This window comes from Pithys albifrons, chromosome 1 (assembly GCF_047495875.1).
Source record: "Pithys albifrons albifrons isolate INPA30051 chromosome 1, PitAlb_v1, whole genome shotgun sequence".
Lineage (NCBI taxonomy): Eukaryota > Metazoa > Chordata > Aves > Passeriformes > Thamnophilidae > Pithys > Pithys albifrons.
The window spans coordinates 88,869,673-89,436,099 of NC_092458.1; the positions used below are offsets into that span (position 1 = coordinate 88,869,673).

The 566,427-nt window shown below is 41.8% G+C and overlaps 12 protein-coding genes and 2 long non-coding RNA genes across 24 annotated transcripts; 9 read left to right on the forward strand and 5 right to left on the reverse strand.

Moving 5' to 3' along the window:
• Positions 1 to 3,560: 3,560 nt before the first annotated feature.
• SPICE1 (spindle and centriole associated protein 1) lies at positions 3,561 to 28,683 on the forward strand. 3 transcript variants are annotated; one of them, XM_071559734.1, is made up of 17 exons: positions 3,561 to 3,708; positions 4,122 to 4,169; positions 5,220 to 5,366; positions 9,808 to 9,910; positions 11,208 to 11,329; positions 12,870 to 12,955; positions 13,256 to 13,398; positions 14,416 to 14,553; positions 15,325 to 15,590; positions 17,232 to 17,363; positions 17,986 to 18,133; positions 20,482 to 20,706; positions 23,482 to 23,876; positions 25,168 to 25,339; positions 26,711 to 26,807; positions 27,136 to 27,223; positions 27,800 to 28,683. In XM_071559734.1, exons 1-17 carry the CDS (start codon positions 3,625 to 3,627, stop codon positions 27,851 to 27,853), a joined length of 2,448 nt encoding a protein of 815 aa, XP_071415835.1. In that variant the 5' UTR covers positions 3,561 to 3,624; the 3' UTR covers positions 27,854 to 28,683. The 3 variants fall into 3 exon arrangements, with proteins under 3 accessions (XP_071415835.1, XP_071415844.1, XP_071415853.1); XM_071559743.1 differs by lacking the exons at positions 27,136 to 27,223; positions 27,800 to 28,683 and having other exon boundaries at positions 26,686 to 26,799; XM_071559752.1 differs by lacking the exons at positions 26,711 to 26,807; positions 27,136 to 27,223; positions 27,800 to 28,683 and having other exon boundaries at positions 25,145 to 25,220.
• Positions 28,684 to 38,073: 9,390 nt separating this feature from the next.
• Positions 38,074 to 47,075, forward strand: TRIM45 (tripartite motif containing 45). Its single transcript, XM_071572087.1, has 6 exons — positions 38,074 to 38,461; positions 41,913 to 42,646; positions 43,623 to 43,752; positions 45,515 to 45,629; positions 45,851 to 45,977; positions 46,769 to 47,075. The coding sequence occupies exons 1-6, from the start codon at positions 38,139 to 38,141 to the stop codon at positions 46,918 to 46,920; spliced, it is 1,581 nt and encodes a 526-aa protein (XP_071428188.1). The 5' UTR covers positions 38,074 to 38,138; the 3' UTR covers positions 46,921 to 47,075.
• A 5,144-nt stretch (positions 47,076 to 52,219) lies between these two features.
• VTCN1 (V-set domain containing T cell activation inhibitor 1) lies at positions 52,220 to 62,393 on the forward strand. Its single transcript, XM_071559797.1, has 5 exons — positions 52,220 to 52,251; positions 57,524 to 57,588; positions 58,511 to 58,858; positions 61,312 to 61,590; positions 62,236 to 62,393. The coding sequence occupies exons 1-5, from the start codon at positions 52,220 to 52,222 to the stop codon at positions 62,379 to 62,381; spliced, it is 870 nt and encodes a 289-aa protein (XP_071415898.1). The 3' UTR covers positions 62,382 to 62,393.
• Positions 62,394 to 64,763: 2,370 nt separating this feature from the next.
• CTC1 (CST telomere replication complex component 1) lies at positions 64,764 to 81,483 on the reverse strand. Of its 3 annotated transcripts, XM_071559765.1 has the most exons (24): positions 81,443 to 81,483; positions 81,167 to 81,291; positions 78,328 to 78,574; positions 77,244 to 77,440; positions 75,517 to 75,661; positions 74,885 to 75,187; positions 74,587 to 74,715; positions 74,040 to 74,266; positions 72,370 to 72,541; positions 72,085 to 72,285; positions 71,759 to 71,885; positions 71,444 to 71,558; positions 70,652 to 71,102; positions 70,211 to 70,300; positions 69,778 to 69,921; positions 69,421 to 69,491; positions 68,474 to 68,583; positions 67,976 to 68,141; positions 67,665 to 67,751; positions 67,423 to 67,582; positions 66,880 to 66,944; positions 66,462 to 66,624; positions 66,193 to 66,319; positions 64,764 to 65,285 (listed from the first exon to the last, which is right to left on the reverse strand). In XM_071559765.1, exons 1-24 carry the CDS (start codon positions 81,461 to 81,463, stop codon positions 65,137 to 65,139), a joined length of 3,792 nt encoding a protein of 1,263 aa, XP_071415866.1. In that variant the 5' UTR covers positions 81,464 to 81,483; the 3' UTR covers positions 64,764 to 65,136. The 3 variants fall into 3 exon arrangements, with proteins under 3 accessions (XP_071415866.1, XP_071415875.1, XP_071415884.1); XM_071559774.1 differs by lacking the exons at positions 81,167 to 81,291; positions 81,443 to 81,483 and adding an exon at positions 78,685 to 81,156; XM_071559783.1 differs by lacking the exons at positions 64,764 to 65,285; positions 66,193 to 66,319; positions 66,880 to 66,944 and having other exon boundaries at positions 66,508 to 66,624.
• A 71-nt stretch (positions 81,484 to 81,554) lies between these two features.
• On the forward strand, positions 81,555 to 101,975 carry TNFRSF1A (TNF receptor superfamily member 1A). 2 transcript variants are annotated; one of them, XM_071559810.1, is made up of 10 exons: positions 81,555 to 81,695; positions 95,096 to 95,297; positions 95,602 to 95,730; positions 96,027 to 96,173; positions 97,726 to 97,807; positions 98,123 to 98,190; positions 98,397 to 98,525; positions 98,873 to 98,910; positions 99,675 to 99,831; positions 100,389 to 101,975. In XM_071559810.1, exons 1-10 carry the CDS (start codon positions 81,564 to 81,566, stop codon positions 100,688 to 100,690), a joined length of 1,386 nt encoding a protein of 461 aa, XP_071415911.1. In that variant the 5' UTR covers positions 81,555 to 81,563; the 3' UTR covers positions 100,691 to 101,975. The 2 variants fall into 2 exon arrangements, with proteins under 2 accessions (XP_071415911.1, XP_071415918.1); XM_071559817.1 differs by lacking the exon at positions 81,555 to 81,695 and adding an exon at positions 85,750 to 85,980.
• A 2,443-nt stretch (positions 101,976 to 104,418) lies between these two features.
• METTL16 (methyltransferase 16, RNA N6-adenosine) lies at positions 104,419 to 116,271 on the forward strand. The gene is made up of 9 exons (XM_071559828.1): positions 104,419 to 104,635; positions 104,749 to 104,948; positions 107,895 to 108,035; positions 109,604 to 109,719; positions 110,449 to 110,591; positions 112,605 to 112,674; positions 113,883 to 113,972; positions 114,867 to 115,040; positions 115,130 to 116,271. Exons 1-9 carry the CDS (start codon positions 104,508 to 104,510, stop codon positions 115,742 to 115,744), a joined length of 1,677 nt encoding a protein of 558 aa, XP_071415929.1. The 5' UTR covers positions 104,419 to 104,507; the 3' UTR covers positions 115,745 to 116,271.
• Positions 116,272 to 117,916: 1,645 nt separating this feature from the next.
• On the forward strand, positions 117,917 to 177,687 carry POLQ (DNA polymerase theta). 2 transcript variants are annotated; one of them, XM_071559846.1, is made up of 30 exons: positions 117,917 to 118,133; positions 120,836 to 121,018; positions 121,725 to 121,855; positions 123,170 to 123,326; positions 127,654 to 127,762; positions 130,537 to 130,756; positions 132,629 to 132,773; positions 132,871 to 133,017; positions 134,772 to 134,984; positions 138,143 to 138,285; positions 139,517 to 139,721; positions 140,597 to 140,739; positions 143,554 to 143,747; positions 144,070 to 144,194; positions 145,662 to 145,905; positions 146,717 to 149,868; positions 150,970 to 151,113; positions 152,300 to 152,496; positions 153,911 to 154,151; positions 155,199 to 155,392; positions 157,374 to 157,511; positions 158,791 to 158,965; positions 159,438 to 159,573; positions 162,667 to 162,785; positions 163,352 to 163,536; positions 163,885 to 163,996; positions 165,576 to 165,700; positions 167,182 to 167,335; positions 169,067 to 169,182; positions 171,924 to 177,687. In XM_071559846.1, exons 1-30 carry the CDS (start codon positions 117,917 to 117,919, stop codon positions 172,035 to 172,037), a joined length of 7,878 nt encoding a protein of 2,625 aa, XP_071415947.1. In that variant the 3' UTR covers positions 172,038 to 177,687. The 2 variants fall into 2 exon arrangements, with proteins under 2 accessions (XP_071415947.1, XP_071415940.1); XM_071559839.1 differs by lacking the exon at positions 117,917 to 118,133 and having other exon boundaries at positions 120,889 to 121,018; positions 127,657 to 127,762.
• On the reverse strand, positions 126,930 to 151,979 carry LOC139673940 (uncharacterized). Its single transcript, XR_011698242.1, has 3 exons — positions 151,868 to 151,979; positions 134,779 to 134,957; positions 126,930 to 126,988 (listed from the first exon to the last, which is right to left on the reverse strand). It is a non-coding gene; the product is annotated as an uncharacterized lncRNA (long non-coding RNA).
• Positions 175,982 to 383,420, reverse strand: STXBP5L (syntaxin binding protein 5L). 5 transcript variants are annotated; one of them, XM_071559861.1, is made up of 27 exons: positions 382,105 to 383,420; positions 364,521 to 364,618; positions 307,250 to 307,331; positions 305,128 to 305,228; positions 282,908 to 283,042; positions 270,139 to 270,202; positions 263,364 to 263,447; positions 256,271 to 256,394; positions 255,091 to 255,169; positions 254,757 to 254,911; positions 253,117 to 253,189; positions 251,634 to 251,781; positions 250,009 to 250,076; positions 248,811 to 248,851; positions 245,397 to 245,614; positions 241,184 to 241,356; positions 235,095 to 235,220; positions 230,895 to 231,046; positions 228,859 to 228,930; positions 214,086 to 214,136; positions 201,597 to 201,767; positions 186,591 to 186,830; positions 185,334 to 185,694; positions 184,196 to 184,361; positions 182,281 to 182,392; positions 181,728 to 181,948; positions 175,982 to 180,691 (listed from the first exon to the last, which is right to left on the reverse strand). In XM_071559861.1, the coding sequence occupies exons 1-27, from the start codon at positions 382,300 to 382,302 to the stop codon at positions 180,650 to 180,652; spliced, it is 3,555 nt and encodes a 1,184-aa protein (XP_071415962.1). In that variant the 5' UTR covers positions 382,303 to 383,420; the 3' UTR covers positions 175,982 to 180,649. The 5 variants fall into 5 exon arrangements, with proteins under 5 accessions (XP_071415962.1, XP_071415952.1, XP_071415971.1 ...); XM_071559851.1 differs by lacking the exon at positions 214,086 to 214,136 and adding an exon at positions 222,072 to 222,137; XM_071559870.1 differs by lacking the exons at positions 214,086 to 214,136; positions 228,859 to 228,930 and adding an exon at positions 222,072 to 222,137.
• A 47,368-nt stretch (positions 383,421 to 430,788) lies between these two features.
• On the reverse strand, positions 430,789 to 489,380 carry GTF2E1 (general transcription factor IIE subunit 1). The gene is made up of 5 exons (XM_071559910.1): positions 489,297 to 489,380; positions 479,184 to 479,661; positions 441,806 to 442,007; positions 435,731 to 435,978; positions 430,789 to 432,549 (listed from the first exon to the last, which is right to left on the reverse strand). The coding sequence occupies exons 2-5, from the start codon at positions 479,629 to 479,631 to the stop codon at positions 432,119 to 432,121; spliced, it is 1,329 nt and encodes a 442-aa protein (XP_071416011.1). The 5' UTR covers positions 479,632 to 479,661; positions 489,297 to 489,380; the 3' UTR covers positions 430,789 to 432,118.
• Positions 489,381 to 489,592: 212 nt separating this feature from the next.
• On the forward strand, positions 489,593 to 501,726 carry RABL3 (RAB, member of RAS oncogene family like 3). Its single transcript, XM_071559925.1, has 8 exons — positions 489,593 to 489,673; positions 489,849 to 489,940; positions 491,378 to 491,507; positions 494,399 to 494,513; positions 496,077 to 496,227; positions 496,881 to 496,952; positions 498,326 to 498,364; positions 500,956 to 501,726. The coding sequence occupies exons 1-8, from the start codon at positions 489,628 to 489,630 to the stop codon at positions 501,019 to 501,021; spliced, it is 711 nt and encodes a 236-aa protein (XP_071416026.1). The 5' UTR covers positions 489,593 to 489,627; the 3' UTR covers positions 501,022 to 501,726.
• A 7,603-nt stretch (positions 501,727 to 509,329) lies between these two features.
• HGD (homogentisate 1,2-dioxygenase) lies at positions 509,330 to 535,276 on the forward strand. Its single transcript, XM_071559938.1, has 14 exons — positions 509,330 to 509,499; positions 514,738 to 514,809; positions 517,633 to 517,721; positions 519,438 to 519,543; positions 522,894 to 522,953; positions 523,420 to 523,511; positions 524,945 to 524,979; positions 526,134 to 526,213; positions 526,343 to 526,442; positions 528,768 to 528,892; positions 529,481 to 529,585; positions 530,728 to 530,854; positions 534,128 to 534,309; positions 534,914 to 535,276. Exons 1-14 carry the CDS (start codon positions 509,485 to 509,487, stop codon positions 535,043 to 535,045), a joined length of 1,320 nt encoding a protein of 439 aa, XP_071416039.1. The 5' UTR covers positions 509,330 to 509,484; the 3' UTR covers positions 535,046 to 535,276.
• A 3,212-nt stretch (positions 535,277 to 538,488) lies between these two features.
• On the reverse strand, positions 538,489 to 540,815 carry NDUFB4 (NADH:ubiquinone oxidoreductase subunit B4). Its single transcript, XM_071572100.1, has 3 exons — positions 540,560 to 540,815; positions 540,200 to 540,346; positions 538,489 to 538,648 (listed from the first exon to the last, which is right to left on the reverse strand). The coding sequence occupies exons 1-3, from the start codon at positions 540,761 to 540,763 to the stop codon at positions 538,589 to 538,591; spliced, it is 411 nt and encodes a 136-aa protein (XP_071428201.1). The 5' UTR covers positions 540,764 to 540,815; the 3' UTR covers positions 538,489 to 538,588.
• An 87-nt stretch (positions 540,816 to 540,902) lies between these two features.
• On the forward strand, positions 540,903 to 544,122 carry LOC139679936 (uncharacterized). Its single transcript, XR_011699275.1, has 3 exons — positions 540,903 to 541,198; positions 542,408 to 542,541; positions 543,691 to 544,122. It is a non-coding gene; the product is annotated as an uncharacterized lncRNA (long non-coding RNA).
• The last annotated feature ends 22,305 nt before the right edge of the window (positions 544,123 to 566,427 follow it).

Consider the following 566,427-nt stretch of genomic DNA (forward strand, 5'->3'; position numbering starts at 1 on the left):
GACACAGTCCTGTCAACAGCAGGCAAGTCCCTAACAGTGAGGCAAATCTGCGGGCTGGCCAGGAAGCTGTTCGGCAGGTCCTGGGGCAGGGGGATACGGATGTGGCTGTAACTTAAGCAGAGCCATGCACTGGAGCCTCACCTGGAATGCAGCTCCCTTGGGCGGGGAAGCTCAGCCCGTGCTGAAATCTCCCCACAGGAAGGGGGCAGCCCTCAGCTATGCTGTCTCTACGTTGGCTGTGAGCCCGAGTGCCAGATCTCCAGGAAGGGGGATGATGCTTTTGAGGCCCTTGCCTCTGGCTATGTGGAGGGCACATATTTTTTAACAGGACTCGTTTTTCCAGCGTGAACAAAGCACAGGGTTGTGAGTGTCTCAGGGGATGGAGGAATTGTGCTGAACCACAGGCTCACAAACGTGTGGTTTTGAGTTGTTGTGGGTTTGGTGTGTTTTTTTTCCTCTATAGCACAGCAAATCTCATTGCTACTGGGGAACAAAAACCCAACAAACAAACACATAAAGAAATTATATTTTTCCTGGCAACTAGGGCTGCAAAACCACCCAGGATAGAGGAAAGATCTTATTTACAAAGGAATTCCCAAATCACACTAGCTTAGAAGGGGAAAGAATATAAAAGTATAACAACCCAAATTGTTTGGAAACCTGATGATTTTAAATCACTGCTGTTTGCATGTGTAGTCTCTTTCTTATATAAGCTCCTCTGTAAGTTAATAGATGCTGTAGATGCTCAGCTGGCTTCTGCAGAGATAATGCCACATTTTCAGACTCTGCTATAAATGCAGTGTGAAGAGCAACAAGAAGTGAAAGGTAGACAGGTTTTTAAGACATCTTAGAGAACATACTCCCACCCTTCTCATAGGTGGCCAAAATGTTTGAGCATAGGCTGTTTGTATGAGAATTATCTCTGGCTTGTATTATATTTGCTTGTATTAGGTATTTAACATTTATATTTGTTTGTAATTAATAATAGCAGAGAGGTATAAGAGGTTTCAAAGTGGATGATGTATCAATGCAATTATGCCTTTGTTGCTTTCTTCTTCAGTAGACCTTGTTCTTCAAGGCAATTTGAAGCCATATTAGGAGATAATTCCAGATGTGCCCTTGATTTATCCTTTTGGGTTCCACATTTTCAAGTAAACAGATTAAAGGATCACAGTGCATTGTCTTGCATGGATTTCTCTTCCCACAAGCTGAACTCTGATGTTCACTTTCAGGTTGCATACGGTATCTATGCTGAGTGCATTGATGGAAACTTAAGTCCAGGTGCAACTTCCACCATTTGCAGCACTTCATCAGAGGCAATTGCTAAAAGTATTACTCTGTCACTTCTTTTTACCCTTATGATTTTAATCTTCTTTTTGTATTACATTCAACACAATTCCTTACCTCAATGCACCTTTGCATAATTCTTTTCACAGTGATGTTGGTATATCCAGAATTACGTTGATGAGGACCTTTATCACCAGGCAATCTTGGTGAAAGGGAATTTTTCTTTTTTAAAAGGGAAAAAGTTTTGAATGAAAGTCTGATAAACCCTCTGCCTTCACTTTCCAACACCCACAGACAAAATATTATGCTCTGTAATACAAAATGTTAACTCTAACCCTTCAGAGTAATTTACATTCATGTCTTCACTCACCTATGTGACAGAGAAGTGGAAGATCTGTGGGGCAAGTATATAGGGAATATATTGCATCTATGTGTAAATTAAATCACCTGTTTCAGAACAGCGAGTCGCTTTATGGAAATGAGAAATTCCTTGTGGGTAGGGACACACGCACTTCCTCAGTGCCACGAGGGTCACTCTCTAATTTGGTATCACATTAATTTCATTGTTTGTGTGACATCGTGCTCTCAATAACTCATAATCGAATCTGAAATACATTTTCGCCCGGGGTAATTCCCCAGGCTTCCTCAGAGGCGCACTGAGAGATGTCTTGGGAGGTTATGTGCAGCGAGGAGGGATATTAATGAAATCTGCGAGTGAACAAGGAGAGGAGAGGCGTACCACAAGGTACAGCGGCAGCGCCGGGCGCAGCTCCCGTGGGTTTCCCATGCAGGGGCGGCTGGAGCTGCCAAGGCACTGCCATGTTTCGGGGGGCACACGCCCAGCTCTGCAGCCCTGGGGGCGGCGGGGCAGGGGCTGCTTACTCAGGGCCTGCCTGAGGGCAGAGAGCGGCAGGCAGGGACAGGGACCGCTTCGGGACCCCAGGGCAGAGGGGTCGCTTCGGGACCCGAGGGCAGGGGGAACCGCTGTCAGGGGCAGAGGCTACTTTTCCCCACAGCCTGCCCGAGGGCAGGGGAGCAACGAGCATGAGCAGGGATCGCTTCGGGACCCGAGGGTAGAGGGAGCCGCGGGCAGGAGCACCGCCTGAAGGGCAGAGGAGCCGCGGGCAGGGGCCGCTTCGGGACCCGAGGGGCAGAGGGAGCCGCGGGCAGGGGCAGGGGCCGCGCTTCCCCGCGGCCAGCCCGAGGGCAGGGGCACCACGGGCAGGGGACACCTCGGGACCCGAGGGCAGCGGAGCCGGGGGCAGGGACACCGCCTGAAGAGCAGAGGGAGGCGCGGGCAGGGACAGAGGCCACTCTTCCCCACAGCCAGCCCAAGGGCAGCGAAGCCACGGGCAGGGGACGCTTCGGGACCCGAGGGCAGAGGAGTCGCGGGCAGGGGCCGAGAGAGCGTCCAGCAGGGGCAGAGGCCGCTCTTCCCCACGACCAGCCCGAGAGCACGGGAGCCACGGGCAGGGGCAGGGGCCGCTTCGGGACCCAAGGACAGAGGCACCGCCTGAAGGGCAGAGGAGCCGCTGGCATGGGCAGGGGCCATTCTTCCTCATGGCCAGCCCGAGGGCAGAGGAGCCGCGGGCAGAGGCAGAGGCCACTTTTCCCCACGGCCTGCCCCAGAGTAGGGGAGCCACGGGCAGGGGATGCTTCGGGACCCGATGGCAGCGGAGCCGTGGGCAGGGGCAGAGTCCGCCTTGGGACCCGAGGCCAGAGGGACCGCGGGCAGTGACAGGGTCCGCTCTTCCCCACGGCCAGCCCGAGGGCAGGGCAGCCACGGGCAGTGGCAGGGCCGCTCTTCCCCACGGCAAGCTCGACGGCAGAGGGGCCACGGGCAGGGACCGTCTCGGGACCCGAGGGCAGAGGGGCCACGGGCAGGGAGGCACCGCCTGAGGGAGGGCAGAGGAGCCGCGGGCAGGGGCCGCTTCGGGACCCGAGGGCAGAGGGAGCCGCGGGCAAGGGCAGGGGCCGCTCTTTCCCGCGGCCAGCCCGAGGGCAGGGACCCGAGAGCAGAGGAGTCCCGGGCAGGGGCAGAGGGAGCGGCCGACAGGGGCAGAGACCGCTCTTCCCCACGGCCAGCCCGAGTGCAGGGGAGCCACGGGCAGGGGCACGGCCAGAGGGAAGGCAGAAGAGACACGGGCAGCAAGAGCACCACCGCGCGGCGGGACTGGGGCCGGAGCGCGGCCCGAGGAGGACGGGGAGAGGGCGGAGCCCGGCCCGAGGAGGGCGGGGAGAGGCCGCGCTCCACCCTCGGGGCGGGGAAACGGCCAGGAGGGAACGGCGAACCGGAGCAGCGACCAACGCCGGCTCCCGCCCCTTCCCGCCGCGGCGATGTCGGTGCTGCGGGGCCAGCGGCCCCGCGCCGCGGGTAGGAAGGGCCCCAGAAAGGCGGCGGCGGCCAAGCGGGACTGGGATGTGAGTGCTCCGTGCGGCCTCGGCCGGGGCCCACCGCAGGCCACTGCCTGCCGCGGGGATCACCCGCGGGGATCACCCGCGGGGATGATCCGCGGGCTGCGTGTGGGTGGGTGGGCGGACATGCGGGGAGAGAGGCGCACATGTCCGCTCTGACCCTCCCGGGGTTTGGCCGCCTCCCTCCGCGGGGCACGTCGCGACGGGCCCGGGCACAGAGAGGCCGCTCCGGGGGCCGCGGCCTCGGCGGGGAGCGCTCCGCAGCGCCCTGGGCATGCACCGCTGCCGTGTAAGGCGTGTTATACTGTAATTCACAAGCTGGGGTTTGGGTTTGCTTTTCTGTTTTATTGAACTTTTCTAAGAAAACGAGCGGTTCGTGGGTTACGGGTTTTGATGTGTTCCCTGGTTCCCGTTCGCAGAGCACCGTCCAGGATCTGACAGTGCACCGGGCGACTCCTGCGGATATTGTAAGTGTAACAGCAACCACAGCTCCTTCCCCGCAGCAGGGACACTCAGTGACATAAACAAGTGTTCACCATACTTGCGGGGATACTTTCTGCCAATGTTTAATTCCCTTTTTAAGCTTCTGAACGTGTTGGCTCTTCAGTGTGAGTTCTTTGTTTAGGATATGGAGCATCCCCAGGTCTGGCAGTTTGTGGTTTTCATTGTTCTGTTCCCTTTGTAGTTTTTATTTCAGTGAACTGTATGCAATCATAAAAGCATAAAAATGTAAATACTTAAAAACTCAGTTGATAGTTGAAGTTAAGTCTCTGCTGGAAGAAGTGAAAGATGCGCTTTATCTGAGGAATCTCTCTAATTTTGAAAATACTCAATTTTCATTTAAACAATTTAACATAATTTCTTTATACTAACCAATCTGTTCATTGCAAAATATGTGCATTACATTTATTTTTTCTCAATAGCACTAATTACCAGGATGGAGTAAGCAGTATGAGCTATTGTTGCTTATAAATTTTGATAGGGTAGTCAGGACAGATGGGCACAGTAGCAGAGAAACTTGATTCTATGTTTGACTTGATAGCTTCCAGAGACTCTAGCAAGCACCTCACATACTTAATTTATTTAATTTGGATTTAAAGAGTTATTTTCTTATATAACTTGTTGTTAGAAGAAGAGAGATAATACCTCTGGTGACCAGTAGTGTTAAATCAGGAAAATGCATTATGCCTTTTTATACACGTTATAGGGGGTAGTGTTTGGTTTTTCCCTCAGTTTACAGCTGAGAAAAGTCTTGCTGAGTCAGTGGTGTAGGGCAGATGGAAGCTGTAAGACTTTCCCCATTCACCTTTGGAGCTGCTTTAAGTTTGACTGGCAATGCTGGTGGCATTTCACAGTCTTGGATGTTTATGAGGTTGTCATTGGTACTCCCATGAAGTTAACGTAAATAGTATCAGTGCAAGAATGTTAAAATCGAGAGAAGCTTGTTAGCATTTCCCTGCTAATTTTCCTTTAGATTGTCTCTTGATTTTGGAGTGGTGTCTTTTATGTTTACGTAGCTGCGTCGCCATGAAATACACAAATCAAAAAACAAAGCACTGGCACAGCTGGAACTGCAAGAGAAGGCGCTGAACAGAAAATGGAAGAAGCAAAAGCAACTGGATGCCGATTCCGTGGAAAAAAGGAAATTGACTCTGATGCGTGAGGTGAGAGCAAAGTCTGCACCTCCATCCCGCTGCAGGTGATTTGCAGCAGTATTGGAAAACTGCTCTTGCAAACAGGGCACCATTTGCTGCTCCCGTGGGATAACTTGATGTCCTGTATACAGATGGTCTGTGCTGCACCCATGCAACAATTGGAGCTATGCCTGACAAGCTTGTCATCCGAGAATTGAAAAGCTTGTTCTCTTGGCATTCTAAAGCACTCTGACTGAAAACAAATTATTTAGTTTGCTTTTGAATTTTGAACTGTAGCAGTAAACCCACACCTAGTTAACAGAGAGAGTCACTGTCACGGTCTGAAAAGGAATTTCAGTGGTAGAGCTCTTTTGTTCCACATGGCAGGTTATTCCTTGCCATATGCTATGAGAACTAACCTGAAAATTAGCTTTCAGACCTCTGTACTTGAACAAACTGAGAACTGTTCTTGGTAAAGGATGATGAACAATGCTCACCCAGCAGTTAAATTGAACATGATCTGGTAGTCCTGTAAATGCACAGTGGATTAACCATCACAAACCTTTTCTTCGTTTCATCTTTTGTAATTTTTCAGAAATCTGTTTCTGATCTCTGAGAACATTGAAGCACAGACAGAAACAAATGAAACTATTAGAACTGAAGATTGCCACCTAGTTTCCTATTTGACCTCTGTTTCTCTGCAACCACAGTAGAATTTTTGTGTTGATGATACTGTGCTAATCAAGCCTTAACCTTTAATTTTGACTGTTATTTTCATGCTTTCTTGCCAAGTGCATTTCATCAGAGTGTTCAAAAAAACTGTGGACTTCTGAATGAAATTCCCTAATGCAGTAGCAGGCTGGTTTCAAGAAGACTTGCATCTAGAAATAAATTATGATAGATTAGACCACACTCTCTTAAGATTTGGCTGGGCTATTACGTGACTTCATTATTTTGCAGATGTGAAACTCATGTTTAGAAAATAGTCTTCTAAATTCGTTGTTGTGTCTAATGACAATGCACAAATCTCAATTCCTCCTGAGTGGCTTTACCCTTCATAATTTAAGAGATTGCTTTATTAAGTATAGTCTGTGTCATCTTCTCAGTCAAAGATCCTTTCAGATAGGAAGACAAAAAGAAATTATGCCAGGCAAGATGATGCATCTGGCTGTTGCTGTTTCAAACACTGGCATCTTCTTGTGTGTAGAGAAAAGTAAAAGAGGTGGAGGAGAGCTACCATTTTCACTTGTCCCTTGCTTAAATCTTGTTAATTGCTAGGCCCTGTTGTTCAGAGTAACTGGGAGGAATCTGTGTCTTCCAGTAGAGCACAACCACCGTGAATTGTTTTCTGTTACCTTGGTGATCTTTTTCCTTTACTGCTGTGTGTGTAACTTCCTAAGCCTCTTGAATCCTGCTCAGCTGCAAAAGACTCAGAGACAAAAGCTAAGAAGGTGCTGCTGCTAGTGTGGTTTCTCTTGTAGTTGTAGGTTGAAGAAAAAGAGAAGCAAAATTTTAATATTTTGGGGATTTGTCTGGCTGAAAATCTGAATGAAAAATAGTGAGTTCGCCTCTGTAACTGATGACTGAATGCACAGGTACCACACTGGTGGGTCCTGCAACAACTTATGTTTCAAATAATGTTAGTGTTATTGCACTGAAAGGTGAATAGATTATCATAGTGGGGAGATTTTATATTAGTCCAGTGTATTTATCTTTCATAACAATCTGAAACAGGAGCGAAGGTGATTTTTATTAAATTTCGTAGGTGATACTAAACTGGAACAAAGTACACCATTCAGTGAATTTGTTGAGGGCATGTAAATGAGCCTAGAGGGATATAATTTTTAATTCTGATCACAAATGTGAGCTAATCCACCTTGGAAGCAAAGCTCTAAAAATATTCATAAGGTGTTCAGCAGGAGGGTGAAGCTTAGGAACCTGCTGATGCCAAGAAAGTTCTAATGTAGGGAGGTTGAAAACAAATTAATCACGATAATTTTTGTCTGATTATACACATCACTTTATTTTTAACTGCTTTAGGGAAAGGAATCATATAAAACTTCCTTTTTTTTCTTTCTGTATTTTTTGTCTTCTGCAGATCTAGCATAGCTTTGTCTGAAAACCTGCATTGTTTTGACATCAGATGGCTAAATGGAAAGATTAGTTTTAGTTAGTATCACATTTGAAGACTGAATAGTGATCTGGAAAAGTAGATACATGAGATGATTGAAAGATGAATATTCAGTGATTTGCTAAATGAATTATGAGGAGTCTAATTTACTGAAGTGGAATTCACGCTCAAAAGACTAGAAAGAAGTGGAAACCAGATATGTAGGGAAACATCTTGACCTAGGAAAGTGCATAGTAAAGTAGGGGTTTGGAGAAAAACAGGTGAAATGCCACTGCCTAGAATTTTTTGTATGAGGCTGAATGTAAGCCAGCAAACTTACGAGTGGACACTGAAAGAAACTGTGAAGACAATAGTATAGAGTGCTCTGAAACTCTTGCAAAACAGTCCCTCTTATGATTCCTGGAGGAACAATATTTGTCACTCAGTCCTCAAATTTTGAGTAGGAGGGTGTATATGAGCCTGACTTCTCTGTGGGGTCTTCTAAAGTACTTGCAGTCTTTCGGGGTCAATCTGACAAACCACAGTAAAGCAGAGGTCACTTATATATCTGGTTTCTCAGGTGTTGAAGAATAACTATCTTCTCCCCAAGCAGTGGGATATAATTTTACAAGATTTCCATTTCCAGCTTTGTGAATGAAACCAGGAGTGAGGCGTTTTAAATTGTGTTCTGCAGTATGAAGCCACATCCCAAGTCAGCTCCGCTGGCTCAGAGTAGCTGGATGGCTCTTGCTTTCCTTAGGAGTCAGCTGTTGTGATGGACTTCAGATACTGGGGGAGAGAGACTTTGAATACAGTAGCTGTGTCTTGTGAGAAATATGTGGAGACACCCAAAATGTTTTCTGATGCCAGGTGTAGTTCAGCCTTGTTTATGTCTGTTGAAACATTTTTGGTGCCATGTGGCTGTCTTAGTTTGAGGGAAAAATCCAAAATGTTTACCAAAAAGCAGAGGAGAGGATTCCCCCACAATAATCACGTCACTCTTTATCAAATTTAAGAAAAAGGAACTTTATTTAGAAAATGAATATAAGGATAACTGTTCTTAACTACTATATATGTACATATATATGTGCATATAGATAAAACTGTAAACAGACCAGAGCAAACTACTCCCCCAGGTAAAAACAAAAGAGAACAACCCCCAAACGGCAGGTTTCTCCTGGAGCAGTTATTTATGGACTGTGTCAGTGTCACACCTCTGCTGGCTGCGAGGTGAATACTCAGACTTTTCCCAGCGAGGCAGAGACAAGGGGTGAACACTCACATAGACTCTCTCTCTCTCTCTCCTTGTCCTTTGTTCCAAACGAAAAAGGAAAAGCTGTAAGTGGAGGAAATGGTGATAATTCCCAGGAATCTCCTTGCAGTCCAAATCAGTCTGCAGGAAGAGGGAAGAAAAAGGTCTGCAGTGTCCTGAAGCACCATGTCTCTCCTCTTTTCTCTCTCTCTCTCAAGCTCAGGGTGCGCAGAGATGGAGGGGGAAAAGCAAAAAGCAGAGCCAGGAAAAAAAGCTCTCACCAGCAAGCAGTGGCTCTTTTTCTGTCCCTGCCCCAAGAAAACCCCCAAAACAAATCAAGCCAGCACACAGGGAAAAAAAGAAAGAAAAACCTCTCCCCACCCTCAGGTGCTGGGGTTCTGTTTTCTCACCTCCACCCCACCATTAAGCTTGAATCTAAAAGTCATCAGCCATCCTTTGTCCTCAGTCCTGGGACTCCCGAGCCTAAACCTTTTGTGTTGGTATGGTGAGAAAAATTCTCTGAGGGGCTCCTCCCACCACCACCTTCCTGTGTTTGAACCTTTAACAGTGGCTTAAGTTTTAAGTAGGATTTTCAGGAGGCAAGGCTGAATGAAACTAGTCTGCCTAAATTGCTTTGGATCTAATGAAATAGTACAGGTTTTGAGTGTCAGATGTAGATGAGTGTTCTATGACTCAACGACACTGAGATCAAAATTATTTGAGGGTGCACACTGATTTTGTTGTTTTTAATTGCCTGAGTTTTGATGAAGGTGTTGTAAGCACCCAGCTTCTTGTTTGTGTCAGGCTGGGAGGGGAAAAACGAAATGAGAGGACTGGCTCCTAAGAGAAAGAGTTAGTGCTGATTGGGACCCCTGAAGTAATAACTGTTTAATTTTTCAGAAAAAAATTGTGAATTCTAGTTACTCAGAATGAAGTATAGTTTTCTGATATATATTAATTAGGATCTAATTGCACAGTACCAACCTTGCAAACGTTGTCTTGTCAGCTGTTCTCTCAATAATTTCTGTTAGAAGAGCAATGCAAATAAAACCCAAAGGAAAAATCAGTCTGCTCGATGTGAAATGTTTCCTTATACACTATAATTTCAGATTCTGTCTGATCAATACCACTTGCAAGAGGTATTGGAACGATCTGATCAGGTTATTGCTGTGGCAAAAGACATGTTTGGGAATGTTCCTCGCACGCGAACAGGTAGACCATCTCACCTATATATGGTAGTACCTTTAAGATTATCTCCTTGCTTTTCATAAATGGTCTTGCATTGCAAAACATTCTTTTTAACTGTTTCCATCTCATCATCTAACAGAGTGTGATTGATCCTGTTCATGTTGATCCTTCCCCTGCACTCTGCATTGGTGAGGCCACACCTTGAGTGTTGTGTTCAGTTCTGGTCCACTCAGTTCAGGAAAGATATTGAGGGGCTGGAGCGGGTCCAGAGAAGAGCAACAAGGCTGGTGAAGGGACTAGAGCACAAGCCCAGTGGGGAAAGGCTGAGGGAGCTGGGGTTGTTTAGCCTGGAGAAGAGGAGGCTCAGAGGTGACCTCCTCACTGTCTAGAACTACCTGAAGGGAAGACTGAAAGTGCCAGTCTCTTCTCCCAGGCACTCAGCAATAGGACAAGGAGGCACAGACTCAAGCTCTGCCAGGGGAAATTGAAGTTGGAGATCAGAAAAAAATTCTTTCTAGAGAGAGTAATCAGGCATTGGAATGGCCTGCCCAGAGAGGGGGTGGATTCCCCATCCCTGTAGGTTTTCAAACTGCGATTGGATGTGTCACTGAGTGCCATGATCTGGTAAAGGGACTGGAGTTGGACCAAGGGTTGGACTTGATGATCTTGGAGGTCTTTTCCAACCCAATCCATTCTATGATTCTATGAACCACAGATGAGGATAACACCTCCCATGGCAGGGCAGAGCGCCCCAGGGCTGGTCGTTCCACTGTATTGGCCACTGTGGAATTTCACACCATACAGTGTGAAGCACCTCTTGCTCACCATTTCCCAGCCAAGCCACTGGCCTATGCAGAGCACCACTTTGAGCCACTATAGTAATTCTGGTTCTCATTGCTGCTTGGGCTGACTGCCTGCTCTCAGATGGTGCTGAAGATTTATCAGCAATTGGTGACTGAGGATTTTGCTTTTCTTAGCTTGGTTTGTGAATCCTTGTGCTGTTGGGAGGCAGGACTGGCTGTTTGCATGTGAAATCTTAAGCTTTTTTCTCCGTAGGCTGCCATTCTCTTTTGTTCTTAATGCCTGTTTCATCCTGCATGCTGCTTCTGCACACATGTGTTTACACAGGTGAGAAGGACAAAAGGCTGCTACCTGGCCAAGAGTGTTAAGATAACTCTGTGGCCATTGGTTAAAATGACATAACATCCCTGTGACCCATTTTGTGCAAAGTTACAGGAACTTTCTTTTTAGTTCAAAGTCTTGTGACATAAGTACAGACCAAGTCCTCTGTGTTTTCCTCTGTGTTGTCTAATTCCTCTAGGTTTCCCTAATGTAACAATGGCTCCTAACTGTGACCTAGAATCATCTCAAGGACCCATTGTACAAAAATGTGATCCTCCCAATCAGCTTTCCATCCTTAGTGAATCTCTCATGGACTCCCAGGTAATGTTTTGTTCCATGCATGTCCTGTGGCTTTTTTGTTTGCACAAAATAAGAATATTCAAAGGTAGAGTTTCCAAGCAGACCTAAACCTGTCTACCATGTTGATAACACCCACAGAAGATAAAGTTAAACAGAGGGGAATTTGTTTTATGAGAATCTGGGAATGGTAATTTTTTTATTTCTTAACCTTCGGGTACAAGAAACAGACATGTCTTGTCAAAGCTCTCTCATAATAGTGTGTCCTCCCTTCTAAATTCTGGAATTATCATGAAGAGAACGAAGTAATTACAGTCTGAGAGGAGACCTCTTGTATCACTTAACTCATTGCTACGTTTCAAAACCTGTCTCTGATTTACCAATTATGTCCGCATATTTGGGGACATAGCCCACCTCCCTCCATAGCCTTGGTTAGTCCTACAAGTTCAGCTTTTAATACTTGGCATTATTTTACAATTATTCAGATTTGTTTAAAAAGTTTTAAGAAAATGTTTAAATTTGTTCAAAATTTCATTTAGATTGCCTTTGTGTTTTGTTTTCCTTTCACAACGTGAGTTGTACCAGGAATGCTCACTGTAGTTTGACAACAGGCATGTGATGCTCTCAGAAAACAACTCAATGATGAAGACCAAAAGGGTTTTGTGAGAGCAAAAGTGATGGTGTCATATTCTCATTGTTCTCTGCTCCTGTTTCCTACTATCCTCCCCAAATACGTGTAATTTGTGTTGTTGTACTTCTCTGTCATGTATTTTAGTGGGGTATTTGTTTGAGTTTCTTTAATATGAAGTGTTAACTGCAGTATCTTTGTAAGCTGTATCACTGGGTGCATCCTGCAGGATAGGCTGAAATTTTTAAAAGAAACATGTACTGGTGGTTGTCTGCCAAACTTCTGTGAGTTTTTCTTATGTGCCTATGAAAATCATAGTTCAAGACTATGTGATGAAACCTACCCAGAAACTCAGAAATCTGAGTTTTTGGGTAGGTTTCATAGTTAGAGGAACGCTAATCTCAAGTTTAGTTGCTTAAGTTTTCATGTAAATGAGGTGTGTAGGATTGTATTTTGTTCTGGTTACATTTTACACACAGATAAGTGTAATTTTCCAGGTCTCATTACATGGTTGTTTATCCTGTAATGTCAACTGGATGAAAGTTTACAAATGCTATGATTCAAGTTGCTTTTTCCATTTTCTGCCTGCTATATCTTTGTGTTTGTTTTGATACAGTCTGTACAGTTTTTATTTTATTCTCCAATTTATGTGATCTTTCTTACTTGTTATCCAAAGAAAATATTGTATATTGAATTAATCACTTGCTGTGTTATTTTCAGAGACATTTGTCAGTATCACTATTTCTCAGGTACTAAAGTGCTCCAAAACTTCCCCAAAGGGGCGTGAGTTTGTTTTTTTAATATGTGTGTTCTTTCTTAAACTTTTGTTTTAGAGACTGAAATAAATAATTCTGTTTTTTCTTGAAACAGTTATATAAAATTTATCTCTAACTTCTTCTGAAGCATTTTTTGTTTTCTTTGTTGTCTCCTGAAAAGGCTCTTAATGAAGACGAAGAGAAAGCATTGTCAGAAGATGGACTCCCTAATTCTTTGGGTTTCAAATCCAGGATCAATTCTGACAGGTCAGTACAAATCCATCCATTCAGGCTTTTATTACCTGCTTAACACTGGAAATGGATGGAATTGAAAGGGTGTTGGATGGTACAGTTAAGTTAGTTTTTCTATTTCCCTTTGTCCTCCTTCCCTGATCTCAGAGTTGTAGGGAAAGGTCTTGTAACATTTAGAGTGGGAATGAATGTGAGCAGGGAACTCACCTGAGCAACTGAAGCTAATTTTAGAAGCTCTGTCTAGACTGAACAGATATTGTAGATTCGTGGCTGCTGTCCTGTTACAACTCACTGTTATGCTTGTTTTCCACATAGGATACTTCGGTTGTTGAGAGAACAGAATTCGCCAGTGAATTCTCAATTGTGGGCCGAAAAGTGTATGAGAAAACCCACCTTATCACAGGAATCCAATATGCCTTTGACTCCAACAACTGTTTCTCCATCATTGGATCAGTCAGGTTGGATTTGCTAAATCATAGCTGCTTGTGGATTGTTAGGCTGTTCACAGCTGTCTGGAGAGCATCCAGGCAGAAAGGGACCTGGGGGTACTAACTGACAGGAAGCTCAACATGAGCCAACACTGTGCCCAGGTGGCCAAGAAGGCCAATGGGATCTGGGCCTATATCAAAAATAGTGTGGCCAGCAGGACCAGGGCAGTGACCCTTCCCCTGTACTCTGCATTGGTGAGGCCACACCTTGAGTGTTGTGTTCAGTTCTGGGCCCCTCAGTTCAGGAAAGACATTGAGGGGCTGGAGTGGGGCCAGAGAAGAGCAACGAGGCTGGTGAAAGGACTGGAGCACAAGTCCTGTGGGGAGAGGCTGAGGGAGCTGGGGTTGTTTTGTCTGGAGAAGAGGAGGCTCAGAGGTGACCTCCTCACTGTCTAGAACTACCTGAAGGGAAGTTCTAGCCAGGTGGGGGTTGGTCTCTTCTCCCAGGCACTCAGCAATAGGACAAGGGGGCACGGGCTCAAGCTCTGCCAGGGGAAACTTAAGCTGGAGATCAGAAAAAAATTCTTTGCAGAGAGAGTAATCAGGCATTGGAATGGCCTGCCCAGAGAGGGGGTGGATTCCCCATCCCTGGAGGTTTTTCAACTGAGATTGGATGTGGCACTGAGTGCCATGATCTGGTAAAGGGACTGGAGTTGGACCAAGGGTTGGACTTGATGATCTCAGAGGTCTTTTCCAACCCAGTCGATTCTGTGATTCTGTGAATTCCTTTTCTGGGTGGAGGTTCAGAGTCAGAGATGTATTAATTTGACTAATTTGGTTCAGATGAATTTCCAGACTAAAAAGCCATGTCTTCTGATAAAATTACTTAATAACATCCCTGTGACCCATTTTGTGCAAAGTACAGAAACTTTCTTTTTAGTTCAAAGTCTTGTGACATAAGTGCACACCAAGTCCTTTGTGTTTCCCTTGTCTTGTCTAATGCCTGAAATATTTCGCATGTGTATTTTTTGTTTGTGTTTAAATCAGCCCTCAATGCTACCAGTGTTATCAAGAGAACCCATTCAAGACTTCAGAATGAAGATGAAGAGGCTGTAGACTCCCCTGACATTGTGAGACAAGTGCTGTACCCGAACTCCAGGAAACAAAAGCAAATTGCAGCAAAGAGTTTAGTACTTTTAAAAATAATATACCTTTTGTCCAAGATTCTTAGTGTCATAAGAAAATGTAGGTTGGAGGATCTTTGGAAGTCACCACAGGGCTAATGCCAAAGTTTGGTGAGAGGGGGGCCTTGCATCTGGAGCGTATCCTAAGGATGGACATTCCACAGCTCCTTGTCTGATACATTCCTCTCTCTTTTGCACATTCATTGGCAAAGCCACTGACAAGTCCATAGGAAACCAGGAACATAAATATGGCCCTTTGTTGGTACCCATTACCTTGCAGGTTGTGGAGTTCTCTTCTCTGTGGGGCTTTTGTAGTTCTGATACAGCTTTGTATTCTGTGCTGCTCAGACTTGTGATACTTCAGTCTGCATATTCTACACATTTGGGAACTGACATAGATATAAGTTGTAACATGAAAGGATTGTTGTAAAAGAGTTGCTTACTGAATATCAGAAAGCAGCTAATATTTTTCACTAGCAAATTGTTTCCGTGCTTTTAAATGGGAAAGAGGAAAGTACAAACAGGTATCCAAGATAAAAGCACCAAACAATCATCCTTGAGAGGCACTAATGTAGTGGCAGAAAATGTGTTTTTTGATTATCTGAAAATAGCTGGAATGACTGGGGATGTGCTTTGATGGTCCCTCTCAACTTATGGCAAGAGAGGGCCTTTCCTTTGATTTACTTCAATGAACAGTGTAATTCCTTTGGTACTACAAAGCTTTCTATACAAGCCAAAATTCTAATGACACTTTTCCCCCCTTCCCTCTCAGTCAAAAGAAAGCAAGCTGCACAGAACCCTGCAAGACAGAGGAGAGATGATTCTTCAGATAATTTTGCCCTCATCGACCTTCAGAGGGACAAAAAATCCAGCCTAGAAGTTCTCAACCACATGATACATGAAGTGGAGCATGAACTGGAAGAATATGAGCGGTGTACAGGTCGTGAGGTTCAAAAACCAGAGAGAAATGAAGGCCTCTCTGGGTTTACGTTGTCACTGGTGAACGCTCTCTGTCGTTTGATGCGATACCTCAAAGAGGTGAGAAGACTTGGAATTGCTTCTGTAGTGCAAATGAAGAAAGCTGTGAAGTTGTTTTACAGATGTGAACTTTGGTCTTTCCTGGCTCCCAATCATTTTACATTGAATTCATAATATTCTTGCTTATTACTTGGTTTGCATGCAATTAGGAACTAAAACTTGTAGCTTGTTAGAAACTTCTATCCTTATTGAACATGGGGGAGTTAAGTCTCCAAGTGTCTAATAGAAGAAAATACCAATTGAAATAATTCTAAATTTGTTATTTAAATATGTTCAGACTTGTAGCAGGGTATTAACTACAGCCCTGTTTACAAATTTCTTATCTTCCTTTGCCTCCCAAAAGCAACGCTATTGTCACTAGAGCAGTGGACACAAATCCCACATTTTCTTTGAGGGATTCCTTAGCTCTCTTTTTCTGTCCATAACAACAACTTTACCTTGAGCAAGGTTCACTGTAGCAGTGCACAGCTGGGAATTAATGGAATTCCATAAGGAAGACTACATATAAGCTGTGTAGAACTTTTTTCAAAAAGAAAAGGGAAAAAAAAAGTGTGTTTTATTTCTTGTGTAGTCCAGAGCTACCAAGATGTAGCAGTCTCACAGATTCATATGGCCTATATGATGCTTTAAACCAGATTATGACAGTTCTTGCCCTCTTCAGTAGGTACAGCAGAGCATGTTATCTGAATACTAATACTCTATTTCACAGCAAAGGTAATAGATCTCTAATGACTCTGGAACTGTCTTATTTTTGGTTCCTTTTCAGAATGTATAACAATCAGCAGGGGGAACCCACCTTATTTCAAAATGTATTTTTTTTCTGAATGTATAAAAACGTATTCCTTGTGTTACCCTTTATTTAATCTGTATTGATTAAGTTCTATCTTGGGACCAAATGGTAAATAATCAATCTGAGAGTGAAAACCAAATGCCATCAGAGGATGGACTTTGGCTGAGAAAGTCTTATGTCTTAAAAAAAGTTAATAATGCTCTCTGTTAAAATTGTGACACCAAAGCAGGGAATTAAATTTGGCTCCTTTTCAGTTATAAGGAAGGATCTTGGAATTCTAGTAGAATATTTTCTGTTTATTAGGAACACATCAATTTAATAGCCATCAAATTTGTGTTATAATTGCAGTTATAATAACCCTATTTAGATTCTTTAATTTGTTTTCCACAGATATGATTTATTTCTGAGCCTCAGACTTCTTCCAAGTGCTTTCCCCTTTATTTAGTCACTTTTCATTAATGAATAAGGAAAACTAAAGATTAAGCACAAGTAGCACAGGATGCTGACAAGCATTAGCACACCTGGAGTTATTTGATTACTGATGAAGATTCTGTGCTTTAAGAAACTCCATCTGTGCAGAGACACAATGGTTGTAGTTACAGCCTGTTAAAGCTGTAAAGGCAGAAGAACAGGGATATATAGAATTGTGTACAGTGTTGTGGAGTAACAAAGGAAAAACAGTAAGCTCTCTGACAGTTCTCAAGCCCTGACAATTGGATTTTGTCATGAAAATAATGAAGTCAATTTAGCAGTAGTGTGAAGAGCTGTTACAGTGTGATATCATTCCTTTTTTTTCAAATATGAGTATGTATTGGTTTATAGTAGGTTTTTGACTTTTTCTCCCTCTTTAGACCGAAATGCACCTGCATGAGAAAGAGGTGATGAGGCAGCAGCAGGAGGAGATGTTGAACGACCACAGAGAACTGATTGATGCTCTGACTGCAGAAGTACTTCTAGTAAGGGAAGAAAATATTACTATGCAGGTACTGAGCCCCCCTCACTCCTTACCCATCAGGATGACTTGTTAGAATTCTGAGTTCTGTTGCAAATGTGGGTTGAGATGTGTTGACTCATGTTCTAGAGGTTTTAAGAATAAACAGAAAGAAATTATAACATTTAAAGAGGAGCTTGAGAATTACGATAGCAGGTGCAAGTAAGCAATATTTGAGAGGTTGTTAGTTTATTTAATTTTAAGGCCTGAGAAAGTGAAACTGAGCTTTCTTTTATCAATCTAAAAATTGAAGCATCATCCTTCACACTTCTATACCCTTACCATTACTGGAGCAACAGAGTAGACTAGATGTAATACCACATTTTATTTTTTTCACTTTTCACTGGAGGTAGATTTACCAGTGGTTACATTTGGAAATGCAGCAATTAAGCAACCTTACATAGGAGTTGGTGTCATGAGTTAGGAAAAGGGAAAACAAGTGACTTACAAATGAGAAACATGGAGACAATAATACCTCGTTGGAATTCTACAGAACCATGCAGTGGTTTTAAGAGGCCAAATTTCTTACCAGGGCTGCTTGTGGCATATGATTTTCTAATTCATGCTGCTAGAATACAAATTTCTGTATTTCTCTTTTTTATTTCCTTCTTTAGAAGAAGCTTCAGCAGTACATGACAGTAACAGATGAAAAGCTGATGTCTCTCACACAAGCATTTAAAGGCCTCCCTTTGGTAGAACCTGTCAGAGAACAAAGCTCAAAACATTTTGAAATTGCGAGAAAAGGTCCAGCAAACAACCAAGGTGTGTACATGCATGTGTGAAGGATGAAACAGGAGTTGTGTCTAGTTTATCCCTGAAGTGGAAAATCTGGTATTTAATAGATGTCTGTTTGCAGGCACTCAGCAATAGGACAAGGGGGCACGGGCTTAAGCTCTGCCAGGAGAAATTGAAGTTGGAGATCAGGAAAAAATTCTTTGCAGAGAGAGTAATCAGGCATTGGAATGGGCTGCCCAGAGAGGTTTTTAAACTGAGACTGGACGTGGCACTGAGTGCCATGATCTGGTAAAGGGACTGGAGTTGGACCAAGGGTTGGACTTGATGATCTGGGAGGTCTTTTCCGACCCAATCGATTCTATGATTCTATAAATATCTCTTTTCTGAGTGAATCTCACTTCAGTAAATTTGTATCCCTTGAGTTCTGCTGTGAGCACAAGCACAAAAGGAGGGGAGTACCCTTCCCCCATTAAGATGGCTCACAAAGTCAGGTTTATTCAGAGGGTGCTAAAAAACCCCCATGGCAACCAAAGAAACCAAACCCCACAGATGAGGATGTTGCTTTCCTGTTGCTGAGGCAGCCTGACAGTAGGAGGTTGGTTCTTCCATGAGGCACTGGAGGTCGCTGCTGACCAAAACAGCAGCTGCTGAGGCCCAGAAACCACCAGGCAGAGTCTGTGACCTGGTGTTTGTGACTTTGTATGAGAGGTGAGTGACCAGTTCAGTGATATGGAGACAGACTAAGCTAAGCCAGTAGCATGGATGGCCAAACTAACCAAACATAACTCACCTTGCACTTTTAACCTTCTTTCATCACGGAGTTTTCTCCCAACTGTTTTCCTGATCGGTTCTTTACATGAATTGGTTTTGTTCTCAACGTCAGTAACTCCTGGTGAATCCCAAGATTTCTCAGAGATACTTGTATTTCATAGTTAAATGTTGAGTTTGTGGATGTTTTTGTAGCTAAAAAACTTACTTCCTGGGAGAATTTCTTCTCAGGAAGAAGCCACACACAAGATTCTTTTCTTTTTCGTAATTGACTCAGGCTTTGTAAAAGCAAGTAAAAAGAAGTCACACTCCAAAATAAAAAATCCAAAGAGTCAGAAAAGCATCCTTCATAAAAAAACCCCAAACAAACACAAAAAAACTCCCAAGCCTTCCCATTCAACAATTTTGAAGGACTAGAATCTTCAAATCTCCTTACTTGGCTCTCTTCTCAGGAAAAGGCATCTTCCTGGGAGGAAAGCTTCCTAAAGTTACAAAAATATTTCTTCCTCCTCCTCCTTAAGAAGGAAATCCCTTGAACCCTTAGTGCATCTGTCTGGATGTGAAACATTTGAGCCTAGCTAGTTTTAGCACAGAAAGCATGTGTAAGTTCACACAGGGCCTCTGTGGAGGGAGGAAAGGAGGATGAGGGGGGTGGAGGGAATACTTCAGAAATGCAGTTCTGTACAGTGAGGCAGAACAGGAGGTTCCTTCTCATTTCTTGGCCAGGTCATTAAATAGTGGGTGGTGGGCTTTAAATTTCAATTCTGAGTAATGTGAACCATAAGCAGTATTTTATGCAAACAATTTCTTCTAACTTTGTTGTTGAAGGGTGCTTTTGGTCTTTTGTATTTTGGGGTATGTTCTGCTTAAGTTTCCACTAATTTTTCTTATGGGAACAAATGTCCTAACCAAAATTCTGAAAGGAGAATGAAAAAATGGCATCAGAGGAGCAGTGGATATAAGCATATTAAAATTCCTATGGTCTCTCAGCTAGCTACAACTTGAATTTCATGCTTTTCATTCTGTACCTCTGGTATGTTTAAAATACCTGGCAGTGTAGACACACTCTAGCTGTAGTTAAATACAGAAGAATAACTTTTTTTATTGAAGAGATGTCTCATTTGAATTGTAAAAAATCATCAAAGAGCTTGAAAAAGCCTTGAATTGTTGTCTACTCCACCATTGTTGCAATCAAATTTATAATATGGGGCATTAGGACAAGTATTTAGGTCTTCTTGTCTCAAGAGAATGTCACCAAGTGCACCTCAAATATCTATTCTTCACAAGTCACATGTCTCTAAGTCTTGTGCATGAGCTACAAACAGATCTCATACTAACATCCTGAAATTGTGAGACTAAATGTAAGAGTTTTTCTTGCTCTTATGGTCAGTAAAGATTTGTAATATGCTTAAGTGAAAGAATTGTGTACCTGGAGATCAGAGGTAAGTTAGGAATGTGTGTGAAACATACCCTGGTCTTGTCTTTTCAGATACCTGAGTTGTTACTGAGATGTCTCCCTACGTTGCTATTGCACTAAACCTAATATTTTCCTGGTTTTTGTTCATTTGTTTGTTTAACTTTTATCCCTGCTTTGTCTGTTTCTCTAGAAAAACCTAACTTGACCTGTTCTGAGCCCAGGACTGATGCAGGCAAGAAGGAAAATATGCTGACATTTCCACAGGAAGAAGTTCCTTTCAAGTTTCCCCCAGGGCCAGGAGCCTCAGATGGTATGGGATCTGGCAGAAACTTGCCAGCTTACATGTTCCAGCCAGCTGTGCTGTTGTCACCCCCACAGCAGAAGAGCAGTCAGGAGTTGTCTTCCCTCCAGAATGGTGAGACCCCTCTGGCTGTAGTCCTCTTCAGAGTCTGTAAGAATCTGCATGCTTAGGCTCATTGACCCTACAGCTGCCACGTCCAATCTTAGTTTAAAAACCTCCAGGGATGGGGAATCCACCACCTCTCTGGGCAGGCCATTCCAATGCCTGATTACTCTCTCTGCAAAGAATTCTTTTCTGATCTCCAGCTTAAGTTTCCCCTGGCAGAGCTTGAGCCCGTGCCCCCTTGTCCTATTGCTGAGTGCCTGGGAGAAGAGACCAACCCCCACCTGGCTAGAACTTCCCTTCAGGTAGTTCTAGACAGTGATGAGGTCACCTCTGAGCCTCCTCTTCTCCAGGCTGAACAACCCCAGCTCCCTCAGCCTCTCCCCATAGGACTTGTGCTCCAGTCCCTTCACCAGCCTTGTTGCTCTTCTCTGGACCCGCTCCAGCACCTCAATATCTTTCCTGAACTGAGTGGACCAGAACTGAACACAACACTCAAGGTGTGGCCTCACCAATGCAGAGTACAGGGGAAGGGTCACTGCCCTGGTCCTGCTGGCCATGCTATTTTTGATACAGGACAGGATCTCATTGGCCTTCTGGGCCACCTGGGCACACTGTTGGCTCATGTTGAGCTTCCTGTCAATCAGTACCCCCAGGTCCCTTTCTGCCTGGCTGCTCTCCAGCCACTCTGTGCCCAGCCTGTAGCGCTGCAGGGGGTTGTTGTGGCCAAAGTGCAGGACCTGGCACTTGGCCTTGTTAAACCTCATCCCACTGGAATCAGACCTAGGGCACATCATCTCAGATTTCCATCTGCTGATAGTGTAGTCCAGCCTCTCACCTGTAATGGTGGGACCACAGAAGCCTGAACTTCACTGCTTCTGCAGCCCGTGTTGCAGACAAACCAGGATGTCTGTAGGCTGTGTACTCCTGCTTTGAACCCATCTTCCCAGCAAAGGGTTTTTTAGAAGCTTCGGGAGCAGATTCCCATTGGATGTAGTTTAATACATGGGAAATGTTTGAGGAAGTTTTGGGTGAAATTATGTGGTACCAGATAACTCAGTAGCTCCATTCTGGTTGTTGGGAGGAGGGAGGTTCATGGGGAGTGATTAGGGGAGGTATTTCTCATTTAAACTTACTGAGGTGAGCAGAAAGGAGGACGATTTGTGACTTTCAAAATTGGCTGTTTCCTCCTGCAGCTGTCATTGTAACCACATGCAGCTTACAGAACATGCCAGGCCCTGTGTAACACTGTTGTGGAGAGGCAGATAATTACACTTATGTCTGGCTTCATGGCTGCTGACAGAAGCAGGGCACAGCAGTGGGGTTTCGTGCTTTCCCTCCTCCTTTCCCTCCTTTCAGCCCTGTTGCTTTGTAAGCCATTTCCATCCAGAAAAATAACTAAAAGTCCTTTTGATTTTTAAGGAGTTGGCAGAGCAATTGTGAGTTTATATCTAGTTCAGCTCTTTGATGGGCTGCTGTGCTGTGAGGGGTACATAATTTATCTGGAGGAAATGAAGTAATGGTCTTGTTCTACAAAGAGCAATGTCTGGTTTCAGTCCCATTGAGAACTGTCAGATGTTGTCTGTCACTTGAAACAAGAATACAAAACTGCATTCCTGGACTTCACTACAGTTCAGCTACGTGATAAACACGTTGTTACTCTCTTAAGACTGATGCTAAATGGCTCAACAGGCAGTTAAATGCCTCCCTGACATCCGATCCCGTCAGATCTCGGAAGCTAAGCAGGGTCAGCCCGGTATTAGTTCTTGGATGGGAGACCTCCTGGGAAATGCCGGGTGCTGTAGGTTCTGGTCCTGAGGACTTCACTGTCACTGTCCAAGCTCTCTCAGCTGTGGCAAATGGACCTCAGGATTGAAACGGTGGGGCCAGTTCTGCGCATGCTGAGCCTCACCTAAAATCCACTGCACAGGCTGGAAGGGCACAGCCACGTGGGGACAGCCCTTCCCAAATCTTCGTTCACGAAGCCGAGCCACACACACACACAAATGGCTCAAATGTTAAAGAGATGAAATATTTCTTTGTGCTCAGTGATTCATAAAATGCACTTGAGTGTAAATTTTTAAATGTCATTCTCTGCTCTAGAGGCAAAAACTAGCTTGGCAAGGAATGGGCTATTTGGTATATAAAGCATAGAAAATTCAGGTTTTGATCACAAAATTCAGCTTGGATTTAGCATGTAGCAGCTGACAGTGCTGTAAATTATGTCATCATGTCTGTGTGGTGCGTTATCTGTTTGCTGTAGATGACCACAAAAATACCTAACTACATTTTGGCCACAGTGCTTCCCCTTTTTAGGGCTGAAGAAATAGCTAGTTTATTATTATGGCAAGTATCTGGTACTATTTTGTTTTATTATCCTGAAAGTTTTGTTAACAACCCAATGTAAATATCAAAGCTGAAACACAAACTTAGAGTTTATTAGCTGAGGTAGCTGGATTTTGGAAAACAGAGGACTAAGAAAGAAGTAATATTTGATCTGTTAGCTAAGAAATTCAAAACTATTATTTTCTTCTCACTGACTTCTCTCTCAATCTCTAATTAAGTCATTTAAATGTAAGACTTTTTGCAAAAGGAGATGTTAAGCCTGGTGAGATCTTGCAGCAGGATGTTGCATAAATGGTTTTGGTCAGTAACACCATTCAGGCTAGACATTACAATTCAGATTCCTTCTTGGTTATTAGTACTGTGATGGAACAGTCACTGTTAGCTGCTTCAATGAGGGTCACATGCCTGTGTCCTTACTGCTCCTCTATTTCTTGTTCACAGTGTTTACAGCTATTTCTCACTCTCCTGAAAACACTGAAAGGGAGCCATGCAAGGAGAGGAGCTTACCTTCCTCCCTGAAGGCAGAGAGCACAACTGAGGAAAACTGTCTCATCTCTCAAAGGCAACCAATTCCTACTGCTGACAAGGACTTGGAGAGTTCCCACAAGAAGATCAATCTGCCCTGCTCAGGTGACACTAGAAAACACAGCGCAGCTGAAGAATTACTTCCCAGTGGTGATCTGCTGGGACAGATAGCTGAGCTGACAAGGCAGAATGCTCTAATTAAAGCTCAGCTGAGCAAATTCACAGGTGCCTCTGGAGACACAAATGACTGCCCAAATCAGCCAGACCCGATAGAAAATGCAAAACCTAGTCCAGACTCTTCACAAGGACAGGTGAGAATTTCATAGAAAAGGAAAAATGGAGCCCCCTTTTGCTGATCTACTATTACTGGTGTTTTTGTGTCCCTTTTGTCAATTGTTATTCTTTTCATTTGTTTGCTTGGAAACTTATGATTTTCATCATTCCCTAAGGAAATCAACAATAGTTTCTTACATTGGCCTTTGTTATATATAACTGCTGAAAAGTGTGCAGTACATTTATAAGTTTAGGGTAAGGTAATGCTGCAAAAAGAGGTGTGGTTGCAACATGATCAGATATTGTTCTTGTCACTTGGATAATGTTAACAGTGAAAGTGCTGCATCAACTCACAGGTTCTTACCAAGCTTGTAAGATGCATATTTAAATCCACATATTTACATACACTTCTTCTGCTATGGTGAGCCAGAAGCCCATGAGATTAAGGTTAGTGCAGGTACATCACTTGCAAGTACTTGATTACAGTGTATGTACTTCTTGGGTATGTCTTGTCAGTCCTGTTCTGTGCAAATCCCCAGATCTTTGGGAAACAGAGACCTTTAGGGCTTCGTTTCACATGGAAAAACTTAAACCTACAACAGAGCAGTTAGTCAGTGACACCCAAGTGAGCAGAATCAACATCAGAGAAACATCTCTGCACTTGCTGCTGTCTTTACTTTTGTTTAATCACAGTAGCTCATTGACTGTTCAATTAAAAATCCTAAAGATTGTAAATTTCTTCATGTGAATGTAGGCTGAGAGTGTTGTCACTTTCCACACTGTGTTATGTTGTGTAGTATTTAGTCTATATTTTTACAGAACCATGTAAACTTCCAGAAGGTGGTGTTTTTGTGGAAGCAGTTAGTGAAGGGGAGGGAAAGAGGTCAAAGCAGGTGGAAAAAAACAGGCCTTAAAGATGAGTTCCAGAACACTTCTGCTAGAAATCTGCTTTTGCTTCCCCACACTCTCCTGAATATGTGTGTCTCTAATTAAATATTTTATTAACTATGGTTAATTGCTGGATCGCTAGTGGGATTTTTTGGGATTTGTTCTTCTTTTTTAAATTACATGGACATATTAGCAGTGTTTTTCCTATTTGAAGGAAGATCAGTTTAAAATATTGTAGTGTTTAGTCAATTAAGGCCTTAGATACAGGACAGTGAAAGGGAGGGACAAAATCAAATTTTTCACAGGAGGTCCTATATAATTATGTTCACTTTCAGTTTGAAAATTAAATGCATAGAAGTACTTGAAATATATTGTATGCTCTCCTTGATGGTGCCAATTTTAAGTTTTTCACTGGCAGTAATTATCCTGCTATCCAAGTAGACTCATCTCATGGTATCGAAGAGCTTGGAGGAAAGAATAGCAGAGCTGAATCGCCAGAGTACAGAAGCACGTGATAAATTGTTGCATTTAATAGACCAGCAAAAATTAGCTGCTGCTGGTATGGTCCCTCCACTGCTGTCTCCTGTTCTGCCTCCATCCCTGAATTATCCTGGTAAGTGCCCAGCTTCAGGGGAAACAAAAACTAGTACAACATTTTTCTGCTTTGGAGAGTTTTATGTTCTTACATTCCTGGGTCCATGGTTGTGGTCAGTGGTACACCTGCTGTTGGTGACTCTGTGGTACAAAAACTCCTCACTTGAGAGAGCTTAAAACATGTCAGCTAAACCTCTCCTAAGTTAGTCTCTTAGTAATTAGTCTGCTGCAAGTATCCTGCTTCATGGAAAACCTGTTCTTTGCTATGCTCTTCTCTGAAGAGCAGTTGCTACATTTGGATACTATGAGAAATTTCTTCCTAGAAAGGGTTGTCAAGCATTGGAATGGGCTGCCCAGGAAGGTGGTAGAGTCACCATCCCTGGAAGTGTTTAAGAAAGATTTAACATGGCTCTCAGTGCCATGGTCTAGTTGGTGGTGTTTGGTCATAGGTTGGACTCAATGATCTCAGAGGTCTTTTCCAATGTAATTGATTCTGTGATAGTCACTGGTGGGCAGCACTAGGCTTTTAATCAGTCCTCTGTCATGCAGAGTCTTGTATAAAAAAGACAGAACTATATCCATCAGGCTTCTGAAAATCATGGCAGAGTGGTTATCCAATTCTCAACCACATTTTAGTTTTTGGTCATCTTGCTGCTCTTTCCATCAGACTACCTAGCTCAGTCACTGCCAGTGCTAATAGAGAGGAGTAACTGGAGCTTCCAGTCATCTGAAGAGATAAATTAGCTAAGGGAATATCTTGATGATTCAAGATTCATAAATTAGCTGCAATGTGTAACTATAAACAAAATTACTTTCCAGGAGCTGAGGGCTGCTTTATGTTTTCTTGGAGTCACTGTCAGTCCAGGCAGAACTGCACGTGACCATGTACACATGCTCTGTCTAGAACATCCACCTTTTACCCCTTCTGAAACCACAGAGGATGTACAAAGGGGGAAGGATTTGAAGGAGGGAGGAGAGACCACGTGTGCGTGCATATGCAATGACTCATGGGTTGGATCATACCACTTTTAATGCTTCTTTGGCTGTTGTAATATAAATTCAGCATGATAAGTAAAAACTTAAAGGAACAAAGTAGAGAAATCAGAGTTCTCTAAGCCTCTGATTGCCAAAAAAATGAGATTTACCCATGGAAGAATCATTCTCTGTGTGTACATTGTCTGTGGTTGCTCTGAGCATCTGGTTTCAATGTCAGTCATTTTCAGAAAGTGGATATGAGGTTGTTGTTTAATGTGGTGTTTTACTTCTGGTCTGTATAGTCTATGCAGTTGAGAAGAGGTATGCGATGCTCCTCGAAAAAAGGGCAAATGAAATGAATGTTGTGCAATGTTGCTGTGTTCTCATCAGAATCAAGCTGTTATTTATTGCCTAGAAAATGAAAGGAGGAGAGTTGAAGTGTCTGTTCCCGTGGCAGTTGCTGTGGACAGCTCAAAGGATAACGGGGTTTCCCCTGCCAGTGTGACGGGAAGGTAAAAGTTAACCCTTTGCTCTTTCATTTTTGTAGTGTGTCAATTACCCATGTAGCAGAAATTGAACACTGGAAAAATTGCCGTGTTTTTCTTTGGCTTCATGGATTTTCCCTGACTTACCACATTAAACTCTGGAAGTGGGACAAAGGTCCAGTAGCTTTGTCACAACTTCCATTGTTTGTATTTAAAATCTCTGCAATGTGACACAGTACAGATGACATGGGCTGTTGAAGACTATTGATGAAGGATCCTAACTCACGATCTGAGATATGATTCTAGTAGTCCCTTCCATTTTTTGCTTTCTCAATCTCATTTTGAACATCCTCAGGTCTGTAGGAGACTCCAGCAAAGGGAGTTCACCCCCAAGTGCCATGTCAGAAAGTGTGAAATTAACTTCTCTCAGCCAAAGACCAAAGGTGAGATTGAAAACTCTCCAGCCAGAAAATTTGATTGTGCTGTCGTGTAAAGAAAAAGCAAGATGGGTGAGGGGAGAGAGCTCTGTCCTGCTTCAAAGCTACTGAGGCTGTTAGTACAATTCACCGCAGTTTGGAATATGGACAGTTGGTAAGAAGAAATATCCCTGGTCTAGATTTCTGATTCCTGATGTGCAAAGAGAAGGATAGCCTGCAGTGAGATGCTTTCATGGGGAACTCCAGGCAGTAGTACAGTCTGGTAACCCAGTCACAGATCTGTTAATATGCTTGAAAGCAACCACAAGGACATACTAACAACCTATTTCTTGCTGTCCAAAATAACCTAAATTAGGAGTGATAAAGAGAAACAAAGGGTCCAAGACTGCCTATCCTGACAGTGAAGGATACACCCCCAGAAGGGAAGTAGGGAATTCTTAAGATAGATATGGCTTGAAGTAGGTGCTGTGATTCCCTCCATGGTGCCAGTGGCAGACAACAATCTTACACAGGCCACTGCTGACTGGCAAGTCTGTGGGAAATAAATGATACTTAAATTTTAACTGCTTTCTTTTTTTTCAGGTAGAAAAGCAAAAAGAAGAAGGATGGTTTGCACTGTCTATGCACATTATGTAAAGGAAGCTGTGTTCAACTCCTGTATTTTTAAATATTTTTTTAATGAACCACAATTTAATCACAATAATCCCCCTCTCCAGATGTACAGTGTAACTCTGAAGTGCTTTTCTGTCAGTGCCGTTAGTATTGAAAGGTCCCTATGCCTACTGTATTTGTGGCACACAGAGCACTGTAGGAAATCCTGGGAATGAGGTTTCCAACAGGACACGCTGCTGTGACCTTGCACCTTTTCATCAAATACATCCTTCACGAGATGGTAAACTCAGGCTGCTGTAGCATTACAGGTGAAGACCTGATACCTGTGTTAGGTGTGGTGAAGGCAGGAGACTTTAGGAATTGCATGTGAAAATTTCTGGAGCATTTATTTGCACAAGGTACAGGAATGAAAAAGTCCAGGAAAACTGAGGGAATGTACTTGTGTTCAGAAGGAACCTGAAGATTGGGAAGCCAAGTCTGTTTCTGATGGATAAGAATTTGCAACAGAAAGAATTTGTTCCCATCTGTGGTTTACAGTTGCTCCCAAAAGTTGTGTTTTCTGTGCACTTAACATATTAGAGACTGCATTTGGACTCGAGGATTGCTTTTCAAAAGCCTCTTTTAATATTTTTGTAAATATAAAGTGATTACTTGAAGTTGAAATCAGAATGTTTATTTGTTAGGTATTAAGCTTGTACTTTTTGATACAATAGAAAACTGATACATACAATTGTATTAAACTGGTTTGCTGTGTGTGTATATAATAATCTAATGACCATGGTTTTATATTGGTTTTATTTGTGTTTTTAGAGTAGTCATTATTTTATTAGTAATGATTAATAATAAAATTCAAGACCGTGGAAAAAATGTTCCTTTTTCTCTTTCTTATCTTGTAGTAAACCTGGACAAAAACATTTATAATGGAGATTTAAAACATGAAAATAATCTGTAAGTCTGGAAAAGAAAACATCTGCAAGTCTCAAAAACAGATTTTCAGTAAAGTGGTTTGAATATTTTTATTTTAGCTGTTAAATTTACCTCTAAAGATATCAGTAGGGTTGGGCATCAAAAGGGGCCAGCCCCTGTCCTTTCAATCATTACATTTCAGGAGAATTAAGAAAATACACTTTTTTTTTTTGTAAAGAGGTTGTTCTTTTAAACAAATTTAGAAAAACTAAAAAATGCAGGATTCGAAAGAGGACCTGTTCAAATATTCATTGATGCTTCAAAGTTTGTTTTTCCAGTTTTAACTTTGGGAAGTGAAGAAGGTTTGTATTTCTGTACTTTGTGAAATAACAGTTAAAATCACTTGGAAGGAATCCCTCAACTTGTGCAGGCAGGAATGCCAGAGTTGGGATGGGACTTACATAAACATAGTACCAACAGATTGATACTGTTGCTTCTGATGGTTGCTAAAAATGCTCCATGGTAATTTAGTCTGAGATTTCCTTTTAGAATACAGGATTGGAATTAGTCTTTGAATCATCTAGTTTCCTTAATTTAGAAGTCTCTAGGTGGGAGGGATGATCCCACTCCTGGTGTCTCCGGTCCCCCTGCACAGCACCTGACTGGGTGGGATTAAGCAGCTTCCTGCAGTGCAAGCAGACCTGCCCCTGAGATGCCCTGGAACTGTGTGTGCTGCAACACTGAAAGCTCATGAGAAGCTGAAGGCAGTGTCTGAGAACTGATACTGCGTGGGCTTTTTTGGTTTGTTGGTTTGGGGTTTTTTGTCTCTTCCAGACCAAGCAACAAACTGCAGGTGTTGCTAAAAGTAACAGATCTGATTTTTCATATCAGATGGAGGAAGAAGTTTTAGAGCTTCATTTGCTTTTTGTTTTTCAGTTGTGATAAGTCATACAAAGGCTGTTATCATCTAGTCTGAGTGCTTTATCACTCAGTGTGTTTCATTGCCAATGACTTCCTGATTTTGCAAGATAAACACTTTATTGACTTCCTTTCATTTTTTAGCAGGCCTTTCATATTCTTCCTTTTTGTCTAAAATCTCAGCAGAAGGATGTTTTGACACATACCAGGGTAAAGCACAATTGTAAAGAGCAGATAAAGAGAAGAATTGCAGCCTTTGTTTTCTCTTGTACTCCTGATTTATCAGGTGTACCATACAGGAGTTGGTTTCACTTTGAAAATGTTCCCCTTGGAAAGCATGGGCAAGTTTCCTATACATAATTTGATTACAAAATTCTAAGCTAACAACTTGATTGCAAGTAGTTGTTCCTTTGTATTTTTGGAAATGGGGAAAAATCAAAGGGTTTTTCTTGGCTTTTCAATTGTTTCCTCTTTCACAGTCATTTATTCTGCAATTACTTGAAGGAAACTGCAATGCATTGGCTTGTTTGGGTTTAGTCTTGGTTTTGAAATATTAAATGGTTGATAAATAGCTGAGGGTAAGGGGCAGAGGAATGAAGGCCCGTGCCCCCTTGTCCTATTGCTGAGTGCCTGGGAGAAGAGACCAACCCCCACCTGGCTAGAACTTCCCTTCAGGTAGTTACAGACAGTGACTCCCAGGCACTCAGCAATAGGACAAGGGGGCACGGGCTCAAGCTCTGCCAGGGGAAATTTAAGCTGGAGATCAGAAAAAAATTCTTTCCAGAGAGAGTAATCAGGCATTGGAATCGGCTGCCCAGAGAGGGGGTGGATTCACCATCTCTGGAGGTTTTTCAACTGAGATTGGATGTGGCACTGAGTGCCATGATCTGGTAAAGGGACTGGAGTTGGACCACGGGTTGGACTTGATGATCTCGGAGGTCTTTTCCAACACAATTCTATAATTCTATGATGTATATGTATATGGATAAAAATAAGCTTTGTCAAGTCTCATACTGGCCACAAACCTTGTGTAAGTGAATTCCCTGTCTCACTGCCCTGCAACAAGACCAGTTTTTTTCTAGTGCTGCAGGGAAAGTCCTGTTCTGACACCTGCTGTGCACACGTGGAGATGGTGCTCAGCCTGCGGGCGATGGGGCAGGTGAGAGGGTGCTGCACACAGGGATGCTCTACTACTGTTGGGATTCTGTCTCTAAGTGACTCCACCAAGGCACATTCTGATATTGGAAGCGTTCAGCCCACAGACACTCCCTGCTGCAGGATCTGTTCTCCCAGGCACAGCTCAATCATACGATTTGTAGCTGTTCTGTGAGAAGCTGAACTAATTTATCCTGTTCTTCTCTGAAGTGCTGCCCCATTTTTCTAGATGCCCCATATCAGTACCATAACAGCTGCATCTCCATGAAAAATCCTGCTGTAATATCCTTCTGTCTCTCATGGTTCCAGCAGCAAAGTGGAAGAAGAATGGCTCTGTTGGCTTCACAGTTTAAGTATTAAGTGGTCACAGCACCAAGCCTGCCAGAGTCCAAGCAGCATTTGAACAATGCTCCCAGGCTCACAGTGTAATTCTAGGGGCTGTCCTGTGCGGGGCCAGAAGTTGGAATTCAATGATCCTTGTGGGTCCCTTCCAGGTCAGAGTATTCTATGATTCTATAATCATTTGCAAGGAGAAACTTAGAGTCTTTCAGATCACTTTACTGTCTCAAATATGGCTGAAGGGGAGGTAAAAATGGCTAAAGGCCTGACATCACAAAGAACTTGCTTCTTTAGAAAAGCTGACTTGAAAAACTCCAGTTCCATTTTCCCTTCAAAAATGCAGGCAGGATTCAGGAGAGATTAAAAAGATTATATATAGCAGCAGAAAGCTGAAAGTGGCAGCAGGTGGCTGGAAAGCTGCAGGGGGGAGGTGAAAGCAAGAATGTCTGGTCAGAAGCCATAGCAAGGGCAAGTCTGCACAAAGCCAGTGTTGCGCTGTGATTAGCTGCAGCTGCTTTGACTTCAAAGGGGTGCTGCTGGCTGAAATGGGTGTTGCTTGACCACTTTGAACACTGTTTCCTGTCCCAAATCTGGAGGACAAGAGAGACCCAGCCGTCTCTTTTGCTGCTTTCCTTGTGTTCCATGTGTTACCACATCTCTATACCCTATCTGCTTCTAGTCTGCTATTTCAGGGTTAAGTCAAGCACCCGTGTGTGATGATTGTGCCCCTTCCACCAGCTGGTGAGCAACAGTTTTAGTCTGGCAGATGTGCTGTTTTGGTGCCTTCTTCCTTCACCTTTCCAGGTCACGCTGCAGTGGCTGAGGTCCTTCTGCTGGAGCATGAGTTTGATGTGTGACAGCAGCAGTTTACAGAAACGTAATTTGGAGTCCAGCATCCAAATGAAGATATGTGGGCTAACGTTAAATGAGGTGTCTTGAGTTTGTTTAGTTTCGTTCCTGAAGCTCAACACAACCTTGAAGAGAAAAAACTACAAACAGATTTACAAGGGAGTGTATAGGTGTGAAGACAGACTTTGGCAGTGAAGATGTTTCTCTAGGGAGAGTATCCTCAGAAATGCCTTGTAGAGAGTCTGTGAGAGATCCCAGGGCAGAGGTTCTCTTTCTGTTCCAAGGGGTGTCCCCAAGCAGGGCATCAGTGTTATCCTGCTGCAGCTGTCACATTCCCCCAGTGCCATCAGCTTGCAGAAATTTTGTCTCGTGAGGCTTGGCCTGAGGCAATGAACTTGTGTGCTCTCAGCCCAGCACAAGCAAAAGTCAACTGGCAACTCCTTTTAAAACCGCCATAGTTTTAAACTAAAAGAGGAGATATTTGGATTAGACATTAGGAAGACATTCTTTAGTGGTAGGGACTCACTAGAATGGGTTACTTAGAGAAGCTGTGGATGCTCCATCTCTGGAAGTGTTCAAGGCCAGGCTGGGTGGGGCTCTGAGCAACCTGGTCTAGTGGAAGGTGTACCAGCCCATGTAACTGGGGTTGAAACTTAAGGTCCCTTCCAATCCAGGCCATTCTGTGATTCTGTGAAAACCTGGAGCCACAGGAAGGTCTCTTTCTCAGAAAGTACGTTAATGGTATCTATGTTATACTTTATATCCATGAGCCTGTTACCAGATCTAAACTCACTTCACACTTTGTGCTGAGGAGTGAGTTTGTATGAGCACCTACGTAAGGAGAGAGAGAGGCAACCCTCCTGTCCCACCTGTCCTCACAACCACACCTGCAGCTAAGGAGGGCAGCTGGGCTGGGCAGAGTATCCTGCTCTGATGGACACCAGCACGGTGGGCAGCCCAGGCTTCTGTGACGTGGGAAATGCCCATGCGCTGGCTGGCTTCACGTAGGGTAAGGACAGGTGGGTGCTCATGCTTTGGGAGCCCTTGGGTATCAGGGTGGATGCAGAAAATGAGGGCTGGGGATGACGGCAACCTCTGTGCCTTGGTAAATATTAGACTGATAATAATAGACTGAGGAGGTTCCGTGGTGTAAAGGAGAGCACTCTGGACTCTGAATCCCAAGGACACGAGTTCCAGTCTCAGTGGGACCGTCCCCTGGCAGTTCAATGCCTCCCTGCCATCCCATCTCGTCACATCTCCGATGCTCAGCAGGGTCAGCCCCGGTTAGTACCGGGTGCTGTGACAGTCCCGAGGACTTCACTGTCACTGTCACTATCCAAGCTCGCTCGGCCATGGCAAATGGACCTCAGGACTGAAACGGTGGGGCCAGTTCTGCGCACACTGTGCCTCACCTAAAAAATCCCCTGCGCAGGCTGGAAGGGCACGTGGGGAGAGCCCTGCCCAAATCTGTGTTTGCCAAGTCTGGCCATACATACAGACATACAATAATAGACTCTTGGACAAGAAGCTGAAAGAACAGTATAGGAATGCTCATCCCACCAGTCGAATGCCACATAATTTTAAATGCATGTTTAGCTGAATGTGGAAGAGATTCTGCCTAAATTAGGAGACATTTGTAAGTCCTTTGTTCGATTTTCTAGACGAGGTTCATATAAATGGGAAGAGCTGTTAGCTGGGTGGGTGGGCACAATGCAGAACAGTTTGCATGGAAACAAGCAAGGATGCATCAAGTGCTCCCAGACTGGTCAGCTCTGCCAAGTTCAGAGAAGTCTCTGAAACACAGTAGTTCCCAGGGCTGACAAATCCACAGTAGAGTCGGACTTGCTGGTTAACAGGAATGCAGCAAACTGCCTGTTACAATTCTCTTCTCTTTGTAGACTCCCCAGATAAGTCATTTTCCACATTCCTCTGCCTGTCATTAACCTAGGCCATGGCATTTTGGCAGGTTCTCATTTTTCTGTCAACAAGTCATCCTGGACTTTTCTGCAAGTCCAGGGATTGCAGGTCTGCTCCTCACTGTCCTGTTTACTAATGACTTTGGCTTCACCACTTTTTCATTCTGTTTCTTATGGCAGGACATCCAGAAACAACTCCCTAAAATTAGCAGAGTAAATAGGGACACTCCAAATGTAATAAATATACCCACACTACTCACAAAGGGTGTAGGAAGGAAATTATGCTTTAAAGGTTTTTTTCTACATACTATAGAAAGGTTTACCAGCATTCCTTCAGAAAAATGTAAACGGGAAAGTAACATAAAACTCTCTTCACAACAGGCTAATTAGCAAATACAATAGAAATCTTAGTCAGAAGCCCTTGAAGAGAAGGGAGAAGGAAACCATTAAAACTTTTATGTCTCTGTGTAATGATCCAGTGCTTAATGATGGGAAATGAGAAGCAGATAAACAGGAAAAAGAGGAAGGAGCTGGCAGGGAAGGTGAGGTAGGGACTGAACAGATCACTCAGAGCAACTACTCTGGGAGGCTCTGATAGACATCTTTAACAATAGCAGCAGGAAAACAAGTTCAGAGAGGATTTCATTTCAAGTAAATCTTGGGTCAAATGAGGATAATTAGCCATTCAACTCTCATGAAATGTTGCGAAAGGAAAACATTATTGCTTTGTGTAATTTTAATGACACATTTTCATTGTTTCATTTTTTAACTATGGTCCTTTATTGCCCTTCAGTGTTTATAAATTAACACTGTTTCATCCCTATGTTTTGCCCAATTAAAAAGCAAACTCTAAATAATCCAAGATAGGAGAGGGTCTCCCAGTCCAGTTCTTGCAGTTCTTTGCAGACCTATGTGCTTGACTGGAGATACTTGCAGAGCTCCAGTTAACATGTCCATTGAGTTGCCTTTCACAATTTAGGATGTTAGTGGCATAGGGGCTTCCTCCACTGATGGCAATAGCCAAGAAAGTAGTGTGGGGAAAGTAACCAAAATGAATCACTACTTTCTACTAATGCAGCTTCTGTTTTGCAGATCACTGGGTTAGTTTTTTGGGGGGCTGTTTGTGCATTTCTGCTTCTCATTTCTTTCTCTGAGTCTCACAGGGCTCTTACGATGATTCTCTCCAACCCATTTCACTATGACTTCCTCTAGTAATCCAAAGGTTGCTACTGGTTTGTGCTGATAACTCGTGAATACATTACTCAGCAGTCATTTGTGCTGTGCTCCAGCCTTATCAGGCTCAGGGCAGATGATTGGATCAGATCAGGTAGGCTGGATCCTCAGATTTCCTCTGCCAGTGCCAGGCATGGCTTCTTTCCATCTTTCTGCAGTGATGTAAGATGCAGCTGCTTTCTAGGTTGCTCACCTTTTCCGCCCAAAGGTGTCATTATGGTTCTTCTCCTGTTTTCTTCCCCCACCCACACTTACAGGGGCATTTGCTATTCCTTTCACCAACAAGACTAAAAGAACCTGCCTTTCCTCTTTGCCACAATACTGTATATCGTTATCAAGTCCTCTTACAATTATTGCAGTTTTTATCCTCTCACAATTACTGCAGTTTTTATCCTCTCACCTCTGCAACAACCACTGCACTTGGTAATAGTTCATCTGAAGGAGGCTGTTACAATATCTTTCTTTTTTTGATTGCTTTGAGGTTGTAAACACTTAATTGTGACCTAAACCCTTGATCCTGTATTACAACTTAAAAGACACACAAACGTTTGAGTGTATCACATGAAGAGGACGATTTCTGTGTCGAGCCATTGTGCATCAGAGGAATGTGAACATCTGTAACAGATTAAGCATATGTTTATGTATATATATATATGTATTATATACATATATTAACTACTTACCTACTGATCTGTAAATGCACTCAGTGGTACTAAAAAAAACCGGACTGGAGATCTCCATTGTTGATTTTTAACTTAAGGAACTTAAAATCCAGAATTCAAATGTGTTCTCATCACATTGATATTTGAAAGGGCCAGCAGGAAAGGACAGATAATTACAGAGCTGATTAGGTTGGAAAGACCTCTCAGAGCATCAAGTCCAACCTCTGACCAAACACCACCATGTCAACTGCACCTTGGTACACCATGCCACGTCCAGTCATTCCTTCAACACCCCCAGGGACAGTGACTCTACAGCCTCTCTGGGCAGTCCATTTCAATGTCTAATCACCCTTTCTAACAAGAAATTCTTCATAATGTCCAACCTAAATCTCCCCTGGTGCAGCTTAAAGACCATATTGACTATAAGATCCTGATGGTCTTGGGTAAATGAATGGAGAGGCTGGTACAAAATTCGGTCATAAAGGGCTCAATGTGGCTCACTACACGAACGTCATTAGTGCTAGGCAAAGTGGTTTTATAGAAAAGAGCACTTTCTCTGAGGAAAAAAAGATTTCATTCTTTGAAGAGCTTACAAATCTGTTTGATAAAAGCAATTGCATAGATACCACCAAAGTCCAAGGAGTTTCATGCAGAACTTTGCTGACATTCTGATTTCAAAGCCTGCCTTTTACAGTACTCATAATTCCCAGGTGTATGTATATATGTATGGCCAGACTTCGTGAATGAAGATTTGGGAGAGGCTCTCTCTCTCCACGTGAGTGTGCCCTTCCAGCCTGCACAGTGGATTTTTTTAGGTGAGGCACAGCATGCGCAGAACTGGCCCCACCGTTTCAGTCCTGAAGTCCATCTGCCACGGCCGAGCAAGCTTGGACAGTGACAGGGAAGTCCTCGGGACTGTCACAGCACCCGGTACTAACCGGGGCTGACCTTGCTGAGCATCCGAGATGTGACGGGATGGGATGGCAGGGAGGCATTGAACTGCCAGGGGACAGTCCCACTGAGACTGGAACTCAGGTCCTTGGGATTCAAAGTTCAGAGTGCTCTCCTTTACACCACGGCACCGCCCAGGTGTAGTGAATTAAGACACACATTGGCTAGTCGAGGTGGGCAGTTGTGGGGAAGGAAGCCTGGCCACCCTGCACTGCTTCTGTCAAAGCTCCCTAGGCAAGCTCACTTCTGATCCAAGGAAAAACCGCCCAAGGCCTGAAGGCACACAGCAGGATGGGCAGAGAGGCTGCAGAGCCCAGTCCAGCAGGGAACTAGAAGTTTGGAGCTGGAAGAAGTGGAAACACACCATCTCACCGCGGCGGGGTGGGCAGGGGCCGCTTCCCGGGCCACAGCCTGGGACAACACTGGAGGTGCCGGAGCCTCCATGTGGGGCAGCCCCTCCCACACCTCATAGAATCATAGAATTGATTGGGTTGGAAAAGACCTCCAAGATTATCAAGTCCAACCCTTGGTCCAACTCCAGTCCCTTTACCAGATCATGGCGTTGATGTATTCCTGGATGAGCGGGGTTGCTCATTAAAGTGTCTGCCTATTATCTTATCTCCTACAAAACTTGGCTTGGAGTCTTTTTTACAGACTTCTACGGCAACAGTGCCATGTCCAATCTCAGTTTAAAAACCTCCAGGGATGGGGAATCCACCCCCTCTCTGGGCAGCACATTCCAATGCCTGATTACTCTCTCTGCAAAGAATTTTTTTCTGATCTCCAATTTCCCCTGGCAGAGTTTGAGCCCGTGCCCCCTTGTCCTATTGCTGAGTGCCTGGCAGAAGAGACCAACCCCCACCTGGCTAGAACTTTCCTTCAGGTAGTTCTAGACAGTGATGAGGTCACCTCTGAGCCTCCTCTTCTCCAGGCTAAACACCCCCAGCTCCCTCAGCCTCTCCCCATAGGGCTTGTGCTCCAGTCCCTTCACCAGCCTTGTTGCTCTTCTCTGGACCCAGTTTGTTTCTGTGTCTTTGGAACACCGGAGGTACAAGGGGTGCTGATGCACAGAAAATTGCTTTCTGCTCCAGCCCCTCAACCTGTTTCCTGAACTGAGGGGGCCCAGAACTGAACACAACACTCAAGGTGTGGCCTCACCAACACCCAGGCTCCCCTCGGTGAGTGGGAGGAGGACAAAGCAGGCTGCAGTCAGCCCTGCCCGCCCCTGGGAGGAGGAGCCCCTGGCCCCGCAGCGGGCCCCACATCGCGGCCCCGGCCCCCCTCGAGGGGCGGGGCGGGGAGCAGCGAGAGGGCAGCCCTGCTCGGCGGGGCGGTGCGAGGCGTTCCCGCGGGCGCTGCGAGCGGCCTGAGGAGCCCGGCATGGCGGGGTCGCGGTGCCCGCAGTGCGCGCAGCCCTGGGTGTCGCCGCGGGTGCTGCCCTGCCTGCACTCGCTGTGCGGGCCCTGCCTGCGGCGACTCGGCACGCTGCGGGGTCAGCCGGGCGGCACCGCCGTGCTGTGCCCGCTGTGCGATGCCGCCGTACCGCTGCCGCCCGGCGGGCTGGGACGCCTCACCCCCGACTGCCTGGCCGGGCGCAGCGCCGGGCCCGCCGCGCCCTGCGACCTCTGCGCCGACGGGGCGGCGGCCGGACAGTGCCTGACCTGCAGGGTCCGCCTGTGCCCCTTCTGCTGCCGGGCACACAGGTGAGCACACACAGGTGGGCGGGCGGGCATACAGGTGAGAGGGGTGGGCACACCTGGGCACACACACAGGTGAGCGGGGCAGACACCCAGGTGAGCGATGTGGACACACCTGTGCACACACGTGAGGGGGTGGGCACACCTGGACACACACACAGGTGAGAGGGGCTGGTACACCTGGGCACGCACACAGGTGAGGGGGCGGGCACACCTGCACACACAGGTGAGCGGGGCAGGTAACCAGGTGAGCGGGACGGGCACACAGGTGAGAGGGGTGGGCACACAGGTGAGCAGGGCAGGCACACCTGGGCAAACAGGTGAGTGGGGCTGGCACACCTGGGCACACAGGTGACAGGGTGGGCACACCTGGGCACACACACAGGTGAGTGGGGTACCTGGGCACACAGGTGAGCAGGGCAGGCACACCTGAGCACACAGATGAGCGGGCTGGGCACAATGGGCACACAGATGAGCAGGGCAGGCACACCTGGGCACACACACAGGTGAGCGGTGCAGGCACACAGGTGAGCAGGGCAGGCACACCTGGGCACACACACAGGTGAGCGGTGCAGGCACACAGGTGAGCAGGGCATGCACACCTGGGCACACAGGTGAGCGGGGCAGTGAGCAGGGACAGAGCAGAGCCAGAGCAATGAACCGTCAGCTTCTGGTTCTCTCAGCCTGTAGCAGGTTGTTGCCCACCGCCCCTTCCCAGGGATTGTGCTGTGCTCCGGGAGTGGGGAGCATCATCATGTCCGTCATGGGGCACTGCTCAGGACAGCCCCGTGAGTCACACCATGTGCCTGAGAGCATTGTCCAAACGCTTCTTGAGCTTTTTGGGAGCAGACCCATCAGCCCTGTTATTGGCCAGGATCAGGCCACCCTTTGCCTGTGGTGGTGTCTGCATGGTGTCTGTCATCTTGGTTTGGTATCACTGGGCTCCAGCAGGCGTGGGTGTGGGCAGAGGGCTTAGCAGGACAAGAGACTCGTGTTATGCCGTCCCACTTCGGAAGAGGAACATCTCCCAAAGAAAAACGGGGAGATAAGGCTGGTGGTCTGCCTCTCTCCACCTCCAAAACTGTTTACTGTGCGTATGTGTAAAGGCACCCTTGGACGAAGTGAAAGGACTTAAATGGAAATCCTGCCTGCTGTGGTTGGTACCTGTTGATGATCAACCTGTGTGTTTGCCTGTAAGGTGTTGTAGAAATTGTAGGAAGAAGAGGTGACTGCTACAGCACTAGAAATTGAAGAGGAGTCAGCTGCGATGAACCTTAAGCTGGGCAGAGGACAGGAAAACTGACAGAAACTCTGAATGGCCTTCTGAAGCAAGGGGACAGGCAAGATTAGAAAAACATCCAGTAACACTAGACAGAGAAGCCTCAGCTTGGGTTAATAAGCTGAAACTATTCCCTCTACGTTTTCTCTTCCTTTCCACTTGATTAGCAAATTCTTACCCAAAAAGAACAGAGACATATTCCTCTCTGCCCGGCCCCTTTGCAGATACTGGTGCCTGAGGGGAAAACGGCTTAGGCTCTTAGTTACCTTTCCACTCTGGGTGTAACTTTCAGCATACCATTTTGATTAGCTAATGCCTCATACCCCGTGCAGGCTGCTAAAGAGTGATAAGCCGAGACCTTGAATAGCAGCCTGCTTGCACTGACAGGAATAACTGCAGAAGAAATAAAGCAGTAGAGAATTTGCCCCCTTGATTCATTCCATACAGGATTTGCTGCTATCATTTTTTCACTCCACTACCATCTACAGACTTGCACTTGATTCAGTTGATGTCAGAGTAAAACAAGGGCCAAGAAAAACCATTGTGAAATTATTTCCTGGTGTGTAGGGAAGGTTTCTATGGTTCTGAGTGCCATGTTTTTGATTGAGGTAAGAGAGAGATCTTAGGCTGAAGTCAGGGAAACGTGAATTTGAAAGGTGTAATGCTAGAAGGCTTTGAAAATGTGCTGGACCCAAGGGAGATTAGTGGCAAGTGAAAGGAGTAGCTTAAGGGCTGTGTCCTGCCCTGTGATGAGGTTGCCAAAGCAACTCTGTAGAGCTTGGTCCTTGGAGTACTTTGCTTATGGCTTGGAGCTCCCATTGCAACTGCTACAAGTCATTAGTTCAGGAGACAAGGAAGGAGAGAAGAGTTTTATATTCTGCTCAAACACTAGCTCCCAGTGCCCAAAATAACATACAGTGGAAATATTCTGGTGCTGCTTTGTGACATGGTGGATGTCGATTATAACAGGTTCTTGGTGTGTTATCCTTGGTCTCTTCTGAGCAGGACCTAACCTGGCAGCCGGAAAGAAATGAAGTTTGGCTTTTGGAATATTAAATGTTTTACTGTTAGACTGTCTTCTGGCAGTTGCCTGAATGAGATTTTCCCTTAAGGGATACTAGAGTTCACTTGCCTCAGCAGATTTAAACTGGTGAAAGTCACTGGGCTAATGGCTGAGGAGCCTGGTACCTCCTGTTCCTCACCAAAAGTTGCTGCTGGTGAGCAGTTATCTTTTTAAGACATCTGCTAGCTCTCACTTTGCAGTGCTCACCACCCTCCTGCTGCCTTTGACACAGCAGGCTCTGGATATCATTGTGACTGTCCCACTTCTGTCAGGCTCCATGCAGGGGCTGCTGGCTTTGACAGCCTAACAGCCTGTTTTCACCAGCACATGTGTGGCCATGGTGGTGCACACAATTCTTTTGTCCGAAAACAGTGCTGACCATGCAGTCAGGGAGTCTCAGGGAGCCTGAGAGTAGCCCCTAATGAGCTGCTTGCAGATGCTACCCTGTTTTCTGTGGTGCCTTGTCCCTCAGGAGAGCACAAGTCTTTCACTGGAGCCAGGAATCATAGAATCATAGAATTGATTGGGTTGGAAAAGACCTCTGAGATCATCAAGTCCAACCCTTGGTCCAACTCCAGTCCCTTTACCAGATCATGGCACTCAGTGCCACATCCAATCTCAGTTTGAAAACCTCCAGGGATGGGGAATCCACCCCCTCTCTGGGCAGGCCATTCCAATGCCTGATTACTCTCTCTGGAAAGAATTTTTTTCTGATCTCCAGCTTAAATTTCCCCTGGCAGAGCTTGAGCCCGTGCCCCCTTATCCTATTGCTGAGTGCCTGGGAGAAGAGACCAACCCCCACCTGGCTAGAACTTCCCTTCCAGTAGTTCTAGGCAGTGCTTGAGGTCACCTCTGAGCCTCCTCTTCTCCAGGCTAAACAACCCCAGCTCCCTCAGCCTCTCCCCACAGGACTTGTGCTCCAGTCCCTTCACCAGCCTTGTTGCTCTTCTCTGGACCCGCTCCAGCACCTCAATATCTTTCCTGAACTGAGAGGCCCAGAAGGAGCAGTGTGCGCTGTGACTTGCAGCCTGTACAGACTGGCATTCGCAAAGGGTCTCAGTGCTTGCATTTTGTACCCAACAAACACCAAGTGATTTGTGGTTGCTCTCTTCTAGGAGACAGAAGAAGACGGCCTCTCATGCCGTGATGGAGCTGGAGAACACCAAGGATTGCAGCCAGGCTGGGAAGCCTCTCCTGTGCCCTTCCCATCCCACAGAGGAGCTGAGGCTGTTCTGTGAGCAGTGTGACCAGCCGGTGTGCCGGGAGTGCGTGTTAGGCAGGCACTGTGAGCACCCATATGACGTTGCCAGCAATGTCATCCACAGGCATGGGGACGCCCTGCGGAAGCTGCTGAAGAACACCCAGCAGCACACGGACACCCTTGAGGATGTGCTGAGCCAGATTGATGCCACAGGCAGTGCCATCCGCAGCCGCGCAGAGGCTGTGGCCACAGAGATCTGCCTGTTTGCCAGTGGCTACGTGAGAGCGATTGAAGAGCACCGTGACAGGCTGCTGAAGCAGCTGGAGGACTTGAAGGTGCAGAAGGAAAACCTGTTGCACTTGCAAAAGGCTCAGCTGCAGCAGCTGCTGCTGGACATGAAGACAGGCGTGGAGTTCACGGAGCACTTGCTGATGAATGGCTCCGATCTGGAGATCCTCATTACCAAAGGGGTGGTGTCAAGCCGTCTGACAAAGCTGAACCGCGTTGCTTACAGCACCCACCCCAGTGTGGACGACAGGTTCCAGTTCTTTCCCCAGGAGAGGGCAGGGCAGTGTTGTGGCTATGAAGTTTTTGGAGCTGTTCTCAGTAAAGTGGTTGATCCAGCCAGATGTACCCTGCATGGGGAAGGTAATGGGGTGCTATGCAGCAGCTGAGTGGGAGTGCACTGCTCCCTGAAATCTCCTCTCTGTTCTCTGTACCCGCATGGTGGGCAGCTTAAGGCACTGTTGGCTCCCTGCTATCCAGTTATTAACTAGGGGCAGAGGTAGAACCCTGCCAGAGGTTGCATTGGTTGGACATGGGAGCCATGCTGGGCAGGAAGCCAGGCAGCTGTCATCCAGATGTACAGAGCATACTGGCACTGCCCTCTGCACCAGCACTGACCTCAGGTGCAAGGGGAGCAACCTTTAGGCCAAAGACCATAGTTCACTCAGGACATGGGAATGGTGCCTGTAATAGCAGAACATGATGCTTTCCTGGTGGCCCAAGCTGAAGTTCTGCAGCATGAGCCCAGGCAGATCCCCTCTGTGGCTGAGCAAGTACATTCGTTCTCCTTACAACTTATGCTGAGATTGCCCTTATTGGGAATAACTGGCATCAGGTATTTGTTTACTAAGGACTTGGATCAAGGGCAGCAAACAGGTAATGTTAAGACCCACCCAGAGTGTCCAGCCAGCTGTAGTCAGTAATGGCCTGTGCAGGGCAGAATGAGACAGACCCAGGGCTTATTCAGTCCCTTCCATGCCAAACTGTAGGTGTTGACATCTCTGGGGCTCCACACTGCACAGTTCCTTCTCCCTCTGGATTTTATGGTGCGTCTTGAGGCCTTGTGAAAAGCACCACCTGGGCTTAGAGTGGCAGGCAAGAAGACCACCTTTAGTCCCTACAGACCACTGGACTAAACCTGCTAAACATCTCAGCATCTATGGCTTCCACTCTCTCCTGACACCCATCATTTGACCTTTCTCTGTCAGTGAAAGGAGCTGAAAAGCCCAAAAGAAAAGTCATGGCTGTGTTCTGATGGGTCTGCAACACCGCAAAATAGATAGAGGTGGCAGTCATGGCTGGTATGAATAATTTCTAGTCGTGTTTCTGTGCCTTGCAGATCTTCACAGTGCCTATCAGAACCAGCAGACTGGCTTTACTGTGCTCTGCAATGACACCACAGGGGAGCGGATGGGACAAGGAGGAGAGGCTGTGCAGGTCACCATCACCCACAAGGACAAGAGGGACTGGTGGGTATTTCACCCAAGAACTCCCTGGCCACTGGGTTTGCCTTTCTTCCTCCCTTGCCCCGGCTCCCTCCTTGCTTAAGCAGGTGGGAGGGTGTGCTGCAGTATGTAGGTCAGGATCTGTAGAGGAAAAGGCACTACTCTTCTTCCCAGAGGTATAGCAATGTATTCAGCTGTGTGGAGCTTGACAGTGTTGCCTCAGATTTTTATTGAGTCTTTGAGTGATTTGGGCACCTCAAAGGATTCGGCTCTCGGTGAGTGTTGCGAGACTGTCAGAGTGAGCTGTTGCTCCTTCTCACTCCTACCAGCAGACAGCCAGAGATCCTGCTTTTAACACCTAATAAGCGTAAATCATCGCAACCCCTGAATGGCTGTCCCGGGTCAGACAGTTTACCAAGCCCAAGAGCCTCTGACATTTGATGGAAGTGCCTAGTTCATATTCTGGAGAAAGAATCTTTTTATGACTTTGTCCTTTTTACCACAGTTGCAAGTGTTGAGTACTTTAATGTGTTTGGAGGGTTTGTAGTAAAAGCAGGAAAAACTGCACTTGAGCTCGTGTTTCCACAATGAAAATGACAAAAAAATCTATTATGGTTTTTAGTAGCTGGAACTTACTCCAGGAAGGCTGTTGGTGGGATGACCCAATGAAAAAACGGGGACAGGATGCTAAAACTCCTTGCTATGGGGGAGTGTTGATAAAGCACACAGAAACAATGCTGGGTGTCCAGATGCTTATCAGTAGAGCACCATTGTTCCAAAGTACCTTCTTTCCTTAAATGCTCATAGAGCCTAGGGAGGCATGCACATGAGAGTTACGTGCATTTCACTTAGTGAGATAGAGGTCGCTGTGGCCACAGTAACACAATTTCTTGCTCTTGTGGTATGCAGTTGCTACATCCCTTGCTGAAAGCTGTCTGGCTTTGGTTTGAGGCACAACAGCTGCAGAAGAGCATGAAGTATCACCACATAGTTCATGGCAGGAAATTATGTAGGCAGCTGTATTGATGTGAAATGGTAGGGGGTGGGGAATACAGATTATAAACTATTGTGTTGAGGGGGCCCAAGAGACTAATTAGTGGGGATTAGCAAGAACACCTTCTTCTATGCAGAGCTGCCTGATAATTGTCTGTGGGAAGCTCTGTCCATCTGTCTGTGGAAAGCTCTTTCCATCTGTCTGTGGAGCAGTCAGTCCTCGAGTAACTAGCTGATGCTTTTTTCCTGGCACTCTGTTCACAAGGATACCTTGTGAAACCCTATGAGCTTCACTGTGAAAAGGGAGAGTTTACCAGCAGGGGCCTAGAACTCCTCTGAGCATTGAAGAGAAGAGTGGAGTCAATGCAGTTGAGACAGTGGTTGAAATGATTCAAATGTGCTCTGTTATATCCTGTCTTCTAAGTGGGTTTTTCTGGAGGTAACTGCTTGCTGAAGCTGTGAATTTACCCCATTTTGTGGGCTCTTATCTGATGGGTTATCTGACCTGCAAGTGTGCTATGTGTCATCTGCTTTTTCAGTGTACAGGGTTGGTACAAATCCTTGCAGTGCAGCTAGCTTTGTGTGTGACTTCCTTTGTATGGTTATTGCAGCTTCCAGTAGCAGGTGTGTGTGAAAGCCACTCAGTGCCTGAGCATGGCTCATGCATCCTTTCAAACTCACTTGAGACCCACAGCTGCTGAATGAAGACGCAACTGCAAATCTAGGCCAAAGTGTGGTTTAGATTTAGAGCAATTCTCTGCCAGTCCCTGACCTCTTGGACTTCCCTCTGCAGTGCAGTCGACCCAACAGTGTGTGATAATGGTGATGGGACCTACTGTATTTCCTACAGCCCTGAGGAGCCAGGCTTGTATGCTGTCTGCGTCTGTGTGAAAGGGCAACATGTACAGGTAGCATTTCTTGTTTCTCTTGCACTGCTTCTTCTTTACTTGCTTTTTTTTCCCTAAATGTTTGCTTTAAGTCTCTCTAAGGACTACCCCTACCACACGGCAGTGTAAGACTGGGCTTAGTGATCTGTGACTGGCAGGATCACCCAGCTGGTGTTTGAAAATGCAGGCGCAACATCTGATAACACCCACTGCAGCAGCCTCTGTTTGCTTGTCCCTTGCAGGGCTCTCCATTCACTCTGATGGTGAAACCCAAGTTCCGTGAGCACCAGGGTGTGTTCCACTGCTGCACTTTCTGCTCAAGTGGAGGGAAGAAAGCTGCTCGCTGTGCCTGTGGTGGGACCATGCCAGGTGGGTGCTCAGCATTCTCCATGCTGCTAGAATCAGGAGGATTTGTTGCACTAGGTCCTCCCTGTGTATGTAGGTGTGAGGAGATACTCTATCCTATCTCCTGCCTTGCACAGGCACCAAGACTGCGATAAACAGTACGTACATATATTCTGGTGGGATGTGACTGCAGCAGCAGCAGAAATGAAGCAGGGCACTCTAAGGTCTTTGTAGCACACCCCATAGGCAGAGACTTGAGTCTGCTGTGCAGGAGTGGGGACAGGACACCTCAGCCTTTCAGCCCTTCTCAGTGAGGGTAAGCAGCATTGCATCTGTACTGTTCCTGTTCCAGTGCTGGCATGTTGGGAGCCTGTGGGCTATATCACACAGTGACCAATTCTGTATTCTGGAGAAGCCTCACTCCTTGATTAGGATGAGAGTTCAACTCCCTTATTTGCTTAATCCCAACCAGCTTCCTAGTCCTTAACCTGCATGTGCCATTTTGTGTTTTGGATGTTTTTAGTATAGAACTGATGAGTTTTTCAGCTGGCATGGGGTTTGGAGGCCCATGCGTTGGATTATTCAACAGATAAGGGGATGAAAATCTTCAACTTTCCCCAGCTATTGGAACAGGGAGGAGCCCCTTGGTTGTTCTTCTTTCTTTATGGATCCCTGGCAGTTTTGGTCTTGAGTACACTGTGTTCTCATCAGCACATGCTTCCCCATTTTAGAGAAGTCCTGAAGCCAAAGCCTGTAAGACACTGGTATTTTCTGGCCCACTTTGTGTTGAGCTGCTGGTGCCTCTTCTCTTGCAGGTGGGTTCCAAGGCTGTGGCCATGGACACAAAGGTCACCCTGGCTGCCACCACTGGTCATGCTGTGGACAAGTGAAGGAGAGCTCAGAGTGTCTGGGTGGGCCGCCCAGCGACACCTCACCGAGGAGTTTGGTCAGGACGGTGGCACTGTGAGCTGCCAGGTGAGCTCCTGCGAGCCCAGGGCACTGCTGCTGGGTGCTGCATGAGCACAAGCCACAAGGATCCCTGTCTTCAATGCACAGCCTCACTGCCAACAAACAGTGTCTTGATGAATGTGACCTGAGAAAGGGGGATGAGGGAAAATAAAATCGTGCCTTATGTTTCACCTAGAGGTGTGCATGCAGAGTTATTTTGTTGCTTGACCAGGAGGAAATTCTGGTAATTGTACTTCTGCCTACACTTTTGAGGACTTGTGGCGCCTGGGGTCATGCTTTAAGGGGAAACTCAGCCTGAGAAGTTACCTCACAGAAGGGTCAAAATGTGTCCCATCCCGCAGGATCAACAGCCTAAGCTGTCCTTCTTGATAAGACCAAAAGTGCTCATTGGAATACTTTTGAAAGGGTTTGTGATCATGCCTTGAAAAGGCTGGGCAGCCTGAATATGGCCTCTGCCTCCCTAGGTGTGCATCTGGATTCCAGACTTTGATGTGTGCATGTAGCACAGTTACACATCTGGGAGCTACTCTCGTGTTTGCAACTCTCATACTTTCTCCAGGTAACCTGTAGTTTCATTATACCCTCCCTGCAAAGTAGGAGCAAGGTGGGTTAGAAATGTATCTGGAAAAAGTCCAAGAAAAACTCATGGCGCTGATACAAACAGGAATTGGAGTATTATTCACCCAGTCTGTATGTTCTCCTTGGAGATGATGTGGGACATAGTGCTGCTGGGGTTGATGTGGGAGCCAGGAGAGTACCCAGCTCACCAAGGGAAGATTTGGGGACATCAGTAGGAGCTTTGGCTTTGGGTTTGGGCATCAGTGGGAGCCACAGGTGCAAGTTTGCGGGTGTCTGTCTTGAACCAGGGGAACTGGACAAGAGCAGCTTAAGGAGATGGAAGACAGCAAAACTCCTGGATTTGCCTTATGCAGCCTTGGCAGGGCTCTTTTTTGAAGAAGAGCTTGTCCCATTTTCCATAGGGGAAGAGAAATGAGGCTGAGGAGGAAGAGGCACTTCCATGGAAGGGCAGTTGCTGACCTGCTGATTGCTGACTGCTGCTTGTCTGGTTGAAGCAGACACCCTGCATACCTTCATTTACCAGTCTGTCATTGAGACTGGGAACAATACTGCCCTGGGAGAAACCTTCCCAGTAGGAGTGTGTTTCTAGGGACTCCTAATACTGCTTGGGGACCTGAGGACAAAGGTCTGACTTTTGGTCAGTTGGGGAGAGGAATGCTGCTCCAGAGTCAAGAGCAAGGAGTGGTTCTTGCTCTCTGGATTATGATGCTTGTAAATAGTAGAAACTTACACTATCTGTTTGCTTGCTCAACCTTAGAAGTCTCTTACTTGTTCATTCCTCTTACAAAGCCAGTTTTGGAACTTCTTCCCAGCAAAGGAGATACATATCATTATGCAAATCTTTTTAATAGCTTTTCATTAATCATCCAGAGAAGACTGTCAAACAGTCAGGGAAGTGTTAAGCAGTTTAAATTGCCAAGTTAGGCAATTCAATTCTCCCAAGTTGGTGACTGAAATTTCAAAGTGAAAGTTTAGTTTGAGTTAGCTTTTACAAGCAGTAACTCATTCTTGTCCTTGGTCTGTGCAGAGTCAGTGCTCAATACAGAACGTGATGTAAACCAAAATGCCTGATTTTCTGTGTCTTTCTATTTCTTTCCCTCCACCCCCCATATGTGTCTTGTTTTTTCTCAGAGCTTCCATGCTGTGTTGCAGAGGAAAATCACAAGGACAGCACTACCTTCTAGGCACGTAATTTCTGTCTTAAAACATCTTAGTTCTCTCAGACAGTGGAATGTGTTTTCTCTTTGTGTTAGGTATCCCTTACACACCCTGTCCCTGACATTTTCCAAGAAGCTGTTTGTGAGAATTACTCCAACGAACATACAAACCCTTCAGGGAACTGCAGCTCTACATTTGACATGGGGAGAACAGTTTTTGGACAGCATGGGGTACTAATCCTGACAGGGTTAGGCACTGGTATTGATTTTTTTTTTGTTAAACTTGAAAGCTCAGTCAGTCCTAGATATTATAAAGTATTGACTGACTACCACTGTGTATTTGGGCGAACAGGGCTGTGCATGAAGATATCATGATGAGTCATGTTCAGAAAAGACATTTAATGACCTTGGTCACTTTGGGGGTGTTAGGTGTGAATGTCCTCCCATTATTTGCAAGCAGTCTTTGCACTCAGTCTTCATAATTTGCAATACTTTGGAAGTTAATATATTCTACTGATCTGCTGGAGTTTGACATTGAACCCCAACAGCTATTCTAAGATGGGCTTCCCATGCTCTGTTGATCAACAGGTGGTGGATTAGGAGGTATAGTTAGTCTACTGTGCTACATTATGTTTTTTCTGAGCAGCTGGTCCCTGAGATAACAAAGGTATTCTCAAGGCAGACATTCGTGCAGTGCTGACAGAACTGCACTAGTAGATACTGGTATTTTTCCTAGGACAAAAGCTCTTGTTGATAAAATTGTCTCTTCCCAAAATTTGAAAAAAAAATGGGAATGAACATGAGGAGGGACTTTGGGACTCAAGGGAAGGGGGATTAACTCCCTCAGTAGTGAAAACAGTGTAGCTGGAAGGAAAATGAGCAAGAAGAAATACTGTGGAAGACATGGAAGACTCCATGTAGGGTGCCTCCAGAGTCAGGTATTATGTTGGGATATCTCTTCCGTCATGGGTAAACCACACAGGTGACATGGCTGCACTTGTAGCTCTGTGCCACAGGTTCGTCCCAGAAGATCTCAGGAGCAGAGCAGAATCTGGCTCAGACAGGCTTCTTGACCTTCCATAGCAGGAGGTGATTCACAAGGGTACATTTACTGTCTGGAGTGCCATGTCAGGACAGATCCTGGCACTGGCTCACAGGCAGTGTAGAGAACTTTGTCTCCAGACGAGGGTGGCTCACCACTTCCCTGTTTTGAGAGATGAATGCTTTTTCTGAGTGCTGCTCCTTCCAGCTTCCCTTCAAGGGCAGGTGAGGCCAAGGACAGGTAGAGCTGTTGAGGCAGTGTCAAGCTCTCCTCCTTCCAGAGCACTCATGTTCCCATTTCTGGTGCTTATCAATCACCTCTTGGCATCATTGTTACAAATGTGGGATCACAAGGCTGGAAACACGTTCAGCATTTTTGGTCAGATCCCAAGAATAGCTTTAATCTTTTTCAGTGCTCTGGCTGCCTTCACCACTCTTGAATGCTCTGTCAAAGTTGGCTGTTGATCAGTTTGCCAACTCTATCTTCTGGTTTTTTTGCCTCACTAATAGCTCCTGAGGCATTTCAATGACATTGAAATAAGGTGTGAGCTTTCTGTAAGTAGGGCCACTCTTCTGACAAGAGTTATTATTTTTGAACAAAGAAGCATGAAGGACAGAGTGACTGCAGTGTGATCCTTGTGCACATGTCTCCTCTGGACCACTGAACATCTTCTTGGGCCCCGACCCACCTTCAGTCCTTCCTGCCCCCACTGTCCCCTCATGCTGGAAGAGGCAGGACCCTGCTGTGACCAGCTTCAGGGGACCAGCACAGCTGGACACAGCCAAGCTGGTATTGCTTTGTGCCTGCTGTTGCCTTCTCCTCAGTGAAGCAGCTGATGTATCTTCTCCCCAGGTGTTCAGTAGCTTTGACAGACCATGAGGGGCCAGATCCTGCTATCACATTTGTTTGGATTTTGCTAAGTTCCAAAGTGGTAAGAGCTGGGCAGATCATGGGGTTGCAGATCCTTGGTTTATTTGGGAAATATCTTGAACAACTTGTGGGGTTTTTTTGCAGTGTGAGCATATGAAAAGAAGTAGTCTCCAGCTTGACCTGCCTAGAAATTAATGTGGTGTTTCCCTGGTGAATGGAACTTGCACTGGAATTTCTGAGGCTGCCTGTGCCTGAGAAGCAGACGTGTTTTTCGAACATGGAAGGAACCTGATTGTTGACTGTGCAGTGAGGTGTGCTGTGGCTGTGACCTGGAGTTAACTGGTGCTGAAAGGGGACACCTTGTCTGCACTGCACCACAGGCAGCTGTAAATCAGGTGTCACCAAGGGCAACAGGATATTTCTTAATGTGCATTTCCCACCAGGCCACTATGGCCTAGAGCTGTTTTACCTTCTAGTACTGTCCTGCTAAATTATGAGAGGTTTAATAATCAGTAGAATACTGAAAAATAAATGATGATTTTTTTTCTCCAGATTATCATCACAGACCAGTATTGATTGGTCTTGACTTTAACCTCTGTTTGTTGCAAAGAAAGTAGTTTGGGGTGTTTTTAGGTGCTGAACTGTTCCCAGTTCCTCTGGACATCCTCAGCTCTGCATGGGAAAGCTGTTCACTCTCACTAACCATCCAAGCTTTCTGGACATAGCTATGGACTGTCAGCAATCCACCTTTTCCCATCCTCCCTGGAACACAGTCCAGACACAGATGTCAGGATACACAGGTTCCCTTTTGAGAAACTGAACATGGGATGAGAGCAGCCTTCCCTTTTGTAATCTCTCTGCCCTTCTCAACCTCTTATCCCCAAGAGTCACTTATCCTGCCCCCAGCCTTGGGTGAGACCAAGCTCAGCGGAAAGACTTGCAGGCTCTTGCAGGGGCCAGTTTCTTTCCATTGCATGCTTTGATGTGCACCATAGTGGCAAACCTGAGAGCAGCAGGAGCTGGCCTTGGAGAGAAGTAGTTTGGCTAGAAGGAGTTCAGTGGAATTAAACAGCAGTCAGAAAAGTGGTCACTGCCAAACCTGTGTGGCTCTGACAGCACTGCTGAGCCCAGAGGAGCTCCTTAGCACAGTGCAGAGAGGCAGGGGAAGATGTGCATTGTAAATGAGGCCAGGAGGGTGACCAGGAAGGCAGGTAGGACCTCTCTGCCCAGTGCCAAGAGCATGGTTGGAGATTTTAGTAAGAAGACCTGAGCTAGTCCTGCATATGACACGGTAAGCTGCAGATCTACACTCTGAGCCCAGGATTAGCTGGCTGCCAAACCATAAGCTGTGCTACTTTTTGTCTTCAATAAGATATGTTTCTGAAATGCATGGTGTAGGAGGTCTCCTGGTTGCCCAGTGTCTAACCAGGCCTCCCTGGTTTTGACTGACCTGGTGGAGTGAGTTGAGATGCTCACTGCTTCCTCATTCCTGAGAGTTCACTGCTTGGGCTCACCACTCCTTCACTGGGTTCAGTTATTTAAGCAGGACATTCTGGGAGAATATATCATGCAAAGGACAGGGGCTGTGCTGAACAGTGTGAGACCTTTGGGCACCAGGTGTTTGGCTTCTCTTCATAGATGCTGTGACCATGGCATCCCAAAGCCAGGTCATTTTCTGGAGGTATGGTATTATCTGCATCTGATTTGAGAGAGGGGAGGGAGGGAATTGCATTTTTCAGATTCTTGGGATATATCACCCTGCTGCCAGGAGCTTTCAAGATAGCAGATCTTTGCAGCTTGACTATATTGCACTCACTCAAGCTACTTAAATCCCTCTGCAGCTTCTTTTATACAATCTGTAAGGCCAAGTATCTATCACACAGCCATATGCAGGTCATCAGCTGTAGTCAGAATGTGTGTCCTAGAAACTGTGTATTTGCTAGAATTTACTACCTTGGGATTGAATGCTCTGGAAGGTCAGGATATCAGTAGCTCAAGAAGGGCTGTGTTCCTGCTGTTGTAGGTTGAGGTATCAGTGCTTGAGGAAGGCAGCCCATTCCTTCTGCTGGTCCTCAGACAGTTGCTTATGTTTCCATCAGATTAGCATGCTGTGGGGAGGAAGAAACTCCTCCACGAATTTCCTTGCAGTGTGGGTCAGGAGTGAGAGCCGGGAAGATGTTCAAACTGGTTTGTGCTTCTTGTTTCAATGACTTTGTTTCCTTTGGAACTGTTGACTGAGTCCTGATGAACTCCAGTCAGAAAAAGTATTGTGGTGAAGGTCAGAAAAATATCAACCTCGTATCCTTGTCTCCCGATAAGTTGAAAATAGGTCCCACCAGATGGGTAAACTTGTTTCAGCCTCCAGTGAACAAAGGCCGAGCTTGCATCCAAACCTCACTGCCTGAACAGGGAGACCAACAAGCTTCATCTTTTCATCCCAGGTGTGGACTTTCCAGACTGGATGGAGGCAGAGGCTGCAGTGAAGTGTGTGAGACAGCATTTGTTGTGTGAAAAAGGTTTCAGTTGTTACAAGTATCTGTCCCACCTGAGCTGAACAGCAGTGGGGAGGACAGTCCACATGTGAGCAGAAGAGACCTTTCATGCATCAGCTTTTTCACATGGAGCATCAAGGAAGAACTAAGCAGTAATATTATCTGCACCTTTTCACTGACAACAGTGACGTGACCAGCAGACACAATGTCACACAGTGTAAATATTCCCTGGGCATTATACTCCTCATGTGTCTGGAATGCTAGCAATAACCAGCTCTATTATTCTGAAGAGCCAGCCAGCTGGCCTTTGTCAGGGAAATGCACTAACTGATGGGTGTGAAAAAATGCACACCCACCTCTCCCTTGCTGCTCTGAGGACCATCCTCCAGCTCTGCCACTTCGTCTGCCTGCCTCCAGCTCCTGCACACAGCCAGGCAGCAGCAGGTGACCAGGAGAAGCAGGATTCTTCAGGGACACTTGCCTCTTCAGTGAAATGCAGAAATAGACCACAGAGAGGGGTGAATTCTCCAGGACATTTCAGAGAAGCAGTGGGAGATTTCTACTGATTTCAGAAAAAAAAATCAACAAAATAAACAAAAACTAAAACAACAACAAAAAACCCAACCAAACCCAAAACTAATAAAAAACCCTCTGAAGTGCTGAAAAAAATTGGGTTCTGCCATCATTAGCTGCATGCTGGAGTGGAAAACCCAGTGTTGTGGGTTGTCCCTGGCAAGCTCTTGCTTTTTCACAGTAAACTTGGATATAAGGAGGAAGGCAGGGAACCTTCAATCTCTTCTTCTTCCATTTTTTTTTTTACCATCTAAACCCATTATTGAGGGAAAGTTTTCTCCAAGCAGAACTAGAGAGCTGGAAGATTAAGACTCTGCTGCCTGTCACAGCCAGACTGAAAGCCTCTCCCTGTCCCCAGGCTGTGCTCAGCAGCATTCGGTCAGGGAATGAATGAATAAATTTGATGCCAAATTTGATTCCTATTTCATTACAAGTTGGCTGATCAGAATCAAGACCATAGAAAAGGGTGTAGGATACATGGAGCAGCATTCCACAGGCTGCCGAAGAATCACTGGCAACAGAGGATGGTGTCAGGGATCTGACTTGTGCAGCCCAAGCCATTTCATGAAATCATAGAATCATGGAATCGATTGGGTTGGAAAAGACCTCCAAGATCATCAACTCCGACCCTTGGTCCAACTCCAGTCCCTTTACCAGATCATGGCACTCAGTGCCACGTCCAATCTCAGTTCAAAAACCTCCAGGGATGGGGAATCCACCCCCTCTCTGGGCAGCACATTCCAATGCCTGATTACTCTCTCTGCAAAGAATTTTTTTCTGATCTCCAACTTCAATTTCCCCTGGCAGAGCTTGAGCCCGTGCCCCCTTGTCCTATTGCTGAGTGCCTGGGAGAAGAGACCAACCCTCACCTGGCTAGAACTTCCCTTCAGGTAGTTCTAGACAGTGATGAGGTCACCTCTGAGCCTCCTCTTCTCCGGGCTAAACAAGCCCAGCTCCCTCAGCCTCTCCTCATAGGACTTGTGCTCCAGTCCCTTCACCAGCCTTGTTGCTCTTCTCTGGACCCAGTTTGTTTCTGTGTCTTTGGAACACCGGAGGAACAAGAGGTGCTGATGCACAGAAAATTGCTTTTTGCTCAACCTGCTGGACTGGACTGTTGTGAAACACAGCTACCATCAGCATGTGGCCAGGATGGCATCTTCATCTTGTTCACTCTACACTCCAGATCCACTCACTACACACTGTGGGCTCACAGGCACATCTTGAAGTTTCTGCAGAGGAAACTCCAAATGGCTTAATTTCTCCTTGTCCCTGGCAAGGGGTGTTGAAGTGGGCAGTGGCATCCATATGCCTCAAATTGCCATTCCCCCTGTAACAAATGCACAGCTTTTTCCATCAGCCCTGCTGCTGCCTTGAATCAAGGGTGGGAAATACCTCTCTGGATGCAAAGCTAGTAAGGCTTTGCAGCTATAGGGCAAGTGGCACCTGCACAAGACAAAAGGATTGGCTCTGGCCTGTTTGTGCTAGTTTGTGTTTGTGAGCAAGCTGGGGATGGTTTTGCCCAGAAAGGTGTTAGAGCAGAGGTGGTGTTCAGGCCAGAGGGTCTTTCCAAGGACCAGAGGCAAGTGTGGTTCCCCTGGGAGCATTCAGGCACTGCCCAGGAAGGCATCCTGGCAGATTGTCCCCTGCCATGCCCCCCACTGGCATTTACTGATGAAATTGCCTGTAACCCACTGGCAGCATCCCTTGGCTCTGAGCAATTTCTTCCCTGCCTATCCTTGGGAAAGAGGATTTTAAGATCTAGGGATGAAGGTGAGTCACAACTGCCATGCTTGCTTCATGCTTCCCAGGCGTGAGAGCCATGGCTGGTCATGGCAACATTGGCTGAGTTTATAGCAACTATCTCACTCTGCGGTCAGGTCCTGGAGTAGAAATTGGTGGAGCTCCTCAAGGAGGTAGATGTTACTCAGCATACATGAGACGCTTTCTATCTTCCCCAGAACAGGAAAGCACAGGTTTTCCCACGGTGAGCTTGGCTGAGACCTCAAGTGACTTGGGGTTGAGCCTTGTGGGACATGGCAAGTTTTGATGAGAGCTGTCCCACTCTGGGATCCATATAAGCCAACAAAGTCCCTATCCCGCAGGCCCCCAGGGTAGGCAGTGGCTGTTGATGGGTCTCCAGTTGCCCAGTGCCCATGGCTGGAGAATATCCACGGCTTTCCGCCCCAAAAGGGTCAACTGTGACTGCAGATGCAGAGTACCAGTCCATCCTGGTCATGAGTGGAAGCTGGTGAGAATGGGGAGGAGACCAAATATAGGACACCTGACAGCTCTGAAGGCATCTGAGCAGAGAGATCTTGGTACAGATATGAATATACGTATGGAGTTGTATGAACCCTTATGTGGATTTAGCACATACTTGTGCTAAACCCACATACTGTTCTGATCCTTTCTCCTGAGCATGTGCAGACAGGGCTTCCTCAGACAACTTTCCTCTGGCTCTAGGGTGGAGACAGTGGGAGAGCAAGTAAGTCTTCTGCAACACCTTCCCTCCTTCCCACGCCCTCTTTCAACCCATCTTTCCTTTTTCCCTTCCCTGCTGTTTCCCGTGGGAGAGGCTTGTTCACATGGTGCAACTCCCTAGAGCTCCATATCAGGCATCTGTGGTGATTTGAGCTTGATTGTGCAAGTGACTGATACAGGAACACATTAATAGTGGGAGGAATTTGTGGTTGTAGGGATGCTGCTGGGCTCTCCTGTGGGAGTCTGCTTGATGTGTTGGAAAAGAGTATGCTGCTGCAAGCCAGCAAATGCTGCTGAAGCAGAGCAGCTGTTTCTGTGTGGGCAGAAGGACCATGACCTCTCACAGCCGGGTTCTGTCTGGGGCCAAGACTGAAAGCAGCAGCTCAAGAGTTTCTGTTTATAAAAGGGTGAAACAAGGCCTGTGGTGGCAGCCCTGGATGGTAGTGATGAGTGGCCACTGTTGGTGCCCATGCCTCCTGCAATGCTCCCTCCAGTGCCCTTTCAGACTTGGGAATGGGGTGAAGTGCCCTGTGAGGACCTCTTCTAGCTTTCTGGGCTTCTGCTCTCTGAGGAGTTGCTGTGAGACTGTTGGGAATGAGCATAGGAGCTACTTGTCCCACAATGTACCTGTGGGTTTTGTGGGGAGCTGCTTCAGGGCTTGCTTTGGTGGGGAGCTGAGGTTGCTGCCACAACCCCCCACTCCACGTGGAAATGTGCCCATGACCACAGGCGACAGCTCCACTGGCTGCAGTGGGAGCCTGCACCCAGCCATGCTTATGGGTCTGTCTAAGCTGAGGCTGTGCTGGAGACAGGTTGTGCTTGACAAGGCTTGAACTGCTCCATGACATGCTACCTTTCATCTCCAGCAGAGCTGCTTGCCTGTGTGGCTTGGCAAGTGGTCCTCTCCTCAGTCTCTCATTCAACAGCCCATTATCCATGTGGACATGGAGCATCCCAAATCTGACCAGCTCAAAAAACTGTTCCCATTTCCAGCCCCCTCCTGCCCCCTCCATGACTTGTACCTGGCATCTCCTGGGGTCAGGGGCCTGTCTGCTCTGCTCACCTCCCTGGGTCACTGGTCCCTCACAAGTACCAGCAGGGACTGTCTATCTTGCTTATGCACCAGGGGATGCACAGTGGAGCATCCTCCATTGGGACCAGCTGCCTGCTCTAAGGCAAAGTATGGGTCTCTTCCCACCACATGGTCCCCTGCTTTGATGAGGAGTGTTCACCTGAATGTTCACCTGTTGTGGTCGTGTGCTTCCCTGGTGCACCTGGCTCTAGGTCTGTGGCTTACCCACCTCAGCCTCCTTCCTGCCAGCAGCTCTGCAGATGGGCATCACAGGCACAGAGTGGGAAGGAGGTGAGCTGTGCAGTAATGCTGTCCTTTCCTTTTTCCCCACATAGCATGACTACAGTCATTATCATCCTGGCTACAGTGATTGCCCTGATCATTGGTTTTGGTGTCTCAGGTATGTGACTGCTTAGATTTCCTGCTGTTGCTGGCAGGGTGATATCTTCTGCCCTGCCTCTGCATCAGTTTGTCCATCCTGTGCATGGGCTGAGATCATGTGTGGAAGTACAACCTACAACCCTTTAAAGAAGGCTAGGTAAGTGTAGTGCTGCCTGTGCTGCTGGAGGTGTGGTGCATTAGCTGAAATGTCCTTGGGCTTGGGGCCCTAAACCTACACATACCGACATCCTGCACATACTGTGCTCTTTCTCCCAGACAGGAAGAGATTATGGTATTTATTGCAGCATCTGGCAGGATGAGGCACACTCCCCAGCTCCCTCAGACATAATAAAGATCTGTTGTTTTGGTCTTTGGCAAAATGTAGCCTCCTTGGAGTGTGCTGAGTTAGGAAGAGTAGGGAAAGTAAGCATGGGAAAGACAACCTGGCTCTGTGAAGGAGTTAATTCTCAAGCTCAGAGCTTAAGATTTGCCTTGAGGAGAAATGCTGACTTTTCTTAAATGAAAGAAAATCGTTTGGATTCCACTAAGGGGGAAAGAGCATCCTGTTATTTCTTTGCCAGGATTATATCTTGCAATCACCGTTATGTTTTATAAAGGAGGTCCTGACTAAAGACACAAAAATCACACTCCTCTGGCAGGTGCAAAGAGAAAATATATGTAAGAAAGGAAAAAAAATATCATGAGAATTCTTCTTAAACAAGCAAGAGGAGATACTTTTTGAAGCATGCTGTCTGCTAAAGAAATACCCCAGTACTTTATCTTGGTATGTAAACTACAGGAGCTGATCTCTGCTAGCAGCCTTGGTAGCTGCTGCTGGTGTCCTTGCCATGTGCCAGTGCCTGTTCAGCCACAGGGCAGTCTAGCCTTTCTTCACACTTCCTGTCTCACCCTTTTCGTATGCCCTTGCTTTCTCCTCGCAGGAAAACACTCAGTCAGTGTGACAGCACTGACATCTCCAGGGAACATCAGCCAGCGCAGCATCCTGGACTGCACTTTCGAACCCGACATCTGGATGAGCAGCATAGCAATCCGGTGGGCCAAGGCAGGAGTAGCTGGGCTTGTTCACGAGTTTAAGGGTGGGAAGGACCATCTGCAAGAGCAAGATCCGCTGTTTCGGGGCCGCACGGCGGTGTTTGCGGACCAGGTGATTGGCGGCAATGCTTCCCTGGAGCTGAGGGACGTGCAGCTCTCCGATGCTGGCACCTACCAGTGCTCTGTCACCACAGCCAGAGGGAGCGGAGCAGCAGTGCTGCACTTCAGGACAGGAGGTGAGGGGTGCAAGGAAACAAAATCCTACTGTGAAACGCATGCTAATGCGGCTCGGTTGGACCTTCCTGCTGGTGATGCTGCTGGAGGCTGTGTGAGCAGCAGCGCTCGCCCAGCAGCCACCACCAGGCCCTGCACCCCCGAGTAGGAACAGAACACTTTTCTTTTAATTTTACAAGGGTGTTTATGGCCTTACAGTCTTTTGCCATCGCATTCCAGAAAAGGCTATTATTTTAATGCTTTTTTTTTCTATTTATCATATGTAGTCTACCAGCTATGTAACTGACTGAAATAGCCCTTAAGAATTGGAGTAGCTAATTGATCTTATAAAAATCCAGAGTTTATATTTTTTGAAGACAACATTGTAGCTTTTCCTCTCTAGAATACATCTCCAGCCAGGAAAAGTGTTGCATGGTAAAAATTGTAGCCTATTTACTATATTTTATTTTGTTTTTCCAAAATATTCAATTTTTAAAAATTACTATCAAAGCAACAAACCTCTGGTATTGTAGTTATCTGAAGTATTACATATTTGCTAGAGTTAATTGTTCACCTTGTTACCAGGGATGTTAGTGTAAATCTTACAGCTCAGACCACACCTTAGTCTACTACCTGAAGGGAAGTTCTAGCCAGGTGGGGGTTGGTCTCTTCTCCCAGGCACTCAGCAATAGGATAAGGGGGCACGGGCTCAAGCCCTGCCAGGGGAAATTGAAGTTGGAGATCAGAAAAAAATTCTTTGCAGAGAGAGTAATCAGGCATTGGAATGGCCTGCCCAGAGAGGGGGTGGATTCACCATTCCTGGAGGTTTTTAAACTGAGATTGGATGTGGCACTGAGTGCCATGATCTGGTAAAGGGACTGGAGTTGGACCAAGGGTTGGACTTGATGATCTTGGTCTTTTCCAACCCAATCGATTCTGTGATTCTGTGATTCTGTGATTTGTCTGTCCTCAGCCCCAGTAGGCGCAGGTGGATCTTTCCTTGCCTATAGCCCCAGTTAGAGTCACATCACAGAGGGATCTGGACAGGCTGGATTGATGGGCCAAGGCCAATGGTATGAGGTTCAATAAGACCAGGTGCTGGGTCCTGCATTTGAGTCACAACAACGCTGTGCAGCACTATGGGCTGGGGGCAGAGTGGCTGGAAAGCTACCCAGCAGAAAAGGACCTGGGGGTGCTGGTCAGTGGCCAGCCATGAACATGAGCCAGCAGTGAGCCCAGGAGGCCAAGAAGGCCAATGGCAGCCCAGCCTGTATCAGGATTAGTGTAGCCAGCAGGAATAGGACAGTGTTTGTCCCCATGTACTCGGCACTGGTGAGGCTGCACAAGTCCTGTGTCCAGTTCTGGGCCCCTCACTACAAGAAATACATTGCTGTGCTGAAGCAAATCCAGAGAAGGGCAATGGAGCTGGTGAAGGGTCTGGAATGCAAATCTGATGAGGAGCAGCTGACAGAGCTGGGTTTGGCCATCCTGGACAAAAAAGGAAGCTCAAGGAAGACTTTATCACTCTCTACAACTCCCTGAAGAGGTTGTGGTCATGTGAGGGTTGGTGTCTTCTCCCTGGCAACAAGCGACAGGAGAGGAAATGGCCTCAAGTTGCACCAGGGGAGGTTTAGATTGGAGGTTAAGAAAGACTTCTTCATGGAAAGAGTTATCAAGCCCTGAAACAAGCTGCCCAGGTGGAGTCACTTACCATCCCTCACGGTATTTAAAAGGCATGTAGATGTGGCACTTAGGGACATGGTTTAGTGGTGGACTTGACAGTGCTGGGTTAACAGCTGGATGTTACGTTGGATGAACTTAAAGGTCTCTTCCAACCTAAATGATTCTGTGACTCTGTAAGCCGTAGGTGTTGGTCAGGCTTCCTTTTCAATGAGTCAGGAGGATGAATCACCTCCCCTCCATCTCTGATAACAGCAATCATACTTGGCATTGCCTTTCCATACCTAGAATTGCAGGTACCTCCTTTCATTCTCTAGCCTTCAATAGAAGTGAATGCAGTTGTGCCAACTGTGGGTCCTGCCTGAGGATGCCTTGCCATTTGGCAGGCACAGGCAGTCTCAGGCTGGCCAGATCCTCAGGCCACCCAGTCTCCTCTGTGAGCTCAGGTGTCCAGGGGCTCTTGGGAAAATACTTGGTTTATGAGCCCAGGACCCAGGTCTTAACTCTTAAGCAGAATGACTTAAAGATATTAAAGCTGTGCCACAACCTAAGTAGATCCTATCAAACTGGATTGCTGTGTTCTAGGTGTCTTTAGCTCCCCTTCAGTCATCCTCCTGTAGTTCAACCTGCACAGGTCTCTGTCTTAGCCCGGTTTTGCTTTGGCTACATGTGCTGCTGTGATGCTAAACACCAAGTAGCCTAGAAATACCTGGGACTGGCAGATGCAGTTGAGTATTTTATGCCCAATTCCTAGACACTTGCCTTGTTCTGACTCTCACTGTTTTTCCTCCCAAAGCCTTCAGCATCCCTGAGGTGCAGGTGGAGAACAGAAGCAGTGGGGACACGTTGCAGTGTGAAGCACCATGCTGGTTTCCTCGTCCTGCCGTGCACTGGACAGTCGATAGCGGCACCGGGAAGCACCTACCTCACACTGCCAACACCAGCTATGAGCTGAACGCTGAAAACATCACTCTGAAAGTGGTTTCCTTTCTGCACAACATTACTGCTAATGCCACCTACACCTGTGTGATTGAAAACAACATTGCCAAGGCTACAGGCAACATCAAAGTGACAGGTAGAGTTTAACACCCAGAGACTGCAGGCGTGGGGGAGAAGAGAGTTTAACCAGTGCCTATGTGCTCTGGGGGGCGTTCCTGCAGCACCTGTGTCAGTCAAGAAAGGGACTGAAAGCATGGCTAATCCAAGCCTCACTCTCTCTCTGTCCCTGGGATGAAGCAAAATATCTGTGTTTGGTCCTGCTACTTGTTTTTCATGGTAATGATTGCTACCGTGGCACAAGGACAGAACTGCCAGGGAACCAAGAGAGATACACTTCAGAAGAATGCTTTCCTTTGAAAGTTGACCAAAGCAACCAAAACTCTTAACTTTTGACACTTTCTTTAGCCAGTTCAGCTTAGATCCCATTTCTGTACCAAAACAGAAGGCTCCTTTTAGCTGTTATTAATGACAATTCCCCTGACTCCACCCCAATCCCTTTATTTAAAAGGTGACATTATTCAGAGAAAATCAAACTTTGCACAGAGTCTGAGTATCTTCTGTTCTACATGAGAAGAGTCATAGCTCTTCTGCAGTGAGGGCTTTATTGCCGTGGGTCTCCAGGACAAAAGGCAGGGTCTATCTTTATCAATATTCAGAAAAATAGGAAGAAATAAATATACAGACTCATTTTTACTTCCCTGCTGTGTTCCCATTCTGATAGCCTCTCATTATTCTTCTGCTACAGATTTCAGCATTACAAGGGGGACTAACTTGCAGCTGGTGACCTTGAATGCAGAGTCAGTGTCATCTTCCTTTCCAGCCTGTCACTGGATGGTTCTGCTTCCCCTGTATCTGCTGTTGATATAAAGCCTGTGTAAAACAACCAGAAACTACTGGACCTGGAGGTAAGCTTGGAAAAGGAAACTCCTAAGCATACATGCCTGACATGTATGTAGACCCTCTTGCTTAGTTCGGTTACAGCAGCTGAGCCAGCCAGAACGGGAGGACATGTCTCTCTGCTGTCCCCATCCTTGCCTTGCTTGCACCACTTTACTCAGACACCTCCACTGCACTGTGCAGTAAATAACACCTACTGCACATAACCTGGACATGGCTAGAGAGAGCTGCCAGCCTGAGCAATCCCACACAGACCTGGAATAAGGAGGGCTGTAGACAGCCAAAGCACAGGACAACTGCCTTTAGTGTTCATTAGCTTTGGCTTGGGAGGTAGGCTCTAGAGATGACCTGGTGGAGAGCTACAGAAAATCAGCTAAAATGAACATCTCTGTCTTTCCTCACACAATAGTGATTCCAGCTACACTGACAGCAGGACACACTTCAGACTTTATTCCCTCTTGGGCTGAGAACTTCAAAGGCTTCTCCCAGTTCCAGAGCATGTAGCAGCACTAATGTGAAACCAGATGATTCTCTTCAATTATTATGTCTTACCCACACCAACAACAGGATACTTCGTTTGGCTCCAGAAAGAGAGCAAGGAATGCGATAAGGACAGTTGTATAAAGGAAAAGCTCTGATTGCAGGAACAAGATATGTTCTCTGGTCTGAAGTAACACAGTGACCAGAACTCTGATCATGGGCAGAAGCTCAGAGACAAACAGGAAAACAGTTTCCTGTAATACATCTGAGAACTGCTTCTTCTGACTACTAAAACCAAGTAAATCTTTATTCCTCCCCTAACCAGATTTGATTCACCCTTCTCTTGGCTTGTGATTCTCTGACTATACTAATAAAACAGTAAACAAGAGAGCCAGTTAATCTCAGTCTTCTCAGAATACTATAATCAAACTCCCCTTCTGAAAAAGTTGTTGTGAATGGCAAAACAGTGATGGGTTAGAAAACTGCTGACAGACTGGGAATAACCTGGCAAAGGCAAACCACACCTGAAGTCCTGTATGAGGGCTGAAGATTGTATTTGTAATGTGAAATAAAGGAGGAAGATGAGTACTCAGAGTGGCAGCAGACAGAAGTCCAACATGCAGAATGAGGAGAAGCAGAATTGTAAAGATACTACTGGAAAGTTTGAATTCAGAACAGAAGTTGTATCTATAACTATGGAGCCAATTTTTCCCTTTTTGTTTTGTAAATAAGCATTACCTGGCACTTCCTATCTATTCTATAGAATTGTCTATTACTGTGTATATATACTACTTTCAGTTGTACTTTTTAAACAGATTTTGATCTCTTCATCTTACATCACTTACAGTCAGCATTTTCCTCAGGCTGAGATAGTTTATTTTTAGGTTTTTTTCTGTTTGTTATGTTTTCTTTCTGGAGGGTGGCAGATAAGCTTTAGCAGTCTTTACTGTTTTGCAGAAAGCACTTACAGAAAATAAGGCTGTCACAGCAAAACTTACCTACACCTCTGCTTTAAGCTATTTTGACAACCTCTTTCAGGATGGAGTCTCAGAAATTTATTGTGGTCGATGACACAGTCAGGGGTCGTGTCACTCATGCCTTGGTCTCAGAAGCGGATAGCAGGCCTTGAGAGGGAAGATACTTTACACATGCCAAATAAATCCAGTGCTTGACATTTAACATTTAGCTCAAACTAAAGGGAAAGAGGGAAAGGCAGGGGGGAAACTGAACAAACAAAACCCCAAACAGAAGCTGCTCAAAAATATGTTGTCAGCACTACACATTGAGTTAGGGCAGGGAAGTAACTGCGTGTGGAATTTACTAGCCTAGAGAGCAAGATGAAGGATGTGGATGCTATTTTGCCAAAAGCAAGTGCAGAACACTCAGTCATCAATGCAAGCAGATGGGAGAGAAATCTCTTCAGATGGTGGTGTCCCACATGTTGTATTGGCTAGTCTGCCATGCCACCAGGGATACTGGCACATGCCAGGGCAGTGCCATGGCACTCCCTTCCTGATCAGGAGCAGCTGGGCAAGCCTATGGCATGCTATGAGTCTGTATTACAGCCCACTGCCTGCATCTTCTCACCAGCCCCATATAATGTTCAGGCTGCCGTTAAGCTGCAATGCCCAAATTGCAGCTTATATAGTGATTTGGTATCCAAACAGTAACTTACTTCTCTTCTTGAAGGAAGTTCTTTTAAAGTGTAATTTCAATAAATTCAATTAGGTTAAGAAGACCATACTTAGTGGCAACTGTATAGTTTTGCTAATGGTCTGCAAAATGCCTGTCTCTGGCTCATAAACCAAGGATCTCTGTTCTGCCTCACTCCCCATAGAGCAAGTAAACCTTAATATTAAAACAGATACACTGTTTATTAAGCAGTATTTTAATAGCTTTATTCAGTAGATACTACCACATAAAATACACACATTGTGTGCCCTAGGCCCAGGGCAATGGCTATCATCCAGGAAGCATTGAATCTCTCTCTTCCAAAACATAGCCCAGTAGCATGGGTGGTGAATGGTCCAGAAGGACCATTCAGGAATTCCACAAGTCACAGCAGCTTGTTGATTGCACCCTTCAGGCTGTACTCACAGGCCTATGCTCCCACTGGAAAGGAGATTAAAACAGCTCCCAATCCCAGCAGGTATTTCCATAATTCCTCTCCCACTGGGAGAGATGTTAAGCAGTGTCTCACTCAGCAGTAACTGGATGTTCTCCTCATCATCCTCTCACATCCTCATCATCTTCTCATCATCCTCTCACTGTTCAGATAGCGTAAGGCATCTTGTTCCACCTCCTCCACATTCAGGCATAGCAGGCTCGGACGAGACGCCACTTTTGACACAAACTCCACTTCACCACACCGAAAATTTCTCAGCTGTGGTGGAGCTGAATGGGAAAGATACAATCAGTCACAACTCCATACAGGGCTCCAGCCCTGTCCTAGCACATGGCTGTAAAAATTGCTGGGGGAGGTAAGGCCTTGCAGCAGCTGCTTGGCATCTCTTAAACCTCAATTAATGAACCTAGGATGTAGGCAGATTAGCCAGCATCCCTCCAAACTTGGAGGACAGACATTCTACAGCTTGAAATGCTGTGAACTGTGTGCTCTTTACAGAGCTGATGCACTGAACTTTGTATCTTCTACCATCATCAGCCACCTGGCCTTACAGACAGCGTACACAATAGCCAAAAATAATGTCTCCACAGCAGAGCATCCTCTGGTGAGCTTAGCAAATCAACCCCTGCAGAACCTGGACTCATACTCAAGCACTGCTATTCGTGCAAATAGCTATGAAGAGTGTCCTCTTAATACAGCAACTGCACCACTGTGACAGCATAGGTTCAGACCTCAGCACCCATGTATTCAAAACACTTCAGTGCTTTAAATTCTGTGCCCATGGTGAGGTTTTCCAGTCTTGACTCTACATACTGTCCTGTCTGAAGTCAAAACTTCCTTGATTTGAGAGGCCTGCACAGTAACTCTGGCATCCAGATTCCTGACCCATCCAAGGACTAAGAACTTTTTTCTAAAACAGTGCTATGTTTCTGTGTAGAGAAAATCATATATATTGCTTTAGATGGTGGCTTTTGTAATATTATTTCTGTGTATTTGTAAGCATGGATCTGCTAAGACACATCTTAGCTCTGCACTACAGAATTCACAATTCTACGGAAATCCTTAAAAAACCTTATTTGTGAGCAGTGAAGGCAGCTCTCCTTTCTCAGCCTGGTGAGATGTCTCCTCCCTTCCTTCCCAGAGTAAATATTAGAGAAGCTGGCAGTGCTTGCTTACCAGGCTGCAGGAGCTTGGAGGGCTTCCTGTCTAGACTGAAATCCAGCAGGATAGGGCGACAGATGAGAGGACTCCTGCACAGACTCCTTAGGTAGCAAGCAACAAGATCCTCAGGTTCCTCTAGACACTGAGGAAGGAAAGGGTGTGTTGCCAGAGAATATTCAGAGTGAGGCAGACAGGCTCTGGAACACCCAGAAGCAAAGGGAAATCTAGTCCAGTTGAGGCTTGAGCTCAGCATGCTGCGATTGCTACTGGAATAACCCACTCACCCCTGTGCCAGTAGCTTCCCCATGATGAATTGACACGCTGCCGCTGCTCTGCACACAGTTCTGCAGAGCTTCCCACTCAGGAAGGCTCAGGCCCAGCATTGCTGCCACGTGTTTGTTCCTGCACAGCACCACAGCTTCACCTGTTCCATCCTCCACCAGCACCCTGTGGAGACAGCAGGCAGGCTGAGATGCAGGGGGAGGGCAGGACAATCCCTGGCTCCTCACAAGGGTCATGCCCCAGACAACAGATCTCAGTAAAGAGTGGGGGAGGTTTGTTCACATCTCATAAGATGTGACAACTCTATCTTTGCTATTCTGTCTACATTCCATCCTTGATCTGATTTTCCACCCCCTCTTTGTGGTGCAATTTGCTCCCTCCTTACCATGTCTCCCCACACTCAATCTCTACAGCACTTACCGTGCACTGGCTTGTCTCACTCCTGTGTGTGATGGACATGGTGGATTGTGTCGGGTGCACCTCCCCTGAAGGAACAATAAAGCTACAGCTATGTATGGGTGGGTAGAAGAGAGAAGGGGAAGGGACACTGCTTTTTAACCCTTCCCTAATTAAGTATGCAAAGGACTAAAGAATTTCACTGCATTTCCAATGAGTGTCTTGAGAAAAGTTTATATGGGGAGAAAAATTACCTACTGCAAGGCGCTGAACCCCAACAGCAGAGGACATGGGAAGAGCAGAGCATTAACAGAGCAGGATTCTCTTCTTCAATGTGCTCACTCCACCCCCAGTCCCGCCTGCCTGCCTGCCTGGCATTAGACATGTACTTCTAATCTGTTGTCCCTTTGGTCCCTTTCTAATATGCAAGTCTTTTTTAGACACTGGGAAAAGAGTGTTTGGAACTGGGATAGCAACTCATATTTCTCCTACATGGTAGCAAAGGATGTGTCAGAGTAGAAAATCTGCAAAACCTCTCACAAATGATCTCTCTGGAAGCTTGAATACCTCCTTGAAGATGCTGTTGCAAAGTGAGCAAACCCATTGCAGGTACACAGTCAGCACACAGGACAAGTGGCATAAAATCCGTGCCTGGGTCCAGTTTTGCAGGTGAGGTTGTAAAGTGGACAGAAACACTAGTGAGGGGGATGAGGCTTCTCCTGCAGGTCTAGAAGAAACAGGAATTTGAGAAGCTTGGAACACAGAAACCTTTCTTAGGACACTAAGGTGAGAAGAGACCCTGAAATTACCTGTTGGGAAAAGTTAGGTGAGAAGCTGGCAGAGATATGATGCTCACACAGCTGGAGGCAATATATGTGCAATAAACATTATGGAATCTGTAATATGAAAGTTAGATGTCAAAAAGAGCTTGTAGAAACTAAGTGTTCAGTTTTCACAGGATGACTGGGCTGATCTTCATTTGTAACATGGTAGGAAAATAATTTGTAGCAAGGGATTGGGAGACATGCTGGTATAGACAAGGGATGAGGAAAACCCACAGGAGAGGACAGATTAAGAGATGTTTTCAAAGACAGTAAGAGAAGTCAGAGATCAGGGCTACCTTGAGATTTTGCGTTCCAAATTCTGGAAGAGGATCTTGGCACCAGGTAGCAAACCCCAGACATGCTGCAGATAGCTGGCAATAATGTAAATGTCCATCACAACAGAGGAGCCTGGAGCAACTGAAACACTGAGCTTCACACTGTGATCACTGGCTAGCAGGTTCCCTGAGAAGGCACAGAACCACAGTCTCCATGAGCTCACTAACACACAGGTGGCATAGTCTGTCACTGAGCTGGACCTGCCAGACCTGTTTTTCCTTCCATCCCAGTGAGGCTATCACTGTTACACCTCACAGGTTTTCCAGGTTCAGCATTCCCATCCCCACACATACAGTGTGCAGTTTCCTAACCCTCTGACATGCAATGGGAAGCAACATTCTGGCATACTTCCACTATTCTCATATACAGCAGCACAGTCAGCCAAGTGCCCTGATGCTCTGAAATAGAAAGAAGCAAGAATTAATTTGTTGTTACTGGATGAGCTGTCACAATCTTACCTTTCTGCTTTGGAAGGCCAACAGTCACAGATGGCTTCTCATTCTTGGGAGAGGCACACAAGGTTCTCTCCACTATCTCACCAAAGAAAGAAACCAGGGAACCTGTGAAACTGAGAATAGACCAGGATTTTTGTGCTGCCTGAAGACAAAAGTAGTGGAGGAACCCCTGACTTGAAGATTGCCACAAGGGACTGGGTGAAGTGCTGTTGCTTGAGCCCAGTTTCAGAGGAACCTGTCCTTGAGCACCTGAGCTACTGGATAGAGGGCAGCTTGCTGCAGCCTACCCCATTCAGGAACAAGAGGCCCCTTTAATTTGCTTTACGCTTCTTCAGGCTCAGCAGTGAAGAAGAGTGAGGCATTACAGCCTTTCTATTTGCTTAACTCCTAATTGTTTTTCTTAATTAGAGGAAGAAGCCCAGCAAAGAAAAAGAGTTTACTGTAAGGTACTGGTACATGCATATCACTCCAGATATCATACTTTTAAAAGAAAAGTTTCTAATCCTATTATTTGTTTGAGCAAGTTATGCTAAAATAATCTAAACCCAACAAGAATAAAACAGATTAATTATACTAATATATATTATTATAATAGAATATTATAGAAAAAATATATAATAGAATAGTAGTAACAACAAGAATAATTCAGTCTCATTTTCTCTGCCGCATCTCTTTCCACTTCTGACGAATTTAGCAGAGACCTTTGGATCCTAGTCCACACCAGCAGTAGCTGAAACATTTTGGGGCACTATTTTATAGTCTTGTCACCTGCAATCCCTTTAGCTCTGATAACCAAGTGGGAGAAGTCTGAACTACTTGCATGCAGGAAGATTTCCAAACCATACTCCTAGGGTGGCTAGTTCACCACTGTTTAATATAGCACTGTTTCCAATAAAAATGAATACTGAACCATTCCCTAAATCACATCAATTTGGGGAAGACCAACATACCTGCTGCTAAGCACTTCTGGAATGGAGGTAATTCTCTGGTCCATGCCTGTCAGCACTGTCCTGGCTGCCAGCTAGAAGTGAGGGAGACACAGACTCAGATGGGTTGCATTTTGTAGGTACCCACAGCCAGAGCAATGAAGACAATGCCTGCATGCTTAGAGGTTGGTCAAGCAACTCATGCTTCCTCTCCAGATTAATTCTGAGGCAGGAAAATGTGAAGCCCAGCAGCAGCCTCTGATGGAGCTTAGAGCAGAACAGTCTAATCAAGAAGATACTCTGTACTGATAATTTTCTAGCTAGTTCTGGAGAGACCTGTAAGTCACCTGTGAAAGCCCAGAGCAATAAGGCACTGCATACCTGGCACTCAGGCAGACAGGAGATCCAGGTCTCATGGTGCAAGTGCCAAGTGTCTTGGACAGGCAGGCACAGAGGGCAGGATGGCCTGGTCAGGAATGTTGCTGGCACAGGTGGAAAACAGAGCTTGTCAAACACTTCCAAGTCCTGAGGCAAGAATGATAAGGTAAGACAAAAGACTGTATTAAAGGAAGGAGGTTAAAGTTATATAGGGAAACAGAGACAGTGAAGAACAATGGTTTAAAGAACAAAAAAAGTATTCCCTGAACTCAGAGCTCTGAGAAATTTAATCAAACACAGAACTGAAGTAGTTTCTTGGCAAGACAGATGGAAATTCCAAGCCTCGAAAACAGCTTAGTCACCCTCTGACTCCTCGACTCCCACATGCAGTTCAGTGAGTCTCCAAGAGGAAACAGCCAGACAACCTCTCTCTTACCGAGCAGCAGGGCACAATGAAGCGATACAGTCCATCCTGGTGCAGGAACGGAAACCATCGCAGAGACTTCCCCATAAAGAGGAGTAGTGCCTAGTGAGGCAGGGGAGGAAAGAGAGAAAGTGATGAGACGCATTAGGAAAAAGGCACAAAATGAAAAATACAGTAAGAACAGAGACAGCCCACCCCATAGGATGTCTTGATAGAGAAGTATGACTAGCTTCACCAAGAGTAAGAGAAAGTAGATACATTTACAGGAAGGTGACAGAGAGGAGATGGAACTTCCTTGGGATGGCACAAGGAAGTTGCCTGCATAAACACACATCCGTACCCAGCACAAAAATTACTTTCCCATTGATTAGTAATCTAGATATTTAATTATCACACAGGCTCCCGAGGAGCCACCTCCCAGACCTATCCAACCCCATCCCAAAACTGCCTCACTTCTCGCTGTGTTGTGCTCTCTTCTTGATCACAGCCAGTCTCCTCCAGCTCTGGTAGATTCCTAATTTCTCTGGGGTGGCTCCACAGCTGAGGTTTGCCCAGCCACATCACAGTGGCTTGGAAACTGTGCTGCAGCTCCTGTCCTTCTCTGGGGAGTTGGTAATTGCGTAACATAAGACCCTCTTTCTGGGTAACCAAGAATAGGTGAGATACACAGCTCGTGGTTCCAGTGCTGCTCTGGCCTCCCTGACAGTTCTCATCTCTGTGAGTATCTGGCTTGGGATCCTCCAATTTCAGCATTTTTGCCTCAGGGGTTTCCAGCTCAAGTGTTATGCTGCCATCTTTCTTCTTCCTCAATGAGGAGCTGTTCCCACTCCTAAGGCCTTTTTGGATTTGTCCTTCAGCAGCATGGAGAACCTTTGCATCCTCAAAGTAGAACTGCAAATAGACACTGAAATGACAAATGATAGCAGTGAAACTCCTTGTTCGTCAGAGGCAGATGTCCAGAACAAATGGTTATCCAGGAAAAGCACTTCTGGTGAGTGCCTCCCAGGTACTCAGCAGGAGCTGTGGGAAAGAGGGAAGCAGAGGGCAGCTACCAGGCTGTCTGTATTCAGAACAAAATGCAAGTGGTGGGTTTGTTACTGATAAAGAGCTCATTTTCTACAAACAGAAAAGGACAGTTGCTTTGGCACTGAAGTGCTATCTTGATAACATGGTTTACTGTAGTCTAAAATAGTTGTGGAACTGGACAATGTTGATTTTACTTGCTCACTGAATAAAAGGACTCACCTGGTTTTTTTCGTCCTCACATGCTCTGGATTTTCCAGGTGCTCCCAGGAGGGAAAATCAGTCTGAAGGAATCTCTCCACTACAAGTTGGTAGTTTTCCACCTGCAAGAGTGAACCTGCAAACACATCAGAGAAAGGAGCTGAGCTAAATAAAAAAAGAACATAAAACCAGTAAGCTCAATATCCTTATTTTAAAGTCACAAGGTTAGGCAGTGACAGTTCAGCATCTCTATACAAACTCACTTCTTCCTTGTTTTGGATCTGAATGGAGGAAGAGCAAAAGCTCAGCACTCAAATATAGTTTGGTGCAACATACCTAAGAGAGCTGTATGGGCAAAGGGGCTACCGTCCTTATGGGATATCACACAGGGAAGTGTGCCAGTCTTGTCCTGCAGCTGGAGGGAACTGCTCTTGGACGAGACCCTCAGCACACCCAGCACTACCTACAACAGAAAGGAAGCCGCAAAGAGCATCAAACAATTCCTGTCTTTGAAACCCATAAATCAAAGTGTGTAGAGTACCAGCTCAAATTCAGGCTGTTTTCAACACGCTTCAGTGAGAAAAGGGGTATAATTTATGAATGGGAAGAAGAGGCATGCACTAGACAGGGTGCTGGAAGGCATGGGGGAACAAGGCACTTACCAGTCTGGGCTGGAAACTTCCTGCTGAAAGTGTGCAGTAGGACCAGGCCAGCCTGCGATTCAGCTCCTGGGTGCCCATATGCTGTGCCTCCATGGGTGAGAGCAACTGGGATGGACTGAAGCTTTCCCAGCTCTTCTGTTCTGCCACATGGCAAACTGCAGACAGAGACAGGGCCTGACATGGTGGGTTCAGAGGCGAATACTATGAAAAAAGAGAGAAAGAATGAATCGGCTGAGTTTGTTCTCATCAGACAAACAGGAAACAGCTCACACAGCATTTACTCACTTTCTGCAGGGGACACTGGTGTACTTTTGATAGAATTTCTTTATAAATATCTCTTGCTTCCTCTCTGTCTGGCACCATGGCTTCCAGAAGGGGGACAAGGAACTTTTCAGCAGCCCCGGGGTTTTGGTGAGTAGAACTAAGCAGTCGACGGCGTCCAAAGAAACAAGAAAACCTGAAAAAAAAATTATGACTATTTAAAATTATCAGCAGTTTTTCACATTTTAGTGAGTCTTGCATGTAAGTCAGGGATTCTTTGTGCTTGTTAAAAGTGAATATGCTGCATAGGACAAGAACTAAGGAGTCCAAAAAATGAGTATGTAGTAATTGATAAAGAGAACACTTAAGGCCAATACAGATTCATTTCTGGCAAGCAGACAAGGAATAGGAAAATATACAGCATGGATAGACTAGCAAAATCTCAAAACTAAAGTGGCCGAAAAACCAAACCATGAGAAAATAATCTCCCTCTAAGGCACACAAATGGATCTCCATGCATTTTGGCTAAGCTTGATATGATTACTCGTGTTAGGTACACTTGGCTTTCTTTTACAGGATGTAAAAAAAATCACAAGGCAGAAAAAACCACAAACTACTCTTGTTCCAATGTTTTCCTCACATGGCATTCCTTTCAGAAGTTTAGCTTACTGCTTTTGAAGGCCTAGAAGTGATCACACCACTATGCAAAATATGACTTAACAACAGAATGTGAGCTCAAATGAAAAGAGATAGCAACTAACTCACTTGGACAATTTTCAAGCAGTAGGAGGACTTGGCAAGTGCATTTAAAGAAAGTAAAAAAGGTAATAAAAACTGAAACTTATAGCTAACATAATTCCCAGGTCAAAAGTGAAGCTGTTCTATTGGAAACTACAGTAAAAATTCCACAGAGACAGCAAAGCACAGGAACACAGAACATTCTATAAACTGCTACTTGACTGAGATTGAATATATATATTTTAAAGTCCAAGGTAGTAGTTACAGTGATCAACCAAAACTGTTCCAGAACACACACAAATAACAGAACCCAGAAGTAAACCCAAAAACTGGCTCACAGCCATACTGTGAACAGAGTGCAGCCATCAAGGAGACCAGGAAGCCATCTGGAAGACCCAGAGATAAGTACGGGTCAGAAAATATGCTGAGACAGAGGCTCTCAAACAAATTATCATACTAGTGGCAACACTGAGAATATGTCAAAGAGATATTCTGAGCAGCTGCTGCCACTTCTGTGAGTAGCTAGGACACAAGAGCCTTTGTATTGTTTGTGGTCTAGATATAGCAGCATTTTCTAACTTCAGACTCCATGTCCATCTTGATTTGCCAAGCAAATGACATTGGCAGGCAGACATCCCTACGGTGCTTCTGTATTTCCAGACAAAACTTCCCAGGCAGGACTACGTGAGCACAATGCCCTGGAGTGCTGCAGCTTCCCAAGAGCAGTGGGCTTACTGCACATGCAGATGAAAAATGTACAGGATTTTCTCTTAAGAGCAATGGCAAAGTACAGGCAACTAGACATGATGTGAAATCGAGATGAATGGCTCACTCAGGCTGATAACCCAATTGCTGTTACTGGTATCCAAGCACAGTAATTTTGTCTAGAAGACACCATGGAGCCTACAAAGCACATTTATTTACACATAGCCTGACTTCAGAAGAACTGTCCTCACCTCTCCTCAAACATTTCCAGGAGGCTCACCAGCCAGAGGTAGAGTGGCATTCCGAGATTGTAGCGGAAGAGCAGCTGTAAGCAGAGATTTCCTGATGAGGCTGGTGGCTGGTAGGGGATGCTGAGCCTTGAAAAACTCTTCAGCACAACAGTGCTGCTCAGGCAAGCACCAAGGACAACGAAAGGGAAGGACACCAGAGGCTTCTGCAGGAGGTGGACATCGATGAGCTGAGACACACAGACATAGAAGGTAAGAGATAGCTAGCCTGCCACCACTCACCACGCCCTAAATCCCTTGTCACTTTACTGGATTGTCTATCATCAGGCATGAGGCACCTGGAACAGCTTAGGAAGAAATCAGATAATAGTAATTTCAACTCTCATGACTATGCCTGTGCCTAGACAGTAAGGCCCCAGTTCTGTTCCAGATACTTGCTGAAGTAATTCCAGTGTTGCTGCAGCGTTCTGTTGACCCACACACTCACGAGCCATCTCCAGGGTCTGAGTCTTTTCCACAAATGCTTTATGATTTGCAATTCTCAACTTACCTCCACACATGCTCCTGGTCGGAGTCCACGTGCAGATTTCAACATTGGCTGGTAAGCAAGGCACAAGCAGACTTGGTTATCCAGTAAAAAGAGACCAGCTTGGACATTGAGTATTTTGGTGACAAATCCCTAAACAGCAAGCAAACTGAAAGTTACAAGAGTGTAGAGTTCCAAAACACAACAGACTCATAGGCCTGAGCAGTAAGGAAATAAACTCATGATGAAAATAAGTCCTTGCAGGCCAGGAGATGAAACCCTAGAGGATGAGTGGGTGAAGGCTAACCCTACAAATTCTTACCACATAGGAGATGATCTTAGACTCCTTGGTTGCTCTCAGCCCCTCCTTTTCAACTCCCAGCTCCAAGGAGCCACTGAGCTGCTCAGCAGTCTCAAGGGAAGAAGACTCAGTGGATTCTCCCTGCCAAGAACTGTCCAGTGGTTGCTCCCTCACCTGCTCTGCACAGTAGGGCAGAAGGCAGGAAGAAACACTAGTGACAAATATCCTTTGTCCAGAGTTCTTCAGGCTGGACATACTCAGGCCTGTTACTGTGTACCTGTGACCCAACTGGAGAACATGATACCATGCCAGCTGGCTGGGTTCCTAGAGCAGAGAAACCAAAAGCGACATCAGCAACAACCACACTGGAAAAAGTTCTTCCCAACCCCAAAAACCCCTTTCCCTCCAAAGGATTTCCTCACATTCTTAGCAAAAGGCAGTATCTGCAAGACATTCAGAGACACTGCAACTGCATAAGGAAGGAGGAGCCTTACATACAAAGGCTGTTGTGTGCTGTATGGAATATAAATTAAAAAAATAGCTAATAAAAGGAAGACTAAATCAAACTGGAAAATCAAGGGCAAGCCTCAAAGTATTAACCAACTAGCACATACACAGACCATGAATTTGTGGGCAGAATTCCAAGCACTTACCTGGACCAGCACAGGGACACAAACAGCTGAGGCAAAGCACTTCAGAAACAGAAAGAAGAAAGTCTTACAGTGAACACAAAGGAGAGGCCCGAGTCTGATCAGTTCACCTGCTACAGTAACCTTTGAACTTTTTCTACATGGAATCCTAGAAGGCAATTGAAGAGGCAAACAAAATCAGAGATGACAGAACAACTAAAAAGTATTGCAAAAGCAAAATACACAAATACGCCATATGCACTTTTTGGAAATAAAGGACCCAACAAGGAAATATGGACAGTCTCTCAGAGAGGTTTTCAAAACAATATTTGGCTACAAAATTTGTACTTTAACTTTTATATACTAAATCCCTTTGATGTTTTAAAAAACCTTAATATGTGAAGACAGAAGGGTTGTGTTGAACAAATTCACATGTTCCATGACAACAACCAGATTATGAAAAGCTTTACCACAAACAATAAGCTAATTATAGATCTCAAGGAGAAGAGAAAAAAGTCACAGGCAATTCTTCAGCAGAAAGCAGAACTTGGATTTGTAGATCCATGGAATGTGACACTGTGGAAGCTCTAAGCCTATAAAGAAAAGAGGCCTGAAAGCAATAATGGAGTCTTTCTAACAAACTTGGCTCAGAGTGAAAGAGCAGCAAAACTGAAAGCAGATGAGAGAAGAGAGGTGATATTTCTTTAATCCTTTCTGTCTGTCATTTCAAACTTACATTTCAAAACATGAAAAAAAATTCAAATTAATGTTTGTAATTTTCATTTCGGCTCCTACTGGACTTGAATATAACCATCCCACTTACTGTAAACAAACACATTCTTGATTCTAAAACATATAAACAATTTTCTAACTTTATGACTTTAAAAAAAAACCAAACCAGGATGTCCACAGGCAGTAGCACCAACAATTAATTGTTAACATTTTTAAAGGAGGAACACGGAAGGTTGTTCAGATATCAATCAGCAGCAGAGGAGATTTATGTTAAAAGCCTGAGAACATATGCTGAAATATGGGAATAGTCTCCTGTTTAGAGAGGTCCCTTGAGCTAAATCAAATGCTTAAGCTTAAAATAAGTTTCTCACAAGCAGATAAGCCAAATTAAAACAAAAGATAACTAAAAAGAAATTAAAGCAGCATGACATTTTATTGTATATTGTAATTAAATGACATCAAGAATTCTCTGCTCAAGAAGATAAAACATGATCTAACACAACCTGAAATTATCAACTTCCATAAGGTTTTCAATTCCATTGGCTACATTTTCACATACAGTACACTAAAAAACAGTTACTCCTATCAGCTGACTTTTCATGGGTACCTTTATCTCAGGAATATGGTAAGAACTTGGCCACTTGCATACATTAATTTCATCTTACAGTCTTACTTTCAGTTATAGTTCACTGGAGGTTTGAAAAAAAAAGAATTGTGCTAAAAAACTTTTAGCTTCAGTGAAAGTTTAATTAAATCTGTGTTCTCATGTGCTCTCTGTACTATCAAAATACAACTGGAAATAAGTAAAATTTGTCTTATTTTATCAAAATGCAGAAGAAAAAGTTCCAATAAAGTCCTGGAAAACAGATGATTAATGAAAACTGACTTTTGCTTTCACCACTCACTGTTATGTTTCCACCTGTGTCAGAAACAGAATTTGTTTCTTCCTAAGCCAAGTGCATCTCATGGTACCTGTCAAACCAGACCAACAGTGACAGAGTTGAGCATGCTGTGTTTACCTGGAGGTAAGCAGTGGCTTAGCTGATGCAGGATAGGTGACTGGAATGCTGGGAAGCACTTCCTTTGGGGCATTTACTGGCACTGGATCCACCAGGATTTCCAAGTACCCTGCTGCATTCTGGTCTGTCTCTGGTATATATGACCAGCTTGGGAAGAGGAACAGTGACTCCAGCCACTCAAATTCAAAATGCAGGAGCTAAACCAACAGATATGGAGATAAAAGCTTGAGATTAGTTACATTATGTTTTCTCAGCATTACATACAATGTTCATTACTAATCTGCCCTTGCATGTGCATCACAAACTCTTGTTCTACTGCTGGGCTTCATTACTAAATGAGAGCACTGTTTTCTGCCCCCTCTCTCATCTTGCACAGAGAACTTCTGTCCTTCCAAATGCAAACCTGGAACAGATTTGCAGACAGCATTTCCTGGGTTATAGTTACACCCTCACAGAAAGGTGATAATTAATTCAGTCAAGACTTTATTTTCAGACTAACTTCTCTAAAATTCTTCCCTCCTTTCTTTTTCCCCTGAGTTTTCAGTTAGAACTTCATACCAGTGTAACTTTTCTCTAGTCTTTGCCACCTTGGAAAGCACAACTTCAGTGCTCTGTCATCACCACTCCAGGGGTTATTTCTTGTCTAGACTCCCCTTGCAATGACCTTCAGAAGGCTTTTAACTCAACTGTCATGCTAGCTACTATTTCCTGAAAGCATGTTATCAATGAATTACTGAACATCCAGTACAACTCTCCAGAAAATTATTTCTGCTCCACTAGTTGGAATTCAGCAAATAGAGGGGAGGTGTCCCAGGTTGCCTTGTACTGTGGCAAATTTAACAGAACTGCACTCGCTGTCTCTTTTTTCTGGGCCAGCACATTCAGTATTTCTTCTCCTACCAATGAAAAGTTTGACATGCCCTGTCCCCTCCCCAGATTCTGAGCTTGCTGGTTTCCTGCCTGCTACAGACAGGTGTTATTTCCCTTAATACAGATTTTGGCAGAACATTTGAAACCCCTGGTGGTTTGTGGCACTGCCCCAGAAGTGGAAATAAACACAGAACCCCTAAGACCAAGAACATACCTCACATGGAATTATCCCAGTATTGTCCTTCACGTACAGGCAACCATCTACCACCTTTTCATTGTTCTCTTGCCTTCTATCTGTTAAATAGCCAACCAAGATCAAGTAAGTCCTTGGCAAAGTGCTCTGCATGGGTGAAGCACCTTGTCCTTGATGAACCCATTCTTTAAATTCATTAGTGCTCCAGGTGAGGTGGCTGCAGCATGGTATGTGCTGCTGATGCTGTAGGTCAGAGGTTGAGATGAAACTGGAAAAAAAAGAAAAAAAAAGAAAAAGAAAAACAAGAATATAGCAGGATGCAGGAAAACTCTGTCTGCAAAGTTTAGGGATCAAAGTGATCACTGCAGTGGACAATACTTGGCTGAGTCAGAAGAATCTTGGCACACCCAAAGTGTGGTCTGATGATACAACATGGCAGGAACCAACTCATTCACCGGCATTTATCAATTATCTCTCTCAACTCAGTAAACACATCTCCTTTACTTGAGCATCCTCTCTGAAGACAGACACCCTTTGCCATTCCAGTTACCTGAGCAGGCATGGAGATAATTTGAAAACAAATAATAACTGAGACTTAACAACAAGGAATGTTTTTTCAAGTACTTGTGGGGGGGAGTGGGAAGGAGAACAGTTACTAGTTCAGACATTTCTAGCTTGAAGAGGACACTCTGTGAGAAAACCCCACAACTTCTCAACAATTTACATATCAGTAATGAAGACAGGTAAATACAGATAATTCCATTTTTTGGTGCTCAAATTGTTGAACAACTTCTAAATGAAGATTGTGGCAGTTTTGGAACAAATTCTCTCCTGTGCCTAGCTTGCAAAAATACAAAGCTGAGAGCCAGCAAGATATTAACCTTAGACTGGACCTTCACTTAGAAGAACAAAGCTGAGCTTAGCCCTGAATCTTTACACATACCCTTCTGGCTTTGGGGACAGGGGGAAGGATGAGATGCAACATTAAATCAACCACATCTGAAGTCAGCCACAGCTTAGTATCTATCATGCTTAGACTGACCACTGTACTGAACATGGGAGAGAACACAGCAGCATTCTCACTAGACTCTAAACCTTTCCAGTGCTTATATGATTATGGCAGTATCATCACTGGTGTTTACATCCGGACTGTCTGTGCTAGGGAATTAATGGAAGTCCTCTGTCCATGCCAGCATCAACACTGAAAGAGGAAACAAAAACTGTTCTCCAGGTAGTACTTGTTTCCAGTGAGGTTCACTGGCAATTTTAGGTTGTGAAACTGGAGCTTTATTCAAAACACCCACTTGCTCATTAGCAGGACATAATCAAGTTCACAAAGTATGAATTTGAAAGTTTCATTTGACTAGTCAGGTGTCAAAAGTTCAAAGTCAGAAATGCTTCAGCAATAACTAAAATTTAGATATCAAAGAAATAATGCAGGTACTTATGTTGTGTATTTCACAGGAATCTGAACAGGAGATTAGTCGAAAATGCTCCATCCTCAGAGACAGGGAAGCACCAGGGGTAATGCTGATACCTGTGATCCACAAGGAGAACATGGTGCTGCTCATGTGTTTGCCAAGCATGCCAAGAGCTTTTTGGGAGAAACCAAAATACAGCAGTACACGATCCTGATTATCACATACAGAGAACTAAACAGACTCTCTTCTGGTGCTCCAGACCTTGATGATTAGTTGTGGACGCAACATGCTGCTCAGAAAGAGACCACTGGCCTCATATGAGATACCTACCAAGTACCTTCAACTATTCCCTATGAATATATTCTCCTGAATATAAACTGGTTATGGGTCTGGCCAGGTGGGCCTAAACTTAGGTTTTAAAGTTCAGCTAGGCCTGGGATTGTCAGCTGATTTAAGCTGGGCTGAGCTGGCTAACAGCCGACTTCTTCCAGCCAATAATATTGTATTCCATACCATACTACATCATCTCAAAGGGTGTAAAATCCAGTGTGTGGGAGTGGCTTAGTCAGTTCTGCTATGGCCGATGTACAAGCTGGATGTGATCCAGCTTCTGTCTTGGAGCAGGCCTTCTGCTGCCTCTGCTTGCATTTGAACAAAACTCTGGTTCAAACATCATAAATATATGGCTTAGATGAAATCAGTTTAGCTGGCTTAAAAGATCTATTATCTACATTTATAAACTATTAGTACAAAACTAAAGGCCCCAAGTCCCTAATCAATTCCAAATGAACTTCGCCCCAACCCTGCTGTGCCAAAGGTTTTAATAGACATTCTCCCACCAGAAGCTGGAGCAAGAGAGAAACAGATACAGAGAAGCCAAACCTTCCAATACAGATATCTCTCAACAAGCTGCGTGTTTTTCATGACGGTGAGCACCCAAAAGTCTTTTACGACTAAAGTATGGATCACGTTATCCTGTATTCCCCATTTACGAGAGCGCACACTTCAACGCTGAGCTCAGCTGGCCAACAGCTTCGGATTCCGCGTCCTGGCACATCCCTGCTCCTAGGCAGGATGTGCCATGCCAACAGCGCCGTGCCAGCAGCCGGGAAGCTGCCGTGCCAACAGCGCGTACAGCAGCTCGCTCTCCGCGGGATGCCCCACTTGGGTCACACTCCCTGCCCACCGCAAGCTGGCGGATGCGGGGATTAATCACAGCGCGGGGGCGGCCGGGGGCGCACCGAAGCCAAAGGCGGGCGGAGTTTCCCGTGTTCCAGAACATCCCTCCCACCCGCGGCATCCTGGGCGGGCACCGCGCACGGACGAGCCGCACGGGGCTCCCGGGAGGGCCGGACACGAGCACCGGGCCAAGAGGGGACTCCCCCGCTCCGTCCCCTCACCCCATTCCGGCCCGGGCCCTCATCCCGCCCCGCCGTCACCTGTAGCCGAGAGGTAGCGCCCCGCCGCCCACATTCCGCAGGCACCGCAGGACCGCCTCCAGCCCCGCCGGCCCCGGCAGCGCCCGGCGAGCGAAGTCCTGGGCGTCCCGCAGCCAGCGCTGCTCCTGCGGGAGAGAAGCGGAGGAGCGGGGCCTCAGCGCCGAGCGGTGGGGCGGGCCCGGGGCCGCCCGTGTTCCCGGGGCCGCCCGTGTTCCCGGGGCCGCCCGTGCTCCCGGGGCTGTCCCTGTTCCGGGGGCCGCCCGCCCTCCCGCTCACCCCCGCACTGGGCGCCGCCATGGCGGCCGCGCTCCGCCCGTTGCCGCGGCAACGGGAAGGGCGCAGAGGCTGCCGGGAGAGACGAGAGCACGGCCCGCCCGCGCCCCGTGGCGGGGCAGGGATGGCAGGGCCAGTGCCGACCGGGGCTGGGCACCCACCGAGGCCGGACACCCATCGGGACCGGGATGGCGGGGCCGGGTACCCATCGGGGCCGGGGCACGTTCCGGGGCCGCCCTGTCGCTCCCGTCCGCAGGTGGGCAGGGGAGAGAAAATAAAATGAAAGTTTCGTGTTTTGAGAGAAGGACAGGGGGAGATCAGTCAGTGATACCGTCATGGGCAAAACAGCCTTGACTTGAGTACAAGTGCTTTGAGGAGAGGCTGAGGGAGCTGGGATTGTTTAATCTGCAGAAGAGGAGGCTCAGAGGTGACCTGAAGGGAAGTTCTAGCCAGGTGGGGGTTGGTCTCTTCTCCCAGGCACTCAGCAATAGGACAAGGGGGCACGGGCTTAAGCTCTGCCAGGGGAGGTTTAGGTTGGATGTTAGAAAGGAATTCTTTACGGAGAGAGTAATCAGGCATTGGAATGGGCTGCCCAGAGAGGTGGTGGATTCTCTGCCCCTGAAGGATTTTAAGATGAGACTGGATGTGGCACTGAGTGCCATGAACTAGTAATCACAGTGGGGTTGGATCAAGTGTTGGACTTGATAGTCTCTGGGGTCTCTTCCAGCTCTGTTCATTCTATGATTCTGTGATTTTGTGATACTAGTTGAATGTATTTCCAACAGAATCAGTGGAGGACAATTGGAAGTAAAATAAATCTTAAAAACACCTTCCCCCCCATCCCCCTCCTTCCTGAGCTCTATTACCTGTCCTGCAGTGGCGCAGGGAGATGGGAATGGGAATCACAGCCAGTTCATCTCACGTTGAATCCCAAGGTCCTGAGTTCCAGTCTCAGTGGGGACTGTCCCCTGGCAGTTCAATGCCTCCCTGCCATCCCATCCCGTCACATCTCAGATGCTCAGCAGGGTCAGCCCCGGTTAGTACCGGGTGCTGTGACAGTCCCGAGGACTTCCCTGCCGCTGTCCAAGCTCGCTCGGCCGTGGCAAATGGACCTCAGGACTTAAACGGTGGGGCCAGTTCTGCGCACGCTGTGCCTCACCTAAAAAATCCACTGCGCAGGCTGGAAGGGCACACCCACGGGGGAGAGCCCTGCCCAGATCTTCAAGCACGAAGTGTGTCCATACATACATTCATTCCTGCCGCTGCTCGGGCAGAGGAAGTATTCCTGGCTCCAGGATGGGGTTTCATCCATGAGACAGTTCTCCACGAACTTCAACATGAGTCCACCCCAAGGGGAACAATTCTCCACTAAGTGCTCCAGTGTGGGTCCCTTTTCCACAGAGTCAGTCCTCCAGGCACTGGCTGCTCCAGTGTGGGTCCCTCACTCACAGTGTCACAAGTCCTACCAGCAAAACCTGCTCCAGCATGGGCTTCTCTCTCTATAGAGCTGCAGGTCCCTACCAGGACCCTGCTCCAGCACAGGTTTCCCATGGGGTCACAGCCTGCTTTTGGGTATCCAGCTGCTCCTGCGTGGAGTTCTTCCACAGGCTGCAGGTGGATCTCTGCTCCCCTGAAACAGAGCAGGAATTGTAGTTCCGGAATCTCGCTCTGAGGAGAATTTTACAATTCCCATGAAAAGGTAACAAAAAAGCCAACTCTTAGTAGTCATAAATTAGATAAGATACACACACAGGAAGACCAGGGAGCTGAGTTAGGGGAACTTTCACAAACCCCTAGCACATAAAGGTCAACCTAGCAGCCATACATCAAATGGAGTAGACACTCGAGGAGATAAGGAAACTGAGTAAGAGGAGTTTTCACAAAGACCAAGCAAATAGTCAGGAAAAGTTGAAAAGTTTATTGATGAGGAGGAGAAGAAAAAGACCCCTCATGAGGCTGAAGAACTGTAATGACCCCCAGAGAACACTGTGAAAGGACAGCTCTGCCCCAAGCTCTGCCTAGACCCCACCTGTTATGAATATGACAATTAGATTGTAAAACTGAATGAATATGCATTAAAGATTAATTCCTATGAAAAATATGTAAATTGCCCATCTTTTCACTGAGAACTTTGGAGCAAGTTTGTCCAGCACAAGCTGGCTAGCTTTCCCAGTGTTGCTCATAATAAATACCTTTGCTGCTTAAAGACCCAAAATTAACTCTAAGCAGTTATTTTTCTGCCTTTTTGGGCATCACCCCCATGGACCTCCATGGGCAGCAGCGACACAGCTGTTTCACTATGATCTGCACCACAGGCTGCAGGGGAACCTCAGCTCCGGCACCTGGAGCACTTCTCCCTCTCCTTGTCCACTGACCTTGGTGTCTGCAGAGCTGTTCCTCTCACATAATCTTTCTCTGCTCTTCTCTGTCTGCAGTTACATCTGTGCAATAACTTTTTTTTCCTTCTTAAATATATTATCACAGAGTCATTGCCACCATTTCATAGAATCACAGAATTGATTGGGTTGCAAAAGACCTCTGAGATCATCAAGTCCAACCCGTGGTCCAACTCCAGTCCCTTTACCAAATCATGGCACTCAGCGCCACGTCCAATCTCAGTTTAAAAACCTCCAGGGAAGGTGAATCCACCACCTCTCTGTGCAGCCCATTCCAATGCCTGATTACTGTCTCTGGAAAGAATTTTTTGTCATATCCAACTTAAATTTCTGATGGGCTTGGCCTTGAGCAGTGGTGTGTCCCGCTTGGAGCTGGCTGGAATTGGCTCTGCTGGACGTGGAGGAAACTTGGAGCAGTTTCTCACAGAAGCCACCCCTGTACCCTCCCTGCTACCATAACCTTGCCACACAAACCCAGTATAGCTCCACAGCCAGGGAGTAAATTGGCCAGGCTGGCAGGCAAGCTGTGTGACAGGAGGGTGGGCTTGGTCCTTCTGGACCTTGGCACATAGGAGTGGGGTCATGGGAATCACCTGGCAGGCTGCAGGGAGGCAATGGGGTTGAAGGGAGGCATGGACCTGCCAGTTCTGGCAGAAGCTGGGAAGTGGATTTTTGCTCGTGTTTGACATTAGTGTAAATGTCAAATGTGCAGAGGGCTGTGCGATTGCCCTCCCCTCCCTGAGCTGCAGGAGGAGTCAAATGGGAAGGTTGGTGGGGATTTCTCTGACATTTGTGTGGTTCTAGAGAAATGGGTTTTGTTGTTGTTTCTTTTTGAAGGCTGAGGCTCCATGAAGACAAGGGTGTGCCTCATCCACTCACATGACAGCATGTGGTAAACCTGAAAGAGACCATTAAAAATATTTCCTCATTTGCTGAATGTGCTTATCGGTTGTGAGAATTTGCCCTTTAGGGTCTAATTTTGTATTGTTCTTGTTCAAGCCATGGAAATTAACACAACAAACTTTGGTAAATCTTTTCAACCTCTACCCCTGGAAATGGCTGCAACCTGATAACAGGTTATTCATCTATTTCCTTCCTGCCTGTGATTTGCATCTGGAAAGTCAGAGCTGTTCCAAGCCTGAAGTGCAGGAAAGTGCTCTCCTTGGTTTGTCCTGTGCACATGCTGTTGTTGGCTTCCACACAGCAGCTCAGCAACTTCATAGGAGGCACAGTCTCTGTAGGTGTTCGGATTTGTCTGCAGCAACTCAGGTAGTCCATGGAGTGAATGGTACCCATTTTGGGCTTATACACCTGAAATGGACAAGTTCTTCCAAAACAATGCTTAGTACCTCAATTTGACCTAGTAGAGAGATACTTGGAGAAAACAAGGGGAGGTCTTAATGAGCAGCAAATGAAGGGGAGTTCTTTATCATTTATCCTCTTACTCCTAACCGTACTTTTGTTTTTCAAACATGCTAAGAGCATATACTAAATGAAGCAGAGATCACGCAGAATGTTATGTAAGGTCTTGCTTATATTTGCACCATCAGTACAGCTGGTTCATTGGAGTATACAAGAAAATGCTTGTTTTAAATTAAAAACTACAGGATGTTCATATAGACTCTAAAATGCTGATCATGGCTGAAAAATGCTGTTCTTTAAAATTAGGGCAGTTAAGATGCAAAAAGTCTCTTTCTTACAAGTGCATGGTTAAGTTTCACATGAAAATTACAGCTTTAGGATGAAGCACTCCTGTGTCAAGGCATTTTAGGATTGCAGTGAACCTCCTCTGTCTGACTCCTTTCCCGTGTTTTTTGTAGCAGCTGTAGCCACGCAACGTACCACCCGTTGCTTTTCTTCAGCTCGTCCCTCTCGGTTTTCAGGGAAAACTGCAGACGGCGGGCTGTGCGCGGCGGAGGGCGGGCGGGGCGCGGCGCAGCTCCGGGCCGCCTCCCGCTCGCCGCTCTCTTTCCTGCTGCCGCTGCCAGGAAGTTGGAGACGGGGTAGCGACTCTCCGCGCTGCTCCGGCCGGGGCTGCGCCGGGGTGGGGGGGCTTGCTCTGGAGATGCGGGGCCCTGCCATGGGGATGTAGTGGGCCGCGGAGCGATGCGCGCCCCGGCGCTGCCGCGCACCTCTCTGGGGACGGTAAGTCACGGCGGGGACTCTGCCGCTGCCGCCGGAGCGGGATGGTGTGCCGGCGGGGCACCGCCTCGCTCCGCAGCAGCTCCGCTCCCCCGGACCTGCGGGCGACTGCGGGTCTGCAGAGCGGTGTCCGCTGTCCAGCTTTGGGGCCCGGGCTCCCTTCGACCCTTCTCGCCGCCGTGGGGCTCCGCGTCGCTGCCGGTCTCCGGACAGCCGGCTCTCTGCTCGCCCCATCCGGGGGGCTGGGGCTGCCCTCTCGGCAGCCCCATGCCGGGGCGGGGAGCCGGGCCACGGGGCTCGGGGAGTCTGCGGGCGGGCGAGGCGGGCGGTCGGGGCTGCTGCCGGAGCGGCAGGAGCGGCGGCAGCGGATCGGGAAGCCGAGCCGCGCCATCAGCTGGGCGCTCGCGGGCTGAGCGGGCAGAGGGACCGCGGCGAGCCCGGCGCTGCTGCTGCCTCCCTCCCTCCGCTCCCCGCCCACCGCTGGGCACGGAGCTCGCCGGCGCCGTTTCCGGGATTATTCCTATGTCAGGGAAAGGCGTCTGGTTTACAGGAACGGCGGCGGATTCCCTGGTGCCCGCGGCGCGGCCGGTAACGCGCGGGGCGCGGGCGCGAAGCCGTCGGGGCTGGAATCGCTCCGCTGTGCGGGGGCCGGGACGAGCCGCCCCCGCTTTGCTGTGCAGCGGCTGCACAGAAATGCCGCTCTCCGGGCATTTAAACAACGATTAGGGGCTGTAGCTACGCCCTAAACCATGCGATTTGTATAAAAGCAAGTTCAGCTTTGCCGGTAAATCTTCTTTAGACTTCTTAAGGCAAGACTTTTAAGCTGCTCGTTGTAGTTTTGCGGGTGAAAAAGTTGTAAAAGTAATCCGAGCGTTTTATGAATGACCTGATTGGCAGAGGTGAATGGCCATCCGGTATCAGCAGAGGTATGATAAAGCTGTGGCAGTGGTCACTCAGCATCATGACAGGGCTTTAAATTCTGCTGTAGAGCCTACAAGATCAAACTGTTTATCCCTAAATAGGTGAGCATTCTAGTAATACACACTTGCACTGGGCTGCACCGAACTTGTAATGCTGGGTTAGTTGTTAATTTTCTGTCAGATAGTTGCAACTGTGTCACTTCCTTCCAGAAGGGTGCGGGGTTTTTTTTCCACTTGGGGAGTTTGGAAAACCGGTGATAGACATTGGCAGAACAATACAACTAAAACTTTGGAATAGGAGCGCTTTACACATTGACTCTAACTGTAGATCTCTTACTATCTTGGGACCTATAGATAGGATACATAAACTGTTGGCTTAAGGATAGATTTCGAAGTTAGCAAACCCGGAAAAGTGTTTTTCTGGCTTACGAATAGTGGTGCACAGATTTTGCTGTAACTCAGATACTATAAATGATATTGTTCATATTATTGACAATAAAATGCAAAAAAAAAATCATTGGATTCTTCAAACTCATTATCTTCAGTTAAATCACATGCTGAAGGAAGTCTCTTTCAGTGGGATTTCTTTTTGAGGAAATTTTCCCCCTCCTTTTTGCATGTATTTCAAGTTCTCAATGACACGGTACTCCCTTTGTTTTTTCCATAAAATAATTATTTTTTGTTACTTTTCTCACTCTGTTGCATGCCCTCCATCTGCATTTACTTTGCATAATAACCTTTGTTTGCCCCCATGGTGTTTCTTACTCCCTTGATGCCCCCCTTATAGTTTTCCAATTCTTGTATGCTTCCTGTGACTCTTCAGAATTTCCTGTAACCTTTTTCCATGCATTTTCTCTTTTTGCCTGTCCTTAAACTTGTTTTCAGGTCCTCTGTGTTTTCTCCATGCACTTCTACCTGTTACATTGGACAAAATCATAACTCTCTTTGCTGAGGCCAGTGTGTTTCTGTCTCATTAAAAATATACATATATACTGAAAGCTTCATTTTTAAAGAAAGTTCAGTTTTACGAAGAAAAAAGACAAAATAGCCACAAGGGTGCTTCTGGCATTGATTCCTTTTGACAGTAAAGGGATGAATTGTAATCTTATCCCTGGATAGCTGAGTGCTTCCTTTGTTAACACAGATCTTTCTGTTGTGGCCTTGGGAACCTGACAGTAGGAAGCACCTCTCAAAGCAATGTCACTACGTTTCTCTGTTAAAACAAACAGGAATATATCTGTTCCAATGAGTAGGACTCAGCATTTGAGAATGACATAACTCTTCAAAATTCACTTAGTGAGTCACCAACATGAGCATGGCCACAGCACAGCGTGGTCAAGGGCCAAGGGCTCATGCCCACTGAAAACCATTTTTGGATTGAAAGGGGAGGACCCTGTTGAGCCTTCCCACAGCTCTTGCTGCTTCAGCACTCTGACATGAGGCTGTACAGCAGTGCAGTGGAACTCAGCCCTGAATACAGGCAGGTAAAGTACTGGGGTGTCCTGTATCAGTGTACTCAGGACTCTGACACAGTGTTCACCACTGTGTCCTCTGAGGAAAATTCAAAAGACATTTTCTTATGATTGTGACTGCCCATTGACTTTTCCATTATTTTATCTCTGCTAATATGAAATAAAAACTTCTAACTTATATACTCTGTATATGACATTTTATGATGTGAAGTCCATGGTCTTTATACAAAATCAGTTTTCTTGTGTTTTAAATTAAGACTTCTAAGGCCTTTCTTCATTGTATCAAAGCTATTATCAGGCTCCTGATTTTAGACAAGGCCTAAAACACAGCATTCCTTCATCTGATCTTCATAAAATGGGGAATTATTTATAATAGTAGCTCTTGTAGCCTTCTTTTGACCTTTCCAGGATTTAGTGAGCAATGAGAAAAGCTTCCTGTAAATGTTGCTTTAATGCACATTTCTCAATGTGTAAAGCAGAAGTTCTGGTTGCCCATCTGTCTTTGTAGAGCAAACTAAAACAAATGGAAACCTCAAAGAGCTTTTGGAAATGGCTGAAGCAGTCAAAGAACATAAGGGTAATCCTGCACCCTGATTTCTTTCATAGCTCATTGACCTGAGCAGGATCTCTGTTTTCCTCTGAATAGACAAGCTGACTAATTTTGGATGACTCATCAAAAAGGCTGACAGATGACTAATATGTAGGATATTTGTGCATTGGGTGTGTTTCATGCTGGGTTCTTAAGCCAAGGGAACTTTCTGTTAAGAAATATTTGAATTGTTCTAATGACATGTAATGCCTTTTATTTTCAGGTAGTTAATTATTTTAAAAATGGGATTTGCAAAATGGAAGTCTCTTTTGAGAGAAGAGGTTGAGTAAGTTATTGCAATTGGACCTTTGTGCAACTTTGTTCCATAGGATTAAAGATGACAAACTAAATATATTGACATGAATAAAATATGGACAATGATAATGCTAAATACTTCAGTCACAATTATTTACCACACAATGCAGATTGTTATAACTACTAGTATAGTGTGCTTTTTTTAAGCAATATTGAAGCAACAATATTAAAGCTAGCAAAATAATTATTAAGTAGAGACTGATGCTACTCCACCATACCAACAATCGTGGGCAAATCTCATTTGCTCAGCCTTGAGGAGGAACCTAGAGGGGCATCCCCAGTCAAGGGAGGAGTTTCCACAGGCACTCCTGGAAGGTGTGTCTTAGGAGAGCCTGCTGTTAGAATCTCTAACTGGGCTTTTATGCTATAACTTGGTTGACTGTCAGTCCTATGTTTCTAGGCTAGCCATGTCAGCTCAGCAGCTCTAGATAAGTTATCAGTATTATCATTTCCATTATCAGGAACTTTACCACATCCTCACTGGTTCCAGTTTCTGTCAGGAAACACTGTTCTTCACATCTTCAGAATGTCTGACTTTGGGATTGATGAATCAGGCTGGTCTCAGCATTCTTCAACACCAAAAGCAGCATGACACCCCCTTCTCCATCCACCACTGTTAACTTTTGCAAATAGGGTAAAGTTCAAGCTGTTTTACTCCCACTTAGGCAGAGAGCATCCTGCTACCCCTATGAGTTCATGTGACAGGCGTGGGGTCACAACATGTTGTGTGTAGGTTAGGAGTAGTTTCCCAGCTATCTAATCCCTATCCTTGCCACTCAGTTTCCTTTCTGTAACCTGCCTTGGCCCATCTGTAGGCATCCACTGAGTTTCTGGGAGAGGGAATTTTGCTCCCAACACAACCCTCTCCATCCTCTATTTCCCATCACACTGTCACACGTGTGTCACTGTACCTGCTCTCTCTACCTTTCTCCCTGAGGGCAAGGAACCTTGCAGGTAGCAGCAGGGCTACAGCCCTGCACTGGCAGGGCAGAGCATGTGATACAGTCACAGCATCCATGCTGAGTAACTTGGTATTCCTAGCCTTGTGAGGTGATAATACGGTAGCCCTGATATGCTGCACTTCCCTGTGCTGTCCCTCTGTTTCAGATACTGTGCCTTGTTTCAATATAGCCTCAGAACACTGTTCTCAAATGTCCTTTATTATTTCCAACCTCCCACTCATCTTTCTGGCATCTTGTTACATTCTTCACTTTTATCTTTGCTGTACCTTTCTTTCTTTGCCTTACTCTGTGGAGATGTTCCCTCACTTGTTGTTCTCTGGGTATGACCTGGTGAGGCAGAAGGAGCAGCAAGGGTGAGAATTGTAGTGGTGGCAGTAGTTCAAGAATATTTGAGTTTGGAGGTGGTGGAGGGGCTCCTAACTCCTGTCTTAGCTGTTAAAACTTTGCTTTTGGGCTTGTGCCATGTTTTTTTTCACTATAGCTGTTGCACAGTAGGTGCCAGCACGAGACATAAGAAGGAACTAAGGTTGCCTCACATGTGAGGAGAATGTGCAGGGAACATAGCTGTCCCTCAGAGGGATGGAGTGTTTTAAGGAAGCAGCATTCTGGTTTTCATCTGCAATATTTTGTTTATTCCTGCATCAGTTTCAGAAGTAAAACCTAGAGTTTCTGCTGACTTTATTTTCCCTGGGCAGTCACCACTCACTGAAAGTGTGAATCAGTGATGTGCATGATGTGGTTTGAATTATCATTTGTCTTAGGCAATACAGGTTGTCTACTTTTCTGTGCAGCATTGGTTAGTGGGTACTTGTTTTCTCTCCTGGCAAGTGGAGTATGTTGTATATCTAACAGTGGAAAATCACTTTATTTCACTTGCAGAAGGCAAATAAACTTCACCTTGGTGAGCTGTTATCAATTATTTGAGGCTTCAGTGCATGCTAAATGGAGCTGCATCTGGCTGGCAACTGGTCACCAGTTCTGTACAATGTATTTATTCTATAATTTGGAGAATTGGGCAATAATTAATGCAATGAAATTTAACAAGTCCAAATTCTGGATCCTGCGCCTTAGGATGAAGTTCCACCAGGCACAAGTACAAACTGGTAGAGGCATGGCTGGATAGTGCCCTGTGGAGAGGGCCCTGGGGGTGCTGGTGGGCAGCAGCTCAGGATGAGTCAGCAGTGTGTGCCTGGGCAGCCCAGAGGGCAAACCCCAGGCTGGGAAGAGCTGATCAGACAAGAGGATCATCCCACTGTGCTCAGCATTGTTGTGGCCTCACACCAATGTGGGCTGCACCATTTAAGGATTTGAAGGTCCTTGAACGTGTTCAAAGGAGTGCAATTCTTAAAGAAATTCCTGACACTTGGCTCTCATCCCCATCAGAAGGATTTATTGGCACAAGTCAATTATGATACCTGGTAGCTGGAGCTATGTGCCTCAAAAAGGGGACTCTGAACAAAGAAATCCCTGGGCAATTATACCCTTATGATATTAACTTCCCATCCCTCACATGGGAGTCTGGACCAAAAGCATTATTAGAATCTGGGGGTCTCCCCTGTCTCCTTTGGTTCACTGTTTCGTTACCAAGAGGTTGACACGTGGCCACCTTCGCATCCTTTTCAGTTGGTTTCAGTGGGGTCTTTGGGCAGTTCTGTAGTATATGTTATAATATGGTTGTTACCATTCATATACCATGATCTATGGGCTATTCATTTCTTTTGCCACTTTAGCTATTAAGTAATTTTTAAGCTACAGCTTTGTCTATTCTAACTTACTAATGTTCAGGTTTTTATCTCCAGGTTTCACTGTGATCCATCTTTGACTTACACAACACAGCCATCCAGTTCAGATTGCAGCCTACAAGTTCAACCTGCAGCCTGACAGTTCTAGTTACTTAGGTCAAACAAGCACTTAGCTGCTTTCAAGCAATATAAAATTTTCAACAGCAACAAAGCTGGTGGAAGGGCCGGCATGTCCTGTGAGCAGCTACTGAGGACTCTGGGTTTGGAAAAATGGAGACTGAGGGGTGAACTTATCTCAGTCTACAGCTCCATGAGAAGGGGAAGGGGAGAAGGAGGTGCTCATCCTTTTTACCTGGGAATAGTTTAAAGCTGAGCCAGGGGAGAGATTCAAACTAGGAAGCATTTCTTTACTGAGAGGGTGGTCAGACACTGGAACAGGCTTCCTAGAGAGGTGGTCAATGCCCCAAGGCTGTCAGTGTTTAGGAGGCATTTGGACAATGCCCTTAACAACAACATGCTTTAACTTTTGGTCAGCCCTGAAGGGGTCAAGCAGTTGGTCTGGATGATTGTTGTAGATCTCTTCCAAATGAAATAGAACAGACTATTTTACTTTAATGTATTTCCTGAATGTTATGAAGTCTGTCACTGGTACAGATCAGTGTGTTCCTGAATGGCTTGAGGAGCTGCTTAAGATGGTGGTGGTTTCTTTTCATCACGTGAATAGTTTTTCTGGATGGCTGAGTCATTTGTCTGTGAGTTATTTCTGAGCCACTTGTGGTCTGTGACTCTCTGTTCCTCAGATTATAATCATTAATTATGTGTTAGCTCTGGTTTTATTACACTTATAGACATGCTTTCACTTAATCTGAAAAATTGAAGATACTTCTGTTTCTTTTGGTTTTGGTTTTGGTCTGACCAATTTCTCTGTGTTTTTGACTTAATCTTTGATGCTTTCATCTTGTTTCTATTGCTGACTTGTGTGAGTTACGGGCTGACTGTATATATTCTCGTGTCAGGGAATTAATTATTGGCCAGAGAATCAGGATTTTTTTGTTGTTGCTGTGTCAGACCATCTGTGTGAATGATCTTTTACCCATTTTCCTGCAAGCAAGCAATCTTGTAAGGCTGTCAGCTGCTGAAACAATTTTTGTTTCTTATAGAGGAGTTGTTGGAGTGCTTACAATTATCCTGTGGTCAGCTAATTAAGTCTGAAATGATAGCTATTTAAATATGTGGTTTTCTTTTTCCTGTTCACCATTTTTGCATCTGGTCTATTGAATATGTCCTTGTATGGCAGAGCTCTCTGAAAAATTGTGTTTTAGCTTTGTCAGATTTGCAAAGCCCCATCCTTCTTGAGGTTTTAAGTTGCTTTTATGTATGTACCTTTCTCCCTCAAAGCTTTAATTCTGAAAGGGAAACAGGACAGCGTGGGGCTGCCATAGCCATCTCATTTTGCGGATCTTTTCTTAAGCTTGCAACCACAAAATTTGTATCAGCGTTGTGGTTTACCCTTATTGGTTTACTTTGCTTTTGCTATAACTCTGCTAACTGAAAAAGCTAAAGGAAACAGAACTCTGAAGCTGTACCTCTACTGCTGGGCATCTTGCCATTTTCAAAAAAGGAAGCTGGGCAAACATTACAATTAAAGGGAAGATAGTGTGGTAAAGCTCCGTGTGACATTATAATTTGTGGTGCTTATTTGCAAAGAAATTATTTGATTTTCATCAATTCATACGATCTGATGCATTGGCACACACTGTCTGTGACGTCCTCAGAAGCATCAACACAAGTTTTTCCAGATGGTGTGGCCAGGATCACTTGTATGCAAGGTGGATGACAAGCATTGCTGGTTGTCAAATCTTCATTTTGCTGCTGGAGTTCTTCATGGTACTACAAACTAGGTTTGGGGAAAATCTATCATATCCTTTAGGAGTCATCAGCTGATATGGGATGGGTCTTTGCTGTAGGAACTTGCTGACTTCAGGTTTAGTGTATCTTGGGTCAAGTTGTGAGCTGTTTTTTTTTTATTATTAACCTTTTTGTGGTTGTATGTTCCTTCCTTATCTGAATGGGTGTTTGAAATACATGCCTAGGGTCTGTTTTCTACTGGGCCAACAGGCAAAGGAATAGTGTTTGTGATACACTGCAATCTCATTACCATCCTCCCGGTGCAGGATCTTTTGCTGATGAGTCATCTATGCTGTGGTCTTACCAGAGTGAAGACCTTTTGGCCATTACATAAACAATGTATTTCCCAATTTCACTGCTGGGAATTGCCTTTTGCAACCAATGTCCAGGGAATGGCACCCTTCATTATTGGTACAGGCTGTTCTTTTAACCCTTTGCTCATGTGTGCGTATACACACTCACACTCTCCTGCAGTCATATGGTAGTCATGCCAGTCTTAATATTTCTGTTAAGATTGGCATGACAGCAGTAATTTTCAAATGGAAAATTAGAAATCAAATCTTAAAGGAATTTTTTTAAAAAAGTGCACATTTTTGTGTCAGACTGTACAGGTGGAATATATGTTTGATGGGAGGAGAAGTTTGAAAACCCAGATTTCCCACTTTTCTAGGGCTGACTTGCTTAGAAGTAGTTTTGGAAGCCTTCCTATACTTTTCAGGCAGTGAAATCCTCCTCTGCCTTCTTATTCCAAAGTTTCCATCTTTTGTATTTATTCAGTAGAACTGCAAGTACTGGTTTCATTCTTTGTGGAACTGTTTCTACAATGACAGCCTTACAGCCTTCCTTAATAAAACATTCCTTTGCTCTTGCATAACTTCCATGCAAGTTGCAGCATTTTCAAGGCATTCTGTCTGTAAATTGCACATCACGAAAAGGATTTGTTTTACATACAACCAGTTTGTCATAGAGACCATTGTATGGCATATTAATAACAGGAGATGACAGGCTCTGTTTGTTGGGTTTTTTTGGTAAATCCTCCCCCGATACATTTGTCAGTGGAGGGTGGTAATATCAGAATTGGCCAAGTAAATGGAACTTGCCTTTATAATAAGATTTAGTTCTAAGTGCTGAAGCCAGGATTGCAGTCTACAAGGGGATATGATGTCTTCTCACCTTGTTCCTCTCCCTCTTTCTCCCTCTGTATTTACAGGTTGTCCTAACATTTATCTGCATGTCGATGAAGGAATCTGTAGAAATTGCTCCAGTGCCATACACACTGCAAGTCCATGGGGTAGCTTTGGATGGAAGAGATCCCTCTAACCCCTTGAGGAGAGAAAAGAAGCAGGTGCATTGTCAGCTGGGACAATACCTACATCCCAGAGAGACCCACTGCTGCATGAGGTGTCATGCAGGTATGTAAAATAATACAATAGCAGTGACCTTCACCTTAGGGGCATTTCTCCATCCTGCACTCTCAAACTGTCTCTCCTACAGCTACATCAGTGCTCCCTTTCCTTAGTACCCATCCCTACCCAGGTAAATTCTCATTCCTTATCTCTTCTTTTGGGCTGTCAGTCTCATTCACCTGGGGAGAGGAAGCATCCTTGGTCCTTACCATCAACTCCAGGGTTTCTTTAAGGAACCACTGACTCCTGTCCTCCCTAAGACAACGCATTTGCCTTCTTGTCAGAGCTCTGTGAAATGATTTTCTTGCAGGTACCTACAAGGCAAAAGACTGTGATCGGCCTGACCAGGCACCTGTCTGCCTGCCATGTGCTAATGGCACATTCACAGCTGTTGATAACACCATGTCTAAATGCTTCCAGTGTACACGTTGCCGTGCAGGTGAGTTATTATCAGACCTATAGGATCTGAGGAAAATGGTGGGAGCTGAAGAGAATGGCAAGGTGAGTGAGGAAGCTTGAAAAAGTAAGCAGTTGAATGGGTAAGATAATGTATGGGAAGGGACTGGAAACAGCAGGAATAAGAGTTACCAAATTGCTACAGTCTGAGACACAGTTTGCAGGCCTTTTTTACCTTTTTCTGTGAGAATTAGGAAGTAACAATACCTATTATTATAACAGTGCTCTCAGCTGAAGGTGAAGGAAGAGGCTGGAATAATTTCTCCTTTCTTTCCACAGAACTCCAGCAGATAGTAGAGTCCCCCTGCACCCCAAAGCAAGATACTATATGTGGCTGTCGGAAGAATCAATATCAGTTTGATGCTGAATCTGATCTCTTTCAGTGTAGGAACTGCAGTTCATGTGCCAATGGGATTATTGCCAACTGTAAGTATGGCATGGATTTGGCTCCAGTACAGACATACTGTACTAGGGGAGACATTAACAACCCTTTGCTCGCTTTCTGACATGCTGCAGTGTCTTGACCTGAAAGGATTGTAGTTTCAGAACAACTCTGGGTTTGTCTGCTCCCTTTCCCAGAAAGACTGCCATTTTTTGCCTGCATTGCCATCAATCCCTGTTTTCTATCATAGTTTCTTCCTTTTGTCCTTGAATGGTTTCCTGGGTTTTGACTGTTGTGAGGTGCTATTTTTTTACTTAATTTTGATGTCTCTGCCTTGCCTGTCCTGAAGCAAGGTCTTTGTGCTCTTTTTGTCTTTCTCCTCACACTCATTGCACTTCTCTTACTAACTGCTGGAAGCACTTTGAGTACAATGGATGAAAATATTGTTGGTCCCAATGCTCGGCTAAACTGCTTTGCAATTGGTTGCTGAACCATCACAATGTTCTGTGCAGTGTTTTAAAGTAAAGAGCTGTTTAGGTAATGCTGAACTATACCCAGTGGATTAGGCATTACCTTGGGATGATGCAGGCATCTGGGAGAAGTACCTGTGTTAGCTTCCCAAGGTGCCTCATCTCCTGTCAGGAATCAGAGATCTTAAATAAATACTGTTTGCTGCCCTCCACTTTGTGCTGTAGTCTAATGTCCCTTAAGTGCCTTTTACCTTGTCCTAAATCTATCCCCTCTCCTTTGCAAATTCTGCTGCTCCTGATCCCTTTCCCATCTCTTACCCTATCTAGTGTAAGGTTTGCTGTTTCACTGGTGAATGTGTTCCCCCTGCTGCTCAGTAATCTTGTCCCAGTTTCTGCACTTAGGCTTATCCTCAATGGTCGTCACTGTACGCTGCCTTGAGCCATTTCCTTCCCTCTTAAGTGATGTAGGACTGTTTTAGTCCTGTCCCTCACTTGCCACAGAATGCTGCTTGTTCTAGTACCTTTTTGCCTCCTATCGTGCAACTTGATGTCGTTCCATCACTGTTCTTGTCTGCTCCTTCCCACGCCTGTTTCACTCAGTCTCCATCCTGTGACTTGCTTGGAAGCAATAGCTCTTTCATTTCTTACCCTTTCCACTCACAGCATCGCAGATCACAAGAGTGGATATGTGTCCCATGGCTTGAATTGTTAAAGAAATTCTCCCTGCCCTGAACTGACTTCCTCACCAGTCCCAGCTGCTCAAGGGACCACTTCTCCCTCATCTTTGCCTGACTAATGTGGTTTCCCCTTCCTGTCATGCATGAACTTGAGTAACTTTTCCTGGTTTTGCACATTAAACCAACTTCAGCTGCACTGTAATTTTAGTCCCTTTCCAAGCCTCTGTAGAGGTGTCTCAACTACCAGGAGAGCAGTGCTCTTACTTTTTATTTACTTTTATCCTCCTCCATCCCTGTTCTTGCATGTAGACTGAACCTTTTTGTCATCTTCAGTAGCAGTTTTCTAGCCTTAAAGAGAGAGAATCTCTTAGCCATCTTGGAATGGATTTTCCTGCTTTTGCTTTCTTCTTTGTCCAGATTATGGCAACAGTTTCTTCTTTTCTCTACAGGTTCAAAGGACAGGGACACAATTTGCAGGTGTAAGCCTCCATTCGTCCTGTCACATAATAATATTTGCAAGCCTTGCAACAGGTGAGATTTTTTTACTCTGTGTGTCCCATCACTGAGTAGGAGAGACAGTAAGTCATAAACTCCACAAAGGGAGGAAGCTTTTCTCAAGGCTCTTTCCATCCATACATAACTTTACAACATTCTGTCATTCGGTGGCCATTAGGTTTTCCCCTCTGTCACCCCCAGTCTCCTCCGTGTAGGCATCAGCCCACTAAGAACCTGAAGTCACATTGCTCTGCTTTGCAGGCTCACCTTGACTTGTCTGTTCATTAGGATGGTTGCAAATGGCTAGTGTTGTGTTTCATGCACGCTCACCTCTCTGGTTTGCTCTTTCAGCTGCATTGGAGAAGAATGCTTGCGGTGTCACAGCCCAGTGACTACCCCACCGCCTTCATCTGGGCTGAGTGAGTACTCAGGGAACTGAGGGGCAGTGGAATCTTTTCAGTGTGGGCTGTTTTTCTGTTAATGCCTATTGAAAAGTGTTACATTTTCCACTCTCTCAAACCATTATTATATATTATGATATATATCTTCACTTGCTGTTCTTCCTCTTGCACTTACCTTCTCCTTTCTTAGTCACTCAAGCATTTGCTCTCTCCCTTTTCTCCAGGTGGGACCCTTGTCCTTGGCATCTTTGTTGCAATATTTGGAGTTATCTCTATCCTCTGTGTTGTAAATAAAGTAGGGAAGCTGGTCCGGGAAAATAGGATAATGTCAGTGTCATCTATCTACTCCTGTGGTAAGTACAGCAGCAAATGCAGTGATACTGATTGGGATAGACATCATCATTCTCTGGGTATTTCTGTATGTGCACACATGAGAGGGGAAAAGTGGGATCCCTTTACTCTGCTTTGCTGCAAGACCAGAGAAACACAAGAACTCAATAGCTGAGAGTATTGTTAAGGATCTTGCAACTCTTCATCTATGCCCATAGCTGTGACTGGAAGTGCATGTGAACTTGTTGCTAGGATGTGCAGTTTGCTCTAAGACCTTTTAGAGAGAAGGACTGTGATAGCTGCTTTCCTGTTTTCTCTGGGACGAGAGGAAGTGAAAATAATTTCTGCTTTCTTTTTCTTTTCTTTGAAGTTTCTTTGCCACAGACAACCAAGGAGCCAGTATCAGAGGTGAGCAAGGTGATAAGTATAAAAACTTACCTTACACTTTCAACTGTGTTAGCTTGGGATCCAGACTAATATTTTTCCCCATGGGCTGCTTTCAGGCCTTGTATTTTCAGATGAGCTGAGCAATAGGGCTGTTTAATTCAGAAGCCTTTCCCCGTAGAGGGTGGAGCCATTAACGTTTTACTTCCTTTCTTCTAGAGGATGCTTTTCAAACTCCTGGTTTGTGCTTTTTTTCTTTCTGGATGCATTTTGTTCACATAGCTGGTCCTGAATTCCCCTTTCTCTCTGTGTACCCCAAGCTTGGAGGATTCAACTAATTTTACTTCAGATCTGAACTCCACAAGCCTCTCAGTGCTGCTTCACAGCATTCTCTGAGGTCCAATGCAGGTCTGTAAATAAAAGAGTCCAAGCAGGAGTTGAGATGGAGTTTCCACAGCCTTACAGAGAAGGCTGATGGGAAAGGTGGAATGTGGAGTTCTAGAATAGTGGTGATTTTGGGTCTCAGCCTTACTTGATTTTTGTAAAGAAATGTTTTTTTCCAGACTACTGTTTTTTGGTGCCAAAAAAGAGTTAAACTCCTATGGTTATGCTGGAAAGAAACATTTGGTGCTTTCTGCTCAAACATGGCATATAAGAAGAGTTAGAATCTCAGCACCTGCTCCCCCTTATCTTGGATAAATTTTAGTATATAAAGCTAGTTGTTACTTGCAGGAGACAGGGGTATTATGCTGCTGTGGTGATTCTGAGCTAAGCAATGTATCTTTCAGGTTGAAGTAAAAAGAAATGAAATTTCCATCCTTCTTCCTGAATCCCAGAAGGAAATAGAATTGTCAGTGAATGCAACACCATCTGCACCTCTGCCACAAAGTTCACATGAGTTACCAGACTGTGTCAGACCTGCGAGGAAGACACAGCTTCCAGACAGTAAGTGAAACTCCCCCATCCTTCCCTCCTTCCCCATGCAAATGAGAACCCAATTATGCAGATGCAGCTAGGACTATGTTGGACAGACCTTACCCAGCATATGTGACCTGTGGGTATACTTCATGCACAGCACAGCACAGAGGCAGGAGCATGCCCAGAGCCTGTGAGTCTGTAGATTCTAAATAACTATGCAAGGCCTTTCTGTTGCCCCTTTTCTCCACCAGCAAAACTGATTGTGTTGAGATGCTGTTAGTCTTAATGCCTCTGTGGGTAGTGACCCAGAACAATGTTTTTTTCAGGAATGTATGGCAGCAAGGCCCTAAGCATGTGTGCTAAGCTCTGCTCATAACAGTATACAAGAGCATGTGGGAGCATTCCCATTAATTTTGAGGCATAAGAGCAAGTCTGAACACACGAGTCTATGTGATTCCTCAGGAGAAGACCTGAACAAGATGAGGCGATGCAAGATCCCAAGGCAGCATCCAGCCCTGGATTATTGACATTCTCCTTGAGGTTGCAGCACCTCAGTTCTCACAGTTTTCCTTCTCTTTTCACAGACCCTGCTATTCTCTACACTGTGGTGGATCATGTACCACCATCTCGGTGGAAGGAGTTTGTGCGGCGTCTGGGTCTGAGTGACTATGATCTGGAGCGAATTGAGCTGGAGCATCGGCGCTTACGAGATGCCCAGTATGAAATGCTTAGACTGTGGAAACTGCAGATGGGCCGTGCTGCAACTGTGGAGCACATCAGCTGTGTTCTCAACCAGATGGAGCTCAGTGGCTGCAGTGACGCTATTCAAGAGGCTTTGCTAAACCAGAACTCTCCTCAACCCTGCAGCCTCCACAGCCATCTTTAATCTTTTTCTTCTTTAGTTGCCAGAGAGGATCATAATTCTCTTCCTTTTCCCATATCTCCCCATCTGCCTAACACTTGTCAGCTGGGTTTGTTGGAGACAGCAGCAGATTATGCTGGAGGAAGGCTGAGGTTTTCTCCTCAACCACTGTGTAGTTCAACACCTTTAAGCCACGACAGACCTTTGCAACAACTACTTTTCCAAGGAGGGAAAGCACCTCAGAGAGGAAGTGGTGTGTGGACTCTGACCAAGATGAAAGCAGGAGCTCTGAGTGACTTGAGATATCAGCTGCTCTATGGACAAGTTGTTGCTGGAGCAGGTGCTCCACACACCATGTGGTGGATGAACTTGCAGGGTGATTTGGTTAAGCTGACTGTTCAGTTGCTAAAGTACTTACTTCTTGCAGATCTATTTTTCTGCGAGATCAACCAGTTGAAGTGGCTCACATTGAAGCCTTTTGATTACTAAATCTGACTCGGGAAATGGGGGGGGAGGATGTGCCTATTTCTGGGAGCAGGAGAGGATTGCCCCCTCCTGGTGTCAACTAGTAATTATCACTGTGGCAAAAGACTTGTTCAGATTCAGAAGTGGTGACACTGTGAAAAACGAAGGTGGTATCCTTTACACACCATTTCCCTCAGGTTTCACAGGAATAAGGGTTCCGAGCCAGTGAGTCAGATGAGAGAGTTGGTGCTTTTTTTTCCTCAAGTTGTTTTTCTATACCTAGACACCATGTAAGTTAGCATTAACAAAACACCTGCCTGTGTGTTTTCCAAGTGCAGAGTGGGAAGGAATGTGTGCATCCGCCTGGGTGAGATGGTACCAATGGCATCTGGCAGCAGGAGCACCTCTGCAAATCCTGTGGATAAATCCTGTGCAAATCCTGTGCTGCTGCACAGGTTGGTAGGCTCATGTCTACCTGCTTATCTATTTCTGAATGATTCAGTGAATCTAATCTAACTGCAAATAGGACTGTGTATGTGTCTGTATATAGATTTTAGCGACTGTTAAACAACTTCACACTACTTTCTGGACTGCATTCTGGGATTGCTACTTGGGTGTGAGAGCCATTCAACCATCTCCAGGCTCTCCCTATCGCTTTCTCACTGGTATTACCTTGGGTGAAAGAAAAGTAGCAAAAATCAATTAGCCGGCATCAGGTGCAGGTTGTCCACAGTTTTCTAACATGGATTTTTTTAGTCTTTCATTCTTGACCAGAGAGAAACTTTCTATTGTAAATACACTAAGTACTCTTAATTAAAATGAATATTTTTACCTCTGTTCTGAATTTGTTTGTATCAGCTTCTTTTCTGTGACTATGGATTGGGCAGAAGGAAGAGAATAACTTTCAGAAGTGGCAAGAGTGGGTGGCTTGGTGTTCTCATGTATTTTTTAGGAAAACCACCTAAGTTTTATGTGCTTTTGTATGTACACTTACCTGACCTCAAGTCACAGCAAGCTAGCTGAGGGCCGGAAGTAGGACTGAAAATAATTCCAGTTACAGGTCTTCTCAGATATTCAAAAGTCAAAGGGGATGCTAACACATTTAAAGGGAATTTTTAAACAATATGCACTGAGTAATTTTGATTTGTATTTGGCTTTTTAAACAGGAAAATATCTTTAAATAAAAGAATAATAATATGTTATACGTTAATGTTAATCTTACATGTTTTTGTCTGAGGAGTCAAAGCATTGTGTTAAGGCAGTAAGGACAGTCAATCACAAATCCAGGAACCTAGGTCAGTTTAATTCCCAGTCTGAGGTTTTGTTTTGCTATGCCTACACACTATTTTAATTGAGCATGATTTTTGTTTGTTTGTTTTTAAATCAGAGACCATACAAAGCTCACTGTAACACACTTCTGCTTTCATGATTTATGTTCAACAAACACAACAGCTTTATAACTATTAGAAGTAGATGCTGTAGACTGAAATAGTGTTTCAACTGGGGAAATTCTCAGAAATCTTTTCCAGGTATGATATCTAAGCCTTGGCTTTTTTCCCCCAGCTCAGACCATGTAATCCATCATTTAAACCCATATGTTTCAAGGGGCAAGGTAAGCCACAAGCAGCAGGCCCTGGCCACTGCTTGGTTGCCAGCAGCTTCATGGCAGGAGTTTTACAGAACTCCACGGCTCTGAAGTGTTTCAGAGGACACTGATGTTCTCCTCAAGGTGATGCCAGTGACTGGGGTGGGTGATCCACATGAGTCTGGAGTGTGGGCTCCTCGCACCACTGCCCATGAGCCTGGACAGAGCAGCCACCTGGAAAACACAACTGGTTATGTCATGTTTATTTGTGTTTATCACACATTGAGTTCCTAATGCTAAAGCGAGCATGCCCATATATAGAACATTTACATTATAATTGTCCTGGGCACAGTTCTGATGTCCTCAGCATAAAAAGGACATGGCACATGAGGTTGGTTAAAGGGCTGGAGCAACTGCTCTGTGAAGACAGGCCCAGAAAGTTGGGATTGTTCAGCCAGAAGAGAAGGTTGCACAGAGACCTCATGGCAGCCTGCCAGCATCTGAAGAAGCCTCCAGGGAAGCTGGAGAGGGACTCTTCATCAGGAACTGCAGTGATAGGACAAGGAATAATGGGTACAGACTGAGAGACGGGAAATTTAGAATCATAGAATCAGCCAGGTTGGAAGAGACCTCTGAGATCATCAAGTCCAACCCTTGATCCAACCCCAGTGTGATGACTAGATCATGGCACTCAGTGCCCCATGTCCAGTCTCATCTTAAAATCCTTCAGGGACAGAGAATCCACCACCTCCCTGGGCAGCCCATTCCAATGCCTGATTACTCTCTCTGTAAAGAATTTCTTTCTAACATCCAACATAAACCTCCCCTGGCAGAGCTTAAGCCCGTGCCCCCTTGTTCTACTGTTGGTTGCCTGAGAGGAGACCAACCCCCACCTGGCTACAACCTCCTTTCAGGTTCTGTAGACAGTGATGAGGTCACCTCTGAGCCTCCTCTTCTCCAGGCTAAACACTCCCAGCTCCCTCAGCCTCTCCTCATACCACTTGTGCTCAAGTCCCCTCACCCCCTTAGGCTGGATATTAGGATGAATTTACTGTGAGGCTGTGGGGCACTGGCACAGGTTTCCAGGGAGTTGAGGATGCCTCACCCCTGGAGGTGCCCAGGCCGGCCTGGATGGGGCCCTGAGCACCCTGGTCTAGTGGGAGGTGTCCCTGCCCATGGCAACGGGGTTGGCACTACATGATATTTAAGCTCCCTCCCAGCCCCTGAACAACCTGAAGGGAAGTTCTAGCCAGGTGGGGGTTGGTCTCTTCTCCCAGGCACTCAGCAATAGGACAAGAGGGCATGGGCTCAAGCTCTGCTGGGGGAAATTTAAGTTGGAGATCAGAAAAAACTTCTTTCCAGAGAGAGTAATCAGGCATTGGAATGGGCTGCCCAGAGAGGTGTTGGATTCCCCATCCCTGGAGGTTTTTAAACTGAGATTGGCCGTGGCCCTGAGTGCCATGACCTGGTAAAGCCACTGGAGTTGGACCAAGGGTTGGACTTGATGATCTGGGAGGTCTTTTCCAACCCAATCCATTCTAAGATTCCATGATTCCATGGAACCACATCCGCCGCTACTGCTCTGTCCCAGCAGCCGGGACTTCCCGTCCTGCGGCGGGCGATGGTGTGAGCAGAACCGCTCTCCCCCCCCCGCCATTGCCGCGCCTTGGTACGGCCCGCGGGGCCGCGGTGCGCGCCGGGAGCGGAGCGGGGCGGGCGGTGGGGCGGGCGCGCTCCGAGCGCTGCCGGGGCCGCTCCGTCCCAGCCCGGCCCGGCACATCCCGGCCCGCCATGGCCCTCAACAAGTCCATGCACGCCCGCAACCGCTACAAGGACAAGCCGCCCGACTTCGCCTACCTGGCCGGCAAGTACCCCGAGTTCCAGCAGCACGTGCAGACCACCCTCGCCGGCAGGGTGAGGTACGGCGGGATGGGATGGGATGGGATGGGATGGGATGGGATGGGATGGGATGGGTACCCCTGTGTGTGTATCTCCCCCGGGCGCCCCTAAAAGCGCTGGTTGTGCCTTTCAGCCTGAATTTCAAGGACCCCGAGGCGGTGCGCGCTCTGACGTGCACCCTCCTGAAGGAGGATTTCGGGCTCACCATCGACATCCCCGTGGAGAGGCTCATTCCCACCGTCCCGCTGAGGCTGAACTACATCCACTGGGTGGAGGATCTCATCGGGCACCAGGATGCTGAGAAGCAGGTGCTGAGGCGAGGCATCGATATAGGTACTTGGCACAACAAAATATTTGTGTCACTGTGCCCCGTCCGCGACGCCAGCAGATATGACTTGGTACATACACACCCACAGCGAAGCGTGAAGATTGAGACAAAAAAATCAGCCTTGTGCGTGGTGAAAGGGGCCATCTGAGCTCCTCTGGTGTCCCATGTGCCTTATGGGTGGGCACAAGCACAGGAATTGCCATGGCAGGCAATTACTTGGTTTTGCGGATCCTTGAATTTCTCTTCAGTGCAGAGTTCTGTGGTATACAAAAGTTAGGCTGCTAGTAATGCAGGCAGAAATGTCGTTCTAAAAGAATTAAAATATGATGGTTCTTATTGTTCTAACTAATGAATTATGTTCTGTTAGTGATCTATTAGTTTTGCTTTTGAATGGCTGCACAAGAGAGTTTGTGAGTTGCATAGCAATATTTTCTAGTGTTCCATTTAGTAACATTTTCCCTGGTTTTATGGGTATATTTGACAGGTGCATGAACTACCTGAAGGGAAGTTCTAGCCAGGTGGGGGTTGGTCTCTTCTCCCAGACTCTCAGCAATAGGACAAGGGGGCACGGGCTCAAGCTCTGCCAGAGGAAATTTAAGCTAGATATCAGAAAAAATTCTATATAGAGACAGTAATCAGGCATTGGAATGGGCTGCCCAGAGAGGGGGTGGATTCCCCATCCCTGGAGGTTTTAAACTGAGATTGGCCGTGGCACTGAGTGCCATGATCTGGTAAAGGGACTGGAGTTGGACCAAGGGTTGGACTTGATGATCTCGGAAGTCTTTTCCAACCCAATCGATTCTATGATTCTATGATCTGTCCTTTGTAAACTTTTAATTTTAATTTATTTCAATGTCACTATTTTCATGAGCTAAATTGTAGAAGAGGCTTAATTAGAAACCAGGGCAAATGCTAGCAAAGGTGTATTTTGGTTTTAGATAGTCAAAGATTTCCTGTTTACTGTAATAAACAAAATGTTTTTTAAACTGGACTAAGCATCAGTAAATGGATAATATTGTCCAGTGTAGTTTGTTCAGTTTCAGTCTGGATTATCGAGTAATGTCAGGACAATATCTACATTAGGCAGCAGATGTGAATTTATAAGATGTGCCCAGATGCACATAATTTAGTTTTCATTAGAAGTAAATAAAAAAAAAGGCAAGCTCTGAAGGAGCTTGCACATACAAATAATAAAATTGGCATTTGGATTCCAAATTTTTGATAATTCTATAAGAATTATTTAAAAGGCACCAGTGATAATACATTTGAATTGAGTTCACATCTTTCACTTCATCAATAGATTCTTCCTTTATATTTCAAAGGCTTGTTTTTGTAGATTGTTTTGTGCTGAAGAAAACTCATACTGAAATTGAAGGAAGGCAGAATGTAATTTCTAACCTGTGTTTTAATGCGTGACATTAGAACTTTAAAGTCACTGACTTCCTCACAGTTTGGGTTCAGGAATCTTGGTTACTGTGCCAGATTTGACATTTCTGTTTTCTGGACATTTGCTAGCACAACCTTTTGTAATAGAATTTTTTGATCTCCTGAAATTAATTAACTTGCATTTTTAGCTGGAGTTGTGCTGGATACCAGGTGTGTATCAATCACATGGTGTGTGTGCACAGCTGCTTTCCTTTTATAACTTTTACATTTCTTAGCCAGCTTCTACGCATTTGGTACTAATTTCAGTTTTGAAAACGATTCTATGAACTTCATCACCGTAGGTGGGTGGGTAGAAGAGGCAGATCCTCTAAGTACTCCACATACTGCAAAATCTTGAGTTTGAGTTTGCATGAGCTGTGATGTTCTAACTCTGGGAAAGCAGTAAGTCATCCAAGAGGGTCATAACAGAGGTGCTGGAAATGACCCCCTGGTTTTGCCTAATGACATACATTGTCACTGATGTTTCAGTAAGTCAGTATGATGTATTGTATGGCCAGACTTGGCGAACGCAGATTTGGGCAGGCCTCTCTGCACATGCCCTTCCAGCCTGCACAGGGGATTTTTTAGGTGAGGCACAGCGTGCGCAGAACTGGCCCCACCGTTTCAGTCCTGAGGTCCATTTGCCACGGCCGAGCGAGCTTGGACAGTGACAGGGAAGTCCTCGGGACTGTCACAGCACCCGGTACTAACCGGGGCTGACCCTGCTGAGCATCCGAGATGTGACGGGATGGGATGGCAGGGAGGCATTGAACTGCCAGGGGACGGTGCCACTGAGACTGGAACTCGTGTCCTTGGGATTCAGAGTCCCGAGTGCTCTCCTTTACACCACGGGACCGCCCAAGTCAGTATAATAGACTCTTGATACATGTCTAAACTCAGATTTTGTGGTGGTGGGGTATCTTTCCCTTTACTTTTAGCCATTCCCTTTAAATCTAAATTTGCTTGTCATTGGTAATTTGATCACCTAGATATGCTGTAATTATTTTGTGCTACCATCTCTGTTACCAACTTTTTATCTGTCTGTCTTTTTAAATGTCTTAATTGACATTCATGTTTTTGATAGTTTTGGACATTAGTCTGATGAATTTTTTTTCTGTGGATGCTGTATGCATCAAAGTAAATTATTTGTAATAGATAACAGAAAAATGCAGAAGAGAAATATTTTTGTGGTAGGGTTTTTGTTTTAGTAAAACCAGAATGTATTTTACTTTCTCTATAATCACTGCTGTACAGAAGAAAAGTAGCTTAAAATGAACTTGATAATTTGCTGAAAAATTTATTCCAGATTATTAAATTCTTTAGTTTACTAGAAGTGCATATTCAGCAATGTTATTTTTCAAATCATGAAAATAAAGTGCATTAAAGATTTGAGTATCAGATGATTAGTAAATCAGTGTTTTCTTGAAGTTAGTTCTTTTTATTGTAAAAGGTACATAGTTAACAGCCACACTGCGTGTAACACCAGAGACTTGTTTTGCCTTTCTCATGGATTTTCACTCCTGCAGGGACTGGGGCATCTTGCATATACCCATTACTTGGAGCAACTTTGAATGGCTGGTATTTTCTTGCAACAGAAGTGGATGACATGTGCTTCAATTATGCCAAGAAGAATGTGGAACAGAATAACTTGTCTGATCTTATAAAAGGTATGCTGTAATAAGGTATTTAGTAACATGCAAACATTGGTGATGTATTTTTGCCGTGTTCAGTGATCTATCAAAATATGTGTTCCTTCCAAATACATGCTCAATTTTTTTTACTGAAGCAGAATATTTACTAAGATCTGTGTATGCTTAAGTGAAAAAAACAGCTCATCTAGCATGGGATGTGTGGATAGAGGACTATTCTTTCAAAAATCTGAAATTTAGACTTCACCCTGGTGTGTTTTTATCTTTGAATTCCTTGTTTGTTACTGAAGTATTTCTTAGTGTTTGTGATGTTTCTGCTGCTAGGAGACCTGGAGTGCTCCCCTTGGATAATTGCCTGACACTGCCACATAGGTGTATCATGTGCTGATACACCGTCGTAATTTCTGAATGAGGTCCTAACACTCACGGCCTGTGGGAGCAGTGGCAGTTATGCCAGACTTGGTCTGGATTAATCTTGGAAAATTTTCTGTAGGAACTCAAAAAAGCAGGTCCACTTAGCATCTCTGAAATAAAAACTTTGCTTCTGTTGGATTTTGGAAGCATCCTTTTGCACAATATGTCTTAGTCTGTCTACCATGTAAGTCTTGAAGATACAGAACTTGATGTGGAGAACAATAAGAGTTTTCTGTTACTGCTGCCACCATAGGATTTTGGTGGTGTGGTGGTGTTTCACTATACTGGAAAAACAGCTGGCAAAGGAACATGCCTCATGCCCCTGTACTCTGCGTTGGTGAGGCCACACCTTGAGTGTTGTGTTCAGTTCTGGGTCCCTCACTTCAGAAAGGATATTGAGGGGCTGGAGTGGGTCCAGAGAAGAGCGACAAGGCTGGTGAAGGGACTGGAGCACAAGTCCTGTGGGGAGAGGCTGAGGGAGCTGGGGTTGTTTAGTCTGGAGGAGACTCAGAGGTGACCTCCTCACTGTCTAGAACTACCTGAAGGGAAGTTCTAGCCAGGTGGGGGTTGGTCTCTTCTCCCAGGCACTCAGCAATAGGACAAGGGGGCATGGGCTCAAGCCCTGCCAGGGGAAATTGAAGTTGGAGATCAGAAGAAAATTCTTTCCAGAGAGAGTAATCAGGCATTGGAATGGGCTGCCCAGAGAGGTGGTGGATTCCCCATCCCTGGAGGTTTTAAACTGAGATTGGATGTGGCACTGAGTGCCATGATCTGGTAAAGGGACTGGAGTTGGACCAAGGGTTGGACTTGATGATCTTGGAGGTCTTTTCCAACACAATCAATTCTATGATTCCATGATTCTATGAAGCTATAGTGCCTGCAGCTGGAAGGCCTTAAAGCATGTTTGTGATTGTTTTGTAGTATTCAGTATAACTCAAGCAGTCGCTATTGTTTGAAACAGACTCACGTGCTTCTGCTGCTGCATATAAACATACAAGCTGTTTGTATGCAAATCCTTAACCCAAAGTCTTTATTTTCAAGCTGATATTGGTTACATGTCTTTCATAGAAAGCATTGTTTAGGAAGTACAGGTTTTATACAATGGGTAATGTATATGGCATGTTAGGCAAAATATGAAGTTCCTTACTGACCAAATTCACTTTTTCTAATAGTGGTTAAGGTACCACAGAAGACACTCCTAATGGATGCACTGAAGGAAGAATCTGAGATTATTTATGATTTCTGCATGTGCAATCCACCCTTTTTTGCCAACCAGTTGGAAGCAAAGGTAAGCTAACAAACTGAATGTTGCATGTGCTTCAGTATTCTGTCAATGGGAAGGTAGCAACAACTGTTCACTTGAGGAAGATTGAGTGGAAAATCCCAGATCATTTTGAAACACCCTCTGGCTCATAAACTTAATTGTTACCCTTCCTAAAGTAGAGGATGAGCTGTAGAATTGCACAGGTTCTTACTGTTGTGGAGAATTAGTTTGAAAAGTAAACAGGTAGTAGATCTGAAATCAAGTGCCTGCTGCATAACAGTGGTACAGAGGAATTAGCTTCTGGCATTGTGCTTATCTGTATTTTTTGTTTCCTTAGTGATGCAGACAGTATCATACAGCTCAGAGCAGGTCTTGCAATACCCACTGAACATAGTCAGAAATGTAACTCTATAATATCAGCCAGTAGAATAAAGATTTAAGATTTAATTAAATACTGTAGTTTGTAATTGTGTAGATGCATGTAGTCACCATGTCTTACATGTACTGGAACCACATACTTCATGTTAGCAGGATCCTAGTGTGTGGCAAGTAGCTAGGTTTGAGATTGTAGGGGTTTCACTGCCATGGTTATTTGCAGTCTATCTTTGTCTATCATCCATGGGTTTGATGGGGGAAGGATAACTAGAGGTGATGCTGCTTGCTGCCAACTAAAGATTGAGGCAGGAAGCAGCTACAAAGCAGACGAACATTTCATTAATTGTTCATGTCAAGTGTTCTTTTTCTTTTATCCAGGGAGTAAATTCGCGAAATCCACGGCGTCCCCCTCCCAGTTCTGTAAATACAGGAGGGATCACAGAAATTATGGCTGAGGGAGGAGAACTAGAATTTGTCAAAAGAATTATTCATGATAGTCTTCAACTTAAAAAGAGGTTACGGTAAGTGCTTTGTTACAGTTAAAAAACCCCAAACTAAACACCTTTTGCCTTCATCTTTGGCAGAAAGCAATATGGTATGGAATACAATATTATTGGCTAGAAGAAGTCAGCTGTTAACTAGCTCAGGCCAGCTCAAGTCAGCTGACAATTTCAGGCCTGGTCTGAACTTTAAAGTCTAACTTCATGGCCTACTTGGCTAAACCCATAACACATGCAAAAATTATATTTTAACTAAGGCTTGTGGCTATGGTCCAGCAATATCTCTTTGGTTTGTTTAATGATAAAGGGACATCAGTAATTGTTCCTGAGCTTCAAACAACTAGAACTCATCGTTGGGGGTATTTAAAGGCAGGAGACAAAAAAAAGCCAATATGAGTGATATTTGTAGCTCGCAGCTAAAATAGCACACAATTCCTAAAGACAGTCAGGGCTCATTCTGAGGGGATTCTGGAATGGAGGAGGATTTATGACATTGCCTAATTATCTGTTTCATTACCTAAAAGCCTCTATCTTTTCCTGGCTGAATTTTGGTATCTTACAGCTAAAGGGTACTGTTGTACTGAATGCTGTCTCGTGTCAACATAAACTTCAATAAAAAACATAGTGAGGCCTCCTTTTGGAGAACATAAACAGATGGCACATCAGTTCAGTTTTCTGAATCATAGAATCATGGAATCGATTGGGTTGGAAAAGACCTCCGAGATCATCAAGTCCAACCCTTGGTCCAACTCCAGTCCCTTTACCAGATCATGGCACTCAGTGCCATGGCCAATCTCAGTTTAAAAGCCTCCAGGGATGGGGAATCCACCCCCTCTCTGGGCAGGCCATTCCAATGCCTGATTACTCTCTCTGCAAAGAATTTTTTCTGATCTCCAGCTTCAATTTCCCCCGGCAGAGCTTGAGCCCGTGCCCCCTTGTCCTATTGCTGACTGCCTGACTATCAGGTTTTCACTCCCCCAGTGTTGTACATTAATATCTATAGCTCTTCTAGAAGATTCCTTTTTATTTTCGTTAGTATCTTTCTAAAATACAGCTGCCAAAATTTTATGTGTGTTACTACAGGTTCATCAGTCCTTAAGAAAGGAAATAGAGCTTGCTTTTTGTACATTCAAGAGGTGTTTTGCTTTTGTCTTGTTTAGACCCTTCTAGGTAGAGTATTGCATTAGAACCTCATCTAATTGTCAGCCTGATAAGACTTTTTTAAGTTTACAGAATATTTAATTTGTGTACGTGAGCAATTTAAGGTGCTTGCCCTCAGTTTAGGTGCATATTTTTGAGAAAACTGTCCCTCGATAAGTGGGAAATTCTGATTTTTGTGCTTCAGTGTATTATATTTATGAATAAGCTTTTTGGATCCAGTAATCAAAAAAATATGGAAGAGGGGGTTGTAGAGCTTGAATAATAATTTAGAGCAAAGCTATAATGTTTAGAGATACTGAAGATATGGAGCTGGTTGAAAGGATAAGCTTCACCAGAAATGGGAAAATAAATTTATTTCCTTTTTTTCCCTGGTTGTTTCTTCATGAAATATGGACTTGGTGATGGAAACCTGAATAAGAAGTTAAGGATGAGCAGGAGGAGTAGTCAGTGTCTGCTTCTGAGGCATAAATACTTGTTAATAGTTGATTATTCCTTTTTATTCTGCTTCATTTTGCAAAAAAAGTGGAGAAATTAGAACAAAGTCTTGTCAAGTGTAACATCTTCCACATAAACTAAGGTCATTCATTGAAAAAAGATGCTTGGTTGTTTAGGTGCTGTTTCAGTAATAGTCTTAATGTATTTCCCAAAAGCTCAAAAAGATTTTCCTCTCCAATCTGTCTTTGGGCCTCTGTTCTTAATTTTGTTGTACTAAGTCCTAGTCACTCTGTTTAAGTATGATTTTGTTGTTTGTTTGTTTGTTTTTAAGTCTTCCTATTGTTCTTGCAGCTTTCTGGTCCAAGTAGTTTTTACTGGTAGGTGCCATTTTTGGTTGATCTCTATTTGTAAAACACTTTGTCATTGTGTTCCCTGCAGATGGTACAGTTGCATGCTGGGGAAGAAATGCAGTTTAGCACCACTGAAAGAAGAGCTTCGAATCCAGGGGGTGAGTTTGTAGAGTCCACAGATACCCTGTATATGTTCCATGCAACATATATTATGTTACAATGCATGTGAGTAATTATTGTTGAAATATTTTACTGAGTTTTTATTACCAAAAAGAACTGCAATTCCTTGTTAGGGAAACAGTTGAGATATAATTATTATAGATTCAAAGCTGACAGATAAGTAGCAAATACTATATCCAGATTTTTGTCTTTGTCACGTGTTGAAGCATGTCTTCATCCATTCTAGAACCTACTATTCTCATTTTGATGGCTCTCTGGAGAAAGCACAGTCTTCTCTAATTTCCATACACAGAAAGTGATCGTGAGATCTGTCCTTGTATATGGTGGAAGAAAAGAAAATATGTGATGAAATCAGTTCCCAGAAAGATGACTTACAGGCCATAGGGAATCTGTAAATTCAATGCCCAAAGCAGATGCTGAGCTAGACACAGAATTTCAAATACCTGATTTTCTTCTCTACCCTTGAAGTCTTGCACATCAGTGAGAGAAATCCTTGTGAACCTTGCATAGAAAAGCTGAGGGTTTCTTTTGGATTTTTCTTTTTGTTCAGGTTTGTGATCTTTATCGTATCAGAGCAGGGAATATGTTTGTTTTAACTCAGCCCACGTTGTGGTTAAGGTTAGGATGCAGCCAAAATACTCCAGAAAGTCCACTCATTGTTCAAACTGCCCTAACATCTGCTGTATTTTTTTAAATTTTGATAGAAAGATAGGAAAAGTTCTAGTATAGAGAAATCTTTGTGTCTCTCTTTTATAAAAAGTAGCAGGTTTTTCCTTTTTTCTCCTTCTGTTCAGACCTGGGGCTTATTGCTCTGGAGCTGGTGATAATTCAGAGTGAGGTGGGATGTTGATATTTTTCCTTGCTAGCATTTAACACATTCTCCATACCACACATAAATGTCTTACAGCATCCATGCAGGGAAAGACTAGACAACACTAACATCTGCATTTTGGATTTAAAGGCAATGTAAATGCAGGCTTGATTTTTTTAGGGGCAGATAAAAAGAAGTAGGCACTGGTACAAGGCTTGGTACTAACCAGCTTCATGGGGCCCTGATGTCTGTGAGAGGTGTCAGAAAGAATCTCCATTCCTGTCATGAGAAAATATGCTTTGTTTCAAAATGTGTGCAGTAAAACAATGTTGTTTATTAATCTGAAATAAAGTTTTGTATTGCTTCTTTGCATAGGTTCCTAAAGTTACTCATACCGAGTTCTGTCAAGGACGCACCATGAGATGGGCACTGGCGTGGAGTTTCTATGATGATGTACAAGTACCTGTATGTAGCTTAATTCTAATTTACTTGGTGATTGTCTCTGCCTCTTGCTTGAGAAAGGTGCTAATAACTACTGTGATACAAACTGTTCTTCTTCAGAGTGGAATATTGGATATGCTGGGCTGTACGGACAGTGGGATTTCTTAGCTGACTGCTGGTCTGTTAGTAGTTATTACGAGTGACCTGTGTATAGGGTGGAAAAAGGAAGCCAGTGTAGGGACTTACTGTGGGTTTTAGTGATAGCATCATTTGTAACATACTTCAATTAGCAGTTTAGTCGTAATAAAAATGTGGTAAGTTTGGGGATGGATTTGAATTTAAGCTTCCATTTGAGAGCTCAGTTTTAATTTAATGTGTAGATTCTATTATCAGGTAGGTATGATCATGTCTAACTCAGACTTACCTACATGAATGTAAGTGGAGCTTATTCACCTGAAATATGAACCAGTTGCTTTTTTGTATGTGGATGTTCGTACACTTGAAGAGAGGTATAGACAATAACCAACCTTATAGAAGACACAAGTAAACGTTCAGTGAACTTGAATCAAAATGTGGATATTAGCAATTGACCTCTATTCCCCTCTAAGAGCAGCTGCACTTTCTCAGCTCACAGAAAGCCAGTAGCCTGAAGTAACCAATGAAGTTTTTTGCCTAACATCTGAAGATAAACTTCCTCTGTCCATCAGGCTTGCATCAAGTGCATGATCCTGTTAGCTGGTTTTAGTCTAAAACTTTCGGGGGTGAAGTAAAACAGGCCATGTGAATGACTGTTCAGTGGCTTACATTATGCTCTTAATCCTCATGTCTTACAGAATCACGGCCTTCTTTCTGAGTATGCAAGTTGCCTTACTAATACTGCATAGACTTGTAATTTGTTTTATTTCTCTCTCCTTCTAGTCACCTCCTTCTAAAAGAAGAAAATTAGAAAAACCACGAAAACCAATTACATTTATGGTCTTGGCCTCGACAGTCAAAGAGTTATCCATCAAAGCTGCAGCTATGGGTTGGGATGCTGTAGAAGCTATTGATGTGGTTAGAGCCTGGGTAGAGAAGATTCTCACTGATCTGAAGGTACAGTATGAAGTATTAGATGTTAAAACGACTTCTAATTGAAAGCAGTGTGAGAGGATTGTATGAAATTCTGCTGTTTTCTGCAATAGGTTCAGCATAAGCATGTTCCCTGTGGGAAAGATGAAGTTAGCTTGTTTGTGACTGCCATTGAAAACTCCTGGATTCATTTGAGGAGAAAGAAACGAGAGAGAATAAGGCAATTACGAGAACTTCCTCGAGCTTCTGAAGATACTCTGCAAGCAATGGAAGAGGAAAAGAACAGCCAGAAGAGTGTGAGCAACAATTCAGACTGTGAAAACCCCAAGACTGAAGACTCTGAAATGGGCTTTATGGCACCTGATGAGGATGTCCAGCTGACCACAGGTGATGAGCTACCAGAGGAATCTGCTACCAAAGAAGAACACAGTGATCCTGTGAAGGAAGAGGACATGGAAGCAAAGCAGGGAGAAACATCTCTTTGCAAAGGTTCTGGTGATGCAAAGGAGCCTTGCCCTTCAGAGGAAGCTAGCAAGCTGGCAGCTGAAAAAGAGCAAAGTCCCAAAGAAACTACTAGATGTTTTCTCTTTAAGTGTTTAATGAATGTGAAGAAAGAAGGAAATGATGTGTTAGTAGAAATGCACTGGGTTGAAGGACAGAACAGAGACTTGATGAACCAGCTGTGCACATACTTAAGGAACCAAATTCTTAGACTGGTTGCTAGTTAGCCCTTTTTCCTACTTTGGTAAAGTAGGTCTGTCCTCAAGTTTTGTAAACTATTTTTAATGAATTAAAATTTTCAGTTAGCAAAACCTCGTTTTCCCCATTAAAAAAAAGGAGTAGAATTAAGATAGATGTCTCCTTTAATGTTTTAAATAGCTTTTTCAAAGCTGCAAGGAGAACATGAAGTGTACTTAAATGGGGAAGTAATGGATTTTGTGCTGCAGTTTTAAAACTACGTGTTGAAGTGAAACATGTCTACGCTGTGAGCATTTTGAGTATCAACAGTGCTTACTCTGGGTTGTTTTCTGGCGCACTACAATTGTATATTGTTTCTAAGTAGAATACTGAGATATTTTCCTCAATATTTTTTCAATACTAACAAAGGAAATGGCTAGTGTGCTCTGGGAATTGTTTTCTGCAGTAAGGAATCTTCAGCAAAGGATTTCAATTTGCCTCTTGTTAAATGTTTAGTTTTCAGAGTAGCGGAATGGATACATTCTCTGTGTCAATTCATTAAAATAACTGCTTTAGAAAAAAAGTGTGTGTTGTACTTGTCTGGTACTTGGGCTTTGAAACACAGAAGCACCTACTGTTAAGGTCTGGTTTTCTAAACTTTAACAACAAAAGAAGCTTTTTGAGCTGCTTGATTTTAAACAGGATTTAAATATGTTGACTGTCAGTAGACCATTCCTTACACTTAGATATAATTGCCTGAAAGGACAGCAGTATTCTTAAAGGATTTTGCTTCCATTTACCTTAAGAGGTTGCTTTAATGAGAAGAATGAGAGAACATGCTCATCTTTGAGGGCCAGCAATTCCCTCTGTAAGACAAAGATAAGTACAGAAGCAAAGGAGACAACTGGAATGGTGGCTGTTGCTTCCACACCTGACACCCTAGTCTCTTTTACCACTGGCTGTTTTCCCAGTGTTTGTGGGTCAATGACCTGTTCTCTGAGAAGAGAGGCTGATGGACATGGGTCTTGGATACCTCAGAAGGGGTCTGTGTATGTGTTTGAGATGAGCACTAGTGCTTCTTCTCATAAGGGCAGCTTTCCAAGCTGTGATCCATTTCTCTGTATAGATACACAGAACACAGAGATGAAGTTTTTTGGAGGGAGTGGAGCACATGTGCATGTGTTGGCCAAAGTGGAACATGGCAGCAGTGGTGGACAGCAGGACATAACTGTGTTCCTGGTCCTGGAACCACTTTGAATGTTCACCCTTAGTTGCTATTTCTGGAAAGAGTAGTATGTTTTCTTAAGCTGAAGTCAAAAGCAACGTAGGAAAGCCCTATTTTTTATATCACGCTGAGCACTTTTGCAGGTGATGGATGAAGACATGCATTTTTGGGTAACACAGAATTTTCACTGAACTCCTTGTAGTATTGTCACTGAAGAGAGAGAAAACCAGGCCTGCTCATTTAGAGTCCGAAGCTGTTCTTTCAGCTACCTGAGCCATTCGAAACAACAAGCAGGCTGTTTGCCCTTTGTTTAACAATTCTGTTTAACATTCCCTGTTTAACGTTTCAGCCTTCTTCCCACACTGATGAAGAAGCCCTACAACAAGGTAAGCCTGTGTGCCCCTGGCGTGCTCGTTTTCCTCCACTAATCCCCTCGGCCTGAAAGCCTTATTTTCACATGGATAGTGGGCGTCCGTGCTGCCCCCTGCACAGCCCTATGTGCTGCCCCCTGCACTGCCGCCTGCACTGTCCCATGCGCTGCCTCCTGTGCTGCCCCTTCTGCTGCCCCTTGTACTGCCCCCTGCGCTGCCCCGCCTGCGCTGCCCCGCCTGCGCTGCCCCCTGTGCTGCTCCATGTGCTGCCCCCTCCACAAGCCCCATGTGCTGCCCGGAGCGCTGCTCCCTGTGATGCCCCACATGCTGCCTCCCTGCGCTGCCCCTTGTGCTGCCCGGAGCGCTGTCCCCTGCGCTGTCCCCTGCACTGCCCACTGTGCTGCCCTCCCTACTGTGCTGCCCTCCCTGCTCTGTCCCCTGCTCTGTCCCCTGCTCTGTCCCCTGCTCTGTCCCCTGCTCTGTCCCCTGCTCTGTCCCCTGCTCTGTCCCCTGCTCTGTCCCCTGCTCTGTCCCCTGCTCTGTCCCCTGCTCTGTCCCCTGCTGCCGCGGGCGCGCCCCGCGCCCGTCCCGCCCCTGTGCCGCGGTCGGGGCGGGGCTGCGTTTGAATGGCGCGGCGGGATCATGGCTGCGGGTCGGCCCCGAGCGCCGCCGCCGCCGCCGCAGCCCCGGCCGGGGGTCCCCGCGACGGCCTCTCCCGCGGCCCGGGGGAGCTCGTCCCGCCCGGTCCCGTCGCGCCCCGCCGGGCTGTGCTGAGCCCCCCGCCCGGCCTCGACCTCTCCCTGCGCGGCAGCGGCTCGGCAGGTACCGGCGCAGGAGAGCGCGGCCCTTCCCTCCCTTTCCTTCCTTCCTCCCTTCGCCACCTGTCCCTCGGTGGTGCAGCGCGGCGGGTCGGGGCGTGCTGGGCAGGGGGAGCGGCGCTGCCCCAGGGATCGGGGCCGGGCCCCCCGAGCCTGCCCGGCCTGTGCCGGGAGGGACACGCTGCCCGCGGGCGGCAGGCCCCGGCCTCGGCCCGGCCGTGCTCCCCCGAGCGGCCTTTCTCCCCCTTGTGTTAGCGAGGGTAGTGGGCGGAACAATTCGAATGGAAGGGTTTTCCAGCACTATTCACCGTGTACTTGGGGACGATGTGTATTCCGTGCACACTTGTGAGGCCGGGCCTGTCTCATTGTACGTCGCTTAACATGGGCCTTATTCTCCACTTGGCCTCTGGGTGCTGCCATAGTACATCAGGTCGGTCTGGTATACCAGGAAAGGCTTTCTTGTGTTGTTAAATGGATTCAAGAATGTGTATACAATGCACTAGAAGTGCATACAATATACTTCAAAGCACAATGTACACAGAATAAATGTCTTGTGGTATACAAACATCTTGTGGCAAGGTGTCATATCCAGTGGTCCTGCTGCCAGACAGAGCTACTGAAAGTGAAGCTTCTAGATGCCATACATACATTTTACCAGCTTGTTGTGCTCTTGAATCAAGAGAGGAATCAAGAGGTATGCAGCATCGAGGTGCATATAACATCTAAAATCAAGATGTTTATGTAGCATCTTGCAACCTCATCTCTTTTGTGATTTTTCTGTAACTTTTTAAGGCATTTATATCCCTCAGTCTCTTCTCCTGTCATGTCACACCTTCTCACTGATGTGATTGTGTTCCTCAAGATACAGTTTTGTCAATTTCTGCCAGTGGAGCTGAGCAAGGCAACACACACATTTCAAGAAGTCCTCAAAGACAATTCAGTAAGCAGCACTCTTGTGTCCAACTGGCCCCACATTCTGGAAGAGTTTTCTTTCAGAGTAATCTAACACCCCATGCTTTTAACCAACAATTTGGATCTTCCTAATTTTGACTGTTTCTTAGCATTGTTCTGGTAGGTAAAAAGAGATGTTAGTGTTAATGGTATACTTCTGTACATAAATCTTTAAGGTCTCCTAAGCCACAAGTTTCTAAACTCATGTTCAGTTCTAATCTACAGATACTCTTCAAACAGCAGAATCATGTAATCCTTTACTCATTCCATCTTTTATGTGAAGTTTGTTGGTTTTAACATTAGGAAAAAGCTTGAGATCCACTGCGTAGGTTTTTTATGTTTTTGAATCCTAATTCTGCCAGATTAGTGACTGCTAGGATTTGCATGGCAAGGGAGGACGGTAGGAGTGGCTTCTGTGGTGGTAACTGGTGAGTGCTCTCTCTGTCCTTATCTCGACCTATGAGCCTACAATTGTATTTCTCTTCACTGTCCAGCTGAGGAGGGGAGTGACAGGGAGGCTTTGGAAGGTACCTGCCATCCAGCCAGGCTCAACTCACCACAGTCTCAGTTTAGGAGCAGGCAATTCTGGTCTCCTCTGACTTCCCCTTGAGAAACTTGTTCTGCTTTGTGACTTATTGCTGTTCTTTCCCAATGATGTTCAACTTCTTTAGTATTTTATGGTACTTTGATTACATGAAGTCAAATAAAGCTTTCAGAGCTAAGCTATGTCAACTTTTTTATATATTTGCATGGAAGAGAGTGAACACACACCAGTGACAGGTAGGCTGGGCTTAACCTCGAGGTGGCATTTGAAATTTTTAAAGTGTTGAGACTAAAAGTGCTGGCTGCTTATTCAGGGTAGTATTGCTGATCTAGCTTGCCCTTATGCTGTCAGCAATGATGGGAAGTTTCAGGATTTTTTGAAAGATCCAGTAGAAGAATGGGCACAGTGGAGTCAGTGTACACAATGACTTGTTTTTCATCTTGATTTGACAAGGTCTTTCACAAAATGCTATTATGGGAACTATACATAGGGGAGACATTACTGTGGATCAGAAACCTGTTTTCTGTATCAGATGAGGAAAGGGACAAAATGCTTGAGTTTTTGTAATGACTGGGAAAAGGGAGGAGGAGAGGAAGGAGGCAGTATCTGTAGCCAGCCAAAAATTGTCTAGGGCTACAAAGACAAATAATCAGCAAGGAACTTAATTAAGCTAGAGGAACTGGCAGTGTTGTGAAGATACTAATCAATGTTGATAAACTGAAATATGACATACTCTACAGAGCTTGAGCTGCTTGTTTCATTTATGTTGTGTGTTTCATTCTCTGTAAAGCAAGAAAAAAGACAGGGCAGTTCTGTAATCTGAGGATTACTGGAGCCCCAGTAGAAGTGATTTAAAAGGGAAATGGTATGGACAGGGATGAGATGGCAAATACATTGTAATGCTGTTATATTAATCAGTGCCAAAGCTCTGTTTGTCTGTATTTGGTAATGGCTGCTCTGTCTCAAAAGCAAATACCAGAGCAAGAATTTGGTGAAGAAATTAATTGAATGTGGATAATCTTATGGGAGGAAAAATTGAAAAAAAGAGACAAGAATCGTGGTGAAACATCCATAGGAAATACTGAAAAAATGTAGGGCATATAGCTTGTTGCATTTTCTCATGATACAGGATTTTGTAGAGAAGTTTGGCATGTAGGTGTATAACCTAAGCAACCTCAGATTAAAGGATGATACTTGACTTTTTAATTATTTTTTATTTTCCCCTCCCAAAGGTCAGTATCAGCAGGTAAATGTCCCTGAAGACCAAGCAGACAAGTTGCTCCTTGCAAGCTGGGGTCTTCCCAAAGCAGTTCTGGAGAAATACCACAGTATGGGAGTAGTACAGATGTTTGAATGGCAAGCAGAATGCCTAATGCTTGGACAAGTTCTGGAAGGGAGGAACCTGGTTTACTCAGGTATGCAAACATCTGGCAAAACCAGTCCCTTCTCCACTGCCATTTACAAGAACACATTGGTGCTGAAGGATTCTGATGTGGTCAAAAAGGTCAAGATCTTTTTTCTGAAGATATCCCATTAAGATTTGTCCCATTGCTGTACCTCAAACCTGGCTTAATGGTTTCTTTTCCAGATGTGAGGAGAGACCTTTTTCCCCCATTTTCCCTGTTGAGGTTCCTTTAGAAACTGATAATTAGGAGCCAGTTAATGTTAATTCAATTTTTATTATAGACTATGTTAACCAGGAACTGAGTGATAACACCAATGGTAGATATAAATACTTTTGAAAATGTTATTTGCTCTCTGATTTTTTCAGTCCCTTTATCATTTCTCTTCACAGTGTGTGTGGGGGGGATGTGTGTGCAGAAGGAGAAGTGGGACTGGTGGACTAGAAATCTGTGGGAAATTACAATTGGTTGCCTATTTTTCATGGGAAAAATGTTCCAGAGCAGCACTGGGAAGATGAAGAACTTAGTCAGGTGATTTTTTAGTCATCTTGGCTCTTTATAGAGTTGACTGCAAATACGGTTGTGGCTGTGGGTGAGAGACATCAACTGAAGAGTCCCAATCTAAGCTCTCCAGTAACTGCTTTCTATACTAGCTTTGTGATGCTTGTTGTTTGAATTTCTTTTCTCAACTTTAAAAATGAATTAATTTTTTTTCAAGCTCCCACCAGTGCTGGAAAGACCCTTGTTGCAGAATTGCTTATTTTGAAGCGAGTCCTGGAGACTCGTAAGAAAGCTCTTCTCATCCTTCCCTTTGTTTCTGTGGCCAAGGAGAAGAAATGTTATCTGCAGGTAAGTAGCATTCAAGGAGGGTCAATTTATGGGTAGTAGTTGTTGGGTCACATTTTTTAAACAGAAATGCAAAGAAAAGATTTGTAGATAATTTAAAATTTGCTCTAAGTTAAGATAAAGAAGATTTTAGCCAGAAAGGGAAACTTGGAAAAATTTTATGGAACCAATTAAAACATTTTTTTTCAGCTTTGATTTTTAAAGCATTATTCCATGCATTTATTCACAGATTTTATAATACACTAACTTTCAAGGAAGTTTCTAATTAGAGATTCTGTCAGAAAAACTACACAGGGAAAGATATTTTAGCTTTCCTTGAGGTGTTCCACCACAATTTTGTGCCTTTGATTTCACTTTGAATTTGCTAAATCTGTTTTTTTTTCTGCCAGAATGTCGTCATGTCTTGGCTTCTTCACTCCAGGTATTTGAAAAATAAAATTACAGTGGGAACAGGTTTTTTAAAGCATGAATATTTTTTTCTTGAAAGACTTTCCTATCAAACATTGTTTCCACTAGGTAACAACAACGACTAAAGCCAAATCCAGATCCAGCAGGGATTTTTGTTATGGTTTCTGGCCTTTAACACATTGTGGTTGTTAATCAACTGAGATGGTATCTTAACCTTGCAAATTACTAGGAAATCCTACAAAGTGAGTGCAAAAGCTACTTTGTAGCAATTGATAATGGAGACACATTTTTGCTTTAATCTTGTAAAGCTAGAGGATTATCAATGCTGTGTTACTGCTCCTGGCCTATGGTTTGGCTGTAGCAGCACATACTTGAAATTCTAGGGTATCCTACCCGTGAGGTCCAAACATTTGTACCTTTTTTAAATGCTGTGTGTGATGTGCCAAAGCTTTAGCACTGCTGTAATGAATCCTGGAAGAAAATAAGTTGGTGTTTCTTGGCTTTGCATCATCATTGTGTTTGGGGTTACAAGTTTGGCTTTTGCCCAGGATTTCTCAAGTGGAGGGTTTCTTTGTATGTAACCCACTGGTATTATAAACTGTTGCACTGTGTGTTCTCTAACTTTTTAAAGAATAAATCTTTTTATACAAAACAGCGGTCCTTTTACTCAGTTATGTTCAATTTGTCTTGCAACATGTGCTCTGTGGCTTCTACTTTGGAAATAAAAAATGATAGTGGAAAAAAGACATATCAATTACTGGCTGAGCTATGGGTTTAATCTGGTGAGTTGGCATGAACAGTACTAGAAATTTAAAGTGTAGAAGGCAGAGTTTTATGTGATTCCAGCAGGCATTAGTCAAAATTCAGAGTTGCAACCTTAGCATGACATTCTGTATCCCTGGAAAACAGGCCCTGTTCCAGGAGGTGGATGTGAGAGTTGAAGGCTACATGGGAAGCATGTCTCCTGCTGGACGGTTCTCTGCTCTGGATGTTGCTGTCTGCACCATCGAGAAAGCCAACGGGCTAATCAATAGGCTAATAGAAGAAAACAAAATGGACTCACTGGGTAAAATACCAAGGCTTGGCCACTGTGGGGATAAGGTTTATTACAATTCTGAGTACATGTAAAATCAATGGATGCTTTGAATTTGATCAGTTATGTATTTCACAGACATACCATATAAGAAGATTGAGCGATTTTTCTTCTTCCAGAGCACCTCTGATTTGGATTTAGGAGGGCAGTCAGCATTATTCCATATAGCTCAGCAGCTGGGAGGAGTAGGTAGAAGCTGCAGGTTTTAGTTTGTCTGGCATGGATGACAGTCCATGGACAGTGATTAGCAGTGATAAGCAGTGAAGCTTAGCTAGAAAATGTCTTCTCATTAATAAAACTGAATTAAAGGTCTGACATATGTTTGAGTTCAGGAATATATATTATTTTTGTTCGTTTAACACAGAGATTGTGGAATTTATGATGTATCTTCATTTAGCTTGGGGAAGAGGAAAGATTATGTTTCGTGCTCATCTGGATCCAGATAAGCGGAATGAACAGGGCTCCTCTGGGTAGGCATGGGGACTAGGAGGGCTGTGACATTCCTTTCTGTCTTGTAGTTTGCTCAGAAGCCCTCTGTCCTTGTAACATTGGCTCCTGGGTCCCTGTGGCCCTGATGACTCCTAGATAAGGGTAGTATTCATGTAGTGTTTGGGAGGAGGTATAAAACCTGAAGAAGCCTAATGTTTCCAGTGTGCACTTGGAGAGGGATGTGCTTTCCTAGTCCAATCAGAAGTTTGTTCTTTTTTTTCCCTCTGCACAATAAAGCTATTCCCAGTTAGGTTTTATACCATAATCCTTCCCATCTTCACCCTGTCCTGTAACATAGCTGGTTGCTATTTTAAGAATATAAAAATTGGAAAAATAGATGAATATCAAACTACTCTTAGACCTACACCTTTGAAACTGCTCTAGTGTGTGCATCTGGTATCATAATATTCTTCTGCATTGTATACCAGAAACGTTTTTGAAAGGGAGAAAAAGCCTTACAGGTTTTTTCAGTGCGAGATCATGGGATAGATAACATGTTCACACCTGGATCTGTAGGGGCTGAATCACCACGAATGCTTTAGAAACTGCCAGTGGGCTGGAAGATGAGTGAGTGACTGTTGTGCTGCATTTTAAGCTCATGCAAACTGAGGCTCTTGCAGTCCAGCTTGATTCTTGAATGTGCATCTTCATTCCTTCACTTGCAAGGGAATGGTGATCATGCAGTGAGTTATTTCAATATATGGCTACTTAGTTTGGGCTTTTGGCTTGTTTAAAATACTCTTAGTTTGTTCCTGGGCCACCACACTGTACAGGCTGTACTGCCAGCACAAGACTGACAGTGTGGTCAGGATAACCATCTTGATGTTGGCTTGGGTGCCTTGGAAGCCTGCTCATTATATTAAAATGTATCATTTAATGATCCATCTTTAAAAAGCTAGAGATATACCAAATTCCTTTGATTGGTACCTCCATTTCATCCCTGCGTTTTGTTGTGCTTTCTAAGAGAAGTCATTTAAGTATAACCAGGCAAGTGACTACAAGATTTGAATTTGAATATGTATCCTCAAAAGCAGTACCTCCTTAAACCACCATGTTTTTCTTTCATCATTTGAAAACACCTCTGCTGCAACCCTCCATTTCTCTTGTGCCCCAGTATGGTCATGTAACAGAAATAAGGGTAAAAATGTTTTTTTTTCCCTTTTTTTAAATTTATATACCTCTTTGACATGAATTTTTAAATTAAATTTTATCTTAAAAATCATCTTTATTTAAGAAATGGAGAAGATTTCTGTTTGAAGATAAATTTTCATAAATGCTGTGAAATATAGGCATGAACTGAAAATGCCAGTTTAACTGTCACCTAAAGCAAGCTTGTCTGAAATGGCAAGATTGTACCTCGTCTTCCAATTAATTCTAAATTTAAACTGGTTGGTAACAAGCGTGTTTTATCTTTTGAGATGAGTTACTGGGAGATGACTGCAGTCCTGGCTGGATTCCATCTCAAGACTGAGCTGTTCCTTTTGTTGATGTCAACCCCGTGCTGATAGCTCGCATTGCCTTTGGAATTTTTGTTGAGAGAAGCTCTTCTGCCTGCCAGAGCTCTCTTTGCTGTATGAGGCAGTTAAAAGCAGTGTTGTGTTGGTAATTATTATGTAACGTGCCAGTTTTGAACATCCAGGTACACAGGAGATGATTTTCCTCTTATTGTTTAGCGTCTTGACACTGATGCTGAAAAAATTTTGAGGAAAGTGGTTAGAAAAGAATCTGCTGCTTTTGCAGTGTGTCAGCATTTGTAATGTGCTGTTATGATACTTGTTTCTTTTCCTATTTAAACTTGAATAGAAGTTACTAGTTTATTTGTATTAAAAACCCCCACAAATCCTCCCTGCTCATTATTCACAACTTTGTAGTTTTAAACAGGATGGCTACTTAAAGCAGCCTGGTTATTCGACAGTAAACATGTCTGATAGCTCTCAGGTACTTTTTTTTTCAACTGTCTTCTAGGGATACACCTAATCTGCAGACAGAAATAGGAGGCTGTTCTAGACTCATTTTCAGTAGCAATGTAGTATGACAAAGTTCTGGCCCTACTCGCGTTCCTGAGCTTGTGGAGCAGGAAACACATTGCATGCTGGGGCCCGAGGTCCTGCTTGCCTGCAATGTCATTTTAAGATGAGGATAGCTTTGTGAAAAATGCTGGTTGCCTGTTTGCTCCTGCTGTCCTGTTCCAGTGGGAGGGTTCTGGCTGTTGCCTGGATACAGGAGAGCACTCCTGCAGGTGTGACAGTCAGGTCTCACCAGCCTGCAGGCTGCCAGGGCAATACAGGACACAGGTTAGTGTCTGGGTGTACCTCATAGCTGAGCAGCAGCAGAAGGCATTATAAAACAAGTGGCCTGTGCAAAAAACAGTGGCATTCCCTGTGCTTTGGCCTGTAGGTACTACTAGTGTTCTGTGTTTCATCTCAGGAAATCAAATGTGCTGCTGCTTGGCATGAAGACTGGAAAGGTAACTTGTATGGGTTTTACTTTGGTACTTTGGTACCTACCTGATAAAACTGTCCTGTCTCAGTTGCTGGAAGAATTCAGACATTGTTGTATGGGGAAGCAGGAAGAAGCTTTTTCTGGTAGCTGAATAAATACGTGTTTGGTGACCAATGAATTAGCACTTTTTACAAGTGAGCCCAGAACAGGGGAAGTGCGGGCACACAGAGGAGCTGGATGGGTGGGAGTTTGTAAAAGAGGCTGGTGAGGCAGTGCTGCACACTTCTCTGTGGCTTGAAAGAGAAGGAGGGAGAAAACAGACGGAGAGAGAAGGAACATATGTAGGAAGGAGAGAAAAAAAATGAGAAGGAAAAATAGCATTGAAACAGATAATATAAGGTCACATTTGCCCTTAAGCTCCTGCTATTTTAGCCGTACCAGAAAGATATTACATAGCTGCACTAAAGAGGAAAGAAACATTCCACAACAGTAGAACTAATGAAGTGTGGTGTCCTCTGTGCCCTGCTTTTTTTGTTTAACCTTCCTTTATCCTATTCCATATCCCTGGGACCCTGTCAGCTGGCCAGAAAAGGTACATACCAGTGCTGGGATGTTTGCAGGAGTGGCACGGGGTTGCCTGAGTTGTAGTGCCTCTGTGTTTTCTCCTTAGGGCAGAACAGAGTCTTGCCTGTTGTCTCCAGCTGCTGATATTCAGAAAGCTTTTCAGACATTATTCTTTTAGCTATTTCAACACATCTTAAAAATTTGATGGAGGTGGTTAATAGATTAAAAAGTCATTTGCAGGATGTAGGATGACAATGAAGCCATCATGTAAGGATTTTTTTTCATTACAAAACCAAAGCACTAAATAGTAGAGCTCATTTAGGTTTGGTTAATGAGAAACAATATAATAGGAAGCAGACTATGCCAGTGTGATTACATCTGCCCTTGTTTTTTTCCTGACATTACTGTATTAGTAAGAAATTATGTTTTTAACTAAAACAGTGATTTCAGCAAAGCTTTTGACTAGCTCATTGGGTGCTGGAATTTTCTTTCCAGATAATCTGAAGCCTGGGGGTTTTTCCTCGTAGAGAGGTTGCAGTACAGATACTGCAATACTGTTTTGTGTGGTGGCTAGATTAACTATTTTTGTTTTTTATAAGCTGATTGTGTGCCTGTGTGTGTTGTGGGGGCTGTGAAATGTCAGGATATTGGTCATGGTTTGTCTAAGAAAGCCATAGTGGTGTTGGTAAGCATAGCTGGATTTGGGAATATAAATTTCAGTTTATGTGGAGTGTGAAAGGATCAGGACTATCTGTTCTTAGTTTGGAGGTTTGTCAGATATAACATGAGTGCTTTTCTTTATCAGGAGTGGTGGTTGTGGATGAGTTGCACATGCTGGGAGACTCTCATCGAGGGTATCTGCTGGAACTCCTGCTGACCAAAGTTAAATATGTTACAGAGAAGGTGGCAAAACGGTGGGTAGACCAGGATGTTTGTCTTTTAATGCTAAATTATGGATGACTCTAAATATTTTGTTCTCTGGGTAACTGCAAATTTGGGTTAGCTCCAGACTTTTTATAGGAGTGATGACCTAAACTATTTTGGTTCAGATCTCATCATACCACGTCTCAGGGGCCTCCCATTGTAGTCAAAACCTCTTTTCCTCATGGTTTTCAATTTGTGTGCTACCATGGGATTTATTCTCTCAGGAAAAGAAATAAGGCTGAAGCTTTCATTTGCTTCTTTAGCCTATTTAAGTTTTTTAAAAACTTTGGATTTTTTTATAACAGTTTTTCTAGCAGATTTGCCCTGCTTAATTTTTCAGTGTTTCTTGGAATGGGGAATTTATCCAGCTGAAATGTTCAGGTGTCCTGGAAGAGTGGGCATGTTGTTAACTTGTGCATGGTGAATTGGTCAGAAAGCTTAAGGGGGTGTGCCAGCAGTCTGCTTAGTTAGTACTGCTCAGGATGAGCTCTGGTTTTGCTTATAACGTGATAGTCTAGTGGTTGCATGGTTTCTTGCCTTTAGCACAACTAATTAGACACTGGGGAACAGAAGAGATGTTTCAGGGGAGCTCTAGAAGCTTTTCAGTGTCTAGATCCCCAGCACCAAACTGTCCAGTGGCTCCACACATAGACAAAGGCAAATGGAGAAGGTATAACCTTCTTAATCTTTATTGGTGGTGCTGAGAGAAGAGTCAAAACTGTTTCCTTATCATCAAAAGACAGATTTGGCAGTTTTCTCTGCTGCTTCTTGTCCTGGGAGTTACACCAGTGCTGGGCTAAGCAGAGACTGTTTAGTTCTGAGGGAACTGCCAATTCTGCATTGTCTCTCCACCAGACATTTTAGCCAATATCTCTCATCATGATTTCCAGGATCCAGCAGAGTTCCGGGTGCAATCATATCTGACTTTTTCTCTTATTTTTCCATAAATCCTGGAAGCCATTACAGTTTAGACCAGTGTGAGTGGCTTTGCCACTCAGTTTATCATGTAGCTGCAGCACAGGTGCAGGTCTATCCTCTGCTTTCCCTCCTTGCATGGAAAAAGCAGGAAGGAGAAAACACTTATCAGGGGAAAAACAAACAGGTGCATCAAGGAATGTTCCTGAGAAGACACAATATTTCAGCCTTCACCATGTAGGTGCCCTAGGACCCAGATTCTCCATCTCTCCATCATGATCAAGTTGACATTTACTGATGTGAAAGAAGTGGACTGCTGTTTTTGTTTTGGAATCCACTTGAGATTCTAGAAGCTGAAGACCACATTTACTCTCAAATGTCCCCCCAAGTCTGTGGGGTTTTTTTCCTCTGTTATTTAATGGGCTCCTCTTTATCCAAAGTCTTTGAACACTGTCCAGTCTGGCCAGTTATCAGAATGACCAGTGCTATTAAGAGCTTTATAAGTGGAAATCCCGCTATAGCATAAAGCTGTTACTTCACACCAAGAGAATCTTCTCTGATGGCCATTGCCTTTGTGGGTTGTTGCTTCTCCATGAGGCTTTTGCAGAGCCAGCTAAAATTCTGCAGCATATTTTTCTCCTCCCCAGTCAAATAGTGTGTTGTAGAGCTGGAACTTTTTTAATCCTTGAAGGTCAAAAATTACTTTAGGGAGAAAAAGGTCCCAAGTTGCTGTAGGGACAAAAATCTGCAACCTTGATGGCAGAGCTGTACTAGCCAATGCTTGAAGAATCACAGAATCACAGACTACTCTGAGTTGGAAGGGACCTGCAAGGATCATCGAGTTCAACTCTCAAGTCAATAGCCCACATAGGGCATTGAACCCATGACCTTGGCATTATTACAACCAAGTTTTAACCAGCTGAGCTAGAGCTTAGATTAGAGAGAGTTCTTCTCTCCACCTTCCTTATTTCTGCCTCATCAGGGACTGGCTTTTTATACTATAGCTTCAAGGTAATCTTGTTTCCTCTGTCTTGTCTTTGCCAGATGTTATGACCCACTCCTGAAGGTGAGGTCTTCTAAAGACATTCAGTTTGTTTCTGAGCTCACATTGATATGTTGGACTTCTTCATTTTTTAAAGTCTCAATTTGTGGCTTGGTGTAATGCAAATGAGTAGTTTTCAAACATAAGCTTAGGAGAATAAAAAAACCCCAAAGCTATTGTGTGGATGTAAAAGCCTGAATTAAAATCTACATTTGGATATCTAAATTAGCAGTTTGTGTTTTCAGGTTTGTTAAGAGCCCATTACTTCCCACTGCCTTTAGTGAAAGCTGCTGTTCAGCACTTCAAGAACTGAAGCTACTTGCTTTTTTTGCTGAACTTAGGGCTTTAGTTCCCATATCTAGGAAGACCTCAGTTTAGTATTATTTGTGCTGAAATGGAAACATCTGGAAGTGTTTTAATTAAAGCATTTAAGCTTAGGAAGATTGAAGTGGAGACTGAGCCATTCCTTTATTTCTGTGTTTTTGTTAGTGACAAGGAACTGACTGATTTATGTATTTGTTTTCAGTTTCTCCAAATTGGCAGTAATTTATAGCTATTGTTATCTAAAGAAGGTTAAGCTTTAGGTTCAAAATGATAAAAAGTTGAATTGCCTTGTTATCAATGCATAACCTGACATTGTGTTTACTAAGAGTAGAGCATGGCTTATTGCTTGGTCAAAAAGTTGAAAAAATTACCTTTGCATTTTGAACTCTGAAAGGAAGTAGATTGAATGTTTTTCTGAATTCTGTTTTCCAGGACAGTAGCCAGTGTTGTCACTAACTTCCATTTTCTTTTAACTCCTTCCAGACAGGCAAAGATGACGAGTCCTGGTTTAGGGGGGATACAGATAATAGGCATGAGTGCTACCCTCCCTAATCTGGGACTCCTGGCTTCATGGTTAGATGCAGAGCTGTACTGCACAGATTTTCGCCCTGTGCCCCTCAAGGAGTGGGTGAAAATTGGCAGCAACATATATGACTCCTCCATGAATTTAGTGAGAGAATTCCAGCCCAAGCTTCAGCTGAAGGTAACAAAACTCTGAGCCTTGGCTTTGGGGTAATCCTTTTGTAGTGCTGAAATTAAAAAGACAGCTCTTGGTATGTTTTTAATTCCTTTTTGAATAGGTGACATTCCTGATTCATTGTTTTCTTCATAATTATATACTCCAGTTTAGAACAAAATTGGTTTGTTGTCTTCTACTGGCTGAAACATAAAAGCCCCTAACCCATACACAGTGATAAAGATCTTGGAATTTCTTGAGTCAAACTTGAAGACAAAGTTGACTTTGCAGTTTCTGAGCACTTGACAGGTATAGTTTGATTCTTGCCCTGTCCACCACCCTGTCTTATTTCTGGGAATCTACCTCACTTTCATAAAGGCAGGTAACTATTCCCTGCTTAGGCCAAGGAATTTGCATTCATCATGGGGAGAATATATTTGCATTAAAATCTGGTATTGAACCTGCTTATGTTAAATTGCTAAATGATCTAATATTGCCAGTGATTAGAAGGCAGATGTCCATCCTGATTCTGAATCTGTTTTCAGTATATAGTCCTTCTGTGCACTTGAAAAGGAAAGGATATGGAAAGTTAAGGGTTACATACTATAATGATTTTGAAGAACAAAATGGGTAGAAATGGAAAATTTGTGCTTCCTACTTGTAGCTTACTTTTCCGTGGAGTCTTTGACGTGTGAATTCTCTCTCCTTTCCTTTAAACTGCTCTGTGTAATACTAGTGCAGTAGTTGGACAATATGGGCTAAATTCCAGCAATATTTTACCAGCAATGTTTTGCACCCCAATCTTGTGCACAAACATTCTCATCAGTAGCAAGGTGTCACAGCAAAGGAAAAGGGTTCTAGAAACAAAGGGAAATGTTTGTGACAAGAATATTTGAAAGCTTGCTTTTATGTGGTCATATTGAGAAGGCGATGTTGCATCTCCTTTTCTGGATATTTTTTGAAATAGTTGCTTTGAGTAGTTACTAAATTAAGTGGGAGAAAGAGCTAAACTAGGCTTGTGACTCAACAGTTTAAGGGAGTTGGCTTATTTTATAAGACTTGGTGATCTTGGGCTTGAAATCTGTCACTGGACCTTCAGACTTTTGTGCCTCAAACTGGACCAGGAAAGGCAACTTGAGAACCTCACCACTTTGGCTGAATTTGGCTGAATCCTTACTGAGCTTTTGATGTGTGTATGCAGTTCCTGCCATTGCTCCCCAGTTTTCTTTTGCATTTTAGTGCTTTTTATTTCTTGCTGTACACATACATTTTTCCCTTACTCCTTTGGCCTGCTTGCTAGAAGGGAATCTGGCTTAGCCAAGCAAAACAGATCAGTTACGGGGACTTAAAACCAAAAAAGCAAGTTGTAAACAGCAGGGTTTTGCATGGACATCTATAAAAGTATCCATAAAAGCCTTCCCCTGTGCTCTGAGCACTTGCAGTCTTTGGTCAGCAGTGCTTGCTAAGTGCATCTTATTGGGATGCTTAGACTACTACATCTTCTGCTTTTATTTCAGACATCCTAGTTGACAAGTCTTCCCTAGTTACTGTAGAGGAGTTTTCCCTTGAGGCTCTTTCGCACTGCTGTTTGTTATGACATGGAGGTTGCAGTGATTTTTTTTGTGCACTGTGTGGCCTTCATTCGGAAACAGATTTATGAAAGCAAAATCTGAAATGTTACATTTATTCATGGGCAAAATTTGTGTCGTCAAAAATAGGGTCACACTAGTGCTTGGACTTCATAAATCAAGACAGAAAGTAAGATAACAGTGCTCCATCTTCTTTGTTTGCTCCCTCTTTCTTGAAGTAGAAGATTCCTACAGGGACACTGAAGAATGACAGCATTTACAAATCCCACTCAATCTGAGAGTGCATTGAAAATATTTTGTCTCAATTCAGGGAGATGAAGACCATGTTGTGAGCCTGTGTTATGAGACTGTTTGTGGTGGCCATTCAGTCCTGCTTTTCTGTCCATCCAAGAACTGGTGTGAGAAGCTGGCAGACATCATTGCCAGGGAGTTCTACAGTTTACAACAAGCTGAGAGTAAGAAAAAAGTAGTTAATGGAAGACTGTAGTATGCACAGTGACTTCAATGAAAATTAATTATAGTAGAAACTGTAAAAATATTTTCTCTCTGAAGGTTCTGCGAAAAGCTCAGCCCTTGCCCCGGTTGTTGTGGACAGAGAGGGGATTGATGAGGTTCTGGATCAGCTGAAGCGTTGTGTCTCAGGCTTGGATTCTGTGCTCCAGCGTACTTTGCCATGGGGAGTGGCATTTCATCATGCAGGTATTCCTTGAAGGGAAGTTCTAGCCAGGTGGGGGTTGGTCTCTTCTCCCAGGCACTCAGCAATAGGACAAGGGGGCACGGGCTCAAGCTCTGCCAGAGGAAATTTAAGTTGCAAATCAGAAACGAATTCTTTGCAGAGAGAGTAATCAGGCATTGGAATGGGCTGCCCAGAGAGGGGGTGGATTTACCATCCCTGGAGGTTTTTAAACTGAGCTGGACGTGGCCCTGAGTGCCATGATCTGGTAAAGGGACTGGAGTTGGACCAAGGGTTGGACTTGATGCTCTCGGAGGTCTTTTCCAACCCAGTCGATTCCATGATTCTATGAATCTATTCATGAATATCCTGGTCTTGAGTTCTGCAATGGTTAAGCCATATGGATTCTTTTTACTGTAGGTACCAGCAATTTAGCAGTTACATTTTGAAGCCTTTAGTAGCTTTTGACTATAAGCTGTGAGAATCCCACAGGTAGATGTAAACGTGAAATTCTTTTATTGTGGCTGAAGACTTCAATTCACAAATTGTTGTGATAAATCTTCTCTCTGTTATGTTGGATAACAACAACTTTGAAAATATAACTAAACTCTGGGATTTTTCTTTTTTTGTTAAAAGTCTGAAAAATTTATCTGATTTGCAGCTCAAGAATTTTCAAGTCATCTGTAAAGATGCTAGAGTATTTCAGAGCAGTTTTCCGCAGCTTAAAACTGAAATACGTGAGTGAATACAGGAAGTAAAAAAATAAAAGTAAAAATAAAAGGAGCATGTGCTGTGAACGCTTCTGATTAGATCTTTTGGTTCTTATTTGAGTAGGTAATAGTCTCTACCACTGAGAGAAAGGACTGACTGGGAGATGCAACAGTAGCTATGGCATTGATTATGTAGGAGAAATAATTCCAAATACTTTTAGAATCTGGATTTCTTTCTTAAGAGTAAAATGGTTGTGAAGCTGTGAAGGAAATGCAGAAAGATACGTACTAGACCTGTAACTTATAATGGAAATAGTGAAGAAGGAGTCCAGGGTCAGGATGGCAGATGAGTAAATCCTGATTCCCTTCTGTTTTCTCATTTTTATTTTATTTATTCATTTATGTATTTGCTTGCAATCCTTGTAGATATGCAGTAAGTAGTTGTTCATCTTGCTACAACGATTAAAAAAAATTAGTATATTACTGTTAGTTGAATAATAGAAACTTAATGGTGAAATTGTGCTTCACCTATGGGTCAAAAGAAGTTGACTAAGACAATGTTGTTAGGGCTGTAGTGGTGTAAAGGAAAGGACTCTGGACTCCGAATCCCAAGGACCTGAGTTCGAGCCTCAGTGGGACCATCCCCTGGCAGTTCAATGCCTCCCTGCCATCCCATCCCGTCACATCTCGGATGCTCAGCAGGGTCAGCCCCGGTCAGTACCGGGTGCTGTGACAGTCCCGAGGACTTCCCTGTCACTGTCCAAGCTCGCTCGGCCGTGGCAAATGGACCTCAGGACTGAAACAGTGGGGCCAGTTCTGCGCATGCTGTGCCTCACCTAAAAAATCCCCTGTGCAGCCTGGAAGGGCACACCCACGTGGGGAGAGCCTCTCCCAAATCTGTGTTCGCCAAGTCTGGCCATACATAGATAGTGTTGTGAGTCTGGTCCCTGACACTGAATGGTGGATGTTTGTTAAGTTTGTTTGTTCTTCTCCTTGCTTGGCAGTAATATTGTTAGCTCTTAAATGCAGCGTCACCATCACAAGATTCACTGAAAGCCATGTCTCCTCAGGTCTTACCTTTGATGAACGGGACATCATTGAGGGTGCCTTTCGCCGGGGTTTGATCCGAGTCCTGGCCGCGACCTCCACGCTCTCGTCTGGAGTGAACTTGCCTGCGCGCCGAGTCATCATACGAACCCCCGTGTTCGGTGGCAAACTGCTGGACATTCTCACTTACAAGCAGATGGCTGGAAGGGCTGGCAGGAAAGGGGTAGACACAGAGGGTAAACAGAGGCTTTATTAACATTCTGTAAGAATGGTGTTAACCTGATTAAATCCAGGGCAGTACTTCGCAATTAGTGACTAATCATGATGAATTCCTTTGCTGTTCAGTATGATTAAGTTAATCAAGATGAATTTGTTTGGTATTAATTTGTTTGGTATTAATGGAGTAAAAATTGTACTTCCCAGGGGATTTTTTTCATTGCATGAGTCTGACTTTGGTATTTACATGTCAGTTAGTTCAGGAACAGGGTGTTTTCTCCTTCGAATTCCTACTAGCTTCTAAGTCTGTGTTGTTCATTTGCCTTGATTCTGTGATCCATGGTCAGTTAATTGTAGCATTTACAGTTTTAGTGAAAAAATTTACAATAAACTCTCAATGGACAGGCTTAAAATGTAAGAAATGCATTTAAAGTCTACAGTCGTAATTCTACCAACTCATGTTGTCTGAAGTTCTGATTTAAATTTATTAAACTTCTGCTAAACTTAACCATGAATTTTATGGATCTTGAAAGTGGTAATGCAACGGAGAGACAGGGTAATGTGGCATCTTCTTGCATACAGTGGCACTGATAGATGTTCAACAAAATAATCCTGCCTGTTATTTTAGTTTGCAATGGAAATTTATCTTCATGGATGATGTTTGAAAAAAATAACATTATACAAGTATAAGCACCATAGAAAATAAGAAGTTCAACAGATGCAGGAAGTGGGATTTGCCCTACTAATGGTTTGATTGGTGCTTGCTGGAGCCCTGTCTAAGCAGACTGTTCTTACATTTAGCTTTCTATTTTTGCTGGAGTAGCATAGCAACAGAGCATTTTGCGACCTATATCTCCATAAGTTATCCCTATGCGTTAAAGAAAAGGGCAGCTGCATGCTGTATTCTGAAATTTTCCAGACTTTGTCATTTGACTCTAGCTGGCAGGTGTAAAATGACATTATTCCTTGAAGTTTCTTCTTTTTCCCCTTCAAGTTACAGTAATTAGTACCCTTTTTGACAGTTCTGATGTGACTGTGTTGTGCACAGTAAGCAGTTGATTTTATGCTGATGAGCTTCATGAATGTACCATTTTTTCCACTCCACAGAGTCTTTTGGATGAGAACATAAAGCTATGTTGCCAGCTGCTACTCTTTCACAGAGTAGAGAGACTGGAGGACAGCAACTTCAGCTGGAAAAAATGCCTTATGTGGATATGAAATTCAGCTGATAGACAGAAGATAAATGCTCTTGGGTAGAATGCCTCCTCCTCTCCCAACATTGTAGTTTTGGATTGTCTTCTGTTGTGATTTTTTAAATTTCTTTTTCTTGATTTGCTGGAAATGTAGAAACATTGTAGAGAATGAAATTTGATTATTTTTGCTTTCATCAAATTATCATGTTCCTAAGGAGGAATAGGTAAAGCTGTTCCATATTGGTGAACAAAACTTAAAATAGGGCCTTTGTTGCTTTAAATGGAGTTTTATTCCCATATAGCCAGAGTGTTCTGGTATTTGTCTACTCTGATACTAACCTAAACTTCCTCTTGCATCTGGAATGTTTAATAAGGGATGTTGTAACAGCTCAGTTGCTTATTTATTTAATTATTTATTTATTATTCTTTATTTATTTATTGCAATAAATTGCAATTATTGACTTTTAAGTTCTCAGTGGCATCTTGGGAAAGGGTGTCCTCCAAATTTTGTATAACTGTCAGATAATGTAGACCTAAGTAGGTCCCCATCTTCTGTTAGATTTTCTGTTAGATTTACCACTCTGAAGAGTCATAGTTTTCAGAGGAAATTGTAGGTCACATCAGAACCCAAATACAAAATGAATGAATGTTCTTTATTGCTAAATCAGAATAAGCTTTGCTTTCACAAGGAAATGCTTACAGGCAGTTTATCTTCTGTACTCTTCAGCCCTGGCAAAACTATGTGGTCAACATATGTCAAAAGTTTCACCTGAGAGGATAACAAAACCCAAGACACATCCTGTTAGTGTCTCTTTTATTCTGTAATCCATTTATTAAGTTGTATTTGGTTACTCACCTACACTGCATTTATTTATTCTGTTCATTAAATTTAAGTGCAGTTGTGTTTTCATTATGTCTGGATTTTAATTACTGTAGCATTACCACAGCTACAGTTATATCAGAACTTAACATTCCTAGGATCTTAATAAGATACCCACTACCAAAATTTTCTTGTTTCCAGACTATGTGCCTTTAAATCTTAACAAATTATCATAAACCTATCATGATATTTACTGTACAGCTGATCCAAAATTAATGCTCTCCTCATAGTCAAAGGCAAACATGTCTTACCCCTAATTCATTTATTCTGTGCCACTTGGCAAAGCTTCTCACTAGCCAGGGTCTCCCAGGGACCAAGTTTCTCTGTAATAGCTTTGTGGGAAAAGCCTCCTTTGTGTGACTACTGTATTTTCCATGGGTAGGGTGTACTGTTATCTCATTAAAGGAATTTCTTTCATGCCTCTTGGAACCTTTTTGTCTCCCACAGAGTTTCAGTGGTTAGAGATTAACTTAACAATATCTGATAGAGAATTTTAAGGTAAGGTTTATTTGGATGTACTTTCAGTGAAAACCATTCAGGATACTTAAGATTTTGTATGTGTGCATGTATATGCATATATGAAAGTTGAGAGAATGCATAATTACTTGGATTAATAACTCAGGATTTCTGAATTAGATTGGTATCTGTTATTTCAGGACTGGAAACTGGTTGAATTAACACAAAATGTCAACGTGCTCTGCAGCTTTTATGTTTTCTTTTTACTTTCAAGTATTTTGTCAGTTTAATAATGCAGTGAAAAAGAAAAATCAATGCCACTGTGTTTTACAGTTCCAGTCAATTCCAAAACAAGAAGCAAAAGTGGTTCAGCAGCAAAGCAGATGCACAGAGAGAGGCTGTGGTATCCTTTAGCTGATTTGGCAAGACCCTGACTAGCCTAGTGTAACTTTGAAGCTTGCTCTGCTTGTAGTTCTTACGCTGTCCAAGGTTGCACAGGTTTTTCTCTTCTTTTGTTACTCGGCTTTTTTGAAAATACCTGCAGTTTTCCATTCCAATAATATCTCCTTAATGAGCAGCTATTGCAGTGCTAAGATGCAATACTACAGTCATTGATATTCTTGTATTTCTTGTTTTTCTTTTCCAATAGGTGAGAGCATTTTGGTTTGCAAGCCCTCAGAAAGATCGAAAGGAACTGCTCTACTTCAGGGATCTCTCAAGCCTGTTTGCAGCTGTTTGCTTAGAAGAGAAGGGGAAGGTGTTGCTTCTAGCATGAAAAGAGCAATACTTGAGGTACAGGACATATGGAGAGGGATTAGGACTGTGCTTGCACTCTTGTGCAATGGTTTCTTTTGTGACACCATCAAATATTTTCATTTAGATATACTCTGCAGGCAGATATAAATGTAATTCTTAAAATTTATGTGTGACCTGACATTCTCATCTGGAGGATGCTTGTAAATTACTGATCCTAGAGGCTTTGTTGACTGAATTGGGCCATAATGACATCTGTGGAACCTTTTGGGGTCCCTTATTTTCCCCCTCAACTTACCTACCTCTTTTGCACAGAAAAGATTGAAATTTTGTTAGTGTGTTTTTGGTGAAAAAACAGATGTGGTACCCATTTCGCTCCCTCTAGCCTGTCCTTCTCTGTAGGGTTCCTACAGAATTAAAAAGGGCCAAAAGGGTTTTATTCCACATAAGTGGGCTTATGTGGTTTTTTTCCAAAATCGCTTAAACCCAGATTAGCTGCAGTACCCTTTAAATACAGTTTGTTTGTTATACGTCTACTGTCTTGTGAAAACTGCTGCGATACTTAGAACTTGGTTGTGATTCCACAGATTTTGAATTTTTAGCAAACCAGTGGAATTTCTAAATGCTTTTCTATACATAAGAGCTATCTAAAAGATGGGGGTTCCCTTCAGGTGTTATTTCTTTATAACATTGAAAAAATCCACTGAAACCATGAAAGAAGGTTTTTAGTTAAACATCTTGCTTATCTCAAGGAAGTCTCACAAGAAAAGAGCAGCTATGTGAAAAACAAAAAGAAAATCCAAAGGGAAAAAAGTCACTCTTAATCAGGAAAACAATCATGGGGTATAGCATTCACATTTATTAAGAGAAAGCTTCAGTATACTGAAGAGCCTTAGGAGAACTCCTCCTTCATGGTTTGCTTTTTGTCTTCAGAAAATTGCAGCTTGTGTTCTAACATTAAAGATATTTTATAGTGTTGGCTAAGCAAAATGCCTAGGGCTAGTCTCAAATCTAGATTGCTGATATGTGTATGTTCACTTTCAAACTAAGATTTTATCATTAATTCTTTCCCATTGTTTAGTCCTCTTACTTATACCTAAAGTGTCTGACTTCTTGTCAAGAAAAGTCTTTGCTGTTGGCTGTTGCTTTGCCTCGTATCCCCTCTCGTACTTCTTTAAAACTTAGATGGCAGATCAATCTTTGATTCTACAGTCTAGTATTGCATCCTACTATGTCTCTGGCAACATGAACAAGTAGTTTTCTTCAACAGATCATAGTGGGGGGAGTGGCCAACACTGCAGAGGATGTGCACACCTATGCTTCTTGCACGCTACTTGCATCCAGCCTGAAAGAAAGCAAGTGGGAAAATGAGAAAGCAGAAGATAAAGCACAGGCTGGACCCATCGAGGCTTGTGTGGCATGGTTGCTGGAAAATGAATTCATTCAGGTTCTGGAGTCTGGCAATGATGTGAAAGGTAACACTGGTGTTCTTCCCAGTGACTGCTGTTAGTTTTGATTCAGAAAATCTTCTGCAGCTGGGTAGGTGTTCAATTTAACTTCATAAAAAGAACTTCTGTGCATTTTCTATTTATTTTAAAGAATCATGTGTATCAAGAATTTTTCAGCTTTCCATCAGGTGTCTTTGTACCTGCTTAGGATGTTTTGCATGCACGTGTTCTTGGAAGGCACATCACCTGAACATCACCTCTGAGGCTGATGTGTGTTAGTCTACAAGTTCCCAAATTATCTTTAAACAAAACATTCTTTAACTCCAGGATTTGTGTACATTTACTGTAGACTGATTTTTGTCTTTGTGAAGAGGAACCAGTACAGTCTAAGAGAGTGCAGGTCTCTGCTAGTACTGCTTGGTGTACACAGTTGCACTTTTCCCTGACTATTTTCTTAAAATGGCTAAGGATGAGACTCTTGGGGTAGTAGTAAGAGCCCCAATTACAGGTTAATTTGTAACACTTTTTAATGAATAGATGATAGGAGATATTTAGTGTTCTAAGAAAGAAATACTCAAAAGTGGTAACTCCCAGGCAGGATGGCAGATGAGACTATAATGTGTTTTGTTCAAGTAGCCATCACAGCTATTAGTCTGAGTAGTTAGATGGATCCAAGCTTGGGATCTGTCCTCTGAAAAAGGCTGCTGCAGATACAGCCAAGCTAAGCATTTTATTGTTTCCATTTTCCTATTTTCAGAATGGAGAAGTACACTATTTCTTGAAAAAAGCAGTTTGGTAAAGTTACTAGAATTGATATCCCTCAAATACATTGTAACCTGAAAATGATATATAAACTTGCACATAAATGTTTCTCTATGTGGTTTGTTTTTTTTTATAAACAGCAAAGGTTTATCATCCAACACATCTTGGCTCGGCTACTCTTTCCTCTTCTCTTTCACCAACTGAAGCCATGGAGATCTTTGCTGACCTGCAGCGAGCTATGAAAAGCTTTGTTCTGGAGAATGATCTGCATATTGTCTATTTGGTAGGTTCCTCATTCTGTGTTTTGTATTTTGTACTGCCAAAACTAAGGGAAGGAGAGGCAGCACAATGCGGAGTTCTTGAAAGCTCCATAAACATATAGGGGGGTTTTATTTTGGTGCTTTTCCTTCAAGAAGAAGCTAATCTTTAGCTTATCCTTTATGAAGAAAAGTTTCTAAATAGAATGTTCTTCAGAACTACTCTGTTCCCATGGTGTCTATTGTGTAGGCAGGTGCTGCCTGCCATCTAAGCCCATTGTTGTTACTCCTGACTTCGTAAGATTTCAGAACTTCTTACATTTTGAGCCCAAGATAATGGTAATTTTTCCAAGATGCTTGAAGTTGATGAAACAGTTTGGTGTTGTGTGTTTGGGATCAAACAGGCTTGATCTCATTTTAGTTTTGGTGGCCCAGAAAACTTTTGGGGGTTTAGTACTTATTTTTCCTCCAAAAAAACTGAGAGAGCTACACCGCTTTCTTCCCGTGGGTGGGCCTTTCTTTGGTTCAGTAGCAGTGAAATTCATCTCTGATTTAATTTACTTGCCTGGTGATGCTACCAGAGCTAAAGGAAAGGAGTGTGATAAATCTTATGAGAGCAAAGTGTCCAAAGTGTGTCAAGATTTATGAGCATGTACACTTAAAAAGCTAAGCAATGCTATTTAAGACCTTTGGAGAGTAAGCCATGAACCTGTGAAGATCAGTGAGGAGACCAGATGGAGTTGCAGTGAGCAACTAAGGATTCATGGTTGCCAGAGGCCCATCATACAATCATCATCCAAAATTTGACAGTTGTCTTCAGCCTTCTTAAGTGTAAAGTGTTTTCTCTTTACCAGAATGAAAAATCAAGGCAAAATTTGGGCATCTTGTTTGAAAAAAAAAAGTTCACTTCAAAAAGAATGCACTTGCAATTCTGCAAGTTGTTGAGCTGAGGGACAGGGGGAGGCAGGTGACTGAGGGTACATACCTGCCTCTGCTTGCTGTGTTCTTTTTCCTAGTTTTGGACTGATACTGATAGATGTTTTTGGATCTACCAGTACCCCATATGTACCCATATCTCTGGTTTAGAGGACCACATTATATTTTGTTCTATTTCTACAAGATAAAATGAACTCCTTTGTGTTATGCACCAGTGAATTTTTTCCCTAATTGCATCTCCAAATCAGAAAAAAAAGAATGAATTTTTTTTAATGTTCTGGGGTAGAGGCAGTGATGGCAATATAGTTTTTATGCAGTACTTTTTAATTGCAGCAGCTCGTCTAATGTTATTTTAAATCAAATACACTGTTGAATTAAATGTTCTTGAGATTATTTTCTGTTAAGCTACACTAAAACAGTTTCTTGCAAGACTGTTCATTTTCAAGGGCAAAGGTTTGTTTCATTTTGGTGGCTTTTTAAATTTTTTTAAGAATTATTCTTTATATGTTTGTTGTGGGCTACAGGATGTTTATCTGCTATAATGCTTTTTAACTCTCATAAGCTTGAATCTTTTACCTGTACAAATATGAGACTTAATTCCATGACCTTATATTTTAGGAAAGTTGATTAAAACAAGTAAATGTTTGCTAGACTAGGAAAATGTTTTCTTTTAAAGAAAAAAAAAACCACAGCAAAAGCTCAGTAAACAATAAAAGACAGTCTCCCACCTTAATAACTCTTCTCCTCAGTAGATGAATGGACATAGATGACTTGCAACTACATAGGCATCTGATATTCTGTGTCATGTCACAGAATCATAGTATCAATTGAGTTGGAAAAGAGCTCTGAGATCATCAAGTCCAACCCTTGGTCCAACTCCAGTCCCTTTACCAGATCATGGCACTCAGTGCCACGGCCAATCTCAGTTTAAAAACCTCCAGGGATGGTGAATCCACCCCCTCTCTGGGCAGCCCATTCCAATGCCTGATTACTCTCTCTGCAAAGAATTTTTTTCTGATCTCCAACTTCAATTTTCCCTGGCAGAGCTTGAGCCCGTGCCCCCTTGTCCTATTTCTGAGTGCCTGGGAGAAGAGACCAACCCCCACCTGGCTGGAACTTCCCTTCAGGTAGTTCTAGACAGTGCTGAGGCCACCTCTGAGTCTCCTCTTCTCCAGGCTAAACAACCCCAGCTCCCTCAGCCTCTTCCCATAGGACTTATGCTCCAGTCCCTTCACCAAATGCTCCGCAAGAACTGTTAGTTCTTTCAAAGTAATTAATCTTGTTTTATATTGATACAGATATAAATAAATTTTGTCTTCTCTTACCGAAACTGACTCTATGCTGACTGAACATTAACAGAATTGGGTTTATGTCTAAAGTGTGTGAATGGTCTGGATGGCTTTTTGTCATTGTTAGTAAAAGCTGACATTTCTTGTGCTCCAGGTAAATGAAAGCTTCAGGAAATTCTGGGAAAATCTGTGTCCTTCCAGCTTTACAGACTGCTGTCGCAGTGGTTAATGTGGTTGCTAGTGGTTTTAAGAGGTTGATAGATATCTGTAAATTTTGTTAAAGAAAGAATAAACTATTGTTTTGTTAAAGGAGAATGAAAATACAGCTTAAAAATCATTTAGTTGCTTGGATTTAGGGAGTAATCTGACAGAGATTCCAAACTGTTTAATCATTAGAGTACCCATATGAGTCAGATCTCATCGGTACCAATACTGAAAAAACTAGGTTAGAAGAGCTTTTACTTTCCTCGTGGTACATGGTTATGACTCAGTGCCTCTACGTAGTGTGTAGGATGCTCTAACCACATTCCCTAGGCTGTATTTTTGTTTATCCAGACCTCTGTTCTGTTTGTTTCTCTAAAATAGTTTTTTTTTGCATTGTCTTATTTTCCTTAGGTCACCCCAGTGTATGAGGAATGGACCACAATTGATTGGTATCAGTTTTTCTGCTTATGGGAGAAGCTGCCTGCCTCAATGAAGCGTGTGGCTGAGCTGGTGGGGATTGAAGAAGGCTTTCTAGCTCGCTCTGTGAGGGGCAAAATCCTGGCTAAAACAGAGAAACAGCACAGACAAATGGCCATCCACAAAAGGTAACCATGGAATGTGGGTGTGAATGTGCAAATACTAAAGCCTGTAACATTTGGAATGTACAGGCTCTGTGTCTGTTTTCAGGAACTGGCTTTTGTTCTGAGTGAGATGATAGCTCAGAGAACTTGGACCTGGCTTGCTCTGGTCTGAGAATATTGCTGGCGCAAGGTGTTTGTGCTGATGTTTTTGGAAGCCATCTTCTCTGTTTCTTTTGTGTGCTATACTGTAGGTACTATTCTGTCCTACGCTATCCCAGTGCATTTTGCCACATACACTAATGTGCTATGAATGGTGATTTCATTTCTACATGTGCTTCTTCAACAGGTTTTTCACCAGTCTTGCACTCCTGGATTTAATCAGTGAGGTGCCCTTAAAGGATATGACCAAGAAATATGGCTGTAGTCGTGGCCAGCTTCAGTCCTTGCAGCAATCTGCTGCCACTTATGCAGGTGAGTTTTCTGGACAAAATACCACAGGAGTCTTAGGCTGGTCTGTTTTTTTTTTCCTTCCAGATTTGGGGCTAAGACAGCCACAGTGTGGTACTAACAACAAACAATCTTGTAAATCCTCTTATGGATTTATAGCTTAACCTGTGGTTTCCCCTGCTTTTAAATGGAACCACAGAGTGTGCTGTGGGAAGGGAGCCAGCTGAGTGGAATCAAGCAGTGCTGTAGCATGCTGAGGAAAATCTGTGGAATCATCTGTGTACTGTGTAGTTTGTTCAATACTAAGTATGTAAATAGTTACAAGTCTGTTCTAAAGCTTTACTCTATCAGGAAAGAGAAGCTTTTAACATTGGGTAAAGCTTGGGGCCTCTAAGATGGTTTTCTTCTGGTTGCAGAATTAATTGGCCAGAAAGTGTAAGGTTATAGTTTAAAAACAGAGTGAGTAGTTTCTGGGTCATTTGTCTCCAGATCACAAGAGGTCAGATAGCTGCTGACTTTAACTGAACATCCTTAATTAGGCTGTGTAGGAGTAGAAGTAACAGCCAACCATGTGACTGAGATATTTTTTTCTCTTGCCTAAGACCTCCATTACTTCCTAAGTGGGTTTTCAATTTTTGAGGCAGTTTTAGCTCAACTTGTGAAACCCTATGTGTGGGTTGCAGCATGAGTCAAAGCCCCAAAATGAAAAGGTCACGCCAACTGATGCAGAGTAGTTTAAACTAATTCTGGTAGTATAAATAACTTTTTATTGTAGCAGTTTCATAATTCTCTATTCCCAATATTAATAATTTTCACCAAAATAATTTGGGAAGTAAATTGAACTGTTGATATGACATGTAGTTAAGAGATGTGATAAAACTTGTATTCTTATAATCACTGTGAAGATAGTGAGGGATGCCATGTCTTTCAGTTATTTTAATATTCTGTAGATGCAGTCTGTGAGTAACCAACTGTCTTTTCCCTGCTCTTTTCCTTCTCCCATGCACTTGGAACTGCAGTTGTAACCTTTATCATAGGCTTTGCTATCTCCTGTGGTGCTCTCTGTAACTGAAGCTATGTAGTCCAAGGTTTACTCTTATGGACATCAGTGCTGGCCTTCCTCAAAATCTGTGGCTTGTCTTAGTGCCTCTCATCACTGCTTTTTCTCTTGCCTTTTTTACAGTGTGGTTGTTTCTTAGGGCTCCTGTTCCAGGACATCCATGTGTTTCTCACTTTCAAGATTAGCATCTTTAAAAAAACAGTGTTATTCAGAATTTTGTACCTCTATGATAAACTGATTAATTCTAGATTGAGTTGAGTTCCATGAAATCAGTTCCTAGTCAGAGTTGTAGTAAGTTAGTTTCTGTAAGTAATGGGAAAGTGGAAAATGTATAGTGCATCCCAGTTTAGGCTGAGGTGGGGTGGGGAATGAATCCACCTTAGTAGAACTGGGACTGGAGTTAAGACAGTGATGTAACTTTTGTGTTCCAGGAATGATAACAGTTTTCTGTAATCGTCTGGGCTGGCACAACATGGAGCTGTTGCTCTCTCAGTTCCAGAGCCGTCTCACTTTTGGGGTTCACAGGGAGCTTTGTGACCTGGTACGGGTGTCTCTGCTGAATGCTCAGCGTGCCAGGACACTTTACAACGCTGGCTTTGTCACCGTGGCTGATCTTGCTAAAGCCAGTCCTGATGATGTGGCAACTGCTCTGAAGAATTCAGTGCCATTCAAAAGGTGAGAAATTAAGTCCAGAAGTCAGGTAAAAAAGCTTGTTTGTAAGGTTAGAGATTACAGAATGAAACCTATAATAAAATATGACAACCTCTTAGGACTTTGTGCCAAACATTAGTTAAAATTAACTTGTAGGTCTCTGTGACTTATCACAGTCATTCTGTAATTATTTTGAAATTAATAGAAACATCTTTTCTTTGCAGCCCAAGTTATTGAGACCTAATTTTTTTTCTTATTTCTCTTTTCAGCGCACTGTTTAGTCCTGGGTGAATTTTTAATGTTTTTTGGGGAGCTTTTTCTGCTTTAAAAAAGCAGCTGCACCATATGATCCAAGTAGTCGATGACTTATTACTGATCATCTTTTGAATTCTCTTGTGATTTTCATGTTAGTGTAATGACAAGCTTCCTTGATCAAGTACCTGTTGAACTGCACCACAGTAATTGTCTGGTTCATGCTTCTGAAGTTTCCTTTCTTTGGAAAACAGTGCATGGAGGAAGATTGATTGAGACCTGCATCTTGCCTTAGTAGGGAGTTGTGGCTTGTCTGGGCTACATGTTTGGGCACAGAAATCTGGCAATGCTTCTGGGGTATGCAGCCAGTAGTATCTTTCATTGACATCTGTTCACATTTAGAAAACTGAAATAGTTGTTTTCAATTGTTTCCCATGAAGTGCATTATATTTTAGATAGAGTGCTTCTGTGAAGGAAGCTGTGAAGCTGTTGAAATGGGAGCAGAACAAACTAGTGCCAGCTCCTTGTGCTGTTTTTTATTTTCTCAATGAATGTTTACATCTGTCTGTTGCCTTTCCCGTAGTGTTCGTAGGGCTGTGGATGAAGATGAAGAATCAGCAGAGGAGCGTCGGACTGTGCGCAGCATCTGGATGGCTGGAATGAAAGGCTTAACTGAAAGAGAAGCAGCTTCCATCATTGTGGAGGAAGCCAGGAGGCTTCTGCAGGAGGATTTGGCACTGATGGGAGTGCAGTGGAACCCAGAGTCTTTTCTCGAGACTGATACATCCTCTATGATCAGCAGTGAGTCAGAACTGGAAGACAGACTGCATAGATCAGATGGAGAGGAGTCTGCAGAGTCTTCAAGGGTGTTAAACAAAAAAGGGAGGAGGGTTCAGCATTATAATGGCCTTGGTTTGCAGACTGGAAACTTATCAAATATTAAGAAGGGATGTAAAAGGCGACTAAGCAGTAGCACAGACAGCTCCAGATTTGAGAGTGAAGTCCCAGGCAGGAGACAGGCTCGAGCAGAGGAGGGCAAGAGTGATATTGTGTGCAGTGCTAGAAAACGGCCAAATACATGCACAGGTAGTGAAAACAGAGAAGGAATTTCTCTGGTCAAAACGAAGATGGATTCCAGGACAATCCCAGAGCACCTTACTGAACAAGGAGAAACACCAACATTGAGAACAAGGTCTTCAGCCTCTAGATTGGTTAAAAGCACAGATACGCATTTAAACCGGACTAGAAACAAAAATACTTCTTCAAAACTGCAAAGGTCACTTTTTGAAGATTCAAATATGCTTAGCATAGACATACAAAAGCTGCCTGCTTTCCAGCCCACTATCTCTACAGATAATTTTTCTTCAAACCAAAATGATAAGGAATTTATGAAAACAGGTTCTATAACTCACAAAGTCTCAAATTCTGTACAGATGGATAAAATTAAGATTGGGAAGAAAGATAAAATGGAAGGATTGTTTATAGAGCCTACCACCAGTAATGAAGGCATGCCTAAGGGGAGAGAATGTTTGCAGTCACCTGTTCTGTTGCAGAGTACTCCACACACCTGTGTGGAGATGCATGATATTGTAGGAAGTAGAGGAAAACTCAGTAGCACTAGGACACAGAGAAATGAAAATACTGATTATAAGCAGAATAAAATTAATAAAACTCAAACAGATGTGAACTGTGCTGAGGCAAGGATTGATAAGCAGGAGATGGCTTTAGACATAGATCATGGTAATACAGGTGGTAGCTGCTCTGGAAGTGACCATGTCCATTGTGACAGCAGGATACTGAAGCCTGTGCATTTTTGTCCATGTGAGGATAAAATCCACAATATTCAGATTCAGAATGATGGCAAAAATGAGAGTGAAAAGCCCAATGGCATGTCTGCTGGAACACTGCAGAAAGGCAACAGTCATCCTAAGGATTTTCTGAAAGAGTTTCTAGTAAAATCCAAAGGGGTTTGCAATGCAGATGATGTTCAGAATGGTCCAGCCTCTGATCTGTTTTTTGACTCTAGAGGCTTTGAAGACAGCTTCCAGTTGGATACTCAAACTGAAATGATAATAAAACAGGAGAGAGCAGCTGGAATCACAGGACAGTGGGGAATAGAAGGTTCAGAGCTGGCAGCAATACCACAGCAGGAAATCTCCAAAAAACTAAGTTTATGGACTGAGAATGCTACTGATGAAAAGCTGACTGCAACAGTTAGGAAACTAAGCTTATCAAGTCTTACCACAACAAATAACATTACCAAAAACACAAGTCAGCACTGCAGTAATAAAGTTTTGGAGTCTGGAGGCCTTAATTTACAGCCCGTAGCAAAGAAAATAGAATCTACATCTTGCCTTAAAGTAAGTGATTTCTCAGTGACTGACTCACAGCTACACAGTTTTCTACAAGATTATCAGACCCAAAATTCAGTGAAAGGGGAGAGTGTGTCTAAAGACCTTAATAAAGCAACATCCCATTTTGGTAGGGAACATACTGTACAAGTAGAATGCCAGCCTGTCCCCGAAACAAGCCTAAATATGAGTGATAGCTTGCTGTTTGATGATAGCTTCGGTAATGTCACTGACCTTTCAGCTGTTCACATCATGGAAGCTGACAGAATGGACCCTGTGGAGAAGCAAGAGGCTTTGCTTCCTCCAGATGGTCTTTTGCAGAATCTAAGACCTGTTCCAAATAAATTCGATGGCAGTGGCAGTCAACAAGAACACAAGAATCCTGCACAGTGTAACAATGTGTCTCCAGCAGCATCTGATCTAACAGCTGAAGTGTTAGGTCACAGAAACTCCCTGTCTCATCAGAAAGATCTTCCTTCTACATTTCAAGGTCAGTCAGGATTAAGAAACCCAGTGATTTGTAACAATGACCCCAGACCAAAGGATTTAGTAGGAGATCAAAGTGAAAAGCTCCAGAGAAGCCAGCAAACTGTAGATAAGAAACCCCATCCAGTGGTATGGACTGACTGCTCATTTGAACTAAGCCCAGGACTGCAGGATGTGTTAGACAAATGGCCTAGTCCCTCAAGCATTGAAGGAGTTTCAGTAAGTTCCAGTTTGAAAGGAAAGTTAGTTTCTCCTATTCTTAATCAAGAGCCAGATCCAGTTTTTGAATCTGACTCTTGTAAGCCAGAGCCTTTGCCCACTTGCCAGGATTTAAAAAGCTTTTTCAAGGCTAAAGAAAACAAAACAGAAAACTCACATCTTAAGAAGACAGATCGCACAACACTTCAGCTCAAGGGCAGCAATAGAATATCCTGTCCTCCACCAGATAATAATAATGGGTTTATTCCTCCAACACCTCCCAAAGAACTTTTTCCAAAGAGTTCTTTTTCTGTGAAATCTGCAAGAAAGAGGCAAATTGTCTCCAAGAACGAAGGGCAGATGATTCAGCCACAGCAGAATGGTGAAGGCAATGCAGAGCAGCAGGTAAAAACACTCCAGGTCAATACTGGGAGTCTAGACCCATCTGAGACTGATGAGATAAAAGATGATTCCATTATAGACCAAGGCTTTTCACTGCAGCTATCTCAGGATGTTTTTCCACTTGTTCCCTTGAGTGCTGAAAATTTCACTATTATTGATGTAGCAAGCGACAAAGCACTTTTCCAGACTTTTGTTGCAGAATGGAAGGAGAAAAGCAGATTCTCCATCTCAGTGGCATGCGAAAGAACAAAATGTCTCTTGTCTCCCAAATCAACAATTGGTGGCAAATTCAGAAAAGGTCAGTTCCCTGTTCCAGTGCATTATTTTGTGACCAGCAGGGTGATGGGAGCAGAGAAGGAAAGGGTTGCAAAAAAAAGGAGGATTATTACTGATATTACAGAATCATGTGATGTTTGGCGTTGGAAGGGTCCTGTGCAGATGGTCTAGTTCAACCCCCTTGCTAAAGCAGGCTCACCTAGGGCAGTTTGCTCAGGATCATGTCCAGGCAGCTTTTGAATATCTCTAGGAAAGGAGACTCCACAACCTCTGTGGGCAGTCTGTCCCAGTGTTCTGTCACCCTCAAAATAGGTAAGTTTTTCCTCAAGTTCAGTTGGAACTATCCATAGAGCATCCCTTCCAAATTCTGGCCTTTCCTAGAAACCTCTTCAGAAGCTGAGACAGAAATATATTCCCTCCGTCCGCTCTGAAAAACATTTCACATTTGTCTGTCAAAAGTATATTTTGATAGTTAAGAAATGTTGTTGTTATGGCAATATGACAGCATAGAATCTAACTTAATCTTGTCATTTTGAAGGAAGAGTTTTTTTATGAAGCAGCAGCAAACTGCAGCTTATGAATAGTTCTGGGGAAAAAAAATGAAGCAATGTTGCAACAACCCAGAGACTGATCTGAATTCAACACATGCTTATATTGAACCAAGTTTACATTTTACAGATTTGAAAATAGTTCAGCCTTGGTTCAGAAGCAGTCACAGAAGTAACACTGCTAAGTGGAGACCCTGAGCAAGTTAACTGTTAAATGTAGTATTAATTTAAAATGTACAAAAACTTGTTCATGACATGGAAAGACACACAAGATAAAAGGGCTGCACAACAAAGAACCGTTTCAATATTAGAGACACAATGAGATGTTAAGATTATTCAGATGCCCTCACATAACAACAAGCTGCTAACACTTCTTTACTATCACCAAAGACCTACCAAGGGAATGCTTAACATCAGTTCTCTGTCTTCTACTAATATTCAGCTCTTTCACTTTACTGAGACTTAACAATATTCAATTTTAGGCTTAACTATATATATTTACATTTTCAGGATCCCAATTCCTCTGTATTTATGGAATGCCATTTTGTAATTGTAACTTAAAATTATTTCTTTAGTGAGTTCTCCTCAGCGGATGCAAATTAAAGGTGATGGATTTCCTCTCCAAGGCTGTGAAGACATCATGGTAGTTGGACTGGCAGTGTGTTGGGGTGGAAAAGATGCCTACTATATCTCTTTGCAGGAGGTACAAGACCAGACTGGTAAGTGAGTGGACAGGCTGTGCTGGGTTACATGACTGCATTTCAAGAAAGTACCTTCAGCAAATAGGTTCTTGAAGTGTTGTGATAGTCCTGAACCCAGCTCAGTTGTGTGATGGAATAATTTAGCTGTCCTAAGTGTTGAACACTGTTGAACGTGTTGCTGTGGATACATCTGTACTGCTGTGTAATAAGGGCAAGTGATTGGCTCAGGCACTGGACTGTGAGCAGGCATATGGCTAAAATGTTAGCTGACTCCCATGTTCTTTGTCTTGCTTTTCTCTCTCGGTCTCTTCCAATTTTTGCCCTCCAGAACAAATCTGACCACTGGAATGCTGAACATACCCCAGTCAGTGCTAAGTGGCCTTGTGATTAGAGTTTGGTTCCTGGTTGTCCTTTGTTAGTACAGACACAGCCTATTGGTTTTGGGAGCCTCGTCTGGTTTGATAAAATGTGTGTCTTGGTTTTGTTTTGGCTTCCCAGCCCCCAAGATGCCCCTCCTTCTGCCTCTGCTCCTCAAAGCAGGGGAAAGAAAAGGGAAAAACTTGAAAGAAACTGAATTGAGTTGGAGTATATATGTATTTTCTAAACGCTTACAATTATATACACACAGTCTGCACCCAACATAGGAAGACCTCTAGGGGAAAAGGAAAGGGACAGGGGAAAACAGGGGCAATAAAGGGACAAAACAGAACAAATAGGTACTACTAGACACCCCCACCCACCCTCCAAGCAAACCAGTACAATACAATCCTACCAACAACTCTCAGAAGAAGAAGACCAGCTCTTTCTCACATTCTCTCTCCCTCTCCCACGTTCTCTCTCTGATCTCTCGTGTGGCTCCGACAAGGGACCAAAAGCAGCAAAACTTCCTGTTCCCAACCCTTGCCGGAACAAGACGACCGGCCACTTCCTATCTCCCTCCCTGATATCCTCCTTTGTCACGTGGGAGGGAAAAAACCAGGTGTGGAATACCTAGGGGATAAGCCTTTCCCTAGTTACACCTGGTTACCAGGGAAGGCCTGGATCAAACTATCACAAGGTGTAATATTGGTATAGATATATTATTATTTGTTCATAGTTAAACTGTAGTTTTTGTGCTTTAGGTGATCGCACTCAAAATTTTCTCTTGCCTTCCTTATCACACAGTGGGTAAAATGATGACTTTTACTTGTATTTCCTGCCTTAGAAATCAGTATGAGTTTGGCACCACCACCTTTGGACAAAAGCCTATCTGTAACAGAGAGACTGAATCATCTGCAGCTGTACCTGCAGAAGAAGCCCAAGCAGGAGCGCTCACTTATCATGTATGACTTCATTCAGCACTACAAAACTCTGCTGATGGCTTGTGGCATCTCTGTGGAAGGAAGTTTTGAGGACCCAAAGGTTTGCAGGATTAAGAAATTTAGCTCGGGTAAAACTACTAGTTTAAACACACCAGTGGAAAGATAAGAGTACCTTCTGGTACTTTCCTTCTGTTATTTGTGTTTGAATATGCACACTTGTCAGAGGGTTTAGTGAAATTTTCTTCCAGAGGAAAATCTAGAATGTTATTTAGAGAACACTTGATTTGCTATGTGTGCTTATGGTACCTGCAAGAGAAACAAAAGAACAATGTGAGATGAACACATTATTCTTCTGTACTTTGCTTGGGTGGGGAAGATGAAGATAAATCTCCCTGTCTCAGTGGAAAGGGCTTAACTCTTGTTTTGTTTCAGCCTGGGACTGAAATGTCAGAAGTGCTTCTGGTCAGATCATTGCTTCTGAGAGCAGGACACTTTGTAAGGAGCAGATTTACATGCTATGTGTGTGGACCACTTTGCTACCACTATTTTCTCAAAAGAAAACAAAGTTTACATGTAATTTCAAAATATTTTTAACTCAAATGAAACAGTAGATTGGGGTAAAAGCACCTTCTACTTTGTTCATGTTAGGAAAAGCTCTAGTTGCATAGAAATTTGTTTTGATTTTAGAACACAGGGATTGAGTAGCAGCATGGCAATATTCAACTCTGCTGGTGTTCAACACAAGGACAAACATAGTTTTTTCATACAGAGACATAGTTTTAAGATAAAATTATAGAGCAATAGAAGTATCATCTTTCCCTACACTGTTCCATGCATTAGTTGAAGTCATACTCATGTTTGTTCATTTGAGTGATGCTATGAACATATACATACACACTCCCCAGTCCCATATATATATACACACATATGGTTTTTACCTTCTGCTTGCAAGGCAGAGACAACGCAGAAACCTGTATTTCATCCTATTTTGACACAAGAAGTTGAAATATAAACGAAATTGCCTGAAGACAGTTAGAGGTATGAGGCTTACCAGGAGTAAACTATGCCATGCAGATTTCTTGGCACTAGTGTTGATGTGCAAAAAATAAGAGAGCTCAGCTTGGCTCATGTTCTAGATCAATAGCAAGTTCTGATTTTTACAAAGTCATTTTTCAGATTAAGCATGTTTTGATCATGGTTTTCATATTTATTCCCTTTGTGTTAGGTTTTAATAAATAAAAAAACCGAGGACAACACTCAAGGTGTGTTTGGTTGACAGAGGATAAGGTTTTCAAATGTGCAGAAATAACTTTGAGTGAGAATGAAACTTTTCAGTGATTTATACTCTCTTGAAGGTTTTCTTTGAAATCATGTAACTTTTTACTGCAGTTTGCCTGCCAAATCAAGAAAAATAATCTGCACTATAACCTTGCGTTAAACCCCCAGCTAAATATTTGTCTTGTATTATGACTAAGATGGAAAACAATGTCTCATGGGAGGTCTCCCTTTCCAAGGTTGCATGTTGGCTGCTCGATTGTGGCTCTAAGGAACGTACACTTCACAACATGGTGACTAACTTTCTCCCCAACGAGCTGCCTCTACTGGAAGGAGTAGGCACGGGCCAAGGGGTGCAGAGCCTGGGGCTCAGTGCCAGTGGAGATCATTCTGGGCGGTACAGAGCAGCAATAGAGTCTGTGCTCATCTTCAATATCATGGACCAACTCCATAGCGAATTACGGAAGGAAAATCTGACAGGTAAAGATAGCTCCTCCACTTGGGGGCTGAGGGGGAGGGTAAAGGTAGCTGTGCTGCCACAGGCTGAATGATCAGTGTAGAAGAGAGGAGATTTGGAAGTTCTTAAGAATATTCAGTGGCAAAATGTTCACTTGTTAGAAGAGGGAACTTCCCGTGGAAGCACATCCGTTTTGTCAAGTCCCAAATATCCAGGAGGTTCATTGATTAAGGCAACAGCAGAATCTATTCTAGGTCTCTAAATCTGTCTGCCTTCCAGATGAGAACCCTGACCATTTTGAGAGGACTTGTGGTTCTGTCCGTGGTTTTTCATGAACATTTTCAAGTTTTTGCATTTCCTTGTCAAAAGCAATTCCTAAACCCTGTTCTGAAGGAGATTTCTTGCTCTTTTGCCTGCCCATGTAGCGTTGTTTGCCATGGATGTGTTATGTACAGGAAACTCTTGTGATCCCATAGTGAATGATACCATATGTTTGCACTAGTAATTGCTGAGTGCTTGCTGCTGTTTATAAACAAGCCATCAAAAACCCCAAACAAACCCAGAAGCACATACCTTTGGTAGTCTTTGATAGTTTCCCCTAAATTATACCCAAAGTCTAAGATGAGAGTCCAATCTCACTGAAGTACTTTATTGCAAGTTTACCACACATGTATGATTGTTACAACTAAACCTTAGTACCTTTTTAAAATATGTAGGTGGTGGAATGAAAGTGTATCAGGTTAGAAGGCCTTACATTATGCATGTCTGTGGTTTATAAAATGTTGATATACAAAGAGATGTGTATTTCTTGGGGAAAAAAATGACAGAAGCTGTTTACTGAAATACTTCTGTGATAAGAAGTTCTGGAACACTTCTCAGTGTGAAATATTTCTTCCAGAGAAATGTTTAGGAACAAAAGTATTCAAATGAAATCTATAGTAAAAGAATTTGGTGTGTTATAACATTCAGTATTTTAAAAACTGAGGATTCTCTTTTTTTTTTAATGAATCTGTTAATCTGCAGTTGATCTGTTTTATAAAAGTTTTTCTTGGGATTTGTACTTATTACAGATGTATTTTCTAAAGTGGAGATGCCCACCCACTATTGTTTAGCTCTGCTGGAGCTGAATGGCATTGGTTTTAGCACAGCAGCATATGAAACCCAGAAGCAGGTCATGCAAGCTAAACTGAGTGAGATAGAGACCAAGGCCTATCATCTTGCAGGGCACAGCTTCTCCTTGACCAGCCCTGATGACATTGCAGAGGTATGTGGGGCTTAGGGTGGAAGGGGAAGAACTCTCTCAGAAGTTAGTCTCAAGAGACTTTGGCTGAAACTAAGAAAAAAACTACTTCTTAGGCAGACGGCGTATGAAGAAAAGACAAAACGCAAACTCAACTCTGCTCAGAGTTGATTTGTCTTTATGCTCGTTATGAGCTTGCTGCCTGCAGGAGGCCTCCTGCTCTCCTGCTTGTTACTGATCATTCTGGTTTCTGCCAACTTCAGCAGAGATAAAGAAGGTGGAAGTGCAAATAAAAAACAAGTGGAAATAAGCATGTGGTTTATATGGGACCTTGGTTTGTCATGCACATGAGGGGATCTGCCAATTAAATCATAGAATCATAGAATCAGTTGTGTTGGAAGAGACCTCCGAGATCATCAAGTCCAATCCTTAATCCAACCCCACTTTGATTACTCAATCATGGCACTCAGTGCCACGTCCAGTCTCACCTTAAAAACCTCCAGGGTTGGAGAATCCACCACCTCCCTGGACAGGCCATTGCAATGCCTGACCACTTTGTAAAGAACTTCTTCCTGATATCCAACCTAAACCTCCCGTGGCAGAGCTTAAACCTGTGCCCCCTTGTCCTACTGTTGATTGCCTGAGAATAGACCAAATGGCTTGGAATATTTTGGATGAGTGGTTCAGGACAGGAGAGGCTTTTTTGCAGTATCAGTGTTCTACACATCAGATGTGATGTGGTGTCATGTAGTCTTGACTCCAGGAATACTTATACTGAATAAGTTGCATTATTGCCCTTGAGCCTGTGCAGACATGAAAGAGAAGTTAAGACTGCTTTAAAGATTTTGAGTCAACCACTGTGTGTTTTTAAGAACCTGTGTAGAACTGATTTTTTTAAAGTCTAAGAAACAGATTGCTCTGTAAATGAACAACACTGTTATTCCTGAAGAATTTCACTATATATATTTTTAATATAGGTTACATGGAGTCATTGGAATAGATTATAATGGCTGTGCGTGCTTTTTTCTCCCATTTTATTTTCTATATACTATTTTCTTGCTGAGGGGATGTACTTTATATGGAAGTAGTCAAAACTTGCAGGCAGCCTTCAGTAAAAGAAGTTCCACAGAAAAATTCCTCCTTTGTTGCAAATGTAGAAGTCTTCCTCAGTAACAGTAGTCTAAGTTAGAACTCCTGAAATAACACGACTTCAGTTTCACTCTTCTTCATGGAAAAGGGGAAAGAAAGTTTTTTTCTGAAATGCTGTTCTCTGAACTGCAGAAGGGGGAAATTTCTCACATGGAAATCTGTTATGAATCATGTAAATGTCTTGTATAGGTTAGTAGAACTTTACCCTACTAGTTTTTTGTCAGCAGAATTTCTGTGCTACTTAAATGTGTGAGAGAAGCTGCCTATTCCCTTCTGCCAGCTGTGAAATGGAACACAATAGCTGCTAAGTAGCGTATAATGCTACACAGAAATATAGAGTGAAAAATGAAGAGCTGTATTGTCTGTCACCAAGTGAGTGTAAACTTAATTTTCCAGTTTTTGGCAGTTTGTTAGAAAAATGAATATTCTAGCTATTCTATAAAAGGTATTTGTGACCACCTTCCTCTATGGCACTCATGTTTCTCTGAAGCCTGCTCCCTGCTAGCACTTCTTTTCTTTCACCAATGTCCTTCCCACTTTTAGTTATGTTAACATTACGTTTTATTACAGTTGACTGTCAGCAGTAACCTCACTTATTGGATGGAGTTAATTACCTTTTCCAAAAACATACCTCTGAACCCAGAGTGTTCAGAAAATGAGATTTTAAATTGCATTTTTTAGTTAATTAAAATGAGGAGGAATGACTTTGATAGCAGGGATCTTTAATCAGCTTTTTAATTACCTGAAGCATTTGTACTATCCTTTGGTTGGAACAAGCTGTTTAAGTGCTCAGTTGCTTTTGTTCTCTCCTGGGAGTAGCATGCAGAAACTGATTTGAAATGCTGGTCTCTTTCAGGTGTTGTTCCTGGAGCTGAAGTTGCCACAAAATGGAGATGTGAAGGTTCAAGGGAACAAGAAAACTCTGGGTTACACTAGAAGAGCAACTGCTAAAGGAAACAGGGTTAGATTAAGCAAGCAGTTGAGTACAACCAAGGTACTGTAAACCCTGATTCTAATCTGAAAGCAAATTTTAACTTCTTGTTGCTCCTCCAGTTACTACTGCTGGAAATTCAAACTGGATTTTATCATCTCTGTTAGCAGAGTTCATAACTCCTCCTCTCCTAAAGCTTGAGTGTAGTGAGGACATGACTATAAATGGCAAGCTTCAATAAGAATAAATCAGGCAAAATCTGATTTCCCAAATAATGTGTAAGACCAAAATAGTACAATAATCCTGTACAGCCAACAGCAGAAGAATTTTTCAACATCAGCTAGAAAGACCATGTCGATAAAATACAATATTTGTATTTTGTGCTTCAGAGAATTTGTCTTCAGAATGGCTGATCTGATGGCTTATCAAATTTAGTATATCAGAAGCTTGTATATATGTGAAGGCTACTGACATCCTTGCAGGTTGATAAATATTGTGGACCTGCATTAATACTTACTGCTGCAGGCTAAGGGGTGCTCTTGCCAGACAAGTGAAATTAGAAGAGATGTATGTTTCCTCTTTTCAGGGCTCATTAATCTGTGTTGTTTTCTTAGTTTTCCCTTGCTCAGTGTAGTCCGTGCTTGGAACACAAGTATTGATTTCTGAAACTCAAGTGGCAGCGAAGATGTTGAGTGCAAGTGGTGGTGGCAGAAAGGGAGCAAGAAGCAAAGGGAAGATTTCCTCCTTCTGTGATGTGGAGGGATGAGGCTGCAGCTGTTGCTGCATACTAAAAATGTTATTTTCAGAAACGTTTGCATGCCACTGTCTTTTGAAATTCTTGTTAATCCCTTCACATTTCTGATTAGGCTGAAAGGCTTTGATTGCTAGTGATCAGCTTTGTCTTTCAAGGAACATGGTCAAGGGATTCCCTTTGTGTTCCTAGTGTACAGATAGGAGAGAGCAGGGAGAAAAATATGCAAGAAGATGGAGGAGAAACATTAACATTGAACAAGAGGAGACAACGTAGGGGACCTATGGCAAGTCATGCTTTGTTTGATCATTTCAGGTGGTTTATTGGTTGGTACAGATTAAGAGTGAGGTTGCAAAAGTCCAAAGAGAATGATTGTCTTCTTGTGTGTAATAAAACTGCAGCTGTGTCTTGTGGTAACTTTGGTTGGTCAGGTGTAGGTGGTATAGGGGGAGAGGATATCGATTTAATTTTAAGGCAGTGACACTGGAAGCTCACTGTGGGTAAAGGAGTCGCCTTTCCCTGCAGAACTGCAAAACCTTACGATAAAGCTTTAAAGGCAGTTGATTAGTTGTGCCCTTTTCTCCCCACAAGGATGTTTTGGAGAAATTAAAGGCACTTCACCCATTGCCAGGGCTGATATTGGAATGGAGGAGGATCAACAATGCCATTACTAAAGTGGTATTTCCACTACAGAGGGAAAAGCGATTGAATTCTGCACTGGGAATGGAAAGGATATATCCAATTTCACAGACTCACACAGCTACAGGTGAGGAAATGTGTGCAAAATTGTAACTTCTTACTGGTTTCTTTTCTTTGTGTGTGTGTGTGCAGCTTTTCTGTGGGGAAAAGATAGGCAATCAAACCTGTGCTCAGCTTCAACCAAAAGAAAACACTGAAATACCTATTTGACATGAATCTAGAAGTCTAGATGTGTTTGAAACAGCTTTTATAGTTACTGAGAAGTATTAATCATTTATTGCTCATATTGGCATGTAAATCTCTGACCCCAGAACGGGTTCTGGATTTGAGTGTTTCTTACTAGTGTTACAGAGACAGGGAACCATTTCAAGCCCATTAAACCCAAATTATTTTTTCTTTTCTTTGGTTTTCTCAGTGGTCCTGTCCTGTCCTGCCCTTCTGCCCCTTGTATTTTGGAGATGCAGAGAGTGTGCACCTGTGTTAAGTTAGAGAAACTCCTTTTGGACCCTTATTTTGTTCTGCCTTGTCTTCTTTCTCAGGTCGAATAGCCTTCACAGAGCCAAATATCCAGAATGTACCAAGAGATTTTGAGATTGAAATGCCAACTGTGGTTGAAGAAAGCCCACCCTCCCAAACCCGTGGAAATTTTAATTCTCGTGCTGTTTTGGGGAGCAGGTAGGAGAATCTTGGCAAAGCTTCTGTCTAATCTTCCCATCTTAATGCGGTTGGGCTGTCAAATTTCTCTTTTCTGACTTCACCCATGGCTGCTGTCATGTCAGTATGACTTGTTATTCAGTGTTTCTCTTACAGGGGAATAAACACCTAAAAATCAGTGATACATGAAAGACATAATAATACTAACAACATGTGGTTTCATGTAGCCATTTGCTTTTTGAAGTTCCTTGTGAAATCCTACAGTGGGATAAGCATTATGCTCCCAGCTGGTTGGGTGAAAATCCTGAGTATGAAAAGTAACTAAACTGAAGTTAGGATCTAGTTTGACTTACTCTGTAAGAAGCTAAAGAAAGGATTTGTGTTATGCTGTGCAGCTCCTTGTGTAGGGAAGCATGGATGAACATAATTTTCATTTTGTGTTAATAATTTAATTTGTGATAATGACCTGCAAGAGCTATCAGGTAGCAGAAAAAGATTTCTCGATTTGGTTTCTGTTAACCAAATGCCTTATTTTCTATGATTCTACTTTGACAGCATTACATAACAAAGCCTAAACAGTTGTGTGGGAGTCCAGTGAAATACTGATGTTGATCTTACAGCAATTAGCTTGTGAGCTTTGAGGCTTCATACTTGATGGTGTTTTTCATAGAATCATAGAGTCATAGAAGCATAGAATCGATTGGGTTGGAAAAGACCTCCGAGATCATCAAGTCCAGCCCTTGGTCCAACTCCAGTCCCTTTACCAGATCATGGCACTCAGTGCCACGGCCAATCTCAGTTTAAAAACCTCCAGGGATGGTGAATCCACCACCTCTCTGGGCAGCCCATTCCAATGCCTGATTACTCTCTCTGCAAAGAATTTTTTTCTGATATTCAACTTAAATTTCCCCTGGCAGAGCTTGAGCCCGTGCCCCCTTGTCCTGTTTCTGAGTGCCTGGGAGAAGAGACCAACCCCCACTTGGCTAGAACTTCCCTTCAGGTAGTTCTAGACAGTGAGGAGGTCACCTCTGAGCCTCCTCTTCTCCAGGCTAAACACCCCCAGCTCCCTCAGCCTCTCCCCATAGGGCTTATGCTCCAGTCCCTTCACCAGCCTTGTTGCTCTTGTCTGGACCCACTCCAGCCCCTCAATATCCTTTCTGAACTGAGGGGCCCAGAACTGAACACAACACTCAAGGTGTGACCTCACCAAGGCAGAGTGCAGGGGTAGGATCACTGCCCTGGGCCTGCTGGCCACGCTATTTTTGATACAGGACAGGATCCCATTTGCCTTCTTGGCCACCTGGACACACTGTTGGCTCATGTTAAGCTTCCTGTCAGTTAGTACCCCCAGGTCCCTTTCTGCCTGACTGCTCTCCAGCCCTTTCAGTTTCCTTTTTCTTTCAGGTTCTTGTCCCACCTCTGTCATCTAAGTGACTTTTATAAGTTTTTTTGCAACAGCAAGATGTAAGAAATTTGAGACATTTTTTAGCTCTTTTGTCTGGTGCTACCCTTGGGTGGTAGGTCACGGAAAGAGAGCTCAGGAGTTGCAGGATCTTGTCCATCTCTCTTTAGAAGAACCAGGCCTAGCCATGGAGGCAGAAATGTCCTTCTGGGGTAAAGCTCTGGCAGTGCTCAGGCTAGCAACATCTTTGCAGGATGGTTGAGGAATGTGTCATGTTCTGAAGAGTCTTCCCTTTAGAGGAGTGGCTCATCAAAGAAATGCAGTGCCTGCCAAACTTCGAGAGGTCTGTTTCTCAGGCTGATTTTCCTGCATTTTCCTACATTTCTTAGTTAAGCAGTCACTGTGTTAGGAAGATGGCCAGTCCTAAAGGCAAAGAAATAACTACTGGCACAAAAGAAACTGTTGTGCAGCCTACATTTTACAGCCCTTCTAAGCTTTGGTCCAAACTGTCTATTATCTTACTAACTTCTATTACTACTCTTTCCTCTTGTTGTTAGAAGCTTCTGACCAAAGGAGTGTAGTTAAATTAGTTTATGGTATAAAGCCCTTACTCATTTAACTAAGTTGAGAACCTATGCCGAACAGTGGAGTTTTCTGTAGTGCCCAGACATGCAGTTGTCCCTCATCTTTATTTCTCTTGAAAAATTATTTCTGTGATTTTAGTGCCATCTTTCATCTCATTGATCCCTACCATTCCTGAAATTACAACATTTAAGAAGAAAAGGAAATTGCACGAGGGAAAAGCCATGATGTCTTTTCTGTGCTTTGGTGAAACTAATCTTGATCTTAGAGATAGGTTTTCATTTTGATGAAGAATTTTCTCTGATATCTGACCCAAACATCAAGGACTTAGAAAGGTCTTTTGCCTTCCAATTGAAAAACCTGGTGGACTAGCTGGTGGGTTCGTGCTGATGGCAGTAGGTGGTGTGAATATGCCCTGATGGATACAATTCCATCTGCAGCTACAAGTGACTTGGTGGACCAGGAGAGTAAGCAAGACCTGATAGGATGCAGAGCACTTGAGTTACACTGTAAATGTCTAGTCTTCTAGAAAAGTAAGTTGAGTTCCTCTGGGGCAATTTTTTCCTTCGTCTTTAGGTAGGAAATGTGCAGTGTTTCATGACCATGTCTTCTGCAGCTTCTGCTTCGATTTTACAGGCTTAACTTGTGTATGTGTGTGCCTGTGCAGTCATGAGGGTGATGTTATGGGGGAAATGTTTCTGTCTTGGCTGGGTATGGGCTGGTGTCTGAATTCTGTATAGGAGAAAGATGTTGAGAGACAACAGCTCTCAAAGTAGGGTGTTGACTTCTTAGGGTTCTTGTAGGACTCCTTTGCTGTCTTTCTGGAATGCACTCATCACAAATCTGGGGCCATTCATCTTACTTGTTTTGAAGTGGAATTATCCAATTTCTGAACCAAATACTTAATGTACTATGAAGATTTATACCTAAATCTTTTCAGAGTCAGTAAATCCTTTCAGGTGTTTATGTTGTCTCTGTCCAGCTCCTCCATGGTCAAATTCAGGTATGGATTGTCTGAAGAGTGCAATAGAGGCTACTGTGTCTTTCACTGATTCTTTGTGGCAAAAGTGATTGTGCATCTCTTAGTGTTTTAGAAATTGGTGAAGAGCAGTCATTCTTTGTCTCCACAGATGTAGAAAGCGTTCCAGTATTTTGCCTAATGGACTAAAGTTCCAGGCTGCAGACAGATCCGAAGAAAGGGGAATACCGTTTTCTGTTAGTATGAGGCATGCTTTTGTTCCCTTCCCAGGTAATGCCCAGATCCTGCCCTGTAATTCTTAAGTATACAGTTAACAAAAAACCCTAGTTGTAATGAAGAGTTAAGAATTGATAACAGTATGTATGTTTGAGCTGCCTACTTGAAAAACTAATGCAGGAGTTAGCATGCCTTCAAAATTATTACAAGACTGTAAAAGAGAGTTTCAGTTGGGGAAAGTATTCAACTGTTATAATTCACATGCTCATACCTTCATTTCTTCTTTAAGAGCACCTGTTTTTTAAGGAGGTAGCTCAGGCAGCTCCTAATATACAAATTGCACTCTGTCTAGTGTTCTTTCTATCCAAATGTCAGTTCTTACATTGCCTGTCCTGGCTCCGACCCCTGGACAGATAGATGTTGATGTGGTTTTGATGGGTTCCAGATGCAGAGAGACTGGATGTAAAGCAGGCAGGTCTGAGCACTGGGGAAAAAAGGCAAGAATCTGATAGAAATTGCTGTGGAAAATGAAGATGGACAGGTTGAGTCCTTGCTGGAAAGCTGGATGGAATGTTGGAGTAATTTATGAAATAATGATTTTGATAACTTCTTGGCTTCAGGTGGCTTAATTTTGGCTGCTGATTACTCTCAGCTTGAACTGAGGATCCTTGCTCATTTGTCTAGTGACTGTCGGCTCATTCAAGCCTTGAACAGTGGTACTGATGTCTTTAAGAGCATTGCAGCGGAATGGAAAATGATTGACCCTGAAGCTGTTGGAGACAGAACTAGGCAACAAGCTAAGCAGGTAATTTTAGGAGAAAAGAAATCAGTAGCAGCTTTCTGGGCAGGAAGGTTCACTGTTCAACACATTGTGGAGTCACAATAGTGTGTTTTTTTGTTTGAGTTCGGCCGTGATTATTCAGTCGTTGCTTTATATATTCTCCCATTCCCAGTATGTTTCAACTGGAGCTGTCAGGGTTTGAGGGTGGAGAAAAGCAGCATGAATGGCTTGGACTTAGAGGTGATGTCTCTTCTTGAGTACTTGTCTTTGTTACCATACCCTTGTCTTCTAGTGAATCACATTTTGTTTTGGCTCTGGTTTCTCTGCATGGCTCACCATATGGTTGCGACTCTTCACACTGTCCTCGGGCAGATTTGCTATGGAATCATCTATGGAATAGGAGCAAAATCCTTAGGAGAGCAGATGGGGATTGATGAAAATGAAGCTGCCAGTTACATTGAATCCTTCAAATCAAGATACACAGGTTTGGATATGGCTGTTTGGGAGCTGGGTGGTGGTAGTTTTTGTTTTTAATTCCTTCTCTCTCTGTCTATTCAAATCCTAAATTTGTCTCGACCTACTAATCCTGTGTCTTTAAAAAGCTTTTAATTTTGAAAATGTCCAGCACAGCAAACACAGCAGTTTGATACTCCATAATGTTTTACTCTACTCTCTGGTTTTATTCACCTTTAGAATGTTGTTGTTTACTTCTTACATTAATTGTTTTGTTCTTATTTTAATTAATTAATAAGCCTTGGGAATTACTTTTAAAGCTCTTAAGTTTCTGAATAAGAAACATGCTTTTCCTTATTTAAACACACAGCTTCAAATGGTATGCAATGAAACTTTAGACCATGCTTCTTATAATTTTAAATACAACCATTTCTTCTGCTCTTCTGCTTTCATAGAGTTTTAAACTGTTTTGTATATAACCTTTAAATTTTTATCCAGCTGCTCAGAGGAGCTCTCTCATGTTATGTAAAAAGCCACTGCTGTGTTTCTAAGAAGCATTTTAATTTTTAGGAAAGCTGTAGAGAGAATAGAGCTGCAATCAGAAAAAGAATGGAAGGTAAATGGGACAAGAGGCAGCTAGCTCTAGTCATAGAACTTGGAAATTAACTGGAAAATTATGTTCTGAATATTTAGAGTTTGTTTCTTCAGGAGACAGAGGCTGAGAAATTGTTTTCTATTAAGGGTCTGTTTAGTCTCCAGTAATTTCTGGATAGTCTGTGCTTCGTGACCATTAGAAATGACTTTCTGCCTCCACTCTGTCAGTACATGTGCATACATACAAACTCTGCAGAGTACCTTATATTGTAACTTCACTTCTCATGGATTTCCACTTGATATGTATTGCCAGGCTGACCTGCTAAATTACTTTTCTAATGAATTGACCAATGCTGTCAGTCTTAATTTTGAATAGCTCCTTTTACATTTTATGTTTTGTAAACTTGAAAAGAACCTGTCTGAAGTTAACTTTTCCCCCTTTAGTACAGTTGTTACCTGAACTTGCAGTGAAAGGGACTCTTCCCTGTCTCACCTTTCTTTGACCTACATTTCTTTTTAACGCTCTCGGTGGATTCACTCCTTCCCTTGCAAAGTGCAGGTGGGTGAGTTTCTTTCATCCTGGAATCTGAAGTGACACAGCCTGAAGTCAGGCAGCCTGAGGCATCAAGGGCTCTGTCTTCTGCTTTCAATTTACTCCCTTCCTACTACTTGTCTTTCCAGTGCTGGTCCAAGTTCTGACCTCTCCATTATCAATAATACATATATGACCCTCTGTGCCTGGGCCCTGTGCAGAATGGACTTCCTACCTCCTTGTGCACAGCCAGATATCCTGACACTATGCACTCTTTTCCACCTCAAAAATCTGAATACGTTTTACAGCAGAGCTGCAAGCAGCCTGAATGAGTGATCATGTGCCTTTGTCCACTGATGGGGCCAAGGAAATTTAAAGAATTATCTCTCTGCTGCTTAAGTGTCCCAGATGACTTACAATGACCCCAGTGAGAAGTCGACATGGAACATCAGCTGTATTACAGAAAACTGTTTTCCTTTCACAGGGGTTCAGAAATTCTTGAGGGAGACTGTGCAGAGCTGCCAAAGAGATGGGTTTGTGCAGACCATCCTGGGAAGACGGCGATACTTGACAGCTATCAAAGATCCAAATCCCTACAGTAAAGCTCATGTATGTTGAGTGCAGTGTCTTTTTTAAAACTTATTTTTTAAAAATTTTAAAATATTAGATTTCTTTGCATAGCCATTTCTGCAGTTTTACAAGGTTTGTGAGCCATCTTGGTAATGACCTTCCACTTCTCACTTAGTTCGTTGTTCCCTCAGTTGTTCTCTGAATAACAGAGGTTTTGTCATGGTCTGTTTGACGTAAGTCTTCTGTGACTGGGTGTGCAGGTGTCATCACTGTGCTAACCTCACTTCAGAACTCCCACGTTGAAACTGGAGTGACTAATTTATTGAAATCAGTGGACATGATTTTAATAAGCCTTCACACAGTGATATGCTTTAACTCTTCAGCCTGAGTTGCTCCCACTCAGCAGTCTTCATATGTTAAATGCTGTCAGCACTTGAACAAGAAAGGGCATTTAAGTCCTTTATTTTTGGTGTATTTGTTCCTTTTTTTACTTTCCCTCAAAGGAAATTGTTCTAACTTGTTAGGCAAATATTTACTTAGTGTATGCCTTTGCACTGGCATTACTTTTTTCCAAGGTCATTTTGCACACATCTGTCATACACGTCACTTCAGCAAGAGTGAATTGACTCCCTGGGGAGGTGTTGGTGCATTTCTGTGGAGAGGAAGCATAATATTTCTAAGTAGAAAGATGGATCAGGTTGTGTGGAATTAAAGACTAGAGTGGAAGAAGGAGGAGGTGGGGGAGTTTGTACTCCAAATAGTTGACAAGAAGACTGTCAAAAAGCTTTTGAAATTATTTGACTATTTGATCTGAAGAATACTTCATCAGGAAACTTTGTAGATGCATCTTCTGTTCAACTTTGATTTATTCTCTAAAATCATATTAAAGACCAGTTAATAAATTATCTACACTTTCATTTCAGTATCCTCATAACTTTTTGCTCATGGTTCAGCTGTAACCAAGGAGGGAAGAACCTTTGAATACAGTTCTCTTGTCTGAGGAGGGGATTAGTAGAGAGATTGCTTGTGTCAATAAAAATGGTGGTCTGGTGTGTTTTTGCAGAGTTGTAATGCTCTGGCAGTCAGGATTCAATGTAGAGACTAGATTGTTAGTCCACGAAATCAAGCTTCTTGCCTTTGGTTATCTATTCTTGATGGTTTTGAACATAAGCAGAAGTGTCTTGTAATAACTGTGAGATTTTTCTACTCCTTGTGAAACTGTTACCATGTGTATATGCTTCCTCCTTCTGACTCTTGCAGGTTCTGACTCTTGCAGGTTATTACCCTTGATATTCATTCATTTTAAATTTCTGGAAATCCTTCTTTTCTCAGTCACCTGGAGAGATTTTGTGTCTGAAGGTAGTATATAATGTGTCTGTCTTTCACGCAGATAGAACACACTCTTTATGTGGAAGTTTTATTATGCCCTGTATTTATTATTTTTGATTAAGTACATATGACATGCTGGATTTGACTGATTTTACTCGGGGTGAGTTCTGAGAACAACTGTCTCCTTTCAGGCAGAGCGACAGGCTGTGAATACAACTGTTCAGGGATCGGCTGCAGATATCGTCAAAACAGCCACTGTGAACATTCAGAGACGCCTGGAAGCTTTCTCCTCTGTCATCAAGTCCCATGGACATCTGGAGAACTCCTTCCAAAGAGATAAGACTGGTATGCTTGTCTCTTCTTTGCACACGAGAGCAAAATTTGCAGTGTTACTAATGTTAAAAAAAAAGCCTGAAAAAAGGTTAGTGCCTTTGGGCCTGGAGGTGATTTGCTTTATTTCCTGGCCGTGGTAAATCTAGTGGGCAAAAAAGTCATAAGGAAGGAGGGAGAATGCCTGCTCAACACATAAACTAAAACAAATGCTGTGATAGAACAGAAACTCCAAGTACTTCAGAGCAGATCTTGCAAAGGTTGGCAGTGAGAATTCATGTGTGATGTGGTCTGTGATGCCACAACCGAATTGTTCAAAAATAGGAAGGTGAAACTGAGCAGATACTCCGGCTTCAGAGGCAGTGAAAAGATTGAGTGGGACAGCTTCTATTTCCAAAAATACATTTTTTGGTTAGAATTAAGGCTGGAATTTGTTGGCTGGAATTTGATATACAGAGACTCACAAGAGTATTATATGAAGCACTTATCAGCATAATTTTTTTCGTGCTGCAGATAGCAAAGTTGTGCTGGAGTGTTTATTCCCAGGGGAGTGCCACAAAGGCTTTTTTAGCATAATGTCAACAGTGTTTCGTTCACCAGACATATATTTTTAGAAAGATAACTTAAGAGGTGGAATACTATATTTCTTTGATAATTCTTTTGCTTCAATTGAAACATGAAGTTGTCTTAATATGAAGAGTCTGATTTGTAAACTAAATAATTAATTGCCAAACCTCTAAAAATATGTCAAGGAGTTTTTTTCTGGAGATACAAAATTCAGAGGTTGGCTATGAGTGGAAGGCATATGCTTGGCAGAACTTCACAAGCCTTCCAGGAGCAGCAGCTACTGATCTTTGGCCAGTGTAAGTGTGGGAAGGCCAGTAGATGCGTTTGTGGCACTTTTCCCCTGCACTGATACTTAGTGTTTGAAGAACTTGAAGAAATTCTCTTTCAGCAAGTTAGAAATGCCTGTACCATCAGAGGAGCATCCTGCATCACGTGGCACCTTCAACATTGCTGCTTCAGTGTGAGGCTTGTGTTAGGAACTGATGCTTTGAAACACTCTCTGTGAACTGAAGTTGTCCTGTTAGCTAACCTGAGAAATAAATAACTTCTGAGTCTGTGTCTGTGAGGTTGTGTTTGTTTATTTAAAAAAACCAACAGCTTTTACCATGGAAGGGTTTGTTATATGTTTTGTCAGGGAAGGCCTATCAGGATCCTGGTTTTGTGAGCTGCTTATTTGTTTATTCAATAACTGCTCTTTTTTTATCCCCTGTATTTTACTCAGTAACTACAGTTTCAGAAAGTACATTTGGAAGGAGACCTACTGCTTTTTTAGACTAGCCATTAAAACGTTTCTGGAAGAAAAGCAGAATTCATTGCCAGAGAGAATGTTGTAAACCAGTTTCTCATTAAACTTGACATGATTTTGTTTAAAATTTACTTTTAAAACAGATGGTTCAGGAGAACACAACTGTCTCTTGTTTCAGTTCTGATTCATAACTTTATAATCTAAGGCTGAAATGTTTATGTCTCAAATACTTTTCATTAACATTTTTCCCTCAGTAGGTATAGAAATACTGATAGAATAGTAATGTTTTGTGGTTTTATCTGTAGGCGTGGGCTTTTCATTTTTTAAGTTCCTCATGTTCTTTTTTTCGGCATTGGGAACATGCAGAGGTTTTTGATGCAAGAAACATGCTTTTGATTATGGTATCTAACAAAACCTGCTCTTCACCTGTGTAGGAAGGCTGTCGAGGAAGAGAAACGCAGGGATGCTACGTCCTGTCAGCGGAGGTTTTTTTATCCTCCAGCTGCACGATGAGCTGCTTTATGAAGTTGCAGAAGATGATGTCATCCAGGTATGGCCCTGTGGTTGCTTTTTCAGCTCTCTACTGCTTTACAGTGTTTCAAACCATCCTTCCCTCTAGCAGCTTACGTTCTCTTCCCTGGATCCCCTCTCTCTGGGGGCTGAGATGTCTGTGAAAACAAAACTGAATTGGATGAAAAAATGTTTGCATGCTTGATCCCTTTATTTTCAGACTAAAGCCATCCTTGTGGCTGAAGTTCATTTTCAATGTGTGCTTTGCTGCTTATAACAGCAGTTCATACAACTTCTCTGCAAGTCTTGATGAGTAAAGTAACTTAGTATTGTTGACAGGTGTAGTGTTTCCTCATCTGGAGGTATTTTTACCTCCCTGTGTACACTCTGGTGCCTAACTCAGAATGTGTATTGTTCCTCTGGTTTGTATTCTGTGTAGGGAAATGAGGACTGTCCTTTTGGTGCTTGTTTCCTCCTTCCCTACCTGTCTTCCTGGTAGGAGCATTATGGTGTTGCTTGGCAGCATGGTAGGAACAAGACATGTTCTGTGTGGACTTGAGGTATCTGTGTGTGTGCCCTTCCTCCCTCAAGGCACTCCTGTGCCTGGGCACAGAAGTGTCTGTGTGACAGCTTTCAGTGGCAAGTGTTTTAGCCTCGTGTTGGCAGCTCAGTGTTTTCCCAAGTCCTGAGCACAAAAACAGGAAGGCTCCCAGGCTGTGCCTCCGTGTTTTGGGGATGTGTTTCTTCCACTTCTGCTCACGCACATCTTTAATGACAGAAGGTCATTTCCTGATGGCAAGCAGCAACTCCTAGTCTGAGAGAGCTTTCAGCAATACTGACTGGCCTGAGCATATATATATTTTAATTTAAATAAGAACAAAACGTTTAATATTTTTCTCTTGAATATCAGCTCGAACTTTTGCTCATTTTGCCAGCTTTGTTCAGACATCTGCTGCTTCAATCTGGGCAGGCTGTTTTAGAGATGAAAAGGCTCCTAATATTCTTCCTGTAGAAAACTAAGATCCCCTGAGTATAGGCTTTTACATCTTTAGATAATGACTCCAGGTTATCATCGTGTCCCCAAGAGAACTGGAGCCAAGTGAGTGGATTTGCTTTTTATTTATCATATTCTATTTTTTTTTCATTTAACAGCCTTACTTCAAGGGCAATTATTACCAGATTTTCTAACTTCCTTCAGATATATTTCAGTCCATACATTTTCTGAGCTATCACTTGAAACAGCAGGTTTTCATGTCTGCCCTGCAGCACAGTTGCTGTCCCTGGTCCTAGGTGCAGCAGTCCTAATCTGATGTTCTTTGTTGGTGCTGTGTGCTGGACCTGTGACTATTCTCACAGAGTCCCCTTCAGTATGGTTCATGGGGTTTTTTTGACATACCTGGGCACCAAACTTGATCAAGGCTGGAGTGGTTTGGATGCAGTGGAAAATTGATCTGTGTGTCATGCAAGCAACATTTTCTGTGATCCAGAATTTCATTTGCTTGCTTTCTCACAGCAGTGTGCCTTGATTAAGCCCTGCTCAGTTTTTAATCTCTGATAACCCCATTTTTTTCCTGCCCAGGCAGTTATTTTTCATCCTATTTTTGAACAGTAGATTATTTCTGTCCTAATTCTCTACGCTGCTTCTTTCTACTCTGGACTTGTCTGTGCTGAATTACATCCTATTTCAAAGCATTTTTCGAGGCTATCAAGATCATTTTGAAATGCTGATATGTTAGGACGTAGAGGTTTGGAAGACAAACCTCCCCCTAGTTCTTAATGCTGTTGTAAACTCTTGTGCTCTTATCTCCTCAAATCTCCTCCTGCATTCCCCAGCAAAAAAAAAAAAAAAACAGAGAAATTTCTACAGTGGGTACCTGTGAGGAAATTCTGAAACTGTGTCGAAGGGTCAGAAAGCTTGAGTAGTTCCTCTGCTGACAGTAGCTTCTAACTGACCTGAGGAATCACCATAAATTCAGAGCCTCTTTTCTCTCTGCTGTGGCAAGGGTCATGGGATGGGTGTAAATTGAAAGATTTGTTCAAATAAGCAATCCAGGACAGGCTGGATTCTGCATGGGTCTTGGGGTAGGAAAGGAAGTCTCTTTATCCAGGGCAGGTTTTTACAGTCAGGAAAAAAAATCCACTCTCTTATAATTTAAATAGTTGCAAAAAGAATTGTTGGTTCCCTGTCTGTCTACTGAAATGAATGTTCTCCTGGGAATACTTTTGGAGGCAGAGAACAGTTGCCTCACCTGTTTACTAGAGGGCAGCAGTGAAGGGGGAGCTCAGCAGAGTTTCTAGCACCCACACTCAGTGTGATCTTTCCCAGAGGTTTATAATCTGTGTTTCAGGATGCTGCTCATGCTGGCACAGCATGGAGGAGCCACTGTTCTTTGCTTTTGGCATATTTGTTTTGTGTCTTGCTTTCGGTGCATTGAAGTTTTCAGAACGGACTCCATGAAACAGTTATGCAGGTGGGTGAAGGAGGAGACTCTGCAGGACACTCAAGTGTTTTATAGAAAGTTAATCTTGCCTCTTTTCTAAGCAGTCTTAAACAGCACAGAACTCTCAACTGTGTGCTGCATAAAATCTTCCTGGCTTTATACAGTTTCTCCATTCATAAACCTTGGTCAGGATTAAAATGTTTGGTTGCATTCCCCTTGGTGGTAAGTCAGTGCAGGTAAACTCAGGAGAGGATTTCAGGTGCCTGTCCACCCCAGCTGTTGACAGAAAAACAGAGCACTGAAGTTATGTGTGTGTCTGATGGTTGATGTTTTCTTGCAGGTTGCTCAGATTGTGAAGCATGAGATGGAAAATGCCATCAAACTCTCAGTAAAGCTGAATGTGAAGGTGAAAATTGGCCCTAGCTGGGGAGACCTGCAGGACCTGGAGCTCTGACTGCAATGCAGCTTCTCACATGTGGTGGGGCAGAAGGTGCTGAGGACTGGGCAGGGCGAGGGCTGCGATCACCTGCTGGCAGTGTGATCCTCCCGTGCTGTGTGTCTACTACCTTCCAAACGTATGGGAGAGCTGGTATGAATGCACCAAGCCAAACCTTCAGAGCTCAGAGAGAGCAGTGAAGCGTGTTTACAGAACTGTGAAATTATTAATTGCTAAAAGAAGAGTGTTGAAATGAATTTTGTTATAGTATGCTTGATATTGTACAAAACCCCAAAGCCTAATGAATTTATTACGTATGAAATGAGCTGGATTGCTTTATTAAAACAAGGCACAAAGATAATCTGGCAGTTCTTGTGTGTAATTGTCTAGGACAAAAAAAAAAGTCATTGTGATTGCACTTGATGTGGAATTTTACAGGTCTCTGCCAGGATTATCTTATACTGGATTCTGATGATAATACTCAGATGCTGAAGTGGCTTTACAGCTGGCTGGATTTCTGAGCAGCTGTGCAGCGTTCACAGCGAGTGGAACCAGTGCTTGGTTGGCCTTTGACTTTTAAGAATGCATTTTTGTGGCTGCTGTAATTAGTCCTACTGCTACCTTGCAGACAGGGCTCAAGAGAGATATTGTTTTGGAGTCCCTTAGAGTTAATACAAAATCACCAGCAAAAACATTTTAAAAAATGAAATTCAATGTATTGTTTAAAAACTTAATGGTAATTCATATTTTTTGTGAAGAAAAAACCTATCTCAGTATGCCCAGATGATGTTGCAGCAGCATTCCTGGTGTTTGAGGTCTGGTGTGTTTGAGAGGAGTCAGGAATTGCTGCACAGTGGTGGGTGACCTGTGGCTCTTCATCCAGAGACCAGTCTGCTAGAAAGCCTTACACTCTGTGTTGGTAGCCCCAAATAAAAACTGCTCAGATTTCCCCTGCGTTTTGTCTCTCAGTGTCTTTGACCCTGACCCTGTGATTGGGCAGAAAGTTTTTTCTGGAAGTTTGGGCTTGTCAGGGTGAACTGGTGATGAGTCTGACTTAGGTCAGCTGCTGGGATCAGAGATGCTTCAGAACAAGGGCTTCAAAATAGCTCCTTCAAGGAAGGAGCTTGTAGGGAATTAATCTGCCACTATTGACATTACTCTGCCCACTACTACCTTCTGATCTGGCTAAATCTCACAACACATGCTTTTATTTCCCTTCCAGACGGCTGTGATGGTTACACAGGTCCAGCTGTTTCCTTAACTTTATATAATGCCTAACCCTGGATTCTGTAATTTTCATCGTGTAGCCCTTGTATATTACAAGAAAGGGAGAACAAGTTCCTCCTGTCATCTTCCTTATGTCTCTAATTATTATATCATGTCTTTCTTCTGCAGTTCCTCCCTGATGTAATCAATCTCCATCTTTCCATTCTTGCCTCCTGTTAGAAATTTTCAACCCCTAATTATTCTTTCATTTCTGAACTTATGCTGAATCCTTTTTGAGCACTGTACTTTTGAAGTTGCCTTTACAGCCTGATCTGAGAGGATGCACACTTGGCTTTCAACAGCCTGAGAGCAAGCTTGAGCTTTTTAACTTCAAATGAGGCCCTTTTGGCATGGCCATTATCCTGACATCAGAAGTACCTTGCACTGAGGTTTGAAGAACACACCGGGTTTTCAAAGATGTTAATGGGCCCTGCGTACAAAAGGCTGCATCCCAGACTCTGCTCCACCACCTGCCTGTTGTGCAGCCAAATGGACACGTGGCATTGAGTCAGAGCCCCAGGTGAGGATACCTTGACTGCCCTTCTCAGCACCGACTTGGCCTTCTTTACTGTTCTGTATTTCACTTTACATTGAGAATTTTTGTTTTCTTCTTGCCTGCTCAATGCTATGGTTTTCTACGACATCTGTCACCTGATGGCTGAGCTCTTTATCCACGGCATTCAGTTGATAAGTTGTTTTTTTTCTTGGCTTATTAAAGCTTTTGTTACTAACAGATCTGAGCCTTGGCACCCTGGTGCCTGACCATTTGTGTGCTCTGCCTGTGAAGCTGCTGGGTTGGACTCATTGTCAATTCACATGGCCTAATGATTTCCTGTCCTTGGGTGTCATGCGGTGATACACCTGTGCTGTATTTCAGGCCTCACTGGGGCTGCTGTAATTTGGGTTGCTTGTTCTTTGGCACATTACATTATTTCCAACCACATACTGTCTTCAGAATTTCCAAAGGATGGCTCTCCTGCGTATTTCTCAACGAGCTCTCTAGACAGGGGTAATGCTAGTCAATAAAGGGATTGACACAGACCTAAACTATCTTGCCTGACAAACTCGATGAGTTCATTTTAATTAAGCAGTAATTTGGAGCAAATGAGAAGATAAAAGGTAGCCACTGCTCTGTGAGTGAGGCGGCTGCAGCGTTTGAGTCATGTTATTAGGACCGGCTCTGAGCTGTTGCCTGATTGCTGCTATTTACATTCCTTAATTCTGATTAGACTTTAACTCTTAGCAAGACTGAGCAGGGGAAGCAGAAAAGGGCTTAGGTCAGATAAGCAGAGGTGCTCCCCAGAGAATGGTACATGTTACGTTCTGAAGGTGATAGAGGGAACCTGGCTGTTCACATTAATTACCTATTTTTGCCTGTGGGCCCCTCTTCACCCACCTCTGATGGGCTGAGGCCTGTGTTTAGTTGGAACTGGGCTTTTTGTTAGTTCAGGACCTGATAAGGAGAGTGCAGGTTTAGTCTGTGTCGTTGTAGTCAGGATGGGATGTATCTGATCATGTTTGCTCTCTGTTCCCGAGCTGGTTTGTGTGTGACTCTGCAGTCCACTCCAGCCTCCTGTTAGCTGGTGCAGCCCAGGACCAGGACAGATAAACACTGCGGAAGGGGTAAGTGTTCTGTTTGTTAGAACTGTTTTGCAGCCCTGTCACTCGCTACAGCAGCCTAGTCCTGCCTTGTGCCCTTGCACTGCACCAGCAGGTGGGTGTCTCTCTGCCAAAAGAAATCGGGTTGGGATCCAGTCCTGAACAGGTAGGTGTAGTCACCAGGAGTGCCTTGTCTTCACACGCGTGAACCTGTGACCCAGCTCCTCATAGGGAGAGCCCGTGCCCTCGGGCTGCTCAGCAGCCCTGTTCTGTTTGCTTTGTATCTGCTTTCTCATGGAAATGACTCAAATTGCCATTCAGCTGCCTACTGGTATGGGGCAGAAATTGCCCAGCCTTGGTAGCAAGTGTTCATGCCTTTGGTGTTTGCTACAGCCTTTCGGTCCTTTTTCTCACATGCAGACCGCAAGCTTGTTTTGTCTTGGTCTTTCTGCTGCAGCTTTCCTTCTCTCCCTGCCTACAGGAAATGGTAAGATGCAGGTGGCAGCTAATGACACCTGTAGTCTGATCTGATTTGCTCCTTTTGCTTTTCTCCCATACCACTTGCATTTCATCTAGAAGACAGTTGTAAAGTTTTTCCTGCAAATATGTGCTTAAAAGAGGGAACTGGAAGCTCAGTACCCTTGGCTGACATTTTGAGCCTCTCCTGACAGAACAACTCAAACATGCTGTTGGGAAGTACCCTTTAATGAGCACATTTCTGCCCTTCTGAGAGCTCAGCTTGCAGGTGCCTGAAGTGGAGGTGACATGAAGGGTGCTCTTGGTTGGTTAGGAAATGCAAGCATAAGGCTGGGAATATTTGTGGGGGCTGGAACTGCAGTTATGGGCTCCATGTGAGCTCCCTGCAATAAACCATGGGAACATTAGCTGGGCTGTGGGTTTTTATCTTGCAGGAGCTGCTGGAGGAAGGAAGGTGACCATCCCCACCCCAGCAACAACCACAACTGCATTTTTTGTATTCCAGAATGACTGAGCAGTGTAAACTCCATCCAAAGCCTTTACACAAACAATGCACCTTTGAAATACTATAACGAATCCAAGAGTAGAGGTTGAAAAAAGAGATCTACACCAAGTAGTATCAATTCTTTCCTTTATTTTCTTTCCCTCTTTTTTTTTTTTTTGGTTATTACTGGGGATTTGAAACAGCCTCAGTTAAAGATGCCTTAGTTTTGTGATGCTGATTTAGGATACCTGTGGAAACAGGACATGGTTAGCGCAGGAGGGTGCGGTTCACCCCAGTTTAGCCTTCGTTCTGAGAGACACGTAATGACTTGTTAACAAACCCCACACATATTAAGTCCACATTTCCTTGACACTGAATCTGAGTATTTGTTGCTATTTAAAAAAGTACAACGTTTGATTTGTTGATTTAATCACAAAACAAAACACATGGATGGAAACACTCATTTACGTGACTATTGCTTATACACCTAAGATGAAGAGCTGACTACAAATGGCCACACGCCTTCCTTAATGAGAGAGAGTGTGTTCTTACTGAGACCATACCAAGGCAAAAACCCATTCAAGACTGAAATATACTGTGCTTGAATTCACCTTTAGGATATGGAAAAGGCTCTATAGGGGCATAGCCCAGGGTATTTGAGGGGCATAATTAACCAAAAGCTGGGGGTTTGCCTGTGCTACAATACACATGGCTTATGAATGAAGGAGGCCTGAGGCTGAATGCAGCTCTCAAGCTCCAGTGATTTCTTCCCTTCTTAAATCCTGAAACAAAAAAGTTTGTATGTCTATCTTTGTTACAATGCACATGCTGTGGTGTTAAAGGGATTCTGGAAAAGGAATATAAACTGTTCTGGAGGGGTTTTATGTTATAATTTTATACAAGAGGTACAGTAAATAGAGTATTTCTGTGAAATATTTATGTAACAAGCTATGTTCTGGTATTGTGGGGAATGTCCAACTCATGTATGTAGTTGAACTGTAGAACTGTAAAAAAACCCCAAAATTCCTCAGATAATTATGCAAAACAAAATCTGATTCTCAAAATTTCCAGTGTCCTGTCTTTTAATTCAAGATTTGAAATGTAACTTAAAGCTCTAGGAAATTTTTATTAGTGATAAAATAGCTTGTACTTCATTGAAGACTTGCCAACTCTGCAAGTTTAAAGATAATCTATTTAATGCATTTTCTCTGTCTGTCTAGGCATAAGATTAAAAAATCTGGTCAAACCCAAGGCATGTGTGCTGTTGGACGTTCTGTGTGTCTGGTTTTGGATGTGATTGTGACAGAGCTCCTGGAAAGAAGAATAGAAGGGAATAAGGTATCCAAATGAATTTGGATTTTAACTTGGACAAATATTTCCAGCCAATCTTGCATGTTGAAGCTGAGGATTGTGATGTTGAAGATACATCTAAGCTTAGGATTTTGCTTGAGGTGGTGCTGTCTTAGTGGGAAAGGTGAAAGCACAGAAAGATTTCAACATCCAGTGACAGCCAGTGTCCTCAATTTTCTTACAGCCAGTCACAGTCTTACAGTCTTTCTTACAGTCAGATGCTGTGCTCATTGCTTGGAGTGCTGCAGCTTTATGCCTTTCCCTAACAGTCTTTAGTAGTGTTCAGGTCAAGCCTTTAAAAAATCCCACACTTTCCCTCACTTCACAATAAATCAACCAGGCAAGAAGTTTTCCTCCCTCACTGAACTTTTAAGTGATGATTTTTTCCACATACATGGTAAATCTTGATAGAAAGCATTTAACAGTGTGCACTAACAAACTTATACAACATATACATTACATATATATATATTATATATATAGAATGTTCTATATACAAACATATACAACTTTTTATTTCTCTACAGACTACAAGAAAATTGCTAATTATAGTCACAAGTGGTGAACTTAACAGAAATAGTAATTGGTAACTCTCTGGAAATATGTAAAATATGTAAGAGTGGAAAGCTGTGACCTCATGAGTACTAGAGAAAAGTTGCTTAAAAGTTTAGTATTAAAAATTGTAAGTTTGAGGGCTGCTGAATTCTCATTTCTCTGTTGCATAAAAATGCAAATGGAAATCTACTGGCAGGTTTTTTACCCTGGTGTTAAGACAGAGACTGTTGGCAGCCAAAGTCAGTCAGGCAATTGTGTAAAATACTTGTTGAAGTCACTTGTCTCTCTGGGTGTGCTGGAAAGATTAGCAGTTATTAAGAATTGCTCTTAAATTTTCAGATGATTCTCAAACAAGGAGGTGGGCTGATGCTATTTCCACTGAAAGCCACTGAAATCATGTTAATGGAGGGCTCAGTAATATTAGCCACCCATGTGAGGTACAGCCAAAATCTTAGGCAGCCCTGGTGCCATCCTTGTCACTGTGGTGAGCCGCTGGCTGCCTGAGCACCGCCCCTTGGGCTGCACTGCTGCCTGTGACACACCAGGCCAGCATGGAAGGGGAGTTGGCTGCTGGGGTTTGAATGCTGCCCCAAGTGATTTGGTTGTCCAGAGACTGGTGGTTTTGGGTTATAGACCAGAGCACAGGCCAAGTGAAAATTTGTTTAAACAGAAGATCAAATTGCTGTTCTGTTGTTGTCATTTATTTCTCATTCTAGATACCTGCTTAGAGTGATGCTTCCTCACAGGCACAATGGGTTAGTTCTGTGACCCAGCCACTGGAAGGAATTTCCCAACTAGGCATCAGAGTGGCGAGTTTGGCATTTCCTTAAACACAGACACACAGATACCGTCTCAAGTTATGGACAACTCCAATTTCTTAGCTCTCAGCAGAAACCCAGGCATTGCTCAGCCTTTGACCTTTTTCCAAACAAGTTTCTACAGTTCTCACAACTAAGAGCAGTTTCTCTTGTGCCAGATGAACTTCTTGTCTCATTCCCAGTTGAGCTAGACCTGCCAATGCCATAATTTTGATTTTGCCCACATAGAAATGTACAAATCCTGTAAATCATGAAATTCTCTTGTGCTACAATGTGAACTTAATGGCTCAGTTCTCTTCCAACCCTTTAACTGTGCAGTGGGCTGATAGTGAGGCCAGGCTTCTGGATGGTACAGTTTCCTGGGCTGCATTTTGTTGTAGGTAAAGGAAGAATATGGAAAAGACATCTTTGAGAAGGATCATCTGAACACTAGAATGACACCAACACCAGTGAAGTTGAGGTCTAGTTAGGAGGAGTGGTGCCTGTCTGTGTCAGTGTCCATCAGGACTCCCTGAAGGGACAATGTTGCTCTTCTCATATACAAAAATTTTAAATGCCGTTTTTCCAGCTTTTCCTCATCTCCTTTTTCTAATTTGAAACTATGTCCAGGTGCATGAAAACAAGCCTTCAGTGCCTTGTTTCCAAGCCAATGTTGGAAAAGTTTCTAATTTAAGAATTGAACTGTGTGGCAGTGAGGCTCTTGTGTGCTAATGTGGAACATTCTTATGGACTAGGAATCCATTTATGTGGACAGGCAACAGGTTCTGTTGACTGTTCTCTCCTGTAGCTGCGGGCTGCAGAGTTTTCTGCGGAGTTCACTGTAGAAACCAAACAAACCACTTTGAAGCCAAAGCAAATTACCTTTAGCAGTGTGAACAGAGAATCAACTGCCACTCACTCATGGTATCATTTTATATATGTGTTATATATCTATGTTAACAATGGTTTTCCATGTTCCTCCCTTGGCCCATTGTTTAGTCTTGCTGCTCTGATCTCTCTTACAGGGTTTGAGGGGATTACTGTGCAGGTCCCTTCACATAATTTCAGCTGAGCACTTGTCCAGCATCACTGCTCTGCAAGCTGCTAAGTAGCCTCTGTGAGCAGAATATGACAGGACTGTGGTTTGCCATCTTGCCTTTCTTAATTTGAAGAAGTGGTTTCCAAAGCTGGTTTTCTATTCCTGCTATGGAGAAATAAGGCAACCAAGTGATACAGACTCCACGGGGATGAAAAGTGCCATGGCCCCTTCAAGGACAACTCAGATAAATCTGGAGCACATTTTCAGAAGTACAGATAAGGATGACATGTCATGTGCTCTGAATTGGAAATAAACCACCTATGCTCATGTTATGTTTTGGACAGTGCCTGTTCAGCTACCTGTAAAATCTGTAAATTTTGGGCATAGGATTTGGAATCTATTTTTCTCAGATGTTAAAAAGAATTGATTTCAAGCAAGGTTTTTCAAGGGAAATAAATGGCAGATAAGAAAATGCAGCTAAACTTATTTAACTTATTTTTATGTGGAGAACAGTAGCAAACATGCTTGAAATGTACTGGCTTTTTATAATGTCACTTTTAAAAAATAAAGATTTTTGCTATTTGTGTGTTTGGTTTTTTTTTTTGCTCAGAATAGAAATAAATCCCATTTTTCTTCGGTCACAACATGCTTTCTTTTTCTCTTTTTTTTTTTTTTTAAGATGGCAATTAGTCATGCAAAGTTTTATAAGTGCATTAACATTCGAGTTTGTACAGAATATTTTTAACCAGATGCACTCTCCCCAGTTCATACCTACAGCTTCTGAAAAACTACATGCCACAGTGATGGTTGAGTTCCTTTTGGAAAAAAATTGGCCACTGCATGAGCCAGCTGTTGGAGGAAGACCCTCACGATTCCAGCTTCTATCTCACAGTCTGTAAAATTTCCCCTTGACGTCCACTGTGATGAATCCAATCATAGTAACAGGCAAACATCTTCTAGGAGAAAAGAACGGTCTCTGGCCAGTGACTGGTAGATTTGGGAATGAATGTTGCTTCCCTGAACAGTGTTCTTAATAAAGCCACAAGCAGCTTCTTTGAAAGTCTTAAAACTGGTACCACTTTTTGTCCTTGTATTTCAGCATCACCTACAGAAATGGGAAAAAAACCAAAAAATGGCAATAAAACACTGCCCTGCATATCGGGTATCACACATGACCCAGGCCCACTATCTGTCACAAATTTCATAACTCAACAAGGAAGAGCAATGCAGTACTTCACTAACAGTGTTATCTGGTCTTGAGTCCACTGAGATATCATATTTAATTTCATAGTTACTATGTTAAAAAAAGTGTTACCTGCTCTTGCTGTTCTATATATTTTTCCCAAGTAGCTTTAACTACCTTTTCAAAAACTAAAGGTATGAGAATTAACAGGAATTTGATTTTTTACTTCTATAGAAAAAAGCTTATCTATGGAGCATCTATATATGTCCTGAATATATAAACATTTTTGCATTTCAGGGTACATTCTTTCTGCCTCACACTTACAAAAGCCAATAAAAATGTAAAGATCTTGTGCAGACACGTGATGCACATTAAATGGACAACATGCATTTGGGGAAGTATTCTTTAATGTTGTTTTATCTTCAAGAAAAATCACTTTAGTTGATTCCCAGTCTTAACAGTGTGGGATGGAAGATCTTTTCCAGCCCTAAGCACAGAAGCTGTCTATTCCAGGCAAGCCCTATTCTATATAACTGTACCACAGTGTTGTGCCAGTAATGTTCTCCTCCTCTTCCCAGTAAGATCTGTAAAGGTTCCTATATACTCATCCACCTACCTGTTTTCTGCCCTACTGCATAGATGTGCTGCATTAAGTGGCTTAAAAAAACAAATCATAATGAATTAGTGAGAAAGGCAAGATGAGAAGTGCCATGTTCTAAATTCAGAGGATAACAATGGATGCTCATTTATGGGAACATGAAAGGAAGAGGTATGCATTGGAAGTTTATTTTTGGCATTGTCATTGTTTGGGAGCAGGAAAAGTGGTGTGTCAGTTAAGAGAGTACACCTCCAACAACATGAAGGTGAAGGGAGAGAACTATATTGACTTTCCCAAAGGGAAACAAAGGCTGGGTTGCAGGGTTGGCAGTTCCTAGTTCTGGGTGTGTGGTGCCCCTACCTCATGGGCATGTTTGGAAAACGCCTCTGCGCTGGCCATCATGCTGGCAGTCCTTTCATCCAGCTCTCCCAGTTTCTGTCCCCTCTCGTCGAGGGCAATGCGCGCACGAGTCAGGTCCCCAATGACGCCTCCCGCGGCTCCTCTCACACCTTCAATCCCACCTGATCCAGGGATGTGCTGGGCGAGACTGCGGGAGGCTTTTCCTGCCGTGGCCTCGCCAACTGCAGCGGAGAGATGGACACAGAGAGAGGAGTGAGTTCCTGGCTGTCAGTGCTTCTCAGCCTCCAGCCGCAGCCTTGCAGCAGCGATGCCATTGGATGGGCAAATGGCACACCTGCAGTGCAGACGTATGCCCTCCCCTCCACTGCTCAAGGGAAACTGCCAAGGTGTAGGAATTATGGGAAGGCAGACAAGGACCACCCCCCTCCCCCTTCACTGTGTCTACTTTTTATGGATGATCTAAATCTTGTGTATTCCTCCATTCCTAGATGACAAGGGCAGGTGGTCCTGTGAAAGAATTTCTGACAACCCAAAACCTCAATAAATTACTCACAAAGCTCCTCTCTGTCAAAAGCTTGTCCGCTTCCTCCAAAAAGTCCTTTGAGAAAGCCTCTGTTTTGGGCTTCTGGTGTTTCCACAGGAGTAAACAAATCCCCAAGCATGTCCTAGCAAAGCCAGAAAAAAGTCTGTGTGAAAAATCAGTGATATGAAAACAGTTCTAGGTGCTTTCTTCATTTGCATCAACAAGCCAGTTGCACTGGATCTAATTAACTAGTTTTTTAAGAGTCTGTTGTGTCAACGGCGTGGTGTACTCAGCATTTGTATTTCCTGACAGGCAAATGCTTGGGCTAACTAGATTCACTCGTGCTTTCAAAGGCACTTGGCTTGTCACTGCCCAGGCCCACGTTCATTACAACAGACAAACAGTTTTAAGTAATGCAGGATGAAAATACCAGTGATAAGATCACATTTTGATTAGAAATGACAGAGGCAACACTATACTTGAATTAACAATTTGTTTATTATTAGTTTTGCTTTAGAGATTACTCAAGCTGAGCAGTCACTCTGCTTTCTTTTTATAGTGTACCTGAGCTGAGTGCTTGATAGTTCAGAGAGTTTGGTGGCTTGTGGTTTGTTTGATTTTTGTAGGGTTGGTTTGTTTGTTTTTAAACAAACCCCATTACCTTCCATACAACCTTCCCCTGCCCCATTATTATGTCACCGGTAATGCTAAATAAGCACATCTGCTACATCTTGGAGCAGTCGACCCAAACAAATCTCAGGTTTGGATTTATTTGCAGCAGTACTAAGAAAAGCCAGCCCTCTGGAATAAAACTGATGAAGAAAGTGTGCATTCCCAGTGGTGTTTGACACCAGTGAGGCTGTGTGCACTGGGAACAGTTGCTGCCCTGTTGCTCAGCTCTGTGTTTGCTCACCCAAGCCTCAACAGGCAGATACAGCTGTTGTGCTACACAGAGCACTCACTCCCGGGAGGCTGACTGCTAGGACAGTGCTGTGACTCACACTTACTGCTCCTCTGCACAGTCACCTGCTCTGGGGAGAAAAATTACTGCAGCCCTTGGAGCCTAAGTGGAGGCTCTCACGCAGCCTGGCTTTGTTTTCCTAGGTGGCATGTGACACTGCTTTTTGTACACATATAATGACTGTGCAAACCTTTTTGGTGCAAAAGCCAAGATAAAAGCAGCCATAGTCCAGCAGTAGAGAAGCAAGGGCTTTGTTTCCCTTTGGTTGGTTGTTGTAAGAGGCTATTAAGGCTAATACAAAAAAGAAAAAAATCTAGCTGGTAACAGCCTCTCACTGCAGGCCCATAGTCTAAGATACATCAGTCAAACCTTTTGATTATTTTAAAATTGGTTCCCTGCAAAATAATCTCTTCTCTGATGCACAAAAGCTTGTGTGCAGCCCTCACTCCTCACAGTGCTTTTTCAGACCTGAGACAGACAGTGCTGTGATGCAAGTTGAGCAGCTCAGCACATGTTATTCCCCAGGGCATAGTGAGTGCTGGCAGGACCATTGTTTTAATATTTTCATCCTAGTTTACTGCTAATTATATAATCTAGAACTTATTCCCTCTCTTTCTCCCCCCCCCCCTTTTTATTACTCATGTTTCTCCCTATAACCTCTAATTCCTTCTTTTCAGTAAATACATTTGCATTTGCATTTTCGTTGTAAAAAAATCCCAGCAAACCAGCCCATATCTAACTGTGAAGACTTCCTGCACAGCTGCAGGTGACAGTGCATGAAAAAGCCCAAAGAACAATGGAGCCACTGACCTCTCTCTGTTGCTTTGGCATCATTCAGTCAGGGAAAGTGCAGGGGAGCTCCTGCAGCACAGCTTTCACTTCCAGTGCTGAAGTTTAGCAGTAGATATGTGCCAACTTACACCTGAGGAGTCGGGTCCCTGGCCCTCCCACCCAAAGGCACCACAGCAAGGGTTTGAGCCCTACCTGCAGGTTGTCACACATCTCCTGGCTGTATGTCAGGCGCTGGATCTCTGTGGGAGAGCTGAGATACAAAGCCTGCCCTTCATTAGTGAAGCAAAAGGTCCGTGCTATCCTCATGTCTGTTACAGGCAAATAGTTGATGTCCAGCAGTGGGCGAAGGCTGGGCAAGCTGAGGAGAAGCAGATTCCCGGGTTACTCACCAGCTGCCACTCATGGTACACCTGCTCTGTGGCTGCATTATAGACCAGCATTTAAGTTTATGCTTTTCATAACTGGAACAGCTAACTGCAGTTCTAAGCTGAAAAATTCTGCCATAAACATGCTGTCTTCTATCATACTTGATTTGCTTGAGTAGAGCAGTTTCAGCTGCCTTGCCTCAATGACCCTTAGCCTTCTGATACTGTCTGGATTTGGGATGCACATGTGGCACAGTATGGCTTGTGCCACATGGCTGGGCAGTTTGTAGGGTAAGGCCTGTCTCCAGCTCCTGCATGGACATCTGCAGGAGTAGGCATGGCAGGGCCCTGTTTCCACCCTTGCAGACAAAGACTTCAGCATTGCCTTTGCTGTCCTTCAACTTCTCACAGTTTGCTGTTTTGTACAGCACTTTCTAAAATTTAAATGGCCTGGTCAAGGAAAAGGGGTGCAGCAAGGTGAGGGTATGACCACAGGGCTACTGCACAGTCAGCTCCCTGAGGGAGGTGACAAGAAAGAGAAACCAGGTGCTCTGAACAGAAAGTCTTTGGAGGCGGCAAGAGTGGGATCTGCTACTTCACATGGGATAAATGGTACCCTTACTATGGCTGAGTTCTGTACTCCTCTATGTCTGACCCACCATAAGCAAGCAAAATTATCAGAGTTTTCTTTTCTGAGAGTTAAAAGTCATCAACCATCAACAGTCATGGGTAAGGGATTTCTATGGAAAAAGGGATCTTGCTTTGCTGTGCACCTGCCTTAATTCCCCGTGTGGAGACAGCCCAAGGAACAGGCCCACGTGGCTGCAGCAAGGCAGGCAATTAAATGCACGCACCAGGGAGTTAATGCAGAGCATCAGGCACTCAGGACCAAACACAAGTGGAATGTGAACGGCACTGTGCCACCTCTTTGCTTAGTTTTGCCACAAAATTAGTTAGATAAGTACCTCAGTGTCATGATGTGCCCATTGGCACAAAAGCACGCCAGACAGACGCTGTTACAGAGGGTGACCACATCTGCTCGCAATAAAAAGGACGTTTCGGTGATGTTGTGGACATAAAGACATGTTTGGGAAGGCAATGAGAAGACTTTGGCTTGTTTTTCTGAACAAATGACTGCAAATTGATGATCACCCATATCCTGGGAGGAGGAAGGGGAATGCATGACAAGTTTCCTTTTCCTTGCTTTTTCACCGTCATCAGCACTGTGTGGATCCCTCCATACTTCATACGGCGGATGTGTCAATGTCCCCATGGAGTCCAAGCATGCAAAGGTCAGCACAGCTCCCTTCAGTGTCAGAACAGTGCCTGCAAACACAGTTTCGTCTCACTGACACTGGCACCACAATTAGACTGGTTGTCAGCACTGCAAATGCATGCAGTGCAGCTGACATTCAGCTTTTGTAAACAGAGCAAACATATTAATCTAGCTAAGGTGACAAGTCTTGCTTGCTCAGTTCTCTCTGACCATGCAAGAAGGTGACCAAACAGTCAGCCAGTACTGAAAAAGTATCAGCCAGCTGATATCTATAATAATGGATATAATACATGCTATTGAATACTGTAGAGATAGCCTGTTGTTTATCTCCTCATTATACTAGTAGGATATTTATTCCCCAGCAGTAAAATTGCTCTTCTTAGTCTGACGACCTTCAATAATTGTTTTTCTAAACAAAGTGGGGGTGGGAAACCTCTGTTCTTGTGCATTCTCTGTTTTTTGTCTGTTTTTTAAGCACATGCTGCCTCTCTTCAGACCTGACCTCTCTCAGCCCTCTGTTCCCTCTGCTACACCATCTGTCACTCACTCAGCCAAGGATCTCTCCTGGTACAGCAACCTGCCAACATTTTCTTTTCCTTTCCTGAGCTCCCTTCTGCTTCTCTGTAGCTTTCTGATAGTGAGACAGCCAAACTGTTCACAGCATCCCAGGCAGGACTGCACAAAGGACTGTAATTTCACAATATGAAGGAACTCTGCTAATTTCCCTGTCCTCACAAGAAACGTTTGCCCATGACACATGGTAATTTTTGGAACTAACACAACCAAAGCATCTCAGTCCATGAAGCTGCATGTGCCAGGTAGTGAGTGACCATTGCTCGATAGATACATTGAGAAATTTCTGCCCAAAAGGGCATACAAAATCATGCAATTATACCCCTAGTTGTACCAAGACAGGTAAGAAATGGAAAAAGAGTTGCACTCTTACCACTTGGTGACACCATGACTGGCTCTGACTGCCGTAAATCGTCGCTAGCAGGCAGATTAAGGGAGAGGATTAAGACCATACCAAGGCCTGTTCCAACCCAGAGACAGGGGGAGACAGCAGAGTCATTCTTTCGGGCAAAGGACTCCATGAAGTACAAAGCTGTAATGGCCTCCTTTGAGTCCCTGTCAATACTGGACACGCTGGAGCTTCGGGAACGGCTGAAGGAGTTTTCCCTATTTTCTGCATAAATAAATACAAACAAACAGGCATAAATTGGTATTCCAAGACCAGGTGCAAACCTGCAGCAAATACAAACTTCCTGTAGAGTAGAGAAAAGACAGAGTTTTCGTAACCTGGGCAAACATTCTGACACTATCACGATACCAGCTTGCTGCCAGTGTATAAATAAGTGTGGAAAATGCTGTCAGATCTCATCAGTTAGGTCTGCATTAGAAATAGCTGCTTATTATGGAGATTAGCATGGACTAATTAGAATTTACAACAGCCTTAGCTCAAAGGACTTGTTCTAAATAGCACAAAATAATTTTAGACCCATATGTTACCAATGCATTTAAAATTAATCCATGTATCTCATTGCTGCAGGACATGAAGGGAGATGCCATTACCAGCTTCAGAGCACGTGTCCTTTGCTCTGCTCTTGTTGCCATCACTAGGATGTTCTAGCTCTGCATTCACAGCCATCATTTATTGTCAAGCTATTAATAACTGCTCCCTGGGGAACAGACACCCATTGCTAAACTGAGCCCGTAACCAAAACATCTCAGGATACAAATCGACTCTGGCTTCCCAGGGAGTGAAGTGAGAAATCAGCTCTGTGCCCTTGGCAACAACTGCAGAGTGAGCTGGCACTGACTGGTTCATCTTCCTGCCTAAGCCTTAGCGGGCAACATCAAGAGCCAGCTGGAGACAGAGCTGTGTTTTCCTCACTGCAAGTACACAGGTACAGAGACTGAGCTTTTCAGAGAGAGGTAACAATGAGCAGGGTCTGACTGCTGTGGGGCCATGGATCTCTGCTTTGCTTCCCCTAGTGCCAGGCAGGAAGCACAGAGCTGTGCAAGGGAGCCCCTGGAATTAGCAGGAACTGTCAGTGGCAACACAATGGAAGTTATAAAGCACAACGAGGCAAAAAAGCTACTGAAGAGCAAAGGAGCCAGAAAGCAGATGGGAGTGGGGCTGGCTGCTAGCAAAACAATTTGTGCCTGTGCTGCTGTTTACCAACCTGTAGTCAAAAATAGAGTTAGATCATTGGAAATCCCACATGCTCTTCTGCAACAATAGGTATTGGCCAGGAGAGTCTAGAGGTGGATAAATGCTTGAAGATACTCAACCTGACATAAAGGGCTCAGTTCTGAATGTGTAATTATGAAGTAGATCTGTATCTGCTGGAAATTATCCTTTGTATAGCTCAAAAGAGACTCATCTCTTCAGAGCCAACAAAACTGTCTGAAAAGAGGAATATTTTGTGCTATTGTTGAAGAATAAAATTAGAAAATTACTTTCTCACATACTCCAACTTAAAACCGAGCTGTCTCATGTTGTTTGTATGGCTCCTGCTCTTCACCAGAAACAGGAGTGTTTTTGCTGATGAATCTCTTCCTCAGACAACATCTTGCAGCATTGTATTCCCCTATAGAGATGCCTCAGTGTAAACCACTGAAGTCATCCTCTTCACCACGACTACCTGTGGAAGGCTGGAGAGAAACATGGGAAAGCACTACTGGGACCACACCAAGCATTACTACATACACTACCTTAAAAGCAGGCACAGAGGGATGGGGGCAAATTATCCTTCTACTCTTCCACACTTGGGCCACCTTCTGCTCTTTGAGGGCACGTGTAACTTGTCAAACAGGAGCTTCACAAGGTAATTGTCCCTGGCACTTCAGTGAAAAGAAACTTATGTCTGTTTGAAACTTCCAAGCACTGCCCTCATCCCATTTCACTTTCATGTAGGACCTGTTGCAGCTCTCTAGTTCTGTCTTGGTACTGCTCAGTGTAGTCACCCAAACCCAGGATTGATGGTGTACCTACAAACACAGCTTCTAATACCTTGAGAGTTAGTGTCTCCCATAACCCCAAGAACTTGTATTTCGCCTGCAGTGAACTAGTTGGCCCAGCTGCTTTCTAAGTGGCAGTTGTCAGGTAAAGAAAGTAAGACAGTAATTTCAAGGTAGAGATAATCAGGGCTCCACATATACATTTTTTTCCTCCCAAAGGGTACCTAGTTTTTAAAAAAATGTTATTATGTAATTAATTTTCTCTTTAACAGGTGTATTAATATCACAGTCAAATAAAATTCAAATATGGTGGGGCTTAAACTAAGAAAGATGTTGAAAGGACAAATGCAGTTAGTGTAGGTGACACATACAGAACTTTAAATATATGATGTGCCATTTGCATGTGTCATCAAGCTTTCTCCCTCCCTAAATTAACAAGAAATGTTCCTCACTCCTGTGCAGTACAGTTAACTAATACATCTCTGCAAAACTGACACTAACAGATAGAATATTTGGGACACTTTTGGGAACATACTGTGCCATTTTCTATTAAATACACTACTCAAGCTGAAATTCTAAAGACCAGCAAGACATATGTCAAAATTTGATGTCGTTAAACATATCTGAACAGCAAAGGCTGCAATTGCTATGTGACTTTATTGGCTAGCTCTAAAGCAAGGTAGAAATCTCTGCTCTTCCAAGATATCAGGATAAAATTTAGTTAAGATTTGTTGCCCGGGACTCCTTTCTCAAAAGATTCTACCCCAAATTCTTTATCTAGAAACACTCCATTGTATCTTAGAGAAATATAAAAGTATTTATTTTGAGAAAGTTTAAAACTTTGGCATATCTTTAGCTAGGATGATTGTTATGTCTTAAAATGACAACCCATCTTCTCTAAATTGACCTGCCAGTCTGTTGCAATCCTTGCCCCGACCACCATGTTCCAGGGGTTTTGGGTATATTTTCCTTTTCTTGCTCTGCACGATGGATGTAGCAAGAATGCCAGGTACTACACCTTTCTGCAGGAGTCTGAACCAGGACCACACTTCCAGGTTCTCCTTGTAACCTAGGTCAAAGTTTATTTGGACTCTGCTTCAGTGAGCAGACAGGACATTCACCTGAGAAAGGCTACTCAGTTCTCTTCCCATTTTCTCCTTCTCTGCAGAACATCCTGCTACATGACATTTTCTCTTAAATATGCTCCTGCCTCTAGATTGACCCTTGCTTTGAGAAAGCCCAGTATTCCTGTTTCTCTGAGAGGCACATACCCAGCTCCCAAGATCCACTGGCTCCCACACAGCCCTCTCAGACCACCACGTCCTTTTTCCTCTTTGTCTTGCAGACCTGGATTTCTTGTCTTTTCTTTTTTTCCCCAAATAGGCCTCCAGGCTATTTCTGCAGGTAGCAGCAGAGGAACTGAGAGCACCATCTCAGTGTCCCTGAGAGCTAACAAGTGACTCTGAGTTTGGGAGATGCCACTGTTCAGGCTGTTAGATGATGAGCACCTCTGAGCAAAAATTACCTTTAGTCAGAGTATTTTCAAAAGCTGCATTCCATGGGCTAAGATTATACAATGTGAACTCCACTACTCTCCTAACAGGAATCCTACTTTCTTCAAAACATTTTCACTGAGCCCCATCCTACACATGGTTTGGGTTAACAAGTTGCAGATGGAAAATCAGGAGCCAACCTCCTTTGTGAAACTGGACTGGTTGTTAAAATCAAGCTATGAACCAGCAACATACAAATAGAAGTTTTCTGACTTGAAAGCAACCGGAAATCCTTTAAGTTGCTGCCCACCTCTGAGACAGAAATACACAGGACACTTCAACCCCCATGCCAGGTGAAAAACGAAGCCAGTGTGTTTGAGTCTTACCTTTGTTCATCCATGTGCGAGCAGTACAGTGACACTCGTCGTGTGAGAATCTACTGATTCCATGTAATTGCTGAAGCATTGCCCGTCTGGAAATGTAACCTACTGCCATAAAGTCACATGCATTGCAAAAGGACAAGAACAATTGAGCCAACCATCATCATGACATTTATAGGAAAGCAGCCCTGAGCAGTTATTGTCCTACTCCCTCCTTGCCTGGCAGTGTCCTGCTGCAGTGCACTAGAAGGTTTAATTTGGAGTCTTGGGATTTTCTGAGAATTTAAGAGATAACTGAAGTAAATTAATCCAGATGTTTCAACAGTTACTTGTACAGAGCAGAGTTTGCAGATATTTTTTTCCTTTTAACTTCCAGTTGCTTAGCAGAAATAAAGCCAGAACTTCCTTACTTTCCCATAGAATTAAAAAAAAGAATGTATGCCATGTTCAGAGGAGTGTTCTCACTTGTCTATTCTCAATTGCAAAGCAAAAGCCTTATAAATGGAACACATCCTCACCTATCATATCTTCCAGGAAACAGCATTGCTATTTTCCTAAAACAGTGGAGTTACCACTTACGCAGAAGCATCAAGTATTTTTGTTCGTGAAGTTAGGAATCATGAAAATAGAAGCATTACTTATTATTAGGAATGCAAAAACCTCAACCTCACAGTGACAAAGATCAACATTTTCACTGCAAATGTTTACATTCATTATTGGAGAGTTTTACAATTCCTTTGTCTTGGATGCTTTTTATAGGTCCTTTCCTGGTTTAACAGAATGAGTAATTGATCTGCTTATGAAACATATCCAAAATTGACCTTTTTTGAAATGGAAATCAATATATTCTGGAAACAAAGTAAAAAGGTTTATATTCTCCTCAGTTGGAGAATTCTAAAAGTTTTAATCCCAAATACCAGGCTTAACGGAAGCCAACGGAACTATTTAAAACATTTTCCAGTTTAAGAGTATCATCTTAAAATTTCAAGAGAAATATGTCCCTTTTAAAATTATGTAGTCCGAAAAACATGCAAAGTTCTGAATGCCAGTGGAAATACACAGTAAAGGAATTACACCTTAAACAGAATCTGCACACACATCACAGAGACACAGAAAACAAATCATATTATTGGTGGCGATGCTTCAGCAACACAGAGGAGAAAGGGGCAGGAAGTAACACTACAGGGTTTTCACACTTATTTTGGCTATAAAAACAGCTTCAAACACCTTTTAATAGCACCACTCCAAAGCTGCATTCCACAAAAAGCAATTCATTAGAAAGCAGCAGAAGTTCTCTTAAGCAGAAACAATGCAGTAAGAATCTGGAACTTGACTGTGAATGATTTCCTAGCAGATTAACTCCAATAAGTTACCCTAAAAATACGTTGAAAAGCCTGTGAATATACTGCTTGCAGAGCATTCCAACCAGTGGGGCTGTGTCTGTGCTGAACCCGAGCTCACCGCTCTGGGATGGATGCTCAGCCCTCCCTGGAGGAAGTTCTGGAAGGTTTTGCCCTGAAGTTGCTACAGTTACAGCAGTATGACCTGAGTGGCTTCATGGAATCACAGATACAGCACTGACAGAAATGACGGCAAATAAAGGCCTGAAAGTGAAAACAGATTCAAGTCACCAGACTTGGATCTTTATTTTGATATTTCCAGAATATGGTAAAGTTCAGGCTTAGGTTGTAGTTCAGCATGTTTCAAAAACAGAATATAACTGTTAGGGAAGAACTATTCTTCATATTGAAAAGGAAGTAGAAATAAGCATTTTTATACAAATATAAAAATGTGAAAGATCTTCACAGTAAGTAACCTATAAAATTTCCATATTTAATTGTATGAATCACTTCCCTTGACTTATACAAGCAAACTGTCTTCACATTAAGATCACTAAGAGCTCAATTTGGATATAGATTACAAGCTTGGACATATGTTTTTTAATTAAAGACGTCACAATTCTCTAGAACTTAAATCCCAACCTAAACTTTCCACTCTGCTGAAGCACTGATAAAGGACTGATGGTTCAGGAAAGAATAACTTGTTATATAACTTTTATATCTGGAAGTACCCAAGAACAAGGCAGACAAAAGGCATCACAGAGGGTGATGATGAAGCTGTGGCAGTGCCAACAGCACTGCCTCCACACCTTTCTTTGTCCTGGGGACCTCTGCCTCAGCCCAAGGGAAGTGCTGTGCTTGTAGCAAAACACTTTATGTTGACCTGGAGTGATTGCTAGCAAGATAAAAAAAGCTAAAGTTGAGTATGCAGTGCAAAACACACCCTCAAATTCAACAGGTCTAGAATACAGTGTGAAATTAGCTTAACCTGGAATCAAATCATCATTAAAATTAAAACTGACTAGATATTCGGTGACTGCAAGAGCAACAAAATTTTCGAGCTGTAGATTTTTTCAAAACCAAGGAAAATCTGCAGATTCTTGCAAGAAATCATGTTGATACTAACATCCCAGTAGAAATGTACTCCAAGGAAAAACCATACATGAGCTGCATATCTGACTCAACAGAACTGGAGTTCATGCACCAGCAGCTCACATGCATCCATGCAAAGCTCCTCTCCATTTCTTCCCAGGCCTTTTCTAGCCATGCTAGACATGCTCTATCACAAGGCACCTCACTTTTTCAACAACCTCCTCCCAGTGCTTTTTCCAGGGACATAAGTCATTCCAAACTCTGTTGTGAGCAGATTTAGGCAGACACAGACTTAAATTGTATTCAAACCTCTGAGGGAAACCAGTGTTTAGATCTGATAAAGATTATGATTCAGCCTAAATGACAACAGCACCACTGGCTTTTTGCAGTCTGGTGGCTGCAGCCCTCAGCAGAAAACTGGAGGCTGTAGGCACAAATCAGCCTTAGAAGACTGACTCCATCCACCCATCTATATATCTATCCATCCACCCATCCATCCATGGCTCCTGCATCTGTGGCTATGAGGTATAAAGAGGAACAGCATTCTTCATGTCTCCCCTGCAAGCTGAGCCCTGATGGCCATGATGCTCAACTGAGTGTCTGAGAGTTCTGGACCTTCTGGTCCTATTTTTTATTTACTGTAGACCTAATATAAAATATGAATGTGTCCTAGGGAACTCAAACACCATGGGTAGGATGTAGAAACTGGACTGTCTCTTGTCATAACAATCTACTTTTCTAGGCATGTCCTCTAGCAGATTCCTGGGCAAGTGGTGAGTCCCATCTACTTGACTGGGACATCCACCCTCAGAAGCACTCTCACATTTCAACCTAAAGAGTTGGATTGAACTGGGGGGATTTAACTGTCTCCTTACTCCCGGGATCAATGGCCTTTTTTTTCATGCATTGTACCACAGGAAGACCAGGCTTTGACCCTTTCTCACCTTTATATCTCTCCACATCTCCTTTCTAAAGAGGAAGTAGAAAAGAGAAGGTTTTATTTTACCTACAGTAGTAAACAAGCACTCACACTCATTCAGAAATCTTTGAGTTGGCAGTGGCCATGAAACATGAAACTAATTTCAGTTTCCTAATAACTTCTCTCTTTTTTTGTCTTGAATAAAGCTTTCTGCACTAAGAAACCATTTCTAGATATAGAACAAGTCTTCTATGCAACATTTTGATCTGGTTCTCTGCACAGATAAGAAAAGTGATGACAAACTGAACAGTTAGTGGAGGCTGTGGTTTACCATGGTGTCTCTAAGTTATTTCCTCTAATACTAGTCTTACCATTAACTTCAAATGCTATCAAAATTGAAATGATTTACAGGCAGAACCAACATCATAATCCCCTCCCTGAGAAATAAATGAAAAAAATCAAGCCAAGAGCTTTTCCATCTGCTATGAAAGCCTGGCTATGAAAAGCCATGGCACTTTAGGAGCCTTGTGAAGCTGGTCCCATGACTACTGTCACATGCCCAGTGCCAGTTTGGCTGCCTGCTTGGGCAAGAAAGTTTACCAGAAATCATCCACTGCAGTACGGAGAATACTGGCAAAGGGAATGTGGCAGAGAATATGAGCTGTTCTGAAAACCTGCCAGAGAAGCAATAACCTCCTCAGAGAATTCACTTCTGCAGTTAACTACCCTTGTGATCAAAATGAATCCCCAAATGTCTTCCTTAAGTTTGGCTTGTGCCTTAGTAATTTATGTCCTGTTTTTTTCTCAGCAGACATGGATAGCTGATTATTCCCTTCCTCTCTGTAGTACTCTGACATGCATTTGAATAATTTTGTGCCTTTTTAAAATATTTTTCTGGATCAAGCAACCAGGTTGTTTATCCATTGCCTTGGGGGCCAAGGTCTTTGAAAACTGTACCAACCATCTTCGAGGCCATCATTACTTACCTCACATCCACATGTGGGCTTCAGACCCAACAGACCCAAGAAAAACAGAAACCAATGCTAAAAACAGAAACCTCCTTCTTCTACCCCCGCCTCACCACATGGGAAGGAAACCTCATAGTCACAGTCACTCATCCAGTGCAAAAAAATCCCATGTGCTATGCATACAGCACTGCTGCAGACAGCTTAGCAACACAGCCATCACTGACAAGAGTAAAGCTGATATAAACTTTGTATAAGTTACCCTGGAAATGCTGCAGTGCACAGCGTGCCAGCAGCTAGGACTGGTTCCTCAGGCAGTGAGCTTTACCTGAGATAACTCTCAGTATCATATTTCAAGACCCCCAACTACAGCACACTGGACTTACAAGAGCAAGTGTCAGCCCTTCTCTGTGGCTTCACACACATTTTAATACTCATAAAGGCACAGATGGATCCAAAGGCTTTGGAAACCTTGTTATAGAAGCAATAGACCAAAGTAACATCCTGACATACATATACAGAAAATTATTGTCAAATTTGTTAAATATAAAAAACAAATGAAAAGTCCAAAAAACTTAGCACCAAAACCTAAACCAAAAATCCACCAGCCTCTGTCAGGCTACCTAGAGCAATTTTTAAAGGTTGATTCTCACAAATACTTTTGAATAATAGAAGAAGTTTAAGGTATACATTATGTACCAAATACTATGCATTTTCCAAACAGATTGGGCAGAATCATGCAAGTGAAAAAACCAATTTATCCTTCAAACAGTTTTAGTCATTCTGTATATATTCAGATGCAAAAGAAAAGCATTAAGTATAAAAGTATATTGGATCTGTTAAAATGGAAATTGTATTGTACTTGCCATGGAATTTTTGATAAGGCTATTAAAGATAATAACTAAATACTCTTGAGCGGTTCGTTTTCCAGCTTACAGTAACATTTCAATTCAAGTGCTCAGTATCAAATTTTAACTACATATAATCAAGAGTTAAGCCAAAAGCTGAGGTCCATGCTGAAACTGAATTAAACAAAAGCTAAAGCAAATTCAAAGACTCTGCTCCTAGGAAATTACAAAGCACAGCAAAACCCTGCTAGGATTCCTTGTTCAGAGGCAAGTTTGTAGCACAAGATTTAAATGGCCTTTCCAGCGCCAAGTGATTAAACTGTACTGGTTAAAAACTACATAATGGGGAATAAAAATAATAATAAAAAAGAAAGTTTTCTATCACTGCTGCTGGGAGAAAATAAGTCTGCAAACACAACATTTCAAAGGAAAAACTCGACTCTGTCTTTACCTTCTTCCCAAGATGTATCACCACGTGTGGACATATGTATGCTGAATGCCCACATTTCTGCACAAATGCAGGCAAGGAGAAGAGAATGGCAGAGTCAGCCAGAACAAGCTCATCATGGCAAGGGCAGAGAGAGCCCTTTGCAGAATACAAATTGCTGGTTTTATGGAAAAAAGCAATAACCAAGAAGTACCAAACCTGAAAGGCTTCTCAGAGTTGGCTATAACATACAAAGCAAGGAGAATGGTGCTCATCTGTGCACAGATCCATTTACTCAGCAGCTATAGAAATGTAACCACACAAAGTTCTCTCCCACCACAATTTTATTTTTATTCTTTATTGTCATTTTTTTCTTTAATCTAAAATCACAATAAAAATTTCAACCAAAAATTTCTTGACCAGTCTGGGATCTCTGCTGTTCTAGATTGACCGGGGCTTTAACAGCTTCAACTATGCAATTTTAGCTCTTACACTGGGATGGACTGTATTGGATCTGTGTCACAGGAGGGAAAGCAAACCAGTTAGGGCACACAGTTGCCCCAAAGAAGCTAAAGGAAACTTTAATGTACATGCTATTTCAATGTTTCTGTGAGGACACCTGCAGACAAAATTGGGTGCTAGTCAGAGCTCAGGGCTGGAATAGACCAAGACATGAACAGTGCAAATGGCTTCAGCCTGGATGGAAATCCACTAGGCTTGGAGATGAAACACATTCCCAATGCACAGAATGTTAGCATAGGTCAGAGTCTCGGCAAGGATTTTCCTCACTAAGAACAATTTGCATTTGTGTGTATTTTTTACCGCTGTTGATATTTAAAAGCACAATGTTGTGCTTGATAATGAAAAATGCAGTGTTATACCCTGTGCAAGAAAGCCTTATTGTCCTGGGTTGAGCTGGCAAAACGCCAACTGTCCAAGACAGATTGAAAGTGTTCCTCCTCCCCCCAACCAGCTAAGGGGAAAAGAAGAGGGAGAGAGGAAAAAAAAACTTCCAAAGCCAGGTCTATGCTGAAACTAACTACATGTATTTATACAGAAAAGAGAAAATTAAGAGGCTACTACAATATAACACACATTTACACAAGTTATGTATAACAAGAAATAACTTCCCACTTCCCAGTAAACACAAATTCTACCATTTTAACTACAAACCATTCTAGAGAAGTCGGTTCTTCAGAGACAGACTTAAGCAGAGAGAAAAGCTAAGAACAAACATTCACTTCCCTCAGATAACATGATGTTAAGCCGGTGCTCTGGGCTTGGGCCTCCCCATCCCTCCTGGGACAGCAGAGTGTCTTGCTGGCACCACAGCTGTGAAGCAACTGAACAAGCCACACACACACACCAGCTCCCACCCCTTTTCAGATGATGCAATATGGTATGGAATAAGGGGTGGAGTATGTTATGGGTTTAGCCAGGTGGGCCTAAACTTAGGTTTTAAAGTTCAGCTAGGCCTAGTATTGTCAGCTGACTTAAGCCGGGCTGAGTTAGCTAACAGCTGACTTCTTCCAGCCAATAATATTGTATTCCATACCATACTACATCATCTCAAAGGGTGTAAAATCCAGCGTGTGGGAGTGGCTTAGTTAGTTCCATCATGGCTGCACTAAGAGGAGGACATCTGGCAGCTCCTCTACTATGCTGGACCCTGCTTCTGTTGCCTCTGCTTGCATTTTGTTTGCATTCAGGGAAGTAGAAATATTTAGCCACCTGGCTAAACCCATAACACTTATCAAAGAAATATTATCACTACCTCCTGAAATCTCCAAAACTTATGGTCAAAAAGGACTTGAAGAAGTTCAGAATGCAGAAGCTCAGCAATGGAATTTCCTATATTTGTGAGATTGTTTACAATGCCAATAAATCCTTAAATACTGCAAGAAAGAAACATCTTAGTCAAAAGTATGTGAAAAGAACAATCATAAATATTTAAAATCATAAACCATGGGATCATAGAAAAGTTTGGGCTGGAAGGGACCTTTAGAGGTCATCTAGTCCAACCCACCTGCAGTGAACAGGGACAGCTTCCATTACATTAAGTTGCTCAGGGCCTTGTCCAACCTGACCTTGAATGTTTGCAGGGATGAGGAATCCACCATCTCTGTGGGCAACCTGTTCCAGTGTTTCAACACCTTCACTGTCAAAAACCCCTCTTCCTTATATCTAATAATATGCTATTAAGAACTAGAAGGATTCTAATTTCTTGCTATAATTAAATATATATAATATTGAGCCACTACAGAATTCATTACTGTAGCCATGAGGGTACTGCATTTTTGAAACCAGAGGATACTACAGGACTGCATGTAACACTTTGAAGAGCATGAGCAAGGCTGAGGAGACTGGGAAACACTCAGGTTTGAGCAGTAACATCAATGCTCACATAGACACCACCACTCTGCTTCTGTCAGTTGGCTTTTGAATTATTGTTCTGTGGCTATGGAAGAAACATCAGCACTTTATGAACCTGAGCAGTTCACAATATTTCAAGCAGCAGAAAACAAGACAACTCCCCTCCATTTTCTTCCTATGATTCATCATTGCAAAGACATTCTTGAAAAATGTTTTTCTACATCAGGAATCCTGCCCAAGTAAAAAGGTGAGAGTCAGCAAAATCCTGACAATCAGCTAACAGGAATGAATTCAAAATAATTTATTGTGTGAAAGTTGCTTAAAAATACACTTGATGAAAATGCTGAAAATACAATTCCTATTGTACCAGAAGATCAGACTTAAATAAGCAGATTTTGAACTCCAGTGTGAGAGGAGGAGATTCATTTATTATTCTAATAGATATCTTATGATTACTCACCAAAATATATTATCTTTTTAATCAAATAAAATAGAAGAGATTGTAAGGAGCAGGAACTGGAAGCATTATAAAAAAAAATCCAAGTATTATCAGTGCCTTAGAGACAGGCTTAAAAAAAGTAAAAACCATTTATTGCCACACAAAGACTTAATGCTACTGAGATAGCAAAATCTAATCAAAATTCTACTTGGGTAGAATAATAAAATTCCAGCAAATTCTAACCTGGAATACTACCTTTCTAGTTAGGACATAAAATATGTATCTTGATTTGCCACATGAGAATAGAAAAAGGGATTAATTTCTTGGGAATACATCTGTCGTTTGTTGCAGCATATGGTCCTAAGTAGCCAATAAATTCTTAGCAGAGAGAGGATTTTTAAATTTTTTTTTTGGAACAGCTCGAGTAGAAGGTTTTGATCAAAGGCAGTTTCACAGTTGAGAGAGAATTCTTATTCTCAGTGTACTCTTTCTCAAATCTTCTCATCTTCCTACTCCCTCACCCAGACTAAGAATCTTTCAAGGCTCTTACCACCTTCCACCATATTATTTAGTATAAAAACCTTTAGAAATACATCAAACCACTCAACGAAACAGTGTGTCTAGACATTCAAGATACCTGAAGAACAGTGGAATGTCAGTCACACTGCACAGATCAGGGAGAAGAGCAAGAAGTGTGGCTCACTCTTGCAACAGTTGTTTCACTGAATTTACTGAAAGTTGTAATACTATTTAAGGACATCATTAATACTTTTAAATAGGGATTTTTTTGTCACTTTAATTTACTTCTGGAGCCTGAAAGGTAGTTAGATGACTCTCTCTAAAAGGTATGTACTTTGATATTAACCCAATAGGTATTGTAATTGGTGATGAACAACAGAAAGTGAATCTTTCATGATACAGAAAGCATCATCATGCCATCAAAAGTAGCACTGTATTACCAAATGTATTATATTCAAGGGTTAGTGAGACTCTAGAGGGCTGTGGGTTCTGTCTGCCAGTGACTCAACCTACTCTGGGAGGATGGGAGGCAAAAAGAAAAGAAGCCTAAAAGGATTAGGTAGTACTGTGGCCTCAACATGTACAGGTAGTGCTGATATTGCAGCAGTACCTGCCTGCAAGAGTTGCAGAAGAGTTTGGAACTACACAGGATGAAGAAAACCACACAGCAATAGAAAGTACTGTGGCAGTGATATATTTTCCATCATGAGCTATTACATGGCAATGGTACTTACCATATTTGCGTGGTGCATAAAGAGAGTTAGATGAAAGGATTATGTTATATTCATATCAGTAACTAATATGGAGGAAAAAATTTGCTATTTTATGTTACCATAAAGTAAAAAAAAAAAAAAAATCAAAGATTCAAGCAATTTGCCACTAGTAACAAAGATATTTCCAACACTTGGCATTTAAAAATACAAAATTAGATAGTCTGAGTCATAGAATTCCCCTTGCTCTGTCTCCATTACCAACCATAAAATTCAAGGAATACTGTTTCTGGTTGTGAAGAACTTCTGTGGTGCAGACACCTCTGCAGGTGGGCGGGTTAGGATATAAATGCTCCTCATAGGACAGAGTTAGGGTCAAGTTGTTGTTGACTGCCTGTCACAAATTATACTACAGCCCAGACAACAGCCACAGGAGATTATTATTTTAGTCACTTAGGAAGTTATTCTGCAACTTGGTTAAAAATGAACCCTGGATTTTTAAGAGACTTAATTGTTAACATTATTTATTTTATTCTTAAAATATTAGATTATCTTTTATGTCATTTAAACACTATTACCGAAATTGAACACAACCAACACTACAGGCCTCCACCACTTATTTTGATGCTATGCTTTCTCAGTTTTTTGACAGACTGAAGCTTTTTTGCACAGACAAGGCATTGCTCTATTGTAAGAACGTAGGGCAGCTGGAGGTATGGAACACAAAGGGCAAGGACACCAACCATGGAGTGGGAACACTATCAAGATTGAAGAAGAACGTGTCAGCTGAATCCTCCTACTTAAACGATCAGTGGTGAAATAGCTGGCACTGCTGCAATTAAAATGTGCCTGTTTGAAGTGTTAAGCAGAAAGCATTGCCAGAGTGGTCCACTTTCTAACTCTCAATTTCACTGAGACTCAGCATTCAGGTAGATCAAGATTTGAAAACTGTTTTTTCAAGGATTAAAGGAAGAAATGTGTTCTAAGTTTAAAAAAATTAATTATGGATTATAATCTTACTGTTAACAATGGTCAGGGATCATGGAATTTTATAGTCTTCAGTACCAATAAATATATATCTATATGCAAAGCCTGAACTCACATTCTAAAAATATCTTACTCATTTTCAGACTTGGTAAGTAGAGACAATGAGAGTTTAAAATGTTAGTACCACCAGCTGGCACAGGAACTGTGCACACAGTGCTGTGAGCACTCCCTTCTCCAGAGCAAAGCACCCAGTCCATCCAGGCGAGGGGATGCTGCAGGAGTTGGGTGAGGTTCAGCACAGCATCCCCAGGCAGCACAGAGCTCAGGAGCAGCCTTGTTAGTAACAACACCAACACACAGGGGCTCTCCTAATTCCACAGTCAGATGGAGACAGCAGCTGAGGGCGACGACTAGGACAAGGATCATGCTAAACTCACTGTTGTCACACCCCGTGAGAGATTCATGAATACCTAGCAAAGTATTCATTGCCACCCACCTTCTGTGGTGACTGGGAGAGAAATCTCCATGCAGGCAGCAGACTGGGCTTTTCTGAAGGGGGGCCTCCCAGGCCCGCGGCGGTTTGCTCTGGAGACATCTGCACTGGAAAGGCGTTTTCCTGAGCTGCAGCTCTGGGATGTTGGACTTGTACAGTGACCATTCACGTGATCTGGAAAGTGAATGTAACAGGTGCTAGGTAAAGTCTCAGCTCCCAAAATCCAGGATGGAGGAGTGAGGTATGCTCTGATATTCTGATGTTCCCTTCTGAGAATAGCTACTTGTTTGTTTTACCAACCCATTGTGTATATGTGAAGAATAACTCACCATATCTTTAAGGTATAGTTTGAAAATTCCAAGGGACACAGAACTGGTATGTTCTTAGAGCTGCAGATCCTACAGCATTTTGTTGACCTATGCACAAAGGCAATTTAACAAGGTACTGCTGGCAACACTGTCAGCCCTGATGTTGTGTCTCCTAGCAGATACTAAGTAAGTTTGAATATTTTCTTTCCTTTTTTCTCTCATAAAGTACTGCAAGTATAATTTTCTACAGAACAGAATTCAGAGCTAGACTATTTCCCTCCCTGACTCAAAGCTGCATGAAAGAGGCATTTAACTGCCACTATTTGGGATAATTATAAAACTCGCCATCATGTTGTTAAGTATTTAATTCTTTATATACCACATAGATTTATTTCACTGCTAAGGAAACCAAGTGCTGTTCAATTGATTTGTCTGCTACAGATCTAAAGATATGAGGCCAAGTCCTTGGACCCCTGTGAGAGGCTGTGGCCAATCAGCATAACACATGCTGCTGTCTGATGGGGTGAGAAACAAGACATGGCTGCTTCAAACTCTGCCTACATTCCTCTGTTCTTTGGCACAGGACTTTAAACCACAACATCCACTGCTCAGGCCTTAGATTAGAGTTCAGAACTGGACTGGACTATAAAACATTTGCACAGCATTCTTCCTCCTCTCATGCCGAGTAAGGCAACGTGAGAAGAATTAGCACAATTTCCCCTTCAGCACATGAAAGGATACACACCCAGGTACAGCTGAGTCAGTTTTGGCCAGCAAGTTAATCTAAGTAAACAGGAGATAATAAGCTAAACAGAAATTCAGATTCATGCAAAGCCACTGAGTATTTTATTCAAAACTGTAAAAGCTCAATAGTATAGGTAAGGTCAAGCTTGGAGTTTCTGCCTTAACTTTAAATTTCAGGTTATTTATCTCTGAGATTGAGATTAGTCTTTAAGACTTTGTATATAAGTATCATATTCAGTCAACTGTCTTTGATTTGTATTGTACCCAAGGAGAAGATGAATGTTACTGTACCAAGATAAATTTATTTCTTGGTTACTATGCCATGATAGCTCCACTGTACATTATAAGAAGCTATTGCTATGTTCAGACTCTATATTCAGATTCTATAGTGATTAGTACATATAGTGTGCTGTTATATGCAGTCTTCAAATGTGCAAGCCATGCCCTTTCCACGTGAAAGCAGTTCAGTCTTATTGAACAAAGCTGGAAAAAATTGTTCAGTATTACAAATTAGAAAGCGATTTAGTATCTGTACAGCATAATGAAATAGCACTGTAGGAGACACAACTTCCATGATTCTTATCTTGTTTCCTTAATAAATGGCTATTAACTGAGCTAACAGCAGATGTAAAACTGATGTGGATGACTCATTCAATTTTTAGTTAGGAAATTTTCCAAAAAAAGCTGGCACTATTCATATATTTCAGCAGAAAGTCCTTTGAGATTGAGGGGCTTTGTTCAAGGGCACAGGCTGACTGTTCAACCTCAGCAACAGTCACATCCTCATCCAGCTGCTTCCTTTCTTCAAAATTCAGTTTGTGTGAAGGTGTTTCAGCATGATATCTAATTACCTCCAGGGGGATCCTAGGAAGTGGTGAGGAACATAACAGAGTGAAAAAGAATCATATTCTATAGAAACATCAACAACATTTGTGAGTCCTTTTGCCTGAACGCTGTACAGAATGGCCACAATACAGTGAGTCCCCTATTCACTGTGCCACATTCTAAGAGAAATGCTGCTATGTTTCTCTCAGTATGCTCGCTTGTCTCAGTTACCTTCAAAGGCCCACATTAAACAAAAACAATCATTAGGATGTGGGTACCTAAAGTCCTTTAGCTATTTTGACAATACCTTTCTGAATAAACAAAGCCAGTTCCTGGGCAGAAACCCCCCCAGGCTTCATCCTAGAAGCTGTAGGGCTACCCCTTCAAGTACTGCCGTTGGTGAAATTTTAGTGAGTGCTACAGCAATGAACAGAAAAATGGAGTTTAGTGATCTGCTACAAAATTTTCTATCTTCTGACACTGTCCTCTGCCTCTGATGATGTATGATTATTTTTAAATGTATACAACAAGAAGCAATGCAGGTTTTCAAGCCTTTGATTGTAAAAACAAAAAGACATTGTAAAAAGAGTAAGATAGTTATGGGAATCATGACTGCAACACTTTTCTGGAGGAACAGATAACAATCCAGGAGATAAAGACCACTCAAATCTATGAGAAAATTCTATGTGTGTATTTAAAAATACAAAACATTGTTAAAGAAATGTTATGCACTATTTAAGAAAGGGTTCCTTACCACATTGTCTGAAAAAAAGTGAAGTGTGCAAGAAAAGTGACAAGAAAAACAAGTACTAGTTTCCTACAGAGTACTTCCTAAATGAGACTGAGAATGTTCAAGCTTTTGGCCTTTTCCAAAATGACTGCAATGATTAAGTAGCCCTCTGAGACCTAAGTCAACTGATTCTCCTTTGACATGACAGATGGCTTCCAAAGAATACATACAGGAGGCTTATAAAACATGGCTTTTTTCCAGCTTTGTTTGATTTGTAAGGAAGAACAGCATTTTAACTTTCATCCTTGCTGGATTACTGCTATTGTCACATGGTCACTGGGGCTTTTCTCAGCTCAGAAATATTAATTGATATGGAGCATCAGTGGATATCAGAGACATTAACATTGGTACTTAGTCAGCAGTGCATGGATTGCTCTGTGCTGGTGATACAGCAGTGCAACAGCTCCCAGCTCCCTCTTCTTCTGGAAGAGGCAAAGAATAGTTGCTGAAGAAGAAAACGTTGCACAAAATTCCCCTTCTCTTTTCTACTTCTGTGTGTTTTCCATCACCTCCTATCCCTATCCATGGGTGCTGCCATCCATGAGGTCAGTGGAATTTGCATTACACTCTCTAGTGCTCCTGGATTCCTTCAGCAGTTCCCTCCCACACCACTGCACTATACTGGGGCATGTGGGCTGAGTGGAGCTTCTCCTTGAAGCTGTCTCCTGACTGTGTAAGAGCTATCCCACTTTGCCAGGGGAGCAGCCTTTCCCTCCTGTATGCGGAGAGTGAGATAAACTTCCAGGGCTCAGTTTGTAGCTATTCTGATCATCAGTTTAAAAATTTAAGGCTCATGCAAGCCACTGGAAGTAATCATTGCAGGTTATCATTTAGTCCATTTTATCCTGGTTTAACTCTATTGGTTTAATAAAGCAGTTGGTAACACATTTTATTTAAGATGTATTAAAATATATAAAAAAGAAATTAATGACATAAAATTTTCTAATGTTCTCCATGTGCTGTTTCTACAGTGTGTGTCCTGGTGGTTTGCCTTTACCTGGGCCCATGGCCTTACCCACACAAATTAAAAATGATTGAGCTATCCTGGTTACCAAACAGTAACACCAGTTAGTGCCAAGTGCATCTCACAAACTGCAAAAAAAAGCAAGAGAACTGGGCTGGATGTAAAGCAAGAGTGTCACACAAAATACCAGTGAGATGATGAGAATAAGAGGAGCTGAAGATGTTACATTAGACAGCCTCAAATTAATCTAAATTTGTTTGAGGCGTATTGCACAAGGAGATTATATATACATGCTGATTTTAGTTTACACATCGTAACTGTATGTTACACAACCAGCCTGATTACAAATATACAACTGTTTTAAACTACTTGGGGACCTCTGCAAAAAACCCAAAAGGAACCAACAATTTACTAGTGAAAAGTTGAACACCTGTTAAAATCAAATGTATTGAAAATGGCAGTAAAAAAGAAGAAACACTCATTTGCAGTTACTGCCTAGCAATTTTTTACGCTATACATAAGAATTCAGAAACAAATATGAATAACCTATTCTTTAAGTTTTAACAAAGGGATAAAGTCACACAGGAAAACTAGCTGAAAACCAATTCTTGCTAATGATGTAAGAGAGGCTGAAAACAAAGGAACTTAAATATGAATTATTAGAAGCATTATAATATCATCTGAAGTTTTAAGGAAGTAATTAATAAAAGAGCAGACAAGAGGACTAGAGAGGGATGTTTTAATAGGAGCAGAAAGAATGTGAAAAGTAATTCCCAGAGAATCTCCTCAACAGCTGTTGAAGAATACAACCTCTACCATTAAAGGGAAGAAAAGTCCATTTGTTTTCACTGGGGGATTTTTGTGTATTACCAATAAATTAGATTTTGAGTAACAATTACGGGGATGACTAACCTTTATTTTTACTCAACAAAGAGAGACACACCGAAATCAGGAAAAAAGAAATCTCAAAGCAGTACAAACAACCTCAAGAACAGTCTCAGGCTTGCATGTAAAGTAACCAAAATTTATATAATAGTGTGATCATTCATTTGTGAGAATATAGATTGACACCTCAGAATTTTAACAAATTTCTTAAAGTTCTTAAAAGAAAATCCCTTACAAAGTCTGGACCAATATTCTATTGGTGCAGTTCTGTCAGTCAGGTAGGAGAGAAGGTGTAAGCCCAATGAGAAGAGGTATATTTACCATCATGTCTTCATCAGTTTGAAGAGGAAGGGAGCATTTCCCTAATGACATACTGCTAGTATATTCAGGTGCACACTATGACTCTACTATGCTGTCCTGGTAATATATTGCCTATTGCCTATGTAATACAATGGTATCCCTATTAAGGTAATGAACTCCTATCATGTGCGTGACCCTACAAATCACCATTTCTTTAAAAGCAGTGTGAACAGAAGTGTTTTTCAGAGAAATAAAATAGTGTGAAGTAGTTGAGAACATTAAGTGCATTGCCACTGGCAGATCATTTTTAAAACCTGGATTTTTGGCTGCTATTATGAACAATGAAACCAAAGTACAAAATAAACACTATCCAAATGAAGAGCACTAAGAATATATTATCACATGCCATAACAACACCTCTAAATTATCATACTTTAAAACCAAACTTGGCAGTGCAAACCTAAAAACAAGTCTAGCTTTGTTCCCACAGACTAGTGGGAAAATTCTGGACTACTTGGATGTAGCTCTGCTCCTCAGACTCCTCTGCTGAATTTCTAGTGATCGTCCAACACCACACTATTGGACTGTCTGTCTCACGAGGTACACAGCACTCAGTGCCTCAACAGCATAATCTACACATAAATGGTTGCTATGCTTTGTGCAATAAACACAAGACAGAAAACTTGATTTGATTTTGAAACATAAGCATGAAACATGATACATCCTGAGCTGCACAGAAGACAACACTGAAAGATGCAGAAGGGAGGAACCACAAGACATAGATAACAACTAGTCCTGAGCACCCCTTGGTGTAGCTTTACACCTCTGTTTTCAAGATGGGAAAACATGGCATCAATTCTCTGGTTTTGAAAATGAAAAATTCCTCAAAGAGGTTGGATTTGAAACAGTTTTCAACTTAAACATGATAAAAATAAAGCATGACACATATGAACTGAAGGCTTGGCAAACAAATCCTCACCCTTCCATCTGAAATGAAGGAAAAAGATGTAACAGAATTCCAAGTGTTTTTGTCATCTATTCTAATCAGAATCTTCTTCCAGACATTCTTTCTCTGATCTTTACAAAAATCATTGTTTTTAAATACAGTTAAGGATACCCAAAATAATAGAGATAGCACATCTCCATTGATGTTAATACATAAATAATTTGCTTTCCAATGCTCAACAGAAAAAGGTACAGACATCATCAAAAAGGCATTCCAAATATAATTAACCTTTGACATAATTTCTATGCAGCAATCAAAGAATTATAAAAAAATCCTTTTCCCAAACTTGTTAACAGTACACATCGTAGATTTTGTGACAGGTTTCATACCAGGTTATTGTAATAAATAAATGAACTAGTAATAATCACACATTCATGTTTTAATGCTGCAAAAACAGATTTTATAGTTGATAACTTCTGATTTAGAGTTCTTATTCATCCTTCTTTGTTATCACTTTGATGCCAAAATAATTATACATGGAAAATTATTATTTTCTAAATATTCCTCTGCTTGTACACACAGGTCAGTTACTAAGACTTTGGATGTTACTTTAAGTCCAAACCAGGTGAGAGAACTGTCTTATGTTTGAGTCTCTGCCTGCAGATGACAGTCTGTGTGAGATCTCAACCCTAACCCAAGTTACTTGCTGCAGACACCTCTGGGTCCACGCAGGTCTGGTAAATCTCTGTCTCCCCCAGGTCCTGACTGCTGGAGGGTATTACAACCCAGGAAGCGCACAGAGACCACAGAACGAAAGAATACTATGTATGTGTCTGCATTGCTTGAAAGGAGTGGTAGATGACTTACCTTTGAGGTGCTCAGTAAGGAACTCTTCTTGAAGTAAAAACAAAGAACATAGGAACAGGGTGTATCTGTTACATTGTGAGCCTAAGAGTTGCCTATCACTTTGTTATTATCAGCTTTTAAATGTATGGTGATCCATACAGCTTGTTTTGTTGTTTCAGCTAACAAATTTCACTGCCTTTCCTTTGTGATGACATTTAAGTATATTAGGTATAATCTTTTTGGTAGAGTATCATTTGGATAGTTTAAAGCACTTACCTTCCCTTTAAATTAGTTGCTTGTTATATCTCCCAAGTAGATTGGTTTGGTTTTGGTTTGGTTGGTTGGTGTTTTTGTTTGATTGTTTTTTTAATCTGGAAGCATTAGAATTCAGAACCAGTCCCTTTCTGCAGCATTTGAAATATAACCACAGAGCACATGTCTGTTCTTCTGTAATAACTGATTGCTGGTCAGTTCCTGTTGATTTTTCTTTTTTAAAATTCTAGTTATTTGGACTGGCAGAGTGCTAACATGTCCTTTAATACAGATTATCTTCTAAAGATTTTAGACCATAAACCTTTTCTCATTTAATGAAGGAAACAACTGATGCTGTCTTGCATTTGACCTTCAGCAGAATTAAGAGACTTTTGTCTAGTAGGGTCCTAGATAAAGAATATCAAAATCCAAACGTGAAGCTGTGAAATTGCAGAAAGGTCAAAGATTTAAAACCACTTCTGTATATGGAAAAGACTTTAGTCCAACATATAATGTTTTGTATCTTCATAGTGATCAAACTTGCAGCAGAAAAGGCAAAGCGCATCCTCCACCGAACCAACAGGACCTTAACCAGCAGCTCGAGGGATGAAATCCTTCCCCTCTGCTCAGCACTTGTCAGACTGCAAACCAAGTGCTGTGCCCAGATTTGGGCTTCCCATTAGAGGCAAGAGATTGACAGGCATGAGTTCATCAGGCTGCTGAGGAGGGTGGCACTCATGATGTGAGAGGAGAGACTGAGGACTGGGGCTTTTTCAGCCTTAAAACAAGAAGACCTTATTGTTGTCTGCAACTACCTGATCTGGGTATGTGGAGCACACAGAGCCAGACAACACAGCCTAGAACATGGAACATTCTCGTTCAATATTAGGAAAAACTCTTTTCCTGTGTGAATGTTCAAATACTGGAAGAGGTCTTCCAGAGAGGCTGTGGATCCCCCACCTTTGGAGGCATTTGAGACTTGAATGGACACTGCTCTGACTTATCAGGTCTAGTTAGACCTGCTTTGAGCAGGATGATGGCCTAGACAACATGCAGAGGTCCCTTCAAACCAAAACTATGCTGTGATTTTAACTACAAGCAGAGTTCAGATGGTTCCTCAATTCAGATGGTATTTTCAGACTGAAAAGCAGAAAAAAATTACTCTACTCTTCTGGAAGAAGACACACTAGACAGTCCATAAAATCCTTATCTTGCAAAAATACAAATATTTTTCAATACATATTGCCAAACAATTAAAGAAAATCATTGGTACAGCTGGATGTACCAATTGCCTTTTCCACAAATGTCATACCAAAGAGGAAAGCAACTCATATGATTTCAAAATATCTGGAAAGTTCTTTAGCAAAGTAAACACAAAACAGATCCAGAAAACCCCAATACAGAATGCTCCACTTAAAATCCATCAGTTTGTCCAATACAGTAGAAAGCAAAAACAGATTCAAGACTTCAAAATTTTGTGAGTGCCTAAAATCTGCTTTAAATACTTTGAAAACTTAAAGCAAGAATTTCTGTAACCCCACTGCTCATCCTTAAAAGTGAAATGAGGTTTTCCTTATGATATTCGGGTACTGTGTCATAGGCTTGGGAGCATCCAGGAAGTGACACTTCCCTGGCAATGAAACACAAAGACATTAAATGGTGGATATGTTCATCTTAGAATTCTATTACAATATGCATAAATCAAAGGGATCCCACAAACCTCTTAACAAAATAGACAAAATGAAATACAGACCTGTAACCACAGCTCCTTTGTCTGATCTTTACAAGTATGTGTTATGAACCCAACTTTCAGAATTAAAGTTCTTGGGCGTCTGCATCAGAAGATATCTCTCAAGCCCTTGGAAAAAAAATGAGCTTATTTGGTGATTTTTCTAGTTTTTCACTGTGGTATGAAATGGAAGACATTAACTCTGACCTGGCAAAGAATTCATTCGCTGCTTACAATTACCTGCAGAAAGCATAAGAAACTATATTAAATTTTTTAAGATCACAGCTTAGCAAGAAGAAACAAAAGATATCTATTTGTATTTGCATTTTCTTTTGTTTGATTAATAAAGTCTAGGTGAGGGCATAATTCCTTGAAGTCAAACCATCTGTTCATAGGAATTATAGACAAATCAGCAGTTACTGATTATCTCCATCTTTAGTTAGGGCTTCTGTTGAGCTCTCTGTGATCAGCTGGAAACTATGAAAGCTTCCAAAGAAATGAGCAGAAATACTGAAATACTTTCTGAAAGAAAAATACAAGCTGATGCTTAAAGTGGCTGCTGAAGCAAAGTTAGAAAACTCTCATTCAAAAGCAGTTGCATATGTCTGGATATATCTCAGATTCTCCGTTCGATAAAACGAGACAATTCACATCACTGCAAGGTAATGTAGATGATCGTTTCAGAGAACTTTGGGAAACATTATTAGGTTCAAAAACAGAGATGTTTTCAGTCAGAGCTTCCTCTGAAGGATAATAGGGAAACTGTACAGAAATTACAGCACTGTCACATCTTCCTTCTGGCCATCTCAGACAACCACTGGGTTACTGTGGTCTGTAGTGGCTAAAACTACCAAGAAGTTTCATTGTATCCCACATATACCATACCACTCCTTTCTGTGTGGAAATGTGGCATCCACAGGTGACAAGTTCTTCAGCAAGGACAGATAATAATCACAACATCAAAATAAAAAGGAGCTGATGTCAACTTGATCGGTCCTATAAAGTGGAGTCTCAAAGTACCTTTAAGTAAGAAAATCCTGACAAGGTTTAATAAGAACACCCTGAGTCATCATTCACACATTATTCCCCTAAATGCTAACAAACTACTCCCCAAGCAATTCCCAGTACTGCAAGACCTCCACCAGAAATAGATTTAACTTCTACCTCACCTCTACTATTACAATTCAAAGTAAAGTGAACGCAAGGACATTCCATGAGCCAGATCCTAAGAAGGGAACAGAACTGTAGCTGCCAAATGCTAATGTATTTCCCAATTAGCTGCAGTTGGTGCTGAGAGGAGGCGATGTATCAGCACTCTGTAAAAAGCTATGAGCCAGAGCCAATGGCAGGGATGTGCAATATTTTATAATTTGAAAGTGGTGACCTGAATATCTTTACAAGAAGTGTGGGCCAAAAGCTATTGTTATCCCCTGAATATTCAGACTGTGGGTACAATCTTAGGCAACAGCCAAAGATTGCATAAATAATCTTGAAGAGCTCTGACAGTGTAGCCAGGACATTTTGGAGCACAAGTAAATGAAATGCAGACATTATTCATCACCTTTTCCAGGAACTCTTATTTAAATGTAGCTCCTTATATTGAGGAAGAGAGGCTTTTTCCAGCCTGTTGTAAATGAAGCAATCTATAATTCAGCACAGTTTTAATGGCTAGAATAGCTAACAGGAATCTTTTGTCCTTCTAAGACAGTAATGAATAAGAACTGAAGGGTTTTTTTTCTTCTATTTTTTTTCTTTTTTAAACCTTCCTCTGCAGTTGGTTATCCATGAGTAACTTCCAGCTTATACACTGAGTGCTGCTTCCACTTGCTTTATCTTTAGCTTCTTGGCAATATGAGCACAGGGCACCCAATTGGTGCAGAACTAACAATGAACAGAATGCTCAAGTGACAATTTGATCATATCTTTCAGTGTGTATGAATCTTTGGAAGCTAATGGAGTTCCACTAGTTTCTGCAAGATGTTGAATATACCCTTGAGTTTATACCGAGTTTGTTCTTCATTATTAAAAAATAACGAATACAAGTAAATAGAGGAATGCTAGAAACAACTATTCTGAAATCAAAATCACAGACAGGACTATGCATTTCATTAATCTTCCAACTTCCTTGTGTATGTCATGTTTAAGATGGACCATCATGCTTCCTATGCTCTTGGGTTGATTTTGTTTACCTTTTGGACTTTTTACCCTGCTCCCCAGTCCATGGGGTTTTGTGGGGGGTGTGGTGTGTGGGTTTTTTTAAACATAAATCTGCCTGCAGTTTGTCAATGTATTCTAGGCAAGGCTTACAATATTGTCCCACTTCCTACAAGATGACAGGAAAGCTGATGGTAAGGCAGCTCTTGCTCCAATATGCAACTTTTTTATATTACACGGTAAAGCCCTCACCGATTCTAGTTACCATGGTATGTTTCTTTCTTTTCTAAAAACCTTTAAATCCAGTCTTTTGTGCTTTATCTTTTTCTTCTGTTATGATCCAGGATTTAAAGCTATTTCATGCGTTGTGTCCTTCAAGACAATGTATTTTTATAACACTAACAAAAAGAAGTTTGATCTGTAGAATATGGCTTAGCCTTAGATCCTACCCTATAGCTATTTTGATACTGTGAGTATTCACCTTCCCTCTTAATAGCTGCCCAATTTTTTGGTGATAAATATTAATTTTACAGATCTATAGCTGTCTACATCACTCCTTTTAGCTTTTTGGAGTACTAGAAATATTACAATTTTCCACTCCAAAATTTGCTTGGTATATTCCTACATTCCAAGTTTCTCAAACGTCACTGTTAAAGGAGTAATTTATTTCAACTAAATCACTCCATATGCTGAAACCTGCACAACCTGCATTGAATTTTCCAATATTTATGTACTTTATCAGGAGTAATTAGCAGTTTTCCAAGTTCCTCGATCATTTATAATGTGAAAGACATTTTTATTCATCTGACTTCTGCCTTGGGGAACAAGTGCTACATTGGTTAATACATGCACATGATTCTCAGTGACAGAAATTAAGTTCAGCTGCGTTATGCAAGGATGCGATCCAATTTCAATTTTTATCTCTAAAACGACACTCCAAGTAATGAGGCATGGCTATATGGCTTTTTCAGTCATCTTACATGAGAAACTTCCCATGAGAGCAAAACTAGAAAGGACTCCTTGAGACTGAGAACATTTATAGAACAATTACATGAATGTTTGTGTGAAGCACACATTCCAACCCAAATACAAGGATGTTTAAGAAGGTGTTGCATGACCTGCCCAAGACATTTTTAAGTTGTGCAAGATGTTGAATTTTCATTTTTAGGTTTTTCGAGGTGAAATTTCTGCTCTCACTATGCATTTCCACTGAAATATTAAAGAAGAATTGATAAAAAAGATTACAGCAAATCACGTATTTAACATTTGGCTGAGGTAAGTCTCAAGGAGAGGACTGAGACAAATGACTGATTTCTGATCTGACTTCTCAGAAGTTCAAAGACACCATAAATTATAGATGTTTGACCGTCTTATCACTGTTGTGGCACAGAATTGTACACCAAATAAACAAAATAGACCAGCGCATGCATTGGGTGTTGTAGGCAGAGTTCACTGACAACCAGCTTTAATGGCTCAAATGGGTAAAAAGTTCTGGAGCCTTTTCATAGTAAAATATTACACACGCAGTGTGTAATGATTGTCAATTAATGTCTACATGGAATAAATGAATATTAAACAAGCAAAATGCTGAGAGCTGCCAACAGAACTGTATGGGTTAATAGGTGGTTTTTAGAAAGCCTTTTCAGACAAAGCCTCTGAGGTTATTGTGTTATCTCATGAATCAGTTGGTAGAATGTTTTGCCAATGAATGTAAGGAAGTTTAAAGCTGTTGGCTTTCGCCTACCGTACCAAGATCAGTCTTAAGATCTGTTGGCAGACTTAACTTTCTTGATCCTTTAACTGAAACAACAGAAAAAGGAGAAAGGCAGTTGTTAATAAGTAAGAAAGAAAAAGGAGCGAGGGAAAACAACATGCCATCTTCTGGTTAAAACCATGTTGCAAATTTGTAGCATTTTTCTTTCAATCAGCATATAAAGGCAGAATTATGGTTTAAATATTTTCATTTACACCATTCAGCAAAGTAAACGTAACTGAACAAAGAAGCACTGGAAAAAAACATTACTCCAGCTGTCAAGAAGTGAATGGTGCTTTACACAGCTTTGGCTGTGTGCTGCAATATCTTACCTTGTGGTGACAGGAATGATAAAAAAAGAAACCACAAATGAGGTTAAGGCAAATATTGCAAATGCTGGTTATGCAGCATATCACAAATATTTAAACACCTGCAAACTGATTTAATAAGAGGGTGCAATGAAATTATGAGATCAGATGACATCATACCTCAAGATAGCATTTGAAAAAGAGAGGGCATATTGCACAGGTAATGGAGTCACAACGTATTATTGTAACATTACGGAAAGGAAGACAAATTGCACAGAAACGAAATACAGCAGCTTCAGGACATAATGTGGTGTTATCTAGTAATCAAAATATTGCACTCAATTTAGTGAAGATTTAATTATTTGTTATGCTCCAATTATGCAACAAAACTATAATTTTGCTTCTGTTCAAAAATGTTTTCATTTCCTTACACACAAGCACATTTTCAAACAATGAACACCAGAGAACTGAAATGAAGCATGTCTTGTAGTAGCAGTCAAAATGGCATTAAATTTATCAAAAGAACGCCTTAAGAAACCTTTTATTAATTATTCAGAAGACTTAATTTCCAATTTGGTTATTTCATTTTGTATTCATTCAGTACTTTTTTCACATGGTTTTCTAGCTTTCCCATACTGCCTCTTACCACAAGTGAACAATCAAATATTTGTCAGCTAACTATTATAATTCTGAAGAAGATCACACATGGTAAATACCACAGTGACAGGAGTAATAGGACATATGAATATAAGGAACAACTTCTTTGTTATTTTTATTTAGTAAGCTTTTAGGTCAGAAGGATGCCCAGAACAACCACTTACCATTTTAAGTCACAGAATCCCTGTGAAAAATTCCTGATTTATTCTTTTGCAGTGTCATAAACTACAAAGCCTGCAATGTGGCAGAAGTAAATATCAGTCAGCACCTACGTTAGATGTTTTTCTCTTCAGGGATGAGTAGGGAAGCCCGTGAGACCCTTGAGCAACATTTTACCATCAGTATAACCAGCATAGCCATCCCAGTAACTCATTTGTAGCTGCCACTTTAACTCAGGACAAGGTGAAGAGATCTTTTCAGGAGAGCCCGATATCAAAAATATATATCCCTAACACTATTACATGAAATTTTCTAATGTGGAAACCAAATGTCAGGCTCCTACACCCATTTCAGGCACTCACACAAAGGGCAGCTTGACTTTCAGAACAGCCTTTAAAAACTATTCAATTTATCTGAGCAGCTGTCATAGACTCTTTCAGACTGTGAATGGAAGATACTGCTCCAGAAAATCCGTGCTTTGCTATACAGAAAGAAGCAACACTTGTGATATAATCTCCTTTAAGGGAAAGGACAACATCTGGCCTAGCCAGCCCTCTGAAAAGGATAAGCAATTTCTAAGAAAAACTGTAGAACACTTTACTAACAGACTGGGATTTAATTGGAATATTTCCAAGCTATAAAATCTAGCTTCATTTAACAACAAAGAGCTTCATTAGTGCTGTCATCATGCTGGCTTTGAGTTTACAAATTGGTAGTTTAACCTCTTCTATTTCTTTGTTACAGGTGTTTGTGTGCAACAGGAATTACGTGTCTTGTGCTATAAGCCACAGCTGCTCCCAAATTGGGATACATATGTCTGGACTGCAAGAAACAGCTCCCAGCATTTTGTTTGCAGGCTCACACAGCACATGAAAGGTATGGGCTTTCTGATTCCTCTGAAGCACTCTAAACAGGTTTGATTTGGGAGTTGCCACAGCTGCCATGCAATAATCACATGCACTTCCCACTGCAATTCCATGGCTGGACATGATTGTGCCAGGACACAGCATGGATCTCTGTCCACAGACCACATCTTGGAGGGTAACAACAAAAGAAGCAGCTGGGTGCTTTCACACTTAACTGTGATTAAAGTTGAGTATATTGCTTTCTATTAATAATATTCACATTCTGATCAGTTTATGTAACCTATTTTGAGTACCTAAATTATGTGTGTTTTACTATCTTTACATTGATTATAAAGGAGGATCATGCATGGAAACATATCTTGTTACGAAAGAGCTTTTTAAAACCAGTTGAACTTAAGAATGAAGTAGAGTATGAAGGTTCAAGACGCCAGCAGAGTTGTTTGCTATCATTACTTGTTTATATTCATGCTGGAGGCAGCCAGCAGAAATTGTGATACTACAGTGTAAGGCAAGACAGCCTCTGCCTAAAAGAGCTTAAAATGTTAATAGTCAAATTACCCAAGTGTGGGAGGAGAAAGAGCTCACAGGTACAGCTTAGCAGCTAGCTAAGCTAAGCACCCAGGTCTTCTGACCTGACATCTTGTTCTGTAGCCATATGGTTCCTGTCAGGCTCTCAATGGAACACCAAGGCACAACCAACAAACAGCTATAACATTCAGTGGTGTGTTTCCCTCAGCTATTACAGCAGGACTGTGGCCACAGATTTTAATATTATTGAAAAACGAGGGTGAGGTCTTTTTCTATTAGGGAGCTTGTGCCTGACTAACCCTCTGAAACATCAGACCCAGACTCTGCTGCTGAAGCAGGGTTTTGAGAGCCTAATATCTAGCTGTTGGACAAGGTATGCAGTAAAGTCCTGGAGGTTTGGCTACTGGTGCTCAGAGCCAAGGCAGAGACAGCCCTTTTTGTTCGGTGGTCTAAAGGAGAGCACCTGCTGATCCAGACCTGGACTCATGGATCAACATCCTCCTCTGTCCATGGATGGGGCTGGTGATCACCAGGCTGTGCTTGGCCCTGGTAACCCTGCCCTGAACTGCCCATGCCCCTTGTTTAGCTCCTGTCTGCCCTGTCCATGGGAACTGCTGGTCCCTGCTGGTGAGCTCAGGTCCCCTTGAACCCTGAGCTATGAACCACAGGCTGCACCAGGGCTACCCCTGCTGCTCCCCCTGAGCCAAACACCACTGCACAAACACAGGCCCCCATTTTCTCCCCTCTGCCAGCTTATACTGCTTCCTGCTCCTTGCCAATCTCTATATAGACACCCCTTCTCAAGAACTTAAGCAAACATGAATGCAGCTGGTCAGAAACTCCATCGCATGGGAAATAGTGATAAAATGCACCTTGTATCCACACTGCAGGAGCTAACCTCTCTTTAATTACTAATCTACTTTCTGACTAGTAAGCATTCTTTTTAATATAAACAAGTAGAAATGTTATGCTGGCAGTACTAACAATAACCAAGTTTCATAATAAATTACATTCTATGTATTACACACACAAAAAAAAATCTTTTGAAACATTTAGTTTCTAGCTTGTTTTCCAGTAGAACACAATTATCAAACTGAGTCAAATCTCTTCAGCTACTTTACAGTTACCCACAAGTTAAAAAAAGAACTGTTAGAAACTTAGTGATATTCTTCTTGAAAGAAAGCTATTTAAAAAACATTTCATGTAGGAAAGTGGGAGCTTGGCATGGCATGGGCCTAATCCCAGAAGATTTAACAAGTGAAATGAATCAGGATAGCAGCACCTGGAAATCACACTATGTATGAAAACTTGTAATCTTGACATTAGGGACCTGTTCGAAAGCTCACGGGAATACCTTTACATAGCTTTATAATCTTAAAACCATTTTTGATGCAAGTCCCCAATAAGAAGGTGATTTCTTGAGAAAAAACACAAATGTATTTTCATTTCAGAACACACATTTGAGAAGTCATTCTCCTATAAACAGACTCACAAAATTCCTTCTGCTCTTTGAAAGAGGTCTAAACTGTCCATTGCATCTCACACAACAAAGCTAAATGACCTATCAAAGTTTAATTTTCTTGTGCTCACAGGGTATTCTCAACTATGTGCTTCAATATGAAGCTGCAATATAAATTGTTAAAATGGTAATGGATATAATTATTCATACATGATTAATTTATACATAATGATTTATACTATATATTATAATCCTAAGAGCCTCTGAATAACTTTTCCTAATGAGATGATAGAAATAAAAGTAAACTTCACTGGAATGGGTACAATTCTGTAATACATGATATAGCAATTAACTCAAGCATTGGATATGGCACCACTTATATGATGAAAGTTTAGGGCTACTGTGCTCACATGTGCCACTGGACAGCAAATGTAGTACAAAGCCCTAACTGTTGACCTCCAAAGTACAAACAAAAATCAAAATGCAGTTTGACTTTCTCCACTGAAAGAACATGGCACGCAGGAGTAAGAACCAGATTCTTAGGGCTATGGTTTTAAGCCATCAAATACCACTATATGGCAAGCCTTGCTGCATTACTGTTCTCATTAAAAATGTTTTATATAGATAAGTGTTTTGGGGTTTTTATTTTTAAGGTTTTTTTCCCCACACTTTTTACCAGTGTTATTCCACATATATATATTCCTACATCCAGATTACATTTACAGTGGAAATTGCCACCACTCAGATTTTCAAAAATAAGCAGAATCTTTCAAATGGCTTTATTAACTTTTTGCTTTCCTTTATAGAGTTGGAAATGCATCACTATAGCATTTAGCTGATTTAATTAAACAAGATACCAGTGGTTAAGGAGGATTATTCCTCTCCTCTCTCTACCATTTTTAAAAAGAAAGGTTGGTGGTAATTCAGTTGCTGCTACCCTCTGTGTGGCACTGTGAATTTCAGAAAATTTTTCAAATGGTTTAATTTTACGTTCTATTCTGAAAGTTGCTCAGAACGGAAATCTGATTTTTCAATAACATCACCTGCAAAGTTATGTTTTAGTAAATAGTACAGGAGGAACATTTGAGTAGACAGTCTTGTGAAAAAAGTTAAATATTACTTAATGAAGAAGTTGGATTTGTGCTGAATTATAAACCAACTCTGAATGTGAAATAGGGACTGCTTTTCAGCACTGAGTCTCTCACTCAGTGCTCCAATGTTTATATCAATGATAGAACACACAAATTCCCAATTCTGCATTGAGGCAGGGAGAAGAGAAACAATAAAGCTGAATTACTTAGTTGACCTAGGCTGGCTCTGCAGAAGCTTAGTCAGAGGTTAACACCTTGACAAGCAGTAGGATGTTACAGGCAAAATGCATTTTCCAGAGAAATGGAGATAGTTCAGTCACTCTAAGCAATGTTCAGGATCAGACTAGAAATGAAGCAGCAGAAGATTTTTCAAGTCCTCCAAGAAGCCTTCACTGACACTGTTCTTGTGGGCCTGATTGGAATGGTAATCTGACTAAGTTACTAATAGCTCTCTTGGATGTAAAACTACACTGGCAATTGGTGCCACATATGGATTCTTCCTGGGTGTTGTCTTGGAGTCTCAAAGCACATGAGTGCAGCACTGTCGTTCCTCAAATCATTCCCCTTCTGATGGAACTAAGGATGAGGGTGCTCACCAGTGTGCCATCACATGTGCAGTCTTTGCCACCCAGACCACTGTCCTCCAGCAGTCTGCAATTTGCATACACATTGTGCATACTCAGGGCCAGTACCACTTCACTGCCAGGCGAAAAATGGATGTCACCATGATCTGACAACCAGAATGAATTGCTACAAATCAAACTCTGTTCCTTCTGTCTTTGCAAACTCATCGGTCAGTGATGGAGTCATATCCACAGGACCTTCATTGGGAAGCAACTTGAATCACTTCACTCAGCAGTCAAGTGTGGTTTCAGTTTCTGCTATTTCTGAAGGATGAAGTCTTGGTCTATTTTTGGCAGAGGAATGTGGCCACTGGTTTTGCAAACACAAATATCATGGGGCTCTCACAGAACGCCGCACACTTCCATTGCACAGCTTGTGTGCCATGAACTTTAAACAGATCAAAGGCAAGGCTGGAAGGATTCTGCCTAACAAATCCATGAGTGTGTAGTTGTGTTCCATGAGCAAGAAATGTTAGTCAGTGAAAAGGCTCACGTAGGTGTAAGGTTGTGCTCATAAGCAAGAGATAGTTCCACTCCCAAGCCCTTAGAGGGTACAGTTACTCCAGCTGATTAGATTGCCCAGCTGTACAGCAGGTATGCCAAAGCAAAATTAATTAAATTTTGCATTAATTTATAAAAAATAACTAATATCAGTCACAGTAAAAGAAACATCTTGTTTCAAAAAGCAGTTCTAATAATAGCTACTGCCTACAAAATTGCACCTGATACCACATTCTAAAGATTCAAATATAGCTTGGAAAACAACATGAAAGTGCTAAAAGAGGAAACACCCATAAATGTGCCATGTTTTCCCGGATGAATGATCTTCAAAACAGAAAAGTGGAATAAATTTTGGAGCAAATTATCTTAAATTTATCTGAGAGAGCTATTTTTGATCACTAGCAGAAAGAAAAACTGAAGTTAACTGCAGAAAAAGTAAGGTGCTACAGCAGTCAGTCATCATTATAAAACAAGGAATATGCACATATGTTAACCAAGCCAGTGATCTCTTAGTTATCAGTAAAATGAAAAAGAAAACTTTTAGCTCATTTCTGAAGAGAAAATTGAAAGTTGAATCCCAGTTAGTCTCACAATAAGTTATCTTATTATACTGAGCTATCCAATGTTTTATTTTAAACCCTATACCATGAGTTTCTGAGACCTTGCTCAAGAGTTTGAGCTCCTAGTTTTATACTATTATTATTATAGCCTATTTTGCTTTGATATTCCAATGTCTACAGAATTTGGGTTGCAAGTAGTACAAGAAAACACATATTTCAAAATAGCTGTTTTGTTTTAGCTTCTGATATGTTGGAAAAACACTTATTAGTTCCAGCTCTGTATAAATTACTAATTAGTGGCCTCCATTCAAGATTAATTTGTCCTGTTACAATAAAATAAGTGAAACAATAATGGAGGATTTGAATAGCATATTTGTGGGAATTTGTTACCATAACTAAGGAAAAAAAAAATCTATCCATACTTACCAAACTACAAGGAGAAGTGTGATATGCACACCACAAGCAAAATGATGTATCCCAGCTACACCTCCTTATTTTCCATCACATTTAAAAGTCAGCTACTAGAAAACAGCTCTAAGCAATGATCTTTAAGTCAGTGAACTCACATTAAAGAGATCAATGCAGACTAGGCACTTGTAGAAAAAGTCTCTAGGAACTCCACCTTCTGAAGGACTATGGGTAGAATGGGAAACATTTATAAATTTTTAAATGGCCAAGATTTCCCTGCCAGGTCACAGTGGTTGATAAGTGAATATTTTCACTTGAGGTCCTGCTTCCATTTAAAATTACATAACTTAGGCACTGTTGGTTTCTACTGGTTAAAATTTACCTTCCCCATATTGCTGTTTTTCAAATAATTTCTCTGCGTGCACATATGCATTATACACAGAAATAAATATATACAATATATATATACGTGAAAAATTATAAGAACTCCTTACTGGGGGAAAAAAAAAAGAAGAAATCAGAAAACCTTTTAAGAAAACAGACAAACAAGCCTCTAAGAAGATTATTGGAATACACCTGCACAGTGCTATTAATTCAAATGTTTTCATACTCTTCGCCTCAAGATGCACCACATACATTTAATTTCTCTTTAAGTAAACAGAATTAGGATTTTACTGTGCTATGTAATAAGCACTTCTCCAGTAATTTCTTCTCTTTGGAACTGTAACTATGCACTTCCCTTCTTAGGGATTAATGAAACACAGTGATGCATGACATGAATGGCTTATACAGACTGCAGGAAGAGAAGCCAATCACCTTTACCTGAAGTGGGAGACTTGCAACGCTCTAGTTCCAGGGAAACTGGACTGTCACTGAGTTCAGTCAGGCCTGAAAAAATGGAGTTAAAGAGGTAAGTTACAATCTAACAGGGCATGCTTCAACTTTCTTGGCTGATGATATTCTGCACTTTAAAGTCAATTTGGAGGAAAGAATGGTGTGAAATGAGAGGGAAATATCTACTTCAGATAAGTGCAGTTATCAGGTTGTCACTGCAGAAATTTAGGTTTGTTTCAAAAAAAAAATCACACCTCTTGTTAATTCAGATTTGTTTTCCAAGTGCCTCAGAATAGAAAAGAGTGACTGAACCTAACAATATAAAACAATTAAGTATAGTTTAAAATTTAAAACTCTGTGATATTAATCAAACTCATTCATCCCTGTCAAACTGATGTGGAAGCAACTCTATGCTTTCAACTGCTGCAGAATGCAGAGAGGAAACAGGGGAGAAAAAAGTAAAATCACACCTACTATGCAGTACTAGGAACTTTCATATGAATTCACACAAGATAGATAATTTTAAATAACATGGAGGCATTGATGAGGCATCGATAATGCTAACAGAATTTTTGGACAAGATGCTTTGTATACTGTTCATAAATATTTGTGGGGAACTCAGCCTACATGGAAGGCAGCAACACATAGAATAATCCTACTCTATACTGCTTAAGCTTGATCTTGTTGCTATGACCAAATTGAGATCCATCTTTGGCACAGGTTGAATGAAGAGGCTCAAACATGGCTTTTGGCACGGTAGGGAGGGAAAGTCTGAGCTCATGCCATCCTTTACCATGAGCTGGCTGTTAGGTGGCTGAACTGGGCACAGTCACACCTATTCAAACCCACCCTTCCTATGTATCCTGTAATGCCCTGTGGCCTGTATCAAGTGGTTCACCCTGGTTATACAGAGCTCTGGCACTTCATGCCACAGGCCACGTGCCTCTTACTGGTAGCCCAGCCCCAGCCATAACTACGCTGGCACTGTGGGCTCACAGCACTCAGGTCAGAGTGTAGTGTCCCTCAGCCCACAGTCACATGTACATTACCATCGTACTGATACTGTATTTACATACACACTGCTCACGTTGTATCCATACAATCAAACACCTTTCAGTGTGCTTTAAGCTGGCACCAAAAGATGACATTTTAAAATTATTATTGCTTCTGGAACCTTAGACCCAGAGTCCCTCATCTCTAGAATTCATACACACACTAATCCTAAAATATTTGGCTACCATTTGGTCACCAATGCTGTTCTCTTGGTGTTAAAAACAACAAATCCTTAAGGTAGGTACTGACAATTTTACTACAAGAACTGGGGAGAATCCAGAGCCCCGACAAGTGGAACAGAAAAAAGCTTCTAACCACTAATGAAGATGCAGTGGTACAAGAACAGCATTGAGAGCTCTTTGGAAAAGCAGCAGTATTGATTTGGCCTGTAAAGTCAGTATTAATGATATACCTGTTCCTGACTCCTAAAGAACAAGAGCTCACAAACCAGATACTATTGTTGAAAACCAGCAATTTTTTATTTTGAGAGATATACTTGCATATTTCTTTGATTCAATTTTGAATCTGTGAGAGAATTTTATATTTCAATAATAAGTCCAGTCACTTTTGCTGTTATGAGAGTACTCAGAAATTCTAATCATTTAGGGAGCCTCTCTACGTATAGCTTTTTTATGGCAAATCTTTATTCTACTTGACCCCAAGGTTTCTGCAGGTATCTGGAGATTTGGGACAGAATTGATTTTTGCTGCAGAACTGTCTGCAAGGTGCAGTGGGAGCGAGTTTGGCACATTTGTGTAGCATTAGAGGCCTTGGACGAATAAAATTAAATATGACACTGTTTCTTTGTAAGTGAATTTTAAAGTTTTAACAACTTATGATGTTCTAAACCTTGTATAGTTAGTACTGGTATCAGTTACAGTGTCAAATCCCAGGTCAGATTTTGCTTCTAAATAATGGCGGTTTTTTTCTTTTGAAACTGTGAGTTCATAAAACAATATTACATCTCAATATAAATCATGGTGCTACAGCCTTTCAGAGGAAATGCACCAAACAGCACCACCCAAGAGCAATCACCGTAAGAACACCATGAATTCCTCTTACAACAAACAACTGGAAAGATACATTTCATATTATGGCATTTTAAAACGGTGAACGTGGGAACTTCTCTACAATTCCAGACTTGCTGCCAAGTCACTATCACCTTTAACAATGACCAACAGATGCTTTTAAAGCAGAAGTGCAGTATGTCCCCATGTTAAATTTAAGTGGTACCATGCGGCCTGCACAAGAACATTGTCTTAATCTCAGACACTTAGATTGCTTAAGCACTGCCGCTCACAGATTTTCTCCTGCCATAAATTTTTTTTGCTTTGAAATATTCTGAGTTCTCATTACCCATCCGTTTGTCCCAAGTATCTTTTAATCTTGCTAAATCCTAAATTCTGTAGATGTTATAAGGCAATGAGTTGCACAATCATCATTCATGGAAAAGAATAAACACCCATTTGTCAATTTTTATGTATTACCTTTGATTCCACTAAATGTTGTCTTTTGTTTCCCTTTGAGTTAAGAAGAGCTCTTGAGCTTCTTCTCTGTACTACTGCTCACTTTCTGCCGTATCTTTCTTTTCTAGGAAACCAAGCTAAATACTTTCAGCAATTTTTCATGTATAAATATTTCCAAGGACTTCAGTTTCCTTGAATGTTTGAGAGAATTTAACAGCTACTGAAGTCAGATTTCAAAAATATTTTCACTTTCCATTTTGAAGTTCTGTAGGCACAATTTGTGCCCCAAGATATTTTAGCTATTTTTAGACAAAAAAACCCCCACCACCCCAGAAATTTTGAGTCCACCTGGAGGAAGAAGAATGTAGCAGCAAAACTAAATGGAAATATCTGAGATTGGCAATGTGAACTTGTGAGAAGATACACCCACTCACATTATAAAGAAATTGGCTTTGATTTGAGCAAATCATAAATGTGTAAATAGTGAAAGATGTAAATATATCACATAAGGCAATAAAGCACTTTAAAGACATGTCCAATGGATACGTTTCAAACTTAACTGTGATTCCCATTTTCTTTTTGTTAAAGGATCAAAAAATGTACTGCCTAGTATGGAGTAACAGCTACTACGAACTCATAATTTAAAATTATTTTTCAAATTTTAAATGTCTGTATCTATGATTCAGACTGAATATTTACTTTAAAGTACCCAAAGCCATCATATGTTTTTCTATAAATAAATGAATTATAAATAAATTATCATAAAAATTCACAAGCCAGTAAGTAAGCCCAGTGCTATCTTAATCCATCATTTTCACACTGAATTACTATACTATATTTTATTTATGCTTATATATATGTGTGTGTGTGTGTATATACACACCCCCAGATACACACACACACACATGTATATATATATAAGTGCATTCTTTGGAAATTAGTTAGTTAGGAATATAGCTGTTGACTTAACACTCAACCTATATTAGATTCTTAGGTGTGACTTGAAGTGTCAATTACTGATATGTAATGACTCATAACACACAGTTTTCTGTGTCCTCCTGTCAGACTAAGGCTACTTTTGCTCACATCCTCTCAGGGGACTGGCCTGAAGGAGAAACAGGGACTTCTCACTGAAAGGACTTCATTATGAAAATTATTTTCCAATGTATGAACATCCTTTGAACTTGCAAACTTTTTGGATGCTTCATAAAGACTATTTATTTTCTTGTTCTTCCAACAGATGGTATGAATTTCTAGGAGGAGATGCAAATTCCTTTTGAATAATTGTGGTATTTTTATATTCTGCTATAACATTATCTCTCTAGATGCAGTAAATATACCTGTTTTAATAATATTACCCACCACCAGGTAATAACATTTTCAACTTGATTTCAGTTGAAGAAAAAAATAAAAGAAACCCAACAAACAACATAATTCTGCACTACTGCAGAGAGAGTTTATTTGATTTAGCTTGTCATATGTTCTTGCTACAAAGCAAGGTGGCTGCAGATGTTGCAGCAAATGGAACAGGTCATCAACACTAGAAAGCAATCCCCAGCTCTGCACTTACCCTCATCTCAGCTTTTTATTTTCCTCAAATTACTTCCTTGATAGGACTATTATGTTTCAGTCTCTCCCATCATGTATACCTAGAATTACGTTTCTTCCCTTCTTGCTTCCCCTTTCCCACTTTCACCTCCCAAACCAGAGAATGTGCTGTCTTAATGCTCCAGGTCCACTCCAGGTGCATTTGAGTCTAGCTTCAATATATAATCATTATCAAGCTCTCTATAGATTTATTGGCTAAAATTCAAAACAATTATTCCACCACTAGGCTTTGCATATTGGATGTCCTTGACATTGTTGGCTGTGTTTTTCCTTTGGAAAGCCTCTTCTCCAACATAGTTCTTCTTTCCTCTGTTTGACATTTGGGTTTTTTTTCCCCTTTCCCTCTTCAGTTGCAAGACATCCCAGACTGAAATATCAACACTTCCTTTATCTCTGTAATCCAGCATTTGATTAAAATGAAGAATTGAAGAGATTCTTTTGTTTAAACATGGTATTAATTATATATATATACACATATTCATTACCCTAATGATTCATATATATACAACTCTAACTTACATTTCTTCCATCCAAGTTAGAGTAGCAGTCTTGTCTTTCTAAAATCTACTCAAAAGTGTCAAAATATGAACTTAACATGACCAAGATGACCCTGCCTTTTTCACTGATGTCTCCTCTTCACTATGTCAACAGAGCTGCCAGCACTACCGATACTCTAATATTGGTTATACTCTTTGAAGATCAAGCTCTTAATTCTGGTAATAAGACTGGGTACTAAATTACACTGTTTCTTCTTGCAAATCACCTCTAAAATGATCAAGAAAAGTTTAAGTGTCTTGTTCCTTGATAATTTCTTCTTTGACTTCAATGCCTACAAGTCATTCTCGCAAACTGATCCTCATGAAATCATCTTCCTGTTTCATTACTTAATTGAATCTACTGCTCATATAGCTTACCATTAACTTCCATTTTCCTTGATATAATCCTTAAAACTTTAGACCTAATGCTTATGTTATGTCATGACTGGTCCTGCTTTTGTCATAATAAAATCAGCTTCAACCGCACAATTTCCAAAAATAATTACTTTTCCCATCATTATCCCTTATGAGAAGAGATAATCTTGTAAGCCAAATCCTAAATCCCCTCTTAATATCCCCCTTAAAACTTGTATCTCAGATAAGACATATAACAAAGCACATCCTGAGAATGACTTAGCAAGATATTTTCATTCTATGACACATTCTGGTCCTGTTCTTGAGCTGAGTGCCTGGTGCATCTTTCAGATCATCATACAGTTTATAGTCCTGTATAAGCATCAAATGATAAAATCAAGAACCAAATAATTTTTGAGGAAAGAAACAAAGCTGTTAATGGTCTTGCCTGAAAGTCAGGCTCATACTATTCAGTTATGATGTACACAGGAAGATTTTGTGGACTTTGCTGATTCTGGAGTTGAAGATGGAAACGAGATAATACAATTCCAGCTGTGAAAAACTCTATGGTCTGTGTTTGTAATTCTGAATGAAAACATTGGTGAGTTAGCATTTACTAACTTTTTAGATAGGAAAAACCCCAAACCTGTGCCTGCTGTCTTTCAGGTTCTCTGTTACAGACTTGAAATGAGCAAGACCGGACTGAGACTTCAACATATCGTACTCTGAACCTTTTTATGGACCGTGAGATTTGTAACTAGACTCATCTTTTAAATAAGCAGACCAGCTTTTGTGAGCTATTATAAAATAAAATCATAGAAATCAGAATAGAGGCATGGAACACAATTTCTCCTGCAAATGTACAAATGTATTTCAACAGCTACATAAGTCTGTATTTAAGTGAGATGATAAAATAACTGCCAATCCTTTCTCTTGCCTATATGGAATATTTTACAGAAAATTGCCTATCCAGTTGTTCTGTGGAAATTACTTTAAAAAGAGATGAATAAGAGGCATCCTAGAGACCTAATTACATATAAGCACTGCAGTTAATTAAGATACATATGGCTCATCTGTTGAACAGTCAATTTTGCAAAAATTAATTATGGCTTTGTTCATTGCATTCTGCAGTAATGAATACTAATATTTAAATTGCATATCAGTATAATTCAAAATTTAAAGATATTAAAACATTAATTTTCATAGCTTTCTTTGATGTTTGTATTTTTATGCCCACTTTACATTGCCCATCAAGGATCAGAGGCATGGGATGGTTCCCCAAAGTCAAATATTTGAGTACCAAAGATTAAAATTTTAAATTTTACAGCACCCAATTTGGTGGGTACTCTCTTAAGCCACATTGCTCTTCTGAAAAAGGGAAGAATTAATTGGTAACTACAACCAAATAGTGCCATTGCAAAACAAGAAATGCTTCATATAAGTAAATGTACACAGAAAGGAATATAAAACCAAAGAGATAATGTCATCAAGAACATAACATTGTCAAGAAATAATTTCTAAGGCCCAATCTGCCCATATAACACTGAGGTTTTCTCTTTGACTCTTTTGGAAGAAAAGAATATCTGCATAATAAAGGTAATTGTCAAAATTAAGCATGGCTGACATCACAAAATGTAGTAAGTTTGCATGCATGCTGAATGTGTTTAAAAAACACATTACAAAGCACAAACACATGGGTTTAAGTCAGGCATAGTCCAACCATGATAAAGCTACTTGCCTAACCTTTATAGAACTTACTCTGATAGGAAGTACGGATCCGTTTCGTTAAATCTGGATAAAAGTTAGACAGGCCACGCATGCAAAAGTTGTCTTTGGAACATGCCAGTACACCAGCATCAGCAGCAGGCAGAGGAAAGAGAGAAAAAACAGTCTAAAGTGAAAGGAAGTGATATCATAACCAGCATCTAGAACAGCCAAGGTGAAAAAGTTTCAGCAGATGCTTACCTTCCATTTGGGAGATATAACAAGAAAAATAATCAAAAAAGTAAGGGGTGTGGGATGGATGGTGAGAAAGCAGCTGAGGCTTTTTTTAGATGCACAGTTTCTATGAGCAATCGAGAAGTGTGTATTCCTTCTCAGTGGTCACTTATCCCCAGTGGGCTCCTTTCTAGCAGCTCTGCATGTCTGGAATGAAGCCTTAAAGGACTGGCTCTGACAGAGAAACCCTGCACATTCAGTGCTGATCACAGCTTTTCCTGCAGGAGCAACCCTCCACCTTTTGTACAGGCTTCTGCAGAGGTTGCTTGTGGCGAGTTGCTCGCATTACTTTGGGAGTTGCTGTGAGCCTGGCTGAAACCAGACAGAGAAGCTGAAGGTGGCTTGAAGCTGCTTGTCTCTTCTCTCCTCAGCTGTGCCAAATTTACATATTTAACACTTGGCACAGATGAGAGCTAAGCTTTGCCATGATTAAATGCAGAGAAAGTGAGATAAATGGTCTTTCAGGAACAGAAGTAGGCCTGAAGACTTAGATTTTATTCTCTAAATTTTACTTGCTGTTTGGAGTGCAAACATATCTTATCACTGTCTCTAACTACCTGAAGGGAAGTTCTAGCCAGGTGGGGGTTGGTCTCTTCTCCCAGCCACTCAGCAATAGGACAAGGGGGCACAGGCTTAAGCTCTGCCAGGGGAAATTTTAAGTTGGAGATCAGAAAAAAATTCTTTCCAGAGAGAGTAATCAGGCACTGGAATGGGCTGCCCAGAGAGGAGGTGGATTCACCATCCCTGGAGGTTTTTAAACTGAGATTGGCCGTGGCACTGAGTGCCATGATCTGGTAAAGGGACTGGAGTTGGACCAAGGATTGGACTTGATGATCTCAGAGGTCTTTTCCAACCCAATTGATTCTATGGTTCTATGATTTTATATTCCCAAATAATAAAAAGAAGATTTCCCATGACTCTATGGAGAAATAGGAATTGATGATTTAGTGCAGGGTCTGCCGATGAAAATGCTGATGTTATAAACCCGCTACAATCTGTTTCTTTTATAATTTTATGATTAGATTTAAAACTCCACATTTTCAAAGAGATTTTTAAATCTAACTCTAGAACTCCACAGCTATGTAAAACACATTTCATAATTGTGTCTGACTGTAGCATCTTACTATGGAATATGTCTGGCGAAAAAGACTTGAAATATAGATTATCTTCTGACTTTTAGATAACCAACAATGTATGGCAAAATTTAGCTGTATTGAAGCACTAATATTTCCAACACACAATGCATAATAACAATTATGACTGACAAACATGATCCTCTAAGCATCAAAATTTAAAATGGGGTACAGATGGATGTGGTAGGTTTATATCAAGAGCTTCAATTCACTAACAAAGTGCTTAATTTGAGCTATGTGTGCTACCACTTAACACGTCTCCTGGTGTCACACTTCTCTCAACAAATTAACAGCACCTGGCAGATGATGCATTTAAGTTTAAATTGTAGTCTTATTGCTATGAACCAGAAAGAAAATAGCATACAGACTACACTTCAAGTGACTGCCAGAGAAACAATTTATTGCTCGAATATCATTATGATTTTTTTACAGACTCAGCTGAGGGAATTACTTGCTGACCTCCATCCCAAGAGAAAAAACTTCATAAAACCTTTTGTTTCTGAGAAAGTGCCTGTACCTAAAGCATGTCAGGTTTCTTTTGTCAAGTTATAGAAACTCCATTGGCTGGCAAATAGTCATGCATTTCGAAAGCACTATAAAAAGCCACAGGCAAAAAAACTAAGGAACATATCAGGCTCATAAGCACACTGCTTTCTTTCCTACCTGCAGCAAACTGCCTGCTCTTGCGAGGTGAACGCGGCTGGCGCTGGTACGGATCGCTGGATCCACAGAGGTCGAGGGTTCCCATGCTCAGCAGGACTGTCTTCTGCATAAAGTCCACGACAGCCAAACCATTGCAGTTCCCAAATGCCACTCTGAGAAAAGAAATATTCCTCAAAGGTATTAGTAACACGTAATTAAGGCATGCAAACAATTATTATTACTTATTAATTCTGCACAAACTTTTCTTCAGAAACTACTCAAAGCTTAGATTTTAATTTTCTTTTTTACAGATTTGTAATCCTAAATTTATAAAGCTATTTTCTGAAACACAGCAACTGACTTTCCCAAAAGCAGACTTACAACTTTTATTAACTTTCTGTGCCAAACACACTGCAGTGATGTCTAAATGTGCTTCACTGAACAACAGAATTTGAGTAATGATATAAATTAAACCTACAAATCTGGACATAGATCTTATAAAGTGGTTATACATTTAGATAAAATACAAATACAAATTAAAATATAAATACAAACACATACAAAATAACTATTTTAAGCTAAATATAAATGACAAATGAAACATGTTAATCTGTATTACCCAAATCTGAATGGCATTTATAAAATTTTCTTTATTTCCTATTAAAACAGTCTCTACCCCTCTGTAATGGTTTTAAAATTGGCATTTTGATGGTTTGATTCATGGGCAAGATGTCTCTCGTTTTGTGTCAGACTGCAATTTCAAACTCCAGACAGGGAGGATTGCAGGAGCAGCCACAAGGAAACTTAAAAACACAAACAATGCTCAATAATATTAGGAACAATTTGTTATCAACCTCTGTCATTTTATGTAAAAAGTGATGAAGGTGATCAGTTCAAAGCCCTGCAAAATATGTAAGCATTTAATTCACTCTAAAAGTGAGATGTGCATTCACCTCTACCTGACTCTTCTTAATATAGCTCCAAATATCTGACAGGAATTGTTGTGTGGGAAACAGCAAGGCAAGAGAAAAGTAATGAGATGGAGGAAGGGGAAGCAGGGTAGCTAGAACATTTTCCTCTGTTTTACCTTTTCTTATGCTGCTTCCATTACAAAAGAGAGGGTTCCATATATAGCAAAGTAATACATAAAGTAAAATGAAGTGATTTTTCCTTAATTATCAAACTAGCAAATGAAGGCACCATCTACAACAGTGGCTCAAATTCTACTGGTTGTCACTACACCATATTTACTACCCCTGTCTTAATGCTGACTTTGGTACAGCATCTATGGAAATAGTGTGTATTTAAGCTGATTTTATGCATTGACTTTTTTCTCCATTGAAGTTGTGTCCCTTGGGGGTCCATGCCAGGACCAGAACTGTTTAATGTCTTTATCAATGACAAAGACAGTGGGATCAGGTGCACCTTCAGCAAGTTTGCAGACAACACCGAGCTGAGATGTGCCTGAGGGACAAGTGCTGTCCAAAAGGGCCTGGACAAGATTGAGAAATGGGCTCATATGTATGGGCTTAATGGTTTTAAATTAAAAGAAAGTCAATTTGCATTAGATGTAAGGACAAAGTTTTGTGCAGTGAGGGTGGTGAAACACTGGAACAGGTTTCCCAGAGAGGTGATGGATACCTCATCCCTGAAAACATTCAAGGTCAGATTGGATGGGGCTCTGAGCAACCTGACCTTGTTGGAAATGTGCCTGCTCACTGCAGGGTGTTGATCTGGATCACCTTTAAGGTCCCTTCCAACCCTAATGATTCTGTGTTCCTAAGTCCCTGCATTCTAGGTGGAGAAGAAAAATAAAGGAATAAAAATGATGAGCATCAATCTCATCCGTTAACACTTTAGGGGAAAAAAGAATAATCATTTGAATTTTGCAAATTATTAAGCTGAGATCTATGCATTTTGGAAAACCTGAGGCACAAGAAGAGCTAGTGATCATTCACACTCTGGCTAGCAATTTAATAAAACAAGTCATCACTTCCTGGTCTGTTTTTTTCCTAAACTTCTCTAATTTCACATACAAGCATGGATATAATATTTCTTAGACCCATAAAATTACTTTACCAAAAAAACTCTCAGAAATTGCTCATTAATATTGCAATGCTTCTGAGGAATGGTAAGAAAATCTAGACAGACATTACTATTACTGAGGCTTAAGATAAATTGCTAACATCTAAGTCTTTATGAAATCAAATACAAAATGAATTTCTCAATTTTGAGCAATGAATAGAATCAGTTGCTAGGCAATGTCCTGTTCTGTGGGTATCTCTCACAGAAATGTCATAATATCCTCATCAGACACTTCTTGACAATTAATATGCAGATTAGCTGAAAACTGTTACCACATGAGCTGGTAATAAATTTTCAGAGATTGCTTTTTGTCCAATAGAATCTACTTTAAAATAAATTTATTATTTGCATTTAACCTTGTTCTTCAAGGTTAACTTAGTTCTTCAGTTGTAATTTGAGTATTTTGTAAAATTTTCTACTTTCGTAACATGAAGAAGTTTTGGATGATTCATTTCAACATAAATAAAACAGGTGTTAATACTTCTAATTTGAAGCTTGGTACTGTTAAAGTAAACGAAATACATTGAAAAAATTTTCAGAGTGTCTGAAGTCTTTCATGTTTGCTGGGGATAAGGTTTTTTTAAATATCTCACTTCAGTACTGTTTCATGGCTGGAGTAATACAGAAATCATAGTGATTAAAAGAATACTGAAAGGGACTCCCCAGAACACATTAAACATTCTGTGCCTTCCTCCTAGTTGAAACTTATTAGTATAGAAAGAACATAAGGCAAAGGGTGACTCAAATCACTCTGCAACAAGGATGGCAAAAATGATGTATTCTCAAGCTTCATGCTGAAGTGGCATAGGGTTTGTTTTCCACACTGTGAGGCTAAATAACAGGTGAAAATTAAAGTAGCAAATAAAAATTCTGATGAGAGGAAGGACTGTACCTTGTCATAGGCCCAAGGAAAAAGTTAAAAGAGACAAGAGAAAAGGAGAGAGAAGAGAGTCTGCAGAGGAAATTTAAAGAAAAAGACCTTCTGGTGTAGCTTTTGTAGGCAAGTTAAATTTGGGTTATTGATTAGGCTGTTTTATTGATACATGCATTTATTTCTGAAACATTCATGTACATAGCATATGGTGTTTCAAAGGAGGTTGTCCTGTAAACTTTTGCTGCTCCTAGCAAAGGAAACAATTTAAAGCCTCTGACTGAATCAAATCAGTGGTTTGGGAAACCACTGTGAGCGCTGGAAGAACTGCAGCCTGTCAGAGTATTTGACAAGAGAGAGGATGGTGTGATTATTCAGGTGTTGCCTTGAGGTCTGAGATCTGCAAGGGAGCAAATGAGACAAAACCTAACAATTTGCACAAGTGACAAATGCATCTAGGTATGGTAAAGAAAAAGAAAGTTCTAGAGTTTGTGAATGGGAAACTGTCTAGAAATTCAGGCCAAAGACTTGAAAAAACACCTCCCGAGAGACAATACTTTTGCACAAATGTAAAATATCTTCATTAAACTGCCAAAGTCTCTGAAGAGACTCCAATGACTTACTGAAAATTAGTAGGAGTCAGCATCTAACACCCATTACAGCCTAAAGTTCTAATGGAGGAAGACCTTCTGCAGGGAAAACCTGTATTTAATGTATCTGGGTGACTCTCAGTAAAAGAAAATATTAAAAACTCCCAAATAAATTGAAGCTGAGGAAAAAAATTGCACACTCTCATTTGCATTGCCATACAGAATTTAGCACTTGAATGTTCCTTATTCAATTTTCAATTTCAAGTCACTGGTTCTTGTGCAAACAGACATTACCACAGACATGAAAATGGTGTTCTCAGAAGACAATTTCCAACTAAGTTAGGATATCATGATAATGGCATTTAACAGTTAATCACACCACCATTTTCTATGAAATGCATTTCACCTTGGTGAACCTTTCAAGTACTTTAAAAATTACATATTTGAAAGGCAAATAGATTTTATTTGAAAGGATGGACAGAATAATGTGAAAATATTCAGACTTTTAAATATGCATAGTAGAAACATTAGCAAGAACAGTAGTTTAACATCTCATTACAATCTTCATGTGAGTTCAAATAATTTTTCCCCAAGAATGTGAGCTAAAGCACTTTTGGAATATTTTACTTTGACCATAATAATAAATCAATGTAATCTTAATTTTGAGTTACTTACAGTCCATAAGCAGAGTTTACAGCAAGACTGGTAATCTGTTGTGGAGGCTCACCATCCACCCACACCAACTGAATAACAAGATCTGCTTGGTATCCAGGAGGCATTCGCACAGGTCGAGTCTTAACACTGAGAAGAAGAGGTACAAAATAAGAACAAACAAACAAACATACACACGGGGCCATAAATAACAACTGCTTCTCATCCTCGTGAATAATCAACCCGAATGGAAACTCTAAAATACTTCCTTCTGACACTTCGGAAAAAAACATTTCTCTATTTGGGGAACTTTTTTTTGTACTGAAGTAAGGCACAACAGAAAAAGGTAAGGAGCAAAGGAAGATGAGAAGGTATACCTTCCTGTGGTGGTCCTCACCACTGCACATTCAAATCCTACGGATCTGACAATTCTATCTGTCCATTCACTGCAAACAAGTCTGTTTTACTTTTTAATTTAATATGGTGATACACTAAAAGAAGATATGCAATAATAGCAATACTTTGAGGTATTCATGTTAGTCATTAGTACATTCACACTGTATGTAGTTTTATAAGTAAAGCCCACCAGTCAATGCATTTTTCCTGTAGCTGTAAACGGTGAGACAGCTTACATTGCACTCCTCTGCACACAGTCATAATATGGGAGTTAAACACACATAATCCTCTGGCTCTGTGAAAAATAGTGCCCCCAAGAAAGAGGACAGGAGGGAGAGTAGCTAGTTAATGTAGACATGGACAACACATTCTGAAGAACTGCAATTTTTGGCACATAATATTTCTTTCTGCTGTAATTGCTTCTCTGTCCTATGTACTGGATCTTGGAGAGGAGATCTTTGATGACACTGATGATACCGACTGCCTCCTGAATGTGACTGTGAATGACTCAGCAAACTTTCCAGGCAGTTCTGGCCCATACACCTGAATAGAGGATGGGTCAGACTGGGAGAAAAACCCCAACCAATTTCTATTCAGAAGCAAGTAAATAAGCACTTCTTTCAAGAAAGCATATTCAAACTCCTCGTTCAATAACTAGGGCTATTAGGTTCTTTGTGGCTACCTTGATTGCATCTGTTGGGATGGAGATCTTGGTGGCAAATAGAGCTACTGGTGATCTTGGAAAACTGAAGATAGATGCAGAAAATGGAAGTAAAATGAAGTGAAGCATCACCACAGATTGACACCAGGGCAGAAGTTCTGAACAAGATAACTCCAGTAGCACAAAGGGCAATGTACAAAGCAAATAGGGCTCTAATTCTGACAAAAGTTATGAAAAACAGAGGACTATGCACTCGTCTCTTATAGTTTCGTGGTTTGATTCAGACCATGGGTGTACCTTATGGCACAAAGATAAAATCACCAGCCTAGTGTTAGAACTAGAAGCACCTGAAGATACTTTCTGGAAAATTTCTTAAAGATAAGGACTATTTTCATAATAAGACCATCACATCTCTGTTGTGGATTACCCTCATCTGCCTGCCACACACCCTCCCAGCTTCTCTGTTACTTCCCTTCCTCAGCAGGACAGGGCAAAAAAGTAAGATGAAAAAGCTCATGGATTGAGATAGGACAGGGAGATCGCTCACCAGTTATCATTAGAGGCAATGCCGACTCAATCTGGAGAAAATTAATTTAATTTATTGCCAATTAAAAATATAGTAGGAGAGTGAAAAATTCTTTGAAATGACAAAACTAAAATTACCCTCTCCCCTCCCTTATTTTCAGGCTCACTTTCACTCCTGACTCCTCTGCCTCTTTCCCCACCACAAGCAGTGCAGCAGGGGTGGGGAATGGTATTTGTGCTCAGCTTTTAACACACTATACCTGCCATTCCTCCCTCATGCTTTTCCCCTGTTCCAATATGGGGTGCAGTCCTTCAAAACCAGACTGCTCCACCATAAGCCCCTCAAAGGTCACACCTTGTGCCAGAAAACCTGCTCCTGAGTGGGCTCCTCCATTGGTTACTGCTCTTTCCAGGAGTCTTTTCCAACATGGGTTTTCCATGGGTTGCAGGGGAACAACCTGCATCACCATGGACTCCTCCATGGACTACAGGGGCAACCTCTGCTCTGGTGCCTAGAGCAACAACTCCCACATCTCCTTCTCTCACCTGGGTGTCAGCAGGATTGTTTCTCATGCTTTTTACTTGTTCCTCTCTCTCACAGCTGCTGTGCAGCATTTTGCATCCTTCCTCAAATTTAATTTTCCAGAGGGTCCAGCCTCCAGGCTGAGGGGCTCAGCTGTACCCTGCAATAGCTCTCTTGGAGAGACTGGAGCTGGCTGTGTCCAGCACAGAGCAGACCCAGGGGCTCCTCACACAGATTGCCCTGAACCCTTTCCACCAACACCTGAGAATTATCTTTGATAATTGCTTTTTCAAAATACATGCATACCCTCTCCCAAATTGTTTAACCCTTTCAAGTAATACAGTTTATGCTGTACTGTGAATATTTCCACTGTAGAGGATCCACAAACCTTGTCAAAACTTATTTATTTATTACTTCATGAGAAAGTCATTCTTCATCTATCTTTCTAAATGCATTTCCTTAACAGTGCCTTGGCACACTATTTTATTTCTTTTGCCTGTTGTACTGTCCAGACCTTACATATCAATGTGTGTGGAGCAGTAATCAGCCACTTGGCTCGGATCCTGTTGCAGGAAAGACATGCCAGTACAGTTCAGCAAGTGCTCAACCCACTACAGTTGGCAAGAACTTTGTGTTGTTGCTTTCTATTAACAGCAAACCCCTTCTCAAAGTTTTGCACTTTCTTACCTGCTCTGCTGGCACTAAAGCTTTGCCCTTTTCTTTGTTCATGTTATAAATATCCATGAGCATTTCTGAAGTGATGCTATCTATAAGCTTAGTGAAGCCCTGGATTACCCAGGAGTATTCATGGTGAGAACAAAGGGATGAACATCTGTCAACTCAAGCTGCTAAGGGAGAGGGGTCTTTTGAGACCAGGAAAAACTGAAACTCCAAACAAGAGTTGTATACAATAAAGATGTACTATTTTCAAACAAACTTCACAGCAATCAGAAGCTGAATATTTTATACAAATAGTCCTTCAGAGTATCTTTGTGATGGAGCTCTTCAACTTCTAACATCTGTGGATAAGCCTTTAGGAGGTGTGGCAGTGATGGTCTTTCCATCTTGCACCCCAGTTTCAGTTTTCACCTCTTGCCATTAAAAATGTTACAAAAAATATGAAACAGGTAAATGAGATCCAAGAACCAAGACTTAGTCTAATGCTCTTCCAGTAGACCTTTCCATTCATGTTTTCTAATGGATAACTGATGATGTGGGGCAACACAGGAGTCAAATATGGTGCATTACAACAAGTATCTGTCAAAGCAATGCGTTTACCCTTTCCTTCTAAAAAAAATACCATGAGACTCACAATGGCTGCAGAATGAATTCTGATCTTCTAAACCATGTTTTTAACATGGTACTACTTTTCCAATGTGTTTTTAATGGCATGCTGAAAAATTTAGAGAACTTGCAGTGCCTCCTAAGTTTTCCTTTGGATTGTTGTTACCTGATGGAAAAAAGCAAACACCTTTCTGTCTCTATTTTTCACTGCAAATTTGAGGATCTACTTTGGCAAGATGGATATTATTTCACAGGGGTTTTCTCTAAGCATAGAATAAGCTGTAGGCGGTGAAAGACTGTAATACTGGAGTAAAATAATTTCAGGTTTCATGGTTAAATTTGTTATTCCCATGTTCTTGTGACACCTTTCTCTTTGAGGATCTTTGAGCTATTTTCCCCTTGTTTCACCAACCATCTTGCTTGAACAGTAATGCTGATACTTAGTTTTTCTTCACCTCGATTTGGAGTGCCTTTTTCTAAAGTGTTTATACTATAAGACTAAAACCACTGCAAGAATATGCACAGAAGGAATGTAGTTATTTCAGTGATGTCCTTGATGTGTTCTTGTTATGCTACTCTGAATTTGGTTTGTGGAAAGTTCACAAGATATTCACATTTCCTTATGACTTTGGAGTTGCTTGAAGCTACTGTCAAAACCCTTGATTGACCTAATTTTGGGGTGATGGTAGAAGTCTAGGAACAAAGACTGACGTTCTGGGTACAGCTTTTTGATAACAGTATTTACATCAAAAGTATTTATCTGCATAATTGCAAAGCCATTGGTTTCTTAGGTTATTACAGCTGCATATTTCACTGTAAAATCTTCTGAAAGAAGCAAGACCAATATTTATTCCATACTGCTGCCTGTGTTTCTCAGTAATGTTTACATCTGATTTCAGAAAAGTGCCAAATTTTCATGACTTCAGTTCCTTCAGTCACTTTCTAACAAGTACCTATTCACAGACAGAAACATGTTCATTCACTCTGACTTAGAAGTGTGGAGTGCCATCCATGTGCTGTAATGAGGCTGAGAAGCAGATATGAAATTAAACACAATGGAACCAAGATTAACACCTAGTCTGTCTATACAATTTAATGTGTATCATCAATACAGTTCAAGCTGTGCACTCTCCCCCCGTGCACAGGTGGCTGCACCTTTACGTTATTCCCACTTAGATTCAGTCCTGCTGCCCACCTGACTGACCTGCAGAGAAAGTCAACAGCACCACCCAGGTATTTACCATTTGTTCAGTGTTTCCAGCACTACTTTCATTTTATTGTCATAATTCTGCTTAGATTGTAAGTTTTTTTGACAGACAAGGCCTGTGGACCTGGTTAGGATTTGGGGGAAAATGTCTTTCCCTATTGAAAAGCAGAAGAGCATATATAAGCATACTTTTATCTAATTGTAGGAGGGAGTATGCCAACAATTCTAGTGCTATAATTAGCTTGACTTTGAAAAATCACTTTTCAGTCAAAATAAGTTTATATTGACTTTGTGTAAAATGAGACAAAAATCTGTTGGGCAGCTGAATACAAGATTATATGCTGTTAAGAATACTTCTAAAAACTAATGAGCAGAACCTCTATTGGTGCATTACAGCTTTGCTGCCTCCAAGATTAACAATTCCTCTCCTTCCCAGACAAAATCAAACAAGAATCCCTTAAGGGAAAATCTTAGCCTGTGAAACAATTGATTGCATTCTTCCTGATTTCAGAGTCACAAATAGATCTCACATTTGGATTTTTTAAAAAACTTATCTCTGCTTCTTCTACTGATTTTTGTAGTTAAAATTGATCATTAAACTGAGGTCTGAAGTTCAACTGCCTGACTGAATGAGGTGGACAAATGAACAGGATGCCAAAAAATACCGTTAATTTTACAAGAACAATATTACAATATTGCTTTTAAATGCTAATGCTATTTTCAGGAGCCAAGCAGCCCAAAGTAACTGCAAAGTTAGGCAATGTTCATTTAAACAGCTTTTGAAATAATTGTGGCATTTAAAATATTTAATAATAATTAGACCAAAATAATAATGAATTCACTCAAATGAGAGCAATTGTTATCAGCAATGCACTATAATTGCTGGAAAATTGCAGTTTATGGAGGTTTGCACAGAATTCTTGTTTTAAACTATTCAAACCCATAATTTATCTGCCTTATTAATAAGAACATATTAATCTACACCAAACAATAACATTGTATAACCTAGTAGAAAACAATTTGCTTCTTTCTAAAGATTATCAAATATACGCTTCCACACAGTGCAACTGTCTCATAATTGTATATTTTAAAGATTGTTTCATGAGTATGAACACAGTTTCCATGCTTTACACACCATAAAATGCATATACGTCTTTCAAAAAAATAGTGTTACACTAATTAATCAAAGAGGGAAAGCTTTGCACATGTCTGCTTTATGGAAGTCTCTTTGTGAATTATAAAAGAATGGTTTCTCAGAAATTCCTTGAAGATTTATTCCTAGATCACACTGGAAAATTACAGTCAAACCTTTATTGTAACAGTTCATCTTCTCCATAATTACTTCTATCCTTTTAAAATTCCTTTTTCATTATTTTGCCTTAATTATTGTTTTTTTGTTCCATATTCTGGTTTCTTCTCATTTTCTGTCACATACATATAATTAAACTCTTTTTCTTGGTAGTTGATGGATTGATTAACAGATGGGAATGCTTTTTAGAGCAATGGCATAGACTTACCTAAGACATGGGATACTATCCTTCATTGTTCCTTCACATCCCACAGTGTTGGTACTACCTGAAAGGCTCTTTAAAGAAGAAACCTGGGAAGAAGCATCTGGAAATGGAGGGTTCATTTCTGGTTCAGGAGTAATGATATCTTCTACTTCGTACTGAAGTCGTACCTCTAATGACTTAAATAAATAAAAAGCTAAGTTATAATTTAATAAAGAAAGCTGCTGAAAGTTCTGTTACTTTCAAATAAATACCAGTAAGCCTTTTTTTTTTACATATCCTACCACATTTATCATTATCACTTGCAGGCAAAGAATACTGTCATTTGCTACTTACACAGCCTAACAGCAACATTAGATAGGAACTAGTCCTCTATTCTATGCTGATGGAGAAATACATTGGTATATTCTTTGATAGATATATTCTGCTGACTTTGATTCAAGCCTTTGACAGTCAGTGAAAGGCAAGATTGTAAGTGTCCAGGAGTTATTATGAAAAGAGAAGTTCATCCCTCACCCCTACATAAACAATATTTCACTACAAGAAGGCATCATTAGGGTAAGTGTCATGAAAATTTTCTGCCTGTTGTCTGTTATCTTTTTCTGAAGCAAATTAATGAAAACAATGATCATCAACTCTGACTCATCATTAGTAGTACTACAGAGTCTCTACCAGACAGGTTTTAGCCAGGATGGAGAAGCCTGACAGTGTGAACAGTACTGACAAATGAACTTTGTTTGTCCATAGGTAGGGGTCAGGAAATCAGAGATAACAACACAGAGAGTTCCATGTTCCTCCGAATGAACATGAGTTTGGTGGATTCTAGAAAGCAAAGTTCAAACCAGTTACATTCTCCTTTCCTTCTGGTCTCTCTAGAAATGGAAAAGGAGACCAACCAGGCCAAACCACCTTGCAATTCTTTCCACTAATTCAGGAAACCTTAACTGAAGGACTCCAAAACACAGGGGAAACTGGACAGGGAGTTAATATCTAAGTAATAACCTCAAAGAATCACAGTAAATATCGAGCAATTCTTTCTACCTCATGAATTGTCCAAAGAGATCCCCATTTTGAAAAGAATAAAAAACAAGATACAGCCCTCAAGAAGACAAGGTCTTGGGATTACTAACTCAATAGTCATTTCCTTGCTGATACCTTGAAATGTACAGAAGCAATTGCAGATGTAGACACTGCAAACTCCATCTTAATGATCTTTCACTGAGACATCATCTGTACCACAATGAAGATTAACAAAATACTTAATTTTTATGGGAATCAGGAGATAAAGGCCAGTACTCAAGGCTCACCTATTTTTCAACAATTGCATCAAAACATATATGATTTCAGAAAAAAAGTTATTCTGTTTAAACAGAAGAGAAGGAGTCCTTTCTCAGAATTTCTCTTTTGTTTTCTCCTTGCAAAATCCATGGGTGTTTCTTGCCTGAATCAGCTAAAGAAACCTATAGATAACATCTGCCTTTAAAGACTAATGAGTGAAATATTGAGTTCAGGAAATTCTAATCTGGAAGTAATTGCTGCTGACTGAAACAATTTATAATGCTGTTTAATCTTTGTGCAGGACTGGAGTAACTGTTCAGGAGTACATTTTTCTGCCTGGCATGTAAGAATTGCATCATTCTTCTTTGGATGTTTTTCTTTGTGTGTTCCTTTTTCTACTAAAATTAATTTCGTTAAGTTTTAGCTATCGTCTGTTTGCAGAGAGAAGGAAAAATTTAGGCTAATACTATAATAATGAATTTTTCTTGCAGTTTTTGTTGCTGCTTTGACTGGACCTTAGAAAGGTTACAGAATTGTTGTACCAATTTATTTTGACACATAGTAAAGATACTTTTGGAGGATGCTATCACTAAATGCATTGATTCTCCTTTCAACATTCAAATGAGAGTAAACTCTTTTCCTATAGCTCTTTTCAAGAGCTTTGAAGAGGAGCTTCACTGAGGAGAGACTGATCACTGAAAAAGTGATCTTGTTTAATTAATAGATGCTTTTGAGACAAGATGGAGCAGATTCAGATGAGAAAACAAACACAACAACAGCAAATTCTTTTTATATAACTGCATGCAATGTCTCCAGGGTTGGATTTGAAGCAGAATTTGTCTCATAGATACTACTTGCCTCCTGAATCTGATATGAAATGATGCAAATAATACTTGTATTGAGGAAGTCCCAGGCACAGCCTATGACCCCAAGGCATATCGAGCAGCAGAGCTCCCTGCTGCATGGAGAAACCCTTGAGTAACCTCCACACTTCCCATTAACCACAGCAAAAACATTACAGCACTGACATCAGGCAGGCAGACTAATGCGGGGGTCTTAAAATGCTGCGATTTTTGGATTGGCTCAAGGTAAGGTCAGACTGGCTGATAAAGAAGGGAGGACACTGAGAGCTTTGTACCCCAGCAGCAAAGAAATCCTGAGCCTGAGCAGCTCAGTCCCCATAGAGACAAAGCCAGAGAGCCCAGTCAGGTACACATTCCAACCAGGAATTCCACACTTGATAAAAAAACCCTCCCCCTCATTTAAGAGTGAAGACTCAAATGCATGCAGCAAAAATGAAGAAACCAACAGAGAAGGCCCTTTTCAGGGATGCACAACTCCCAGGGGAACTCAGTGAATATGGCACCAAGATTGCATAATTTGATATTCAGAGAACAATTCCTTACCTAATGGTTATTAATTACAGATGAAATCTGAGAAACTGCTAAATTGCACATATTATAGCAATTTAAAAATACTAGTAATGATGCAATTCAGCCAGGAAAGCAAAGGACAGGAAAACAAAGAAATTAAATTATAGATAGTAAAAGATAAGGTGCACTTGCTGTGGAACAATGTAAGAATACTAAAATGTAATTTTAGCAGCACTATACATGAGCTGGTCAGTAACTTGAAATTACTGTTCCTAAGTTTTAAAACTTTCCTGAAATTATACATTCAGCTAGCTTAATAATTGCCTCCAGGGGAAAAAATAGTGGAAAACAACAGACCAGATATAGGTAATGAATTTCCTTACCAGATGGCACATGGCTACAGGCCAAAAATGACACAGTTTTTTGCCACAGTAGAACTTTCTAAAGTACATTAAAATAGTGTGAAAAGGAAAAGAACTGTTATCAGGGAATATGGGAAATAGAAGGGAAAATTTGGGTTTTTTGAGAGCTGGCAGACACAAAGAAATACTTTCTGTCAAGAGTGTCTGGTGTTGCACCAGAGAACAGCAAGCCTGAAGGAGAAGGCAGTCATGTTTAGTTTGGCTTTGCCTTAATATCTCTCTCCTGTTAAACTTCTTACACTTAGAAAAGAATGTTTTACATCATAAATGCTGTTCAGTCACAGTGTTAGAAGCAGTTGTGGCTCCTCTGCAAAAGTGCAAGGTTTAAACTGAAGTCAGAATCAGTGCTCAACAATGATAAAAGTATAATTTGACTGCAGTGCAGTTAAAAAGAACATAATCTGCATGATGCTACCTGAAACAAGGTGGCTGCTTAAATATGATGACAGAATGTGGAGTATATTTACAGGATAAAGCAACACAATGCTTATGAAAATATCAAGTGCTTAGCCAGAAATAATCTGGCATTTCATATGGTTTCCATTTTTAGGGAAACAAAGTCAGCATAATCCAGAAAAAAATCAGCTATTTTATTTTGTAATAATGCTAATGCTAATGCTAATGATAATAATAATAACAACAATAACAATAACAATTATTATAAAAATAATTATAATATAATAAATATAACATAACATAACATAATATAATAACCCCACTATAAAAATAATTTTGCATCTTCTTATGGTACAAACACATGAACATAAATTAAGGAGATGAAATACTTGAATTAAAAAGATCATTATGCATGTACACAATGTACATTACCTGAAAAAAACATGGCAGCCAGTAATTTTAGAGCAGGTAAATACAATAGTGTTTTAAAAGCAAAGTATGTCTGATATCTGTACTGTTTGTTACTATTAAAGCAAAAAGAAAAAAGTGGAGAGTTGGCTACGTCAGTTTTTTGTCAGTAACTTAAGTAGGATCAAGATGCCACTGAAAATGTTTAAAATGGAATGTCTCTAAACCTATATTCATACAGCTTGATTATTTTTATTCAAATACATAAGTATAGATAAAGCAAGGCAATTTGATTTAGAAATTATGTTCTCTTACAAGAGAGTGAAATTCTGAAGTACTTACTGCAATTTCAGTGTTCACTTCATGTTTGCTGAACCTGTAAACAATCACATATGCAGAAACTCCTGCCACACAGAAAATTCGGCTTTCAGGACACCAGTACATCATCTGAACAGCAAAAGGATCTTCTTCCACAATCTCAGCTGTTGCTTTTCCTTCTCCCTGCTTCTGTTTTTCAAAGACTTTTGATGTTTTTAATTTGTACAACATCTGTAGAGTAACTGGAATATATTAAAACATATAAAAATACTAACATGAAGCAAATCAATTATAAAAATTCCTCAGTTCCCACTTTCTTCTCTGTTGTAGAATAGCAATGAGTCTTATGAAAGCCTAAGAGGGGAAGATGTGTATTACACAATAGAGGTATTAGTCTGACACACAGTACTGGTAGGATATGAATTTAATACTTCCAAAAGGGATATTTGTCTATGAAACACTTTCTGGGACAGGATGTCAAAGGTGTATTTTAACCATCGAGTCCATAATTAGGCTTATCCTCAGTGCTCTATAAAGGCTCTGAGAATGCTGACACTTTCCTGATGAGATGTGAAACTGGGATTCCACTTGTCTGAGGGTATGGTCTTGCTAGAAGGTAAAGAATGTATGGCAAATCAAGAGAAAATATAAGGAAAGTATTCTGGTGGCCTGGTCAACACAAAGCCTTTATGAACTAATAGGTAAAAAAATGTTTTGAATTCTGGGACTAATAATTATATCTATATTTATACCTCTATAAAAAATTCTAATATCCAGAAGACTTTGTCAATCTTAGAACTCCACTGCAGGGAATTCTGGAGGTAAAGGAGGGATTATAATTAACCTCATTATGTTTTACTGACATTCCTTCCTGATTTTAGTACTTTTACATTAAATTATGAGTGGCATTAATTTAAAACTGCATAAGGTCAGAAAAAGACAGTCATGCCCAGCACCCATAAAGGTGTGTATATCCATAAGGACACAGCTGTTACATGCATTAATGGAACTGTGGTAGCTCAGCCTGTGTTACAAGAGCAACAGGAAGATGAAAGAATGGTATTTTAGTTACATAACCAGATGATGAACACAGCAAAAATACATTTTCATTTGGCACTGCAGATATATTCCAGGAGTTTTAACATACAAAACTTCTAATATTTATAAACGTTTTAGCACCACCGGGTTTTCACAAATTTCAGCAATTGTTTTTGTAATAAATATGTGATTCTTTTTGCCCTCAGTGGCAGTGAAAGAGGATTCAGGATGCCCTTAGTGCCAGTAGCAAATCTAGAGTGGCACTCCAAGTTGGGCACCATGGATCCAGCATCCTAGGACTGGAAGAATTATAGAATCATAGGGCACAAAGTCTGTGTTTCTCTGAATTACTAGGTACCATCTGCACAAGGACAAATAAGAAACAGCAATGGCTTTTGAGCAAAGATATATTTGGAAAACTGCTTCAGTGGCTTAGAAATTTCCAGTCTCTTGCAAATGTCCTTTCAGAGACAAAATGACACAATTAAAATACATCTGAAAGCAAAATATTTTGTGCCTTTAAGTACCAGTAGGATATCATGCTTGCCAGGAAACCTCAAATGAAATTTGAACTCCATAATAAAAAATTTTCTTAATAATTAATACCTTGTAATTAAAAAGTACCAAGTATGGTGTAAGTCATACAGTCCTTGTTCTGAAAAGCAGGACTAAGACCAGGACATCAGAGATGCACTGAAAATACCATTGTTGTTGAAGAAATTGTGAATATTCATTATCATCTAAGCTTTTACTGTTTAGAAAATTCCTATTGCACCATGTATATACTCATTAGGGGGTTATGTTTACATTCCCTATGGTAAGATTTTCCTTTCCCCATTTCTGCCAGAATTATAGAAGAGGTAACAAGCACACTGGCTTTTATGCAGTATATAATGCTAAGTGCCTTGGGGTCTTCCATCAGTCTCTATTTATTTCACCCTAAATGCAGTGCCTGTATTTGCACATTCCTGTTAGAAATGTAAATATGTAATGAAGTACTCACAAGACAAGGTCTAAGGTCTCACTCTACTTCTCTAAATAAAAGTAATTACCCTACTTTGGTTCATATTAAAGCTCTCTCAAACTTCTGTCTTTGCAGATAAATTGTTGACCTTGTTAGATTGTGATTTTTTGGGGTGTTTATCATAATTTGAAAATGCTGGAAGATATAAACTCTAACTAGCACGTATCTGGTTTTCCTTTATTTCCAAAGCAACAAATTTTGTAATAAAAGACCTTCTCATAGTCATGTTCAGTTGATGTGCCTGTGTAAAATACCTTTGTGACATGAGGCTTTGGAAATCCTCATATCCTCCTTGTCCATCCTCATGAGTGAAAATATTTGGAATTAGGCAAAAAGGGGATTACCTGACAAAGTCATCAGGTTTAGCTGACATGAAAATCTTTTAAATGTTCCCCATATTTTCAGTATTAATCCTTATAAGTCTGGGGCACAATGTGGAACAAGCAAGTAGTTTCAATACCTCATACTCCCCAGTCTTGGCCCTCATTACAGACTAGTTATTGGGGTCATATTAAATCTCTCTATGCTTAACATTTCATACAGAATTTTCTTTTTCACTTTCTTTTCCTTAGGAGATTGATACCTTATAAAAGAGATCTTTTACCCACATATCTCTGTATGACTGAAGAGACAGAAGACAACGTAATTCCAAAGGATCTTTGGTAAAGCACAGTCACAATATTTGAAGAGGAATATTTAAACTTTCAAACAAAATGTATGTGTATTTTTAATAAATATATTTTACTAATAAGTACCATATGTGTTTTCTGTAGGGGAAAATACTGGTTTCTGATAAGTGCAGTTACAGCTAGATAGCATGGAACAAGTATTTTCTGATGCTTTTTCCTGCTAGGATGAATGGAAATGCTCCCCAGTTATTTACTGGGATTTGAGACCAGACAGGAAAAGATTTAGGTCTTTTCTACCCTCACCAGATTAAACATGTGTTGAGATACTGTGTTCTATTTTAATATTTTATTTTTACTTAGCTGTAAAAAAAAAGACTTTGTTGCACTGAGGATAGAAGAGACATGACAACTGGAGCTGTATGCTAGATATAATGGAGCCCATTGTTCTCTGAACACAAGAATAATGTGCCCTAAGGAGTTTTTATTAATGCTTCATTCCTCATAGGTTTTGGTATGTTGGGTCTTGAGTTATTATGCCTCTTAAACACTTTCACTCTTTTCTGCCTAATATATCTCATTAGCAGCAATTTTCCTTAATTTAATAAAAATTTTCTTAATTTCACCTCATTTTTCCTAATTAATCAGCCCAGGTATTATTAGTCATACTGTACAATATCAAGTTTTATATATATCTGTGTGTTTGTGTGATATGATAGCATTATATAAAAGTGAACATTAGAAACTTACTGGCAGAAGCATCCCAAAATTTTACTGATCCATCTGCATGGCTTAAAAAAATATGAAAATGAAATGTGTTAAAACAAGATTCAATTCTGAAACATTATCTACTTTTAGTGACTGATAATTATAAACAGTAAAACTATATTTTGCTTATATGGTAATTCTCTATACCTCACTGATGATATATTAGTGACATACATACTAACTGTAAGAAAATATTTTGTTATTAGTTTTGTTTGGTTAATAAAGTAGTTTTCATGCATTTCCTACAGAGAACAAGCCCCCAATGACTTTTAAGATCTCAACAAGAAGAAATTATTTCCCATACTCATGACGAGCTTGTTACAGCACTTTTGGCTTTGCAGTGGGCCAGCATTAAGCCTATGCACACTAAAAATGCCATGTATAATAAATTTTGAAAGAAGAGAGGGTAACTTTGCTTTGCTTAATACCTTACAGCTGTGTTGTTTTTATTAACATAAAATCCTTGAAGTACACCTGGAGAAAGGAGACATTTCTGATAAAATGAGAATGCTACTAGTAGTACTACTGCATACTTCTTACTCTTAAAAACAGGTGTTTAGTATCATTGACAATAACAACTTATCAAATATATTGCTATCTTCAGCATGAATGAGACCAGAGGGTAACACAGTGTGCATCTTAGATAAATAGCTTATTTTTTACAGTATGGTACCTTGAAAATCCATCAGGCATTGCTTAGGGGGCTTCTACTTCAACCTGAGCCCTTCTATGCTTACAAGGTGAAATTCATCCCAGTGCATCCCACCCTCACTAAGGCTGGGTATGAAAATTAAATCCCAAACTGACCCCAGATATAAAGGTCCCAGAAGACCAAAAGACAACAATCACAGAAGAACAGCTGCTCTCCTTTTTAAAGCTATTCTCTATGACCTTGAAGGCCAAAATACTCTCTTGAAAGGGATTTTCCTTTCCAAAAATTGGAGCCTCAAAAGTATATAGACTTGCTGTCTGACAATGGGGCCTCAAGTAATGGCAATTTATCCGTGAATAGTAAGTTCTGTTTCTAAAGCAAAAGAGAATGTGTTTGGTGACATTGCTCGAATGAAGAGCCAGGGTAAGCATAGGCTGGAAAGGCTCAACTCTTATTTATAGATAACCCACAACTAAAATGTGTAGACACTAACATTTCGAAAGCACCAATCCCCAATTTCCTTCTCACCCTGTAATAATGATTTCTGGATATGTCTGAGCTCCGAGGTTCCATGCTCCACCACTGATAGGCCACTCCTAAATAAACAACAAGAGTACAGAGATCACAGCTAATGCTGATGAACCTTCTTGGTTAATTTTTAAACTCAGGAGTAGACAACATCTTCCCCCAAAAAGCAATACAACTCGTAAAAGGAACAACATACGTATCATGCAAGGCTTTTACAGTTTATTAACATTCTTGTATGATAAATTCAAGCTTTGGAAACTTAATAACCTTTTTATATTATCAACAAAGTCTTTAAGTTTTTAAAATATTCCTGCACAGCTAATTTTCAACCACCTAAACCAGGAACTAGAGGAAGGAGTAACAAACAGCTCTGCTGCTCTTGAGATGGCTTGTCTCTTGGAGTTTCTATAGAACACCGCAGAGACTGAGAATCAATTTTGTATATGAAGACTACTGAAAAAGCTGACCCAGAAACAAATACCTGAGCATGATGCCAGGAGATAAGCAAATGCAACTTTTATAGAATATATGAAACCATCATCTCTTCTTTGCCTTTTGTTTACTAGTGGCAGGACTCCCATTCTGTCTCGAACTAGACTGGTTGAACAAAATGCTGGTCTGTGCCTAAAGCATGACATGTATGGATACAGGAAACAGGATGTGGAGGATGACGTATGTGCAGCGGGGGTGAGGATGTGTGCAGAGTCTGAGTGGGTGGAGAAAAACTGGGAGCAAAAACTGTTTATGTGGGTGCTTGTGGGTACAGAAATGGGAGGCTGGCATATGAGTGACTACCTACAGTCCAAGTGTATTTTGGTATGTGCACAAATAAAGCAAGGGGTCAAGAGAGTATGCAATGAATCCAGGTAGGTGGTGAAAAGTACATGAGGTAAGAACATAAGGTGAGACTCAAATAAGAGAAAAAAATATTTTCTGGAGCCCTTTACTGGATCAAGATCCAAAAGAAGTAGAGAGGGCTCAGTTTCTGAGTTCATGGAAAACAAGGCACCTCCAAGGAGAATATTTCTGCTGATTTGAATAGAAACCTGATGATCTGACTGGTTTATCCAGTTTTTTTTTTTTAATTATGATGGATTAGTTCTAGCCAAAACATAAACCAGATTAAAGCTTGAAATTTATAAATTAATTGCATTTCCTCTTCTTCTTTCTGCACCTTGTCCTATTTCTAAAAGTATTACGTTAAGACTTTGGTAGCTCAGTAAAATAATATCCCTATTTAACAACAAATCTCACAGACATGCTGTCAACCCCCACACAACCTCTTCTGCTTAAGTCTTCCAGTTATAATGTTTTCACTCTTTTCTTTGATAGAGATAACCTACCCATACGAACTTGAATTGTACATGATGGCTTTCCTTTGACTCAGCTGATCTGGAATAACTCCAGCAGCCTAAAGTCCTATATAATGGTAATGAACAGCTGTGCTGAAGTGGTGGTGTTTCTGAGGGACAAATACTGGGCTGTAAACATGCTGCAAGCTGCCAGTTGGACTAATTTGAAAATTATTATTAAAGAAGCAAAATGGAAATAATTCAGTAAGACACTGCAAAAACATAGGTTATACATCTACTTCCTTTGCTTAAGAAAATATTGATTTTGTTTACCTTATTGCTGTATCCTTGCTTTTTATGTTTTGCTCCTACAGAATAGAGTACAGGAATCAAATCTGGAGGACAGTCCGCAAAATATTCTGTGCAGGTAACAGGTGACTCATGAATGTCAATAGGATATGGATTTTCAAAGATTGGAAAACTAGTTAAGGAAGACAATTTATTAGAAGCACTGTCACACTGAGTCATAGAATAAAACATATTCTTATATTAAAGAGTATAACAGAATGCAAGTAAAATCATTACTAATGAAACACATTTTCCCTTATTTATTCTAATGTACTGCTGCTTTTCATGTCAATAATAATGTGTAGCTATGCAAATAAAGACATTAAAATTTCACTGTTGTGACAAGAATCCTCCTTTATGTAAATACCCATTCATGTGAATAGTCCCTAAGGCTGACGGGGCTACTTGTGTCAATGATGATTAAGAACTAATTTTTTCCAGCATCTCAAAATCTTATTTATACAGAAAGGACACATTTTCTAGGAGTTTCAGGTTCATGCATATGATACATACTATGACATAAGAACTACTTCTACGGCTTTGGATTTTATATTGAGCAGCTTAGGCTATTGGGCTGTATGTAGTCTGTTGATTCTACAGTGAAATATTGCAGTAACAGATGAATAGAACTCAGTTTATTTCTCACTTCCATCAGTTTGAATGGTCTGATAAGGAGGGATGCCTCACTTCTGGTGCATTGAAAAATGTTATTCACAGTTGATAAATACTTGGTTCTGATTTCACTGACATCCATTTTACATTGCTGAGATGATCTGAATTATTCGGTAAAGTAAGTGAGATCAGCATATGATTCATTTAAAATGTTTCAACACATTAAGGGCAAAATCTGCTCCTAATTACACCAGTATGAAATTGGATGCACATTACTGGTGGTGTGGGAGGCAGCACAGAATCAATAAGAATTGGATTTTGCCTTACACAATGTAGAGTTAGTCTTTGATAGGAAGATTCTGTTATGAAAGAACTATTTGTCATTCAAACCAGCAACCGGATCATGAAATAGTTCTGTAGATCCATATAAATCAATGCCATTATGTCTTAAGATACTTAAGCAAATACTGAAGTGGTAGATCCTGTGTAGTCTAGTGAAGTTAGGCATGCATCTAAGTAGTTGTTGAACCTGATTTCCAAAACATATGTTCAGGTCATAATTCAGCATGTGACCAAGTATTACTTAACTTTGGCGTTGAATGAATATTTGAGTGCTACGCTGAGGGGATTGCAGATTGCGATTTATTTGAAAGTTTAAGAACAAATATTATCATAAGTTCCTGTTCATTGGGGGATCCTCATTCTTAAGGCGGAAGTAAATATTTAGGGGGAATTATTTCCAAGAGTGAATGATATTGGATAGTAAAATGACATTGCATGATAACATTTGGAATTTTATGATAATATGCTGGACAGTTAAATACACAATTAACTTCATATAAAACTTCATACTTACTTGCTTTGTGTCAGGTCAACAACAATGAGATCTTTTTCCAAAAGCACAACTACAGCATAAGGTTCTTGAAATTCTGTAAGCAAGGAATCAAGTATAAAAGACGTGGAGCTCTTCTATTAGTCATTTTATGCAAACAAGTCATATTCATGTTTCCAGATTTTTACAGTATATTAGAATTTTCAAGGTATAAATCCTTGACATATGCACAAACTAGACATAGGGCCAGGTAGGTAGCAAAAATTGACTTCTGGGTGGTACTGTTGACCAGCATACAAAGGAGAAATAAAATTGGAATATTACAACCTGCCATCATGATCCTATATTGAAAGTAAAGAGATAGAATATGAATAAGTTGTGTGTATCATTGCATCGATGAAGCCAATTATTATACAGAAAAAGTATTTCTGCTGTCCAGAAATAATACTTCTACTGTGCACAACTGCTCTTCAAAGCCAGATTGCGCAGTCCATTTCATGATACACAATGCCCCCATTTCCAAGGTGGTTCCAAAGGAATATTCCAAAGGAATCCTGTAAGTCTGCAGTGTTCAGTTCAGGTACTGACATGCTCCTTCTTCCTGCACACTCTCCAGGAGATTACACCGTTTTTATTATTTAATTATCTTTCCATTTATCAAAATGAAACAACTAAAATGGCAAATAAATGCATCCCTTGATGCACAGGCTGTATTAGTTTACATAGGATAAGAGTTATTTAAAAAATATAAATGTGAAATTATGCCTCTCTTTCAACAGCAACAAATCATTCCAGCATATGCAAGCTCAGAATACACTCTTCAGATGGGTGATGCCAAAAGGATGAGTAAATGACAGCAACTGATTCATCTTCCTTTCAGTCCTGCTAAAAATGCACATTATTTATTGCCTGTTTTTATACAAGGCTATGAATAACACAGGTTAAATAAAAATGTTTAAATACTAGTGAGTGAGCAGGGGAAGGTCCTTCAAAACTTCAGTACTGAGAAACATTTGACACAGTTAAAAGAAGACTCAAACTAACTTTGATTACTGAAAATTAAATTTTTGTATGCCATTGAAACAAATATATGTTTTATCTTTATTGTTTTAAAAATATTTGATTTAGCTATTAATATACGATTTATTTTACTTTTTTGCTTGAGGACTTAAAATGCTAACCTCAGTTCCTTTTTGACTTACATCTTCTCTTAATTTACTTTCTGGAATTTTCTGGGAATATATTTCAGAACATGGGCAGCCCTACAATATATAGCAAGGATTTTTAACAGTTCATTTCAAACTGAAGTGTAAGAATTTTTTTGCAGATAAGTGATAGTTTAATCTTCAATAATTTGGCAATCTGTAGATTTTCAGCATCATGAAAAATATCAGAAGTATACGCACATATGTTTGATTAATAGGCATATTTCTCCACATTGGCCCATGTGTTTCAACCTTTGATGTGAAGATTTATGCATCCTTTATAGTCCACTCATTATTTGCTTCCTATATCGAGAATGCAAACAACTCCCAGGTACTTTTAGTTATGTAGTTTTCTTGAGAGGAAGACAAATGTAAGAATGGAAGACTCTGGAATGGAATTAATGTATGAGAAAAGAAAATTTATATTTTCCATAACTGTATTTTGCTTAATAAACTCACCATTTGGATATGGGGTTTCACAAAGAGTTAAAAAATCAACTATAGGGTGATCCATTTCAAGAACTGTAATTGCTTTCCCATGCATGATTGTTAAACTTGGTCTTCGACAAGCCTTATCATATGACAATCCACCAGAAAATATCACAAATGGTTCACTGTATTAAAAACAGCAACACAAGAATTACAAGTCTACATAGTACATACAAGTTTACATTATAGGTTTAGTACCTTCAAGCAGTAACAAATAGCTTTGCAAAAAGAAAGCAGGAAAGATTCTAAAAGGACTTTGACTCGGGACTGCAATACTGAGTTAATTACAGAATTAAAAACAAACCTGTTTTTGCAGGTCTTGTACTCTACTTTTAGAATTGGTTTACAAGATTCAGGTTTTTTTCCATCTCTTTGAACTTTTCCTAAGGAAAGAAAGAGGATGAAAACTCTAGTAAGACAACATGATAATAGAACTATCAAACGAAAACATACACGTTGAAGCAACTGTATAAACCATAAGAGAATGGAACTTTAAAACTACAGAAGATGCTGAGCATTAGCTCCTATTTTCATAAAATATGCATTGTCTAAATTAATTACATTTATCATATATTTGTGTTTTACTGCCACACACATCTAAAGGACCACAGACCACACTTCAAAAACATCCAAATTCCACACAGGTTACTGAGGATGACACTTAACTAATAATTAATTAATTAGACTAATTGTATACCTTTAGAGTGTAAACAATTGCTTCTGTTTACAAAATGTTACATACTTTGGAGTGTAACTAGTTGAGTGATAAAATTAAATGAAGCACACAATTAAAATTCATTGGCTCAGGCCTGTTTTGATCTGATGGTTAGACCAGATGACCTCTGAGATGTCCCCTCTGACATAAAGCACAATTCTATGAATAAAAATTATAAAATAGAAGGAAATTTAAGAAAATGCTAAATCTTTTTTGGGGCTACATACATCTTGCCTTCTCCTTCTGCCTCCCTCTCCACCCAGTCAGGTTTCTTGTTAATGTATTGATTTGCAATGGAGTCAATACTTTTTTACCTCATTCATAGGAATCAATGGCATATTAAGTCCCAGGCATAAAAGATACAGACATTTCTTAATATGGCTCCTTTAAATTCTTCATTGCAGTTATCTGGGAAACCTTGTACCATCACCATAACAAACACCACAGTGCCTTGTATGAAAAACTTCTTGTGAAAATTGCAGGTGAGCACATAAGTACAAAAAATAAAGAAAGAAATGTGAAAATCCCATAGCCTCGGGGTCTCAGAGACAAAGAGTACGCTTTTAAAATGAATTGGATAAAAGAAGTATTTATGATACCAATTAAAAAAAGTTTATCTAAATCACTGATTTTTATTATAATTTACAGGTAGTTTGCAGATCAAAATATTTATGCAAGAAGCAACTCTGGATCTGGGCTACAATGAAAAATGAAGTAAACATAGATATTATCACACAGCATCAAGAATGTTGTATTGCTTCTTAGTTACCATGTGGAATTGTGGTCTGGAATGGTCTGTTAGGACTTTTCAGGTTCCACAGGGTCAAGCTGCCATCAGAGTGACTGCACATGAACTGTTTTCCTTCATGATGCCAAGCAACAGAATGAATAGCCTACAGAAATTAAAGAAGAACTTGAGACTGAAATGGAAGACAGGGTTTACAGTAATGGTATTTAACAAATGACTTTGGATTCTATTAATCTAATGGTATACCAACATTTGTATGGTTCTTGTTCACCTGAAGTCCATTAACCATCACTCTTTAGCAACCAATGGCTGTAATCCACAATTCATCAATAAGGCTAACACAACAAAATAACATAACATAACTAAATCAGACCAAAACTGAAGGAATAAGATATTAAAGTATTAGAACAAAGGACATACAATGCAATTGTAATATGTGTGACAGCTCCCCTTAGAAGTATTTAATCTGGCAAATTTACAGAGAATTACAAGTAACAAGTTTTACAGGTAACATACAACACACTCAGTCTTACCCAGGGTATGAAGTAATACACTGTTTCTTGAACAATTTCCACACGCACACTCACATACTTAAGTTGCAGAGCAAGTACACATAAATCTGGGATGCGTAATGTAAAAATCAAAACACTATATAGACTAGGATTGCTTCATTGATCTAGGAAATTACCCAAACAATGAAGTAAGATACTTTGGAACAGATAGTGCATCAGAGAAGAGAAACATTGCACTCCTATGAGCACACTACAAGTACCACAGGATGAACATTATCTATGCCAAAAAGCAACACTTGAACAATTAATAGATAGTATTTTGTGCATAATTAATGGAACTGATTGAAAATATTTGTAATTACATCAAGCTAGCTGAAAAGATAATGGTATAAGTCTTTCACTTTCACTGGTAAGTGTTGGAAATCGACAAAAGCCATCTTCTGAAAACTACTCATTGTAGAACATACTTCTCTCAGAAGCGCAAACTCACAGAATTCTCCCTTGAATCCATATCCCTTCCAGAAATGTTTGCTGCCAAATAGCAAAAAGCACAGTATGTTTTTATGTAAATGTAAATAAAAAAGATCTATTTTTGGATACAGTTTTAGAAATTTCCATTTTTTTTCAACCCAGGTATTGCTAAGGCCTTGCATGCACTTACAATTGCATATAGCCATTGTTATGGGTTTAGCCAGGTGGGCCTAAACTTAGGTTTTAAAGTTCAGCTAGGCCTAGGACTGTGAGCTGATTTAAGCTGGGTTGAGCTAGCTAACAGCTGACTTCTTCCAGCCAATAATATTGTATTCCATACCATACTACATCATCTCAAAGGGTGTAAAATCCAGTGTGTGGGAGTGGCTTAGTTAGTTCCATCATGGCTGCACTAAGAGGAAGACATCTAGCAGCTCCTCTACTATGCTAGACCCTGCTTCTGTTGCCTCTGTTTGCATTTTGTTTGCATTCAGGGAAGTAGAAATATTTTGTTGTTATACTTTCTCTTTCTTGCTGAGTGTCTTTTGGAGTGCTTATGAATTTAGAATAATGGGCTTTGTATTAATTGGGGAGTGGGAAGTTATTCTTTGTTATATATATGTAACTTGTGTAAGTGTGTGTTATATTGTAGTTTCCTCTTAATTTTCTCTTTTCTGTATAAATACATGTAGTTAGTTTCAGCATAGACCTGGCTTTGGAAGTTTTTTTTTCCTCTCTCCCTCTTCTTTTTCCCTTAGCTGGTTGGGGGGAGGAGGAACCCTTTTCACTCTGTCCCGGACAGTTGGCGTTTTGCCAGCTCAACCCAGGACAGCCATTTACCTGATTTATTCAAATCACTTTAAAATCATACCTGGGTGTTCATAAACCAGTATTGCAGTTAATCGTATCAATTTTGCCTAAGCTGACAAGAAGCAAAGCTAAATGCTACTGTCACTATTCAGAACTCCCTTTGGTCTTCCTCTTTTAGCAATTATATTGATTGTTATGGTTGGTTATGCCTTATGGTTTGGAGAGAGTATCAGCAGACACCAATAAAAGGGCTGTGACCCTTTACCAGAGCTTTATCCAGCTCCTGAGGCTGTGCATGGCCAAAAATGCATTAAGATGACTCAGATGTTTTAATAGGAATCTGGGGTGCCTTATGTATGACTGCTTGACTAACAGACTAGTAAGACAGTCATGCCAAAAAAGACTCAAAACCCAGAGCTGAACAAACTCTAGATATTTATCTTTGAGTGACATAGTGGGTATAACTCAAGCTTCTACCTTCTAGATGGAGATTGGCACACAGTACCTCTTAAAGACCCAGAAGACACCAAACTATTACTGAAGCAACAAAAGACAACACAGAAAGACGGTTCATACAGAGTCCAGTGTTGTTGCTGTCAGGTAGGAACAACCTTTGATCTGTGGGGAGCAGTGCTTCACTTACACTGAAGGCGTCTGTCCTCATGCAAATTAATTCTGACATGAGCTCATTCATGCTTGCTATTGTGCCAAATTTGGATCTAGTTTTGATGTGCTATCACACTTAGAAACATTTCACATGGTTACAGTCAATAGCTGTGTCTGAGCAGGAGCTGGTAACTCGCAGCTGAAAACTGCATGAGGCTGCTTGTTAAACTGCCTCTCAGCTACTGGGTGCCCCCTGCCAGCACAAACCTCCTGTGGAGAGGAGCTGAGGTGGAATGCTCCTGTCACAGACAGCTGGCATAGCAGCAACTCAAACTGACCTGTTTGACTTTGCCTCAAAATGGGCCAAAAACCCCTGAGAATCACTTCTGGAGGTCTCGGCTGGGAGTCACGACTAATACTGAAAGATAGTACTGAACAAGTCCTGAATTTTCTCTCTGCTGGAATACTAGCATTTTGATCCACTTCGTTAGCATCCACACATAAAAGGAGCAGTTATTTGCCTAGAAGAGGAGTTCACCGCAGTGGGTGACTCGTGAATGTTCACACAGTGCATGTACATAAAGCATATCACTCCAGATTGGGTATGTTTCTCCCTCTGCGATACCCACAGTTGCATATATATTCCATTGTCTCTCATACTCAGAATGCATTATAATTAAGTATGCCCAGCATCATTTCAGTTCCTGTCCTATCACAAACCCTCTCCACTGAGAAGAACTCAGTGAAGAGTCTTTAGGACCACTTTTAATTGTATTTTGAGCAATAACCATACTCATTTCATCTTATTGCTTGAGTGTTAAAAATCTTTGTGTTAGTAGTACTGCAGGACCATTACAGCAAGGGCCGCATTCCGATTTGATACTTCCATAGTGGCATAGTGATTGACAAAGGTAGGGGGATGTCTTTTGGCAAATGTCTCTGAGAACTCTGCAGCTTCATTTTGGAGATGTGTTCCAGTGAAAGATGGTGCCTGTTTCAGAGAGCTCTGAATGTGTGTTGACACAAACTTTCAAAGTCTACATATGAAGATGGCTAGTTTTTTGTGTCTGACAACTATCAATAACAGCTTGAGAGTCCTTTGAAAGATCTGTCTTGTTTTTATGTTGTCTTTTTATACCAATTGCTGGAAATAAACTTGCCAGGAAAGCCTTTTATAGAGGACATCATGTAGGTCCATTGATTGAAATTCCCAAATGTCAGAAGTCAAGCAGGCAAGGCAGAAGGCCAGTTTGGCTGAACAGGAATCCTCTCTTGGAGACAAGGCAAAAAAGGAAGGTGTATGCCCATTGGAAACAAGGTCAAGTGACAAGGGAAGAATTCAGAGATTTTACATTCCACTTTAGGGAGAAAATTCATGTGGCTAAAGCTCAATGGGAGTTGAAGTTGGCCAGAAATGGGGGGGGGACACACACACAATAAAAAGAGTTTTTTTCAAATATATTAATGGCAATAAGCAGTATAGAAATATCATCAGCCCATTACAGGACGAGGATGGTCACCTCACAAACAGGGACAGAGACAAGGCAGAGGTGTTTAACACTTTCTTTGCCTCTGTCTTCAACACAGATGACGGACCAAGAGGGACTCAGTGCCCTGAGCTGAAGGACCATGACTTTGAGAATGATCAAATCCCACTAGACCATGAAATTGTGCAGGATCACTGTTGAAGACATGATATATATCATGATGAAGATAGAGCAAGGAATGCAGCTGTAAATGCTGCAATTGGAATCTTCAGCTCCATCACTTAGAAGCTCTTAGGTTATCTCCATGAGCTGTTTGTTCTAGGAGCAACATGTCCATAACATTAATCTGGAGAGCAAGAAGAATGATAGTGCATACTTCTGCAAGTATCGGACACATCCTGCTAATATTGTAGGAAACAGCTCACCTCCCTCTCTTACGATTACCCATATTCTGGGATGTCTGTAACATGTCTCACATCCATGTCTGCCAGTCTCATGTGATGTGAAGCATCACACTGGTATGACAATGCCATGCAGTCCAGAAAGGATAAGAAAGATTTCACAGTGGGGATGTCCTAGTGGACTGAGAATGGTTACCTCTTGATGATCCCTTTTGTTAGCCAACAGTTCCAATATACCACCAAAGAGGACATATTCCATCTGAACTGAGTGTCCACTACCTCAACTGAAAAAAGAACACCCGATGTAGTGCAAAAAATGAATAGAAGAGACCTTTTAATAGTGGTTATCACTGACAATGAAATGGAAGTATTTTTTGTGGTTGAAAAGAAATATTTTTAAATTCATGAGGTATGAAACTATTCTTCTCTATAACAACTGACTGTCAGTAGATATAGCCCCCATCTTGAAGATAAAAACGAAGAATATTTAGATTTCTAGGAAGATAGTTACCAACCCCCTTTCCTATTCTCTATCAAAAAATATCTGCTTCTCATTTCTGTGCTATACAGTGAAAGGTTCTATAGATCTGGGTAACAACTGAGAGTCTCCTTCTCAGCAGCTGGTCTGGGAAGCCTGAAATCCAAGGTCATCAAGGGTAACACAGGACAAATCCAGCTGAGGCTTGATACTGAGAAAGGATGAGCATTTGGATGGAGTCTTGAGCATGTAGACATATATTTGGAGTGACAATACCAAACTGGACAGCTACCTGAAGAAGACTACAGTGAAGAAGGAACTTGCCCTGGTGGATAACACTGACAGTCCATCAAAGACAAGAAAATAAGCTGTTATTCACAGTACACACCAAGGGCTAATTGAGAAGCCTGGTGCCAGGGGAAATTTTGATCCTAAACAGAAGAATCCGCTCCACTGATAAGCCAGAAAAGATAGTGCCATCTGACAATCCTTTTTGATGCCAGAAGAAGAACTGGTGAGTTAGATGGGATCTCCAGTTCTTTCAGCATCAAATGGGGTGACTACAGTAGTTTCAAAACTGATGCTAAAGAAAGTAGAGTTATAGTATGAAAAATGATGGTGGATTAATTTTATTCAGAACTCATGCAAAGAGGTACTTTGGTATATAATGAAAATATAGAACATTTACAGTAATTTATCTGAGACCTCACAGATACCCTGCAACTAGAAATGGCTGGTTCAGTGCCAGAACGACACTGAAAGATTGGTCAGACTCATGGGGCACTAAGGGGGCATCAGCTCAGATAGTGAACAGATAGTGAAGGGGAGCAGGAACAACGATTTCTGGACTGTGATCCCTGGTGACCAGCCCAGAAGATGAGGCTTAGTTTGAAAACCTGGATTGGTGTTAAATACCAAGTGGCACATGCCAAACAAGTAATTTGTGACTCACAAAAGCTAAATAACCCAGGATTTAAAAAAGAACCATTTCTAATGGCTCCCTAAGGGAATCGTAGCATATCTGGAACATTATAAACATGGAGCCTCAAAGTCTGGAATGTAGTACAATGGCTAGTCATACAACCCTCTTAAAAACAAAATAAGAATATTACAACTTTTACAGTAGATGATAAGAAGCCAGCACAAACTGCACAAAGTGGAAAAATGACAGAGCAAGTAACCCCTGAGGAAGAAAGCACAGGACTGATAAAAAAGCCCAAAAAAGTTCCTCAGGACAGTACTGAAAAATGTGGATCAACTACATAGCATGAGAAATTTTCAACACCTACCCTCTCTGTCTCAAAAAGAAAAAATGAAAAAGGATCCTGTTTCATGTAGTCTTATTGTGAATGCAAGAGAGGGAAGTGGTGGAACAGACACCCGTGCCACCTCCCGCAGGAGATCTGTAAAAGGAAAATGTTGTCCAGTCCTAAGTAATAGAACAGGTGCAATTTCATAAGTGTATAGAGAGGCAGACTGCCACTTAGAGACAATTTAGTGGGCATGTCTCGAGGCTTAAGTGCTGGCCTGTTCAAACTCTGTCCTTTAAAACATTTGCTACGTGGGTGCTCAGAAACTTAATCTTGAAGCTCAGAGTAGTTTTAATGTGTCTCTGAAAGTGGATCTGAAAGAGCGCAGGATTCAGATGTATTCAGATTACTTTTTAGAGGGAAAGTAAATGTGTGTACTCCTTACATGTAATAAGGTGCCAAGATGAAGAAGGAAAGAGAACTGCAGGAAAACAATTGCTGCCTGGATCTCTTAAAAGAAAATGTCCTTTTCTACTTTTGATTGTAGTTGAATTCACATTCATCTGTGGTAAACTCTGGGTAAGGACTGGCAGAACAAAGCATGTTTTTCCCTAGGCCTAGTGCTAAAATCATAATAACTAGGAATATATGCATTTTTGAAACAACTATGACAATATAATTACTTTTTTAAACCATTTAATCAGATCTTAAATTACTAGATAATATCGATGGCTGTAAAAAGTAATTTGTCTTTCATTCTAATTAATGTTCTACTTAGTAAAGATGTTTCTATAATTCCTAATGTCTCAGCTATGTCTCAGGTCAGCTCATTGCTACACTCTGTTCAACTGAGGGTCTCCACACAGAAGTGGATGAACTTGTCAGAATCAAGGAAAAGAGATTCTGTGTTCTAGTGCACTCATGAGAGCCTAACTAGAGATTTCAGCTTTGATTTCTATTGCCAATAATTTGCCCAAAAGCAGAGCACAAACAGTATTTCCAGAACCAGCAATGCCTTAAGATAAATAACCATCTGCTTGGTGAGACATATGGTAAACTGCTAAATAATAACTTTTCTGAATTAATGGAAATTGCTTACCTCATCATAATAAGCTCTCAGATCAGCTCTTTTAGATCGTAAGTCCCAGAATACGACAGTCCCATTTTCATAGCCTATCAATAGCTGGAGGAGGGAAACAAACACAATTACAGTTTCTGATTCTAAAGGTATATATAAATATCAAATAATAGAAAAAGAAATGTCAAAGTGATATGCAAGATTGTAATTTGCACCACACATAATACCCTGCTTTCAAAGAATCTTTCAGTACAAATTTTGTATTACCAACAATTTAACATGTGATACGGAAAAAACCTCCAGCTTTATACAACTTTTTTTTTTTTACCCTGGAAGATTATGTGCCTGGACAGTCTTCACAGTTGCATATCTGCTGAAAAAATAAGTTTGCAGCATGTTCCTATCAGCTCTTACCTTCCTTGCCCCTTGTTGAAGAGGAAACATTTGACATGTAATCACTTAAATAACTTCAAAGAGTCACCAGATTAAACTCTCATTCAGCTGCTTATATTTCCGTAATTTATGCCTCTTATTTCTTAAGAACTTTTTGAAGAATTCCTCCTGAAGATACTAAATTGCTTGCTTTCCTAATAATCAAAAATAAATTAACTGATAGGCCAATTTTTACTTCTTCTAGGACTGGTATATCATATCATCCTGCACACCTCTGAAATACCAGCAAAGAAGATTTGAGGAAACATGAATAGGTAGAAAAACAATGCTCAGGAAAAAAATAAGAATGAACACAATCCTTCCTTCTTGTCTTCATTGAAAAGAACTGAAATACTGATCTGGCACTGCAGAGTACTCTTCTTTTGGACACAATTAATTTCAGATCTTATGTATGATATGAAATCTAGCCTATTTAGGTGTCCTGGATATTCTTTCCCATAGAGTCTGTCTTCCTAAGAATCTATCCAGGATATGAAGACTGGAAATGACCAAACTGACAGACTCACACATTTCTGCTATAGAATATTTCATACAACTGGCAGTGGTAACTGCAGTTGTTCATTGCCTATAAACTCACGTGTCACAGAGTTCAGGTAAGAAATTACAGTTTCTATGTTAAGAATTTGAGCAGAAGAACTACAAGATTATCTCTTAGTCAGTGGAAGTTTAACAGCATCTTTTCTATCACTCACTTTGGCTTGCATAAGTCATAAAAATGAAACTTGGCTGGGCTGCTACACAAACATCACTTTCTTTCCAAGTTAAGAATAACTGATACATCCTACTGCTACAGAAGAGTCTGAGAATACTCACAGTCCTACCAGATATGATTCTTTATATTGCCAGGAGAATATTCATTATGTGGAGATGTATTAGCTAATCTGGGAATGATTTATAGTTAATATATTTAATACCTGAATATGAACAATACCTGATTACTTAAGAATTATTCTACTGAAAAAATTTTAAACTGCCCTGGAGAAATTCCAGAATATTTAGCATTTTTCCTCTGGATGGTTCCATGTGGAATTTTTGTGGCAGTCAGAAAGCATGCAGCTAACTGGATAGCACTTGTGTCGGGATGCCATTTGGTATTCTGGGATAATGGGTTGACATTGAGAGAGCGAACAAAGGAGTGTCTTACTGCAGCTGCTTTCACTGTTGTTGTAGTGATCCCAGGTGGAAGTCATTGGTGCCCCCAGGAGTTAGGGCTCCACACAGCAGCTAACCTGGGTGGGTGCAGTCCTGTGCTGTGCCATGCTGTGCTGCACACAGCACTTGGCTCTCAGGCTGCACTGTGCTGCATGTACTCTTTGGCCACGCGGGAAACTCCACTGGCTAATTCTAAAGAAGCCTGTAGGCACATTCAGCTTGGTAAGGGCAATTACAGCACCTTTGTGCCTTTGCCTTTACCTTAATTTAAGGCTCATGTGGACACCCTTTTGCTCAACAGTAGAAATGGACAGAGGGGTGTTATTAAAAAAAAAATCTTTTGAGATCTCCAAATATCAAAATACTGGCAAGCTTCTTCACAGAGGGAACTTAGCACAGTGTCATGTGCTCTTACTACAGGTTCATCCAATGCTCCATGAGTTGGGGTTCCCACCATCATTTTTGTATTAACTCCAATAAACGGTATTTTAATCAATATATTACTAAATTTGAATGCCCTCCTTTCTGTCATCATAACAAGCACTTGCACCAGTGCATTACAGCTTGGTACCAAACCAGTCAAGTTCTGTTCATACCTACAAGTATTCTTTTCACCTCAGCTTTTGTACAAATATATTTAGAAAACTGAAGGAATAGAAAAACATTTAGTATGTGACTGTTTCTTAATAAGCCTTTCTCCCTGGTGAAGCAGGCTTGCCTGTTGATTTTTATCACTCTTTTTTGCAAAGATAGCGTGCTCCAGGTAATTACTAAAACATTAAATACTTTGTATCAGAGACCACATTTTACCTGATCTATTGCTGAAATGCTTAATGCACAACAGTACTGCAGAATTGCAAGACACAAAGTGTTGTGATTTCAGGGAACAAATTGAAAGGTAAACAGAATTTCTACATAGACAGGAATCTCTCTTTTTGTTCACATGGTAGCCATTCTGCTTTACTTCTAACACTGTGGTACAACACTGAAGTCACAATTCCAGCTGGGTGAACGTGGTAAGTCTCTTTGCCAGTATATTTATGGTGCTCTGGACTCTGACCTGTCTGAACCATAGGAAACTCAAACATTTGCACTCCTCTCAGTCATGGTGATCACCTGAGAGATCCCTAAGACAAGCTCGGTGTCTGTAACAGAGGTAAAAAGTAAAACATCCATCACTGCAGTTGGAAGGGAAAACAGATGGGGAAGAGAAATGCATGTAAAAAGATTCCAGAATGGAAAAAAACCCAAAGATTTCTCTTCAGCTTGTGTTTCCTGACACTTTGTTTAATTACTCATGCTTAATTAGGTTATGAAACATGCAGAAGGCTGGACAGGGTTTGGAGAGAGAAGATCTTCCTTGTCTAGTGGAGTTACTCCACATTTTGACTTAAATCTTTCTCCATGAAATGTTTTTGATGATGGTATTTCAAGATTTCTTTTCTACAATCAACTAATTGCATCCTGGTACATTCCAGCCCCTTCATTGTTCTGGTAACACAAAACAGCTGGGAGAAAAAAGCCCCAAACAAAGCAGCCTGCCAAATGCACACTGTATTTACATATTATTAGATCTCAGAACTCAGGCTCAGTGATATGAAGTTTAGTCCACCAGCTAATAGTTAATAACACTAAAACTTTTCCTATTAAGCTTTTTCCATTTGCTGGGAAACTTGCAGTTAATGTCTTTTCCTTTGTCAGCAAGAAAAATCATGTTTGATACAGATCTGCCACTTATAAACATCTGTGCACTTCAGTATGTTCTTAACGTACACTTATTCATTGATTTGGGAGGCACAGTTATATTTCATGGACTTAATCACTAGGTCCCCAAACTGTGTTCTTCAGTGACACATTAAATGCCCAAATTTTCTTTGATGTCTACCTTCCAAGGGCAGCTTGCTAGATTCATAAAAGAGACTGTCTCCAAAGTCTGCCTGGATAATGTGCCTGGAAGACACTCTGGAAAAATGTTGAATGGCAGAAGTCTTCTGCAATTACATTCACTCTTTTGACACAAAGAACCATCAATCACTGATATAACCTGGAACTTGAAGAAATTAAAAGAATTTTAATGAAAAAGGTTAAGATACCATCAGCACACAGACTTCCCTGGCTTTCAAAAAGAGGTTTTATGATTGTCCTATATTTGGAAAGGTTTCAATGTGTTTTAGGATGCAGAACCACTCAGTGCACATAGGAGACGTATTTCTTACTTCTGTGAAAGAGTACCAGATCTGTAACCAATTTTGTGATACCCCAGACAAGGATATACCACTGGATCCTTGTAGAGCACTTGTAGAATAGTACTCTTGTAGAGAACAAGAATATCTGTATTTTGAGTAATTATTATGACTAATTTGTACCTACTATTTAATTTCTGAAACATATCAAAAGAACATTTTTATCTGCTGCCTATCATGAAGTGATGTGGGAAGTCTGACTTCTGCCACCAACACCTCTTGGTGGTCTTTGGTTAACTTGGAGTTGAGGAGCTAAGCAGAGTATGTAGAACTGTCTTCAAATAGTTCTATTTTCTAAGAATAACTCTGCTAAATTAAAGAAAGATCTTCCTATCACAGTACCTTGTACTGAAATGGCTGAGAATACATACCCAGTAACAGTATGTATACTCAGTCACATATTCTCTCAGCCTAAGTAATTTTCTAATTGCAATATAGCCATCTCCTCAACTGCACATTGCTCTGTTTAACCTTACCTTTAAGAACTTTTTAAAAGCAAATCTCTTCAGTTACCCTCAAATTGATTTCTCTTGTATCAATTTTTCTGTGACCAATATACATTTTTAGCATGCACAACAGCATTTGGACAAAGTTTTATGGCTTCTACCCATTGGACATTTGAATAAGCACTTCATTGGCTTGTTTGGAGTCTGACTTGTTGGCTTCATTTGATATCCTTACAGTTTTTGTACTGAAAGAGACTATGAGCTGTTTCCATATTCTTCATACCAATTGTGATTTTCAAACCTGGAATCACAAGTGTGTCTTTTCCACAGGGAATTTTCCTGTCTCACTAAGTTCTCTCTCATATAAAACACCTTGTCCATCCACTGAATTTCTTTTAGAGCAATTATGTTCTTTTTAGATATAGAAGCACAAGTATTATGCTCAGTATTCAGCAGGAAGGTCAACCATCCATTTCGTTATTAGCCCTGTTTTGTTCTCTGTTCTTCTCCAGATAATGCCTAATTTTCATTTTTTAATTGTTCACTACTGAGCATTTTCACTGAACTATCAATTGTCACTCAAAGCTCTTGATACCAAACAGTAATCATCAACTCAGACCCATTGTTTTATACGTAAAGTCTTAACTATTTCCCCCTACACACATCACTTACCATTTACACTGAATACTTACAAATTACAGTATTTAATCTGCCACTTTACTGCTGAGTTTCTCAGACTCCTAACGTCCAGCACACTTGATCACATCACTGCTTATTCTCTTTTCTAGGCTGTTTATGACTATGTTGAACAGCAAAAGTCTCAGAAGCTGTTTGGTTTTTTTCTACTTTTCCTCATTCTGAATAATATTTGTTTTATTCTTCATTCTTTCAACCAAAGTTTAATGAGACTTAGTTGAAAACTTTAATTTTTTTTCTCTACTGTTGGATTTTTTGATCTAGAGCTATGTCTTTTGATTCAAAGCTTGGATCTTCTCTTATATCTGTGTGTACCTTCTCCTGATATCTTCCTGTAAACATCAAACACTATAAATTCTACAGCCTGCAAATTTGCAAGTATTTTCTTAGCACCATTTTTTTCTTTCCTTCACTCTCAATCTATCAATGATATACAGAGCTGCACTGGGATGGTTTCAGTATAGCTTACATTTTCTACTCTTTCTTCCCAGAAATTTTCAATGTTTGTTTTTCATAGGCATCCATCTGATTTTGCTGTGGCTGTTGGTATCTTAGGACTTCATCAGTGCCCAGATGGCTCCTCTTTGCCCTCTGAGCAACAAGCATTTGTATTTCCAAGTCAGTTCTCCTCTAACTCCCTTTCCTGGGTCTTTTTCATCCTCTCTCTTTCTGCTGAAAAATATTTTTAGGTTTCTGTTTGGACACAAGTGCATGACATTCCTGTAAGAGATGTTCACTAACAAGATTATTTTTAGTTTTCATATGTTTTTTCCCCCTGTGCTGTGTGCTTTAGGTACCCAGGTCATCAGCAGCTTCTGTTGTGGCCAGCAAACAAGAATGATGCCTCATAAATAAACCTTTACTTTTATCAAGTATTTTGCCATTGGTAGTTAAATAGAATTTCTTGATGGCTTCTTGTTTGAGGCTAACACACCACAGTTCATTGTGTTTAATTACTTTATTTGATAGTATTCTAAATTGCTTGATCTATTATGATTCTTCTAAACTGCTTAGAGATCCCATATAAGTTGTTGAGGGACTAGTTCCCAGGCACACCATTTGTATATAGTTCACCTTGCAATGTGGGTAAGTCCAAGGACAAATAATGCAAATTAAAATCAGGTGTAGTCTTCAGTGATTGTCTAATTACCCATAAATTCAGCATAGTATCCCCCATACCAGTACCAGAAATTCAAACTGCTGCTGGTTTCTAACAACCATCAGCTGTTATGTGAGTTATCTTATACTGTCAAATAGATACACCATTTTGAAGATGCACCACTTCATAAATACACACAAAAATGCAATTGTTAAAAATTACCAAAACCAATGAGAGAGTTAAATACCCTTTTCCACACAGGCAAAACATTAAAAAAACCCAGTAGCTCTAATAAAACTAGTATTCTGTCAACCATATTTCAATTTTGAAAAGCTGCCACACAAATAAAGCCAACTCTGACTTTGCTTTCTGATGGTATCAGCCACAACCCTGATGCTCTATATGTTTTGTTTCCAGTTGTGGACATCTCTGTGTGAACAGAGTTGAGAATAGCAAACAGCAGCAAGTTCCAGACGTGGATTACTATTGTTAATATTCTCGTAAAAGACTTGCTATCTTAGGAATACTTACTAAAATGCCTTCATAATAGCATGTTTATCCAAGTACTGAGGTCATGATACAGGTTTTAGTCAGTTCTTACTTATATAAAGTCAAGTTTATTTAATCAGGAACAATTTGGATGGCTATATGTTTCAAAGTACAGTATGTTGTCTGTATCACACATTTTTGCTCATCAAAATACTCACTTTTCCCTCATCTCTTGGACTGTCACTTAAATGTACAACTGGACCAGGGTGAGTCTTTGTGGATCTGCAAGACAAAAAGCAGTTAAAATCTGTGATTTTTGGGTTTTTTTGAATGAAGACCTAAATGCTTACCTTAATTTTTAGGTGTGTTAGCATCTACCTCCAACAGTACAAAAGTAATTGTAAAAAGCCCAACAGGAGAAGGTAAAGTTACTGATATCTTTCCATGTTCTTCTATATTTTCTTTTTCCCATTATAGACAAAGATTCTCCTTTGTTAATGAATCCTTTCTTCTATTTATTTTTAATCGCACTATTCCTCCTATTACAGTAATTTCCCTTCTCTCATTCTTGAGACTTTTTTGCCTTTTCTATTCTCTACTCCCTCTCCTTCTGACCCTCCCTCCTCATTTGCTCAGTTTCAAGGCTAATCTGTCAAGGATGTGCAAAGTCTTCACCAGATTCATTTTAAATACTTACAACACAACTCACCAAGTTCCAACCTCATTAATGACAGGGCTTCAGTCACCTCACCTACACTGCTCTGCCAGGAAGCTTTTCAGCATTACTGCAGCAGGATTTCAGACATGGAGATGCTGCCTTTGTCTGATCTGTAAAACCTCATCACAGCTTTGGAACAACTAATACAGTTACAGCCACAAAGCACATTCAGTGTGGCTCCTCAGCCACAAGACCCATTCCATAAGTCTTGGTGAGGCTGTACAAAGTCATTCTTCTTGCCACCCCTTCTCTTTTTGTGACATGTGCCAACAAGTTGTCTGCAACTTAGTACAGGGACTGCTACTGAAATTATTAATGTCCAGCACCTGAGAGGATATGCAAATCATAGGAAACTGAATGGACAGATGAAGATTTTTCAAATGTTATCTTTTCTGACCAGACCTTTAGGCCTTGACAGTCATATAGAGCAAAAGACAAGTCCACACTGAATGCCTGCACAGAACAGGACCTTTGTTCCACCTATGTTTTGGGCTCAGAGCACAGGTGCCTTGGAGTTCAGTTTAGGATTTAGACTTGCATGGCTGGTCTTGGTTCACCAAAGGTCACCAGGAAAAAATATATGGCAGAGACTGGCAGAGCCATAAAGTGAAGCATTTATCTGGAAGCCATTAACAAAACTACCTAGGCTCCTAGTCTTTAAGCAGTCTGCAAGAGAACTAAAGAAACAAACCAAAACAAGCTTCTCCAGCCAAACTCAAAGGATTTTCTTAAATTAATGGTCTCTTCTTCTGTCTCAAATACTGCACTATAGCAAAACTGGCCTCTGTTTTATCAGGTCAGACTCCAAATCAAGACTGAGAGTGATATGCAATATTTCCCAGGCAACTCATACACTAAAAGAGTGGACTGACTCGTAGCCTCATAGATTACTCCCTCCCAAAACAGTATGTTCCAACACTTTTAAAGCACACACACACATTCCTCTGGCCTTTATATTTTACTCACATAATGTTTCAAATATATTTGCAATTTCATTATGCACCAAAGCTGGGCCAAAGCAGAGTGGCAAAGAGCTTCTCTGATATTTATCTCTGAGCTAAGAACAATGAACTATTACTCCAGACATCCTGGACATGCAGCATGTTACTTTCCTACATGAGGTCTCCATGAGCAAGACTTCTGCAAGGGCATTTTGCAACACGTTCCATCAAGACAGATGAGCAGGAAAGCAGTGGACAGACGGTTTATACAGTAATGTTCTATACAGACTGTCTTTAATGGTGCCAGCAGCAAGTACCCATTTGGTCCGAGACATGGCACACAATAATTTTTGCAGAGATGCAGGTAGCAGGAGATCTGGCTGTCATCCTACCTAAGCCAGCTCATCAGAGAGGACCCTTCTGGTTTAGCTTCTGTTTCTGAATAACCTGTACCTAAATAGAAAATAATTTGCACAACAGCAGACTTTGGAGCAGGCAGAGTAGGTAGGCAGAGATGGCGAACTGAGGGCTGAGATAAGGTTATTTGCAAGCAGTTCTTAGACCCACACATGTCTTGTACATCTGTCCTGAGGGAGTGGGTATGATAATTTGGGACATTCTAGGCTGCTTTGAACTTTGTTTCTGCCTAGGTTCACTTATTTGAACTGGTCAGAATATGCTGATGGAAAGAACTAGATCTCTTTGAGGTACACACTGCCTATAGCATGATAGGCAAAGGAGGAAGGATAAGAGTAAGAGGAAAGAACATGAAGAGAAGAGGTAGAAGAAGAAGTCTCACTTTTTTAGCCAGATAACAACCACTGACAGATGATAGAAGAAAGAGCAGAGACAAGCAAACATCAGGTATGACTAAGCTGGCAGCAGAGAAGATGATAGCAGAAGCACACTCAGGCTGACAAGGCACAGTGGTTTGGGCAGTTTTCCCAGCCCATTGAACCAACCAGTATGCAGGGCGGACTGCTTGGCCATTCCAGTGTTGGCACTTGACCAGAAACATTGGCAAATGGAGATCAAATGGAGGGAGAAAGGAAAAGAGCATTCTGGTGTTCTAAGGTAAAGGTTCATCCCACCTAGTCAGGTCTTTGTACCTACTCATTTTAAAAGTCAGGAACAATTTATATAAATCTGTTCAACCACAGTTTTAAGATACATATGATATTACTTACCAAATAATGTATTAATTTATCTTTGGGTAGAAGCAACCTCCTACATGAGCAGCAGCCTTCTCTTTAGTTTACTCACGGTCATACAAACTAGTTGTTCCTCTGCAAATGGTATAAAACTGTCGTTTTGTACCAGTTTTATTTATATCTTACATGATTTCATGGGTGCAGCCTCAGATTTCCATGCTAAAACCTCAGCTAAATGGGGTAGCCCATACATTTTTCTACCTCCCCCATTTTATTAGGCACTTTTATTAGGCACTTTTTGTTTCTGTTAGGAATATTAAAATTTAATTATTATTTACCTAGCTATTTATTTAATTTTGTTGAATAAGGACTTCATATACACCATCAGCAAAGCTGATACCGAATATAGCAGTCTGTGCACTAAATACATGATATTTTATTTTTTCCTCATTCTCTTTCCTCTATGTTTGATAAAAGTGCTCTCTTAGTATTTATACTATCTCACTTCTTTGTATTTTAATAATTTAGTTGTTTTGTATTATACCTGACTTGGTCTGGCTTCTTCCTTTTTCTTCCACTTCTATTAGACTTAAGACCATCAGGTATGTCACTCTATCAAAAGACTCAACAAACCTCTGTTTAGCTTTGACACATACACCATTGGTCTGTGGTTCCACTCTTGCTATGTCAAATATTGGATGTAGGTGTCAAAGTGTTGGCAGTGGGGAGTTGCAGAGGTGCTCTCTGTGAGGATGGGGCAGGGCTGTCTTGTTCTGTACACAGTCAGCTCCTTTTGGCTCCAACAGACCCATGATAGGACACAGCTGAGTCTTTTGGCCAAGATGGTAGTGCCTCCCAGGAGACAAATTTAAGAAAGGGCAAAAAGTTCTGCTCAGACATTGAGTGCAAAAGAGTGACAAACAGCCCTGTGAGCAGTAAGGTCAGTGAAAGAGGAGGGAAGGAGGTGCTCCATGCCCCAAGGCAGAGATTCCCCTGCAGCCTGTGGAAGACCCTACACTGGAGCAGGTGGATATTTCCTGAGGAAACTGCAGCTTGGGGAAGGACCCATGATGGAGCAAGAGAAAGTGTGAGGACGAAGGAGTAGCAGAGAAGAGTTGTAATAGGTCTACCAAAATCCTCCATTCCCCATCCCCCTGCACTACTCAGGAGGGAGGAGGCAGAGAAGTTTGGTATGAAGGAGGAGAGTTGAGCCTGGAAAAAATGACAGCCAGGGAGGAAGATGTTTTAGTATTTGTCTTTGTTTCTTGCCATTCTATTTTAAGTGGCAATAAATTACATTAATTTTCTACAAGTTGGGTCTGGTTTGCCCATGGACAGTAACTGGTAAGTGATCTTCCTGTCTTTACCCTGACTCACGAACTTTTCCATCTTATTTTTCTTTCCCAGTCTTGTTGATGATGGGGAGTGAGAGAGAAGAATCATAGAATCCACTGGGTTGGAAAAGACCTCTAAGATCATCAAGTCCAACCCTTGGTCCAACTCCAGTCCCTTTACCAGATCATGGCACTCAGTGCCATGGCCAATCTCAGTTTAGAAATCTCCAGGGATGGTGAGAGGTTCTCACAACCAGCCAGGGTTCACTCACCATAACTTCCTTGATTTCTTAACAGAGGCCAGATTTGTTTATACACAGGTAAGAGGAAGTAGAAAGTCTGTTAAGTTTGGCAGTCAAAACATTAACTCTGTCAGGAAATGAGAAAGGATCTTTTCCAAGTAGTTGTATGTACTAAAACTAATTTCACATGTGCCATCACAGATCAGATCACTCACAGGTGACAACAGATGTTCCTAAAACTTTTTGGAAGTGTAGAGCATACTCCCTGGCAGTCCTCCTGCACTGCCTTTCTGGGACTCCAAGAAATATTCATTTTTTATATACATAGCAAGTACAGTATTTGCATCAAAACAGATTCCTCTTTGGACTCTGCAACAAGGAATATTCACAAGATGCAGCACAAAGTTTGGTGTTTGCTTTCGGGATGAACATGCACAGTCCCATCTTGGAAGAGATGTTTGTGAGAGGATATTCCGATACAAAGTAACACAAGTCTGGATGGGGCAAGGAAGAAAACTGGGAAGGAACCAATTGCAACTTCCTCCACTCTACATGACCTTTTGATTGTTGCTCTGAACCTGCCTTATGGCTGGGTACAGAGAGAGTGACATGATAAATCTTCTCTGGTTTGCTTCTCCTGAAGTGATGTTGTCTCCTTCTTAGTACAGGACTGTGGCTAGGAACCCAAACCCAGTCCTTGGTGCCACACTACGCCCAGAAATAGTTTGCAAAAGACAGATCAGTGCCTTACTTCTTGCCTCTTCTTGTCTCCTCAAGGAAGGTATTATAAACAAAAATAACAGCAGTATCTTTTGGGTCCCTAGAAAAGTGTTGCTTGTAAAAGGAGTGCCAGGCATTAGGCTCTATGGCCAATTTCTCCTGAGGATAGACTGCATTACAAGCAGGATTAAATGAAACAATTATTTAGTTAACTGTATTATATCAATAGTATTAGTTCATAGAACTCATGAAACACTATCAGAGCTGCAGATACAGTAATTACTACTTTCATACAGTAAATTATGCTGCATGAGGAAATGTCTTCACACAAAAACCATTTTGCCTCATTTTAATATACATAAAATGTTGTTTCCACTCACTGCTATTACAGTTAAGTTGTCAAGGAGACTGGAGAGTTGTACACTGTCATTGTGGAATGGCCTACAAAGTTAAAAAACACTGTTGAATTATATTAAATGCAAAAGCAGAGGTCCAACAGCACCTGGAAAGGACAAGAAGGTGCTGGAAAACCAATCACATTTGAAGCTATCCTGAATTAAGCACACTACTGTTGATGCCAGATACCTGTGTATAGGGACTCCTTCAACTTGGCTTTGGGAGAGCTACATAAAAATGAACTGGATCCTATCCCTTGAGAAAGAGGAAAATACAGAAGAATCAGTTGGTGAAAATAAGGCATAAGTTAAATAGCTGAGCAGAGTTTTTCATCCCTAAATGGCAGCTGGGGTACTGAGTAGATGAGAATGACAGAGAAAATAAAAGCTCTGAAAAGATATAAAGAGGATAAAACACCAAGCCAAGTCCATACACAGGAGAAAGAATAAAAGGTCAAGTCCAAAAAATATTAGCAATGATTTGCTGCAAAAAATTCCTGAAATAAAAGCTACTTTCAACTGAGCAAGAAGAAAGTATGAGTTAATGATACAAAAGTTTGCAACATTTCAGTGCCTTCATTGACCTTTAAGTCCACAGAAATAGACTGTGGAATTGAAAAATGAAACAAAAGGTTCCCATGACAGCTGTACAGAACCAGAAGTTTGCTAAGAAGCTGCTGATACTTTGAGCTGTTTTGCACTTCATCAGAAGTTATTCCTGACAGCAACAGGTATTCATTTATTTGGTGCATGTTTGTTTTGGAAGATGACAGAGTGGGTATGCTGTAAGACTTGACTCTTACTCAGAAGAACAGGACTGAAATTAAGAAGCCATTCCCTATAAAACAGTCTTCAAAACACTTGTAAGGATGGAAACTTTTATTTAAACGATTTATTCTAAAATTGGAAAGCTCAAAAAGAAGTCTTCAGCAATGTTATAATCTGGAGCCAGCAAAATGTGGAAAATACATAGGTGATGTATTGTTTAATCACCCTGGAAGGTTTTATGCACTCTAAGAATCAAGTGACTTAAAAACTGTTGTAAGAACTTCAAATACCAAGACAATCTTTAAAGCAGGTAAAAGTAATCTATGACAAAGTAGAATTAAATCAAATCAATTTTCCCTTTGAAAAAAAAAGTAGCCTGCACAATTATAGAAGTATTTTATAATTTCTGAAAGATTGAAAATCTGGTGTTAGGAAGTGATAGAGGAGTTAGGAGGGAGAAAAAAAACCATCTTTATTAGGCATTGTTATGGAGTTGAAGTTGACTAAATGTGACAGGGCTGAGAAAAATATATGCGTAAGCACATACTTCTGCAGTGTCAGTAGCGAGACATCTCCCACAGCTGTGCTTGCCAGAAGGGTGCAGTGCACCAGGGAATTGAAGACCTTCTTTTCATTGGCAGAGCCACAGCGAAATTTAAAATAATGAGTAAATTAGGTACATCATTCCCATATTATGGGTCAAAGCTGGGAATTGAAGTAAGCAAGAATCAGTTCAACCTCAAGATGCAACTCTTGAGTCTTAGACAGACTTTCTAAAGCATCCAGAAGGATGCCTTGTAACTTGTACTTTCTTTATGTTAAAAACTGTGTCCATTTGGGTCTGCACATAGAGCGGGCAGCAGATTCTTCTGCACTGTTACTCCTCCTGTGTGCTGCTTTTCTTCACTGGTCTGGAACTGCTGGCTCTGAGTCACCAGTGTAGGACATGGAGATGGACAAGAAATGAAATACCAAGCTATGGTTCTGTCATAACTGAGTTCCAATTTGCTCAATTCTTTGATATTTCAAATCCCATAAATTTTGGCAAGTTTCAGTTTTTCATTCATTAGATTGTGGGGTGTTCTAACACTGGAATCTTACTGGGGGCTTTTAGTGCCTGCTTTTCATTTTTGAAGTTCGGTGGCCTCATATGAAGATCTTTTCCTTTCCAACTCCAGATGACCTTCTAAAATGTATGATCCTGCTGTGAAAATCAATCTCATTGTAGTTGGAGTAAATTGGGACATGCTGGGCTCATTGAATATTTTTCTCTTCCAGGTCTGTTTCCAAACATTCACTTATTAGAGAGTAGAAAACCAAACAGCCTCATGAGCCTCAAACACATCTGGGCAAAGGACTAGTTCTGCTACATGACAGAGAAGTGACAAGTGAAAAAGTATTGAGTTGTTCCTTCTTAGCTGAAAAGATGCTTCAGTGTGGTCTGAAGTAGCAATAATGCATGAGATGATACAAATGACTGAGACAGGAATTGGTACTGATGCCTTAAAAGTCTGTAAAAAAGACTGCAAGCCAAATTTTTAGTAGGAGATAAGATAAAGGGTAGTTGCTTTAATGAGCACCCAGGCTCACCAAGGAATACATCGACGCACACGGGCAAGCTTTAATTTCCATGGCTTTTAGAATATGATCCATCCAATCATCACTTTACACATTTCCAGTTCCACCTCTGTCCCGCCCCAGTCCCACCGCCCTAGGAATTGGGCCTGGGGTCAATGAGACCCCCTTTTCATCAGTCCTCCTCTTCTTCAGCACACAAAGGACTCTTGGAGGGTTTCCAGTGTTCTGGGTTACTTTGCCCTGTGTTTATGTCTTCTTCTGATACCCTTCAATCTTGTACCTTGAAACAGAGACTAAACAGCTAAAGAATTTTAGCTCGCTGTTCTGGGACAGGGGTAGCAATAGAAAGACATTAAACTTAAGCTGCTAGAATATTAACCCACTAAAAATCTACTTTGCTACAGCTACTTGTGTCCCTAAAATCTACAAAATGTGAAAATTAAAAAAAAAATCAAAAATCCTTTCTGCATCAGTACCCATATGCTTGTGTTCTTTCTCAGCTCTGGACAGGGCCATTTCCACTGAGACATAGGCAGTGCATATGATTTAAGAAGGAAGTTTTTCCTGGAACTTCTAGAATCGGTTATGACTCAGCACTGAAAATACTCTAAAAAGTAATTAATGTTTTCTTTGCATTATTAGTCTAATTAGGCCTTGATTTCTCACTAACATTAGACACTGTTTAAGATAGCTGAGTGATATCTCCTGCATGAGAAGACAATAGGCCCCAGGATAAAAAAGGTATTGCAATCATCTTTTTGACATATATCTCTACTAGATGCTTCTAAACAGGTCATAAAACCTCTAGCACTCAAAAATAAAGTGTTATACAGATATTTCAGCACATTTTGATATAGAACTAGGCAATGAAATCACAAATAGTATCAAAAAACCCACACCAAAAGCCAACAAAGTGGCTATGCAGGACTAGGTTATCATCAGATTTCTTGCATCATATGCAAATTCTAAAAATGGCACATCCAAACCTGTTTCTACTTCAAGACATCAAACTACCAAGCCTCTTCACCTGAGTCTTTCACTGTAACAGAATGACTCCTAAAAAAAAAATCCTTGCAGTCATTTGATGGGCCTCACTGACTCACAATGTTTGGGGTGTTTTCTGAGAATGAAGGTTACGTTCTCTGGAATGAATTAATTTCAAGAAGTGTGATGAAATTCCTTCTGGGGTTGAGACCTTGGTAAGTCCATGAGCAGATTAAAATGAATTGCTGTATTTGCTCTCTATGCTTTTTTCTTTTATGCAATATCATTTATTATATTGCTTACTGAGCAACATCATCATGACCTTAAAGGGACAAACTTGGTCCATGATGAAAGCCTAGAATGCAACTTATAGATTTTTCAAAGGTGGAAATGACAACACAGGTATTCTGACCTCTTCAGGTCACCTTGGCCATAGAGTTAGCAATGTATGTGAAGGGCCTTTTCAACCATGTTCTGAAAAACTAAGAGAACTGGAATTTCAGCTGGGGTTTTTTTTGGTACCCTTACAAAATGAGCTGTAATCTGTTTTTACAGCATATGGTAATATACAGTTTAACATTCCAAAGTAAAATCATTTCAGTTTTTTTTTAACAATTAACCAGTTCAATCTTCTATTCATTTTCAGTGTAAAGCCTTGAAATCTTAATGACAACTGAGTTAAATCTGCTTTATGAAAATTCACAGAGATTTCATTAGACGTAGATACAAGTCAGTAAAAGAAAATTTGGGGTTTTGAAAGAAAGACAAGTTATGTCAGTAGAATTTGCAATTTCAGAAACTGGCTGAGAGTTGCACGGAGAGAGATGAACTCCTTCAGCTGGTTTGTGCAGATGACACACAAACCTGACACACTCAAAATTCTATTTATAAACCCTCCATCTAAACTGAGGACTTGAATATAGCAGCAGATCAATGACTTTTATTGGTCTTTTCTTGTCAATAAATTTGACAGAAATATGCTTGCACACAAGGTAAACACTCTTCTTCCAAGCTTTAGAAAATAGTAACATCTTCAAACTAATCTCACACTCTGAAATTATATAATCTATCTCAGAATTTAAAAAATATTATGAGCACTATTGCCTCTTACATCGTTTGTGGTAAGGTTGAAGATTTTTCTGAAGTTCACATACATATGTTTTCCTAATTTCTTTCATCTTTCAGAGTGTCTAACATCAACAGGCCATATGAACTTACACACTCCTGGACAACCTGGTCTCTCAGCTGATCTTACTGTGAGCAGGAAGTTGGTCTAGAAAATTTCAGAGGAGCCTTACAACATAAGTTATTGTATGATTCAACAATAATAAACATGAAAAAATGTGAAAATTGTGGGAAATTAATGTGAAGATTAAAAATATGATCAAGTCAGAACATATCCACAGCCCAAAATAAAACTGTTCTATCAAAACTTTTCTCAGGACTAAAGTCAAGTCTAAAATCATAAACTCATCGACATGAAGTGAACTTAAAGTTAACAACATGCCCTTCAAAAGCTATTCTAAGTTCCATTTTACCTGCAAGAAAGCAATAGTACTGAAAAAGACATGATAGTTTATGACTAGAGAGAGTTCAAATTACTTTACTGAGAAAAGTCACCCACTTTCAATCTCAGCAGTGCTAAAGCATCTGTAAAAGGTGGCTGCTGTGGCAAACATCACCATCATTCGCATCAACCTCTTAGAATCATGGAATCATAGAATTGATTGGTTTGGAAAAGACCTCCGAGATCATCAAGTCCAACCCTTGGTTCAACTCCAGTCCCTTTACCACATCATGGCACTCAGTGCCACTTCCAATCTCAGTTTAAAAACCTCCAGGGATGGGGAATCCACCCCCTCTCTGGGCAGCCCATTCCAATGCCTGATTAGTCTCTCTGCAAAGAATTTGTTTCTGATCTCCAACTTCAATTTCCCCTGGCAGAGCTTGAGCCTGTGCCCCCTTGTCCTATTGCTGAGTGCCTGGGAGAAGAGACCAACCTCCACCTGGCTAAAACTTCCCTTCAGGGGAAGTTACTCTAACACAGAGAAATTAATCTGGAGACACACAGGAATCTCTGCCTACTTGTATCAGGACAACTTCCTCCATGCCACAACAAGCATACGAGACTGAAGGGAGAGGATGCAGCCCTTTCAGACAAGCACGCTGCTTACAGGGTTCAAGTTATTCTTGTAAGACTGGTAGAAGCAGAAGCAGTAAGGAATGAATCCCTGGGCTGAACTGCTACGAAAGTAGTACATGGCAAACCAGCTTTTTAGAAGGAGAATCTATTTTGGTGACCATGAAGCACCTCCAAGTACTTGAGCTGACAAGACCTATCTTTATTATGTTGTCATCACCTTTCACAAATTATGGAAGAAAAAATTTGGAAAATCTAGGTATGTTCCTATGTATGCAACACAAAGCAGGTAGTTAGGAAAGGCAGCTTCCTTAAAGGTTGTTTATTGCAGTGTCTGGCTTATGCCAACAACTCTATTGAAACATGTTTGAAAGCATCCCTTATTTCCCACACACTTTTCAATAAAGAGAGGCATCATTCTGTTCTGTTCTCATGAAAAAGGTTTGCTGTGGCCATTACAAATTTTAAAGAGACTTATCCAAAAGAATTTTGAAAGAATTAGGAGGTGAAACTTGGTGATAGGCTTCCAGTCCATAAGAAACTTTCAGATTTTTGATGCACAGAATAGAAATGTCCTAATTTCAGGAGGAAAGTAAATTACAAATGCACACAAAACAAAACCATGTTGTTCTCAAATCTTAAAGACGTTATCTACATACTCAATGTAATACATATATACATAAAATACAGGAATCAAACCCCCCTCTGATATGTCAACATCACCAAAACAAAATAAGAAAGAGAAAATAATTAAGGTATTTTCAACACCCAAAATTTATAAAAATTAACATACTTAGCTTTTGATTAAACCACTTTTCCCAACAGCAATTTTTTGCAGCCAGAACTACTAAGCAGAGCTAAGCAAAATCTTACAAGGGCAGAACAAAAAAATATTGCAAAATCGAGAACTGGATGAAAGATTTACCAGCAGACTGAATCTTGACAACATTTGAATCCTTGTTTTTATGTCCTTTGAAGGCAAAATTAGATTTTTATGACTGTGCCTATGAAGTTTGGTGGGGGAAGAGGGAATAGGCATCAGTTTTGTCAGCCTGGGGGACAGAGTGATTAGTCAGTAATAATAGTGGGGAAAGAAAAGGGAAAAGGAAAAGTTTTGAGAGCTGGGATTGCTACCAGTGTGATCTCTGCTTAGGACAGAGAATTAGGTCCATCCCTGTAGTCCTTTAACCCTGTTCTTCGATACTGTTCTCCTGGTTCACTGAGACTGGTGAATTGCAGTTTGCTGGCAGAGGTTACAGGTTCCTCACAACATGAATCAGATGTCCCAGAAAGTGCATTAAGTACTTTGGTCTTTCCCACAGCAGTTCCTCTGCTGGAACTTCACAGAGGGAACAGCAGAGAAAGAGTTCTTAATTTCTGTGAGGCTTTTACTTGCAGAAAACACAGATTTAAGCCAGCCAGATTTTTGTATGTCTCCCTCCATTTCATACCCATGACACAGGAACCTGGCTTAGCCTGTCAGAGAACTACCATTTAATAGGCACTCGTTACCTTTCCTATCACTTCATTAGGTTTTGACAAGTCTGATTTAACTCTGAAATGAGCACTGTGTTGAGCAGGAGGTGTGGGCTAGAGACCTCCAGTCCCTTCTCATCTAAATGATCCCACAGTTCAATGAAAAAAAGATCTCCACAGAGTCTTAGTGCCAATATACTTATTCTTTTCATAGGTTGGAGGAGATGGTGATCAAGCTACACTCATAAAAATAGCAAAATCTGAATTTTGAAGGTTAATGCTTATCTGCATCTCATGGAACTTCATAGCTATCAGATTGCCAAATAACTTTTTCTTTTATATAAACTATAATTACGTCTTTCATAAATCTGAATTTCTAATGTCCTGTAAAAAAACTGTTAATGCTGAAATGCACTCACCGAAATAAAAGGATTTAAAAAGATTTGTTAATATTTGTCAAAACAAATGATTCTTAAAAATTAATCTTAAGACAGCTATGAAAACAATCACAGACACAAATGCAAAAAAGTCTGCACTTACAGTTCTATTGCCTTGTTCCACATGATAACATATCCCGAAAGAATGAAGGACTCAATATTTACAATGTGTGTATTTCCCCTCTCTGTTCCAACATACAGCCACTTACTTTGGAAGGGTAGATGGCAGTAAGTAATCCTGGAAAGGACAAAAAGAAAACAACAAAAAATGTGACTGAATATCACAGCAACAACCTTTTTTAACACTTTTGCAGATGAAATAATTATTCTTTCCATTTTAAAACTTGAGAAAAACCTGCCCAGCAGGTGCAGCATTCTGAAGAATGTGCAGGTTTCGAGGGGGGGGGGGGGTGCGCATCTCCAGAAAGATTATAAAAGAGAACATGAAACAAAACAGGGCCATCCTGCCTGTCTATATTAAGGGCTGGTAAAAAGAGCCATACCACTTGAGCACTGAACTAAGTCTATCTCCATGATATATAAGTTGCACTTTGATAGTATCAGAGACTCTCAAGTTAGGTTTTCTTATTTCATTTCTTAGAGTAAGCAAGTTTTCTACATGAACAACCAGAAGTTAATGGACGTCAGTGGGATTCATATTTTGTACACCAGGAGTGTAACACCATAATTCACACAAGAAAACATTCATCTATTTGTCATCTGGGAGAGTAGGGCCCTAGATAAAAGCATTTATCAAAACTGAATTACCAGAGACGCACCGAATTCTACACTCATTCTTACGAGGTGATGAACCAGTGTTTTATTAGTTTGGAAAGGTGTCATGACAATTTCTCATGATAATACATAAAAGTTTTCACAGATGATGAATGAGTAGATTCAAGTTTCTTTCATATTTCAGTTATTTTATAGCTATTCAAGCAAAACTAAACCTATATGAGATAAAAAACATTTGCTATAACATCCAATTGAATGCATGCTACCCTACAGAGACTGAAACTTATTCCCATCTTATGACACAGACTGGTGAATTTTGACTAAAATTTTGTTTGTTCTGCCAGAGGTTATTATATTTATCATTCAGTTCCACAAGTAGGCTATTTTTAGTTTTCATATCAAAACTTGCTGGGTTTTTTTAAATTCTTAACACATTCCACCACCACAAATGTAAAAACAGTATTTAAGAACATACATATTTAAAATTTTTTATTCTTATGCTACAGCAATCTTTCTGAATGTGTTATAAGAGAGCGATAGGGGTATTGATTCAAGTGAGACTTAAGTATGATATAGGCTTTTCTCTATTCATCTCTACAGGGCTAAAGTTTTACCATTAATTGTCTAATTTTGGCAATAATTTCAGTGTCTTTAGTGGAAAGAGAACTAACTTTTCAAGAGAACAGCTTTGAGAATGGGAATTATATTGTAGTACGCATAACTCAAAATGCCTTAAAGCAGCAACATAGTACTTACATTGTGAGTGCAGTCAGATCAACAAATGTCCCACAGCAAAAGCTGCAGAAGGAGTGTGCCACCTACGTATTCCTAGCTGGAGTAAGAGCTGTTAGCTTTATCATTCTGCTTATAACAGGTGCAAAGAACAATTCATCCTTTTCACTTTGTAGTTCCATAAATGGGAAGTAGTTTTTCAGGTATTTCCTGATCCTTCTCCTTAAACTGAACAATTCCACTTATTTTGCTTTCTCTTCAGGTGCACCAATTTCTACAGAGTATATTCACATTCGGTGCAATTTTTTTGTTTTATTTCTTTCATTTGTGTACTAGCTTTACTTTCCTGCACTGCAAAGCATATGGTTGATTTGTTAGGTCCCAGCCCATAAAAAACTTCCCTGGTTGATAAACCCTCTGAATCACTTCACATTGATGCTCACTCAACACTTATTGTAGTAAACTGTTAAATTATAGCAAGAGAAAATATTTTGACTTTGAAAATGCTGAAAACATATCTGTCAAAAACATGACTGACAAAGAACTCACAGGTTACAAAGTGAAGCCTAATTGACTTGAATGCTGCTATTCCAAATTCTTGCAGTTGTGTCATAAGACTAAGTAAGTTCAAGTCAACCCAGGATAACACTATTTTTCACTATGAGGTACTGCAGGAAACCTGGTCTCCAATGTTCAAGACTGAATCGAATACCTTGATTATGAATAAAGTTTCAAAATCACCTCAGACACCAAATAAGGCTACTTTGGGCTGCTTTTTCTGGTCCTTCCAACTCGGCATATTCCACGATTCTCCTTTTTGAAATTCGCTTCTAGGTTATGTTCTCTAGCACGTTTTGCCACAGCAACCATCAGACTAAGTGGGTGCCTAAATTCCAAGATATGGCATGTCCTCCATCTACCTGTCTTAGGTTAAAATTTCAAGAACATAATGCTCTAAGAGTAAGATCCTATAGAAAAATCAGACTAAAGTATTAACTACTAGTAAGTAGTTGGGCCATAAATTACTAGACTTAATTTTCTGACGGCCTCTTTGAAATCCCAGTCACCATTTGGTAATAAGTCTTTTATATGAAGGACCAAAAGAGAATTAGATATTGCTAAAGAATGAAGAAAAGGACCACAGTTTTTCCCATTTTCTTAAGATTGACTATTTCCTCTTAAATAATTTCATTTTGTTCCGAAAAATTTATGGGACAGCCAGATAAGAAAGTAACATGCATGTTTCTTCTTCTAAGAATAAAACTACCCTATGAGACTTCATTGTTTACCTAAACTGTTATTGGACATCATGAAATACAACTTTCTACAATATGTGAGCTTACAAGGAAATGCTATTCCCTTAAAGACAATCCAGATATGTAACACACCTATTACAGCATAGGTGTTACTAGACATTTTAGTACAATATATTGCTAGGCTTCACCAAAGAAACCTCTGCACTTCTCTGAAGTGCTTTTAGTTCACATTACATAAATTAAATGCAAACTGCTTTATATATTATTGACTTTTCATTTTTACAGAAAATATTAACTTGATTCTAAGGCTTGGAAACTTTGAAGCAACACTCAGATTTTTAATGAACATCTTCCATTTCAGTAGGTAGTGAAATTACATAACGATTTCTTCAAGAGAAAACAATGAAGTCTCATACTGCACTTTTCATTGTGGATGAAAGGTATTCTATTATATGACTCTATTAGTCATATATCCCACAAGCAAATTAAGATGTACTTTGATGCCTTTACAAAAACGAGTCAATAAGCCAGAAAGAAAGAAAGAAAGAAAGGCTATTTTTCTTCTTAAAAAGGTAGGGGTTGTAGTGATTTGCACCAGTATGAAGTGCTTCTGACACAATTTAATCAGATTGTCAATCTGATTGAGATAATATGGAACCCAATTAAATGGAGACCTGAGAAATTGCTCAGTGCTGATCACTTAACAGAAAGTCAGCCAGAAATGCAAACATTATACATTCTTAGCAGCAAACCACAATATGAATCTCATTGATCATTATACAAAATAGCAAAAAACATGAATTGATATCAAAGAAATGTTCCTTTTCTGCAAGAGTAATCTGGAACATTGTATCATTTTTCCAATATATTCAAAGCACAAACCAGAATAATACACTGTAATATAAAAAAATCAAGAGGAGCTACATAAAACACCTAGATCACAATTTCAGAAAAACTCTTCAGCTAAAGTTCTGAAAACATTTCTAAAATTATATAAGCAACATAAGAGAGATAATGGAATAACTGAAAGAGGCATTGTCAAAAAATTGAACCTCATTTCAGAAAGGAATATATTCTGACTAGCAAATCTTGAAAAGATATATTTTTCAGCAAATCACAGCACTTTACAGTCCAACTGTGCTCAAAAAACCTCACTGCATATTAGTAGAATACCACAATGTTAAAATAGTTTAGAGTGCTATATTCTCTAAAGTACTGGTAAAAACTCTCAGATGACTTAAAATCATCTTTATGACATTAATCATATTTCTCTAATAAAAATAAAGATAATGCTTAGAACCCTGCTTTGTTTTTTGTTTTTGGTTTTTTTTTTTACTTTCAGTATAAAATTATTTTCTGGAATGCTAGCATTGGTGGAGAGTGGCAAGAGCTGCTGAACATCAGCTTGAAATCCCCCTCAGAATTCTACCAAAATAGACCACTCTGTGCAGGTTCTCAGAAAATATGGAAATCTCACAGATTTACAGGAAAAGAAGGTGGCAAAACATGAAGGAGCATTAACTTGGTATCCTAGTTCAGCAAGCCGGGACCAGTTTATCACTGTGTGGGTGTTACCAAAGCTGTGTGTTCTAAACCCTCTCTGTCATTTCACATGAACTGTTAACAATGGACTATTTGCAGCAGCTGCCCAGGGCACACCCAACCCCTCAGGCTACAAACTGGGTGTTAAAGAAGCCTGTGAGATAAGAACTGTGATAACTGCCCTCCAGGAAGTCGTTAGCACCTCCACACCCAGCCTGAGGTGTCATGTCTGCTAATGGGCCATCAATGATTCCAAAATACCCCATGACTCACATAGTTAATCACCCATTGTGTAATTCCCTGCCCTGGGGAAGGTCCTGGTTAGTCCCACCTGGACCTGAGGGAATATAATATTGGGGTTTTTTGGGACTGGGCAACTACTTGTTGGATCCAGAGGAGGACCAGAACCTCGACAGGAGACCACCACTCTTGACCAAACTGTGACCATCATCTCACCAACAGGTTTTTCACCTCCTTTACTTTGGTCTCAGGGGAACCACATGGATCTCAGCACAGGGGCTAAGAAACCCCTTTGTGTTTGTGCCCCAGTGTGCTGGGTTACACTTCTGGGTTTTGTGGGTTAAAACAAATTTCTCCTGTGCCATTGCATTTAATGTAATATTGTTTTTAAATTGTAACTCGGATTTATAATCTCTTTTGTGTTGGGTTCATTTCTCCTGCAGGTTTACCTTTAAATCAGCACACTTGGGAATGTGAGTAGCTGACAGAAAGCAAGCCCAGCAGCTGCAAGGCACACCAGTTGTGATCCTGGCCTAGCCTCCTGCCCTCTGTGGCTGCTCAGGTACCACCACTGTCTTACACCCAAGTTACAGTGTGTTGTCCCAGCATGGACGAACTCAGCTAATGAGAAAGGTGATCACCTTAACAAGGTTATGTATATCAGAACTCCACCTTTTTATTACAGTTATTACTGCTCCCCTCCTGACTTGAGGAACTTTCTCCTGCATCTTTGGGTCCTTCCAGCACTCTCCACTAATTTATGCTATTTCCCTCAGCTGGTCATAGCCTCAAGCTGTTCTCTTGCCACTGCCACCTGATAGACTGGCCCTCATCCCTGGTACTAGACAATGACTGGCTGATGTTATGTCAGGTCCTCTTTGAAATCAGCCTTTTTTTTGAGAGGAATCTGTGGCCTGTGTAGCCTTCAACAAATACTGGCAACAGAGGAAAACCACTGCATAAGCCATTCCCTTCCTTCTTGACTTCTGCAGGATTTCTTCTCACCAACAATGAAAACTACAGCTGCTGAGGGTGCCTCATGACTTTGTATCAGTCCTCTTTTCCCTCCATCAGCAAGCATAAATTAGCACCACCCAACTCATTTTCTTCCCTCATACTCCCTTAATCTTTTGGTATTTTTGAATGAAAGTAATACAAAACAAAGAAGACCATACTCATCGAGTGCCACTCCTTCTCCAGCAGCTTTCTGAGGTAGCTTCTGGCTAGCCAGTATTCTCAGAAAAAATAGGGTCACTTTTCTGTCAGTTCAGGAGAGAATGTTCGAGCTGAGGTTATTGCTTTAAGTCATGAAATGCATGCAAGAAGATTAAGACAGATATTTGGGCAAAGTAATTTGTAGCTAACCTGAAGTGCCTAAACAGAAGCACAGTTTAAAGCCATACACAATGAAGAACAGGAGTTGTTTCCAGCTCATCAAGCAAAGGCTGTAAACGATGAGCTATTAGGTCTCTCGAGGTATTTAATTTTCTCCCTGGACTATATATGAATTTGGAGCTCATCAGCAATGTAAGACTTGTAAAAAGCGTGTACAGTTGCAGCAATTCATGCAGTCTGCCATCCACATGATGCGATGTGTTTGCAGCAGATGGTCGTGCAGTTCCCCAGATAGATGTGAGCTGAGTCCGTGCATAGCAATAACCACAGTGTTTCCTCTGCAACATGGAGTCTTGTTATATACCAGGAAGTCCTAGGAAGGCAGAAATCCAGGATGAACTGCATTCCTAGGAATTCCAATGTTTAAATGAAACTCTTATTTCACATAATCACAGACTATTCTGAGTTGGAAGGGACCCACAAGGATCATTGAGTCCAACTCTTAAGTCAATGGCCCACACAGAGGATTGAACCCACGACCTTGGCATTATTACAACTGAGTTTTAACCAACTGAGCTAATCTCAGGGTCAACCTACTTGGAGTGTATACACAGTCTTTAGGGCTGATACGAGCGCAGGAAATACTTTAAATTACTAACTGGCGTGACTAACAGTCAAATGAAATACAGAACAGTTCAATACATCTGGACAGATTTTTTTCTTTCAGGGTCTTGGTGATACTGTATCACAACATGAAACTTCCTCCCGTTTAAACTGGATTCTTCGAATACTTGACAAGATAGTTTCAAAAATTTATGTAGTCCTATACATACAGATGAAGACACACAACAGAAAGAGAATGAACCAAACATGCCTTAGAGGTTGATACTTGTTTTTTAGAAGTGTGATTCAGTTTTAGTTTAAATTAAGAAAAATCTTTTGTTTCACATGTATTTTCTGTGAGCATCATCAATCAACATTTATTTTGAACTAAAATCTATTGGTCCATCTTATTCTGTTTTAATTATGCAGGAGAAAGTGAAGTTGACCAAAAAGCACACATTGTACATAAATTGCATTAGACCTGATGACAGCATAACAAAGGTTAAACTCCACTGTTATTTAGGGATATCTAGACACAAGAGGAATATTAAGGTAAATTGCATTCTTAAAATACTGCATGAACATTTTTGTCCCTGGATTTTTTCCAGTTGAGTGTTACATAGACTGCTCAATTATTTTTTGTTTCAAGACTATCACAGAACCACAGAATATACCAAGTTGAAAGGGACCTACAAGGATCATCGAGTTGAACACCTGATGCACAGGACCATCCCCAAGAGTCACACCATGTGCCTGAGAGTATCATCCAAACACTTCTTGACTCTGTCAGAGGCTTGGTGCTGTGACCACTGCCCTAGGGAGCCTGTTCCAGTGCCCAGCCACCCTCTGGGTGAAGGACCTTTTTCTAATATCCAACCTAAACATAACCTGACAAAACTTCAGGCCATTCCCTCAGGTCCTGTCAGGGATCACCACAGAGAAAAATCAGTGCCTACCTCTCCTCTTACTGTCATGAGGAAGCTGTATCTGCAACGAAGTCTCCCCTCAGCCTTCTCTTCTCCAGGCTTAACAGACCAAGTGACCTCAGCTGCTCCTCATACGCCTTTCCCTCAAGGCCCTTCACCATCTTCATTGGCCTCCGTTGGATGCTTTTTAATGGCTTAATGTCTTTTTTTATATTGTTGTGCCCAAAACTGCACACAGTATTCAAGGTGAAGCCACCCCAGTGCAGAGCAGAGCGGGACAATCCCCTCCCTCGCCCAGCTGGCGATGCTGTGCCTGGTACCCCTCAGGACATGGTTGGCCCTCCTGGCTGCCAGAGCACTGCTGACTCATACTGAACTTGCCATCGACCAGGACCTACAGGTCCCTTTTCATGGCACTGCTTTTCAGCATCTCATTCCTCAGTCTGTACGAACATCCAGGGTTGCCTCATCCCAGGTGCAGAATCCGTGACTTTCCCTTGTTGAACTCCATATGGTTGGTGATTGCCCACCCCTCTGAGTTGTCAAGGTCTCTCTGTAGGGGCTCCCTGCCTTCAAGGGAGTCAACATCTCCTCCCAGTTTTGTGTCATCTGCAAACTTGCTCAGTATCCCTTCCAGTCCTGTGTCCAAGTCACTTAGGAAGACGTTGAAGAGCATAGGGCCAAGTTGGAGCCCTGTGGAACCCACTAGTGACAGGTCACCAGTCTGATGTCACCCCATTCACCATTACCCTCTGTGCTCAACCTGAACCAGTTCCTCACCCGCCAGTTCCTCACCCACCCTCATCCAGCTATGTGCTGGGCATTGTGTCCAGAAGGATCCTGTGAGAGGCAGTGTGGAAAGCTTTATTAAATTCCAAAAAGATTGTATCACTGTGCATACACTGAATATGAAAGGTTAGGCCAGGAGTGGGCAGGTGAAGAGCATCTAATGAGAAGTGTAATAATTACAACTTAATTCTATTTTTCCATCAAATTTGGAGCTGAGTGACTATTCCATTTATAACTACTCAGTGAATCATCTCTAGCAATAAATTCTAAGTTATTAATGAAATTCACAAACTGTTTATAATTAAAAATTGTGAAACAAATCATCATTTAGCTCACACACTACTGTGCCTATTCCCTGACTGAACTATCAATACCTTCAAATTGTTGGACCAGTTGAAGGTATTACTTGAGCTTATTCCTTGTAAAGTAGTCTGTAGAGCTCAATGTTTTAGAGAAACAGCCATTAAAATAAATTGCTTTACATGAGGCAACATTTTCCTTACAGAGAAACATGAATGAAACACGGAGTTTTTCATGGTGACAGCTACTTTCTAGTGCTGTGCATCTGCCTGCCAATGTCCCTTTCAAACTTGGTATCTCAGATTATTCATTTCGCCCAATCTATCCACAGAACAGTTACATTTGTCTTTATTTTGTACTGCTTTAGATACAAGTATTAATCATGGTCATTGCTGCTTGTACAACAGCAATAATTTAATTAGTGTATTGCAATATAAGAAATAAACTCATTTAATCTGAAATAACCCTAAAAAGGCTGAGGTTAGGCTCATTCTTGATTTGTGAGTTTATTTCACAGTTGCAATCACAACTGTAATTAATAGTTTACAGCATTTCATAAATACTTGTTTAAAAATACAAATGCTTATTTTAACCACATAAAACACTAGTGTAGCAACTATATGAACATTTTGTAATGATTGTCAATTATTTACAAGCAGGTAACTCAAAAGAACCTAGAAGAAATAAGAGAAGGCTTGTTCAAAAATATATTAGATGCATTCTATTTGATTAAATTAGTAAACTCAGAGATCTCCCTTGAATAAAGACTGAATGTATGTATTTAGATAAAACTTTATGATGTTATTATGAGTACTTTACAAGGACAGTCAAAGTATACAGCATGCAACTGGTTCTTACATTTCACACAGTCTATAACTAAGCTTCTTACAGCTCCCTGGGAGGTCATCCTGGCCTGTCCAACACACCATAGCACATATAAAAGGACAGCTGCACTATAATTTGCTACAGGAATGATACAGGCATTTAAATTCACATCCTTGATAACTTCAAGGCTGTCTGCCCTATATAGCACTGCATCAAGTTACTGAGCATTAATGGAGCTCAAAAACAACTTAAAAATCACGCTTGAAATCCCACTGTGCAAGGGCATGACAACCTTTGTAGCCAGTAATACTAAGAACTGTTTCATTTTCAGGATGATAGAAAATTACTTGCTTCCTCTTGGGCAAATGTACAGCAGAGACACCCTCTTTTGTCAACTCCCATTACAGTTTTGATTCCAAAGTCACTGGGATGTCTTTTCTGTAGGAGCAGGATCACTGACAGTGGCATGCTCTCCCTGGCTAGGTCTTTACTATTACACAACAGTAATGCCATGGATTGATCGGATGTAACAAAGACTTGACCCAAGAGAAAAAGACAAGGAAATTACATGGACACGTGCTTCCTTTAATAGAAAAAGATGCTGGAAGAAACTAGCATACTTTTCATTGACTTCTAGTTGGTTTCTGATGCCGACTCAAGGTCATTAGACAACAAAGATGAGAATAAAAGTTCCACAAAATCAGTGAAGTGAGCAAATTAATGAAACAGCGTTGGCAAACAGACTCTTTCTTTCATTTTTAGGGGACAGAGAATGTACATTATTTTTCTCTTGTCTACTGGCTTGTGAAATCACTATTTCTCCTTTGTAGTACTTCATTTGTCCTCCATAAATTTCCTTGAAGGTTAAGTAAAAATGGGGGTGTAATGCCAACCATAGTGACAGAGATAGGCCATACAGAGCATGATGAGGCCACCAAGTTTCTTAGCAATGAAAGAAAGCCAGATAACAAAGGATAGAAGAGATGTAGTCTCAAAAGAGAAAGTTTTTTACTTATTTATTTCATTGATTTTGCAACAGTTGCATTAAAAAACCCCAAACACCTAAAGGTATAGTTTTCCTCATTACTTCGCCCAACATTGAAGATATAAATTAAAAATGCAGGTTTTGTTTCCTATTCTCATTGCTACAAAAAACTAAATTGGGACTTAGCTCAAAGATGAAAGGCTTCACAGAGCTTCCAGAAAAGTAAGCTAAAAACATGTTAGTATTTCATCCTCTGCTAGCTGCAACACTCTCAAATCTGTGTTTATCATACATTCTTACTAAAATGAGTTTAAACCCCTTTTTATATCAGTATCAATCAAGTTATTTTGAATGACACTGTACAATCAGGATAAGACTGAAATACTGAAATTGACTTCAAAGTAAAAAAATTGCATTTTTACATGTGTATGCTTTTTCTGTGGATACACATTTTTTTTCTTAACAGCTCCCATCAATTAAAATCATGTAGACTTATTGGAGACCAGCTGTTCTCATTTGTTACACTTCAGCAGACAGGGGCTCTGTGATTAATGGTACTTGTTTTTCTGCAATCTGTAGTCTCTCTTCTCTTCTTGCTCATGTACTGTTTAATGATATAATCTCAACACTGACATTACTAGCTCTATTTCTGATTTCCTGGAATAAGGCCCAGAGTTTATTGTGACAGAGGGAAAAGTATCCTAAATCATTGCATTGGGTTCTTGTTTGGAGCCGACATGTGCCTGGGCAGGATAGAGGTGGTGTGGTTTCCAAGAACCAAATTACTTACTGCAACAGAACAGGAACATGTTCTTCACAGCCTTAAGATATGACTGGAAATCTAATATAACAAAGGCCAAAAGATAGATCTGAACAGAAGTATGAAAGATGTCTCAAAACTCTAATTTGAGAACTTCAAAAGATAAAACCATGTAGTTCCCATATCTATGCTATAACTGTAGCAAGCTGAAAATTCCAACTGGTAATGTAGACTGTTTGTGCTGCCTGAACTTGCTTAAATTTTAAAAGACTTATTTTTTTTCTGTGGTCTAATATGACTATGTATGATATGAGATAAGTATAGCCAGAATTCATGAACACAGATTTGGGCAGGACTCTCCCCACGTGGGTGTGCCCTTCCAGCCTGCGCAGGGGATTTTTTAGGTGAGGCACAGCGTGCACAGAACTGGCCCCACCGTTTCAGTCCTGAGGTCCATTTGCCACGGCCGAGTGAGCTTGGACAGTGACAGGGAAGTCCTCGGGACTGTCACAGCACCCGGTACTAACCAGGGCTGACCCTGCTGAGCATCTGAGATGTGACGGGATGGGATGGCAGGGAGGCATTGAACTGCCAGAGGACTCCCCACTGAGACTCGAAGTCAGGTCCTTGGGATTTGGAGTCCAGAGTGCTCTCCTTTACACTGCAGGACTGCCCCACGATATGAGGCAGATGACGTACTTTTGTGTTACAGTATCGGGCTTCTCATTTGTTATGACTAAGGCCACAAAACACAGTTGTTCAATGTATAGCTGTGTATATATATATTTTAAATTTTACTATCCAAACCTGGCCTTAGAGCAATTTGGCAACACAGCTGCTGTGTGAAAACAACATAACATGTTACCCTGTATTATCTCAGAAGCATAAAGCTACTGACAAACAAGCCTTATTTTCTACAAAGCATAAGAAACAACAAGCACACAGCTCAGCATATGATGTAAGGTTTGGCAGCATACAGCAACATTATGTCTACTACTACAAGCTTTTTCCCTGAGGAAAGAAACCAACACAGAATTTACCTAGGCAGACAATCAGAGGTAGCCGGGTGACATAAAAATTAAATAATGCAGGACATGTTTTTCTTCCCTTCTGAAGTAAAAGCAAAACTACATAAAAGATGTTTTGCAAAATGGAATTTTCAACAGATACCTTTTTCTCAGAGAAATAATAGAAGGAACTACAGCCAGAGTGATACAGAGGAGGAGGTAGATTGGAAAAAAGGATTTGTCAGGCCAGAGAGCCCTCCAGTCTCTATACTGTGGTTAAGACCTCAAGTAATTTTACCAGCTCTGCATTTTTCTCCAGCAGTCATATGGGTCCAGATGATTTCATGTATGTATGAAGAGATTGGTTGTAAGTCATCTTTCAGGGTTTCTTTGGCTCTTCTGCTATCAAATACAGCTGCTATCTCTAAAAGTAATTAATATATAGCATATTAGCCATTTTCTGTTAACCTTTTTTTTAATGCACCAATATGAGGAAAATGTGAATTTATTCACATTTCATTGATAACCATTAAATAGAAAAACTTTTGGCAAATTATTCATCACATTTTGTCATGTGTTTTCTTAAGTCCTGGATACATGCTTGTAAAACAAATATATATATATGTATATATATATATATATGCAACCAATGTAACATGGCAACTGATTATATTCTAAGTAGTTATCAAAAAACAAATTACTATATACTATGAGCTAATGTTATTATTGCATATTTTTAAGTTCCATTATGAAATTGGAACCTTTATGTACAGAGCCGTGCAAAAAAAACCCAAAACCTTAAATATCTTAAACAGCTCTATTTGCCTTCAGAGAAGCTGTTTAACAAACAGGTATAAAAGCATAATGTGGCATAATGTGCTTAAGGACATTTTTAACTGAACTGAAGCCAGCAATAATAATGTTGGCAGAACCCTGGAGGACTAAAAATTACTTTCAGGAAACACTGTGAAAGTGACTAATAAAAAATAATAGAAATTCTTAAATTCTTGTTTGGATCTGGATATGGAGATCCTTCTAATATTCCGGAATGAAAAATATGACCAGGACTTTGGTGATACTATTTTAGAGTACCATCTACCCTGATGTAATTTAAGCATAAAGAAACCAAAGTGGTTTTAAACTACACAGCTTAAGCTCTTGCAGCACTTGTTCTGCAGTGGCACCAGCTCCATTGCATTACAAAGCCCACCCAAACTGGCAAGCATAAAAAACCTAAACCTGAGAAATTTAAGCCATGTTGCTATCTACGATGTAATGTTTTACTACTTCCTCAAATGTACTTAAAATACACACTAACCATGGTTTCAAAATGACACATTTTGAAAAGTTACAGTAAAATATGGAAGGTAGGTTTACTAAAGGTAGGCTATTCCAGAATATTCCAATTACAGGAAATATAGCATATGTCAAAACTCAATAGAGTATTTATAAAAGTCCTAGTTTTAATGTCTATTTTCCACTTGATTTTACTGGAAAAGGAAATATTTTACTGGATGTTTGAGAGATTGTCAAGTATTAGTTTTATAGCTGTTGTAATTTGACAAGTGATCTTGGTACTACTCCTAATGAAACCTCTCAGGAACACAATATTATAGATGAAGGACAATCATAGAATCATAGAATCGATTGGGTTGGAAAAGACCTTCAAGATCATCAAGTCCAACCCTTGGTCCAACTCCAGTCCCTTTACCAGATCATGGCACTCAGGGCCATGTCCAATCTCAGTTTAAAAACCTCCAGGGATGGGGAATCCACCACCTCTCTGGGCAGGCCATTCCAATGCCTGATTACTCTCTCTGGAAAGAATTTTTTTTCTGATCTCCAACTTAAATTTACCCTGGGAGAGCTTGAGCCTGTGCCCCCTTTTCCGATTGCTGACTGCCTGAGACAATCTGAATGAGTGAAGTACAAGAAATGGAATTAAATTTAAAATGCAAAGGGCACAGCCTCAAACTTCAAAGAACTTCCACTTCAGGGTTGGAGCTCATGATACAGATGGGAAAAGATAATTTCAATTTTACTTGTCTTGCTTTGCCTCACTGTTAAAGGCTTGCACTGAAAAGCAGCACATTCCCTGCCAGCTAGATAGACATCAGGGGAAAAGCGTAATGGATGTATTAGTCAATCACAGCAAGACCACAAACTCTGATAAGATGAAGCCACATAAAAGGAAGATGCCATTCTTGCATCCATCAGTGAACATATTCCTGCAGAGATGACAAAAGAAAATGGAATTGTCAGTGGCCACAGCACAGATGGGACCCTATCTAGAATATGTTTTCTTGATGAATCATCAGCTCAGAGATAAGAAAGGCCCAAAGAAAGAAAAGGCAAGTAAGACAAAAATTTTTAAAGGAAAACACAGAATCTTGATTTTTGTAGTGGAAAAAAAAGGGAAAAAAACCAACCTAGGGTGTGAATGCATATCAATGAGCTGTTTATCTGCAAAGGAGAGGCAAAATATTTAGAATGCATGACAACCTGGATAGCAGAATATCATAACAAACAGGAAAAAAAAGCCATAAAAATAAATTCAGTCTTGAAGCTGGAAGGTTTCTCACCATCAGAAGAATGAAATCGACACAGAACAATTTTCCTGAATAGCAAGTAGTAGAGTTAAGCTTGAATAGTTATATAAGAGTGTGATAGTCTGGCCTGGAAGACTGTTGCTTGAGGAGGAGTCAGTGTTCACTCATCAGTTGCACTGAGCAGGTGCCTGGGGCCACATGTGCACCGTGGTCTCCAGGCTGGGCTGGGCTGGGCTAGATGTAACCCTTGGAAGCTGCAGGGACAGAGCCAACTCACTGGCACAGACAGGCCTGCAGGCAGCTCCCCCACCTGGGGGCTGCACCACCTTCATCTAACAGCGAGAAGGACGTTTTAGTGTTAGTGTCCTTTCTGTTTGACAGTAGGAACAAGGCACACAGTTGTCTTCTTACAAGAAAATCCTATAAAAACTGTAACGGGGTAACACTGTTTCTGGGGCTGCACAGCCTGCTGAATGAATGTTGGTACAGGAAAATCAAGAGTGAGCAATTCAGATCTATATAAGACCCTGTGAGACTGAAAGCAGCTGAGAATAAACAAGGCTGCACCAGACCGTTGGAGAAGTTAGCAACTCCCCAGAGGTTTCTCATGAGAACTCCTTAGGTTTCTCACAGCACACCGGAGATGTTCTGAAAACATCTAGGATGAGTTCATATAAACATTTGACTTGTGAGATATGGCTTATAACCAATTGGGGTTTGCAGTTAAATGGTGTGAGGTTCAATTTAGCCAATAGAATGTAGCTTTAACCTTATATAAACCGTGTGCAGTGTGAAATAAAGTGCATTCACTTGATCACAATGATCTGTATGTGGTGTCTGGTTCCTCCACTGTTATTTATTGTCTACTTTAACTGAAGGCCTGTGTGATGGGGTTCCCAGTATCTACAGGGATGTAGGATTTCCTGTGCTATTCTCTCATTCTTTGTACTGTTAGCTCTAATAAATAGCATTTTAAATGCTAACTTACAGAGTCTTGAGTGTCTTTCTTACTGGCACCACAAGATGTTTCTCATGTCTTAAAGCAAAACATAGTCAACTTGTTAACTACATAAAAGGAGGTATATGAGCTGTCTAGTGTGCAATTGAGGGAACCAAACTGAGGAGGTCCCTTCAGCTGCACTCCACTAGAAAGCCCCCATGTTTAAGACCTATTAAAAAAAATCTCAGGGATTATGTGGACTCTCATTCTACTTTAGTGAAATTGCATAATCTCATAAATCTATCAAATCAAACCTCTGGATTCTTGGTATCAATAAGCAAATCTATGTTTTGCATTTTTGTTCTTTGTTGATTGTTTAGCTAATGTGTGTTGAATATTAAAAAACTCCCAGAATGCTTTTGCTTGATTTCTTTTTATGACCAAGACATTTCAGCTGGGTTGCATGCTGCCTCTCCAGGAGGTACTTGTGGTTCTCATCCTGCAGATAAAGTGCCCTATGAAATTTTCAATAATGTGATATAAGACCTGGAAAAAGAATGCTATTTTTCATTTTTTCATTTATTTTTTTAACAGAGAAGGCAGAGGCATGTGGTAACTACACGAACATGTAGTCATGGGTCAGTCTCACTGGAGAAACTTTCCAGTCTTGTCTTTCTGAAACGGCATTTGACAAAGTTCATTTTCCTGCCCTGCAGTACAAAGGCTCTCTAGACCAAAGTTTTCTATGAGCTTCAGGAATGTTTTCAAGCTCAATAATTGCAAGAAAACAGTGGGTTTTGAAACCCCTGAGCATCATTCTTTCAAAAGTCACAAATGCTGATGGATGACCATGCCACCTGTATAAAACCAAGCAACCAAAACCCGCCAAAAACCAACCAAAAAAAAACCCTCAGAAGAAAGTGTTGTAAAATCTTCTTCAAGATGTGGAATTGAATGCCAATAGCATGAATTCTTTTGGTTTCCTCATTTTTTCCCCATCAACAGCCTGAGAAAATTCATGTCCTTTTCAGAAACCAGAAACTGACAAGGTTTTATGGGGAAATATTGCTTTATATTTGAATTCTATGGTTCTTTAGAAGACTTAAATGCTGGACCACAGCTCATAATCAGAACCTGCTTTGTGGTACAGCATGGTTGTGCAACTGCACTGAACCTACTTTCATGCTTGATGACAGATCTCTAAGTTGAAAGAACATAAACAATATCTAGTTTGCAGGTATAGAGTATTAACCAGGAGGTTCATTTATGAGCAGGCAAGCTAGCACAGAAATTCAGTTCCTTGAACAGCCAGTGAGACAGATAATCCACTTTAACTAACTCCCAAGTTCCTAATACACAAGTAAACAGATACAGGCACTGCTGAGGCTGCACAGCCAGTCAGCAGTATCATTCAAGAGCCTCTTGCTGTCATTTTGAGGAAGTTAATCTGCAAAGGAGAGATTAAATATTTAAAATGCTCTTAACAATACAGGATACAAATTCCTGCAAAGATACATCAATACAAATACACAAAGATACAGGTACTCTCAGGAAAGAATATAGACCAATACAAAAAAGAAAAGTTACCATATTAAAAATAGCCTTTTTTACAATTTGCTTCCAAGCATTGCATTAATACTCTCAATCATCTTGTGCAAATACTGCAAAATCTCAGCTGTAGGAGTCAAGTTTATAATCAATAGTAAGTTACAGCTAACAGAATTGCTCTCAAAGTCACCTACCTAAAAAGCTCCACTTCCTTTGTGCCAGCATACCCTTAACACAGAAGAAAGAGTTACAGATCAGAACCCCAAAGACACTTGTACAGATTGTGTCACGTGGGGATTCCCCTGCAGAAGGGCACTTACGGTGTTGTGATGGCATCAGTGCAGAGGGCATGGAGGTGGATTTAAAGACCCAACAGAACTCATATACTGTGTTCTTGTCTGCTGAGTATAAGTCAGTGGATAAGCCCTTGTGGCTCATTTGTCACATACCAGTCAGCACTGGTTAAGAGAAGAGAGGAGAGCTACCCCCATGTCAGTCAACACAACTGAACCAGCTCAGCTTCAGGATGACAGGAGAAGAACTCAGTTCATAAGTGAAACTAGTGCCTGCTGGCCTAAAGGACCTGGATTTCACACTGTAATCCTTGCTGGTTTTCCTATCCCAAAAGGCAAAACAGGAATACGTAAACTGGAAGATGTAAACTGTTGTATTTTTAAAGCTGTACTTGCTGAATACTGCTCTGACTATATTAAAAATAATTAAGACCTATAATAGCTTCTGGTGGCTTCACTTAATCCTAATGTTCTTTGCAGCAGACAGAGACAGTGTCTAGTTCCAGTATTGAGTTATTTACTTTGTCTAAAATGCCTACTGAAGATGAATCTGGCATCTTCTATGACATCAAGAAAGGAAAAGGAGGCCCTAATGTATGGAAGGTGTCCATAATGTTTACCTGCAAAAGTGCTGAGGAGATACTTACACAGTGTTTCCAGTGATTAAAAAGTTTTACCTGCCCATCTACTTGTAAAAGAAACTGCAAGCCATATCTTACCAACCATATGCTACTGTCTAGCACGTCTTTGAGAAACCATCTTCTCATTACAGCTCTTGGTCTGGGGCCAAGCTCACATTTATATTTTCTTGAAGGTTCTTAATGCTTTGTATTACACTCTAAATACAGCAATAGACATTTAGGGTGATTACCTTATATTTTGATATGTCAAAACCATAAAATTTGCAAAAAAGCCCAGAGCTTTACACTGTGGTACAATAAGATCTGTTTGCCAATATATCTCTTCAGTGTTCCTTCTACACTTGCTCCAAAGAGACACTTAGTAAAGGAACAGTGAATTATTAGGGACAAGTTAATATTGCTAATGTTGTGTCATCATTACAACAGGTCAGAAGAAGAAAAAAAATAAATCTGGAGAGGCTGTAAACTCTGATTTAATGGCTATAAAAGTGCAATTTCTCGTAAAACATTCAGTGTCTTAATACTGAATACTACATGTTAAGTGAAAGGCAACTTGTGTGCTGCATTTAAGACTTCTTTGCTCTTTACAACTGTGTTGTTACCAACAGTGCAAGAAAAGAACAAATGTCTTTTATTTTAGTGGGAGGGAAATAAATGCATATGCTCTGGGAAATTTGACTCAGGTAATTGAAGAAACCTATACAGAGACACTGTTAAGAGCAGATTTTAGCCACTATACTGCAATCTTAAATGTCAAGAAGCAGAAGCAAATTGTAAATTAAACAGTTCAACAATATGGTGACTGGTGCACTAAGGAATAGCCGAAGACTTAAGCAGCATTCACCCATCTAACAGAATCCAACAGTTGCATCAAATACCATAAAAGCTCAGCATAAACTGATTCTACATGAAAGTTATCTTCATCATCACAAGTAGATAAATATTAGAATTTTAAGTGCATTGTATTGCATCAGTTCTGCTGTTTGTTAAAAACCCCAAACCTAAACCAAACAGTGCATCAATGAAACAAACACAGAGTAGGTATAAAATTACAATTTTTATAAACCCTCAATAGAGATGTGTAAATAGAAAAATTTGAAGGAGTCACATGCTCCATTTTCATAGCCAACAAGTATCTGAATATGTTTGGCTCTGTGAAAGCTGTCTAAAGCTAAAATTAAAATACGTTATAAATTATGTTCTTGTAAGAATTAGCCTTTGGTTGTCTGAACATATCCCTGTATGGCCTTTTTCAATGCCAGGGACTGGAGCATAAGTCCTATGGGGAGAGGCTGAGGGAGCTGGGCTTGTTTAGCCTGGAGAAGAGGAGGCTCAGAGGTGACCTCCTCACTGTCTAGAACTACCTGAAGGGAAGTTCTAGCCAGGTGGGGGTTGGTCTCTTCTCCCAGGCACTCCCAGCAATTGCTTGAGCCCACAAGAGCTTGAGCCATTGTCCCAGCAATAGGACAAGGGGACATGGGCTCAAGCTCTGCCAGGGGAAATTTAAGTTGGAGATCAGAAAAAAATTCTTTCCAGAGAGAGTAATCAGGCACTGGAATGGCCTGCCCAGAGAGGTGGTGGATTCCCCAGCCCTGGAGGTTTTTAAACTGAGATTGGATGTGGCACTGAGTGCCATGATCTGGTAAAGGGACTGGAGTTGGACCAAGGGTTGGACTTGATGATCTCGGAGGTCTTTTCCAACCCAATCGATTCTATGATTCTGTGATTCTATACCATTTTCAGAAAACATGTATCAGTATTTTAAAACCTATTTCTGTCAACAGGCTTTTCTCCCCATTTAAGAAACGTCAAAACCAGTTCATTCTTTGAGTCACATACTGAAGACAAATGAGTGAATCTTTCTCTGTTTTGTATGAATCTTGCCTCCACTTAACTCCTCCCTGCAAGAGGAGATAAGAGGAGGAAAATAAAGATTTTTTAACTGTTCCAACAGTACGTCTTCTTGGAAGACATACTTTGGAATTTCTTGAAGAAAATAAATTTTTATCTTATTGCTTTATCAGCACCTCAAATTCCCTTTACATGCATTTTGCAATATATTTCTTATAGCTAAGGCAAACATTATTTCATTATTTGCTGTTTCCCTGAGCATCACGTAATTTATAACTTCTGTCGTCTAACACCAAAAATCTATTCAGAAAAAAGAGGAAATTCTCTTTTAGACTTTATATAGAGAGAAATGTTTCAAATTGAGAGGGTTTAGGGCTTTAGCCTTACTTTTTTGCTACTTGCCCAGAGCCTTATGTTGAATTTTACAAAGTAAATGTGTCAATTGAGCTTAGAAAATTGAAGATTAGATGATTTGAAATTAATTGATAAGCATTTAAAAAGAAAATATAATAAAAATTAAGTACACGGAAAAAATCCCAAACAAGCAGAAGTTTAGGGCAGTGCTAGAGAATCCCAAGAAGAAATGAACTGCCTGCAATGTTCTTTCTTTGTACTTAATGAAAACTCTTTTTTAATTTACTTACTTCTTTGACAATATTATATAGTAGGATATCTGCCTCATAGCCTTTGATGTGATAATAAAAATTATTTAAATGGCAGAAATTGAACCAGTTACTTAAAATATGCATAAAAGAACCAACAGTATTTTTTTAATTCACAACTTACTAGATTTTGACAAAAGGCAGCATAGTTAGCTATGCTTTTGTTACAAATAACTACATTCTCAGATCCTATTTAAACCTCAGTTTGAAAATACCATTAGAGAAAATTTTGTTTTAAGTGACGTTGTCCAGTATTCCAAATAACTTGCTTGCAAATATTTTGCCCAGAGATTTAGGGTGTCAGATGAAAGGAAAATTTAGGCAAATGTGATGACAAATATTTCTTGGCAAAGCACAAACATGTGTGAGTTCATTTTAGAAAGAAAAGTTTATTTTATCAAGAAATTCTAATAAAATACTGACCAAGACACCATATTAATTTCCCCAAAAGAGAAGGGAGAGATGGACAGAGACTGCACCCTGATCAGCATTGATTCCTTGGGTTGTATGTCAGAGTGCTGGCTGGGAGAGCTAGGCCAAGATGCACTGGAATAACTCCTCCAATATTTAGATTTACCAACAAACTGTGAATAATGCACCTGCCTGATGAGAATACTAAGATTCAAATATTTCAACATATGTAAAATAATGTTCAGAAGCAGCTTGCAAATGTACACATAATTTTTCTTTTCCATCTTCCCTCATGCAGTCCCAAACCACTTGATAGATTTTTGCTATATGTTATAAATTCTGTGGAATTAGGCTGTATTCTTTCTAAATTATTATGTTGTACTTCCCACAGCAAAAGATGCATCTTGGTGACACTTAAGTGCAAACATGACATGTACCTGGATAATAAACAACAAAGAAAACTGTATTTCCATAATAATTTTCAGAATTGCTGCAGCTAAAGCTTTGATGAGTCTGTTTACTTCGGAGCTCTGGTAGAAGCACTGGTACCTTTCACCACTGCACAAGCAAATACACAAATAGCAAAAACAGTTGCTGCACCCTAATAAACACTGATGGTATACGCTAAAAGAATTACAGTATCCCCTAAATTTCCAGTCAAAAACAACCGCTGCATCTATGGAGTGAATCTTGGTCTTCTGACTACTGACTTAATTCTTTAATAGAAGCATGGAACTATTTCTTAATATTAATAAAAGTGTAGCATTGAAGTTCTACAACATCACAGTGCATTGTACTAAATAAAAATTAAAGTGCTCAGCTTCTCTTTAACTTTGAAAATTGCAACCACTTATTTAATCTATTTTCAGTAGGGATTCCTACAATTAGGTACTCACAAAGTAAAATTTAGAAAAAGAGTCTCTGATGCACTTGACATTTACTATAGTTTCCCAAATTCACAATTTATTTCTGCTAAACTTCCAGTGTATTACAAAAATAAACCACTTTGAAGGTAAAGAAAATAATTATTACCCTCCCACAGCCAGCTGAGGTTCTCTGTCTAATACTGAACATCAAATCAGCCCAAAGGATCACAATGCTTGTGTCTAGTCTTAGTTAAAAGCTCCATATGACTGTTCATGGCAGTTTATGCAAATTTGGAACATTTTGACAGAAAGCAGACATATTTTTTTCCAGACCTGAGAGGACTGCAGAAAGTGAGGGGTTTGTTCTATGGAAACAAGACTCATAGAAAAAAAATTCAAGACAAAACTATATCCACCTGTAGGAAGGCAAAATGATAAGCATGTACTCTAAGAAACCCAGAAAATAAGATATTTATTTTGTGAGATATTTATTTGTGAGATACTTGTTTTGTGTCATATATTCTTACCTTTCTCTGTTAAATTTCAGAGAATGTAGGATAGCTGGTCGCTTCTGTCGGAGATTCCATAAATGAAGTGCATCATCTGCACACGCACTGACCAAAGCACCCTAGAGCAGACACAAAATACAGCAGCACATGTTACTTTTCTGCAGATTCTATAATATTCTTAAGTGATGCTCACTGTTAATGACCTGTAATACTGACAGTTTATGAAAAATGGCTCCTTTCTGCTAGGAAAAAAATAAATCTACCATAAATAATAATAAATCTGGCAAATTTAAACATTTTAAATTAGTACAAGATCAGCCAAAATTAAATTAAAACTCCCTCAATCTAAAATTTGAATTAAAGCTTTGTACCAAGGTTGTACACGTCAACTGTCATGCACTCCTATGCAAGCATAGAGATTAATGACATGGAGAACACACAACACTTATTTAAAAAGGTGAGTGTGAAGGATGCAACTGAAGGATAAAGGGATTAGTGCACACACATGTACACCAGCTAAGCCATGTTTAGTAGTCATATTAAGCACAAATTAGTAATTTAGTATTTCTGTAGTCATAGCAAGATAACCTGAAAATTCAAAACTGAAACTATGAAAAGAAGATGCAAATGAGAAAGTAGGGAGAGGTAACAGGTGGAGAGGACCTAGGAAGAACTCAAGGATGTAAAAAACAGGACAGGGTCTTTATCACAGGTCAGCAGTACTATTAAGACTGGTTCTGCTTCTGGTGCCTCTATCTGACTAGGCAGTTTGAAGTGAATTGCTGACTTTCTCCTTACCTTAGTACACTGATGACTTGTGACAATGACCGCAGAGGAAGCTCTGAACTGCCCCTGCAATGGTTTGCTACATTTACCTCTCAGATCAGATCCAGTGCAGAAGATCTATCCTTGTGTATTACTATTGCAGAGAGGAACTAGATATTGCCCAAGCAGATGGCAATGCTGAGGAAGGACTAGGATGTAACTTGCAACAATGTAAAAGATTAGTTCATACCACTTATGACTGGCTGATAAACTCTTTTTGCATCTTGGATTTCCCTCCTAGCAACTGTTCTTTTCAACACTGAGCTACACAAATGAAATTTATGGAGGGCAGTCTTTTCTAATACGGCGTAATCCATGCTTTAATTCTCATCTCCCAAAGAGTCAGAAAGAATTAAATGAATTCTATGTATTAGGAGTTTTGTTGGTCACTAATGAAAAGAAGACTGATTCAAACCTTGCCTTCCTCTTTTCATCCCTGCATTCCTCTAAATAATTTCATGGGACTGATTGTTTCTGAAGTTTCAGTCCTTCCTCCTCAGTTTCTGTGTTTCTGTTACTTTCTACAAAGAGATGTAGAAACAAAATAAATATTTCTCAGGTTTAAAAAAGCATAAAACTAAAACTCTTCCTCTGAGAAATTCTGAAATCTCCACATTTAGAGAGAAGACTTGAAACTGTCAAAAGTGTTTCTTTATGTCATGAGAGAAAATTAATCAAAACTGAACTACGACCAGAATATGATTTGGCCAAGTTATGAGATCCTTAAAAAAAACAGCTTGATTTATATGCTCCAGAAAGTCTTCATGCCTATTACCATCTTCAGAAATCTTCTGCACAGAGCAAGTTATAATTTGTCACTGTTTCTTTATGTTGTCTAAACTTGATTTCAACAAACCATTTACAAAGACTAAGCATGATGGTTTGATTGATGACCTCTGCAATTGCTTTTCCTTGTTTCAAGTAATAGCATATCCCCAACTATTGAGTTTTCAGCCAACAACCATCAATATATTTCCAGAGAAAGATTTAGCTCATTTATTAATTTCTCTTTGAAACAGCACTGTGAAGCATATTTAGTAATTTAATGGATTTTACATCTACCTGCACACATTCATATATTGACTGCCTTTTGTTCAGTGCTTTATATTGATATATATGAAGGCAATACTTTTCCCTTTATGCAGTCCCATCAATAGTCTTCTAAAAGGCTGTATGCTAAGCGTCCTCTGGATGTGTGCCACTTACTTGTTGGCACAATTTGTCGGTGTGAGAAGTTGTATCTCTCAATTACAATACATTAATTGACTTATTCAACTGAAGTTATACAGAAGAATCTGAGTAAATATGTCCTTACCTCATTGATTAAGAACTGGAGCTGCAGAACTGCAGCACCACTTTCATGTTGGCAGTAGCAATCAACACCAGGCCTGCCCAATCTGTTGCCACCAAAGTCAAGGATTCTAACATTCCTGTTACTGCCAGAAGTAAAGAGGGAAAAAAAGAACTACCAATTAAACTCCAATTAACCTTTAATTAACCTCAATTCTTCTTGCTTTCTACAAAAGAATTCATGCTGACTTTCCACTATTCTAATTAAAGTACCAACATCATCGGTTTGAAACACATGCAATTGTGAATGCTCTGTTCTTGCCTGTGGATTTTTTGCCTGTGAAATAAAGAACATGAATTAATGCACAAATTCGTCAGGATGCATCTTAAATTTATTTTTATACCTTAGTGGTTCATATAACACATGAACGTATCAGATTTTTGTATTTATCAAGACATTATAAATTAATAATTTAGGACTAATGTCAGTAACGTTTTACAGCAGGTTTTGTTTATTTAATCTAAGGAAATTATTTTTAGAGTGAGTCATTTCACACTTTGATAAAAGTGCACATGTAACTATTGGTCTCTGTCTCAACAAAACAGTGCAGGGCCATGCAGAGTTACACAACTCTACCTGTGAACTGCATTTCCTGGTCCCACCTCCAGTCTGAGTGAAGCCACAGGTCCATTGCTTCTGGCAACCCAATGAGTTCACTCAGAAGTGACACGGACACACTTGTTGTCTAGACATATCATGAATGCAGCTCTCTATCTGTTATCTTGGGGTATTTTTCCTCTCCATGATAAATTGCCATCTCCCTAATTTAAGTGATGGCCTTTCCCTTCTGAGTCAGAGAGTTTAACAAGAAACTGCTGTACCAGAATATTACCAAAGATAAGAAGTAAAACAAAAGGAGAAATATGAAATATATTATTAACAACCATGCTGTGTGAAACACCTTCATAAGTATTAAAAACATCAAGATTATGATCAGAAACAAGATTCTACAACATAAAGTCTTACCTACTTGTAATGTATTATCATATTAGAGTATCGTAAAATCCTGAGCAAAAAAGCCAATTGTCCACTTATTTTACCTCCAGATCAATGTCAGAATCTTTACTTCCTCTGTCCCAGGAGGAGAGGCATGCAGGAAACTGTTGTAACATTGGCCTCAGGAAAGTATAATCCTTAAATTAGCAACTTTGAGGTTTAAAAATTTAAAGTATGAATTAATTACTTTTCCAGTTGTTAAACAAGCAGTTTAATGTACCACTGACCTTGAGAGACCTGAGATCTACTCTTGATTTTGCCAACTGGTCTAGTGGGTAACCTTAGGGAAAAAACCTTATCTTTTCTTCCCTGTGCCTTCATTTCCTTATTTGTAAACTGGAGATGGTGTTTTATAAAACAGGTATCTCTAGATGAAAATTTTGTATAAAACATGACAAGTACATTATAGAACAGCAAGGTATAGGAAAAAAGTGAATAATAACTCCACTTGCCATTTGCTCCCAAACTATAGTTCTGAGTACAGTCATAACTGATAATATAATAAAAACCAGCATCATTTAAGCAACCTACTTAAAATGGACAAAAATGATGTATTGTAGCCTGAGATTTTTTTTAAGGGTTGATGGCAATCTTCTGGTCCATTTTGAATGACTGTTCTAGGATACTCTTTTTTTATATTGTTCTTAACTACCTGTTGTAACATGAGAGGAAACAGCAAAACCAAGCAAGCAAGCAAGCAACCAACCCATTCGGGATTTCAAACCAACTTCAAGTTTTAACAGGTAAGTGAATTCCCTTTAACTTGACTTTAATATTCAGTACAAATACATGGCACTAGTCAATGATTGCCCTTAATGAAAACTGCAGTAGCCTTGCCCTGATTAAGGCACTTTCACCCTTCAGCATCAGTATCATGCTAAGTCAGTTTTCTAGGAAACATCCTAACAAAGTGGATGATTTCACTCAGTATATTCCAAATAAATAAGGCACTCTCCAAAAATTCACATTTATATGCATCAGTGTTCACCCTGAAATACTTCACAAATTACTAAAATAAGAGAGAAATTGTGTTGTCTGCTTCAGTCTGGCCAATGACCCTGAAGTAAGAACTGATGATTAAATAGCAGTATTATCACTCACTGATGGTCGTTTCCAAACATTCTGGGAGCTGCAGTCAGGTCCTTCCAGCAGAAGGAGTGGAGAGATATGATGACTTGGCACATGTTCTTGGCACTTTGGCACGTCTTCTGCAAATTCTGTGCTTTGCTGCCAAGCACGGAAGAGTACAACCTTACCTTATCAAATCTTTTCATAACAGTGTATTCTACCAGAACATACAGCAGAAGTAGCTACAGTTCAGGCTTGGGGCTGAATTTATTCTTTTTACTTTTGCCTTTTCATTAGAAGATGACGGCTATCAGAGAGAATGCGATATGTCCAAGGATATTAAAAGAGGGTGTTAATACATCTGAATACCTCTAAGTAGACACCATGAGCTTCAAGAATAAAAGTCAGTCCTATCTTCTCTCTTATCAGTATGTTGGATCTCCCAGGGGCCTTCACAGACATGCCAGATTATCCTAATTTATACATACAAGAAAACTAAATCTGGATGTCTGTTGGGATCTAGAGCAAAACAAGTAGAACAAGAATTATGTACATCAAGCAGGGAAAGTGGGGCAGTAATCACATTCTAGCAGAAAACTCTTACTTTCTGAAAACAACATTTAATCCTGGTTTTATGACCTGTGTGAGTGAAATAGGATTTTTTTTTTCTGCATTCACTTGAATGCAACACTTTTTCACAGAGTATTTCAAAATCCTGACATTCCAAAGCTAAACATTATTTTGAAGAAAAAAATCAGTTGTTAAGATGCCTGATTTTAAGTATTTGGATTCAGCTTCCAAGATGCAGACTTCCATGACAACACAATACATTATTAACCAAGAATTTACACTCCCATATCTTGGGCCATTCCACCACAAGTTAAGGAAAATTTCCATTTCTCAGTATTACAACCTCATTCAGACTCCTTCTTGAAAGCCTTTTGGACTTGTGCAAAGATTGGTTAGTGTAGATCTGATACCCTTGTGTCATGTCCATACTTGATGATACAGATGGACCTGACAAGTCTCATTCTTCTTAGAGTTTAGTACTAATCCAAAGACTTGAAAGTCTTGTGTGTTCACTGAGAAGTAAAAATGTAGATCCTTTAGAACTGACCCCTGAAAGTGAGATAAGTGTTACTCATAGCAGGTATTCAACTTCCTATGACCAGAAGGTGCTGAGGTAAGACATGTTTTTCTTCATTAGGATGGGTGATTCTTCGGTAGTGTGAGACTAAGTCTTATTGCAGTCACAAGAACTGCAGTCTGATTCGTTCCTCTTTTCAAGGACAAGCAAGTGAAGGCATAAATGTATCATAAAGAATCTCCTTCCAAGGCATACCAAGGCAGTTAACAGATACTCTCTGTAAAGTGAAAACTCTTAAATTAGATATGGCATCTTTTTCAAAACCAAAACTCTTCCCTAGAAGAAAATGATGTCAAGCTATGTAAATAAGCAGCTCTAAATGTTTTTGATTACTTAACTAACTTCTTCCATAGAAGAAAAGACTAAAAGCAATCTACATACAGACTAAAAGCAATCTACATACAGATAAGAAGTAAGAAGTTACAATTATTAAGCAGACCCCATAGTGTCACAATCACGGTTTTGTTAAAAAGACACACATAGCAATGGGCAATCTCCATTTATAGCCTCCCCTTTTAAACCCTGGGGATTTGAGGGGTGCTGCAGAAGTAGCATTGCTGCTTGAAGGAGGCTTGTCATCTGATCTGCACTGGCTGGTACAGGTTTGAGTAGGACTGTGCAGCACCCTACAAGCAGATACTTGTGGGTTGGTGTTACGCCATTATATAAACCAACTGTAACATTGATTTAGTGTGTAACTCAAATATAGGACAGCTTTTTCTTGCAGAAGACTTATCCCACTGTATCAAGGGATTTATCAGTTAAAAAAGCACCAATGTGTTTATCAAAATAATCAAGTACTACAATGATCAAAGAATTCAAGCACATCACTAACCAACTAAACCAATCAGAAGGTTAGTCACTTGTATCTGTGTCACAGGATGAATTCTGTCAAAACATAACAAATATGAAAAGGTCACCTTTAGCACCTAGATTTGCAGTTCCAAATATAGCTACTTTCATCTCCTGGAATATATAGTTTTACAGTTCCTTCGTGGAGTTTCTGCAAGTCTCACACACAGAGATTTTCAGTCGGCTAAGGACAGTGCATATTCTGGTACAAATAAATGCCACAGTCCTGGGTTTTGTCCTTCAAATGGAATTCAGCCTGAGTTTTTCTCTGTTTACATGAGATAGTCTTTTTGATTTCTGAAGTGTATGTCTCCAGTGTTTTGTTATCCTCACTATTAAGAATGTCACACTGTATGTAGAATCAATACATTTAGCTTTTGTTTCAAGCCTTTGCATCTTATGATGCCTTTTTATGCTAAATTAAATAACTTTCTAATGCTAAATTAAATTACTTTCTATTACCAGAAATTTCCTGCTTTGAAACTTTGAACAAGCTATATCTTACCCACCTTCTGCATAAATAAAACCAAAATACCCTGAGCTCCTTTATTTTCATGTCACCAGCAATTTTTTTAGCTCTTGAATAGTTGCTATGCATTTTCATACATGATCTACAATGTGTGCTCAGCTTTTTTCAACTATAAAAACCAGAGCTACACATCATCTTGGTAATGGTTTCTTTAATACAATGTAAAAAAGTATATGGCATTTTATTATTTCTTATATTCAATATAATTTTCAATATGTGTATCTAACACCTCTTTATTACTATAACAAATTGAAAAATCATACTGTGTATGGTTTTTGAGACTTTTCCATTGCTTTGAAAAAAATAAGAGCCCCTTGACCAACCTTCATTTTGCTAACTGCATGTGTTGGGCTCCCTCAATTCCTTAGAAAGGACCAGTAACCTAATCCTAGTTTTTACGGCCTTCTGTTTGCTGTAGATTCACTGGGCACTGCTACATAAAAATTTAACTCTTGGTGGCTTTTAGTTTAAACACAGAAGGATTCAGTTTTACAATGAGCTCCTTTAAACTTTTTTGGCACCAAATAAGCATAAGATTTTAGTCCACTATGACCTTCATCTGATTATTTTTCTTGACATAGATTTTTCTGTTCATGCATACAAATAATGGAAGAGTTAATCTCAGGAAAAGTTAAATATCCATTATGATCTACACTGGCTGAAAAATTTGCTTTTGGGAACTTTGATATCTTCCAGGTTAAAGCTTCCAAAAAACTTGTATTAAATGGCAAGTCTATATTTATATAGACTACAGCCAGACAGCTGAATGAATCCTATGAAAAATATGAATTAAAATGCAAATTTACATCCACACTATTCACAATTTTTTATTCCTATGAATTTAGAAGCTATTTTATTTCTAATGTATCTACAGATACCTTGAGAATTAGCAAAACTCATAGGACTACATATTTTCATCTCTCCTGAATAGGACTGCCTTGTCATTTTGGGACACATTTGTTCCAGAAACAGAATACAAATACAATCGCCATGTGATTGAACTCATTCAACCCTAAACCTGAAGTAGTAAATTGTGAAAAGAATTGCTCAGAGTAATGACTCTAGCAATGTTTTGCAAATAACATAGAATCACAGAATCACAGAGTGGCTTGGGTTGGAAGGGACCTTAAAGATCATCTAGTTCACGTGTAGGTGAATAATACCATGTTCCAATTGTGAAGCATCATAATTTTCACTTTTCTTTTGCAAATGCATGTCTGTCTGTCTGTCTGTCTATCTATCTATCTAATCTATCTATCTATCTATCTATCTATCTATCTATCTATCTATCTACCTACCTATCTACCTATCTACCTATCTATCTATACACACACACACACATAATGATTAACAGGAACTTCCTAGCTCTAAATTCACTTCCAAAACAGAAGGCATTTAGTTACTCACCTGTAAAAGCTCCACATTGCCAGGCAGCTACCCTGAAAGATCTATATTTTGAGGTTGTACTTCATGCAGTAGTAAAAAAGCAACACTATAAAGTTGCATTTACAGTGTCTTCTTCTTTTTTCCCATGTTGTCATAAACCTCAGCAAGTTCACTGACACATACAAATAAAATTGAGAAAGGCAACCATGAGAGAAAACTGAAATCTATAGAAGTGAGTGAAGAGTATAATTGATTGTATTCACAGGGGCTAAGCGTTTCAGACAAGTTTACAAATGCAGACACAAGCTCAGTCAAAGGAATGACAAATATGGGAATAGAAGGAGGAACGTATCTGTAAAACTTGTTTTCAAACACATCTGGTAAAAAGCTCTGGAGAGAATGAGCTGGGACAGAGTAATACTCTTGCCCTAATGCACACTGAAGGTTATGGAAAACTAAACAGACACAAATGAGAGGGCTGTGTGTTCTAAAGCCAGAAAAGCATTTTACGTAACCAAGATCCTGAGCAACAACATATAGAGACATAGATAAAAAAATTGGCAACACAACTGCATTTTATTCAATTTACTGCCTTTCAGGAGGACTATGCAAATCATACCATTTGCTGCCCATCTGTTGTTAGATGGTAGTCTAACACACTCTGTCTTACCAGAGAAACCAAGCAGGTAGCTTTAACTCAGCTATTTTAGTTTTATTTTTTACCCAGCCTTCAGATATTAATATTTAACACAGTATTTGTTCTATGTGTATCTTTACACCCAGAACACACATAACAGATGCAGGTTATCACATGTGCAGTCACTGAAGACAAATGCATCCATCTACAATGATTTCACATGAAAACCAACTGCATTTAAAATTTAAACACAAACGTTGTGTTACTATTTGTTTTTCCTGTTTGTACACTCTACCACCGAATTTGCTGATAACAGGTTTAGAGAAGGTTAAAGGAAGTTTTCCTTGTGCTTTTCAAGCAAAAATGGAAGACTATCTATATAAACTGTACACAAAGTCAAAGCTTCAGATTTCTTTTATTTTCCTAAAGCAGTGATTTTTTGAAGTGATCACTGAATTTTTAGCAATTAGTAATCACCAGACCACAGATTTTCTTCATAGCTGCCAGTTATGAAGAACAACTGGTGGCAACAAAAGATAGAGAATGAAAAGTGATCACATAATAAGTCTTTCTAAAAAAGGTAAAACTAAATGCAACTAAAACTAAATTTCCCCAAACATGAGTTTCTCCTCTAGTTGCTATGGAAAAGCTATACAAGTAAAATGGTATCCTAAGCCTTCATTCATATCATGACAGAGCTTGAGATACACACTACCCTGAGCCATTGCTGGAATCCTGAAAGCAAGACTGCATGTTTTCCCAAATGCTGCTTCCAGGCCCAACCACCAGACTAGGAATGAGGCAATGAAGGTCCTATGGCAAATTATGTAGTCTACAGGAGACAAGAGCAGGTGGTTAAATAATGGTCCCTCTTATCTGAAATTGTTTCACTGTTTTGGCTAATACAGCTAGGGGGAAGAAAAACTTCTTTGTTCAATGGTGATAGGATAATTAACAGTTGTCGTCCCTGTTACATCTGGCTAATTGTTCATGCCAGGTACTTCACAGCAGCGAGTCCCACCCAACTATAGTTCTGTGCCCCAAGAGCAATTACAGAGTTTTAAGGCAGATGCTGCCTTGCACACTGTTGTGTTACTCACAGTTAAGCCAAAGCAGAAGAAATTGGGAGCACAATATGACTACTTTTTATGGAAAATTTTGGGCTCAGTCCTGCAACAAAAATGTCCTAGATTTTACTCTTATCGGATGCTAAGATCCACCCAAAACTACTTTGCTTAGTCTTATCAACAAATCAACACTGAACTGAAAGAGTGAAAGATTTCTACTGAAACAGTGAGATAATTCTATACTGCCCTGAAAGATTATGAGCATCTTAACAAGGCATTCAGAAAGCCCTTTAAACATAAAATAATTGTTTTCTACAATAAACCTCTTTTCTTCCAAAGTTAAATTTACAACCACCTGCTAAAACAGCAAATAATCCCAGAGTTAATTTTGAGAAACTTAATCCCTGAAAATCTCTGGACTACAAGCTATCAAGATGGTTAAAAGGTTATAAAAGTGATCATCCAATGATAGATCATTAGCAGAGCATGCATTCTGATTCACATATTTACTGTACAAACTCAACTTTATAAATAAAATTAAATAATCATTCTGTTAAGTTTTCTGATTGTGCTGGAGTAAGCAGCAAGGTATACTGTGCAAATATAATCCTGAGGCACTAAAGTAAAAGTGGACTGTTGGATGACGCATTTTTGGTCTTATTTGGTAATATATCAGAAAATTTCCATGCATGACAGCACAGAACACTTTCTTTTGACTAGGAGTTTTAAGTATACTTATGTATATCCTTAGAGAGATACATTATGCAAGGCACTTTGGTCAGAAAGAAATGCACCAACACACAGGTACTAATGTATTGAGAAAGATGCCACCTGATCTTGACTCAGGCTTTGGAAGTGGGAAGTGGTTTAGAGATTCATTTGCCTGATTGTTTGAATGTCTACATTGTTCCAAGGAATGTGCTCTATAACATCAATATGCCAAAAGAAATACTTTAAAAGACTCTCATTCAAACGTTTCAGTGTTTATCCAACCACAAGATAATATAAATGCTGAGGTCATACACCATATTCTTTTTAGGCAGAGCAGTGCTGTCTAAACATTAAATAATTTTATTACTTAACAGGAAACTGCTCACAGCTTATTAGTCAGCTGATGAGCAATTCCTCAAATTCACCCAGTGCGTCAGCTCTATTAGCATCTATTTAGTATTGGACGATTCCAAGAGGTTTCTGGTTCAACATAGAAAATATTTCACATTCAAAAACTTCTTAAATGGAAGTTCAATATATTAAACCAAGCAGTAATTTCATTCCTCCCCCAGAAAAACAGAAAAATGACATTTCTATAAATTTCAGTTCAGCTGTGTTAATATTCAGCTCTTTTGCCAATCAATATATTATTTTTAACTCTTAATAAAGAAAGATGCTACTCTAGAATTTCATTTGTTAAGCAGGGATGGTAATGCAAAACACGCAGGAACACACACTATCAACAGAAGCCAAAATTGGAAATGAAGCTATTCAAATATTAATAAATAAAATTAGAAAAAAATAATAATTTAATTGAAGTAAATTTAATTTAGTATTTGACAAATTTCAATGAATCATCCAGTGGGTTTTATTCTTAGGTTTAGTTCAGTATAACTGACACTATAAATGTGCCTATGTTGAAAGGCATTCCAAATATCAGTCAACCTTAAATAATTTTATCTTCTACTGTTGTAAAACTCTTATGTTTTTTAAGAAAAGCTTTCAGCAACAGATTACATAGAATTACAAATTACACTTTTTTTTCTAATGCAAGATACAGGTTAAATGGTATCTACATTTATCACTTTTATAATCCTTCTGGCAACATAATTATTCTATCAGATATTGAAATAAAGTACCATATAGACCACAGTTACTCAGCCCTTCCATTCAATATACATGAAATAGGTAACCAACAACTAGTTAAAATGTACTTCAGGAAGCCTTTGGGTGTAAATGGGTATGGACTATGACTTTTCCACAGACATTTGTAGATTGCATTACACAAACAATGTTCATGTTTAATGTCAGCTGTAATAAGCATTTATGTTTTATTCTAATTAAAAGTTATAATCACATTAGTTAACATGGGTTAAAACACGAGTACAGGTTTGAAAGCATAGTTGGTGAATACTGAATAACTTCCAAGGAGCATTTGCATTTTAAGAAAAGACTGACTACTTTCTGGGAATAAAAGAGGACATAGCAGCAATCTCTCAGGATCCCAGTTTTTCCATGCCAATTACTGGAAGTCTGCATGTTTCAGTGAAGCAGGACACTGCTTCAGAACTTAACACACTAATATGGTATTATTGCAGAATAACCCAATTCTAGTTGGACAAGAATCAAAAGGGATCAAAATTACTTGTACATTTCCTTGGCAATTCAAATTAAAGAGACTAAGAGCTTTGCCTCCCTTTATAGGATTATTCTTTGCAGAATTTGAGAGAGCTGAAACGCTGCCACAGTTGAAGTGTGTCTGTCATTCTGAGACTGTGCCAGGCAACTGACAGTAAGATGGTGCTAGTGGGGGTGGTGGCTTCCAATAATCCAAATCCCTCTCTGCAGAGTGAAGAGATCCAGCAGAGGCTGTTGAGTCTGGATGACCATCAATCCAGCCCTGTTCCACCACTGCTATAATCTTTGGCAAACCTACTGGGTTTGTTATCTATGTCAGGAAGCAGATCTGCAGTAACAGCTGCAGATCCAGCATAGGACAGTATCACACACTACCAGGGCCCTGGTCTCTGCTCAGGACAATGATAAAAATGCCTTAAACTCACCCTAATTTGCGTTTCTGCAGTGTGATGTGAGGCAGGAAGCCTGCAGTGAAACAACCTGGGCAGAGGAAGCAAGGAACCGTGTAGCCCATCCAGACTGCCTACTGGAGACATTCACATAATAATTTCAATTATTAAGCTAGATTTCATCTAGGGAGGGATAGCTTTTCCAGTCTAAACAGAACCCTAAGAGGAATCTATCATACATGTAGCATGAGCAAAAGAGAAGAGAAACCTGGAGTAAAACAAAAAGAAATCCAGCTTAGCAGTGTACACACACAACAACTGCATCAGCTTCTCCCCACACTGATTTTCAGAAGCTGGAGATAGTACTCATAGGGCCATCTTGAAAATTTAGTATATAAACTGTAGGAAGGATAAGAAAGAGAGACCACTGATTAGTTAAAGTCTTTGACTCTCACTAATATGAAAGTCAAAACAGGAATCTTCTTAGAGAGGTTAAACATAGAGGTGGTCAGCTTTCATTCTTTGAAACCCTTAGAAACACTACTGAATATTCACTAACATAAAAGCTATATCTATTCTATTCCATCCCACAAACAATAATCACAAAAATCCCCTTTCTGTTTCTGCACCTCTACATTTTTTTCACTAATGCAAATTGACTAATCTACCTGGGAATGAAAGGGGGATTTTTACCAAGCACTGTTTTTCCAAATTAAAAACTAACATTTAGATTAAATGTGGAGTAGGTACAAATATAAATACAAAAGGCTGATATGAAGCAAAGTATAGGGAAAGAGAGTTTTTTATCTCTGTTTCACTTCAATGCACATAAATGTCTGTCTATGAAAAATTAGGGTGATTCTCAATTTGGAAACTGGACTGTCCACTTGCAGTTGTTGCCCCTCACCCTGTGGCTTAATTTATAAAAACAAGCAAGAATTTTCCAATACTTGAAGCTCAAGAGTCTATCAATTTTCCACATGAATATATATTTATTAAGGAATGCTCTGTGGAACATGACCACAATATATGTGCTAAATCAGATTGGAAAAGACAAGTGGATGCACACACACAAACATACTGGGATAGAGAGAAATGTCTAAAAGAGAGGAGAGAAATATGAAAATAGCAAGGAAAGAAGATTAGTGCTTGCAAGAGGCAGAAAAATGTGATCATTCCTACCAGAAAGTCACTGAATCGGCAAAGGACAACCAGAACTTTGTAATGCAAAAAATACTTAAAAATTACAGAATGGCAGCAAAAAAAAAAAATTTACTTTCTGACCCACTCCAGACAAGGTGTGAAAAAAAAACCCAAAACAAAACAAAAAATCCTAAACAAGAATAAAATCCCCAGTTTTCAACACAGACTTCTCCTGTTGTGATTTTAATACTTTGGAAGGATGCAGAACTTTTAAAGAGAAGATAAACAGATTTAGAGTTCAGGTTTGCACAAGGAAATGCAGTATCTGTACAGATAATGCAGGAGCTTTATGAGGTCTTCTGAGAATACTGATGTATTAGAACAAGCATTGACAAGATGTACTCACAGCTACTGAGAATGCTTGGAGGCTTCCTTGTCCAAATTTATTGATGGATCTCTCTTAAATATGAGATATACTAACATCCTAATATGTGATAAAAATGTAAGGCCATAGCTTGGATAAAGTTACATAGTTTGCAGGTTTTACATCATAACACTAATTTGAAGAATGAAAAACTGAACAGATTAGTAAGTAAATGGAAAGAGAATCATAGAATCATAGAATCGATTGGGTTGGAAAAGACCTCTGAGATCATCAAGTCCAACCCTTGGTCCAACTCCAGTCCCTTTACCAGATCATGGCACTCAGTGCCACGGCCAATCTCAGTTTAAAAACCTCCAGGGCTGGGGAATCCACCACCTCTCTGGGCAGCCCATTCCAATGCCTGACTACTCTCTCTGCAAAGAATTTTTTTCTGATCTCCAACTTAAATTTCCCGTGGCAGAGCTTGAGCCCGTTTCCCCTTGTTGTATTGCTGAGTGCCTGGGAGAAGAAATGCCTCTAAAAGGGATGATGCCAAACTGACCATGTTTAAAGGCAAATGGTTATTCTTGCTGAATGTCCCTGCTCCTCTCTGACAGACAAGGCATCAGAACCTGAAACTCTATCTACAACTACCTTCCTGCAAGTCAAGCTATCATTATGTAGAACATGTTTATTTGATATCTATACACATTTTCCCATGAGAACATGAAAAACACAAAAGAAGTCCTCTACTGTTGCACCCCATGTGAAATTTTCTTTTCTAGATATTTGCCAATGAGTTCAGTTCTATACACATAAAAGAGGCTAATTCCTAAATCAGGCCTCTGCTACCCTAGTCAGTGTCCTGTTTTTCTTGTGGCTGGATTTCAATTTTGTCTGGTTTAAAACAGTCAGTTTGTGAGAAGGAGCTCTAGCTGTGCCTTATCGACAAACATTCCCATGGTGATCCTGCCAAGAATAAGAGAACTGTAAATTCACCATACCAAAGCTTTTTCTGGGACTGAGATTTGCATTTCCCTGACCACAAAGAGTGAGATGGCGTTGGTTGCTCAACACGATTTCTATAAGCCCATAATAAAATCATGATTTTTTTTTAAACTAAGGCATGCACACCAAAGCAGATTTTAAATCCAAATCACAAACACATTTATATTTTCCACAGCCTATTCTAATCTCTAGCATTCGTATTAATTTCCCACTAATCATCTGTCAGACTTATTATTAATGGTACTGTAAAATGATAGCGATAGTATAAAATTTTAAGGGGTCCCTCTGACATAAAAAAATAATAGATTCAACAATATTTATCAGTTAGCAATTAACATTATCTGAATGGTTTATCAGCCTAATAACTCACATATATACTATACGTTTCACACATTTTTATTTTGAAAATCAGAACATAATAAAGTCAATACATTAAAGACAATAGAAAAGGTTGTGTACCCACTTTAGGAGGGTTAATTTTTGCAATGAGAATCCACATCACAGTAGAATCCAGGGTTACAAGTTAAACTATTCTTTTTCTTTACTACCACTTGACAGAAAATACTTGTGATTTTCTTTCATTTCCTCCAAATTATACCTCTGCAATGAGGGTACAATCTGCCTGCTGCTCCAATCACTACTGCAATGACTTTGTTTCATCTGAAAAGTACAAGGATTTCTTCTGTTCACTGAATATACACACTACACATTATTTCTCTGCTGTATTTGTTTGTTAATTAATAGGATCCTGGAATAAAATGTGATAAGGAACTAATTTACAATGCCAGATTTGATGTTTTCTCTATTCTAGATGCTCTGCCCCATCTTTACTACTGTCTACGATGGCTGAAAGAGGAAAATAGCTCTTTTGAGGTCCAGGGGAAAGGAGTTTTTTTGGTTCTTGCTATTCCTTGTGGGCTTGGGAAGAGATTGTTTTAAGTAATACAGATAATACCCCAAGTTTCTGTCAACTTCAAGATAGTCATGCTTGTGGGTGGACATGCACTGTGCATATCCTGCTTTACTTAACATGAGTCCAGAACAATGAGAACAACTTCAATGCACTCTACTGTGATGTTCTTTAGAACTCTCTTCCTTGTAACAAACCCTATTTTTGGAAACAAAATACTCAAGGTACTGGCCATATTTGTCCCACAATGATACCCCTGTTGCCTATTCCTGTGAAGATAGACACTCAAAAACAGGTTTAATGGAGAAAGATATATAGGTTATCTTTCTTAGAAGCTTCTTAGGCGCACACCAGGAGGTCTGCACTCACGTGACCAGGAATGTCACAATTTTATGACTTCTCTAGTAATTTACATATGAGATATCATTAACCAATCATGATCTTCATTTCCCTCTGTGCCCCACCCATAGGGATCCTCAGATCTGCCCCTTGGAGATCTTCCAGGACCTCTAGACCGCTATCTACAGGTAGGGCGGTCCTGTGGTGTAAAGGAGAGCACTCTGGACTCTGAATCCCAAGGACCTGAGTTCAAGTCTCAGTGGGGACCGTCCCCTGGCAGTTCAATGCCTCCCTGTCATCCCATCCGGTCACATCTCGGATGCTCAGCAGGGTCAGCCCCGGTTAGTACCGGGGGCTGTGACAGTCCCGAGGACTTCCCTGTCACTGTCCAAGCTCACTCAGCCGTGGCAAATGGACCTCAGGACTGAAACGGTGGGGCCACTTCTGTGCACGCTGTGCCTCACCTAAAACATCCCCTGCGCAGGCTGGAAGGGCACGTGGGGAGAGCCCTGCCCAAATCTGTGTTCGCCAAGTCTGGCCATACATACATACATCTACAGGTGGCTTCTCACAAACACCACGGACTTGGCAGAGCTTATGAAAGCTCACAATTTTGTGAGAAAGAGCTTTAGTAACTGACTTCAGGATGTGAGCAACCTAGAAGAATTTATGCAACTTACATGATTCTAAAAATCTACAAAAACACACTAAAATCCGTAGGCATCATCCCCACTGATGCTGTCAGTCTGGCACAAAGCAAATGCCACAGCTGGGCCCTGCTGTCAGTGCTCTGCAGCCTCCTGAAGAGAAGAAATTCTTCCAATTCTTCAAATAAGGAAATGGTGACGAGCAAATCAATGATAACTGTTTACTAGCAAAGGCCTGGTAGAAATACAGGTGGAAAAGCATAAATCAGGGCAACTCCTTGGTTGTTTTAAGCCTTGCTTGAGTTAAATACCACAAATTCCAAGCTCTGCACTAAGGCACTTTGCATATCAAAGTGTCCTGCATGAATTTAGGTATGTTTTGACATTTTTTTCCAAGACCGATTATGAAACCTGAACTAGATTCATTCTTAATTTTCCAAGGCTCCCTCACTTCTAGAGCTGAATCTATTTCAGAACACTGTGTAACATATCATGGTATTATAAAAGGTACAAGTAGTCAATTATTGATTGGCTAACTAAAGCTCTTACTAAAACATTCTTTCATCATTAGCTCTCTTCTATTACCAGCTCCAATTCTGCAAATATGCTAGAATTGCTAGATTAGCATTAAAACAAAGTGCAAGAATTTAAAAACAAAACCAAAAAACCCAATAAAGTACTATAAAAATATCCTGGCTGAAATTGAAGTTTTAGAACTAAAATTCTCTGACAGTGAATGGATAAAAAGCAAATTTTCTTGGTTGTTGGAGCATGAAAATATCTATTCCAACCTCTTGTATTAGCTCAGTGAATAAAATACTCTCTGTTTAACAAAAGCCTGGCTTCCAGAAAGGCAATAAAGTTCAAGATTTCAAAAAATGAAGACCATATGACTTTCCTTGGTAATTAATTTCAAAGACTAAGAACACATATTCCTAAAAATATTAGGGCAATTAGTCAGACTTTAATTTCAAGCCACTAATATTTTTCTCTATTAGGGTAAAAAAATCTTTTAAGTAGCCATTTTATTCCTGCAAAAGGACATGTACAAAGCAGTTAAACCATCATTCAGTCTTCTTTTTAATAAACTAAATCAGGCTGAGATCCTCAAGACCCTCGTTATAACACATTTCTTCCAGCCAAACAGTTTTTGTGTCTCTCCTGTACATCTATCAAGATTTCTACAGTTGTCTTTCACATTCCCAAAAACATAAGGCAAGAAAAAAAGAGAGGAAACAGTGAAAGTTTCCCTAATAAGCACTACATTCTGGTTCTATAGCCCTAATCTGGATTTCACACACTGGTAATTTATACCTCTACTATAAGAAATAACTCAACTACCCGTGCAGAATTAAACTAGTAATGTAGCAGTCAGCTGTTAAACTTCAGTGACATTACCACACACTCCTGTTGGTAAGGCAATCAACCAATTATCTAAAAAATAACCCCCACATTAAACTACAGAATCATAAGTAGGTAGGTATAGCATTCGATCACTTCTCAAAAAAATAAGACATGCATTCTGATTCTTCATGAGAAGTAAATCTGGTAATTTTATCTTTATCTAAATTGCCAGCTGCTTCACGAGAAGACAGCCTTGTCCCTGAATATGAAGCAATTTAGTGGTCTCCCAATACCATCATCATTAAGTCCTGGAGCAGTGAGTATGCCCTAGGAACAGAAAAAAATAAATACAAACTCTTCTTTGCACCTTCTTTCCTGGTAAAGATTAGACTGAGCCATGGCATTGCATGGCAGGTAGGAAGTCTAACTGCTGCTACTCACAAAAGTAATGGATCTTCTGGGATGGTTTGGGCTGGTACCTATCAGAGTTGTGTGCTTCCTAACTAAGAAGGCTGCCAGAAAAGTAATGAACTGTATCCAGTTGGTACAATCACAGGCTCTGATATTATACAGCAGGGAGGGAGAGACTGCCAGATAAATTTTAGGACATTTTGGGGACACTTCCTTTCAGGCAATGGATTTTCCAATGTTAATTATTTTGCTGTCTCTTCCATTTCTCCCCAGTCCTGGCTTCTAAAGCAACATGTCATTAAAAAGATAGGTAGACCTTTCTGATTTACAGGCCATTCTTGTGCACTCTGTGGATCAAAATAACAGTTATCTCAGCTGTCTGACTTCTATCATATTCAAAACTGGACTTTTAGCTACAGAAAAATCCCTGTATCACCTCTGAAGTGAATGTAGAAAAATGTCATAAAGCAGGTTCTTTGAGAACATTCATTAGCTATAAAATTACTCTATTAGTCACATATTTCTATTACATTGATTGATGGCATCATTGAGGGTTTTGTATTCAAGCACCAAGAAGAAGTTGAGGAATGTTTTTGTCAGCTCTAACAGAACCTCTTATTTTGTGGGTTAATCTGTATGAAGAACATCAATGTGATTGTAGTTTAGAAGTTCCCTTATTTTTTTCTGATTACTGAGAAAGAAAGAAAAAGAGAAAACACACAAGCATTACTGTATTATTAGCAAATGACACTAAATTTATTTTTTCAAAGAAAGCACCTAAACATTTGGAAATAAGATCTTTGCTATACACTAAAAAATTAAATATCTTCCAAGCACAACAGTGTAATTTTTCAAGAAGTGAAACATTACTAACCTTTAACAACTGTGACTGATTTTTCATTAGACACAGAATTCTCGCCTTGTGCAGCCAATTCCCTGACTTTCACTAACAATTTATGATAACATATAAAATAACAAAGAATTTATTAGACTTCAGACAAAATGCTTTTGATTATCTAACTTTATAAGCTGCATTAAAACAAAGTCTGTGAAAAATTTCTTGTCCTCGTTCAGCAGCTGAGACCAGTTTATCACTGTGTGGGTGTGACCAAAGCTGTGTATTCTAAACCCTCTCTGTCATTTCTCATGAACTGTTAACAATGGACCATTTGCAGAAGCTGCCCAGGGCACACCTGACCCCTCAGGCTACAAGTTGGATGTGAAAGACACCTGTGAGATAAGAGCTGTGATATCTCCCTTCTAGGGAGCCAGGAGCACTTTCACACCCAGCCTGAGGGGATGTGCCCGATTCCAAACACCCCATGACTCACAGAGTGAGATCACCCATTGTGGAACTCCCTGACCTAGGGGAGGTAGTGGGCATTCCCACCTGAACCCAAGTATATATAATCTTGGGGTCTGGAGACTTCTGGAACCATCTGTTGGATCTAGAGGAGGACCAGAACCTCAACATGACTGAGGCCATCATCCTCACCAACAGGTTTTTCTTTCCCTTCCTTTTACTTTGGATTATAGGGAACCACATGGGGCTCAGCACAGGGGCCAACCAACACCATTCTCTTTGTGTCCCAGGGCGCTGGGTTATAAATCCGGGGTTTGTGGGTTAAAACCAATTTCTCTTTCTATCATTGCATTTATTGTAATGTTTTTATTAAATTGTAACTCTAACTTCTAATTTCTTTTGTGTTGGGTTCACTTATCCTGCCAGTTTACCTTTAAACCAGCACATTTCAGGTGGACAAAACCCCCCACAGATGATGTCAGGTAGGCAACAGACCTGATATTTTGAAATTAGAGTATTTTTTTGTAATCCATATTATCATCATCTGTCATATAGCATGAAAGTAGGACTCTATTCTGTAAGTTAATGTCATTGTGTTCTTGACCAGCACAAACACAGCAGTCAGAAGAGAATGAAAAACAATTTTTATAGTATACATTTCAGTTGGGTGCTTTTTGAAAAAAAAGTAAAACAACAACAACAACAAAAAAGGTGTGTGGTGATTAGGAAAGATCACTTTTTCAGACTAAAACACTCTTAACCACATATCTAGTCCTTTTAATAACTTATGAGAAAGTACATTTGAAATGTCACAGGTAGGAGAGCTTGTCACCTCACACTTGAATTAGTTCCCCAAGCTCTGATGTCTGATACAGAATCTGACCCAGAATCTGTTCCAGGTGTGCATAATAAAAAGGTCACTGAAGCAGAAATCAACACAATCTCTGAAGACTCAGCTTGGTGACAAATACTGCTCAACTAAGACTAATTTTTTTAAAAGTTTGAAACTGTAGGGAACTCAGGACAAGCTTGAAGGCAATTTTGTAATCATAAAAGATAAGGAAGAGCAGGAATTCTTCCAATCCTTCATACTACATTTTGCTTAAGCAAGAAGATAAGGGAGCAGAAAGAGGTAGCCACTGAGTAAGAAGAGAAGATCCATTGAATTATGCAAAGCTACCTAAGCCTGCAGTAAAGAAAGGCTTGCATTTGTGGAAAACACAAAGCACTGCTTCACACATATCCCCAGAGTGGCGGGAGAGAACACAGCACAGCCTTGACTCCGTGCTTCCTGCAAATTTCCCATCCTGAACACAGGAGAAAACTGGCCCTCCTCCTTTCCTCCCAACTGGGTGACCTCCAGAGTCCCCCAAGGGCTCAGGATCACTGACATCAACTCTTCTAAAGATCCAAGCCAAAACATGGGGAAGGATAAAAACTCAGATCTGTTGGGAGTGATGCAGCTCCAAAGTTAGAAGAAATCCCTTCTTTGGCTCCCACAAAAAGTCTCTTCTTTGTCTTCCACCAGGGCCATCTGTACCCCAAGCTCCTGGGAGTGTTGTTTCCCACTTCCTCCTTTCCATTCCCTCCAAGTGGAAACTTCCCACTTATGAGAGGATTCTACAGCAATCAGGGACACAACCTGCCTCCCTGGGATCCAGACAGCCAGCAAGGAATGTAGATGGAACCACTGTAAGGTAAAAGGAAGGCCTCCCTTTCAGCTGTTCAATATAATTCATAGGTTTTGGGATTTGGCATCTGGAAGAAACTTGGGGATGCATATGGGATATTTTTAATATTTTCAGGTATGTCATGCAATAACATGTCTGATATTTTTGTGGTATTGCATTATTCCCATGATTAATAAGCTATTTTTAAAAGTGTATAGCTATATAGCAATTTATTATTTTCATTGGCTTTAACAAAAATGAAGTAAAACTGCAGACAGCTTTATATAATTACTTCACTACAATATCTGGTATATATAAGTATGCTTAAAACCAGGCTATACGTTATTTATATGCTATTTTGAGATCTTTATTTTATTTCATAGACTCAGAAATACTCAGATTGACTAAATATGCTAATCCTCAAAGAACACCTCAGATACTTATTTTATATTACTAAAAACTAGGATTTTTTCATGACTTCCATGTTTTGAGGGTTTGGGTTGTTTTGTTTTTTTTTTAATTGGATGAATTTTTTACATGAAGTTATCTTCTAGCCTTTGCAAATTATCTATTTGGAGGTAAAGCAAGAGATTTCATCAAATTCTACAGATACAGATTCCCCATCCCTGGAGGTTTTTAAACTGAGATTGGACGTGGCACTGAGTGCCATGATCTGGTAAATGGACTGGAGTTGGACCAAGGGTTGGACTTGATGATCTGGGAGGTCTTTTCCAACCCAATTGATTCTATGATATCTATTTATTCTGAATTGTCCATACATGCATATATATTTTGATCTATTGAACCATCTGCCTTATTCTATATGCAGGACACTATTGCTCATTATGACTTATATATACACATACAATTATAAATACAATACATATGTATAAGTCAAATACAAACATACACTTATGTGTGTATACCATGTTAGAAAATTCAGTTTTCAGTGACAATGGTTTTGTGGCCAGAATCCTATGAAAGGCTTAATGCCTTTGAGGTATCTGTGAGGTACCAAACCCATGAAAACTATACATAGTGTGCTACATAAACAAGGTAGTAAAACCAGCAATATTTTGAAAATTCAGGATTAGTTTTCTAAAAGATATGTAAATCTGCAAAAGGAAAATACAGTGATTGTTTATTGCTATGTATCACTTGTAATTGTTTTGTGATCTACAGTAGTAATTTATGAGTTAATTAGTTGCAAATTTTAAATGGTTCCTGCTATTGCTACTTGTACCTTAAAATGTGGAATGTCTTATAACTTACATAATCAGAAAATATTCATGTGGTTCTGTAAGTGAATAAATACTACTTATTAAAATAGCAAAAGCTGTAATTTATCTTTCACCATCAACTTGTAATTCCCTTTTATTTCAGTTTCAGTAAAATAGTTCACTGGGCTTATTTCTTTAGAATGAAAAAGTGATAATTATCAGAAGCTGTTCTTACACTGTGTGAAAACTTTCATGGATTCCTAAATGGGAAGTGGAAAGAACACAGCAGAGACAAGAGGAAAACAAGAGTATTCAGACATTTGTACACCATAGAGCAAAGTAAGGCTACATAATGAGAAGCTACAGAAGATAGTCTTGTTTCCCTTTAGGCCTAATCTCCCTAAAAAATATTAGCCCTACTAATAATGCAAATGTCAACCAGTATCTTTCTGCAGCTCTAGGCTGAAGTCTGAAGGAATTCTGCTGATTGTTATAATTTCCTAGCCCAGGTCCAAAAGTCATGTAGTAATATGTATGATGGGGTTATCTTCTCAGAAGTGTTAGAACAGTATTGCTTATATAAACTGATTTTTGAAAATATTTAAAAATCCATGTACTACCCAGGTATCTTTGAGTTGTTAATGAAAAATACCTTTCACTTCACCCTATTTAAGGCCATTAGTGTCCAGTCTGGACACTAGTCTCCAGTTTGAAGAATGTAGCATTGATAAAATAAATACACAATACTTTCTTTATGAGGTCCATATCAAAAATCACCATTTAACTGTGAAAAGTCTCCACCCTGACCACCCTTCCTTTCTCCTGGCCATTGATTAAATCACAGCAACTGCATGATCCATTCTTCAGCCACAGACCCACGCACTTCTGTCAAAATTAGAGCCCTCCCCACACACTTCTCACTTTCTTGTCCTGTACTGTCGATGTAAGAGGCTCATCCTGTTTAGTGGGACATTTCTGTCATGCATCAAGACTCTCCACATGAGTCACGTGTAAGCAGAGCTATCAAGCTGAGACCTCACATGCTAACTTGCTCCTCCAAAATTGGTGTTGAAACCTAGACCCTGCACCTTCCCTTTTCATTTTCTCATGGATTGTTGCTTGAAATATGTTTCTTCTACAGTTCTAGAAAACAAAACCAATACCCATCCAGCCTTCAAAAAACTCCAGGTAAGTAAACCAAACCCACTCGGTTCACTGCTGTATTTGGCACATAGTCAGTGTCTACTCAGCGAGTGAAGGTACTGACTCAGTCACATTTATTCTTTAGCAGAGGACAAATGATGACCATGGAACACTTAAAGCTTTCAGATAGCTTAAGTGAGGCTGCACAATGCTTAATGCTTGTATAGGCACCTCCAGAGACACGAAGTTTACTTTGAAAAATGTCAATGTCACTCATAATAACTGCAAAACTGTAGGACTTGCTAAAATGTTCTTTCATTGTGTTTCATCTGACTCACCCTGCAGTAAGTTGTCTGTGCTGCTTCTCTGCAGATGCAGTAGTCACTGGATTTTTCTGAGACCTCTTTCATATCTCTGGAGACTTAGTATTTAGCTAGCAGAATTCGTATTGTGAAAGTGGCTCTACAGTGCTGGTGTGGTAACCTCTCTTTATGAACTAAGGTCTTGGAAATATGTGGGGAAACCAATAACATAAATTCTGGTAAAAGCTGGACTGCACAAAATACTGAGAAAAGATTTGGGGTAAAATGAAAGTAGACCCCAACACACTATATTGTCAATGTATGTGCATTTGCCTGAACCAGTTAAAAGCAGAGTGACCAGAATGCTTATCAAAGAACCTAGAAAAGAAGAAAGAAACACTCTTCAACCTGAAGAATAGTCAGGGATAAACAATATCTGGTCTCTGAAATTCTATTTCTGAACTATTGAATTTCTGTTTCAGATTGATATGTACCTATATGTTGCTAGCATAGAGAAGAATTTTACAGTGAAAAATCTTTCATTTACATCCTTGAGACCATAGAAACAAGACAGAAGTACAAAGAGAACAATCCTAAAGGAGAATAAAGGAAGTCAAAAGAGATCTAAAAAATCCACAAGTGCACAACAGTTCATTTATCAAAATATAGCAAATATTGTGTAGGGGTATTTTTCCCTCTTGTAACATGTGGAGGCAGAAACTAACTCAAGGCAATAACATGAAAAACTAAACGGTGTAGATAGCCTGGAGAAAACCCACAAAATAAACACTGTCCTTGTTCTAGTTTTCAGATCCCACTCCATGAACCAACACAGGCTTTGAAAAAAGGCAATCTCACTTTATGCCTCCTTAATCCCTTTTCAGTTGTTGCCAAATCCCTGGAAGGAAAAAACTCACCCCTTGGGATTACATACATGTATACATACACACATAGATAGATAGATAGATACATGAACCTATATCTACATATTTGTACTTAGATATATACAAAAACATAGAATCATTCATAGAATGGCTTGGGTTGGAAGGAACCTCAAATATGATCTAGTTCAAACCCCCCTGCTGTGGGCAGGGACACCTTCCACTACACCAGGTTGCTCAGAGCTCCATCGAACCTGGCCATGAACACTTCCAGGGATGGAGCATCCACAGCTTCTCTGGGCAACCTGTTGCAGTTTCTCACTACCCTCACAGCAAAGATTTTCTTCCTAGAATCTAATCTGAATCTCTTCTCATTTAGTTTAAAACTGTTCCCCCTTGTTCTATCGCCATCTGTCTGTGTATAAATTCACTCTCCCTCTTTTTCATAAGCCCCCTTTAAGTACTGGAAGGCTACAATGAAGTCTCTCCAGAGCTGCCTTTTCTCCATGTTGGACAACCCCAGCTCTCACAGCCTGTCTTCATAGGAGAGGTGCTCCAGTCCCCCAGTTATCTTTGTAGCCTCCTCTGGACACATTCAAACATCCAGCAGAACCCCCAGCTCCTCCACAGAGTTGCTCTCAAAGAGCTCTTCTTTCAGTCTGTGCTCATGTCTGGGATTGCCCTGATGCAGGTGCAGTACCTTGAGCTTGGACTTGTTGAGCTCCATGGGATTCTTATGGGTCCACTTCTCAAGCTTGTCCAGGTCCCCCTGGATGGTATCTCTTCAAATGGCAGAATACGACTGCTCTACTAGATATCTGTACTTTTTCCTAAATCTTACGTTATTCATGTTATTTGGTTCAGCACTCAGAACTGGCCTTTTGAACTCAGTGAAAAAAAAACAACAAACCAAAACCAGAAGCAACAATTTCCGCAGAAATCACAGCTCAGCTTCCAGCTGAAAAGACAATATTTACTGAGCCACCTCTAATAACAACCTTGATCTAAGTCACTGGCCTTTTGCTCAACCACTTTCACTTTTTAGCAGTCAGCATGACCTTTGCTCACAAGAGGAACCAGATCAATAGTATCCACAAGAACTAATCCTTGTGGAAGCACTTACTGATTTTTTGCACTTTGTTAAGCTGAAAAAAGGGCAAGAATTGCCCTAACTCTCAGATTTGAAGCCTAAAATGGGACACCTCAAGTTCTGTTCCTAGGTAATTTAAAAAGCAGTCTGACTTTTTAGAGTTAAGCAAGCTCAGTTTTTCTACTGATCTAAGAATTTTTGTAGTCAGAAACAGTGTGAACTCTCAGTTTTTGTAGAAACAATGGATTAAACTCCAAATACCTCTGAAAGACATGCTTTTCACAGTTCACAAAAAACCCTAAGTAAATGTATGTATGGTAACAGGAATCCAAGTTTCCTGAATTTAATCCTAATCCACATCGATCATCTTATTGATGCACACAGAAAAAAATGTGTCAAATTCTTATTTAAGTAAAATGCCCCAAAATTAGCAAAATAGAATATGAGCTGTGGTGGTTTTTTTTTTTTAATTTAAAAGCAAAGATATGATGAACAATGTTGACTATATTGATGCTATACATTAGTTTCTGATATCTAATTGCATATGCCATGCATGCAGGAGAGAAAAATACATTGGAAGGTGTATTGATTAATTAATGTATTAAAGTATTAAAAGCACACACATAGATAAAGTAAGATTTTTATTATAAATGACTACACAGAATAGAAAAGTAGGGCATATCTATATGCAAGGCTGTAGGAGAATGTATTTTATGTAATTTTTCAAATTGCATGCAGCCAAGATATTCTTTGTAAAACACACACACACACAAAGAAATCACAGAAAACATAAAGTGACTAAAAATTCATCCAGTCTGTCCTGTTAGGCTAAACTGGTCCAAAAATAATTTGGAATTCTTCAACTTCCTTTAAAAACTTTAACTGATAAAAACTAAGTTTCTCCCACTTTTTTTTGAGATCTGCTCACGCGCCACTTTTTTCCTCCATTTGAGGCAGTAAAGAAATAAAGAAACTATTCACAAGTGGCAGCTTAATTTTCTAGGCTTTCAAGGTTTCTTCTCCATGTTTTTCTCCAACCCTAACAATTACCTGTTTTGTGTCACTAATACTGCAGCTTCCCACTAGAGCAGTGTATAACCTTGACTTTGGGGAGAGGATCTGCCCTGAATTTACCATGGTGATGTGAACGTAGGTGGAAACATTGTTTGTAAACCCATTGCTGTTGCTGGTGTGTATAACACTGCTGGAGGCTCACTTTTTCAGCCCCAACAATCCTATCTTTGAGAGGGAGTAATTAAACACAACCAACAAAGATTAGGACTGTGAAGCACAAGAAAAGGGGAAACAAATCAAGGGAAGAAGTGAGATGGCAGTTCATGACTTCCTGATTTCTAGTTTATTAAGGAAATGAGGAAAGGGAAGACCATTCTACAGATCTTGAGATTCCTAAAATGTTGTGGTTTGAGAGCTCAATTTAAGAGTATCAATGAGATAACTTAAATAGATAAACTAATAAAATCTATGCATTTCTCCCTTAGAAAGAGCAGCAATTAAAGAAAAGGCAAACTGCATGAGATTTTTTAAGAAGCCTGCCAAAATTCTGCTCATTTCCATTCCTCAGCTATTTAATAATTCAGGCAGTATATTGCAGTCAAAAATGCCTGTTTGCCATTTCTGCACTTATATAAAGCATTAGTCAGAAGTTTTAAATCATGTTTCCTATCTTTGGAACTGCCATTGCCCTTTCTCATTTCACTACTTTGAGGAGAAAGACCAGTGATTACAATTCTATGCCTTGATAAGAAACATGTAAGGCCACCTCTACCTTTTGTTAAACTGAAAAAATCCATTTAAAATTTCATCCACATACCTTTCCAAACTCATGATTTATCCTCACATTCCAGTGAGGCAAGAGCTACTTCTAAATAGCACTACTAGTTCTATTCTGCTACTCTTTCCATTTGAATAAGTTTGTCTTTTTTTTTTCCTCATTCTTTTGGGATATCACTTTCAAAAAATGAGTATCTGAATTTTAAGGTCATCCTTTTATAACATTATAACAGGTTGCTTTTTGTATGTGTAACTGTACATTTTGAAATTCAAGTTGCATAAGTTTGAATCTATGGTGATTTTGCATGGAATAGATTGGATACACACACACCACATGATGCCGTATGTCATATCCTTATAGACACTAATGTTTGATTAGGCTTCAGTCAAGAATATTCATCTATATACAGACCTTGATAGTGCCTTCCTCCTTCCTTCTAGACAAGGTGGTGATGCAGGAGCTGTGCTGCCAGAGCTTCTTCTCAGAATACACCTCAAAGTATACAAATACACAGTGATCAGCCATTTTTTCTTCTATGTTCTTACATTAGTTACATCAATGTGATATCCTGGCCAGAAATGTCAGAACCTATTTGTGAATGGGAGCAATGTTCCCGACTCACTGGAGGTGGCAAGGTAGGGAAGTGGCAATCAAAGAGATTTAAGCAAGCAATATCTATGCAATTAAAAAGACAAATAGAAGAGGACAAGGACTCAAGGATGCCTGAGTAATTAAGATTCCCACTCTCCCAAAACAATGCTGTTAAAAGTCTGGTTCAGAGTTTGTTCTACAGCTATGCGTGACTACCAATGTAAGTTCCTGCTGCTCTGCTTCTCTGCATAAACTCTCAGCTCATTCTCCCTGCTGGCACCACACAGTATAATTGCTGGGGAGATCAAACTGGGTCATGATGGGTACACAGGTGATATTTAACAGTTTCCCTTGCTCCCTGGTGGGTAGAAGGCTCCTGTCCAGATGTTGGTTTGAATGGTCGCTGATTCCTGCAGTCTTTATTCTTTAACAAACATCACCAATGTCCTTCTTATCTCCTTGCTTAAGGTGTCCAAACCTCAGCCAGAAGGTATTGCTAGTTAAGCCTACCCAGAGAGAAAACAGGAGTAACTCACCCAAGATTTTTGGGCTGCAAGACCATATGCATGCTACATCCATGCCTTGGAAGCCATTTAGTAGCCTTACAATGCCAGCATGTTTATTCTCCAAATAATGAATTCTCAAAAATGAAATGCCAAAAAAACCCCCACTAGTTTATTTCACAACATTTGAATATAGGAGAGTAATAATGATGGAGGCAAGCACCCCAATGATGTGCATAAAGCTACTGAACATAAAGCTTATCCCAAACTAACCCATTATCTAACTTTAATGGTATTAGGGATCCTGGGGAAAAAATACTGCGTATTCAGGTAATTAAAGACCACCTCTAGGGTATTTTCAAAAGAAAGAATTAAAACTATGAGCATTACAATCTTTTATTTCAAACACGTGTCTTCCTGATTTATGTTCTGTTCTTATTATTGGAATAAAAATTATTATGCCAGTCTCTCTAACTTAAAAGAAATACTTTACTGGATATAATATCACCATTAGGTAACAGCTACATGAACAATGGTCAATTCATTGTACGTAAACTCACTAAGAGAACCTTTAAACATTCCCTTGAGTCAGGATAATTCTGAGTAATGCCCTGATTTATTGCAGCTTGCCTGTAAGCTTACACTCAGCAACTGTGTGATAGCTTTCACTCTTAAAATCTAGGGGCCTCGAGGAAGGATACTAGTTTTAAACTCTGACCTTTCTGAGCTACAGAAAAATAAAAGGTGTAAAGAGAAACTCAAAAAGCCCTTCTGAAACTTGGAGTAAGAATAACCCAGCTTCAGTTTGGGGCATGGTAATTTGTAAATATCAAGTTATGGAGTATATTTTTGGTGCTATTGAATTTGATAATATCTTGCTCGGAAACAGCAAAGGAAATTGTTTCACCTAATTAAATTATTTGCTAGCAGGACCTTTGGAATATCTTCAAAAGGCATATGAACAAATTATTGGAAAATGGAATAGCCTTCCTAATTTCATGTGTGATGATTACATTAAAAAGAAACTGATTCATAGCTATTAAGGCAGAAGGGAGTAATTTTATCTTTCACATAATACAGGTCTCAAGTTTTTGTTATGTGGTTCTTGCATTATTTTTATTCTGTTTCAACAAGCATATGTAGGGTAGAAAGAGAGTATTGCTTTAAAAATTACTGCTTTAAATAATACTGAATACCACTTTAAAGATGTCAACACTAAGCCCTGTTCAACAGTGCCATGTGCCACAGAACACTTAAAAGGCTACATTCAGACAAGAGCCTTACATGAAGAGGATGCCATTCTCTTACTTGATGCAGAGAAATATGTGCTTCCTACTGCTTCGTTCCACTTTCCAAGCCACAGATTCTGTGGTCTCACAAAATACTGACATAGAAGGTAAAAAGCTATGTAAATGTGAAGTCACCTCCTCAAAGAGAAAACACCTGCCATTGAATGACTTGTTTCCTTTTGTAGGTTTCCCTGTATTTTTACTTATGGAATTTTTTTTTATTTTTACTTATTTTTATTTTATGGAAAAACAGCCCACAGTATTCCATCTGATAAATATTTTTGTGGGGTGATAGATTATAGTTCAAAATGAATGAGATCACTATTGGATGAATCTTCCAAACCAAGGAGCAGAACACAATGCTTCCCTGGAAGTGCCCAAAAATGAGTGCCACTTGGCAATATGATTTAGTGGGCATGGTGGTATTAGGTCAAAGGTTGGACTTGATGATCTTGGAGGTATTTTCTAGCCTTCATGATTCTATTATTCTATGATCTGTACAGTCCTTCAGAGTGGATGTACTACATGTCATCAGTGTATATTGAGAAATACTCCTAAACCATAACACAGATCACCTTTACAGCAAATCTTTAATCCAGGAAGGATCACCTTCCTAAACAAGCCAGGCTTCCAAAGTCCACTCCTCAGACATCACTGAGTGGTCCCAAAACTCCTTTATTAATATCCATTGCACACCTGCCAAAAACAGTTATCGGTTTCCTTTTTTGGGGCAGAGCATCCAGTGAGGTTCCACAGAGTTGGTGAGTAGATCAAGATTATTCATACATTTTACTAGTCACTCCAAAGTTAAACCAGTGCTGGTAACATCTTCAAGTATCTGCAAAGGCTACTCTTTGAGGAAAGATAAAAGGTAGAAAAACTGGCCCTGCTGAATTCCAGAGCCTGTGGCCCAGGCAAACAAACTGGAGGACTAAATCCTGAAAAGCAATGACTAAGTAGGATTCAGGACCCATAAACCACAAGTAACTCATAATGAACTGCTTCTAAAAACAAAGGCTACCATGGCCTTTCGAGATGTGACAATGAAATTAGAGATTACGCTGACAGAGAATGGAATATTGTGATATTCACAGACAAAAAGGCAAAATGAAAAGAAAATAATCAAGAAAAAAAGTGAGTAAATAAGCAATCAGTACAGTTTATCAAAAAAAAACTGAGATTATTTGCTTATTGTCTGTAATCCTGCTTCAAGAAAAAATATTACTACTGAAGAGTTCTTTCACCTGAGAAAGCCATAATAATAAGCAATTCCCAAAAGCTGACCTTGAAAAAGAAGCAAATTAGAATAACAAATAAATAAATAGATAAGTATCATATGTTCATTTATTACTGATACTTCACTGACAACATGGGAAGACAGGAAGGGTAGCAAAGATCATGAAATATATGCATAACAGATATGTTGTGTAATATTTCAGATTAATGTATTGGTGTCTTTAGTAATTCAATTACTGTAAAGTAAAACATTCATGCTGGACAACAGCAGCTGGCTGACAAGCTAGAAACACAGTCTTCAACTAAGGTGTCTGGTTCCAGAAAGAGCCCTCAGTGGCTTTGCCATAGTTGACACAGCTCCTGGTTAATTCAGTAGGTACCTTTAAGCAGCCAGACTGCCTGATTTGACAACTGTCATGAAATGCCTTTCTGTCTAGCATTTAAATCCAAGGGAATAGAAATGCAAGAGATGAATGTGGAAGCAGTCCAAAATGTAAGGAGCAGTTGGAAGGCAGATTACTGCATCTACTTTGCTAAGTAAAATAATCCCCAGGAGCAAAGCAGGGAGCAGATTCCTTGATTGTCCATGTGATGTAATTGTTACTTAGCTTCCAGGCTGTTTAGAAGAGATGCATTTAGTTCACTCTGAGACCTAACCACAGGGTTGTTCAGAAGGAGGAATATTACAAGGACTGCTCTCCATATAAGGTGTGAAAATATTGTGCCTGGTTTGGCTTCTTCTGCCCTATCCAGTCTTTCAGCTCTGTCCCCAAAGCTTTTTCATCCTCAAATACCACTGAATACAATCTTACCATATTCTGGAGCTTGTGAGACACATCCTTTGCCTTTAGTTACAAAACCACTGTGCTGTAGGGCTGAAACATAGATCTCACATTATTTCAAAGGCTCTGAAGTGAAAAGAGGAAACAAAAGGAAAAGATCATAGGCTCACACTGGACCCCAATCAAGTGTTATGCTGGGTGACATCTCAGAAAACAGAAAGACATGAGTAGTTTTGAAGCAAGATACTTCATTCCTTTAAGTTTCATATGCATTTTCTCAGAGGGACAGCATTTTGCATTCTCCATACATCCTCTGAGTTACCACTACTCACCAATAATAGAAAAGACAGTGAAAAAAAAATAAGTTGAGGAAAATTGGAAACAGGTGAAGAGATTCTCTTGCAGGTAGTAACTGGGGGGGGGGGGGGGGTGGAGGGAAGACAGCAAATAATCAGTTGCTAAATACAATCTTGTTCATAAATTCCTGAATTTCAGTCCAGCTAACTAAAATCTTTGCTTTACTGTTAAAGCCTGTAAAGTGATGAAAATCACAATGAACTATGATTAAAAAATGGCAAGGTAAGAACACTCTGCCTCTAGAGGTTAAAAAAAGTCCTGAAGTATTTGCTTCTATGAATGTTAAAGAATTGTTTAAGAACCTGAGGACTGTGGAATCCTCTTCTGTCTGCAAATACATAGCTTGCTCAAACTTTTAAAAATTACAGTTGCTAAAATTTTCACTGACTCCAGGAAAATCCTGAAGTATGACAAATGTCTAACCCACTTGTGTTCTGATTCATCCCCATATATCTCTTTTATCCTTACAACCTAGAGGGCAACATAACAGCAAACAAACTGGCTGAGGTCTTTTCTGCTTGTGCAACGCAGAACTGTTGCCTTAGCCACACACATCCAACACTGAGGATGCAAGGGCAGGTACTCACAGAGCTCCCTGGCACAGACAGCTGAAGCATAAAACATACGCACAACTTAGATGTGTGTATGGCCAGACTTGGCGAACGCAGATTTGGGCAGGGCTCTCCCCACGTGGGTGTGCCCTTCCAGCCTGTGCAGGGGATTTTTTAGGTGAGGCACAGCGTGCACAGAACTGGCCCCACCGTTTCAGTCCTGAGGTCCATTTGCCACGGCTGAGCGAGCTTGGACAGTGACAGGGAAGTCCTCGGGACTGTCACAGCACCCGGTACTGACCGGGGCTGACCCTGCTGAGCATCCGAGATGTGACGGGATGGGATGGCAGGGAGGCATTGAACTGCCAGGGGATGGTCCCACTGAGACTCGAACTCGGGTCCTTGGGATTCGGAGTCCAGAGTGCTCTCCTTTACACCACGGGAATGCCCGCAACTTAGATAATTGAATACCTTTGACTACTTGAGTTCAGCAACCTTTTAGTGCATACGAAACAAGACTTGAACATTGCTTCACAACACAACATTTTTGAATGTAAGCCAATGTTAAAGGTCTCATAGTATTTCCTCCATTCCATGTATATTCCTTTGCTTAATGTACATGTATATTGTACAACTATTACATGCACACTGCTTGATTTCTAATCTTTGTTAACCTGTAAAATTACTGACTGATGAAATATCTGCATTTATAGTAATCTAAAAAAAACCCATAAAGTATTGTGTTTGAGAACTCTCTATATATGAAATATTTTCATCAGCAGTAATGAAATTGCAACATGGAAATAGAAGAAATGGAAGCTCAAAGAATGGTATGTGGATGTTATAAAACATTTCAAAATTCAGCCACTCAGTGAAGAACAGATTGTTATGCATAGAATCATGCTCACAAGAGGGAAGAATTCACTTAGAGATAGAGTGCAGTGAAGGAAAAGGAAAAGAGACAGAGCAGGACAGAGTCATAACACTCTTCACTATTCCATGACAAGCTATCAGTTAGTAATACAGCAAAAGCTGATAAAATTAGCTAAATAGAAACAGATAAGGTTGACATGTGAAAAAGCACTTTGACTACTTGGATGCTACATATCATTAAATTTCATTCTAAAGAGCATCTGTCTCAGCCACTGATGGTGATTTTTTTAAAAGAATTGCACTTTGTATTTCTAGCGTGCATGAAGATGATGCAGCAGCCAATATAATGTCAAAATTAAAGAGCAAATCTCTTCATGGCTTAATTCCCAGGACCTTTTTTCTATGATTATTATCATCACTGACCATGCAGAAGCTGTAAACAATTTATACACATGCAATATTTGCCCTGTGGGAAACTGCTCTTAACAGATTCAGGAATGATGTCAACAGTACTTTACTTCTGGTAGTAGACTGCAAAATCTTGATGGTTCAATGTCCGCGACAATTCCTCAGTGTAGTGGGAAATTAAAGGGTAAAGAGGTAAAGAATGGAATCAGAGATTCAGACAAATATTAAAATTATGTAATAAGAGTTATACAGGAGTTTTTGGATTACCTGTATTACTGATAGGATTGAAGAAATATAAAGCAGAAATTTGAACACAAATATTTATATAAATGTCAAATTTAGGAAGGGCACAGACATTCTCCCATAACATGTGAACAGTAAAAGTTAACCACTACAGTATCATTTACAACTAACGAAATAGTTAACTTGTGCAGACATCACTCTTTTGAAGATGGTGGCAAAAAGCTACTTGGGATTATGTATTACTTGTACAGACAGCCTTCCAAACTAAGAACAAAATTGTTGACACACTAACACAGAGACTTATATGTGGAAATTCTGAATGAAAATGGCCATCCTACATCCCAAGAGAAGCTGCTGAAACAGAGATATTCCTCATGGAAATTTGCAGTTCTCAGTGGCCAACCAACATCTTAATAAAAATCTAGACTGTTAGTTACATAATTGCACTCAAACTTTTGAAACACCCTATTTTACCAGGAACTCTGTGACCTTACTCAATGTCTTATTTGTCTGACCCTTCTGCTTTACCTCATCTTTTTGATGATAAACCATGTTTGTGAGATGACTGACAAACTGAAAATCAATCTAGTTAATACCTTCAGTTCATCCACGGTATCAAATGTTAAACAGCAAGAGGGGGAATCCTGTTATGTGGTTTCATGATTGGTCTAAATTTAAGTCCACAGTATCCAGAAAAGTGATTCTCTGGACTTTGCTGCTTTTGGCTGAGCAGTCTGAACTTCCTTGTGCTAACTCTGTGGCTCATTCCACTGCTACACAAGCACAACGGGGAAGTATTTGGGCAGTTCCCAGATTTGGCTCACAAGGCAAGCCAGAGGGAGGGGTGGGAATACTGGCTGGTGATGAAGGGTACTGATGGAACTAGTCCTCAGAGCAGGAATACAGGCAGATTAGTTTAAATCAGCCGAGCAGCTGCACCCTTTGAGACCATGTTAAATACTATATTCTGACTTTTTACTTCTTTTAGTCCTGAACTCCTCAAATAATAAAAAATATAGATTAAAAGAGAGAGAGAGAAAGAGAATGCTTCATTTTTATGTGCTCATTATTAGGAAAAAATCTTTTAAAATTAAATTATCTTGGATTTGTCAGCTTGTTAATTCAGAAAAAAACATATCAACCCATCCCTGTTGGCATAAATAGACCAGAAACACAACACAAGGCATCTGGGTTCTAAAGCACTGCTAAACGCTACAGTACTTCAGTGGGTTTCCCAAATACTTTCTTCAGTATATTTAACTTCTCTTTGGCAGTTTTGTTTCTAATTTAAACATGTTAAATTCTGACAATCAAAACTGAAACTGCCATAGTAGTATCAGTGTGTCTTAAAAATAAAAAATCAGTAAGTGAAAGCAACCAGCAAGTAATTCTATAATAATCTGATGTCTAATGGCATTTTAGAAAAGAAAATATTGGAAATTAATACCTTGTCTAAAGGCAGTGTATGCAGACAGAAAAACAACCTTCTATTTTTTTAATCTCTTGTACTGTTGCATCAGCACAGAAAGAAAGGGGTTTTGGTGACCAGTTTCAACAAAGAAGTTCCCAGTCATTCACCCTACCAATGAAACTTCAAGCAAAGCTTTCACTGAGCTCATGGATCATGGAGCCTCAGCCAAATCTGAAGTTCTAGGCAAATATATAACCACTCATATGACTTTTAATGGCTGAACAACCTTAAAAGAAAAAAAATATCTTGAAGTGTTTAGGTCAAAAGCAACTTTATTTAATGTGTGAGTTGGCTCTGAACACGTTACAGCAGCTAAGAGGAGAATACATTTTTTGTGGCAAGGTTTTGGTTTCTTCTACAACTTTCAGCTTAAGTTAATACAAACAACTGGAATTCCAAATTCATATCAGGTTCATCAAGTAGGTATCTAGGAGAACATTTAAAAATTTGATTAATTTACTGTAGCCTAGTATGAGCTGGATTAAATTTCAAAATTGCTTAACTTATTTTGATCATGAATTATGAAATAAGCCTTGTAAGAGAATCCAATTACAGGACAAAAGAACTGGAGCTGCCTATTCTTGGGAATTTATTAAACTGAAACAATTTCATGACTTTCAGTACTTTTTTCTGACCTTCCCTGTGGAGAGGCTACAAAGATACCCTTCTTGAGCATCCCTCCAGCACACAGGGGAGAAAAAAGGATTAAAAAAAAGGAAAATGGAGAAGATCTAATGAGATAAAGTGATCCTGGAAAGAGAAGTCCCAGGAATTGCAGCACAGCTCTTCCTTAGTTTTCCTTATCAGTTCAAGTACACAGCACAGCTCACTATTTCCAGTTACCCAGGTGGTTCCCAGCCTTGGCAAGTGACCTTCTCTAGGAAGGCCAAATAACCACCCTCAGCTGCAACTCAAGAACTCACAAAGACATGAATCCTCAAGATTTCCAGGAAGTACATCAAGTACATGTGATCCCATTCTGAGAGGAGAATCATTACAGATAAACAGGCAGATGTATTTTTCCATTTGTTCTGAAAAATTGTCATAAGGCAAACAATCATTGCCTTAAATGGCTTTTTGATGTGGATTTTTAAAAATAAATCTGCATCAAAAGTCTTCTAGTGCTGCTCCTCGTATTTTGTCTTGGGGCTGCCTTTCCTCTCCCCAAGCCACGTCAGTCTGATAGGCCACACACAAGGGATGAATAAGAAATACGTGGTGGCTACATCTTTGAGGGGAAAAAAACCCAAATTCCTTGTTCTAGCCCAACAATGTTTTTTCACATTTTAATAGCTGTAAAAGGTTATTTGTCTTTAAGTATTATGAAACAAACTGCACTCGAGTGTAAAGTCACTTCCTGAATAGGGAGCACAAGTGTGGGGACCCAGTGAGCTGCTAACCAAGGCAACTCACGTGTAAAGTACTTTTGATGATGCATTAGATGTGTCAGCAGATTTCCAGGCTAAGAATAGAGTGGACTAAGCTCTTTGTTATTTTTTTCATGAAAATAGATTGGAATTCATATTGCGCATTATTCATGCAACTAGAAATCTGCAGTCTTACATGTTTTCAGTTTTACTGCTTTTCTTTGCCAAACTGACTGAAATCAATTAAGGTGACACATTATGAAAATCATTGCACATAACAAATTCATAACTTCTAGAGCAGAAGCAGCACTAATTGCTCAAAAGCTGTCTTAAACATTTATGAGTTACTGTAAAATATGAAAGGAGTACAGCCTCTAGTTACAAAAAGACAACCACACAGCCAGCAAAGATGTGACTACAATTCAGGAAAGTAATTCCCAATGAGCTCTCAAGCTTTGGTATTGTAATAATGTTGTCTGCAGCAGCACAAAGGTCATTATGGGCTGACCTCCCAATATGTGTTCATATTCCCAGGCAGAATGTGTGTTCACTCACTGAGTCCTTTCCTACCACAATTACAGTCCAAACACCCGGTCTAGGTAAGCCCACAGCTTGTGAAACCTGCAGTGGTGCTACACCCCAAGAAGCTTTAAGTTTTAATAAAGACTGGAAAAAACCATCAAAACGCAAGAATATTTAAACAATCTCTGGAGACTTGCTGATGAATTCAGAGAACTGTCCAAGTTAGATGATATTTATTCTCCTTCTTCTTTCATCTGACCCAATTGCATTAAAAGAAGTGAAAAACAATTCTGCTGTTTCTTAGCTGTTTTGTTGGGGTTTTTTTAATGTTCCATTCTTAGCAATTGCTATAGCTGTCACTAGAATATTCTTCAACTGCAAGTAGAAGAAACTGTCCCCTTTCTTTATGACTGCCAAACCTTCAAGTTCTATATTTAACACAAATTATTTATTAAGTTATCTTTTATAGTTATAAATACATTGTGTTCAGCTACAAATATCAGTGGATATGGTCAATATATCCTGCTGTAAACAGCAGCAACAGAAGGTCAGAGCTCTGAGAAAGCTGGCAGCTGTTCCAGATGAACAAATGGGTTAAGACTCACAGGGCATGCTGAGAGGCTGTGAAACTGTAGAATGAAAGGCAAATCTCAGACCTGAGAAATGTGCAGAGGCAGAGTAACATGCAGAGGAGTGCTGGGCAGGCAGCAGTAAGGGACTCCTGGGTTTGCTAAGACAGCTTTAATGTAGGTATCTGGTGATAACAAGAGGAAGCAGGAAAGTGGCTGCAGATTTATGAAAGAGCAGAAGTACCCCACTGTATGAAGAATAAATAGTTTGAAGATGCTGGAACTGAATATTAAGAGTTATCTGCAATAGCGGGACAGTATTTTACAGCAGAAGACTTTGAGAAGACTGTGTTCTCTCTCTGAGCTGCTGATGTTTAGCTTCCCTTCCTCCAGGTTATCTTTTCTTGTTAAGATTTCTGTGGAATAGCCAGATGGACAACAACACTAGGCTTCCAGTTTGGAATCCGTGACAAACATACATGTGCAGAGCTACAGAAAAAGACACACTGGTTTCTTTAGGCTTTGCAGAACATAAGAAGGCAGCAGAATAAAAGCATTTCAGAGTGCAAGGTGTGGAGTACCTGGTAGCTTTATGTGATTTGGTGGCAGGGGATGTTGCCCGAGTGATTGAAATTAGTAGCAAAACACAGCTGGAGACAAGAAAGAGGAATAGAACTTGCCTGGAAAAGTTTTCCTTTAAGATATGGTTCACACTTAGTAGCTGGAGGACTGGCTATGGCAGCAGTAGCAACGTGCTACTGAAGGCTGAGGACTTCATATATGCATTCATAATATCAGTAGTTAAGCCTGTCTCATCTCTTCACAAAGAGAGAAAAGACAGGGAAGAAGGGACAAAGGAGAACCTGAAAGCTTCCCAAACCCTGTTAGGGAGAAAGGTGGTAAGTGAAACAAATAATAGAATTCTACAATTTGGATGATATACTTGGTGGCTGTTTGAACTCCCAAGCAATAGTGATTAATTTGCCACTGTAACTGAAATGAAAGCAGCATTAGTGAGATGAAAGAGAAATGTAAACAGAGGTTTTTAATACGTTAGTTTACAGAACCTAAAAAATAACATACAGATAGATCTCAAAAGCCAGTTCTGCCTCTGCCTGAGACTTTGATATTCTGATACACAGTACAAAGGATTTATTCAGCCTTTTATTACCTGGGTAATAAACAGTTTGTGACCTTATTAAAAAAGATCAGTCAATCAACTGTTTTCACTTACAGGGATACCAGTACTTATATGTTCTGTTAATGTTATGAATAACTAAAATCAAGACTGGAGACAGGTGGTAATTTTCCTCCCAGGAGGACACACGACACAGCATTTTCCCAGGTGGACCTCACCGCCCCACCCCAAATGCAAATGCGATCTGGAAATATGTAGCTGCCAAAGTATCTTTTCTTTTTGTGTGTATACTGTTATACTGTTTCATTTTTCCTCACTTCAGATAGGAACTAAAATAGCACACCATGACAGACATTTGGACAATGAAATTTTCACAACCTCTTCTTAAGTTGAGGAATGTGCACATTGAATGGATTTATCCATCCTTTTCCACAGCATTTCTGTGTGTGGTGACATATTAGAGAAACGCATCAGAGTGCTCAAAACCTGACTTTGAGAACAATTTCCATGTTATGATATGTATGCCATTCAATAATTGTAATATGCAATCTAAAACCTATGGATCAACCCTCAACAATAGTAAAGTCTATGGGAAAAATAAGATTAACCAATCTTGTCCTTAATACATTATGCTTTTAGGTTGCTATTACAGCATCACAATGCAAAAGAGTAAGGGAAACAATCCTGAATTCCGTGTGATCTAGAAGACAACACAGAAGAGCATCATCACAAACATGCACATGAGCTTTCAGGCTAAATGCCATTGAATTGAACAACCTGTGGTTGAAGTGCCAGCCTGGGAATCAAAGAACCCATGCTCTTCAAACACCTCTTATGAAAGACTCTGTCAAAGCAGCTTGCCATTCAGTGCCTCAGTTTTCTCACCAGTAAAACTGGGATGGTTCTACCAATATCATTTTAATCACTTTGATACTTGGTGATTAAAGGTCTTTCTAAAAGGTACTGCTTTTTCTCCTTTCTGTAGTGTTGCTTTTTGTAGTTTTAATTCATACTGGTATAGGTTTTAAAATACCAATTTAGAACTATTCTAAATGATGATTTGAAAGTCAGTTCCAACCTGAAAATGCAAAACAGAAGCACTAAAAGCAAATGAATTCTGTCTTCCTTTATATGAAATGCTTCCCGAGAGTCTTTAAACTTGTTTTTCAAAGAAACTGACTAAGATCCATTGGAACCATATGATTCCCTGCACTTTGCTTGGTGTTACACCCCCAGGCATTGGTTAATAAAAGATTTTCTTAGTTTTAAAAGTCCCTGTAGGCCTAAGTTCACTTCAAGTAAAGACTATGTTACCTATTAAATATAACGGAACCAATATGAATGCCATTTTTCGTGGAAAAGGTAGACAAAAATATTTACAATGGGGATTTTATGATTAAAAGAACAGTTTCTGGGCTAACAATGCAAACTTCTTTATGTAAAACCAATCTTTAGTACAACTCCTTGCCCATTATCATAAAAAGCAAATATATGTTCTTCTTCAAATATTTTATTTTATTTTAACAAGAAGAATAAAACCTGGGGGGAAAGTACAATCAGGATATGTGGAGGTGGAAAGTACAACACCCATCTGGAATAACCACATTCAACTCAGAAGAGTTGCTCTAGATTTACACAAGTGTCCAGAGACTTATGAGACATAAAGGGAGGGGGAAAAAAAGTGAAATGTTTTGATCATCTTGGAAGTGGCAAGCTTACAAAACAATAATAACTATAACAAACTCTGATGTATCTCCTGGGTTACCCCGGGCCACAGGAAGCAACTGAACAAGAATATTAAAAAATTTAATTATTTCTTTGATTCAGCTTTTAACAGAGTATATTGGCAAAAATTCCTTTATGAGCACTACATTTTTTTTAGTGTGTCTGTATGTGTGAGTTAGATAAGGCTACTAAAGATGCAGATATCAGAAATGAAGGTTCAGAAACCAGCAGCCAAAAGCCTAAGTAAATTACTAGTAGGTTTAAACAATACAATGTCAGGCTTTGGAAGGGCATAAGAATGAAGCAGAATGGATGCTAGCAATCCCCACCACCAAACTGTGTGAATATTAATACCTGCTCTTACAAGACACTTGAGATTACATAGGAAATTACAAAACAGTAGATCTTGCACCCTGAAAACATCTTTAAATTAAAATAAGAACATAACAATAAAGACTTTAGTCTAAACATTATTCCGAAAGCCAAAGAATTTAGTTTAAATATTATTCCCCAAAAACTAATGATAATTTTCCCCCAAATGTTCATACAATATTGAACTCTTGGCACTGCTTGGCCTTCTAAAAAGTCATGAAACTTCCTCAGTTGTCCAAAGGCTACAAATGGTCTCCTTAAGCAGAAGACAATGGAACTGAAGACATGGTTGAAGAATAAGAGAAAATATCTCCATTGATTAAAAATTATGGTAGGGAAAAAAGTGTATGATTAACTGTCAACAAAATAACAAAACTGATTTCTAATAGGCTTCAAAAATTCCCAGTACGATTTTTAAGTAATTGAAAAGCATTTTAAAAATGGGTGGGAGGTAAGAGAGTCCCTTTTCAATAGTGATTTTGACATTCTGAAGTCTGTGTAGCAAAAAGCAATGGCACTTAGGCTGAAGCCACAGTATTATAGTATAGGTTTGATAAAGTTTGCTGTATTTCTTAATATATTAAAGGCCTAAAGGGTCAAACATGACAAACTAATTTGGTTTAGCAAGTTTAGTGAGACTCTAAGCAGACCTAAACAAACTTGGTGAAAGAGCAAGATGATGGCTATGTGCAAAGTTGATAAATTCAATATAATTTCCACTTAAAGAAAAAGTAAATACAGTTGCATGCATACATCAGAGGAATCTAAAATTAAAGCAGGAATTGTAGAAAGAGGTGTGTGAATCCCTATAACTAACTCCACATGGAGTGTCAATGAATACAATTGTTGCAATGAAAAAGCCCCATGAGAGATCCTAGATGCTTACAAGCTTTATTCTGACATGGAGATTCACAGCTCAATTTCTTTATAAAAGACAACTTTACAAGATTTTGTTGATAAAAATACGCTGCCTAAATTTCCAGAGTCATGTCTGAATAATAAATGCAATGAGCAGTGACAACAAGGCTGCAGGGCATACGTACTGTGATTATATAACCATAGAGTGACTAGAACTCAAAAAAAACCCCCATAATTTCCATGGACAGTATAAAAATATTCACTTAAGTAACACTTGATGATGTTGTTGTTGGCCTTGTAGTTAGTTGATGAATAAGAAATTTTCTAAATATGCAATTAAGAAAGGTGGTGAGAAATGGATTGTCCTATTTTTTTTTTAATGAAAGATGCTTACATGAGTCTGCCCCTCCCAAAAGGCTCTGCTGATTCTTCAGGCAGCTTGAATTATTTCCTATAAAATTCTCAAACTATCTAGTTTGGGTAAGCTTCTTTTTCAATCATCCAAGATAATTATTCAAAAAGCAGAAATGTGGGCAGATTAAACTTGATCTTTTATGTCTCTCATAGCAGGCTTAACTTCATTCATAAATAGCCATTCAGAGCTTCAAGCAATACTGACAGACTTTCCCTTATATCCCTTATAATCATTGCTGGAACTATAGACAATATTAGTTCTCTCTAATCCCTACTACGAAAAAGAGAAAGCAAAAATGAGAAATACCAAATTGAAACTAGGACTCTAAGGGTATCTCTAGCATGCAGAATGATAACCAATTATAGTTTTAATTAGGAATGTAAAGCTGCTAATTAAAAGGAAAACAAACTGATGGTTTCAGTAATTTGGCTATTTCTAATTCAGATTTTGAGAGATACTTCATACAATCTATTTTTTTTCCTGAAATTCAGCTTATTTTACATGATTAACTCAGTATTAGCACTCATGTTTTAAAATACATTTAAGTACATTTACAAGAAAATAAGTTTTGATTCCTACACTAGTGCAAAACTAACTCTGGATCCTGAAGAATTACTTACTATATAATTACACCAAAGTAATAAAGGAATGCTAAGGAACATCTATTAAAGCCAAGAATTCAGAAATAATTAATTGGCATGTACAACCTTGATTTGCTAAACCGTTGTGTATTAACCATTAAGATCCTGATGCAAACATCGTATCAGAGTCCAGAACTGCCATGTATTTATCCTGGGTTGAAGCTCTAAACCAGAAGGTAACAGACTTTGATTGCCTGTCCTCTGTCAAAGCACAGACCCTGCAAAAGTAAGAGCTGATGATGACACAGGGGATATTCTAAATATGGGAAATACCAGAAGCAAGGACAGATAACATAACCCTACTTAAGGACAGATTCTTTATCTTCACAAACTCAGAGATCTGTTTATACAGGTTGATAGCATGAACCTCATCAAGTGGTGCTTAGAGACAAATCAGCAGCCAGACAACCATTAGGCACTAGTAGAAGTTTTGTTTCTGGAAAGAAAATATGACACTAATTACAGAGACTGTGAACATTCTTCCTAACTGTCTCCATGGTTCAAAAGGTCCACCTGTCCTGTTAGAAACTGCACCGTGTCAGCAGAACTGCCAGACCTTTCAGTTGCCAACTTTCAGGATCCTGTTGTAAACTTGGGAAGTAAAAGAAATCTTTAAACTATTTAGGCAGCAGATTTGGTAGCTTTGGCCCAGATGAATAAATTTAGCCGTACCTGATACTCCTCTAGGAACAACAGAAAAACTTTCAGTCCCTCTAATAAGTTTTAAGCATGCCAGGGGAACCAGAGCAGACACTTTGATTGCTGTACTTTGGGAGCAGGCAACCAAAATTTTCCCTTTTTCTCCTCAAGATGTAACATCACTCACACAGGAGAGAAGACAGAAAAGCAACTACAGAAGAATGCAGTAGTTCAAAAAAGAGTTTTTTTCATTCATTCAGCCTCATTTCCTCAAAGTCTAATGTCTGTGCTTCTTACTTTCTTCACAGCACAGTGTGGCAAAGTAGCCAAGGATCCTGATACTGCTCTTTTTCATCAGGCCCAGAAGCATAAGGTTGGTGAAGAATCCTGACAAAAGCAGAAGGAAAACTGAAGAAGTGTGGGGACAGAACTGATGCAGCACTAATGGAAAATGAACACACTGAACATGCAGACCTAATTGTACTATACTCCCATGAACTCTGTGTTTCAGAGTTTCTTTGGCTCAAGTATGAACATAAAAGAAAAAAAAAGGACTCTTAATATAATGTCTCTTAGCATCTTGTCTGTGAAGCCCTGGAGGGGCTATGGTTAGCCAGAACATGCAAGTGCTGGCACTGGCTGGCTACAATAGACAAGTAAGGTACAACATTCTACCTGCGCAGAATTAAATTAACTAATGGATTTCAAGTCAGAAGATGCCTCTAAATAAACTCTTAGTGTTTTTGTGTTCCCTCTTGTAGAGAAAGCAGAGGTTGGGGTCTAACTCTAGTAATATGTAGCATATAGCATTATATATATTCCTTTAAAAATAATTTAAACATTTTAAACAACCGGAAAACAACTCAAGTCTTTAAGTTGTTCACCAGCCATGAAAATTACACTGTTTTCTTATTGCAGATATTGATTTCCATGTGATTTAATTTACTCTTAAAATCTGAGAAAGCTTCCTTGCTGCAGTAAAAACTGTCCTTCTAATGAAGTGATTCTTGTACTTTCAAGTACAAAAGAATGTTCTATCAATTAAAACTGAAGGAACCTATAAACTGATCCAGTTTTCCATTAATATTTCCATTCATTTGAGAGTTGCAATGCTAGCAACCCTAAGCTACAAACTTCAGGAGCATATGAGAAGACATTGTAAGGGATGATTTTCACAAGAGAAAATTCTCTTGTTTCAGAGAAGTCTGGGGCTTCTAGCTTTGTTTTCTTTTTAGCTGGGACATCCCACTTGAGAAAACTGACATCTTAAAAAGCCTGTGGTTGGGATGATGGTTTTAATTTAGGTAAGTAGTTTTTAAACTAATTTAAGGTCCATTTCTATATGTAATTTTAATTTTTATTGAAAAATACATGTTCAAGAATAGCTATTCCTTCACTTTATACAAACCACACCCTGTGGGGGCATGATTATAACACACCAGATAATTCACAGGTAATTGTAACAGTGTTCATCACTCTGTTGTGAATGTATTTAAGTATTTCCTTTGTCTATAGTTCTGGAAAACATAACTCTGGTATTCTTAGTCTTAAAAGAGTTTTACAACCATGCACCAGGCTTATAAAATGTAATAACTTCTTGACACTGGAAGATACTTTACCATTTTACAGAAATGAACAGCAGGAATCAAGTTAAATGCTGTTTTTATTAAAGACTAAAGGACTTGCAAATCTCAGACCGTTCTAAAGATGTAAACCTTTATCTCCAAAATTACATTTAACCAATTCTGAATCTGCAGGTGCCTTTATCCACCAGACACCTTATTGTATGAATGAAAAGGTGCACTTACAAAGCATGAAAAAAACCTGCCCCATTAACAGATCAACATGTTTTGTGTCTCATAACAATGAGGAACAAAAATGAATGGTTACTGTGCTTCAAATAAAAGAGTTACAAGCACAGTGTCCTGACCAAACCCTCCTTAGAACTACAGTAATTCTTGATTCTTTCAGTTCAGAAGGGCAGGATGTGGAGGTTTGAGGAAGAAGGCGATACTCATTAAATAAGAGAGATAGAACAAGAAATCATGGCTAGCAGCTTTTCACCTGGGATGGAGAGGTCTTAGGCCCCAGCCCCTACTGTAATCTGTGTACATTATCCAGTGATCTGTTAATATCAAATAAATGCATTCCCTAAAGACAAGAACTATGGGCACAGAGAGGCAGCTCTGAATTTGAGTGCTGCTTGGAAATTACCAAACCTAAGGGGTACCATTTGATCTTCCAGTATAAACAAACATGTAGAACTATTATGCATTAGATATTCATTCTGACTTACACAGATAACCTGATCTACAAAAATGAGAAGTAGTTTAGATGTTATAATTATTGCATCTAATCACTGTTCAAAGTAAAATTCATAAACAGTCCTTGAGCACTGACTGGAGTGAAAGATTCCTGCTCTAAATTATGCAACTAAATTCATTAACCTACAAAGACTGGATTGTGGTTGCTTTTCCTGCAAAGTCAGACACTTTAAGGTGAAAAATACCTCACAGATACATATGGTCTGTTATGAAAAAAGTTGTGTATAATGGGATATGTATGTTCAAACTTCTGCTGAGAAAATAGAACTGGCAGTCCCATATCTCAAGTCAGTACATTCCCAATACAAGTCAGGGGATAGAGGATGCACACAAAGTCTCAGAAGCAGCACCCACCACTGCAGTTTGTGTTTGGTCTAGCCTTGTACACTTGCTCTGAGAAGATCTGCTGGATCCTAATCCTTTCACAGAGGTTGGTGGAGAAGACTGATCAATCATATTAGTGTTCTATCACAAGACAGATACTGAGTTACTTGACCCTCTTAAACCAAAGGCACTTGTGGATGTCTACACAAGCAACAAAGCATCTGAAGAGCCTGGGCATTCCCTAGGTTAGAAAACTGAGCAGAGGTGTTCAGAAATTCATTTTCAAATGCCTGACTTTCACTTAGGTTTTGCTTTGGCCCTCCAATCCTGGTTTTGATACCTCATATTTAAATGGAGCTGTTTTTATTGGGTCAGGTCTTAAAGCTTCATGTGCCATTATGTCCATATAGCAGTTTTATGGAAGTCCCTCCCTTAACTTCTTAAGTTCTCTGTGTGAGCAGATGTAGTGATAAGAGTCTACATTATATCTCCCAAGTGCTCACATGTTTTCTTCACAAAACTGTCTCACACATAAATTGGATTACTTGACTCCTTCAGGGAGTAAATAAATGAAATCTTGTGCTCCTTGAATGAGAAAATAAACAACCCCCTAAACTGAAACTGGAGAACAAACAAGTAGTCTGTAACAGTGTCCTAGTTCAGCAGGAGGGACCAGCTAACCCTGTGTGGGGGTGATCAAAGCTGTGTATTCTACTCCCTCTATTCATTCCCCAAGGACAATGGGCCATTAGCAGCAGCTGCCCAGGGAGCCATTATCACCTTCACACCCAGCCTAAGGGGGGCGGAGCTGCTAATGGGCCATCAACAGCTCAACACCCCCTGGCTCCCAGAGGCAATCACCCATTGTGTGAGTCCCCACCCAGGGGGAGGGACTGGGTGCTCCCTGAGGGTATATAAGTGGTGGGTAAGAAGACCTCGGGAACTTCTCGTCGGATCCAGAGGAGCAGCAGGACCTCAACAGGAGATCACCGCTCTTGCCCAGACCACAGCCCTCGCCTACACCAACAGGTTTTTCATTTCCTTTTGCTCTGGACTGGGGGGAGCCACAGGGGTCTTAGCACAAGGGTAAACAAACCCCCTTGGGTTTGTGCCCCAGGACACTGGGTTGTACTGCTGGGGTTTTGTGAGTTGAAAGCAATTTCCCTTTCGTGTCAGTGTTTTTAGTGTAATATTATTATTAAATTTTAGCTCTGACTTATAATCTCTCTTGTGGTGAGTTCATTTCCCCTGCTGGTTCACCTTTAAACCAGCACAAACAGTAGCATAATGCAAAGAAAATATTCTGCAGTCTTAATCAATAAAAAACATGGGAAATTGCTCAAACCTTGTGGAGGACATGGAAGAAAAGGACAGATTGAAAATGTGGAAGAATTGTGAATATTAAAAATAATTTTGGCTTGAAAATACTGGGGGGAAACGTTGGCACACACTCTATTAAATTAGATCTTTAGTGGCTCAATCCATATCAGTTTGATAACTCTCAGAAACTAGGAAAGAAAGGAAGTGCTACTTATGCCCTATTTATGTACTGGTGTGTAGGTTACTCTCCACAGTGGAATAAGACATAGGTAAAGAATCTTTATTCTGGACTACCCTTAAGTCACTCTTATTTTTCAGGAGCTTCATCAGCAAGGAAATAAACATTACTTTTCTTGTTTGGATTAATGAATGATATCTAAACACTTTCCGTTCTAGTAGTTCATTTTTGGTTTAAAAATGGCCAAATTCAAAGTTAAATTTTAACTTAATTTTTGTATAAAATACTCTGTTCCTGGGTTTGAAAATTATGTCCCTCTCATGAGTTTTGCTAGTTAGATAAAATGAATTGGTATTAAAACCACGTAAATAATCTTCTGATTAGAGTGTATGATGTCTGTAGAAGGAATACAAGACACTTCCCCTAACCAAATCATGTATTTTAAATCCAGTTCTTCAACAAATAAAGAATTGATGTATTATATCAGTCTCTCCTTAGCTCTAAGTCTTGAACTTAAAGGGAAATTTCCCAAAATCTACAAATTGAGATTAATAAAACTGCTGTGAAAAAGCAAGTCCTGATGTTATAATCTAATGGGAACTGGGGCAAACATCTATCCACATCTGAAAAAAATGAAATTATTTGAACTTGTGGACTTACATGGTGCAAATAATAAAGAAAAAAAATTAAAGGCAAATATTTTAAAAGACTGGGTTGGTAAATGCTAGTCATAGGCCTCCAAGAGAACATATAATTGACTAAAGTTATTTATGTGTATGCCTACTACGTGGATTTACTGAAATGTTAGTATTTTTCTACCACACAGCACATTGATTCATCTCATAATAAAAGCATGATGCCTTTGAAATTGGTGTGTCTCAGATGAGACCACATAATTCAGGCAATCCTTATTTACTGAAGCAAAGTATGTCAATATGTCACAGACTTACCAATTTTGCACTGTAGAAAATATAACCAAATAACAAAACAGAAACTCAAACTACTCTTTAGTCTTGGCATTTAAAATGCACCTGCTGTATCTGCATAAAATCTAGAGTATTTGCTTTAGCCTTCTTGAAGCAATTCCAAAAACCCCCATAACCAGAAACCAACTATAGTACAAAAGACTCAAGTTCCAATATGTCTTTCTTATATTACCTGTGGGAATTTTTAGAGCTAATGTTGAATATCAACAGGGTAATATACCCAGAGACATGCTAATATTTATTTAGTAAAATAAAAAAAAATCCCAATAATGTTTACTGGAAAGCACAGTTGTCAATAATTAGAGAGAAAACTGTGACATCCTTTTTCTGCTCAAGTTATTGGTCTTAAAATTAAAGCATGTTAAGACCACTAGATTTCCAGTCATCCTTGTTGGAAAACCACAACTGTTCAAACAAACAGTACTGCAGAATTTTTGAAAAGCATACTAAGCCTGGCTGGGATGGAGATGATGCCTCAGGGTTTTTTTGATTTTTGATTCTTTAATTTTTATAGATTTTTAGAAGTATTTATAACTGTAGTAAAATGCAGATTTTAGTGTCTTAGTATTTCCAGCACTTAATTTCAATGTTTGTGTATTCTAACCCCTATCCCATATCAATGTCTAAAATTCCATTAGTTGTTTAGACTTTTTTCAAGGTAGAAGGCTGAATAACATCTTAAAGCCTGTGCTATGAGACATGAATATAAGCCAACGACCTATGATTTTCTTCATGGAAGTCTGAAGGGTGATGTGTTTTGGACATGAGACTAAATCAGTGTAGATAACACAGCAGTGTTTTTGCTGTGGTGGAGCAGTGCTTGAGCAGTTTTTCTATTTTGCCCATGCTGCCCTGCAGTGAGTAGGCTGAGCTGCACAAGACTGGGAGGAGACACAGCCGAGACAGTTGACCCGGTGTGATCAAAGAGATATTATGCTTGGGGAGAGGAGGAGAAAGTCAGGATGTCTGTGAGTACAGCATTTATCTTCCCAAGTGACTAAGTGTTCCACGTGCTGAGACCCTGCTTTCCAGGAAGTGGCTGGACATCTACATGGTGATGGGAAATAAGGAATGAAAAATGCTTACCTGAGTGCAAGGGGTTATGTAAGAGACTGGGGATTAATGTTTCCAGCTCTCTCCATACCATTGGTGACTGCTGTTCCCTGTGAAACCTCTGAAAGGACCCTGGGCAGCCTTTCCATTCCTATAGGAATACTAAGGACCAGGGTTATTTGAAGCACTACCCTTCACCATCTCCAAATGATCCAGGCACTGAGGATGGTGCTCATGTACATAAGTGAGAAGAGCTATGAACTTACTCTGTGTCCAGAAGGGAATTGAGTTGGTTGGCAGAATATGTTTCAGTGGTGATGACTTCTACATACACATTTCTAGCTACCATTGATCTCTTTCATAACAACACTAAAAAGGAACAGACTTACAAATTTTCTGGGTTGTTTCCCCTCCCTGTGCTTTGTCTGGATGAGGAGATTGATGCCCCATGTTCATTCTTTGATGCACTCTAACACTTGTCTGCTTCAGCTGTTAACTTTCTGATAGCTCTTGATCCACAACTTCTTTTGGTCAAACTTGATTTCCCCTGCAATGCTCTTTTTTGATTCTTCCTTTTGTACTCATGTATCTGAAGCACTTGGGAAACACCTCAATTCTTGAGTTGAACAGTTTCCTTAGAAAAATGTTATTCAGAGACTGCCTTGCATAGGTCAGGTGAAAGATGGAGACTCAAAGAATATTGCTTGTTTGATGCCACTAAAAAGAGACAGGTCAGACCTGTGGAATAGAAATCTGAGAACTGTAAGAAGTGGAGTGAAACTAGGTCAGAGGGAGTGAGCTGACTGTGGATGAGGGAAAAGAACTTCTTCAAGGAAACCTTTCCCTCCCCCTCTCCAGAATGAGATCATAGTTTCTGTTTTGTCCATCTCCCCATTCCTCAGACCTCAGGAAAAACTGTGCTTTTGTTCTCCACATATACATAAGCTTTTGATTGAAACAGTGTGTTACTGTGTCTGTTCCATCTCCTACTGAACCACCATCATGTGGTCCATGTTCCTTGCTGCAAAGATCCTCATAGGTGGATCTCTTTGGTTCCAGAAATGTCCAAAGTTCTTCTACATTGGTATTCCCAATGCAGAGACAATTACTCAAAGTCATTGTAGCCTTTCCACCTCTTGACGGATATTCAACTCTCCACAGTCCCCTTTTGTCCATGGGCTCCCTCCATAAACAATGGAAGTGCAAAAAAGGGATCTAACTTCAATAAGTCATCAAGAATTTAACTGGAGTGAGGTCCTGTAGCAAGACAAACATAGGTGTCTTCTCACAACACTAAAAGTCTCCCAGTGTAGGCATGTGTCTACGCACTTTGGATTTGTCTTTTTGCTAGACATTAGTTTTTCTAAGTTATTTGGAGAAATATCAATTCCCTCTACTATCAAGAGTATTTGCCAGATAAAAGCAACAGAAGAAGAGTCAAAATAAATAAGTGTGTAATATGACTACAAATTTCTGTGTTTTAAGGACGTTTGCCAAATTTAGGTCATGGTTATTTGTCTAAAAAGGATAATTAGCAGATGGGAAAGGAGGGCAAATTGATGTGCATTACTTTGCACATCAACACTTCTGTGGGTGACAAAGTTTTGAACAAAAAAGGTAGGGAAAGCTCTAAAGCTCACACAAGATCTAATTAAGACACAACACTTCTTTGAAATGGCTATCAACTCTAGTCACCATTTCAATATCAGAGTAAGTTGGGGGTTTTATTATACTCAAAAAAAGTCTTGTAACAAACATCCAGAAACCATGGGGGTTTTTTTCAGATAGTGTTCATGAATGCAGTCATCAGCTCCAATTAAAATCCTGCCAGATTCATCCACCTGCATGCCAATTTTATGTGCCTCTCCAATAATATGAAAATCTGTATTTTCTTAGTAGATTTGTTTGCAGATGTCAGATTCCACTTTTATCTCCTGGATAAGCACCGATTGAAATTGAGAGAAGCCCAGGACATTTAACTGCCACATATTCAACCTCTTTACTCAAAAAGCATGGAAGTCTTCAGAAACCAAAGGACCCACATTGATGCATGTATGCAAAAACCAATATTTATGCATACATGAATGAGCATAACCAGGTGCATAGCAGTCTCAGCATAGAAAAATTCCCCAAGCCCTTGTTTTGTTCAATGATACACATAAATTTGATTTTTTTTACAATAATATTTTTTCTGGTGGATTGACAATAAATTAATTTCTGTAATAACCTATTCACGTATCTATACACACAAATAAACATATCTGTATGTGTTGATTTCCAGAGGAATTTTTACAAAACTTATGTTAGGAGTACTGACTCAGTGAAGTTTGTGCTCCTGAATCACTATCAAGTTCTCTGGAAAAATCTCCGATATATTGCACTTGAAATAAAAGATGAAATGTATCAATGATTCCTCCAAGTGAAACAACAGAACTTTGATTTTATGATCTTGTCTGTGCTTCCCCCATTCCATCTGCCCAATAAATCACATAGAGTAAACAGCATAGAGCACATTTGGCTTATTTTAAGGATAAAGATCTAAGAAACCTTGTTTAGATTAAGAGTCTGCAGTTCCAGGGAGAGTAAATCTGTCACACTTTATATTTAGATATTATGCTATCCTTCTCAGACTGAAACCTCAAGTTATATTCTCCTCTTTTCTTTTAAAGTACATCCAGCCTGATGTCTAACATTCTTTTACATTTCCTTTAACTACTGTAAAATTCTATACCCACTCAGAACTCTGCAAGCAATGATTTAATTAGTGCTACTTATTTTCTTCGATGGATTTTTTTCTAGAGTGCATGAACAGCCTCATTTCTGCCTCCCAGGAACACATCCTCTCTATGTACATCATCTGCTGAGGAGCCATGCTGTTCAAAAGAGCTATCTTGGGGTTAGATTTCCCCTCCCCTTTCCTTGGCACATTAGCTCTGGAATCAAAGATATGATTACTGGCTGTTTCATAGAAAGAACCAAGATAATTTCATAAAATCATTTAAGTTGTAAAAGACCTCCAAGACCATGAAGTCCAACCATTAACTCAGCACTAACAAGTCCACCACTAAACCATGTCCCTAAGCGCCACCTCTACATGACTTCCAGGGATGGTGACTCAACCAGTTCCCTGGACAGCCTGTTCCAGGGTTTGACAACCCTTTCAGTGAAACAATTTTTCCAGTTAAGATTCAATCTAAAACTCCCCTGCCACAACCCGAGCCCATTTCTTCTTGTCCTTTCAGGTAGCTGTAGAGAGCAGTAAGTTCCCCCCTGAGACTCCCTTTCCCCACGATAAACACCCCCAGCTCTCTCAGCTGCTCCTTACAGGACTTGTGCTCCAGACCCTTCACCAACTCTGTCACCCTTCTCTGGACATGCTCCAGCACCTCAATGTCTTTCTTGTAGTGAGAGGCCCAAAACTGGACACAGGATTTGAGGTGCAGCCTCATCAGTGCCAAGTACAGATGGGCAATCACTGTCCTGGTCCTGCTGGCCACACCTTGCTGATACAAGGCAGGCGCCATTGGCCTTCTTGAAGCTATATTTAGTTTTTCACAAAATGTACCTATTAAAAGAAGCATTGCTGTTCCTCATTTGATATTCAAAAAGCGCTCTTGCTATTAAAGCATTGGAAGAAACATATAAAACGGGACAGAAAAAATAATTCCAAATATGATCCTAAAACAGAATCTCTCTTGAGCGGAATTTTTGTGATTTGCAAATGGCTTTATGTGAAGACTTTTTCAGCGTAAGCAACAGAGATGCTCTCTTACATACCACTCAAAACTGAAAGAACATTTCTACATTTTGTAGCAAATTTCACAGACAGCTGCAATCTGCCATAGCTGCATTTCTCAGATGCAATTTCACAGAGTAAGACAAGTCAATTTAATAACCTGATTCTTAGTGCCAAAATTTCGCTTCTCCCCCATTTTCCTCTGTCCAGTCCCAACTATGCACTCCTTGCAGTTTCTTTACATAATTCTGACTAACAACAGAGGTAAACACCAGATAATTCAGTTCACTAATGTGGCCAAAAAAAGTAACACAGCAAAAAATTACTAGTATTTCACTAGGTTAGTGCATTGGATTGCTCACAGAAATACCTGATGAGCACCAGAATCAGAGCAAAGGAAGTGTCAGGACTGTGCAGCTCAGAGAAAGGTGGGGACACAGCAACGCTTCCACTTCCATGAGTTAGTGAGTCAGAATAATTTTGTTTGCTTAGGTTTAAAAGGGCCACTGTATTATCTGACAACACTGGAATACAGCAAGCTGTTATGCCTCCTGGAAAATCCTTGCATGTGTTGTGGATAGCTTACATTTTTGCTCAAGCAACAAACAGTGAAAATGGAGAATTGCATGTCCCATAATGCACATCCATGACAATATGGAGCCCATTAGTCTCAAGAATATGTGCTAATGACAATAGACAACACTGTAACATGTATAAAAATATACTACTAATTTAAGTCTGGTTGACGGTGAATAAACTTTCAGTGCTTTGCAGGCCATTCTGGACTGAGTAATCTGTTTGCTTTGCATTGGATTTAAGGCAAACTTTCTCTCACTTCATAACAAGCAAAGATGGTAATAGCTGTTGAAGAGTCTAATTCAGAATTTCTTGCTGCAGTTGACCACTCAATAATCAGCAGCTCAATATCAAAATATGTAGATGTATTCTATATATTTCAAGTAAGTTGCTGTACAGGCTAAGTACATCTTGATGCAATGGAAGAGTTCCAAATGAAAGGATTTGGTGATTCCAGAAAGTGCCTATAACGAGCTTTAACAAGCATTTGTCAGCTGAATAAATGACAATATAGAATTATGCATCCTGAAATCTGAGTGCAACATGCCACTTCTTTGGAACTTTTGCTGGAATAACCATTGTTAGTAGCACTGATTTTAAATTATTTATTCAGACTGAGACTGTGACAAACCCTCAGACTTCTTTTTTTCCTCTGAAATGGAAAAGAGACTTAAGCCTGACCAACTATCTTAATTTCTCACTTGCCTGTAGGGTGATACGGAATCTTCACTGGCAGCAACCAGTGACTACATGTTTTGTTTTACTGTGTGTGGCATCAGAAGGCTCTCCAGACTGGGACTAGGGAAGAAGGACATGGAGACAGTGAGCAAAGGAATTTAGTTTCACAGCCCCTCTTCAACTGAATGAGTTTTCCTGAAGCAAGGATATTCCAGGTGGACTGGTATCAAGCAATGACCTGAGTGATGATCAAAGGTACGGGAGCCGGGAAAAGGCTTCAAACAGGAAAAAAGACCTCAGAGGGAAAACAGATGGTCTGTTTAAGACAAAGAAAAGAGTGACCAGATATCATAGCAACTATTTCAGGAGTGAGGTTTGGCCCTTAGTTTGCAGATTTTGTTAGCTTGTGTTGGTAACTCCTTTACTGAGGATTCAGCATGCACTGTCATTCTGTGGGCTGGAGCACAGCTATCCCTGTGAGGATCCAGTATTCAACAGCCACCACTGTTCCTAAACCCTTCCCTGTGGTTTGAAGTTCCTTGAGAATCCCACAGAGACTGTTAGGATCAGTAGAGCATAGAAACAGCAATTCCCAGGGCTACAGAAGCTAGAGCAGCTGCATCTAAGCACCCTGAAAAGAAATCTAGGAAAAGACAAATTGACTGTCGTACCAAAATGAACTTTCATTTATCTCTGTATTCTAATGGCAACTTATGAATAACACACTCTCTTTCAGGCCAATTTAGCATAGTCAATCTCAGTGCTGCTGCTGGATCACTTGAAATGATCACCTGAAGGCGGGATGTTGAACATTAATGCACAACACAGGAGTACACCATTCTTTTTTTTTTAAACAGCTTATATTTTGAGACCTCTTAGCTTGTGATCCATTGAAATATTAATGCTTTGTGAAACTTTGAGAAAAAAAAGGAAGCACCAGTACCGGGATGTGACTTACATTAGTCACAGGAAAACTTGTTCTACATCATTGCATGAATACTAAACATAAATTCAGTCTTCCTATGTCTTTGGGATGTCCTCCACAACAGAGTCTGATCCAAACTAGGACCTTTTGGTCCTACCAATAAGTAAACAAATAAATAATTGGGTGAATTTCTCTAATGGTGGCCAGATAGTCTGTCCTTTCACTCTATTCACAGTCCTGTTTAGAAGCACCAGACAAACACAACATATGTATGGAATGAATTATCTTTTTGTTGCCTAATATATTCATTGCAGAATGAAATTGTGCTGTTCTATTAAAGAGTCCTTTTACAGGATCACCTGGAAGACTTAGAGCCATTAAAATCTACACTTTTTTCCAGTTGCCTTTAAAAAAATCCATTATGAATTGTACTTTCAGATGTAATACTAAACCTGTTATATCTTGACTTGGATTTTATTGCCTCATTTCAAAAATTATAAATAGTTGCAGCAAGACTGGCTGAAACAAGTGGTGTTCTGTGTGGTCCTAGGCCCTGTTTCTCTGCAAAGTTATTAGTCCACAACTAGGCTTTTTATGTAATAGGTTCTGTGAAACTTTGAGAGCCAAGTGGAGAAGCCTTAGTTAAAATTAATAAGTCATTCTTCCTATGGCACCCTCTGGTTTCAAAGCACAGTTTCCATTAACTCAGAGCTCAATTAAGCAAACCAGGCTCTGTGTGACTAAGCTGGGAAGCATTTCTGTTATGACATATCTTTAGAAAATATCAAATTCCCTGGTAATCTGAATGCTGTTTTTTGATTCAGATACTAGAACTGGCAGAAATTTTTCCATGAATGAGGTAGGAGTTTGTCAGCAACACTGGAGAAAAGGGGTTACAAGGAAGGATGCTTCGAAAAACATTCTTTTCCATTCTTCCTCTAACTCTTAATAATCCACCTTTACAGAAGATACATGTGGAATTTTACATAAGCTTAGGCATATAGCATGTGCCCACTTCATGTTCCATTCTTGTGGCAGAAGACATGTGTGTTTAAGTTCATTTTACATGAAGGTGGTATTAATTCTGGCTCTGTAGCTGCATTTTTCTGAAAGGAGGAATTTATAAAGACACAGGATGCCTAGCCAGTGACAGCACTGCTCCTAAAAGAGGCAGATTGCTGAGATGGAAAGAAGAGCTGAGCTCAGGAGTCAATCTTCTGCAAGATCTTCTCCTTACCCAATACCCTCACTCACAGAACATACCACTGAAGTTTCCAGAAACAAAACTCCAGCCTTCTAACCTTGCATACCTCTATACGGAAGAAGAAAACATCAGTACTAGACTTTCACTTTGCCAGAAGTGCACAAATTCAAAGGGATTTTCTTCTTTGTACTTGAACAGAATATATTCAATCTACTTCTTACAGGTAAAAATTAGAAGTATCAAAGCAAAGTTTGTCACATAACTAGAGGTTTAGTTGAGCCTTGTGAGAAGTTCTGGATCAGATACAAAATGAGACTTATGAAAATGCTACTGTCCAGACCAAGACTACCCAAACACAGAGGAAACGAGTTTTCATCATGTTACATGAAGTACAGGCTGGTTTTCCAGGGGGAGATTTTTCTTTACTTTGTAACCTGCCTTTGAGGTCATTATCTTTATAGTTACCTCGGGAACAGGGATAGTAAAAGAACCAGGAAATATCAGATTGGTATTTATACAGCATTGTCCCCTACTTTAAACACATAATTCATTGGCTACAAAAAGTTTGTAAAAAATATTGGCTTAATAATTCTGTATCCTGTAACTTTTAAACCTTCCTGCAATATTCTTTCTCTTTTTTCCCCCTAGTTTATATGTATTTTCAGGAAATTGGAATGCATTGGAACCTTGTCAAACTAAGAAAATTATGTAGAGAAACATTTTGAAATACATTGCATTTAAATAGTCTCAGATTTTTCATAAAATCCAAGTCTTCAAAATTTCATTAGTTTTATTTTAAATTTATTCCATGTAGACTTTTAATTTAAAATTCCTACTGTATAAAATCCCACAAAAATTGCTGGCACTGAAGTACCTTTACCATTAACAAAAACAAATAAGCACTTTTACAGTGTTTCACCTTCCCCTCCAGGAAGAGATGAATTCTGCTCTAAATCACTTCTTTCCCACCATTCACTTGAAAGAGTCTAAATAATTTCATACATAAATATCTACAGTGAAGATGTCTCCAGCTGGCTAACTGCATTGCAGCAATGAATTTATTTATTGCTAACACAACATTCACAACTTGCTCGTTACCACTTTGTTGTCTACCTTTATTTTTCATGCTGAAAAAAATCAATTCTGTTTTATATTAACCCAATATATGCCAAACTCATAGGCTAAAAACTCAACCAATTTTTTTTCTTTGGACACCTTAAGGACCTGGTTAATTCCTCAACAGCACATCCTTTTCCAGTCCATTTAGTAAAGCAAAATGGAGGAGAACATAACAGCATAAAGAGTAACCTTACCTGAGTGCTGGTAGAAGGTAATTCACATCCCTGTGTTACAAATACATAGAAATGGTGTAAATGCTGAATGAGAAAGGATACATTCGTATGGCTCCTGTTCTTGTTCCAATTGCCAGAATTTTCTGAACTGGGTCAAAAGCTAAGGCAGTGGGGAGGTAAGGGAAGCCATGGCGAACCGTCTGAAACAGAGCAGAGAGCAAAGTGACTGAGCTGCAACCACAGACAACAACATGGATGGTTCATGTTATATCTACAGGAAGAGAACCTCCATTTTTCTATATGCTGCAGTATTTGCAATACACTTCAAGATACTTGCAAAACACTGAACAAGATACCGTGTTTTGAATTGAGACCTGAATTTTGCTCGTATGAAATTCTAGTTATGCTTTTTACTCAGCAGTATTTCAAATGGGTTTGTTACAACAAAGCAGATTGCAAAGTATACATCATTACACAAGTGGTATATTTTGCTTATGTGGTATGCTGAAAGAGAACCTCAATACGCAAGGCAGCTGAACTGAAAATTGAAAAAAAAAAGACATATAATATGCTTTCAAAACACTGTCAGAAATAACCTCAGCCTCAACAGAACAGCTCCAGCAGAAAGAAATGGAACATGTCCAGGGGAAGAGATCCAATAAACCAATAAACTGAATTGAGTCCATGAGGTAAAAATCCTTAATATAAATGTGAAAAACAAAGATGACAGAGAAGATATTCTCAAAAAGACCAACTGAACCACTCACCCTTTCTTAATCTTTATTTATAATACTATGCTTTTAATTCTAATTTTAGCAGAGATACTTTGGGGAATAAATGAACTGAGCATGATGCAACACATCCTTGCAAACTGTCTCAGTATTTTAAGTTATCTTAACCTGGAGGCTATGACCAATATGACTTGCCTGATTCTTATGAGGAAGAATCTGATGAGGGAGAACACTAATGTAGGAATAAAATCGAAAATAACTAGACTGGACTATAGAAACACACATAAAAGTGAACTGTAATTAATTTTGTTTGTGTGACTGCTTACATAAAAATGGGTAAAAAATGGGTTTTTTAGTATAATAATAATAATGTTCTATATTACTTAACATAATAAAACCTTGAACTCTAGGACTGACTCTTTTTTTAGTATGTGTTTGGGATTGGAGAGGAAGTGCTTTGAACTGAATGAAATTTAACTTTTTGAGATATTTTCTTCTTACTTGAAATTATCTCATTCAAGAACTGTGTCTGTTGAAGCATTCAGCAGTTCCCTATGGAACAGCTTCAACAAAAGGGACTCCTTAATTGCAGACCTGTTGAGTCAAAGGCAGCTGATGATTTCCCAGCTGTATCACTCCAACTCTTCTACTACAGCTGGAAACACTTGAACAGATATTCACAAGCAGTTTGGGAACAACCAAATGTATGTTTTTCAGCAAATAACCACTTCCTTAAAAGAGACCTTACTTGTCTCATATCTTAATTATTGCTGATAAGAGAGCTTGATTAAAGAATGTCTAATTATTAGTTTCTAGACTGCAAAGATCCAGAAGCACATGATACTTCAGTAAGCTGTAGAAAAGTAACTCATTTTTTATGTCAATGTCGGCATTTATCAAAGATCTCTACAACTCTGTTACTGGTTTGGTTTGCTTTGTGGTTTGTTTGAGGGGTTTTTTTAACCTTCCCATCTTCTTAACTGTTAGGACCAGTCAAATATTTTATTCTGACATCTAAACTGCAACTGGACTTACACACCATAAAAGTGGTTTTACTATCATGTTGCAAAGCCATCAGGAATCAGAATTGTACCATTTTCTAGAATGTTGAGTATTTGGCCCAACTGCACTATTTGCTATTGTATTTGTAGATTCTGTATTCTGATGAATAAATGTTCTTCCTTATCTAAAAAATCCTGTATATTTCACCAATTATCTCTTGTTAATTATTAATTTTTAGAATTCCTGCCAATAATAACATTTGAATTTCTATCAATTCTAGTCACAGTAAGTTTCCCTAATCTTTCGCTATGACTGGAGCTTTCAGTACTATTTTTAAGATCTAAAAATGCAAAGATCAGTATTTTCAAAGACTAATGTGCATTCTTGCCCATGTATTTAGCATCTGCACTGTATTTTCAGTATTTCTGCAATCTACAGTCAGACTTCTCATATGGAAAGTTTAATTGGATCCTGTATTTCAGCTGGAATTATGTTTTAGAAACACAGTGACATACATTTCCTCAGGATCATAGCTCAGTAGAACATTTTAAACTCTGGGATCGACTCAAAAGTGTTATTTCTATTTTGCAGCCATATTCCAAATTTGAATATTCAGACTAATTCCAACTGGGAAGTTTTAGTGAATGCATAATTCTGCTATTTGTATCATATATATATATATTTTTTAAATCTATTTAATGTTCAAGTAAATCACAATTTTCTTGTAAAATATTTATATTTATTAGGACTCTAAAAGGACAAAACCATTTTAGAAGTAGAGCCAAGCTATACAGTACACAGTTGAGGCAGAAGAAGATGTCTCTGTGATTGAGGTTTTGGCACAAATTAGAGAAGCCTCAGAAATGATTCTGAAGATCAATCCTATTCAACAGAAGAATGGAGAAAAGCTCTACCACTCCAGACTCCCAGATTATTTTCCTCAGCTTTGGTCCAACAACCCTTCTATTTCCAAGGACTGTGAGAAAAACTGACATGAAGATCCAGCACCTGAAGTAGACTTTTCAATTATCCATTGATATAGCCAATGAATAACAATTCTAGAACTGGGCCTGGGCTTCCTTACAGCATTTACTAATAGAGACGAAGAAGAAGAGAAGGCCATAAAATTAACTTGATTTTAGGGTGACAAAAACCCCAAAGTATGTTCCTACTTAATCTGAGTAGTGTCTTGTATGAACAACATAGAACAAAACTATCAGTGGTGCTCAGAAAGGCAGAACAAAGTGGATTTTTTTCCCCAAAATTAACCTATCTCAATAGCAGGTGAAAGTAAAAAAAAAAGTATGCTAAAAAAATAAGTCTGTGTTCAAAGGAATACAGGACCTAAGCATGCCCCAAAAAAGAAGGCATCAAGAAAAAAAAAGAAAGAGGGAGAGGAAAAAAACCAGACGGCAGATGGAGCCACGTTTGCTTTTCTCCACATTATCCATTCTCCTCTTATGCCTCCTTTTTTGGCTGTCTCTAGAGGCACTCTGTGCTCCCCAGGACATACAGTTTATGTGCAACACACACAATAATTTATTTGAAACAGAACAATTCCAAATGCAGACACACTTCCAGCACAAATCTTTGTTCAGCTTTGTTTTTCTCTTTTAAATCCTCTTTTAAATCATTTTAAGAAGTGAGTTGCATGTACTTGTCATTAAAGTAGTTTTACAGAACCAAATTACCTAAATTAATATAGGAAATTGATTATTTGGGCTTGCTAGTAATCTACTAATGAACATTTTAATATCCTATACAGAACATAACAATGTTTTCCTGTCTATGATACCATGATATATTTCATTAGCTGAAAAAAATATAAAATTGCACTAGTACTAATATGCAATATCCAGTATAATTGTTCACATGGTGCATCATGCAATTTTTCAGTACAAGAGTTTTTCTTAATTTCAGTTCTGTGGTAGTTTATATCAGACTGCAAATACACCATTTTAAAAAGTGATTATAATATTCTCTAAACAGCTCCAGAAAATACAGAATTAAACCAAATTTTAAAGTATCAGCTATCAAATTTATGTGTTAGTTAATTAAAAGGGTTTATAGCTAAAAGTGTCTCTGCTAATTTGCATAAACTTAACATTTGTAATTTTTCTACTAATATTTTATAAATACCCAGATTTGTGTTAACACCTGAACAGCAGAAAGTGATTTACTTAGGTTAATAATTTTTGAGATGTCTATTTGTTAAAATTTAACTATGTAGTCTAAGCCTGTGACTCAAGATACCGACTCTACTTCCAGACTGTGACTGACACACGTGGAAATCTCACTGCAGAAGTAATTGGTGAGTTTACAAAACAGAGGGTGAAGTGTTGACTGAAACCTCTCTAGCCTCTTATTCAGCTGTATAGGAAATTAAAAAATGTCAGTGATTACAGCATTTTCACCACTCCAGTACTATTTTTAGTCCTGTGGTACTCAAAGGTTGTATTGGTGAAAATGGGTCCTTTAACAGATGAACTGCCCTGTTTTATATTGCTATAAATCCATGACATCCCTCATTTATGGACCTCTGTGTGTGCCATCTCTGATGGGTAAGACTGATCCCTGCTCATGAACAATGGAAAGAGGACAAGATATCAGGAGGCTTCCAACCTAAGTAAACAATACAAGAGAGATACATTTTTTTTATTAGTTATATTTTCATTTTTCAATGGTGTACCTTTTGTAAAAATCAGAGCTTAGCTAAACCTTCCCAAGCCAAGAATTCCATCTAGCTCTCAATCTATATTAGGAACCAGGACTTCTGAGCATGTTCAGAGATTGTTCTAAAAAAATACTTTTTAAAAATTGTTTTCGATAAAGGTACGCATAGATAATTCTTTTTCTTGGTATAAAGCTAGAAACAGTCATTTGGAGAAATCCATTTACAAAAGGGACTGGAACTGTAGACTGGGATGGTTGATTGCTGTCCCTGGCAAGATGGTAAAATAAAGACTAATAGAGCACACAGATAAAGATTGTTGAAGTCAGCAGAGTTTCTTCAATGGAAATCCTGTCTGACTATTTTCTCTAATTCTATGAAGCTCTCAGCATGCATGTAAATAAAGGAGATATGAATATACATAAGTTTTTCAAAGGCCTTCCACTAACATTCCCCAGCAATGCTATTAAAGAAACAAAGGTGTCATGGGACTGAAGAAAAGGGTTTATTTGTGGACTGAAAACTGGTTAGATATGAGAAGACAGAGTTTTATGGCTTTTTACCATGAAGAAAAATCACAAGCAGAGTTCTTCATGGATGAGTGCTAGGACAATTCTATTCATTGTTTTTCTGACCTATAAAGGGTAATGAACACTGAAATCTCCAAGTTCTTAGCTGATAGTAAGATCCTTTGGATAGTGAAATTTAGTACTGATGGTGACCAACTCCTGAAAGAGCTCACTAGCTTGACCTAAGTTGGTAAGAAGTTGATCATAGAATCATAGAATCAGTTGGGTTGGAAAAGACCTCCGAGATCATCAAGTCCAACCCTTGGTCCAGCTCCAGTCCCTTTATCAGATCATGGCACTCAGTGCAACGTCCAATCTCAGTTTAAAAACCTCCAGGGATGGTGAATCCACCACCTCTCTGGGCAGCCCATTCCAATGCCTGATTACTCTCTCTGCAAAGAATTTTTTTCTGATATACAACTTAAATTTCCCTTGGCAGAGCTTAAGCCCGTGCCCCCTTGTCCTATTGCTGAGTGCCTGGGATAAATGAACTTCAGTGTGGACAGTTGTAAGATAAGGCATCTAGAAGGGAAAAAAACCCAAATCTTAACCAGGCCTATACAACGATGGATTTGGAACTAGCATTTACAGCCCAGGAAAGTAGTTCTCTGGCCAAGGCTGGCATTCTTTTGAGGTATTTGGTTTATTGTGCAGCAGCAACTCAAAAAGCCATGTTGGACATCACCGAGAATAACACAAAGAATAACACAAAGGGCATCATTTTGCTGCTATATAAAATCTGGGTGAGCCCATTACATAAGAACTGTATTCAACTCTAGACTCCACATCTGAAGGAGTAGTCAAGTCAGAGCTGATACAGAGCTGCCTTCCCTGTGGAAGACAACTAATGCTCAAGGTGATGGACACAGACCTTAGCAGGAAAGACTAAAAGTGCTGCAACTTCTGTTTGGAGAGGAGAGGGTTGGGGGGGATATGACTAAGATTTACATAATCAAGTGAGTGGGTAAGCTAAACATATTTGGCAAAACCTCAGAGGTATTCAAAAGAAATGAAAGATTAGTTTAAAACAGAAAAAAAATTAGTTCTTTACACAACAGGTAATGAACTTCTGAAATTTGCTGCCATAGGAGCTTTTGAAGGCTGACAGTATCAGAAGGTTCAAAATGGCATTAGACAAATACATTGATATTATTGATGAATGGATTTATAAAGGAAAGGTTAAGGATACACTCTGACATCTCAAATCCAGTAATGGGGGATGATGGGGGATTAGAAAGGGAATGGACTGCAGAAAATGATCTAACTTATTACTCTCCCTAAGTGACACGTTGTGTTGCCACTGTCAGAGACTGACTGCTGGGTGATATGGACCATTGCTTTGTCTCAGCAGGGCATTTCTTATGAGCTTATTATCTTCACCAGCAGCACTAACACTGAGAGAGGAAGAAAAAGGAGAGCAGTGTTGGTGGAGAAAAATATAAGGGAAAAAAAACCCATGGGAAATGTGGGTACATAAGGGAAAAAGAGAAATGTTACTGAAATAAGGAATGCAAGGGCCGGAAGAAAAGATACACAGAGGCAACAATCAGAGCTTCATAATATTTCCATACACAACTTTTGGCATAGAGGAATAATATTTTTAGCAATAGGCTAATTTAGTTTGTCTTTTAATTTTCAAATTAAAAACCTTACTTTGTTATAAAAGGTCAACTTAATTAGCTACAGAAGAATTTTGAGAAAAAAGCTGTTCTGGACATAAAGTAGACTTCAAACACAACCTGAATTTTAAAAATTCAGTTTCACAAATATTATACACTGATAATTACATGAAAAATAAGAGGGATTATAGAATATTTGAAATTAACTGACTTGTATATTATACATTTTTGTACAATGAACATATGATTTTTTTCTTTTGGAAGCAGCTTAATGTACTTGAAAAACCTAGAAAAAGGCTTGAAAAATTAGTATCAGGTCTACATTTTTAGTATTGTATTGTTTTCACTCCACTGTTTTTAGAAGTCTGTATGCAGACCTTATGGCTTCTTTGAAACATGCTACTAACACATCATAAAATGTTTCAGGTTCCTCATATTGCTTGGTTCTCGAAAAGAAAGTACATCCAAAGGCATCTTCCAGATATTTAGCTTTAAATAAATAAATAACATGAAGAAGGAATCTTGCAGTCCTCTCAAAAGTCCCTCCTTCCATGACAACAGTCTCTGCAGATACTTCAGAGATGTGTTATTCCACTGGCATTTTCAGTTCTGCAAGCTGCATGTTGCAGACTATCAAAGCAGGATACTCCTATTTATGTGTGATTCTTATAGATACAAATGACCAAGTTAAGTAAACCACCGGGGGAAAATAAGGCCCTCTGAAAGTCATAAAACATTCTCCTTGAAATACACTATAGTGTATCAAAAATACAAAATTAATATAATTTAGACAGAAAAATTCTCAAATAAATAAAATTACATTGATCCTAGAGCTGCATTCGTCCCAGTTCACAGCTCAGGTGAGGATGGAAGGCTGCAAACTGCCTAATCCAATCCCTCCTGCCAAAGCAGAGTGGTTGAATTTTAATATTACTTGCTAGATCTGTTTAAATCAGTGTATCTGTGGCCAAGTAACTGCTTGACAATTACAGCACCTTCCTACACCTACCACAGCCCTGAGTTACAGCAGAGCAAGTTAATAAGTTACAGGGTAACACATGGATACAACCGTCCCAAGGGAAATATTATGCCCTTTGGAGAGATCCTAAATAAAAAGGAGGATGTTGAATGCAAAATTATCTTACCCCTTCCTTTTCCATTCTTTCCAAAAGACCTCTACTGAGTTTAAAAACAAACAAACAAGAAAACCCCCAGCAAAACCCAGATAAATATACAGAAAGGAAGGAATCATTGACAATATGAGGCCGTTATACAGTAAATATGCTATAATGTACTTCCCACTATTACCGTTTAAACTGGCAAGAAGAAATAGGGCATCAACATATAGAGAAATGTCATGGATGTTAACCAAACTATATTTGGCCTTGGCTTTAATGCAAAATTATTTTTAAATCCCCAACTCTGAATCACTGATTCCAAAGCTCAATTTGGCCTACCTACTCAAGCAAGACTTCTGTCCAAATGGCGAATCATTACAATCAAATTAATTCAAACAGCAGTTCGTATTGATGCTGTTGCATCATTTAACCATATTACTCTAGAACTTGAAACAATTTGGTTTAGAATATCATCTGTCTGATGGAGATCTGTTTTATGGGTATTTACAAGAATTGTAAAATCATTCAACTTATCTGAGAGCCCTGAAAGGAAAATATTTTTCTCTTCACTATGACTGTGGATGCAGAGAATAAAATAATTTCATAACTTTAATGAGAAATTAAAAACAAAACAAAACTGTTTTATTAACTTTACATCAGACCAACACAGCAATAATTCTAATTAATTTTGCATGACTTCCTCATTTTTGGATTTTCTGAAACTTTGCTGCTACAGGCTGATTATGTTCCGTTCTGTTATGGCTGATTGTGGTTACTGTTGTCCAGTAAATGTTTTGGTTGCTGCTTTCAGAATTTTTTTTTCAAATGAACCATATTGGAGGATTTAAAAAATTTTTCTGCTGTGATAAGGTAAAGATCTTGAAGGGTATGGTTTCTTTGGTGTGGGGGGAGGCAGGGGAAGAAGCCAGAGAAATAGAATGTTAAAACTCTATACAGAGATAATCTGTATTATTTGTTTATTCCTGTGAAAATCTATTTCGCAATATAATTTGGCATTCTTGTATACAAATGCTATTACCAGATTTCATTACTTGTTTTTTAAACCTTGCTTACTATTTAATACTAATTACTAATTAATCTTCTCCTTCCTTCTTTCTGTGTACAAGCTGTGTGCAATCTGAAGACTTTTCCTCTGATGTCGAATCGAGAATTTAATCTGAAGATAATAACCAGCATCTCATCTCACATATGGGGAAGACATATTCCAAATGAAACGGAGATATTTTGTGGCAGGGCTTTCACCTCTAACAGCACTGAAATCTGGCAGATCCTGCACATTGCAATCCCCAGAATGGCACAAGGACACAGCTCAGAGACACAAACCAAGACACTGGATCCACGGAACCATAAGAATCAGGTCTCTGTTTACATAACCACATCCCACTTTTCCTGCCTTTGCCTCAATCAGGGACCATTTAAAAACACATGTAGGGACAAACGATAATAACCCAGGGATGTTAGGACTCTCTACAATTAACTTTTATCCACAGCTACAATGGAATTTATCTGTAACACAAATGATGATGGACAAGTGTAACTGAAAGCACATCTCCACACTTAAGGAGTGCAGTAGATGGAATGGCATGAACAAAGCGGAGATGAGCATTCATAATTTATTTAGAACAATTTTTTGAGATGTCCAGTGGATAACCCAGAGATTTTCTCATAGGAGCTGTTGCAAAGAACACACACAGAGTAGCATCAATCCTCCCTGTTATGCTGTGCACTGTTCAGAACAAATGCAATGGAGGACAGGAACAAAATATAAGCAGACACTTCAAGAAAATAAAAAGATGAAATAAAGACTAGACTGCCACACATAGAGACATAACTGAATACCAGGTGAATAAGGGACCTGCCTTCTGAGTGCCTGTCTGACCTCACAGCATTCTTATATAATAGACTTTTAAATGGAATACAAGCAATTATTTTCAATTTAATAGATTCAAATTCTGCATAAGGACACACTACTATATACACATACATCTACATATCTACCACTGTATTCAGTCAGGCTGCTTTTGAGTCCATGCATTTATCAACTCAGAGCCTTAAATATTAAGGTGGGATTTTTCAGTATTATATTTCAACTTAACTTCAAAGGAACCATAAAAAGCGTCCCTTGTCAGACTTTGACCCTAGCAACAGGTGACAGATTGTCTCTAGTATTTTTTATTATTCATAGTCTTTGCTGGGGATCTGTTAGGAATGGACACAGCACTGCACAAAGATGACATCTTACCGCATTTGAGCCATCTGTACCTGACAATATTGCTTTCTCTCCTCTCCACAGATGCACATTACTTGTCCTTCTAATCCTACACTCCTCTAATATTCCCCTATAATGATTCTAACACACATTGTGACAAATTAATGTATCCCATAAGCTGCTTTTATAAGCACTTTTCCTTAGAATAGCCAATAGACCAGTATATTCATGTAGTTTAGGAGGGTATATTAGTTCTCTACTGCTTTGTTTTCTCTGTTTATAACACGAACATATTAATAATATGCTTTTGCAGTATTTTCACACAGACCTCAAAGAGTGATTTGGGAATCACCATCCATCAGGGAGTATCAGATGCTTCAGAAAAAGAATTAGATATTCCCAGGCACTCAGCAATAGGATAAGGGGGCACGGGCTCAAGCTCTGCCAGGGGAAATTGAAGTTGTATATCAGAAAAAAATTCTTTCCAGAGAGAGTAATCAGGCATTGGAATGGGCTGCCCAGAGAGGTGGTGGATTTCCCATCCCTGGAGGTTTTTAAACTGAGATTGGACGTGGCACTGAGTGCCATGATCTGGTAAATGGACTGGAGTTGGACCAAGGGTTGGACTTGATGATCTCGGAGGTCTTTTCCAACCCAATCGATTCTATGATTCTGTGAATGGATACTCATCTAAGCTAATGAGAATGGGGTCTGTCTTAGAGTTAGTCCACCTCAGCTGAGGACAGGTGCATGTTTTACCTAGAATATGTATTTGGAAAAAAATCTTCGTATTTTTATCCGTTAATTTCTAACTAATTTCTCAATCATTTATTTTTTAAAAAATTAAGTATAAGTCTTTTTCTTTCAGAAATAAGTAGGGGGAAAGAAGTTGCTTATGCAACCAACGTTTTACGTGACAGCTCTTTGATCACAACACTCCTGGTATGTGGGCTAACCAGGCTGAATTTCCTCCAGCCTCCCAGTAGAGAATAAAAATTGCTTTTCCCAGTGCAGTAGTGAGAAAATTTCTCATTAACTAACTAGTGGCCTACAGATGATGTACAGGAGAGCCAGTGGGGACAGTTACCACTTGCAGCTGGAGTTCAGCCTGGAGAAGAGAGGCTTCAGGGACACCTGATAGCACCTTCCAGCACCTAAAGGAGGTTACAAGAGAGCTGGAGAGGGACATTTTACAAGGGTATGTAGCGATAGGACAAAGGAGAATGGCCTTAAATGAAAAGCAGGTAGGTTTATATCAGAGACTAGAAAGAAATTCTTGACTGTGAGGGTGGTGAGGCCCTGGGACAGGTTGCCCAGAGAAATTATGGCTGCTCCATCCCTGGAAGTGTTCAAGGTCATGTTGGATGGGGCTTGGAGCAACCTGGTCTAGTGGAAGAGTGCCTGCCCATGGCAGGGGTTTGGAATGAGATCGTCTTTAAGGTCCTTTCCAACATCTACAATTTAATAGATTAAAAAAAACAATCACAACTAGAACCAAGCCAAACATCAAAAAAATACACTTGAAATGGACACAAAATTACAGCAAGTAGCTTAACTTTTAGGTTTCCCTGTGTGAAGTCAGGAATTGAACTCAGTGATCTTCACAGGTCTCTTCCAACTCAGGATATTCTATGATTCTTATATTGTTAAAAATGTAAGGTCACCCATAAAAAGCAGAAAAATTAGAACATATATGAATTAAGATAACCTATGCAGCATGAATTTGTTTTCAACTTGTAAAGATTAACTAAATTGTCTTCTTCTGCCACAGAACTTTTTCCTCCCCCATGCATAGTGCAGTCCGGCCTGTCCTATGGGCAAACCAAAAGTAAAGAGTTTAAAAGCTGTTTTCCACCAAACTTGTCTATTTGCTACAAAATAGAAATGTGCAAGGTATAACTCAGACAGAAAATTGCAGAAAAGAAATTCTACCAATGCTGTTATCATTTAGTTTTATAAGTGAGCAAGCCAGGGGCCATGAATTAAGATTTTCACATCCTTTTCCCATCTTGTGATTGACCCCTTTGAGATACTGGAGGTTGATGATATTCATATACCTTAGGTGCAATTCACAAGTCCAGTGTGGGACCAGAAATCCATCTGCAGTCATTTGAGACAGAAAGTGAATTCAGAGCCATTTTGGCTACATAAGGTGGATATATAAATTAACAATATGAGCAACTAGCCTAAAAATCACTCTGTAGTTGTGTACAATATGTGCAACAGAATGTGAAACAATGGGAGGCACAGTGAGAAGATGTGGTACAAAAGTGCTAAATGTGTTAGAACAAAAACAGATGCAAAGCAGGTCAAGCTGCAAACTCAAAACAGTGGACACTAAAGAGTCTGGCATTTTGGATTTTCTGTGGCATCTGTACAGCAGGAATAATATCATCTCCATCTCACAGAAATGCTGTGAAGGTCAATTCATTAACGTTTATAAAGCTTTCAGAACCACAGTGGTGAGCACTTCTGTTGCAAAAGTCCATAGGGAACTTAATATTCAGACATGCTCTGACTTCTAAGTATGCAAAGAAATACTGGAGTGCTTTTCAATGAGCAAACACTATTTGTTTGGCTAAATTAAACCTAAAGAAGAAATCTGGGGTCATGTAATTAAAAGTTCTCAGTGCAAACAAACTTATTTAAGAAATGTGGAACCTTTGAGTGTTTTGTTTTGCAGTCTTAAAAGTCTTATATTGTGTTGGATATGAAGGGTCTGCATTAATGCATTCAGGATTAATATTTGATTAACAACCAGACATAGTGATTAGATATTTTCAAAAAAAACCCCAAACAAGTGAATCCTCTTATACTACAAGTACCTTAAAATCTTCAAAGTTCTTTAAAAAGAAGATTTTAATATGGTATGCTCTTTACCATGGATAAGTCCTATTTCTAATTAATACTAACATTTAAAAAATAAAAATACATTATAGTCATAAAAAATGTCATAAAATTACTATCGTTTAATTTAGAAGATCCATTTGTGACTCTGTAGTTTTAAACAGAATAGGGGTTTGCATCTAACATTAGATCCATACCTCAGTATATTGGAAAAAATCCTTCCCACCATTATCTGATTTACCATTGAAGCATGAAATGAACTCTGAGCACTTACAAGTAAGAGTTCATACTAATTTTAAAATGTGTTTTGTTCATACTAATTTTAAAATGTGTTTTCTCCAAAATGGAGCATTTTACACACATTTTATCTTTTGTTTCCTGCATGAAACAAGACAGACTAACCAAACAGCTTAAGCCAACTAAAGTACTATGGGAAAGCTTATATCAAAGCTTTTATTATTCGTAGCCAAAACCAGAATTATGTGCCCCTGCAGCATTATGCTTTCATTGCCATTCCAAAATTCATTTTCTCTCTATTATCACCGAACAGTAGTGTCATGTTGCATGTGCAGTTGAAGTATCTACTTGACTGCTGTCAGAAGGACTAAATGTTTACCCTCATAGGTTGACAAAATAAGGTATTACCATCTGTAAACTCTGGGAATTAAGATTTAAGACTACCTGACAGGAAATCCACATAATTAAGGTATTTAAATTGGCTACTGATTGACTGTAGGTTCAAGGCCTGTTTTTTCAAGGTAAGTAGGACTAGGAAGGCACAATTGGCCATGGGATTCCATAACAGTTTTAACAAAAATCCTAAACTATTCCAGCTTCCATGGGTTTGGCATGAAGACTGGGTAATGTGCATACTGAAACTATGACCATACCATCAATACAAATAGCACAGCAAGATTCAAAAGAATGTTTATTAGATTGCAAGACCACCCAGTAATAACATGAAGACCAGTTTGAAAAAGAATAGGAATCTCATGCTTTGGGGTTTAAAGGCAGTCCATAACCATCAGCATTTGGGGAGTAATTCTTTGAGAAGAAGATCAACTTGGCAGTTCTTCAACCTTTCTGAGTGTATCCAGTTGCTGCCTAAGCTAAAGAAAACACACTGGACTAGTTTAACTGTACATCTAGTAAAATGCAACTGTTATTGTGCTCTTAACTGAGGTCTTGATTTCAAACATTTTCTGCATTAAGTTATTAACCTCATGCTCTACAAATTCTACCCTATGATTGCTATTCAAGAAAACGTTGAGTAGTTCTATACAGGAGACTTATTTTCATGAAGAATAAATTCTCTATGCACAAAAAATGTACATCTTCATTCTTATTCAGTTTTTCTCAGCTGCGTCATCCCCTAACAAGCAATCTTCTGCAAAAGTAATAAAGTCACTGTTTTCTCCTTTTAGGTGTCCTCTGCTCAAAGTTCTACTGAAATGATTTAATACAACCTAACTGTGATCTTCTCACTTCCTATTTTAATAGCAGATCTCTCCCCAGTGCTGTGTTTTAGTTTCTAAATGCTCTGGACAAACACAGGTAAGCCTAAAAAATCCATGCCAGAAAAAACCAAACATACATACAGAGGGAAGAAAGAAAGAAGAAAACCCAAGGAAATTAGGCCTATTCCAATTGAAATTAATACAGACTTTACTAGTATATTCCACTGGATTGTGCCTAACTTTCAGATGATGCTGCTATCTCACACATTCAGTTCAATTAATGTGAATTATAATCGACATTTGCATGACTTTCACTTGGATACCCAAATCCCAAGAGCAGCCCCTCGATATAAGATAAACTGTACCTCAGCTTCCTGTTGTGACAAAATAGGCATGACAAAATTTACATTGTTTGAACACTTTTAAAATGGTATCCCTTATTCATTGGTACAGCTACCAACATATACATTTATCATGCTTAAAACAGGCCATAGCTAGTTCATATGCAATAGTTTAAAAAATTTTATTCTTTTAATACAGAAGATTACACTAATGTGTTAAATATAAATGCCAAAAGTCATTATGAACATTTTGGTGTAAAATGTAATATTCAGTTTACTTCTATTAAGTTGTAATCTGTACCTCAAAAAGACCCTGTGGTTGTAAGCATCCTAAAAATGTCACAAAATGGAGAGATGGCTTTCAGGTGTGTTACCAACGAAATCAGGTGCATAACCAATCAAAACAGTGTTCTGGAAGAGGATTGGGTCTGTGCTTTCAGTCAAGCAGACCTCCCACAAACTTCAGAGAGGCAGTTTATTTACATAAAAACTGCAGGCTAAGGCCCTTTAATTCTTAAGTATGAGTCAGCTTTTATGTCTCCCATTAAAATGAAGATTTTCATAATCAGAAAAGAAAGGAAAAACAGTCTGAGGTGCTACTTAGAATGTTAGACCACATGCCTTGGTCCTGCAGATCACAACAAACCAAACCTGCAGCAGCATCACAGATCATGGATCCTTGGATATGCAGCCTGGATAACTTATGTAACCAAACCTGAAAACACACAACTGAAATATCGAAAGTTCTATACAACCAAAGCTTGGGGAAGACAGAATTCGGATTACGTGCGTCTTGCTGTATTTTGAATTTAATTCGAAGTGATTGGGGTACGAATTATGGCTGGGCTCCTGCCTTCTGAGGCAGGCAGGGTGGGAGTTGCGCCTGCGCCGGGTCCCACTGGCTCCGGAGCTCGTACAGGGCACAGTGCAGGGACCATCCAAATGTGCTCCTAAGGTCACTAAACTGCAATGGAGCTGGGTCAGGAGACCCCATTGAACACACACTGCAGTGTTTTATGAGCATATAATCACTTAGAATTTTGGAAGTTTCCTTTCATCATACCTTTGTCTCTTGAAAAAACCCCAAAGCTGGTATTTTGTATACAATAGACTTCTGCAGTAACATGCATTCATAAGCAAGTGCTGCTGCGAGCAACCAAAAGCTTTCCTGTACAAATAGTTACTTTGTTGAGAACATTTCAACCCGAGAGCTAAGACAGGCAAATATTGCCTACTAAAATTTTCTTCAAATCACATACTCCTGCACACCAAGTAGATCTATTTCCAAGTAGATCTACCAGATTTATTTCCAAGTAGATCTGTCAGAACATAACACTAACTCTCTTCAAGTAATATCAAGCCAAGGAAGGGAAATAATGGTGATCAGGCAAAAAATTAATTTCATTTCATCTTATGTTGCTTATTTTTGCAAATATGCCATACAAAATAAAAATATATTACACTAAATGCAGATCTTCAGACCTATCAAATCACTTCAAACCCATCAAATGAAAATGAAGAACAATGTTGAGTTTTAGCCTTACTTAGAAGTCTCAGAATGTCAGACCTTCTAATGATACTGTAATATATCTTGATTGTTTGCATTATCTTTTTACTGAAGTGACAAAAATGGGAAAACACTGCACTGAATACCTGGAGTTTCACAAAATGCCGATTATTACTGTCCAAAGCAAAAGGAGTCAAATTCAACCCTGGGAATCAGGTATGCATTCATAACTGACACTCTGTTAAACTACAGAATAACTTGAGTCAATAGGCCTGTTTTGCTTCAGGATGGCAAAGAACTATTAAAAAAACTACTAAAAAAATAGGTTTATGTAAAACCTATTCCAAAGATCTCTGAGTCTTTAAGTCATAGGGGCTCATCCTTCTTCCCTTGAACTCTGTAGGGGTTTTGACACTGGCTGTAGCTGAAAACCAAACAGAATTAGAAATGTGATATCTGCGATGAGGGAAGATGTGTGTTGCAGGAGGACCAGCTCTGCACACAAACTTAGGGGCTTGTCTTGGTGTTTCTATTGCTTTCTTCTTCCCAAAACACAAAAAGAAATGAGAATATGCCGTAATTGACCATAATCTAAATTTCCAATCAATTCTTATGTGGTTAATAAAGGAAAGTAAACTGAATAGGTGAAGTCTATTCTTAATAATGTAAATTGCACTGCTTAAAAAATCTGGGTTTGAAGCTTCTAATCAAAACAAGTAAGCAAACAAAACTTTTAGTAAAACCAACTGAATTCACATAAAAGTTAAATATAACAGCAGAGGACTATAATATAATATCTCCTTCTGGTTTTGGTTTTCATTACAAATGTAGGATTTTCATAGTTCAGAGTTGGTCAGAAGTACCAAATAGTTTGTACTGTTTTACTGGTACATTTAAGAACACCACTGAAAGCTTTATTGCAGAAAACAGATACAAAACAAACCACACAGGGATATCTTATGCTCTCTACTCAAAGAAAATTTCCACTAAAGGACCTGACAAAAACCAATTCCAAACAAATTTGGCAGTTTGTGGCATTTATGCTGTCACATTAAGTTTATTGTCATATAATCATAATCTCCAGTGCTAATGATAATGATCTCCAGCCACATCCAGTCCTTCACAAATAATTAAAGTCCTATGTTCAGTATTCACTGCACTGTCTTTTATTTCTAGCTTGTGTCTTTTTCTTAAGAAAAAAGCAAGGAAAGGCAGGGAGGAAGGGAAGAGTAAGGAAGGGAAATAGATGTATATAATTTTGAATTTCTAATGACTTGAAAATGTTCTCTGTACTAGAACCAATTGATTTACTTTCCTGCCCACAATCTTGTTAGTAGTTTGGGATTCAAGTGTGAACTTCGGATTTGGCCCTGAATGCTGAAATCAAGATTTCTATGAATTTACTGACCACCCCAACTCTGCAGCAGAGAGAAAAAAACATCCACTAGATCTCCCTTTTCATCCCGAAGTCCTTATACAACCACTGCAGTTCTCAAGAAAAAGGCTTATTGGTATCAGATTACTGCCCCCCTCCTCATCCCCGACCCAATGTAGCCTTTGCTATTTCCGTAGAAAATAAAAATACAGCCCTTACCTTACAGATCTGAAAATAGTCTGAAGTGAGCGTCTCCTGGATCTCCTCTCTGGGTGTCCCTGCAGCCCCTGCAGTCCCTCCTGGGTGCACGGAGCCACCACCGGCCCCACTTCCACTGCCACTGCCACCGCCACTGCTTCCACCAGGGGATGAGGCAGTCAAACCATCCAAAACTTTGCGAAAATTAAATTTCTTCATTTTGGAAAAATCTTTCAGAAGATTTGGGGGGGAGAAAGGATGTGTCGTAACACATTCAGCTACATGTAGCGACCGAGAAAGTCTTTAATGGTCCTCTGAGTGAGGCAGCACTTTAAGTCTCTTGTAGCAAACAGAATGTCAATATTAGGTGTAATTGATTGAAAAATACAAAGGCTTCATTTTGTCAGACGCAAAAGCTACCTGGACAGGTCCTTTTAAAAAATAAATTAAAAAGGAAAAAAATCCACAAGCAGCAGGACTAGGATTTACGTTCAAACAAGGAACAATGGAACAACCGCCATCGGGTTCGCTCACAAAATCCACATTTAGCAGTGGTCAAAACAGAAAAGTAAATAAAAAATTCAAGCCGGCATCCAAAACAGTGGGATCCATCCCTCTACCTCATCTGCCTAAGATTTGCCTTCGGCACTTGATTATGTCAACAAAACTGCCACAATTCGTCTACATTCAGTTTCCCCTTCCCCTCCAACCCCCTCTCAGCCGGGGGTGCCTGTGCCCCCGGGGTTTCGCAGGAGCGGATCCCGCTTCCCAGCGGCTGCCGCGGCTCCCGCTCCCCGCTCCCTGCGCACCCAGCACCGCCGGGAGCCGCTGCCGCCCTCGGTGCTCCTCTGTCCCCTCGGGCTCCGGGCGCGGGGGCTGCGCGGCCGCCCCGCCGCGGGGTGCGGGATGCGGGGTTCAGGATGCAGGGTTCGGGGTTCGGGATGCGGGTCTCGGGATGCGGCGTGCAGGATGCCGGCACACAGCCCCCTCACTCTCCTCGCCGTCCCGACCGCCGCTCCGTGAGGACCGAGCGATGGCAGCGAGAGACCCCCTAAGCCCGCCCGGCCGTACCGGGCTGCCCACCCGTTCCGTCCCTGCGGGGACGGACCCCTCGCCCGTCCCGATCACCGAGCCTGTGCCGCTGCCGCGCCTCCCGGCGGGGCCGCTCCGGGGACACCCGCGGCGGGAAGGAGCGGGAGCGGAGCGGGGCAGGGAGCGGGCAGGGAGCGGGCAGCGGAGAGCGGCGGCGGCTCTCGTCCGCCCGGCGCGCTCGCAGCCGTTCTCCGAGGTACTGAAACCTCCGCCGGCGTCAGCCGCAGCTCCTCCTTCTCCTCCTCCTGCTCCTCCTCCTGCTCCTTCTCCTCCCTCCCTCCCTTACGCCCCGCCCACCGCAGCAGCGCGCAGCCGGCGCCCGCCTCTCCGCTCCCGGCGCCAGGGTGCGGGGCAGAGGGAGAAGGGACAGGCGGAGCAGCGCCGGGGATTGGCAGCGGCGCTCCGGGCCCCGCTTGGCTGCGGAGGATGCGCTGGGCGGGCGTGGATGGAGCGCGGGACAGGGGCGGGAGAGGGGCGGGCAGGGTGCCCCGCCCCGGGGAGGGCGATCCGGGACATCTGATTGGTGCGCTCTGAGGATGGGCACGGCCGCCCACCAATGGGAAAGGCCGTTAAGCGGGTGGGCGGGGCCAGGCGGGGAGGCCCCGCCCCACTGCGGCGGGAGCTGAGACGGGAACGACGAGCGGCGAGGGACGGACGGAGGGAGGGACGGAGGGACGGAGAGAGCTCCGGCCGGTGCACAGGGCTGGAGTTGGTTGCGCAGCCTCAGCGCTGCGTGAGCAATCGGATCGACCCAAAGTTCGGCAGGAAGCTCTGTCGGGGAAGTTTAGGTTGGATATTAGGGAAAGGTTCCTCACCCAGAGGGTGGTCAGGTACTGGAACAGCTCCGCTGGGCAGTGGTCACAGCACCAAGCCTGACAGAGTTCAGAAAGCGTTTGGATGATGCTCTCCGGCACATGGTGACTTGGGGTGTCCTGTGCAGTGCCAGGAGTTGGGCTCGACGATCCTTGTGGGTCCCTTCCAGCTCAGGACACTGGCTCTGGAAGTGTCCCGGGAGGTGGCGGTGCCGGGGCTGGCACAGCGCGAGTCGGTGCTCGGCCCCGGGGCGGGTCCCCGCGGCCTCCTCGGGGAGAAATCCCTTCTCCCTTCCCCGCGGAAACTGAGTTAAGAAACAACTAAATCCAAGAGAATAGAACACAATTCTTCCTTTTATTCAGCGCTGGGAACACTGGGGTAATTCCACGAAAGACATGTTCAACGAGACTTTTGTGTTTCCAGATTTATATACTTACAACTGATGACCTCTCCCCAAAATTAAGCGATATATTTTGGGTGAATTTAACAGAGCTAATGGGTTGCTCTTATCTCTGCAGCCCTATATTTCCTTTTAACTAAACAATGTTACAGCTTCAAGCCTCAACCTCGACAGGTTTTTTGATTTATTTCTTATAGCTTAGCCTTAAATCTAAACAAGGTTTTGGTTTATTTCTTAAAGCTCAGCTTACAGGATTAAATTCTTCTTTGTCTAAAGCTATGCATGGCTAAGATCACTGACAAACTAAGGGTACAAGCTAAAATAAAAAATCAATATAAAATACAAAGTTAGTGCAGTTCTGATTAAAAATTCGTAACACCTCACCAAAGTGCTGCACTTTGGTCACACTTGAGGTGTGCACAGGGATCATCTCATTTTGCAGATGCTCCAGGGGGGCTTAGTACAGCTCTGATAGCCACTCTAACTCCTGATTTGGTTTTTGTAAATATTTTGTACATCTTTTTGTATATACAGTTCTGTGAAGCAAGTTAATAGTGTTCACTTCTGTTTCTTACACTGAGATCCACATATTTTTTGTTTTCACTTGAGCTCATCCCTGTGTGTTCACAGGAACTCCCCATGTGAACGATAAAAAGATTGCAGTGAAGTTCAAAGAATAACTGTAGCTTCACTTATGCCCTTCTGAAAAATAAAGGATACATTGATGATGAAACTGGAAAAGTTGATAGGTTTCTGTAGCCAGAAAAAAAAAAAAGGAACATAGCTTTCTATGAGAAACAAAATATATGAGGACTGTGGCAAGGAGACAAATGAAAAAGAGGATGGAACTGAGAAGCAAATCTGTAAAGATGTAAGTACAGAGTTTTGGAGAATAAGGGAAAGTCAAAACCCAGCTGAAGGTATTTGAAGAATGTCATGTCCTGATACTATGTGCACCACAGGCAATGAAAGTGAGAAAAAAAAGGCTAATAAAACCCAAAAGAAAGATAACAACATGAATTGTAAATAGGAAAGGGAAAGATAAGGTTAAAAATGAAATAATTAAGATGAAGAAAATGTCACAGACTTGCAAAAAAAGAGAAGACTTTGGAGTCAGGGGGTACTAGAGGAAGAAAATTGATAACATAATTGTTCCACAGTTCTAGGGAGGACAGAGATAAGACAGTTTAAGAGAAGAAAAGGAAGGACAAAAATCATAAGAATGATAAAAAGCCTTAGGAAGTAGAATAAGTTGCATACATTTTTTGAATACCAACATTTGTTTTCAGAATCAGTATGAAGAACTGAGTATTAATTATTAGATATTACCTCGGAGTATCCAGGAGATCAAGCAAGGATCCTCACACTGCCAATGTGCTGTTAGGAAAACTGTCTCATAGGAAAAACCCAACAAAACCATCCTGGCCAACAAAACTTAATCAGCCCTTTTTAAATACACGAACTGAGAAAAATACTTTTGGCTCATTACTGGTACATGTAAGGCATGCAGGTCCCTTTTGAAAATTTTGCTCTAAGTTGGACACAAATCCAGAAGCAGAGAGAATGATGGAAATAAGTTGTGGTGCAGAGTGGGAGAGGACAGTGCAGGACACAGGGAAACTCAGTAACAGTGAAGGCAAGCACAGAAAGGAGGCCCAGTGAATGACCTGGCTGGGGAGGAGTTTTGATGTATAACAAAAAAAAGAAAAGAAAAAAGAAGCAATTTGGTTTTGACATGGTAAAAAAATCTCGGCTTTTAAATTCATTTAATTTTTTTAATGTAGAAACAGGCAGTAGAGAGATGAGGCATCCAGTTACTGCCTTGTGCTGGTTTAGGTGGTTTTGATGTTTTGTAGGACACTTCTGAGTTTGCATAGTTTTGCCACCAAGAGTTTTAATAAAAGTTGGTAAAATGATGAAAATGTGGAAATATTTTAGATGTTAAATTGATATAAAGCAAATTAAATAAGCCATCCTAATGCATTTTGGAAAATCTGTATCTGAATCTGTATTTTAGATAGGAAGAGTCTTTAGTGTTTTCTTCTGGATAGTATCTTCTCTATCAGTCATCTTGTTCTGCAAGGTCAAACAGAAACAATGTTAAAAAGATAACAGTTTACTACAAAGATTTTGTTGAGAAAGAGCATCTTTAACATTCTATACCATCAAAATTCATATGAATTCTCATTGTGATTTTTGCTTGTGATTACATGTAGTAATATAAGACTGGACAGAATCAAACCTAGCAAAGGAGAGTAATATTAATTCAGTGTTATGTAATCTCAGTCTGATTCAAGAATTTACCAAGAAAACAAAGAATCAAGAAAGATGTGTTTGGATTGGCTGACCAGAAAGTGATAGTAGTGGAGATTGTATATGTTTTGTATATGACTGATTATATATATATATATCTGGTGAGTTCTCTTTGGGGTTTTTTTGCATACCCTATCTGGCTTTCTTGGTTAGTTTTTTTGAAAGCAAATCCTGCTTCAGGCCATGGTCTAGAATTTCCTGTCTTTTTAAAGCTGCAAACATATTTTAATCTCAGGATATATTGTTGGTAGTTTAAAAAAAAGACATGCAGAAGTATGAAATAAGGGTTGCTTGCAGAGTTTACACTTTTTAAATGATTCACACGACTCCTTTTGATAATACATGAATTGGTAGTTAAAATCAATGACCCTTGAGAGGAATCATTGTATGCCCATCAGCATACACAGACTAGACCACAGACTTGTGACTATACCATGCAAGAGAATTTCTGTGCTTGTATAAATTGAAGAAAAAGAATGTAATCAGATACCAGAAACAGATTTATGCCAGTGCAGACAAAACTGTGACTTTTCATAGCTACCCATTCCTCATTACACTGTGGGACATTTGCCAATATTACCCATGTCTGTGTAATTCCAGAACATCGAATGGCAGCGAGCACAGTGTTCCTGCCTGCAGAGCCCCACTAAAAATATCCCCAGTCAGTACTGAGGCTCTGGTTAAAACAGCTTGCTGAACTCTATCAATTAGCCAGATCTTAATCTATTTAATGTGTTTTATTGAGGCTATATAATGCTAATGTTTTAATCAAAATGTCAAGCAGTACTAAATCGGATTCATTAGGAAGGTCCAAGTCTATCACATCCATGTGGTTACCTTGATCAAACAAACCTGTAATCTCATCAAAAACTGAAGTCAGGCCTGCTTGTCAAGACTTGTTTCCACAAAGCCTTATGGGTTTGCTTTCATTATATTAGAATCATAGAATCATAGAATCAATTGGGTTGGAAAAGACCTGGAAGATCATCAAGTCCAACCCTTGGTCCAACTCCAGTCCCTTTACCAGATCATGGCACTCAGTGCCATGTCCAATCTCAGTTTAAAAACCTCCAGGAATGGGGAATCCACCACCTCTCTGGGCAGCCCATTCCAATGCCTGATTACTCTCTCTGCAAAGAATTTTTTTTGATCTCCAGCTTAAATTTCCCCTGGCAGAGCTTGAGCCCATGCCCCCTTGTCCTATTGCTGAGTGCCTGGGAGAAGAGACCAACCCTCACCTGGCTAGAACTTCCCTTCAGGTAGTTCTAGACAATGAGGAGGTCACCTCTGAGCCTCCTCTTCTCCAGGCTAAACACCCCCAGCTCCCTCAGCCTCTCCCCACAGGACTTGTGCTCCAGTCCCTTCACCAGCCTTGTTGCTCTTCTCTGGCCATGCTCCAGCACCTCAATATCCTTTCTGAACTGAGGGGCCCAGAACTGAACACAACACTCAAGGTGTGGCCTCACCAATGCAGAGTACAGGGGAAGGATCACTGCCCTGGTCCTGCTGGCCATGCTATTTTTGGTACAGGACAGTATGCCCTTGGCCTTCTTGGCCACCTGGGCACACTGTTGGTTCATGTTGAGCTTCCTGTCAATCAGTACCCCCAGGTCCCTTTATGCCTGGCTGCTCTCCAGCCACTCTGTGCCCAGCCTGTAGCGCTGCACGGGGTTGTTGTGGCCAAAGTGCAGGACCTTTAACTTCTTATTGATTCAATGACACATAGCATAACTGCTTCAATTCAGGTATCATCATTGTTTTGTCTAGGATTACCTAGGATGCCAGGTCTATTATTACCGTGGTCATTCTGCTTGATTCTTGGAATAGCATAAGGTTTCCTTTGGCCCTTCAAATTATTAGCTGTAAAGAGAGCTGTTAAAAATTAACATTAGAAGGCTGGAAGTCTCCCATTCTCTTAGGATCTTTGGATACTCAGGTGCCACAGAGACTGCTGATTGAAAAACAGCAGTGCCATTTTCATCCTACATAGGTGTCAATGGATAGAAAGCTAATTCATCATCCTCATGTAATATTAATACATTATACTTCAGTTTTTCTCTTCGCAAGTACAGAATAGAAATATTTACCATAAAAATTAGATCTTTTATGCATGCTCAGAGACCAGATTTCTTAATGAAGAAGCTGTGGGATGTGTCTGTACAAAAGTGAGAATGTAATTTTGTAGTAAGAACTCCATTTTGCACAGTAGGCCAAGTACAGGTGTAAATTAGCCACTGGTAGGGTTATCTGTTTCAGCTTGAGGTAATCCATTCTCATTGGTGTTGAAGAAGAAGGTCCTGCATATAACTGAGCCCTTGGGGTTTTTTTGTCCCTTCAGCAAAGCATTAATTTGTTAAGAAAGTCAATAGTTTTATTTCGGGTTAATGAGCTGGATTAACTCTGCACAGGGTCAGACAAGCCCCAGAGCCAGTGCAAAGAAAGGCAGAGCTGTGGGCCTGGACAGAACGATGAGGCTTTTGTTGGATCTGGTCTGGCTCAGACCTACAGTATAAATGCATCCCAATGGTGGCCTGTGGAGTTATATTGCAAATATATGCCCTGCCCAGGAAGGGCTGTTTCCTCAGTGAAGAACTGTCACAAGCCACTCAAACAGCAGTGGGGACAAAGAATTTGGACTAGTCTGTACAGACTGCCCTATTGCACTGGGGCAGTGCATTTTTTGCAGAGTTCTCCCAAGGCTAAGGTGGGACTCAACCTAGATTTGGTTGCTCTGGAAGCAGGGGTCTTTTCTAATAGATTCTGGGATACAAACTGTAACAGAGACCACCGAGGAGCCAAAGCCTCAGTGATTACTCTCTGCACAGCAATATTCTGTATCTTTACTACAGCAAATACGCAGAACTGCGCAATGTCAAATCAAGATAACTTGGGTTCTAGTCATGACAATGTGGGGCCTTGCCTGGGACACAAAACTGGTCTAAGAGGCTTAGTAACTAGTAGGTAGTTAATGTAAGCCATGTACCATGTCGCCACAGTTTTCTTACCATCCTTTGTTACGGTTCTCTGACTGACTGTTTGGTATTCTCTCTGCATGCGATTTGCATTGTATTCTGTGCACAGTTTTCTAGTTCTTCCTCTTAATCCCTTTTCTTAACACTTCATTTTGTAGATCCCTGTCTGTCACATAACTTAGCTACCTCTTTCCCCTCGTACTCCTTCAGTGAGGATTAGACAAAACTGTCTGGCTTTCCCAGGTTCTGCTGTGAGCTATTTGAACTTCTAATGACCTGGGTTTGCAATCCAGCCTGTGCACATTCAGTGTATCAGAAGGTGCAATGGTTCATTAAAATATTTTTAGTAACTGGCACAGGTTGTCAGAAAGCAGAGTTGTTATTTTCTTTCTCTGAAATTTTAATTTCCACCAAACATATGTCTGACTTTTGATCAATATATACCTTTTCTGATTTTTTGTGAATATTTTCCATTCTGAACATTTTCATCTTCTCTAGTAGATGCAAAGCAGCAGGAGCTGATGCCTTTTCTAAGTCAGTTATTATTAATTCTTCAGAACAGCTTTCCAAAAAAAGACATCTATGAAAATGGGATAGCCATTAGCTTTTCAATGAAAAGAAACACTGGGGCCCTTCACCAAATACGTACCTATTCAGGTAATAAATAGCCTGATCACCAAACTGACCAATTACCCACCCAAAAACATTGGCAAGAGATCACAGATTTCCAAGTCATTAAGGATAAGCTTTCAGATGGGGAACTTCAAGCATCAGTTAAGCATGTTAGATAATCTACTGTATCTAGATCCCTTGAGAGAAGAATATCCTTTATTAAAGCAGAATCAGTAAGAGCTTTAGCAAGTCAGGAAGACTGTAATTCATGGTGAATATTCTTTTTGTTGTCAGCTTTGCTACAAATTTGACATTTTATGCCTTTTTCCATTATTGCTCTGACTGTTTTGCAAATTATCACTGACATTTGAAGTGACAGCCAATGTATTCCAAATTGTTAGCTCATTTTACTATACTCTGCACTAACAAAGGTCTCAGTTAGGACTGGGATACTTGTCTTGGTTGCTTTCAAACCCACACAGTCTTGCAAGTTTGAAACATAATCTTTGAATTCATATTACATGTACAGGAAACTATAAAATAAGAGCATAAGGAGTTAGAAAGAAAAAAAGGTATGTTTAATGAGTCTGCACTTGCTCTACAGAAAAGCCATCAGCACAGTTTACATTTTTGGGCAGGTTTCTTCCAATACTCACAGAAACGAGACTTCTTTTTAGTTGGGGAAAATTTCAGCTGCCCTTCAATATCCTTCAGTTTAAATTATAGGGTAAAAAGGTCCATTCACTCGAAGTTTGATGAATCATAGGAACCAAAAATACAATGTGTCACTTCACAAAATATCAGATATCACATCCTTGGCATCTGTGCAAAAAAAATCCTCAAAGAAAAGTCTAGACCTGCTATAACCTTGATCCAAAAACAGGTGAGTGGCATTTCATATGTATGGACTTAAACAGTGTAGTTATTTGCATAAAACAGTAGTTGGAAAGATTAAAGCAGAGAGAGAAGAGCAAAGGGAAAAGGGATCCCATATTCCACTATTTCCCTCCTTCTGTCATGGAGAGCATTCAGGTTTTTGTCTGCATCTTTCATTTTTAACAATTGATAAGTTCTGCAAATACATTACTGTTGACCTGCAAGACCAACACACCTTGTCTCTTCTCGACTAAGCAATAATTCATGATAAACAGCCTCATCAGAAGGCACCAGGGAACAAATGCTGCCTGCAGTCTGATTTTCAAACCTCCTGTGAAGTCTATGAAGAAAATCTTGCTAATGCTTCATGGAACTAGCCCCCACAAACCATCCCTCAAACCAGGGCCACATCCTGACCACAGATCCCTCCCTGCAGAAGGACTGCAAACCACCTGATCAGCTGCCTTAAGATATGTCAGGGTGAGCCAGTCTGTGGGTGAATTGGAGCACTGCAATGGCTCTTATGCCTTCCTTCCCCCCTCTCTCCACTGTGGCTTTACCCAGCTTTAGGCAGATCAGACCATTCTGTCTCCTCTGCAGGTATGCTATGAAATACTCCATCCTAGTCTCGATGCTGTGTTGAAAGGAAGTCTGGCAGAAATGTTAGCAGGGAAAATCCAATCAGTCCCAGAAGTTTAAAAAATGTTTCTTCATGCCAGAAATGACAGCTGTATTATTCTTCAGCCCTTGTTCTGTCTCTCAGGCAGGAGTTTTCTTTATGCCAATGTGATATATCAATAGGAATCTGGTATGTAGTGCCTGGATTGGATTGGATTGAGTTGTCTCCGGGGCTTTGAATCCTTGCTGTCCCATCTGCATCCTTCAGGTAGAGGATATTTGCTGAGTGCTTTTCCAGCTAAGAAGTTAGTGCAGGGCTGATGTGCAACACTATGTTGAACATAAAGTCTGTCCCTCTGCAATTTGTGTGTGTATAATCCTATAAGTGGGCATGTTTTTTCAAGCCCAGAGGAAATGGGAATACCCACTATCCACCTCAGGCCAGATTTGGGCATAACTTTTTCACGTGTATTGTGTTTAGGATACCTGAAATAATTTGTTTTGTTTCAGAAACAATATATCTGTATATATATTGGAATAAATATCTAAATGCAAATTAAAATAGGAAATGTTAGCTTTGAAAATATCAGAATTGTTTTTTTCCAAATGTTGCTTGCGTTTAATTTCTACTAGAATTATCTTTTAAACCTGACATACTCGTCCAGTCTTCCCATTGACTCAAACTAGTCCAAAATAGTTGTCACTGCCTTCCAATCCTATGCCCTACAGAAGTCTGATGCCTTTGTCAGCTGAGAATTAAGCACAGCTGTCTGGCACCTCAAGGTTTGTGTGATGACCATTGAACCAAATGAGTTTCCCAAGAAGCTGCAGGAGGAGTTTGCTGAAATATCTGGTAGAGATTGTGCTCCCACATTGCAAATCTAGGTCTCTCTCAGGCAGACCCACTGCCTTCTAGGTGGGACACACCAGGCAGATGTGCTTGCTTATCCCAATTGTGTCATAAACCCATGCTTTATTGCCCAAATCCAGGAAAAGAATTCAAAAATCATTCTCTCTATTGTTCTACTGAGTGACTAGCAAGTAATTGCATAGCCCACTCATGTACGTCACATCACACTCATCTCTATCCACAAGGAAAATCACTTTTAATCTTTGGCTCCAACATTTGGAAACTGTTCAAATGGATAAATTGTATGGAACATTTTGATAGTTCCTTCCTAATAGAATTCAGTTTTGTGTATTTTTGAAAATTATTTTCTCATCTCTATAAAGTAAATAAGACTATAAATCCTGGTCTAAGTTATAACACTAAGAATCTGGCAGTTATTAAATAACACACAGCTAAAGAAAAGTATTCTACCTTTCTCTCATTTGTCACGTATTTTAGTAATTTGTTTCCCTGTTGGCAGGTTTCAAGGTGAATACGTATTGCAGATGCAAGTAATAATTTATTTGGTATTTAAGAACCTGTAAGGGGCTGTAGGGGTTTGGGTGATTCATCAAAGGCTTTTGTCCCCCACACAGCACAGATTCTGACCATTTTATTATGATCCCAGCATTCTTTGATGTACCAGGAGGAGGCGTGTCCAAACTTTCTGTTCTTGGCTAACAAGAACACAGCATCCCAGCCCTTGCTTTGCATCTGCTGTGTGCTCACAGACAAGTTGTAAAACCAGAGTTCTCACTCATTTTGAACATTTTAAGGATTGTGTGCCTTCTGAAATGTTCAGTTTTGATCAGGTGAATTTCACATCCTATTCACTGCTCAGCAACATAACCCATGGAGGATGATTGGCATTCATGCTTAGAAATGCCTTATGCTTTCCTACCAGTATGAATTATTGCTTTCATTCCTGAATTTACATATCCTGATGCTTTTGCAGATTCTAGGCACATTTGTAAGGAAATGCATTTTGAGTGATTGATAGAACAAAGGTGCTTTCTAGTTCTCATCAGACTATTCTTTAAAATATATCACATAACTGACTGACTTAGTATTTTGATCACTGTGTTTAGCTTAGGCTCACCAAAACTGATTCTGTCATGCTGGGTTTGTCTTTTCTTTCCAGAGGTTTGTGCTAAAATCCAATCTGTTCTGCATCTTCAACACTTTCAGGTTTTTCTATTCTGATGCTACTGATACCAATTATTTAGAAGAAAAAAAAAGGCTCTAGTTCCTTACAGTTCCCTCTGTGCTCACATAGTTGGGATTTAACTCCCTCACCTAAGAAATGAGGGGTTTTCAGTGTTGTATTGGGTTTGTGTGGCAAGATTTTGGTAGCTGGGGGTACAGGAGTGGCTTCTTTTAGAAGCTGTCAGAAGCTTCCCCCATGTCGAACAGAGCCAAAGCCAGCTGGCTGCAGGACAGACCCACCACTGACCAAGGCTGAGCCCTTCACACCTCTGTGATAAGTTATTTAAGAAGAGAAAAAAATTTTGGGCAGAAGCAATTGCAGCCAGACGATAGAAAAGTGAAATATGTGAGACAAACAGCCCTGCAGACACCAAGGTCGGTGAGAAAGCAGGGGAAGGGTGTGGCCAGCAGGCCCAGGGCAGTGATCCTTCCCCTGTACTCTGTGTTGGTGAGGCCACACCTTGAGTACTGTGTTCAGTTCTGGGCCCCTCAGTTCAGGAAAGATATTGAGGGGCTGGAGCGCGACCAGAGAAGAGCAACAAGGCTGGTGAAGGGACTGGAGCACAAGCCCTATGGGGAGAGGCTGAGGGAGCTGGGGTTGTTTAGCCTGGAGAAGAGGAGGCTCAGAGGTGACCTCATCACTGTCTAGAACTACCTGAAGGGAAGTTCTAGCCATGTGGGGGTTGGTCTCTTCTCCCAGGCACTCAGCAATAGGACAAGAGGGCACGGGCTTAAGTTCTGCCAGGGGAAATTGAAGTTGGAGATCAGAAAAAAGTTCTTTACAGAGAGAGTAGTCAGGCATTGGAATGGGCTGCCCAGAGAGGTGGTGGATTCCTCATCCCTGGAGGTTTTCAACCTGAGACTGGACATGGCACTGAGTGCCATGATCTGGTAAAGGGACTGGAGTTGGACCAAGGGTTGGACTTGATGATCTTCCAGGTCTTTTCCAACCCAATCGATTCAATGATTCTGTGATTCTGTGTGCTCCAGGTGAAGGCCATGGTGAGACAGGCTGTCCTCTTGCAGCCAAAGGAGGTCCATGAGGGAGCAGAGATCCACCTGTAGCTTGTGGAGGACCCCAGGGTGGAGTGGATGTCCAAGGGAGGCTGTGACCTCATGGGAAGCCCATGGTGGAGCAGGATCCTGGGAGGACCTGCAAACTGCAGGAGAGAGGAACCCACTCTGGAGCAGGTTTGCTGGCAGGCCTTGTGACCCTCTTGGGGAACCAATGCTGAAACAGTCTGTTCCTGAAGGATGGCACTCCGTGAAAAGGGACCCACGCTGGAGTAGTTTGTGAAAAACTGTTGCCTCTGGGGAGGACTCATGCTGGAGATGTTCAGAAGAACTCCAGGAGGGACCCCACACTGGAGAAGGGAAAGAACTCTCCTCCCTGAGGAGGAAGCAGCAGCTAAAACATATGATGAACTGACTGTAACCCCCATTCCCATCTCCCTGTGCTGCTAGTGGGGAGGAGGTAGAGAACTGGGAATAAAGTTAAGCCAGGGAAAGAGTGAGGGGTAGGGAGAAGGTGTTTTAAAGATTTGTTTTACTTCCCATTTTCCTGCTGTGATTTGATTAGTAATAAATTGAATACATTTCTGCAAATCATCTGTTTTGCCTGTGACAGTAATTGGTGAGTGACCTCTTCCCTTATCTCAACTCATGAGCTTTCATTATATTTTCCCTCCTGTTCAGTTGAGGAGGGGAGTGGCAGAGCAGTTTTGGTGGGCACCTGGCACATCCAGGCTCCACAAGTGTTAAGTTGCACCATTTTTTCCTGCCTCTCTAGTTTGTTCTGGCTGTGTTGCACCAGAGGACACTGCACAGGCAGGCAGTTGCTGTTATGTGCCCCAATGGCAGGACCCAACATGTCATTTACTTATTTGCACATGTGGGGCTTGTGGAAGCTGAGGGAAGTATTCTACCTCTTCACCAACTCATATTCATCTTCTGCCCTGTGTGATTCAAGGTCTTCCCTCTCCCTTGAGTTTACAGTTTCTGGTGTGAATAGATAAAAGCTTGAACTTTGCATACATGTTGTATTTGACAGGCTAATTGGCCCATTTTAATTAATTGTCTTTGGCTCACACATAAGAGATCACCTTTCCCATAAGTAGCTCTAAGGAATCCAGTCATTAATCTTAAGCAGCTATTCTGTTCTTGCTTCCTCTAAGGCATTTGCTCACACAGCCTCCACACTCGCCTCAGCCAGCAAGGAAATCCCCAAAGACTGTTCACTGATCACAGGGAGAATCCTACCTCACAAAACTGTTCCTGGAAGAAAGGGGTCATTATATTTTATTTAGATGCTCATTTACCTCAGGAAAAGTAGCCAAATTAAGCTGACCTCAACTTGCTTTTGAAGTTTTTCCAAATTCTAGGAAGAATTACAAGTACTGGAAGATAGGTAAGGCCCTGTATCACAATCTTTCTGATACTACATTAAAAACACTTATAAAAACCCACAGTATTTACATTACAGCCCCTTGCTGAGATAAAAATACTGTATTAAATTTAAGAAAGCTTTGACAACATCAGGTATAAAAACATACTGAGTCTCAGCTTTTGCCTGGTGTAAACTCAGAGATACAGAATCCATGAAGCATGATGCTCTTGTGTTTTTTTTTCCCCTGAGTACAGCACAAATGTTTTTGGAAATGCCTTGTTTGGGCCACACTTTCTTCTTTTGCCACACAACCTGCTCTAGCTGGTAAGTAGAAAGATAATACTGTGGTAATAGTTTAGTAAAATGTTTATTCTCACTGGCTTATAAGAAACAGGAGCTGAAAAACTGATTCATTTGAGAGATGTAGTTGAGTCAAGGTACAGGTCAGGGTGGATTTTAGAATAATTGAACTGAGGTGAGAGATGTGGAAGAAAGCTGATTCAAACTAGATACCGATATTAGGAGGAAGCCATAGGTTTTCAGTGGTTTTGAGAAGAGAAGAGGGAGTAACAGAGAAGGAGGGGAAAAAACAAGGCAGGGGAAGAGGGGAAAAGTCAAAATCAGCTTTCTGTTTTGGCCACACTGAATTGAAGTTGACAGCCAGCTAGCCCTAAAATTATGTCAGATGAAAGCTGAGATGTTAGTTTGGACATGAGAATGACACCAGTCAGTACTGTATTTGTCAGTACAGCGGTGCTTGTTGAATCTGTGTGGATGAAATTACCCTCAGGGAACCTGCAGAGGGAAAAAGAGTTTTAGGGCCAAGGCTATGAAACTACCACAAGACATTTCAGATATAAAAGCCACATCGAAGGGGCTGGAGAGTTTAAGTCATGCTAACCTCACCAAATGGGGTTGAAGCAGGAGCATAGAAAGCAGAATACTGTGCCCTCCTTGGAGGCAGCATAAGCTGTGCTATATTTGAAGATGTACAGTGGACTGTCAGTGGGATGAGTGGCTCTCTGTCCTTCCTAGTGGTGAGTACAGAGCAGTCCTTACCTCAGATGTGCCCACATCTGTGGGCCAGCAACCTTAGTACAGGACTGTTTTTATATTATTTATGGGAGTGGGACCAGGCTAACCTCAGGAGTGGTCAATCAATCTTCCCTTTACTTTATAAAGAGGAAAAGAGCCCCAAACAAGACTGCTTGGAGTGTTGAAGTTGTCATGCATGACCACTCCGTTGGGCTCTGTGTTGATGATGACAGGTCAGTCCTGGTCTGACTTGCTCTGACATTACACCAGCCATCTCTCCCTTGCCTTGTGCTATATCCCTTGTATCAGATCTTGTCAGATCACACAGGTAAGGCAGATCAACGTGCTGGAACTGTTTGCTTTTTGGCTGTGTCAGTTTTCTGACAGATCAGCTTGTTCACTCAGCTCTCCCTGCCTTTGTACAACCTCTGGAGCTTAAAGCTAATGCCAGAGAGTCACAGGAGCTCATGTCCAGAGAAGGGGAGGTGGCCCCTTTCAGCAGCCACTGGGCAAAGCACAACAAAAAGCATCACTGAAGCTGGTGTCCCTGTCATGAGGTGGAACGAAAACATTTTTGTGAAGGTGAAGCAGGCTGTGCCTTAAACCCAAGCTGCCAGAGTGCAAAGCTCAAGTCTTCTATTGCATTTACATGTATTAACAGTAAAACTACTACTTGCCTTGTCTTGTTGGGTTTTGCTTTTTGCACATTCCTCTTCATCTTGTACCAAGCAAGCACTGTTCAAGGTCCACACTTTACACACAGGGCTACTGCAGACATTTTTTTGGGTACGAAGTGTGAGCAATCACTTCTAACCTCTGAGATTAGCAGATTCACTCAGTGGTACTTCTCCACCTTTAGCTCAGGTTTTACAATAAATAAAAGAGCCAAGTGCTCAGAGCAGGTTACATTTCTCAACTTTAAGACCAGTCAGTGGGTGGGAGGTGGGAAAGATCTGCTGGTGTGACCTGGGGGATAATAGATGAGTTGACACTGCATGTTTCTCTTATATACTGTGCCTGCCTCCTCTCACCTTGATTATAAAGTTTTTAAAAAATCCAATTCTTCACCACCTACACACATGCTATTAAAATCATGATGTGTATTAACAAAAAAATCTTTCCCAGCTGGATGGAAAATTGCTGATAGTACTGCTAACAACAGAAGCCAGCTCTTCATTGTGCAGCCATCCACCATGATGCCATAAAACCAAAGCCTGCCAGGCTTTACAGTGTTAGAAATTGTTAGTTTCTCATCCAGTCCTCCTTCTTTCCTTCTGTTTTTTTGTTTCACCTCCTCTCTCGTTGGATAAATATAGACTGCCAAGATCATGGGTAGCAGTGACAAAGCCTGATGGAGAGGTGACCAAATTACTGTGTCTCGTGTTCCATTATTTTTGGGAATGAGGTGGGAAGGAGCAAGAGGCCAGCACAGGCAAACCTGCATTCTGGGCCTGAGCTCCAGAGCCACTGCAATTACTCATGCTCTCTCCTGACAAAAAGGAATGGATGTGGTTGATTCTTAGGGCTAAGTTAGTGGAGTAACAAACTCCATTTAACAAGAACCAATTCTGAGACAAGTTTTCAGAACCACAGTATCTTTTAAACATTCCTAAATCTGGGTTTAGGAGGTGAACTCACAAGTTAGGGCCCCTTATCAATCTGAAACAGCAGGGCTTTATCTGTGGGAAAAAAAAACGGGTTTACTTTACAACATTTTAGTAATTTAATCCCTCACTAACTTCTATTATTTTTCTCTGAGATTTCTTCAAGATTCGCAACAGAAAATATTGGACAAGTAAAGCAGAATGAAAAAGGTGATCTCTAGGAGGAGAGATTTTCTCTGGAATTCAGTCCAGTGACAGCTACTGCTTCAGTGTACCCTTTTGGGGGGAGTGGAATTCAGTTGCTGAGTATCACATACCTTATTGGGCTGGCATTTAACAACTGTAGTCCCGAATGACTTGGTGTATGCTGAAAGGATTGCTCCATTCTTAGTAATCCTTATTTCTGCTGCTGTCTTTGAAACACTATGAAACATCAATGATTGACACGTGGATTAAGTACAGGCTCCAGGTAAATCGTAGGAAATTCATTCCCACACCAGAAAGAAACACATCAAAAACCATTAAGGTATAAGTAGAAAATACGTATCTCAGTCAAAACAGAACCCACAGTTGCTAACAAAAGTAATTCTGTTGCTGTTGTGTTCTGAGCCCAAAGGGGACGAAAGCAAGTAATTAATGAGACATCTCCTTGTGTCTGGGTGTTGTGCATCCTTTTCAGCAGTTACTGAATATTTCCCCTCTCATTTATCTTCTCCCAGCACTTTAACACGAAAGAGCAATTTTCACTTTGTAATTAAGACCTGTCTTGCAAGCGTAACAGACTCTCATCTTCTACATGGCTGTGGGAACCTGTATCACACCTCCTCTCCTCCAAAGAAGTTGATCTGAAACATGCGAGGTGAGTCACTCTCTGGGCAAACAGAGCTGGAGAATTAAATACCTCCACCAACCTTTATTGCATGTACCTACTTAAAAACGGGTACAGGGCACACAGCAACAGGGCTTTTGTTTTAACACACATTGAGCTGAGAAAGAAGGAAATACAGCTGAAAGGATTGTGTCCCAGGGGCCTGGGAGTTCTGCGCGGAATTCCCAGGATGCCCAGGGTGAGTGAATGGCCACTCTCTAGAGGGACCAAGTGCCAGCCAGAGGCACTGTTCCACTACATGACTTGGCTAGGAGATCAGAGTAAGTGACCTGTAGAGTGGACGGCCTTTAGCAGTGCAGATGTAGCTGTGGTAACTGGGTATACCTCTGGTGACTCTATCAGTGAAAGACTTAACCAGTTCCCAATAACTGAAGTCAACCAAAGCCTGACTGTAATTCATTTCCAGAGTCAGCCTTGCTTTGGGCTGTTTTAGAATGAGAAACCAGTGGTTTGTGTTCAGCTTGTGTTCAGAAGGTTTTTCTGCAGTGACCAATATGAAAAGTTAATTTTAAAATAAATAAAGATGAAAATTTCACCATCACGTCTAAGTGCCTCTCCTTATCTCTAAGATATCTTGTCTGTGTTTTATCTTTAAATTTCTTTAATTTTAACTTAATTGTCCCTTGGGGTTTTTTCTTTCCTATTCCATCCCATTCCATTTCTTAATAAGGTGATAGTTCACATTCACCTGCATCCAAAATTGAAATTGTAGTGGATATCTCGATGTTGTATAGCAGCTACTGCTGCAGAAAGGGAAGAACAGAGACAGTTGTTCCTACCTACTGACAGTTACAGGTGTCAGGAACACAGAGACTTTGCTTTCTTCAACTCAGGTAAATCTGTGCATTCTAGTGTGGCTCATCACTTTTGGCTTGGTCTGCCCTTCTTCTGAGTTTGGCAACACCTGTCTGAAAACTGTTGTCACTGATACTGGTTCAGTCAGGTATGATACATGTCAGCTGTGCACCTCTGCAAATGGTCTGACTTGGTCTCTGCTGTGAAGTCACCTCACCAGCACCAGGCCAGCCTGGGGTATGAGAGTTGTCCCAGGGCCTCATCTGAGACTGGAAACATCAGGGCTTCCTGCCAATGGTTTAGAAGCTTGTAGGCAGAGCTCTCCTCCATTCTACCTACCCCTAATACTTCCGCATCACTGTGACCATTCCAGAAAGTTACTGCACAGCTGTGGTTTGCCCTCTCTAAAGCATCTGTGTATGTTCCCTGTGCTTTCCAACAGGCACAGTCACAGCAATAATGTATTATTAGTTAGGATTTGCTCCATATGTAAATAAAGCTCATGAAGCCATGAGTAAATGAAATTTCCTGAAAATGTGGATAACTACAAATGGCTGATTCCATTTTCCCTCATGAAGAAAACCAAGGTCCCATTCTTCTAAGCTCCATAAGGAGACTTACTTATATCAGCATTAAGAAAACTTTACACTGAGTGTTGGGGTTTTTTTAACAAACAGCAGGGCCAGATTTGCTGATTCTTGCATTCTTTTATCTCATTTCTATCCATTTGGCTTATGTATTTTTTAAATTGTGCTGACCAAAACATGCTTCAATACCCTGTAGCTACATTACTTTCTTGAAGTCATGACACCTATTAATCCCAGTATCTATCTGATAGAACATTTTGTGCATTTATGGCAGGCTCATCTAGCAATTCCCCCTTGACTGTGTTCTCATTAACCCTAGGACTCTTTTCTGTGATCTCTTAATTTCTCAATACTCATGTTTATTCATCCTTTCCTTTGTATTTATTGGTGTTGAACTTCAATTAATTGATTTAGTTTCATTCTTCTAGCTTGCACTTTGTGTATTCTCACCTTCCAGACTTATGTACACATTTCCATCTTTTTGTTCCTCAGGTGTGGTTCTGTTCTCAGGTGGAGAGGGGTTGCTGGGGCACGACAAGGGACCTCCTTGATTAATGATCCACCACTAACACTTAGCCTGGGTGTTTGGCTGCTTTTCACCCAGCCTTGTACAAGGCAGAAATATCAGTTTCACACCCCACTTGACTTGACCCCACTCGACTTGACCCCACTCTCCACTATATTCCTATATAGTGGAGGCTAGTGTGCCATTTCACAGACAAATAGCTTTTCTTGTTTTCTTGTCATTCAACATAAGGAGAAGACTCATAAAATCATAGAATGGTTTGGGTTGGAAGGGACCTTAAAGACCATCTAGTTCCAGCTCCCCCACCATAGTAAATACGCCACCCATTAGACTCACAAAGTCATATAGAATGCAACTGAGAACAAAAAACAGTAGGAGATAGAGAAGTCAAATACTTGCTCCAGACCTTCTCAGGAAAAATGTACCACACTGTGTTCCTGTGTGACCTCTCCTGAGAAGGTGGATTTTTGTCCTCCTTCAATAGCAAGACCACAATGAGGTTCATGTATTTTCTAATACCTCTGTGTTAGCAGATCTGCCCCATGTCATCCATGCCACACTTGGTTCATGTTTGAAGTTCCTAGCAGTGATACTAACAAAGTCCTTGTGCTATCTATGCAATTTTACAGCACTGGAACCCGTGGTGTGTACGGACCCAAAATCAGGCCCCAGGGGACAAACACCTTTTACTGCAGTAATGCCAAGGTACTGACCACCGGTGTTCCAAATGGATCTCCTCTTCAGAGAGTCTGACATGTCCTGGCTCTAGGGAGATTTACACTGCTCTGCACCTCTCCTAGTGCCCTTGCCAGTTGCCTGGAAGTGTATTACAGGGACAGCCAGAGAAAGATCTCCTCCCACGCTGGCTGAAGCAAGTAAAGGAGCATGAACAATGCACCTCCCAGCATGGGAGATCAGGCAGGCAAGTGGGCGGAAAGAAGGAGGCAAACACGTACCTTTGAGCAATAGCCTTCCTGAGGAATTTGGAAGAGGGTGTTTGTTCACAGCTCCAACAATTTTTCCACCTCCAGCAAACTGCTGACTACCATCTGATGGCAAAATAAGCCAAGATTATGTGCATTGCCTCAATTGTTTGCTTTAACAGCAAAACATCTGCATAGCTGTGGGTTTGAGCTCCTCTGGAATACTGAAGTTTAAGATTCAGATCCTTCATAACAAAAAGGATGTGATGTAATTCACTTTTCACAAAGTGGCTTTCATGGATTTGGAGGTTGAGAAAACATGCTTAGAACAGCCATGTAGTTTAAAATGACTGTGTGTTGGCTGCAAAACACTGCATGGCATGACACACCTTGCTGCATTCGGCACACGTTGGAAGAGCTGGAGTTTGAGAAGCACCATTCAGATGCTGGTAATTCACATATAAGGTCATCTCAGGGAACTATACAGATAGCTACTGTGGAGTAATTTTTTGTCCACTAGGCTTGTTATCCTGTCAAAGATGTAGTTAAATTGGCTTGTTGATGCATTATAAGCCCCAGTTGTCTGCTATTTATCACCTTATTTTACCATAGCAAACACACAGCTTTATTAATTCCTTACCTATTTGTTGGCTATTCATTCAGTGTTCTTTGTGTTGCAGTTCCCTGTTCTCTGTCAACTGTATAGAGAGGAAGTTTTCTTTTCTTCTTGGAATGAAAAATTGGTTTATACTGTTTCCCAGTAGATAACATTGAGGGTCACATTTTGCTTTCAGGAATGCTCATAACTAACCATCAGTGATAATTCAGATGGTTACCCAGCTTATATTTAGTGGTGCTACGTTGAGTAGCTTATATACAGCCTATATATTAAAGTTTTCTGTGTCTTCATGTTGAAATAGTAGCTTCATAGATTTGTTTTGTAATTTGGCTTACTGCTTCTTACCTGCTATTAATTAAGACTTTCTAAAGGTATTATGCTATTTGGTAGAAAATAGTGAAGTGTTTCAATCTTTATACAATCACAATAAACCAAAATAACCTGCATGCCTTTCTTGTATTCACTGAGGTTTTGAAACATCTTTCTTTCTCAGTCTTCTGGCCTGTGGTCCCATTAAATGGAGCCTTCCCTTTCCTGGGATGTTCTCTTTTATTGTACAAGCCAAATACACATTTTGGGTGAAATGCTTCCCAAATTTCTCCTATTTGTTTTTGTCACTCACAGAAGAAGAAAAAATATAGGTGGGTCTGGCAGTCTCCACCAACTTATGATGCATCTTGTGACCCGATTGCCTTAAAATCCTTTTCCAGAGAGAGTACTCTGAGCAGGTAAAATGGAGGGGGCTCTAGAGGTAGGCAAGAAGACCTTTTCACCAAGGCCAATATAGTCCTAGGAGTAGCAAAATCATATTTTTTCAACCTGCTTTGCCTAAGCCATGGTAAAACAAGTTACATGGTGCTGCGAAAGAAGCACACAAGTCTTCAGAATTGGTGGCGAACAGCAAGTCTTGGAGGTAGAATTAACCACCCTCTCTTCTGAGCATCAGTCTCTCCAGAGGTTTCTCCTACTTCTTCCACCCAGGTCCATCTTCTTTTTTCCCTCCTCTTCCCAAAACTCTAAACCCTGGAATAGTAAAATTCAGTTTTGCCCAAGTCACTGAGGCATTGAGCCATTCCTGAGCTATAATCTCTCTGTGAAGTCCATGCTCCAGTGCCTGAGGTAAAAGCTTCGTTTCTCAAAGAAAAGGGCAGGTTCTATCAAATACACTTCCTGCCTCAGAATGGGAAGAGTGAATAAACATTCAACACTTATATTCTTAAATATAATGAATTTTAAAGACAATCTTGTGTTTAGAGACCTGACTCATGCTTTTTTATCATTTTGAGCTGGCAAAAGTATAAGCATCTGGGGAAGTGTTAGATGCTGTTTACATTATAAACAGAGTACATTGCTCCCATTCCCCACCCCACATCAGCTGTAGTGGGTTTTTTAACAGTGCCTCTCAGAAACATGAGCTTCCCTCCTTTTGGAAAGTGGGTAGCAGGAGCTTGTCTAAAATGATCCTGTTACCCCTCTGAGATTAGCTCTGTTGTTTAAAACTTGATTGTAATAATGCCAAGGTCATGGGTTCAATTCTCTGTGTGGGGCATTGACTCAAGAGTTGGACTCGACGATCCTTGTGGGTCCCTTTCAACTCAGAATAGTCTGTGATTCTGTGATTCTAGAAAATTCAGCTTCACAGGTGGAATCAGGCCCTCACAGAAGGGAATGCTGATGTGGAGGAATGGCAAGAGGGATGAACAGCTCCAAGCTGCCTTTAGTCGTGCAGGGATACAGGTGGTCAAGTGCAAGATGTGGTGGTCAGGGGTGATGTGGTGGGAGAAGCAGCTGGCGCTCTGCCTGCACACAGCAGCAGTGAGACAGTAATCCCACACTGCTGCGAGCACTGAGGTCTCTCAAAATGAAAATAAGGCAGTTGTAAAGGGAAGTAGAGACCCAGGGTTAACTGTGATATCCTGCAGGAGAAGATAATATTGAAGCATTGGCAAGTGCTTTCACACGCCCCAGTCATTTCAGCTTTGTGTTCGACACAATGGCCAGCAAGGGAGCGCAGTGCTTGAGGCTCAGAAGGGAGTGCAGGGAGGGGCAGAAGTAGCTAAAACCCTTGGAAGTCAGGGAAGAGGAGAGAAGTAAAAACATTTCCACGTTTCTCTCAGCAACTTGAACAAAAATCCTGAAATACAGACACAGCCAGCAAAAAAGATGTAAAACCAACAACAAGATCCCCCTGGGATTCGGAAACAGTGAGGAGCTAGACTAAAAACCAGATGCATTTCAGAATAAATTCAGTGTTTCAAAAGCAATGATGTGAAAGGCACAGTAATAAAATGTGATATGAGCTGTTACCGTAAACAGGGAGGAATAATTGACAGGGAACTAAAACAGATCCGCAGAGCACACATAGCCCAAGGCTCTGCAAAGCTATGGGTGAATGAGAGGAAGAGGAGTGGGGTGGGGAGAAGTCAGAGAAAGACTAGCAAATCACAGGCAAAAAAAACAAATAACTCACACAACAGCCTGTGATCCCTGAGACTGAAAATTCAGCTGGAATGGTAGATCAGCAGAAAGAATAGTAAGCATGGAGAATAACAGTCAGTCTTAGCCCAAATTAGAAATGTTGGTATTTTTGTATATAAAAATAATGTAATGGAAACCAAATGTCTTTGGAGCTGAAGAATAGAGTGAGTGTTTGTGAACGGGTTAGCCACTTTGTTTCATCCTTTGAGCGCATTTGCTATCACAAACATGTAGCTTAGTCTGCAAGTAAAAGTGGTCAGTTTGGATGTGGAGGGGGGAAAAGCTGTGGCTGGGATTTGAGGCACAACACAGGCAAAAGAAAGCTCTTTGGAAAATGGTCTGGTGTGGTGGTGGAGCAGTCAGTGATGCAGGATACACAGCACAGAGTGCAGAAAGCTGCAGCTCAGGAAAGGCTTTACAGAGGATCTGGCAGGTTATTGCAGCCTCCTGACACATACCATAGACACATGAAAATATACACACAGACACAAATGTATGGCTCTGTATGACTGCAAAAGCACTTGAGAATAACTATGGGTGTTGTTTGTTCCAACAGAGAAGGGAGGCACTCTTGGTGTTGTAATTTCACAGTTCAATACAGTGATGCTGCAGAGCCTCTCTCATGGAAACTGTATCCCAAAAATGCTTAGTGAGTTAAATAATACAGGCACTGATTTAAATAATAAATAGCAGTGTACAAATAAAGGATGTTGAGGGACTGCAGGAAAGGAAAACCAGTGATGTTTTTAGCTACTATCAAAAAAAGATGGAGAGGCAGATGGGCACTCCTGACTGACCCAATAGACAAGAAGGCCCCCAAAGGTGCTATCGGATGATAAGGAAGGAAAAAACCTTCTAGTGGGAAGAGGGATCATTGCTTTGTACCCCACAGCACGTGGGGAGCCAGCTACAGCAAGGGGTTGTGGTCATGCTACCTGGTGTGTACAGAGATGCTTAGCAGCAATCCACACTCACAGGAGATTTGTGCTACTGCCACCCCTATAGCCACAGACAGACTCGCACAGGTGTGTGGTGATGGTATCACTTACTCCTAACCCAGTCAGAGTTGTGATGTTTTCTCCCTGTTTACTGTTACAGTGCCCATTGCTGGCATTTCTCAAGCAAACTCTGGAGAGGGGACTTGTAACCATTTCCCTGCAAGGTACAAGCCACACAGTTTACACCCTAATTGGGGTGTAGATTTTTCTGTGCTGCTTCTGAATAACTAAAATGTCTTTTCATACATATGAAGAGAACTGTGTTGTTCTTTGATCATCAGTAACCATTGTCTACCTAATACACCAATGGCTATGTCATTTCCTTGTATCTCATCAGTATTAGAAGAGAGAGGCAGATAAAGAACAAGAATTGAAATAAAACTCTGAAGACAAACTCCTGCCTTTACATGTCATAAACCAGCTGAAAAGGTCTGGGCACTCATGCTTTGGTCATTCACCTTCCATGTCTGCAACACACTGCTCAGAAAACTGAAGAGAGGAAAGCACTACAAACCCATTGATGTCCAGAGGAAAAAGAGTAGGAAAAAATTACTTTCTGCCTCAGTAAACCTTGGGATTTGACACTTGCTGTTCTTGGTTCTCCAAAGAGGTCAATGATAGGTAAGAGTTTCATCACTCAGAGTGCTTACAGCTTTGTAGACTCAACCTCTCATATCTTGACAGATGTTTTGATTTGTTTTGCCACAATATGTAGGGCAAGTAGGTAGATGTCTCCTGCATGCTGTCTGTCTCTCACTCTGAACGCTTTTGTTTTGTGGACGTTTTAGAAAAACCTACTATCACAAAACATCTAAGCCAGTCTGCTTCACAGTGTGGGAAACAGCTCTGTGAGTCTGTTCAGAGCCCTGACATAGATAAAAGAAGTTTCCAGAGACTTCCTCAGGCTTTGGATCAGATTCTGAAGAATGTGCTCAACACTGATTTTGTGTTAAAAGCAATCACTTCTGTACGTTTATATTCAGCATTTTTGGAGAGGTCAGCTACACAAGGAAGAATGTACTCATGGCATTTATATTTGCTTCCAATGACATACGAAGATGCCATGTACTACATGTATGCATTTTGTTCAAGGTGTCTGTTTAAGCAAGGAAAAAAAAAAAGAGAATAATCAGAATTGTCCTTCCCGTGTCACTGTCAGCCATGGTGTCCTTAGAAACAGAAGTGCCATTACTTTAACAACAGACATGAGAGTCTGGCACCCTTACTAAGTTGGTTGTCCATCTGTGATGACTTGAAGGAGAAAAAAAAGCTTTCCCTGCTAAACAGCTTCTTCATAAGTAAAAGATGTGCCAATATCCATCTCCATTATTCCCCTGCATACTGCAGTGTGAGCATCTGTAGGTGTCTCAGCAGCAGCATTTTAGTTGAGATTACGTGAGTGCTTTTGATGAGCTTTTCCTGGACGATCCCAATCTCCTACTTTGGCTTTCAGAATGAAGCAGACTTGGAGCACACAAGCAGATTCCCTTCATGTGAAATGGAAGCCAAAGACATGTCCCAGAATCACTCCTAACATACTCTATCTGCTAATGGTGATTCAGTCCATGGATCCTAACCACAACCAGGATCTAAACCAGCCTTCTCACCCCAAACACGAAATATTTCACTGCTCAGGTCTGCAGTGGTGCACAACATTGTCATAACTACCCCAAATTTGCCTTTTGTTCATCTTTTTGCTTTAAAAGCGAAGATCTGTTTATTCACTGAGCAGCAACCATGTGGCCCAGGGATGTCCCAGATGGCATTGATGTCTTTGTCAGGGCAAAGATGATCTTCCTACCAGGAAAGTGTTTGTTCTCATTTGGGAATCCTGTGAGCATTGCTGGTCAGCCAAGTCTGTCTTAGTTAATTGATCCTTGACCCATCATTTTGTGCTTTTCAGGTTGTCCCTAGCAGTCTTTTACTGAGATCAGATGCTCAGGGAGGTGGTTATGGAGTGTCCTCCCTTCCCAAGGTAACTTCACAGCTATTGCAGTGCCAGAATTAATGTGATATGGCCTCAGATACCTCACTGAGTGATTCCTGTGCAACAGGGGATAATGAAATTCGAGTGTCTCTCTGCAGTGTTTGCAAGCAGCTGCCTGAAAACAGCCCAGGCAGCTGTTTGGAAACACTGCACACAGGCAACAATCAGCTGATTGCTGGTGCAAGAGGTGTCATGGATGTGTGGTCTTGTATCTGCTCTGGGCTCCGTGGCTGCCTTGCACACTACTGAGAAAAAGATAGAGACACACCCCAGGTGCAGTGACAGCACTCTGAGACACCAGCTTGGGGTGTGATGCTCTTGCAGGTGGCACTCTGTGCTCCTCTGGGAGTGGAAGGGCTCTCCTGCTGGGATCTAGTGAGCTGATCTAATAGTAAGTTGCTCCCTGTTCCAAGTAACTTTTTCTTCCTTTCTGGAACTTGTATAGCATTGGTCTTAGCTATGAAATTTTACAAATGTAGCTTAGCTAAATGACAGAGATACCTACTGCCAGAAATTGTTGCCCTTGTGTGTATTTATAGATCGCAACCAAAGTCAGTTCTTGATCTTCTCTGGAATGAACTTGAGGCTGTCACAAAAACTACTGATTGAGCACTTTTTTTTGACAGTTACTTGGACATCTATGAGCCAATCTTTAATCTCACCACAGTAGTACTGGCAACAATGATTATTTTTTTATTGCCTTTCTTTTTTGTTGGTTTTTTCTTTTTCAATGAGAAGGACACCTGCAACTGTCAAATAGACATCTCTTATTTCCAGTGACTTATAAAGATAACTTTAATCAGATAAATAAGAAACCTCATTTTTATAAGAGGTTTCATTGATTGCTTTTAAGAAAATAGGGTTTAGCAATTGCTGGCATTGACTATGATCCTGTTCATTAACGCTTTATTTACCTCCCATATCTGCTTAGCAGTAATTTTTCCTGGGACTAGTGTCAGGCTAATGGGGCTTGGGAAATCCAGCTCACAGCATTACCTTTTTACAGTATGGACTCAGAGTTTGAGGGGGCTGGCATTCTGCTGGGCAGCATGTGATTGACATGGTACCAGACAAGCTGTACCAGATGCAGAGGTGCTCAGTCTGCCTATGGGGGAGACCAGACAGTCTTAAAACCAAGTCCTCTCTGCATGCAGAGGGGTGGTGCCCATTTCTGGGGACAACCCTGGTTCATGCTGTTCAATCAACAGTCTCTTTTCTGGTCTTCTGTAGCTTCTCTTGTTTTTCCATATGTTTACAAATCACTGTCAGTGTTTCTGGAAGCTCCTCAGGCACTTCTTTCAATATTCTTGGTCACAAATTTTCTAGTACTGCTACTGTATGTTGTTATAATTGTTGCTATTTGACATCTACCACTGATGAAATGGAAGGTATTTCTTCCTTGCTGTGAAATAAGCACATCCAATTTCTTTCCAAATACACTACATAAATATTCAATGAATGTTTCTTCTTTTTGTGTTACCACAATTGGCAACTCTGCCACCTTTAACACTGGAGCTACAGGCACTGACAAAGGGAAGAGATGTTACTGAACTTGATGAGTGGTCTTTTGGTCAGAGAGAATGGACCTGAAATGCTGACAAACCGATTTAAGTACAAAATCACAGGGAGATTATAACCAACCAAAATAGCAGGCTCAAAAACAGTTTCCACACTCTTCTCCATCCCTTGGGATCTGAGGACAAAAAGAACTTCTTAAAGATTAATACCACTATTTCCTGAAACGGATTCATTACTTGATATGGCACACCAGATAGCATGAGGATTTGATGATCCAAGAGGTCCCTTTGGATCCTGTTCCCCTGTATGATTGCAAGGATTTTGTTAGGGCTTAGTATACTTAAATAATGCTTTCTTGCCCTTAATCTTTAAACCCAGGATTTTTTCATTAATATTTTATCTTCTTCCATCAACTATCTCTTTCCTAGCTGGTTTGCACAGCCACCAGACTTTCTGTTATTCTTATTTGTTACATATAATAAGGTTTGTGCTAATCATTATTGCTTGTCACTTTCACTTTTTGTCTTTGCTAAGATGGAATTGAGACCAGAAAGCCTCTCAGAGAACAACATGTTGTGGGTTTGGGGAGCAATCTAATCAGATTTTTACAAATGCAATCTTCTCATTTTTATGTTAAAATTTTTCCTTGTAACAATTATTTGTCTGTAGCTCACCTCTGGAAATTGTGATTGGAAAGTGCCTAATAGGTTATGCAGGCTCAAAGTTGTCTGTCCACACAAAGCAGAGTTTGTTAGCACTACCACAGAGGGAACCAAGAGTTTCTGGCTCTCCAAGTTACTTGTTTTTACCCATTCTAAAAGCAAATGTATTTATCATTGCCAGCAAGTATAACATGGTTGCAGTAGTACCAGCTCCAAACCCGTAGCATACAGCTCCTTTGTTGGGACTCCATCATCCAGCCAAGCCACAGTTACCATGTTGGGCTGCCAGATCCAACAGTCATAGAATCATAGAATCATAGTATCGATTGGGTTGGAAAAGACCTCCGAGATCATCAAGTCCAACCCTTGGTCCAACTCCAGTCCATTTACCAGATCATGCAGTGCCACGTCCAATCTCAGTTTAAAAACCTCCAGGGATGGGGAATCCACCACCTCTCTGGGCAGCCCATTCCAATGCCTGATTACTCTCTCTGGAAAGAATTTTTTTCTGATCTCCAACTTCAATTTTCCCTGGCAGAGCTTGAGCTCGTGCCCCCTTGTCCTATTGCTGAGTGCCTGGGAGAAGAGACCAACCCCCACCTGGCTAGAACTTCCCTTCAGGTAGCCCTGAGGAGCTGGAGACCCAAGGCCACCTTCCAGCCTGGAAGTGCCAGTGAAGGTCTGGGAGGTGAAGCAGGGTGTACAGATGGATCAGTTCTCAGGGAACAGCACCCAGGGATGTCCTGAGCAGTTCTATGCAGAGCAGCACAGCTTCTCCCTCTCTGGGGTTTGGTACACGGCTCACAGGCAAAGCAAGCCTGGGCACCCCAGTGGAGAGCAGACAGGCTCTAAGTGAATACCCTGCTGGGAGCTCAGCTTCAGGAGTGCCAGAAAAGAACCCCTGTGCACTGAAGAAACACAACGGCTCCAGGCAGGCAGAGACATTTTCCATACATGACCGAGGGTGAATTGCTACTTTATGTTCTAACTTCAATTCTTCATTAGCGGCAGGGTCATTGGCTGTTCCTGCCTAGCAGAACCACACAGGCAGCACTAAGTGCATGAGTTAAAGAGGAGTAAGCACTTTTGAATTACTGAGGAGCTTTATGAGCCATGGGACTGCGGCAGCAGTGCGAGAGATCCCGCGTCCCCCCGTGCTCGGTTGCAGGGGCAGTGCAGCACCCGAGGGCAGCAACAGGTGAGGGGGACTCGGCATCTCCGTTTGTTCATCAAGCTTGCTGCTCATTTACAGCCGTAAATGAAACGTTTGGCTGCAGTGGCATAAATAACAGGTGACGTTTTAACAACACTGGCAGCACCGTGTGGGGAGTATTCTAACACTAATGAGTTATGGGAGGCCAGTGTGAGTTCTGTGATGTTCATTCATTCTCCTCTTTTGAGGCAATTGCCTATTTGCTTCTGAAAACAAATGTTAAATTAAAAAACATTCATATGCATTGCAAATAGCTTCTCAGGAGGATTTCTGATGTAAAATGTCAGAGCTATAACTCTGAGTGAGTGAATACTGGAGGATGAGAGATGGCTATGAAGAGAGGCATTCTACATGCACATGTTGTGAGCAATGGGATGGGAATTGTTTCTGATAATTCAGTCTTCTGGACATAGGAAATTGGCATGAACAGGTTTCACTGTTAAAACACATTTTCTATGTTGGAGTTTGCCCCTTGGTGTCCTGGGTCTTCCACGTGCCTCGAACAGTCCACTAGAATAAAATCAAGTATGTATATGTATGTGAATAATAGAGCAAAACCTTCTCCTGCTGCCAGCCCCTTGCTTATTTCTAAATGGCACGATAATTAAGGTGAGTGATGTATCACAGAAGTGCACAGCAAGTCACAGCCTGATTAATAGAGGGGGAAAAAAGCAACAGTCCACAAAAATAAATAATAGAAGTACTGAAAGTGTGTTCTTTGATCCAGTTCACCTTGAGAATTTTAAGCTGTTTAACAATATTTAACAAGCTGTTTCAAGCCACACGAAGACATAACCCCACTGCCTGCCAGCAGCAGCAGCAGCACAGCAGCATGGTGGGCTGGCAGGGAGGGCTCTGTGGTCCTTCACTTTTCCTTCAGCTCTTTTTTCTGCATCCAAGCTGATGCACTCAGCCAACGCTTCCTAAAACCTACATTATCTCCATTACTCCCTCCCCTGCCACCCACCCACTCAGTGCCAGAGAAGGGATCTGCTCAACTTTCATCATTACCAAGAAAAAGACCAGTCTGCAGGAAAAGGATCCCCAGTGCCTCCCAGCTTCCTGGATGCATCCATCCCTGTGTCTTTCTCTTCCACCTGCAAGAGCTGCAAGCATCAGAGGTTGTGCATCTCTAGTCTTGCAGCACTAGCACTAATTTGATGCTATTTCTGCAGTAGCTTTACCTTGACAATCCCCTCCTGCATCAAGTGCAGTTGCAAGGTCCCATACCTGCCTCTCCTCTCACCCAGTGATCTGCTGCCCCTGCGGTTATCCCACAGAATGGGAGCAGGATGTGCTCCCACAGTGGCAGGACTGCTCACAGCAGGATGTATCTGAACTGCACACCCAGCTGCCGCCTTTGCTGTGGTGAGCAAAACACTTGTATTTCGAAGGATATTCAGCCTGGACCTGTGACAGTTTGGACTCATGGCTGATCTGATGCCTACACTTATTTTTATTTTTAACCATCTGCCAAAACTCTATCCTTTTCTTACAGTGCTTCTGACACACTGTGTAAAATCCCCAATCTGGTTATGGGCATGTATTGCCAACAAGAGGGATGGAAACCTCTTATGCTGAGACTGGGGGCATATTGCTGACACCAAATTTGGGATTTCTAATTGCAGAATCAGTTTGTTCACCCATCCCAACAATGTATCTGGAATATCTTCTCCATTTTGGAGTTCCCCAGTGAGGAAAGATCACCAATAGCAGATCACCAATATAGTTAGGGAATGGCAGTGTGTGACATCTGGGGAGAGGCTGGGAGAACTGGGTTTGTTCAGGTGTAAGAGAAGGTGTGAGGAGGTCCTACTGCTGTCTGCAATGAGCAGGCACAGCAGAGATGGAGCCAGACTCCTTGGAGATGTAGCAGAGACAACAGGCGTAAGGGTGGGATGTGAGCAATTCAGATGTGCTATGGGAAAATCTTCTTTATCGTAAGGGTCATCAAAGATTGAAATGATGCCCAGACAAGTTATGAAATATCCCTTCTTGGAGCTATGCAGAACTGTGTTGGACAAAGCCATGAATAACCTGCTTTATTTGGGCCTGCTTTGAATGGGGGTTTGGGCTGGATGGCCTGTGGAGCACCTTTCTGACTTCAGTTAGTTTGTGATTTTGTGAACATCATTTGTTGAGCTGTGGTTTTCCTCCCCCGTCTGCTTTCTGTTCACCAAACTCAGCCCATTTCTGTTCACTGTGATTTGGGAAGATGTGGCTTTGTCAACACAGAGAAAGGGTGCAAAACTGTTTTCATCCCATCACACTGAGCAGCTCTGGGCATCTCAGCCCATCTTTGCTCCAGGATGGTGCACAGCACCGTATGCAGGATGAATCTGCTGGGTACTCAGTTACACTTCATTTTCACCTGGTTTGGAATAATCAGTTGTACAAGAGATCCAGTGAATCTGTGGGGAGAGGCTGAGGGAGCTGGGGGTGTTTAGCCTGGAGAAGAGGAGGCTCAGAGGTGACCTCAGCACTGTCTAGAACTACCTGAAGGGAAGTTCTAGCCAGGTGGGGGTTGGTCTCTTCTCCCAGGCACTCAGCAATAGGACAAGGGGGCACGGGCTCAAGCTCTGCCAGGGGAAATTTAAGTTGGAGATCAGAAGAAAATTCTTTCCAGAGAGAGTAATCAGGCATTGGAATGGGCTGCCCAGAGAGGTGGTGGATTCCCCATCCCTGGAGGTTTTCAACCTGAGATTGGATGTGGCACTGAGTGCCATGATCTGGTAAATGGACTGGAGTTGGACCAAGGGTTGGACTTGATGATCTCAGAGGTCTTTTCCAAGCCAATCGATACTATGATTCTATGATTCCCAAGGCAATGAAGACTGAGAAGTTTTGCCTTGGAATATATTGAGCCTTGGAGCCTGGAGGTGACTGACAAAACATAATCACAGCACAGTGAGATTATGCTTTTAATGATTTTTGATCACAGAAAATACTCCCGTTTGCTCAATATTCCCACCAGGAGCCTTTAACACCAGGATGGGAATTTGGGATTCATCTCAGCCAATGCAACTCCCCCAGATTTTTTTCCTAAATATTCAGGGAAATAAATATTTGTCCATTTCCAAAGATTTGTTTTGCTCAGTTGCCATCCTTGCTGCTAATAATGGCTTATGAAAAGCTTGACTTTCCTGAGACTGTGAACTCCTCTAACACAAAAAAAAAAATCTTTGATATGGAGATAATATGCTCTTTATAAACCCTGTCCCCTGGCATCTCTTAGAACTGGACAACTAGCGTACTAAATATATACTACTGCTCAGAGCTGGTATTATATTGCCAGCACTTCAGAGTTAATTATATTTTGCTTTCAAAGGAGGAAAAGTAATTTTAAAATTACTTTAATATCAGTTGCACACTAAAGGTGTTTCTTACTCCTTTTCTTTCATAACCCATCAGTAGCATTAATTAAAACTTTAATTTTTTTTTCCAGTTCCTTTTTTACTGTGAAGACTAGATCTTTAATAGGTAGCTGTCATCTCAGTAGTGTCTCCTTCCAGACTCAGGGCTGGAATTTGTAGGATGAGATACACATCTTGGCTCTTGAGGAGAGTGGCAAGGTGGTATCAGAGTTAAAAAGGTTGTGTAAGCAGCAGAGAAAACCAGACCTTGTTGTAAGTCATGATCCACAGTCCCAGGAGCACTCCAGTGCTCAAAGCTTCTTCACCAAGGATTTGACTAACTCCCAAGAAGACAAAACTGGAAAGGACAGAGCCTTGCATCTCCTCATTTTAAACTTAAATATTTAGAAAATATAATGCGAGAGCAAGAAATCACTGGGGCCAGCTGCCACTCTAATTGGTGGTAGAAGCTTAGGAGAGAGTGAAAAACTGGGGCCATGGGGAAGGAGACCTATCAAAAATTGCCTCTTGTCTAACAACAAACTCCATCTGCTTTTTGCAAAGTCTCTTTGAACATGTTTATGGTTTCTGCCTTCACAATATCCCACAGTGATTAGTTTCGCTGGGCATGGGGTGTGTTGTGGAAAAAGCCCTTTTCTGGTGGTTGCAAAGATGCTGACCAATAACTCAAGAACTAGAGATATCTGGTGAAATCACATAAGAAAGCAAATAATGCTTCCCCTAAAGACTTCATGATGTATTTTTTTCTGGACAACACTCCTAATTTATTTAGTCTCTCCTCCTAGAGGGACTGTTCCCTATCTTCCCCCTAATTCTAGGCTGAGCTCCCAGATATGGGTCCTCTCAATGTGATCATTTCTCCTCAGCAAGGAAGAGCGGTGACCTCAGCACACACCACTCCCTAAACTGTCCTGGGTTTGGAGGCTGAAAATGGAGAATCAGGGAAAGAAGACACTGAAGTGACAGTAGCCTTGTGGGGTTTGTCACCTTATAGTGTTAATATATCCTTTCAAGGAGGATGTAACTTAGAGGGCAGCAGCATGTATTCCAAGAAATGGGTATATCCAGCTATTACAGGGTCCTACTCTGCACCTTGCTCCTCCCCAGGTAATTGTCAGATTTCTGTGTTCCTTTACAACCACTCTGAGTATTGTTCAGTCTTCCAGGAGCAGCACCAGGCTCAGCGGTGATTTTTCCAGAGCATCCTCTCTCCAGAGAAATGCTGAACTTTTCCTCCCACCTTTACTCCCAATCTCATATTTCGTTCATTTGTGAGCATTTGATACTGAAGATGGTTGGAGAAAGTGTGGGATAGCAGAAGGCTTTCCCTTCTTTGCACACTTGCTGATTCCTTTAAGAGCACTTAGAGTAGGAAAGTATGGCCTTTCTGCCTAAGAACTACCACTGACACTATCTGCAATGGTCCCAGGAGATCATTAATTCTATTTATTCCAGTTTCCACTATTTGATGAGCATGGAAATCACATCCTGCAAAGAAATTGGACACACTTGCTTCCTGACACAGCTCTAGTACCCAGGCTGTGAGTCTGTGCTACACTGCCAAGAGCACCATCACAGGCTCACCTGCTCCCCACCTCCACCTTCAGACTTCCCACACAGAGTGGCACCGGACAGAAATGCTCTGACTGCCTTCTGAGGTTGCCTATTCATCAAGCAGTGAGGACACAGAATTAGAATATGCATATATTTCTATGCAGCAGAGATTAACCCCTTCCACCAGCAATTACTAGAAACCCTACGTGTGCTTTAATGTCAAAACCCAGTAAACACACTTAGACTCCAGATAACACATAGATTGCAGTGCTGTGAAGTCACAGGCACAAAGCTGGAGAATTGGGCCTGACAGCTTTGTATGAGGCTTAGGATCAGGTAAGCCTTGAGTTAACTTAGTTGTACCTAAATAGGGGAGACAAGACAACCTCACCGGAGGGCACTGCATTCCACACCTCACCTCTAGTGCAGAGCAGAGCAGCTTAGAGACAATCACACATTTCTTTCTGCTGCAAGTACTTTAATGGTCCATGCAGATAAATGTGTACATGCAAACACAGGCACACATCCTTACAGCCTCACCTTCAGCTTGAGAGTGTTTTTCCTGGAACTTGCCATTCACACAGCACTAGAAAAGAGTGCTGTGAGCACAGACAAAATGAGACATGGTATTTTCAATTTGGTCTACTCAAAGATATCCTCTTTGTGTATAATATACAGAAAGAGTTCCTTGTTAAGCTTTCAAGGTTGTGCTGACTGATGTCAATATCTAACTTCTCCCAGCAGAATTTCTGTGCTTTGTTACTTACAAGAAAAACCATCAGAAGCAGTGACAGATCGGGACATTCTGCAGGTCAGGTGGAGGTGGAGCAATGGGATTTAGTGTTATGTGCACCAGAAATCAGGTTATAATTTCAGTTTGTCTGGTATTGCAGCTCCTTATGACATGGGAACTGAAGGGGTGTGCCAGACTTATGCCATCCTTTCTAAACCATCCTTTGAATGACCAGGCTCAGAGGCACCTCACATGTTTTAGCTGCTGTTTTTCCTCATGCTTGTTTCATTGCAAGGCTACTGGTTAATCTTCAAATTATGTTTGACACCTCGCAGTAAATTGTCTGGGTTATAAACATCTCAAGTGTCAAAGTCTTAGTGCGCTTTCCCACTGTTCTGGTTTGCATCTCTTACTTATTCTGCCTGTCCACAGCTGTGTCCTTGGTGATGAACTTGTCCCTGTGTTTGAACTTGGCATCTCATTTAGACACTGGTTTGGTATTAACCATTAGAGCTGCCTGACAGATGAATATTGACCTCCAAAACAGGAAAGATTACTCCAGGTCTGGCAAGAAGCAGGGGACCTGGTGGCCATGAGCACGTAGCTACTGAGGAGTCACAGGGAACTGGACTCAGTCCCACAGTAGATGAAGTCACTTCATAAACCAGGTACCTCCTTACTCCTATCTGCTTCTGGCAGGATTTCAGAATGTTCTGGCAAAGCATTTCCTATCCCTTTTGGTCAGAAGAACAGCCTAATCTAGGTAGGTGAGGACCAGCCTATGTGAGATGTTTACCAGTCCATCTCACCCCAATGTTCACAAAATGGTTTGAGTCACCTTGTTCCAACCCCTCACTATGGGCAGGGACTCCTTCCCCCAGGCCAGCCCACTCAAAGCCCCATCCAACCTGGCCTTGAACAATTCCAGAGACAGAGCATCCACACCTTCTCTGGGCAACCTGAGCCTGTGCCTGCGCATCACTGCCCTCAGAGCGAAGAATTTCTTCCTAAAACCTAATCTAAACCTGCCCTCTTTCAGTTGCAGAGCCAGGCAGCCTGCAGTAGGCTGAGCACTGTCCAGCAGTGAGTATCTGATCCAGCAATAATTCAGGGGCTAAAATTCTCAAGGACACATCAACTTACATAACTATTTTTAAATGAAATCAGTAATTCATCAGAAATATATAAGGAAGTGACTCTCCATCTGACAGACATTCTCTCCATACTAAGAGAGACAGAAGCAATTATCCTCATGCCTTTTCCTATGCAAGTGGATTAGTGTTATGCCTCTGTCTCAGAAGATATTCAAATGTGACTTGGGACTAATTAAATCACAAGACACCTGGAGGGAAAGTCAAAAGCATGTACATATTCTACTGCAGACATTTTAAACTGTGAAAAGAGGAATATTTTACCAGCTAGGCCTTTTGGTCTTGGTGGGGAAGAGGAACTGCAGACCAGCTTGGGAATTTCAGGGCAGAGAGCACAGAACAACCCAAACCATGAAAATGTACATGATTGTAATTGTAGCTGATGGTCTCTAGTATTCAGCAGCAGTTGAAGGGCTAGTGAGAGGTTCCCACAGTATGTGTGACTGTTTAAATTCAGGTTACTTATTAATTAACAGCAGACCTCTTTTGATGACAAGTCTGGTGATGGCAACAATTAGAGTCTCAGCTCCTGTGGAGAGGCTCAAGGTTGCCCCACTCTCCACTCCCATCTTATTCCAGCCATTTGGGCAAAGAAAGCTGTGCAAGGTCCTCCACCTCCATTCAGGAAGTACCTGGTGCCTATCTCTCCATCATACAGGAGCTCACATATCAGTGCCAGAGTCTCTGAGAATAAATTAATTTGAGATCAAAGTGAAAACAAAGTCCCAGTGTCCCCTGTTCCCAGCTCAACACCCTCCTTGTTCTTTCCCACCATACCAGATAGTATCTCCGCAGTAAATATCATTTTAATGTCATTTCCTAATTTTTAGAGACTATTTCTGGAGGATTAGAAATAGGTGAAAGTTTTAGTGGAATGCAAAGATGTTAATAGGAAGAAAAGGGCCAACACTGTCCTCGAGAAAAAGCCCAAGGAAAGATGAGGTGGCAAACATGTCACTGCACATCAGCTGGAGCTGAACAGCCATCCATCTCCACACTACTACCCTGCATAGGCCAGCAGGCATCCCAGTACACCCTGATGGGAAAACTGTGCCTGGGAGTTTGCCTGGGCCAAGAGCTCACTTACACAGAGGGGTTTGGGCTTGGTTCATGTGTGGTGCCTTCCTACCCAGTGTGACTGGTTTGTGTGCCTGAGTCTCTGCTGCTTTGAAACTGAACCCCAGAGCCATTTCACAACCCACAACCCCTGTAGTGACTCCAGATGCTGCCCCTGCTCTCTGTGCTAAGGAGTCTGTCTCTCTGCTGCAAATACTTCTGACACAGATCTCTCTGCTTCCTGTCCCTCTTCCACCCCCAACTCCCACTCGCTGGAGACAGGACAGGATCCAACAGTGCTCTGCCAAGTTATGGAGCTGCCTGACAGCTACAATGAGGGAGCACATTATATTTCAGAGCTCTGTCCAATGATTGCCTAATTAATTCCCATCCCCCACTCCTACATCCAGGATGAAGTGAAGATGTCTCGATTTTCTCATTCTCCCAATGGGGAGAAGCTGCAGTGTGGCAAACTTCCATGATTCACTCCTGGGCATTCCGAGAAGGGACCTGGAGAGAGAGAGCTAATGCTGAGACACATCCCCACCCCCAAAGTAAAATACAGGGATAAAAAGCGCATCTCATGAGCAGGACTTCTCCTTGCCAGCATCTCTCTCCACCGCGCTGTGCTCGAAGGACAATTAAATTACACTGCCGCTTCCCTTTCATCATGATCCGATTTGCAGGGGAATTAATAGGGGCAGAGGAAGAGGTCTGCATGAAGCCAAAGCGAGGGCAACTGGCAGCTATGAGCCTTCTTGAAAAACAGGAATCCTGCCAGGATGTCTTTATTAGAGAGGAGAAGGGGGAGAGAGGAAAGGGCTGCTGCAAGAATGAAAGGCAGATACAGACATCAGCCTTGTTTACAACAGGGCTTTTGCACCGGTACAGCTAAACCCTTCAGTTCAAAATCCCCCCACAGGCTTCTGCCACCAGCACAGCTGGAAAAAAATCACTGTTGAGACTTGGTGGCTGCATGAAGAGGAAAGTCTGCCATACGAGAAGGGTGTTTGGCTCGCTTGATTGTGTAGCTCCAGAGGTCACACAGCACCTTTGAGTGATGCTTTCCCATTTTTCCCTAAGGATATGCTCCTCCTCTTGGCTCATGAGATCAGTGCCCCTTTGAGCAGGTTGCAGCAGCCCCCTCCATTGCTGACAGTGCCACCCTGATGGTGGCCCAGCATCTCACAGTGCCTGTCACCCAAGTGGGACAGCAGGTTGCTGGGTACTGTTGTGGAGAAACACATACTTGAAAATAAAATAATACAGTGAAATATAATAAAAATCCCAGCTTCTCACAGGTCATTTGTCCATGCTGTGAGTGTGCTGCACTGCAGATGAAGACATGGGAGCTGACTCTTGTAGTAGCATTTCATGTCCAGGCTGATGTTGTTGCAAGCCCAGCCATCGCTGCCATTACCAGTGGTGGTCCAGAAGCACTTTGGCAGCTTTTGCACAGCATGGAGCCACAGTGATTAAGCCACAGGGCCAGTGAGCTCTCTGCAGGATGCATGAGGGTGCTTTGTGAGCTGTTCTCTGTGTAAAGACAGATGGACTCCAAAAGCGTGTGATTTCATGGCACTCCTGCTACTTCAGGGCAACCCATGTCTCTGTGCTACACTGCCCTGGCAGCAGTGCTGTGGGGTGGCACTGGGACAGGCCCCTGCTATCTGGAAACTGGGGAGTGCAGGGGCCAGTAGGAACAAGAGGAACAGGGAAGAAATGTTCACAGGTCCCTGCTCCCACTCTGCAGTCCCTCTGGCATTTTTGTTGTTTGTTCCTCATTATGTTCCACGTTACTGAGATTTTCTTGCTCTAAGTAGCTGAGCCCTTGGATGATCTTCCAGTGTCCAGACTGAGGAAGAGAGAGGAGACATGGTGCCCCTGGGAAGCCATAGCTCAGATAGTTATATTGACTATATCCTTATATTTACATCTCCAGTGCCTCTGGTGCTGGAAAGGCACCGTGATAGTTTTTGCATCTAATCCTCTTTGAAAGTTCACTTATAATAAAACCCCTGAGATGTGCTGGAATTCCTCAGCTCATGTTAACTCCCTTCTGTGTGAAGGACAGCCACGCAAGATGGCAGATCATGTAACAGATGAGTGATTTCATTGTCACTTCTCTTCAGAGCTGAAGAAAAGCAACCCAAGTCAATGGAGAGTTTCTGAAGAAGCTTCTTGTGCATGGGCTTCTCCTTGACATCATGGCAATGCAGGTGACAGCACGGCCAAAGACTAAATACTGTTTTCCTGTTGGGGCTCTGGGCATAAAAACCAGAGGAGTCTGGTACAAGAACAAAAGAAATAAGTCAAAAACATTTCTGGAGTTTGGAGATTCCTGGTCAGGAAGAATATGGTTCCAGAAGTCATAGCAGGTAGATCATAGCTGTACAATGGTGTAACTGCTTCTCAGGAGCACAAACAGCAAATGTTAATTCTTAATTTCAGAAATAAAATGATGAAAGGAGAGAAACTAGTAGTGAGTTAAAAGTTACTTGCATTAAAAAGAAGCCAAAGATCTACAATTTCATAGTGATACAGTGGTGGGACTGTGTGTGTTAAATGCTAGTGAGGAGATGGTAAAATCCGTGTGTATCTGATGAACAACTTAGCTGTTAATTCCTAATTTTTATGCCCATCTCCTCCCATCCCGTTTTCACATGGGCTGCCTCTTGAGGAGGCACAGTCCTGATACAGCCTTGTCACTGGGACCAGTGATCTGAGTTAGCTGAGGAGTCTGAGAACAGCAGCTCTTTTAAGGGGTGCGGTATTATCCAGATAATACCCTGATGCTTTGTTTTAATTGCTGTTGCTTGCATTATGACATTAGGCCCCACTGGCAGGGCCAGCTTTGCTGTGTTGTCCCTGTCACCCATGGTCCCAGCACAGCTCTTTGCAGGCCCTGACCTTGATCTTGGCTACACCTCATCAACCTGGCCTTTCCCCACTGCCAATACAGCAGCAGCAGCAGCAGCAGCAAGTGCAGTGTGGTTTTGTCTAAAATGTAAGGGGGAAATCTCAGCTCCCAGTAATGCTCCAGCACCCCCTAATTTGGCACCTAAATGGTGTGTGTTGATGAAGCCTGACTTCTGCTGAGGTTTTATTTAGGTGATGATGGCATGAGGACTGTGGGAGGCCTAGCCAGTGACCCTCTGAAAGCAAGGGAAAGTGTGCTAGGAACGGGATAAAGAGTTGGGGAAACTAATGTCACTGACTCCAAAGAGGAAGGATTCTCTTTACATTCTGAAAGTGACTGAATGAAATGACTGGCATCATTACTTAGCTAAATAGGATTTTCTACTTGTGTTGGATTATTTTAGACATCACTTTGATTAGCTTGATTGCTGTTGATTTGTCCTTAAGAAGTGTATTGCTTTAATTTAGCTTTATATTGAGAAAATACTTTGAGTTATTATACCATTTATTAACGTGATTTGCTTTCCCCCAACAGATGTGCTAGCTTTGCCCACAGCACTTGAAGCTTAGTTTCTGGAGTTGAGTTCACACTGCTGGTTTCAGCTATGGGCAGAGCTGCCCTCACTGTGAATACTTGCAAACCACCTGGTCATGAAGGGACTCCAACCATCCCGTCTCCTTAAGTAAAAGAGAAAGCAGATAACCCCTCATACCCAGCTGAGTTACAGTCACCTGCCCTAGTTCATACATTCTGGACAAAACTCTGAAATGATGAAAAAAAGCACTTCTTTTCCTAGAGTTTTTAAGGAGAAGGAGTTCCTGGAAGGAGAAAGAAAGGTTACTGAATCCTTGCTGAGATCCTATGGCCTGGAAATGTAGCCAGCATTAAACCCCATTGCACTAAGGTATACAATTAACAATACATTGTTCCACCTCCACTTACCAGTTGTGAACAGTCTCGTACTCACTGAAACCTTCCTAGTGAGCTCCCATTTGCCCTCAGCCACCTTCCTTCTGACAGAAGGGCAACTGGAGACCCAAACAAGCATTTTAAGGACACCCTTGCAAGATTTTGTGCATGTCATATCAGTAACTGAAGAAGACATCTGTTAGGATGCTGCTATAGTCTTTGGCTGCAAAAAAGCTGTGGTTCTTTGCTGATGTGTTTCATGCGTGGGGCCCCAGGCCTGGAGAGGGTCAAGCAGTGCAGCGAGTACCCACAGCAAAATACAACACAGAACTGACCCCTTCCTCAGGCTAGAAGCACCCTGTTGAGTTCACCTGGAATGGCTGAAGGACATACTCAGGATGTGTCAAGATTGGCCTTGGCAGCAACAAGGTAAACCCAGGTTACTAAATCCCATGGCCATCTAGAAGCAACCATAGCCCTTGCTCCTTTGGTCTCCTCTTACAGCTCAGATGCACTGGGGAGCATCTCACTCATTATCATCAGATTCTTGGTCCTGCCAGGTGAGGGAAATGTTTCCAAGATTTCATTTAATACCTGTATTTAATCCATTAGTTCTCCCTGTAGACCTCCTGAAGCCTGGGCTGTGATTAAGGAGGAGGTAAGTGCCCTGTTTATTGTTCTCCTGGTACTTCTACACTTCCCCTGCACTTTCACAGTGTTTTCATTCTTCAGTCATGCAGTGCCTTGGAAACATGCATGGGAGCTCCCTGCTCTGTTCCCTTAGGATGGGTTGGAGAGGAGAGTCAACCCAAGCTCAAGCAATACCTCCTGTGAGGCCCTCTGAGATTCTGTGATTTTATATAGTTACAGCCCTTGGTGTAGGAAAAGTTATCAGCAAGATGGACCGACTCATCTGCAACTACCTCTTCTCCTTGATTCCTTGCCACTAAGCTATAGCCTTGGTATCATCTGTTTTATTCTCCCTGTTTAAAGGGACATGTCATTATATTTCATATTTTCTCTCTTCAAAATACAAGGCAAGGGGAAGGGGAAGTGGTCAGGCAGGAAGGAAGGGCAGTAACCATCTCCAGCTGACCATGCTCCACAAAGAACTCTGTTAATGTGCTCCATGAATCCTGCAGCATGGCCATGGCTCCTGTAAAAAACAGAGGGGACGAGCATGAGTATCTGAATCATAACAGCTCTCTCTGTGGTTCTGCAGCTGTCACAGCTACAGTGCAGACTGCACTGGTCTCACTGAACATTTGGCTTCTTCTAGTGCAAAAAAATGTTGGATTTTCTGTGCAGAGCAATCCATTGGCACTTGTGAGGTCAGAACTGTTCCCATTTCTGCCTCACTGTTACATCCCCAGGTGCCAAAGTGTCTTTTGTATGGGACAGAAAAAAGTTCTGGTTCACTGCCCCTTTCTACTCAACCAGCACTATAAATAACCCCTTAGTAATGCATGATTTATTTCCCTTCCAACATGGACTTCCAGTATTGATACTCTTTTTATGACTGAGTTAGGCATGAAGCAGTTTTTATTCCACTGCAGACTGGAAGTGCCCCACACATTCTGCAAACAGGGAGCTGTTCTCCTGTTCATGGGTTTTGACCCCCTGAACAAATGTGCATTGCACATGGTACTCATTTGGCCTGTTTTCCATGTTTCTAATGGCTTGACTCACACCCTTCTTGGGGCATGTCCTGTTAGGATGTGAATTAGCAATCCCACAAGGAGCTCTGCCATGCTGGAGGTCTTCAGTTCATGGTAGTGCCTGGTCCATCAGTGTACCAAGAGATGCTTGTGCTCACTGCACAAGGAGCAAAAATTGCAAGGAGTTAAAGAAAACCATGGCATTTTGACATGTGTCCAACTGTAACAACCCATGTCTGCTGTCTGTGGAAATCAGCACATTTTGTCCAGACTTCAGACAGGCTGCAATGATGCAACAATTGTCTAATTGACAAAAACTCCAATGTCCATTTTCAGGTCTTGGCAGTACTTCCTGCCTAAACCATACAAAAGTCCTTATATGATAATGTCCTGGACGTTTGAAGAGGGCTGGGCAGCCCCCAGAATTACTTTATGTGTTCGTTTCTCATACACAGACATAACAGCACACTCAGGTGAAATATTCAAAGAAAGACATACTTTTTAATGTGACAACTGTCCTTGGCTTTGCAACTCATTGCTGTGAGATATTTTTGCACCACATCTTTTAGCATGGTGAAAGCAGGAGTCAGATCATTTAAACAGACCCACAGGCTTCTGAAGAAGTTGGTTGCTAACTTGGGACCTTCCTGATGCCTTTATATAACTTACAAGAGGTTGGCACACTTGGAGAATATTACCCTTCCTAATGGACTCAGAGGCAAGGGAATACACCAGCATAAGCACATCGTAAGACAAGTCCCTCTTCAGCACATTGCATTTTTTTTTGCTTGGATACAGCACCCATGTGGCCTGGGAGAGTACGTGAAAGTGAAATTTCTCTCATGATGCACCATTTTCTAAAGGCCCTATTTCCCTCCAACTCCATTTCCCTCTACTCCTCCCTGTTGTAATGGGAATAGTTTTCATCTCCTGACGTCACCAGAAGGGCTGAGAGATGTTGCAAGCACACATCTTTTTGGACGAAAGCACTGTATGGCAATGGAAAAATAATTGTGGTGACAGGGCAGGGAGAGTAGATATGTCTCCCTACAAAGATTTTACAGCCACATCTGCATTAAAAAAATGGTGGTTTTTTTCTTTTTAGAAGCAGCAGGGAAACATGAGAAATCCAGCAAATATTCTTAAGGACCAAAACCAACAAGGGTTAAAAAGACAAAAATCAAACCTAACCTTGCCAAACCACATCTAGTTCAAGCAGCAAAGAATGGGTGGAAGGGAGTGATCAGCCTGGGGCTGATGCCAGTTCCATCTGCACTGTAGAAAATTAGGGGGCCTGAGCCCAGCCAAACCTTCACTTCTGGAAAAAGCAGAGACCTACCATTCATTAAACCTCTCTGCCAGGATGTGGTACAGCCCATGGCAGTCATGGCTGAGATCTGCATGGTGCACCTCAGCATGGCAGTGCCACATGTCTCAGGAGCAGACACAGCACAAGCCAGAGCTGCGTGGTGGTGGTAAAGGGCTTGAAACTCAGTTTTAAATTGACACCTGTGTGTGACTGCAGATGGGTTGAGTTTATCAGAACCAACCGACACTGACTAGGAGAACAACAACCAGTACCTTTGCAAAGAACAGGTGTGGATATTCTGACCAAAACAACCCAATATGGGAAAGGCCTGGTTCAGATATCACAACCTAAATGTATCCAGGTCAGCTGGTCACACACAGCCATTAATGGTGTCTGACATACTTGTATGCCCTGAATGCACGTTATGAGAACACAGGGAAAACATGGATTACAATAACAGTGCCTAGCAAACTTGGCATTGGATCAGGCAGATTTCCATTGTCAGAAGTGTAGAAAATAAATGTTTAAGGCTAGGAGGATCCCTCTACCAAGGGGAACTGAGCCAGGCTTCTCAGCTCTATGCACAGTTTTAGCTCACTGCAAAATTAACACTGCTCACCCTCCTTCTTCCAGCAAGTACTGGGATGGCAGAGGCTGCTATCACGGATTCCAGATGAAAAATAAGCAGAAGCAGTTATGTCAGGGCTTTAATCACATCTCCTTGCCAGACGCACCTTTTTTTGTACACAGACATTAATGCTGGTGGAACAGCGTTTCATCAGCCTGGATTTCCAGGGTGGATGCTGCCTGCCTGTGTCTGTGGCTGAGCAGCCCCAGGTCCCCTGTGCTGCTGTGGCCAGCCCTGGGCAGGGTTTGCGCATGCAGTCGGGGTGAAGTGCATGCAGGGTCTCTAACGCACTGCAGTGCAGCCGAGTCGCTGCCGATGCGGCTGGCTCAGCCTCCTCGCTGCCAGCCCCGGCTCGCTCATTAGCATCAAACTGTTCAAAGGCATGGAAATGAAATTATATATAGGTCACAAACATATTTTAAGCAAAAATACCTATTATATTTAAAGCATCTTGTTCAGAGATTCTCTGTCTGCTGCTTCAGGATGGTTGCACAAATACTCACTGTCTTTAATGCTTTTTAATGATAAAGTAGGGGCTTCCAAAATCTGATTTTTGTTTAAATATGAATTAGGTTCATTATCTCTCTCAATCTAAACACTGGTAAATAAGAAACCACCTTCTGACACCTCATTTAGGTATCCCAAACAGGCAAAAGCCTGTATTTCCCTGGATAACTGAAAGAGAATGAAAATTGCTCTGCCATAGTCACAGGACTGTAGTTCCAAACAGTTTGGTGCTGCCCATCCCCTGCTCTCTGCTTGCTAGGAGGGAGCAGGCAGGCAGCTTTCCAGGAGCACCAGCACTCAGACATTGCTCCCTATGCTTTGGGCTGCCATTCCTTTTAGCAGTGGCCTTTCCATGACTTTTTGTACAATCACATCTTAAACAGATTCAACGGATTCATCTGGCTACGCCCCCTATCAAAACTGTGTGAGTGATGATCTCCTTGGACTTTGTAAATATTGATCATTATTCTGGAAGCAGCTCAGCTCAGCCCCAGCTCCTGCGCTCCGGGAGAAGCGGCTGTGTTGTCTCACAGTCAATACTCTTTGAACTGGAGTGTACTGCAGTGCTTGGGGACCCTTGGCTGTCCATGCTTAGATCAGTACTGCCAAGCCTCCTGTGAACAAGCCTGGGGCACGGTTACCTTGCCCACGGCTTCCAGTGGGAGAAGGCAATACCAGTCCTGGGTAGCCCAGAGCAGTTATCTGAGCACTATGTGACATTTCCCTCTTCCAAAGGACTAAGTCCACAGCCCCCCTCATTTATGCTGACACACACCAGAGCAGAGGAACCGGGCTGCTGCTGCTCCTTCTCCATGCTCCACCTCTGGGACAGCCCACTGGTTTGTCCTGCTGCTGACATCCTTCTATTTCCATAAAGTCTTTGTCTTGCATTTGATTCCTGGGACAATGTTTTCTCTCCTCCTATGGAGGCACAGTGGGAGACAGAGACCTAAACACAGCAGGCTGCTCTGCCCCAGGCCCTGTCAAACTTCGCAGCATGCCCTAGCACTGCAGGTATCACCTAGGCATGGCTCCTTAGATGTCTCAGGGAGGAGGTGATGCTATTTTCCTGCCCTCCAGGACTCCTCCAGGGGATCTTCAAATCCCTTGGCTCTCACAGAGCAAGTCTGTTTAAGCTGAGTCAGAGAGAGGCAGCAACACAGGAAAACTAAGAGCTGGATGAAGGGAGCCAATTTTTGTAAGCTTAGTATAGAGGATTGTAACATTCCTGTTTTCCAGGGTTGACAGTGCACTTTACCTCCATCAGCAGATAACCTGATTTGCTCTGGCCTACTCTGTGCTGGGCCAGGGAGGGCACCACTCTACTGCCATCTGCAATAGGGGCAGCAGCAGAGGCAGCTCTCGCCCAGCTGGGAGAAGCACATCTGGCCTTTGGGAAGAGGAGCATTGAGCAGCCTGAGAAATGCAGTGCCCTGGCCTCATACACACTCACAGATTCATAGAATCTCCTGAGTTGGAAGGGGCCCACAAGGAGCATCGAAGTCCCACTCCTGGTCCTGCACGTGACAGCCCCAAGAATCACACCATGTGCCTGAGAGCATTGTTCATGCGTTTCCTGAACTCTCAGATATCACTCATCAGATAAAACACACTTTAGGCTGGAAGCAGACACAGAAACTGGCTTGAATGGGTTTAGAACATTGACCCAGGAAGGCTTCAATGCTCGACCACGCTCACAGGGTTATTTGGTTAGCGTTAATGGAGCACATGTGGTGCAGCAGGCAGAGGAAATGGCTGGAGCCTTCCTCAGAATTGATGGCTTTATCCCTTGCATTAGCACCAACCTGCTGGCAGTGTCTGGCTTTGCTTGCAGCAGCTGTTTGTTCCCTCCTGGCATGTGTGTAGAGCTCTGCTCCAGCTGCAAGAAAGAAAGGAGACACTACCGACCGTACGTGCTGCTGTTCATTCAAGCAGTGCTTGTCATGACAGGGAAGCAGCAGCGTATGGACAACAGCCTGAACCCATTGGAATGGAGCAGAGCAGCCAACCCTTCTGAATGCCAGGAGCTGTTAGAGAGGGCAGGAAACACTGATGGCATCTGCTGGTGTACCTTGACATTTCCAGTCCTCCTGAGGGCTGCATGTGGCAGCTGAGATGGAAGGCAAGCCCTTAAAACCGCTGCTCCATTTCCCTCATGTGCAGGATGTGCCTTGCTGAATGACAAAAACTACAACTACTGCATAAACCACAATTAAATCTGTTATACTAAGTAAACCCACTACTTTATTGATGGTTATGCTGGATATTTCTTCATGTAAGCTTTACTAAACCTTGTTTGAGTTTGCAAACTGGAAACTCAGTATACAATCCTGGTGAGTTATGAACACAAGTAGCTGTACTGTATTCAGGATTAGTTCTCAGTTTCTGTCTTTGGCTCCTTGTAAATCTACCTGCTTTTATCCGCTGTTAACACTGAATTCAGCCAGATTAAATCTAGACAGAATGGGAACAGCACTTGTTTCCTGTGAGCTCATCACTGAATCTGACTTATCAGCTGTGATTTGGTATCTAGAAGCTTGATACCAGATCTTGAAGGTTTGTCTACAAAAGAATACCATTTTAATTAGCAACATGATGTCTGTGAGACCTGTACTATCAGCCTACATTTCACTTGAGGAAGGAGGAAGGAACAGAAGTGCTGATCAAAAAGGGCCTCCCACAGTACCAGTGTAATAAAACATTCTTCCTGGAAGTCCAGAAGATTCCAAGAAGTGTTCAAGAAAGCTCTGGTAAGGAGAAAAAATGTGCAGTGGGACTTCATGTAGTCCTTCATTCAAAGGAGACCTCAAATATTTTGGTTTTTTTTCTTGAATTGAGGAAATAAAAATGATAAGCAAACAACGTTCCCAACTAGGCACATGACAAACTGAAAGATAACAAAGGGGAGAAGTTTCTGTTTATTTATTCCTCTTTAAAATGACTTAAAATTTAAAATACTATTTAAAAAAGAGGGGATTCAAGTTATCAAGAAGCTGAAAATCAAACCACAAAGGAGGTGTTGTTACAAGGTTAGCAGAACACAGAAAGCATAGTTTGTATAAAACAGATTTACAGTCTCAGTGAATAGCAAATTAGTGCTGCCCATGTAAGTGGAACAGCACATAATGCTGCCTCTAACCCTCTGGAACACAGAATTCTTCTATCATTTTGTTTTATTGTAGTACTGTATAGGAAAACACAACCATTTTTAAAAAGCAACATTTTCAATTGAAAGACTAAAATATTAAAAACATTATATTGCTCTGTAGGCACTGACAAATGTTTTTCAATGGTAAAAGAATGTGCCAAAGCAGAATTCTAAATTGTGTAATTCCTCTTAAAATCATACCGCCCTGGTGAGATTGCAAATAAAAACTAGTTATTCTGTTTCTGTGGCACTGCCCGACAGCAGCTCTGCCCACTATGAACTGTTTGCCACACTGGGGTTTAGACAGGGGTAGGCAGAAGCAACAAGCAGCAATACTGGAAAACAAAGGTATCTCCTGGTAAGTCAGAGCACTCTGACTGCTCAGATCCATGGAGGGCATTTGTTAGACTGACAAGGAGTGACTGCATGTGCCTACCAAGACTTTCACTCTGAGTGTTTCAAGTTACACGTGACCTTGAGGTGCTGAGCCTGGCAAGGAGTGAGAGGGGGCAAGAAAAGACTGCTGCCTACAGGCCTGCTTAGAAACAGCTGCTCCGGGGGCCAGTACCTGCTGGCAGGAGGTCAGCTATGAGCCCTGCCCAAGCTTGCCATCAGCAAAGTACTGCCCTCTCCTCTCCCCCCACTGATCACAAGCAGCTGTATGTTACTTACACCCTCCTCTGCAGAGCATTCTGCTCAGACTACAGAGCCCTTATGTCCTCTGAGGGCAGGGATGTGGATTTCACTAGGATCTGCAACAAAAAACAACTCTAAGCAATTGGGGAAAGGAGCTGCTAGGGCCTTGGAGAAAGTTAAAACAGTGCCTGTGCAGGGCAGCCTGAAGTAGATTTTAAATTTGCAAGCATCTTCACTTCTGAGATTTGTCCTTCCCTACCTGTTTGGCACATGCAGCTTTCCTGCTCCCCTGCTCTGGTGAGCAAGATGCCTGAGATTAGCAGTCCTGAGCCGCAGTGTCCCCGTGCACAGGGGAGGAAAGATGCACTTCAGTCCTCTGTTTTACTAGGGAGTCTCTGGCTTAAAAAGTCACTTCTTAAAAAACACCATGGCCGGAATCAGTTAATCAAACATGTCCTCAAACATGCGCTGCCCCATGGCAATGTAAACCTCTTTCTCCTCTGGTGTCATCTGGGCCACCAGCTCGGGGCGCTGGCTCACTTGACTGTAAGAGTGTGGACGCCCAGCCACCATGACAGTGGGGTCTTCTGCCACCACCTCAAACTCCTCCTCTTCCTCCTCCTCCTCCAGCCCATACGTTGTGGTGGCCATGGCAGTGGCACGAGGAGGAGATTCCTCCTCCGACTCGCTTGTCTCGCTGTCGGAGTCACTGGCATTGCCACCGGAGAGAGGAGCAGCGCCTCCGATGGTGACTGTTGAAGCCGAAGGCGTCTTCTTCTCATGGATAAGCAGGGCACGCATCACCTCCTCATTGTCATCCAGGGTGGCCCGGCTCTCCTCACGCTCCTGGAACGCATCCAAATCCCGGCCCCCTGCAAGGACACACAACACAAGGGTCATTTCCTGAGAGATCTGCATGATGGCCCTGAAGGTTTTCTGAACATTTATTAATGACCACCACTGAGCACAGCTGGCCAAGTCACACCTTTTCTCTAAGCCACTCTTTCTCCTCCTTAAAGAACAAAGGTAGTTACGGTTTTTCTCATAATGGCAGAGAAAGTACTGACATTTCCTAGAAGCTGGGAGGCCTGGAGTCGCTGTGGCTCCCAGCTGGACACCTTGTTCAGGAGAACACTGCAAGTGAAGACAGCATGATGGGCAGGCACCTGGAAAAGACTTACTCAGGGAGGTGTCCAACTCAGGCACTACAATGGAGCAGAAAGCAAAGCAGTTCTCTGGAGCTAAATCCGGGCTTCAGATACCCAGACCATGCAGCTAATGATGACACTTGACAGAGACAGAGCAAGTATCTCGGTGCTATTTCACAGGCGAACAAGCACAGGCCATTTCCTTTTTGCTCCTTTGTTTTCAGGTTGTCTGACTCCAGCCTTGGGGACTTATGGTGATGACCAAGACCACGAGGAGCTGCCAGTACAGACCACAAAATACAGACCCAAAAGCAGGATCTGTCGCAAATGGATCCAGGCAGAAAAGGAATACGTGGAAACCATGTGCTATAAAACAACATTTAAAGCAGCTGTGTCTGGTAAACTCAGAGGTGCACCAATCAGGTGCAGGGGAAAAGGTCATTATAGAACAGGGTGATGGGATGGAGTAGGATCTATTTGATAGAGCCAATGCAGCTCATATCCTGCAGCCAAGCTGTGCAGCACAGCATGGGAGGCTGCATTAAACAGCTCCTGCTCTCCAAGCTGAAACACTGTCCAGACAGTCTCTGTGGTTCCCCACCTGAACCTCTTACTGAAGGGGACTGCAGTATTCCAGCTGACACACATGGCCTGTGCTCCTCTTTCAGTAAACTTGGCTGTACAATCATCAGGAGGGTTTGATATGGCTTGGGTAGGCAGGGTTTCTGCAGGTCATGGATTCAAGAGGCAAAGCTGTGCTCAAAAAGTAGAATTCCACAGAAAACCTCTTCTAATCCTGTTTGATGAGAGGACTGTGAGTCCACCCAGCACCAATAAAACTATGTGCAGTATGGAAAAAAAAAAAGAAAAAAAACCAGAAACAAAGCCAGAGCAAAAAAATGAAATATGGAGAATCTTGTGTAAAAACAATGCCTAAAACATAAGGCAGGCTCCCCATGGCAAACTTTCTGTCTTGCACCAAAAGATGCTGCCTATGAACAACTGGTGGAGGCAAGGGGATGGCATTCTGCCTTCCTGCACCTTCTTATTGCTCACTTGCCTGGTCCTCCAAGACATGGACCCTCACGGTTTTAGCACCACACCCAGGCAGGTGGCTACCAAGCCTTTCCCCCCAGGGTCAGAAATGCACCGGTTATGTTTTTCAATTTGAGATGAGAAAATTCTGTGAAGCAGGAAAACTGAGGAAGTAAGTTCTGCACTTAGCACTAGAATCCAGGGGAGTTTGTGGTCACTCCTTTCCTGTGGTAAAATAAAGCCCAAAAGACCCAACCCTAACTTCATCAGACATCTGTTTTCATTGTAAATACAGTTGTAGTAATGGGTGATGGCTACAACTATTAATATTAGAGCACTGCTAAATTCTTGAAAGAAAAGAAGAATAAAAGCATTGTGTTGGCAGCTTTGTAATCAGCTCACTGTGACTGTGGAGCATAAGAGGCTATGGGAGATCATCTCTGTGAAATAACATCGTAGCTCATCACATTGAGATTTGTGAAACAACAACAGCCTTGGGTAGCTCCAAAACATCTGATTTTGTGGCTCAGGAGTGGGGTGGGCTCTTGCTTGCAAGAACTGTTCCTCCCAGATCCAAGCAGTGAATCTTTTCTGTCAATGGTCCCCAATTTCTGTTCTCCCTGCTTATGTGTTGCAACAGCAGTTTCAGGCTATTTCTACAAGTTCCCTCTTCAATCTCCAGTGGCAGAGGTTAAGCAGCAATGCCATCATGTTATACCCCCCTCCATGTCCTTCAGTGGCATCTTGAGAAACATTTATACTGTGTACACCAGAAGTCAGCTCAAGGAGTCAGTTTAAAACTACAGGTGAATTGAATGTCTAGCAGGAAAATAGGGTGAGAACTCACCATGGTTGGTAAGTAACAACAACAGCTGCTACAGCCTGCAGGAGCAGGTTGTTCCAATCATCTCACTTTCTTTAATCTGTCTGAAAAATGTTTGGGATCTGTACACTTGAAAGGCATTATATGTGAACAACACCTTAGGTATCCTCTGACCATTATATCACATCAATTTTCTCCACCTCTGCTCTGCCTACATACTCCACTCCTCTCCTGAGCACTGCTCTAGTTTCAGGGTCTCTCATGTTCAAACATGTGGTTCCTTTTGCCATCTTTTCTTCCTAGGGCATGAAGAGTTTCAGTCTATAATCCTCAAGTGACTCAAAAGACTGCATCTATTGATTCAGTCTTGTAAAAATCGTATTTTTAGTGTGCAAGCCTAAACAGCACACATACCAAAGCAGAATATTTCTACTAATTGTTACGAGATCTTGACCACGGTCTATGGACAGCCTGACCTCAAGATGAATGAAAAATAAATGCAAATATAATGAGAAACAAACAGAAAGCAATAAATTCTCACCTGCCACGGACACAGACCTTCCTACTGTACTTCCAGAAGCTTTATTTCTGAGTATGCTTTATATAGAACATGTTTTGAGAAACAACTGGCAAGAAGAAGGCTGGGAGCATACAAACACTGCTGGTAGATTGGTAGACTTCAGAGTCATTGAACATTAATAAATGGTATTTTTCAGCAGTGACCTATTACGGAAGCAGCTTTCTAGATGAAACTGAAAGACCTTCATCAGGAAGCAATAAACTCTCAAGGTGGAAGACGTAACAGTTAATTAACATTTTAGAAGCCCACACAAAATTCTGTGGACAGCTCAGCTTTACTGACCTAGATTTCAATCCTGGATCTAATAAATCAGGATTTTTCACATCTCCCTACACATACGTGCTTTGCACAGAAGAGGGGAGCAAACTCTGGGGTGTTGGGAGCAGCAGCTGCATGCACAAAGGAGAACATGTTTTTGGCAGCACTGGAAAGGCATTGTATAAGCAGAGCTCTGTGAATTTTCTTACCATCTTTGATTTCATCGGGGTCATAAGCCCCCTGCACCGTGCTCTCACGCAGCCAGATCGGTCTCTCTCTGGCTGGCTTGCCTTCACTTGCAGACCGGTTAAGATCCTCCTGGTCCTCCATGCTGATGACAACATTCTGGGTATACAAGTCCTCATATGATGGTCCTTTTGTAGTCCATGCCTCCCGATGGTGTCCACCTGCAAGGCCAGCTGCTGCCCCTGACCCAGTCCCAGCCGCACGCTCCTTGCTACATGGGAGTCAAAGAGATAAAAACAGAGCACTAAGAAGAAGCCCCTCCTTAGCCAGAGACACTTTAACTATGACAAGTTATCTCCCACGATCTGCACTGAGAACTTGCATTCTCAGTTCTAACATCTGGTGGCAGGAATTTCTGCACCAACTTGCTGGTTTGGGAAACTTGTGGATCTCTAATGGGAAACCCTACCTAAGGCTGTGGCACCATCCACCACAGACACTGAAGAGACAGCACTAGAGAAGCAGATGCACTGATTTAAAAACAAATATAAAATTCCAGAGTTCCCTGAAACAAAAGCCACAGCAGCCAAACAGTCAAACAGTAGTCTGGTATTTGGAAAAGCCTCTTTTTGGCCTTCACACAGCAAGAATGTATTGCATTAAAAAAGCACTATAGTTTAACTAAGGCAGACAGTAGGCCCAAGCATGCTCAGACCTGTGAACTGTTATTAATCACAGGACTCACGAAGGAGATAACTCACCATGAAAAACACAATTCAAACCTTTGCTTGAACTGTGAGTGACAATACACATGATAAGTTACCTCTCCTGTGTTACTCAGGAGATCTGTACTATCTGTACTATCCACAGACACAGAAAAATGAGAAAGCACCCTCAAGTCAGAGAACTAGGGCTAGGCCAAGAGCTTTGTGTGCTGTGTGCAGGAGGAGGCAAGACAGAAGAACGGACTTCACTGTGGAAAAGCTGGAAAAATAAAAATGCTAACCAAAGTGAAGGGTATGGCAGTCAAAGCCTAGCCCTCCTTTGCTTCATGAGAGGAGCTGCAGCCAGCACATTTCCCTTCAGGGCCCCTTCTAGCTCAGGAGACTGATGGAGAAAAACATTCCTGCTTGGATCTGATTGAAAGAGGACATCAGGTGGAATATTTTCTGCACACTGATGATGGCAATGAGCCTAAAATACTCTCTGGCCTGTGCTGTTACATATGCATAGAACAGGGAAAGTGGCTGAATGGAAACTCATGGCTCTAGGGGTGGGGAAAGGTAAATGTGACTGTCCCTCTACTTCAGAATCATATTTCATCTTTTCAGAGAAACAGATTCAATGCAGACTGTACCCACCCTCAGCCACATCATTTCAGTCATCTGACTGTCAGTGGTACCCACAACTTTTCATGAGTAACAGCCCTGCCTTGACTCCTCCTCTTGTCCAGAGCAAATCCATCAGGGATACTTGATGATGCCAGCTGAGCTGACAGTTGTCATCAGTGAGCACAGTTCAGTTACTGCTGTCTACTCAATGACCTTTTCTACAACTAAGAAGCTTAAAATAAAGTTGCAGTTGGAAAAGACCTGACTAACACGCAATTTTTTTTTTATTTCAGCAAGGACTGTAACAGTGCTTGATAAGCTAATTCTGCTGGACTTTTAGGGGGAAACAGTGAGGGGAAATTACCCAGGCAGGTGAACATCTCTCTCCCCCAGATAAAAACCACTGGTGAGTTCAGCCACAGTTTGGATCAAGGGCTACTCACAGCCTCTCAATAGTGATTTTGCTGGGCTCTGTTAGCAAAATGCTTCACAACATCCATGTCAGCATGTGTCCACACACTTAGCAGTTCTCTCCTGCAGCCAGCCCTGCTAGGAGAGCTTCACAGCAGCCTTGAATTCCAGGGCAGAAGGCTCCTGCGCATGCGTTGCTTATATAACCTGAGGAACCACACAGAGACCTTCTTCCCAGCATGTTATTTCAAGTGTTGGTACCTTTCAGCTCCACAAGACAGGCATGTGTTCTGTGAAAAGCACCACTCCGCTTCCCACACAATAGAAATCTCTAACTAGCGTTTCCCTGACGATTTTATGTAATCCACTTTCCTCACAAGATGCACAATGCAGCTCTCCCCCAACTCTCTCTCCCCATGACTACAGCGTGACAGCTCAATATTCAGTAGTGCCAGGAACTACCTAATAATACTTTTGCACAGAGGCCCCTTCACTGTGCTTCAAATTGACTTTTTTCCTACACGGTATCATTTAGCAGTGAAACACTTATTCCGTGACGTCAGGAACATTTCAAAACTGAAAGTAACAGTTCTAAGAGACACTTAAAGTACTAATTACTTCAAGTGATTGACTGCAATGTCCTACACTGAGGTAGAACCATCTAGACACTCGCTGTCTACTTTTGGACCCCAATAAGCTTTGCAAATGTGCCTTAATTTACTTCTTTGTATCTTCAGTGACACTATCCATAGGCATGAGCAACACCTCAAGATTACCTGAGCAGGGGAAAACTCCTTCCTGCAAGGAGAGAACTTGTATTCAGCAACCCTATTCCAAAGTACAATAGGCAATCACCAATAGGACAAGGGGGCACAGGCTCAAGCTCTGCCAGGGGAAATTTAAGCTGGAGATCAGACAAAAATTCTTTCCAGAGAGAGTAATCAGGCATTGGAATGGCCTGCCCAGAAAGGTGGTGGATTCCCCATCCCTGGAGGTTTGTAACCTGAGATTGGACGTGGCACTGAGTGCCACGATCTGGTAAAGGGACTGGAGTTGGACTTGATGATCTTGGAGGTCTTTTCCAACCCAATTTTTTCTATGATTCTATGAAAAGGCCAGGTGCACAGAGGGGGCTGCACTCTTAAATCTCTCTCTCTCTCTCTCTCTCTCTCTCTCTCTCTCTCTCTCTCTCTCTTAAGATGCATGATCTGCTTTTTCCCCACCTTGGTCTTGACTTCACACGGCCACTCCGCAGTCAGGAACTGTGGCAGATCAGTGGCCTAGATGTGGCTACATCTGCTCTGTTACCCATCAGTTATTTTATTTACTCTGATGGAAATTCCTTAATGAGTGGTTCAGCTGCCTTTAAAGGCAATGTAAATAGTCCTTGACATAGCTGAAGTATGGCCCACAGAAACCGCATTGTGCAGTGAGGAAGCAACTTGAGATTCTCTTCTCAGTCCTGCCCAAACTATTAAGAAAGGTCTTACATAATGGGGATAACTCCTTTTTTTGCCATATTTGAAATAAAACACTTCTTCACTGCACTGCTCTTAAAAGCTTCAACCACACAACAGACAACCCATGGTTCCTGACAGCATGACCACAGAAAATTAATTCTGTGAAGATTTTTTGTTAATTGAAATCATGCTATTTTGACACAAGAAAACAGAGGGGTTATTAAAAAATGTAATTTTTTAAAAACCACAGAGAAAGGCTTAAGTAAAGCAGGTTTATTATGAAACCTGTGGGGCTAATTCATGCTCTACCAAGATTAAGAAAATTAACAGCCTGTTAGAAAAATATAAATTAAGATCTACCCAGTTCCCCAAGACAGTTATGCAATGTCAGTGGAGTTGCTTAGAGCTCCTAAAAACTCTCATGAAAACACACGAAATTGCCTGTGTTAGTGCAAAAAGAAGATGCAGGCATTCCATGACCTTTTCAGTTTGTTTCAGAATCATGAAATGTCACTTTTGTCAATGATTTTGGACACTCAAGACTCCATAAAAACAGAGAGAATAAATAACCCACGGTTTGGAACTTTGAAAAAAATCTCACAGCAGTGCTTTCATGGAATTAGCTGCTTTGAAGTAATAAGAGTTAATAAATAATTAAATCATTGTATGTACTGAAGCAAGTTGTGTTCAAGTAAGCATTTAAAAAGCTGCCTATTTATTTTGTCATTCCTTGCACAGAGTAATTAATCATTTACAATGTTTTTTAAGTATTTAAGAGTGAAGTAAGTGGGTGCTGCTATCTAATCATGGGATTGCACCAGGTTTCTGCTGTGATAATTTCCTGTACACAAAAGGGGAAGACTGAGAAATTACTCTTTTGGGTAGGGTTATCCCAGTTCTACTACTCAAACTACAGAAAAGGGATTTTGAAGTAAGTGATTCAGCTTGTGTATAAAGGCTTCAAAGATTCCCCATATCACCAAAGACATGCTGAGTGACCTTGGAAAAATCTCTTCCATTCTTTATATTGCTTCTGTTTTTCTATCAGAATGATGAGGAAAAATAGTTAACTTTTTGGCTAGGAAAAGTCCATGAATAGACAAAGAATTTTTATTATATTAATTAGAAACTGTCTACCATGAATATATGAGGAACACTCTCTCTCTCAAGGTTAGCCTGAGAGAAAAAAAGTATCCTGCTTGCTCTCCCATTAATGAAAGCCAAGCATCCCAAGGCACTGTGGGAATGCTACCCCTCATGGTACCATTTTTTTCCTCTTGCGTTAATTAATTTTTTTTAAATATAGAGAAGTGCTTCACATTTCACCACAGCTGACAAAACTGACAGCTCCCCACATCTTTCTGCGTTATTTAAACATCGTCTGTTTTTGTACAGCTAGGAATGTTCTGAAAGAAAGTGTCATTTCCCATGGGGAAGAACACTTTAAGGAGTTTTTGACTCCAACATGGTCTCCTCCTGAAAAGAAGAGGTGTGTAACAAGTTGGAGAAAATCAGAAGAAAAAACCCCTTACTACAAGTAAAGTCTTCGAACTAGAATGTAATGTGTGGATTTGAAATGCAAGGTGTAGACTGCAGATAGCTTAGTATCAAAAGCTCGGTAGGAGCAAAATGAATAGATGAAAGATAAATGTTTGAGAGAAGGAGCATAGATGGCACCTTCAGAGCTTTATCAAGTGGCTGCAGTTTGCATTTTATAAGTACTGGGGCAAGGGCTTGATATAGAATAACAGAATCATAGAATCAGTTGGGTTGGAAGAGACCTCTGAGATCATCAAGTCCAACCCTTAATCCAATCCCACTGTGATTACCAGATCATGGCACTCAGTGCCACGTCCAGTCTCACCTTAAAAACCTCCAGGGTTGGGGAATCCACTCCCTCTCTGGGCAGCCCATTCCAATGCCTGATTACTCTCTCTGGAAAGAACTTCTTCCTGATATCCAAACTAAAGCTTCCCTGGCAGAGCTTGAGCCCATGCCCCCTTGTCCTATTGCTGAGTGCCTGGGAGAAGAGACCACTGTTGTCCTTATGTATTTGAAAGTATTGCCAAGGGTGTCATATCTCAGCAATTTCTCTTTCTGTTGTTAACAGAAGGGTTCATTTTGTGCTGAGAGGTTCCAGAACGAGTGCTGGACACTGTTCTTGGCCATCTGTAATAACATTCTTGCACCACCATTTTTCCAAATGATGCCCAGGATAATGTAGCTGCCTGAGTAAAATGCACTCTGCAGCTTAACAGAGAGACCTTCTGTTTCCAGGACAGTCAGTCCCTCAATTTTTATACATTTACACACTACTCTCAGGCCCTTTTCTCCTACTATTGGTTGCCTGAGAGAAGAGACCAACCCCCACATGGCTACAACCCCCTTTCAGGTAGTTCTAGACAGTGATGAGGTCACCTCTGAGCCTCCTCTTCTCCGGGCTAAACAACCCCAGCTCCCTCAGCCTCTCCCCACAGGACTTGTGCTCCAGTCCCTTCACCAGCCTTGTTGCTCTTCTCTGGACCCGCTCCAGCCCCTCAATATCTTTTCTGAACTGAGGGGCCCAGAACTGAACACAATACACAATATACATACCAGCTGCAGCACAGCAAGCAGCAGGTAATTCAAGCATCCCACCTCCTAGAAAACTACATGCAGGAGGCTGACCAGAAGAATAGTCATCTGCCTTGTTAAGTAAAAAATGGTTACAGCCCTTTGTCTCCTTTAAAAAATCGCACACTCCTTGGGAATCTGTCAGTGCTTTCATAGCTGGTGCTGATCAAGTAAGTCCTCAATGCAGCCAGAGACTGCACAAGGTTTGGGAAAGCCCCACAGAGTGGAGGAACACACTACAAGGAAGCAGTGCAGCGAGAGAAGACCAGGGGCACGTTCCCACCTCTGCTTCAGGGCAGGAATCTCTGTGGGTTCTGGCTCCAGGATTTCATAGGCTAAGTTAACGTCTTCTGTCTCACGAAGCAGCGCGTAGATGGGTTCAATCTGCTCATTAAATCTTGCAACAAGCGTCCTTGCATCCTTTTTGGGCATTGCCGACTCATCTTCTTCCACTTCAGTTTCACAGAAAGTACAGCGGAAAGTTCCTAAAATGAGAAAAGTGGCTCAGCATTGGAAGGAAAGCAGCAGGCCCAGCCCTTCACACAGCCTTCCCAACAGCAGTGCCTTAAGGTTCCCTTAGCTGATGATAAGTAGCTTTTCTCCCCGAAAATCCGTGCCACACACAGTGTACCTGGTTATTATTTAAGCAGACAACAAAGCAAGCATTTGATACCATCCTGGGATACCCAACTGGGTACAGTTTCCTGCTATGAAAGGCCCAGATGGGATGCAGTACCTCTACAGAGACACCTCCGAATCTCCCTCCCTCTTTCTTGCTGCACATTTTAAATGTCAGCTTTGACTGGGCTGCGATAAAAGGCCATACAATATTCTCTAAGGAGCTGAAATATCGTCTGTTGCAGGTGCCTGCACTGATATCTCCCAGGCCACACGAACAGGCTCATTTCCCAGCAAGACAGTGTAGTTTTACACTGCACCAACCACCTTGCAGTAACTGCTAATATAACCCTTGTCACTCTGCAACTACTGAAAAAAAAAAAAAGATGGCTTCTCTTTCTGTTTCAGGGCCAAACAGACAAAATAGTCATTACTGCAGGGAAACAAATACAAAAACTTATCCCACCCAGCTCCCACATTAACTTCTTAAAGTTAAGAATGGTAAGGTAAGAATTGTAGGGATGGCAATGAAGAATAAGCTATTTTTACAGACCTCATCAGGACTTATAAAAAGAGGTCAAACATAAAGGCAACTGAAATGGCTGCATGGCAAAGCAGTTACAACAAACCTACTGAACTCCTGCAAAGACAGCTTTTTGGTTTCATCACTCCACCTGTGAGCAGGACCCTTGGGGCACAGGACATGCACAGCAGGACCTCAGCATATGGTCTGCTACGAGGGGAGCAGCACAGTGTAATGACTTAGTCTTGCAACTGCTGGACTGAGAACATACCAGTGCCACCTCAGAGCACAGTGATGCTCACAGGCTTCCTCACTTCTCTTGCCTGTGGGTGGTATTTTTTATTTATCCATTCTGTGACACCTATGCACATCTAGCATCCCCTCTCAATAACCCAACAAAGAAATGAAAAGATCCTTTTATCGACAGGGAGCCTGAGGATGGGTCCTGCCAGGGAAATGGTAATCTTAAGTCCAAAACTCAGAATCAGGATCAGTATAGAAGCTTGCTGTATCACCAGTGCGAGGCACAAACACAGCGGAAAGAACGAGGTTTGCCTGGGGCACTTGGGGATGATGTGATGAGACAGCCTGGCAAGTCAAGGCTTCTGGTATCTTGGTTTGCTGCTTACACAGATTTACTAGTCTTGTCACTTCATTTTTCAGCACACCACAGTCTGCAATACAGCGATAAAAACAGACCTAACTTCTTCAGTGATGGCTGTGAGGGCCAGACAATGACTGCATGCTTCCCGGGAAACACACAAAAGCCGTTTATGACAGGAGGTAGATCTGTAGCCTCTACCACAGTCTGGAAAGATGCAGTTTTCAACCTCAGCACCACCTGAAGTAGCTTCTGCTCATTGTTACTCAGAAATTAATGCATGTTGTGTATGTGGCCTCTAATACGTACACATTTCCTGCAATAAACCCTCTCTTCAGAAAGTTTTTCTCACTGACATGTAAAAGCTAGAGGACCCAACAGAAGCAGTATGCAAAGTAAAAGATAAGTGTATAAAGTGCTCCTCTCTCCCATCCAAGCATGAAACACACTGCTTATTTTTTCCAGGCTGTAAAAACTGTCCCTGCTGATTCAGAACTGTACATTATATAAGCCATGAGCCTCGCAAAAACTGGAACCACAGTTTGATCTCCTTATCCATATCTGAGGCTACTGATGGGACATAAATTGAAACCATTTAAAATAATCAGCACACCTCGGTGGACTAAGGGAGCAAACACAGGTTAGTGAAGAAAACTCCCCTCTTCTCCCAACCCTCTTGAAAGTCCTGTTACATGTTCCTAAGACAGCTCAGACTTTTCATGCTTCCATCTGTGTGAACCCTGTATCTGCAAAAAACTTAAGATCATAGGGAGAATGGTTCCAATTCAGAGCACCAAAAAATCAGAACATAAATACAGCTCTAATGAAACAGAACTCCTAAAGCTATCATGGATTTGCTGCAATTTCCACCCCTCAGGGTTCTTAATAAGCAAAAAAGTTAATAGATGAATTATGTAAAGAACCTGGGAATGGGTGAAATGACAAGTTTCCTCCATTAATATGCTTATTTTTTTCAAGGTGATGCAGCATTTCACAATAGGCACATGTGATCAGAGAACTGGGAAACTGCTTTACCATGGCACATGCATTTACATGTTGCAAACCTCTTTCCTTAGACTTGTACGAGGCCACAAAATGTCACCAAAGCTTTTATGACATAGCACATCGCATCAGCAGTGACACACATCCCTTTCAGACATGAATTGCATGTGACAAACATGAAGGGAAAGCCACCCAAAGGCTGAGAATGGCAATGTTTCCACTCCAACTATGCATTTCTTCCTTTAGCCCTTACACAATTTATGATTTTTCAATTCAAACTTGCTGCATAAACCAGGACAAATATGATATCCTGGAGCAGACAAATATGAGGTTTTTCTCCATCTCAGAAATGCTAATGGAGAGCACATACATCCCCTTCCTTCCACACATGCTGAGGCACTCAACAGATCTCTCTGCCTGTACATTAAAAACCAGCCATCTGAAAGAGATCTCCTCGTATGCTCCCAGGCTCTCCAGGGCAGATAGGCTGGTAATCTGGCTCCCCAAGGCTTACTGAGATTAAAGCAGCTCAAGCTCTGGAGTATGGGGCCAGAATATTTAGAGATAATTCCTAATGACTTGATTTCACTTGAGAGAAGGAAAAGGTCAACCACCCACGCACACTGAATGCAGGATGTCCAAGTGTGCATGCTGCATCTGCTACAATTCACACATTTAACTGGCTACAGACTCCTGAGACTGAGCCCAGGCTCTGCTCACACCCTTCTCAAAGGGTTCAGCCTCATCTCCTGCCCAACAAGATGTCTTCCTTCCATTCTGTCCTCTGGGATGCTGCTCCAGACTCTCACTACCCTCTTAAAAACCATTTTATTTTCAACCTCCACTATTTGATTTGCAATCTCAACTTATTCCCTTTCATCTCCTACTTAAGGACAGTTGTGTCAAAAACTGCACCTCAGCTCAGCCAGTTTCCATCTTGCTGTTAATCCTTCAGATATATTTAAAAACTGCTGTCTTACTCATCCCATTCTGGCCCATTTTGCATTAACACTGGCCACCCATTCCTCCAGCAGCTCTAAGACCCTCACTGGGCCCTTTCTCCACTTTGCTCTCATCTTTCTGCTGTGAAGATGGAAGTATAGAAGTGTCCAGCTGAGTCCTCCTGAAAACCCAATGGCATTAGTGGATCTCTGAGAGCCACTGAGACCTTTTAAGATCATAGTCTAACACACCATGAAAACACTGCCTCAATTACCACAAGATGTAGCAATGCACCCACATCTTTATCCTTCATAGTTTCCAGTGGATGAACTCCATCTTTACAGCAGACATTTGCATTAGATGCTAAGTGTGTGACACTGTACTTTATAGTATAATCTTTCAACTCCTTTTTATTCCTGCAGCCTTCATCCTCATCCAATTCTTTATTCTTGACTTCATCACAAAACATTAGGCTAATTTATTTTCAAAATCTCCCACGCCCTTCTTTTAGAAGTACCATTATTACCATTAACATGGAGAGCGAGCTAAGGCACAGATGGCACAATTTCAGAAGTATCTGCTGATTTGAGCAGTACTTGATTTGAGATTCCTAAGAAATGCTTCTCTGAAACTTCTGTTTGACAACAGAATGTACACTGCTTTTATCAATCTTCTTCCAGGTCTAGAATTGGCAATCTCAGTTAGATACTGTTAGGTACAACACCTAATGACAGGCTTTGAAAAGTTTAGCTTAAATGATTTAGCTTAAAGTTTAGCACAAATTCAGCTGGCCTGGAGGATCAGATCATGTTCTTGTGGCTACTGCAGCCATTTTCTTCAAGTAATTCCCTGACTCTCACACTGCATTTTTACTTTTTCTGCAGCAAGCCACACGAAAAGTGCAGTATATGTGCACAACTCCTCTCTCTCACTGAGCAAAGCACAGGCACTCAGCAATAGGACAAGGGGGCATGGGCTCAAGTTCTGCCAGGGGAACTTTAAGTTGCATATCAGAAAAAAATTCTTTCCAGAGAGAGTAATCAGGCATTGGAATGGGCTGCCCAGAGAGGGGGTGGATTCCCCATCCCTGGAGGTTTTTCAACTGAGATTGGACGTGGCCCTGAGTGCCATGATCTGGTAAAGGGACTGGAGTTGGACCAAGGGTTGGACTTGATGGTCTCGGAGGTCTTTTCCAACACAATCAATTCTATGATTCTATGATTTTGTGGTGGTAGTGCAGAATCATAATGTAGAAAAAAGTTACAGGATGCACAAGCAGCTTTAGATTCGGCACTCCCTAACTTTGAGTGCTTCATTTGATGTTAAAATGAGAGTATTAAGGCCCTGAGGAAAGATGGGAGTTTCCTAGGTTCCTTCCAACAGGAAGCCAGACAAACGCTTCCCACCATGTGATGTTGTGCCAACAGCCATATGGTTAATCAGCAGACCTGGAGCCCTCAGCTCTGCACCACCTGTGGGAAGATGACTACTTGCCCGTGCTTCAGGGGGAGCAGGATGCCTCTCCAGCTTGCTTTCTGGTAGCAAAGGGAGGATAGGAAGGGAACAGCTTGGGTTCTGCTCTACCTGCTCAAAAGAGAAGTGCTTTGTGGGAACCTGCTCTCCTACCTGCTAGACCCATGCCTGAGGTTTCCTACCCAGTTGTTCCCATCTGCTCCCATCCCAGTTCTAGGCTTTTCCCCTCTCTGATGATCCAATTTTCCCTGCAAGTAAGTCTACCTAGTCCTGCCGTCTCAGCCTGAGCCTCTCTGTCCATTCTTCTCTTCCTGGCTTCTTTTTCCAATTTCAGCCTCTCCCCATTCCTGTGCCTCTCTGCCTCCGGCTCTTAGATCAGTTAATTCTGCCTCTCTTGATTTGAGCCCTAGTCATCAAACTAATTTCCTGTTTCAAGCCAGAGATGGAAGGTCTTTTTACAGCACCACCTGTCATTCAGAACAATATTACACAGGCACAAGAATATACATTTCTCCAGTCTCTCCTTCTATTTTCTCATCAGTCCATTCTTCAATACAGACAAACTTTTTTTAATTAAATTTTCCTAAGCAATTTAAACTTAGATGCATAGAACGGGAAGAACTCAGCATATAGTAAGTGTTGGACAAAGTTTAGAACAGAACAAAAAACACTGAGCAATTCCTGTGCTTGCTCCCCCCAGACAATGCAAACTCATGTAATGGAAATACTTAGCAAAGTAAGTAATAGGCAGTGCCGTCAGTACAAATTAACTTCCTTTCATTTCTCACCGATTTTCAAGATTTAGAGGACTGTTAAAACAGCACCTAAAGGCATGTCTCTCATGAATCACTAAAGACACAAACGGCAGGCCAGGTGGCTACAACAGACCTGGATCATAGGTTACCATAACACACTCTACATTAGGATATAAGGCTACTCACCCACTAGAAGTAGGAATCTGACAGGTTAAACTGAAGCAGAGAGCTTTAATTACCTTAATGAACTGAGCTAGTAACAGAGCTAACTGTTAAAACAGTTGATTGTTGAGTAATGATAATACAGATTAGACTGTAGGAGGTGTTGTCCTTTAGTGACACCCAAACTTCAACAGACTCTCTGCCCTCATCAAACTGTTCTCACCTTCTCAAAGAGAAAGCAACCCAGTCTGTCTGAATGGCAAATGCACTCCTGGCACACAGAAAGATGAGTCTCCTGTCCATTTTATCATGTAGCCTTCCCTGGCCACATCTCTCTTTTCTTCCTGTACTGGAGACCTATAGTCCCAAGCACATTTGTATTTACATTTGACTTCCAAAAACGCAGCTGCTTGAGCAAAAAACAGAGAAATCTACCAATAAAATCTGTCTCGTGAACACCACAGCAATACACCATTCTCTCTTGCAAGTACTTCAGTGTTACTATACATGCATTAAAAGAGCCAGTTACAGAGCACAGTGTGTTACATAAAAGGCAATGCCACATCTCATCTTTCTGAGTCAGGTTTCATGGTCCACTGGATCTCAAGCTCTGACTGCAGTACTCTCTCTTGAAATGTGACACAGAAGGTTTTATATCAGAAGTTTTTATATTATATATTTTTATATTAGTCCTGTTTGGAATAGCCCAGAGCAGACCCTGTTGTTATCAGAGCTTCTTATGGCATGAAAACAAACACTGGATCATGTGCAGAAAGTGTCAACATTTTGGGAAGATTCACTAACCCCACTTCTGAAATAAAAGATACAGATTTGCCACTGAAACCCAAAACGGATCAGGGTTCATCCCCTTCACTTTAAAATTTCTAAGTATAGAGAAGATAAGGTATACTGCAAGTGAGATGAGTAGCCTTGGTCAGAGACAGTGACAGAGCAAAGCCAGAACATGTGGGTGACCTATCTCTGCAAGCAGAGAACTGAAAAGCACCCAGCACAGTGGAGATCATAGAATCATGGAACCGATTGAGTTGGAAAAGACCTCCGAGATCATCAAGCCCAACTCTTGGTCCAACTCCAGTCCCTTTACCAGATCATGGCACTCAGTGCCACATCCAATAGAGATTCTCATCTCTATGAATTTTTCCATAGTAGCTGAACACCTAAGAAAGTTGTGTTATCTACTGTTTACAAATGGGATCAAGACCCTCCAATGAAGGAAAAATAATATTTCTTTTATGTGCCCAAAATGTAGATCAAGTTTCTGTTGTAGTTTGGGATTATTATGTAAATTCTCTCCCCTGCCACTTAACTGCCCAGGCCAGCGGTTAACAAAAGAAGCAGTTAACTGTGATCGCTGGGGTGGGGGCAGGTTTGTCTCTTTTGGTTTTTTTTTTTTTGGATATTCTCCTCAGTCTTGGCTCGGCGGAACGGGGGAGTGGGGGCTCCAAGGAGGCAGGCTGCCCTGCTGGTTACTGCTGGGGTTTTCCCTGGCTGTCTTGCCGCTGCCTACTTCGGATTACTTTTTCCTGCCGTGCTGCTACCTGCCTTGGATTTGCTGCTGGTTGCTCGTACCTTTCTGCTTCTTGGACGGGGAACACAGGGGGAAGAGACTGAGTCCATCTGAAAGCCCACTGCTCGTCTGTTTCGCTGGAGAGGGACTGAAACTCACTCTGCAGCCAGCGGGCTGTGACAAGGACACTTAAGTATAACCTTTTCTCCCGGAGGAAAACCTGCTGGGTTTTGTTGTTGTTGTTTTTTTTTTTTTTTTTTCTCTTATGGTGTTGGGGAAGTGGGTTGCACTAGTCTGTTTACATATATATATATATATAGCAGTTATCCTTCTTGTATTAAAATTCCTTTTCTTAAATTTGATAAAGAGTGGTGTGATTATTGTGGAGGAGGCCCCTCCCCTGCTTGTGGGTAAAACATTTTGGTTTTTCCCCTCAAACCGAGACAGTTTCTCTCAGGTTTCTACATATACACAGAATCATAATATCGATTGGGTTGGAAAAGACCTCCGAGATCATCAAGTCCAACCCTTGGTCCAACTCCAGTCCAGTTACTAGATCATGGCACTCAGTGCCACGGCCAATCTCAGTTTATAAACCTCCAGGGATGGGGAATCCACCACCTCTCTGGGCAGCGCATTCCAATGCCTGATTACTCTCTCTGGAAAGAATTTTTTTCTGATCTCCAACTTCAATTTCCCCTGGCAGAGCTTGAGCCCGTGCCCCCTTGTCCTATTGCTGAGTGCCTGGGAGACCAACCCCCACATGGCTAGAACTTCCCTTCAGGGAGTTCTAGACAGGTCACCTCTAGGTCACCTCTGAGCCTTCTCTTCTCCAGACTAAACACCCCCAGCTTCCTCAGCCTCTCCCCACAGGACTTGTGCTCCAGTCCCTTCACCAGCCTTGTTGCTCTTCTCTGGACTTGCTCCAGCACCTCAATATCTTTCCTGAACTGAGGGGATAAATCCTACTGAGTCAACAGCTATGAGATTGATACTTCTCAGTATCAGACCATAAGGTTTTAAGATAGGTTTTTGTAAATCAGAGAATGAACAATGACTGTCCACCTGCAAACAGCTTGTTTCCATTGACCTTGAGTTCCATATGAAATGGGACTGTAGGGTGAAGACAGAAGGATAAACCCAGGTTCCTGGGACAGCACTCAATTGCCCAGCCTACATGTATAACAGGTTTGGGAAGGAGCCATATACACTTCTACCCTTCAAAACAGGCTTTGAAAATGTCTGGTTGAAAAAGGCTTATTGTATGAATGCAGTAGGTGCCAAAACCAGTGTTTCATCACACAATGCAACACCATTTTGTAACACATGCACATCAACATACAGCTGTGACTTTTGAGTACCTGATTTTGAGCCTTAATAATGCTTCTTAAACATTTTTCTTGTTTAATATGGATTCAGAGCAGTGAATCGCCCACCAGGTATTAAACAGAAAGTAAACATTTCATTTGGGATAAATGCCAATCAGTTTCCTTTCAAAGCTTCTATTATTGCAATATAGATGTAGCAGCCACAGCATTTAGGGGCATTTATGCAGTAGCACTATTTCTGTTTCAGATGAGGTAATTCTGTCAGAAACGTGTTCAAGAGGTTTCAAAACTGCAACTCACCAACACAGGAAAAATGATCAATTTGTTTAAAAAATAAAAACAAGATGATAACTTAGAACAACAACAACAAAGAGATAAAGGCATACTCTTCAACACACAGCAGGAACAGCAAAAGATGAAATAAATGTATTTTATAATTGCCATTAAACAGAGTCTCACTATAATCAGAAGGAAATTTCACTTATCCAGTGCATATGTTCATGTATTATTTATTCTTCCTGAGAGTAGTGTGTAAATGCATAAAAATTGAGGGACTGACTGTCCTGGAAACAGAAGGTCTCTCTGTTAAGCTGCAGAGCACATTTTACTCAGGCAGCTACATTATCCTGGGCATCATTTGGAAAAATGGTGGTGCAAGAATGTTATTACAGATGGCCAAGAACAGTGTCCAGCACTCATTCTGGAACCTCTCAGCACAAAATGAACCCTTCTGTTAACAACAGAAATTGCTGAGATATGACACCCTTGGCAACACCTTCAAATACATAAGGACAACAGTGGTCTCTTCTCCCAGGCACTCAGCAATAGGACAAGGGGGCATGGGCTCAAGCTCTGCCAGGGGAAATTTAAGTTGCAAATCAGAAAAAAATTCTTTCCAGAGAGAGTAATCAGGCATTGGAATGGGCTGCCCAGAGAGGGGGTGGATTCACCATCCCTGGCGGTTTTTAAACTGAGATTGGACGTGGCACTGAGTGCCATGATCTGGTAAAGGGACTGGAGTTGGACCAAGGGTTGGACTTGATGATCTCGGAGGTCTTTTCCAACCCAGTCGATTCTATGATTCTATGAACATTTTGTTTTCCAGAAAATCTCAAGCTTTTAGGGACAGGGAAACAAAAGGTTCAGAGGTTTGTTCTAGATTGCCCTGTTTCAGGCAAGAGCAAACATGAAAATACTTCCCCATGCCTGAGATCCATTTACAGAATTACAGAATATTCTGAGCTGGAAGGGGCCCACAAGGATCACCGAGTCCAGCTCTCAGAGAAAGGCCCAAAACCTTGGCATTACTAGTGCCATGCTCTAACCAATTGAGCTACTGGCAGCTTTTGTTAAACCTCACCAGCACTTCGGATTTTCTGAGAGAGATCTCTTCCATGTTCACTGTCACTACCAAAGCCCTTTATTATCATACAACAGATTCCCTGAAAGAGAGACACAACTCTGTCACAACTAGTCTGCTACTTATACTCTAAAAGGGTGTCAGTTCAATAGATGGTGGCTCAGAAATGGCAACAACTTAAATCCTTTATGTTCAAATTCTCCTCAGAGTTAAAGTTCTCCTCAAGTTAAAGTGTAGCAAGAAAAATCTACTACTGCACCAGCTTTCTGCAACAAAGCTACCAGGGTACCAGGGCCACCAACAGAGAATAAAATGGATTAATAATTAAAAAAAAAGTAAAATGTCATTTTCTCCTCATTATAATCAACTCCAGCTAAAAAGGAGGGTACCCAAGGGAACACACTGTGGATGCTGAGACTTTGCATTTCATGCAAATCTGCTCAAGTACATACAAGAAATCTATTTAAGAACAAAGAGCAAGAACAAAATCCTTAAACCATGGTCCCAAGGCAGTATTTGAAAGGCTAACAGGGCCAATGTCAGCAGCATGCATTTCCACACCAGTGCTTCAGGCCTTGGGAAGGCAGCAGCTGGCGGCACAGGAAAGAGGAAGCAGGGCAGTGAGCTCAAGCAAGCATGTTGTTTCCAGCCTTTTTTTCAAAGCCAGCACATAACGCAAAGGGCCAACACCAAAAGGATAAGCTGCTTTTCAGTCTACATTTCTCTTTTTATTTCCCAAGAGGTTCTGGAGGCTTTTCACAACAAACAAAGCAGGTTTTTCTGATGTTGGTTACTTAGGAATAAAGACATTTTATTAGCAGAACAGACATCACATCACTCTCCTTCCTGAAGGTCTGAAATAGTTTATGGGCAACACTGACCAGCTGTTTACTGGTGTAAGAGATCAAGATCCCAGACTGCAGCTTTTGAAGGTGCCCCAGCACTGCAAAGAGTGCTGCCCTCTGGGTGGCTTCCTGATGGGAATGTGAAGGATGATGCAAGCCAGCATTTTCTACCGAACTTGCATTCTCAGACATACAAAAGGTAACAGATCTCCTCCTGAAGCTTCTGCTTCGCCTGAAAGTGCCACCTTTTAACTGCTGCCTTACACAGTATTTTTAAAAATCTATTGATTCTTTTCATATTTCTCACATTTAGCACATGGAAGCCTCTCTTACCTGCCATCAAAAAATCAGAAATACCCATGAATTCTTTTTTGTACCTTTAGATGGATAGTCATGCCACCCACTGTTCTCTTTTCTCCTTAATGCTATGCCTTCTAAAAACTTCTTTGTGCAAAAGCTCTTTATATTTTAGTCTCAAAGGAAATACCCTAATACCCTTCCCCCCTTCCTTGTGAAAATGGCACACCACATGAGACAGCCTTAGTTTGAGGGAAAAATGTTTACCAAAAAAAAAAACAGAGAAGAGGATTCCTCCACAATAATCACGTCACTCCTTATTAAGTTTAAGAAAAAGGAACTTTAATTAGACAATGGATATAAGAAGGATAACTGTTCTTAACCACTCTATCTATCTATCTATCTATCTATCTATCTATCTATCTATCTATCTGTAAACAGACCAGAGCAAACTACTCCCCCAGCACCAAAAGTATAAAAACAAAAGAGAACAACCCCCAAACGGCAGGTTCCTCCTGGAGCAGTTATTTATGGACAGTGTCAGTGTCCCACCTCGGCTGGCTGCGAGGTGAATCCTCAGTCTTTTCCAAGTCAGAGATAAGGGGTGAACACCCACGTAGACTCTCTCTCTCTCTCCTTGTCCTTTGTTCCAAACAAAGAAGGAAAAGCTGGGAGTGGAGGAAATGGTGGTAATTCCCAGGAATCTCCTTGCAGTCTAAGTCGGTCCCCAGGAAGAAAAAAAAGTCTGCAGCGTGTCGCGAAGCAGCTGTGATCTCCTCTCTCTCTCTCTCTCAAGCTCAGGGTGCCCAGAGATGGAGGGGAAAAGCAAAGAGCAGACCCAGAAAAAGAGCTCTCACCAGCAAGCAGTGGCTCTTTTTCTGCAGCTGGCCAAAGAAAAGCCCAAAAGTCAAGCCAGCACACAGGGGAAAAATCTCTCTCCACCCCCAGGTGCTGGGGTTCTGTTCTCTCACCTCCATCCCACCTTTCAGCTGGAATCTGAAAGTCATCAGCCATCCTTTGTCCTCAGTCCTGGCACTCCAAGCCCAAACCTTTGTGTTGGTAAGGTAAGAAAAATTCTCTGAGGGGCTCCTCCCAACAGCACCTTCCTGTGTTTGAACCTTTAACACAGCCCAAACCAGTTCCAGTACTGCTTCTGGAAGAGATGGAAAAGGGTTACAGCCGAGCCACATCCCACCTGCAGGACTCCCTGTACTCAGCCCAGGGCTCAGGCCAGAGCTGGCAGAAGAGAGTGAAGAGAAATCCAAAGAAGTGTGAAGGCAAAGCTCCCTCCAAAGACAGCACTTAGTGCTTAACCACCCTCCTTCCCTCTTTGTCCGTGCAGAGCCATTACATTAATGGGACCAGCAGTGAAAGCTTGGGCAGGGCTTTGCAGAGCTGGCAAAAAGGACCCCATTTTCCCATTAAATAGGAGGGAGGATAAATGGAAAGAGATGTTCCTCGGGACCTAGCTGAGCTCCACACTGCAGGATGGTGCCAGAACTGCCATGGACAGAAATAAGTTGGCAGTTTCCAAGTGAAAGAATTGCACAGATGCCAGGAGATAACCTGGAACATGATCGGAAGCTAGGACTATAAAAATGTTGCAAAAAAGAATTAGGGGACGGGAATAACAGGATACCAGGCAGAACGTGCAGGAGGATCGCTGAGGCTGCTCAAAGCTGGCCCATGATACTGGGCAGGATCTCTTGTGAAACCCAGACTGAGGTCTGGGTAGCTCTCCCCCGCACTGCCTCAGAGAAGAAAGCAACTGAGGAGGAGAATTTTTTATCTTTGGCAATTCAATGCCTCCCTGCCATCCCATCCTGTCACATCTCGGATGATCAGCAGGGTCAGCCCCGGTCAGTACCGGGTGCTGTGACAGTCCCGAGGACTTCCCTGTCACTGTCCAAGCTCGCTCGGCCGTGGCAAATGGAGCTCAGGACTGAAACGGTGGGGCCAGTTCTGCGCACGCTGTGCCTCACCTAAAAAATCCCGTGCGCAGGCTGGAAGGGCACGTGGGGAGAGAGAGCCCTGCCCAAATCTGCGCTCACCAAGTCTGGCCATACATACATTTTTTACCCTCCCAGGTCATCTATCCCTTTCCTCTTGACTCGTGCAATGGAAACCACATGGGTGTACATAGGTGAGAAGGACTAAAACAACAGCCTGGCCTAGTGAAACAGGCACAAGTGTCATGGGCTTATGTTAAAAACTTGGATTTTTGTAAACAACCCTTCAAAGACCAAATTCCCAACACTCTCACCTCTACTATCTGTTTGGAAAGGAGGTGCTGTTTTAAACTACACTCTTTTTAAAAGAGGAAAAATATCTCTACAGCTACAGGCAATTTTTGCCTTCTGCACTGCAGTCTCTTATCACAGGTTTCATGGCAAAACTGAGTAATGCACACCAATGGAGCCAGGCGCCTCCGCACCCCAGGGGCTGCACAAATCCTGCCTTACCAGAATTCCAACCACTTAAAAGGATTTAAAGGGCAAGCCACCCATGGGCACACACCTTTCTTAAACCATTCCCTCACTCCAGTAACTTGCACACCAAAAGAAGCAGTTCGGAAGGGCAAGGACAATGAAAGAAACTGGTTCCTGAGACTATTTCACTTATTTAAAAAATAAGTAACAAAGGACATTTCAGGTGCTAGGGATGCAAAATAGTAAGGGCCTGACCCTTCTGCAGTGGCACACAGGAGAACTGATCAGAAACAAAGCCAGCAAGACTAGTCTTCCAGTTCACTCTGACCTATGCACAACAAGAAATAAGTCAGTAATTTATTTCATTCTCACAATTTGCAACACCAAGCAATAGAAAAGGACTTGTTAGTACCAGGAGTATTTTAGTAGTGCTCCTAACCTAAAGATGGGGTACAGAGTGGCTGGAGAGCAGCCAGGCAGAAAGGGACCTGGGGGTACTGATTGACAGGAAGTTCAACATGAGCCAACACTGTGCCCGGGTGGCCAAGAAGGCCAATGGGATCCTGTCCTGTATCAAAAATAGCGTGGGCAGCAGGCCCAGGGAAGTGATCCTTCCCCTGTACTCTGTATTGGTGAGGCCACACCTTGAGTGTTGTGTTCAGTTCTGGGCCCCTCAGTTCAGGAAAGGTATTGAGGGGCTGGAGCAAGTCCAGAGAAGAGCAACAAGGCTGGTGAAGGGACTGGAGCACAAGTCCTGTGGGGAGAGGCTGAGGGAGCTGGGGTTGTTTAGCCTGGAGAAGAGGAGGCTCAGAGGTGACCTCATCACTGTCTAGAACTACCTGAAGGGAAGTTCTAGCCAGGTGGGGGTTGGTCTCTTCTCCCAGGCACTCAGCAATAGGACAAGGGGGCACGGGCTCAAGCTCTGCCAGGGGAGGTTTAGGTTGGATATCAGGAAGAAGTTCTTTGCAGAGAGAGTAATCAGGCATTGGAATGGGCTGCCCAGAGAGGTTGTGGATTCCTCCTCCGGAAGGTTTTTCAACTGAGATTGGCCGTGGCACTGAGTGCCATGATCTGGTAAAGGGACTGGAGTTGGACCAAGGGTTGAACTTGATGATCTCGGAGGTCTTTTCCAACCCAATTGATTCCGTGATTCTGTGATTACTGGCGTTGCAGACAACTCACTAGTGATCTGCCATCTTACTCATGGAACTGTTAAAGAGAGATTTTGTTGAAGCTTATGGCAATGCCAGGCAAAGCAATAAAAAGACCCCTGACATCTGCAAATCTTGAGTACAGAGGCACCACCTCTCTATATGCCATTCTATCTTATTTCTAACATATCAAATTGGATCACCTGAAAAATAAGAGCTGAAGCAGCTTAATTCAGCTTTGCCTTGTTTTCCACTGTTACAAGCAGACTTCAGATTATGTTACAATGCAAAACAGCACTACCCTTTTAAAAGAAAGTATAAAAGAAGAACAAATTAAAAATGTGAAGAAATAGCCAATTTCATTCCAATTTTTGTATTTTATAATATATATTTGTGGAGAATATGCTATTTAAGGTAGACTGTTCCAACCTGACAGTCCTAGATATATCTTAGATACAATATATTTAATATATCTGCTAAAACATCTTCCAAAACAAAGCATAAGTTTTCCATAAATTACACCCCAGCAAAATGTACCTTTGGACATCAGACTGGATGGACTCTAAAAGAACATGCCATGACAGCCTGGACAATAGAAGCTGAAGATACTAAATAAGAAATTTGGTTTAACAAATGTTACTAGGCTAACAAAACACACTGACAAGTTATCTAAGTGGACTAAATGATCAAAATTTACTGTTGATTTTTATTACAAAACAGCAACCAAAAATGCACCCTCTATTTTATTTCTTAATTTGATCTGTTCCTGTTGATTCTTATACCATTTTATTAATTTCTTTAGTGAAAAAGAAAAAATAATAAAGGTAGGATGGGTAAACTACCCTTCAGACCGAGAAAGTCTCACAACTCTGATGCTGCCTCTTTCAACTCAGTGGGCTGAGTCAGCTTTTACTTGGTCCATTTTGTGCGTGTATAGAGAATTAACATTTATGAAGTGTTTTGAGCAGTGCAACTGTCAAGTCCTTCCCTCTGACACAGATCACAAATCCAGAACAGATGCATTCACGGATCAAGTTTCATACTATCAACAGAGTGCTTGAAAGGGTCCCATAAACCTCTTAAATGTTTTTATTTCTGATGATCTACAATTCCAGTGAAACAAATGCAAGACAAAGCTGACCAAGGTTTCCCAGCTGCTTTTCAGAAGCCAAGCACACCTGCAGATACATAAAAGAGCACGAGTACACAAAAAAAACCCATAGAATCATAAAATAGAATCATAGAATTGGTTGGGTTGGAAAAGACCTCCAATGTCATCAAGTCCAACCCTTGGTCCAACTCCAGTCCCTTTACCAGATCATGGCACTCAGGGCCACAGCCAATCTCAGGTTGAAAACCTCCAGAGATGGGGAATCCACCACCTCTCTGGGCAGCCCATTCCAATGTCTGATTACTCTCTCTGGAAAGAATTTTTTTCTGATCTTCAACTTAAATTTCCCCTGGCAGAGCTTGAGCCCGTGCCCCCTTGTCCTATTGCTGAGTGCCTGGGAGAAGAGACCAACCCCCACCTGGCTAGAACTTCCCTTCCAAACCCTAAAAACATTCCTGTTTCTATTATTTAGTCTTTCCTCTATCAGAAACTTCTTCTATCTTCAAAACAAGTGCTTTTTCAACAATTTATTTTACAGAGCTCTTTCTCTGCTCTTCCTTCCCTTTTCCCAGGGGGAGCAGTGGCTTCAGTGATCATGTGCCACAACAGCTCCTGATTAATTCTGATAGACAACCAGCAGTTAGCTGGCACATCATCATCATCGCCCTAGGATGAACAATAATCTGCCTCGCCATCTGCTTCCAAATTTATTTTTAACCAGCCATTGCTCCCTCCAGTGCCGAGCGTGGCAGGAATGGTAGCTCTCCCCTGGCAGTTCTGTGCTGCGAGGCAGGTCGGGCTGAGTGGGGACTGGCCAGTCACAGGTCCCTGAGCATCACAGGGGACAGCAAACACATAAATGCAGCATCAGACAGGAAAAACTGTTTCTTCACATAGGGGCAACTGCCTGTTCTCCTCCAGCAGACAGGGAATGTTTTTCAGTTCTGTGGGCAAGTTTGATAAGATTAAACGAATGGTCCAAGGTAGGGGGGAGAACTAGGGGAAAGTGATGTATGTTGACTAGTTACTGACAGGAATATGCACGCCTACTTTTTCTGAGGCCCACCCCAAATTTCAACATAAAAATGCTTTTTTAATCACTTCAGCTCATCTCTGAAAGTTCAGACTATGGAATGCTCACAGACAGACACTGCCCCACACGAGCTGTGCTGTTGTGACAGTCAGTCTCAATGTATGACATCCCTTGGGTAGCATGGACTCAATTTGTTAATTGTCTTTGAAAAGGAGCACCAAGATGTTACATCTCCACAGACAACTATGTGGGAGGTGGGGAAAGATGAGCACAAGCTTGATGAAGTCACAAGGCAGCGAGAGGTTCATTTTGTAACTGCATGGCCCTGCTGGCTCCCTTCACGCTACTTTCAGTGCAGCGGTGCAGCCCAGGGGGTGGCACCACCCGGTGCCTGTGGCTGTGCCGCTGCTCAGGAGCGCTGCTGTCACCAGCAAACTGCAGGTGGGCAATGCCATACATGGAAACGGATGTCATGTTGTAATAGAGAGTTAGGAAGAAATCAGGTGCAGCTTAAAGCTTTGTACAGCTGGTAAAATGAGTTAAACATCTGTGACATACCATCAGCAAGATCTGATGATTTCCCCACAGAAAACAGGGAACTGTTGAAAGCAGGCTCTGTGATATAAAGAATTGTCCAAATCTCAGAAGGACAAACACAGAGGGCAAAAAGAGAAGATCTGATAAAGATCAGAAACATAGATGGACCTTAGCAGGTCACCAGTCCAGCCTTTTACACAAATCAGGGCAATCAGACTGACTGCTCATGACTTTATCTACTCATGTCTTGAACTCTTCCAAGGGTGGGACTGCACAACATCTCTGGGCAGTCTTGCTTGAAGTGAAAAGATCTTATTATCAGGTTGGACTCTCTTATTTTACTTTATAGCCATCACCTCTTGTCCTCCCATCAGACATCACTGTGAATATCCTGGCTTTGTCTTCCTGGAGATCTCATAAATGCTGAAGAACAGCTATTAGATGTGACACAACCTGATGCTGGACTGTCCTGCAAAACATCCTCGTAAGCAAACCAGGGAGAAAGGCTAAAGGTGAACTGACAATAAGGAGGATGCACAACTGAAAAGTATTCTCAGTGAATAGATATCAATAATTTGGCATCAACTGGGATAACCCTACAAAGCAAGGGTTTGACCACAGTCAGTGTTTTCTAGGGAGTGGCAGATAATTAAATGCTGTGAATGTAGTTCACAGTTTAAAGGGCAGGGGCTACAAATGCTTTAGGAAACAGGACTATAATTCCAAATAGAGAAATGCTTGAAATAAGTATTATGAAATTCAGTAGACAGGTAGAAAATACAGTACTTGAGTTTAACAAAAAAAAAAAAAAAAGAAAAGGAAGTGGATAATTGTTTTGGCAGCACACTCCAAAAAACGTCAGAGGACAAAGCCAGGAACCAACCTTGCTGTGCTGCAAGGAAAGTAAGAGAAAATCTGCCTGCTATGTATATTAATAACTATGCCATGCAAAGCATGAGTCAACAGTATGTTACCCTGCCTTATTCTTCTCTATGAATATCTGTTCTGATAAACCAGGTGCAGCTACAGAGCCTACACTTCAAGATGGGAACCAACTGTAACAATTCCAAATGATCCCCATGACGCAGTGTAACACGTGTTTAATTCGTGGAAAATTGGAAAGACAGACTTGTTTAGTTTTAAGAAGGTGGTGGCAGAGAACAGCAAATTTTGGGTATTAAGTATGTAACATTAATGACAAACTGTTCTTCAGTTTCACAGATACAAACAGATTACTCACAGTTTTAATCCGGGGTAAAAAACCTGTTAGGTTAGGATATTGAGAAAAACTGAGGACAAGAAGGCTGGAATATGCTAGTCATGGAGGTTAAATTTACTCTGCTTAGTAATAGGATGATGGGCTACCTCTTCTAGCCCTGCAACTGTATCTGAAAATAACCTTCAGCATATTCTGAAAAGCAGATATTGTTATTGTATGCTCACTCCCTACTTTGTATCTACTTTTCAAAGAAGAAACATACATGTTTTTGAAGCCATAAACATAAAATTGACAACCAAATATGAAAAATTCAAACAATTTCTCTCCTATCACTGAGGGCTTCTTAATAAATAAGATTGCTAACAACATCTTCCCTTGAAAAATTTGATTCTGCATCATGGGTTCTGGTTCACAAACAAATGGTTTACCTCTTGTTTCAGGTGTTCCTCTGTACATTTCAATTAACAGACTGCCAATTTTTGAATACATTTTTCCACTGTGCTCACGCTGAAGGCCAGTAAGGCAGGGTCATGGTAACTGAAGGGTACCAAACCACACATCTCTGGAGCTCTGTATTCCTCACTGAAACGAACCCATCAGTGCTACAGAAACAGTGCCCAGAAAGAACTGGCTCAATATCCAAGCTCCATGCAACAGTGTGCAAACAGGAAATCTGGTCCTTTCAGAAGGTATTGGAGTCACTGCAACAATCAGGTCAACTGCCCTCTTGCAAGCACAGGAGTTTTTGAGAGCTGAGTGACAGACAGACCTCTCCTTGCTGCAGGAAGGAACAGCACAGCCTTGCCCCATCTGAACTGGTGTGATTCCAACGAGGAGACTCCTGCACACAGAGCCAGTGAGCCACAGAATAGTTCTTGTTAGTTCCAAAAACTGATATTTAAATCAATACCTCACAGAGCCTGACTGCCTTTCTTGCTGGGATTGCAGCAAACACTTGCACCAGTGCCTGATACACATGACTGACAGACCATCTGCTAACCTGTTTAAGTGCAAGTCACAGCAGTGTGTTTAACACAATAATTCGTGTCTGACTCGGCACTGAACATCTCATGACACTCTTGCACTGTCTTCCCAGTCTCCAACACGTGCAGGCTGAAAGAGGTGTATAAAACTGCAGGGTGATTCCTGTGAGAAATGCCTGATCCTCACACTTTTCCTATTGTTCCTGGCACACTCACTCAACAAGGTATGCTGTGAGGCACACACTTATAACCCCTCTGGGACTCTCTGGATAGAGTGAACATGCTGATTTCAAACTGGGCTGAAAGAGAGTTCAATCCCTTCTGAAATCATTTAAGCGATCCCTACTGGAAAAACTGCAAACCATAAATCATAGAATCAGTTGGGTTGGAAAAGACCTCTGAGATCATCAAGTCCAACCCTTAATCCATCCCCACTTTGATTACCAGATCATGGCACTCAGTGCCACATCCAGTCTCACCTTAAAAACCTCCAGGGTTGGAGAATCCACCACCTCTCTGGGCAGCCCATTCCAATGCCTGACTACTCTCTCTGCAAAGAACTTCTTTCTGATATCCAACCTAAACCTCCCCTGGCAGAGCTTGAGCCCGTGCCCCCTTGTCCTATTGCTGAGTGCCTGGGAGAAGAGATCAGCCCCCACCTGGCTAGAACTTCCCTTCAGGTAGTTCTAGACAGTGATGAGGTCACCTCTGAGCCTCCTCTTCTCCAGGCTAAACAACCCCAGCTCCCTCAGCCTCTCCCCACAGGACTTGTGCTCCAGTCCCTTCACCAGCCTTGTTGCTCTTCTCTGGACTTGCTCCAGCCCCTCAATACCTTTCCTGAACTGAGGGGCCCAGAACTGAACACAACACTCAAGGTGTGGCCTCACCAACGCAGAGTACAGGGGAAGGATCACTGCCCTGGTCCTGCTGCCCACGCTATTTTTGATACAGGACAGGATCCCATTGGCCTTCTTGGCCACCTGGGCACACTGTTGGCTCATGTTGAGCTTCCTGTCAATTAGTACCCCCAGGTCCCTTTCTGCCTGGCTGCTCTCCAGCCACTCTGTGCCCAAAATTCTTGATCTTTTGCAATTTTAAGTAGTTTAAGGGGTAAAAACAAAAATGGACAGATGAGGAGTGTTACTTCATACTCAAAACACTGTACAGAATCTGAGCCAAGGTATTTGCTTGCTATAGATGGCTTTAACAAATCAAAGTAAAGCACAGCAGAATAATAACGACTATCATAAAAAATATTTTAAGATGAAGTGATAAGAGCTTGCTTTCAATAAACAAGAAGTTTTTTTAATGAACAGTTCTTAATGAAAACTAATACCTGTTATTTTAGTAGGACAGTTCAATGTCTTTCCTGGATTGGACTGTCCTACACAAGGAAAGTTTAATTTACACCAAACCATATGTGAGCTGAACTTTAACACGTGCCAGTTCTTCCAGAGTCACAGAATGAAGCTGGCAGTCGTGGCGCACAGGACAGTTAGAAAAGGCTCCTCCCTCTGAACTTTAGACACTTAAAACCAGACAAGAATATAGAGGCTTATTGCCTGCAGGACTCCCTTCAGTTGCAGCAGCGAGACAGAAGCTTCATTACAGCCCATTCGAGTGTCCATGTCTGCTCTGTAAATACATAAGTTTAGGAAAGATGAATACCTTGTCCTAGTGTCAATGCCCATGCTTGAGAAGAATCTCCCTTTCCCTCTCTCCCAATTACTGAGTTGTATTACTGGGACATTTTCTACGGTTCTGGAAATATATTTTTTCTTAAAACCAGTGTTGAGGCTAATTTTGGCTTCCTTCCAAAGAGTACAGGAGTTAGTTGCATAAGTTTCCTGAGCTGCATTTTATATTTATTTCAGCAGAATTAACTAATGAAGAGTGCCACCCTACATTTCATGTTCTGCAGCACAGGCAGATGAAAGGTTCTACAGTTTCAAACTGTGACATCAGAAAGAAAATAACAATATACCAGCTTTTCAGGTTTTCTCTGAGAAGAGAATTTAGAAGTCAGAACTCCGAGTCTATTTCTAGGTTTATCACCAAGTTACTTCCAATTAGGAACACATCCTATACACATCTATGCAACTTATGTTTACATATGTATTTACCTTTGCAAGGCCTCACTGTAACACTCTCAGGTTCTGCCATTAGAGAAGAACATTACTGACAAAATTATTAGTTCATTTTAATAAATTAATTTTGCTGCCAATAGGTGACAGCATATTTCAATATTATACATAGAAATACAGCTTAGTGCAAACATCTGATACAGTATACAAGGCAGTGAAACCATTTGCAGAAAAGGAATATATTGTATTTCTTCTCAGAAGGGCATTTGCAGATTGTGCCAGATGCTTCCATACAAAAGTAAGGAATAAAGCTGCAAACCAACCTTAACAATGCAAATTCACTGATGTTTTAGTATCAGTTATTCACTCTTTTTCAATCAAAGCCAGAAGCTCCAGTACTGTTCTGTTTAGATATTTCATGTTCATCACTGCAGTAACTTCAAGTCTGGTGTCAATAAATTCTCTTCTCTACTCTGCTTTGTATCCTGGAACATATACATTTTTCACAAATGTAACCAACAGTATGCTGAGTGCTTCTCTATTCCTGTATTAAATACACCTATTCACAGAGCAAGTTTGCATCAAGAATTTATCTTCCCACACAGATCAAGGATCTTTCCTTATTTACACAATCCAAGATCCTATCACTTTTGCATCAGCTTTCCTTTTAACAAAAAGCTCCAACCTTCTTAAATACTTCCAAAATAATTTTGCTCAATTCACAACAATCTAAGGAATGAAGTAATTTGTTCTGGCTCCATTTGAACACACAGGAACAAAGGGATGTTTTGCCTCAGAGCTATGACAAAATAAGGTGAACAGAGAACAGAAACAAAAGCAAAACCTCAAACCACACAACCTCACTCTGCTGGCACCTGCACCAATGACTTGCTGCACTAAGAAGAGCTTCTAATGGGAAGCAGGCACAAAAGCAATCACTTGTTATCACTGCAATCCCACACTGGAATACTCTCAGTTCTCCTCGGGCAGAGATGAAGAACAAAGCTAAAAGTCAGTGGCATCCTCTCCTGTAAGCTCCAAGGACTACCCTGTGGTTTCAGCTTGTTCATCAGGTAAAAGTCACAGCCATCCCACTTAATCTGTTCATTGCCTGCCTGATGCACATCCAAAGGGATGCACAGAAACGTGATACAGGTCAAAGATGCAAAAGAAATCTTGATTTTTACAAGAAATTATTTAGCACTTATAAAATATTTACTTCAGAGTCGAGGAAACCAGACAAAAAAATTCAGTGGCAGCAAGAAAAAATGTTCAGATTTTGTACTAAAAACTGTCAGCAAGAGATCAAGGTACTTCACTAAAACCCATGCAAGTCTTCTAAAGAGCCCAAGGCACAGCCTTTCAAATTTATAAACAAATCCAGAGTCTGATTTGACCCTCAAGCAATAAAATCATACTGCTCTGCATTAAAAATAAAAAAAATATTCCAAAACAAAGATCCTAGCAGTGGGCAAGGGGTTGGAAGTTATCCTTGGAAGGTCAAGGAGGAAATTTGAAGCTCCAGATCACTGGTGTCCAAAATTTTTGATTGTACAACCTATTAGTAAAAAAATTTTTGAGGCACACTATAAGGATATCTACTTATAAATGATATATGTACTACTATAACAGTATGTTATACACATTATAAAACATACACAAAAATAAAAACAGGATGAGAGAACAATACAAAACTGGCTTACAAGATTTTACTAATGGCACAGGAAGTATTTCCTTACTATTCTTCACACTTCAGTGATGGTTTTGCATGCATCCCACTTGGGAGATTGCTGCAGATGGCCTTCTCCTTCCTGCTTCCAAGGACATCATCTAATCTCTTGCAGCTCAGTGAGGAACAGCATTTACCTTTTGCTGTTTCAGAGAAAAGCAACTATGATGGCAGCGAGTCCTGTGACTGGAATTCAGGACTGGGGAGAGGTGGAGCAGAGCTGAAACTCACAGCCCATGCTGTAAGGGATTGTACTTCATAACACACTTGACCAAAACTGCATGTTGCTAGAGGCCAAAGCATGGAAGAGAATTTACTCATATGGAGGGGACTGAGCAGGAATATGAGCTATTAGAGAGAGAAAAAAAAAAGGAGCCAAATCTTAAGTTCTAGAGAAGCTGAAGGATAATGAGAAAAATGGGAAGAAATCAGGTTTGGTTGGAGGAAGGCAGGATCTTCATCTATTCTGTATGCTTATCAGCAAACTAAAGAAACACAGTCCACATAAATTAATCACAAAATGATTGTGCAACTGGTGGAGAACACTTTTAGAGAAAATGATGGTTTACTGTCTGCCTCAGAGGGCCTTTCCAGAGTCTATCCTGGTTCATTTCTATTTCATACTTTCTACTAAAGATTTTGAATGTAGATTTGAACATGCACATGCAAGGTACCAGTGAGATAAAGTTGGGAAAGGTGGCAAATCCTTGGTAGAAGACAACCAGAATGAAAAACTGTTCATGAATTACAGAAATTGTCAGCAGTCAACAAGACAATGTTTAGTAAAGTCCAAATCATCCTCCTGCTTTTTCTATCCTTCACCCATATCAGCACTTCACTTTCTACACTGCCTACAGATGAGGAGTGTGAGCCTTAGAAAGGCACCTTTGGATCTGTGGAATAGATGTGAAACCAATTATGTCCTATCACCATTCAGACACTGCAGTATTGGGGCACTTACAAGGACTGATGCAGACAAGATCAATGTGAGTGCCTACACTTGAAACTACATCACTAGGGATATTCTCAAACAAGATAACTCCTGAGTAAGAGGCCAATTCCAAGCTTTAGCGGCTATAACCTGAGAAGGCTTATCACAAAGTATATTAAAGCATTTTGCACCACTGCTGACAGCAGATCTTAAACGAAGAGTCATCTCAAGTTGAGGAATTGATGTTTTGACACCTAGAAATTGTATAGCATACCTGTAAGCAAACACTGCCATTACAGTAAACAAAGTGACTTTTGTAGCCTTAAGAAAAAGAGAAAAAAAAACACAAAACCCCAACAATCTAAACCAAAACAAACAAACAAACCAGTAAATGTAATTGAAAGTTTTTGTCCCACAAATTTTGGTACTGGCAGTGATCTGAGATGAAAACAACAACTACATAAATGAATTCTCAGACACAGATTTCTAAAGCCGATTTCCTGTCTCTCAGCATTCAGTGGCTTAGAGGGCCTTAATGCTCCTCTCCAAACTGATTATAAACAAACATATGGACATTAATTGCAAATCTTTCTGCTCTCACAGGGAGTTTCAAATAGAAGGCCCGCTGTGCTGTTTACTTGCTTTGCTTTCCCTTTCCTTAAGTAGGCACTCATGCTTGGTTCCACAAATGCTTCTATCAGAGCAGGCACAACTGGCACAACTCCAACAGAATTTGCATCTTGCTGTTAGAAATGCATCAGTTCTGATATGAGAGAGCTAACAAATTAAAAATCAAATAAAAAGAGGTTAAGAGAAGCAGGCTCTTATTCCTTTCCTTCACAGGGGGAAGAGCAGCAGTGCTCCAATGAACTTGAATTTGTGGTCTAACTCACTGCCTGTATCCTGAGGAGGGAAAAGCAGGATCTAAATGATTTATTTTTGCCAAAGATAACAAAGTCTCATTAAATCCAACAGAACACTGAAAGACAGAAGAACCTCAGAAATTTGTAAATACTTGTTTATCATTTTGACTTCCAGTTAAATATGAAGATGAAATTCTGGAACAGTGCTGAAGACCAGCAGAGACTTATTGGTATTTCTGAAGCACTGGTCCTACTCATGTGGGATACAGAGACTTGGAATTGCACAGAATTGGAGATCTGCAAAAAATACAAACTCTGCTCCAACAACTGTCAGTTTAACCAGACAAATCAAGCAGGCATGAAGAAAAAGTGTTCTATATTTCCCATTTTGAAGATAGAGAACCTAAGTAGTAACCCATAAAGCCATGCAAGCACATGACAGAAGGAGGGTCTCTGGAGCTCATGCCCACAATGTCAACTCACAAGTTTAACCTGCGGTATCTCAATGACAGAGTCACCCAAGGAGCATTTAGGAGGATCCAGAAGTTGCACGCTGATGTGGGAACAAGTCAAGCTCAGGCTTAGTCACATCTCTTGTTTCCACAACTGCAGCTGTTTGTCCCTGCATTAGACTGCAATCACTGCAGTCCTGACAACACAGGAGGAAGCAGATCCTGCACACTCATATTCCTGGATCTATGATACACATTCAGATGACGATTACAATTACATTTTGGAAGCAAATACTAAACTGCTGAGAAGCACAGCAGCCCTCATTGCCTGAAAGCAGCAAGTTCCTGTCAACTTCACAAGTTACTTCTTTTGTGGGTCATTAACTTCCAGTTCCAGGCAGATTAAGATGAATCACCAAAGCATTTTCCAGTGGCAAGACCCTTGGCTGAGAGGGAGAACTACAGGCAAGACTGAGGAACTTGATCCTCAGCAAAAACATTCCAGTCTGGACACCCAACGTTCAGTTATCACACAAAAATATTTGGGTGACAGTAAGCAGCTCCACTGTGTCCTGAGCACACACAGACTTCCTTGAGTTAAAAATTTTAAAATCACAAAAAGGATCAAGTCAAGCACAGAACCAGCCCAGGGTTTTAGCTGAGAGAACCATTAATACAGAACAGGCAAGAATTATTTTCTCTTCCTTCACCAGCTTCTCTGACATTTAAAAGACTTTTGCACCAATATTTTCAGACATATGTATCAGCCAATTTAATTACAGCTCTTACTGTCTTCTGATATGAAAGAAGTGTCAGGTTTGTTTTGTTTTTAAGATTTATGTGCTCTGGTCCCAACAACAATCATGTGATCTTGTTCACAAAGCTGGAAGAACCACTGAGACTGCTCTCTCTCCATTTCAGCTTGAGTGAAGATTCACAAATCACCGATTCCTTTGTCTTTTATGGTCAAGTTACATCCTTGTCCTCCACTCACTGCAAGATCCTACATCTGCCTTTTAGGCTTGAGGGTAGATAAGCAAATCATTTTTCAGTCTGTTCCACCAGCTCAGTGCAATTATTACGGAAATTAAGAAGCAGGTATCTCCTCTCTCAGCTCCACTGAATTACGTTCAAAAGCTGCTAATCTTTTCTTTGCAACTTAAAACTACAGTATTCAAGTATTCCCATAATCATGGACATTAGAGTTTATATATCAAGTCATGAAGTAAAACTGCTAAATCCAATAATCTACTTGTCAATAGCAAAGGTTTTCAGAAGCAGAGTAGTTTAACTCTTTTTCTCAGCCTGAAGTCAGTAAACTGGATCATCCTGTTTCAGACTAACAGCAAAGGTAATTCAGAAAAGACAGTCTGCTTCTTTTCCTTTGCTTTCCTGCTAAGGCTCCACCTGGAAGCACAACCAAAAACCTGTATTAGTAGCCACTTGTGTTAACTTCATGTTAAGTCTCCAAGAACAAAGAGGAGAGTAAGATTAAGCTATTAAACAGCCCAGGAGAAAGAAAAATTTTGACTGCAAAGAGAGAAAATTCTTCCATTATGCAGTTTTAGACTGGCATTATCAGGGCAGGTTTGTATTATTGAGCTTTCTCCTGCTCTGCCACAGCAGCTGCCTGTTTCCTTTCGACACCCAGAGCTCCTTTAATCACTGCAGACAGGATTCTGTGCTCTGAAGAAGTGCCTTTCCTGGCCATCTCTGGTGGGGGGAATTAAAAGCCTTTGCCAAGCCTTTTGAAGTGCAAATCTTCATCAAATCGGTTCCATGACTTGCTATTGATGCCTCTCCCATAAGAGCACAGGTTAGGTGGAACACTGAACAGTGGACTGTTTACTTATCTTCTGAAATGAATCTTGTCTTGCACTTGCTATCCTTTAATCTCTCCACTTCCACCCTCCTGTTTCTGCATCCCCAAATCTCACCTGTCTCAAGCAAAAATGCTTGTTAACTCTAGATGGCAAAAAAGCCTGTTCCTCAGGAGAATGACTCGCCCTCACAGCCAGTATGGCTCAACTGAATTCCCCTCTCCAAGCTCTGTACCTGACCTGCAGTGTGCTCTGGATGACATGGATCTGTACAGGAGGGACACACTTGAGCCAATAACCTGCACCCTTACAGCACTCTGGGAGAAAACACACCCAGCTGTATTACCCCGACCTTAAATCGAAAGCCAAAAAGACATTGGCTTTTTTCTGGCCAAGGACCAAGTACAGCTGTACAAAGACAGTCCAGGGGCCCAGTCAGCAGTTTAAATACAGTCCTCTAGAGCACTGCATAGAATACAAGTTAATAAGCTGTGCCAGGGGGCCACAGCAGGTTATCAGTGGAGAATGAGGCATGCAAGGTGCTCTAAGGGCAAAGCAGTGCTGTAACTCAGCTGGGAAACAGCAACTCGATCACAGCCTGCAATGTGTACATGGAACTGCCTATATGTATTTACTTCTTGGCCATAGCTTGGGTAGTAAACTTGAGAAAATTCAAAAGATATCAACAAAATTTGTTTCTACATTTCAGAATAACATGAATCTATGTTTCATGCTACAGTTTCCCCTCCCTGCTGACCTGGGTTTGCAATTAGAAAAGAGGAACAATATAACCTCTAACATATTTTACAAACAAGCAAAAAAAACTCCCAACACATTACTTTCAGAATAAGTTTATATTACTTAGAGGAACACCAAGTTGCTCATTCATTGCTGTGTGCAGACCCTTTTTAGCCCAACTGAATTAAAATAACTGTGACAAAAGTTTTAAGCAAAGACATTTCTGTTGAAAAGGTAAATGAAGCATTTGAAGAATGGACTGAATGAGAGACACAGCAGATTATTGATCATTCAGAAGTGACGGATGATTTACTATGGTTCCAATATAAAACTGGAAGAGAGAATCCTTTGCTCTTCTTAGCAAGCTATTTCTGCTCCAGCTCATATGCACAACATCAGCAGCTCAGAGCTGGCAGAGTTCTTCCTTCTGTCCTACTGTGGACAAACTAAGCCAGATAGTAAGCAGAGAAAGGTGCAATTGGACAGCAGCAATATCCAAAGGAAACCCATTGGGAACTACAGAGAGGTGTTTTTTTCTTTCAGCCAAGAACACTACACCAAAATACAACTGAGCCAACATACTATACCCTCCAGCTGCATCCAACAGCAGAGAGACTGTAATACAAGTAACAAGATTCTTCATGAGCTCTTGATCTGACTTACAGATGCCCATACAGAAAAGGATGACACCCTTCTGTTGTAGTTTGGGATTATTATGTAAATTCTCTCCCCTGCCACTTAACTGCCCAGGCCAGCGGTTAACAAAAGAAGTAGTTAACTGTTGATCGCTGGGGTGGGGGCAGGTTTGTCTCTTTTGGGGTTTTTTTTGGATATTCTCGGGAGTCTTGGCTCGGCGGAACGGGGGAGTGGGGGCTCGAAGGAGGCAGGCTGCCCTGCTGGTTACTGCTGGGGTTTTTTCCTGGCTGTCTTGCCGCTGCCCACCTCGGACTACTTTTTTCGTGCCGTGCTGATGCTGCTACCTGCCTTGGATTTGCTGCTGGTTGCTCGTACCTTTCTGCTTCTTGGACGGGGAACACAGGGGGAAGCGACTGAGTCCATCTGAAAGCCCACTGCTCGTCTGTTTCGCTGGAGAGGGACTGAAACTCACTCTGCAGCCAGCCGGGCTGTGACAAGGACACTTAAGTATAACCTTTTCTCCCGGAGAAAAAACCTGCTGGGTTTTGTTGTTGTTTTGTTTCTTTTGGTTTGTTTTTTTTCCCTCTCTTGTGGTGTTGGGGAAGTGGGTTGCACTAGTCTGTTTACATATATATATATATAGCAGTTATCCTTCTTGTATTAAAATTCCTTTTCTTAAATTTGATAAAGAGTGGTGTGATTATCGTGGAGGAGGCCCCTCCCCTGCTTGTGGGTAAAACATTTTGGTTTTTTCCCCTCAAACCGAGACACCTTCGCAGTTGGCAATACCAAGGATGCAGTTTCAGAACAACAGCAAGCTACTAGAGTAAAAGATAGGAATGTTGCAGTCCAGCTTTCACCATGGTAAATGGCTCAGCAATATTCACAGATTTTAGAGATCTTGCTCTTATCTATTTCAATTTGCAAAGCCAGGAGAAAAGTTAAAGTGATAACCTTTACTTGAAGGGCAATTACTTTCTGCACTTTTAATAATAAAATGCCCTTTGCAGACAAAAAAAATATCAATACGGTAAGTCAGGGCATGCATTTATCAGATAGCTTTTTTCTAATCTGAGGGAGACAGCACAGCAGCCAGAGGTCAGTGTGGAATACAGGGAAGTGACCAGCCAGCAATCTACAGGTGACAGCGCTTGTCCTCTGGCCTGGTGTTATGCACAGCACAGGCTCTGGGCACTGCCTTCACTGATTTCTCCAGCAGGACGAGAGATCCCTGGTTAGACCAGCTGGTTATCTTTCAGACAGGGTGCCCAGCCCGCAGGGAATGAGTTCAATCTAAAGATGTAACCTCCACATCCATTTAAGTCATTCTAGAGACTATCCCTACTTTCAGGAAAACATGCGTTAATTCTGATGTTTTTCTCAGTTTTCTTTCCCTATGGCTCCAAGCCTTATCAAAGCTGAAGCAGAGAGTAAAGCCGACAGCTTTTGCCAGGAATTTGAATAGAAACAGAAAAACTAAGCAGAGCATGGACAGTTTCCTTCTGTTGGTGTTTGCCAAAAGCTCTCAGTGGCAGCACAGACAAACAAAATGTGCCTGTAGAGTCAAGGAAAATCACACTGATGGGTTTTCATACACTTGGAAAGCTAACAATGATAACAAAAACACACAACTTCACAGAACATGAAGTTGTTAAAAACAGAACTGTCTGAATCCTTTCTTTTTCAAGGGAAGTTTCGGTATGCCAACTTACATAAAGACTTTTTAAGTCTTCATTTTGGCTGGTTAAAAGCTGCAAATTGTTGCAGTAGTAGTAGCATCATAAAGCACATGCATGGCAGGATATGGCAGACAAAAACATCCAGAATGCCTGTTCTGAAAATCACTGAACTCGAAGGACAAGAATCAACAGCATAAAGATCAAATAGGATTGACCACATAGTGTGAATATATAGAATAAATAGCTCCAAGTGATTTACGTTTTTCTAATGGCTGGAAGGAACAGAATGCAAAAAGAGATATACTAGAAATGGACACAAACTCCCCAAGAAAGAGCAAGGCAAAAAGCAGGGAGAAGGGGAAGCATAAGGAAAAAATTACAAAACAGATAGGACAGGCTCAAAAGTCATTTGAATCAGATGAAGAAATTCTGAAGCTCATACAGAACTAGCCTGAGGAAGTGGAAATTCAAAACAAGATGAGAAGACAGATGTGTTCTGAACGACTCACTGGGGATGAAGTGAGAAGCTGAGCACTCAGAAGAAAAGGCAATAGCTCTAGAAGTCAACATGTAAGACCAAAGCAAAAAAATCAAAGACCAGTCAGATTTCTAATCTCAGTAACAGGGCTCAAGTCATACAAATGCTCAGCTGCAAACAGGCTGCCTGAACGTGACACAAGGTGCCTTGTGACAGGTAGAGAAAGCCAGTCTGTGAACATATTGTGTGCGATTTCGCTACGAAACACACAAATGTCACATGAGAGGCTGACAGTCAAACAAATGGGGTTAAAATGATACTCAAGGTATTGTCCTTCCTTTTATAAAACTGGTATTGCAGCCTTCAATTTGTTCTTCCCAAATTAAATTTCTTATCAGCACACAGAATAAGAAAGGCATGAAGATACACAGTGAAGTATCATCACGGCGCATCTTCGGGAACAGCAAGACAGCAACACCCAAAATCATTCACCAGATCAAGAGCAAACTGTGGGAGGATGAAGAGTGGACAAGTAATTAACTGCTATGATTTCCAATAGTAACAGAAGACCCCAGTGAGTACAAATGCAACAAATACCATCTTAGCAATTCACATAATTCACTTGTCTTCCATCCTTTTCTTTCCCCTGTTATTCACATCTTATCCAACTGAATGTTATGGTGATGGCACTTAATATACAGACGTACATAAGAAAGATCAACTGTAATTACAGTTTAACGTTAATATCAGTATTTTTCTTCACAGTAACAGAAATGAAAGAAACACAACACTGGATAAAAATTATACTGGAAAGGTAGAAGAGAACAGGGGAAAAACTGTTTCATCTAGCCTTGTATTTTCTTTCTAACATCAAATTCACTTGCTACACTGGTATCCTGACACAGTTTGGTATTTAGAATACCTAAGGAAATCCAGGGCTCAGTAAGTGTGATGCACTGTGGGATCTCATTTCTGCCACCCTTCACTTCAACCCCACTCTCCCTTTTGCAGTTTCTAGTCACATACTTTACTTCAAATTAACCTTGGATTTGACAGTTAACTCCAACACTACACTAGATTTACAAATATGATTAGGGTATGAGAACAGGATACATCAGAGACCTTCCTCAGCCAGATCCAATTAATCACGCTACAGAATGCACATCCATGAACATAATTTCCCATTTCGTGACATTCAACAGATTAATCAAGCCAAGCCTATCTGTAAGAGAAAAGACAGCACCCTCTACTGGGTGAGAAATGCAGCTCCTCCCATGCTCCCCTTGCACTCCACAGAAAACACTTGGCAATACTTAATTCTCAAAAAATCCAATCCACAAGATGGTGTCAAGTGGTTTGGACTGCTCTGTGATTCAACCAAATTTCTGCAGTGTCTCCATTTAAAAGCACATAAAAGAAAATTCTTCCCACAGGTCTGTGTAACAACTGATGAAGTAACATCCTATTTTCTAGGTGATTTCATACAATCATGAAACAACTGGGTTGGAAGAGACATCCGAGATCATCAAATCCAACCCTTGATCCAACCCCACTGTGATTACTAGACCATGCCACTCAGTGCCACATCCAGTCTCATCTTAAAATTCTTCAAGGATGGAGAATCCACCACCTCTTTGGGCAAGCCATTCCAATGCCTGACTGATTCCTCTCTCAGTAAAAAATTTCTTCCTAATGCCTAACCTAAACCTCCCCTGGCAGAGCTTAAGCCTGTCCCCCTTGTTCTACTGCTTGTTGTCTGGGAGAAGAGACCAATCCCCACCTGCTACAAGTTCCTTTCAGGTAGTTCTAGACAGTTCTGAGGTCACCCCTGAGCCTCCTCTTCTCCAGGCTAAACAACCCCAGCTCCCTCAGCCTCTCTCATAGCACTTGTCCTCAAGTCCCTTCACCAGGATTAAGAACTGTTTCTGATTTCACAGAATATTATGAGTTGGAAGCACACAAGGATCATCAAAAACCCAGTGTCCCTTCTGTCAGTGCCCACTGTTGGCATAGGTGTGGCAGTAGATCGAGTTCAACAGTGTTATTCACATCTAACATGTAGCTTTTCTTACTGCTCCTCAATTAAACTCTTTCCTGTACACCCCTACTTCAACAGACAGCCCTTACCTTGTTTAAGGGAATGGCTGCCGCTTTCCACCTGCATAAGACTTCATCACAAGAGCAGCTGCAAGCTATTGCTCACATGTAGAACCAAGAGTGATGAAGTACCAGAGTATGGGCAGAGAGCAGACAATGGCACAAGCAAAAGGCAATGATCTGTATTTCAAGTGCTTGTATTTTCCAGGAAAACTATATTCTTTTTCCATCCTCAGTCATCCAACCTGAAACACAAAGCTGTAAGAAATACTTGGTATTTTTCCTGCTCTAGATTACAAAACATCCATAAAAGTGGTCAGTTTGTACGGCCAGACTTGGGGAACGCAGATCTGGGCAGGGCTCTCCCCAAGTGGGTGTGCCCTTCCAGCCTGCACAGTGGATGTTTTAGGTGAGGCACAGTGTGCGCAGAACTGGCCCCACCGTTTCAGTCCTGAGGTCCATCTGCCACGGCCGAGCGAGCTTGGACAGTGACAGGGAAGTCCTCAGGACTGTCACAGCCCCCGGCACTAACCGGGGCTGACCCTGCTGAGCATCCGAGATGTGACGGGATGGGATGGCAGGGAGGCATTGAACTGCCAGGGGACGGTCCCACTGAGACTGGAACTCCGGACCTTGGGATTCAGAGTCCAGAGTGCTCTCCTTGACACCACAGGACCGCTCTTAAAAGGGGTCAGACTCAGCACATAAAAACCCAGTCTGCACCAATTCAAAGGCACTGTCAGGTCAATGGGCAATCTGCAAATCTGCAAACTTTCATCAGAAAGTTCTTCTCAGCTTTGTTACAAGTTTCCATTGCAAACTTTTGCAAAATGAAGGCAGAAGTGCATCCAAGATGTTTGCCACTAAAACCAGAGGTTACTGACACAGCTTTTTTGGAGGTAACACTGAGGAGAAAGTGGGACAGCTGGAGATCTGTTCTAGCTCCTCATTTACAACAGATGAGGCTACAACCCGTGACCTGGGCATGCCCCTGGGCGTGCCATGCTCAGAGCCAGCAGGCACTCACCACTCCTACAGCCAAGCAACTCCTCTGGCACAATGTGTTTCTTTTCACTTTTCAAAACATCCTTTGTGAGTTGAAGCAGCATCAAAACTCCATTTTTTTCATCATCTTGACTTTTACCATCTCAGTTTTTTTACATTACACAATGCCTGTTCTTGAACTTTCTACAGGTTCCAGACAAGAGTTGTTCAACCTTCGACAGCATAGTAAGTTTTTGGAGCTTTTTAGGGTTGAGGTATGTAACGGCAGAAAAAGGGATGGAAAAAATCTTAAAATACATTTAAAATCAGAGAGATCACACTCTCAAAGTAACTTTTATACTATTTAAAATCTAGATTTAAACTTACCTTAATGGCAAACACACTACTCTGTTCAAAAATATTTTTCCCAGTTACCTGGATGAAACCAAAGCACACATGTACCTACATACCCTGAAAATATACCCCTCTTACTATCAATTATTTTTTCTCAGCAGACACATTTCTACTATGCAAAACCATTAATAATCCCATTTTCTGATGAAAAAAATGAACACTTCAGTTTATTTCAATATTATTCAGAAATGGAGTAGAGCACAAAGCCAAAAAATAGCCACTTGACAGGAAGCAACCTGTAAAACACAAAGCTCTGCTAAATCAGAGACAGATGCAGACGCTGCAGTAAAAATTACAGAGCTCGACACACCCAACTTAGAGACAGGCTCTTCATAAGCACTCTCTATTCACAAATTCCAATAAAATGACTCATGGAATGGTTCTGGAAATATCCTTACCATTGCTAAGAATGGGTAAGAGCAATAAGCACATCTTCTAACTCTTCCATTCTACAATGATTGCTCAGAGTTTGCATTTGAGTTGAAGACAAGGAAAAGGAAAGCAATGCAGGAGAAAACACAGGACATCAGAATCATACCCATTTCTAAATGACAAGGACAAAAAGCAGACAACAGGATATATTTTAACAACAGATCCTCAGTTTAAGTGCAGCATGGTCTAGGCTGATGCAGAGGATGCCTTCTGAGCCCTACCTGCAATAGGGACTAACAGACTTTGGCCTTGCAGGCCTTTTAATTCATAACATTTTATCAACAGAGCTGCAGATTAAGAGCAGCTCAGGTCAACTGTGACTGAAGTTATGTGGCCTTCAGCTATCCCTTCAGCAGTTGTGCTGCCATGAGTTTCAATGAGTGGGAAAGATCTATGTATAGCACTGATAAGAACTAAAGATGTCCTTGGAGAAGGATGGCTATTCACTGTCCTCACTAAAGAAACCCAAACGAATCTGTCCACTTATTTACCCAGAATGAAAACAAGCAGCTGTCTCATGGTTTGGAGACAGTTTGACACCTTAAACTATAACTGGAGAGCTCTATCCAAACTGGTATTCCTTGTAAAAAGTCTCAAGAAACAACAGTATCACCATGCACTATCTAGATCAAACTATAATTGACTTAAAAATAGGATAAAAATATACACAATTCTAGACAGGTATGTTCTTATGAAAAGTAAGAAATGGTAAACTCTTGTTAGTTGCATGAATACTGACAGAACCCAACTGCTGGGAATTGCTGAGAAAACAGCACTCAATCTTTCCTTCTATCAGCAAAACTGTAAGACATCCCATGTGCCAGGGAATGATTTCTCACCGTGGACACAGCCAGTGCCTGTGCTGCAGACAAACCCTTGGTTGACCTCATCACTTCCTGGAATATGGGCCTTGTTGTCAAAGGCAAATCCCAGAATTATTGTCTCCAGCACCTCCCTGACAGCCAGTTCTTTGCTCTTGGATCTTGCCACCCACACAGGCTGGGAGGCAATGGCCACAGGCCTTTGTAAAGTGTTACAGGTCCCCCTGGGATCAGCGTCTCACACTATGTGTGTTCTCTGCACAGGTTCTGTATCTCCCTGTGCTGATGCAAACAGCAGGAGCACTGTGCCCATCAGCCCAACACACATAACTGCACCTGCCACAGACAATCTTTGACTGTGAAGAGCATGCAGAATTTCTGTACCCAGTGGTGAGTACAGCAGCTCTGTGTTGGCACTGCTGGCCTTGGTGCTCCCCAAGGGAGCAATTCCTGCTCACACAGGTGCGCTGGATCTCATCACCAACAGCTACTTGACCTTGTGGATTCTGCTTTTCTACTACTAAATATAATTTTCATGGTTGTTCAAGTAAAAGGAGTTTCACAGCTTTTGAACTTCAGAGGCAGAGAAGAGGGAAAGTGATAAGGTGAACATTTGTTGGATATTTGCCCTTCACCAAAACAGATTAGAGATCAGTAATCCTAAATTAAAAGTTTAAATGCTGCTAAGCAGGCAATTTTTACAGTTTCTCATTATGCTGACACAAAGCACCACAACTCAATGTTTCTGAGAGCTCTCCTGACTTTTGCTGTTATATTTTTGTGAAAAAGAACACAACATAAAATTCAAAAGGAAAAAATTAAAAAGAAAATTATTCAGAATGTGGAAGCCTAACATCCAACCTCCCTGGCCTTCCACCCAGACTAATCCCAGATTAGACTAGCAAAACAGAATCTCGTCAGGTTCAGGTGTTCTTCCTTTTCTTCTTGGCACAGAAGCACAAAGTATTTGGAATGCCAGTGTAGAAAATGACACCCAGAAAAGGCTCTTATTTCATATGCATCAGACAGATATGCACTTCCACAGAGACTCACACTTGAAAAGGAATCTTATTTACTCCCAATGACAGACAAGTCTGTAATGAATTTCTTTTAACTTAGTGAGAATGCCTTGCACTGGGAAACAGGGCTGTGCAGTATAACGCACTAGGCTGGGAGAATGTTAAACAGAACAATTCACTCCTTGCATGACCATCTCTAAATTAAAAATTTTTGCATACTGAAGTCAACTATATATATGCTCTCTCTGCAAACTACCTGTAAGTCTTACAGCTGACAGGCAAGACCAAGTCAGAATGAAAAGCTACCAGCTTGTAACAAGAACAGACTGCCTTATTCATCCTTGAGTTTAACTGTGATAAGACCTCCACTCTACTGCTTGTCACTCAAGAGCATTTTACCAAGATTGCTATCTGTCTGTGTAAGTCTGTAAGTCTTTTGTATTTTGCTCAAACACTTGCCACCTGCAGAAACAGAGTGCCCTCTAGCTCTGGCTGAACTCAGGAGACTTCTCCTAAGACTGTCTCCTCAAAGCCCAGCACTTACAGACACAGGAGACAGCAAGCACATTCTGTTACCTGCACCTTACCTGTCCTGGGGTCAAACAGCTGGTTGGCCTCTAAATCTGTGAAGGTGCTGAAGCAAATGGGGCATTTAAAAGAGGCGCGATTGGTGGAGTCCCTCTCGTCTGTCTCGATCCTCCTCCTCATGTGGTCCAGCTTGTACTTCACCACGTTCACCAGCAGGCAGTAGTTGATGAAGTAGTAGTTGTGACGGGTGGTTTTGCCATCGGGAGCCGTCTCGACCCTCATCCTGCACTTGATGAACTTGTCACCCTTGAGGGTGTTGAGAACAGCCCGCAACTGTTTCCTATCAAACTTCAGGAGTTCCAGCATGTCCTCCTCCTTCACACAGGGGTTCCTGATGAGAATGTCCAGAGCCAAAGCATGTTCAATGCCATAAAAGCCACGCACCACGTATTTGGCAAGGCGTTTGAAAGCTGCTGGCACCTCAGTGAGGACGTCTGGGTCAGTCATAGCAGGTTCAGATCCTGAGCTTCATGTACACTGAAATGAAAAACAGGCAGATGAATTCTTAGCCAGTCGTTTAATTTCCAAAGTTATTTATCTTACTTAGGGCTAAGTAAAGGATGAGGTGCTTTACATTTCTCTTTCCCAAGTCCTGTACCCTGTACTGTCTCCTTAGATGTTCAGAGTGCCAATGCTACAGAAATATGTACCTCTCATTCAAAACAAAGGAACATTTTTTTAAAAGCACACAAGAAATTGGTACCAAAACATACCACACCTTTCATTTCTATTCAGTCACAGCCAACACAGCTGAAATAGGAAATCTGTCCTGAAACTGAGCTCCTGAAGGCAGCTCCATGATCAGCTGAGACTTGTAGCCTGGGAGAAGCAGAAAAAGGCCACAGCAAGAAAGGTCCTAAGACAGCCCCAGAGTGGAGTAGTGTTATGGCTTCAGCTGATGTCAATTGTTCCACTGTAAGCAGCCCTGTCTGCTTTGGCTCCTCAGACACCACTGGGCAGAGATTTTGTATGAGGACAGCCTTGATCTTAAACGAGCAAACAGGTCCTTACAAAGGACCGATTCTTCATTTAAAGCGTCTCACTTTCAGACTTTAAAAGACCACGAAAAATACAGCACAATAAATGAAACAAAAATCAAGACACAGGGAACCCGAAGAGATGATGTGTTTTAAAAAGAAAAAAGTATTTCCTGAAGTACCCTTTGAGTCACTTCCCACGACTTACCAGGTTGTCTGCAACAAGACAATTGTTTTCAAGTATTGCATTTCACTTCACTTTTCTTCCCCTTAACATCCAAAGGCACAGCCATGACCATTACACGCCTCTCTGACACACATGGGAATCATATGCAAGGGATTTCTCATATAGACACTCCTGCCAGAATTAGCCAGAAGACAACTAACAGCAGTGGCTCTTCTAAAGCAGAACATTTTGTCCAGTGAAGAGAAAAAGAAAAGGAATTCCCTAAGGTGCTCAGGCTTACTGTCATTCCACGGGGTGGTTTTCCCCATTTTCTCTCCATTTTTTCAAGTATCTACATCTGTTGGCAATAACAAAATTCCTCTCCATTCATAATGCACTTGGATTTCCATGTATGAAAGATTCAAGACAAGAATGAAAAGAAGAGGCGCTTTCGAAATACCCATTCAGAAGGTTGTACTTCCAGATAACTTCAAACAAAACTCCAAATAATCTTTTTCATTTACGAGTCTTCTGCATTCCTTTAAGACATGAATAATAATTACTCAAGGAAAACTGAAAAAAAACCCCCACATATTAATTTCTGTTTGTTCATCATTGCTAAGCAATTTTTATCCGTGAACCAATATAATAAATTGTAAAATTCTGCCAAACTCAATTTTCACTTCCATTAATGTTTCACACTCTGTATTCAAGTCTATCAAAGAAAGGAAAAGGATCTGGATAAGGGTTCTGTTTTCTTCATGACTGTCATAAAACCTGAGGTAGGATTTTTGACAAACACCATTACAGAACTTTTCTATGCTCCCCACACAAAGCCATCCCCCTGAAGTCACCAACTCTACATGTAACCAAGAGTTGCTGACTCACTTCCATCACTAAGACTTCTCAAAAATCTGTGATCATTTACCACAGTAGCCTGCTTGGATATTTTGTTTCTTAGGAGAAATGGTGCTCTCTCAAAAAATTTTAAGTAAAATTACTCACTGAAGCTCTACTTGTCTTTCACCCCTACCCTCTCCTGCCACTGAGGAGGTATGTTCCTCCCGGGGTTATGACCAGTGCAATTGGGCTGTGGAATGAGAAGCTTAACAGTAAATAAATAAGGATCAGCCAGCCTTTTTTGCCTTTGGGGTAAGAAAAATGCCTTCATTCTTTTCTTTTAAAATGCTTCCCTGCTTGAGCATTTCTTTTTCTCTAACTCGGGGCCAAATGGTATTCACAGTGCTCAAATTGGAATCACCAACATTTGTTGCAGTCTGAGAACAGCTCACAGAAAACAATGCCAGCATGTCCAGCTCCAGCCTCCCTTCAAGGAAATCAAATTAAAACACATCTCTCATACCACGACTTAACCATGGAACAAGTTCTTCTAAGTCAGTCAGCCCTCTTGTGCATGTCAGATCCACAGTGATTTATCTCACACAAAGGACCACTTTACAGAGCTTTGCATTAAAGGTAAAAGCATTAGCATTAAACGATGCCCCGTCAAGATTTAGCTGTGCACTATTTCTGAATCTCTAAGTCAGATCCAATTTAAATACTGTCACAGGACATTGTCCTTGAAGATCAATTCCATTCTGTTGGTATTTTTTCAGTCTTTCAGTCACTTAAAGATAAATCTTGGGTTTGACTGTATCTGTCAGCAACTTATGGATACTACGAAACAGTATCAATGCAGAAGCTGGAGAGAAGCCTTTATTTATTCAAACTGATTAAATCGCATTCAGAATATAAGCACAGTAAAGAATGAATGTAAAGATCAATTTTAAATAAAACCTGGCACCTCAGGGGATTTAAAAAGTCAGATTTTGAAAGTCAAAAGCTTTTTAAGTGTTGATCTGAAGAGCAGACAAAAAAACCTTCTCTCCTCACCAATTCACTGTTCCTAAAAACTTCCTCAAAAAACTCAGCAATGCAACCTGAAGGGACGCAGTGACCTTCAGAACATCAGTTGTAACACAACCAAGGAGAAAAGTATTTTGAAGTAAGTACATCTCACTCTGGATACCTCATCTGAGAGCTGGTGGGAAGTGCTTTCTCTGCATTGATGAGACAACTGCAGATTTCCACAGGCACTTCCAAAACACCCTTAAGGTACAATTTCCTGAATAATGCCCTCAAACAGCCTAAACTGAGACCTACAAGGCACCAATAAATAAAACCAGCTCTAAGAGCTGTTGTAGTTTGGAATTATTATGTAAATTCTCTTCCCTGCCACTAACTGCCCATGCCAGTAGTTAACAAAAAGAAGTAGTTAACTGCTGATCGCTTAGGTGGGGGCAGGTTGTCTCTTTTGGTTTTGGGGACATTTCTTTCTTTTGGCTTAGCTCGGCGGAACTCGAGAGCAGTGTGTGTGTGCTGCCGAGGAGGGAAGCTGCTCATTCCTCTCCTGCTCCTGCTGCTGGCACCGCTGGGGTCTTCTTGCTGAGCCGCTGCCTTTTCTCCTCATTACGGTTGTTTCTCCTGGTTCCTGCATCTGGGGTCCCGGCCTCTGCTCCAGTCTCACCACCGCCTGCACGGTCAGGGCCTGCCCGCCCCGGCTGGGGCAGTGACCCGGGAGAGAGAGAGGTGTGCAGCTGCTTTCCAGGACACGTGGCGCTTACCCACTTACAGCTTTCTTTTCTTCATTTGGGACAAGTGACACAGAGTTCATCTGGGAACTCACCCTGCTGCCAGCCGGACTGTGACACTGATACTGCCATAAGTATAACTCTTCTCCCGAAGGAAACTTCTTGTTGTGGGGGTTGTTGTTGTTTTGTTTGTTTCTCCTCTGTGGTGTTGGGGAAGTGGTTTGCTCTGGTCTGTTTATAGTTATACCTATACCTACATATATATATTATTTATAGCAGTTAGAGACAGTTACCCTTCTTGTATTAAAATTCCTTTTCTTAAATTTGATAAAGAGTGGCGTGATTATTGTGGAGAAGGCCCCTCCCCCGCTTGTGGGTAAACATTTTAGTTTTTCCCCTCAAACCAGGACAATACTTTTTCCCTTGCTTTTCAGAAATAGCTAGAGATTTAATAATCTTTCTTAGTGTCAATCACTAGAAGATATTCTTTTTCACCTAGTGGGACCAGGAGTTTTAACACAATTCTTTCTTCTCCTGTACTGGAGATTTTGAGTGATGTCCAAATCTTCTGTGGGCTCAGCTAACAATGGGTAAGTGCAACACTGGTTTTCTTCCAGGTGGTGATATATGGACAAACAAGCATTTTGAAAACACTGGAAGCCATTCTTCCCTAATATCATAGAATCATAGAATTGGGTTGGAAAAGATCTCCGAGATCATCAAGTCCAACCCTTGGTCCAACTCCAGTCCATTTACCAGATCATGGCACTCAGTGCCACGGCCAATCTCAGTTTAAAAACCTCCAGGGATGGGGAATCCACCACCTCTCTGGGCAGCCCATTCCAATGCCTGATTACTCTCTCTGCAAAGAATTTTTTTCTGATCTCCAACTTCAATTTCCCCTGGCAGAGCTTGAGCCCATCGTGCCCCCTTGTCCTATTGCTGAGTGCCTGGGAGAAGAGATCAGTCCCCACCTGGCTAGAACTTCCCTTCAGGTAGTTCTAGACAGATCTTGAGGTCACCTCTGAGCCTCCTCTTCTCCAGGCTAAACAATCCCAGCTCCCTCAGCCTCTCCCCACAGGACTTGTGCTCCAGTCCCTTCACCAACCTTGTTGCTCTTCTCTGGACCCTCCACTTCAAGAAGTAAATTAAGAGTTTAAATTCTAAATCCTGCAGAAGACAGTGTTAGGGTGAAACAGCCAACCAACTCGTGTCTTCTTTAAGAAAAGGAAAAAAAAAAGGAGAAACAAAGCCAGGAAAGAACACCCTCAGCAAGCTTTGGTACATGAGAGTCAACAATGCTGAACACAAATAACTTAGCTCTAAAAATGAACATGGACACAGGGTTGAGCAAACACTGATCAAAAGTAAGGCCTTGGAAAATATCTGTATGGTTAAAGAAGGACACATTTTACACCATCATTCTCCATAATCATGTTCCCATCTAAGACACACGACATACATGCACAAGATGGCACAAAAGTGAGCATGTCCCACTGACAGGCCTTGCCAGGCCAAGGTCTAAAATTCTGTGTCTCCACAAGAAGCTGCATCTGGCCCATGAAGAATCCAAGGCTTTTAATCTCCAAGTTGCAATTTCTTTAATCTCCAAGTTGCAATTTCTTTCCACCTTTCACCAGGCAAGTAAGTGATGCAGCTCACACGTTGCAGTCCAGTACAAGAATATCAGTTTAAAATTCCAAAGCAGGGGACTTTACCACTGCATCCTTGAGGAATGATTTCACCTTCCACTGAAGCAGTAAGTCAAGCCTGAATTAATTACATGTGCAAAGAAATACAATAACATCTTCTAACAAGGTTTTAATGGACGTGCAACTGTTTCATAATAATGTCTGAACTGACCTTAATAGTTTATGAACATTAAGGAACATTTTTAATGGAAAAAAGCCTACAATAGCCAAGATACTCCACTATACAGTCAGCACCTACAGCACCAATAATCACAGAATCACAGACTATTCTGAGTTGGAAGGGACCCACAAGGATCATCAAGTCCAACTCTTAAGTCAATGGCCCACACAGGGGATTGAACCCGTGACCTTGGCATTATTACAACCAAGTTTTAACCAACTGAGCCAATCTCAGGGTCTATAAAGCAGACTCAACAGGAGCATACTTGGAAACAACCAAAACAAAAAACTTCAAAATTTAATCATGAACTTTATTAAAAGAGACAGCTGCTGGGGCATTGTTCTGGGTAATTCTGTGAATACAGTTCAGTGTATGGCTATGGGAGGAGAGGAGACCTGTCTGTGTTAACACAGTAGGACAGCAAACCTAAATACACATTTGCTGTTGGGTTTTTTTAATTGTTCTAAATGAAAGAATTAATATTGATGAGGCTATGAAAGGCAAGACTGGAAAAAAAAAAGAGACCTACAGTTACACAAAACTATCCAATCTGTTGGATGAAGAAACTCAGGGTACATTCTGCAAAATGCAGATTGTACCTTGGGTAAGCAAAATGTTTGAGGCAAAGGCCTTCAGCACAGCCAGAGATGTCAGAAAGGAAATCAGGAGGGAAAGAAGTGACTGCAAAAAACACATTCAGTGTGATAGGACCAAAGACCACATAGAAGCCAGAAATCCCACAGAGCAAATATTCCCACTGATCAGGACTTTCCTGACACATCATCAAAGCAACTGAACTCTTCTTCTCTATGTACAAAGATTTCAAAAATTCTTCTGTGAACTCAAACTGAAATTGTGCTAATGATGCTAGATCTGTTTTTCTTAATGCTTTTCCTGACTAAAATTGAGACAAAAAGTGTTAAAAATGTGATGCCTAGAAGCCACAATATAGATGAAACTAGTACTGAAAATTATGAAAGACTAAGCCAGTGAATTAGCATGAATTTTTATCCAATACTGCAAATGAACATCATCTTCCTTTAACATGTACTTTTGTGAATTGTTTTAATTTTACCTCAGAAAATGTAAACATCCTATTCTTATACTATTCTTATATTTGACACAGTAAACATTTTAAAAGCAGGATCTTGAAAAAGGAAGTAGATTGCCCTTCAGACTCATTTGGGTATACAAATCCTCTATCACAATCAAAGCTCTTTTGGAGAATAAATTGGAGGTTTGCCTGTGAACTTGGGCAATCAGACACACTGTTAACACTTGGCCAGGTGCTTCCTGTGCTTCCCACATATAACTTACATTGTTAATGCTCTTTTCCACAAAATCTTTGAGATCAGCTTTTGTTTGGAAAATGTTTCTGTAGAGGCCTGATACAGTTTCTACGAAGAGAGTTCCTCCCCTGTAAATGTGGCAAGAACAAACTTCCTCAATCCAGAGTATGTCACAACCCACTTCAGCAGTCACTTTCAACACCAGATCCCAGTTTTGCAGTCTCTCACTCTTAACAAAATTAAAAATTCTGCCTTCCACAAGATGATGAGGTTAAGCTGACAGGAGTGATTCTGAATCTTCCTGAGAACAGGGAAAGAAGGCACAAATTCCAGAACTTTGGTGGGAAAACATGCCATCAGCATTTGAAATGTCTGTACAATGTAAACTCAGCAATACTCATCCTCTCCAGAAAACAGCACAGAATCCTCCATTTTCTGGGTTTGCCTTTACTTGCTTTTCTCTGCACTGAGTGGTCTGGGATAATGTTCCTATTATCCAGAACTGCCTTTATCCCACATCAGTTGCAAGGCTGGCATTTTATGGAGAGTCCACTGAATTTCATTCCTGAACAGTTCAGGCACAGTGCTGCTCAACCTTCTTCCTGCACATCCTGATGAGAAATTGTGTATTTTCATTGTGAGATCTGCTCCAAAGCATCAGAGCAGAAAAGAACAATCTGCTTTCACTGAAATCCCACCTTGTTGGCATTCCACAAACTGAAACCAAGAGGTCCCAGGTACCAAAGGGTTTGCTTCATTAAGGATGAAAGTTGTGCTGCAACTGCACACAGGGAGGCCAAGGGGCCTGGCTGAAATCAGGGCATTTTCCCCTAATTTCACATGTAAAGATAAATGAGCAAGGCAGGCTCAAGGTGTGATTCTCAATCACATTCATAATCTTAACCTAACACACACAATAGCCAGGTGTCAGGAAATTAAAGGGCTATCTGTGTGCATGTATACAAGCTGATGAAATATTCAGAAGTACTTCAAAAGCACATTGAAGTACTTGTTACAGTCATTGCTATCACTTGTTACAGTCATTGTTATCACTGTAAATGATAACAAACATTTAAATGATAACATTTAAATTAAACATTTACAGTGGTAGCTCTAGAAAAAATGGAGCACAGTATTTAGGGAAGGCCAAACTTAGTGGCTACAACAGTGAAGGTACAATTTTCTGCTGCAGTTTAAGTCAAATTACACCTTCCCTCCCATAGTTTTATTTTCCTTCCTTGCCTTTAGCCACAGCCCCCACCCTTCTCTGCTAATTCTGGCAGCTCATTAATCTTGTAGCAATGCAAATCAAGCTGATAAAAAGTGAAGAACCAACATGCCAAAGCAAAAAAAGTGAGGCACTTCAGAGAGGGCAAGCAGGAAAAGTGCAAGGAATGAATCATTTCTGTTCCCAGACTGGAGCCAAGACAAAGCAGAGAAAAGAAAGCATGGCTAAGGATGTGGATGAGGAAGCTTGTGATGTAAAGCCACTAGGACATGCTAACCATGGACACCAGAACCTCTTACAATTTAGTCCAACCCCAACGTGTACCAGCTGAATATTTGTTATTCTGGTGATGTGTCAGCACTCACCCTTACATAATGAGGTTCTAGGGTATAGGGGTTTGTTCAAAGAGAAAAAACATTATTTCCCATATAAATATTAAGCCTAGGAAGTCACAATTGCACTGAAGCACACTGGGCTTAACCCCAGCATTCCTTTTCAAGTTTCAGACAGGAAGAAAGAAGCAATTGCTTTTCATGTTCTGGATTCAGTAAGACCTGGAACACCTCACTTCTCGTCAGGATAGATACTGTGAGTGGTATTGCCAGACCTTTGTGAATTCCAGAGAGACAATGTAAAATTATGGATCAGGTCCAGAATAGTTTTAGTGCCTTGGAGTGCAGCAAGTGTGTATATACTGTGATATGAGCAATAAAGAAACAAACTAAATAGCAGGATACCAGAATCGCTTTAATTGACGTAGTTTCTTGTTCAGAATTCCCTAAAGCATCCCGTGAGAAAGCAAAAGCTTCTCTCAGGAAACGGAAGGCAGGAATGCAACTCCCATCATGCCTCCTGGCTCCCAGAAAGGAATGTGCTCCTCTCCCAAATACTTGGCTCTGCCCTGCCTCATGCCTGCTCTGGCACTCGCAGGACCTTCTGTGTACCAATTTACAGCACTAAAACGCAGAAAAATACATTTCCTTTCTTTTCTTCCCCCCTTTTTACTGTTTTTCAACTGCTTAATGAGCCAATGAAGAAGTCTGCTGAGCAATAGAACCAGCAGGTATGAGTGGATGACACTGCACTGGAACAGGTGAACGAAGAAACTCCACTTTTTAAGGAAGAAAAACACTAAACCACCTATACTTCCTAAAAATGTACTTTAGCTCTGCTCTGCTGAACACCCTTTTCAGGATGCCAACGCTCCTCATTCCTTCTGAGCCACTTGGAATGGCACAAGAGTCACAGCCGGGCCCATTTACCATCCCCAGCTCCGTTCCACTGGGATGTGATTTCGCCTCCCAGGGAATCAGCAAGGTTGGGATGCCAGGAGAAAACCAATGTACAAAAAAACCAACAAAAAAAAACCCAAAAAAAGCAAAAAGAACCAAAAGCCTCTATAAAAACACCAACATCCCCCTAAGGAAAAAAAAACCCAACAAAAAGCAATCAACCAGCAAAAACCCAACCAAACAACCCCCACCACCTTTCCGATCTGGAGAAGCGAATGGTGTTTGAGCACAGCCCACAGCCAGACCGGGCAAATAGGAATGAGCTTGATGTGCCACTCAGCTACTCCTCAGGGGTCCATAATCCTGCATCTTCCTTCAAATTACAAACTGCAGAAATTATGACAGCAGACTAAGCTTTAAGGGTAAGCAAAGGGGAGAGCCCTCCATGCTCCTGCACAGCTTCCCGTTCCCTACCCACTTTTAATGCGCTGAGGTTTAAACACCGGAGTGCGCTGGCTTCTGTAGGACACGAGGAGCTCAGCAGCACCTCCTAAAACGCCAAACCACACCAGACAAAGAGGGAGCCCCCACGGACAGCGCGGGGGGCGGCGGCCGCTGCTCCGGAGCCAGGACGAGGAGGGGGCCCAGACGGACGCACCGTGCGGGGAGCAGGGCCCCGCCGGCCGCCCTGCGGCACCCAAGCGCCGGGCCGGGGGCCTGGGCAGGCCCCACGCCGCTCCCCGGGGCCGGCACTGACCTGGCGCCGCTTCCAGCTCTTCCCGGCTCCGGGCGGCGCTTCCAGCGGCTCCGCCACGCGCGTCACGGCCGCGCGACACGGAGGCGGCACGGGCGCGCCTGCGCGGCCCCGCCCGGCGCGCCACTCAGTAGCGAGAGCGACAGGCAAGCCAGCCAATCGTATCCCCGCCAGCCCTGCTGCCCTCCCGCCCCCGCGCGAGCTGGACCAATCAAAAGTGAGAGCCGCTCCTCCGGCGCGAGAGACAGCCAATAGAATGAGAGAAGCGGGCGGAGTGCGCGCTGCGATTGGCGAACGCCTCGGTGGCCGCGAGTTGTTACTGGGCAGGGTAAAGATGGCAGCTCTGGACAGGGTCAAGGTGCTGGTACTGGGCGACTCCGGTGAGTCCCTGTCCCTGTGCCCGGGGCCGCTCCCGGGGACCCACTCCTCGCCCCTTCCCTGGCACCGCCGAGGGGCCGGGAGCCGCCCGCGCTCACTCAGGGCTGCTCCCGACCTCTCCGCCCATAACCCCGGCGCCGCCTCCCAGCAGCGTTCTCTCTCTCTGTGCACTTGCAGGTGTTGGGAAATCTTCACTCGTTCACCTGTTGTGCCACAACCAGGTGCTGGGAAACCCCTCCTGGACAGTGGGCTGCTCCGTGGATGTGCGAGTAGGTGTCGAGCCCGGCCTGTGGGTACCCCTGAGCCCCAGGTGTGCGGGAAGCCTCTGTTGCTCTATTTACATTACTCACCGCCCCGCAGAGGGCTGTGCTTTGGTGGTGTGATGTGTCAGGCAGCGTCAAACGGGGGCCAGGCAGCTGTGCGAGCGGGCTGGGACCCTCCCGGGGTGTCGCACAGGCTGTTTGTCACTCGTGGCCTGTCCCTGCGGCAGCGGCTGCGGGCGGGTCACAGGGCACAGGGTAAGTCAGAGGCACAGAATGCAAACCACGCTGCCCTCAGAAACAGGCACTGCACAGGAATGTGGGCAGCTAAACATACTGGGGATAAAAAGCTCCTTGTTGTGGATGCTGACTGACCATAGGGTTGCTTCTCCTCCTCACTGCATGACCTGCTGTCAGAGGAATGAGGATACTCATCCAGCAGTTTTTTGGCCCAACCTACAGCCCTCATGGGACATTGATAAATGCTTTTTTGCTTCACCACTCTCTGCCGCATTCTCCTTGAAGTGCATTGCCCTGGATTAGGAATATATTTCCAAAATTTGGGAAATGCCATTCCTCTTTGACTCTGGAGCAAAACCACCAGTCAGACTTAGAGGCAAAAGCTGTTGGTTGATTAATTCAGTCGAGATGTCATTGAGTATTTGGAGAGGAAAAGATGTGGTCAGTTGGAATCTGATATGGTCACCTGTGTTAATATTTCTACAGTGCTACAAGGTGGGTTTCAACAACTCTAAGAAGTCAAGACCTTCATTTTTCATTTGACTTAGCAACATGCTATTTCCAAGCACACCACGAGGCATTAGGTTTGTTAATGTATGTATGGCCAGACTCCATGAACGCAGATTTGGGCAGGGCTCTCCCCACGTGCCCTTCCAGCCTGCGCAGTGGATGTTTTAGGTGAGGCACAGCGTGCACAGAACTGGCCCCACTGTTTCAGTCCTGAGGTCCATTTGCCACGGCCGAGCGAGCTTGGACAGTGACAGGGAAGTCCTCAGGACTGTCACAGCACCTGGTACTAACTGGGGCTAACCCTGCTGAGCATCCGAGATGTGACGGGATGGGATGTCAGGGAGGCATTGAACTGCCAGGGGACAGTCCCACTGAAACTGGAACTCAGGTCCTTGGGATTCAGAGTCCAGAGTGCTCTCCTTTACACCACAGGACTGCCCAGGTTTGTTAATACTGAAGTAGAAAGAACACTCCCTGCTTACTCACCAAGCTTCATCTCATATAGGAACTGTGTGTCCAGTGGCTGCTGCTTTACTCATTCCATCTCTCTTCCACTGGAGAGATTTGAAATGGTGTCATCATAAGAATTTACAAATTTTTATCCAAGTGCAATGATCCTTCCCAGCTGAATGTCTTAAGTGTTGTGTGGATTAACTCCTGTGAGTTGGTGCTGTGATTATGTGAATTTTTCATCAGATCCATGACTACAAAGAAGGGACTCCAGAAGAGAAGACCTACTACATTGAGCTGTGGGATGTTGGAGGTTCAGTGGGGAGTGCCACCAGTGTGAAAAGCACACGAGCAGTATTCTATAACTTGCTGAACGGTGAGTTTGCTTGGTGTACACCTGGTTTTATTACTGTTACTGTTAAGAGCTGTCTCTTGGTTTTGGGGCAGGTTTCCACATAGCCTGGCTGAGGGCCATATTGTTCTGTTTTCTGATTTAACAGGAAAAAATACCTGGTAAGATTCATAGGCAGAATTTCATGGATTCTGTTTTGAACTGGAAAGATACGTTAGGCAAAGCTGTGCAGATGAGCTTCACCAGCCTTTCACTTCAGTCTTGTGCAGCTGGCACAGCAGGGAGTCTTTGAAGGTGCAGCGGTATCCCTTCCAGCTACACTTGCAGACATCAAGGTCACCTTCACTCTTCCAGGCCTTGTATACTGCAAAAATATGAGTTATATCTTCTTGTCTGTTGAGTTGCAAAACCTACAGCAGAGAAATGATTATCTGAGTTTATATGAACTTTGATAGTTGCTCCTACCCTGGTAAATTTGAACTGTCTCCCATAAAGCTCCTGATAACCATCTTGCCTGTTCTCATTTAGTTTACCAGATCATTTTTGAGAATTGAATCTTGCAACTTGATGCATATATAGAAAGTAGTATTTTATGCCTTCTGTTATTGACTTAAGGTCCTATTAGTTCAAATGTACCACTAAAAAGAGCAAATAAGATACTATGAACATAATGCAGTATGTCAGTCGTTCCTATTTGGCATCCAACTACAGTTCACTAAAGGTAGATGAATGTCAGGTTTACAACTCCCTGTGAAAATCTGTTTCAGATGTTCTGGGTTTTTTTTCCGCTTTTCTTGTTCCCAATCATTTGAAGGCCTTTCAGTAACATGTTAAACCATGCAATAAAGATTTTTGGTCTGTGATTAACCAGTTCTTTCTTCCTCCTTTCCCAGGAGGAGCACTGTGTGTAGGTATCTTTTGCTTATATTGTAACCATCCCTCTTGTAAGTAAGGCTTGAGCTGGATTGTACCCTCAAAGCAACCTTCTTTAGGGTATGAAAAAATTGGATTTGTTTTTGACACCAAATCCACAGTATGCGAGTGAGTGTGGGTCAGACTTGGAAATATCCTAGAACAGCCCATTTAGGAAATTAAATCCTGAACTGAATTATAATTGATGACATTATTAAAATAGTTATTTATCTCCACTGCCCAAAATGTATTATTAGGCAGCTCGCATATGAAAAGTGTTGACTTTGGTAGTTAACCTTGGCTCTTGTTTCTTTCATTAGATTAATTTCTCCATTAGAGCTTGTCTCACAAATTGCCTCAAGTTGACCTGTTTTAAGAAGAGAAGATGAACGTGTTCCTTCTGCCTGACTGCTTGTGCTTTCTGTGCTTTCAGTGGTCTGAAAACCTGAGATGGAAAGACATTTAATGTTTGGTTGTGGCAGCACCTGTGCAGGCTGTGGGGCTGTGGGGAACAGTTTGGTTTTGGACTGACCACAGATACTCTGCTTTGGTGAGCCACCCTCTGGTGTGGGGACTGTGATAATGAGGACAAGGACTAGGAGTAAGGCTTTGGCTTGCAGACCTTCGTGTGGGAGGAACATTTCCTTGAGTCCTGCCTGCTCCTCTTGGGTGTTGACACAGTCTTTTGCTGCTGGTGCAAATAACTGTGCAGGTTTTAGGTGTCACAGATAAGGAAATGAATGACCAATCAGAAACATAACTGGGGGAGAGTGTCTGGAGGTGGAGTGTGTTTCTCACAGGTTACACATCAATGCCTCTGAATCTGTTGCTGTAGGCCAAGTTATGTTGTATCAGGCATCTTATCCCTACACAGAGGGTGGACACAGAGTTGCCTCTTTCTGCTGTTACTGAGGTAATTGCTTTGAAATAGGTTGTGATACTCTGGGAACTCTCATAGGAGAATATGCACAGTCATATGGGGTAGTGGAAAATGTTTATGGAAATATGGTTTGTTCTTGGTGTGTGCAGAGGGTGGCACCTTTGGGAGTTGAGGTGAAAGTTCAAATTACAAAGTTTTTTCCACTTGTAGGCTGTGTTTTAAGAATGAATCCTGATATGAGGAGTATAATTCCATTTTGTCCTTCAATTAATGATAGTTTGAAGTCTAGAGAAAGTGGGAACATTCCACATATCGCAGAAGGTGTGAATAAATAGAAGAAATTTACTAGCACGAGTTGGTAATTGAGTGAGGAACTGTGGTTACCAGGAGTGGGTGTCTGTTAATAGCACAGCTGGGAACTTTGTCTCTATCTCAGAGTTTACATTTTGAAGGCTCTTGGTAATGAAAAATGCTAGTAGCTTAATCTTAAATACAAGAAATCTTATTAATTCATGTTTCTACCAGGAAAGATCCTAAAACAGCCCATTAGGAGATGAAATCTTGAACTTTTGGATCTGAATTATAATGTTGGTGAACTGTGAAAGTTTATTACTATCTGTTTCCTCTTTGGATACATCTCTAAGTATGTAGCATTAATTCTTGAAAATGTGCAAAAGCAATAGTGGTCTCTAAACTCTTTGAAACAAATTAAAAACCTTTGGAGTTCTTAGTTGTTGTGACAAAAAGTTAATTATGTTTACCAGTTAGGTAAAACAGAGAAAGGCTAAATTCTCTGCTGCAGTAATACAGAATTTGAGTATCATTAGAAACAGAGCAGAATCAGGGAATGCCTGGGAGCCTTTTGCGGATTATACCCTGAGGTGGCTGTTTATTTCCTCCTTTCACAAGATTTTTCTCTTAGCTCTTACCCAGTTCCTGATAAGCAGCTTTAAAAAACCTGTTGCATCCTGATATTTTCAGCCTTATTATTCACTGTAACTGAACTGGTTATACATCCCTTTCTTCATTCTCAGCTATCTGGGAACCTGCAGATGTCATTTGGGTAAGATAGGAAAAAATATGTATCATTAAATAGCATCTTGCTGTCTTCCCTTCACTCTAGGGATAATTTTAGTGCATGACTTAACCAACAAGAAATCATCCCAGAATTTGTATCGCTGGTCTTTGGAAGCGCTCAACAGAGATGTCGCTCCGACAGGAGTTCTCGTGACAAATGGGTGAGTGTGAAACATGTGCAGAGTTAAGACACAGTAATTCCAAGCTGTTATGGAAGTCTTTGTTCATCCCTAAGGCTCTCTGGAGTCCACATGAAACTAGATGTGGCTAGCCTTCTAAGAAAGAGAGAAAAAATGGGTAATATCAAAGAAAGTTGCTGTTCTTTTTGTTTTATTCTGCCGGTCAGGCCTTTCTGACAGGAGATTCCCAAACTGTGTGGCAGAGACCTTGCTTTAAGGGGAAAGATGTTTGCTGCATCCTTCATTTGCTTGAGGCTTCTGTTAAAGTGGGTCCAGTCTCTGATTCCTGAGGACTTCTTTGTCTGTACTGAGCTGTGTCCTTTTACAGGAAATGTCATGGGGTGACATGTTTCTGTTCCAGAAGACTTTCTTTCCATGCACCAAGACTGCAAAAGGTCACCTCATAAATTTTGGGTTGGTTGATGGGGGAATTACTTCAGGAACATGGCTGAAAGAGCTTAGAAAACTCTGCTTAAACCGCATGTTCATAATTTGCTGTCCAACATCTTGTCAAGTATTTCCTGCTGTACCTCTGTGCTCCCGTTACACATGTAGTCAAGGAGGTCTTAAGATCATTGATAAACCTCACACATGAGCAGGAAGGCAATAATAAGGAGTAGCTTTTTATGGGAAAAATATCAATTGTTCCTCTGCCTGTGCTGGTACACAGGTGTTTCTGTAGACACATAGGAGGTGAGAAAGAGGATTTGCATTGTACAAACTGCAAAATCTCCAGTTTTTCCACAGACAGGTCCTTCACACTTGTTTAAATTTTCAAAAGCTTAACTTCTGTTGAGGACAGGTTCTCAGCCACTAGCAATTGTTTGGTCGAGTTGTTGCTGTTGGTTGTAAAACTACTTCCTAAGAAGCTTGGTTTAGGTAAAAATGAAAGACAAGTGATTATCCTGGCTGAGAATGATTGAAACGTGGATTTATGATGACATTTAATTGCAATGGTTTTTTTTATATTTTAAAGGCTATATTTGATCATTATTCATAGCTGAATCAAGACTTATTGGAATTCAGCTTATAAGTGGCTACCTTTACTTGAATGTAGAAGAATTCATTACTTGACACCATGCAATTGTTGTTACAACCCTCTTTTTTCACACATGGGAAGGGGTGGTGTTTCACAGGTGCAATTTATTTCATTGTCCCTCCTTAAAAAGTGTATATATGTAGGGCCTTTAGTTGTTCAGAGATGCCAACTCCCTTCTCCTTCTCTGGTGGCTGCATGTGCTTGGTATAATGCTGGAGTTCCTGTTTCTTTCCTGCTCTGTTAGCATTTCTTCTGTCGTTCATCTGTGCTGAGAAGAAATCCAGCTCATGTGGTTTCTTTTCTCTTTGCTTTCGACTCCTGTGTGGTGACTTAGATACAGAAACCCTTCTTTAATTGACAGATATGGAACATTCTCACTTAGATAAATAATGACCCCTAAGAAATGAATGACCTTTTTTTGAAAGGGACAGGGGAGCTGATGGTGCCTCTGTGCCCACTTACATGGCCATTGCTCCACTCAGGGCTATGTTTGTTTCCCTCATCAGTGACTATGACCGTGAACAGTTTGCTGATAACCAGATTCCACTGCTGGTAATAGGAACTAAGCTGGATCAGATCCCAGAAACCAAGCGGAATGAAGTTTTGACCAGAACAGCTTTCTTGGCTGAGGATTTCAACGCTGGAGAGATAAATTTGGTTAGTATCCTTGTCACCAGTGTTGTTTTTCTTTTATATGGGAGCGAGTCCAACTTTTAGTAAGTAAAGATGCTGTGACAAAAATGGACTTCTGGAGATTTTTTTGGTAGTGCCAGAGTCATGCACATTTTGTTTGGCTGTACCCCTTGCTTGATGGAACAGTCATCTTTGCTTCACTACAGGGAGGTGTAGCAGGGGCTAAATAAGGTCACTGAAGCTTAGAATTGAAAGTTTGAATTTAAATTTTCTTTTTCCTGTTCATAATTCTGACACAGGTTGTTTTTGAATGAAACATCAATGTCACTTTATATAGATATATGGGTGTAAAAATAGGCATGTGCTGTGTGAATGCTTGTATACACACATATGCATTCACACACACATGATCTCACATGTAGCATGTACAAATCATTATCTGACTGAATGGCAGGTGGTGGAAGGAAGATGTGGAGCACACAGGGGGCTCCTTAGAATTCTGCAGTTGATTAACAGAACAGAAGTTGGCCTTTTCTCTCAAGTGACTTTGGAGCAGAAATCAGGAGATACACTGTTTTCTGTGGCTGATGGAGTGTGTCAGGGGAAAGGGTATGTGTGTGACTTCCTTGTGTTGATTTCCTTGTGCTTGGTTTGTTGTTGTCCTCTGCGTGTTCTAGGATTGCACCAATCCTCGTTACCTGGCTGCAGGTTCATCCAATGCTGTCAAACTAAGCAGGTTTTTTGATAAGGTAAGTCGATTAAATGATGTTTTATCATCCCCTGTTTCAAACACTGTCTTGTAATTTGAACGTGAACAACAATTAGCTGCTCCTTTCATGTTCTACTTTTTTAGTTGGGTCAAGCCAGGTGTGGGGAGGCCAAAGATTGGTCTGTTTCTGGAACCCTGAAGAAAGGAGCTGATCTGCTTTAAGATTTGATTCTTGATCTGCGTGGTGCAATGAAAAAGAACTCACAAGTGTACAAAGACACTCAGCATATGCTTTTGAAGTCATCTGGTAGGCCAGAGAGGTTGCAGCACTCTGAGCCAGTAATGTGGGGACTTACAAGATTATGGTTAGCTCTGTTGATCCTGGTTAAAGCAACCTTTAGGAATGAAGAAATTGGGCATATTGCTCTCCCTTCCTGAAAAAGAGAACATCAAGATCCGTTGTGAAAGTGACAGAAGGAATGCTCTGGTTTATGCATCCATCCCCTGGACAAAGATAGCATAGTGGAGCTACAGTGTAGTACAGTGTAGTGGAACTACTATACCTGAGGAGAGGGAATGGGAAGACTGATGCAGAGACACCCAGACTATCACCTCCATTACCCTGAAGGGCTGACTAAATTAAGTGTGTTGAAGTTGAGGATAACACAGACTTTCTAAGTAATGCCTAAGGATTTTAATGTGTATTTTGTAGATTTTCATGTAGTTATAGAAGTTAAATGAGTTTTTCTACGTTTCTCACATTTTAGATGGTATTTAGCAGTTACTGAACACTTTCTCACACATTCCTGATATTGTGTTAGACACGCATTACCAAGGACAAGCTGTTTTGAGGAACACCTGCAAGAACTCCAACTGAGACAATAAGATAGCTTGTAGTCAGAACAGGAGAGTTAGGTCAGAGCCCTTGGAGGGGCTCCAAGGGGCAGTTCTGAGGAGTTCTGAGGTTGCCACCAGGGGAAGATGGTATATGGGTTGGTTGTGGTTATTAAATATGTTAATTACTGAAAGTTACAAAAACTGTAGCATCTCTCTGACATGCGTGTGCAGACTTTTATTGCGCACCTGGAAGCTTCTAATAAAGGGACTACTTTATCTATCTATCCATCCATCTATCCTGTCCTATCCATCCATCCATCTATCCTGTCCTATCCATCCATCCATCTATCCTATCCATCCATCCATCCATCCATCCATCCATCCATCCATCCATCTCCACTGATACTGTCTTGAAAGTCTTTTGCAGGATTAGACATGATAAGGATGGACCAAGTGGTATGGGTTAGACCTTGCCCCAGTTATCCATGAGTTTCAGTGCTCATGTGTGTAGTGTTGGTTGGAATCTGAGGTTATGCATGTGCTGTGCAAGCTAAGATCCTTCTCTGTTGTTCCCAGGTCATAGAGAAGAGATACTTCTTAAGAGATGGCAATCAGGTTTGTCATTTTTACTCCTTTTTTGTTTCATTTCTCCCTGTGTGATGTGAACTGCTGACACAATCCTCTTTAAAACATGGGCTTCATGCAACTTGAGCGATAATCTGTGCTGGTAATTGAGTTCTTACATCTGTGGGATCAATGCTGATTTGGAGAGACAGAAAAATGGCTGACTTTTGTCACCCTAACTATTGGAATGTGATTGACAGTGAAATACTTAAGTATGCTAATATAATAGTAGTTGCAAGAGTGAGGTAAAATGGGCAAATGTGATTTCTTTCAGCTCTGTCAGCTTCAGGCTGCTTGGTTGCAGATTTAGGCCAGAAATGCCATCTGGAAGGCCAATAAAAAGGCTTTTTTTTGCACGACGGGAACTGCATTGTTTTGTCTTGTGCAGGTAGTTTCCATAAACCCAGTGGAGCCACAAGAAAAATGGCAGCATGATACTGGCTTGTAATTAATTCCTAAATTACTGATTTAAATGTTTCCAGCACAGCTGGTGAAGAAGTAGCAAAATGACTTCCGGTTTGGGCAGGCCACTTCAACTTTTTGTGGCCCCCACCTCCCCCCAGAGAGTGGTGAGGCTACACTTATCAGGTCTGTCAGGTACTTGCAAATTACCATGAATAGCATCCCTGAAATACAGTCAAATGTATCATTAGAGGTAGCTGTGCTGAAAGCCCCTCAGGGAGAGCAGGGAAAAAATAGTCACAAATTACAAAATGCTTCCTTTCTTCATGTGTTTTTTTAGTGCCTTTTAAAAATAAACTTGCTTTTGCCTCTTCCAGTTCTGCATGACATATTGTTTCCTCCCCTCTCCCCTCCTCTCCACATTCTAGTGAAAGGAAGTTTCCCTTTCATGGGGATAACAACTTAATGCAGAAATCTGCTTGTGTGCTGGTTGTCCTTGATGCATGACATAAGATTTTTGTTATTTGATCATATTTAGTGGCTAGCCAAGGATTAACTATGTATTCCTTATGGCTGTGTGCCAAAGATTACAGCCTGCTGATAGCTATTGTCATCTGCTTCACTGACAAGAGCTCAAAAGCTTAAACCAAATCTTAAGTAGGGGACAGTCATGTTTAAAGAGAAAAATCCAAATTGGGAACGGATAACCTCTTAATGTTACTATTTGAAATTATCTACTTAACATAACTCTTACCAACGTCTTTGTGGGTTTTCTACAATAGGTCGCTTCAGTCATTCATGTTTTGAGGTATTTCTATTATAGACTTCTTCAGTATGAAAAGGATGATGTTTCAAATTGTTCATAGCTATGACTTCAATCAGATCTCTGATAAATAAATGTTACTCTTAATTAGCAACTTTGATATAAAACATGCTAAAGCAGGTAACTTTTACCTATGGTCCAGCTGCTTATTAGTTATAATTATTGCAATTTTTCTTTTTAAATTCTCAACACAGTTTTCCTGAGATGAATCTTTGTGCAAAATCTGCCTGATTTTTTGCTTTAGACATGATTGCTTTTGAGTAAAACAATCTCAGTGAATACCTTGCATATGTGTTTGAGTTTTGGGCCTGAAAACCCCAACAAAATTAATTTGTGAAGTTCTTAGTGGACTTTTCTTTTGGCAAAGCTCTTTGGCTTTCCCAGTTTACCAATGAAGTTTGTAACCTGAGGAGTCTGCTTTGGATTATAAATTACATTTTTGTCCCACACCATCCACACATGCCCATGTTCTCCTGGCATGATCTGTAGTGCTGGGTTGACACCTTCCATTTCGATATACTGTATTTCCTATCAAAGTATGAAATTGTTTTGGGAGGATGTGTTCGCTGGGTCGGCTCTTTCTGCTTGTGGGTAGCTAGTAGGTTAAAGTTACTCTGGACTATAATCAGTTTTATGATGCCAACAGGACAGATATTTTATGCAGCATTAGAAAGCAGCACATTGCTTTTTTGAGGGGATTCACGGATGCATTGGATTAAAAATCTGTCCAAAGCATTACTGAGGCAAAGAAGGTTCTGTTGGTGTCTGGGAGATTTTCTTTGTAAACATCTATTGTCACAGTGTAAGCAGTATCTACAGATGGGCTGCAAAAGCAGGAGTGCTAATCCTTCATATTGTTGCAACCATTTCTATGCTGACAGTTTTCTTAAGACTTTTCAGCAGTTGATAAAACTGTGCTTTCAACTGCCAGTGAAGTGCTGCTGTCCCAGGTTTGAAAGCATAAAGCCTCCACAGCTCTTTAATAGGACTTGATTATACTGTTTTATAGTTTTTTTAATGAATGGAGGAAAAATTCTTGTATGCATTTGAATCTGGAGGGAAATACAGACTTTGAAATCTGTAATTAACTAGTTTAGGATTTGCCTGAGAAATGAAGGCTTTCATTGTAACCCTTGCCAAAAAGCCTTAAGGAGCACCATAGAACAAATGAGCCATACTCAAGTTGTGCAGTGTTTAATTAATGGTGCTCCTCTAGCAGCAGGCTGAATCATTGTAGTCCTGACTCTGGAGATGGCGTGGAAGAGGATATGGAAGTTGGCTTGGCAACAGGCACTCCTGTGTGCTAGAGGGAGCTCATGCTGATTCTGACATGACAACTTATCTTCCCTGTCTCTAGATTCCTGGCTTCTCTGAAAGGAAAAGGTTTGGAGGAGGAACACTGAAGAGCCTTCATTATGATTGAACACTGAAGAAGTGGAAGATGACTTGTCTGAGTTCCTAATGACATTCCCATTCTGACTGGATGCTCAGAGACAATGATGCTTATGTCAAGCAGAGTAAAATGATATTACAGCTGGCTAGCCTGCTGAAGCTGCTATTGTTGGAGAAGATTTGAAGAAGGATTTCCAGAAACCTGGAGTCTTTTTTAGGATTGCAGGCTGTCTGGATATATGAGAACAGTTGGGGAAAGTGTGCAATGAACTGAATGTCTCTCACTGCTGTGGAAAACATACACAGCACGTATACGTGACATCTTTGTCTCCATCTTGGAAAACTTACAGACAGTCTTTGCAATGAATTGCATTCTTTTTACCTCTAAAGGAAAGGTGACGCTGAGTGGGCTTCTCATTTACTGTAAAGTGAACAAAATGTAAGGATGGGTAAAGAGTGGTCTGGAAAATAGTAGAATGCCTTCATTAAATGAATGGTGTTGTCTCACCTGGAACACATTGTTCATCCTACTCAAAAAGGAGAAAAGAAAGGCAAGGTATGACAAAGAGATTTGAAGCCTTAAAAGGAGAAAATCATTAGCAGAAAACAAATGGTATTAATTCTGCTGCTTAAATTGAACTTGTTTACTTGGAGAGGACAAAGTGAATCAGGTTCTTCTGTTTATGTTTTCAAAACTGATTCTTTATAATAAATTAAAAGGCAATGCTTTGAAAACTGGTGGAAAAGGTATGTTTTTATACAGCGCTTATTTGGAACAAATGTGGCATGGTCTTACTGAGCCTGAGGGCTTAGTGGATTCAAAAAACATGAAATGTAAGCACATCCTCTGAATTAGAATGAGCAGAAATTTTGAAGAGATACAAAGCTGTGCAAAAAGTAGGTACTGAGCATGATTAAAAGGGAAGTTCTGTGATACAGATGTTTCCTTTACATATTTAGCACTAAGGATAAGGGAGACTTGACCTGGTCTGATCTACTGTGCAAGTTGTTGTCTCCTAAATAGCCCAAGCTTTACACAGTTTCTCACTTCCCCAGAATGATGTGGAGTGGTAAAAGCCTGATTTATCACAGTTTCTTCTTTCACCTCCTTCCTTACAGCCACCTCTAATGGTTAAGCCTCTGACAAAGGCTAACTGAGGGCTGGAGTTAGATATAAATAGAAATTAATAATAAATGGGGAGCGAAGAAAGTAAAATACTGGTGTGCAATTGACAGGGAGCAGAGTTCTGCAGAGTCCAGATTACCTCTGCCTGCAGCTCTTCTAGCAGCTGCTCGGAAATAAATGGAAAACTGACTATTGCTGCTAATCAGGAACTAAACTGACAGCTAGGTGCACCAGTCAAACTTACTAAAAATATGGATACTTTGCTTTTCCTTAGGGCATTTCCAGAAAGGTCTTGGAACATTCGTAAACATGAGTGCGGTAAGTTTTTAGATGCCTGTACCAAATAGGTTCTTAGGTTACATTTAATTTACAACCAGAAAAAATAAGGTACCAAAATAATAGTAAATAACCCATGTCTGAGCTATGCAGCTCATGACAGCACCAATGTCTCTCTGTGATCCTTTGACAACAAAAGCTGGGATTATTTTCTCAAGGTCAGTGCTGTCTAAGGGTAACTGAATCTGGTCTCTCTCAGCTTCCTAAGGAACTGCAGAGCAGAAGAAGCAAGGTAGCACTATTTCTTCCTACACCCTGTGGCTGCTTTAGGAGAACTGGAAGTGTTGCAGAGTAAGGGAGGACTTTTAGTGTAAGATCCCGCGTTAATAAATGCTTGCACAGGTATTCAATTTGGAGGCAGGAGCTTTCCAAAGTATCAAAATAATCAAAAAGTAATATAATCAAAAAGGAACATAGCTCAGCATACTTTAAGGGTGGCCAAAACCACCCTACAAACTTGTGTGTTTCAGAATGGGCCTCTAGTACGGAGTAAGCATCTCATTTGTTTAGATCTCAGCAGTTAACCACAATTAGGTATATTTTTTCCTTTTAGGACAAGGTAGTGTTTATTGGAGTTGTGCGTGTTGATGTTATATTTATTTTTACAGGAAGTCCTGGCTCCTTGTCAGAAGCAGGAGTGTGTGAGCAGGCAGAGTTAGTTACATTGCTTTTTCCACGTTACCTGTGTCAGCTGCCCAACAAAGGTTCACCTCCAAGCCTGGGGCTGTGACACCAGACAACTTGCCTGTGTCACGCTCATTCTTAATGAGTTTTACTTTTCTTTTCTCTGTGCACACCCCCCCTGCCATGCCCTCTGGCCTTTCTGTCTGCATTGCTCCTGTCTGCCCATACCTCCATTCTTTGTTCCTCCAGCTCCCTTTCTCCCAATTTCTGTCCCTTTGTCTCTCCCCATAACCCGACGTATCTGATCCCTCTGTATCACCAGAGGTCGCAAAGACTCCTCTTTGTGCTTCCTGCTCTGCCTCTTGGTTTACCCTTTCTTCCTGTTTTTCTCTGTATTTCTCTCTGCCATGTTTTGTATCTCATACTGTACCACTGCTCTCCCTCTCTTTTCCTATAGCTCTCCTTCTGTCTGTCTGTCTGTAGTGTCTGTCACAGGCACACACATTTCACATCAAAGCATTGTTACTCAATCCCTTTAAATTCCAGCCACTTGATCTCTGTGTTATTTATTACAGAAATATGTACCCAAGGTCTCAGTGAATGTGGCTCATGCAGGTACATGTGAGATGAGTTAGACCTCCCATGCACATGCAGGTGAGATGCATAGCTCATAAACAGTGAGCCTCCACTCTTCCCAAGGGACTTGGCAGAGCCTTCTGGTTATCTATGACCACTTTGATGACTGGATAGTCAGAAGCACAAATATGTCCTAAATATGGAAAATCCACCAAATCTGCCCCTCTTGATTTCCATGCAGAAAAATAGGAAACCCATGTAACCTTAAATTCTTGAGTAATACATTTTTGTTCCCATAGCAGCATGGCTGCATGCTCCTTGCAGCAACCTTTAGCAAAGGTGCTTCTGGTTTTTTAAGGATGTGAAACCTATCCAGTAATGGGGGTTTGGTGCAACCTTAATACAAATTTTCATTATTGATTATATTTGCAGAGGCAGCTGCAATATGCTCCGTTTGTCACAAATGAGATATGAACTGCTGTGTTGTAGCCTGCAGTCAATATTGCTCAGATATGGTGAAGTCAGGGCTTGAATTCTCATCTTTCAGTGTATAACAAGGTGACAGTTTTCACTGATTGAAAACCTGCTTCTGCTTTTCAGCAAAGGGAGCTTAATCCTGTTTCTTTTGCTAGTCAGCTCTTCCTATTAGAAGTCATGTTCCTGTCTCACTTTTGTTATGAGGATACTGGTTACTTTGATTCTTATAGGGTTGAGCAAGTCTGTGACTTAGTGTACTAGTATTCTTGGACAAAAAGCCATTATCATTATTGATGAACCTGTCACTGGCTGGCAAGTTACCAGAATGTGCACAGAAGTAAAGCTTTCCTTAGGGTGTGCTTTGCTGCAGCACTGTGCTAGGTCCTCAGACACACACTGGTTTTGGGAAAAAAAAATCACATAGGTGTCAGGTGCAAGAGGAGAAGGAGAATAAAACCAGTCCCAATTTTCTTTAATTTCAAATGTCCAGTCAATGGCAAAGCTCTCCTACCTAGTGACATGTAGCTAAAAGTATTGTTCTTAGTATTATCCCCTTGTGCTGCTGTGGGTTTATTCCTACATCTGGTCAATAAATGGGGAAAATGTGTTTCTTTTTTGGTACATGAGAACCCAACGAAGAAGTTAAGAAGAGTGTTTGCCGCTAACCGTGGATGTGTGAGCAGCGTGAGGGCTTTTGGGTTGTGCTGGCAAAGCTGCAATATACAGTGATTCTCAGGACCTGATTCTAAATGGATCCTGGAATTAGCTGTAACTCCCTAACAGGGAGAGTGGTGATGCCTGGCACAGTTAATGGATAAGAGCAGATTTGTCAGTGTTTGGGGTTTCTCAGGGTAGCATTAGTAGCATTCCGAAATATGAGCTTTAGCACAGCTTTGAGGCACAGTCCCCCAGCAGCACACTTGTGAGGAAGGTGGTTTGAATGATCAGAGCTATCTGTGGCAGCAAAGAGACTGAAATCTAGTTTTGACAGTTCATCTGCTTAGCCAACCCCTGCTGCAAATACCATTAACTACAGAAATGGGTTTTCTTTTTCCTGCTTTAGCATTATATCACCGAGGTACAGCTTGTTTTGCCCTTTGGGCTTATCAATGCACAGGGATTCTGGTTCCGTCCATCCTGAAATTGCACAAGGAAGTTTACTCTTGGCATAGCACCTCGGACTTCTCTCAAAAAGGTGTTGAATACAAGACAAACTCATAAATAAAAAAACATACTCTTTCTTGACTTGATCAACCAAATGAAGTCTGGCCTGTGTGGGCAAACCAACTCAAAATTCAGTCGTACTTTTGACTATGAGGAGCATGACGTGAAATAGTGGGTGATTAACCCACACACATCTACGTTCCCTTTGACCTGAAAGTTAATGTTTACAAAGTGGAAATGCACTGCTGCCTTTGAGTTAAAGATTTATTAAAGGACAAGGATGCCCAGTAGCTTTGAAGGCTGGGACTATGTTCAGAGCTTTTATCTTGCTGTCTGATGCCATCTGCTCTTCCTGAGGCATGTTCTGGGTGGTTTATGTGGGTTTGATGCCTGTCCTACCCTTGAATAAAAGGTCAGATCACAAAATTCACTAACTGTCCAACATTAGCCCCCTCTTTAGCTGAAGCACCAGAGTGGGGAAGGAAAAAATACAAGGCAATGTGACTAAATTTTCTCCTGACTCCTAAGAGTAGTGGTTCTAGCTTGAAGGCAGAAGCACGACAGCAAGGTGAGCAGGTGGTTCTCCAGCCTCTATTCATGCAGTATCTGCTTTTTGGCAACAAGGACTGTGTGATTTCTGCTGCAGAAAACTTTTATGATCTTTCCTGCACAAATAAATGATAATAATTAACCTGTCTGGCATCTCCTGCTCAGCAATCCCAGAAAAATGACAAGGACATATTTCATAAGAGCCACTCTACAGGAAAGTACATGTTATTAAAAAGAGCCTTTTTTGACACTGCTGGCAGTGATATAAAAAGCATAAACATTATTGAAAGGTTCAAAAAAGAGATTAAATCCCCTGGTACTAAGTAGTACACTTTCAGATAAACAAAGACAGCTGCTCTAAAAAGCTCCTATCCCATTTGGCAGCATGTAAAGAGTTAACAAACAGAGAATAAACACAAGCTGGGGAAGTGAGATCACGGAGACAGAAGTGAATGCGGATATTAGTAAATATGTACATGAATTAATGCATTTTAGCTGGACAAAGATAGGCAGGAGGAGAAGTTGGTGCTTTTAGAAACAGGGTGCATCATTGTGAAAAGAGGGCCATTGGAGCAGGAGGTTCACAGGTGCATCAGGGAGGATCTGTCCCTCAGTTGGCTCTCAGGTGTGTTGTGCACGGGACAGAAGAGCTTTACCTCTGAGACTGGACAGTGCCTCACTACAAGAAGCAATGGTGAGGTGTGATCCAGCACCTGTACTCACTACAGCACACTGGCAGATTGCAGCTCGTGCTGGGAAGTGTGTGCTAAGCACTGAGTAGTACAGGGTGCCTCAGCTTCTCTTTGAAAGGAAATCTTTTCCATTCTCATCCTTCACTCACCACCAATATGTTGAACACCAGCTGCTAAATTTTCAAACCAGCCCCTTGATATTTTCACTCTGCCTCTGACTTAGATGAGCTTCTTGCACACCTCAAGTAATAAGCTGCTGGTGTGCAGGTACCACCCAGTTGCATATGTATCATGTAGGAAATACAGTCGCATTGCTGACTTATGATTTTTATGTATCTCTTTTGGGTCTTGTTATGTCTTTCAGCTGGAATCTCCTCTGAGTAAAGGTGAGGTAAAGCTATGCACTGGAGAGATTTTATAAACTCAGAAATATAGCTGAGAAGGCACAGAATGCTTTTAATGCTCACTCTTCCAGGCTTAATTTGTTGTGTTTATGACTCATGTTTATGCAATAACAATTCATTGTGTTTCTGTGTTTCATATTTACATGATAATGAAGGCAGTTGTTAAAATATTAATGAAGTACATCTATAATTAATGTTACATAAGATTTATATTCAAGAGCTACTGCAATAAACTAAAGGGGTTGTTCAAGCTAAATCACAGAATCACTGAGGTTGAAATTGACCTCTGGATAATTTCTAGTCCAACCCCCATCTTCAGGTAGGATCAGCTGGAGCAGGATGCCCAGGACCATGTCCAGATGGGTTTTAAATATCTTCACAGTTGGAGAATACACAACCACTCCATGCAACCTATTCCAGTGTTTGTCCACTACTTAATATTCACATTTATGGCCAAAAAGGGAAGTCCACAGAACTACAGGCCAGTCAGCATCACCTCCATCCCTGAGAAGGGACGCTTCAAGGCAACTAATCCTGGAAAATATTTTCACACACATGAAAAACACGAAGATAATTTGGAGCAATCAGCATGGATTTATGTTTTCCCTCTTAAAAGGTATGGGTTAGGTCAGAAACACCACACGTGTTAAGATTTTTTTTATGTATTTCATTTATTTTAGAAGTCAATAAATCAAGCATCCATTCAACAGTGTCTTGCTAAATAATGTTTTTCTCTGTATGGAACGGAATGGAGTGGAATGGAATGGAATGGGAATAAACTTTAAAATATTACACAGCTATCAAATATGTAAAGTGATAGCACCTTGTCCTCTTTGAGGAAACAAGAACAAGCAGGAAGTAGGTCTACCTGTAGTTAAAAAGCAACACCTTTATTTTTAACTGTCCCACGAGATCAAAACAAGAGAGCAGGGCCTGTAAAGAGGAGTGAGCAAGGTGAAATGTTGGCTCTCAAAGGGGAATGTAAGCTAAACAGGTACCTCTCTGCTGCATGGCTTAGTAGAAGGGATCTTAGAAAGCCCTGAAACTTTGCAACTCCAGTTTGCAAAACTGTAGTCAAGAGTGTGATTCTTCACTGTCAGAAAATAAGTGAGGTGAACTTTTTACTCTTAAATATTGTCTGGTAGGAAAGGAGTCTCAAGGGTAGGTGACGAGTGCCAGCTACCTTATTGCTCTGGCAATGATGAATCACTGCTCAGAGTGAGCTGACATATTCACAATCTCTGCCTTGTGCTGGAGAATTTCTCACTGCTGGTGTGGTTTATTTATGGCAAAGCTGGAAGAGGCCAGGACATGGAGAGTGCTTTCCTGGCAAGCAGGAATGGAGACCTAAAGACTTTAACTTGGAGATTACTCAGTCTATATTCTTCTAAAGCCAAGAAAAAACACCTATCCTTCTCCCCCATCCATTACCACTGCCTCTTCATACACTCCATCCTCTCTTGTGACAGCCAGCCTGTTTCACCAGACCTTAAAAAGTCGTAGCTCTGAGCGGGTACCTGATTTTAGAGAAGCCAAAACAATTACTGTCCCTCTCACAGCCTGAGCTCTCACTGGCTGCAGTGGGGGTCTCATGGACTGTTAACTGGTTTGGTCAGGGAAGGCTTCCTGGATGGTCTAGGAGAGGAGGAGACATTAAGTTCAGGGTCACATTTAAATTTCAGGGTGTGCCTCCTAGAAGACGGAAAGGGGGAAAAGTACTGCTTTTTGGGGGGATGGAGGATGAGAGGGTGAAGGGGGCAGGGAACTTGAGAATTCAAAGTAAAAAGAAAAAAAGCAAAGCAAATCAATTGTGTTGTTTTTCCTGCAACTTCTGGAAATGCAGAGCTACTTTCATTAGTATTCTGTTGCTAAATGTTTGCTGCCGCTCCTTCCTCAGTAACAGCTTCCTTGAAAAATACTAATATTTCAGAATTTGTAAGTTCATCTCGCTAGCTCTAATCACAGGAATACAAAATCCTCCCCTACTATTGCCACAAAAGTGCTGTGTAATGTTGCCACACAATGTTTCACAAATATGACTAGGACAGGCATGTGACCCTTTCTATCCCCACTGTAACATGGCTCAGAAGAAATAATAAACAAATATTGGTTACACATTTAGAGGGTTGTATATGAAAATTGTTAGGGGTATAATTTATGAAAGAAGCTTATAAAACAGTTCTAAATAACTAGTTCTAAATACCTTGTGCTTTCCTTCTCACCATATGTGGGAACTACAGCCCCTTTTTTAACATTTAAGGGGGAATAGGAGTGATGTGAAAACCCAGTCCCTCTCACCCCCCATTTATTATCTTCAGATCGATCCTGGGGTTGGTTCTGCAGAGAAGGGCTGGTGTTTGGTTAAACACAGACTGGGTTGAGCAAGCAGGTTGAAAATTCCCTTGGACTTTCTCACTTCCAACACTGTCAGCCTGCCTCCAGCCCAGCTCAGTTGACCAGCAAGCAGGCTTTGCTTGGCAGCTGCTTTGGCCAGATACCTGGTTGGGGTTTGTGCCTGCTCCAAGAGGAGGACAGTCAGGTGGAGGATGACGGGCTTGCAGGTAAGAGGTTGGGCACCTGCAACTCACCACTGCTGGCTGCAGATACCCCTTCCCTGCTCACGCTTAGTGCTTTGGAGTCTGTTTCATTGTATTTGTGCCCCTCTTTTATGTGTCAAGATGTATTTTTAAAGCTATTTTGGGATTAAATATTTTGCTGTGTTTCATCTAAAAATAGGCTTTTCTCTCCCTCTTCACCTCCTTTGGAAATCATTCCTGGTCAGGCTGTCCCAGCACAGGATCTCTTCATGGTGGGAGTTGTCCTTCCCCCACCCTCTGTGCACACACCTCCTCCCACCCCGGCTGCCAGGGGTGTGTTTCCTCCTCAGCCTATGAAATCTGGCTGGCAACATCTGCCCAGATGTTGCAACCCTGGCTGCCATCTTCCCTAGCAGCCCAGGAGAGCGGCTTCATTCAAGGCAATTTCTTAGTACCCCCTGCAGAGCACTCTGGCACAGCAAGGCTCTGGCCATGTCCTCCTCTCCAAGTCCTAGCAGGGCAGCTGGCAGGACCTTTCCCTTCCAACATTTGCCAGAGCAGGGGGGAGTTTTGGGAGAAGGATGTGATACGGTGATCTTGTGGCTCATGTGTAGGAACACAAGACTTTCAACCCTGAATCTCATGAGCACCTCACTGCTGTTGTGTGGGACAAGCCATCCCAGGGCCATCAGGGTGCACCAGTGATGCTGCAGCAGACAGAAATGGCAAGCTCTCAGCCCAGGACATGGTTGGTGGGTCTCAAGATCTTGTGCAGGATCATCGTGTTTCAACCCAGGCTTCAGGGCTGTGACTCTTACTAAACCCTTTCCTAGCCTGGGATACCTCCTCCACCATCTTACCTAGTGGTCTTACAGGTCTTCCTATTTGTCTCTGAAGAGTCCTGTCTCCTTACACTGTAAGATTTTGCCATGCCTCTTCCTTGCCTGTCTATAACACCTCCCAGCTCTCACTATTCCCTTTCAGCAGCAGGGCAGCCTTGCCCCTATACCATTCCAGATGAGGGTCCAACTGGTTTATGTCATGGCAACTGGTTTGTGTTATGTGACGGTGCCTTCCATGTCCATCTTCAACTCATTCCTAGCAGCCCTAAGAGCAGCTGGCCAGTGTGACTGTGGCTGCAGGCTGAGCATGGGTCTGCCCAGAGCTGGCCATGGGCACAGGCTGCTCTGCCAGCAGCTCCTCTCTAACTCGTCATGCGTGCCCGTACTCTGTCATCACCTCTCCCCACCCCACCCTCCGTTGGCATCTTTCCTCCAAATCTGTTGCTTTACCCTTCCTCTCCACTCCTCCTGGCATCCATCCCTTTCTTTCATTGTCCACCAAGTGCCGTGTCCTACCTTGGAGCTGAGCAGGTCATTTTAGAAAGAGTTCGGCCCTGGGCCATCTTGAGCCCTTTTCGAGCAGAGGGTTGTGGAAATGTCAGGGGAGATGGCAGCTTCAGCTGGGGATATTGGCCCTGCAGCACCAGCAGATCTGTGTGCTTTGGTTTTAGCCTGCAAAGAGGCTGTGGAGACCCACACAGAGGATGAAAACCTGCTCTGTTCACTGCCCCAAATGCTCATGTCTCTGTTTCTGTGTGTTTGTGTTAAACACTCCAGTGTTGACTGGACTGAGCTGATACAAAGTGCCATGTGTCTCATCAAGAGATGAATGTTATTTTCCTGTGTCCTGCAGCAGGAGCTGATTGAGAAATATATTATGCAGGGTTTGAAGAAGGGTCTTAATTATTTTGCTGACTATGTGTTCAGACTTCAAATGTGTTTTTCTCATGCCTGCTGTCTAATCTGGTGAACAAAAGGTTATGGTTTATAGGTCAGAGCATGACACCCATTGCGAGCCTTCTGCTTTGCATCCCAGTTATTCCAATCAATGAGCTTTGCTGAATTTTTTATGCTGTGCTGCGCTTTTATCTCTCTCATTTTATTGAAAAACTGCAAGGCAAAACCCAAAGTGGAGTCAGATGAATTCCTAAGGTCCTGTTGGCATAAAAATCTATAGGATCTTGAACAAAATAACAACAGTAATTAAAACCAGAAGTGAAAACCAGGAGCCACAGAGAACATTTTGTCTAACAGAGAAACCACCTACTCAATTACCGCAATAGTGTCCATCAGCCTACCTGAACTGGAGATATCTAGAACATAGCTAGGAACTGTGGAGGCCAGGCAGAGGCCTAGAGGGATGTCCCTTGGAACTAAAATCATGGTGCCACTTTATGGAGAAGGCCTGGTTTCCATTTTTCCACATTTTTTAGCCCAGGAAGGATCACTGGTGCAGGTACTGATTGGGCAGAAAGGGGTCATTTCCCTTGGCTCCAAGGCACCTTGTGCAACAGAAACTGCAAGGTGGGATGTGGGCTCAGAGGGTCAGCAGGGACCAGGGCCATGATGTGCCTGGCCCTTGCACTGCTGCTCCTGACCAACCTGCACCATCAGGGTCCCTGTGTGGTGCTCCATAGCCCTGGACTATGATCACTCCAATGTATGCAGTGAGCTGGTGAGATGCAGCTTTTTGGCAGCCCAGGTAATATTTGACACCAAACCCTATGAGCATGCAGATGAGAAACCCTTTCTGAGGTCTGCCACAGGGAAAGAAAAACTAAAGCTGAGTGAATGAGAAAAGCCACACTGAACATCTAGGCAGAGCCTCGGAGCCACACTCAGGGTGATAAATCACCAGTAAAGCATCTTCCCTCCCATGGCTGCAGTCCTGTTAATGTCTTTTTTTGAGCCCTTGGTGCAGTTACCTGAGGTTTTTATTTTTTCTTGGCAAGAAAGAATTGATTTGACCAAACAATGATGCAGCAGCTCCTGCTGCCACTTTCCAGGCAGGGCCGTGGGGTGGGGGGTGATGCCAACTTCTGCAGCCCCCGGTGCTGTGCAGCTGGGGAAGGCAGCAGCTCTCTGTCCAGCCCATGGGAAGCTGCCCCCTGCATCGCTGCACTCGGGCAAGGTGCTGTGCAGCACCAACATGGGCACAGAGCAGCTACTGTCACAAGATGCTTGCTGCCAAGTTGGTTTTCTTTCCTTCCCTTGGCCCAGCAAGCAGAAGCAAAGAGACTTTTGGGGATGTGGTTGGGCAAGCCAGATGTGCAGGTCACCAGCTATTCAGCCTGAAGGACAGGATGGATTTGTCACAGCAAAATCTCTGTGACTGCTCCCCCCTCACCCCAGCAGCATGGCAGGGTGCTGCCAAGGAGCATGTGATGCTTTCCAGATACACAAACCCACACAAAAACCACACACTATCCCCTCCCAGCTCTCTACCAGCTTTAAGTTGAGCATTTTGTAGGTGATGCTCGGAAAGCAGCCTGCAGGCAGCATTAACCTTCTCCTTGCTGTGCAAAAAGCAGAGCCTGTCTGGCTGTGGTGGCTATGCCTCCAGAAAATCAGCATGTCCTTTCCTTCTCCTCCCTTCCCCCTTTCCTCCCCTTTCCACCAAGGCTGCCCCGAAGGCAAATCCCCAGACCACCTTTATGTTACTGATAGAGGAGGATGCAGTGGGGAGGTCTCAGGTAATTCTGAAATTGCTGCAGTCCCTTCAGATATTGCTGCATTTCCGTTCAAAAGAAGGGAGAAAGTGAAAAAAAAAAAAAAAGGAAATGCTCCAGTACAATACATTTGCCAAGGCTGCTTAGGTGACCTGCTGCTTTGCATATCAATATGCTTCTTGCAGAACCCAGCGGAGAGCAGCTCCTAGCGATGTGCGTTCATTTGCAAGACGGAGAGAAACATCTCCCTGAACCGATGGAAACCAGGATGTGTTCAGGTTCAGGCTGAGCAGGGCTTCCAGCCAGCCTGGCTCCCCTGGGAATGACCTCTTAAAAGGTCTCTGAAAGGAGCCTGAGGAAAACACATTGTTCCTTAGGAGGTTTCAGGCTTGCTCTCTTAGTATCGGCTGCAGTGGGAAAACCGTAGCGGGGCTGCAAGTTGCCCGAGGCTGAGAACGCCTTGGGGTGAATAGTCCAGGCACTGTAATAATATATATAAAAAAACCCCAGGTATAAAAGCTTTGTCACTCCCCGTGCCTCATACTTGCAGGGGGACAGCTGCGGGGTGCAGCTGCGGGGGGACAGCTGCGGGGGGGACGGCAGCGCTGTGGCCGCCCCGTCCCAAAGCCCGAGGTGGTGCCAGCCAAGCCCTGGGGTTCCTGGGCTCTGCCATCCCCGCACTGATGAGCCCGGCTACCCTCGCAGTTGTTAGAGGAGAGCATTAATATTTAACTCTCTCCCCGGGCCACGGGGCTGAACCATTGATCGCTGCCAAAACACCTCTGCGTTCACGCAGAGTTCAAAAGTGCTACTTCGTGCCTTTCTATAGGATTTGAAGGGGCTGTGTTTACATTTCTGACAGTGCAAAGCTAAAGTCTCTGTTATTCCTGCTTCCCCTGCTTATCTGGGTCTTGCTGTGGGGCTTTTTCCAGTGCTGCAAAGCTGGGAGTCTCATCCACGATGTTCTGTGGCTTAGCCACGCTCAGACCACGGCAGCTGTGGGCAGGGCAGGCATGGGAGGACATGCAGGGCTGTTCCATCACGGGTGTCTCAGGTATTCATTGCCCTAGAGAACCAGATTATCACTGAATAATAGAATAATTCTTACTCACTACCATGGTGAACAGTTCATGCCCAGGTGGATAATGTTTATTTAGGGAAAATGAGTGACACAATTTAACTTGGCTGTATTTCCCTCCCTCCCTCAATCCATCTACGTCCCGACCTTTTCCTTGATGGGGATGTATGACAAGACATGTCAACCAAATGACTCCCAATTTCATTCCCTGAGAATGTGAGTACTCAGTGAACAAATTTGCAAGGTTGTCTGCAGATTTCGGAACATCCATGATGCAAACAAAGTCAGACTGCACTTGAATGGTGCTAGCACACATCCATAATGTTGGTGTGCAGCTCTCCCTATCCATCACTGAGTTGTTCTAGAGTCTGACTGTATTTGGTTAGTCTCTCAAGTACCTTACTGGTGCAGAGTGTAGTCAAAATAGACATGCAGACTTAGCAGGAGAGCAAATCCTATCTGTGCCTCCCAGCCCACCACATAGTTAGCTAATGAGGCAAACCCAGGAGCTGAAAAAATGGTCTGTGGTGATATGCAAGCAGATCACTTGAGAAAGTCTTAATGCATACAAAGAGCCTGAAAAAATGCATGGGGAAGCAGTGGATGGATTGTTTGGAGAGGTTCTGCTTGTTTTTTTTCAAAATGCTGATGAGCTGTGTGGTTTATTTTACAGTACATGTCAGGATTTGGAAATGAACATGTTTCTGAGGATCCACGCTGTCCAGGAGCTTTACCGGAGGGACAGGTACTTAGTTTTTTAAAGTGCTTTATCAAAATGACATGGAATAGAGTGAATATCTATTCCTTGGTCTTCTTTTCATCTTAGTGTTTCCTTTCTCTCTGCTACCACAAAAATCTCCAGGAACCTTCTTTATGTAAGACTGGAATAATAAGACGCTGGAAAAAATCAGAATTAAAGATTTCCGTTCACGCTTTCTATTTTTAAGTTACTTGTGAGCTTCCCAGTTTCACCTTGGGGGCTAAGGCTTGACTAAATTACCTCTGCTCAGCAGCAGGCTTTTTTCTAAAAGAGTCTGTGATACAAGTGGCTCAGCCACACCAAGAAGAAAGACACTGGCTCTGGAACAAACCAAAGCAGAAGTCTGAAGCTTAGCAGACAGACATGCTCATGCAGCAGAGGCAGCTTCTGCATCTCTGTGGGAATCAGGTTCGATAGAGTGACATACAAGCCTTTGACCAGAGAGCAGATTCTTTGTAGGGATGGGACATGAAGGCCTGTAGTAATAAACTAACAGATTAATTCTTAAAAGTAACTTCTGAACATGCTTGATGAGAATAAATTACATTGGCTCGTTCTGTTTTAAAGAAAGGAATTGCAACCCATATGTTGCTGGCCCCTTGGTCTGCAGAAGCAAGAACAGAACCTTGAAGAATTAAAGCTCTCTCATCTCCCCTGTGCTAGTGTCCTTCACACCAGCACACATTCTGAGACTGCCTGTGGCTTCCCTTGGATCTCCTGTAAACCCTTGGACTTGGAGGGCTGCACCTCTCCTGTGAAGACAGGCTGAGACAGTTGAGGTTGTTCAGTCTGGAGAAGGCTCCAGGGAGACCTTAGAGCATTTGCAGTACCTAAAGGGGGCTACACTGGAGCCTGAGAGGGACTTTTTACAATGGTATGCAGTGATAGGACATGGGGAATGGCCTTGAACTCAAAGACAGTAGGCTTAGATTAGGTATTAGGATGAAGTTCTTCACTATCAGAGTGGTAAGTCACTGCAACAGGTTGCCCAGAGAAGTTGTGGATGCCTCATTCCTGGAAGTGTTCAAGGTCAGGTGGAAGGTGTCCCTGCCCATGGCAGGAGTTTGGGACTAGATGATCTTGAAGGTCCCTTTCAACCCAGACCATTCTGTGATTCCATGATTCTATGGCTTGATGCTCAGTCAGTTACACCCCTGGATGCTCATCTTCATCCTCTGTGCAAAGAGGCCAGTGGGGAGCCTCACTCTTTCCTTTTCCTGAGTTTTCTAAATCTCCTAAGTTCTATTGTTTTACACATTGTTTGACAATGTGGATGTTAATATACAACACAGTGACACATTAAGTGCATATATGTGTCCCCTAGGTCTGCATGGCAGCCCATGGAGCACTCACAAGAAAGACAAACTGCTGTGCTGGATCAGGCTGATGGCTTGGCTGGTGCAGTGTATTATTTCTGAGGCTGGATAGAAAAAACGTAAGCAAGAGGAACCTTAAAACTGGCAGATCAATAGTGGTGCTGCTGGTCTAAACAGGCAGTGGGCTGTGGTGGATGTGCTCCTCCAGGTTTTCCAGAGCAGCACCCCTTTCCAGAGGCAGACCCCTCCACTTCTGGATGAGGTACCTCATCTGGCCAGTCTGGACTCAGTGTCAAAAGAGTTAATAAAAAACCTGAAAACGAGTTACACCAAAAAAATCTTCAGTCCCAGGGGTGGATCCTTTCTCCTATGCAGTATTTATTAGACTGGCATCTGCAGTAGTGCTGGCTAAGATAAAAATTCCAAGGGCTATTGATCCCCCTGCTTCACTGCATACCCATGCTGACAAGATGGAGTTTGAGGGCTGGATGTTACATGCATTATGAGAGCTTTGCTTCTTCCTTCTGCCCACCTGTCAGGGCAGTGTTTGATGCTGCATGGATGGCTGATCTGCTTAGCTGCAGAAGGATGACAGGATGTTATACTAGACCTTGCAGGAAGGAGATGGGATAGCAAATGGTGTATGACTGTCCCACTGGGGTATTTGCTGCAGTTCTTGGATGCCTTTCCTTCTTGCTGAACTCAAACAAATAGATGCTGGCCTACTTAAATCAAAATACTTAGTTTCTGTTCTCTGAAAAGGAGGAATCCTTTTGTTATGAACTCACCAGGGCTGCTGAACCTTTGCTAGTTGTACCCACATCTCCAAATGGGAAAGTGTCCCCTTGGTACTCCAGATGAAGACTCTCACTGTGCAGAAACTCTGTGGAAAGCAAAGGCTGCTACGCAGATCACTTAGTGCTTTTGGGCAGCAAGCAGCATGGTCAGGGGGAAGGAGCATGACACCAAAACCGCTCTGGCCACCTGTCCCCTGGGCAGAGGGCAGGAGGAGAAGAGAGCATTCAGTGCATTCTGCAGCTGTGAGCCTTTATCAGCCCTCTGGGACGCCAGGCAGACATGATGCTCTGGGGCAACCCCACTGAACATCTGGTCTCAAAAAAATTTGTACATAATAGTGGTCTGCTTTGCAGTCTGTAAGCATTGGGAATGATTCTCTTTTTCCTGGCACTCTGATTGCTGACCCTGCTCAGCACTGCCCATTGCATCTCACTCTATATTGCAGCTTCAATGGCTGCCCTGACATGGCACTTTTGTGGGAATGGGCTTTGGGACCTGGCTGGCATCTGGAGGGCACTCAGCCTAACAGGAGCTGGAAGATACAGCTCCTGGGCTGAAGCACAGCCTCAGGAGAGCACACCACCCCATGGCATCGAGGTGCCAGGTGCCTGTTGTGGTGCTCTGCTGGAGGCTTCTGAGCCAAATCCCATGCCACTGCTTCTCACTCCTTATTTTTCCTTCTCCTCCAACTCAGAATAATCCTCAGGTCTGCCCGTATGGCCTGTATGCTGAGCAGCTCTCGGGCTCTGCCTTCACCTGTCCCCGGCCCACCAACAAGCGAAGGTACTGTGACCCCTGGCAGCGGGTGGGGGATTTGGGGCTCTTGGGGTGAGCATTGGGGAGCAATGGACAGGCTGCCTCAGTGCCACCAGTGCTTTCTGCAAGCCCAGACTGGTAAAAATCCTCACTGTGCACTGGGAGAGGAGCAAGGACAGAAAACCGCTGAAGAGGGAGATGAAAGGCTTTAGTGGGGGGAAGTGAGTTAAGAAAATGCTGAGAAAGGAGGAGCTAAGAAGCTTTTCTGAGGGAGGAGGGGAAGGGGGAGGATGCTCACAGGGGCTGGATGGACCTGAGTGGATTCTGTGTGTTGTGAGAAAAAAGCCCAGGGTTTCAGCCCTGATGCTACTACAGAAATGTCCCCCCTGTGACTGGCACTGCTAAGCACCTGGTGGACAGCATCAAAATCAAGCCTCTGAGCAGTCTTTCCTCCTCCTAAGGGATGTGCTTGCACCATGGCTGGGACCGGTGAGTTACTGGCTCAGGCTGTTCCCATTTTGGGGTGCCCAGGGGCTCAGACCAGTGCCAGGCACCCAGCATGCTGTTTAACACCTCAGCAGTGCTGGGACAGCTTGTTCCAGCCAGCAGCAAATTTCCCAGAGCTCCGTCCCAGTCATCATGCTCTGACCATGACCAGATTGCAGAAGATGGGTTTCTCATTTTGCTTCTCCCAGTGTGGCTCTTCTGTCCCTTTTGTTGTTCATTCAAATGAAAGACAAATGCATCATCTGAGATGCCTCTGCTCTCCAGGCTGGTGCCAGTTCTCACTGTGCGTGGGAAAGGGATGAATCATTGTTTGCTGCACGAAGATGTCCTTGATGAAATTTTTCCAGCTCTCAAGGGAGACCTCCCCCTTCCCCTCTGCCACCCACCCCAACTGTAACCACCACTGTTAACACATCAAAGGCAGTGGTAGACCTGCCTAGCTCAGGCTTTTTCCTGATTAGCTCTGCTCTCCCCCCTAATTAAAAACCCAGTCTCGGGCTTGGCTGCACCCAAGCGTGGTGTGTGAATTCTGGCTGGATTGGCAGGGGCACCAGGGGGTCACAGCCACATGCATAGCAGGCAGCCAGGAGGGAGAGCCACAGCCCCAGGCCATGATGGAGGCATGGGTGACCTCCTGCAGCAGCAGGAAGCATCACATGGATCTCTGGTCTTCACTGCATGGGCCTGCCCAGCAGCCCTGTGGGCATGGCCATCCAAGCATAGGATGCTACTTTTAGTAATCCATCCAAACTCAAGTACAGGCTGTGACCTTCTGTCTCCAGAGAGCCTCTCTGTTCTTTCAGTTAGGTGCTGTCCTTGTCTCTGTCTTGTCTGAGCTGCTTTGTGGCTGTGTTTAAACTGGCTTTTTTTTCCAACTGGAAGATTGCTGTATTTCAGCCACAGATAAAGTTATATTCTTATTTTTTATATACATATATGTGTGTGTGTAAATGTTGACAGAGGTAATTATATGTAAATACACATATAGACATTTACCTATATATAGCAGGATATATTTGTATTTAGACCCTGTCGTAAAAGCCTGGAAATCTCTGCCTGTGAGCTGGTGTTTGATGTTTAATATTAATTTTAATATTAATATTATTGATATTTAATACACATTTTGTTCCATTTACTACCAATGTAAATGTTATTTTAAGAGCTCAATCAGCTAGCAGCCACCCAGATTGTTTAACCTTTTCCCCAGGCTAATCCAGGCATTTTCCTTCTTTGTAGCTGGCTGTATCGAATCCTGCCTTCCGTCTGCCACAAACCCTTCAAACCTCTTGAGGAAGGCCACTTGACACACGACTGGGATGAAATTGAGCCTGACCCCAACCAGGTAATGCTGGAAGGAGCCCTGGCCCTGCCAGGAGGATGGTCAAATATTAAACTCACCAAGAGTACAAAGGCTCTGAGCTGCAAGAGTCTGAGTGGAGCCATGGGGACCTGAGAAGTCTGACAAACACAGGAGCAGGGTCTTGACTGCCACCTCTTCATTGTTCCTCACCTATGCATCACCCAAGGAAAGGCAGCCTGCAATGCCACGCTTGTTACTTCCCACCTCAATGGATCTTTGTGCTGCTTCCCAGCACGGCTGCAGCATCAGAGTGTTTGATCTGTGCTACCTGGAATCAAACCTGGGGGCTCCTGTTGGCCACCCCTCAGTCTGCTCTCTCTTCTTCAGTGTCCCTCATCAGAAGCTCCTCATGCCCCAGGATGGCCAGCAGAGCAGCAGCATGCTCTGCCATCCATCCTCTCCCTCCCTGTGCTGTTGGAGAGGCCAGTGGCTGCCAGCCCATTTCTCTGCAGCCCTCGTGGGAAATCTGACTTCATTCTGGAGAGTCACACAGAGGCATGGCATTTGTCTTCCTCCGTTACAGCCTTGCCATCATCTTTAATCATGATTTCTTCCCTGCCAGCCCCAGAACATTTCATTTTGCTAATCTTCTCCTGCTGTTCTCCTCTCAGCATCATCTCATGGTCATTGGTTTTCATTCATCTCAGGTTTCGCCCTTTGAGGCATCATCATTAGGCAATTTCCAGCCTCCCAGCAGCCTCACCTTTTGTCTAAATACTTTCTTAGATCTACCGGAATATGTTTTCCAGCCACTGACCAAGAAGCAGTGACAGGCTCATATTTACATGCATTTGGTTCTCCTTCCCAGATGAGGCTCCAATGACTTCTGTTATCACCTCATCCATCCTTCATGCCCTTTCACAGCCTGCATCTACCATTAAGGTTATTTATGATTACAGTCATTCCAAGATGCCCAGCTCTCAAGCATCTCAAGCCATTTACATGTAGTACATTTTTAACCTAAGGGAACAGCAACAAAACTGCTGTCCACTCTCTCTCTCTCTCACTGCTTTCCACAGCAACCTCCAAACCTGGAGGAGTTATTTCCTGGCAGTAAGTGGGAGCCACCTTCCTGCTTTCCTTCTCTTCCTCTCTGAAGCAGAGCCAGAGACAAGGTTCAGTTTGTTGGACGAGATCTATTCTTCCCTGTGGTGTTTTGTGTTTTGCTCAGCTTACTTAAGGAGCTTTCCCACTTGTCATCTGTCTAAAATGAGGGCCATATGGAGGCACCTTATGCAAAGCCCATTGAAATCAATGGAAAAAATACATTTAACATTACTCAAGGACAATGGCAGAATTGTCCACACAGAGGACAAAACTGAAAAGAGGACAAAGGTGATGGAAAAATATGGGGTGGTATCGGTGAAAGAAATGCTGAAGCAGAAGAAAGCTCTCCTGGAACAGAGATGACCAGGGGAAGCTGTGATCAAGAGGCAGGGACAAAACAAATGCCAGTAAGAAATGTCACAGTCAAAAAAAAAGCATAAACTGTGGAACTTCTTGCCAGAGGATGCAGGTGGGTTCAAAGAGTGACTGGGAACATAAAAGCTATAAAGTAATAGTAAGCAAAGAGGTGCTGTATCTCAGGAGGCTCACAGATCATAGAACAGGGAAACAACACTAAAAGCCTCCCCAAGAACCTGGCATTGGCTACCATGTCTGTCTTGGACTCTATTCTGGCTTGAGACAGTCATTCTTCTCTTCTTGCATCAGTAAACCCCAAAAGCAGCAGAGATGCACTGGACAAGCGGCACACAGAGCTTGTGGCTTTGCAGGTGGAAAGTCTTTGGGAGGAAAGGGACTGGACACCACTGAAAGAAAACCTGTGGCTCAGCACTGTCATACTGGCTGATCTGTGAAGTGTCAATACCTCACAGGGGTCACATCTGTCTGGTGGGTGCATTTGTCACCACGAGAATATGAAGCTTCTCCAGCAGCTTCTTCCCCTCCACCCATAACCCCAACAGGGTGACTCTGAACAGGTGATGGCATGAAGCCACCCAGGTATCCTGAGGAGGAAAAAATGCCTTTACCCAGCAGTGAATGGGATGGGGGGAGGAAGGGGTGAGAGATGGATCCAACCCAGGTGACCCAGGGCTGCTGCAGCAGGGTCAGAGTGCAGAGTGGAGAGGGCCAAGCAGCAGAGCCAGGCCTGGGGTACAACTGATTAATTAGGGTTGAACCCCTACTTCACTCAGCTTTACTGGCAGATGCTTTCACTGGGCACAGTTGCCTGCTTCCTTTCAAGACTGGCTCTCCAGAAGAGCCTGAAAAGTTGCCTGGGCACCTACATTTTGACTTAGGTTTGGAAAACTTCCACATGGTTTGGAGGAATTGAATATCTTTGTATCCCTTTAAAATTTAGTTGAAATTTGACATAGCCCAAAATTCTTTGGAGCAGTAGGCACAGACACAGTCCTATGAACTTCGTTTTCACAGGGCATCAGCCTTAAAATATGTTAAGAGAGACCAGGTTGGTTAGACAAAAGCAAGAAAATATTCTTGTGCTTGCCCAGAGTCACAGGTACTTTCATCTGGGGTAAAGCATATTGATGCAGGGGATATATCTGGCAACTGGCCACATCAGCAACTCCAGATTTGGGGTGTTTGGGTTAGTCTGCACTGACACCTCCAGAGAAAGGCTCTTTGTTGCAGCACCTCATTCCCAAGAGCTGCAGAGACCCTCAATATTACATTAGCGGCAGTAAATACTTTGGACTCTCCTCTAGCACCTTTTGCCTGAGGGTCTCAACAGGCTTTGAAAAAGTAATTAATTCTGCTCATGCCTCCCAGTCACACAGGTAGAGTTATTTCTGCTTTGGATATGGGGAAAATCAGGGGGAACAAACAGGAATGTTATGCTTGGCTCAGAGAGGGACTGAATCATCCAGCATGGAGTGAAGGACCATGGCAATTTGGCTGTGGAAAGTCAGCTCATCTGGATTTCTTTGCTCTGAACAGTATTGTTAATAATAGAGGAAGACATAGCTTTTAAACAGGACTTTTGTTTTAACCTTGGGACTCCACAGGCCTGCCAACTATTTTACAAAATTTTGATTAAAAATTAAGAGAGCTCCATAAAAAAAAAAAAACAAAAAAAAAAAACAAAAAAAAAACAAACCCCCCACAAACAAACAAAACAAAACAAAACAAAAGTTAATCAACCCACATGTACATGAGATTATCAAGGCAAAGAGGAAAAAGAGAGGTACCTCAGCTAGCAGAGGGCAGGGAAGCAGGGAGAAGATGGGAGTCTGCTTTCTTTTAAATTACCACCATTTGTGTTATGATCACTGACATCTCTCTCTTCTTTTTTGTTTGCTTCAATCTAGCTGCGATGGAAGCCTTTTGAGATTCCCAAAGCTTCTCAGAATAAGACGGACTTTGTGAGCGTAAGTTGGGGAGCCAGGGCATTTGGGCATCCTCCGTCTCTGTTCTCCCTCAGGGGCAGCAGAGCATGGGGGATGCTCAGCACTGGGGTAACAGTGGTGGGTTTGAAACCACTGGGCTTTCAGAGCACCTGTGGGAGGGGAGGGGAGCACAGAATTCAAGCAACTGAAGTGGACTTGATTTTTTTCATTGCCTTTCAAGGAACTCTTTAAAAAACCCCTCCAGTGTTCAGCTCTGCCCAGATCCCTGGCTGGAAAACACCAGCTTACATGGATTTTAAGAAATTCTTAACATAATAAGAAAACCCAACATGTTAGACAGAAGGCCATAGACAGAAAGGCTGGTAGCAGTGTGGGAAGCAGGGAGAAGGGGTGAGCCCCAGCAAGAGGGCGGGATGAAGGGAGGAATGGGGACTGCCCCTGCTCTCCTGCATGCTGCTCATTCCTGGTGCTTTGGGTTTGCCCGTAGGGACTGCACACCCTGTGTGGCGCCGGTGAGCCCAGAGGACGCAATGGCATCGCTGTCCACATTTTTGTCTGCAACACCTCCATGATCGACAGGTCAGTGGCTGCTGCACTGGTGGCTCTGGCTGCCCCAGGCTGGCTGCCTACACGTGTGCATCTGCTGCCACTGTGCTTCACTCTAGCTGCTCCCAGCATCACTGTCCCCATATCCCTGAGTTTCTGTGAGCACAGGCAAAGGTGCTCACGGTGTCCACAGCAGGTGTTTGTGAAGCAGGTTGTGCTCTATGGCAAGCACTAGAGGAGTGGGTGAGGAGCCACCAAGAGAAGTAGGGAGCTGGACATGGGGATGCAGCAAGAAGTGTATTGGATGCAGGTGTTCTTGTCCCAGGGATCAGAGCTGCTCCTCAGAGTTCAACACACAGGCAGCTTCTGACAACCATTGCTGCTCCCTGCAGCAGCTCATAGGGGAAATCAGCCCCATTTCCCAGTTTACATTGACTGATGTGCCCATGGCCACAAAGGCAGGGACTGGCAGAGCTTGGAGGAATCATAGAATCATAGAATCGATTGGGTTGGAAAAGACCTGGAAGATCATCAAGTCCAACCCTTGGTCCAACTCCAGTCCCTTTACCAGATCATGGCACTCAGTGCCACGGCCAATCTCAGTTTAAAAACCTACAGAGATGGGGAATCCACCACCTCTCTGGGCAGCCCATTCCAATGCCTGATTACTCTCTCTGCAAAGAAATTTTTTCTGATATGCAACTTCAGTTTCCCCTGGCAGAGCTTGAGCCCATGCCCCCTTGTCCTATTGCTGAGTGCCTGGGAGAAGAGACCAACCCCCACCTGGCTAGAACTTCCCTTCAGGTAGTTCTGGACAGTGCTGAGGTCACTTCTGAGCCTCCTCTTCTCCAGGCTAAACAACCCCAGCTCCCTCAGCCTCTCCCCATAGGGCTTGTGCTCCAGTCCCTTCACCAGCCTTGTTGCTCTTCTCTGAACTCGCTCCAGCACCTCAATATCCTTTCTGAACTGAGGGGCCCAGAACTGAACCCAGTACTCAAGGTGTGGCCTCACCAACGCATCCTGCTTCCAGGCTGAACACATTAAATCTCCCTGCCTCCTCCACACCAGTCAGAATATTGCATTCACTGACCTGCAAATATTAGTTCTGGGGCCAAAGGGTAGATCTCTGCCATATCAGTCTCCCACCTCAAAGCAACTCAGCTCTGCCAGGGGAAATTTAAGTTGGAGATCAGAAAAAAAATTCTTTCCAGCTAGAGTAATCAGGCATTGGAATGGGCTGCCCAGAGAGGGGATGGATTCTCCATCCCTGGAGGTTTTTAAACTGAGATTGGATGTGGCATTGAGTGCCATGATCTGGTAAATGGCCTGGAGTTGGACTAAGGATTGGACTTGGTGATCTCGGGGGTCTTTTCCAACCCAATTGATTCTATGTTTCGATGATTGTGACATGTACAAATGCCTGGGGCTTACACCACCTTGACCTTTCTGTTTTCCTTTTTCTTTAGGTGCCTTTATAATTCAGATGGTGACTTCCTGATTGGTGAGTTAATGCTTTGGCTTTTTCTTTCTCCTGCAAGATTCTGCCTGGATTGCCACCTGCCTGTATCCTTGTTCTTCCAGAGTCTTGGGCCCTACAAGCAAGATTTGGAGGAGCCTGTTGGCTTCACTCTCATGCCATGCAGACTTGGTGGTGTGGCACACAGCTGGGCTGTTGGGCGAGTCACATTGCTCCTGTGCAGCTCAGAGAGTTCACCTCTGTGCCAGACCACAACTTTTCAAGCTGTGACCCAAATTCCTTGATGCAGTTCTCAGGGATTATTTCCCAATGCTCCCCAGACTGATATTAGACACACAGAGGTTTTCTGGAAAACATAAACCTCAGGAGTTCTGCACAGCTTACAGTTAGATGTCTTTGTTACTTCAGCCCAAGAGCATTTGGCACAGCAGCTTTGCTCCCACACTTTGCCAGCCTCAGGCAACCAGACTGTCATGGTGAGGATGCAGATTGGCACATAAAGTTTGTACGTGCTGAAAAATACTCTGAGCACTATCAGAAGTCAGATATTTGCTTGTATTTTTCTTGACCAAGGGACAGAAATGCCTTCGGGTCACAAACAGGAACATTTTTCCCATCAAATAGCTATTAAATTGTTCTTGCTTACCTCCCTCAGTACTGTGAGATAGAAGTGCCAGGGCAGGTTTTGTAAATCTGCTAGTTTTTCAAGGCAAAATGTGAGATCTCTTGTGCCAGGACAGTCATGAAAAATAATGTGGATATTAGGAAAGCATTGCTTCTGCCCTCAGGAAGCAGCTAGCAGTTATTTCCAGACATCTCACCCTGCCACAGCCATGACAAGGATGGGGATGTGCACTGTTTTATGTGAAGATCATGAGACAGACAGATGTGACCCCAAATATATCAAGTCCCATTTATTTGGACTGTGGTGTAAACCTCAAATCAAGGGGCCACAAGGTGATGGCTCACACAGGTACCTTCTATGCTATAGGGTTGATGGGGCTGGTCCGGAAGCTTTCACTGCAGTGCAAAGCTCTGCATGGGAGCCTGGACCCATTGTGTAGCTGTGTCAGAAAGGGCTCATTGCTCTTCCTTGGAGCCTGGTGCTCTGGCAGGGACAGAGAAGGTGGCAATCACTATGTTACTTCAGCTCCTCTGCCTGCTTTTTGTTTCCACAGTGCCCCAGCAAGGAAAACTGCTCATCACAACCGAGTTTGGGAAGATGCTAGTGGAGCCCAATGAAATCTGTGTCATCCAGGTAATTACTGACTGTGCCTTTCCTGTGGCTCAAAGCCAGACTATGAAGCAGGCCAACTCCTGCACTCAGCTGCTCGTGGTTTGCCAGCTAAGTCCTGGGAGGATCCTAACATCTTCCTTTATTTTCCAGCAAGGAATGCGTTTCAGTGTGGAGGTGTTTGGAGAGACCAGAGGCTACATTCTGGAGGTGTATGGGGCACACTTTGAGCTGCCCGACCTGGGACCCATCGGTAACAATCTCCTGTTAGACCTACTGTGAATTTCATAGGGACAGGCATGAATTGCAAGCCCAGATCCATCCTTTTACATCCTATATAATATGTCCTCCCATGCACATGCTCCTTTGCAATGGTGGTTTCCATCCCAGCACTGTTATTCCCTGACAGAAGAAGCACCTCCCAAGAAAAATCGGACAGCCTAGTTGTTCCAAGATACCCCTGGCATCAAAGGGATCATTTACCTCCTACCCCTTTTTCTACTTTCTCTTTTTCCTTCTGGTCTGGATTTCCTATCTGCTGGCTCAGAACCTGTTCCTACCAAAAGCAACTCAAAAGGCTATCATCACTATTATAGTCTCTTACTCACAGATAAGGCATCAACTGGAGTGATAGGGAGAATTTATGTGGTAAAAAAAGAGAGTCAGATTTCAGAGGCAACAGGTAGTCTTGAAACCCCACTTTAGATTTAATCAAGTAGGTTCTCCCCCACCCCCACCTATTTTAACGGAGGCAGCTTGGAGTTCTAGAGTGCCTTAGTGTCAGAAGCTGCTCCCCTTGGAGGATTAGAAATCAATAAAATGAGCAGCGCAGGACTTGGATCACCAACACATTCACATCTCTGTTGTGCTGCCAGGGCTGATCTGCTTTCACTGAGCGCAGGTCTAGCTCTCATAAAACACAGATCCTGTCTGCCAGCTGCCTCTTGCTCTGTGCAGTATCACAGATTGTGAAGGCACAGCCTCTTGCTGCCATGACAAAGATATTGTGAGAGGGCATGGCATCTGAAGCCCTGACACCCATGTTGTGATTTTCCAGCCAGCTCTCTGGCGGTGCTCAACTCCGGTGATGTCACCTTCCTTGTCCCTGGAGTACTTGCCTCCAAATTTATCTTGCCGAGAAAAACACCTCCTGGTTACTGCTACTAAGATTGTCTCGGGAAAGGAAGTGAAACTCCTCTTGTAAGAGCTAAAATAGCTGCAAAACCAGTCCCAATAGTTCATCACTTTCAGACAGGTGTTTTGCGGTTGGGTGTTTTTCATTTTAGCGTGGATTGGGAGTTTTTTCCCCACTTGACTGATCTTGTTTTATAGCTCTCAGTGTGATCTAAAAGACTGGCCATGCTTCAAGTAAACTAACTAGGTATTAACAATCAGTAACAAGCTTGGCATGGCACATCTGCATTCAGGGAGCTTTTGCAAACATCTCATGGCTGTGGTGAAACAGAAGCCAGTTGTTCTTGCAGTGGAAAACCAACCCAATTTGCAGCTGTTTAATGGGACCTCCCTTGAGCATCTCTCCTGTATGCTGGGCACATCTTTTTCCACGTGGAGCCTACAGTGACTTTTCAGCAGTTTGCCTTTCAGCTCAGGTTTCTGCCTTCACCCTCTCACTGTGCTCTGTGCCTGCTCTACTTGATTATTGATATGGTTGCCCCAGCCTGTTTGTAACAAGTTTTCCCGTTAGCTAGTTTTTCAGACACAGTTGGACTGGCTTTGATGGGATTTTTTTTTGGTCTCCAGAAGGTAGGAATCTATTATAAGGTTTACTTTCTGGAGAAAGGAAAAAGAGTGCACTTGCCTGTAAACCTTTTCAGGAGGTGGTAATTATAAGCGCTCCTCTTCTCACCACCTACCCACCTTCCCCTCGGAGACCAAAATCTTTTGTATTTCAGTCTTACTTTATTTTAACTTCACTTTTCACTTGAAAAAAGGTGACAGCTGGAGAAAAGCATTGACTGTTAAACCTTAGCAGCAGGTAGTAATGTCTGCATTTTTATCCATGAAATTCAAAAACACTTTGTAACAATAATACTGACAAGAGGAAGAAGAATGCTACAGTACCTATAAGGTGCTTTGCACTTTGAAAATGCACTATGCACTCTAAGCAACCCCCCAGTATGCCCAGAGTCTACAGGTATCCCTATTTTAATACGCATTTTGTAAGCATTCAGAAATATATTTGGCTCCCTCATGACGTAGCTCATAATTTCTGCATGGCTAAGCATCCAATCAGCAGGATGTGCAGGAACAGAGAGCAATTCACCCTTTGTTTTTTAGTTAAATCCTAGTTGTTACACACCTTTAAATGAGGATGATGTGCTAATCTTGTTCAGAAGACAATTAGCCACAAAAGGGACTTAAATGCTGGGATGTATTACGATTACCTACTCTTAGGAGCACAAGAAGTACATGACTACTTCAGGTGTCGTGGTGGGCCAAGAAGCAGTAAGGTCATTCACAATGCAGAAGGGCACCCACAAAGCCAGGAAACTGTGCCAGCCTCTCACTTAGCTAGCAAGTTGCTCAAAGAGCTCTGGCATTTCTCCTTCTCTCCCAGGAGCCAATGGCCTGGCCAACCCACGTGACTTCTTGGTGCCCGTCGCGTGGTACGAGGACCGCCAAGTGCCGGGGGGCTACACTGTGATTAGCAAATACCAGGGCAAGCTGTTTGCAGCCCAGCAGGTGAGGATGCCCTGGGAGAACAGGTAACACTGAAACACAGTGGCTGCCAGTGCGTAGCCTGGGATATGCAGCTCAGTGGCATGGATGTAGTGTCAAGAGGTCCTGCTGGATTATGTGCAGCAGAACTGAGCCCTTGGCTTCTTGGATCATTCATCTTCCCACCTGAGGCTCCTTAGCGTGGGGAAAAAGTGTTTGTAAAGACTTGGTTGCCAAAAGACCTACTGATGGTCTTTGCCTCACTGTTTCCATACATTTATAGTGGCAGAGCAGAAAAGAGGAGCTGTGGATGTAGTGAAAAACTAGAATTTTCTTACCGGAGAGCCAGTGTTGGAGCTGGCCTTGTCCAAGCACTGCCTGGGCACTCAGAAAGCCTCAGAGACCAAACTCCAGAAGGAAGGCTGAGACTCACCAAGTGGAAATGCCAAGGGAAACCTCAGCCTCACAATGTCAGGCTGTGCCTAAAGGTCTTCCTGTGGACTTCTCATCAGCACTAAACCCATTTTTCATTTGGGAAAGAGCAGCATCCTGCATTTGTGCAGCATGTTGGAAAGCTGTGTATGGTAACCCTCTGTCTCTTTGCTCTGGTAGGAATTCTCCCCCTTCAATGTCGTTGCTTGGCATGGGAACTACACGCCATACAAATACCATCTGGAAAAATTCATGGTCATTAACGCTGTTGCTTTTGATCATGCGGTAAGTTCTAGAGCTGGGCAAGACACAGCAATATTTTATGGCTACCGTACATCCAAACCCATCTTGAGCTCCAAGGGCTCAGGGACTTTTAAAAAATACATTGTGCTCTAAGAAACAGTGTGAAATCTCTTGTGCTGCTTTCCCTGGATCCAAATCACACTCTTATAGAGAAATACTTGTTGTACAAAGACTAGAGGTTGATCAGCTTCTTAAACAGCTCTGTAGAGCTTAGCATAGAATTTCTGTGCCCTGGAGTAGGGATGAAGGCTGAAGCCAACATACACCATGCGACTCAGCTAAAAGACTGTTGCTTCAAATTCTTGCCTTGATTTATTTCTAGCAATTGGACAGGTTCCTTCCTCTGGTTCCTCTGAGTCCAGCACTGAAATTCATTTGAAAAGCTGGCAGCTTCCACTGTAATAATTTCTAGATCTTATGGAAAATAACTAAAGCCAAAATTAATATGAGCAACTCATCTAAAAAGGAAAGCAGCCCAGTGGGAGAGGTGCCCACAGCGATGCAAGTGGGTGCACAAGGAAACTGGTGAATTTCTAGTGAGAAAAAAACCAGAAAGTATTGTTTAAACTCCAGAAAAACCTGCCAGGAGAAAGATAGATTTGGAATCAAAGTCCAGAAAATCACTTTTCTGAATTGAACAGTTCAGCAAGCCATAATTTCCCTGCAATTTCTTCTGCCTATAAACTAACAGGGCCATGAGGCTAAATGCCTCCAGCAGAATGGTCCTGTCCTCTGTAACTAAGGAAAAGATGCGGTTTTGTGGTAGGAGGAGTGTGGGACACTGCTCCTGGAATTGCAGTAACTCATCGTGCAGGGCTGTTCACCCCCTGCATCTGTGCTGCCAGCTCCAAGGGCATCATGGCCAGGATGGGGAAGGACCTCCAAAGCTGCTCAAAGGAAGAACCATCCAGTCCTAGCTCTTGGCCCTTATGTTCAGCATGGGATTGAGATGCTGAGTGCTGTCCCACAGGGTCCTAAATCCCATCTGTAACACCCAGTGCCAACAGCAAAATTATTTAGGCAAGGGAGAGGCTCTATCAGTCAGGTTTACCACCTGGATGATCTGAGCAGGCAGCTCTGAACCCTGCTCTGTTCCATGCTTTTTTCTTTTTTTATTTTTTCAGGATCCTTCAATCTTCACTGTCCTGACAGCCAAGACTACTCGTGCTGGAGTGGCACTTGCCGACTTTGTCATATTCCCCCCAAGATGGGGAGTTGCTAACAACACCTTCCGTCCACCCTACTACCACCGTACGTCTGCTCAGTGTGCTTGAGTTCAGGACTGCAGGAAAGAAAAAAATTAACCTCCATTTATTTAAGAGCATGTGCAGGGAAGCAGCAGTTTGATTTGTTGCCTTTGTCTCAGTTAGTCAGCTTCTTGGAGTCAGTCAGTCCTCCCTGGAAAATGTTCCAAAGATGTTCCTATTCAGAGCTTCTCATGAAAACTCAGAGGTGATGGGCTCATTGTGTCTGCATAGATGGATGTGTCTGTACTCAAGGGAGTCCCACAGAGACCAGGTGTATTTTGAACTTGGCATTGTGCAAACAGGTTAGATATTGTCCTGTCATACAGCCATGAATTGCTTAATATCTCATTAGAGTACATATATAAAGAACAGGAGAAAGGAAAATACTGTGTTACAAGTGGTGAGAACCACAGAGTGATGCAGAGCTGGCACTTGTGTGGTGAGATCAGAGTTACAGCGAAGGAGTGACTTGGCTCTCCTGAGCCCTTCATCACCACCTGCACACTGATGGAGGTACTGCTGGCATTTAAGAAGCCAGTGATCAGGAACAGTGCTCTTTCTCAGGCAGGGAGTTGATGATGTTTGGGGGATTTGGTTGCCATCACCAGAGCTAGTTTCTTTTTGGCGGTTTTTTGGTTTCTTCTTGGCAGAGCATGGTGACATATTGCATTAAATGGATGCAGAAATCCAGTTTCCTAGACACTGCTCTGTGAGATTGAGGGAGAAAGCTTGGCCACTCTGCACCCCTTCTGTCAACAGCTAAGAGGCTCCACCTCAGAAAATAGCAAGTGGCCACACTGCAGTTTGAAGTGCTGAGGAGCTTTCTACACACTTACTAACCACAGTTTAACAGCCAGCTACTCCTACTTAGGCTGCTTACAAGTGTCTTGGAGGCTGGCAGGATTAGTGGCCCTTGGAGGCACAGTAGGTATCTGTGCAGCCATCTGAGTAAATCTCACAGGCAAAGTCCTGTCCTGTCATTCTCATTGCATTTACAATAATGAGGGATGACATAAAAACATGTCTTCTGACTGGCTGGGATAGTGCCAAATCACTTTTACTAGACCCTAAGAGGTGAGACACACTGCTGGTTAACCATGATGAAGTTGCTGACCATCAGCAGAGCCATGCTAAGTTTACATAGATGCACTGTGAGCCATAACAAATATGAAGGCGTTCAACCTTGCTTTATCTGTGTTAAAAACCATATGAAATAACTCTCCTTCTCTCGTCCATGTCGTGATGATCTTAGAGTACTCATACAGACAGCTACCACAGCTACTCACCTGATCACAGTGCCTCAGTCACAGGCTTGAGCACTAAATTCATGATGAACAGGTTGGTTGTCTGCTCTATCCCAGTCATGGAGGGGAAGAGCTTAAGCAGGCAAGGCAGACATGGTGCCAGTCAATTACCAGTACACTGCACATCTTAGTTCCTTCAGAATTTAGTGTCATGATGAAATTTTTGTACCACTAAGAGAGTTTTAACAGGACTGAGCAATTCTGGGGTAGTAGAATATTGAGCTCAACAAGTTCAATGCTGCTGAACTCTCCTCTCTGTATGTCTTGTAGTAGAGGCCTATTGTGTTTGCCTGAAATCCCTTGAGCCTCCTCTTCTCAGGTGCAGTGGAAAGCCTGTGTTCAGAGAATTTTGGCGCACTCAGGAGTCATGGTTTTTGTCTTGTGTTAGCTTTGCCTGAAGTATAAGTATAGCAATGTGGTCCCTAGACACCATAACAATTTCACATACAAAGGTGACTGTGCAGCTTATAAATACTGACTTCCCCTGGCCACCTTTACATCCTCAAAGGCTCTGAATTACTCCTAGGTACCCTGGAACATAGACAGAAAAAAGTCTGATGCAGTTTTTATAGCACAGGCATATACTACTTCTTTGCCTGAGGGAGTGATGATGGTGGGATCTAATACATAATGGCCACTAAAGGATTTCAACTTCACACCACCTTCTTGTAGAGACAACATTTTAATTTTAGGGAATGGAGGAACATCTAAGTCATTGGGGGTCACATAGGAAATCTGCAAGAGAATAAGAAACTGGACTCAGCTCATCTCTTAAGTTCCAGCCTGGTTTCTTAAACACCTGATCACTCTTCCTAAGCCATATTAAAAGTCCTGTTGCAGTCACATTGACAATCCAGCTCTTGGGGTCTGTATCGCAGTCTAAATGTGCCAAGCACAGTACATGAGCGGGTTCAATGAAAAGCTTGTAACAATCCAGTCTTACATGAGACACTGACAACTTGGGATGAAAATTAATGAATGTTTGCATACATATATATGACAACCCTGCTTTGAGCTAAATTAGTTTTGTTGTTAAACATTTCAGACCCTGGTTTGTACTTAACAAAGACAGAACCAGTGGTTAAAAAGGTCTATATATAACACAGCTAGAGAAGCATGTCCTGGTTTTACAAAATCTGACTGCTAAGCAGAAAGTTGCCATATTGTTTAGTCACATCAGGTCTACTAAAGATGAAAGCTTTGGAGGGCAGCTGTTATTTTCCATACAGGGAGCCTAACTCAGTAAACACTGAATGATTAGATAGAGCCATCCTTACCCAAGTTATTGTTACTAGCTTATATTACTCCATTTGCTTCAGAGGGTCTTCTTAAAGCATTCTTCCTGAGGGAAGGACAGAATCTGGTTCCTTGCCTTTGGGAATACAGTGGCTGTAGATGGATAGGTAGATAATGCATGAATCAAAAGCAGAAGGTAGTGAAGCACCTGGCTGCACTGGAGGGGGTAGAAGAGTATCAAACAAAATAATTTCATGCTTATAACCTGGGACAGCAGAGCAGGCTCTCTAACCAGCCTGCTGGTCAGGCATTTTGTGTCTGTAACACAGGGATGATTATATAGAACTTTCCAGTGCTTTGAGATCTCTAATCTGAGTCTGTAAAACCGAGTTACACAATGCAGTCCATATCCAGGTGTAGTACTTAGGAAGCTTGAGGTCATATGAAAAACCAGATCTACCAACATCATTCAGAGGTTGATGAAAGCACCTTGATTAGGGTGATTCCTAATGAAGGAATGGCCTTCATTACGGAGGTCTGTTTCTGTAACAAAATCCTGCATAGCTTTTCAGGCATTGCCTGTAGGATCCCTGATACCCCTCACATGACACTCTCCTAAGGAACTACCACTTCACCCTCTGTCTGGCCCAGCTTAGCTCATGGGTTTCAAGGAGCCCACAGCACAGCTGTGATCCTCCCAAACACACCTGTGTGCAACCTCTTGCCTTTGCCTCCAGGGAACTGCATGAGTGAGTTCATGGGGCTCATCAAAGGCCACTATGAAGCGAAGGAGGAAGGTTTCCAGCCTGGAGGTGGCAGCTTACACAGCATGATGACCCCTCATGGGCCGGATGCAGACTGCTTTGAGAAGGCGAGCAAAGCCAAGCTGGAGCCTGAGAGAGTTGCAGATGGGACCATGGTAAGAAGCCAAAGGAGCTAGTAAGATTTCAAATACAGCTTGGCAAAGTGCCACTCAAACTACAGCCTAGTACTGTAGCTTCTTGGCAAGTTGGAAAAGTAGTTGGACCAAATTGCTGTCCCATTCACCTTCCTTACTGATCAGCAGCATTCAACTCCCAAGAGCTCCCCTGGAGACATACAATGCCAAGTGGTTTTGATCATCTGCCCACGTAAATTGTTGCCTGTGCAGGAAGCTGGGAATTTTCAGACTGATTAATTTAATTCTTGTCTTAGCCTACGGACAAGAAAGCAAACCCCCTAACTATCCTCCTGTCTCTACCCCTTAAAATATAACAATTATCATAAACAGAACTTGAACTAGAGTTTTTGGAACAACCTGGCTTTCCTGGGTGCACAAGGAGTCCAAAGTCACTCCTGAGACCTGACTAATACCAGCATTGCAATGCCAGATCTGAAAATCTTTCTTCCCCTGGGTTGATCAGGCTGGTGAAAGAACCTGGAAGTGCTGGACCATGTATACAAATGCTGTTTATATGAGCAGACACCTTGCCTGGATCCCTCTCTTACCCTAACCTACCTTCCCTCTTCCCTCTTCCCAACAGGCCTTCATGTTTGAATCATCCCTCAGCCTTGCTGTCACCAAATGGGGCCTCCAGACCTCAAACCGCCTAGATAAAAACTACTACAAGTGCTGGGAACCTCTGAAAAGCCATTTCAACCCTAAATGCAAGTAAAGAGAAGTGTTTTCTGCTTGCAACACGTGAGTGAAGGCAGGGAAATCCAGAACATCTACGTGTGACAGCACAGTCGGCTTGGGCAATGCAGGGTGCCCTAGCAGAGAACGGCACTGCCAGCAACCACCGAGCCAAGAAAATTATAATCCCCATGTAAATTGGGAAATGCAGTAAAAACCCACCATTATTCTTAATTTTCAAGTATCCCATTAAAGCTTTCCTGGTGACACATTGAAGCTGAAGTACTTGTGTGGCTCTCACCACATGTAGTTGGTGTGAAAGATGCACCTTGTGAGGACACAAAGGTGACAGTCAGCTCCTGTTCACAGGGCTTCTGAAAACACAACCCCATGTGTCTTTCACAGGGAGAAACTAGGGACTGACAAAGCATTTTATGCTGTCTGTATGGCAAGAGCTTCACAGAGCTGAAGGCTCTGCCAGACCTAAGCCCCCCAGTAGACCAGGCCACTTCAACCTGCTCATCTGTGGAGGGTTGCCAAGGGAAAGGCTTGTAAGTAGTCCACAAATGAAAAAAACACTGGAAAATCCAAAGCACTTCACTGCTAGTAAGGAAAGTTTCTATTCCACATCCTGGCCATCCTTCAACATTGACTCGTTTGTCAGCACCTAACAAATCATCTCCCTAGTTCAGTACTAATTTGCAGCATTGCAAACGAGAAAGGGATTGTCTGGCCAGTCCAGGCATTTGTTCCTGGGAAGGTACCTGGAAGAAAGTTCAAGTGCACACATCACGGAGGACCTCAAAATTTGTTGGAGCATGCAGTCCTCACCCCCAGGTGGTGAGTTCCACCAGGTGAAGGCATACAGAAAGCCCCAAATAAGGCAGGAACCAGGACAGTCCAGACACCCCAAACTTCAGATCTCTACTTTAGCATGTTCACATGTGAAGGTTTCTAAGCTTGGTGTCACCAGAATCTATGTTTCTTATTTCTCAAGGGAAACAATTTTCCAAAAGAGAAGGAAATGCAGAACTGCAAGACGTAACTTCAGTGAGTTACATCCATCATCACTTTTGGATCTGCACCAGATCCTTGGGGAAAAAAAGCATCAGCTTTGAGTGAAGTATTACATTATAGAATCTACATAGAGATGTTTAGTCTAAAATAACCAATTCAGAAAAGGACATTTGGGAGAATCAATTTGCCAGACAAGCTGATTTAATCAGACTGATCCACGGATAAATGAGGTCTAAATGTTTCACATGAAGAGGTAAAACGCTTGTTTTGTGTTTGGGACCTAAATTATCATGCAGTGACCAGCAGGCTTGAATTTCTCTTTTATAGACACATCACTGAAGCATATAAGCATGGTAACACATCTGTCAAGGGTGAAATTCCACAAGGCACATTTACTCCTGTCTTCACCCTACATACCTGAAGGGAAACTTTAATTCTCTTTCTTTCCTCCATGCATCCAGTACCACTGCCTCAAACACCAACTCCATCTCCAGCAGCACGGCACATGTACAACAGTACAGCCTTGCAAGAAAGCAGCATGGAGACTTCTGCAAATAACGAGAAAAGTAGGGCAGCTTTTCCCTAAGTATCACACCCAGATCCACAGGGATAGCAGCATCAGAGGCTGCTGTCTGTGAAGGAAAGGGCTGCGGCAGGTGCCGCGAGCATTGATCCGAGGCAGGCCTGAAGGACCAGAGGCACTGTGCTCATCCACATCCCATCAGCTCAGCTGGCCTGAAACAAATACAGCTGCAAGGGAGAATTTACATGCGTGGCAACTCGAGTTCCAATTAGCTGAGGAAATGGGTCCTGGGAGATCAAATTAGTTTGTGGCAGCAAGAATAGTTAATTTAGCATGCTCAGACAAGCAATTATTTCTTTCCCTAAATACCACTCTCTCCATGCATTGATGCCTCTCTGCACGGATCCACAGCCGTATCGTGTAATATCATTTGTGACAGCCTTTTAGAAGCTGTTCTGCAGAGAAAATAATCCAGGTTTACTTTAGCTAACCCAGCCTGAGAACAAGACAGAAACACAGGCAAGAGGGTTGCTGGGAGCACATATGGGATTGCAAAAGCAGGGCACAGCTTTACACACCTTCTGCACACAGAATTAGTGCCAAACTTCACACAGCCCGAACATCTCATGACCCAGACAGGAAAGGGAAGAGATACAACAGGAAACACTTAAAAATAATTTAAAAAATCAGGAACTTTTTTATTGTCAGAGTGACCAAACATGGGCAAAGGTTGCCCACAGAAGTTGTGGTCTTTATACCTGGAGATACTCAAAAGCCACCTGGACATGGTCCTGGACAATGCACCTTAAATGGCCCTGCTCAAGCAAGTGGTTGGACCTTGATGACCTTCAGAGGTCCCTTCCAACTTCAGCCATCTTGTGATTATGTGAAAAAGCTCATCAACTCACTCTGCTGGAGAGGGAAAGCAAATGGCCTGTATTTACATCCCCATCATGCAGGAAAGAGACTTGGTAGAGTTGGTTTTGCTGACTCCACACTGGCTGCTTTCCCAGCAGGGAGAGAGTTTTCAACTTTTGCATCAGACTGAGCTTTTGGCATTAACCTCAAGGTTTGGGATGAAACCACTCCCATACAGTGTCTGAAAAATAAAGGTTGTTTGGGTCATGATGGCACCTACAGGCCACATGAAAATACAACTTTGAAATAAAAATCTTTTCCTTGCATTCACATTTCAGTACTTTGGCAGTAACAACTCCAGAGTCCCCTATACGTGTGGAACTGGGCAGAGAAGACTTGTGTTTTTCAAAGAATAAACAGAGAAGGCACCTTTGCAGGCATAAGGTTCACTTGTGCTTGGTGTTGTTGGGTTTTTTTCTGAACAGAGCCCCTTTACAATTGGAATTCTCCTGTACTACAAGGGATCCAGTGTCAAAATAAAAATCTTTTACTTCTTGTCTCCCATTCAAAGGAGTAACAGAATCAGTGGAAATTCTAAGCACATATGGCACATATGACTTTCAGCTCACTATTTCCAAGTCTGGTACTGTATTTTTATCCAGAAGTTTTTTGCAATAAACAAACACATGGTTTAGGCTGGTATTTTATTATGGAAAATGAAAATTAACTCAGCTTATGAGAGCAGTCAGGCAGGCTTCGAAGTTCTTAAAAACGTAACACAGAACTTGCCTGTTACCCAATTAATGCAAACCCCACAGTCAAACTGACACCAGGAAGAAATATTTAGAAAGCAAGCCATAGTTCTTCAGGAAAATGCTTGGGTCTCACTCAGCCATTTTAGCCAGCTAGTAATTTTAAACTTCAGCCTGCTTGGACAGCAGAAACTTCCATGGTTTAAAAGGAGCATCTGTTTGTAGACCAAAGGAGTACGCTGAGTTCCAGACACCCTCTCTATATCCACCTGGTTTAGATATAAAGATCCTACATTTTTACACTTCCCATAATTTTAAAAGATGCAAGACAACCAGCAAGCAATTAAGATTTATTCTTATGAAGGACAAATGTCAGCACATAATACATCTCACTTTATTTATATCCCATGAACATCACTGCAATTCCAGGAACTCAGCATACGCTGAACGGCCGCTTGTATTTACCTTCTTTGATAAGCTTCTCTTTACGGTCCTGTGGAAGAAAGAGAACATTCATCATTATTTTACTAGAGAAGGATTTCCAATCAGCCTAGGATAAGAGAGCAGCAGTTGCACTATTTCAGCATGGACAACATGAAGGCAGCACCAAATAAAATCTTAAGCATCTTTTCCACTCTAAATGATTCTACAAGCACAAACTCTGCTAAGAGCTGCTGAGGTTCAAGAGAAAAAGACTAAGTAAGGCACTTAACTTTACCTACTAAAGACCTGCTCAGAATGACCTCTCCTCACATCTAGCTACTCTCACAGGCCACCAGAGATCAGTTCTTGGGATGTATTTTTCACCAAACTAGTTGTGTCACAGTTAATTTGTACCTTAGTTTCTACCTCCTCCTTGTGGCTGAATAATCCAGCTTAGAGATCTAATTATGGAAAAACTTCCTACTAACTGGCCCAACTGTGCCTGTGCTCACTTTCAACCCATTTCCATCTCACTCTGCAGTCATTTACCTTCCTGACAGGTACCATTACACTGCAGATACTGCCCAGATTCCTGCTGGATGAAACCAGGAGATTTGCTTAAAACTTAGCAACTTACCTCTTGCTTTCCCAGACACACAGCAAACACTCCTCTGAGAAGAGGTATCATGATTATTGTGCCTTATTTACTACCAGAAAAACTAGAAAAATCCCCAAACATCATTAAAGGAACTGCAGTAAAGAAAACAGATTATCCTGGACACTAATTAAAGACTTCAGCATGACAAAATACTGCAGAGGTACTGAAGTCTGAAAAACATTCACATCAACACACTCAGCATGTTTCCTGTCTTTTTGATTCATCCTAGCAAACAATATTCCCTACAAATATTCTGTTAATTCATATTAGTGCTTCTTGGTTTATGACTCGATCTAAAATGTTACTTCTGTGCAAAAGAGGGAAAAAGTGTTTGACAACAGCCACAAATTCTTTACCAAAACCAGGCACTGTCTGCCAGTTACCAGCATTTTCTTACACATGTATGTAGCTGTGTTTTCTCACAGTGGTTGACCATTGCTCATGTCCACACATTCTGATGTCCACATTTAAGGAGTTAGAATGGAACATAAACCTTCCAAAATCTTAAAGATCCAGCTGAGGTCAGGCACTGCAATCAGCATTATTACTCCTCTCCATGTGTTTCATGAGATTAGAGAAATGGTCAAGCAATTGCACAGGGACATTGCTAGGCCTGTCACCCTATTTATTTTACGTTTAGAAAGCACAGTTATTGCATGTCAACTGCTGAAAGTAAGTCTCTTACAATTAATTCCCACTGTCGGTGCTACAGAGAGCTTTGCTACAGCAGTACAGCCTGACCAGGCTGGCCATACCCAAGGGCACACGAAAGGGCTCTTACAAAAACAAGACTTGACAACCACTTATGAGGCTCTGAAACTGTAGGCTCGGTATCAGCCTTCCTTCCCTCGTTACTTGCATGGTATTAATCATTCTTAGGTGCACAAGGATCCCGTAAGTTGAGGCTCCAGGCAGACCTGCACCTCACGGCCTGGTGCTCTGGGTGTTCGCCGGCGGACTCACCCTGTCAGCTTTGAAGACAGCCATCCAGAAGAGGATGGGGCCTATGGCCCAAACAGCTCCCAGGAAGGACGTCTTGGGAGTCGGGCGGAAATTGGGGTAGACATTCTGCGTCCTCGCATAGACCCAGCGGAGCAGGGCGGGGTTTTCCTGGGGTGCAAAGAACACGGCGGTGAGGCCCGCGGGGCCCTGCCGAGGCCACTGCGCGCCCCGGCCCAAGGGCGGCCGGGAAGGGCACCGAGGTCACGGGGAGAGCGGGAGAGCCCCGCGGGCAAGGGCAGAGCTCCAGCCCCGGCCCCGCCGGCTGAGGCGGCCAAACCCCGCGCGTCGCCGCCGCCCCCGGCCCGCGGCCTCCCCACTCACGATGACGGCGGGCGGGTTGGGGTTGTTGAGCTGCAGCTGGTACTGCCGCTTGAGCCGGGCGCGGATCGCCAGGCGCTCGGCCTCGGCGCGGCGCTTCTCCGGCGACGCGTCGTAGGTGTCGGGGTCGAGCTCCGTGGGAAGCGACACGTACGCGTTGGGCCGATACCGCTTCGCCGCCGACTCCGGCGGCGGCCCGGGCGCCATCTTGAAGCCCCCGCGCCTGGCACCGCCCCCGCGCGCGGAGAACGGCGGGAACTTCCTGCGGGGAGCGGCAGGAGCGGCGCGGGCATGGGCATGGGCATGGGCATGGGCATGGGCATGGGCATGGGCATGGGCATGGGCATGGGCATGGGCATGGCCTCGGCCTCTGGGGAACGCGGGGCGAGGAAAGGCCTTGCCGGGGAAGGGACGGTCCTTGGTGTTTGCTCTTTGTGTACTTTCAGCGAGGAAGGAGATTTAACCCGTGAAACCGCAGCTGACAAGCTCTATGTCTCGTAACGTGCTCCTGGGACACCTGGCAGCCCACGGCTTAAACAGGGGCACTCTCTGCTGGGTTAGGAGCTGGCTGGTGGCCCGGAGAGTGCTGGTGAATGGGCCTGCATTCAGCTAGCGGCCGGTCACCAGTGGCGTCCCCCAGGGGTCAGTGTGGGTTCAGTTTGTTTAACATCGTTATTGATGATTTAGATGAGGGGACTGAGTCCATCATTACCAAATTTGCTGATGACACCAAGTTGGGAGGGAGTGTCGACCTGCTGGAAGGCAGGAGGGCTCTGCAGAGGGATCTGGATAGACTTGAGAGATGGGCTGATTCCAATGGGATGAGGTTTAACAAGGCCAAGTGCCGGGTCCTGCACTTTGGCCACGACAACCCCCTGCAGCGCTACAGGCTGGGCACAGAGTGGCTGGAGAACAGCCAGAGAGAAAGGGACCTGGGGGTACTAATTGACAGGAAGCTCAACATGAGCCAACAGTGTGCCCAGGTGGCCAAGAAGGCCAATGGGATCCTGTCCTGTATTAAAAATAGCGTGGCCAGCAGGACCAGGGCAGTGATCCTTCCCCTGTACTCTGCATTGGTGAGGCCACACCTTGAGTGTTGTGCTCAGTTCTGGGCCCCTCAGTTCAGGAAAGATACTGAGGGGCTGGAGCGGGTCCAGAGAAGAGCAACAAGGCTGGTGAAGGGACTGGAGCACAAGTCCTGTGGGGAGAGGCTGAGGGAGCTGGGGTTGTTTAGCCTGGAGAAGAGGAGGCTCAGAGGTGACCTCAGCACTGTCTAGAACTACCTGAAGGGAAGTTCTAGCCAGGTGGGGGTTGATCTCTTCTCCCAGGCACTCAGCAATAGGACAAGGGGGCATGGGCTCAAGCTCTGCCAGGGGAAATTGAAGTTGGAGATCAGAAAAAAATTCTTTGCAGAGAGAGTAATCAGGCATTGGAATGGGCTGCCCAGAGAGGAGGTGGATTCCCCATCCCTGGAGGTTTTTAAACAGAGATTGGGTGTGGCACTGAGTGCCATGATCTGGTAAAGGGACTGGAGTTGGACCAAGGGTTGGACTTGATGATCTCGGAGGTCTTTTCCAACCCAATCAATTCTATGATTCTATGAAAACAATGATAGCAGTTACACTGATTTGGACAAAATAAGTTAGTGGCTGTGCATATATATAGTTATGGCCTGATTTAAACTGGGGTAACTGCAGACTCAGGTAATGTTGGATGAGGGATTACAGTTTCCTCCTAAGCACACACAAAATAATACTGCTGACTTTATTTAAGATACTGTGCTTTGGCACTGCAATAATAGAGCAAAAGCTCTGCCTCACATCTTACAATTTCATTCTTCTTTTCCCTAAGCACTTGGAAAATAGATTCTTTCCTTTCGGTCTGAGCAGCTAATTAGAAGTTGTGAGTTGCTTCCAGCAGGATGAAATACAAGTTGGATATTCCTGCAGTTCATGTACCTTGAGGACCCACACACACAGCAGGAGGTACTTTTCCCCCTCTCAAGTACAAGCCTGTAGTCCTCTCAGAAATCTCTCCTGCTGTTTCTCCAGCTTTTTCGCCCTCATTTTCTTTGCAAACACGTGGCTGCAAATCCAAATGAAAAGCAAGCTGCTTCATTCACAGTCAGCTCTCAAGGAAGTACTTACATACCCTGTTGCTTTTTTCCTCTGAGTTTTCAGCCTGGGTCAATGGCTCCTGTTGCATGGAACAATTTAGTCCCTTTACTTTCCTGTTTTGTGACCATCGGATTTAGTGAGCCCCAAGATTGTCTCTCCATGACCAGCAAGTGGGGAGCTACTTTAGCAGTGCAGTACCTGTATCAGCAGCACTTCCATGTGGCACTCCTATGGTACTTTCATCTCTGAGTGTTTCCAAAGGCCTGGCAGCCTGTGTTTCCCAGCCCATGTGTGGCTTGCTTCTTTAAAACTATTCTTCCCCACTCTCTTATTTCTTAATAAGTGACACATGCAGCCTTGAAACAGATTGATTCCTGGCAGGAGCAGGAGTGCAAGTTGGATTAGCAAACTGAGAAGGGTTAGCTGCTCTCTGGGAAATGGTGGGTGTTTTTTCCCTCTTTTCTGCATCAGAGTGGAATAGAAGCCTCCTGTTCCTGTGGATCTCCCAAAGGACTTTATAACAGCCAGATGCTTTCCTCCCAGTCTGCTGGCTCTTGAGGCCTGTCTGTGGTGGTGTGTGACAGTTCCTGTGGTCAGGAGAAAAGATGGTCATGTGGTGAAGTCACTTGGCAAAGGCAGCAGGTTCAGCTCCCAGTCCTGTTGCATAATCTTTGTGATCTTATCAGTGCAGGTCTAAGCTGTGCCTTCTCCCTCTCCCCAGAGGTCATAGCTTGGCATGCAAACATGCTGAAATTAATTCTACTGGGAGAAAAACAAGGTACAAAGCAACTCTGTGCTTTGCAATTTGTTTTTTTCATTCCTTCAGGGGTGAATTTGTGCACTTTCTTCATTTCATAACAGCTGTGTCTCTAACTTCAAAACGCACTTTTCAGCAAAAGCCCAAGTCACCAGGAGTAAGTGTCTAAACCTTGAATAAAGCAATGCAGGACAAAGACAGAAACACTGCAGTCAAAGCACTTGACTGAAATCAGTGATTGTTTTTATTCCTGCTGACAGGGACTGCTGCACACAGTGAGGAATGCTGCGGTGACAAACTACTCCTGTGCAGATCTTCTGCAGCATCTGCTCCTTCTGGGCCACCCCACCGCAGACTCTGAGCACTGCCTGGCTGCTACTGCAAACTGCCTTGGAAACAAAAGATTTTCCAAGGAGCAAGACCCTTGTTGTCCCTGTTTTTGTCAGCCGGATCATGAAGCCCGTTTGACTCTGCTCCTGACTGCTGGTGTTGACCTAAGGCAAGCAGTGGGAGTATAAAACAGGTACTGGTGAGAGTAGGGCTGCTCTCAGCAGGCCAACACAGCCTAGAACTAGAGTATGCTGTTCATAAAACCAAATCCTTTTGGATTCACATGCCAGGGCTTAACAAGTAAGACCCCAAGTGTTTTTTCTTCTTCTTAATCAGAACTGATGTTTATTGAATGTTCGAGGTTGGCAGTATTAAATGAAATTGACAATTTCCCTATGAAAATGCCTTTGAAGTTTACATCATCTGTTTTCTTTGCCATTAGCAGTAACCAAAATGGAAAGAACCAGTCAAGACAATTAATCTTTGTCCAGAACCCTGGGGAGGGTTGACCTTGACTGGCTGCCAGATTTCCACCCAGCTGCTTTCTCACTCCTCAGTAGGACTGGGGGAGAAAATGACAGGAAATCTCAGGGATTGATGTAAGTGCTATTACTAAGAAAAGCAAAAGCTCTACAAGGAAGCAAAGTAAAAAGAGGAAATCATTCACTACATCCCAATCAACTACTTTTTGGGAAGCAGGGCCTCAATAAGCATAGTATTTGCTTGATAAGACAGATGTTATCACAAGTGTCTTCCCATTATCCTCCTTTCCCTCAGCTTTTATTTCTGAGCAGAACATCATATGGCATGGGATATCCCTTGGGTTATTTGTGGCAGCTGTCCCAGTTATTTCCCTTCCCAACCTCTTGCCCATTTCCAGCCTGCAGACTTTAAAGTTGGTGGTGGGATGTTGAAAAGAAAGCCTTGATGCTGTGCAAGCACTGCTCAGCAGTACCCAAACTCATTGTGTTATCAGTGCTATTTTAGCCACAGATGCAAGACACAGACTCAACAGGCTGCTGTGAAGTTTAACTCCATCCCAACCAAAGCCAGTACAAAGTCAGCTTGAATGGTGTCTGACACACCATGGAGTTTCTGAGACCGTTCTCATACAAATTAACTTGAAATCAGACACACTTCTATGACACTTTTTGATTGAACCTGCAAATAACTTCCACCTTGAGTTTAAAGTAACATAAAGTACTGATCTTCAGTTTAGAGCTGTGTGATTTTCCTGGTGACTTTTCAGTTGTGTCAAAAAATACACACAGACTGAATGTTTTTGACTCTATACACAAAGTCACATCTTTTCAGAATGACCAGACTAAGTGACTGTGCTTCAAGTGAACAAGAGAAAAAAGGACCTAAATCACAGACCTGCCTACCTGTCTCCAAGGTGATCATGCATGACACTTTTCAGAAGAGACAGGTTAAGTATGCTGTCATCTCAAAAAATACTTGTGCCTGTCAAACTCCTGCAGTTGCCCCATTTGCATCAGTTGTCAGACTGGGGCAACATGTTGCTTGGCTCTATTGTGAATTCTTACTGGTCTTTTGCAAAGAAAGCAAGCTGGAAAACAGGGAATAAGCTGACAAAATCACTCATATCACAAGGTTCCTGAGCAGAGGCCCCTTACTTCTAATTCCTACATGTAATGGGCAAGAAGGGTCATTTGGCTCCTGTTCCCGTTTCATACACGTGAACAAATACTGATGTGTGTACTGCTGACCATCTGAAGGTGGATCAGTATCAGGCATCCATCTGCACAGATGCAATACATCCATGGTAAAAAACCAAATGGATACAGAAGGGGAGCAGTGTAAGCAATAGGACACAGCATAGTTTAACTGAGCTCAGAACAAGTGTGTCTAACTGCAGAATATAGCTATGTTTTTAAACTGTCCAGATAAATGTGATGTGTTCTGCATTAAGAAGTGAAGTCCTCAGTATCTTTATCTTACAGTTGTTTAAAGGAAGCCTCTCATGCAAAGGAAGGAGTTAACATGGTTAGGGGAGTTAGGAATCATTAGTACAGCCAACAGGCCACATAAACGTGTATCAAATGTTGAGCTCAGGAGGAGTTAGTTACAAAACTAGGACACTTAATGAGTCATATAGCACCAGGAATAATGAGGTATGGCACTAAACAAACCATTTCTGCCTCTCCTTGCATTGTCCAGAGGTGATGACAAGAAGTCCTCTGCTGTTTCAACTTTTCCTGTCAAAATAAAATTTTTGACTCACACTGAATTAAAGCTGTGGCTGAGCTTCCTGAGCCAAGGAGCTGGTGCTGCCTAGGCAGCACTGGTGGGAGAAGGAGAAGCTGGCAGCAAGCATCTCTTCTCCACTCCTTTGCAGGTCACTGATTGTACTATTTCATAGCCTAATATTCTTAGCTCTCCCTCTGCTTGCAGCTCCTTGCACGAGAGACTTTTAAGTCATGTAACACTGAAGAGTGGGAGGGAATGAGGTCTTAGAATGTAGAATGTAGAGTGGCAATTAGAAAGCTGAATGTCTCAGGATAGGTCTTGTTATTGCTTAATTGTTTGAAATGCTTAACCAGTAAAGTGGTAATGCTATTCCTAGACTTCCTCTCACAATGGCTGTCAGGACCTAGAGTACTCCAGCAAGCTATCATTGTTCCAACCAGCCTCCTCTGGACCCTACATTACCTGCTGGCTCAGGAGCAGCATTGAAGCTCAGATCCTGGGCCTTAGTGCTGGCCTGAGCTTTGTGAAATGTGTGTTGTACCTTGCCTTGTCTCTAGTTCCCAGCTTGACCTCAGACCTTCCTCGTTACTTTGGCCTTGCATGGACATCACTGGGCTGTGGCTGGGCCTGGTTATTGCCACTGGACCTGGCCCCATCACCTTGCCTGGCGCCCACCTCAGCCCAGTCCTGCCATCCCTGAACTGCACTGTCACTCATGGAACATTGCTCAGCCTCATGACTGTAGGGAGTGTATGCCATGCCTGGAGTGGATTCATACTTACACCAACAGGAATTCACAAGAGTCAGTGACAAGAAACTCGGGTATTGCAGGAAATGGCCCACACAGATCACCACCAGCAGCTGATGTTTATTCTCCCCCCATTTATCCCCAGGTGTTTTCCTCTGCATAAGAAAGGATAGATCTGCCTCTCTGTTTGAATATCAGAAGAGTAGCAGTGCCTGCTGTGAACTCTGCCTGCTTTTTTCCTGCATGATCAAGGGAATTTCGAACATCTTTGAGACATTGGGAGCCATCCCTTAGAAATCCATTTTTTCCCCATGGCTTGTGGAAAGAGTGTAGTGTAGCCCAGATAGTTCCCAGCTCCCTGAGTATCCAATGTGTGACAGAGTGCTGTGGCTTATGTAGCTTAGAAACAAATGTTACACGGCCATTATTGCACGTGGAGGATGCTCCTGTAAATTCTTCCCAGACCCATGGGTGAAACCATGGACCTGCTGACAGCAAAGAACCCAATCAAAAATGGCTCTGCCCACAAAGCCTTCAGATTCCCTGCAATACCTTACTTGAGGTTACCTTAGGGTTTAGGTGGATCCCCTTTCACAAAGAGTGTAAGGAAAAGCCTGCTGTGTGAGGATCCAAACCAGATGGACCAGTGAAACTTTAATCCTCAACAGATATGGCCACTCCTGCTTCTCAAGACACAAATACAGTGCCCCAAGGGTTGATTTGCTGTGAGGGACTTTGCCTGTCATGGTGGGGTCCACTCAAGAACACTATCTTGGAGGAAGCCTCATATTATGGAATCATCCAGTCCAAAACTTCTCCACAGCATGAAATTAGTTTTTAACTGAAAAAGAAGCAGAATCTTATAGACAATGACTCTTTAAGAAGTCACAAATTTTTGCTTTGTGCAGGAATATACTCAAGCCCTGCGTGAGGAAAACAACCCCAGCCTGAAATCTTCTGTGATAGATCAGCTTTGAAGGAGAGGCAGCTCTGTTGTACAGGTACACAGAAAAAGATACTTTGTTTTGCTTTATGTATTTTGTTAGAAGTCTGGAGCTTAAATTTTAAATCAAGTCTTTGGGAACACACTGTGCAGCAGACCATCAGTATGAATAAAATACATTAGTAGGGACATGTTGAATTTAATGTGACTGTTTGGCAACCTCTGTATTGCAGTGAGGAAGTATGTAGTTGTGGCAATGCAGAGTGGAGTGTTTTTTTGCTGAAGTAAAAGACAGAATACAAATGAGGCTGTTGCTGCAGAATGCCAGCTAACAGGGAAGATGCATGGTATCCAGTCTGGGTATTTCAATGCTAAAAAAAAATGATGGCACTACTAAAACTTTAAATTTCTGACCTATAGAAATAGAAAAGCAGAGCAGTGTTTTCCTTAGACTCTTGTTATCATTGCCTAAATCAGGAATATTGACTGAACAAGAGATAGCTTGTAGCATTGCAGAACCAGTATCCATCAAGTTTCACCTGCCTTGTTGGGGAGACTGGGTAAGGCAGCTGCCAAGGTTAAAAAATGCCTCCTAAATTAATGTCTCCATACTTCTCTGGATAACCTCTTATCAGAGAGATTTGCTCTTTGCATAAACCACTTCTATTTACAGTTCCATGTCCCCCTAATCCAGCCAGTGTAATTGGGCTTTGCAATCCTTAAAGGTAAGATTTCTGCCTCTGGTGTGATCTTGGCAGGGCTCTTTAGACACAGTGCTTTTCCTGTTCTCCTACTGCCCCTCACTCTGTCCCCTTACATGTGTCTGCTTCCTCCCTACTCACCTGCAGATGTTTTTGCCCTACCCAATCCTCTTCTCCCACACTGGTGTTACTGCTGAGAGGCTCTTTACTCTTTGAACCTACTTTGACTTCCTCTGCCTCCTTCACTTGCTGCTCATTCTTCTCACTGCTCTCTCCTGGACATATCTCACTTTCTTCCAAGAATTTTCAAAAAAAGATCCAGTTGTGGTGGCAGCCACTTGCAAAATGCTTAAGAGATGGCAACTGACAACTTTGTGGTACTCTGCTCCTTGTTTCTTCTCATATTTTCTGTCTCACTGTGTACATAGTACCTTGGAAATAGGGGCATTCATGCTCTTCCTCCTTTTGCTCTCAATTATTTTAGAGCCTTCCTGTGGAAGGGAAAACTGAAGCCAGTGGAACTGCAAGCAGCCATCATACTGCTTCCTAGTTCTTCTCAGCACCTGAGGGCTGATCAGTCTCTACAACCAGCCTTTCAGTTTTACAGACCAGTGTAATGGTGAAAGCCATGGAGAAGGACCCTTCCATCTCTGGACTAATGCTTTTCAAGGTTAATAATTCATTTCTTTGTGTGCAGTATACTGTCAGGATACTGGGTTTCATTGCTCAGGCACAGGTGTGGTATGCCCACCTTCTGTGGCTGTGTTGGTCCTCTTGCAAGCTCCAGGGAGGCAGCTCCCTCTTGTTCATGGCATGGCCCACCAGTCACTGCAGTGACCAGAGCTGCCCACAGCACAGGGTCACAAGCAGAATGAGTCCAAGGCAAACTGCAAAGCCTAGTGCTGTTGTGTCTGTATCAGTCTTCCACTGCTGGCTAAAATGCCTCTTCTGCTGGACATATTAATAGGGAGGTTGCATTTCTCTGTAATTTCCCTGAGGACTGAACACATCAACTGAAGGAAAAAAAGGTGGTGACTCACAACTCAACCTGCGTAATTATTTCCAGGATAATCCTTCTCACCAAGAATTGGGAATGTCTGGGGTATACCCATGAGAAGAGCTAATATGCCAAAATCTGTTTGTCTCAAATCCAAATGAAAATTTGAAATACCATAAATTGGTCACACCACACAATAGTCACCAAAGTCAAAGTGCTTTTTCTTTACAGTTGTATAACTTCTCCCCAACACAGAGCAAACCCCCATTTCCCATCCCTTTACTTTGCCTTGTGGGGCTGCATCAACTCCTTGACCCTTTCTTTTAATTCACTTCATAAAGAGCTTGGACAAAGCAGGAAACCTGAGCTCCTAAACTTAAAAAACCTCCTGCATACTTTTTTAAGATCAGTGAAATTATGAAACTTTGTTTTCCTTGTTCTTAGCCATAGTTTTTGCAAATGGATCACAGGGGTGAGATCTGCTCCTGACAGCAATGCTACCCTTTTGTCAGGCAATGATGAAGAATCATAGAATCATTTGGGTTGGAAAAGACCTCCAAGATCATAAAGTCCAACCCTTGGTCTTTCTGACCTTCAGAGCAGAGTTACCTCTGGCTGTACCCTCCTACCTCTGACAGTTGTCAAGCAGTTGACATCTATGGACTTTTATCATATTTTCTCATAGCACAACCTCTCCCAAGCACCAGCATCTCTGTGTTGTCTGAGTAGACCTACACTGCATTTGGCAACAGCTTTATCAAACATTGAGTGGACCTGTCCAGTGGCTACATCTAGATTTTTGACAAGATTTAGGACAAGTTCTTCTGACTTGCCTATCCTGTGGCATCCTGCTCATGCAGACTTTTTAGATGCGCTGTGCTGATGCACAGGAACACAACTGCAAGATGTGACACTGTGGTGAGAGATCTCTTCCATGGTACCTCTTGGAGGGAGAAGCTGTCACTCATTGCATTACCTTGACCTTGTTCAGAAGCAAAGGTGTAAAAGTATTTCTTGGTCCTAGAGTATAGACAGCCACAGATTTGGACAGGACTGAGTTTACGCAGTTTCCTACAGAGGATACTGCCCTTGGCCCACGGCCGTAGGGAGACCTTGGGGCACAGCATGCAGCCCAGCTTCCTGCAGAGGGATGTTGTGCTGGTGTAAAGGTAAACCAGCAGGAGAAACAAACCCAACACAAAAGAGATTGTAAGTCAGAGTTGCAATTTAATAACAATAAATGCAATGGCACAAAGAGAAATGGGTTTTAACCCACAAAACCCAGAAGTGTAACGTTAGGCCCTGTGCTGAGCCCCATATGGTTCTCCGGAGTCCAAAGTAAAAGGAACTGTAAAACCTGTTGGTGCAGCTGACGGTTGCAGTCTGGTCGAGAGTGATGGTCTTCTCCTGTCGAGGTTCTGGTCCTCCTCTGGGTCCGACTAGTGATTACCCCAGTTCCAAACTCCCCAAGATTATATCCCCTCACGTTCAGGTGGGACTGTCCAGTACCGCCCTCAGGGCAGGGAATTACACAATGGGTGATCTCGCTCTGTGAGTCATGGGGTATTTTTGGAATCCTTGATGGCTCTTTAGCAGACATGACACCTCAAGCTGGATGTCAAGGTGCTAACGACTTCCTGGATGGGAGTTATCACAGCTCTTATCTCACAGGATTCTTTCACACCCAGCTCACAGCCTGAGGGGTCAGGTGTGCCCTGGGCAGCTGCTGCAAATGGTCCATTGTTAACAGTTCTTGTGAAATGACAGAGAGGGTTTAGAATACACAGCTTTGGTCACACCCACAGAGTGATAAACTGGTCTCAGCTGCTGAACTAGGATGGATGTCCCCAGCAGTTTAGGGCTGATGATTGGCCTGTCCTTGCCTGATGCCTTCTTGGAGAAAATTCAGGATTGGATGCCCCTTGGACAGAACAGTATAGATATTTCAAAGTGATTTATCCTGGCAAAGGATTAATTTCTTGCTTGAGTTGCTTGTTGTTTGTGCTCCATGGCAGTGAGTGACCAGGAGGTGATGAGGAGAAGGTGGTCTTTAGGGCAGAAGTGAATCACCAGCTCCACAGCTGGAATTGCCCTTGCAACACTCCTTGACACCCTCTTGCTTTTATGGCCTGACCCTGTCTCAGTACTTGAATCTTTGGATCTAGACCAGGATTTCTGAAGAAGTCATTAGTCTTTCCTAGCAGTGAGAGGTAGCGCTGAAAGCATAGTGGGTTAGTGATGATGGTGACAAAAATATCAATAAAAATAGTCTGACAAAATTTCCTCCAACAACTACTTTCACATATTTTCTGTTTTGATGCAACATTTCTGTTTTCATAGAAACAGAAGCATTCTCTCTCCAATTGAAAAAAATTTTTTTGTTTATTTTTCACCTCCTTTTCTCCCCTTATAGGATTTGCTAAGGAAAGAGAGGAGCAAACAAGAGGGGAAAGTGAGAGGGATAAAGGGAAAGAAAACAATTCAGATTTTGTTATTTTGAATAATTTTTTCAACCAACCCAGAAATATCATCATGATAAAAATACAAGAAAACTCCTTTCAGCAAGAGCTACAGATTCTCCATGCTTTCTCAAATCAGTTCCTGCTGCATGGTGTGTTCCTGAGTACAGCAAAGGCAGACTAGCATGAGGTATCCAGAAAATGCTGGCTCCTGGCAACATTGCTAGTTCAGCTTTAGAACTGTAGAAAACCAACAGTAAACAACAAATTCTATTTATTTTCTTAACAGTTATCCATAGCTGCTGCTTCCCTTTACAAAGTGACTTTAGGTTGCTCCTTTCTGCATTAGTAACTAAAGCCTCCTGGTCTGGCAGGTGAGCCTGGAGCATGCTGGAGTCCTGCTCTAAGAGGATTATTATTGATAGGAAACTTCGGCTTCCTTTCCTGATGTGAAATCAGTGAAGTTCTGCAAAAAGCAGAAGGTGAATAGCAGTGATGCAGCAAAACTATTTCCTAGGCAAAGGAGGTCTTTTCTACAAGGGTTGACACTGCCCTGCAGAGACCAAAAGACAGTCAAAACAAGCTCTGCACTCCTTTGGGCCGTATCAAATGTCTTATAGCAAAACTGTTGCTCTTCATTACGCTCTAGAATACTTTTCCACTAGGTAGCCAATAATTACGCCAGAGCTAAATAGGAAAGAGAGGTTGAACAATGCAGTCCCAAGCTTGTAAAATAGTGAAGGGTTCAAAAAGGAAGTGATCTCTGATTTAATTCAAAACTTAATATATTTTCAAGATGAGTCTCAGCTGAAGCAGTAAAAGAAATAAGCATCAGAAGTAATTCTGACCAGTGTGCTGGCTTTCAGCTCAAAGGAAAATTCCTAAAGGGAAAAAATAAAAGTTTACAATAGAAGAACCAACCAAACTGTAGCTATGATTAGTAATGCTTCTTCTACACCTTCATTCTTAACCCTGAGCTGCACTCTGTGGGTAAAAATAGCCACTGCCAAAAATACTAATTACTTTAAAGAAGCTGCAGTGCCATCACTTCCAGAGGAGCTTCCTGTTGTTACTGTGTACAGTGTTAAAATAAGCATCTGGTTCAGAAAATAATACTGGGGTTGCAACAGAACTTGTCCAGTTGCTGTTTAACTTGCCCAAAGAAAACAACACAGGGGGAAAATAAAAACACAGGGACCTTACTTACACAGAGTCCTGTGTTGCAATGCTGAACATGTAAGATCTCAAGCAGATCTGAGACAGAGCTTTGGGGATCTGTCCAGAGGGATTCCAGGCAGAGGGCTCTCAAGTGTCTACGCGAGAGTGAAATGAAGGACTCCTCACCAGAAAGGACAACCTGGTGTGCTGGCCCTGCAAAAAAGCTTTGCTGTAGCCAACACCTGTTGTGATGATGCAGTGTGTGGGAGGGCTGAAAAAAGAAGAAATACATGGCCAGGCCCAAGTCCTGGTGGATTATTAAATGTCAAAACACCTTGTGTAATGATGATGGGATCAAAACTCATTCTTAGGGCTGCTTCGAGAAATCCATGCACAACATATGCGGTGAAAGGATGAGTAGAAGCACTGTGCTGTTTCCTGAAGGCAGAAGACCTCCTGCTACTTGCTGGGCAATGCCAGGAGGCTTTGTACATGATGATGGACTTTTCCTATGCTGTGCCCATTGCCCCCTTCACCATTATCAGTGGGACAGTGTGGTTCAGAGATGTCTGTTATCCTTACCCATTAACCAGTGTGACTGGTGAGTTTTTACAGTGATAGCTGTCCATCTCTTTTGTGGGGGTACTCTTTTATCCTTCACAACTACTAGCTGTATTGTATGGCCAGACTTGGCGAATGCAGATTTGGGCAGGGCTCTCCCCACGTGGGTGTGCCCTTCCAGCCTGTGCAGGGGATTGTTTAGGTGAGGCACAGCATGCGCAGAACTGGCCCCACCATTTCAGTCCTGAGGTCCATTTGCCATGGCCAAGCGAGCTTGGACAGTGACAGGGAAGTCCTCGGGACTGTCACGGCCCCCGGTACTAACCGGGGCTGACCCTGCTGAGCATCCGAGATGTGACAGGATGGGAAGGCAGGGAGGCATTGAACTGCCAGGAGATGGTCCCACTGAGACTGGAACTCAGGTCCTTGGGATTCAGAGTCCAGAGTGCTCTCCTTTACACCACGGGACCACCACACTATCAGCTGTAGCCTTGTGGGTTGTGTCTAATAGCAATCAGTGTGAGGCCTGATTTTATCCTTGGTTCTTTCTCACCTCTGCCTACTTCAGTTTCCTTGCCTATACAATTGTTACAATATTTTTATATATTTTTGTTGATGGTTTGAGGAACCACGTCCCACATGCAGAAATTTCTTAATGGAGGTTCTGTGTTCAGTTTTTCAAAGAATCCAGGACTAAGTTTGGAATGTCCTGGTTGCTACATAATCATCCTGAAGCTTGACCTTACTATCACCAGGGAGACATGGCCCTATGACTAAGAAATGAAGCAAAAACTAGTACAGAAAACTCAGTTAAGGTTCCCCTCTGGCCACTGCAAAAGGACCACTAGAGAAGATTCTCACTAAGGTTAGAATTCTGAGTAGAAAGAGAATTTGACATCTGAGTTACCTGGGTCCTTAGTGCACAAGGTCAGGAGACAGTCCAGCTTTTTCTGAGTTCCTAATTCAGAAGTTTTGCTCCAGGACATTTCAGATTATCCACATTACCTATTATCTGGAAATACATATAGAGCACCAGGCATTTTCATCCAAGATTAATGCAGTGGTACCATAGCTGCTAGATGAAAGTTCCTCAGTACCATCTATACTGTGCCATTGCCAGAGAAGAGTAAGAGCCATTTGGCACATGGAGAATATAGGTTTAAAAGAGAACAGAGCAAATATTTAGTTGCCTTATGCTAGGCAGGATATACTGAAAGAAACCAAAAGTCACATAACAGCAGTTTTACCATGGTGGTGGTGGGTTCTCCTTGTTTCTTGTGGTGGGACTGCAGCTTCCAGGCTGGAGATGAAGCATAGAGGAGGAGTAGTGGCTGTATTGCACCGTGGGCACCCGGCCACCATGTCCTTGGAGCCCTGCCTTGGGCTTTTGTAGCCCACAGTTTTCGTGCCCAGATTTGGTGTGCCCTTTGAGAGGAATTCCACCACTCTCCTGTGAAGGCATCCCTCATCCATCTAGTGCTCCTCTTTGCTGATGATAGTTGCTTTTCCCTTTCTGAGTCTCCAGGGCTGACTGCGTGGCAGTTCCACAGCCTCAGAGACATCTGGTGCATGTTGAGAGACAACTTATCAGGGAGAGAGAGGGAAAGCAGATGTTTAAGACACCCATAAAGAGATCAGCTAATGCCTGATGGTGAGCCTTCATGGAATGCTGATTTGTATATGTTTCTGCTTATATAAAGCTGATCCTTTAAATGGCCCTGTATTTTTAGCAGCCCAATCATTTGCATGGGAACACAATCTTGGTTGCTTGGGAAAACTGCATGTTTTAAGTCACCACTTTCAGACTCCAAACCTTTTCCATCACAACAGGCTCTGATACCTGGCACTTGGACATAGCAATACCTTAGACTGTCTTTTACTTTTGTTTTTACCATTGAATTACTAAATTCCAATTAATATTCATTCTATCTGCAAGAAATAAAAACAATGCTTATTATATTTCTTCCTTATTATTAAGTGACTACTTTGGTAAGATCACATTTGCCTATTTTGCATTTGTTCATATGGGTGGAAAATTACAGTTATTAATAACTCCATACATATTTGCATCTGAACAACTATATCCATGTTGTTCTAGTATTAACTAAGAATAAATGAAATCTTAGTTCATTAAACTAAATCAAAAACTTCCACTAATTCAGTTTTTGCTTCTTCTGACTTGTAATGTCTAAAACCAAAGATAACAATCATCAAACAACCTGAAGATGCCACTGTTGGAGACCAAGCATACGTATGTATGTATGTATGGCCAGACTTTGTGAACTCAGATTTGGGCAGGGCTCTCCCCACGTGGGTGTGCCCTTCCAGCCTGTGCAGGGGATTGTTTAGGTGAGGCACAGCGTGCGCAGAACTGGCCCCACCATTTCAGTCCTGAGGTCCATTTGCCACGGCCAAGCGAGCTTGGACAGTGACAGGAAAGTCCTTGGGACTGTCACAGCACCCGGTACTAACCGGGGCTGACCCTGCTGAGCATCCGAGATGTGACCGGATGGGATGGCAGGGAGGCATTGAACTGCCAGGGAATGGTCCCACTGAGACTGGAACTCAGGTCCTTGGGATTCAGAGTCCAGAGTGCTCTCCTTTACACCACGGGACCACCCCCCAAGCATATGTACCTTCTCAGCAACAGCAGTTTCCCAGCATCTCACAATCTGAAATGCATTTGCATAAATTCTGAATGAGCACTCATCGGTGAGAAATACCTCTGGGAAATTAGTCCTTGCTCCTCATACAGCATCAAAAAGGCCATGCTGGTTTGGAAATACTTTTGTTAGAGAAAATGTAGACAGCTTTGCTACAAGCTAAATTTTTTTGCTTTCCAATGACTGTTGAAAAGTCTCTCTGTAAATTAAGACTGAGACTCAGCCTAGTGCAAATTACCATGCACACAGTGTTTTTTTCTTTGTTTTACTTTCAGTGTTCCTGAACTCACCTTACTCTGACTTCCCGAAGGCATCACTAATGCCCTCTATTTTAGCCTGTATTTTATTTATGGCAAAACTAAAAAGGAATAAGATGAAAATGGTTCAAATCTGTGGCTGCTCTGGTGAGATTTTTATTGTCACATCATAGCAGAGCGTATGGTGGTTGTCACATTGTGCTGGCAGTGGCTGTTGGATAAGAAATAAAATAGAATGTACTGTTTACCAAATAGTCATTGCAGAAAAAGGTCACTGTCCTGTTACCCTCTGCCCTGAATGCTGAGGTTTTGAAATGGCAGTGAAGGAGGAGTGAGCACCTGGTTCAGCACCCAGTGTGCTTCTCATGGGCCAAGAGCTGCAGCAAGCCTTGCCTACACGTGGCCTGACTCTGTCTGAGACCTCTCTGACTCTGGAGCAGTGCTGTGGTTGCTGCACAAACCCGTGGCACGGTGCAAAGGGGGCAGAGCTGCTTCTGAATGGAATCCACACAGGATCCAGACATGTTGCTTGCTATCCAAGCCATGTGAGGTGGCAACTCGTCATCTTCCACCTCGGGAGAAGTTCTCAGGTACTTTTTTCTTCTCGGACAGGGCTTCAGGTCCAGCCAAGAGACAGAAATTCAGGTATAGGGAGAGGTGGGAGAAAAAGAACGAACTTCTCCAGCAGGCAATCCCCTTGCCTTTGCTGGCTCATGCTTCCTCTGGCAAACAAGAGAGCCGTGCCCTCTGGTGGCAGACAGAGGAGAACGCAGTTTAAAATCTTTCCAAATATCCAGTCCAAGGAGACCAAGGAACAGTCTGTACACTCTGACCCCTGTCAAAATATTTGGCCTCTGGTTAGGCTTGTACTGCCCTTGAAATTCAAGCAGCTGTCATACAAGGTCCGGTTCCCTGCTGAGTCAGGGTTTCCTTGTTGCAGTCACAGGCTTGCCTCTCCTGGGCATGCCATTGTCCAGGTGGGGTGGCACATTTTGGAGGTGTCTTCTAGCTACTCATTGAGAGCATGCCCCCTTCCCAGCACAGCTATTGCAGCTCAAAGTATGTGGCCAGGGCTGTCAGTATTTGAGCGCTTTGATACCTGCTCTGTCTCTCAGAACCTTATAACAAACCTGTCAGAGCAGAGTTGGAAAGCTTTTAATAGGTCATGCTACAAGATTAAGTTGATTTAGGTTCAGATGTGGGAGAAAAACAACGAGAAGAGTTTTGCTGCTTGCTGGGAGAGCACAGACCAAATAGATTTGGGCAACAACACCTGTAATTAGGGTAAGTGAGCTGTTTACCTGACAGTGAAGCTTTTGTCCCTGAAGAATGAGTTTCTTGCAGTTGCTGTTCACCTAGAGGAGCATGGCAAAAGTATTTTATGAGAGCTACCTCAGCACAGCATCTGTATGTTGCTTGAGCAACTGGCCATCCCCTTCCCTCACGCTACAGATGCAGCACAGCACAGGCAGGAGCCACTGCTGTTGCTTCCACTCCTGCTGAAGTGATCAGACTGCAAACTTCTTGAATCCTGAAAAAAAGGACATTGTTGCTTCTAGGCACATGGAGCCTCCAAAAAGACCCTCCTAACTCCTCATTCCTATTAACTTTGCCACTAGAGGAGGTCAACAACACCCTTTATGCTGCAAAACCTCAAATGCCCCTTTGTCTGCACAGACAATTGGGTGCAGGCCACACAGGGTCCCACCAGGAATCAGTGTGTGGAGTTAGAAAAGACAGAGAGAGCAAAGTAATTGCTGAGCATCAGGTCCCCAGGTCTGTTTCCTCATCAGGACTGTGGGAAGTTATCACTGGCTGCAGTTGAATACCTTAGACATGATGACTTTAAAAGGACTTTCCAAGTGAAAACTCCACATAGTCTCCCCCTTTATGCCTCACCTTCAGCATTTCAGTAGTATGGAGCAGTAGCGCAAGGACAGCTTTCATCCAAAGGCATCTCTCTGTCATGGTCTTGATTTTCTACTAAAGCAAGTCCAGAGCTTCGTGCTTGGCATCATTCTTGTTACATGGAGGAACACGGAACACGTTTCATAGGCAGCTGAAAAGGCTTGCATATAACTGTGCTTGCAAAGGTATCTCATCAAGTGGAGCTGTCTGTGCTTGGATATTATATGTTGGTGTATAGCAAACTTTGAAACAATTAAAACAGCTTGTGTGAGACTATATGGTTAGTCACACCTAAAAGGAATTGCCAGAGGAGGCTGGTGCAATAGTCTGTTAGCTGAGAAAGTATTTTTCTCACTCCATGCACAGCGTACTGTTCAGTTCACAAAACCCAGTGGACCTGGGAATATTGGGTTTGAATTATATAAGAATAGATTGAGATTTATTTTATAGGTGTCCCAGAAACAGGAACAGAGTGCACAATGACAGGCATTTTATTTCTTCACAAAATGTGTTAAGAGCCTAAAACTGTTGGCTTGTTGTTTTAACGGGTTTTATCTGCTTCATTTTTGCTTTCAAGCAGGAATACAAAGCCTGAAGTTTTGCTGACATTATAGAGGTTTTGCTGGAGCTCCAGCAGTGAAATAGAAATGTTGTCAGACTTGAACTAAAGGACTAGAAAACTTATATATACTCCTAGTTGTTTCCTATTTGAACTAAACCTTTTTAGCATAAAGCAAACAAAAATAATTTTAACAGATTATTAGCAATAGAAATTACTTCCCAATTGAAATTTGTGTTCACTGGTGTATTATTTTTGTGATAATACCACTAATTTTTTTGTTGGTTACAGAAACTTCAAGAAAACAAAAATTAGGAACTTCAGAATTCATCATGTAAAGACCTAGCAGGACAAAAAAATAATTGCTGTGTGGAGAAAGACTTTCAGCTCCTCTTTTTGCACAAGAAGCAAAAGCTATTCTTGCATTTGGAAGCAATTTTTATGGATTCTGAATTACTAGAAAAGAGAACTCTCAGTTTTGATTTTACCCTTCAGTTTTGCATAGATTTTTCTTGTTTGAGGAGATAATTTTGTGACATGCACTCAGTATGTTAAACCCTTCAATTATTTATCTGTTTCATGATATATTTACAGCCAGCCTTTTCCACCCAAACACATATCTGGTCTAGGTAGATTCAACTTGCAAAGGGAATTTTTTATAACTAGATATTAAAATACCATCTCAGTTCATTGGTCCCCATAGAATCATAGCAATAATGGAGTAGGAACACGTACAGAAAATCTGTCTCCTTGCAGCTGATGGGGAGATATGATTTTGTGGAAGATGCTCCTTTTTTCTGCAGTGGAGGACCACAGGCAGCCTTATGCTGGGAGGCTTTTTTTGTCAGAGAGGTAACATGGCTGATGGTTTTGGCGTCTTAAAATTCACTTACTTGTAATGCCTGCTTCAGCCACACTAAAACACTCACTCACAGGCAGTCTGTTGTATAGGAGGCATTAGAAGGTGGCTTAGTAAACTATACTGTTCTTCAGGAAAGATTCCTTTATTTCCTGTGGTGTCTGATAGACTATGAGCTCTTATAGGGTCTTGTATTTCATTATGTCCTCATTACCTACACAGAGATGGCAATCCAAAAATGCAAAAGTACCCAATCTCAGGTAGCTTTAAATCCATGTTATGTAGTGGGTGTTGCAATGTTGTGTCATCTTCTTACTCTCAAAGAACACCCTCAAGTTTTGAAAGAAACTTCACATGCTGTTCTAGTTGTTTTCACCTGCTTGAGCTGCAACAAGGCAAAGGTAAGACTGGACACATCAGATTCAGTCCTTTGCCCTGCTGAAAATTCCCTTCATGATGGTCCTTGGGAAATTGTTTGCTCTTGCTGTGCCTGGGTTGCTGACCTATAATACAGCACATTACTAACCAATCTCCTGGCATGCGGGGAGTAAAATGACAGTGCTCAGTTGCTATAGGAATGAGGCCTGGAATTTGGGCACGTATTTTCATAGGCACAGTGCTAAAAATCCAGAGCAGTCCTTGGTGGTCTGTAAAGCCCTGCACAACATCTGCTGCTGCCTTTCACATCTCCCCTGGCCTCCTCTCACCTCCCTCTCCTGGCAGATGTGTGTGCAGTGCAGCCTTCTGCATTTGGAGCATATCATGTCCTGCAAGGGCAGGCTAACCTGGGTCTGGTCAAGCTCCTGCTGCCTGATACATACAAAACAGGATGAGGCAGGGGAGAGAAGCCGGCAGGGAATGACCTTGGTCTGTAGGAGAAAAAGAAGGGGTTTCTCCCTCTGCAGTGGTTTTTAGCAAAAATCTAAAAGAGGGAGAACTGGAGGGGGACAAAGGAGATGAAGGTAAAGAAAAAATGTAGTAAAGAAGGTTTATTTTTAAAATTCAGGCCACCCTACACATCCAGATGTTGATTCCCATTTCACTCCATGCTGCACTGGCGATGCCCCAGGCTTATGCAAAAGGGTCTGGGCAGCATAAATTCCCCACCAGGCTTGGATGTGGGTTTATTAATACCCTTATGCTGGTGAGGGGAACTGTCACAGTTCCTCTGCTACTTGCATCATTAACATTTCCCTTCTCTGTCTCATGCTGGCTATGGCACTAGGGAAGCTGGAGCCATCTGGCTTGACTGTCATGTCCGCACAAGAGACAGGCTTGTCTCTGATGGCTTTGAACTGAGCAATGGTAGGTTTAGATTAGGTATTAGAATGAAATTCTTTACTGTGAGGTTGGTGAGGCACTGGAAGAGGTTTCCCAGAGAGCCTGTGGATGCCCCATCCCTGGAAGTGTTCAAGGCCACGTTGGATCTAGGTAACCTGATCTAGTTCCCCTAGGCAGGGAGGTTGAACTAGATAATCTTTAAGGTTCCTTCCAAACTATTCTATAATACTATGATCCTAAAAGTGAACTGACTCTTCTTCAAAGGTTCCCTTCTGCAGTGTAACAGGATGGTGAGGAGAGGTGTGCAGTGCCCAGAGAGCCACATCTGCAAGTGCCTCCATCTCCCAGAGCTTGGCTGGAGGGAAGGTAAAAGATACTCCATTGATGTGAGTCCCAGCAGTGCCAGTGTGCTCCCACCTCACACCTGCCTCTGTTCTGGAGGAGTGGGCTTAGCAGAGCCAAGGGATGAAGTGCATCAGCAGAGATTGGTGAAGGAGTCTGCAAAAGGTCTGACTCTCCTATGCCTCTGCATGAGCAGCTCTTCACCTCCCTAAGAGGAGCTGTTCTCCCCAGAACGACAGAAACTTTTGTTTCTGTTATTCTTTTGTTTTTGTCATTCTTTTGTTTCAACAGCCTGCATTGACTGCATTGATAAAATTTGAAGGAAAAAGAAATGGTTTTGGTGCTGTTCCTTATTTCAAACTTGCCAGCCTGCTTCCAGTCTTAAACAATGCCTTTGTTCACAAGGCTGGGATGTTTCCCTTGGCCAGGAGGGAGCTCAGACCCTTCAATGTGCAGCTAGTGCTTGGCATATGGTTTTGCTGCTGCATGCAGAAGAAAGAATTAAATGAGCTTTGGATTTCCAGGAGATCTAATGGTATCTCAGCCAGGGATATTTGTTATGCATTCCCTATGCTAAGTGATCCTGGTTGATACACACACGGAGTCCTTCTTTTTAGGTTTTAAATTGAGTTCATTTTCTTTAAAATATATTATCTGTTTATTGTTATAACTTGCTTCCAGGGTCATGGTTTGCCCTTGGCTGATTCCACTGAGCTCCCAGTTACTCAGAGCCCTTACAGAAGTGTGCCAGGTTTGACCTGCTGTGTTGGCAGAGGCTTCATCTATACTGGAAAACTAAACAGCATGGTTTAGATGGTTAGCATGCTCCCTGGCCATCTTTTTGGCCTGGACACCATTTGAGAAAAAGCATGTGAAGGAGCAGTTCCCATCTATCGCTTTATGAACCAACTAACCCTGAGTCTGGTGGCAGTTTCTGTTCACATCAGAGCCCCCTGGACAAGTCTGAGATCAAGCCCAGGATTCATTTTTAAGGCTCTGAAGAACTTATTGCATGAATATAGAGAGCAGCTTTCCTGGTGTTTGACAGCATCTCTAGCTCTGTGGACATATCAGCAGGCAAGAGGGGGTTTGGACACAGCCATCCTGTTTTGGTGGAGAATTTAGGTGGCTTGACATGACTCATGTCAAGCCCCTCAGGCCTTGGACCTCTCACCTGGTTTTATTTCATAACACAGATGCAACCAGACATCGTGTGCCTTCACTTGGTTAGAGCAGTGGTGAGGACAACCGAGCTCCCAGACAGCCCTGCTGCTGCCAGAGGCACAACCTTCCCTCAAGGAGGGATGGTGATGGCAATGGCCTTTGTTCACCAGCACAGAGACACTCATCTGCCTGCCACGAGACAGCTTTCAGCAAGTCTCCTTTCACTCTGCAGTGCCACTGACTGGCATCTTTTGTGATGGTTTTTGAAAGATACTTCTTTTTCATTTCCTGTTTAGCCTCCCAAAATGCAAGTCTCCATGAACCAAACTCTGCATGGCCTGAGAAGAGAGAAGTTTACACATGTGACATTTCAACACAAACAAAACCTGCAGCAGATTATAAGATTAACATTCAGCCTGAAGGCAACAGCAGCTGCTGAGCCTTTGATGAGAAAAATGGAAAAAACTGGGAAAATGGAGAAGATCAGGTTACAAAAACAGCTCTGCTTCACCCAACTAGAAAAATTAAGATAGGCAAGCCTGCAAGGAGTGTTTGAGCATAACAAATGTTCTTGCCCCAGGTCTCTTACAACCTCAAGAAGTAGCACAGCCTGGAGAAGAGGCCGGTGACAAGGAGCAGAGGCAGGTGCTCTAGTCAGTGGCATGCCAACCTCAAAGCCAAAGCTGGATGTCTCTGGCTGTGGTAGAAAGGCAGACAGAAAGAGAGCCAGGGGTGAGCTGCTGCTGTAAGACAGCTCTCTTTCTCCTGCTCCTGTCTTTTTCAGACTCACTGTTGATCGAGCAGAGCTGATGTTTGCTCTGGTCCCACCTTCTCTTTTCAGAATCCAACTGTAGCAGCCTGATACTGCTTCACAAATTTAGCCCTCAAAACAAGACAGAGGATGAAGAGTCACACCTCAAAGAGTGGTAGAAAGATGCTGAGAAATCGGATGGGATTGCTACATATCCACAACATATGGGCACATTTGCCATAGGCTTCCTTGACATAGACTGGATGCAGTCATCTCTCAGTTCCCTGGAGAAACTCATAGCAGGGTTTCTGTCCACTGGGCGTTATCCAGCCCAACAGCATCCTGGTTCTCCATTGGGTTTCTGAGGTACTGGTGACATTAAATCAGAGCTTTCTTTGTCTTGTATGAAATGAGAGGTTTCAAAGACTTCTTGCCACCTACAACAGGTGTTACTGACTTCTTCTCTCACATCCTGCCTGTGGCATGGTTCAGTGGTCTGATCTCCACCTGCAACACATAAAACCTTGAGTTTCAAGGTTGTAGCTACAACCACAATTTTATCTCCCTTGCCTCCAGCTGTTCCAGGCTGTCAGGATCAGATGTGTCCTCCACAGAAGCATGGCACTCTGCCCATTCCTACCTTCAGATACTTCCTCCAACAAGATAAGCACAGTCTTAAAACCTGGGTGCCCAAAGAGAGCTATTATCTGCCTGTTATTTCAGCAAGCTCTTGAAGAGTTGTTCTGTTTTCATTCTGCAAGGGTACCTACACTAATCAGCTCCTGGTATGAGCCTTTAGGGATTTCAATCCACAGACTAAATTCCTCTCCTTCTGAATGTCTTCAAAGATAAAAAAATCTCATTTCTTAGTCATGTTTTACCCTGTTTTTATTTTGAAGCTGGACATTGTAGCTGGACCTTTCTTTTTGTTGAAGTCTTCCTTACAATGAAAATACTTTATTCTGCTTAATGCTCACACTTCTTCCAACACACCTCCTGAAGTCTTAGTGTCTGTGAGAGTGGCATCCATTGCAGATGGTGCTTTCAGATGAGGGACAAACACTCCTCCTATTCATTCAATGGGGAATACATGCAGTAAATACCCCACACAGTCCTGTTTCCTTTGTGAAGGGAGAGGCAGACACAAGAGAACATCTTTTTGGGGATGAACAGATGCTTCCCAGTAGACCAGGATGGCAATAGCTAAGCTGCAGAGTACCTGTGTGGTATCCAGCCCACACTGGAGAAGCTATTTCCTGGAGCTCCTGCTCTGAAAGATGAGGAAGGGATCCCTGCCTGTCTCCTGATGTAGACCTGATGTCAACCACTGGCCACGCTTTTATACTCAGCCTTAGGTCAGAGATACTTTCTGGCTTCCCAGCCAGTCTCTGCAATGCATTGTATCTGTGTAGAAACAGTACTCCTGTCCCCCTGTGGCTGCTACAACCTCAGTGTCTTTTGGCAGTGCTTCTGGGATGGATGTGGTGTGCCAATGGTCAACCTGCCTCCACTCTGGACAGTTTTCATCTACTGCCAGGAGATTTCCACCCTTCTGGTTCCTCTGCATGGAGAATTGGGAAATATGTTTGGTTTGTATTTATTTGCCAGCCTGTTTTCCTAGCTAGACACAAGTAACTACCATTCCCAGAGTTACTGGTAGGCAGACTTTTTTTTTTTTAGCATAAATCTAGACAAAATAGTTCATCAAAGATTTACTGTTTCTGCCACAACCTACTGCAAGGACACCCCACCTCCACCTACCAGATCCTCTCTAAACATCTTTTATAAGTATTCCTCCAGTTCTTCCAAGCTATGGATAAGGGCATAATTTAAACAAGCAGACCATGTCATGTCACAAGAAAGCCTTTGCTCTTGAACTGGTTTGGAGGTACTGGCCTGCAAACCACCCGAGTTCACTGCCCACATACTTTTCAGATAGCCATTTGGCTTCCATGAGATATCAAATAAATGTGTTGGAGCAGAGGAGACTAGCCCAACTTTACACAGGTAAAATAGAAAACAACTTGCTTGGGGTGTTCAATGACTAACATGACTTTGTGTTTTCAGATCAGTCTATGGAGAATGACAGTAGGGAGAAGGCAAATTTTTTGCTGGGATGTCACTGCACAAATCAGTGGATCTCGGATTCTAAGAGCAAAGCAATAGAAAGGAGCTTGGAAGGAGAAGAAAGGGTAAGCCACCTCTTCAGTCTGTATACAGGCTTTTATTTACGAGGTATTCAAGATAAGTTCTAGCTTCCCCTCCCCTTCCAGCATCCTTTGCACAAAACCTTAAGGTACAAATGCTTTGATTCTGTCAACATGGAAATTGCTGCCACTTTTGCTCAGTATCAGTACTGGTGGTGCTGGACACTCCAGTTTTTTGCCTCGTGTCTGTCCAGTCCCACTGCATATACTGACTGTCTGTGTCCTTGCTTCCCTGTGGAATCCCAAAGGGAGCCCTGCACAGGTACCCACAGTGATACAGAGATGCGGGCAATAGTAGATGTTCCTCCTGCTGTCATGGCCCTGCCATGGAAAAGGCCACTCCATGGAAGAACAGGAGTCCACAGGTTGGGGGCAGAAGCCCTTGTTTGCTGGACCAGGCCTCCAACAGCTGGAAACTTTTCTCCCTACAGCCTTTGAATGCCACCTCCACCTGGCTGGACCAGCCTTGCTCCCTCCTGGGGCACAGTTTGGTCAGCAGGAATGCTTTGGCTCCAGAGAGAACACAGCTTTCTGGCTGAAAAATTTTATGGGCAGCACATTTACCTAAAGGCTTTTGCCAGCTTTGTAATATTGGTCAGGGCTAGAGAACTGGCTGAGGATAAATGACACTCCCAGAGACAGAGCTTTGCCAGAAAAACTTCTAGTGTGCCTTAATCTTAACAGCTGCCATTCTAGTTCTGTATTTCTGATTATTTTTAGTTTGCCTTTGCAATAGACAGACCCATACCTTTCTCATGAATCATGTGAACTTTGCCAAGCTCAGAGTGCACATTTTAATCTACTCAGCGTTTGCTTGAACGAAAATGATATTGCTGCATTTTCATTTGATAAGTCAAGTAATACTTGCTGAGTGTTCACTCCTGACCTGCAAGCCCTC

What these genes read in the sequence shown, in the direction of transcription:
- SPICE1 (XM_071559734.1), top strand. Translation starts at nt 3,625, where the DNA reads ATGTCGGTGCTGCGGGGCCAGCGGCCCCGCGCCGCGGGTAGGAAGGGC. An exon ending in TCCATCCCTGAATTATCCTG is followed by an intron (nt 25,340 to 26,710) that starts GTAAGTGCCCAG and finishes TTTATTGCCTAG; the next exon opens with AAAATGAAAGGAGGAGAGTT. An exon ending in CCTGCCAGTGTGACGGGAAG is followed by an intron (nt 26,808 to 27,135) that starts GTAAAAGTTAAC and finishes GAACATCCTCAG; the next exon opens with GTCTGTAGGAGACTCCAGCA.
- STXBP5L (XM_071559851.1), bottom strand. Translation starts at nt 382,302, where the DNA reads ATGAAGAAATTTAATTTTCGCAAAGTTTTGGATGGTTTGACTGCCTCA. An exon ending in TGAAACCCCATATCCAAATG is followed by an intron (nt 253,190 to 254,756) that starts GTGAGTTTATTA and finishes CCTTGCTTACAG; the next exon opens with AATTTCAAGAACCTTATGCT. An exon ending in GATAGTATCCCATGTCTTAG is followed by an intron (nt 235,221 to 241,183) that starts GTAAGTCTATGC and finishes TCTTCTTCTCAG; the next exon opens with TGTTAAGACTCGACCTGTGC.
- CTC1 (XM_071559765.1), bottom strand. Translation starts at nt 81,463, where the DNA reads ATGGCGGCGCCCAGTGCGGGG. An exon ending in ACCAGTGTCCCCTGCAGAAA is followed by an intron (nt 72,286 to 72,369) that starts GTGAGTAAATGC and finishes CTTTTTTCATAG; the next exon opens with TATTCGCCTCTGAACCCACC. An exon ending in CTCCAAGCTCCTGCAGCCTG is followed by an intron (nt 65,286 to 66,192) that starts GTAAGCAAGCAC and finishes TTTCCCATTCAG; the next exon opens with CTCCACCACAGCTGAGAAAT.
- NDUFB4 (XM_071572100.1), bottom strand. Translation starts at nt 540,763, where the DNA reads ATGGCGCCCGGGCCGCCGCCGGAGTCGGCGGCGAAGCGGTATCGGCCC. An exon ending in CCAACCCGCCCGCCGTCATC is followed by an intron (nt 540,347 to 540,559) that starts GTGAGTGGGGAG and finishes TTTGCACCCCAG; the next exon opens with GAAAACCCCGCCCTGCTCCG. An exon ending in CTGTCTTCAAAGCTGACAGG is followed by an intron (nt 538,649 to 540,199) that starts GTGAGTCCGCCG and finishes TTTCTTCCACAG; the next exon opens with GACCGTAAAGAGAAGCTTAT.
- HGD (XM_071559938.1), top strand. An exon ending in GAGCTTTACCGGAGGGACAG is followed by an intron (nt 514,810 to 517,632) that starts GTACTTAGTTTT and finishes CCTCCAACTCAG; the next exon opens with AATAATCCTCAGGTCTGCCC. An exon ending in GAGTTGCAGATGGGACCATG is followed by an intron (nt 534,310 to 534,913) that starts GTAAGAAGCCAA and finishes TCTTCCCAACAG; the next exon opens with GCCTTCATGTTTGAATCATC.
- METTL16 (XM_071559828.1), top strand. Translation starts at nt 104,508, where the DNA reads ATGGCCCTCAACAAGTCCATGCACGCCCGCAACCGCTACAAGGACAAG. An exon ending in ACCCTCGCCGGCAGGGTGAG is followed by an intron (nt 104,636 to 104,748) that starts GTACGGCGGGAT and finishes TGTGCCTTTCAG; the next exon opens with CCTGAATTTCAAGGACCCCG. An exon ending in CTTGTCTGATCTTATAAAAG is followed by an intron (nt 108,036 to 109,603) that starts GTATGCTGTAAT and finishes TTTTTCTAATAG; the next exon opens with TGGTTAAGGTACCACAGAAG.
- TNFRSF1A (XM_071559810.1), top strand. Translation starts at nt 81,564, where the DNA reads ATGGCAGGGCCAGTGCCGACCGGGGCTGGGCACCCACCGAGGCCGGAC. An exon ending in ATTTGCAAGCCTTGCAACAG is followed by an intron (nt 97,808 to 98,122) that starts GTGAGATTTTTT and finishes TTGCTCTTTCAG; the next exon opens with CTGCATTGGAGAAGAATGCT. An exon ending in GAAGACACAGCTTCCAGACA is followed by an intron (nt 99,832 to 100,388) that starts GTAAGTGAAACT and finishes CTCTTTTCACAG; the next exon opens with ACCCTGCTATTCTCTACACT.
- VTCN1 (XM_071559797.1), top strand. Translation starts at nt 52,220, where the DNA reads ATGGCATCCCAAAGCCAGGTCATTTTCTGGAG. An exon ending in GCTGCACTTCAGGACAGGAG is followed by an intron (nt 58,859 to 61,311) that starts GTGAGGGGTGCA and finishes TTCCTCCCAAAG; the next exon opens with CCTTCAGCATCCCTGAGGTG. An exon ending in AGGCAACATCAAAGTGACAG is followed by an intron (nt 61,591 to 62,235) that starts GTAGAGTTTAAC and finishes CCATTCTGATAG; the next exon opens with CCTCTCATTATTCTTCTGCT.
- TRIM45 (XM_071572087.1), top strand. Translation starts at nt 38,139, where the DNA reads ATGGCGGGGTCGCGGTGCCCGCAGTGCGCGCAGCCCTGGGTGTCGCCG. An exon ending in TGAAAGGGCAACATGTACAG is followed by an intron (nt 45,630 to 45,850) that starts GTAGCATTTCTT and finishes TGTCCCTTGCAG; the next exon opens with GGCTCTCCATTCACTCTGAT. An exon ending in CTGTGGTGGGACCATGCCAG is followed by an intron (nt 45,978 to 46,768) that starts GTGGGTGCTCAG and finishes CTTCTCTTGCAG; the next exon opens with GTGGGTTCCAAGGCTGTGGC.
- RABL3 (XM_071559925.1), top strand. Translation starts at nt 489,628, where the DNA reads ATGGCAGCTCTGGACAGGGTCAAGGTGCTGGTACTGGGCGACTCCG. An exon ending in GGAGTTCTCGTGACAAATGG is followed by an intron (nt 494,514 to 496,076) that starts GTGAGTGTGAAA and finishes TTCCCTCATCAG; the next exon opens with TGACTATGACCGTGAACAGT. An exon ending in ACGCTGGAGAGATAAATTTG is followed by an intron (nt 496,228 to 496,880) that starts GTTAGTATCCTT and finishes TGCGTGTTCTAG; the next exon opens with GATTGCACCAATCCTCGTTA.
- GTF2E1 (XM_071559910.1), bottom strand. Translation starts at nt 479,631, where the DNA reads ATGACTGACCCAGACGTCCTCACTGAGGTGCCAGCAGCTTTCAAACGC. An exon ending in ATTCCTGCCCTGAAGCAGAG is followed by an intron (nt 435,979 to 441,805) that starts GTGGGAACGTGC and finishes ACTCCCATGTAG; the next exon opens with CAAGGAGCGTGCGGCTGGGA. An exon ending in CCCCGATGAAATCAAAGATG is followed by an intron (nt 432,550 to 435,730) that starts GTAAGAAAATTC and finishes GTGTCCTTGCAG; the next exon opens with GGGGCCGGGATTTGGATGCG.
- POLQ (XM_071559846.1), top strand. Translation starts at nt 117,917, where the DNA reads ATGGCGCGGCGGGATCATGGCTGCGGGTCGGCCCCGAGCGCCGCCGCC. An exon ending in GTCTGGCAATGATGTGAAAG is followed by an intron (nt 139,722 to 140,596) that starts GTAACACTGGTG and finishes TTTTATAAACAG; the next exon opens with CAAAGGTTTATCATCCAACA. An exon ending in ACAGACTCACACAGCTACAG is followed by an intron (nt 158,966 to 159,437) that starts GTGAGGAAATGT and finishes CTTCTTTCTCAG; the next exon opens with GTCGAATAGCCTTCACAGAG.